Genomic DNA, 474,973 nt, shown 5'->3' on the forward strand with positions numbered 1-474,973 from the left:
AGCCAGAGTTGGGGATAAGAGTTTGGGAATCTGGGTGTCCTCTTCCTAGTGTTCATAATTGAGAAGCCCCAAGAAGAGCAAAGGGCAGGGCAGTTTCTTGCTGGACGGCCACAGCATCAGAAGGACCAGCCTCCATGCTAAATTATCTCGTCTAATTGACATCTCAAAACAACAACAACAACAACAACAACAACAACACACACACACACACACAAAACGCCCCAAAACCAAAAAGCCTCAGTACAAACTAAGGCCACCTCCCCAAAGGGAGGTGGGAAGTCAAGGTGCAGAGAATCAGAGAGGATAGCGAACTCCAGAACCCACCAGGGCTAAAACTAAGGCAAAGATAACATGGAGTATATTTAAAACAGTGTACTTGGACCTTCTTCAACAGCCATCTTTCTTGGCCGAAAGAAACGCAGGAGTCCCTGCTTTAAATAGATTGTTATGGCCTGCGTTCTTTTCTAAAAGGTGTTTTAAGCCACTTTGTTTTCCTGAAAGCCCCTGCAGCTGTGCTGGCTGTCTCTATTTCGTGCCTGTGAAGGAGCACTGGGGTCAGGAATATGTAGGGCCAGCGATATTATTCAAGTTCGTTGTCTTTACCGCGCCCTGAAAGTGGGGTCTGAGTGTCCACCCGGCGGCCTCGCCAAGAAGGAAGTTGGCATAGTTTTCCAGCTCGTAAGTAGATAGGCAAAGGAAAGAAAGCAGGGTATGAAGAGCGCCCCCGTGGGAAGCAAGAGTTAAGGCTGCCACCGACCCGGCTTTACCCTCAAACCCAGAAAAGCGGGGTCACTCAGGGCTAGGGACTGACCCCGAGCGCGCTGGGCTGGAGGTGCTCGGAGGAAAGTCAGATCTTATGTGCGCTCCTGGTTATCTCCGCGGCTCTTTCTCCAGGAGAATAATCCTGGCACCATCGCTCAGGAGCCATCTGTCTTCGCCCCAGTTCCCCGGGGTCAAGCGGCCAGCCCAGGGTCAGGGTCGCGCTGGGGGTGGGCGGCGGGAGGACAGCCCTGCAGCTGGAAGCACAGGGGCGGAGGGAATCCCGCGAACCCGCCGGCGCGCGTCGCAGCGGGGCGTCCCGGGGCTTTCCCAGCCTCCGGTGCGCCGCAGCCGCAGGCGCTGCGTCCCTCTAACCCAGTGCAGCCGGGTGGGAACTGCCGAGCGAAGCAGGTGGGTGTGGAGGAGCTGGGCCCGGGGCAGCAGGAGCTGCTGGCAGGCGGGAGCTGTGGGAGGCGCCCCGCCGAGGTGTGGGCGGCGCCCGCCCGCCAGCGCCCCGGCCGCGCCCTGGACACCCGGGCGCTGTCCCTAGCTGAGCGCACAGCTCCGGCGCCGCGGGGCCGAGCCCAGGCGTCCCCGGAGGTGCCCTGCCAGCTCGCACAGCTCCGCCACCCCACCCCGCCGCCCTCCTCGGGAGCCGCGAGCGCCGAGGAGGAGGAGGAGGGGGAGGAGGAGGAGGAAGAGAAGGCGGCGGCCGCTCCAGCCCGCGGGTGCGCGGAGCGCGGGAGGAGGCGGAGCAGGAGGCTGGGGTGGCCGCAGCCGTGTGTGCGCGCCGGGCCGGCGAGCTGCGGGGCGGGGGAGCGGCGCCCCAGAGCGCCCCGCCTCGCCTCCCGTGCGCAGCCTCTGCCCTGCTCCGCCACAGACACACACCCACCAAGCACCCACCGCCCTCCGCCCTACGCCCTCCGCCCTCCGCCCCCGCGGCCGCCGCCGCTGCCGCGCCTCGGGAAGCTCCAGAGAGCAGCAACTCCCGGGCTGGCGGGACTCGCTTTCCGGCTCCTTCCGCGCGGCGAGCTCAGCCCCGCTCGATTTTTCCTTTTCGGTTCCAGCCCTCTCTCGTCTGGGTGGCGGTGGCGGCGGCAGGGGGATGGGGACCCCGCGTGGGGAAGAGGGTGAAAATCGACGAAGATTATTGTTCTTTTAAAGGATGCCTTAGCTTCCTCCCGCCGCCTCTTCTCTGAGCCTTCCTACTAGAGACCGCGAACCAGAGTCAGGGATGTAAAGACGGGGGAAAAGCACGCCAGGAGCTCCAGCCAGCCGGGGAGACCCTCCTCTTTGCGGAGGGGAGGGGGATTTCCAGCAACAGATCATTGGCGAAGGGGATCATCGCGGGGAGAGGCTCCCCGGAGGGAGCGGGGAATCCCGCAGCCCTTTGTGGTGCCCGAGCCCGTGCCGCCTGCTGAGCGGGGTCTGTGGGAGCTAGGTAAGTGGCGGGGGCATTGCTGCCCCTCGAAGGGGTCTTCCTTTAAGAATGAATCATCGCGGCAGCCTAGCCAGACTTGAGTTGCTAAAGGAACTGGAAACTGCCATATGGCGCCCAGTGGACTTATACACAAAGCGGACTTAGCCCTGAGAGGGTTTTTAATGTAAGGCTCCTTCCTGGTGGGGAAGGCGCTCAAGTGTTAGCCCCTGAAAAGCTTCCCAGCAGTCTGAATGAGAAGGGATGGGGATGTTATTTCTAGGAGCCGAGCTCTCGTTGCCTTCCGTCCATTTGTTGGTAAATGCCACTCTCACATGCACACACTTGTGGGACTGGATTTAGGGAGTGTGATGTCTCTGATGTATGAACGATCCTCAGAACAGAGACATTCATGCATTTTATTCTTCAAGCGGTGCGCGGTCTCCGTTCTGTAGCACGATTCCCGAGAGGGAGAACGGGTCTCTAAGGAGAGAGCTTCATGGCTGTTTCCAACACACTCTGCTAGGGGACTTGGGAATACGTTTGCCCGGAATAGCCCCAAAAGATATCGACCATTTGCCTCATCATTTGCTCCCGATGCTTAATAACCCTCTTCAAAAGAGTATGCCGCCATCCATTTTCTCGAGTTATGAGCATTTTATGTGTATTCATTCATAAAAACTGTCAGTGTGCAATATGCAAACATACCATTTATGCAACATTTGTGACTGCACATGTGTTTCAACAATAAGTAATAATACATACAAGATGAAAAAAAATTAGTATGCACGGATGTACACTGGGTTAATTCCACGCAGGTTGAACATTCCTTCTAATCAAGTTGTGCAGTGATGTCAAGATTTTAAGTATCATATCACATTTTCATTTTTGCATTGATTAATTTCTTTTTATTTTGGGAATCTGATTTTTTTTTAACCAAGGGAAAGGAAGAGTACACATTTTATTGTTACTGCTTTTTAAATGTGTAGTATAGTGTGGGATAGAGGTCTCTTGGCTTATTTGCCAATAAACAGTAATAAAGAGAGATTTCAGTCAAAAATCTTGTCTTACCTGTCAGTGGTGAATAACTTACAGGAAAGATTTTGTAAAAGAGGGTAATATTCTAAAGTTATATATAAAGAAAATAAAGTTTTGCTTTATGTATTTCACTCTTTAGGGGTGTGTGTGTGTGTGTGTGTGTGTATGTGTAGGTAAATAAATATAAAGTTGTACAAAACTTGTAGTACGGGAATAAAAGCCATAGACATCTAGACTAGAGAGTTCTTTGTTTTTCAATTAACTCGAACAGTTTAGTAATTTGGCACATTACACATGTGTATGTGCATTTCATTGCTGTTTGAGGGGGTGTTTTTTAATGTAAGGGCATAGATAAAGTGCTTACTCGTATGGTGGCATGGACTCTCTGAAAATACTGAAGGTCCAACGTAGAAATAACTTTCTTTCCCACTGAAGGAAAAGTATCTTCATCACCTAGAAGAGTTAATATGCGTCCACAAAGTAAATACCATAATCCTTTTCCTCTTGCCTTCAGGTTTTGGATAATCGTTTATCACAAATAGAATTCTGTCTAATGCACCCTTCTTCCTTTTCTGGCACTACTCAGACTTTTGGAGAAAGGAATGAATTACTTGGCAGTTCTGTTTGCTTTCTTCCTCCTTTAACCTTCACCTTCCCCTCTCCATGTTATTGTTCTCGAATCTCCCTCAAACACAAACCCACAGGTATCGACTCCAGAAAATCACTCTACTGCCTGCCACTTTGAGAGTTGTCATCTCACATCTTTCTTCTCTATTGCCTCTCTTTTCTTTTCTCCTATTTTTCCAAACAGAATCAATCCATGCATCAGTTGAAACTGTTTCGCATTTCACTGCTTTCCAAGTCCCACAGTTCAACTTTCCGAGCATACGTATTTACTGAATATTCAAATAGGGTTAGTAGAAATTATTACTTTATCCATTTCTTTCTGTTTGGGCTTTAAAACTTCTTTGCTTATGCAATAGGGCAACTGCCTGCCTTAACTTTCAGTATGGTAATAAAAGTAAGATTGCTAGAATAACGAAATGGCAGGACATAGTTTCCATCACCTTTCTTGGCAACTTAAGAGTGTATCTGTCCAGGTTTTTTGTATACTATACCTGCCTGCATGTCTACAAATGCACAAGTCTGCAGAGCATCTTTGTTAAATATTGAAAAAATATTCTTTCTCGAATTGCGTATCTGGCATTCTTATATGGTAGAGAAATCAGTATATGTGTATAACACGTTATGAAGGTAGACCCAAACCTAGGAAATCTGTAAGATATATTTCATTCTGCCCTAATGCATTTTTTTTCTTCGTAAAGAACTACTTAGTTTCTTTGAAATTTGCTGTCTCTTAAAGACTAATTCCAAAGGAAGATTCTTAAAGTTGATAGGAAATCTCACACATATTTTAAGGAAAATATATAAAGGTAAGATATTCTACTTATTTCAAAATGTAAACTTTTTAGATTTGTTTATATGCTTCAGGTTGATTTTACATGAAATTGTGATTCGTATTATTTTCATAGAGGCTTCAGAGAAGTGGATGGTACAAAGGCATTATATGTGATTTCTTTTTAAGCCAAGAGGTTTTTTGTTTTGTTTTTGCTAGAGTTTATGGCCTTGTTACTCCCCAAGTGGTAGAATAAACTTTATAGAGCAGAGCAGCGTTAGATTTTTTTAGTAACATTCTACAAGTATCTTTACAGTCTAGATCTGTAGCCCATTCTGTTTCATTGCTTAATTTCTCCTTGTGCCTCTCAAATATGTATTCCCACCAACTCTTTACTGCAAGTACGAGTTGTGAGCCAGAAGGTCATGTGTGTGAGACCAGGAATCCCTTGACATGTGTAAGCCAAATGCTCTTGTATTATCTTGAAAAGTGCCTATTCCTATAGGTTGAATTTTAACCCTCTTTGCTATCTGATTTAATGTCCCATAGCCACTCATTGACTCATTAATTCACTTATTACTTATTAAATATATAGAAGAACAAGAGTGTTTGAATAGAATGTAATGAATGCAAAAGATATAGAAGATAAGCCCTGCCCTCAAGAATTTTTTAGGGTAAAAAGAAAAACTTGAATAATTCATTGAAGAATCGCAGTTATAGTTCAAAATGAAAGATCTCTTTTATACAGAAATACAATTAATAATTTTATACTTAGCAAATTAATTTAAACAAATCCATGAAGAGGATCATGAAAATTTTCACCAACTATGCATTTGGCAATTGTTAGAAAAAAATAATAACAGTAATAATTATTGTATTAAAATATTTAATTTTAAACTTAGAGTATTATAAGTAATACTATTTATTTTATTGACATATATAAAAAAGTTATTATTATAGCCTCTACTTGAGGTAGATACTGTTTTAAGCATTTTGCAAATATTATTTTCATTCTCACAACCACCTTATGGGGTAGCTGTCAGAAATGCCCTTTATTATATAGATATGAAAACTAATGCTCAGAGACTTTTCTTAACTTGTCTAAAATCATATAGGAAGTAAATGGTAAAGTCAAGCTTGAACCTAGGTGCTCTGGCTTCACTTAACCACTATGATATTCAGAAGTGTTAAGAATGAGCCCAGGCAGAACAAGAAAAAATGCTTGCAGTTCCTAGATTATTTGGAACTATATCTTCTCACTCACTAAAGGATGCCCTGGTTATTATTATACTGAGATGCTTGAAAAAGGCCAAAAGTAAGACAAAACCCCCATATTGTCAACATGAATTTGAAATAAGAAGGTAGTTTAGAGGTTGATTTTTATAATGTAGGTGTGATTTTATCAGAATGTTAACACATTAGAAACTACTAGCTTTACAGGGACCACAGAAAATGAGGCTGGATGATTCAGACGATCTGATTGGTCAGTTTATTTTCATTTTCAGGTTTTTAAAGAAAGTTTGTGAATTATTTTGAATATAGTATTACAAGTATGTTTAATGTAGCTATTTTTTAAATCATTTATGTTTTTAAAAAAATTAGTTCTGAAATATAATTGTTTTACTCATGGTTCCATGTTTTTCTCTGTAAAACATGTGAATATTGCAGTGGAAATTAAAACAGTTACTTAAAGGATTTACATATTAGTATAGTGTCTAGAATGCATTTATTTTATTAAGTGCAGCATTACTATGATTAAATTATGAAACCATAAATAGAGATTTTCATCAAGAAAAGTTTATATATTTGAAGAAAAGTTTTTTTTTTTCTAAATAGCCCCTACTTCTGTTATGTGAACAATGTCATCCAGATTAAATCTGAAAGTTAAAATGATTAAATATTTCCTTCAGGAAGCCATAGAATCAAATATTTAGATATATCCTCATGATTGACATTTTAATTTTTCACACGAATATTAGGTCTTACAGGTTCAATCACATTGTATAGCCAACCCTGAACCTACAATTGGCTTATTAGATAAAATTTCATTTTAAAAGTTTGATTATTTTGGAACTTGTATACGTTTCCTTATAAAAATAGTACTTCAAGTAATGTTTAGATCCTCAGACCAATCCACCAAAGCCCTTTTAATAACTAAATATACCTGAAATACAACTGTTAGTACTGAAAAAAAAAAAACCCAGCCATTATGTATAGCAATACTCTCCTGGGAAATCATTTGATTTAAATAATGTTTATTGGCTTCCTCTATGTGAGACTCATTTAAGATACAGAGGTGGATGCAGTACTGCCTAGGCCCACAAGGAGGAGAGAAAATGAAGAAGGTGTTTGTACACAAGTAACTAACATTAGGAAGAATGAACGAAGCATTGTAAAACTGACAGAGGCAAAGTGTTGAATATTTGATTCAGAGTTCTACCATGAGATCCAGGGACTGCATATCCCTTCGAGGTTCTCATTTGGTAGTTCATCCTGAAGGTATCTACTGACCTTCTCTGTGCCAAGTCCCACATAAATATGAATAAAACACCATACACTTACAGCCTACACTTGTAGACAAATAAATCACAACAAATTATTATAAATGCTATTGGTAGATTGGGATGGCAATTCAGCGGAGTCATTGTATGACAGAAGAATCCCAACAGTAAGAAAATACAGTTGCTTTGTGCTTCTAAATGTATTTGCTCAATCAGATCCAATACTCCCTTTTTATATATAATACTTTGTAATCTCCCCTTTATGTTCCTGAAATAATATTTATAGACAATAAATCCCATCTACACATATAACATTTTAGAAAATCAATATAAATTCCCAATATATAATAGAGTAAATAAGAAGAAAGCAGCTTATGATAAAATAGGAGGTTTATCAATATGTATGTGCTCAGATATAACTGCACTAAAAGATGTACTAAAATAGTCAGATGCTTGCTACTTAAAATGCATAGGTTTGGATAAGGAGATAAGTTCAGATAAGATCTGAAGATAAATTTGGATAAGAAGATAATATTGAATTGAATATTGTTGACACTTGTATATGTGGCATTTTAAAATAAGAGAAAAATAAATATATTCATTGAATGTGACAGCAGCAACTGCAAACATATGTGGGTGTACTGGATTAGTGAATCAGTTAACAGGAGAAGCATGATAGCTGGTGACATAACTTTCCAAAATGGTGAGCAAATCTTGATGATAGCACCCTCTATCATTCCTAGAAAATTCCTGTGTAAAAATATGCTATGAACAATAGGGCTAGTGTTTAGTCACAGAAAATGGCAAGTTTTTCATTTACATAGGTGTCTGGTAAGTTGTGTAAAAGTTATGGAGGGAGCAATATTTCCTTCATTCTTGGGTCTTGCTCTTCAAACATTTCACAACTTTAGGAAACTCACTCTAAAGGATTCTATTCATCTCATTCAGCAGCACTGATTATGACTATATTCTCCCTTTGAAGAAGGCCAATCCAATTCTACTGTGTGGTGGCTATTTTGAAAAAGCCAAGCTCTCTTAAGTTTTTAGTATGAAGGCAAGTTTAGTGATTGACTAAATACAAAATAAATAGCAACAAAATGAAATCATGTAGATTGCTAAACATTTAGAGACCTCCTATTAGTGGGCACAATCTGATGATTTGATTATCACTGTGAAGAGTTTCATTTTCTACGTGGGATAGACAAGACTTCACAGAGAGAGTGACATCTAAGTTCATTTTTAAAAGATGAATAAGCATTCTCCAGGTGGAAAAGGAGGTGGATGGAGAACATTCTAGGCAGAAGGAACAGCGTTTACAAAGCAATGTCATAAAAAGGGCTTGGCTGGTGACTGACGCTCAGCATTGGCAGTTGTAGGAAGTGATGGGAGACAAGGCTGAAGAAGGTTGGGGATCAGATGTGAAAGGTGGTTAGTTATCCTACATCATTTGGATTTTTTCCTGGAAGACAGGTGGGGGAGGGGGCTAACTGCAATTTTTTAATAAGTGGCATAGTCTACTTTATTTTTGGTGACAATCTCTGAGCTAATGTGAAGAGGATTAACTTTAACAGGAGAAAAAATTGATACTTGGGAGACTAGTTAGGAGTCTTTCAAGGAATGCAGCTAAGATAACATCTAAGACTTGCCTTAAACAGGGATGGTGAAGAAGGGGGAGTGTTTTGGATTCCTGATGGCAAACACTTCCAATCTAAGGGAATCCAAGTTTTCCACCTCCCAATACAGGTCATAAGAGTAGGCATTAGCATCCTTTTTTTCTTTTCAAGGGTGATTGTGTTAGTTGAGGTAACTTGAACTTCTGTGATAAACTTTCATATTTCAGTGGTTAATAGAGTGGACATTTATTTTTTGCTTATAGGAGAGTTCAGTATGAGTGTTCGGTACAGTGATTTGGGGACCCAAATCTTGCTCTTGTTACTAGAAACATGAAGTTCTCTGCATCCAGCTGACATTGTGGAAGAGAATGAACATAGAGAAAGCACACCCAAGTAGTGACGCACCTGGCGTCCATTCATACTCTGCTGGTGAGATAGTCACATTGTTCTGTACACAAAGAGGGCTGGAGTTTGCAACCTCTGGCTGGGAGGCCACTTTCCAGTCATATTTTTGTATGATGGAAAGGGAAGCACACATTTTGCTAAACAGAAATTTCTGCGATGTTTTGCTCTCTGGCTATAGGTAGGAAAACCTCAACCCCAGAAGACAACCTGAATCTCACCTAGTCACTGTATCCATCTCAAAGTCCAGGTTCTATGGCTGATGCTGAATGCCTACCACCATTTAGTCTGGATGTGGACCCTCATTGTGCAGAAACGTTTGTGCTAAAAGGCAAGTTATCAGCCTCCAATATACAGGCATACCTCATTTGTCTGGTGCTTTGTTTCATGGTGCTTAACAGCTGCTGTGATTTTTACAAATTGAAGGTTTGTGGCAGCCCCACATCACGTGAGTCTGTCAGCATCATTTTTCTAACAGTGTGCTGGTTCCATGTCTCTGTCACATTTTGGTAATTCACCCAGTATCTCAACTGTTATTATTATATAGGTCATGGTGATCCATGATCAGTGATATTTGACGTTACAGTTGTAATTGGGGGCACCATGAGTTGTGCCCATATAAGATGGTAAACTTAATGGATAAATGTGTAGGTTCCGACTGCTCCACTGACTGGCTATTCCCACCACTTTCTCCCTCTCCTTGGACCTCCCTCTTCCCTGAGACGCAACAGTATTGAAAATAGGCCTATTAATAACCCTACAGTGACCTCTAAATGTTGAAGTGAAAAGAAGAATCACATGTCTGTCACTTTAAATCAATAGCTAGAAAGGATTAAGCTTAGTGAGGAAGGCATGTTGAAGCCAAGACAGGCTGAGAGTTAGTCCTCTTGTTCCAGTTAGCCAAGTTGTGAATGCAAAGGAAAAGTTCTTGAAGGAAATTAAAAATGCTACCCCAGTGAGATCATGAATGATAATAACAGAAAAAGAGTCTGATTACTGATAATGGAGAACAGTTTAGTGGTCTAGATAGATCACATCAACCACAACATTTCCTTTTAAACCAAAGCCTAATCCAGAATAAGACCCTAACTTTCTTCAATTCCATGAAGGCTGAAAGAGTTGAGGAAACTGCAGAAGAAAATTTTGAAGCTAGGAAAGGTTGATTCATATGTTTAAAAAAAAATAAACCATCACTATAAAATAAAAGTGCAAGGTGAAGAAACAAGTGTTAAATACGGAATCTGCAACAAGTTAATCCAAAAGATCTCGCTAAGATCGTTGGTGATGGTGGCTACACTGAACATGAGATTTTTAAAATTTCTTTAGAGACAGGGTCTCACCTTGTCACCCAGTCTAGAGAGAAGTGACATGCTCACAGTTCACTGCAACCTTGAACTCCTGGGCTCATAGGATCTACCCCCTTCAGTCTTCCAAGTACTTGGAACTCAGGCTTGCACCACAACACCTGGAAATTTTTTTTATTAAAAAATTTCTCTAATTAAAAAAAGACAAGATCTCACTATGTTACCCACAACAGATTTTTAATGGAGATGAAACAGCCTTCTGTTGAAAGGTGATGCCACTTAGGCCTTGCGATAGCTAGAGAGAAGTCAATGCCTGGCTTCAAAGCTTCAAAGGACAGGCTTACTTTCTTGGTAGGGGCTAATGTAGCTGGTGACCTTAATTTGAATTCATTGCTTATTTTCTATTCTGAAATCCTAGGGCCATTAAGAATGATGCTAAATTTGCTCTGCCTGTGCTCTAGAAATGGAACCTGAATGAAGCCTGAATGGCAATGTATTTGATTAGACCATGGTTTGCTGATATTTTAAGCCCACCCTTAGAACCTACTGCTTAGAAAAAAAACACATTCTTTTCAGAATATTACTGCTTTTTGACAATGTTTCACATCATCGAAGAGCTCTGATGGAGATGTACAAGGAAATTAATGTTTTCATGCCTGTTAACACAATATCCATTCTATAGCTCATGGATCAAGGAATAATTTTGACTTTCAAACCCATTATTTCAGAAATACCTTATAAGGCTATACCTGCCATACATAGTCATTTCTCTGATAGATCTGGACAATGTTAATTGAAAACATTCTGGAAAGGATTCACCATTCTAGATGACATTAAGAACATTTGTGATTGATGGGAGGAGGTCAAAAATATCAATATTAATAGGAATTTTGCAGAAATTGATTCTAACCCCCATGGATTACTTTGAAGGGTTTAAGACTTCAATGAAGGAAATAACTGCACATGTGGTGGAAAGAAGTAGAATTATAAGTGTAGTCAGAAGATATACATAAATTGTTGTGACCTCATAATTAAACCTGAGCAGAGAAGAAATTGCTTCTTATGGATGAGCGAAAACAGTGGTTTCTTGAGATGGAATCTACTCTCAGTTCAAGACACTGGGAACATTGTTGAAATCACAACTAAGGATTTGGAATATTACACCAACTTAGTTGATAAAACAGAAGCAAGATTTGAGAGGATTGACTCAGATTTGAACAAAGGGCTAGTGTGGGTAAAATGCTATCAAATAGCATTACATGCTACTAAGAAATCTTCTGTGAAAGGAAGACACAATGGTGACAAACTTCATTATTGTCTTATTTTAAGAAGTTGCCACAGCCACTCATATCATCAGCAGCCACCACTGAGATCTGTCAGCAGCCAAAAAGCATCAAGGCAAGACCCTCCATTAGCAAAAAGATTACAACTCCCTGAAGGCTCGGAAGATTGTTAGCATTTTTTCCCAATAAAGCTTTTTAATTAAGGCATGGGCATTTTTATTAGAAATAATATAAAATACTGCAGTATTTTATAAATATTACCTTTACATGCATTGGGAGACCAAATATTTCTGTAACTCCCCTTATTAAGGTATTCGCTTCATTGCAGTGGTCTGGAACTAAACCTGTAATATCTTGAGATATGCCTGATAGATGAAGTTTGGAATTATTGCATTTAGAATTTCCCTTTGGAAAAGTGAAGAATGGAAAACATAGACCAGTCATTGACTCATAACATGAAAGAAATCGTGATGGATATTGTTAAAGAACACCCTGTTCTGGCAGTCAGGCATATTCCTTCTTTAGACCTTGGTTTGCTATCTTGGAAGAAATTCTTTGTTCTTTGTTCTGTGTAGACCTGCCACCTTATGGGAGGTTCTTCATTGTCCATTACTCTCCATGGCCACTTCCAAAATGGGTGTTGGGAAGTATACCCTTGCTGTAACTTATCAGCCTGCTTCTTCTCAGTCTAAGCCTAGATGCCTAGAGGTGGTTTTGAAGTCATTGGGCTTTTTTTTTTCTTTTTAAATTTTTTCTTGGGCCTGAATCTTAATTTCATTGACAATACAATTTTCTCAAAAATTTCATAGGTTACTTATGTATTTGCTTTCTGTCAGTTACACTGCTAGCTACAGTGAAAGTTCTATTCATAATTGTTGAACCTGTTTCATTCCTTTGTTCATGTCTTACCCACCCATGTCTTAAGTGGTTATGTTGGGGGTCATCTCAAAAATAGGCTTGAGTGGTTAGGTCACTTCATTAATGACATATTTACTGCAAGACTGAGTCACTTTGTTGAACTCAGAGGTTATAATGGGCTTCTGTTACTCAAACCCTTTTTTCATTATTATTTCTCACCCTTATTGTCCCTAAAGCAGTGGGCTGTTGCAGATTTATAAGGTATTCTGTTTCAATCAATTGTGTTGTAATACCTTGCTACAGGCAGTGAGGAGCAACTGTCACCCAGTTACATTCTGGCTCTTTCCAATCATTTTCTCTGAAGTTATAGGCCTGCCTTTGAAGTTAGCACAGTTGTGCCAGGGCATGACTGGGTCCAGGCATCTTGTCTTGTATATTCCTTTCCTTACTGATGGCCAATGCCACATAATTAGATTTTAGTAAAGGTAGCACTCCCACCCCCTTAACCTCAAGGTATCAATGTTAGGGTAATGTTAGCTCATCCTGTAACAAACACCAGAATGTTAGTGATTTGGCATAACAAAAGTATATTTCTTAATTACCTAACAATAAAATGAAGAGTGTGAGAGCATGGAAAACTCACAACCAGTTCTTAAACATCTTGACTCAGGTTTGACAACAACACTCTGCATATAGTCTACGGATGAGAACTAGTCAGCCCTCTATCTAGATAACTAGATGTGGGGGCTGGTAGTAGGGGCTGTGAAATGTAATCTTTGGCTCAACAGGAAATTCTCAGTGAATTCTATAAGGTGAACTATAAATTTAAGCAGACAACTAACCACCCCTGCTGTCATATTTCTTCAAAATAAGTTAGGAGGAAAAGTGTTTGAATTGCGTCCACTCACTAGTTAATCCATGCTGTGGCATATCCTTCACCTCACTCCTGTGTTCTCTTTGCTCTCCTGGGACGTCTCCCTCTGGGACACACCTTTCTTTCTTTCTCCAAAGCATCAATCAGCATTATAGTGTTCTCATATATAAAAGACTCTAGCTAAGTGCATTGGGATAAAGGATGGTAATTGTAGCATAGACAAGAAACTAATTCTAATTAAACATTAGATGTCACTGCTCCTAAATATGTATTTACCATTTCTCATCACAGAGTTTTTCTCACTGGTCCATATCTCAGTGGGGCTCAGGCTCCAGCCATTTTCTATATGCTTCACCAGCCACTTGCTAGGTCTCCACTTCTTCTGGACACTTCTTCCCATCTCTTCATCCAGAATTTCCCCATTATCCTTTATCAAGGTAACAGTGGGTGATGCCAAAAACAGAGGTAGTTCATTATGCTGAACTATTTAAATCTTGTTTGCCTCTGACTTTTCCAAGGGCACTTGCCAGTAATAGCCAAGTAGCTCATTATGGGTGGGTTTTGTTTGTTTGTTTTTCTGAAACGAGAAAGCAATTCTTTCCCTAGAAGGACTTATTGCTTCTTATACTCTAACTGGCTGGAAATTGTAGCCAGCTTTTTATAGATGCACTTTCAGCTAATATTTGTTAAACACTTTTCAGACGTAAAGTTCTCTGCTAGGACATGATGTTAGACACACTTAGTCCTTACCGTTATAGTCTGCCTGAAAACGAGCATAAAACCCTCAGATCCCTGGCACTGTTCATTGCAGTGAGTTTGCCCCAGGTCCAAACAATTGATGATTCTTTGGGTTGTGGACTGTTTCAAAGGGAATGAGGAGTAGCAGCATGCAGGCTATAGTGTGCTGAACTGGGGAAGTTGGGACATTATGCTGTCGTTATTTCCCAGAGATAAATTCTGTGCCCTGCTTCTGATCACCTTGATATTTTTTTCCAGGCTCCAGATCTCAAGCTATGTGGTTCTTTTGACACTCCGCACTCCTATTTTCTAATAGTTAGGAAAAGCCTGTCCTAAAAGGAGATCAGCTAGGTATGGGAACATGGCATCTAGAGAGAATAGACCAAATTACAGATGACAGTACTGGTAGATCAGAAGTTAGATTTTCTTCCTAGGGAATGTCCTGGCCGAATATATAAGCAGTGTCTGGGAGCAGGCGATATTTGGAGATTCAGACAGGCAGGGCCGACAGAAACAGGCAGGGTTAGAATGGTCCAGCCCCATAGGCTCAGAATGCTACCGCTGGAGAGGACACAGAGTTTAGGAAGAAGTCTCTTCTAAGTAGCTAGCAGGGGCCCACACAGTTAAGGCATCTCCATTCTCAGGAAAACAGGGTGATGTTCATGTGATTAATGAAGGGATTCAGGCACGATGGCCAGGACCATTTCTTACGCTGTCACCAAAGTACCAACCCCACTTTCCTGGAGTTCCACTACAGCTTACTAACTGGACTCTTAGCATCTTTTCTTGTCCTCTCAATTAATTTTACCCTTTTTTTTTTTAACAAAAAGCAAATCTGATTGTGTCACTCATTTACCTAAAACCTTTAAATGATTTCCCACTTTTCTTAGGATAAGGTTAGGTTGCCCTTCAACTTGCAGGCAACCATATTCCTTCTTCATTTCCCAGAGCATCACTAGTAGAAGGCTGTCATACATGATGGGCTCTGGTCAGTCTGGCCCCTGTCTGCCAGCATCATCTCAGGCACCACTCATTCCTTGGTTTCTATTACAATTTCCAGCTTTATTTTAGTTCATTTGAAGTGCCCTGGGCTTTCTTGCTGGAAGGCCGTCATGCATAGTTACTTGGGATGCTCCCTCTTCCCACTTTCACCTAATAAATTCTTACTCATGTATCTGAACTCAGGTCAAAAATCACTTGCTCGAAAAAGTCTTCTTGTCTCCCAGAGCAGGGGAGGTACTTCATCATGCTGCCTTCTAGCCACCCTGATTCTTTATGGCACTTTCCCCAGTCTAACTTTAAAATGTCAGGAATTTACTCATTTAATACCAGCTTTCTCACACTAATATCAGCATCCTTTGTGAGAATAAAGACTCAATAAATGCAGGGACTGCCCCTTTAATGCACTGCTTTATCCACAGCACCTCCCACAACTCCGTGCACATAGTAGATGCTTATTATTTGTTTATTGAGTAAATGAGTAAAGGAATAGATGGAGCTGGGGCCCAAGTCAAGTTCTAGGTTGTAAAATGGAACCGGGAACTCAGTTCCCAAGAACTGCTGTTCAGGGTAGGGCAGGATAGGACTGGAGCAAGTCTGCCTGATGATGAATTGCCAAGCCATAGCCATGCAGTATTTACACTCATGAACTCTTTATATTTTTCTTGACAAGGACCAGGATGGTCCTAAAACCCAAGAGGGAGTAGAGTTTGTAAGTGGAGGCCCAGGATCTGCCACTGCTGGGAATGGAAGTAGGGGTAGAAGGTGGTAGAAACACAGTGAAGGTAAAACATGGTGCTTCCAACAGAATTTTTTCTGTCCTCCTTATTAAAAACAGGACTTACTTAAAAACTGAACTTAGCAGGAAACTAATAACTTCACAGGAAAGTTATCTAGACCAGTGCTTCCCAATAGAACTTGATGTGATGATGGAAATGTTCTCCATTTGTGCTTTCCAATAGTCACTGGCTACAAGAGCTATTGAATACTTGAAATTTAACTTGAGACACTGAGAAGTTGAATTTTAAATTTATTTAATTTATGTCGAAATAGCCACACGTGACTAGTGGCTACCATGCTAGATAGTATATAGGTCTAGACTATTATTAGCATGAACTACTTTAAGAAACTAAGTTTCAAAAGCAGTATGGTTTGAATTTTAGACATATTCATTTACAACCAGTCTTGGCCTCCAGTTTACCATATAAGCATTTAAGCAATCTCTGGTGCCCAGTGCCACTTTGACTTTGATGAGTATCTCCTAGGTACATCCTATTGAAGGGATTTGAATGAATTGTCTCTTGTTTCTGTCCACAGGAACTATTCTTTATTGAGGGTGTTTCTATCTTTAGGTGGGCTGTATAAAATGTGAAATATTATACACATGAGGAACACTTTCTCTGTAAGTATCTATGTCATATGACTGTCTCACCTCTAGTTTTTCCAGGCAGTACTTTTTTTGATTACCTTCCCTTCTCTCTTTCTCTCCTTCCTCTCTTCCTGTTTCCTTTTTAATATCTAGCATGAACAGACATAACACCATGTCCTTTAACAAGTTCCTTTTCTTTTGCATATTGACTTCTTTTTCTTTGTGCTTATTTCCAAAAGCTGTTTTATCAGTCCAGGTCCTTAACAACAACAAAATTAAACACAAAAAACAAAAAACAGACTAAAAAACAGTTCAAATCATTAACAACACAACAAAATCTCAGAAATGATGATAGCTCCTGGCTTGCTGATTAATACATTTTTGGATATTGATCAGATGTAATAATTTCAATTATCAGTCACATGAAGAATGTAAGGTAAGGCACTGCTCTTGGTTTTTCCCGGTCTTCACCCAGATAACATTGTAGTTGCTTTTAATCCTTTGAAAGAGCCCATTTGTCTGACTCATGAATTCTTTGCCCTGTGTCCACAAATAAAAAACTTTCCAGTGAGGGAATAGCAGTATAGGAGTGTGATGTTTAGAAGACAAAAATCTGAAATCTGCTAATAAAGTAACATTTTCAAAGAAAGGGTCTATCTTTACTCCTTTTTCCGTAGTCTGAATAGCTTAGAACAAATGTGTCTCAGGGCTCTCATGCTAAATGTTCCCAGTTCATAAAATCATGATTATTAATCAGGTTATCATTAAATATTAACTTACTTTTGAGATAAATGTCATTTTAAATTTGGAATCCTACTTTTTTTCTAAATATAAGGAGAGCATTTTCATTAGGCTTTGTGGAAAGAGTGCACATAGAAAGCTTAGAAGCTATTAAGAAGCTACTTCTTAAACTTGGCTTCTGGTTTCATTCGAGCCCAGCCAAATAGTTTCCAGCATAATAAACAGGATTTGTAAATATCTGTATGAAGCTAGAGTAGAACATTATAGTAATCATTTTTATCATTTTTTTAAATCTAGGGAGCTGTTTTATTGCAGACATTTTATAATATTCAGAATACAGTGCTTGATGCATTGTAGATGCTCAATAAATATTTGTTGAATGGATTAACAAGTTAATAAAACCTCAAAGAGTTTTAAAAATTACAAATGGTGGCTAAAGCTATTGTGTCCATAAATCCATACTATATTCCACAAAGCTCCATGAATTAAAATATCTGTCATTTGCTGGTACTTATTTATTAGTTTCCCTTCTTTTACAGCAATATGTTTAAATCAGGGAGCGAGTTTCAACTAGGTGCTAAATAAATATTCAAATCCATAATGTTATCTGGGCCTGCAAAACACGTGCTAGAATACAAAACCAAAAGTTTCTGTAATATTCTTTGCAGTGATCCTGTGGGTTTCTTGAGAGCAAAAGGCTACTTTACCCACTTTTGTATCCCCCATGCTTGATATATAGTGACAGTCAAGTAACATCGTTTTGAGAGGAGAAGACAGACGAGAGAGGAATAATGGATCTATATCAGTATTTCTTATATATATTTTATGGTCTTTCTCCATTCTGACCATTATTGGAATAGTAGAAATTACAGACTTATGTTGTAGCCAGGAATCATTAATAATAAGGTTCAACTCCCCAGTATTTATAGGTTTCACTGGGTATGAGATAGTCAGATTATTCTTGCTTCACATTTTTTCTCTTCCATTGTTTAAATTGTATATTCATTTTTGGTGCTCTGTGGTAGCAAAGTCTAATGGAAAGAACAACTAGGTTCAGAAGCAGAAGCTTTGGCTAGTGGCCCTGATGCTGAAAAGGCCCTCGGAAGATTGTTTAAATCCACCAATGTTGGTCACCCAGTTAGAGTGAACCCCTTCCAACTATTGTAAATTTTATATTTTCAACATTTAAAAAATTTTGACAGGCATCTATTTTGACCATAAATCTTGAATACTAAGACTGTTAGCCTTACTTCTGAAAGTCACATACTAAAACTTATGGTTTTAGTTTGGTTTAGTTTAGTTTTAGTTTGGTTTTTAAAATTCGGAGCTGCCAAAACAGTTGCCAATTCTATCATCTCTATCCATAAGAGAGTCGTAACATGATAGTAGATTTTATACATGTCATTCAGGCCAAAGGGTAGACAAAATGTTATAGTAATTATTTGTGGTTCACTCTTACCTTCAACATCATGCTGTTAGGATTGCTCAATATTGATCCTATATTTTCTTTATTTATTATGGGCATCCAGAATCCTTCAATTCAATGAAAATTTCCAGTGTCTTATAAGGTCAAGAACATGGGCTTTGGATTAAGATAATGCTGGGTTGGAGTCCTGGAAGCAGCACCTCCTAGTTGTGTTGTAGGCAAGAAACTTACCTTTCTGAGCCTCAGTTTCTTTACCTGTAAATAAAAGATAATAATGGCCACCCCAACGTGGGATGAGAAATAATGAGAATTCTCACCATGGGAATTAACTGCGATAAGCACATTGGCCACATGTAATAATCACTCAATATTTGGTAGGTGATGAAAATGATAATCATTAACAAAATTCGCAAAGCAAATGAGATCATAACTTTGGCTCTCCTTCAGAGAGCCGACAACTCTAAGGATATCCCTACCTTCTAGGAAATGTAAATTTTACTTACGGGCTTTTTGATCTTAAGCTGAAATAAAATCCAAATTGTAAAACTGAATCCATCACAATAGCTTATTTTACACCGACGTGTTCTTTTATTATAATCCTGACTACATGTAGCCTGCAAAGATGAAAAACAGTGCTTTAAATATCACCATCTCTAAATCCAGAAAAACTAGTTCTTTCTTTGAAGAAAAAACATGAAAAAATAACAATATTAAAAGAGAATTTTTTAAAAGGAAAACAGAATCCATAATTTTACCACCCTTAACCATACTACTCCTTTCAATGAGAATAATAGCCTTCATTTATTTTTGAATATTTTCTCCCTTGGTCCAAAGTAACATTCTCTGGTATATAATGTTGGAACCATAATTATTATGATTTTTCCACATAGTTTATCTCATTATTTCAAGACTGCATCATCTGGTACAAGTCACGTGAACTCAGGGCTTCAGTTGGTCCATCTGTGGTCCCTAATTTTTACATTTTTATTTTAGAAAGTGTTGATGGAAATCGATGAGTTCATATTCCTCACCAAATGCTTTGATATTTTCTTATCAAATTTTGCTAAATTATATTTCTAGCAGTAAATTTAACATCCTAAGATTCATAGATACTAGTAGGTCATCTTGCCCATCTGCCTTACTTTTTTACCAGTAATTATTTATTATTGTTGTAGCTTCCTCGTGTTTTACACAACAGAGACACATGGTAGATTGAGAGAGGGGGCAGGGGTGAGGGAAGGAATATTTATAAAGTGCCATACACAGATGGATGCTTAAAAAACGCTGTTTAATGATCCTTGCTGATGACAAGGATGGATGAAAAATATTATTCCCAAGGGATGTGGAGATGGTGTTATCTATAGTTCAGGGAACTGCTTCCCTTTTCTATCTAATAATGAATAGAAAAAATCAACCATTCAGTTGATTGTGACAAAGTCCAAATTTTAAATTAATTGCATAATATCAATTATTTGTTAGAAACTTGTTTTTCATGCCTGAACCTAGAACACAGTGTTTTGAGGATGAGTAGTCAGAAAAAGAAAGAAAAGGGACTTCCAGTTGATGCTATGCTGAGTGTCCCAAGGTGAAATTTGGAAGTAGTTCTGCTTTGAGGCTGAAGGTATGGTATCTTAGTCCTTTGGGGCTATTACTACAGAATATCTTAGACTAGGTAACTTATAAGCAGCAGAAATTTATTTCTCACAGTTTTGGAGGATGGGCAGTTTAAGCTCAAGGTACTGGCAGGTTTAGTGTCTGATGAGGGCCTCTTCCTTAGACACAGTGTCTTCTTGCTGTATCAAGGATGCAGGCAGCTCTCGGGGGCCTCTTCTATAGACACTAATTCCATTCTTGAGGGCTCTGCTCTTATGATAAGATCATAAGATCTAATCAACTCCAAAAGGTCCCACCTCATAATACCATCAACTTGGGGAGAAAGATTTCAACATAGAAGTTCTGATGGGATGCAAGCATTCAGACCAAAGCACATGGCCACCTGTGTATTGTGTTTAGAATACATCACATAAAACTCCCACCTTTCCCCTCACATGATTTTCCATCCCAAACACTGCCCAGCATGTATTTCCATTATTATAGGACTATTCCTTTGAGGCATCACTCGGAAATACGTTCTATTATAGAAAGAGAAGAGATCATTATTGATAGGTATAAGCTTATATTTTGAAGAAAAAAAAATGGACTCACTAAGTTTGATACTTTCTTTATTTTTTTATTGGTGGAAATTCCTTCACCAGACATGAAATATCTTTCCTAGGGGTGAGTGAGTGTAAGCTGAGAAATGGGAAATTCATTGGTATGACATTTTAAACTTAAGAAATTTACCAAAGTCAGCTTTTTCCGATTCCTCATCAGTCCCATAGAAAATGTAGATGAGTAGTATTCACACAGAAATCTCACAGAACCATAAAATTCCAGTGATAGGAAGCACTTGAGGGCCACCTTGTCAACCTCCACAGGCTAGGAGTTTCTCCTGTGGATACCTGACAAGTGATCACCTGGGCCCATAGGAGCACTGCCAGGAAGCGGTCCTGACAGTTTTTTGAGGTTGCACTGCCCATTGTTGGGAAACAATAATTACTAGAGAGTTTTATGTATGTATATGTTGTTCTCTACCATATTTCTCTTTCCAGTTCCAGGAAATCCAGGTCTTATATTTAACCCAGGCCTTGTTAAAGTTGGCAAATAGGGGTCACTAGAACTTCTAAATAAATTGGAAGTTATCCATAATATTAATAAGTAGTATTATGTTAACCAAAATATCTGACAAAACAAAGATACTAGCACTTTGAAATTTATTACTTATTCATTTTTGGGGGGTAGTCCACAACATGTGTTAAGCGTTCGTATTAGGTGACACACTAGCTAGGCACAAAAGATGCAAATATGGGTACAGAGATGTTTATCAATTTTAAGTAACAGCTAGTAAGTGTTTCCAGTTTCACGCTCACATGGCAACTTGTGCTTTGCTGTTGTTGCTTTTATTAGAATTGTAGTTAGTTGCTGGTATGTTTGTAGAATATCTGTCTATCTCCATGAGAATGTAAGCTGCACCATGTCAGAGACTATGCCTCCAGCAGCTTTAGGATTCATACATATATACTGTATAAGAAATGATTCTAGTTGAATAGTTATAATGAAAAAAGCACTATAATAGAGAAAACAAACTTCTAATCCACTGAAGCAGGAAATATTAATTCTTTCTAGAGACGGTACTTATTCTTGATCTTGAATAATGAGTAAGAGTTTATTAGATGGAAAATGTGGAAACGAACATTTCATACGTGGAAGTCATATTGAATTTGAGGAATGGCAGGTAACCGGAGGTAGCAGGAATGAGAGATAACTGGCTTTTAAATAAATGAGGAAGGAAATAATTAAATCTGATTATTTACTTTTTTATTCAGCTAATATTTATTGCATGTTACTTGGGACACAATGATGAATAAGATCAGATGTGATCCCTGCCCTCCAGGAACTTAGAATCTAGTGAAAAATGGATATTCATCAAATAATCAAAGTAGTCATCCCAACAAATAAAAAACTGATGTTGTGACAAATGCTACTACAGGTGAAAGGTACCTGGTTCTATACGTTCTTACAATAAGAGGATTATTTTATGGTCAAGGAGATCAGGGGGCAATAAGATGTGATCCTTGAGTTGGTATCTGAAGGTGAAAAGGGACAAGAAAAGATGTACAGATTCCCTGTGGCAGAGGGAGAATAGCACATTAAAAAAATGAAAGAAGGATTTAGAACAGAGAGGGGGTGAGGCAGTCAGCAAGGGACATATAGAAGCACAGAGGTAAGTGGAAGATAGACCTTACAGTCTTTGTATGGTGTCACATCTTAATCCTGAGAGCCAGGAACCATGAGAGCATCATCTACAAGAGATAGCCCTGACCTGCTGGTAATTGGGCTGTAGTATTCAGAACTGACTGGAGAGATCCAGGGCAGAAGGAGGTAGTTATTTTCAAAACCAATGCTAAGGAAGTAGGTAAGGAAAGAGCAGTTCTGGGAAGTGCACCTCTCTTTGCAAGAACACAAGTTGCCTGACTGTGGCCATCACCCTTTACTGAAACAATATATAGGAGATAACTCTTCTCAACTTGGTTTAGTTTGGATTAGTATTTTTGACATGGGAGTAGATTAAGAAATAAAAGCTTTTAAAAACTCTGATTACAAGGTGAAAAGCAAATAATAATGAAGTGGGATTTAATGGAAAGAGACTTGTATAGACAACTGGAGATATGGGTTCTAGTTCAAGCTCAGCAACTATCAGATGAGGTCAGCCAAATCATGCAACCCCATTGTATCTCAGTTTTAAAAGATGTAAATAAAGAAATTGGACCAGATCATATCTAAGCTCCTTTCTGCCACATTCTGTGATTCTAGTCTCAAAATATGGAAGTATATAAAGCATGGTGTAATATTTAGGTCATAGAGACTTCTCTCCTCAGTATTTGAGCTTATTAAAAGCTCTATTAAAGAGCCACATCACCTATAATGTGTTTGATTATGGAGAAATAGGAACAGAATTGTAATTAAAATATATTGTTGCTATGAAACAAAGCTCAACTGAGAAACAGTCCTTGTACAAGAATCTTACTACCCAACATTGCAGACCATGTTATGACATGATCTAAAAGTTAATTTTTACTGGAAGAGATCTAACAAATTGTTCAAATCCTATCCAAATTTCAGGAACATTTCCATATTTGGTTTCATAGAGGCTAAATCTATCTTAGGCCAAACATCCAAATGGAATATAAAACGTATGTCATTCACCCAAATGGTAAATTGTATCATTCACATGGAATACCAAGTAGTGACTGAAGTTCGTGATTTATTTTTCAGGATATTACAGGGTGGCCCATTTGTTTCCCATTTCTCTGTGTACCAGTAGATTCTCTGTTGGTTGCCTTCTTTATTTTTTTCATCACCTTTCATCTTTATCCCCTTCCCTACACTATGAGTCTGGAAAGACTTGCAAAAGGCAAGATTTAGAAGGACACATCTTGAGTGCCAATGTAAAGGGCACTTCTACCATCATAATAAAAACCCACTAGCTGAATAGCTGAATGCGGATATAAGAGTTTGAGCCCTTTTCTATATGTGTTTTAAAGCAGACTAAAAATTTCCAGCCATCACTATGCCTTGTAGTCTATAAAAGGTCCAAGATACTTTATAACTTAATATTATTTTTTCAGAATAAAGAAGGATTTTTTTCCTGGTCAGCTATGTTTTATGAAAGGCCGTTTTTCTAAAGACAAATCTGGTGTTTTATTCTCTAATTTTAGTGAACATATATGTCTAGGGCCCAATTCTTTAAATAATTATCCTGATGAAGAAAAATTATATTATGGTTCTATTTATAAATTTGGAGACAGCTATGATATTGAAAGATGCTCATGTTACATATCCTATTTATTACTTGTCTTGTCCCCTTCTTACTGCAACACAATGCTTCCTTTGACCACTGGAAGCAAAGCTTTTAGGATTTCATCTGAGTGTATCTAAAAAAAGCATCGGTTATATCAAGGATAAAAGTTCTAATTTTTTTTTAAACTAAGGAGTATATAGTTGTGCTATAGTTGAGGAACAGATTGATATTAGCAGCCTTTGGTTGCAGAAAAGAAATGCCACCTTCCACTTTTTGAGGACAGCATTTCAGTTACTCCTAAAACTTGATATATTAAAAAACATTAAACAGTATGAAATTTATTAAATATTTCCAATCAGGTTCTAAAGTAATGCAGGTTTCAGGTTTGTTGAATTTCTTAGAATAGCTGAAAATTTCCAGGACCTTACTTAAAAATATATATATTTGATATGTTTTTAATTTGTTACAATGTTACTGGTTTTCATTAGTAAATTTTGGAGGTGCCTTTAAAAATTGCAGCCAGTAATGGAATTAAAAAATTTACATTGATTTAATCTTCATCTAACAGCTACGATGCCATTCTCTCCAGATAGCTACTGCAAATCATATGGTGGTTCTCTGAAACAAACATAGTTTCTACAGTAACTTACTACTTAATGCTGTACATGAAAATGTAAGAAAATGCCTTAGAGCTATATATGGAGTGATACAGACTTAAAGGTCTCAGAGCTGTTTGTTTGCAGTGCCTGCTCAGCATGTACTAGCAACACAAAAATGAAATGTTAAGCATCATTTACATCTTTAGAAAGGTTTGCTTTTTATCTTCACAGGATTGCACATGTGACTTACCCTGCCTGGCTCCATGAAGGAAGTGTCAAGTGTATGACATAATGCTAGTATTTTTGAGTCTATAGTAAACTCCACCTCGCCTCCAAACCTAGAGCCTCAAGCTGTAATTAGGATGCCATGATGAGAAAGTTGTGTTTTGTCAGGTTTGGCCCTGAGCGGATGGCAGCATAATGCCACACTGCTGGTAGAAGCAGGGCGCAGCTGTGCAAATCTCAAATGTTTGTTGTTGTTTATTGTTTACAGACCCACTTTTTTTTTTCTCTAGCAGACTAATGAAGGGATGTCGAGTGTATTCGCGCTGGCCAACGGATTTGTAGCTAGCTTAACTTTCAGTTGATTGAACGAGGTGAAATAAATCCAAACTGCCCAAAGAAAATATTCACTGAGATTTTGCCCTTGATGTAAAATCATATGTTCTGAGGTCTCAGAGAAAAGTGTCTTGTGTTTATACTGACAATTTATGTTTTTAAATTATTCACAGTTGCATAACACCTACACAATTTAAGCATTGAATTATTGCATTTTATGTTGTACTTATATGCAGAATTGAAGTACATGATTAATTTTATGGGGTAAAAAATCATTATGATAGACATAAATTCACTTATGAAACTATATGTGAGAATAGGTTAGGTCATATCTACTTTAATTATTGAAATTAAAAACGTAAATTTTGTGAACACTGTAGGGTAGTAAAACGCAATACCCTTACCCACAGGGAACTGGCAGATTCATTGCTAGAAGTAAAATTAATATGGCAGAAAAGAACATAATCTTAAAATGAAAAGTTAAAGGATAGAAAATCAACTAAACACTAAATAAAATAAATGAAACTTTCATGATGTTCTGAAGGTAGTTGTTTCAAGCCATGATAAATATTAAATTAAAGGGTTCTTGAAATGAAATATGAACCACCTTCCTCAAGAAACTAGACATGGAAAATGTTTCATTGACTGTGAGGCAGCATGATAAGTTTATTTCTGTCTAAAGTAAGGATGGTGATTGGAGGGCATGAGGATGTAAAAGCAGCAGAATCACAGTGAAAGGAAAAAATTAATCAAGTGTAATAGGAAATCAAAGAATTTTAGGCATGGACATGCCACCACTTAATGAGTAAGGAAATTAAAGTTCAATTAGCAATTGAGGGGGTATGGAACTGAGAGGTGTCCTGAGCCTCGGACAGAGCCCCTTTTATGATTCCATATGACCTCCAACTCTGTTTAGGTGTCTCCTGGAAAGAGACAAGGTATTTTCTAGCCCAGAAGGCCTTAATCTTAAAATAGGCTACAGAAAACTTAGTGAAGTACATATAAGTCTGAAAACATATAGTTTGGTTTTGTGCTTAAGAGACTGAGAGGATGGAAAGATCTAGGGATCAGGACAGGAAGGGAGGGAAAGAAAAGGAAGAAAGGTAGGTAGCATGTGGCATAACAGACATGGAGGAAGTAAGAGAGAAACCCACAGAAGAGACAGAAGGGAGAATGGCAAGCAGGCAGGCAGAGAGGTTCAGTGAGCTTCAAAGGACTGTTGATCAGGGCTTATGCTCTGCAGCTTCCATTTATTATAGGCTTATTCTGAAGGCTTGATTAACTTTTGGAACACTATTCACAGCTCTTCAACTGCTCAGGAACTTAGGCCCTTGAGCCTGCACTCTTTATCAGGTAACAAGCAGAACATTCTGCTCGGGGAAAATAAAAAATATTTTAACCACAGTAACAATAATAAGAGTAGATCATCTTTAAGTCTTAAGAAAGTTAAATCAACAGGCCCATTTCCTCACTTTTAGTTTCTCTAACCCTGCTATGAAGAAACGGCATTGAATTTCAGTTTGTCTTTTATTGCGGAACTTGTAATCAACACCAGATTTCTTATAATAGAAAGTTCTTGATCAGTGAAGAAGATATTTTGAAATTTAAGTCTTATGACCTGACCTGTCTTCCCCTGAGACACACACCCTACAAAAAGGAAAATCCACTATACACAATGCATGTGAAATTGTTTAAGACAAATAGGGACCAACAAGTGACTATGATATGGCATTTTCTTTTTTAATAACTTCTTCAAAATGGCAAGTCACACCATGCCCTTCACCACAAACAAATGAGATAGTTGTGTCATTCTGGAGTTAGCTCTCTTCCTGCAAAACCTCTTATCTGATATTATAATCAGTTCAAAAATGATTTATCTTCTTCACATTAGTATAAGACACGATGTTCAAAATGAACACTGTGTTTATTTTATTTTTATTTCTATTCAAATTCAAAATGCATCGGTTCACACTTTGTTATTTATGTGGACAATTTGATGATTGATTGTGGAGATGTCAGTGTATCTGCAGCTAAGTTAATGGAGACTCCACATTCAGATTAATCACTGGAATTGCCCCATCTCTAATACTTTGAGCTGTTTTGGCCTGATCCTGATAGTGTTGCTCAATTTTTAAAATATATATAATTCATTGTCACTTGAATATAAAATTTGAACATGAACATCAGTGGCACCAAAGACAGATGCTATGAGGTGCCTGTTTTGCATGGGTTCAGTGCTCAGTCAAGAAAAGTTGAATTCACAATCCCAGGCCTTTATAATTCAATGGGAAGACAACATATATGTAAAGAAAAAATTTAAAAGCTAGAATTTATTTAATAGACACTAATATAGCTTTTTTTTTAAAAGACTACATTTCAGTTCTTCTATTGGACTTCTAGCTATATAGCTTTGAATTTTTTGTTTGTTTGTTTGTTTTTAGAGAAAGAAAAAAAGAATAATTAGAAAAAGAAAGAAGAATAAGAAAGAGAAAGAGGAAGAGGGAGAGACAATGGGATATTGCTTTATTGCCTGGGCTAGAATGCAGTCTAAATATGGGTATGCCTATAATTTTCCTTAATAATGGAGACATGAAAGAAAATGAGGGAAGAGAATAACAAACAAGGAGCCAACCAACATTTCGTTTAAACTTCTAAGTTGATATGATGTGGTACTGATAAGAGTGTATATTTCGTGTATTTAAAGTGGAGAGTTCTATAAATGTTAATTACGTTTCCTTTTTCCAGATCTGAGTTCAAGTCCTGGATATCGTTGTTAATTTTCTGTCTCATTGATCTGTCTAATATTAATGTTGAAGTCTCCCACTATTATTGTGTGGGAGTCTAAGTCTCTTTATTAGTTTTGTATGTCTGGGTATTCCTGTATTGGGTGTCTATATATTTAGGATCTTTAGCTCTTCTTGTTGTTGCATTGATCCTTTTATCATTATGTAATGTCCTTCTTTGCTTCTTTTGATCTTTGTTGCTTTAACGACTATTTTATCAGAGGCAAAAATTGTAAGTTCTGCTTTTTATTTATTTATTTTTGCTCTCTGTTTGGTTGGTAAATCTTTCTCCATCCCTTGTTTTGAGTCTTTGTGTATCCTTGAATGTGAGATGGGTCTGGATGCAGCATACCGATGGGTTTTAGTTTTTTATCCAAATTGCCTGTCTGTCTTTGAATTGGGGGATTTAGTCAATTTAAATTTAGCATTAATAATGATATATGTGAGTTTCATGCTGCCATTTAATATTAGCTGGCTATTTTGCCCATTAGTTGATGTAAATTCTTCATTATATTGATGCTCTTTACTTTTTGGTATTTTTTTAGAAAGACTGATCCTGTTTGTTCCTTTCTATGTGTAGTGGTTCTTTCAGAAGCTCTTGTAAAGCAGGCCTGGTGGTGATGAAATCTGAGTGCTTGCTTGTTCACAAAAAAACTTTATTTTTCCTTCACTTATGAAGCTTAGTTTGGCTGGATGTGAAATTCTTGGTTGAAAGTTCTTTTCTTTAAGGATGTTGAATATTGGTCCCCACTCTCTTCTGGCTTGTAGGGTTTCTGCTGAGAGATCTGCTCTAAGTCTGATAGGCTTCCCTTTGTGGGTAACCTGACCTTTCTCTCTGGCTGCCCTTAGTATTTTCTCCTTCATTTCAACCCTGGTGAATCTCTGACGATTATGTGCCTTGGAGTTGCTCTTCTTGAGGAATATCTTTGTCGTGTTCTCTGTATTACCTGGAGTTGAATATTATCCTGCCTTACTAGGTTGGGAAAATTTTCCTGAATAATATCCTGAAGCGTATTTTCCAGCTTGGATTCATTCTCTTCGTCACATTCAGGTACACCTATCAAGCGTAGATTAGGTCTTTTCACATAGTCCCATATTTCTTGGAGACTTTGCTAATTCCTTTTTATCCTTTTTTCTCTAATCTTGTCTTCTTGTTTTATTTCATTGAGTTGGTCTTCGACCTCTGATATCCTTTCTTCTGCTTGATCAATTCGGCTGTTAAAACTTGTGCATACTTCACATAGTTCTCGTATTGTGTTTTTCAGCTCCATCAATTCACTTATATTCCTCTCTAAATGGTGTATTCTTGTTAACATTTGGTCAAACCTTTTTTCAAAGTTCTTAGTTTCTTTGGATTAGGTCAGAACAAGTTCTTTTAATTCACAGAAGTTTCTTATTATCCACATTTTGAAGCCTGCTTCTGGAATTGGAACACACTCGTTCTCCATCAAGCCTTGTTTCGTTGCTGATGAGGAACTGTGATCCCCTGCTGAGGGAGAGGCATTCTGATCTTGGGTATTCTCAGCCTTTTTTTTTGGCTGTTTTCTTCCCTTCGTTGTAGATTTATCCATCTATGGTCTTTATAATTACCGTCTTTGTAATTGGGTTTCTGAGTGGATGTCCAACTTATTGATTCTCAGCGCCAAAATCTGAGCAACCCACTGTGCCGACTAAATCAGCGGCGTTAAGATTGATGGTGCTTTTCTGACTCTGTACCGAGAACCGACAGTCCGAGGCACCGGCAAAACCGCCTCGCTGGTCACAAGAGTCGCGCTGGCGACCCGTGGGGCTCCTCTGCTGGGAATCTCCTGGTGCGTGAGCAACAAGAATTCATGTGAAGGTGTGGCGTCCTCTCGTTCTTTGCGCTTTCACTGGGAGCTACAATCTCGAGCTGCTAGTGATCAGCCATCTTGGATCTCTCTCCTTTGAATTCTAATATAGCTTTTAATCTTAGTTTTCTTTCAGTGCTTAGAAACAAAATTTAGGGAGAAGTATAAATATTCTTATTCTATTCAGATATACCTCCATGTAGTGAGCATTTCACATAAATGATCTCATCTAATCATCATAATACTGTCCATGAAATAGATACTATTATCTTTATTTTGTAGATTAGGAAAGTCAAGCCCAGAGAACTTAAATTGCTTTCTGAATCATTATAGATCTTCTTATTTTTGTAAAAATAAGCATTTGTGTCACGTGTGATGAAAATCTGTATCTATATGCTTAAAATATGAATGTAACTCTGTAGTTGAAAAAACTCCTGATGCAAGTATATTTTATGGCCACATTTGACATACTTCTTATATAGTACATCTGCATTTTTCCTTACCTTGACTTATATTCATTCAAGAGGATCTTTGGCCTCCAGATGGAGAAATAAATTTAACTTGTAGGATGGAGAAGCCAGAGGCATGCAGAAATTGGTGTGTATCTTAAAAGAGAGTTCTAATTATAAAGACCTCTTACACCTAATCATTTTCCCTTTAGCATAAGCCGTTGACTCTCTGAAACATGATGCTTTACATTAATGGTGGTGTTTTGTATGAATTGCTTGAAGCTCCATGATTTGCTGCAAAAACATTAGAGAAGAAGATAAGAAGATGCCTGCTGCTGCAGATCAGAATAATAGATCAATAAGAGGGACTATAAGGGCAGTAATGCATTAAAGAATTAGTACACAGGAGAAAAGAGTCATGAAGCAGAAAAATACATAAACACAAACACATACACACACATTCTGATGTATATTATATACACATAACATATAAATATAGACCCATTTTAAGTAAGTGAACCCAATAACTATTTATGCATTTTATGGCCATATACATTACTTTGGTCAGCTCTCTGGTGGAAAATAAACAATTGATTAACTGTTTAATATTTATTAAACTCCTACATTGTATAAGCACTGTGCTTGGTGATAGGAACATAATAATAGAGAAGATGGCCTTTGTCCTCAAGAGCTCCCAGCATACTATGGGAAAGGTATATTGCAATGGTATGGTGAAAGTTTCATGATCCCAGAGCAGGAATATTATGGAGAGTTATCTGAAGGAGGTGAGGTTTGAGCTGACTCTTGTAGATCAAGTACTAGTTAATCAAAAGGAAACAAGAAAGGTGAAGGTCTTTCTAGAACACAGTATGGAAAGGCCAGGAGCTTGAAAGGGAATGTTGCATGTAGTCTGGGGTTGTTGGAATATAGTGATGAGGGAAAGATGAGAGGTGAAGGTGGAGAGGAGGCTAGACCTAATAGGACTAACTAGGCTTTAAAGTGCTCTTAGTACTTCATCAATAAAATTCCAGTAATGATGAGATTTTACAGGCTTTAAAGCATGTGAGTGGCAAGGTCAAATTTGTATCTTAGCAGAGCATTCTATGTGGAGAATGGTTTTTAGCTATGTGGAGAATGGTTTTTAGGTGGCTAAAACCCAAGTTTCCGATCTAATTTAAGGCTGTATTAGAAGTGTAGGGCAGGGCTGGTGTGGTGGCTCGTATCTGTAATCCCAGCACTTTGGGAAGCCAAGGCCGGTGGATTGCTTAAGCTTGAGAATTTCAGACCAGCCTGGGAAATATAGTGAGACCCTTCTTTACAAAAAAAAAAAAAAAAAAAAAAAAAGAAAGAAAGAAAAGAAAAAAATTAGCCAGTATGTGGTGCATGCCTATAGTCCCAGCTACTTGGAAAGCTGAGTTGGGAGGATCACTTGAGCCCAGGAAGCAGAAGTTGCAGTGAGCTGAGATTGTGCCACTGCACTCCAGCCTGGGTGACAGAGTGAGACTCTTATCTCAAAAAAAAAAAAAAAAAAAAAAAAAAAAAAAAATGTCTAGGCAAGTGATGCTGACAGTAGGTTTGAACCAGCATTGTGGTAATGGGAACCTTGATAACACTGGTGGAGGCCTTAAACAATGGCTAGGAGTTATAACTGGTAAGACTTGGTGCTTATTTGGATGTGGATGGAAGGATCAGAATTTCGCAGAGATTTAGTGATGGTGACTGGGTATGGGGTGGAGAAAGCCATAAATCTGAGATGGGGAATGATCAGGAATTTGTTGGTCAGACTGGCACCTTGGTCAGTTTACCTTAAGGTGTATGTGGTTTATCTAGATGGAGTTGGTTAGGTTGGGGTGTGGTGGCTCACCCTGTAATCCCAGTACTTTGGAAGGCTGAAGCAAGTGGATTGCTTCGAGATCAGCCTAAGCAACATGGAGAAACCCCGTCTCTACAAAAAATACAAGAATTAGCCGGGTGTGATGGCACATCCCAGCTACCTGGGAGGCTGAGATGAGAGGATCATCTGAGCCCAGGAGATCAAGGCTGCAGTGAGCTGTGATGGTGCCACTGCACTGCAGACTGGGCAACAGAGAGAGCCCCTGTCTCAAAAAAAAAAAAAAAAAAAAAAAAAAAAAGAGTTGATCAGCATGGATCTTTTAGTCTGCAGCTTGAGAAAGAGGTTTCTTGTGACATGTTTGGGAGTTGCCAGCTTGCAAGTAGATACCATTAAATACGCAATCCCTTCTGTGTTGCCTTTTCCCCCTTTCTTATATCCTAAAGTAAAGATGTGTATCTACAAAAGTATTCAGCCTTTAATATTGTACCTTCTGGTTGTAACAACAGAATGATCCCATAGAACAGGAAATACTCTAGGAAAACGCAAGTAACCAAGTGATTGCTGCTTTCTTCCAGCTGTGTCAGTGGACATGCCTGCCCCAGAGGGATATTTCTTCAGTTGACCTCATTTTTTAAGGACCGTGGCTCTGCGGCTTTGTCCGGTTCAAAATGGCAGAAAAGGCTCCCCCTGGGTTAAACAGGAAGACTTCGAGGTCGACACTTTCTCTTCCTCCAGAGCCGGTGGACATTATCCGCAGCAAAACGTGCTCCAGGAGAGTTAAAATCAACGTGGGGGGCCTCAACCACGAAGTCCTGTGGAGAACGCTGGACAGGCTGCCCAGGACACGCCTGGGGAAGCTTCGAGACTGCAACACGCACGAGAGCCTCCTGGACGTGTGCGATGACTATAACCTGAGTGAGAATGAGTATTTCTTTGATCGGCATCCGGGAGCCTTCACTTCCATTTTAAATTTCTACCGGACAGGGAAACTCCATATGATGGAAGAAATGTGTGCCCTTTCTTTCGGTCAAGAACTTGATTACTGGGGGATTGATGAGATCTACCTAGAGTCCTGCTGCCAGGCCAGGTATCATCAAAAAAAAGAACAAATGAACGAAGAACTGAGGCGCGAGGCAGAGACTATGCGAGAACGAGAAGGAGAAGAGTTTGATAATACCTGCTGCCCTGATAAAAGAAAGAAGCTGTGGGACTTGCTGGAGAAACCGAACTCATCAGTGGCTGCAAAGGTATGAAACCCATGGCATGACTTGCTTGTGTGTGGTCAGAAAAGATGCTACCTACATTCTAGAGAGCGTAACGTTTTTTACTATTTTGGTAACACAGAGCAAAGCACGGCTCCACAGACAGTGAAAAAATCCTTTCCAAAATCCTATTTAGTCCACTATAGTCATTAATCCTGGGTAATGTCGTAAAATGCCATTACCCTTTCATAAATATTATTGTCTGTAGAAAGAGGCCTGGGCAACAGAGGATGAAAGAGAGTCCTGGTTTTGCTGGCGCTGTATAGTGTTGCTGACTTGGAGGCTGAGGAGAAAGTCCTAGTTCAGAACCATCAGACACTCAGTCTTGTGGAAGACCAGGGCATGGGCTCCATCTTGAACAAAGGGAAGGTGCTGTCATTGGAAGGAGAGGAGGTACCTCTTAGCTTGGCTCTGTAGAGGTTCAAGAAAAGAGATGAGAGCACGGCTTCAGGTAGCTCGGAGGGCAGGCACTGCACACGTGAGGAACGGACTGTTTTATTAAGCTGTGTAAGAAATGAGTCAATGTCCAAACTGCATCCACGTACCCCACCTGGTTAGGCCTCCTCTAACAGTGCATGTTTCTGAATGTTGATGAATATATATATTTTTTAACAATGGAGGTATTACCATGTCTCAGAGTTCGTAAAGTATTTGCTTAAAATGAAGGTAAAGTCATATTTTCCTATTGTGACTACATATGTCTAAATCTCACAGTAAATCTTTTGTCACTAATTTCAGTATGTAATTCAACTGCATGATTCTGTCTAATTTTATCTAGAGCTTTCCGGGTTAGCCCAAACCAATTTCCAGTCCACATATTTAGTTCTGTATTGTAGTATGAATGATAAGTAAAAATTCAACAAAGCCATATTTAGCTACACGAGTATAGTATTAACATTTCGTGCATAATGGATGAAAATGGAGTATGGAAGGGAGAAGGGAAGAGTGTGTCATTGCATGGATTCTTTTGATTATTTATCGTTTTTTCTAATACCTTCTCTCTTGTAAACAGTAATGATTTCAGAAGTTATAATAGACCATCTGAGATTTTGGACTAGATATTAAGATTCTACATGATAATCTACAGCATGTAAATAATTAGCTAATGCAGATGATCATAAAACTGCTTCTTTTTTGGTTTTGTTTCTGGTTGACTTCAAAAGGCATTTTACTTTCCAGCCAGGTCATGCACCTAAGTGAAATAAAATGATATCTGTTGTATATAACAAAGAAATGCATATATTTTGTGGCAAATGGAAGACTTCAACTAGGTTTTTTTGTAGTTTTGGATAAGTTGCTCACTTTAATTTTACTTGTAAGAAAAAAATAAATTTGCCACATTTATGGACTTTGATTGAGAAAGGATACTGTTCTTTCCAATATCGAGTATTTAGTTACATGCTCGAGTTACTACTAAAAATATGGAGTGAATTTTGAAAATGAATGAGACAGATTCTGGGTTTAAGTGAGTGTTGTGGGTGTTAAATGAATTCTTTCAAGCCTTTAGGCAACTAAGGAATAAATCATTGTTTCATCAAAAGTTCCAGAGAAAGTTAGCCAACTATATAAAGTAATTAAGTCAAAGAAAATTTGAAAGGTTACTGTGGTTTATTTGTTCATAATGACATTATTAACATATATCTAAAGTTAAGTACGGTTACAGAAAAACATTTAAGATATATGTATATTTTCCTGAAGAATTTCTCTCAAGGTTAGTATAAGGTCAATAACCTGATTTCCTAAACATGAGAGTTTATTTAATCTGTAAATTTTAGAAGAAACAGCAATTTCTTAATCTCTAAGAAGGTAATTATGACCATGGCTCATTACAATAGAGCTTTATATATGCACCTGACAGATTATTTACATTTGCTTCAAGTTATGTCTGTAAGTACAGATAAGAAATCTGCCTACAAACTCTACCCAGCAGCTAAAGACATTGGTTCTGGAAAATTTTATATAGTTCTAAATGGTAAATGTGTTTCCACATTGTTAATCAAGCTAAATTAATCTTTGCTGTAAGTTGATTCTTTACTAAATTTTCATAAAGGGTTTGTGTTTGTTTATTTATATGTCTACATTTTCCTCTCTGCTTGAAGGTTGAAATATTGTGGAAATTATTTACATTTGATTATATAGTAGTTTAGTGAAATTATTGTTCGTTTTTCTGAGGTTTAGAGCCTTTTAAAAATGGCTCTGTGTGATGCCTTATATAAACCACTACCTTTTCCTTTGCTTTTCTCGAGTCCTATAACTTGTTTTTTTCTTTCTGGAGTAATTCTTGGTGAGGGGAGTGGTAATGCAGGTATGTGTGGTAGTATGTTCACAAATTAAGAACAAGTAGTAGTATTACAGCTGCAGTAGGATGATATTCTAGCTCTCATTATTTATTTTATGGGTTCATCAGGCTCTTCCCTATGTTATGTGGCCCTTGTGTAGGAATGCTTGGAACCTTCATGTTCTTCCTCACTTGCTTAGGAGGTAAGTTAGCTTTGTGGCAGAGTATCTGTGGTCCTTGCCTTTCCAATTTTTGCTGATTCAGTTTGGTAATTTAGTAGAACATATGCTCTATGTGTGCCACACACATTAAAGTAGATACTTAGACACTCCATTCTTTCCAGAATTTAAAAATATTCTTAAAATATTATCTTATCTTTAACTAGGATTTCATATCATTGAAAATATTTGTGTGTTTTTCTCTTTCTGTTTTTATATAACTTGTAAGATTCCTGTAATGAAGAAAGTATAAAAGCTCTAAGATTATCTGCCATATCCATATGGAAGGAAAAACTTCACCCTCTCTATCATGTGTTACATAACAGGCTAAAATACTTATTCTTTGATATGAAATAAATACTCAATAATCAGTTAAGTAATTGTTCAGCCCATGCTCTATGCATCCGCTATGATATAAAAAATTATTACAAGGTCCATTGACCTATCATTTTTGTCTTTGAGTATTACCCTGACAATAGCAAGTCAATTCCTATGGAACATATTCCCTGGTGTCACATAAGGAGCCACTTCTCTTACTTGGATGTTCTGGTGTATTAATAACTGAAAAAAAAATCCAAAACAGAGTTTAACGATGTGGTATATCTGAAATATCTACAATTAACAAATTAACATTTTTCACATATATACAAAACCATGAAATATAATCATACTATTCAAAATACAATGACAGGGCTAATAGAGTTATTTCTTAGTTCTCTGGAATACCGTATGATTTGGTAATGGGACACATCAGCTGTATGATGGACTCTGTCTTTTTTGACTCTTGTCAGTGTATCTTGGTGTTTGTGCATGCCCTCATATAGAAATAACGTACTGCTTAAATGTGAGGTGGTTTGTGAATGTGTAGCTCAGCTGAATGGGCCCAAGGCATGGCTGGAACAACTCCCTGGGTTACCATGACAGGAATCGCAGGCTTTAGTGTGCCTTTAATGGGATTGTGCAAGGGGAAGCAAAGGGCTCACCTGCTTGCCAGTTTCCTGGGCAAAAATTGGAATTAGACTTGATCCTGTACCTCTTCCAGGCCAGGACAATTTAGTCTCTGGACTGAAACATTTTTCTCTATTTTCCTTGGCCTCTTCCCAAAGAAACTGCAGTAGCCATTTCCCTGTAAATATTGCATATAGTGACTTCAGTCCAAGAGGTGTTTAAAAGCATTTTTGGGAAATGGGTCTTGTGGCAGGCAGTATTCTCAGCCTTTGGGATGAAACAACAATCAGGAAGTAGCGCAGCCCACCTGAGATCTGAAAGAAGCGAGATTCATCAGTACCACACAGGGCCCTCACTTTGGATGTCTTAAGAAGGTCAAGAACAAAGGAAATCAGCTGGGTTTCCAGCAAATCCAGCTATCTGGGCTCAAGGCTGAGTCCTCTGAGGGAAGCTTCCCTCTAAGAGCATAAGTGGATGTGTGTAGGGGGCAGGGCCAGACAACAGGCTGATCTCAGGTGTCAGGTCAGGAAGCTAGAATATAAGCAGCCCTTATTGGATAAGAACAGCAGGAGGCAAAATCTGCGGAAACACATTTCTGTTTATCTGAACCAAACAGCAAGAGTACCCAGCAGCTTTTTCAGGACAGCATACAGATCAAGTAGGGGCATGGTTTAGGACCTGCTTCCCACTCCTCAATTTCCTCATTTATCCATAGCCACCACTTCCTCCCTCCCTTTCCCCGACTCCTCTTTCCCGTTTTCCTTCTCTCTCTCGCTCTCTCTCTCTCTCTCTTTCCCCGACTCCTCTTTCCCCTCTTCCTTCTCTCTCTCTTGCTCTTTCTCACGCACGCATGCGCGCGCGTGCGCGCGCGCGCACACACACACACACACACACACACACACACACACACACACACACTGCCTTGTGCCCCCTCAGGAGGCACAAAAATAAAGCTTTTATTAAGCTTTATTTTAGCTTAATAAAAAGGGGAGAGGGGATGATTGACTAGAGAAACATTTTTCCACTTTTTTTCATCAATAGCTCCCTAAGGAGAAAAATTAAGTTAAAATGAAAAGTAGAGTTCAGAGAGCCACAAATGATGGTACTATGTAAGTTTTTAAATTTCTCCTCAGTAGCACCAGTTTTCTCCCCCTAAAAATGCATGGGACAGAGGGAAGGAGACGACTGTGTTTCCTGCCTGCATCTTACTCCCTGTACACATCCACGTGTCCGTTGTTGGCATGGTGCAGCACAGCACCTGAAGGGACAGGAGACCTTAACCATCCTTGGATCATGTCGGGAGCTGGTGGTGGCAGATGGCAGTCTGTGCTTGGAAATTCAGCTCTCCACAGAGCCAGGGGTCCAAGTAATGAGTTTCTTAGATGCTGGTACCTGTTTGCTTGCCCTGTTGATAGCTCCTTCAGAACTAGCTCCCTATTCCAATCAACTTAGAGTGTAGGCCTTTCAAACTACGAAATAGTAAAAAAATCAATCAATCAATCAAAACAAAATAAAAACTCCTGTGTACTTATCAAGGGAGAAAGAATACATAACATTCTTATTATATTTATGTATATGGATCAGTTATTCAAATGCTTTGAATGAAAAATGAAGGAAGGCATTGGAACAGAACCACAGATGATTTTCTTTCAGTTTAAGAACAGAACTTTCATATGCTGTGCTTTTAAGTAGATCCAGCCAAGTGAACAACTTGGGCTGCGTAACACTCTGTTTAGCTTTCTGATGACCATCTTAGTGATAAGAAAATATAACAAAGGCATTGAAATCACACTTGAGCCAAAAACATGAAGTGATGCGGTGTGAACAACACAGTAACCCCCCTCCATTGAGGCATCTCTGTGTACTGAGCAGTACTCTCATTCTTGTCTGCAGTGGGCTAATTAGCATGCCAGTCGCACCGTTTCTGTGTTGGTGGTTCACCACTTTCCTTTCTTCCCCTTTCCTCTCTGCATCCCGTCTGTACAGGTTAAGCTGTTTGTGTTCTTCCAATAAATAACATAGCATAAGAGTTCAGAGATGTTAACAGGAAATGATAGAGTTTAAAAGAACTTGGCCAATCTGCAGAGGTTTAGCTTGAAGATTTGCTTTTTCCTTTCTTAAAACATATCATCCATAAAGACTAACAGTTCATAAACCTGAAAGAAATAAGGCATAAGAAAATAAAACAGATAAGACAGAAAACAACGTTGGGTTTTGGTTTAAATGTCTCAAATATTCTGTTTTTTAGCTGCAGTGATCCTATTTCTAGATCCATGCATCTCTGCTTTGCCAGAAAGGCTGCCCTGAAAACTCACCACTCTGTTCAGTTAGCCACATTTGATTATGGGAGAGAAGGCCAAGAAAAGAGGAGGAAGTCTTTAAAAAAAGCTCACACCCCCATGTCCCATGGGGACCTAGGGTACCATAGGTTCTGGTTTTATGGAGATAGCCCTGGTTAATGCCTTTTGTCCCAGTCTAATTATTAATAGTATCTCTTTTTACTCTTCAAAGTGTCCCAGTTTGCACAATGAACTATGTTGTCACCTTGCAAGTGAATATTTTTGAAAAATTAAATTACCCAAGAATCATGCCCTATTTGGTTCCTCTTTGCTTCTTGGTTGCATCTGAAGAGGGCCAGTCTTAATTTCCAAGCAGGTTTTCCATCACTTTAGAAAAATCATTAGTTTTCGTTAATATTAAAAGATATCAGATTACTTTCAAGCTTTATTTTTTTAAACCTCAATAAATACAGTGATTATCATTTTCAAAGATAAAAAAGGAGTTCTTCCTATATTAGTGTTATCACAAAATGGAATACATTGGCAGTATTTAAATATTCTGGCTTTGAAATTTTATATACACTGCTTTGGTTATTAGCAGGTTTGTTTTCTTTACTTCAAGTGAGAGAGTTTGTAAAGTAAATGATCTACTTTTTAGGTAAGCATAAGTATTATGAAGGAATGTTGCAATATTTAATACTCTCCACTTTGGAAGACTCTAGAAGGGTTCAAATAATGTTTTTGATTAAGTGTTCTTATCTGAGCTTTCTCTACCATTAAAAGGAAGAAGAAAAACACTTTCCAAATGCTAAGAGTTTATAAGAAAATTTCCATGAGGCATATGGATTTCAGATAGCCACCCCGTATTGTTTACTTTTCAGCATTTATGTTCTCTAGTGGAACTTCAGTCTGAAAATTCATCTAATAAGTGCATGAAATTGCTTTGATTCCTCAAGGAGACAGTTGGTCATTATCTTATCCATGTTTATTTATATTGTTGCTATTTAGCTTTCCCCCCAGCATGTTAGAGAGAGTCTTATAAGGATTGATACATTGATATATATGGTATATATTGGTATATTGATTGCCATACTATTGATTAGCATTGTGATTGTGATATGGTATAGATAGGCAGTTAGTTACACTGGGACTAAACATGAGAAGATGCTATTTTGAATGCCACTGATGTTTCCCTTTTTCTTGGCCACTTTTATATTTTATAGAAATATTTGGCATATAATATGAAATGAAATAATCTTTTCTCAGAGAAGCTATAAGATTGTTTGTTAAGGAATGTTGAATTAGTATTATTGAACATTACATATTACATATAAAATATTAAATATTTATTGGATGCTTAATATTGCATAAATTGAATCATGAAAACTAAAAAGCTTTGGGTACTTCATTAATTTTTAATTCCTCTACACTTCTAGTTTGTTCCACAAAAGAGGCAGTCCACTAGAAATACATACACCAATTATTCAAATAAAATTTAAAAAGAATTCAAAGCAAAAAATAGAACTGGAAGAAACGTATTTTAAATCATCACAGTAACTCTACATAATATTTTGTTTTCCATAAAATCTTTCAAATTATTTAACAAGTGAAATCTTATAATTTTTTTAAAGATTTGAAATTCATAAAGAAAATATGTTCATAATTTTTAAAACTTACCTTTCTGGCCCTACCTAACATTGCTAACTGACCCCAGGTAAGAGCCATTCCTAACTGAGAGACTCTGTCTGCATGCCCATTTGAACTGATGGTTTGAATAAAGGAAGATTTTTTCTTTACTGTAATTAACGAAGTTGATTTGAGAAGAACTGTGACCAAAACATGGTTCTATAGGAAAAAGCAAAACAGCTGCTAAAGTACAATTCATGACGTAACCATAGATAAAATAGTTATTTTTGTTTTGACCATTGACTTAGCATTGGTGGTTTGATTCTGTTTGAAAACAACCTCAGAGTTCCATGGCATTCCATAATTTGTAATGCTCTGAGGCATAAATCTGCATTATGTATAATGTGAGCTTGGTGTGTAGGAGCTAGTGACTTTGAGAGTGAACGAGCTTAGCTGGTCACTCAACGCTATCCACTGTACCCAATTTGTTTTTTTCTCCTCACTGTTATTTGCACTAACTTTCATTAAATGTTACTATATTTGTAAGGGAGATTATGTGGCATAGTAGAGATTTATAGAGCTCTCAGGACACATCCTTATTAAAAATATTCTATCTAGATATTCTAAGAGAGGGTAGAAGCTTTTTAAGATAGCAGTAAGCTTGGGACTTATTTTTGCCCACTAACAGCCCCTGTGGTCATTAAAATCCTTTCTCCCTCTGCAGCAGGACAGCGAAAGATGAAGGTGACCCCACGTCACACCCAAGCCATTCTACATAGTATGTGGGCATTGGAGGCAAGCTGCACTTTACTGTATCTATCAGCAACATCCAGTCCTTAACCTCCTTTCCCAGTGTCTCCTGGACTGTAGTAGATGATCACTTTAGGGTTTATAAGCAGAACGTTGAAGGACTTGAAGAGACTGAGACTTCCCTGCAATTGCTATGCCACGCGTAACACAAACATAACGAAGCTAAAATAAAACAGCTACTTATAGATGAATGGGGAACAGAGACATGTAGTAACTGGCAAAGAGACAGGAAATAGAAAAACGGAAGAGGAAGACATTTGCTTCCATCTCTCTAAAGCTTTTCCAGGAGACGCTAGGAACTAACATCAGAACTATACCAGACTTTGCACCTATATAGTATTTATTTTTGGCTGGGTATATATCTAGGTTTAAGTTAACTCCTTAACTAGTGCATAAAATGAATGTATTTTCCCACATAAATCATCTCCTTTAATGTCTTGACAAAGTTTTATGTAAAGAAATTCCTCTGGCTATTACTAAGGACAAGTACCTGAACCCAACTGATGTTTGTCGTCAAGTTTCTGTGTCTAGGGTGGCTGAAGCCGGTAGCAGCAGCCCTCACTGAGTGGTACCCAGACAAAATCTGGTGTGTGTGTGTGTGTGTGTGTGTGTGTGTGTGTGTAGAGAGAGAGAGAGAGAGAGAGAGAGAATGTTACTCATATATACTACCACCTCTCCATTAGAATGTTTTCTATTATGAAGAAGCCACCTGCAGAGAAAGCAATGAACTTCAGCATGTATTTGGTAATTTAGAGAAGATGCAACTTTGTCATCCAAATAAGACAGTCAGCTCATTCAGAATACAAACTTTTGTGATAACCTGATAGGGCATGAAAATCCATAGGAAGTGCTTTAACGGTCCAAGAATAGAAGGAAGAAATATTTTTATTAGTCTCCCAGGATTTTGTTTCAGGACACTAGAGGTCATTGCCACCCTAGATATCATGCTTTAACTTATCTCTCACTGAGTCACTCGTGATGCAACCACAAGTGTTGAATGCCACTTTAAATAACTACTTCAAGCCTACACCACAGCAGTGCAAGGACAGCCAAGTCAGCCCAGTGCAGCTCCACATGGGCTTGCTGAGTTGCAGCATCCTTCACTGCAACCAGCCTCAGGATATTTGCACAGGAGAGGAAGAACCCTAGCCTTCAAGTCTTCCTTTTAGCTTTAATCAATATACTGTCTAGAGCTATTCAATTTGGAATATTGAAGGGCATTTGTCCTATCAGGTGTCATCTAAGTTATCAACCAAATGGATTCTTCAAATATAGATTTTTTTTAAAAACACGCAAATTTTAGTTTGTTTCTTAGAATTGCATTTGTCTCTGGCAACATTTTGTATAGGACATCTAACTTGCACATTCATGTTAGAGCATGTGGTTTTATTCAGAATTTGGTTGCATTAAAAAATAAATCAATTCCGCTATCTATGAAGAACAGCAACAGATTCATGCTGCAATAAATTTGTATTTCATTAATACAATGGAAATTTTCTTTCACTTTGGGAAGCTAGCAGAGGCCCTACCACCTATCCTACAGATGGAATGAACTATGTGTGCAGTGAACATATGAAATAGTAGGCCAGAGTCTAGGATAACATGAATTTGCCATTTTGTACTTGCTATTTAAAAAAGCTAACACATTTTATATTTCTTAAAAGAATTCTGCAGGTGTGAAAATTACTGTGTTCTATAAGTAAAGTAATTGCAATATGAGTAATATTAAAATTCAAAGCAAAAAAATCTGTTATAATCCCTGGCCTTTATTTTTCAGACTCTAGCTCATGGGCCATTATAAATATTTTAAATTACATGGAATATTTACAATGTGCTAGTCACACACACCTTTTAAAAATAGTTTTATATAGAGAGTAGCCTGAGGAAACTTAAAGGCAGGAAACTGTTTTGATAGGCAGATTTTAACAATACACCAAGTGTAATTATGAGCTTAAAGAAGTAAATATGATAATTGAAAAAAATTGTTTTGGATGCTGTGTTTACCTGTCTTGGTTATTTGGCAAATTCCATAGCTTTGTTGAGCTTTTCTCCCCTGTTGGACTTTGATGCATACATTTAAAAATAAGTGAGCCAAAAGATCAGATGGCAGGTCTTTGCTGTTTATTTGACCTGGCTGTGGTGGGGTGGTGCAATGGTGTACTTTCTGTGCAGAAGAGTTTCTCTAAGGCACCATATTGCCACCATTGCGAATTTGGAAAATATCCAGATGCCATTTTCATTGTAGCACAGACCAAGTAAGGAAATGTGTTTCTTACTTCTTTCAGTCCTTATTTCTTTCCACCAGAGGAGGCTGTGCTAATCTCTACATACTTGTGTCTCGGCTCATGTCCCACTGTGTGCTCTGCTCACAGCCCCACTGAGCCCCTCAAGAGCCCGCCTCCCCTAGGACTGTTTGGGTTAGACTTTACTGAACAACTATTGATTTTCTATTGAATTTCTTTGGTTCCAATCAGACTTCACATTTATTTTTCATCTGGTTGTAAATCTTTTCATGAGTTGATACCTACTTAAATTTTAACAAAAATGGATATTGTAAGAGTTCGAGTTGAAGAAGCTAGCTCACCCTCCAGATGGATTTCATTTGGACTTTATCCTATAAAGGAGGTATGTGTTTTTCTTTATCCTAATGCCTCAGAGGCTGAGACAAGGTAGACTTTTCTATCATCAACTCTTTAAAATCAGCATCTTAATAGTACTTTTCCTCTCCATTTCAGAGAAGCTGATTCTTCACCCAACCTCTGCCCTCCCTTAATCCACGAACTCAGGCTGTGCAGGTTAAGCTGGTTTTATTTTCTACTTTCTCATAATAGCATCACTATCCCCAGAGCCTTCTGTTTTGATCAGAAATTTAACTCTGGGGAAAGAGACTGTTAATTGATACCTGATACAGTAACAGATGCTTTTCACAAGGCTGTATTAGCTTCTGTTTTCAAAGTCCTCTGTGAGGTATGGATACAACTTCCTATTATCATCAGAGTGTTCTCGCAACCCTTACTCTATCTTCTTATTCTGATACCAGTTTTTTTCTAACAATACTGCTTCCTTCACAACTGGAGGGGGGCAGGGTGGGAAACTTGTTCCCTATAGTCCAGGGTCATGAAGTGAAAGGCACATTCTGTCCCCTCAGTAATTAATATGACTTTCTCAAAACAGCAGGAGGGGAGAAATTTATATTTATATTGAGTGTCTCCTATGTGCCATACACTGAGCTTGGGGTGTTTTTGGTGTTGACTCTATAGCTCTTTTGATAAAGGGCCAGAGAGTCACTATTTTCTGCTTTCTGGGCCGCAAGGTTTCTGTTGGAACTACTCAGCTCTGCTGTTGTGGTGAGAAAGCAACCACAGGTACTGTGGGAACCAATGGAAGTAGCTGGGTTCCTACAAAGCTTGACAGCATGTGGATTTGTCCCATGTGCCGTAGTTTGCCAACCACTACTTTATATTAATCCTATGAGAACACATCATTAATTGTATTACAGAGATTAGAGACTTGAAACCCAAAAATATCAAATGTCTGTTGAGTGTTCCCCACCACTGCCACATTGACATTCATGCTTAGTCTAGCCACAGCCTGGCTTTCCCACAGTTGTATTTCTAGTTGTATTTTTCATTCCTTTCCCATCATTGTCCAGTGTTCTCATCACTTCTGGGTATTCACTGAAGGCTTTGGTTTATCACTTAAAATCATCTTATACCATATGCTCTTGCTATACCACAGGACAACAGTGAATCATAAATTCCAACCTAGATGTTTCACATTTTGAACTCTGCTAACATGTGGATAAAACTAGTCTGTCTTTGGGATCTTGAGCCTTATTTACAAACATGGAGCCCTCTTCCATTTCCCACGAAATCTGTACTTTGTCCCTGTTGCAAGCTCTTTTACCTTTACTTGTCCTACTCTTTTTCTACTGAGTTAGGGCTCCTGGACACACTGCTATGATCTAGAACATGATCATCTCCTGCTGGGACTATTGCTGTAACTCATGAACTGGACATTTTCATTTCATTCCCCACTTCCCCCGTCAAATTCTAATCCGTTCTCCACTTAGCCAGCAGAATTAAAATATGTCTTTCTCGTGGGCCACTCCTAAATTAAAAACTGCAGTGATTCCCCACTGCCTGCAGTCAAATCCAGACTTCTTAGCATTGCATTTAGGATCCCTCGCAACTCTCCTGTATAACCACATGCTTTACCACTTCTCAAACACAGTGCCGCAGATGTTGCAGACTACCAACCATTCCTGAAGACAGGGCTCTGGTCTAGACAGGCTGTTTACTGAACTCAACAAAGAGTATTTCCACATGGCTATATCCATCCAGAGGGGACATCATTTTTTTCTAATTTGAACCAATGTGTCTCATATACCAACCGCAGCTACACCTACACACAGCTGGCACAGTCACACCCCTGTGGCCACCACTGCCTCCTCCTCTGTCTTTCGTTGTGTCTCAGCTCCTGTGTCACTCTCCTGTGAGGTTTGCCTGACTTTCTCTCACCTGTGTTTCCCTAGTTCTCTCTTCATCCTTGTAATCTCTTGATTTTGACTGTTCTATGTTCACTCCTCAGCTAGCTTGCAGAACTTGAAGGATTCTTCAAGATCATGTTTCTTATCTACAATTACTGATACCTCGCACAGCTTCTGACACATAAAGAACACTCACCACCTGCCTCCAAATGGCACAAAAGGGCAGGAATAACAGCAAGACTAAATGTTTCACAGTATTCCTATTTCTCTGTGAAAACTAAATAGCATAGATGGAGGTTGGATATCTGATTCTAGTGATTAGACCTGAGTAATACTGGGTTTGTTTTCAACAGTTTAAGAAAGCCGGATGTCTTCATGGTTTTAAATGGTTGTACGTTTTTCATATAGGCTGAGAACCACTGATGTGGGTTTTACATTTTTACATTGTATAAACTCTTCATCTAAAATAGCAGTGTAGGCTGCTCTGTATGCCACAGGGTTTATGCAAAGAAAGGAATTAGGTGCTGCTGACAGGCAGGCTTTCAGATGCTTTGCTTGGCTTTGCTAGGGTTGCTCATTTGGTTATCTGAACTGTAGGTTCTGGGAACTCTTGTCATAGGTAAAATGTAGCCTTTGTGTGAATGACACAGGAGAACTTGATCTGACCCCCAGGGTATAGGCAGCCCTTCTGCCACTGATGGCAGATGGGTAGATCATTTATTTACATTCAACCAGCCACCCTTCACAGGACCTGGGCCCCAAGTGTGGTTTGTGAAGCAGGTTCAAGTGCACTGGTTACCAACTCGTCTGAGTCTAATGAGACAGAACACCCACACACATAAGTTACGTGAAGCAGATTTATTACTTACAGATAGGCAGCAACGGACAAACCTAGAAGTCAGGGCTAGCTGCGTCCCCCCAGATTCAGGAAAGCTGCCCAGGGCAGATGGAGTCTTATCTGCATGTGCCCTACTTGCACTGCAGCTGAAGGACCCCAGAAGGCTTCCTGTTCTGGGCTTTAAGGAACTAAAACATTGAAAGGCATCCCATTTCTACAAGAGACTAGAATAGAGCCCTGGCTGTTCTGGCCAGTCCCTCCCTGTCTCAGATGTTGCACTTCCAGTACATTCTACAGTTATTCTAGAGAACTACTTAAATCAAGATAGACCTCCAAGATAATGTATGTTTGTAAGGATTTGAAGATAGTCTGAAAAATAATGAGTTCTTTTTAAAACTTGCATGATTTTAGAGACAAGATCTTGCTCTCTTGCTCAGACTGCAGTACAGTGGTGACATCATAGCTCACCATAACCTCAAATTCCTGGGCTCAAGCAATCCTCTGGCCTCAGCCTCCTGAGTAACTGGGACTATAGATGTGCACTAGCACATCCAACTAATTTTTAGATATTTATTTTTTGTAGAGACGAGGTCTTGCGATGTTGCCAGCCTGGTCTTGAACTTCTGGCCTCAAGTGAGCCTCCCACCTAGGCTTCCCAAAGTGCTGGGATTTACAGGCATGAGCCACCATGCCCAGCTTTGAAAAAAAAAATAATTTTAATGGTGTAATGTGAAAAGGAAGAATTAAGAATCCTTATTTTTACTACAAAAGGTAAAAGAATAATGATATCAGCTTATGGGAACTGACTTTTATTGTAATCCAAAAAAAAAAAAGATATTTTCTGGAAATTTCTAGGTTCAGAATTTAAATAAATATTAGACATTCATTTTTATCTCAAAAATGCTTGTGATCATCATGCTGCTTGGTCATAAAAAATGTTCAAATTTTATTCTGGCATTTCAGACCTTACTGATGGGACTCTCTAATTTAGTTTTTCAGAAATGGCCTCAGTTGCCCCCTTTTAAATTCTGACGTGTTTCAATTTAATATTTCACAAAACTATTGTTTGAAGAGTTATTTTGTGCATTAGAAATCTTTAAGCCTTATATACGTCTTCTAATAATTTTAATGAGATAGTTGCTAAGAATAAGATTGTTTTCACTTGTTTAAACCTTTGACATGATATCTGTTTTGAGTTTTTAGAAGATTGTATTGTAATTTAATTCTTTCAAAATTCTGCTGCAAACAAGAAAAAAAAAACCTGTCATGTTATTTTCAGTTCTGCTGTTAATTATTTGTGCACTGATCAAAGGAAAGCAATCTTTGAAGGATCGCAAGATTTTATAGGAGATGAAATTGATCAATATAAAATGAGCAGAAAATGTTCTTTTTACTAGCATAGATTTTAGTAAACTTTTATTTGGTATAGTATTTAGAATTTCAGAGGAGGGATCTAATTATGCAAATTTGATCAGACCGAGAAAGCTTTGTGAATGAGAGGAATAAAAATATCAAGTAGCAGGAATAGAAAAATGGCTAGAGAAGAGGGAGAAGGTGCAAACAAAGGCAAAAGGAAAGGGAGGAAAGTGTCCAGTGCATGCATGGTACTTTAGGGAGACTGTCAGTGGTAGGAATCAGGCCAAGGGCCATGTACCACCCTGGTTTGAGGCCCACCTGAGAGTCTGCACCCACACAGAAGGGCATAGGTGAGTGAGGTTTGGCATTGTAGGTGTCAGCTGCTGGTAGGAAGCAGCTAGGTACGTAGGCACACAGGTGAGGGGCTCAGGGGTAAGACAAACTGGAAATGGAGGCTCATTTACCACTTAAACACCTGGTGACCTTGCTAAGCCTCAGATTCTCAGCTGAATAGTGAAGAGGGCACTGATATGTATAGAACGCAGTCATTGTGAGGATTAAATGATCTAGTTAGCTGAATCCCTGGTGCATATGCACAGCTAGCATGTATTATGTTACCATTTTTACTGATACTGATTCTGAACCATTACAAGGAGAGATTTTTCCCCCATAAATATTTAGTATTCTTTTGTTGCAATTTGAGCAATCTTAATTTGTGAAGGACAACATCTGCTTATAGATAACAAATGATTTTTATCCTGTTTTAGAATTAAACCTTTTAAAGGCAGTTAATTAATGTTTATTGACTTGTTCAAATTGTCATGAATATGATACTTTAGATAATGGATCCTGAAATACAAATTAAAATTTAAATCTTAAAGAGGCATTTTTTTGAAAATATGGAAAATATACCCTGCTAATAAAAAAAAAAAACAAAAATCAAAAAGAATGAACTGACCATTCCAAAGTTTGCTTACATTAGGGCATATGTATTTAAATGTTCCATTCTGATGGGTGCTGTCATGTTAATCAACAAAAATAACATAACTACCTGCAAATTGAGCAGGTATAAATAGTTCTATTCTTGTTCACAAACAGTGCCTTTGCTTGGAGAGAGGGAAGTGATCAGACTACCACTGTGCATTTTTCGGTAGGGCCGATTGGCTCATATTTCTTATGCAAGTATCTGCTAGTAGTGTATGAAATTGAACACAGATCATTGATCTAAAGCCCTGTCATTATGATGTATTAACAGTAATGTGTTTGATTGCAAATAATTATCTGGCTCAGGAAGAATTGGATTCAATGTAAACATAGTCTCATCTATAAAATTTGTCCATGCTGAACTGCAAGAAGTCTTGAATTTATTAAAAAATCCTACAATAACTAGGGATTGATTAGAATGCCATTATTTATGGAAAATAACTAGTTTTTAATTACTAATTTTTCACAAAGAACCACATTTTCTGAATTCAAGATTGAAGTGGCACAGCATTTGTTTTCTGGTGTGTAAATTTAAATAAAAATTCTCTCACAATCAAAATTTCAGATGTTGTATTTAGATTAGCCTTTGGTAAATTATATTCTTAATTAAGGATAAGGATAGAGAGTGCCTGGGGGCTGGTAGTTCATTTATTACCAAGTCTTATTTTCCCAAATTATTTAAAGCAGTACAGATATGTATAACATACCTTAGGAAGCAGATGCTACTGTTAACTCCACTTTATAGATTATGAAACTAAGGACAAGGAGGTTAATTCATTTGCCCATAGTCACCCAGAAAACGAGTTGTGGATTGTGGATAGAGAGATAGAAAGATAAACTAGATAAAAAGACAGACTAGGTAGATAGATAGATGAAAGGAAAATATAGGTAGCAAAATAAAGAGAAAACTGGGAAGACTGGCATATTAAAAATTCATAATACAAGTGCCTATTGTAGCTGGTGGGGGAGGATACAGACCGAGTAATTTTTAGTGCAATTTTAGAAGCAAGCAGGAAAACATCAATAAAAAGAACAAAATTCTATATAATCTACTATTCAGGCAGGGCACATGGGCCTTGTTACTAGGTTCCTTTCTTAGTAGGTTCCTTCCACTAAGAGGAGGTGTTTATGGTCAGTTCTTTGGGATGATCATCCATTTATTGAACAAATATTCACTGAGTACCTGGTGCTGTTCTAGATCCTGGAAAGTTCCAGCCTTGAAGAGAACAAACAGACAAAACTACTACCACCACCACCACCACCACCACCACCACCGAATTTCCATTCTTGAGGGAGGAGATAGGTAACACACAAAATAGATGAATATATACATAACAATAAAAACAGGTCAATAACATGGGGTAAAATAAAGCAAGAAACATAGGGAGTGCCTGGGCTGATAGTTTCATTTCAAATAGGTTTCCCAGGGAAAGCTTCACTGAAAAATGTTTGCTTTTGAGCCAACTTCTGAATGGTTTTCTACCTAGGGAGATTCTGTCCTTCAGGCACACTGGTAATGCAGGAGACTTTAATTTTCAGCTCTGGGGAGAGGGTGCTAGGAGGCCAGGGCTGGTGCTGAACCTCCCACAGTGCACAGGACAGCCCACTAGGACAAAAAATGTATCTATTCCAAAATGTCAGTCATGCTACTGTTTAGAAGCCCTGGTCTACTGCAAGGAGCAGTGGAGTGATCCTGGGGAAGAATAGTAGGGCCTCAGCTCAGACACATCAAAGGAGTCTAGAATCTGTGGGACCATGTAGCCTTTTAGCAGGGCTTTTGCCTTTTTTCCCTGAAAAATAACAAGTAGCCTAGGTGAGTACTGGGCAGTAGTGTTCTGACTCACATGGCACCAGACTCCCCCCAGCTCCTGCATCGAAAATAGACTTTCATGGTGTGGGAGAAAGATGAACCTGGAGATTAATATAATAATTCTGGAGAGAGACTGAATTCATTAAATGGTAAAACTACAGGTATATAGAATGAGCACATTTATTTATTGAATGAAAAATCATTTAGAATATTTACATTTCATGTCTTTTATCTTAAAACTAGGGTTTATGGATACATTGTCCTAGATACCCATGTTTTTTAAATTATAAGGGAAAATGCTATCTTTCACAGTTTAAGTTTCAACAGTTACAGCAATAGAATATATCTAAAAACAAACGAAAACAAAACAAAACAAAAAAACAAAACTACCTCTTTCTTAAGTTAAACCAGTTTAAGAATGCCAGTGGTAGTGGGTTTGTTTTCAGCAATTCTTGTAATTAATTATCCTTGTTTATTGCTGTCTAAAAAAAAGGAAAGAACATTTACAGAAAAGTAAAACCAGGCACAGACAGATCTAGATATCTTTATTAAGGGACATTTAAATTGTATTTTTAAAAATGTCAATCAAAGACAACATATAAACACACATACAAACAGGCAAAGCCAGACAAAGATAAACATGAGGGAGTCCATGAAAGCAGTGAAAGCTAAAGTCTAAGAAATGCTCTGGACCTTATTTGACTCTGGAGCCTGGGAGTGAGGCTCAGAGGTGACACTCCTAATGGCTTTTTCTCACCTCTGCTCCTCAGTGCTAGTTCCATTTAAATGAAGGATGCAGTTCTTTTTGGTTTTGTTTATGTAACAGAAAACAACTATTTAAAAATTGTTTTACCTTTTACTACTTCCCTAACTATAAATAGGAGTCATGATTTATAGGATTTATAGTCATGATTTATATCAAGATTTAAAATGTAGACCAAGATTCACCCAATGATAACATAAACCACTCTCACCTGCCCACCCATGCCCTTGCATGGACTATGTATTAGGAAAACCACAGCAAATATCTTTGTAATCGTCATTTAGTGAGCAAATAAAATATTGTTTCTATTGAATGAAAAAGGCATGATCTTACACATTTTTAATGGTTAAAATCATGGAAAAACCCTTTGGCATTTGCTTTATGGTTATTTGCTCTTCACAAAAACTACCATCTGGAGCCCAGATTTGGAGTTGTTAAAGAAAAAAAATCAGAAACCCTTTGCTCCTTTCTCTCTCCCCATCTCTCCCATCTCTCTTGGCTCTCTGGTCCAGATTACCACAAAGAGGTTGAAGTGGTTTGGAGGAGGCCTGTGGAGCCTCACCTTGCTAAACATGACTCTGGAACTCTGCCAGGGATATACCTACCTCTGGTACCATAGGCTGCTCATCTCTAAGGTAGGGTGGTCCCATGGTCTTGCTGAGGATTGAATGGTTCAATACATGTGACATGGCTTAGGATAATACCTGGCAAATAAGGGTTTTGTTGTTGTTGTTATTTCTGTCTGTGGCCAAGTGGCGGAGTGTAGGCAAGAGATGCAATAAGCTTTGTACACAATTCCCAACAACACAGAGCAATTGTGAGGAATTCCCTAGGAATTCCTCATAATATATAAGTTGATAAAATTTTCTTTTAAGAAACTCTCATGTATTTATTTATTTCTTCTTAACTGTGTTTTCTGTGAATATATGTTTATTTCCCCAGTTAGAGCTTAAACCCCTTGAAGGCTTATTTTCTTGTTTTATCTTTTCTCTCTCTCTGATGCTCAAATTAATGTTAGAGTGTGGTGCAAAGCATTAAGCACATGATTAATAAATGCTTAGTTTTTCAATATTTTCTTTATTTCTTTTTCTAGAGACAGGGCTCTCTAAGTTACTCAGTCTGGTCTTGAACTCCTGGCGTCAAGTGATCCTCATGCTTCAGCCTCCCAAAGTGTTGGGATTATAGGCATGAGTCGTGATGCCCAGCAGATGTTTTTCTTTAAAAATAGAAGTTATGTCAATGTTGGAAAATAGAGAAAAACCTAAGTTTCTACATATAAGTGATTATGACAAAATATGATTGTTTTGTAATAGATATCTATTGGTGTTTTTCTGAGCAGGTTTGGAAAATACCTTATTTCAGCCAAATAATTGCAACTGACATTTATTTGAATTTGTCATTTGACATTTAAAAAATCTATATCTTCAAAAGAAAAAGGAAACTGACAGTTTGAAAGGCAGTAGTTTGAAACATTTAAAAGGGTATGATATTTCTATCTAGTCAGATTGCTTCCAAAAATTAATTGCTATTTCTTATGTTCTCTCTCACTCTAAGTAGACTCTTGTTAATCCACCAGCATTCCTTAAAAAAATGACATAGTGATGTTTCTCCATGTGGAGGAGAAAAAATGTCCACACTGCCAGATACCTTAGCCTTACCAGAATGAATTCCTATAGCATTTCCATTCCCTGTCTCTTACTAGAACAGAAAATCTTTTATAAAATTAGCCACTTGGAAATCTGTGAGCCTGGTTACCAGTGTCGAACCCACTGCTGTGTGTCAGCCCTGCTTTGAATGACTGTCTTTGAGGAATGAAAAGATTCCATTTGTAGCCAATTTTTAAGGTTGAGGTTTCAGAGTTCCAGGTGGTAGTTAAATTAGAATTTCTCTATTGTATACAAAAGCTCTAAGATGATTGGATTAGTTCACCAAAAAGACAACAAAATTTTAAACTGAAATCATTTTTGAAGCAAATGTGTTAAATGTTTTGTAATTCCTGCACTTAGTCACAGAGGGGGAAAACACCCTCTTAATAGAAAATAACTAAGGAAATTGAAAAGCCAGATAGCCTGATAGGGCAGAAGGTCATGATGTCTGGGAAACAGACAAGCATTAATTGTCTACCATAATACTTTTTATGTTATCTTACTACAGCTGCATAATAATCCCGAGTTGGCTGCTCTCATTCTTACTTTTGAGGATGAAAAACTAAAGTTCAGTGAGATTAAGTAACAAAACCAGGGGTGTTTTCAGCTTCAAATTCTTTTTTTGTGTGTGGTAATTCTTTTTTTAAAATTTTTAAATTGCATTTTCGGTTTTGGGGTCAACTTCAAATTCTGGTTAGAGTACCTCCATCAGCCATGCTGTCCAGATACTATAAATAACCTTTGAAAAACGAAGGTAAACTGTAGTCAACAATCCAACCACATCACATTTTTTAAAAGCCGCCTCCAGTCCTAGGTCTTAGGTCACTTCCAGCGTCATTTATTTAATTTCCTAGTCATCAGGAAGTAAACTCTAACATATGATCCTCTCAAAGGTTGCTAGGTATTCACAAACCTGGTGTTGGCCTCTTTTAATTTTGTGGTAAAATTATTAAAATACAACCTATGGACAGCAAAGATGAAACTTAAATTTTCTGTTTGACCTTGTTCTACAGTGCGTTGCTGTCAAGAAACAGTTCTTGAGATTTTTTTTCCTGGAATTTACTCAGTATGTATAGACTGGATGGCGCAGAAATAACAAATCCTGATTTTGTAACCTTGATGAAACAGTTCATCTAAGCATTGCTGCTTCAGCACCTTGTTTTTGTTTTGCATGGCTTTTCACACTAAATGACAATCCATTTGTCAGCCTGTCTGCCTTCCGAGACTGAAAGCTTCTTGAAGACAGGGAGTGTAGCTCTTAGCTCATGATTTTCAGCTCCTTGCACAGTGACAGCATGGTAGGTTCTCTGTGGATGGTGGCTCAGTGAAAGAAGCAGTGAATGACTTTGTTCCATCTAAGTATACTTATGTAGCCTTAGTCCAAATATTGAAAATATAGGGCCAGCCACAGTGGCTCACACCTTTAATCCCAGCACTTTGGGAAGCCACAGCAGGAGAATCAATCGTTTGAGCCAAGGAGTTTGAGAGCAGCCTGGACAACATGGTGAAATGTGGGCTTTACAAAAAAAAAAAAAAAAAAAAAAATTAGCTGGGTATGGTGGCCTGTGCCTGTAGTCCCAGCTACTCAGGAGCCTGAGGTGGGAGGATCATTTGAGCTGGGGAGGTTGAGACTGCAGTGAGTCATCATGATCACACCACTGCACTCCAGCCTGGGCCACACAGCAAGACCCTGTCTCAATGGGGGTGGGGGTGGGGGAACAGGAAAGAAAAGAAAATGTAAACCCTGTAACAGGATGAAACTTTATTTTAAGCCACTTTTTATTTGTTAAAGTTATTACATCTAGATTACATGAAGAAAAATAGGGTTAAATAATTCTTTATAATTGGGCATGTGTCCATGAGCTGGAGCCAGAGTTAACTTTATAAAATGATTCATTGAAAATCTGAAAGAGAATGGATTTAAATTTCCATTTGCTTTCAAGAAAAAAGGGTTAATGTTATGCTCCTTGTGGCCTGTTTTTGTGGAACACATATACTGAAAAGCCATTCTCCTGATTTTTGTACTGGAACAGAACTGGCTCTGGAACATGGTCACATCTCTTAAATCTGTAAGTTCTGTCTTCCTCATAAATGTTTACAGTGGTGTGTTTTTAGAGTTTTTTATTTTTATTTTCTAAGTTTTTTTCCAGTCTGAGGTTCCTGAGTATCTCTGGAGAGTGAGTTTCTTCACCTTAAGGGAGACTCTTCCGTATCACTCATGTGTTAAACTTGGACCATGAAACCAATGATCGCAACCAACACTTGCTGAGTACTTACTCTACAGTAGACACTGTTGTAAGCACTTCAGTGGAATGACTCACTTTGTCTTAATAAGCCAATAAGATTTGTATTTTTTTATCCCATTTTACAGGTGAGGGAACAGAGGCGCAGAAAAGTTAAGAAACATGGCCTGCCCGTCATGGTGGCCTCTGTCTGTATTTCCAGTGCTTTGAGAGGTGAAGGCAGGAAGATTGCTTGAGGCCAGGAGTTTGATACCAGCCTGGCAACATAGCAAGACCCTGTCTCTACAAAAAAAAAAAAAAAAAATTAAAAATTAACCAGGCTATAGTCCTAGCTACTCTGGAGACTGAGGTGGGAGGATTGCTTGAGCCCAGGAGTTTGAGGCTCCGGTGAACTCTGTTGGTGCCAGTGCACTCCAGCCTAGGTGATAGAGCAAGACACCATCTTTAAAACAACAACAACAAAGTAACAACAAAAAAAGAAACATGCCCCGAGTCAGTGGCCTAGCTGGGGATTGAACTCATAGTCTGATACTAGATCCTCCAGGCTGAATCACTGTGCACACTGGTCTACTCAGGCAGCAGTGCAAAACTTGGAGGAAAAGATACCAGCAAGGAAAGGATAGGCAATACTGGAACAGACAGAGAGCTCAGCTGAACAGGCTTCCCAGGGCCCACACCAACAGTTTATTTCTTTCAGACCAAAGTAGTATAAGGTTAACCTGAATGCGTAAGTGTAGGTTGCTTCTTCCTCAGAACGTATAGAATGGATGATAGGTTGATTTTGGTCAAATCATTACTCTGGTGTCCTGTAACAATTTACTTGTAGTTTGCAAGAGGTAACACTAGCATTTCATTTTTTAAAATCCTTAATGAAAGTGAACCATATGCTATGAACACAAGATAAATGCATGCTACTGAGTCTTAGAAATGGCATGTTCCAACTACTTCTGTCTCTCTTTCTCTCTCTCTCTCTGTCTCTGACTCTCTCTCTCTCTCTCTGACTCTTTCTGTCTCTCTGACTCTTTCTTTCTCTTTCTCACTCTCTCACTCTGACTCTCTCTTTCTCACTCTCTGACTCTCTCTGACTTTCTCTCTCTGACTCTCTCTCTGACTCTCTCTGACTCTCTCTCTCTCTGACTCTCTCTGACTCTCTCTCTCTCTCCCTCTCTCTCTCTCTGACTCTGTCTCTCTGACTCTTTCTTTCTCTTTCTCACTCTCTCACTCTGACTCTCTCTTTCTCACTCTCTGACTCTCTCTGACTCTCTCTCTGACTCTCTCTGACTCTCTCTCTCTCTGACTCTCTCTGACTCTCTCTCTCTGACTCTCTCTCTGACTCTCTCTCTGACTCTCTCTCTCTGACTCTCTCTTTCTCTGACTGTCTCTCTCTCTGACTCTCTCTCTCTCTCTCTGACTCTCTCTCTGACTCTCTCTCTCTCTCACTCTCTCTCTCTCTCTTCCTTTCTTAAAAAAGAAAAGAAAAAAAAAAGAAATGGCATGTTCCCATTTCCTGTGTTATGACCAATTAAAAAACCTGGGATTCATTCAATTTATCAGGATGTGTATTTATAGCTGCTTACATACTCCAGTTAAAATAAAAACAAAAGTTAAAATTGCAGCTGAGCATAGTACTACCATAGCCACTGCTCTTTTTTTTAATCATAGTAGCTAAAACCTTTGGTTCTGTTTTAAAATTGATATTTGACCAAGGACTGATGAAGGAAAGGAAGAGGAAATCCTTCGATAAGTATGTGTCACACCTTGGGAGAGGTATAAAAAGAAAATGTTTCACTCAACTTTAAAAAATCCTTTATCCTTTTTGCTTGGAGATGCCTTTTGTTCAGTCAGTTCTTTTTTGCTAACTTCTTTGAAAATCTCTTGTAACTGTAGTACTTCCTAAGGGTACTTTCCCAACGCTAAGACACTTTATATTCAGTTGATCTAGTTTCTTAGGCATTCAGAGGTTTAATAGGTCCCTTAAGGCTCTGTGTAGCTTCAAATCCGATGTCTCAAATAAGCACAGACTTCTGTAGCCAGACACTGATCTGCTTCTTTCAGAGCATCCAATAGGATATTCATTGTTTTGGAGCTTAAAGATTTCTTTACAAATATGTAAATCAGCCTAATAAACCCTGATAGTCTGGGGCTGAGCTGGAAACTGATTCATGCATTTTAAAAGGTGGACATCTTTCACAAGTAATAGAAAATTAAATCTGCTCTCTACTATGGGAGTGAAATTTTATTCTAGTAATCCTAATGGCAAAACCATAGAATTTCATTATATGTTTAGGTATTACTGAAGAAAAAGTCAAGAGAAGAGTTATATATTTCTATTTCTTAATCCCATTCCCTATTCTACTCAAATTTTCCTATTCACTAGACTTGAATTCTCAAGATTTTAAGGAGAGGATTCAAGGAAGGTAATATTCTTATACCTAATAGAGAAAATTGACTGCAGGATAATCAGACCAGATTACCAGTGGATTGAAGATATCATCATATCTCATTCAACTTTGGATCCTGTGTAGTTAGCAAGGGTCTGGGTAGACATTCAGTAGATATTTAGCAAATTCAGATTATTTTGGCTATTATTTTATGCAAAGTTTTTCATTTATAATGTTAGCCTTTTGAATTATAAGAATAGTATCACTAAGAATAATCTTACATAAGTTTACATAACTAAGAACTAGATAATCTCTTAAAATGAATATTTAGCCACATAAAGTATACATGCAAAACTTAAAGCATAAGAAATTTACATTTTGGCTTAGGAGATTCACATTATTATTGAATTATGCTATGTCCATCTGCTCAAGTACTGGATATATTTAGGCTCTTGTGAGACAAATTGAAAGATTCAATGGATTATTCATCTGCTTCATGGTTTAATACATAGAAACATAGAAAGAGAGAGTCATCTTCTCTCTTTGTTTCATGATAAGGAAATTATGAAATTTGTACTTGGGTTAAGAATGACTTTGTGATTTTCTTGTATGCTCTAAAAGAGAGAAAATGGAATTAAATATAGTAGAGTAAGTGCTTGCATTGATACTAAATTTAAGAATGGCTTTTCTTTTTCTTAACCTAATATCTCAAACAGTACATCAGTATATATCTGTATGTCACAGGGGTTAGCTGAAAACTATTAAGACTTGGGGTTAAAAAATAGAAAAATGATTTAAAGGGTAAGAATTATCAACTCTCTCTGTGTGTGTGTGTGTGTGTGTGTGTGTGTGTGTGTGTGTGTAAATGGTTCATTTCTCCACATACAGTCTACCTATTATGTTGTCTTAGGGGCTGCTCACAAATAGGTTTCTTACGTGAGGCATGACCACACGATTTGCATTGGCCAGTGAAATGTGAATATTGTAGTGGGGGCCACTGCTGGGCAGACACTTCAAGAGTCAGTGTGCAATTTGCACATTTCATTTTTTTTGTCTTGGTGAATATGAATGTGTAGTAGAGGTGGATTTGCTTTCAGCCAGCATTTCTTGATGGTGGTGTTTTAAATGAACACCTGAAGGTCTTTGCTGGACGTATGCAGGGAGAATCAGAGATTTTTGTGCATTAAGCTTCTGAGATTTTGGGGCTTTTTTGTTATAGCAGCATAACCTAACCTAATGTAGCATACCTTGACAAAACCAAAAATATCCATACAAATTATTTTTGTTCTGTTCCCCGGGAGGAAAATGCAAGTTGGTCTGGTATAAGCATTTATAAGAGAATCTGAAGGAATAAAAACAAATAAAAGGCTTTTTGAATTTGAGCTACTTTGAAATTTGTAGACTTTTATTTTAGGCTTCTTTTATAAAGTTGTCAGAAGAACAGACAACATATAAAAGGAAGTTTTCTTTGATTAAATTGAGTATTTGGCATGCTTGATAGTCGGTGGTTGTAATTTAAGTTAGAAAACAGCTAACTACTATATTTAGTATTCATGATTATTTGTTGACATCCTTTAAAGTTTGTGTAATATTTACATTTTAGAAAGATACACTGAGCCCTAAATATTTGTGTGAACAGAAGTACTTTAAAGTGCAAAGAACTGTAAAAGACTTATTCAAAGAGTTTTATTAAATTCTTCAAGTCCTTAAGGTACACTGATTTTTGTTTTGGGAGCTTTAGACACATTATGATGTGTTGGATTGTCTCTTGGGTTATGGAAAAGGCAAAAGAAACTGACTGGCTCTGGGGCCTTTAGCAACTAAAGAGAAAAGTGGCAATTCAATGCAAGAAAAGACAGGTTTTTATAGAATGTGTCATTACTGAGGTGAGTATTGAGAAAACTAGTATATCCACTTTTCTCTCTTATTTTTGCTTTAATTCTTGGGCAACTGTAGGGAAAGAGTTTAGAACTGATGTTCGATCCAGGTTGGGCTCTGATCTGTTTCTCATTTTATGATCCTTTAGGAGGCTGTGTCAAATACAGGACCGCAGGGATTAAGGACCACTTCAGGTTCTGGGTAAATTTCCAGTAACCCCTTCTTGATCTAGAACCATAATCTGCTGCCATGGCTGAATTGATTTTGTGGTGATCAATTGTTAAGGCCATTTTTTTGTGTCATTTCAAGTGATGCAATCTGCTGGGTTATGGTTAATGACTTAAATATTGAATGAGCCTGAGTCTGCCAAATGACTTTGCTCTGTTTATTGGGCTCATAGGAAGAACAGTAGAACTTCTTTTTTTCAGATGGAAAGAAAAAGAAAATTTCTGTGTAGAATGTCAGTTAATACAAACTTTTCACTAGGTTTCTGTGGGGATTGTTTCACTGAACACTACACACAATAATTAATTGAACAGATATTATGCTAGATACTGTAAGAGTAGAAAGATGAGTGAAACTAGCCTCCATCTCAAGGAATTTAAAGTCTACTTGAGGAAACGATAATTTAGTTATATACCTCATCTTGATATTTCAGATGACTCAGCTCCATTGATATATATGATAGCCTTCAAAGGAATTGAAACTGGCAATAAGGAGATAAAACAAGTTCCTTGTTATTAAAAAGTTAAGATGTTTTCAATTTCCAAAAAGTTAAAAATTTACCTCTACCACAGGAAGCAAAGCAATTTGCACTGCTCCCCCATCCTAAGTCCCTGCAACTGAGCGTTTTTCAAATGGCCCACCCCCCTTCTCTGGTATAGTGATACTTATATCACTAAGAATATATTTCCCAAGTCAAATATATAGTCAGGCAGAAGAATTGTGAAACTGCTGTAGCTTGTGGTGAATAGTCTTGAAGATTTGGTTGGGAAGATGTGGAGAGGGGGTTGGGCAGTTGACATTTCAGATGTATATTTGATGTTTAGAGAAACAAGGAAGCAGAGTACTTTATTTTGGTAACTGTAGCCTTGGCTTTTCTTTTGGTAATGACCAACATTTCTAGATGAATGTGTCAGTGGAAAAGCTATAAAAATTTCAGCAAGCTCTATGCTCATCACACAGCAGCGCTTTTCCATACCCGAGAATCATTGACTCAGCAGATCCAACTCAGTAAACACACATAGTAAGAGAGTACAGATGTCCCTCATCCCTGCCCTGCGTGTTACTTATGAAAGAGCTTCCTTGGCCAATTTACTTACTCTCTTTTTAAAAAAGCATAATAAACCATTTGAAAGCATTTGAATTAGTAGTTTTAAATATTGTAGCAGATTCAAAGCACCAAATTAGATTAGGAAAAACTTTCTCAGTGTACTCACATGAGTCGAAAGTGATGGTTAACAGACACCTGGCCACCAGAGGACAGAGAAAACAAGAACTGGTCCGAGAACAAAAAGCTCAGCAACCTGAGACCATTTAGGGTAAGAGGATTGTTCTTCATAGTTTGAAAGCACCTGAGGGTGTTGCTATTTTACAGATCAACCATGTAGTGTGATCCTGTCACACACTGGGGAACAATCAACATCTTACCATTAGCATGAACTCCTGACTCCCTAAAAGATCTCTTCCTGTGCTCCTCCCCACCCCCAAGCTTCTTCCTGCCCATCATCATTTCTCACTCTGTTCCAGCCCTTGAACTCTCTCATGTGGCCCTGAAAGGCATCATGTGTCTCTTGCCTCTGGGTCTTTCTGATTTCTAATTTCTGAAGTCCTTGCTAATTTCTACATATACTTGAATTCTCACTAGCTCTGAGAAGTCTTCACGGAGTAAGGTGGTCTGGTCATGTGTTCCCGTAACACCCTGTATTCCTGTATCTGGCCCATGCTACATTGTATTGCAATTGTTTAACAGTCTTAAGCAGGGTTGCTGAGCAATGGCTCATGGACCAAATCTAGCTCCCACTTATTTCTGAAAATAAAGTTTTAGTGGAACATAACCAAGTTTGTTTCTATGACTTTATTTATGGTACAATGGCAGAGTTAACTACTTGAGACAGACACTGTATGTCACACAAAACCAAAGCCTATCTGAACTTTTCCAGAAAAAGCTTCTTGACTCCAAGTCTTAAGAATGAGCAGTGTGTCTACCATGTTCACCAACAAATCTAATATTTAGCACAGTGTGCATACGAGTAGATAATGCACATATTTTAAAGGAACTAACTAAAAATAGATACAGAGCAACTGACCAAGGAAAAGTTAGGATAATTTGTCAGCATCTATTATGTCCTAAGCAATGTCTAGCTACTCATGTAACCTTTACAGCAACCCTATGAAGAAGGAATTATTATACCCAATTTGTAGTTGAGAAGCTGAAAGGAAGGTGAATAAATGATTTCTTAGGTGTTACCAAGTTTAAATGGCTTACCTGGAGTTGACCTCAGATTTCCTTTGTAGTAAGGTATTCTGATGTTGAGAAACTATGTAATATGTCATAGCAGCAAAGAGCAGCCTCTGGCAGTAGAATGCAAGATTCAAATCCTGGCTCTACTGAGTACTACCTTTCTCACCTTATCCAGGAAGTCATTGAATTGCTCTTTGCCTAATTTTCCACAACCATGAGAAGTTGTTTACCCTCTCTGGCTTTTGTCTCCACATATGATAAATGATGATTTAGTGTCTTACTGGGATGCTGTGAAGTTTAAATGAGATCGCATGTATACAATGCTTTGAAGCACTTTGAACATATGAAACAATGAAGACATGCTCATCATTGTTATATAAGGCTGCCTCAAAATCCTTACTAACAACTTCAGAATTTTCAAGAAAGTGCATTCTATTTATAACTTATATCTTACCTAATTTCAAAGAGGATTCTCAGTGATATTTTGTCTAGTGTTCTGTATACTCTCTGAAGGTAAGGAAGTGATTGAAGATACAGCTACATTAAAACAACACAAAGTATTATATCTTATTTTCTGTGCTGGGCTAAAAAATAATTTTCCATCGTTATTGTTATGAACTTTGGCTGCTTTTTGGTGTTTTTCAAATATCATATATATGATGCCAAATGTGATGCCTACATTAGCATGTGATTTACCTCCTAAGGATTTTCTACTGGTTTATTTTCTGCTGATGTTATTACCTCTGCTATTGGCTCCAATGTTGCAGGAGCATTGGGAAACAGCCAACTGGTTTCCATTTCTATTGTCTGAAACCAGCATGCTTTCCTATTTTTTTTTTTTTTTGAGATGGAGTCTCCCTCTGTCGCCAGGCTGGAGTATAGTGGTGCAATCTTGGCTCACTGCAACCTCTGCCTCCCCAGTTCAAGCGATTCCCTTGCCTTAGCCTCCTGTGCAGCTGGGACCACAGGAGCACACCACCATGCCTGGCTAATTTTTTGTATTTTAGTGGAGATGCTAGTAAGACAGGGTTTCACTATGTTGGCCAGAATGGTCTCAATCTCCTGACCTCTTGATCCACCCACCTCAGCCTCCCAAAGTGCTGGGATTACAGGTGTGAACCACCATGCTCCACCCATCTTTTCCTTTTTATAAATGACAGTATCAACCCACTGCATAAAGGAACTTGAAAGTCTGGAGTCTACAGCTTTTGGTTTGTATCATTGTTGTTTTTGTTGTTTTCAGATGAAGCATCTGTATATTATCAGGAACCATAAGAAAGTTTCATGAACATTTTAAAAACATATAAATATGGCTACTCACTGGAAATACCATATGCCGTGCAGTTATAGAAATTGATTTTACAGTCTTGTTTTTAGTCCATCCCAACTTCTTGAAAGTTGAACTTAGCAGAGAGGTAGAACATTTTATCCATCAAATCATCGTTAGAAGAAGGATTAATTTTATTGGGTAGATGAGTAGAGTTTATTCCTAATGATACAGTTAAGATTGTTTTTTCTGGTTCCATATGGGAATATTAAGTTGTCCTGGATCCAGGGTTCTAGAATTTATCCAGCCTGGAGTTCCCAACCCAAAGTGTTAAAAAATAAATGAAACAGGTAGTGATAAGGTTGCAGAGAAAAAGGAATGCTTATATGCTGTTGGTGGGAGTGTATGTTAGTTCAACCATTGTGGAAAGCAGTGTAGTGATTCCTCAAAGACCTAAGAACTGAAACACCGTTCGACCCAGCAATCCCATTACTGGATATATAAATAAAGGAATATAAATCATTCTATCATAAAGACACAGGCACACATATGTTCATGGCAGCACTATTCATGATAGCAAAGACATGGAATCAACCTAAATGTCCATCAATGGTAGACTGGATAAAGAAAATCTAGTATGTATACACCATGGAATACCATAAAGCCATAAAAAGGAACAAGATCATGTCATTTGCAGGAACGTGGATGGAGCTGGAGGCCATTATCCTTAGCAAACTAACACAGAAACAGAAAATCAAGTATCACATGTTCTCACTTAAAAGTGGAAGCTAAATTATGAGAACACATGAACATATAGAAGGGAACAACAGACACTGGGGTCTACTGGGGGGTGGAGGGTGGGAGGAGGGAGAGGATCATAAAAACTAACTAATGGGTACTAGCCTTAATACCTACCTGGGTGATGAAATAATCTGTACAATAAACCCCCATCACACAAGTTTGCCTATATAACAAACCTTCACATGTGCCTCTGAACTTAAAATAAAGGTAAAAGAAATAAACAAAAATGGTAAGTTCTAGTCACAACCAGTTCTGTATTTTGGTTTTAAGAATATATTGCTACCTACAAAGAAAGGATATCAAACAAACTTTTTGATTATTTTTTATGTGTTTTATATATTTGAGGCAAATTAAGAGCATTTCATTTATTGTTCTCCTAATTAACCCTAGTTTTAACTCTCAGTAGGAGTTGAGGTACTTGACTTTCACCATTTGTGTTTATTACTTTGGCCTTATATTTGCTAGCAGGGGATTATCATTAATAAGCATTTTTCACAAAATGATTTCAAAGATAAAACTTTTGTAATTAAGTTGTTAATGTACATTCCATTGGAGAGTATGGAAAATAGTGTTGTTAGACTTTCATCTATTACCATTTTGCCTCATCATTTAGGAAAAGGGGAGAATCATGAACTATCTGAGTTTACAAAAGGAGGCAAAACTGGAGGCACAGACCTTTCATCTGGCAGTAATACTGGAAGTTCTGGTTACAAATGTTATTGGCTTCTTTTTAGTGGTAAAATGCACATGAAAAACTAATCTTTAACCCCCTTCCTGTGGAGTTGAAGTTTAAATCTTGCATTGATTGCTGGATGGTGGGACTCATTACAACTTGATTGATGACTGAACCTCCACTGTGAAGTGTTTAGGGCCAAATATTCAGGCAAGATGAGTTGTCACTATGTTACTGGAAATACATCTATTATCCTGTCAAGGTAAATCTAAACTCTTGAAATAGGTACTAATGTGGTTTCTTGACCTGAGTGGCTTGAAATGCTAGTTCAGTGTAGGACATTCTGTCACAAAAACAATCCTTTGAGAATATCACCTGACCAGTATTTCAACAAGCCTAAATGATGTTGGCAGCCAACTAATAAGGACATGGAGTCATGAACTGAAGCTCCACGGGCCTGCACAAATTTACACATACATTTTAACTTGCTTAAGTCTTTAGAATTGCAACTCAAGTTTGTCAGCAATCAAGTAGAAGGCTTATGCTTCTCTAGACAGGTTCTATTTCTGTTCACTGTGTGCCCAGGTTGGGAGCGGGGAGGGCAGTGAAGGGAAAGAAGTCCTGGGAAAACTTTGTTATCATTTCTGAAATGAGAAGTGTTCTATTTAGCTTAGAAACTTGATTATCCATACTAATAACTGATACTGGGCAGCTCCAGCCATTTTCAAAATCTATTAAGAGAGCATTTAATTCTCAGAACATCAGAATCAGTCATGAGTGGTCTGTTGTGATTGTACCAGGCTAAATTTGGGGAGGTGGCCTCAAGTTTGTCTTTTCTCCTTTTTTTTCAGGGTTGCATGATGAAATCAATAAGTAGAATTTTGCCACAGATACTACTGAATCATGGCTAGAATTTTTTCTGCCCTGCTAAATTTCAAAGGAGGACTGTGCGTTTTGCATTATTTTAGTTTCTGTCATTCTTATCAATATTTGTTCATTTAGCTTTATACAATTTCTGTATGAGAGATTAAGTGAATCATACTACCTTATTATGTAGGCAGACTCCAGTCATTTTTTTTGCATTAAAGATATACACTATTTTTTGTATAGTAAAATGGCTATTGCTGAAGCCAAAATATAGTGGCTTCAGCAATAGCCATTTTACTATGACTCACAATTTTATGAGTTGGGAATTCAGACAGGATATCGCTTGGCGGTTTTTCAACTAACCTTTCACTGGAGTCAGCTGGTTGAATTCAGCTGACAGCTGGCTGGTCTTTGTTCATGAGCCCGGCATCTTCATGAGAGCATCTGGAAGGCCGGGCTTATGTGGGATCCTCTCCCTTTCCATGTCATCTCCAAGTCTTTCTATATGATCTTTTCAGTAGGCTAGTTCTTCTCCATGTCAGAGAATTCATGGTCATGTTTGATCTGTCACAAATGAATTAGTCAACTTAGTTTCCTTTGAGGTTAAGCACTGAAAAAATAAAAAGTTAGTATGCCCACTGATAATGAAGCCGTATCTCCTACAAACCTAATATATACTTCATTCATTTATTGCTTATCATCTTGAGTTATAACTCTCAAATTTAACCTCTGGACATTTCTTACATAGCCTTCTAACTGGTTACCTTGTCTACTGCATCCTCTCCACTACTACCAAAATCATTATACTAAAGCACATGTGTGATTGTGTCACTTCTCATCAGTGGCTCCTGTTGGTTTATAAAGCAAAGTCCAAAAGCCTTAGCCTGGCACACAAGGCCTTCTGTTATTTGGTTCCCATCTTCGTTTTAACCATGACACCCACCATTCCCTTCCCAACTCTCCCCCAACCCCTTTGCTACCTGTCATGTTCCCTTGCACTCTGGTTATACCGTTTCCCAAATGCAACATGCCTTTGTGTGACCATATACTTAGCAGCTCTCTTCTTCTTGAATATTATCCCTTCTCCCCATATCTACCTACTAATGTGGCCTATTCATCCTTCAAAGTTCCATTCATACTCATCTGCCTTGCACCCCCGTAACACTCTGCTTATACCATCAATACAGGAGTAGATCACTCTTTTGCTAATACTCATTTCTTGGGTATCAGAGATACAGAGCAGAGTGGTCAAGAGCACAGACTCTGAGCCAGATTGTCCCAGAGTTAATCTTCGTTTCACAACTCACTAGCTGTACTGTGTTGATTTAGTGTCCTCATCTTTCCAAAACCTCAGAATATGACCGTATTTGGAAATAGGCCTATTGCAGATGTCATTAGATTAGATGAGGTCATTCTGGAGTAGAGTGGCCTCTTACTCCAAACTTGCTGGTATCCTTATAAGAAGAAAAGATGCAGAGATAATTATGCACAATGTAAAGAGACAGGGAGAATGCCGTATCACTTTGGAGGTAGAAATTGGCATGATGCATCCACCAGAATTATGGCAATACCAGAATATTGGAGAAAGATATGGTATTGATTTCCCGCCAAAGCTTTCAGAGAAAGCTTGGCCCTGCTGACACCCTGATTTTGGACTTCTCACCTCCAGAACTGTGAGATAATATGTGTTGCTGTTTTAAGCCACCTAGTTTGTGGTACATTGTTATGGCAGCCCTAGGAAATTAATAAATGAGCTGTATGACTTGGAACAAGTTATTCATCCTGTCTGTGTGTCAGAAAATGGTTATAACAATCAACCTGCTTCATAGAGTTTTATATATATGAAAATAGTTAAGATGTAGTAACTACTTAGAACCCAACCTTCACACAATGAATGCTCTATCTATAATCTATTACTAATGCTTATGTGTATGCATCATCCTCTAAGGTAGAGATCATGTCCTATTTGTTTTCTATACTTTTTTGAGAATCATTATGACATAGAAGAAAGAGTTAGTGCTCAGAAAAACAAGAACTCTGAGATCAAGTTCGGGATGTGGCATTTAAGAGCCACTGTGTGATTTTGAACAAGTTACTTAAATTTGATCCTCAGTTGCCTTACTGTAAAATGAACAAATAATGTCAAATTTGCAGAATTTCTTGTGGAAATTAAAAATAACATGTATCTGACACACAGTAGGTACTCAAATAATGAGAGATGTATACTCTTCCCCAGAATCACCCAATAAAGTGCCATGAACATATTAGTTGTTCAAAAAGATGTTTTTAATTGGATTGTAAGTTAATTGTTTTGTACCCATTTAAATTAACATTTTTGGCAGTTCATTCTGTGTTTTTCTGCAAAGTGTTTTTGTGGTTTTAAATTTTGTGTCCTTTCACTTAGATTCCAAAGGTCATCCCTATCTTGGATTAGAATGCTGAGTAGAAGCACATGATTTTTTAAAAAATGTATCTTTCATTATTTAATGAACCACCCATCAGTCATACCTTCTCCTGTGTTTTATGAAGGAGGAGAAAATGATTTTAACATTCTTGACAAGCTTTCCATGACTGCATCTTGATGCCAAGTTAGTTTTCTCTTGTTCTCATAACTTTATCGGCCGTCTTGCTTAGAATATTTTATTTTGTCCCTGTTGTGCTGTCACTTTTAGACAGCCAATCAACCCAAGCACAGTTCACCATGGCGTGTGCCACTCAAATATGCAATAAGAGTGTATTGCAGCACCAGGCTAGGAGATGAAGTTAATTAAGAGAAGTAGGCTGTAAAAAGTCACTTGGGGAAAATGTCAGGAAGAAATGCAGTGCCCCATCGCACCACTGCTGTGCTCATTACCAAGCCTGACACAGCACAGCTGGGACATGGCGTTAACAATGGCTCCACGCAGGCCTGCTTGCTCCTCGGCAGCTGGTTATGTCTGGGCTACACTGGGGGCTCCACACTAGGGGTTTGTAGTGTTGGCAGCTTTTGATTTTGTTCTTTGGGCCTATTTGTGTCATTACTACCAGTCTGAGATATGAAGATTTTTAACTATGGGGAAAACCACTGCATGGCTTTAAAGGATTTTTATAGGAGGAAAACGAGAATAGGATTTCATGAGAACCAAGTGGTCTTAATAAGACAGCTTTCCAAGTCATTAGCAAGGAAAGGAAAGTCTTTCAACAGTCATATGTTACAGATAAACAACGTGCTGTATTTAAGTATTTTTAGTGCTGTAAAAAGTGCTTCAACCTTTGAAGTTACAGACAAAATAATTTAGTCCCAGACAAATTTCATTGGAAAGAAATATTCCAAATGAATCTTTCTTCCAATTTCAACTTTGTCAAGATATGTGATTCAATAAAGTTTCTAATGGTGGTAGGTGAGCATAAATATAGACAAGATGGTAATTAAATAGAATTTATGTTTATAGGAATATAAAAATTATACTTTTAAGCTAACTTTTTGATAGAAGCTGCACAAATATCACATCCTTAATATCTTCAAAAGAAGAAATACTAACCCAGCAACTGAAAAATAAAGACAAAGGGGGGAAGAAAATGGACAAATTAATTGAAGAAAAGTAAATTGACAACAACCTACTTTTTCAGTTGTACAGTGGCAAAGATTGCAAAGATTTTGAAAAACAGGACTCAAAGCTGGTGAGTATACAGAATACATTTATCTCCCTAGAATAAGTTAAATTTGTATCATTTTCTAGAAAACAATTTAGCAGTATGTTTATATTCTTTGAACCAGCAGTTTTATTTCTAGGAATTCTTCCTAAGGAATGATAAGAAATTCACAGTATTAGGTGTAAACACTTCTCACAAAATTATTATAATAGGGAAAAACTAGAAACAATTTTAGAAGAATGACTGGATAGTAGTGGCAAATCCATGGAATTTTGTATACTTTGAGGAATACTTAATGATATATGCACATACGTGTAATCAAAGTAAAAGAAAATAAAGAATTATAGATGGAATATTATACTATTGTATAACACTATTTTTAAAAATAGAAAATGCATCAAAGTGTTAATTATTATCTCTGCATGGCAGGATAATGGTGATTTATGATTTTATTGTTATTAACATTTGTCATACTAATTAGTAATTATTTCACCATTAGAAACAAATGGGCCATTAGTTTTTCAGCCTGGACGCATTAGAGAGAGGGCCTCAGCTCCACATCCCCTGTGGTATGGGTCCCTTCAGAGACAGTTCATTGGTCATTTGGGCCAGCATGTGATTTGCATGAAGGTCTGAAAAGCCAAGGAAGAGAGATCATGAATAGTCCACCAGGACTAGTCCCCATGGAGAAAGAAACCCAAACAAATAGATGTTCACCACTTAACTGCTGTGACCTATAAGCACCAAAAGATGAAGTGTTCCTTGCTGAGGGACTGTAAAGCTGTATCTGAGATGAGAATCAGATTCCAGATTCCAAGACATCATTGCTGGGGAACAAGTGCCTACCTATGGACTAGTGGCTAGAGAGAAGCTGAGATTCAGCATCTGGAAGAGCAGACCTGAGGAATGAAATCAGAATCTTATGGCCAAGAGTACAGATTTGGCTAGAGGAGAGACCAGGGCAAAATGAGTTATAGCGCGGTGGACCGTGTTGTGTGTTGATGTAGAGAGGAAAGGTGAAGAACTGAGTACCTGCCTTAAAAACGTGCTGATGTCTCCTGGGTTCCCTTTTGAGTTACTTCCAACACAGTATTTGGGCAGCATGGGCAGTGGTAATGCTAAAGAGAATGACACATATCAAAGGCAAACAGAGGGACAGCAGTACTGATGTGGGGAGAGGGATGGAGTTTGGGGAACAGGGACAGGACCAGTGGAGAGGCACACGAGAAGCCGAAGGAAGGAAGGTGGGTTTCCTAAAGTAGAAAGTACCATCCTTCTTCAAGACACTCCAAGGTCCCCTTGTTTCAAATGCAGTAATTTGGGGGAGAGAGATGGAGGGATGGAAATTTAGCAATGTATTTATTGGAGACTGAGCTAGAGAATGTAATTGTGTTACTGTTACAGTGACTCATTCTTTACTATTGCATTTCCAGGCTGGCATGTCCTGGCAAATGCAAATATATTGAAATGTATGAGGAATAATGAGGATAAAACATGTAAGTGTCTCTGTGCCTAACAGTAATACAATAAGCAGGAAATATCATTTTTTGATTTATATTTTATGATCTATTTAGACAGTGTTTTTCAATCCTCAAGTGCAGCTATAGACAATTCCCCTTCTCTAGTCCCTAAGGTTTTATCATTTCCATATTGAATAATTGGTTTTAGAAAAAAAATTGTTTGTTATAAAAGAGAGATCCATATGCACTTGATTTAGGACAAAAGCAAGTTTGAATAACAATATAAACACTAAAAATAAAAGTTAATTTATCTTTCTAACACATTTTAAACAGCACATATTTACTTACAAAATTGGAATTATAATTATGAAATAAAAGTGACTGATTTAACTGGATTAGTAAATAAAAATGCAAAAATTCATTCACTCATATTATTAAACATTTATTGAGCATCTGCTATGCATCAGGCACTGGTCAAAGAGCCAGTGTTTAAGTAGGAACCGAGAAGATAAGATCCTGCCTAATAGAACTTATATTCTCATGGGGCAAGAGGTGGTGATCTGAAATTTTTTCAGATATTGATGAGCTCTTTGGGGATTTCAAAGTAGAGTGATGTAATAGAGACTTCTGGGTAGCTCCTCCAGATCTTGAGGTTGAAAAAAGTCCCATGGAGAAGGAGCCTGCCTTGTGTACATCTGTGGCAGATGTGGCAGATGGGCATGGGCATTCCTGGTGGAAGTGGATTGGCTGGGATAGGGAGGTGAGGGTGGACAGGGAGGCAGATGGAGGCTGGGGAACTGGCCAGGGAGAGGAGGCGGGACTTGTTCTGACTGCTGTAGGCAGGCAATGGAGGAGTTAAAACAGAGTTATGATGCTATCTGATTTCTATTTTTTTAAAAATTACTATAGCTTTTATGTGCAAAGTAGAGTCTAGGGTTGTAAGAGGGGAAGCAGGGAACATGTTGGGAGGCTACTGATATAGGTGCGTGAGAGGTGCTGATGCCTTGGGTGAGGGCTGTGGAACTGGAGACTAGGAAGTAGAAGTCATAAGTTAAAGATGCCTGTGGATGTGCTCCTGGAAGCTAGTGACTAGACACAAAGGAAGAGAGCTAGCCTTGGGGTACCACCAACAGTGAGGTGTCCGGCAGAGGGAGAGGGCCGTCAAAGGAAACTGATAAAGAATAGAAATTACAGTGGTGTCTCTCCAGATAAGAGATAAGAGTATCTCAGACAGGAATGGATGAGACATCAATGCAGCCACATGTAGGCCACCACTGGGCAGACGAATTAACTTAAAATTAGTAGTTAATAGTACTCGGCTTCACAACTTGGCCCAACTTGTGAAATTTGGGTTACACCAGTTATCATATTGATGTCAACCATCTAAAGATCATAAGAGGATGGTTACGAGGAAGAGTTAAGGTATTCAAACAAGTGATTTCACCTGATAACTTAATAATTTAGTGCAGTTATGTATAACAAGTAATTTTCTATGACGGAGGTATAATTTTAGTTACGAGTGATGTAGTGGAGAGTAGGATCGTTTCATAGAGGATTAGAATGAAAAGAAATATGGGAGGTTTTGGTCTAATACCCCTTTCATTTTAAAGATGAGGAAACTGAGACCCAGAGCATTGAAGAGAATTTGTTAGACATCATAGAGCAGTTAATTAAATATTCAAAGCTAGAACTTTGGTCCATGTTTCTTAGGTCAAGTATATCCTTAATACACTCTCACACACATACACTCTCACAAGTGCATGTATTTGCTTTCAAAAGTGATTTAAGAGTAATGCTGAAAAATAAACTTTCTTGGAACATTTAAAGGTTTATTTGATTGATAAAATTTCAGTCAACACGTCCTTTTCAAGAAGTTCCTTTATGAAATGAGTTACATTTAACCATATAAGAAGAAAAAACTTATATTTTTTCTGGATCAAAAAATTAGCATAATAGATAACTGCATCAGAGTTTATCATTTTCATTAGAGACAAGAGATTTTTCCACAATAAATATTATTAGTATTTTCTATTGCCCTTTTATTTGTGCTTGAACATAAACTACAGTAGAAATAGATAATATCAGATTTGGAATTTACTGCAGAATCTGGTATCAGGCAAAAACACTAAGGAAGAAATATTTAATATTGAATATAACAATGTCAATTATGATCAACTTAGTATAATTTTATCGGTTATTCTTAGAATTTTTGTAAAATATTTTAGACCATGGAGCACTAAGTTTCTGTGCACACTTATGTAAATCATTTGTTATTAAAGTCCCCAGTTGAATAAAGCATTATCATCTAGACATTTTCAGTGCTGCCACACTGCGCAGACCCAGGGCATCATCCCATTGAAGTCTAGGTCCAGGGCTGCTGTTCACATGGAATATTTTCATGGCTCTCCCTGGAGTTGTACAAGTTGTGGGTCTGGCTGTCTTCTTTCTTCTTATATAAAAGATCTTGAAAACCTCAAATAACTTTTTGTTGTCCCTACTAAAGTGCAATCACTTAATAATATTTCAAAAGAATTTGGTGACTTTTCTGACCACAGGGTTAAGATAACAGGAAAACAAAATCTTCAAATCAATGAATAGAAAAGGATTAGAGCAGGGAGTTGTTGGAGGGAAGAGGAAAGATAATGACTCTTAAAGCTCTCCAAATCACATCTCTTGAAAAGTAGATGTTGTACTGAAATATAATCCCCTCAGCATCAAGGGTTTAACATTCATGTGTTCCTGCTTAAATCAGTGAGATTTCTTCCTCTAACTGATGTGCATAAAAAGGGAACACTAAACTAAGTTAAGAAAAAAGTTTTAAAAAGAATCTAGACTTTAAGCAATTGAATTATGATAATATAAAGATTTACTTCATACTTTTTCTTATTCATGTTTACCAAATAGTATTTCATTTGCCTCTTCCTCAACTTTCCAAGACAAACTATGCCTAACAAAAGGATAAGAATATGATCTCATATGTGTACAATAAAAATAACACTCATAATAATATCAACCAAAAAATAGATAGCACTTTCTATATCCAAAGCACTGTCCTAAATACTTTAAAATTATAGTAATATATTATTCCTCACAACTGAATCTATGATGTAAGGTTTATTGTTAGTCTCATTTTAAAATGTGGGTAAGGAATTAAGACACCATTAAATTCAAAACTGAATTACTCTAAAGAAAAACAAAGACGAATCAACTATTAAAATGAGTAAATTCAGAAGACAAGTGGTTTATATAACATATAGGGTTTTGGTAATTAAAAACATATAGGCCGGGCATGGTGGCTCACACCTGTAATCCTGGCACTTTGGGAGGCTGAGGCAGGCGGATTGCCTGAGCTCAGGAGTTCATGACCAACCTGGGGAATATGGGAAACCCCATCTCTACTAAAATACAAAAAATCAGTGGGGCGTGGCGGCATGCAGCTGTAGTGCCAGCTACTCAGAAGGCTGAGGCAGGAAAATTGCTTGAACCTGGGAGGCAGAGGTTGCAGTGAGCTGAGATCGTGCCACTGCACTCCAGCCTGAGTGACAGAGCAAGACCCAGTCTCAAAAAAAAAAAAAAAAACAAAACCAAAAACAATATATATAGAGATATATGTGTGTGTGTGTGTGTGTATACACATATACATATATATATGTGTGTATATATATACACATATATACACATATGTGTACACACACACACACACACACACACACACACATATATATATATATATATATATATATATATATATATATATATATAGGCAAGACAGGCAGTTTATCTCACTGATCTCACTGAAAGGGTAACAGAAAGACCTCAGGTCAAATCCAGTGAGATCAGATTTGTTAGAAAAATTATTTTTTCTCTAACCAGTAATGACCTTTAAGTCTGCCCTTGGGTTGAAGGAACACCTTCAAAACATTGCCTTTATCACTGACCTGATGAAAATAGTGGGCTCAGTCAATGAATCAAGACATGTATGTTGAGATTGCTTTAAATTTATGAATCCTGGATTGCAGGGAGAGTAGGGAACACTAAAGAAAAGGAAAAAAAAATCTATGTGTTATCCATTTTAAAACTGAGACCATATTTTAATCCTCAGAAGGTTATCAGTATTTTCTTATAGATTCCTGACAATTATGCATATGGATGATGTTAAAATATCATTTTTAAAGTTGATCGATATTACAAGATAGATGCCTGTGTTAATTTTGCCAACACCTTTTACAAAAAGTCTTTTGTAATAACAATTATCTAAACAAGTCTCTTAAATGTAGATGGGGTCGCCCTATTTTCAGATGCTCCTCTGGGAACAGAGTTGACTCACTGCTTTCAAGCTTACAACTCTTGGGTTTTTGTGACCCCAGCACACTGAAGTTCAGTATCTGAATCTTCCAACATCTCCATTGTTATTTTAGTTACCTATGATGTTTATATCTTGCAATATGGACTTTCGATGATCTATAGTTTCTCTGATGTAGAAGACTCCCTTGCCTTGGGGACTGCCCATGATCTGTTTGGGAACAGAAAGGCAGAGAGGATGTGTGTAGCAGCTAGCTTTGCTGTTTACTGCATGGCACACAATGCTCTTTATAATGGACTGTGAAAGGGATATCTTCTATTTCAAAGTACCTTTCAAGTGTATTGTTCTGCCAATTGCAGGTTTTTGCCTTGTATTGGTGATACATGAGAATAGAAAATATCAGGCATTAGCTCACTCCAATTTGGCTTAAAATCCTAGGTAGTCTACTTTCTGGCCATCCTTGAGAAACCCATTTTTTTTTTCTGGATTCTCACTTCCTTCATTTTCAAATGGGAACAATAGGATTTGTGTCAAGCACTAAATAACTATGAATCCATTAATTAATATTTTTGCCTGAAACATGTCAAAAATCACTAAATAAAAACTATTATTTAAAGTGGAAAAAATAATGCCAGCTCACTTACTATTGAGTTCAAGTGCAATAGCGCATATAAACCTTAAAAACTCCATACAAATTTCAGGTACTCTCAAACAGTACATCCTATGCAATCATTATAAGATTTTACTTAAAACTTATCATCAATAAATTCTGTGACTTTTCTTAGGTTCCAGTAAGCATTAACATCGTAAGCCTGACTATTACCCCATTCCAACTTAATTCATGAACAAATATAAATGATTTATTTTTCTAAAATCAAAGGATTGAATAATGCAGGGTTCTTGGTAAAGAGTGACATTTAACCTGTCTGCAAATGACCAAATTTGTGTTATACACGTACTCAACTTTGGTAAAGGTAAACATAAGCAACATAATCTTTGAAAACACAAGGAAATGAAATCAAACTTAATGGAAGAGATAGATACTGGTGAATTTCTAGAATCGGCTATCATTCGAGTTCTTAGTCATGCATACTGATGGCATTTTGCCCTGATTTCTTACTTCTTTAAGTTTTCCATCTCTTTTAAGCAAATTACATCATGGAAGATGTCATGGGAGTTAGAAACACTTGCCCCTGAAAATCTGGTTCTAATTCAGATCTTCATAATAAAGCTCAGCACAGTGAAGCAGACAGTGTCAGGAACTGAGACATCAGGGTCAAAGTCTAGAGCAAGATGAACAGAAACAGCTGCCTTGGGGTTTGTGGAGCTAAAATGGACATCTTAATGCTACTGGATGAAATAATTGATTTTTCCTGAGGCAAGTATGATTTTAGTCTTTAGAACTCCTGAGTTTTTTTCAAGTTTTAACTTGCTAAGAATTATTGTTTTAATATAAAGTGTAGCTTGAGAAAATCAGCTGCAATGTTCTTTTCAGTAGATATCAGATTTAGATTTTCTGTTTTAACATTTTTGGAAAATTAAATATTACAGTATTGCTATGCTCTCCTGTGGAAATAACATTTTTATCAAGTTAGCATTATTTTATTTACACAGGTACCATGTGCACACATGTACACACAATCTCACAAATTAATGTCGTGGAATAAAAGAAAACTAGATAACAATGGCTCAAGAACTACTCCATGGTTATATGTGGGCCGTCTGTTTCTGACCCACTGTATCATTATTGTGTTTTTCACACTATGGCCAGAGAGTGTGAATCTGAAGTTAGAAAGATAAGCTGAAAGTAAAAGTGAAAACAGTGGATTTCAAACAGGCAATAATTATCTTCCAGATGAATTCAATCATAGCAAGAAAAAAACCTACAAACAAGCAAAACCAACAAAACAGGCTAGCACATCTGGCCTCTGCAAGTCCTTAGGGAACCTGCTACTATGTCTATGATAACTGTGAATTTATATTCCTCAAAAGAGAATGTTTTAAATATCTTTCACACTGTTATCCAATATACATCGAGTCACTGACAGACTATGAAATTTGTTATGGGCACCTAGACAAAAATTTCTAATTAGTTCCTTGTTTCAGCAGTATTTGACCTGGAAGAAACAAAATATAAAAATAAAATCCCTCTTCCATCGAATCAGTGTTTTGCTATGTATTAAGATCTGACCATCTGTGAAGTGTGTTCAGTTGGTGATACATCATCCTTCAGTCTAAGCTGTACTACGAGAAATGGATTGCAATCCACATTGGCCTGTCCTAGCCACTCAGGGGTGTCTGATAACCATATTCACGCCTCCAGTGTAGTCTCATTATAAACCCTTGATGTGGTTAAACAGTGCACTTGTTAGTTGCTGTCGTTGGCACACTGAGCATTCAATTAGCAGAGTTCTTTTCTTCTGCTATAAATTCAGAATGGTCCACATTTAAAATTCATCACCAGAATGAAGTGACGTGGAAGAGTGAATTTCTTGAGCTCTTGCAGTTATTCAGATGGTATCTTACCCGTTCTCAATACTCAGAGATTATGGGTTTAAACTCCCACACTGCTGCTAAGATAATGACACCAACTCAAAGCATAAATGTGGACGATCTAAATTTAGTCAGGTAGCAGTGGATTCTCCTGTAGAAATGCTGCCTGTCTTCCTGCTAGGAAGGATGGGGAAACGTAGCTAGTCACACATTGATGTAAATTAGTTTTGCTCCTGAAAAAGAGCGTAATGTACAATCTGCAGTAAGCAGCTCTTGTGTCTGATAACATCACAACCTCTTCTCCCAGTGCTGTTTATTGGGTAAAAATCGTTTTATTAGATATTGATTAAATGCCAAGCAGCAAGGAAACACCTTTTAATTTTAAATGTATGTATTTTATAGATACAGAAAGAGATCTATGATGTCTTATATTAGCTTCTACCATTGAAGGATTTGTTGTCATCCCAGAGGGTCAATGCATGATGGTAGGTGTGGAATCAGAGAGGACTTGGGTTTAAGTCCTAGCTCTACCCTAATAACACTGAATGTAGAAAAGGTTCTCAAATTGGAAACTCAAGTTCCTGTGCTGTTAAAGGAATACTCCTCACCCAAGTATATGTTCTTAACAGTGAAACGGGGATTGGGCACAGTATAGATGCCAGTCTCTGGCTGTTGTAGTTAATGGACACAATTGCTCTTTTTGTCTATGCTGAAGAGTAGGTGTATATAAGGGCGCCTGCTCTTATAGGACTTTTCTAATGAGAATTGCTTCAGGATGCTTTAAAACTGTCATTTTTTGACTAGGTACTCAAAGTCTTTCTCTCCGTTCTGTTGGTTCTGTCCTTTCTGAAAACATTTTATTTCATTTCATAAATAACTTTCTATCCCTACTCCATCCTGACAGAAAAGTTCAGAGGAGATCTGGTTTCCTTGGAGACTCAGAGATATGATAACTTAAATTTAACCACGCAGTGGCCCATGTGAGCTGTGTGGCTAAATGCTGAAATACTTTTGAGGGATCAAAAATATCAAAGAAGCCGAGGCTATGTATTGTCCCTGGAAGGCAGGACCCTATAAGCAGGTGATAGAAATGGCTAAGGAAGCAGCATCAGTCCACACCACAAGAAGAGACCAAACCTCCCCACATAACACCCACTGCCTGAGCAGGTCCTTGGACTCCACATTTGCCATAGGTAGGAAAAGAAGGCCAGTCCAGAAAATAGTAGCATGGCGCTCCTTAGACCTGAAACTAGCCCCAAGTCCACCTTTTACTAATTACATACAGTGGATGCATCATTTGTTTTCTCTGAATCTCAGTTCCCTTATCTGCAAAATGAAAATCACAGACCTGTCTGTCTCTCACAGGGTAGTTATCAGAATGAAATAAGATGTTGTGTGTGAAAGCACTTGGTAACCTGTGGTTCTGCTGACTGCTGCATGGCTCTGAAATCACACACTGAGAGGCATACAAGGCCCAGGATGAAGCAAAGACTCGCTTTAATCCCCTGTAGTTTGGCTTCTCAGTTGTGCAAGATTTCCCTAGGGCATTGGTTTAAAATAGAGATTTCAAGGCTTCACCCCATAAATTTCTAGTTTATCTGGCCCATGGTGGAGACCAGAATCTGCATTTTAAACAAACATATGGGTAATTGGTTAAAGCTGGTTGATTCCCTTGGGCCACATTTTAAAAAATGCTGTTCTTCCTCATAAGAGGCCAGACTACTGGGAATGGGTGTGTTTTGGGAGATTACTAAGAAATAAATAACATGGAAAATTGTATATTACAGGCTGGAAACTTTGATTTACTCCTGTACTCTAAAATTTGGAAAGTTTATAAAAAGTTGAATAGGGCAAAAAAGTTTTTAAAAAGATTTTATAAACCTATAACTTGGCTCTTCTTTGCCCAAATGAGGCACAGTTTTTTTTAAGGTGAGTAAATGAAATGAATAGAAGAAGGAAGAAAGTCAGATAGGGTCAACTGATTTATTCTCAGTAGTCTTTAAGCTCACGGCTGAAGGTATTATAATTTGCTTTGGTAAGTTTTTTAAGTTAGTGAACAAAAGATAAGTTTAAGTTGAGCAGAAAATAATTTATTGTTTTTGAAATGCTGGATACCCTGTTCAGGAGTATCTCAATTTTTAACTATCCCCAATTAATGAAACCTAAGGCTACCTACCTATAGACAAGGAAAAAAAGATTTTCTGCAGTACATGAAGAGATTCAGGCATTTTAAGGTTCTCAATCATGTCACCCTTTCTCTCTTAGGTTTTATGTTAAAGGATTCCTTTTGAATTTGTGCATTTTGTTGAAATTAAGTGAAGGGCCTTTCCAAATTGTCAGCTTCTATTTCTTGCCCATTCAAGCTTCCACTTAGAATAGCTATAAAATTAGATCTGCAATGGAACTATAGCTGTAATTTTAAAATCAATATGGATTTTGATTGTGCAAGTGACATGCTTATGGGGAGTGGAAGCTCACAACAAAGCAATGCCAAATATAATAACCTCATGAGTGTTAAGGGTCAGTTTTACCAGGCTTTTTTTTTATTCCAATGTTTATGAAATTTTTAAATCACCGAAGTCAGGCACATCTCAGCCTGTGTAAAATTCTCCAGCTCTTAGGCTTTTTTCTTTTTTCATTCAGGTCTCAGTTCATATATTTAATGTAAGTCTAAGGGTTCATCAAACTACCCCATACAAAGGAAACCCTTTCAACTCTATCACATTTTTTTGGCTTCATTTTCAAAGCACTGCCTGAATTTTCCATCACTTTGTTTTATGTAGCACTGTCTGATATTTTCTTATCTGTGTATGTATTTGTTTACTGTCTTTCGGTTCCCATGAAATGCAAAGGTTATCAGAGCAAAGACTTTTGCCAATCTAGATTATTGCTCTTTCTAGGACCTGAAGCTATAACTGGAGCACAGGGAGAAAATTAATAAATATTTACCGCATATATTAAGAGGAGGAGTTAACATAATAGTCAGGGTTTTGCCAGGGCTCTGTGTTCTGTACTTTGCCAATTACTGAAATCTGATGGAGAAAGAATAGAGAGGCTTAAATGGATCTCACAGCTCTTATACATTCCTTAACTAAATGGCTTCCACATTCCTCTCTCTCTTGTAACACTGTGTGGCTTCACACCTTGAACCAGGTGTCTGCTCAGCTGTGATTTATGCAGGCAACTTCCAAGTGGCAGTGAAATAGTGACTAAATAATTAAGGGTCACAGATGCATCTATGAGGCCAGGGTCAGGGGAAAATGGTCTGTGCTCTTTCCTTTCCCTCTCTTCCCTCCGCTTTTCTTAGCTAGGAGGTATCCTTGTGTCACTTTCTGCCTGCAAGCTGTATAATAATTTTGATCTAATCCTCCCATCTTTCCAACATGAAGATTCCTGCCCAGTGTCTGAGTAGTATTTTGGAAGAAAACACTATTTTTTTTTTTTTATAAAATGATGGACAGCTCTTCACAAAAACATTAATAATTTTCTTTTAATAACAGGAATATGTGCGATTGTGGGTTTTTTTTAATTATTTTTTATTTTCTATTATTTTTTATAGCATTTTAGGTTTTGGGGTACATGTGAAGAACATGCAAGATTGTTGCATAGGTACACACATGGCAGTGTGGTTTGCTGTCTTCCGTCCCCTTGCCTGTATCTGTCATTTCTCCCCATGCTATCTCTTCCCACCTCCCCACCCCCCCGTCCCTCCCCCATTTCCCCCCAATGGACCCCAGTGTGTAGTGCTCCGCTCCCTGTGACCCTGTGTTCTCATTGTTCAACACCCGCCTATGAGTGAGAATATGCGGTGTTTGATTTTCTGCTCTTGTGTCAGTTTGCTGAGAATGATGGTTTCCAGGTTCATCCATGTCCCTACAAAGGACGTGAACTCATCGTTTTTGATGGCTGCGTAATATTCCATGTGTATATGTACCACATTTTCCCTATCCAGTCTATCATCGTTGGGCATTTGGGTTGGTTCCAGGTTTTTGCTATTGTAAACAGTGCTGCTATGAACATTCGTGTGCATGTGTCTTTACAGTGGAATGATTTATAATCCTTTGGATATATACCCAGTAATGGGATTGCTGGGTCAAAAGGGATTTCTATTTTTAGGTCCTTGAGGAATCACCACACTGTCTTCCACAATGGTTGAATTAATTTACATTCCCACCAACAGTGTAAAAGTGTTCCTATTTCTCCACATCCTCTCCAGCATCTGTTGTTTCCAGATTTTTTAATGATCGCCATTCTAACTGGTGTGAGATGGTATCTCAATGTAGTTTTGATTTGCATTTCTCTAATGACCAGTGATGATGAGCATTTCTTCATATCTTTGTTGGCCTCATGTATGTCTTCTTTTGTGAAGTATCTGTTCATATGCTTCGCCCATTTTTGAATGGGCTTGTTTGTTTTATTCTTGTAGGTCTGTTTTAGTTCATTGTAGATTCTGGATATCAGCCCCTTGTCAGATGGGTAGACTGCAAAAATTTTTTCCCATTCTGTTGGTTGCCGATTCACTCCACTGACTGTTTCTTTTGCCATGCAGAAGCTATAGAGTTTGATTAGGTCCCATTTGTCTATTTTGGCTTTTGTTGCCATTGTTTTTGGCGTTTTGGTCATGAAGTCCTTGCCTACACCTATGTCCTGAATGGTTTTGCCTAGATTTTCTTCTAGGGTTTTTATGGTGTTAGGTCTGATGTTTAAGTCTTTAATCCATCTGGAGTTAATTTTGGTGTAACGTGTCAGGAAGGGGCCCTGTTTCTGCTTTCTGCACATGGCTAGCCAGTTTTCCCAACACCATTTATTAAACAGGGAATCCTTTCCCCATTGCTTGTTTTTGTCAGGTTTGTCGAAGATCAGATGGTTGTGGGTATGTTGTATTTCCTCTGAGGCCTCTGTTCTGTTCCATTGGTCTATATCTCTGTTTTGGTACCAGTACCATGCTGTTTTGATTACTGTAGCCTTGTAGTATAGTTTGAAGTCTGGTAGTGTGATGCCTCTTGCTTTGTTCTTTTTGCTTAGAATTGACTTGGTTATGCGGGCTCTCTTTTGGTTCCATATGAAGTTTAAGGTGTTTTTTTCCAGTTCTGTGAAGAAGGTCATTGGTAGCTTGATGGGAATAGCATTGAATCTGTAAATTACTGTGGGTAGTATGGCCATTTTCACGATGTTGATTCTTCCTAACCATGAACATGGAATGTTTCTCCATCTGTTTGTGTCCTCTCTTATTTCGTTGAGCAATGGCTTGTAGTTCTCCTTGAAGAGGTCTTTTATGTTCCTTGTTAGTTGTATTCCTAGGTATTTTATTGTCTTTGTAGCAATTGCGAATGGCAGTTCGTTCTTGATTTAGCTCTCTTTAAGTCTGTTACTGGTGTATAGGAATGCATGTGATTTTTGCACGTTGATTTTGTATCCTGAGACTTTGCTGAAGTTGTTTATCAGTTTCAGGAGATTTTGGGCTGAGATGATGGGGTCTTCTAGATATACAATCATGTCATCTGCAAATAGAGACAATTTGATTTCCTCCTTTCCAATTTGAATACCCTTTATTTCTTTTTCTTGCCTGATTGCTCTGGCTAGAACTTCCAGTACTATATTGAATAGGAGTGGTGAGAGAGGGCATCCTTGTCTAGTGCCAGATTTCAAAGGGAATGCTTCCAGTTTTTGCCCATTCAGTATGATATTGGCTGTTGGTTTGTCGTAAATAGCTTTTATTGTTTTGAGATACGTTCCATCAATACCTAGTTTATTGAGGGTTTTTAGCATAAAGGGCTGTTGAATTTTGTCAAAGGCCTTCTCTGCATCAATTGAGATGATCATGTGGTTTTTGTCTTTGGTTCTGTTTATGTGGTGAATTACATTTATGGACTTGCGTATGTTGAACCAGCCTTGCATCCCCGGGATGAATCGTACTTGATCACGGTGGATGAGCTTTTTGATATGCTGTTGCAATCGGTTGGCCAGTGTTTTATTAAAGATTTTTGCATCTATGTTCATCATGGATATTGGCCTGAAATTTTCTTTTCTTGTTGAGTCTCTGCCGGGTTTTGGTATCAGTATGATGTTTGTCTCATAAAATGATTTGGGAAGGATTCTCTCTTTTTGGATTGTCTGGAATAGTTTCAGAAGGAATGGTATCAGCTCCTCTTTGTATGTCTGGTAGAATTCGGCTGTGAACCCATCTGGACCTGGGCTTGTTTTTGGTGTTAGGCTCTCAATTGCTGCCTCGACTTCAGACCGTGTTATTGGTCTATTCAGGGTTTCGGCTTCTTCCAGGTTTAGGCTTGGGAGGATGCAGGTGTCCAGGAATGTATCCATTTCTTCCAGGTTTACTAATTTATGTGCATAGAGTTGTTTGTAATAATCTCTGATGATGGTTTGCATTTCTGTGGAATCTGTGGTGATATCCCCTTTATCGTTTTTTATTGCATCAATTTGGTTATTCTTTCTTTTCTTTTTTATTAATCTGGCTAGTGGTCTGTCTATTTTGTTGATCTTTTCGAAAAACCAGCTCCTGGATTTATTGATTTTTTGAAGAGTTTTTTTTGTGTCTCTATTTCCTTCAGTTCTGCTCTGATCTTAGTTATTTCCTGTCTTCTGCAAGGTTTTGAGTTTTTTTGATCTTGCTCCTCTAGCTCTTTCAATTTTGATGATAGGGTGTCAATTTTAGATCTCTCTTTTCTTCTCATGTGGCACTCATTGCTATATATTTTCCTCTAGAGACTGCTTTAAATGTGTCCCAGAGATTCTGGTATGTTGTGTTTTCGTTGTCGTTGGTTTCGAAGAACATCTTTATTTCTGCCTTCATTTCATTATTTATCCAGTCAACATTCGAGAGCAAGTTATTCAGTTTCCATGAAGCTGTGCGGTTCTGAGTTAGTTTCTGCATTCTGAGTTCTAACTCGATTGCACTGTGGTCTGAGAGACTGTTTGTTATGATTTCTGTTCTTTTGCATTTGCTGAGGAGTGATTTATTGCCAATTATGTGGTCAGTTTTAGAGTAGGTGTGATGTGGTGCTGAGAAGAATGTATATTCTGTGGATTTGCGGTGGAGAGTTCTGTAAATGTCTATTAGGTTTGCTTGTTCCAGGTCTGAGTTCAGGTCCTGGATATCCTTGTTGATTTTCTGTCTGGTTGATCTGTCTAATATTGACAATGGGGTGTTAAAGTCTCCCACTATTATTGTGTGGGAGTCTAAGTCTCTTTGTAAGTCATTAAGAACTTGCCTTATATATCTGGGTGCTCCTGTATTGGGTGCGTATATATTTAGGATCGTTAGCTCTTCTTGTTGCAGTGATCCTTTTACCATTATGTAATGTCCTTCTTTGTCTCTTTTGATCTTTGTTGCTTTAAAGTCTATTTTATCAGAGATGAGAATTGCAACTCCTGCTTTTTTTTGCTCTCCATTTGCTTGATAGATCTTCCTCCATCCCTTTATTTTGAGCCTTTGTGTATCCTTGCATGTAAGATGGGTTTCCTGGATACAACACACTGATGGGTTTTGGCTTTTTATCCAGTTTGCCAGTCTGTGTCTTTTGATTGGGGCATACAGTCCATTTACATTTAGGGATAGTATTGTTATGTGTGAATTTGATACTGTCATTTTGATGCTACCTGGCTGTTTTGTTGGTTAGTTGATGCAGATTTTTGATTGTGTTGATGCTTATTACTGTATGATATGTTTTTGGAGTGGCTGGTACTGGTTGTTTCTTTATATGTGTAGAGCCTCTTTCAGGAGTTCTTGTAGAGCAGGTTTGGTGGTGATGAAATCTCTGAGTGCTTGCTTGTTCACAAAGGATTTTATTTTTCCTTCACTTATAAAGCTTAGTTTGGCTGGATAGGAGATTCTGGGTTGAAAGTTCTTTTCCTTAAGGATGTTGAATATTGGCCCCCAATCTCTTCTGGCTTGTAGGGTTTCTGCTGAGAGATCTGCTGTGAGTCTAATGGGCTTCCCTTTGTGGGTAACCCGACCTTTCTCTCTGGCTGCCCTTAGCATTTTCTCTTTCATTTCAACCCTGGTGAATCTGACGATTATGTGCCTTTGGGTTGCTCTTCTTGAGGAATATCTTTGTGGTGTTCTCTGTGTTTCCTGGATTTGAATATTGGTCTGCCTTGCTAGGTTGGGGAAGTTTTCCTGGATAATATCCTGAAGAGTATTTTCCAGCTTGGATTCATTCTCTTCATCACATTCAGGTACACCTATCAGACGTAGATTAGGTCTTTTCACATAGTCCCACATTTCTTGAAGATTTTGTTCATTCCTTTTTGTGCTTTTTTCTCTGTTCTTGCCTTCTCTTTTTATTTCATTGAGTTGATCTTCGACCTCTGATATCCTTTCTTCTGCTTGGTCAATTCGGCTGTTGAAGCTTGTGCATGCTTCACGAAGTTCTCGTGTTGTGTTTTTCAGCTCCATCAATTCACTTATATTCCTCTATGCTATCCATTCTCATTAGCATTTTGTCCAATCTTTTTTCAACGTTCCTACTTTCTTTGCGTTGGGTTAGAACATGTTCTTTTAGCTCACTGTAGTTTCTTACTACCCACCTTCTGAAGTCTGATTCTGTCATTTCATCACCCCCCTTCTCCATCCGGTCTGGTTCCTTTGCTGGTGAGGAGTTGTGATCTCTTTTAGGAGGAGATGTGTTCTGGTTTCGGGAGTTTTCATCCTTTTTGCGTTGGTTTCTTCCCATTTTCGTAGGTTTATCCACCTATTGTCTTTGTAGTTGCTGTCTTTCAGATTGGGTCTCTGAGTGAGCTTCTAGTTCGTGGATGCTGAAGTTACTTCTTTTTTTTTTTTTAAGCTTTCCTTCTAACAGTCTGGCCCCTCTGCTGTAGGACTGCTGAGGTCCTCTCCAGGCCCTGCTTGCCTGGGGATTACCTGCAGCAGCTGCAGAACAGTAAGGGTTGCTGCCAGGTTCCTCTTCCACTATCTTTGTCCCTGAAGGATGCTCGCTTACTGTCAGTCCGTTCTCTCCTTTATGAGGTGAGTCTTTGGATCTATGGGGGTCAGGGAGCTACTTGTGGAGACAGTCTATCTTTTACTGGGGCTTAAGTCCTGAGCTGTGAGCTCCGTTGTTCATTCAGAGCTGCTGGGCAGGTATGTTTAGGTCTGCTGCAGCTGAACTCATAAAGCACTTTTTGTTCCCAGGTGCTCTGACCCGGGAGTTGGGGCTTTATGAGTTTCCGTTGCGCTACTGCCTTTTTTTATTTTTCTTTCAGGTCTGACCCGCCCAGCTTGCAGCACACCTAGCCACTGCCTGCCCGCAGAGGCTTTGCTGAGCTGCTGTGGGCTCCTCCCAGCTGCCCTGCGCTCTTCCCTGCAGTCCTGTTTATATGGGTGTAGTTAGAACTGTCTTGTCAACGGTGGCCCCACCTCTGTTATGACGGACTCTCTCTGTTGTGGCAGGTTGCCTCGGCAACGGTGGGTTGCCTCGGGGACGCCTCAGTGATGGCGGCCCGCCTCCGTAGTGGTGGAGAGTCTCAGTAATGGTGGAAGCCCCACCCCCACCGAGTCGGACCATCCGGGTTCAGCTGTGCTTGGTTTGAAGGGCTCAACCCAGAGGGTTTCCAGTTACTGTTTTTGTTTTCGTTGTTGTTGGGGGTGGGGGGCTGGGACCAACCGAGCCTGATCACCTGGCTCCCTGACTCAGAGTCTTTTCTTTTAAGTTGAACGACCCCACGTTCCAGTAGCTTGTTGAAAAGGCACCGGGATCTCCCCCCCTGTGACTCACTGAGTCAGCTCAAACAGCGGAGCCGGCTCCTGGCAGATTTTTTGCCTAGGAATCTCCTGGCCTGGCTCACTATTTCAGATGAATGGGCAACTCTGCTGTCTCAGGGCTCCGATCGCCAGCTAAGAGGGCTCCCAGACCAGTGGCTTTTGTACAGAGAACCGCAGCAACAGGTAGTGGTCACAGCAGCCGCGCGGGCGGAATCAGCCCCGTGGGGGCCAAAACAGCCACACCGGCCTGGACTGCGGTGCTGGCAACCCCTCTGCCTCAGTATCTCCTGGTCTGTGGGCAATAAAAATTCGTTTGGAAATGCGGCGTCCACTCACCCTCTGCACTTTCACTGGGAGCTGAAGTCCTGAGCTGTTCCTAGGCGGCCATCTTCCCAGCATTCCAAGAAAACACTCTTATTTCCAATTCCAAAACAAAGGTAGTCAGTGATGTTTGTTGCACAGAGAAGAGGAAGGTAGGCAAGGACAGGATTTGGGGTGGAGACAAGAGAACATTGTTTTAGAAAGGCAGGGCTTTGGTGCCCAAATCAGATTGTACTGCCTCCTCCATCCTACTCCAGAGAGACTTCAAGAACTCTCATCTTTGAATGGCAGGATCAACTTCCATGCCCTGAAGGTCCTCACCTATTCAACATGGAGCAGAAACCAGTGCATTTTGTCAGTATAGGCTAGCATCACAGAAATGCAAAAAATTGACAGTAGACTACATCTCTCTTGATTAGTGGACATTTTTACAATAGACCCTTAATTATACAGTCACTATTTCACTGCTACTTGGAACTGACCCTGTTTGTCTTAGTCATTCAGGTCGCATGCCTTCCCCTCACTTGTAAACTCTCCATCTAGTGGTTTTCCCAGACACTAAATTCCCCCACCACCCTCCCCAAAGAAATAAACAACCAATTAAAAATAGAGCAAATTTTGGCAAGTGCTGTCTACAGCCTATTTTAGAAAACACACACCATAATATTATCTAAGCAGCGTCTGAAGCTCTTTAGCAAGGGATATAACTATGTGGTGGAATGACTTCAGGGCTCACAGCATGGAGCTTCGGCAGTGACATCTGGAGTCTTTCATTATGTGGTTGCTGGTGCTGCACAGCCTCCCACTCACCTTGGTACCTACACACACTGCTGTTTCTCCTGCATCTGTATGGTGGGGAAACTAAAAATACCCGCTGAGATGGCAATGTAGACTGACGTTAGCTCATAATCCTTGCAAGCTGCACATGGGTATTAAAAAAAAAAAATCACAAAGAACTAATGTACCAAGTGATTCAGGTTTCTGTGGGAACTAAAAACAGAGAAGTAGGTTCAAGATTAAAATCAAATAGTGCCCCCAAATTGTGTTTTGAGGTATTGTACCCTTAGAATCAGAGAAACTCTCCTTTTTCTTGCTCATTAATTCACACTATTAGTTTAAAAATCCAGTGTTGCTGTGTTGTCATCTATCCAACTAGTTGATAAAACCACAAGATTTTAATAAACATAAGTTTTTATTATTTCATATACTAAATTTTTATTATTTTATATAATATTTTGTATAAAATATTATTTTATATATTTTGTATATATAATTGTATATTTGGACACAAAAACTGCTATACATAACAAGAAACCATGACTTGATCAATTATGAATTATCATATCTTCTAAAAACACAGAAATTACATTATTAAGCAATTCTAAGAGGAAAAAATAAGTCTGTAAAGTTATATTTAATTCACTTTTTTTGTGGAAAATGATGTTTATGTTACTTTGGTCACAGTTCTATTGTGTCTACTTTCTTTGTAAGTTCAGCTTTGGTGTTACGTAATTCACTCTGCTTCCTCAATTTTCACTTGAGCAAGAGATGGAGTCAGCATTAAATCTAAATAGAACTCCATTTTTTTCTTCAAAGGTATGGTCTGTCGTTTTAACTCTGTCAGTTTTTCTGATACCGCTACTAGGGACTGATGAAACGGAGAAGCATCCATGCCTCTGGCTGAAAGTTGCTCCTCTGCAGCTTGGATTCCAAATCTGAACTCTTCTGACTTCACTTTTAGAAAATCTCTGCTCTGAAGATGACTATCAACTTTGGCCTTGTCCAAAGACAGTTGCAACTCTACTTTCTTGAGATCCTCTTATAGACATTTTTTCTAATACTAAAGTTGTGGGTAGATTTTTTCAAGATTTTCCCATTCAATCTTGATTTCTTCAGTTTGAGATTTCATTTGAAAAAGATCAAATGCCAGATTACTCACTAGCAGAGATAAACCTAGCTAGTGAGGTTATCTTTTGTTTCAAGGGCCATGCGCTGTCAACCAAAGCATACAGATATCTGGAACCAGTGCTGGAGAGATTGGCAGGGGAAAAATTCACACTCTCGTGAGAAGGTATTGAAGAGGCCTGGCTTCTGATTCATATTCACTTGTTTCAAGTCATGTATTACCAGGTAGACATCGCTGTCCTGGACCTTGTTGCATTCTAAAAGGTGATGTAAAATCTCTGGTTCACAGGGTCACCTCATACTATGGAATGGGATTATCTCCTTTTTTTTTTTCTTTAACCACACAGCAACCTGTACCTCTTTCTCCTCCTGGGGCTCCATAGCTGCCACTCCTGCCACTTCACATGGAACTCCTTATGGTAGAAGTTCTCTGCAAGCCCCTTACTAATTTTCATTTCAAGAATATTATTATCTTCAAATTTTATTTTATCTAAATCTCATCATGCACAAAAAAAGAGTTGTTCAATATTTTGCGGTATACAGACATGGTCAGTTAGCTTCAGGCAACAAAATAATCTTCAAAACTGCAACAGTAAAATAAGTTTCAGAACCATTTGGTTGATAATGACTTACTAAAGGACTTAATTATTCATTGGAGGTATTGATGCCTTAGAGCTGTGCTATCCAGTATGGTTACTACTGAACTCTTCAAATGTAGCTAGTCTGAATTAAATGTGCTGTTAAGTGAGAAATACACAGCAAATTTATTTTGAAGACTTAGAATAAAAAAGGAAATAATTCGTTTATAAATTCTTATACTGTGCTAAAATAATATTTTGAATATACTGTGAATAAAATGTATTATTAAAATTAATTTCACCTGTTTATATCTACTTTTAAAAATACCTCTTCCAAAAAGATTAAGTCTGTTTCTATTACATAGCACTGCTTTATCTGGTCACCCTACTGGGAAGCGGTTAAAATACAATGTTGCCAAGCAAGACAGAAATCTAACAAGCAGTTTACATGTTCTGCCAGAGAACTTGATCATTGTTTCTTCAGAATCTACTGCAAAGACACCTCCTGAAGAGGCCATTTTATAGCACATGCTGATTCAAACCTGAATCCCTCTTCTGCCAGATCAACCATATCACTTAGTGCTATCTAGAGTGAGTTAATGGATCTTAAATTACTGGAACTAAAGGATTCAAATGAACTAACATGTGCAGTAGAGGGAGATGTTTCAGTGCCCTCTGAAGTTTGTCTGTGATAAAGCCCACTGTCCCTTTCTAACTGAAACATTTCCCTTTAGCAGCATTGTTATCCAAGGTTGGAAGGTCTTCCAGTACTACATTTTATTTTATTTCATCTTTACGAGTTAAAGTTTCACTCTTGTTGCCCAGGCTGGAGTGCAATGGTGTGACCTCAGCTCACTGCAACCTCTGCCTCCTGAGTTCAAGTGATTCTCCTGCCTTAGACGCCCGAGTAAATGGGATTAAAGGCACCCACCACCACATCAGCTAATTTTTGTATTTTTAGTAGAGGTGAGGTTTCACCATGTTGGCCAGGCTGGTCTCCAACTCCTGACCTCAGGTGATCAACCCGCTTCAGCCTCCCAAAATGCTGGGATTACAGGCATGAGTCACCACACCCAGCCAATACTACATTTTAGATACATTAATTCATTGGATTACATTTTAGGCCCTTAGACACAAGTGAATATGGTCTCTGGACTTTTCCTGAGACTTTTTTCTTTTTCTGTGAAACCTAACCACCTGGTTCGTGAATATTCCAGAATAGGAAATATTAATATAAAAGTAATTCTGTTTATTTGAGTCTTCCTTTTGATACAAGAAAAGACCACAAACTTACAGGAATGCATTTTTAAAACAGTCCTGCTAAAATATGTACATTTCATCTCTTAACCTTTCTGACCTGTATATTTTTATTTGTTCCAAATGATTCAATCCCAACATATTAGTAATGATTTCCCATACATAGCAAAAAGCTTCTGCCATCTGGTGGTATATGTGGAGGATGTGGCAGTCAAGATCCCCAGCAGGATCAAATCCCCAGTCTAGATCTCAGCTTCCAGATCTGTTTTCTCCAAAAAATTGAAAGATGGAATGAAGTATAACAACTCGATACCATCATTGGTTCAACTAATTGTTCTTTCTCTTGCTTCCCGGAAAGTTAGTTTTGTCTTTTTATACCATAGTAATGACTTCACTTGACTTGAATATTTCCATGCACTTGTTTTTATTTATTACTGATTTATAATTTTTTTAATGTTTGTGGGTACATAGTAGGTGTATATAGTTATAGGGTATGTGACATGTTTGGATATAGGCATGCAGTGTGTGATAATCACATCATGGAGAATAGGATATCCATCCCCTTGAGCCTGCACTCATTTTCATTAGTGGTCATTTTGTTTTTACAGAAATAATCTGGCATTCACACCACAGTTTTAATAAAATTTATACTAAAATTTTCAATTAATTACACAAATAAAATAAGGATCTTATGAAATCTGTGGCATGATTTCATCATCTTTGAAACTGATTTTGAAAAGTTGTCTCCCAGTTTAGTGTTGGAAGCTGGTTTTCATACATCTAGTAAGTGTTCATGGTGTTCATATAACCTCAAGCATAGGCAACATTTCCCTCTCATGGTATTTTGCCTGCCTAGACCCTTAGACAAATTATTTATAGTTAACAGTTTGCCTTTTAAAATATAAGTTTGCAATATCTATAATCGATTTTTTAAAAATCATACTGTCAATTAGTGCATGTTTCATGAGTAACTATGACAGTACCAAGCCCTCTGGGAAATGTTGGGGATAAATTGATAAATAAGATATCAATCTAATCCTTACGGATTATATACTGAAAATAAACAGTGTTTGACTTTTCTTAGGGCTTTGTTTTGTTCTGCAAAATAGGAATCAAAATGTTTGCATAGTTTCAATGTTACAGACACTGTAAGTGGTATGAAAGTGATTTCAGAAGAAAAAAAGCCCTACACCTCTGTAATTAGTCTTCCAAATAATGTCTACACAGTCTTTCACTGTAATCCAAGAATATTGAGACTAGTTGGAGCATTTCTTGACCTTCCAATAATAGGTACCATTCAAACATGATATTAACATAATCTGCCATAATAAAGAACAGCTGAAATAATGTGATATGAATATCATGATCAACCTTGATGGAATAAACATCTTCCTACAGATGCACAGTGAGATGGGGATGAAAGTCCTTTTTCTGTGTCAAGCTTCCAAAATGGTTAATTTATTAATCTGAATACTTTAGGCAAATTTTAAAGAAGGAATAAAGAGGGATGTGAATAATCTAGATAATTAAACCCTACTGTGCTGCTGCTTTGAAAAGTCTACAGTTTATATCATAAGGATTATGTAAGAATCTCTTAAGAGAGCTTATTGTTTAATTGTTCTGGTCTATATAGCAGTGTTAAGTAAAACATAACGCATATTCACCAGAATTTGGTTTGAAGTGGGTCTGTCTTGGACCACTATCTACTAAAGGGCTCCATGCATCTTAGTTTCCTGTAAGAAAGTACCGTAGTAAAGGTCTGAGAGCCCCCAGACACCAGCGCTTCTGTTTGGGATCTGTCCCAGCTCTGACTAGAACTCGTCATGTGAGTTTATTCAAGACACCATCTACCTGAGCTTGAATTTCTCCATCTATAAAATAAGGGAGTGGGCCCCAAATTCTGATTTTACAAAAATTAGAATACGATAAGAAGGAGGAAACTGGAGGTTTACAAATATCACTTCTGTGTGTCTTTATTGACTGGGTGTTAATCATGCTGCCATTTCATTGCAGCATTTTTGTTGTAAAGATTTCTGTTCTGTTCCAGTCATCCAGAGTCAATCAATGTTGAGGTTAGCTTTCTCTGGCTGTATTGATTGGGTGAAAGTTATCCCCAGAGCTGAAGGAAGCAAATAAATTCCTTCTACCTACTTAAATAGTAGAGATGCCTGTCACAGTTTAGGGGCATTTCTCACAATTTGCCCTTCTGGAGTTGTTTTGATTCCAGGAGTACAGGGACTCAACTCTAGCTTTGAAGAGGAGGGCTGGAGATGAGCAGAGGGAGATACAAGGAAGGAAGCAGCTCCAAGGACATAGTGGGGAAGAAAATCAAGTGTCACTTGTTGAAACACAGTGGGTGGAGATGGAAGAGGCAGGAAAGCGAAGGCTGTGATCTACAGTTTCTGGTTGTTCTGATAGAGGACTTTGGAAACCAAGCCATCTGGACATATTTCAGAGACAATAAAGAATCGAAAAAGGTTTTACAAATAGAAGGAAGGTTGATAGGATATCAGGGGAAAATATGATTGATGACCTTGTGAACTAGTTTAGAGGAACCAGGCTCCCAGCACACAGGAGGCCTTGACCAGATTAAAAAGATAATTCATTTGTCACGTGTCAGAGCATGGAATCTGTATTTCAGGGTTAGATTGGAAATAAGAAGAAAATGGCTCTTGGAAACAGTATATTCGTATTATGAATAGGGCCTCTTCAACAATGTCTGACTGAATTTACAAACTCTTTTTTCTATTTCTTATGTTTTTATGAAAGAAGGTATTTGGATCCCTATTGGTTGGATACTAAATTGTTGGTTTAAATGTGTTTTTCTTAAATAAATACTAAATCTTATGGTTAATATTTTCCTTCCTGGCTATATTAAAAATGCTTCAACTGTATTAGCTTAATTTATTATCATGACAACCACTGCAGGTAGGTCCTTTACTCTCCTTATTTAATGCATGAGAAGATGGATTCATAAACAAGCCAGGTACCCCAAATCACAGTTGTGAAGCATCTGACCCACTGAGGGTGGCCCCAAAGACAGACTGTCATTGGCACAAATGTTCTTTCTGGCTTCTGCTTTCTTAGTTCCCTCATGATTACCCCTTTCTTTCATGGACCCCCAGATGCTCGAGAGCTTCCTGATCAGTGCATAAGCATATGTTCATTAGTTAAGAGTGCTTATGCCGGTAGGTAGCTTATCTACAAATCGTTACTAGAGACAGAATTAGAAGCCATACCTCCTCTTTTTTCTACTCACTCTGCTCTTCTGTTTAAATTAATCAAGTCTCTATAATCTTCATATTAGTTAAATACTTAAACATAAGCTATTTTACAAATACATGCTAAGTTCTTAAATATTTTCATTCTGCCTAATGCATGCTTGGCTTTCTGTAACAGTGTCTCAGTCAAAGCATATGGAATTGGATAGTTCGGGTAGCAAACTTCTCCAATTAACTATATGTTCAGAAAACTGGGAAAACATCCTCAGAGAAGAAGCACATATTAAGTGCCTTTTCCCTGACAGATTTTACCCTACCACAGGATGTCAACACTTTGTGCTTAGGGAAGCACATTTTCAACAACAAAAAAGAAAACATTATGATTCTGTGGTACACTGTTATGTCTCTCAAACCTTTTTTATAAGCCTGAGATGGCTTTTAACAAATGGTTTTTGCTCAGAGGTGTGGCTTTCTTTTTTATTAAAGAAGGAATGGAAAATCTGCTAATTATAATGGAATAATGGACTCAAAATGTAGATTAACCCTATGTGTGCACAGTAACGAGATACTGTGATTCTACATTCTTTGTTCGGTCAGCACATCATATTGTGCATTGCAATGGGCAGATTCATATGGCAGTCCCCATGACACCCACTTCCTAGTGTTCACATGTGGATGGGGCCTATGACTTGCTTATAAACAACAGAGTAGAGCAGAGGCAGTGGGATGTCCTTGGTTACGTCATATAACACCGCAGCATGTGTCTTGCTGGAGCCTCTCCTTGCTGGTTTTGAACACGCAAGCTGCCATGCTGGGCTGCCCATGTTGGGAACCCACCTAGCAAGGAGCTAAGGTGGCCTCTTAGGGCTGAGGGAAGCCTCCAGCCAACAGCTAATGAGAAATAGAAGCCCTCAAGATGACATCCATTAGGAACTGAATTCTGCCAATAAAAGCAGATCCTTTCCCCATCAAGCTAGGCACCAGCCAACAGACACTTTTCCAGTAGCCTGCTCAGACACTAGCAGGAGACCCGATCAAGCTGTGTCTAGACACTCCTGACCCACAGAAGCTGTGAGATGCTAGGCCTCTGTTGTTTTAAGTCACTGAGTTTGTGGTAATTTGTTATATAGAAACAGGAAACGAACGTAGGCACCCTTAGTATTCCAGATACATGTTGAAAAATTGGAAATGGAGCAGTGAACAAAACCAAGTCCCTGTTCTGAGGAGCTCGTATTTCAATAAATCTAAAAAATAGATATTGTAGAAGCTTTAATTCATCTCAACTATAATTTCAAAGTAAAAACCTCAGTGGTCCCAATATGGGAAAGAAAAATTTGCTTAAAATATTTATTTTTTATTTTTATTGTTTTCCGAGACAGTCTTATTCTGTCACCCAGGCCAGAGTGCAGTGGTGCAATCATAGCTCACAGCTCACTGCAGCCTTGACCTCCTGGGGTCAAGTGATCCTCCCACCTCGGCCTCCTAAGTAGATGAGACTACAGGCTTGTGTGACCATGCCTGGATAAGTTTTGTAGAGACAGGGTCTCACTTTGTTGACCAGTCTTGTCTTGAACTCTTGGGCTCAAGTGATCTTCCTGCCTCAGCCTCTTAAAGTGCTGGGATTGCAGGCATGAGCTACTGCACCCAGCAAAACGAGCATTTCTTTTCTGGTCCAAAGGAAGAAAAATAATGCTGAACATATCTCAGCACTGACTTACCAGGTGATATTATTCAAGGAAAGAATAGAGGACAGAGGTTGTCAGCTACAGAACACGAGTTCTCCATGGGCCCTAGCTTTAGAATCAGAACTCTGCAGTCCCATGATAATGCAGTTATATGATACATGTCACTATTAACAACAACAAAAAAGATACCAAAAAGCTTAAATACGTAACTGCCAAAAGTCACCAAAATAAGAAAAGCAATTTCAAAATCAGCCTAGTGATTCGATTTCTATAGAAAAACTGTTGTCTAAAAGAAAACCTAGAATTCATTCTGCATTTTCAGAAGATTAAAGTCACATTTATTAAAAGCATGTATGTTAGTGCTGGCGTTCAGGCAAGAGAGCTAAGAAGGGCTTGAATTTCCACACAAGCTACCTGGCTTTATAAGCAGCCCCAGAATGCCCAGGCACACAGGCCACAGTACACCCTAGGCCCAATGTCCAGCAAGTTTGAGCTGACAGTGGGGGGACCAGGAGCCTGTACTGTATTCGAGAAACAGCAAAGCTAGTAAGGTCACATTCTATGGGATAGACTTAAATGTTTTCTTGGAATTAATATGTAATACACAGTGTACAAATATATTCTAAATGTACACTGCTGTACAAATATATTCTTATATGTACACTGTGTTGCATGCAGTTAAATGACTAACATTTCTACTGTGGTGTACAGAAGGAGTTCATAGAGCAAGCTCTTGTTGAATTGCAATTATGGTTATTAATAATATATATTGAGCACTAGTTCTGTCTAGACATTGTGTGGAGCACTTTGATATGTTTTTAATTTTATTTTCTTAAAATGATTATATCCCTATTGAATAGAAGAGGCTAAACCTTAGAGAGCCCAAGACACATACACAAAATCCAACAATGAGAAAATGTTGGGGTCACGGTTTTAATTCAGGCAGTCTGGTGGCAGCACTGGTACCCTTGACCACTATGCATGTCACTTCCTGTTACTGTGACAAGCACAGTGCCAGACGCCATGTTCTTTCAGTTGTTCTTTATAACAACCCTGAAGTCTTTCATGAAAGCAGATTTTTATGGAGAACAGGATACAAAAACTTGAGGATTGCAGATGCTGAATCTTCTTTAGAAAAGGAGTTCACTAGGAGTGAAGAAAAAAGCAGAAGGGATTTACCCTAATGGCTACCAGAGATATTAAGAACACTTTCTGGTGGTCTCAGATTTGAATTTTTTCTGTATAACTAATCACGTTTTCTATCATTGACAACCTTGTGTCTAACCTAGAAACAGTAGAAAGTATACGGTCCAAAAGCAAGGTACCATCATTTCTGCTCTATATTTATTTTGAAAATTGGAAATTGTCCCAACACATTTTGATACATTAGAGAACAATTTGAGCATAATGAAAATGTCATGCATCATTTTTATCCATGATAACACTAGGTAAATGCAGAAAAATGCATCTAGCTAAACAGAGCTGTATAGGAATGTGCAGATTGCATACAAGCTCACACCTCAAACATCTGCAAGCTACCTCTGCTCACCATGTGTTCTGAGCCGCACCCATCTACATCTGGTATTAGAACTTTCCTTCTGACTTCAGATAGCCTTCCTTCCGTACTTCACAATGACTTAACAAACTGCAGCCTTTTGACACTCACTTCTGCAAGCAAACTCCAGTTCTTTTTCAAGATAAAATATAGTATTATTGTAGCATTTGTATATTTCTTAACCATTTAGCATGTGTAAAACGTTATTTTTATCAGGTTTTTAAGAAAAATGTTTCCCTGATTAAGTATTTTGGTTTTTTGTTTTGTTTTTGTTTTTGTTTTTTTGAGACAGAGTCTTCCTCTGTTGCCCAGGCTGGAGTGCAGTGGCACAATCTCGGCTCACTGCAACCTCTGCCTCCTGGGTTCAAGTGATTCTCCTGCCACAGCCTTCTGAGGAGCTGGGACCACAGGCATGCACCACCACCACACCTGGCTAATTTTTGTATTTTTAGTAGAGACAGAGTTTCACCATGTTACCCAGGCTGCTCTTGAACTCTTGGTCTCATGTGATCCACCCGCCTTGGCCTCCCAAAGTGCTGGGATTACAGGCGTGAGCCACTGCACCCAACCACTGATGAAGTTTTTGAGGGTCCCATTTTTCTGATGAGTCCTGTGGGATTTTTTATAGATGATGCATAGCCCAGTGATTTTTAGGAATGCGTGTGTACGTGTGTAACTTTATTGGAGAACTGACTTTATTGTCCCTTATTGTGTAGATTTTCCCCATTAGGGTATGTGTGTGTCATGCACTTGAAGGAGTAGCTGGTAATTATCTGAAGTACTCTTTACACAGTGGTTTAGCAGGTTAGCAGATTTTTACCAAGAATAAAGAGCTAACCATGCATCAAAATAACACTTTTTAGGAGAATTTCTAGAGGATAGCCCCAAGGAATGATGCTGACTTCATTCTTTATTAAAGTTGGTATCTCAGGAGAACTCACACTGATAAATACGTGTTGCTCCGGTGCCTTGGGAAGGAAGCTTCCAGATAGTGAGGTTCTCGCCTGTGCATGCCCCATTTCATCCTTAGATCTAGCTAATATTGGGAGTTGGTGGATTTCTCTTAGGATCAACATTTGGGAACAGGCCTAGCCCTCCTCCCTGTACACATCCACTGTTGAATAACAACCAAATGACAGCCTTACTCTGCGGTTAAGGCCTTGGCTGGGTAACCATGCCAGCTCTCTCTTCTTACCATTCTAAAGTCCTGCATGCCTCCCTTCCTCCACTTCAAATCTTCAGAAGTATATCCATGGCTTTTTGAGCTATGTGCAGCCCCAGAATTTGTGAAAGCTATAAATGTAATGTACTTACAGTTTATGCAGTAAATAAATGCTAATATAACTGAGGAGTGTCAAACCAATTGTCGGGAAGTGAATGTAAGACAGTGACACCACAGACAAAAAAGAAGACATTTGAAGTATTCATGTCACACAATAGTCTTGATGTAGAGAAAAACCAGGTGTGGTTAAGTCTTGGTAAGAAATCCATGACTTCTGAAAAATAAATTGAACTCATTCTCAAAGAAATGCTGAAGAGAAGATTCAGTGTTAACAATGGGAAGAGTCCCAGTAGTAGGAGGAATAGCCCCCACAGTGGCTGGTAACTCCTTATTGAGAGGCACTGATGTCACCTGAAGTTAATCCCAACTCCACTTCCATCAGTCAGGTAAGCTCGCCCCTTACGGGAGTTCATGCCTTCTAGAAACTCCACACTTAACAATCTTTTCTCTCATTCTATCTTTGTTTTACACAGTATCCCAATGGAGAACAAACTTCTCTTCCAGAATTTCCAAAATAATAACAATAATGCAACAGTCAGCCTTATTGGTGTGGCCTGAGTCTTATGCCAGCCCTGGGCTAGTCATGATGGCTGGTGTAGCTGGAGAAATGTGATGCTCTGATTGGCTACACCTGATTCACATGCTCAGTTGGAGCCAAAGAAGGAATCGTTTCACTTGGATCACATGAACTGAGAAAAGAAGATAGCAGTTTCTCAAGGAAAATTTGAGGTGCTGTCACTAGAAGGAGAATGAGTTCTGGACAGGCAAGAATATCAGATGGCTCCTCTAAGAGCCTCCTAAGCCAGGCTCTGTGCTAGGCGCTGATCCTGTAACAGTGAGCATGAGACAGAGTCAATGCCCTCCTCTAGTTTGTAGTGATTTGGATATTCATTCAGTAAACACACAGGTTAGGAAACTTAGCCTAGAGAAATGAAGTCACATTTTTCAACATTGCACAGCTGGTTAGAGCCAACACAGTGTCTAGAAACTTTAAAATCATAGCCAATATCAATATGCCATCTTGCCTTACTCCTATAGCAAGCTGACCTATTTGAAGCATGGTTGTCTGTCAAACACACAATTGTGTAGGATATTACTGTTATAGCCAATTGTATGCTGGAATTGACTCAACCAACTGGTGCAAAATTATCATGTACATCTCTTTCCTACTAAGCATTCAGTGAAATAATGTTGGTAGCTTGAAATTAGCTATGATGGTATTTACACTATAGAAATTGGCAACCATCACTGTGAGCTGATTGTTACACCTTTACCGACATACTACCAGTTACCATGGTTATAAGAATTTAGACTTCAAGCAAATTTCTTTTCTTTTCCAGGATACTTAATAAAATTCACATAATTATTGATATAGATGGATAGATGTGACAGGTCAGGAAGTTCTTAAACCACAGATTTTTTTGTTTCTTTTTTCTTCCATTCTACTCCCAATCCCAAGGTCTTTAATCTTATACATTTAGTACAATGTATGTTTTATTTTCGTATTTGGTGCATGTTGATCAAAGTGAAACCACAGGTGAGAGGAAACTACTGTACCATAAACTAAGCAGCTTAAACAGCAGAAATTTATTGCCTTGCAATTCTGGAGGCAAGAAGTCCTAGATCAAGGTGTTGGCAGGGTATCTCTATTAGTAAGGCATCTGCAGGTAACACATATGAATTTTCAGCATCAGACTTGACCTTACTAATACTCATTTTTTAGCATAGCAAACAGACTAGACTTTAGCTATGTTCTTCTTAATTGCCCAAATTAGTGGCCAATCACCTATACCTAATGTTTTCAACTATCAGATTTGTTAGCATTGTCCTTTATACTAACATGCATTTATTTTGGTAAAATGGGAGAAAGAAGATACATCAACACCTTGATAAACTTAACTCCAAAAGGAACCTTTATTCCAAACCTTTATTCCAAAAGAATAAAGGGATTTGTATCCATTTTTGTGGCTACTGTCACGAAGTGCAGTAGGCCCCCCCTTATCTTCAGGGAATGTGTTCCAAGCCCCCCAGTAGATGCCTGAAACTGTGGATACAGTATGCCTGAAACAATGGCTGCCTGAAACGTACTGTATACAGTATGCTTTTTTTCTGTACATAGATGCTTATGATAAAGTTTAATTTATAAATGAGGCACAATAAAGATGAACAACAATAACTAATAATAAAATAAAACAATTATAATAATATACTGTACTGCAATGAAAGTTATGTGAATATGGTATCTTCCTCTCTCTTTCTCAGAATATCTTGAAAGTCACTCTACATACCTAAGGGTAACTGAAACTCCCGCAAGTGAAACCTCAGATCATAGGAGACTACTGTACCACAAACAGAGGCTTAAGCGATGGAAAATGTATTGCCTTGCCATTCAGGAGGCAATAAGCCCTAGTTCAAGGTGTTGGGAGGGTTGGTTCCTCTTGCAGGCTGTGAGGGAGAAATCTGTTTATGCCTGTCTCCTAGCTTCTGGTGGTTTGCTGGCAATCCTTGACATTCCTTGGCTTCTGTGACATCATTCCAGCTCTGTATTCATCTTCACAAGGTGTTCCTGCTGTTTGCGTCTCTGTGTCCAAGTTTCCCTTTTTGTATAAGGACATCAGTCGTATTGGATTAGGGCACACTCTAATGACCTCATTTTAGCTTGATTACAGTGGTAAAGACTGTATTTCCAAATGAGGTCACATTCTCAGGTACAGGGGTTAAGACTTCAACATATCTTAGTTGGGTGAACCCAATTCAACCCATGACAGTATTGCAATTAAATTGTTAAATTGTCACACACTAATATCAATAGCTAAAATGTTCTTTGTCAAGGTAGAGTTCTAACAAGTAAATATTTCATTCCTTTTGAAAAACAGCTATTCTTACTGAGTTGATTTCCATATTATTCAGAATGTCTTAAGGACCTGGTCTTCAGCCTTATGCTCTTTGTTGAAATGCAGCATTAATTTTAGGACAGGGCTCAGCCAACTCAGCCCACTGCCTTTTTTGTAAGGTCTGCAAGCCTAGAACAGTTTTTACATTTTCAAAGGGTTAGGTGGGCCTGGCATGGTGGCTCATGCTTGTAATCTCAACACTTTGGGAGGCTGAGACAGGAGAATTTTTTTGATGCCAGGAGTTCAAGACCAACTTGGGCAATGTGGCAAGATGCCCACCTTTAAAATAAGATTTGTTTTTTCTTTAATTAATTGGATATGATCACATGCACCTGTATTCCCTGCTACTTGAGAGACTGAGGTGGGAGGATCACATGAGCCCAACAGGTCAAGGCTGCAGTGAGCTGTGTACATACCATTGCACTCCAGCCTGGGAGATGAAGTGAGACCCTGTCTCAAAAATCAAAAGATGAATATTTCATGAAGTGAAAATTATATAAAATCCAAATTTCAGTGTTGTCAATAAATAAAGTTTTATTGGCACACAGCCACACTCTTTTATATGCATATTGTCTATGGCTGCTTTCACACTACACAGGCAGAGTTGCAGAGTTGCAAAAGAGACCTTTAGTCTGCAAAACCTAAACTATTTACTCTCTGGCAATTTACAGGTCAAGTTTACTAACCCCTGTTTTAGCATGCTAATTTTGTTAACTGTACCTCACTCACGACTAATTGCTGCTGCTCCAAAATGGCACAGCCCAGTCACTGAAGCAGGTTGGCATGAGGCTGCTGACCTTCATGCCGTGAGGGGAGTGTCTTCAGTCATAAATTAAAGCATCATCATGATTCTGCCTATTCTGTTACCATCAGCAGAATCACACAGCTAATTAATGAGCATTTAATTAGAAAATGAAACCAACACTCTTAAGGAGCATGCTTAATATTCCGTCTACAAAAGTGACTGCTGGCATCAAAGGTGTGTGGTCATTGCCACCTCCAACCCCCACCCTATATGGCAGCATTTTATGTCTATTTGTTAAATATACATGCCACGTATAACTTTCTTCTTGAAATAACTTAGTTCCATTGAATCCACTGGAATTGTATTTAATCCTTTCTGTATTAGTTTTCTATTGCTGCTAAAGCAAATTACCACAAATTTTGCTGCTGAAACACCACAAGTTTTCTGTCTCAGAGTTTTCCAGGCTAGAAGTCCAGTGGGCTTGACTGGCTTCTCTGTTCTAGGTCTCACAGAGTGAAGTCAAGATGGCAGCAGGCTACGTTTCTTTCTGGAAACTCTGCGAAGAACCTGCTTTTGTGCTCTTTCAGGTTATTGGCAGAAAGAGGATCTGATTTCTGCCAACAATCTGAAGGAGGGTGGTGGTCCCTGCTTCCTGGCTGGCAGTGGGTGGGAGCCTATCTTAAGGCTACATGACTCCTGCTCCCATTGCCCCCTCCATTGTCAAGCTGTGAAGGGCATGTCAAACCCTTCTCATGCTTCAGACCTTCTCATGACTTTTTCTGCTCTAGCTGGAGAACAATCTTTCCTTTTAAGGGCTCATGTGATTAAATTGGTTTCTTTTGGATAATCCAGGATAATCTCCCTATTTTAAGGTACATAACCTTAACTACACCTGCAAAGTGCCATTCACGATGTAACTTAACATACTCAGATACCAGGAATTAGGGCATGGCAGTCTTTCAGGGGCCATTCTGTCTGGCACACCTTCTCTGGGTCCTGTGTTCCTAACCTGAGTATCTCCATCTCTGTTTTCTCCTAGAAGACTCTAAGGGATCAGCACTTGGCCCTAGAGACTGCATTTGCTTTTCCAATTTGGGAGCCTCCAGAGAGACTTTGATAGTTTCTTTCTCTTGCAAAGTTGACATTTCAAGTTAATTTTTCTGGGGTGTATCACCATGTTATTCCCATGCAACACAAATAAATGGGCCCCGCCACCACAGCTCAAAGCATTTATACTTAGTTATTTCATAGAGCTGTGTTAGAAAACCACTGCATACATCAACTGTGATATAAATGTGGCCAGGTAGAGTTGGGCAGTGTACAACCAGCTTAGCCTTAAGCTACAGGCATAAAAAAATAAAAAGGTCTGTGTGCATCTTGGTCACCCAGTTTATTTCTCCAAAAGGCGAAAGCCAGGGAGTCAGACTGGAACACCTTGCCACTTTGAAGTTTAGAATACATCCGTTTTCATGACTGCTCAAATTATAGGTAAATTGTCACCTTGCTGTGTATTGTAGTATTTCTGGTTACCCATCTAAATCTGGTTGATGTCCAGGTTTGGAAGAATTCCTTATATTTGATCCAAATGTAAGAAAACTTGAAGCATTTTGGAAGTTCAGGCTGAACTGTAGTTGCATTTTGGAAATGCTATATATCTAATAACTAAAGAGAAATTCCAGCAAAGTGGAAGGGGAAATAGTAATGGGGAACTAATATTTTTGTTCACTGGCAATGATCCTGGCACAGAGGCCCTCAGAGTGCAGACCAGGACTTCATAAACACTAACATGCTCATGAATCACCTGAGATCTTAACATTCACATTCTAATTATCTAGGTCTGGGATGAGGCCTGAAACTTCATATTTCTAGCCACTTCCCAGATGACACAACCTCTGCAAGTCTGTGGGACACACTTTGAGTGGAAGGAATTTAGACTATGAACATAATGGATCAATTTCTTCCCAAAGGGTTATTTTTTTATATTAACTAATTATGATTTCTAGGTTAAATATGTTCATATTACTGGCAAAGCCAAAGAGCTCAGCTTTCCTTTCCTTTCTTGCTATTAGGATTTAAGTATAACTTTAAGGATGCTGCATTTCCTCAGCATGGGAAGAACAACCATGAAGAATGCTATTAGTTCTAATCAACTCAAACCTCATTAAAGAGAATAAAGTAATTTAAAGTGAAAATTTGGATTCAAATAGGCTCTTGATGACAAGATTAGCATAAGAAGATAATTTCTTTAAAATATCAAGTATATTTGGAAGATGAGACAATGTGGTTTAATTATTTGTGTTGATAGGGAGACATTTAGGTCCTGAACTAAAATATTCTATTCCTTCATTCCCTCCTCTGCATCTCATTTAAGCCCCCTAGAATTCTTTGGAAAGCCTGGAGAAGTGCTAACTTTTATCATATTGGGAGCAGGTCCAGGAAGTATGAATGTGAAATTTCAGCATTTGTGTAACTGCTGGCAGGTGTGCTCTGAATGTGTAGTGCAGCCTCCACTTTCAGATTTCAGGAAAGAACTAGTTTCTCGGTAAAGCTCTGCGATGCTAGAAGCTTGGGGTGAAGGCTAGGCATTCCTGGGGAGGGAACTGCCTGTCAGTGGTCCTGATTCTGTGTCTACCGGCAAGGCTGGATCCAAAAAAGTTTCCTCTTCCCCTTTCTGCAGTCAGCTGCAAATCCTGAATGAAGGTAGACAGAGGCAACACCCAAAAGGCTGACACCATGTCTTTCACCTTCCAAGATCAAATATTTTAGGAGTGCTACTAAAGCAATATAATTCAATTTATATGAGATTCTGGATCACCAAGATTAGGCTTGGTGATCATGAAAATGGAGGAATTATCTTCTCAGGGATCTGTCATCCTGTCACTCCACTGAGTTTGCCTGGTTGACAGGAAAGGCCCCAAAGGAACTCCATGTAATTCTGCCTGGGAATACGAAGCCCAGTGTCAATGAAGAGTGCCCTGTCTCTGCTGCTGAGATTGCACTGCGGTTTAGCGGGAAATGTTTCTAAGTTTCAGTTTTATGTCCTCACCTCTAGTATTGTCAGGAGCAGCCACTTGCTATTTTCATAAGATGGAGGTCCCCTGCAAATGCTGGTAAATGCACTGCAGTGTTTAGGAAGAAGGATGCAGAAATTTTATTTGGGGTGTGGCATATAAGGAAGAGAAGGTAAAGCATCTGTGTCAACAAAGAATTCAAAGTATAACAACTCCCGGCTGCCTTCTGTCTGACAGAAAGTGTCTTATCTGTGTCTGCTCTGTGGCATGGTGGTCAATAGTGCAGGCTTTAGAAAGAATCGGTCTGATTTCTGATACCTGCCCTACTACCTACTTGTGTCACTGGGCAAATTTTATTCCCTTGTGCCTCAGTTTCCTCATCTACATATTGGAAAGAGTAGTACTGTACTTCATAGGGTTATCATGAGATTAAATAAGTTTACAGATCTGAAGTGGTTACTACAGTGCATGGCATTTCTAAGTGTGCCAGGAAGGTTAGCTCTTATTCGGATGCTCAGAGAACCTGAGGTAACAGAAAGGAAATCAGAAGACATGGGTTCAAATTCTGACTTTTTCATAGATTTAGGTTTATCACAGTGTTTCCAAAATTCTTTGTAAAACAGGGACTATAATACCTATCTCCCATGGTTTTAGTTAAGCTAAAAGAACAGTTTATGTGACAGAGTCCAGCAATAAATCATCGCTCAGGGACAGATGGTTGAAGTCCTACTTATTATAGCAAATATGTTCTCCTAAAAGGTATTAAATTAACTGATAGCAAGCAAAATAGATTTTTATGTAAATTAGAAATCTATTTGGAGACAAGTATCCATTATGAATTATGGAAGGGATACAATTATCCTCTATTTAGCACTAATCCTTTCATTTTGATTAGATTAGGTTATAATCCTGACAGTGACATTTATTGAGTGCTTTTTACTTTATCTTATCAGTCCTCAGCACACTCAGGCAATATTATGGTAGATAGTATTATGATCCCTGTTACACTGCATGTTGGAAATATGTGGCTCAGAGAGGTTTAGTAACTTACCCAAGGTCACATAGCTACAAAGAAGCAGAGGCAATGCTGTAGCCTAGTTTTCTTTGACTCCCACAAAAGTGCTCTTTGTAACTATGGTGTTTTCTCTTCTCTACATCAAGTCAAATCTCATGGTCTCTTAGAGCAATTTTTGTCATGACAGTTCAAATTATAGATCAGATCTTAGTTTTAGTTCAAAGTCAGAATCAAAGTCGTCAAATGAGAAGAAAAACATAGAGCCATAAAAATCAGATACTGGCCCATTTCTGCCACTAACATGCCATAAGACTGATCACTGTTTTCCAGTCTTGAAATATCTCCTCCCCAAATCAGAGGCAGCCCCACAGTTTTGTTATAAAAGAGGCTTCTGGACAATATTGACTTGAAAGGGGAGAGAGCTTTTGAGGCTCTTGCACTGAGTGTGAATTTGCCAAGCAAGCAGATAGTTTGTATTACAACACTATGTTTGCTAGATGATTTTGCATGCTTCATAGAGATTTTGGAGGCTAAAGCCGCCCCTGCCACATTATAGCCTTACACCTTTGACTCAGTTTCTGCTAACAATAACCAAAATATATGATGATGTGATCGTTTGCTGCAGTGTGGTCAGTATTTAGTAGTGTTACTAGATTAAACCAGACCACGAAAAACGGTTCTACCCTAAAAAAAACCCTGTATTTTACAGTGGCCTGGTCAGGAAAGTTAATCTGTTTCTGCTTAGCAAGTTGTACTAGGAGATTTCACAGTTTAGTTCATTGCTTTTATAAAGTGTTTTCCTTCATCTCTGTGAATAGATCTTTTTTGGGAGGGAAATTGGAGCTATCAATCTATCCAGTCTAATTTCATCCTTTTCCATCAGATGAACTCTACTAATGAATCAGGAAGCCCGTGTGTGGGCTGGGAGATGGGAGGGAGCAGAGAGGATATAGAATGAGGAAATGTAAGCAGCACTGCCAGTGATGCTCATGCAGAGAAGATATGCCCCACCGTCACTATTATAGCCTCTCTCCCACACACACACTTCTTTAAAAGCTAATTCTTAGAAGCCTTGGAAGAACCCTGTGAGTCCCTCTTCTCTCACCCCCCTTCCATGCAAATCACATTTAACAGATGAGTTGCATGGCTATGCACTTGACTAAAAGACTGTTCACTAAACTACAGGTCACTAAAGACACACCATTGAGGAATTACAGTCTCATAGGAGAATATGTGACACAGAGTAGGTGCTGAGAAGCCTACTGGAAGACTAGATTTGAAGGTGGTTGAGAGGGAGAAAAAAAGAAATGAACAAGTTGTGGAATAAGAACTAAGTTAAAAGGGCAAAGACTCATGGGCCATTGGTCAGTGTTTCCTTGTTCCTCCTCTCACCAACTCTGAGACTGTGGCCTGCTTAGCCTTTGTGCTCTTATCTGCAAAATTGGATAATAATATCTCCTATTATAGTAAATATTAAGTGATAAAATGAATGGAAAGCAATTAACACTTAGGGCTTCCATTCATTCACTGTTAGAATTATCCCTTTTTCCCCCATCATAGAGTCCAGTCTCCACCATTCAGAACTCTGTAAGGGATCACTTAAGATCCTGTGACCTTTGAAATGGGTCAGGAGCTATTCTTCTGTCCTTTTCTTCTATTTTCTCTTTATTTTTATCTTTCATGTTACAGTGAAACTAGAGTGAGCACTCTAAAGCTCCCCCTGTGGCTCTATGGAAACTCACAAAAGATCAGGCAACTACCATGAAGTTAAGCCTTTTCACTCTTTAATCCCAGAGGCTATTTCCACTTAGGACACTGACTTTGGGAATTCACTCAGGGTGATAGCAAAATATTAAAGGAAAAATAGTATAGAAAGTTACAGAATATAGTCTCAAACCTTTTGGAAGGTCTAAGGGTTTTTTCTGTAGTTGTTGGCTGAAGGCAGCCAGAATCTCTTTTCAGAAGCTAGAGCGATTAAGGCGCAAATACAAAAGAATGTGAGTAGTTTACCTAGCTAGCTTGTTTACTCGTGTAGTCTTAAAACTAACCTTTGAGTCAGACAGCCGTCTTGGTGGGAGGTCAACCAAAGGTATTACCCTCTAATGGTGTTTGTTTTAAGCATCAGAAACTGTCCTTTAATCTATTGGTCCTCTATTAGTGTTGACTCAAGCCTTTGTCAATTAAACTTTACTAAATAAATGCAAGTCTCACTGGCTGGTAAGGGCTGGTGGTTGCAACTGTTTACAGCATTCTCCAAAGAGTCTGTAAGCCACCCAGTCACTCAGCTGAAACTTGCAAAACATAATGTTATGTGTCAGTGTACTTTATTCATCCATCATTAAGTCAAGGTCTGCAAGACAGGCCCCCACACGTAGTGATCCCAACAGTGGTGTCCAACATAAGGTGATTCCAACAACTGACCACCAAGCTTCATAAGTGTTGCTGATTCTTTAACCTCTTTCTAAAAACAACTACATCATGAGCTCTTTTTCACAGCTCAAGGGAGAGCACCTCTTGTACAAGCTGGGTTCTTCTAATTAGCATTTGTACTTGCATAGTTTTCTTGTATAAGACAAACGTATATTTTTAAGCTAGCCATAAAGTTGTAACTACCATCTTATTTCTACCTCTTAAACAAAAAATGCACAAGCCAGCAGTGTCCCCAAACCACTATGAAATCCAGTCTCAATCAAGTCATACTCTTTTGTAGCTGGAAAAAACTCAGAAGCTATTTAATGCCATTTTCTCAATTTTTATGGTTGAAGAAACTGTCTTAGAGAGGTCGGGTGACCTGCTAAACATGTAGTTATTCCAGAAGAGCCTGGAACCTTTCCCACTGCACTGTATTGTTTTCCACCCTCAAATGGAAACGCTCCAAATAAACATCCTTCTTACCTTTAGAGGATAGATGCCTGAAGGAAGTGCATCCAAGCATTTTAGACAATATTAAATCTATCACTCAACTTATGTAGATCACTGCAACTTCCTTGAATTTTTATTATTGGCTTCCAGGCACATCTAGTGTACCTAAATCATCACCTGTAAAGCTCCTTTCTACCTCCGGTGATGACATGGGCTGATAATATGAATTTGTTTTTACAATTTTAGATACTTTTATGGTTAACAAATCCATCATGATGCTAAAGGAAACTAGAACTGTTGGGAGTGGGTCCCTGACCTTGAAAACTGATGAACACATCTTTCTCCACCTTGATCTTTGTTGCATCTGAGAAGAACTCTGGGCTGCATAACTCCTGGGTCTGACCCAGCATACTCTACCACCCACAGTGAAAGCACAGAAATATAACCAGAAGGATATCTATTGATTAGACACCCACAAATTCTATTACTGATTACCTGCTCCTCAACCTTCAGGCAGGCAAACACGTTTTTAGCTCTCATAAAGTCATTTATTTTCACACTTCTTAATATTTCACATTTTCTTCTTTTGGTTTTAGACTTTTCTACCTCTACCTTTGCCTTGTGTATTATTTGTCCAACAGAGCCTCCTTAGTCTGGCCTCTTTTCTGCCTCTTATCAGATATTCTGCAACTCTCCCAGATGGGAGCATGCTCTTTCCTAAGGAAGGTTGTGCAGAGGTACAAGGGAATCTGTAACTTCATCCAAGTTTGGCCTCTCAGCCTTCATGATCACTGAGTAGAGCAGTCATTTGGAACCCATTCTGATTGTTTCCTAAAGTCACCAAGGAATCTTTGAAAAATGCAGGTACCAGTCCTGCTAGAGACCAGTGAAACTATTTCAAGGGAGAGATAATGGCATTGGCCTATTTTTTAAGTTTACCAAGTTCATCTAATGGGCAGACAGGGTTACGAGCTACTCACCTGGAATTTTCCTATAGCAGAAAATAAAACCAAAAATAGAAATAAGGAATGGAAACCCAAAAAGGTTAAACAGATGGCACAATGTCAAGTAAAGGAGAGTTGATAGCAGAGAAGGTAGGACTGGATGCGTGTCAGTACATCATGGATTTTTTTTTTTTTTTACTGTCTTTTCAAGAGTCATTGATCAAATGCATCATTGCATGAGTCTAGTATTACAGCCCAAGATGGTGTGGTGGTGGCTGTGACTTGTGATAAAAAGGCTTTTGGGGTCTCTTAGGCAAGAAATGAAGGAACAAAGTGGTGTGTCCTTTATTTAATGGACAGTGACCAGTAACTCTGATTCCAGTTTATGCTTACTGAAGTGAGCCTATTATTTTTATATTGGTCTTCCCATAAGACAGCAACTTCTCTAATGATGGAAATGTGCCTGTGCCAGACACACAGCAGGAGCTAAATATGTGCTTGTAAAACAAATAAATCAAGGAGGAATGAGTAAACGAACAGCTGAATTATACCTATAGGCCAATCCACTGTTTTGCTGGAGTTTTTTTTTTTTCTTTATTATGATCCTCAGTGATCTGATATCAGGGCATATTATGGAAATGAAGCAACCCAAATCCTGTCTTCTCAGAGTAAAATCCTCTAGAAAATTATGACTTAGGCATTTTTAAGAAAATGCAGCTTTCAATGGATATCGGTAGCAGCCTTCAATCCAGTGTTCTGGAAACACTGATGCCGAGGAATATTGATTTTTTTAGAAACTTCATTAAAATTTTTATTTTTAAGCTTTACAAAATCAGATCCTAAATAGGAGACTATAAGAAAGTCTACAAAATGACTCATGATAAAAAAATATATGTATTAGGAAAAAGGATTTTAATTATGATTTATAAATTATTGATGTTACATAGCCAATAGGCTCTTCATAATTTTGATGAAAAACTTAATCTTCTAGACATAAGATCTTTTAAATGATGCTATTATCAGCTAATCAATTAATTCAATTTTATAACACAAGTGTTACAGAACCAGTCTTAAGAAAAGGGTATAAAAGTATAAGAAGTTGGTCTTCAGTGCGCTCTCCCGCCTTAATCTTGTAACTTACATGGTAAGTGTTCATACTATGCACATCCTTGCAGATACTGGGACAGGAGGTGTGTGTGTAGGAGGTGGAGGAGATGGGCAAAGGGACAATGAGAATTTTGAAAATGGAAGCAAAAGTGCAGCAGATTAAGCAGTTGCTACCTTGTATAATTATGGCATTGATGAAACCACCCCAAGTTCCCTCCTTACAATCCACTAAAATTTTACTGGATGGAAAATCAAAGTACCATATATATGCTTTAATTTGGGAATTATTATTTTGGTGTTAATGGTTCTACTGTTAATAATAGACTTATTCCTTACTTGTAGATACATTTGTATTTTCTCATCCCTGAAGTTCCATTTTACAAAGCACCTCACAATATACTAATTTTTTGTTGGTATATAGCTGAGTTAAATCACATTCATATAATTAATTCTTTACTGTCTACTCAAGGGAGAGATATGTATTGTGTGTTTCTATGTCAGGCGAAATAAGTGGGCCTTCTAGACATCCTGACCTATACCTTCCTTCCTTGCTCAGTTACTCCCATTACTTAAGCTTCCAGTCCTTTTAGCCTTTGTTTTTATATCATGTTAAATTAGACACCAATGAAATCGGATAACTTTGGATCTACTTAAGCCATCTGAATACCATGAGTACATGTTAACCAAATACCAGAATATGGGGACAGGCTGTCTAGACTTCAGTCTTGACAATGTTTCTTCCTAGCAGCATGACCTTGGGCAAGCTACTTAACTAAGACTCAGTTTCCTTATCTGTAAAATGAATACAGTCATATTACCTACCTCACTGGCTACTTATGATGATCAATAAAATAATGTATATAAAATGACATATGTTAGTGCTTAGGATAAGTAAGGAGCTAGATGGTTGTTAAGTACCAACTGCAGTGCCTGGAATTTCATGGGAAGCTATAACAGCTACAATGTGTGACTTCATAAGCCAGAAACCCTTTTCAGTGAATTACCAACTACTCATTACACATGTCCTCTGAACATAGGACTGTGCCAAGCTCAGGATTTGAATTGAACCTTGAAGTTTCATTAGGTAGGATTTAGTTAAATGGAGAAGAAGGATGATCTATGTTGGTCAGTACAATAGATGGCCTCTAGCTACCTGTGGCTACTCAGCACTCAAAATGTGGCCAGCCTGCATTGAGCTATGCTGCCAGTGCAGAATACATAGCTGATTTTAGAAACATAATGCAAAAGGAGTTGTAAAATATCCTATTAATAATTTTCTATGGATTATATATCAAACTGATAATCTTTTAGATATATTAAATGAAATATATTATTACCATTTATTTTGCTTATTTCTTTTTTGCTCTTTAAAAAGATGACTGTTAGAAAATTTGAAATGGTGTATGTGGCTTCTATTAAATTTCTAGTAGACAGCACTGTTTTAGATGGTGCAGATCATCCAGCATTAAAAAGAACACAGGTGCAGGGAGTGAGCACGATTTGTGGCCTCACACAGCTTACAATCTAGGCAAGGACATAGTACCTTACATGACTGGGCTCATAGCCTGGGGGCTTTGAGCTCACCTGTACCATTTGCACTCAGTGGTGGAGACTGGAGGCAGGATAGTTGCAGCAATGACTATCACCCACCGAAAGCCCGCCTACACAACAGAAGAATTTTCCTAACCAGTTTAGAGAACTTAACAGCAAGTGTTGTTTGTCTTCTGCAAAACTGGATATCAAAATAGTAAAACCAGGGTAAAACTTCTCACGGCTGCTTCTGCAATCTTCAAAGCTTCTTTATTTGGAGAAAAATTTCTTGCATTGGTTTGTGTACTATTTTGGCCAATATAGTTGAGACATATTTTGTAGTACTTTGTTGAAATAATATCAGATGTGAAATAAGCCAGAGTATAGAGGACTTGAAACAAGAATTTTAAAAGGCGCATTTTAAGGCTTTGAGCCTTGTCAAGAAATAGCTATTTTGACTTTCAGATAGATGGCTTTTGAGCCTGCCAAGTGAAGGAAACGAAATTTAAACTAGTCTACCAGAACTTTATTTTTCTTCTCATATATGCCAAATGTGAAGTGGCTGTTCTGCCTTCCAGTCAAGAGTGTGTTCTCATGGTGTTGCCAGGGCTGCACAGTAGATTCCTTCTATGCACCCTTCTACACTAAGCCAAAACCACAAAACATCTTGCACCTTCATTTTTGGAAATAGAAAAAGGAAGGATGGAAAGAAGGGTGGAAGGAAGGAAGTGGCCATTGTTGAACTTCTTTTATGTGCCAGGCCCTGTGCCAAACATCAGCATGTGTCACCGAGGAGGCATGGGATGGGCTAGAATTCCCTGGTAAGTAATATAAGGTATGAAACTAACAAATGTCATCCCGGGATATCTGTGACAGTATGGCACACCCCAGACTCTGCATCAACCCCTAATCTATACTGTAACCACATAGTGTTTACCTTAAAGCTTCCTTCTGCCCATTTTGTGTGTCTGACTCATGGAGTGGCCTGAAATCTGCATATACCACCAAGAGCACTCCATGGTGTGGAGTGTGGCCCAGTCACTCTGCTGAGGTGTGTTGGCTTGCCTTTTGATGAGAGTGCAGTGCTCATATTTGTGGCCTACTCATCATTTCCTTCTGAGCTTGTATCACTTTTTATCATTGCTAGGTTTTTATTTCTGGAAAATTCTCTTTAACTCATGAATTCATGATGGAAAGTATGGAGACACTTGATCACTTCCCAAACAGATCTGATTTTTGAAGACTACTGACTTACACAGCAACAAGGGAAAACACATCAGATGGACCCATTTCTCTTTGCTCTGAACAAAGGCTTGTAGAGAAATAGTGTAAGGAAAACACCATCCATACTCAAGGAAAACAACCCTTCAAAAATGTGCATAAAGGGAGTTTAAACTTTTATAGAATGTTCCCAGCAATTTGTATTTGGTTTAAATGAGACAAATCAAAGGAAATAACCTTTGCTTATCAATAGGTTATAGTGCTTTGCAACAGCTGGGAAAAGAATGCCTCTTCATTAATTGAATTGAATATGCAGTGAATAAGTAATGATAACATTATGGTCAGCAACCTAAATCTGTACATAAAATGCCATGTTCTTTGAAAGAGGGTTGTGTGCTGTATATGAACCAATTGTTTTCATACTCTGAAAACAATAATTCATATCAAAAACTTGATTACCCATGTGCACTGTAACTATGCCAACCACATTAAACCCTGATTTTTAAAAATTTCACACCTCGCTTCTCTTCAGATGAATGCTAACTGGAAATAAAGTAACATTTTTGTTTTACTTTGCCCTGAATTGTGCGCCAAGTGATATTAACTGGTTATTTACTGGATTTCTTTTTCCTCTTTTGAGATGGAGTCACACCTTCCCTGGGCTGGAGTGCAATGGCAGGATCTTGGCTCACTGAAACCTCCGCCTCCCGGGTTCAAGTGATTCTCCTGCCTTGGCCTCCTGAGTAGCTGGGATTGCAGGCGTCCGCTACCATGCCTGGCTAAATTTTGTATTTTTAGTAGAAATAGGGTTTCACTATGTTGGCCAGGTTGGTCTCGAACTCCTGACCTTATGATCCACCCACCTTGGCCTCCCAGAGTGCTGAGATTACAGGCATGAGCCACTGCGCCCGACCTGGATTTCTATCCTATGCTATTTATTCAGTCCTGACAATGCAGGCTGGGTCTTTACAGCAAAAGGGAAAGAAACAAGGGATGAAAATTCATTCAACTTGCAATGTAACAAAGTGGCACCACATACTAGAGCCCCAAAGTAATACCATTATTCCTCCTGTAGCTTTAGGACAAGCTTTGCCAAATTGGAGCTGCATTATTGAAACGCCTATATGTTTGTCTATAGAACATAAACATAGCTTCAAACTAGCATCTTACTTGAAGAAATCTGGTTATAAAGTAGATAGCCATCACTTTAATTGTCAATTTAAATATGTGTCGAGTGCTTTCTTTGGTGTTAATTGTATTATCTTACAATTTAATTTTGATTTGTTGAATACAACTTTCCTTGTGCCAGGTAGTTACTGAACTGCTCACATACTTTATCTCATTTAGTCCTTGCCAAAGCCTGTGAGTTTGTTTCTCTTGCTTTACAAATAAAGAAACTGCTATTTAGAGAAACTGAATGACTTGACCAAAAGAAATGAAAGTGAGAACTCAAGTCTAGGTCAGCTGACTCCAGGTCTGGTGATAGGCGTGTTGGCGTTCCAGTATACCAGGAGTATATGCTGAAGGATGTAGAGAAGAATGCCCCAGATTGTAGTAGAGAAAAGCAAATAGTGCCAGAGTTTTCTATACAATCATCTTTTTAGAAATTAGAAAAATTATATTTGTGATCTCTATGGAATATAATCTGAGTCACAGCTCCACGAGGTTGTCCATTGACAGTGAGCACTTGGAAGAGCCCTAACCAATGCCACACCAGTGATAACCATCTCCAATATGCAATGATGCAAAATCCTCAATTCTCTCTCCAACCTAAGAAACCTGTACCATGGAGGCAGATATTCATCCCCAGGAGCTGGCATTTTATGGCCTGAGCATATATACTAGATCTCTACCACTTGTCATTTTACAGGCTCCTTATCGTAGACCATATATTCTGTGGTTGGAATGCCTTGGCATTGGCTGCTCCTGGACTCTTCCCATGGGCAGTTATGAGATGGCAGTAGTGCATTTTATGCTTTCAAGTGCATCATTTTTTAAATATATTACAGCCTCAATCCTGTCTTTGCTAGGCATAGTAACAGAGCTGTTGTCTTCCTGTACTGCTAAAGGCAGACCCAGAGAAAGTATTATATATAGTTCACTTTTATTCACTTGGCTTAGCTCTTAGTGATGTCAGAGCTTAGCTCCTATTTCAAAGTAACTTATGGGTGGCTGTGTTCTGCTGGAGCTTCAGAGGGGCACAGGACTGCTCTACATGCTGTCAGCTGAAGTACCTGGTGACTGAACTGAATTATGTTCTGATGCTTTTGCCAGTCTTAGGTACTCATGAATTAAACTACACCTACTTTAGGATGAAACTTCAAATGGAAAGATCAGTGATTCTTCTGCCTTTACCAATTTTAGATACTGACCCATCAGTATCTAAATTTATTGATTAGTAAATGACAGATGATATTGATGAGTCTTCCCAACTGTGGTCATTGATATTCAACAATATTCTGTACAATACAATACATTACAGATTCAGATTGGTGTGTTAGGCCACCTGCCACTGAAATGTCAATTGATGATCTTTTTATCTTCAGTTTTTCATTGATATTGGCAGAAGACTATTTCACCTTCATTTTAAAACACAGGTGCTGAAAGATTTTAAAACAGGTGATGAGAGATTCACCATGTTGAGTTAGGGACTGTTTTGGTAGTGTGAATCAACTGTATTTTTACTGTTTTTCTAGGTATATTCAAGTTTAATAAATATTGAGGTACATATATAATATGTTGATGTAGGTATATCAGAAATACTATATACACTTAAATATATAATATTTTCAAATATGACATATTACATAAATTTTATATGTTAGTGCTGTTTGAATTATATTTTGTTTTGTGTATTTTCATTTTTACCTATTGGTATTTAGTGCTTAACATTTTAGAATCCATATATTATGAGAAGTCTAGTTAAGAGACATATTTTTTTCTAAAGTTCTTATATCTTGTGGGTGAATATAGTGATTGTCCCTCAGAACTAAACTCAAAGAACTGAAGGAATGAAAGGCATAAGTTTCCCAGCATGTCTTTGGTTGCATGATGAAAGTTGGAAAAACAATATTCAGACAAGGATTATACTTCCCCCAAAGTTAATCAAAAAGTAATTCTGTATTTAGCCTTAAAAAGGAAGGAAGTTCTGACATATGGTACAACATGGATGAACCTCGAGGACATTGTGTTGTGTGAGGTAGGTCAGACACAAAAGGGCAAATAGTGTGTAATTTCATTCCATTTATCTGAAGTGTCTTGAATAGGCAAATTCATAGAGGCAGAACATAGAATGGTGGGTCCCAGGGGCTGGGGGAAGGGCCCGTAGAGAGCTAGTGCTTAATGAGTATGAGGTGTTTGGGATATTGTAAAAGTTCTGGAGTTAGTGGTGATGGTCTCACAACAGTGTGAATGTGCTTAATGCCACTGACATGTGCAGAGACAGAAAAATGAGAATATGTGTTTATGAGAAAGCATATTTTTTGGTACTGAAATCCTCTAAGGAAAGTTACAATGATTCTATTTTCTTGGCCAAAGTTCCAAAATAAATAGAGGTTAAGTAACCTCAAGATCACTCAGTAAATAAATGAAAGAGCTAAAAATGGAATGGAGGGTTTCCCGACTCTCTTGAGTCTCTCTTGCCCTGCGTCTTGATGAACACATGAACGTCCTTCTCTGCAGCAGTGAGGTTGGCAGCATGCATGAGGGGTTGGCAGCCCAAAGAGAATCTTCCATGTCTTAAAATAGTTGTGGAGTTCTAAAAACCTATCATGGCAAAGCAAACTCTGTTACAAATGCTGACTCCTCATCCCAGCCCCAGCACTCTTTACTAAGGAACTGAGGAACTGAAGGAAATAGATGTCCTTTGAATAACCACATTGTCATATCCAGATGAATTCCTGCTATTTAGATACCTAATTGTTTGGGTAATTTTTAGCATTGCTTTTCCTCTTTTTTTTTCTTCTTCTTTTTTTTTAATAGCATCTGTCAAGTTTGCTAGAACCTTTTCGGTGCCAAGGAAATTAATAGAAATTTTAAAATCAGTTCAATTTCAACAAACATATTACTCTTCAATTTGCTTTAAAAGGCACATATATTAATTGAAGTTCTTTGGACACCTACTCAAAGTTATGAATGTAACAATTATATTTTCATGAAAAAATGAGAGCATAGTATTATCAAAGATAAACACAGCTGGACATTCATTAAAGCGGTGAAAATAGATTTTATTCAGTAACCACTGATAGTGGGGGCAGAAAGGAGCTCCATTCTGATTTGCACAGAAGTGACTGGGCCTTTGAAAGGGAGAAGGAGGAAGTGGGAAGTGAGAACGAGCAGAGAAGAGAAAAATTACAAAGAGTTGGTCTGTGTAAGTGCAATTAAGGTAGCTGTGTCCCCTAGCTGTCAATTATCTAAGTTAGGATTCTATCATTCCACCACGACTGGGAAACAGAGGCTCTATCCTTCCTTATGATTACATTTCAAAGGAATGGCTTTCAGGTCCTTGAGAAAGACACTCTGAAGGTTTGATAGATACATATTGATCTCAGAGAGGCAGAAGAAGCTTTCTCAATTCAAAATGCTTTTTAGCAAATGCTCTAAAGTAGTCAGAGGCCTATGGTTAGGTGTAGACTAGAATAAACTGTAAATTCTTTGGACAGCTTTGAACTTTTGCAAACAAGAACTCGAAAGCGGGTGGATCATCCCAGGGATGCAGCCTTGGGTTACTAGGAGCCATGCTATAGTTTAGTCAAGTCTCTTAGTGCAGAGGTGTGAATGGAATGTTCATGCTGAGAGTTTCTGCAGTTCTTGATACCCTGGATGTTATATCTTGATAGGAGAGAATAGAGTGTCACATAGAGAGGTGACAGCAAAACGTTTGATTTTAAGCTGTGCTTTAGGTCTTCTGTGTCACATTAGTTATGAGAATCATGAATGAAGTTTGACTTTAGATAAACACGTTGTGTGTGGTTGCCTGTGTTTGGAAGAAAAATATCAGTGGTTCACCAGGCTCAAGGAGTTTTCCCACTTCAACTACCTGAGTAGCTGAAACTACAGTGCATGCCAGGCTAATTTTTATTTATTTATTTTTTGTGCATACAAGGTCTCACTATGTTGACTAGGCTGGTCTGAAACCCCTGGGCTCAAGCCGTCCTCCTGCCTCAGCCTCCCAAAGTATTGGGATTACAGGTGTGAGCCACCACATCAGTCTTTTTTTTTTTCAGAATATAAATTAATAGTTTGAGTAAAATATTAACACATTTATATTAATGGATGGGTGTTTGGTAATCTTTTCAGTTTTTTCCTTGTTTTAGTTCACAAACCAGACTTTCACCACTTAAGTAGGATATAAGATTTATTAGCCTAGCTGGAAAAATCTATGTTAAATAATGCATATCAGAAAAAAATAAAGAAATTGTAATTCAGAAATGACATGCTGTCTAAATAGCTTTCATAAACAGAAAACTGTATTATTCATCAGACCGAGAGTAATACCTGAGGATCAATAGACAATATCTATACAATAGGCTCTAACTTATAAGAAATATATTTGCTACTGAATTAATTTGACATTGTCCTTCCTGTGAAATTTTACATCGTGCAAGTTTTTTTAATTTGTTTTTTTCATGCATTGCATGCTTTTCTCATCTTTCAGATATGTGCATAATATACAACTATGCCTTCTGTGTTTTTCTATTAAAGACATTTTTATTGTCTACTTTTAAAAGAAGTTGTTTTCATTATGTCTAATAGCTTAAGAAAATGTTTTTTCCTGTTATTCCTCTGTATTTTACAGAATGGAATGATTTGTGCTTTTTGAAATCTTCTCGCTCATAGTTTTCAGAACTTTTCTCTTTGGATTTATGGATATGGGTTTCTGTCTTCAAGTTATACATCACTGAGTCTGTTATTGCACTCGGTCTAAATGTTTCTGTGAGAGATACTAGACCACCTTTCATTTACCTAAAGCATTTAATATTCAATTTGCAAGGGTAAAATTGGAAGATTAGTCATGGGCCCTTTGGATTTCCCATTGGGTATTCAAGGATATAAAAATGGCAACAATAGACCCTGGAGACTACTTGAGTAGAGAGGAAATGGGGAAGGATTGAAAAACTATTAGGTACTATGTTGACTACCTGATGAGATCAACTGTACCTCAAACTTCAGTATTGCGCAATGTACTTATGTTATGAACCTGCATATGTACTCCCTGAATCTAAGATAAAACAAAAGCTATTTAAAAAAAAACAAACAAACAAACTGATTTTCACTAATCATCAATGGGAATAGATACTTCCATGATTGGAAGTGTGGGGTCAAAAGTATTGAGCAGTGTATTATGAGAAAATTTCCAGGCCTCTGTCATAGAGCAGGTCCCTTTAGAATTCCAGAGAACCTCTCAGCATCATGATCTTTTTCTATTTGTGGGGATTCTGAACAGTCCTAAACATGCCATGATCAAATAAAGTGATTAATAATGGAACCACCTGGAATGACTCCAACAGGTGCAGCCATTAAAGTGCAACTGAAAGGATGACTTCTGCATCTCACTAAACAGATGGTTCGCCTATGAGTGACAGGTCTGTTTTTAATTAGCTGTTAATAAGAATGCATTGAACTTAGAGGGGATAACAGGGAGGAGTGATCCAGTGTTCCAATTCATTTCATGTCACTATGGATCATAAAATAGTCAAGCACCATTAAAAGGAAAGCCAATCATCCCTAGAAGTCTGTAAACTAAAGTAGTCACTTACATGGTTAATAGTTAAATAAAATATGTGTTTGTGGGGAAAAAAATAGTTAAGTAACACCCTGGAGCTATTTTATAGCCCTTGCCTAGAAATTTCTTTATATAGCCTGCGTTTAGTTTTACAAGTCTGTTCAACTAATGATAGATTTCTTAACTACCTTAGACACTTTTCCAGCCTGAGACTTTCAATAGCCAGATGCCTCAACTTCATCTTCTACCTCCCACTTAGCTACCACCTTTTTCTAATGACTCTGCCCTGCTCATCTGCTCTTAGAACAAAAAGAGACAGGAAAGGACATTCGAAGAGCTCTGGCTTTGAGTACCTTTCACCATTTAATCTTTCCAACAATCTCCATATCACTGATGAAGAAACTCAGATTCAGAAAGGTTAAGTAATTGCTCAAGAGCGTGTTGATAGCATTTATCAGAGCTTTGGGTCACCACCAGGTCCCTCTGATGCCACCTGTACTATTCTCACTGTGCATGCAGCATCCCAAGATCTTGTCACTGACTTAGTCACCCACTGATGAGAGAGTGTATCTAGTATCTACAAGAGTCTGCTTGGAAAAGAGCAGTTTTAGGATTTATAAGGTACATTTATGCATATTTTTAAAAGGACAGGCAACATTTATCACACTTACTAAGGAATTAACCTTGCTTTCAATGGCTGTAAGCTCTGGTGAAGATTTAGAAATAAATATAAGGAGAGAGATGTTGATAGAGGTCCACCTCCCTAGTAAAAATGACTTTTAATCTCCCCATATAGACTTGTATTTACTATATGGCAGCCAAGACCTATTTAATAGATGAATACATTTGGAAACCTCCAGATAGCATTGGAGCATTGGAAAATGAATTGTCAAAATTGACATTCATTTTCCAAACCCTAGAATTACCATGTCGCAGGGCTGTGGGTTGCATTGGAAAAATGTCTGTTCCTGTGCTCTGCAGCATTCATTGAGAAAACTTCAGTGAAGAGATTATAGGAAATGAGGAAAAGACAAAGCATAGCCAATTTTTTTCAATATAAACATGTTTAGAGTGTGTGCATGCAGCATAGTTATATGTCATATTTCATTTTCTACAAGCCTTATAAAATAATTATATTAATACCCAATTTGACCTATAGTTGATTAAAGTCATTATTTCGGCTAGTAAATAATTTTCAGTGAGGGCCTAGGGAGATTATTTGGGCAAAGGAATAATAAACAATTTTCTCTTGGGAATTCTTTCAAAAGTTGAATTTCAATTACGATGGTGTTGGATAACAAAAGCAGTTGAAGTGGAATTATGGATTTGAAGTACTTACCATCCAACACTAAAACAACTCATTAAACCCCTACTGTTAAAGATTACTTAACATTAACATCCACGGGCACTTTCTGCCCCCCAAAGTCAATGAAAGTAGTGCTGAGCCACACAAACCAGTGATAAAAGGCTAAGCAGTGACTTGGCAAGAGGCCCAGATGTGGTTCATCCACTATACATTTTACTAGATAATCATAGTCAATTCCAAGCACTTTTTGAAAATTGCTTCTATTTTTTGTCTTTGGGCAGCAGATCTGCATCCAGTCTATGCAATAATCTTAGACTACAGGGAGAAATGTAACATCAATATAAATCCCTTTATTATATCATTTCATGATATAACAACATTGGAAATGAGCATATCAGAAATTAAACCCTAATTTAGTGTATGTAACTCTCTACTCAGTCTCTTTATTTGGATGTTCAATAGATATCTCAAAGATAAACCCTGAGTTCATCCCTCTCCCATACCACATAGGCATGATCTCATTTGCCCATCTTGGTAAATGATACCACCCAGTAGTTCAAGTCAGAAAAAATAATGTCTTCTTGACTCTTCTTTCTATCTCTTTCCCTGTGGCAACTTCTAAAGTCTATAAATTTCACGTCCGTAATCTACTTCCAGTTTGACCACTTCTCAATACCTTCCAACCATTTATCCAAGGTGCAAGCTTCAATAGCTCATGCATTGCCTTTAGTTTCTTAAAGGCATCTCTTTCTCAAGGCAAAAATCAACTGTTAGAATATTGCTATAATATACTCTTTCTCTAAAGAAAACATATCACAGCCTATCTGCTGGAAAGCTATTATAATAAATATATAAGCCCATAATGCTCATGCTCATGCCATAAATGACACCTCTGGGATTGTGTCATGCAAAACCCACAGAATTGTGTATGGCAGCCCTGAGTGAGGCCACCATTGTCTGATGTCTAGACTACTGCAAGAGCTATCTATCTGGCCTGTGTCCTCTTTTGCCGTCCTGCCACAGTCAGTGTTTTTCCATGGGGCATCTAGAATGGTCTTTTGAAAATTATATACCAAATTTTGTCCTTCCCCTGTTAAAAAACCTTCCAATGACTTCAATTTATGCTCAAATAGAAAGCAAAATCCAAACTCATTTCCATGGTCTATAAATCTCACTCAGATCTGGCCTCAACCTCTCTCTCCAATCTTCCCTCCAACCTCTCAGGCTGACATTTCATCAGTATCCATTGACAGGGTTTAATGACTGGTATCCCTTCTGACTGACTGGTTCCCCGCCACGGTGGACATTAATATGTTTAGAATGTACTTTGACTCTGCTCATTTGGCTCTACTCATATGGATTTTATGGCTCCTGAACATAGCAAGCTTGTTTTAATCTGTGTTAGTTTCTTAGGGCTGCCCTCACAAATTACCACAAACTGAGTGGCTCAAAATAACAGGAATTTATTCTCCAACACAGTGTGGAGACCAGAAATCTGCACTCAAGGAGTCAGCAATGTTGGTGCCTTCTAGAGGCAATGAGCAGGAACCTATTGCCTGCCTCTCTCCTAGCTTCTGGTGGTTGCCAGCAGTCCTTGGCATTCCTTGGCTTTGGGCTGTATACCTCCAATTTCCCCCTCTGTCTTCACATGGCCTTGTCCCCTCTTCTCTGTGTCTGTATCCCCTTGCCTTCTCTCATAAGAAGAGACTTGTCATTAGATTTAGGGACCTCTCAATTCAGGGTGATCTTGTCCCAAAATTCTTAATTTCATCTATAAAGATTCTTTTTTTTTTTTCTTTGAGATGGAGTTTCGCTCTTGTTACCCAGGCTGGAGTGCAATGGCACGATCTTGGCTCATGGCAACCTCTGCCTCCTGGGTTCAGGCAATTCTCCTGCCTCAGCCTCCTGAGTAGCTGGGATTACAGGCACGCACCACCATGCCCAGCTAGTTTTTTGTATTTTTAGTAAAGACAGGGTTTCACCATGTTGACCAGGATGGTCTCGATCTCTTGACCTTGTGATCCACCCGCCTCGGCCTCCCAAAGTGCTGGTGCTGGGATTACAGGCGTGAGCCACTGCGCCCAGCCCTATAAAGATTCTTATACCATTAAGGTCACAATCTGAGGTTCTGCATGAACTTATCTCTTGGAGGACCACTGTTTAATCCACTACATTTTGTAGCAGTTTTTGCATGTAAAATTTATTCCCTGAATATGTTTCACCTGGCAGATCTGGCATTGTTCCTTTACTTTATCCCAGGCTCTTCTCAAGGAATACTTCCTGAGAGAGGCCTTTCCCGAGTGCTCTAACTAAAATAGCCTTCCCTTCTCCCATCATCTTGATTCTCTTATTCAGCTTTTATTGTTATTTTTTCATGGTACTTTGATATCACCTGCCATATCATTGGGTTATTATTTATTTTTTGTTTATTGATTATTCTCCTGACTATAAGCTCCATGAGGTCAAGAACTTTGTCTTCATCTTATTATTACCTAATAAGGAATCAGCAAACCATGTTCTACTGGCCAAATCTGACCTGCTGCTTGTTTCTGTGAAGTTTGATTGGAGTACATCCAAGGCCAAGTGCTTACAAATCATCTATGGCTGCTTCTGTCCTGTAACAGCAAAGTTGAATAGTCATGACAGAGACTATATAGCCCACAAAGCCTAAAATACTTGCTAGCTGCCACTCTACAGAAAGCTACATGTTGATGGCATATGTGTCTGGGTTATATTATATACTTGTTGAATATTTATTGTAAATAGTTATTTCTAAGCAGAGAAATTTAATTTGTTTTTAGGGTTGATACTGAAGAGAAAGATATCTGGTTTCTTTTTTTTTCTGTTTCTAATTTAGAGCAATTCATAAATACTAATTTCAGTGGTGAAAAGAGGAAGAGGAAATTCTGTTAAGATTAGAGAATGCAGTTTTTAGATCACAGATTGCTTTAAGGAGTATGCCATCTTGTTTAATTTTCATAATGACCCAATTAGGTCAATATTATGCTCTCTGTTATGCAGGAAGATAAAATTAGGTCACTCAACTAGTAAGGGGCAAAGCCAAGACTCCATTGGGCTCTGACTTCAGGTTTCAGTCTTCCCTTTGCTTCTGTTCCACAGCAAATACCATCTTCCAAAGAGAGTAAATCTAGATACCTCACTAGGGCTATTTCATACATCCAGCAGTTCCTATTAATAAGTATATATCTTGAAGTATATCTCAGGCTTCTCAAATTAGATAAGATGTAAGCATTATCTTACATCTTAGCATAAGATGTAAAGATGAAAGGGTGACAGCTGGCCTGGCACAGTGGCTCTAGCCTATAATTCCACCACTTTGGGAGGCTGAAGCAGGCAGATTATCTGAAGTCAGGAATTCAAGACCAGCCTAACTAACATGGAGAAACCCTGTCTATACTAAAAATACAAAATTAGCTGGGCATGGTGGCACATGCATGTAATCCCAGCTACTCAGGAGGCTGAGTCAGGAGAATCATCTGAACCTGGGAGAGGGAGGTTGCCGTGAGCCAAGATTGTGCCATTGCACTCCAGCCTGGGCAACAAGAGTGAAACTTCGTCTCAAAGAAAAAAAAAAAAAGAAAAGAAAGGAAAAGAAAAGAAAAGAAAAAGGAAAGGGTGACAGCTATTTCAGAGCACAAACAATGCCATAATTTTTGTACCCCCACAACCTCTAGAAGAATGCAACGTAACAACCAAGGGAGATAGCCAATAATTAGCAAATGTAATTGTATTCTAATACCCAATACAATATAAAAAGAAGTACTCTCTAAAGGCCTGAAAAACTGAAAATATTTTCTTGAAATCTCAAATGCCCATAACAACAATAAAATGATAGGTACATGGATTTTCTTAAAAATTTTAGATTCTTTGTATCATTTACTGCTTTTTCAGATTCTTCGTATCATTTACTGCTTTTTCAGGTTCTTCAACTGTTTGCTTTACTAAATAAATGTGAAATTAAAAGGCAGTGAACATAAACATGGGTATTTTATAAAGCAACTAATAAACCCAAAAAATTATCCTAGAACATGGGAAAGAAAGACAAAGCAGGAAAACTGTGAGAAAAAGACAGAAGATATGACTGACGAGGTCATGGAGAAAAGGGAATGCTTATACATAGCTAGTGGAATATAAATTAGTTCAGCTACTGTGGAAAGCAGTTTGGTGATTTTTCAAATAACTTAGAACTACCATTTGACTCAGCAATCCCATTGTTGAGTATGTACCCAAAGGAATACGAATGATTCTGCCATAAAGTCACTAGCACGTGTATGTTCATCACAGCACTATTCATGATAGACAAGACATGGAATCAGTGCAAATGCCCATCAATGGTAGAATGGATAAAGAAAATGAGGTACATATACATCATGGAATACTACACAGCTATGAAAGTGCATGAGATCATGTCTTTGCAGCAACATGGATGGAGCTGGAGGCCATTATTTTAAGCAAACTAACGTAGGAATGGAAAACCAAATACTGCATGTTCTCACTTATAAGTGGGAGCTAAACATTGAGAACATATGGGCACAAATAGGAGAACAATAGACATGAGGGCCTAGTCGAGGGTAGAGAATGGGAGGAGGATGGGGACTGAAAAACTACCTGTTGGGTACTATGCTTGTTACCCAGGAGATGAAATCATCTGTATACCAAAGCCCTGCAACCTGCAATTTACCTATGTAACAAACCCTGAACCTAAAATAGCAGTTAAAAATAAATAAATGAATAAATAAATAAAAGATCTGAAGGACAGAGCAAAGGATTCAATGTCTATATGGTAAGAGTTTTAGGGAATGACAGAATTAGTGAATGAAGAAGAGATACACAGGGACTTTCTAAAGTAAACAGAATAGCTATATACCAATAGATCTAATAGATTCCCCAGAAAGGTACGTTTATCAAACATCAAACAACAAATATAGTTTTGATCATGGTATATTAGGAATTCTGCTGGTATTTGTAAGATTATTTAAGGGGTAAAAAAAGAATTTATAGTAGTGATTAAGACTTTGATTAGGAGAGTGGAAATTTCACCAGTCACATTATTCTAAAAGATGACAAAGATATGTCTACCTAAGACTCAGTCCTTTCTGCTTTTTTATTTATTCATCTACTGTGTGTGGTTGCTGGGCATGCAATGCTAGATGCCGGTTTTACACAGTAGAATATGGCATGTTCCTTGTCCTCAGGGAGTGCATAGTCAGATGAGAGACAATTTCAATAGATGTGGCCCTCAGGAAAGGTTTCTTAGTGGAAGAAATTTTCCTGTCCACTCAGGAAGGAAAGGACATTATTGGCAGAAAAACCAATGTATGCCAAAGCACAGACGCAAAAGAATACTACTTCAATCCTCAGAGTCCTGGGTTTTTCTCCACTTCTTTAACCGATACTTTCAATTTTGCAGCACTGGAACTTTCAGACCAACTATTTCCTAAGAAAATTGACATCTTCCTTCGTTTTTTCAATGATATTTTCCAAATGAAGAAGTACACAAATTAAGGCAAAAGATTTAAAAGGTTAAAGAAAGAAAAGGACAAGTGTCTTAAACACAAAGGAACTTGCACCTCTGAGAGTGAGCTATCCTCAGAAGTAAGAGATTTAATATGAAATATCTTGCCTGTCTAATTCATTGAGAAAGCCCCAAGGCAGAAACCTGTTTACTCTATGGCTTATGCAATGCTGAACTGGCTGTCAACATTCAAGTCATAAATAATAATAATAATGGCACAGGAAAGCCAATAAATGCAAAAGCAAAGGCTTTCATTGTAATGTTAACTCATCCAAATTGTACATGTATAATCTCTCTTAATATCTGGATAAACTTTCCAGGGCTGTTTTGTTATATGAAAAATGTGTAATATAGTCAAGTTGCGATTTTTATGAGAATCTTAGATTTTCACAATTTGGTCCTTTTCTAAGGCTTGTGGTTTAAAGCCTTCACATTATATTTATAAGAAGTTTCATGTTAAGGAATAGAAGCAGACTCTTTCGTATTTGTAGATAACACTTTTCTTCCTGTATGGAAACAATAGCATGTGCATGATGGAACCTAGTTTTTTTAGTAGAGGTCATATATTTGCTCAATGACCTTCTCATCAGATCCAGCTTAGGACCAGCAGCTTACTTTCTCATTACAGTATAGGGCTACCAGAAAGGAATAATTGTGTTGCCTGAGACAGAAAGCTGATAGTTCACTTCTGTAAGCACTTATGTGGGATGGAAGCCCCAGCCTCTAACTTATCACTGGCCACACACTCTATTTCATTAGGGTAGAAAACCACTCACCATACCTTCAAATTCACTTAACTAAGTTATTTTTAATTCAACTTAATAAATATTTATTGACCTCCTTGAATATGTCTGTGTTTAAAACATATGCTAGGCACAGTGCAAAATACACAGATTGAAATATAGTTACTACTCCACAAACCCACAGAATTGTAATCCATAGAAATAGTGGTCAATTACACAAGGATTTAGCAAGATAATACACAATTAAAGAAGTATAAAGTACTTTGAGAGTTTGTAGAGAGAAATTACAGGAAAAGATCTGAAGCAAATTCTTAGGAAATAAACCACTAAAGATAACATTTTAAAGATGGACAGAATTTTTTAAAATCAAAATTTATTCAGTTAATAACATATTAATCTTGAGTAAATGTAGCCCCAGTTACACAAAAATATACTTTGAGTTTCTAATATCTCCAATTTCAAGATTACTCATGTAAAATTCTTACTACATTCATGTTATGGAGAAGTTGTTAAACAGCAACAATTGAAAGATCATCTTTAAACTAGTAAAAGAAGTAAAGAGAAAACTTATTCATGAAATTCACTTTTAAGCTACATTTATAAAGCAGTCTCCTAGGAATTACAATTCTACTCAGTTTCCACTGAGCAATTGTATAATCACAACTACAGTACTGAAACTAAGTGAGAGGAAATTCAAAATTACTTTGTAAAAGAAACAAAAAAGTTTCTGTGCTTCTGGATTGGTAGGAGAGATTTGTTAAATAGTTCTGACAAGACCCTTACATAATCTAAAAACAAAATAAGATGTAACCACTAATAAAATTGACATTTATATAATATATATCTAAAAACATTCTCCTAAAAATGATGATTTTTGGGGTGGCACAATTTGCACCCATATAAGACTGTGAATTTAAATGACAAATGTTATGTGTGTCCTGACTGCTCTACTGGTCAGCTATTCCCCCATCTCTCTTCTTCTCTGTGGGCTTCCTATTCCCTGAGGCCCAGCAATATTGAAATTAGGCCAATTATAACCCTGCAATGGCCTCTCAGTGTTCAAGCGAAGGGAAGAGTCACTTTTTCTTCACTTTAAATCAATCACAAACTAGAAATGATTAAGCTTGGTGAGTAAGGCATCTGAAAGCCAAGATGGGCTGAAAGCTGGGCCTCCTGAGCCACACAGTCAGCCAAGTTGGGAATGCAAAGAAAAAGTTCTGGAAGGAAATTAAAAGTGCTACGCCAGTCAACACACAAATGATAGAAGGAGAAACAACTTTATTGCTGATATGGAGAAAGTTTTAGTGGTGTGGACAGAAAATCAAACCAGCCACAATATTGCCTTATACCAAAGCCTGATCCAAAGCAAAGTCCTAACTCTGTACAATTCTGTGAAGGCTAAGAGAGGTGAGAATGCTGCAGAAGAAAGTTTAAAGCTAGAAGAAATTTGTTCATGCTGTTAAAAGAAAGAAGCCATCCTCGTATCATAAAAGTGCAAGGCGAAGCAACAAGGGCTGATGCAGAAGCTGCACGTTTTCCGGAAGATCAAGCTAAGAACATTGATGAACGTGGCTGCACTAAACAACAGACTTGCATTGTAGATGAAATGGCCTTCTGTTGGAAGAAAATGCATCTATGACTTTGAGAGTTAGAGGAGAAGTCAAGGCTTGATTTCAAAGCCTCAAAGAACAGGCTGACCCTTGTTAGGGGCTAATGTAGCTGGTGACTTTTCAAGCTGAAGCCAAAGTTCACTCACCTTTCCAAAAACCCTGGGGCCATTAAGCATGATGCCATATTCTCTCTGCCTATGCTCAATAAATGGAGCAACAAAACCTGGATGACAACATATCTGTTTACAGCATGGTTTAGTGACCATTTTAAGTACACTGTTGAGGCTCACTGCTCAGAAAAAGATTCCTTTCAAAATATTACTGCTCACTGACAAGGTACTTGATCTGATGGAGATGTGCGGGGAGATGAATGTTGTTTTCATGCCTGCTTAAACAATATAATTCATCTTGCAGCCCATGGATTAAGGAGTAATTTTGACTTTCAAGCTTTATTATTTAAAAAGTACATTTTGTAAGGCTATAGCTGCCATAGGTGGTGATTCCTCTGATGGATGTGGGCAAAGTAAATTGAAAACCTTCTGGAAATAATTCACCATTCCAAATGCCATTAAGAACATTCACGATTCATGGGGGAAGGTCAACATATCAACATGAACAGGAATTTGAAATAAGTTGAGGGGTTCAAGATGTCAGTGGAGGAAGCGACTGCAAATGTCTTGGACATAGCAAGAGAACAAGAATTAGAATTGAAAGCTAAAGATGTGACTGAATTGCTGCAATCACATGATACATCTTTAATACATGAAGAGTTCTTATGGATGAGCAAATAAAGTAGTGTCTTGAGATGACGGATGTGCTGTGACCGTTGTTGAAATGACAACAAAGGATTTAGAATGTTACATAAACTTAGATGACAATGCAGCATCAGGGTTTGAAAAGATTAATTCCAATTTTGAAAGATGTTCTACTGTTGGGTAAAATGCTCTTCAACTGCATTGCATGCTACAGAGATGCACACTGAAACTGTGAAGTTTCATTGCACATTGGAATTTGTGCCACATTGGAAGTGGAGTCAATCTGGCAAACTTAATTGTTGTCTTATTTTAAGAAATTGCTCTACCCACTCCAACCTTCACAGCCACCACCCCGATCAGTCAGTAGCCATCGACACTTAGAGCAAGACCCTCCATCAGCAAAAACTCGCTGAAGGCTCAGATGATCATTAGAATTTTTTCATAATAAACTATTTTCAATTAAGTCTTGTATATTTTTTATTAGACATAATGCCATTTCACACTTAATAGACTACAGTATATTGTAAACATAACTGTTTTGTACAGTGGGAAACCAAGAAATTTGTGTGACTCGCTTTAATGTAATTTTTACTTTATTGTGGTGATCTGCAATTTAACCTGCAATGTCTCCAATGTATGCCTGTAGAATTAAATGGACACAATTATTCTATGACATTCACATTTAAATATTCTAATTATAAAACATTATACTGAGAATTATAGTTATATCAAGCTTCTGTTTGATCTAATTGTATAATCATGTTATGGCAATATAACTAATAGAGGAAACATCAAAATTATTTTCATCTCGTAGGGGAAAAGCCTCTTGCTGTGGCTCTAGACCAGGCATCCCCAAACTATGGCCCACGGGCCGCATGCGGCCCCCTGAGGCCATTTATCCGGCCCCTCACTGCACTTCAGGAAGGGGCACCTCTTTCATTGGTGGTCAGTGAGAGGAGCACAATATGTGGTGGCCCTCCAGCGGTCTGAGGGACAGTGAACTGGCCCCCTGTGTAAAAGGTTTGGGGACACCTGCTCTAGACTTTCAGGAGGAGGCTTGTTAAAGGAGAATGAATGTAGAAGATGGCTCACTTTTTTCAGGTTGTATCCAGAGCTTGGTGTAGAGACATTTCTTGTTGCCCAAAGAGGATGTGCTATGCCAGGGAAGTTCCTCAGTGAAGAGAGAATTCCTAGGAAGCCTTGTGCTTGCTTTCAAGAACAGAGGAAGGAAAGAAGGTTCTTTGTTAAGGAAATGCCTTCTCAGAGCTCTTGGTAACATCTAACCTGTGACAGGACCACAAGGTAGAGTTGGGAGACCAGCTGCCAGTAACTCCTCATTCAGTTCAAGTGGGAAAGTTGAATCTAAAGGTCTCAAGTGTCTGCCAGTTCAGGAAGCCCCAGGAAGTGCTTTGGAGTGCCTTTGTAGAGGATGAAGGTGGTCCGATGAAGGAACCGTGCCTTAGAGTCCTTAACCCCAGCAGGGTGGCATCCAGTTCACATGAGATGCTGGACCTGGCTTCCTGTGCCATCAGAACCAGATGCTCATTTTTCCTTGAGGATCTGGCCATTCAGAGGATTCCCTGGTGGTTCTCCCAAGCCCTACCAAATACCTCATTTCCAACATTAGAGACATAAGTATGCATTTTGGAATGTTTAAATTCTTCCATAATACATTTTATCTGATTTCATCTCTCTTTTTAGGTTATTGAGATTTCTCTCAGCTGTCAGAGCTCTCAAACTATCACCAAGAGCTTTTCTTTCATGGGAAATAGCTGTCTTTAATAATAGTAATTTGCTAGAGTTTTTGTGGAAGTATTTAGGCTTGTATTTTATACATGTCCAGTCTTTACATGGATAGCTGATGTTATCATCAGCTTTGGATAGATTCACCTCTGTTTTTATGAGTTAAACTTGTTGTTTGTCGGATATTTAATAAAAATTCATTCTTTAATATGGTTTCAAAAGGAACTAAACTTTCTCCTAAAGTTTTTGCATCTTCCTTTCTAATGCTTTTCCCTAACACAGGAATGCTTTCTAAGCTTTAAGATTTTGAATTTGATCATTAAGTGCATTGTATCCATTATTTTGTTTCATTCAGTTAATTTGGTGTACATTTGGTTGGTTTTTTAGTTTTCAAAAACTTTTTTTTTTGAGACAGAGCCTCCGTTGCCCAGGTTGAAGTGCATTGCCGTGATCTCGGCTCACTGCAACCTCTGCCTCCCAGGTTCAAGCGATTCTCCTGCCTCAGCCTCCCAAGTAGCTGGGATTACAGGCATGCATCACTAGACTCAGATAATTTTTGTATTTTTAGTAGAAATAGGGTTTCACCATGTTGGCCAGGCTGGTCTGGAACTCTTGACCTTAGATGATACACCCACCTCAGCCTCCCAAAGTGCTGGGACTACAGGCATGAGCCACTGCACCCAGCCTCAAATACGTTTTTGACTCAGTCACATCAGTTGTTTTCTTCAAAACGCCTTTTGATTTCTGTTCTAAGAGGTCTGCATTCTCTGATGCATTTATTATATCCAGTTCCACATGTCCTCGCCATTCACGTTGTCTTCTTCAAAAATAGCAACCCAGTCTCATCTTTAGCAAGAGATCACCCAGAGACTTCATTTGACGTAGTCATTTAAGCTTATCTCCTAGATACTTTAGGATATTCTGCCATTTTACTCTCTTTAATGTGTTTGCTTCTTTCCATTCCTCATCCTTTTATGAAAGCCACTTCAACTTCCTTGGGGAGTGAAATTTTCATTCACAGCATCTTTTAGTGCTGTCTGAAGTTGTTCTTCATTTCTATGATATGTTTTGAAGACTGTTTTAGTGGCAGCTACTTAAAATTGGATGTGTGTTGATGCATATTCTAAAAACTGAATCTTTCTTGTAATGTCAGGCATCAGCTCAACTTGTTCTAAATATTTAAATTTCTCTTCTCAAAGGCCTATTCTAAAAATCTCTATTTTAAACCCAAGTAGAGACCTGGAGACTTACAGCTTTTTATTAATGATTTTGGTTTTGTTTTGTCTTTTGTTTTGTTTTGTTTCTGGTTCTTTGTTCTTAAGTCTGGCTTAAAGTTGATTAAAGGCCTTCAATTTCTTTCTCAAAGAGGTTAAACCTCTCAAGAATTTGATATTTTCTCCCTGAAGGGCAGAAATTCCACCATCCAGTTCTTCATCCTGCTTGCTTCAAGTAAACTTCCAATGGTTAAATATCCCCCCATGATTATCAATGCCACCACACCTGTAGCTCCATGGGCTCTGCATGTGGTCTCAGGGCCTTGGCAGTGCTACTACCACCTGGCATTGATCTCCAGGCCCAGCACAGTGCAAAGCATCACGACCATCGATGGCTTCTCCATGGCCCTGACCCTTCTTTTCAAGAACTCAGTGACCATAACAGATTGTAGAGGGCACTGGTGAACATTCCACCGAGGGCCAAACCAGTATAGGGCAACCAGGACAGACAGTGGAAGTGGGAAGGGAGGACAGTTTCTCCCAATGTTCTCCACATCACGAAATACCTAGGTAATAATAACATTGCATGCCTGAGGGATATGAACTGAGGCTACTGGAGGATATGGATGATGGCCAGGGGCTCCAGCTACCCCAGGCCCTCAGTCAACTAAGAGCAGCAATGTCACACTATAACCCATTTGGGTTACTGGCTGGACAATACTGTGGTGGAGGATTCCCAGGCTCCTGACCCTGGTCCGTGCTCTTTGTTTTCTTGAGTAAATATTTTATTCTGCAGCCCTGGAGATGTCATCCTACTCGTGGAGGTCACAGAAAACTGTACTCTCAGCGTTTTGTTGTTCTGTGTCTGGCCTGCCTTGAATGACAAGGGGCTTGGGACAGGAGGGCTAATGGAAGGTTTGGCTTCTTTCACTCATTTTACATTTAAAAATGAAAGAAGTAAGTGAGATTTTGATAGTCCATACATTTCAAGAGTATGCAACTCAACTGTAAGGAAAGAGTGATTTTCAGAGTCTTTTTCTACATGGTGAAATGTTTGGAGACATAGAAGTCTTCAGGGAACTAATGATCAGAATGATCATCTTTGACGCAGTGGTAGGAGTGCTGGGCCACCTGAGCTCCTCCCTAGCATGGAGGCTGTCCCTGGGCAAACTATACTAACCCACATTTATGGGACATTTCTGCATTCCAGGTGGGAACCAATTGCTTTACCGGGGTTAGCTCATAACATTATGAGATAGGTACTTATATTTTTAGTTCTTATAGGTGGATTAACTAAGGATTGTAGAGGTTCTATAACCTGTCTAAGGTTTACAGAACTACTAGACACTTGATTTTAACCCATTTTTTTATGATACAAGACATGGCAGACTATAAGTGAAGAAGTATTCCAAGTAACAAGTAGGGTGCTTTGGTTGAATATGGAATACATGTTGGATATCATCTGAGAATAGTGGGAAGGTAATTTGAAATCATTAATTGTGGTAGCTCTTGGGTAGCAGTTTTTTTAAAAGCTACTTAATTCTTCAGGCTGGAGTTTTACAAACTGTTTCACCAATTTCTGACGTTTCTGAATGTATGCCTTGATGGGTGTTGGGGTGGAGTATTAGACTAGTCACTTGGTCTATAGACTCACCACTCCCGCCCTACTTAAAACAGAGCATTTCTACTTTTATCTGTATTATAATTTAGTGAAACACTCATTTTCAAGAAAGGGTTCTATTGCTGAAATATAAAAGTTTGACTACTCTTTGGAACAATGAAAAGACACTGGAGCTATTTGAGAATGGAGAGACATGATAACAGATAAGCTGCAGTAAGGTGCAGATATTTATGTAAGATAGATTGGCATGGAAAGGGCAAATGTAGGACAACCAGAAAGGATGATATTTACACTGAAAAAATAATAGCTTTTCTATTTCTGTATTTGTATTGTTAATTTTGTAAACAAGGACCTTAAACATTTTTAAGTATTACTTCCAAAAAGCAACTGCAGTTTGTCTATTTGTTAATGTAACATCATTGGCTCCTTCTGAGTCTCTTTCCATAAATAAATGGTCCTCCTCCTTCTGGCTTCAAAGGGAGCCCTGCCTTAAATGAAATTCTCTTTGAAAGCAGATGTCAGGCCATTTTAGCTTCCAATATGCTCCAGTTTTCGGCTTTAGATTAAAGTAAAACAGGGAATTCGTTTTCACTGCAGGACTGATGTGACTCACCTGGGCTTTCAAAGCTGTAAGATCCCAGAAGATCAGAATGAGGCTTACTGGCCTCCCTTTGTCCTGTGGCCACCCTGTGTCAGCTCAGCTTCTGGTTCTTTTACTCTGCAGCGCCCTCCCAGGTGCGGTTCACACTGGTACCCTATGCAAGGCCAGCCCAGGGATTACGTAAAGGTAAAGTGTCAGTGTCTGAGGAAGGAAGAGGTTTCCTACATTTTGTGCAAGGGGTGAATTTGAGTTCAAGCTGGCATGCATTTCTGTACTTGAGAATAAAGTGCCATAAACACATCCAGAGATAACGTCCACAAACACCTGTCACTTCTCCCCCAATAGCTCCAACAATTTCATCATCTCTGGTTCGATTAATGGCTTGCTGGCGAGGGCCAGCATAAAATGCCACCTCCATCAAATAAAACCCTTTTATGTCACAGAGACGTCTTGTATAGAATCTGTTATTTCAAAGGAAGGACTACCCTGTCTGATTTGAAATATAGGAAGGATCTCTTTCATTGTAACATTAACACACATAACAAATCTTTATTACGAACTTGTTACATTTCAGACAGTATTCTAGTTACTAGGGAGGTGGCAACAAGCAAAGCAAAAATCCCTACCCACCCAGTACTGCTTTCCAGTGGAGAGATACAGACAAAGTAAAAAAGTAAAATCACAGTGTGTTAGAAAATGCTAACTGCAAATGCATGAGTCTGATCTGGAATCATTAGGGATTGTAAGTTTAAGTAGGGTTATCAGGGAAGGCTGTGGAAGCAAACCATGTCGAGATAGGCTAAGGAAACAGCAAAGACAAAAGCCTGTGGCAAGAGAATGCCTACAGCAGGCGTCCCCAAACTATGGCCTTTGGGCCGCATGTGGACCCCTGAGGCCATTTATCCAGTCCCCCGCCGCACTTCAGGAAGGGGCACCTCTTTCATTGGTGGTCAGTGAGAGGAGCACAGTATGTAGCGGCCCTCCAATGGTCTGAGGGACAGTGAACTGACCCCCTGTGTAAAAAGTTTGGGGACGCCTGGCCTACAGTATAGCATAGACAGAAAAAGAGCCAGAGAAACTGCCATGCTGAGAGCTGAGGAAAAGGGCAGAAGAGGCCAAGGGGAAAGGAAGTGGGGAAGAACATCTAGGCCCAGGTAGACATTTACTCCGTATCAGCTGGAAAGCCACCAGAGCGTATTGACTCGGGGGTGTGCTTGCCATAATCTCCATGCTTGCTTTTGCACATGACCGCTTGAGGCGCTGCACTAAAAGGATGAGCAGGAGAGGAAAGAATAGGTAGAACTGTGGCATTTGTGCTTATCCAAACAGAAGGGCCACAGCCCTTGCTGGAGGAATGGAGAGAAGTGGATGGATGCTGGTATAGGGCTTGAGTGGAAAAACCAAGGAGGTCTCCAAGGCGTTTAGCTGCAACCCTGGGAGGGTGGAGTTGTCACCAACAGAAGTGGGACACTGCGGGGGGAGTCAGATGGGGGAGGAAAGAATCGAGCAAGCCTGTCATAAACCTGCTGCTTGTCCCTCCTATCTCCATTTAAAAAGTGAAAGAAAAAGGTTTAAAACATCCAAATATGCTGATTAAAAGTATTTTGGAATTTCAGACATATATATGAAAGTTTTGTTTGTAAAGAAAAGAAAGTTGAAGGCTCTCGTGAAGCAATTTAAAAAGATCACAGTGTCAAGATGGGTTCCTCTTGAAAAGGAATACATCTTTCTGATTTTACTTTAAAAACTAGACACATGGTCATCGTTGGTCATTGCAGTGGAGCTGTGGCAAGTTAGAAAAGAAGGGATGCTAAACCCTGTCCAGGGGACATGGGATCCCATATGTATATATGAAATTCCCAAGTATTTTTAATCAACATTATAAATAACATAATAGAAATATATCATCAGAGGATTTGGGGAAAATCTCTTATTCACCATGATACCCTCAGAACCTAGGGTGAGCCTGACACAGAGCAAGTATGCAGTCACTGAGTTCAATTGGATTTCCCAGTGTGGAGGCTTACATATGTAAGTTTGTTCTTAAATCATTCCTGTTTTTATGGGTATTTACAAACTATAGGATTGTATTAGTCCCAGCCAAAAACTTTGTTCCATTCAGATGATTATGTTCCATTCAACTAAAAAGCAACCATAGCTCCAGCCAAAACAGACTAGTTGCCTCCCATCAAGCTAATCACTAAACACAGAATTTTTCCCTCCTAACCAGCTGACACGCTGTGAAAATAAACTGGTTACCACAGCAAACGAGGAGGGTGGAGTTGTGCACACTTGGAGAGGATGGAACCGGCTGCTCGTGTCCCCTGGACAGGGTTTAGCGTCCCTTCTTTTCTAACTTGCTCCACTACTATGACCAACTATGACCATGTGTCTATTTTTTAAGTAAAATCAGAAAGGTGTGTTCCTTTTGAAGATTACTTGACATTCTGATTTTTAAAAATTGCTTTAGGGAGCCTTCAACTTTTTTTTCTTTACAAACAAAAAAATAATGATAATGCAATTAATCCAATGAGATTCTTTATGCAGATGCCTCCTGCAGGTCTCATTTTCTCATCAGAAGCACACACCTGGTACCATCTGCCTTGAGCAAGCTACATTTTGGATCCCTTTTTCATGGTTCTTTCTGCTGCTTAAAAAAGGGAGAAAAAGGCCCTCCCACTTTATTTTATGTATCTCCCACCTTGAGAAAGTATGATTTTTGCCCATTCTCTAAAAGCTTTAGGAGAATAATAAAGGTCAATATCTGTAACACTTTGAAAAGTACTTTTGAGTACATTATCAAGTATAATTTTCATATCACTGTCTTGATTTTGTAAAGAAGAACATCAAAAGCTTTGATTGAATTCTGAATGAAAGGTTTAGGAAGCAGTATTCTATGGTGCTATGTTTTATTCAGTAAGTTGTCTGAAATGTGGACAATTTTCCGTTTTCTTTGGTGACCTTCAAATAAAAAATGGAAAGATTTTTATACTTCAGTTAATAATTAAATTTTTTTTTCCTGAACATGGAAGTTATAACCACTAGAAATTTCTTCAATCCTTATCTGTTTTTGTTGCTTTTATTTTTGGTTTTCCCTTCTACTTATAACATTCAAGTAGAACAAAAAAGTAACAGAGGTTTTGGATCAGAGGTTCGGATTCTGTCTTTTCCACATAATTGGGTCTGTGTGTGTGTGTGTGTGTGTGTGTGTGTGTGTGTGTGTATGAGTGAGACAGAGAGAGAGAGAGAAAGAGAGAGAGAAAGAGAGAGAAAGAGAGAGAGAAAGAGAAAAACTGAACTGAGATACTTTGGGTAAGTTATGTAAATTCTTTATGTCTGGGTTTGATCCTCTAAAAAGCAGGGATAATGATAAGCACCTTGCAGAGTCTTTGTGAGGATTACCTGGGTTAGCGCATGTAAAGCACATAATACTGGGCCTGAAGTATAATAAGCTACCTCTTTATTCTTTTCCTAACCTCTGAATGATGAAGGTCCTCAGGGATTGGTGCTGATTCCTCTCTTTTGTGTGTGTACACATTCTCTCTAGGTGGCCACACCCATTACTGTGCTTTAAGTACTATTCATCTGTCCACCAGCTTCTACCTCCCAAATGTATGTGTTTGGTTCTCTCAGCTTAGATGTTTCACAGGATCTCAAACTTAACGTCTAAATTTGAATTTTTCTATCCCACAAACATTTCCTTCCTGTAGTCTTCTTCATTTTGGTAAATAACACCACCATCTGCCTGGTTAGTTAAGACAGAAACCTAGGAATCATCTGATTCATCTTTTCCCTCCTTTCTGAAACACAACCCACTACCAAATTCTGCTTCCTCCATATCAGTATATATCTCAGATCTGCCATGTTTTCTCTTAATCGTTGCTAACCTCCCTCACCCCAGCCCCATCTAAATCACCATCATCTCCCTTCAGCATGGCTGCCTGAGGTCCATGCTTCCACCCTTACCCAGCTCTATTGCCTTCCCCACACAGAAATTGTGGTGATCTTTGGAAGATGTAAATCAGATGGCACTCTCTTACATAAAACCCATTTAATGGAGCCTTGTTGCACTTAAAACTTAAACTCCATAACCTTTAGAACCTTCACACCAGAGATTCCTCATGACCACGAACTCCTTACTCACTACCCCCTGCTCTGACTGACTGTTTTGGGGGTGCCCAAGACCACTCTCAGGCTAAATGATTCACTAGAAGGATTCAAAGAACTTAGAAAACTGGTTGTACTCATGGTCATGGTTTATTGTGGCAAAAGGATATGGGCTGAAATCAATAAAAGAAAAAGATACGTAGCTTGGAATGCAGGAGAAACCAGCCATCAATTTCCAGTTGCCCTCTTCCAGGGTCACACACATAGCACTTAATTCTCCCAGCATTGGCATATGTGACAACACATAAGTTGTACTGACAACCAGGAAAGCTCCCCTGATCCTCGATGTCCAAGGCTTTTATTGGGGATCAGCCACATAGGCATGAAGCACCCATGGGACTGACCTTAATTCCTCAGTTTCCAGCCTCTCTAGAGGCCATGTCGACACCACATGGCCACCACAAATCACATTATTAGCGTAAACTCTCTAGTGTGGACCATGGCCCATGTAGACAAAGACACCATTATCAGGCAGGGTATTCCAAGTATTTAGAGGTTGTTTTTTGGGAGCTGGCCAAAGGTTGTCAATTGTTTGGACAACCCAGGCCTGCTGAATTAATCCTTTACTGCACACTCAGCAGCTGGCAGTTCCTAGAGCAGACCAAAGCCTTTTCCTCCTTGGGCCAGTGTCCCGGGTGCCTCTTCCTCACTCTTCAGGTCTTACTTTAAATATCACCTCTTCAAAGAGGCTTTTTCTGACCACCTGACATAAGTCGGTCCATTCCCTTTATTTTCCATCAGAATCTTGTTTGAATGCTTTGAAATACTTGAGTCCTGATTATGTTTGTGTGTTCATATTTACTTGTCTATTGCTTGTGTCCCCAACTAGATCTGAAGATCCATGCGGACAGGGATCATGTTATTCCTCTGCCTCACACGTTGTGTGAGACGTGATAGTTATTCAAAAGACATTCGTTAAATGATGGGAGCTGTCATTTGTATGTTATATATTTGCGTGTTGTGTGAGTGTGTGCATGTGTGTGTATGTGTGTATACTTGTCTCTTTGGGTTTTATTTGTAATTTTAATGAATGTTTTACAAGTTATTCTAGTTTGGCATTCAAAGATAAGGATATTCTGCCTGCTGTATCTGTAACCTCTTGGGTTGATTAGACAGACCTGGTGGTCAGGAAATTTCTAGTTTCTATTTCTCCAGGTGTTTCTTTGTGAAACTGCCCACTTTGTGAAGGAATGAGAGACCAGTCAGAAAGTCACCTGTTCTTTCAGCTCCTTACCAGAGTTACTGGCACAGCTCAAGATCTATTATGATCATGCCTCCATTTGCTTTGTGAATTGCATGTGTATGACATTTACACTTTAACTGAACCAGTGCTATTCAGTGAATTTCCAAGAATTAATGTATCATAGCTCAGTAAGACTTTAAAGTAAGTATGACATTTTGTTTTGAATTTGACTAATATATTTCACTAATAATGACTATAAAAATAACTGAATAAAAATGTGTCTTTTTAGTTCAAAGAAACTTCACAGAGAGAAAAGAGATAAATACATTCAAAAGATTCTGATTCACAGTGATGTGTGTAATTTTGGAAATGTCACTGTAATAAACAGAAACTTCTCTCAGTTTTGAAATTTAAAAAAAACCCTCTTAATTGCCCATGGCAGTTTTCAGAATATTCTTTTATTGTAATGAAATCATATGACATATATTTCATTCAGATTTTGTACAAGAATTTTAGAGACTATAGTACTTTTAAATAAAGCACAGTTGTAAAAACCTTCTGTGAGTGCACATTTTCTATTTCAGTACAAAAGCCTTGGCATGTCATTTAAAGCTCAAAGCTCTGGATAATTAAGAACCAGCTTATATGTACAGCTTCATCTTCCAATCACCTAGAACTACTCCATGCCAGCCTCATTGCCTACTTTTTCCAGCCCTCATATATTTTAGGTTCTAGCTGGAACCCCTGGGGTTGAGAATATTGACTTGAACATACGAACGACATCAATGTGCCTAAGAGCTAATTAGCATCATACAGAGAACACCTGCCAGGCATGAGGAGAGCTGGGCTTTGGTCTCAGTCTTTCCTCTGATTAGCTGGATTACTTGACTACAGCTCACTGAACCTCAGTTTTTTCATTTGTAACATAAGAACATTCAACAAGACTATCTCTAAATTGCTTCCAGCTCTAAAATCCTGGATATTATCTTTTTTGTGTCAGTAATCTAGAGGACTTCATTAATTATATAGAGATTCAATTGTGCTCAAGCACCCACATGGACAATTCAGCCTCATCAAAGGTGAATGACTAGCAAGTTGCTTATAATAAGTGGTCACTGCTTTTAGAGATAAATCAATTTAAACTTCTCATTACTTTAGTGGTACCTCCAAGGCTAACTAGTATGACAACGATCTCTCTTTTTGCTAGAACCTGGATTTGGAATAGATTAATTCTAATAGAAAGTTGTGGGGAAATTTGGAGAACTATCATTTATTGTAGAATGTCTAAACTTCGGATGTACTTGGCTTCCTATGAACAAGATTTCATGGGAACTGTATGGGCTGTTCCTCTCTTACCCATAGCTCTCTCTTTTTCAGAACCTTTCCACTCTCACTGCCATATTCCTAATTCAGATCCTCATTGTCACCTGGACACTTTCAATGCCTATATGATCACCCATTTCCTCTCCCTACTCAAGGCAATTCTGTGCGGTAAGATCAGATTAATATTCCAGAAGTAGGAGTGTCTGTAGAAATAAGTACAAACTCTTTGCCTTGCCAATTAATTCCACAAACAACATAAATCCAACCTGCCTTTAAGGTGTATCTCCCACAAATTAATCATTTATCTTTGGTCCAGCAAAATTGGATCACCACTTGGTCCTAACCATGTCCAGTCTCACCTGCCTCTGCACCTTCATCACCCTTAATAGTTTTTAAAGTTCTGCAAGTTTTTAAATATTACCTCTCCCAAAAGAGCTGAGATGTGTTACCTCTCCTATGAAGACTTAATTTTCCAACTCCAAATGGAAATGACCTCTATCTCCTTTAAATTCATATGTTATTCTGGATGTCTCTCCCATAGTACTCATATTCTGCATTCTATTATTTTGTACCTAACATAATACAGTTACGGAATTTCAGAGCTGCATGAAACCTTTCAGAGTATCCTTATTTGACAGATGTTGTATGCATCCTACAGAATTCTAAACAGGTTGATTTTTCATCTAGCCTATTGCCTTCACTACAGATATTATCACTCACCTTTCCAATTTTGTACCATAGTGTTTTGCACAAAGGAGATACACATTCTATATTTGTTGGATAAATTGGATGGAAATACCTCAACATGGAAAAATGAGTATAGATATACAAATACTTTTTATGTTAATTAATAATACTGTTGCAAGTTACTAATACTGTTGCAAGTTAATAATGTTGAACATGATAGCCTGCAAAACCTTGATTCTTTTATTAGTTCATTCAGCCAGCGTTTATTGAACAACTACTGTGTATTAGGCACTGTGTTGAGTTCTTATTGCCCTGGAGTACTTACAGGTTAGCAACCTGCTTATTATGAGACTTGTGATTAAACCAAAGAGAAAAAGAGCCTTACCACTGAAATTGTGGTAAGAAGAATTCTATCACAGCTTTAATATATGAAGGTGAATATGGTGGACTGCTAGCCATAATGGCTCCATCTTCCATCCTTTCCTGTATCTAGTTTCTTTTTCAATTTGACTTTGTAGTTCTTTACTTCAAAAGGTGTAGTGTATCTGACTTACCCCTGATTCTGAGCTAAGCCACATGGATTGCCTTGGTCAATATAATCTTAGCAGTTGTGCCACAGGCAGAGGCTTGAAAATGCAGTGGCCTGCCTCTGTTTCCTTTCTACTTCATTGCCATGATCACAAGAGCATACTGACAATAGCCTGCTGGAGGATAAGGTAGTCCTGAGTTCCCTGTATCTTTTGAGTTGTAACTGCCCTGGGTCCACTATCAGGCAGTTAACATCTAGACATGTGTTAAGATGTTAACTGCCTGATAGTGGACCCAGGACAGTTACAACTCAGACATCAGCTAAGTCCAGGACATATCAGTCTCTGCAGATTCATGGGCAAAATAAACAGATATTGCATCCGTTGTGGCTGAATCATTGTTTGTTATGCAGCATTATTGTGGCAACAGATAACTGAAACAGTGAGAGGACAATCCTCAGTCCTTCCCTAGCAAGGAACTGACAGTTTGTTCAAGTAGTTTCTTGTTTGTTTAAGTATCCAAGGGTGACTAGATCCAATAGTCATTGGATAAGCAAAGATATTCTGAAAAGTTTATTTTGTTACAAAATTATTGTATTAAATTAGGTTAAATGAAGTAGAACAATACAAAGAACAGTTTTGGATCCTATGGAATTCTCCAGTTAGAAACATAAAAGAGGTAATACTGAACTAGCTCATTTCACCCAGGTTAATTAGTGTGGACATTTCCACTACAGTTGCAGCAGATTAATATGGCTGCTTCTCCACACCAGCAGTTATCAACATGCTAACACCTCCTGAATTATGGATGGTTTAATAAAATTTGACAATGTGATATTACTCTGTGAGAAACAATTCTAGTGGCACTATAAGACTTTGGACAATTGTGATAAATTAAGATGTTGTATTTTTATCATAATTGGTCCTATTATCATTCGCTGATATTTAATATAATCTATAGTGAAAGTTGTTTGTGATGTCTTGAATTTAACAAAAGGGCTCTTTTTTTATTTAGTGGCAACTGCTGCTAAGGTGTCCAAAGTCTTCTGTTTATTGTTAAGGTTTTTGCCTCAAATGCCCTGGCACTTTAGGAGCGTGAATCTCAATCTCAAGTGCAATCTTCCTGACTCCTACTTAAGTGGGGACCTCATGACCAGTAAAAATAATTCATATTCTTATAACTCATATCATGCATGCTGTTACTGATATGTTGCAACATAAAAAATAATTAGTAGTAGTATAAAAAGATGCAGAAAATGACAAGCATTAATGAAGATGCAGAGAAATTAGAACTCTTGTGCCTTGCTGGTGAGAAAGTAAAATGCTGCAGCTGCTGTGGAAAATTGTATGATGGTTTCTTAAAGAGTTAAACATAAAATTACTCTACGATTCAGCAGTCCCACCTCTGGGTAAATACCCAAAAGAATTGAAAGCTGGGAGTCAAACCAGTATCTGTACACCAATATTCGTAACATTATTCACAATAGCTGAAAGGCGAAAAAAGCCTAGATTTCTACTAACAAATGAATAGATGAGTGCAACATAGTGATATGATTTGACTGTGTTCCTACCCAAATCTCATCCTGAATTGTAGTTCCCATAATGCCCACGTGTCATGGGAGGGACCAGGTGGAGATAATTGAATCGTGGGGGCAATTTCTCCCATCCTACTCTTGTGAAAGTTGAGTTAGTTCTCACAAGATCTGATGGTTTTTTAAGGAGCTTCCCCTTTTGCTGGGCACTCGTTCTTCTCCTTCCTGCCACCATGTGAAGAAAAACATGTTTGCTTCCCCTTCCGCCATAACTGTAAGTTTCCTGAGGCCTCCCCAGCCATGTGGAACTGAGTTAATTAAACCTATTTCCTTTATAAATTACATAGTCTCAGGTATTTCTTTATTTGCAGTGTAAGACAGACTAATACATGTGGTATAGACATACAATGGAATATTATTCAGACTGTAAAAGTCATGACATTCTGTCATGTGGTACAATGTGAGTAAACCTTGAAAACATTATGTAAGGTAAAATAGCACACACAAAAGAACAAATATTGTATGATTCCACTTATGTGATGCACCTGGCATAATCAAATTCATAGAGACGGACAATAGAATAGTGGCTATCAGGGGCTGGGGAACATGGAAATGGGGAGCTATGTTAAGGGGTACAGAGTTTTAGTTTGAGAAGATGAAGAAGTTCTGGAGATGAATGGTGATGTTGATTTCACCACAATGTGAATGTACTTAAAGCCACTGAACTATACACCTAAGAATTATTTAAATGGTGATTTTTATGTTAGGTATATTTTACCTTAATAAAAACATGAAAGCAAAAAAAAACTATGAATTAGTGGTTTCAGTGGCATCAGGTACCTTCCATGGTCATTCTGGGGACATTTTCCCTCAGCGTCCAGATAGTCCTTCTCTATTGGAAAAGCCAGCATGATATAGTGTCACAGTGATAAGGGCATAGGCTATAAAGTCAGTTGCATGAGTCTGAACCCCAAGCACAGCTCTGGTGACTATGAGGCAAGGTAATTAACCTATTATTACCGTTAATTCTCTGCTCTGTAAATGGCAATGATAATATCTACCTAAAAAAACTGGTTTTAAAGTATTAAACATTTTGGAGTTCAAAGTGTTAGTTATTTTTCACTAAAGCCTTCTGAAATTCCTTCATTTTGATTTACTAAACACCATTTATGTTAACCACATTTAAAGTTGTAAGTTTATTTAAAGATCAAGGACATACGAAGATCTGCTTAGGTGCTGGAAGAGTATACTGGCATTTCCTGTTTGCAGCTTTAGGTTCTTGAAGAAGAACAAATAGACTTTTACAAACATACTTTTATTATTCAGCACCTGTAGCTTATCAAAGAAAAGTTCAATATAAATAAAAGATCTCTTATAAATATCATTGTGATAAAGATTGTAATTCTCTTCTAAAAATAAAGACAATGTGAAGTTATATGCTTAAATCACTAGAGATAGATACATGCCACTTGCTTTGTAGCCCTAGTGTTTGGCATATTTTAAGTATTTAACACATGTTTTGCATGGAAGGAACAAACACTAACTTCTGAGTGCTAGAGAAGGGTAGATTGAAAACTATAAGGGCATAATGTGAAATGGTGCTGGAAGCATAAACCGTAAGAGAAAGTTCCAATAGTTGAAAGAATTGTCAGAAAAGTTTATTTCTTGCTACTGCAGAGTGTTGGATGAAGTCATATCAAGTTAAAAAAATAAGAATTTTTTTCTTGTGTAAAAATTAAAAAAAGGTATTATGTGGTTATGAGAAATAAAACATGTTCGTATAACAACCCAAAAGTAACTGTTACAGTTTCACTTTGCTGGAGGGGTTGACTTCTATTTGCTCCCTTAGTCAACACTTTGCTTGCACACAACTAAATGTAAAAATGACTAATGGGGCTACAACACATATTGGAAGAGAACAATATGAAGGAAAAAATTGATCGTTTTCATCACAAAGCAAGGTAGTATATCTAGGTATAGTGGGAAAAAAAGTAATAAAAAGTGTTTAAGTGTCTTTGCCAAGAATTTTTTTAATCAAAGCGTTTATGTTTATGAGTTTCCTGATGGAAGCAATGAGTAGTAGTCTTTGCTTAATTTGTTTCGAAGCAATATTGAACAAAATATTCAATAAGAAAAATTATTTGCTGGTCCCCAAGGTATGGGCTATCTGTTAATGTAATAGATATTTTCTGTTTCCCTGTGTCTAGAATTTTAGGTGGTTGCAGGCTGTATATTACCCTTGTCCATTCCCACCATTTTTGCTGACATTAATGGCTGTTTTGTTGCAGAAATAAGGCAATCTGCAGTCAGATTTTTGTTTATGGAATGAGATCATTCTATCAGGTATAAGAGCTCCATTGTCTCTTGTTACACACTCAAGACAGACAAAAAAAATGCTGATAGCAATTATGTGAGTGCATTGGAGAAGAATTAAGACTCAGAAAAGTGTGGTGTTGAAAACATTCACTTAAACATGGGGATGTTTTCAGTAAAGCAGCAATAAACATTGTAAACCGGTAGAGTTGTTTTTGTTCACACTATGTATCTCCTCTACTTCCCAAACCTAGTTAGATTTCACATATCTATAGAGGTGCAAATTTTGAGGAAATGACAATATTTCTTTTGCCAAGGTCTCTTTTGTAAAACCAAGTATAGTAATTGCTAAACATGAAGAGCTTGAAAACAGTTCATTTAAATCAGAAAGTAATTGGGTCCAATAAGCAATGTGCATTCACCTAAATTACCATGGGTAATAAAACTATTGTACCTCTGTTCTGAGTTATTAAAATCCATATGCAGTATTTCTTCTTTCCCAAAAGCATCATGGAAAGATTCTGTCATATTTCTCCTGAATTGGTGAGGGTTTCTGCTTCTGAATGGCTCTCTCTGGTTCCTATAATCTTGCTCTCATTATCTTTTCCTTAAACATCTACTAATCTACCATTCTAGGTGGTACTAAGAACTTTTTCATATACTAGATCATAACTCCTTAATTCTTAGATCATAATTCCAGTTAGAACTTTGCTGTTTTGGGGCAACACATAGAATTTACATTTAAATATTAGTGGATTAGAACAAGGATCTCTGAAGAAAAAATATTAACTATTAGTAGAACTCACTTATTAAGTTGATTGCCCAGTATTCAGCAGAGGTTTAGGATAGTTGGGCAAGCAGGGGTTAACTTTCTGATGATGTTGTCTTTTATTTCATTGAGGAAATAGAAGCAATTACAGGAGAACTTCCACGGACCCCACTACCACGGCTAACCCTCAATGCATCTGAATCCATACACATTCTATTCCTTCCCTCCAGCCCTTCCACTTTATATTGCATCCTATCATGGGCTGAATTTTGTATGTTCCCCTCACCCCTGCCAAATTCATCTGTTGAACTCTTAACCCCTCAGTATCTCAGACTATGACACTATTTGAAAATACAGTGTTGCAGATTTAGTTATTTAAGGTAAAATGCAGTCTTACCAGAGTAGCATGGGCCCCTAAACCAATGTGACTGGCATGACCATAAAAAGGAGAAATTTGGACACAGACATGTACACAGGGAGAACTCCTGTGATGCTTGGAGTCATGCTGCCACAAGCCAAGCAACCACAAGAAGCTAGGAGAGAGGCCTGGAACAGATCTCTCCAGCTTTAATTTGAGGTGTTTGACACATAGAGACGTCTAGTAACCATTAGTTTGTTCAGAACTGCTCTTGACCTCCACGCTGCCAAATCTAAGGTGCATATCTCAGTATTTATTTTATACCATCTGTCAGCAGCATTTGTTGGCTACCAAGATGCTTTCTCTTTGTTCTTCCCATAACTTACTGGCCACTTTTTCTTCGTCTCCTTTGATGTTTCCTTCCATTCTGCTGCCCTTAAATATTTGTATTTCAATTATATCTCAATAAGGCTTTTATATAAATAAACAAATAGTAGAGTGCTTCAGGTCTTGGCTGCTGGACCTCACGAGATGCCCTGAATCTACATTCATTCTTAAATGAACCCATCCAGTCCTCAGAGCTTTAGATAAAATACCACTATGCCAAGGGATCCAAATTTGTGTCTAGCTTAGACCTCACTCTTGAATTCAATAATTGTCTATCTAACGGTTACTAGACATCTCTATGTGTCAAACATCTCAAATTAAAGCTGCCTCCCCTAAACTGATTCTCCCTCAGTTTAAATAATAATGACTCTATTCTTCCTGTTGTGTGAACTAAAAATTTTGGAAACATCCTTACCCCCACCTTTTGTAATACCTCACATCGATTACATGAGAAAATAACATCTAAAATTTAACCACTTTTTACCACCTCCACTGCTTGTCTAAGCCACCATTGTCTCTTACCTCATTTATTGCAAGATCATCCTAACTGAAGCCATATTGCATTAATAATTGCCCTGTAGCTTACTCTTCACATAGCTGCCTGGGAGATTCTTTTAAAGCATAGTCACACTACCACCTGCAGTGGCTTCCATGTTAGTTACTTCCATCCAAAGTCTATCAGATCCTCAGTGAGTCCTGCAGGGTCCATGTGATTGTTTCTTCATGCATTTTGTTTCAGCCAACCTGGCCTCTTTGCTTCCTTCCCACCCCCGTCCTCTGCCTAAGCATTCCAAGTGTGATTCTACCTCAGGGTCTTTGCACTTCTCTCTGCCTCTGATGCTTTTCTGCCAGGCGGCCATATGGCTCACTTTCTCATTCCCTTCAAGTCTCTGGCTCAAATGTCATCTTTGAGAGAACATTCTTTTATAAAATCCTTGCCTAGTTATTCTCTATCCCTTTTGCCCTATTTTGTTCAAAACAACAACAACACTGAAAGATTCATGAGGTCAGGGATTTTGTTTGTATCATGGGCCAATTAGAACAGAATCCGACACACAAATATGTGTTGAGTGAATTCCTGAATGATCCAGGATTGCGCTTGATAAGGTGACTTCCAAGAATAGCCTGAGGTTTCTGTACTTCAGTCAATGCTATGTTCTGCTCATCCTTCCCAACCATGCACCTCAATGTAAACCTTTGCTTCTATTTATTCTGCCTAGGACCTTGCCATGCGTCCCTGTGCAGATTCTTGTGGTGATGCCCTTTGAGGAATCTTTTTTTGTCTTTAAGTTTTTTGGTATCCAGATGAGTGGCCATCACATGGTTGATGAAGGATTTTTTTAACGGCTAAGTGTATAGTTGGTTTTTAGGCCTTTGATTTTGAGTCTTGAGCTATAATCCTGACCCAAATAGATTCTCTGGCTATGATCTTATTTCATGACAGGTTTGCTTTAATGGAATTTAGATTGAATATTTTCCAAAATGTGATAGCTAAGCCATGTGTTGGAAATACATTGTGAAACCTCATTTAAATAACCTAAAGCAGTAAAAGAGACATCCAACTTTTAAGGAATAGTGTTCTTATGTTCTTATTTATACGCAGTGTTCTTATGTTCTTATTTATACACAGATTCGTATAAGGCAAGTATCAACTTTGTTCTTTTCATATTTATTAATGGGACATGCTCTTTATGTCTGGCAAATGCCTTTCATCACATGATAATGAGATTCCACTGGGTCTTGGTCTGTAACACTTAGCACATTACATCAGCATTTCTCAAGCATTTCCACTGAAATATTTCTAATATCAGAGGAGAGCAACATGCATTCCCAAGGGTATGGCTATGTAAACCAAAGGAGTCAACAGCAAATTCAAAAGTGTTTTATTATTACAAATTATGCAATTTTCCATTCTATTCCATAATAAGCCTTAGAGTTTTTAATGTTTTCACATAAAGTATCATGAGATATTTTCAGTTAAATTATTTACATTTGTCCTGAATCCTCAAAAGGAAACTAAAGATGAACCATGTTTATCTGGTGGCTTTGTGTAGCCCCTGAGACGTGGCATCACTCTAAATGCCTGATCTGGGACTCACTGCACGATCTCTGGACAGCAGCAGCACCGACCATCCTTGTTAGATGTGACTCTGGCAACTATTGAATCAAACTAACTGCCTATGAAGACTGTTCCCTGATTATATGGCTGCTCTTGGCAGCTGACCACCTCCTGTCTGATCCAATCCTCATCTCTAATGGAATGATGCATCACTGTGTAATAGATCCTGTTTTATTCATCCTGTTCTATTAAGCCAAGATCAATAATGCAACTAACATCTTGAAGGTTCACATTATACCCAAGTTTTACTATGGTGTCACCCACCTTGGCACAAGACTTAGTGTAATAATATTGAATACCTAATAAGATTATAATTATCTGGATTTGTCAAGCACTACAACACAATTTCAACTCTATTTCTTTTAGAAGCTTTCCTGGACCTGTACTCCAGGGAAGGAACAATTTGAGGGACCCTAAAGGAAGAGCTTACAAGGGAGGCATGAATAAAAGTATGAAGAAATGAAGCAGATGGGGTAGGGGTATAGAGAACCTCATTGTGAAGGAGCGTGGGAGGTGAACTCGGAAATATAAGAAAGATCAACTGGAATTCATTAGGTAAAAGCAATGATGCAGCCAAGGGGAGGCCATTGGAAGCTTTTGTTCCAGAACAGAACATGATGAAAGCAGCATTGTATGGAAGTGGATTCGATGAATCCTATCTGGGCTGCTGTGGTGTGGAACAGCTGGTGAAGCAGAACCGAGGCTGTCCCATCATCCAGGTGGGAGGCACTGAAGGGTAGGAAGGAGAATGGGCTTGGGAGCTACCTCCTGACTGTGAGAACTCATCTATAAAGTGAGGATGTGACCTAGTTCACAAGGTCATACTGATGAGTAATGAGATAAAATACAACAATGTTTAGCAGCATGCCATGCCAGGCCCTCAGAAGAGCAAGAAGCAGAGTGGCACAGCGTGGGCTCTGAGCCTACTGTCTGGGTTTACCTTCTGGCTTCACTGCTATGGGCTGATGGAGTCTGCTGCACAATCCTTAACTTCTCTGAGCTGCACCCTCTTCCCCAAAAGATGGGAGAATTACAGAGCCTGCCTCAAAAGCTGGTTAAAAAAATTAGATACGTTAAGTGTCTGATATGTGCTCACAAGTATATGCCCTCTACCCTCCTGTGATAGCCTCAGACTGGGAGCCAAAGAAATAAAGGAGCAGACATGCAAAGATGAAGAAGAACAGATGGGTCCGACAACTGGTTTTCTATTAAGAACACTGTGAAAAATAAGTCAAAGATGACCCTCAAAATGGTTACATTGGAAGAGAAGGGAAATCAGGAAATTGAATGAGTCTGGCTTAGGGGATAAGGTTATACATTGGGCGATGTTAAACTTGAAGAAACAGTATAACAAAAAATTAAAAATTGTAAGAATAGAAAAAGACAGTAGGGATATAAAAGACACTGAAAATAGATGTGTTTTTTTCTATTCTTAAAATTTTTAATTTTTTACTTTTTAAACTTTTTTGCTAAGAACTAAGACAAACACACATATTAACCCAGGCCTACACAAGGTCAGGATCATCAATGTCACTATCTTCCATCTTCACATCTTGTCCCACTGGAAGGTTTTCAGGGGCAATAATATACATGGGGCTGCCATCTCCTAAGATAACAATGCCTTCTTCTGAAATATCTCTGAAGGACCTTCCTGAGGCTATTTACAGTAAACTTTTTTAAATAAGTAGGCATATCCTCTATAAAATAAGGATAAAAAGTATAGTATAAAAAATACCTACACCAGTAAAATAGTCATTTAATATCAAGTATTATGTACTATGCAGAATTGTATAGTACATAGCACAGTAGGGTTGTTTACACCAGCATCACCACAAGCAGGTGTGCTAGGACATTGTGACTGCTACAGTGTTACTACGTGTCAGTAATTTTTCAGCTCCATTATGATCTTATGGGACTACCATCATCTACATGGTCCATTATTGATTGAAACTCTGTTACACAGCACGTGACTGTGTAGGGATTTAACATCCCCTGGTCCTTCAGTGAGTGTTCTTTAGAAAACTCTCTAAATCTAGGGGCTAAAAATGTATTTTCAAGTCTTTAGCTTTGCTCAGTTAAACAAGACATTTGACTTCACAGACTGTAACAAGGGTTTGTTTTCCTGTTTTCTAGACATGTATGGTTAGTGTTCCTGAGATAACATGTTACTGTTAACCTGTCTGATTATATGATTTGTATGTAAAAACCCATTCATTTTAGGGAATAACTGAAGCTTAGCTTTTGAAATGTATTATAATGGGTTCAGACCATGATAAATGTCTTCTGGAGTGTGGCTACCCCACCTAACATATGTAACAGGGTCTCCTGAAAAGCTCAACACGAGTTACGGGGTGACTGTAGACCAAGGCAAAGAATATCTTATACATTTCTAAATTATACATATTATTGATTATACCATATCTTTTAAAATTTAAGGAAACTGCTGACTAGTATTATAAAGGAGTTGCTAATTACAATATTAATATCATTATGTTCACCCAGGAATTTTCCTAAGCTATAAAGCCTATTCTAGTAAATCCCAGGAACTAAAAAGTCCGTATTTGATTGTGGTTCTTTGTCACTGTAATGCCTAACTCAGCCTCAGAGTTTTGTCAACACAGTTGTCCAGGGAGTCATGGACACTAACGTTGAATTCATTTTTTTTTTAAAGGGTGGGATCTTACTCTGTTGCCCATGATGGAATGCAGTGGCACAATCATGGCTCACTGCAGCTTCAATTTCCTGTGCTCAAACAATCCTCCTACCTTCTGAGTAATTGACACCTCAGGTGTACACCACCATGCACAGCTAACTTTTTTCTTTTTTGTAGAGATAGGGTCTCACTATGTTGCCCAGGCTAATCTCGAATTCCTGAGCTCAAGTGAACCCCACCCACCTCAGCCTCCCAGAGTGCTGAGATTATAGGCATGAGCCACCACGCTTAGCCTACGGTTGAATTCTAATTGTCACCTAGGCAACTCCGATAAAATGCCACCATTGAGATAAGATTGCTTCCAAATAGTAGAAAAAGTTGTTTTGCATTCTTGTTTATCATGTATCTATATAATACATTAAGTGGAGAGAGAATCAAAGGAATCACAGTCTCTGGTGTGGATTAATAATTGGTGGATCCTTCTGAACAGCGTTTATCCTGGCATGATGAAAGAAATTTCTTATTCTTTCCTACGTAATGTCAGGAAATATGAAGTAAACAGTAGGGATGTGAAGTACACAAGTAGCTATCACCATCGAACAGTGTTGGCACTGTCTAAGCCTTTTCCATTGCTTCTGACACTTTTTTTCTGTTTCCCTTTAAAGGTTTTGATTATTCATGCATGTTAGCATTAATGCATTTAAATGTTTATTGATTTCTAGGCACTGTGCTAGGCTGGTATATAAAGAAAGAAGAAAACAATAAAATCCATTTTTTAATTGAAGTAGGGGGAACTAAATTCTAGGAATGCTGTGAATAAGCTAACTCTTTGGCTCTGGACAGCAGGAATTAATGCACAGTTTCACCAGGGCACTGCTGCTGAAGAGTATCAGTACTCATCCATTTGTGGTTGTTTACCCAATTAAAATTCTAGAAGGAGCTTCCGATTGGCCTGTCCTAGGTCAGGAACTCACCACTTGGCCAGGAAGAGCAGGAGAGCTTGATTGAAAGGCCCACAAATGGAGCTTGAGGAGTTCCCAAGTTCTGCTAGCAGAAGACAAGAGAATGGATACTGCACAGGCAAAAAGAGCAGGTGTCTGCTACAGAGGAGGCTAAGCAGGTGCTATTTGTTGCACAATGTGAGACACAGATAATTAGAGACATGGGCAGGTGCTGCAGGAGCGCAGAGGCAGAGCACTTAGGGAGGAGGAAATTCACTCGTTAGGAGGCCACGGAAGATGGGGTTGGAAAGGTTGGCAGGAGCTAGGTCATGAAGCACCTCATATGGCATATTTGTGAGTTTATACTCTTTCCTGTGAATGATGGAGAGAGATTAAAGTATATTAATGAAGAAAAAATCATTTTAGAAAAATTAGTCTCCTGGTGAGGCAGTGGGACAGATTAGAAGGTAAGACTTGGAGTGAGGTAATCAGTTAGAATAAACAGTGAGGAGTGGCCTAAAAACAGCATCTGTGGAGTCAGAAGGGGATGGGTTCTAGAGATACTTCGAATCTACAGGGGTTGGTGACTGACTGACCATGAGACATGAAGAAGAATTAGGATTCTTGGTGGCTTTCAAGTTCCTGGCTTGAGCCAAGTGAGTAGTCACTAATAGAAGAAATACAAAATAATGTGTTCCATATCCGACCCATTTATCTGATGTTTCCCTGGGACATCTGGGTGGCACTAGCCAAGGCAGCAGTGTTGTAGAAGGATGTGAAAACCAGCAAGAGGTCAGGACTGCAGATGTGCAGTTGACAGTGTATATTGGTGGTATTAAAGCCCTTGAACCAGGGGCAGAGTGGGTAGGAGTAAAAGGGTGCAGAGTCGGAGTCCTTGGGAGACGCAGAAGCAAGAGAGCAGGGTATGAGGAAAGAAGGAAGGGCAGCTGCCCCTGCGTCACCCCTCCACGACCCCACCTATCCTCAAATGATAAGATGGTTGGAGAACTCTGTAGAGATTCAATTAAGTCTGTTTCTGTAAATAAAGCCCTAGTATAGTGCATCCTGGTACCATGGGGAGTTCTTGAATATGTGAGATTTAAAAAAGAATATTTGATGAGTGACTAACAGTTAAAACAAACTATAACTAGGAGGCTTAGAATTTGTTAAGAACTAGACTGGCAGACCTATAGTCAGAGTAGACAGTCACTGAATACGTTTCTGAGTTGTGTACTTCTCCCCTGAGATATTCACACAAATGTATTCAAATTTATTTTATGGAGTTCACACAACATAATTTAAGTGTCAATTTTATTGCGCTTCAGCCCTGTGAATAAATACAGTCATCTTTATTCCTTTGCACTATTAATGTTTCCTCTCTAAATAATTTATGTCAAAACAAATTTAAGAGGTTTCCATGGAGTAGAAAACATTATAATTTCACTAAGGTCAAGAAAAGAAAGAAACTCTTCTCTGAAGTACCACAGGACTTCATTACTATTTTGAAGCAGAAATGTTGGATTTAATACATATTATATCCTTCTTATAAATAAGTCAGAAAAAACTTCTGTCATGAAGCCAACTGTGGCAGGCCATATAGAAATTAATATGTAACTGAAAGGAATGACTTGGCATTGGGGAAACATCACTCTTTTTTTTTTTTTTTTTAGAGATGGGAGTTTCACCATGTAGGCCAGGCTGGTCTTGAACTCCTGACCTTGTGATCCACCCACCTCGGCCTAGCACCACATATTCTTAGGGTGTTTTCAACAATTTCAGGGTATTTTGTTTCAGTTTCTGTAAACAGTATATATATAGCATATGTTCAGAAGGACTTGGCAGTGTTAATTCATTAATAAATATTGTTAGGTTCCTGCTATACTCCATGCCTTGTCTTAGAAGCTAGAGGTACCACATTGAATCGTGCCGACACAGTGCCTGTCCTCTCTGTTATGGTGCAAGTAAAGACAATGTACAGTGTTAAAAATGAGGAATGATGGGTGCTCTGACATTGGAAGTCCAGAGAGCCATGAGACTGAGTAGCAAGCACACCTAACTAAATATAGGGGTCAAAGAAAGTAACCCAGCAGAGAGGATGTTGAAGCTGAGACCTGAAGATGAGTGGCAGAGAAGGGGAGTCAGGGTCTGAACAGAAGACAAAGGAATGCCAGTATAAGAAGGTCCAGATGTCAGAGAGCATGGCACCCGGGCACCTATATGGAAACAGAAGTTCAAGACGTCTGAATTGCACCACAAGAAAAGGAGAGTTCTCTTGATGCCAATCCATTTTTTTGAGATTTTATCTATAAGATTGTTTTTCCCATTCGAAACACAAAATTTCTCAACCTATTGCTTTTTGTCAAGACCTTGACCTTTTTACACAGAAAGGGATACTCTGTCCCTTTGATGGCATCTGCAGTATGAGCTTATTGGAGTGTAGCTGCTATTCGTTTTAGAGGTCTGTTTGGGCTGTTCCAAGTTAACAGTATATGATCATCCTTTTTTGGATAATTTTTTTCTTGACATAAGGTCTCACTCTGTTGCCAAGGCTGGAGTGCAGTGGCATAATCATAGCTCACTGCCCCCTCTAACTTCTGGGCTCAAGTGATCCTCCTGCCTCAGCCTCCCAAAGTGCTGGGATTATAGGCGTGAACCACCACACCTGGACTGGAGATTTTCTTACTTAAGAAACATGAAAAAAAAAAAAAGAAAGAAAGAAAGAAAAGAAACATGAAAGAGAATGAGAAGTAAAGCTATAGGGCAGTAAGTTGGTATCAAAGAAAGCAGTCAATAAATTATCTTGCCAGCATGGTAAGCAACCTAAAAACAACCTCAAACACAATTCATCATCGAGTGTTTGGTAATGACCTCTCAGAAATTGTTTCTTGTCACTGGGTGATAAATCATGTTCTAAGACTAATGTGGGATTGTTCACCCTGTGGTAGAATCCCATATCCTGGGTTATTTGGGTTAGAAACAGAGTCCTGGGCCCAAAACTCAGAGATTAAACCCACATCATGTTTATCCAGATCAATACTTAGAATTAAATGTATGACCTAAATAGCCATCATAAAATTATTTTATTCTCCAGCACAATAGTCTTCTTCCAAGCCAGATGGCATGGAATAATGAGTACAGGCATCTCCGGATTCCGGTAGAATTCCCTGGAGAAATCTGATTCACAGGAGAGCTCACCTCATAGCATCAATTACCTAGGGAGCTCTGTGGGAAGTCACTTGAGACTACTACTGAGAATAATAAAAAGCATCCTCTCTCACTGACAGGAAGTTGATGATGTCTTCATAAATCTTTGGAATGAATTAATATGATTCAATTTACTCTTTAATGTGGATGGTCTCTGATAGCAATATATTGGAATATCTGTTCCTAAAAACAAAACAATTTTTAGAAAGCCAGTTAATCAATACAGTGTTTTGCATGGTATTTTCTCATGACTTGGTGAGCATTTTTTTTGGGAACAGTTTTAAGTGTCTTTCTTTCAGCTCTGTTGTCATCGCCCAATGGAAATTTTAGACAGCTTTTGTGACAATAACAGAAAATTTTCCTTCCTGAAATGTAATTTTGTGGATATATTATATTTAGCCTGTTTTCAAGCTTGACCTGTCATCCTTCTCCCCAAGTGACTGGTGAGAAAGCCGTCTAAGGAGATTTAGTCTTTGTCCTTTCCAGCAAGTATTGCTTTCTTGAGGCGGACATGTGGTTTTCTCAGTGGGGAGGGGTCACAACAGTGGAACTCATGAAGGGTAAAACTGCAGCAATAAAAATACAAAAATAATCCATGGTCTAAGTACTGTGCCATTAAGCCTAAGGTCACAAGCTCAATTGTTTCAAATGGTTAAAGAATTAGTTGGTTCTTTCAAACTAAAATTTTGTTTCTGTAATTTTGTTTAGATGTTATGCAAGTGATGGTTCTCGTCTAGAAATATAAAAGAGCCTTGGAAATAGAGACATTGATCCACGTGCTTTTACTTGATTGTTTAAAATAAGGTGCATGACACCTCCATATCCCATGTTTTAGAGGCCCAGAAATGGCTTGACCTAAGCAGCTATTGGTGGGAGTTGGGTTTCTCTCAGCCTAGGCAAAAGCAGGGAATCCTATTTGGGGAAGCAGGAGAGGTTTTGACTGTGGAGCAGAGGACAGGCCAGAGTCTGTGAGACAAAGTGTGGAAAGACCAGAAGGCAAATGACATTCTTTTTACTGGAGATAGAACCAAATCCTGGAAACCTGGAAACCTGAGAGGCAGGGTCCTGAGCGTTGACTGAGAGCATTGTGCAAGGACACTATAGAAAGATTATATATATGTATAATATATATATTTGCAGCTCCTACATAAGGCATATCCTGGAGTCTATCCTCCACACTGATATGAAAGTGATCTTTCCAAAATACCCATGTGATTGTCATGCACCAACTTGAAATCCTTCATGGTCCTATAACTTCCAATTAAAAAAAAAAAATCTGACAGCCTTTTTGAGCTCCTTCACTTTCTGAACTGATTTCCTATTGGTCTCTGAGTTTTCGTGCATTGTTATAGCCCCAGAACCTAATCAATGTTTCCAAGTGGGTCAAGCTGTTTCATCCCTCCATGTGAGTCTTTCCACTGGAATGCCTATTCTTCTTGGGCCATCATCTAGCTAATTCCTACTTAACTTCCTTGGGTTGGCTGGGTTGAAGAAATAGCTCCCTTAACAATACCCTACACCTAGCTTCATGATAGTATTCACCATGTTTTTCTCTAATTCTTAGTGTTTGTCTGTCTCACCACTGCACCATAAGTTTCTTGAGGGCAGAAACCAGGGCTCATTTTACTTTGCATTTCAGTGCCTAGCAAGGTGCTTTGCAAATAATTGGATAAATGTTGAAGAAATGAATTAATTACTTTAGAGTATAATTAACCATAATTTTAAAAATAAAGGAAGAAGCTTAATTTACTCATTATTTTATTTATTTGTTTGGGTTTTTTCCGAGACAGGGTCTCACTCTGTTGCCCAGGCTGTAGTGTAGAGGCATGCACTCTGCTCACTGTAACCTCTGCCTCCCAGGCTCAAGCAGTCCTCTCACCTCAGTCTCTTAAGTAGCTAGGACTACAAGGGCATACCATCACACCTGGCTAATTTTTTTTGTATTTTTTATAGAGACAGGTTTCACCATGTTGGCCAGGCTGGTCTTGAACTCCTGGGCTCAAGTGATCTGTCTGCAATGGTCTCCCAAATTGTTGGGATTATAAGCATGAGCCACCATGCCCAGCCTACTCATTATTTTAATTTGTGGTACACTATGTTTATAAATAACCTTCACATTTTGAGGAAGGATAAATATGTGGTATACATGGAATTAGATATAAATGGAGATAGAGAAATGATACTTTAAAAGTTATTTCATTTGTGTAATTGCTCATCAATAAATATGGATTGACCAGTTGCTCTATGACAAGCACTGAGTTTGGCAGTATAGACAGAAAGTGATTTAGAGACAGGCCCTGTCTCTGAAACTCGTTCTAGCAGAAATGAAGAGACACACAGGCAATACATGTAGTACATTTTGACAAGCACTGGGGTCAGCATGAACTGATTCTTGAACTTTAATATTTTACATTTAACATTGAACTTTATTGAGGTTAAATTTACAAATCATAAAATTCACCCATTATAAATGTACATAGAACAATTTCTAGTATGTTTGCAGAGTTGTGCAATGACTACCATGTCCTAAGTTTAGAACATTTTCATCACCCAAAAAGAAAGCTTGTGCCCATTTGTAGTCACTCTTCATTGTCACTCGCAGCCCCAGGAAGCTGCTCATCTCCTTTCTGTCTCCATAGATTTGCCTTTTCTGGACATTTCCATAAATGGAATGGTACTGTATGTGATCTTTGTGTTTGAGTTTTTCCCTTGGCATAAAGTTTTTGAGGTTATCCATGTGGTGACATATATCAGTATTTCTTTCCTTTTTATTACTCAATAGCATTCCATTCTAGAATATAGCAACATTTTGGACCAAATTACCAGTTAATTTAAATCTTCTTTTGTTATCTGTTCACCAGTTAGTGAACATTTGAGTTGTTTTCCTTTTTGGGCTAAGAACTTTGGAATTAAAAAAAAATTATTCAGATGTGAGTCTGGCTTATTTTTTGCATTGCTACCTATGAAATCTGTCTTTATTTTACATTTGGTGACTAGACTGGGGCCAAACTTCTTTTACTCGTGATGCTAGAACAAAACTTATTTTTCCTGTAATTACTCATTCCATTAACAGGTCTGCATTAAAGCTTGCCCTTGCCGTGAAACAAAAAAAAGTCCAATTTCTTCACATTTGAAAGCTAGGTAGCTGTAGTAGGGTGCTATAAGAAATATTTTTTTTTCTGAAGCCCATCTGCCATATTTTCTGCATTCATTGAGCTTTAAAAGCTGGAAAGAATTTCATTTCATGTCACTCGCTCCCATGAATCATACGCTGTGTAGAAATGGACATGTGTGAGACATCTTGATTCCTTTGAAAGTAGATTTATAAAATGCTGCCTAGTAAGAGCAACCATACGATTCCATAATTATTGTTTTCCAATAAGCTCCCAAGAAGCAAATTGCTCCCAAGAAGCAAATTGCTGTCATTACTAACTGTCATCAGTTAAAACTACGCTCTTTGTGTCTGTACACCAACTGAGGATTCCTCCTTTAGGAGAATAAAGCCAAAAATAAGTGTTCTGATTTCTCAGGAAGTCTTTCTGCCTTTTGCATAGTCCCATATACAGGCTGGCATCTCTAAAAGCACTTGGCACTTTCTGTATTTCTTGGTTCGTCATTCCCACAAGACTGCAATTTTCTTGAAGACTAAAACCAAGTCCTACTTTGCTAGAACCATCATTTCCCAACTTCAGGTTTTGATAGGACTTTAAACTACTTACCACAAAAAGTGTGTGTGACCATTTTTTTCATTGTGTCATCAGATACATAGCTATACTTTTTTAGCTGAAAATTATTAAAGTACATTATGATTATTTCTTTAATTCAGATGCCCATGAGGGAAGCATGTCTTTGCAGTATATTTTAACGTCACAGGCAAAAGAAGAATCTCATAAATTCTCTCACATTTTAAAATCAAAAAGGGGTGGTTGACTTTCACATTTGCAAAATCCTCTGGCTCTATGCTCCTGAAAGTAATGACAATTGAATGTGTAGAAGAAGTCTTGAGCGTACCCAGATGCCTGTCATATTTGAAATAGCCACAGCCGCCCCTGAACTTGCTGCTTCAATGGAGCCAAGTGTCAAGTCGACTTGGTGCCCATTTTCATATGATGGGCTGGTTTGATTCCCCCAGGCTAAGAAGCATTTAATCTGTTTCCCTTTTGAATTAGGTGTTTATATAACTTGACGTTTTAAAAAATAGGCTTTGTCTTCCCCAGTGCCTGTCATTTTCGGTAACAGTCTGATTTGAACTCTAGCAACAGACATCACTGGGCCTCCCTGAGCACCAAACTTTCTCATAGCATAAAAGTGAATTCATGTAACTGTGAGGACACATAGTACCATTTTGGACCAAATTACCAGTTAACTTAAATCCTCTCATAACAGACAATGTTGAAGTTGCCATGAAAAGAAAAGTCTTACATACTTGAACTAATGCCATTTCAGTGGATGATGGGAAACTGCTTCCAGCTGATACCAGTTTTAGACACTGAAATCTCAGAAGGTCTAAGCCTTATAATTATTTTAGTGAATGTAACTGGTAGTTTTTATTCATGTGTAAGAAGCTAATCTGTTTGCTGTAATAATATTCAACATCTGCAGGTGCCACAGGTTAAGTCATATTGCAGCTACAAGGGCGGCAACATACTAATCATTTGATACCCTCAAAAAATTCTCAAGCCCAGACATTCTCATGGAGAACCTGGTAGTTTCTTGACTCTCCAAAGCTGATCATCAGGGAGCTTGAATGGCAGCTTCATTGTCGTGATTCGTCCTTGCATTGATAGTTACAGGCTTCATTCCTTACTGTTTCCTTTTGTAATTATATTTCCATGTGAGATAATTAAACATCACTAACTTTCTATCCCACTGCAACTTAACGTTAGTTATTTGTCAGTGATTTGTGATGAGATAAATACAGAAATGGACAGTAAGCATTTATATATAAGTGTGATTGTATCTGCTGAATCTAATCTTAAAAATTAAAAGCTTATATTTTGTACATCTTTGTTAATTGATTTTTCTATTAATTAATTTTTATTGTATGTTACAATCCTGTGAAAGATTGTAGGTAGCATAAGGAGTTATATTCTTTACCACAGATAGTTTAAGAAACACTGCCCCATTCCAGAGACATTTGGTTAGTGGGAAGAACGGACAAATTCCATGTTTCCCACCTGAGAATATAGTTTGTTATTTGTAAAAGTTAGTGTGACAGTTCTTCTCCTCTGATGGTCTACAACATTCACTGTCTAACATTATGCCAACATCCAAGAATGATATTTTGGGATAAAGAGGTATTTGAATTCCAGGCTTGTACCCATCAAAATATTCCCCACAAATAATGTCATTCCATCTCATATACATAATCTAACAAATTATGTAAGACAGCTTTCTGTTCTAGTTCTATAATTGTATTCCATATTACTGGTTTTAATTCCTAATTTGGGGGTTATTAGCACTAAATATTTTATTATTCATTATATTTTAAAATATGTTTGGTAATATGCAAGATTTTTTCCAACAATGTGAACTAAGAACAAAGCCTAGGTCTTTGAAAAATTTTAAGTCGAATAGTAATACTGCTGGTGACATAAGTCTCATGAGTTTTGTTTTAAGGTTTTTTGCTAATGACAAAATTATGTAACTTACATTCGACAGTGAAAAAATGAAATATTGTGATTATCATAATATTGTGATATTATTAGCGTCTGATAGCTCTCTATTGGCCACCAGTCTTAGCTGCCTCGTCTAGTTTGAACAAATGAAGAACAATTGGGTGCCCTTTGCCTTACTTCCTGTCATTTGCTGCTGGCCAGTTTACAGTTACAGCCAGATATGGTAGATGATGTGTGTGTTTCTGTGTTTACATGGGAAAGGTGGGCAGGGCTGGGGAGGATGAACTTTCCATAGCACTTTTCTTACCTCAGTTTGTCTCTGTTCTTTGCACAAAGTGGAGACTGCTCCTTTGGTGCACGGATGTCCTTTTGCAAAAGCACTGCTGTGACACCTCTTGTGTCTGAGCGTATAACTGCTGATGTGAAGCTTTGTCCTTCCTATGCCTGTGTACAATGTTCTCAGGGGCTTGAGAGACTGTACCACACAGGGAGCATAAATCCTATTATCTGGCAACCTGCACATCCACCCCACAGCCAGGGAAAGGACAAGCTCTGTGTTCTAAAAAAAAAAAAAAGCAACAATTCATTGTACAAATTCTCACTCATTTGGCGTCAAATGGGTTCCAGGCTCAGAACTATATAGGCAGTTCATAATATTCGAGAAATATTCTCAGAACGACTTGAAAGTTAACCAGTTTAACCTCTTCTGTGGATGCCTGCTCTCCCAATAGTCACAGAGTTGTATTTTGGGCTGGATGTCTCCTGACAGGAAATAAAAGGAGAAACAGAAAAAGATAGAACCAGGGATGGGAGAGAGTACCAAAATTTCTTGTCTCTCATTCCCTGCATTCAAGAATTATCAATCCTGCTTATCTAAAAATCAGCAAATTATCCTAAATCTGGATTTCCCTCAAATACAATACTGTGGTTTAGAGTTCAACATTGTTTTTTCATTTCTTAAACAACAGGAAAACTTGTATCAAATTGATCACTATTCCAAATATAATATAGAATGTTAATCTTGAGGATCAAATGATATATATAAATTGGAAAAGAAAATAGAAAATCAATATCAAATTTGAGCATTTTAGTGTTATCTTCTGTCCCCATGAGAAGAGAAATAATTAATTGTATCATAACTAAATCATCAACTATTAAAGGATACAGAAGTATTTTGGGCCTAATTTAATTTTTGTTTATTCTGCAAAGGTCATTTCTTAAAATATCGTCTTGCAGACATGCAAAGCCCTTTATTTTGCATAAGGTGGCTAGGACAAAGACTGGCTTTTACAGGCAAATCAGCAAGTTTGCATGTGTGACATACCACATCTGTTGACTCACAAATATATCCCTTTCGTCTTTTCTTTCCAACTGGAAGCTCTCCTCAGTATTCAGAAATACCAGGATTTATGTACTGTGTGCATTTGTTCTGTTTACATATTCCTCCATTTTATAAAGAGGAATCTGCCTTAATTGATCATTCTAAAGACCAAAAATAAATCCGTGATGTAGCAGCAGTTTTTAATTAACAAGTTTTTTAAATGTGTATGGAAAATCTTGATCAAAATATTCTAAAAGATGGAGACTTTCACATAGACATTTTTTAGAAGTATTCTTATATCTTGCCAGAGATAGCAAAATAGAGGATAGTAAATACTAATTTATTACTATGAGCCATTGATAAGCATATATTTTTAAAATATACTAAGTAGAGTGTATTACCTTTATTATCAATCTGGATCAAGCAATAAGTCATAGCAGTGGTTATTTTCAATTTAAAAAGCTTTAGGCATCTGTGTGGCCATCTTTTTCCTGTTTGTCCATGTTTATGATTTTGTGACTATGGTAAATGCTATAAAAGATGGCAGATTTTTAAATGTTAATCAAGTAGTCTAACAAAATGTGTATTTCAAAAAAATGAGAGTCTTCTTAATCTGCATTGGACATCTCCTCTGATTCATTCATGATCCTGTGTTTAAAGGTAGAAGTTTCTTTAAGCGATAAAGGTAGAGCCATCAGTACCACAGTATCAAATACCTGCTTTTTTTTTTTTCTGGCATAATTTTTCCATCATCTAAATCATCTCATCCAATGTATTTCCTAGAACTGACTTTTGACACATCAGTATATTCATAATCCCTGAATGAATCGCTGACAAAACTTTGGTCATTGTTTTAACACAGCCAAGTTATTCCAGCAATTTTGTCATCCTAATTACTTAATACTGTCTGCATCTGTTATGTATTTTCCAAGACCTCTTGCAAATCTGGTATTAGCTGCATCAGGTGACGCATCAAATTAGTAACAGAGGTAGAATATAGATTGAGTCAAATCATGGTCCTCAGCTGTAGCCCATGAACCACACCGAGAAAATGATTTTCCTAAAGTGATTTGGTAGCTGGCCTTTGCAGTGTCATCTATTGGAGGCAGTTTGGTGTAACCTTGTCAGGAGACGAGACGATAAATCTGATGGTTTTTGAAGTTTCCCTCCTTGCTTTCCTTCCTCTATTTTTACTTCCTTCAGTAAATATTTATTAAGGGCTTTCTCTGTGCTAAGTGCTTGGGCAAGAGTTCAAGAATGAATCAGACATGGATGTTGCCCTGAAGAGGTTTATAATCTAGCTGGGAGATAAAGCAGGAATAAGGAGGATGTATGTGATGAGTGTCCTAAGAGTTGCATAAAGAAACAGGATAATTCACAGGCAAGAGATTATTTCAGTTTGAGGAATTAAGGAAAACATTAATCTCTTGGAGAACCTGATAAAGGCAATAGACCTTTCTCCAGGACAATATACCTCCCATTAGGCATATAATCTCAAATTATGGAATTTGAGATTATATGGAATCAGTGGAAATGGTGTTGGGGGCTTATGATGTGGCTAGACCCAAGGTTAAGAATCTCTTTCTTGGAGAATGTGTATTAGACTAGAACCTTCAAATCAGTTAGGATTTGGATGGGATATATATAGTGGAAGAACCCATGGATGGAGAGAGCATCCTGAGGTCACCTGGAGAGAGTACAAGGATCATCAGAAGCAGTCCCATTCTGATCTCAGATTCTGCCGTATTATCTAGGAGCCAGTTCTCTGTATAAATCATTCTGCTAACTTCAGGGACCTTTGTTAACCATGGGCATGCCAAAAGTTTCTCATTTTGATAAAATCCTTTCTTTTCATCCATTATTGTTTTCCTCTATGGAGAAGAGTTGTTTTTTTTTTTCTATATGCTAGTCTTTCTATGGGGAAAGCAAACAAAAAAGAATGGCTCTGTAAAATTAATTTGCTGTTTTTTCAAAATCATTCCTATACTTTTAAAATGGAGTTATCCTCCCAAGAAACTTTGCCACTTCATGTATCCCAATCATTCATTTGCAGGACTAAAAAGTATCAATCATAGCAAATTACTATTTAATCAGTGTAAATATCACTACTGGCTTATTGTTGAAGCTTATTATGCTGTCATTTGCCATTATTTAGGGTGTTTCAAAGCCTGTATTCAAAATAAACAGACTGGTACAATAACTACTAAATAAACAATTCTCCTTTCGTAATATGTGAAATATTCATGAATTGGATGATAGCCAGCTCCTACAACTCCAGTGCCAATTGAGATAATACTTGAGTATTACATCTAACAAGTATTGAGATAATACTTGAGCATTACATTTACAAGTATTTACCTGTAAATATATAATGCTCAATACTTGAGTATTACATTACATTTACAGGTATTATTTGCTTGTAAATATGTAATGCTCAATACTTGAGTATTACATTTACAGGTATTATTTGCTTGTAAATATGTAATGCTCAATACTTGAGTATTACATTTATAAGTATTATTTGCTTGTAAATACATAATACTCAGTACTTGAGTATTACCTATTGTGAGTATTACATTTTACAAGTATTGAGATGATACTTGAGTATTACATTTTACAAGTATTGAGATAATACTTGTAAAATACTTGGGGAAAGTCTCAGATTCATAGTAAGCACTCTGTAAATTTCATCATCATCTTTAATTAATATTTTTACTTGTACCTTGGATATTATCTCTGTCTTTTCATTACCTAATTCTTTGACTAAATGCTGCTCACATGCTACTCAGCAAAGATTTTACCTAGGGAGTCATGACTACCTAAAAATTGGACATGTATTAGAAATAGCAGCAAGGTGTGGTGGCAGGTGCCTTTAGCACCAACTACTCTCTACTTTAGAGGCTGGAGCAAGAGGATAGCTTGAGTTTAAGGCTGCAGTGTACTATGATTATACCTGTGAATAGCCACTGTTCCAGCCTGGGCAAAAAAGTGAGGCCCCTGTCACTAAAAGAAAACAGAAAGATAGAAAAACAAATAGGGGTCCACCATTCCATAAAATTTAATACAATTTCAGAAAGTTAAAATTTACTAAACAGGTAATTTGGGAAGCAGTTATTTTCATAAAAAGTATTTTTTTTCTAACATGAGGCAGCATTTGAATTACAGTATTTTTCAATAAGTTCCCCTAAAGCTGTAGTTTTCTAAGTGTGATTCTTGTACCAGCAGCATCAGCATCATCTGGCAATTGTTAGAAATACCAATGCTGGGCCCAATCCCAGGCCTCTGTATCTGAAACTGTGGGATTGGAGCTGAACTACAACCCCTCCAGGTGATACTGATGCAGTGAAGTTTGAGAATCACCATTCTGCAATCATGCAAAAGAAAGAAAGAAAAGGCATTCAAATAGGAAAGGAAGAAGTCAAACTATCCCTCTTCCCTAACAATATGATTCTATACCTAGAAAACCCTAAACACTCTGCCAAAAGACTCCTGGAAATGACAAACGACTTCCATAAAGTTTCAAGATACAAAATCAATGTGCAGAAATCAGTAGCATTTCTTTATGCCAATAATGTTCAAAATCAAGCAAACTCAAGCAAAGTAAAGAATGCAATTTCATTTGTAATAGACACACACACACACACACACACACACACACAAAACCTAGGAATGCATATAACCAAGGAAGATCTCTGCAAGGAGAACTACAAAACACTGCTGAAAGAAATCATAGATGACATAAACAAATAGAAAAACATTCCATATTCATGGAGTAGAAGACTTAATATTATTAAAATGGCCATGCTGTCTAAAGCAATCTACAGATTCAACACTATTCCTTTCAAACTACAAACATCATTTTTCATGGAATTAGAAAAAAGCTATTCTAAGTTGTGGAACCCAAAAAAAAAAACCCAAATAACCAAAGCAGTCTCAGGGAAAAAGAACAAATCCAGAGACCACATTTCCTGATTTCAAACTATATTATAAGACTACAGGTGGACTTTCAAGATGGCCGCCTAAGAACACCTCAGGACTTCAGCTCCCAGTGAAAGTGCAGAGGGTGAGTGGACGCCGCATTTCCAGACGAACTCTTATTGCCCACAGACCAGGAGATACCCAGGCAGAGGGGTTGCCAGTGTCGCAGTCCCAGCCAGTGCGGCTGTTTTGGCCCCACGGGGCTGATTCCGCCCGCGCGGCTGCTGTGACCACTCCCTGTTGCTGCGGTTCTCCGTACAAAAACCACTGGTCTGGGAGCCCTCTTAGCTGGCGAGCAGAGCCTTGAGACGGCAGAGTTGCCCATTCATCTGAAATAGCGAGCCAGGCCAGGAGATTCCTAGGCAAAAAATCCGCCAGGAGCCGGCGCCGCGGTTCGAGCCGACTCCGTGAGTCGCAGCACGGGAGATCCCGGCGCCTTTTCAACAAGCGACCGGAACGCGGGGTCGTTCAACTTAAAAGAAAAGACTCTGAGTCAGGGAGCCAGGTGATCAGGTTCCGTTGGTCCCACCCCTCCACCCCCAACAACAACAAAAACAAAAACAGTAATTGGAAACCCTCTGGGTTGAGCCCTTCAAACCAAGCACAGCTGAACCGGGACGGTCCGGCTCCGTGGGGGAGGGGCTTCCGCCATTACTGAGACTCTCCACCGCTACGGAGGCAGGCTGCCGTTGCCGAGGCAACCCGCCGATGCCGAGGCAACCAGCCACAACAGAGAGAGCCGCCATAACAGAGGCGGGGCCACCATTGCCCAGACAGTTCTAACTACGCCCATATAAAAAGGACTACAGGGAAGAGCTCAGGGCAGCTGGGCGGAGCCCACAGCAGCTCAGCAAAGCCCCTGCGGGCAGGCAGAGGCTAGCCGTGCTGCTAGCTGGGCGGGTCCGACCTGAAAAAAAAAAAAAAAAATCAAAAAAGGCAGTAGTGCAACGGAAACTCATAAAGCTCCAACTCCCTGGGACAGAGACAGACAACAGGTGGATAAACCCACAAAAATGGGTAGAAACCAGCGTAAAAAGGATGAAAACTCCCGAAACCAGAACACCTCTCCTCCTAAAAGTGATCACAACTCCTCACCAGCAAGGAAACCAGACCGGATGGAGAAGGAAGGTGATGAAATGACAGAATCAGACTTCAGAAGATGGGTAGTAAGAAACTACAATGAGCTAAAAGAACATGTTCTAACCCATCGCAAAGAAAATAGGAACCTTGAAAAAAGATTGGACGAACTGCTGACGAGAATGGACAGCATAGAGAGGAGAATAAGTGAATTGATGGAGCTGAAAAACGCAACACGAGAACTTCGTGAAGCATGCACAAGCTTCAACAGCCGAATTGACCAAGCAGAAGAAAGGATATCAGAGGTCGAAGACCAACTCAATGAAATAAAAAGAGAAGGCAAGAACAGAGAAAAAAGCGCAAAAAGGAATGAACAAAATCTTCAAGAAATGTGGGACTATGTGAAAAGACCTAATCTACGTCTGATAGGTGTACCTGAATGTGATGAAGAGAATGAATCCAAGCTGGAAAATACTCTTCAGGATATTATCCAGGAAAACTTCCCCAACCTAGCAAGGCAGACCAATATTCAAATCCAGGAAATACAGAGAACACCACAGAGATATTCCTCAAGAAGAGCAACCCCAAGGCACATAATCGTCAGATTCACCAGGGTTGAAATGAAAGAGAAAATGCTAAGGGCAGCCAGAGAGAAAGGTCGGGTTACCCACAAAGGGAAGCCCATTAGACTCACAGCAGATCTCTCAGCAGAAACCCTACAAGCCAGAAGAGACTGGGGGCCAATATTCAACATCCTTAAAGAAAAGAACTTTCAACCCAGAATCTCCTGTCCAGCCAAACTCAGCTTCATAAGTGAAGGAAAAATAAAATCCTTTGTGAACAAGCAAGCACTCGGAGATTTCATCACCACCAAACCTGCTCTACAAGAACTCCTGAAAGAGGCTCTACACATATAAAGGAACAACCAGTACCAGCCACTCCAAAAACACACCAAATGGTAAAAAAGCAGCAACACAATCAAGAATCTGCATCAACTAACCAACAAAACAGCCAGGTAGCATCAAAATGACAGCATCAAATTCACACATAACAATACTATCCCTAAATGTCAATGGACTAAATGCCCCAATCAAAAGACACAGACTGGCAAACTGGATAAAAAGCCAAAACCCATCAGTGTGCTGTATCCAGGAAACCCATCTTACATGCAAGGATACACAAAGGCTCAAAATAAAGGGATGGAGGAAGATCTACCAAGCAAATGGAGAGCAAAAAAAGGCAGGAGTTGCAATTCTCATCTCTGATAAAATAGACTTTAAAGCAACAAAGATCAAAAGAGACAAAGAAGGACATTACATAATGGTAAAAGGATCACTGCAACAAGAAGAGCTAACGATCCTAAATATATATGCACCCAATACAGGAGCACCCAGATACATAAGGCAAGTTCTTAATGACTTACAAAGAGACTTAGACTCCCACACAATAATAGTGGGAGACTTTAACACCCCATTGTCAATATTAGACAGATCAACCAGACAGAAAATCAACAAGGATATCCAGGACCTGAACACAGACCTGGAACGAGCAAACCTAATAGACATTTACAGAACTCTCCACCCCAAATCCACAGAATATACATTCTTCTCAGCACCACATCACACCTACTCTAAAATTGACCACATAATTGGCAATAAATCACTCCTCAGCAAATGCAAAAGAACAGAAATCATAACAAACAGTCTCTCAGACCACAGTGCAATCGAGTTAGAACTCAGAATGCAGAAACAAACTCAGAACCGCACAGCTTCATGGAAACTGAACAACTTGCTCTTGAATGTCGACTGGATAAACAATGAAATGAAGGCAGAAATAAAGATGTTCTTCGAAACCAATGAGAACGAAGACACAACATACCAGAATCTCTGGGACACATTTAAAGCAGTCTCTAGAGGAAAATATATAGCAATGAGTGCCCACATGAGAAGAAAGGAGAGATCTAAAATTGACACCCTATCATCAAAATGGAAAGAGCTAGAGGAGCAAGATCAAAAAAACTCAAAACCTAGCAGAAGACAGGAAATAACTAAGATCAGAGCAGAACTGAAGGAAATAGAGACACAAAAAACTCTTCAAAAAATCAATAAATCCAGGAGCTGGTTCTTTGAAAAGATCAACAAAATAGACAGACCACTAGCCAGATTAATAAAAAAGAAAAGAGAGAATAACCAAATTGATGCAATAAAAAACGATAAAGGGGATATCACCACAGATTCCACAGAAATCCAAACCATCATCAGAGATTATTACAAACAACTCTATGCACATAAACTAGTAAACCTGGAAGAAATGGATAAATTCCTGGACACCTGCAACCTCCCAAGCCTAAACCTGGAAGAAGCCGAAACCCTGAATAGACCAATAACATGGTCTGAAGTCGAGGCAGCAATAAAGAGCCTACCACCCAAAAAAAGCCCAGGTCCAGATGGGTTCACAGCTGAATTCTACCAGACATACAAGGAGGAGCTGATACCATTCCTTCTGAAACTATTCCAGACAATCCAAAAAGAGGGAATCCTTCCCAAATCATTTTACGAGACAAACATCATCCTGATACCAAAACCCGGCAGAGACTCAACAAGAAAAGAAAATTTCAGGCCAATATCCATGATGAACATAGATGCAAAAATCTTCAATAAAATACTGGCAAACCGATTGCAACAGCATATCAAAAAGCTCATCCACCATGATCAAGTAGGATTCATCCCGGGGATGCAAGGCTGGTTCAACATACGCAAGTCCATAAACGTAATTCACCACATAAACAGAACCAAAGACAAAAACCACATGATTATCTCGATTGATGCAGAGAAGGCTTTTGACAAAATTCAACAACCCTTTATGCTAAAAACCCTCAATAAACTAGGTATTGACGGAACGTATCTCAAAACAATAAAAGCTATTTACGACAAACCAACAGCCAATATCATACTGAATGGGCAAAAACTGGAAGCATTCCCTTTGAAATTTGGCACTAGACAAGGATGCCCTCTCTCACCACTCCTATTCAATATAGTACTGGAAGTTCTAGCCAGAGCAATCAGGCAAGAAAAAGAAATAAAGGGTATCCAAATTGGAAAGGAGGAAATCAAATTGTCTCTATTTGCAGATGACATGATTGTATATCTGGAAGACCCCATCATCTCAGCCCAAAATCTCCTGAAACTGATAAACAACTTCAGCAAAGTCTCAGGATACAAAATCAACGTGCAAAAATCACAAGCATTCCTATACACCAGTAATAGACTTCAAGAGAGCCAAATCAAGAACGAACTGCCATTCACAATTGCTACAAAGAGAATAAAGTACCTAGGAATACAACTAACAAGGAACGTAAAGGACCTCTTCAAGGAGAACTACAAGCCATTGCTCAACGAAATAAGAGAGGATACAAACAGATGGAGAAACATTCCATGTTCATGGTTAGGAAGAATCAACATCGTGAAAATGGCCATACTGCCCAAAGTAATTTACAGATTCAACGCTATTCCCATCAAGCTACCAATGACCTTCTTCACAGAACTGGAAAAAAACACCTTAAACTTCATATGGAACCAAAAGAGAGCCCGCATAGCCAAGTCAATTCTAAGCAAAAAGAACAAAGCAGGAGGCATCACACTACCGGACTTCAAACTATACTACAAGGCTACAGTAATCAAAACAGCATGGTACTGGTACCAAAACAGAGATATAGACCAATGGAACAGAACAGAGGCCTCACAGGAAATACAACATACCCACAACCATCTGATCTTCGACAAACCTGACAAAAACAAGCAATGGGGAAAGGACTCCCTGTTTAATAAATGGTGTTGGGAAAACTGGCTAGCCATGTGCAGAAAGCAGAAACAGGACCCCTTCCTGACACCTTACACCAAAATTAACTCCAGATGGATTAAAGACTTAAACATCAGACCTATTACCATAAAAACCTTAGAAGAAAATCTAGGCAAAACCATTCAGGACATAGGTGTAGGCAAGGACTTCATGACCAAAACGCCAAAAGCAATGGCAACAAAAGCCAAAATAGACAAATGGGACCTAATCAAACTCCACAGCTTCTGCACGGCAAAAGAAACAGTCAGTAGAGTGAATCGGCAACCAACAGAATGGGAAAAAATGTTTGCAGTCTACCCATCTGACAAGGGGCTGATATCCAGAATTTAGAAAGAACTAAAGCAGATCTACAAGAAAAAAACAAACAAGCCCATTCAAAAATAGGCAAAGGATATGAACAGATACTTTACAAAAGAAGACATACAGGAGGCCAACAAACATATGAAAAAATGCTCATCATCACTGGTCATCAGAGAAATGCAAATCAAAACCACATTGAGATACCATCTCACACCAGTTAGAATGGCGATCATTAAAAAGTCGGGAAACAACAGATGCTGGAGAGGATGTGGAGAAATAGGAACACTTTTACACTGTTGGTGGGAATGTAAATTAATTCAACCATTGTGGAAGACAGTGTGGCGATTCCTCAAGGACCTAAAAATAGAAATCCCATTTGACCCAGCAATCCCATTACTGGGTATATATCCAAAGGATTATAAATCATTCTACTACAAGGACACGTGCACACGAATGTTCATTGCAGCACTGTTTACAATAGCAAAGACCTGGAACCAACCCAAATGCCCAACGATGATAGACTGGATAGGGAAAATGTGGTACATATACACCATGGAATATTATGCAGCCATCAAAAACGATGAGTTCACGTCCTTTATAGGGACATGGATGAACCTGGAAACCATCATTCTCAGCAAACTGACACAAGAGCAGAAAATCAAACACCGTATATTCTCGCTCATAGGCGGGTGTTGAACAATGAGAACACATGGACACAGGGAGGGGAGCACTACACACTGGGGTCTGTTGGGGGGAAATGGGGGAGGGGCGGGGGGTGGGGAGGTGGGAAGAGATAGCATGGGGAGAAATGACAGATACAGGTGAGGGGACGGAAGGCAGCAAAGCACACTGCCATGTGTGTACCTATGCAACAATCTTGCATGTTCATCACATGTACCCCAAAACCTAAAATGCAATAAAAAAAAAATAATAATAATAATAATAAAACTGCAAAAAAAAAAAAAAAAAAAAAAAAGACTACAGTAACCAAAACAGCATAGCACTGGTACAAAAACACACATATAGCAACTGAACAGAATAGAGAACTCAGAAATAAAGCTGCACACTAACAGCTGTCCGATCTTTGACGAAGTCAACAAAAATAAGCAATGGGGAAAAGACTTCCTACTCAATAAATGGTACAGGAATAGCTGATTAGCTATGTTCAGAAAAATTAAACTGGACTCCTAATTTTCACCGTATACAAAAATCAACTCAGCATGAATTAAAGATTTAAATGTTGGACCTCAAATTATAAGAGTCATAGAAGAAAACCTAGGAAACACCATGCCTTGGGAAAGAATTTATAACTAACTCCTTAAAAGCAGTTGCAACAAAAACAAAAACTGACAAGTGAGACCTCATTACACTGATGAGCTTTTGCACAGCAACAGAAACTATCAACAGAGTAAACACATAACATACAGAATGTGAGAAGATATTGGCATACTATGTAACTGAGGTCTGACATCTAGAGTCTATAAAGAACTTAACAATTCAATAAGCAAAAAACAACCTCATTAAAAAGTAAGCAAACTAATTTACACTCTTGCCAACAATGTAAAACAGTTCTTATCTCCCACAGCCTCACCAGCACTTGCTGTTTCTTGACATTTTTTTTATTGCATTTTAGGTTTTGGGGTACATGTGAAGAACATGCAAGATTGTTTCATAGGTACACACATGGCAGTGTGGTTTGCTGTCTTCCGTCCCCTCATCTGTATCTGTCATTTCTCCCCATGCTATCTCTTCCCACCTCCCCACCCCCCCGTCCCTCCCCCATTTCCCCTCAACGGACCCCAGTGTGTAGTGTTCCCCTCCCTCTGTCCATGTGTTCTCATTGTTCAACACCCGCCTATGAGTGAGAATATACGGTGTTTTTATAATTGCCATTCTGACTGGTATGAGATGGTATCTCATTGTGGTTTGGATTTGCATTTCTCTAATGAACAGTGATGATGAGCTTTTTTTCATATGTTTGTTGACCACATAAATGTCTTCTTCTGAGAAGTGTGTTCATTATCCTTTGCTCACTTTTTGATGGGGTTGTTTTTTTTTTTTTTTCCCTTGTAAATTTGTTTAAGTTCTTTGTAGATTCTGGATATTAGAACTTTGTCAGATGAGTAGATTGCAGAAATGTTCTCCCATTCTGTAGGTTGCCTGTTCACTCTGATGCTAGTTTCTTTTGCTGTGCAGAAGCTCTTCAGTTTAATTAGATCCCATTTGTCAATTTTAGCTTTGGTTGCAATTGCTTTTGGTGTTTTTGTTATGAAGTGTTTGCCCATGCCTATGTCCTGAATGCTATTGCCTAGGTTTTCTTCCAGGGTTTTTATGGTTTGAGTTTTACATTTATGTTTTAATCCATTTTGAGTTCATCATTGTGGAAGAAAATGTGGTGATTCCTCAAGGGTCTAGAACCAGAAATAATTTGACCCAGCAATCCCATTACTGGGTATATACCCAAAGGATTATAAATCATTCTACTATAAAGACATGTGCACACATATGTTTATTGCAGCACTGTTTTACAATAGCAAAGACTTAGAACCAACTGAAATGCCCATCGTGATAGACTGGATAAAGAAAATGTGGCACATATACAACATTGAATACTATGCAGTCAGAAAAAAAGAATGAGATTGTGTTCTTTGCAGGGACATGGATGAAGCTGGAAGCCATCATTCTCAGCAAACTAACATAGAAACAGAAAACAAAACACAGTATATTCTTACCCATAAGTGGGAAGTTAAAAAATGAGAATACATGGACACAGGAAGGGGAACAACACATACCAGGGCCTGTTGAGGAGTTGGGGGCAAGGGAAGGGAGAGCATTAGGATAAATACCTAATGTATACAGGGCTTAAAACCCAGATGATGGGTTGATAGTTGCAGAAAACCACCATGGCACATGTATACCTATCTAACAAACCTGTATGTTCTGCACATGTATCCCAGAATTTAAAGTAAAATAAATTAATTAATTTAATTAATTTAATCAAATAAAAAATAAAAAGTGAGCAAAAGACATAAAGACTTTTCTCAAAAGACAGACAAGTGGCCAGCAAATGTATGAAAACATGCTCAATATCTCTAATCATCGGAGAAGGCAAATCAAAACCACAGTGAGATACTATCTCACACCAGTAAATGACAGTCATTAAAAAGTAAAAAACTAACAAATTCTGGCAAAGTTGCAGAGAAAAGGGAACACTTATACACTGTTTGAGGGGATTTAAATTAGTTCAACCTCTATGGCAAGTGGTTTGGAGATTTCTCCAAGTACTTAAAACAGTGCTAACATTTGATCCAACATCTCATTCTTGGGTGTATATCCAAAAGAAAACAAATCACTCTACCAGAAAGACACATATACTCACACATTCATTGTAATACTGTTTACAATAACAAAGATATTGAATCAACCCAAATAGTTATCAAGGATTGGATAAAGAACAAATGGTACATATACACCATGGAAAACTACACAGCGATAAAAAAGAACAAAATTTTGTTCTTTGCAGCAAGATGTATGTAACTGGAGATCATTACTCTAAGCAAATTAGCAGAGGAACAAGAATACCACATGTTCTCACTTGTAAGTGGGAGCTAAACATTGGGGTACTCATAGACATAAGGATGACAACAATAGACGCTAAAGACAGCTAGAGGTGGGAGGGAGGGGAGCAAGGATTGAAAAGCCGTTGGGCATTATGCTCATTACCTGGGTGATGGCATCAATTGTACCCACACCTTAGCATCACACAATATACCCATGTAACATACCCACACATGTATACCCAGAATCTAAAATGTAAGTTAAAATTATTTTTTAAAGAAAGAGAATCACCACTCTAACACATTTCAAACTAAAACCAAATAGGCACTGTTGGTTGCACATTTAGAATGTTATTTAGCCATTTTCTTTACATGTAATATTCAAGAAATTAACCAGTTACATAAAAGCAAGCACATCTCATAGCAGTGGAAGTCATTTAATGACCAAAGTATCTATTCATAACCCCATCCTCTAGTATCTTCACTGCCCTGCATTCCACAGCATGTTGATACTGCAGAGATGCAGTATGAGCTGTGGTATTTTACCTTACACCTGTCCCTTTATGTCGATTTTTTTTATTTTTTTATATTTTTTTAGTAGAGACAGGGTTTCACCATGTTGACCAGAATGGTCTCGATCTCTTGACCTCATGATCCGCCTGCCTCGGCCTCCCAAAGTGCTGGGATTACAGGCGTGAGCCACTGTGCCCGGCCCTATGTCGATTTTTTAAAAAACTTTCCTCTACTTCTATTTTTTCAGACTTCCTAGATTAGGAAAGAGGATAGACTGGAGTAGGCAGAATTAACATTATCAATACTATTTCTAAGAACTTATCCTAAGGAAATAATTACGCATGTGTTCAAGTGTGCCAAGATTTGCCTATAAGGACATTAATTGAGAGTGATTATCATAACAAAAAATGGGAAACACCTAAATGTCCAGTAGTTGGGGAAAATGGTTGAGGAATTTATGGAACACACGTAAAAAGAAAAATTGAGTAATCATTTTAAATTATATGGACATATTATTTATTAAGTAGAAAAAGCTTACAAAGCAGTACCTTTTCGTATAGAATAGATATATAATATTGTAGATACAAACATCATGTGTGTTATCCAAAACATTAACAATGATTATTTTTGAACGGTGAGATAACAGGTAATTTTAACTTTCTTCTTTTCAATTAGGTATATTTTCTAAGTTATCTACAATGATTATCTTAATTTGGGAAAAATCTTAGCAAAACACAAATCATCAGATAAATTCATCTTCACCTCTGTCCTTGATAATGAAGCCAAAATGCCACCCCAGAACTATGTCAGAACATGACCTTCTCAGTGGATGCACATACCAAAATATAAATTAACTTTCTTGGGTTCAAATTCTGAGCCAGCTCCTTTCTGAGTTTGGAGGAACTCACTCAACACTGCTCTCATTTCCAGTGAACTCAGTTTCTTCCCTACCCTCCACTTGTCATTTTCCAGGAAGCTCCCCACTGAGACCAAGACATACAGGAGTTTCTGAACATGGACAGCACTGCTCATCTTAACACCAAACAAATTGTGCCAGCAGTATGGAGTCTATACTGGTATCATAAAATTGTGAACATGCTCTATAGGTGGCCTGGCTTTGTTTTCATTTTGTGTTGTGTCACCAGGCTCTGGAAAATAAGACAGGCAGGCAATTACTTTGCTAGTGGCCGTTCAGAAACCTTGGATTCCTTGCACATCAGAAAGGCGGGAGGACTGACCCTAACTATCACAGACCACCACTCTTGGAAGGAAAGAAAGAATGTGGAAATACTGAACCATGATGCTCATTTAATTCAAAAGTCAGCTTCCGCTAGGAATCTGCTAGAAAAAAAATAATGGACTTGAGCTGTTAAATGTTGTGTTTTGTTTAAGGGAATTCTTTCAGCCAGGCTGACAGCTCTGGCAGGGAGTTGTGATGTGGAGCTGCTGTTACACCTTTGCAGAGGCTCTGGAAGCAGCCAGATCACCAGGTGTTAGGGGAGAATGCTGGGCATCCTATGGATTTCCGGGATCCACTCCCCAGGGCACATCTTTCCATCTGCTTTCTGTGCACTGTGTCTGGACTACCCTTCTGCACAGTGACCTGGCCCAGCCTGCAGACTGACAAGGAGCGTTAAGGGACCACTTCGGCAGCTCATTTCCATTAAGAAAGCTTTCAGGTTTGTTTTTCATCTTGCTGGAGCAACGACTGAGAGCTCTTACGTAAATATCAATGAAGGCTTAATCAGAAGGCAAATTAAAGGCCCTTTCTTTTCCTAGCCATTTTCTGCATGATTTTAAGCTCTGTCTGGTGCAATTAGAAGGCAGGAGTTTAACCATCAGCTTACACAGAATGTTACAAACAACTCCCAGTATTGTGAGATCAGAATAGCAAGGTTCAGCTCCTGGGAAGCCTCTCAGAGATGGAGATTGGCAGGTAACAAGTGATTAGGAAGTGCCCCTGGACTAAGCACCTGTGGGAGAGCGTGGAGGAGCACAGAGAGCCGGATTGGGGAGTGGAAGAAGTTGAATTTGAACATCACTGCCACAGCCTCCAGCTGGTCCAGAACTAGGGTGACACTTCACAGTTGTCAGCAGTTGGGGCAAGGGGCACTGGGCCTGTACACCTCCACACTGACCACTCCTTGGGTATAGGCTATCTCATGATCTTGGACCAAATAGCTCTCTTCAGCCTCAGAGAGTCCCCAGAGAGGGTCTCAGCTGAGAACTGCTGGCTGCATGTACTTCCAGAGAATGAGGGCTTCTGTGCTGAGGTCGGGGTAGGAGAGAAGCTGGGCCATGCCTTAGTGTCCACTATGAAGAATAGCCACTCCCTCCACCACACACACCCAAAAGCTCGATGTAATAGTTGGTTAAAATGAAACCATGGAGGTAGCTTTGGGCTTACAGATATGAAGTCATTGAATGCCATGTAAACAATGTGTGATTAGGGGGGAAGCACTGCACCAAAGGATATGTCATTCTTGGAGAGTTAATAATGCTTCCAAGCATCATTCTATTAATTTCACTCCTAGTTATACATGGCCTTTGATTCTATGCTGAAAAATTTAAACATAGTAGATGAAGTTCCCAGAACTAGACCCAAAGCTGATGTCTGCATTTGAGTTTTCACTGTATGGTTTCCAGAGGGTAGTCATCCCATATGTAAATCTCACAGCTCGAAATCTATTCTTGGATAATGTCAGTGACCATGAAAAACAGATCTATGTTACTAGAGTTAATTGAGAGAGTTCAGGTCCCAATTATTTTAGCAGCCATTTTGTCAATGACATTTATTGAGCAAATAACCTTTTATATAAAGGTTATAGGGCACTATCAAAGTGGAATGGAATTAATGACTACTAATATTTGGCTCATTCTTCATTCTCTATAGAACATTTTAGCTAATTTTATCTCCTTTAATGAGTTATGTTAGTGTTCCCATTTTATAGATTAGGAAAGCAGACTTCAGAAAAGCAAGTATCTTGCCCCCAATCAACTATTAAGGGGTATTATTACCCTAAAATTTTGCCAGGAGTCTTTCATCTGAAAGGAATTACTGAAATGACAAACCTATTACAGCTTTCTCTCAGAGACACAGTCAGAGAAAGCTGGTGTGTGTGTGTGTGTGTGTGTGTGTGTGTGTGTGTGTGTGTGTTGATAAAACAGCCATGTAATTCTGAACAAGGGTCACAGATAAGAGGAACAGTGTGTCCCCAAAAGGACCTCAGCTTTCAGAGGAACCCTCCTACCTAGCACAAAAACTGTGGAGTAGGCTACAAGATAAATCAGGAGTTGCTCTCTTGAATGATCTCTTAAAGATGAGGAATTTAGCAGTGACTCCAAATACACTCACCCTTCAGTATCCACAAGGCTTGACTCCAACCCTCCTTCCCCCTGCACAGGTAGCCGAAATCTGCAGATGCTCAAGCCCCTTATATGAAGTGGCATAGTATTTGCATATAACTATGCATTCCCTCCTTATACATTAAATCATCTCCACATTTCTTATAATACCTAATACAATGTAAATGCTATGTAAACATTTGTCATACCATATTTTTAAATTTGAGTTTCTTATTGATGTATTGTTATTTTTTTCTTGCATTTTCTTGCTTTTCCCCCAAATATCTTTCATCTATAGTTGGTTGAATCCTCGGATGCAGAACCCATGGGTGTAGAGGGCTGACTGTATGAAGTTGTGGGTAATAAAGCCTAGCAAGGGTGGTTTAGATCTTATTTAGCTCAGAGGGACCCTCTCTTTCTGTATGAATGAGTCCCTTTGATATTTTTTCTCACTTCCTCACTATGTTCTTCAGCTAATCAATTTTGGGGATTAAAGCTTGAGCTATTTACCAGTAGGGTGATTTAGCTAAAGATTTGTTATTCCTAGAACCTTTTTCTTGAGATGGTGCCTGTCTGTAGCATACAGCCTTCCTAAAGTTGTCTAAGCCCACCTAGTTATTTTGTCCTCATTGTATATGTAGGAACCATCTCCCATTCATTAACTCCATCAAAGAATTCCCTCCCATACATGGTCCAATCCAGTTTATCTGACAGAATGTAAAGACAGAGTAAAAGATGACATTAGAAGGCATTTAAGCTATATTTCACTCATAGAGAGAAGGGAAGTAGAGCTCAGCAATCTTGGAGACACTGTGACTGGGCAGAAGTAGATCTCACTGGCAGGTCATGCAAGTGTCTGTAAGATGGAAATGATGGAGTGTTTTTCCAATCTGCTCTAAGCTTGGCTGTCGTGTAGTGGTAGAGTAGCTCAGGAGACAGGAGGAATCCACTCAAAGTTTGTTAGCTGGTGACGGAAGACAATCAATCCAAGAAAACCACAGCATCTGGAGAACATGGGTGTCAGTGGATCTTAAGAGACATCAGACTTGGTTTGTATGACATGTGAAGCATGAGGATGAAGTGATTGTTACCAGGGTGTCTGATGGCAGATAATGGTGCCCCAAGCACTCTCAATGGGAGGACCAAGAGTGCAAACAGGAGGCTCAGTTTTTAAAGACCTGAGGTGCTAGGCAGGTTATTCAGACAGGGTCAGACTCATGGAGACAAGAAGAGGACCAGGTTCCTGATTGTGCTATTATATGGAGAGATGGTTAGAGGACTGGGGCAGAAGGCCCATTCCTAGAGCTGGGGCTTCCCTGGTGAAAGGAGCCAACAGCAGACCTGGCTAGGGAGGGAAAGACAGCAGAAAGAGACTCCCAGAGAAGGCCCCTCCAGGGCCAGGGCAAAACTGAAAGACTGAAGAAGCATGCATCTGGTCAGCACAGAGTGCAGGTCTCTGTTGAAATGAGTCTAAAACCCTTCTGACAAAAGACTCTGATCCTTATATCCTCCTCTTACTAAACTCAGCTAAAGTCCTGAGTTTCCAAAATTAAAAATAATTGCTACAAATAATTATCGCACTATTCTGTTAGCTAAATTTTGATATTTTTTAATGGATCTGTTGATGGAAGTGGATCATGGATTTTTGCTCAAGGTGTTGGTTTCAAACAACCGCCTATAACTTTTTTAAAAAATAAAAAATAAGTAATCGTGGTCCACAGCAACCCATATTAGATTAAATACCTTTTCATTAAGGTGACTGTGAATTGTTCAGGCATCAGGATTGCTGTTTAATTTCCCCAGAAAGGTAAATTACCAGTTAGTGTCATGGTGCCAGGTTTTGCCTCATACCTATAGGCATGGGGATTTATAGCTTTTCACAAAACCTTTTCTGGAATCTTACTGTTTCTATCTATACACACTGCTGTGCTGAATACTCCATGATTTAGGAAAATAAACATGACTGGTCTTTTCATTGTCTCACATATAATAAAAAATATGCTGATAATTTTTGTGTAGTATAAGATCCCCCTTGAAGAAGAGGGATGGGCAAAGTTGCCACAAGTTTGTGTTTTTTATTATTCTACTTTAAGTTCTGGGGTACATGTGTAGATGTGTAGTTTGTTACATAGGTATACACGTGCCATGGTGGTGGTTTGCTGCATCCATTGCCCCATCATCTACATTAGGTATTTCTCCCAATGCTATCCTTTCCCACTCCCTCCACCCCCTGCTATTCCTCCCCTAGCCTCCCACCCCTCAGGCCCCAGTGTGTGATGTTCCCCTCCCTATGTCTGTGTTTTCTCATTGTTCAACACCCACTTATGAGTGAGAACATGTGGTGTTTGGTTTTCTCTTCTTGTGTCAGTTTGCTGAGAATGATGGTTTTCAGTTTCATCCATGTCCCTGTAAAGGACATGAACTCATCCATTTTTATGGCTGCACAGTATTCCATGGTGTATATGTGCCACATTTTCTTTAACCAGTCTATCATCGATGGGCATTTTGGCTGGTTCCAAGTCTTTGTTATTGTGAACAGTGCCACAGTAAACATACGTGTGCATGTGTCTTTATAGTAGAATGATTTATAACCCTTTGGGTATATACCCAATAATGGGATTGCTAGGTCAAATGGAATTTCTATTTCTAGATCCTTGAGGAATCACCACACTGTCTTCCACAATGGTTGAATTAATTTACACTCCCACCAACAGTGTAAAAGTGTTAGTTGCCACAAGTTTCTTAAAATAACAATTGGGCCTCATTGTTTTAAATCACATACTTCTCAAAAAATGTTTCCAGAAATTAACCTGCTTTAACCTACCCACAGCCCCAGTCTCTATTCATAAATCTGTTTATTGAGGGTAAGCACTGCTCATTGCCTGACTGGTTCTCTGCCGAATCGCTCTTCGTTTTGCTGCCTACATCCTGTGATCAGCTCTGGGACTTCTTTGTTAAATAACAACCTTGTACTCCATTCTGCATATTACCTTGTAAAAGCTGGTATTTTCCAATTAGTACTTTATGGGATAAGTAGGAACCACAAGAGGTTATTTAATCTCAAACCTTGCCTTCATAGGGCAGAAGTAAACCATCCCAGAGAATAAGAACCTGAATTGCAAAGACATCCAGAGAAAGCAATTTCACAACTTTCCTTACTAACCCATTTTCATGTTTTAAAAGATAATAACCTTCACAGACATAAAGTGGTTCTGTTTAAATTTCTGTTTAAAATCTTTAACTTAGGTTCCTCATGCTGCAATTTAAATTCTTCTTGGGAGCCTAGGGAGGATGAAAAATAGTTGGTGGATGCCTTTATGCTCCAAAGGAGCCTCCTAATTGTCCCTGCATTTCCCTTCTTCTCCTTTAGCGACCTGATCATTGATCTGCAAGCATAGCTTTTTGTTTGGTTGGGTTGCTTGGGTCTTTTCTTTACCCTCCATTTCCACAGAGCCCCAGATGAAACAAAAGGAGGCATGGTGTGTCAGTGATATGAGCTAGACGGTATCAGAAGACCTGACCCTACTCCCACAAACACATACTTCAAGGGAACATTCATCTCTACACATGCGGAAGTCCTGCCAACGTTCAACACCCATAAAGAGGCTATCCAGAACTCAATAATGAAAAGTGGCACACTGTCTAAATAAGAAAACAGAACATGAGTAAGGTTTGATGTTTTTTCCTGCTCACAGTGTTGTTGCTATTTTTCTCTCCTTTTCCTAATCATCTAGATATGATTTAGGAAATACATTCTTTTGCTTTAAAGGAAATCATCAATTAAAGTCTTGGCCAGCAGAAAACAGACCACAGGACACATTCACATTAGGGTAATTTGAGGGCTGTGCAAAAAAGGGACTCTTTACAAAGGTGAAGAGGGAGAGGAGAGCCCCAAGAGGTGGTGTTTAGTGGCTCTCTTCCTACCCCAAGACCTACAGACTTGAGGAAACCAGAACTCATCCACAGAAGTACTGGGCAGGCAGGAGGTGAGACATGGGGCCATGGAGGCATCCAGACCAGTGTGATGCCATGGCCCACTGCAGCCAGTTCTCACCAGCACACCCAATGGCTAATCCCAACAGAATGCCGGAGTGCGAGGGAACCTGCTGCTCTGGTCCAATCCAGGCAGCCTTGCAAGGCCAGAGTGAGATATCAGGAGGTGTGGGGAGAAGACTTAAGGAGCAAATGAAAGATTTCCAGCACACATGATAAGAAGAAATATGGCTTCTTATGAGAAGTGGAATTCGTGTTATCTATTTGGCTTAGTTTCTTTTTTCTTTGGAAAGGGCATTATTTCAACAGTGCAATTGCTGGATGAACAGCTAAGCGCTTGTGGAGGTGAATCTGCAATTTTGTTCTAATTTGCTGAGATCATCTAAAATGACTTATCCTAGTACAATGAGGAATCAATAGATGAGTATGGACGGGAAGTTGCCATTGATTTCAGAGAATGCCATCTTCTGGTGCATTATCTTAGAGTTAATGCTTCTCTCATCAAGGGTTGAAACAAACCTCAAGTCTCCTTGCAAGCTTTTCTGTACCAGTGTTAATTATTCAGACATTTTACCCTTTAATGGTGGAAAGAGTGATTACTTTTCAGTCCTTGATTTCAGTATCTCCATGAGCCTGTCTGTCCTTCACTCTCCTCAGCCAGGAAGCAAATGCAGACTTGTTTTATATCAGAGTTACGTGGTTAAATATCTTTCCTGGTTCCTACCTCTGGAACACACAATAATGTCTTTTTGCCTCTGTTTTTTCTTAATAATGGGAGCAATGTGTTTCCAGAGTCTGGCACAGTTTAAAGAATGAGAATCTGGCATAAGGTTATTCTTCTCTATCCTATTTTTATCTGCAGGCTTAGTGACATGAGAGATTTTAGAAATCAAATTCTCTCCCAGGATCCCCTTTCTACCTCACAGACGTGAGTAGCCTAACATGTAACTTGGCTATCTATCCTGCCAGATTGTTAAGGAACCACTAATAAAACATGTCAGGCACTGAAAAAAGAGACACATTGTTTGCCTTTTGATAATACTGCCCTAAGTACTGACATTATTTACTTCCCTTTTGCCTATTCTCATCAAGCAGTCAGCTGTTTGAGCTTAACCTCTCTGGTTAAATATATCTAGAAGAACCGAAATAAGAATTTTTTTCTACAGAAACAAAAACAAAAGTAAAAGAAAAATCTCCCTAAGCTGTCTCTATCACTTTCACTATGAAACAAACGAACAAAAATTCAATTTTCATTGGCATGTGGTAAGGACAAAAGATTCTCAAAACACAATTTCTAATTGTGTGAAATTTGGCTAACCTCTGTATTAGACCATTTTTGCATCACTATAAAGGAATATCGGAGACTGGGTAATTTATAAAGAAAAGAGGTTTAATTGGCTCACAGTCCTGCAGGCTATACAGGAAGCATGGTGCTGGAGTCTGCTTGGCTTCTGGTGAGGCCTCAGGGAGTTTTTGCTCACAGCGGAAGGTGAAGCAGGAGCAGGCATATCATACAGCGAGAAAGGGAGTCAGAAAGAGAGGAGAGGGGCCACAAACTTTTAAATAACCAGATTACTCTTGAACTAACTGAGAATTCATTCATGAGGGATCCACCCCCATGATCCAATCACCTCCCACCAAGTCCCATCTCCAACACTGGGGATTACATTTCAACATGAGATTTGGAGGGGACAAACATCCAAACCATATCACCTTCTTAAAGAACCAGATTCTTGCAATCTCCCTGCTTTCTTGTCAAGCGTGGCTCTGTTTTGTGATAATGGAGCTACTAAGTTACTAGGTACTCAAAATGGAGAGATGTTTCTTCCAAAGATACCTCTTAGAGCCGAATGGTTGCACAGTCATGGGAAATGCCTGCCATGATCCTAGATGAAGCTGTAAAGTAGGTTGACTTTGTCATTGCCTGCATTTTTGGTAACCCATACCCCAGGTGTCCATGGCCTTCAGTCTTCACTTCCCTGTCCAGGGAGCCTACTGAAGCACCCCCCAACATTCGTAAAAACATTGTTAACCTGCGTGCCTATGCTCTCAGGACTATGTTAGCTGGCAGATATTTTAGGGAAGTAAGGAATAAATTTTAATCCATCCACAAGTGAGTTATTTAAATTTTATAAAGCTTCTCAGAGACCCTAACACAAAAGAACATTCGTGATTTAAGGGCAGTTATACCATCTAGGCCTCCTCAAATCACATGCCAAAAGATGTGGCTAATACTTTGCAATTCTATTTCTCATGTATCATTTCTTTTAAATAATATAATAATCCCCAAATAGGAAACTAATACTTGAAAATGGTAAATGCTTCGACTAAAGACACTAATTACAGCCAATAATGAACTGCTGAGAGAATGTGGCTTTAGTTATGGTGCAGGCTCTGCATGTATATGACTATAACTAAAGAAGGGAGAGAGAGAGAGAGAGAGAGAGAGAGAGAGAGAGAGAGAGAGAGAGAGAGTGTGTATTAAGCAAGAGCAAAAACTAAGGGAAAACTGGATGGGAAGAGCAAGCAGGCCCATGTACCTCAGTAATGGCAACAGTCAGCCTCACACTGAGCTGACTTACCAGTGATCTGGCCATAGTATCTCAGACCCAATAGCATAGTGAAACTACACAGGAATCTTCAGTATGGTCAGAGACACTGTACCTCCTTGGTTAGATACAAAGAAAAATTCTTAAGATGTTATTAAACATCCAAATATATTTCTGAAAATCTCTGGATATTTTAGAAAGAAATTTACACTTCATCTTAAAATTACAGGTTTTTCTGAATGGGAAATAATGGACTAGAAGGCCTCTCAAGGCTATTTAAGCAGGTGTAGAAGTCAGAGTGCTATTTCTTCTTATTCATTCTTCAATATTATGAACTTCCCAAATCAAGATAGGCTGTTATGCTAGTAACAAACAATACCAAAATCTCAGCACTCTGCAATGGCAGTGATTTGTCTCTTGCTGGTGTCCATCAATGACGCTGAGCAGAGGGGCTCTTCTCAGCATCATTCTCACTGCAGGACCCTGACCGATGGAGCAGCCACTATCTAGGAAGTTGCTATTCCCATGGCGGGGGGAAAGAGAGCTGTATAGGGTCTTGGACTGACAATTGATTACTCCGGACCAGAAGTGCTACCTTTCACTTCCACACAAACCTATTTGGCCAGAGCATCTGCAAAACCCAACACGACCATGGGCAGGCCAGGAAGTGCAATCCTGCCATGTGCCCAGGTGGCAAACACTACCAAGAGCCAGAAGTATTTGTGAACAGCACTGGTGACTCCCATGCTGCCTGCATGTGCCAGGCCTTCTGCAAAGTCCAGGCTCACCATCTCTCCCACTGTGAGCTGTGCATTCACACTGAGGAATCCATCCATAAACTGGGAACTTCAGTAACATTTAATATGGTCTGCAATAAAGGATACACAAGAGCATATAGGAGGGAAACCCTTGCTTATGACAGGAAGCCTTTTAGCGAACCTAATATTATGTTTATGATGTACCCTAGAGGATGAATAGGCACTAGCCAGGCAAAGACAAAGATGGTGCACAGGGTTCCTGACAGAGGGCACAGCATGTCCAGAGGCCAAACACTGGGCTCTGGAGGGGATCATTTAAAAAGTTAATTAACTTGGGTCAGGCGCGGTGGCTTACACCTGTAATCCCAGCACTTTGAGAGGCTGAGGGGGGCAGATCACTTGAGATCAGGAGTTCAAGGCCAGGCTGTTATGCTAGTAACAAATAATACCACAATCTCAGTGACCAACATGATGTAACCCCATCTCTACAAACAATACCAAAAATTATTTTTTTAATTGCATTTTAGGATTTGGGGTACATGTGAAGAACATGCAAGATTCTTGCATAGGTACACACATGGCAGTGTGGTTTGCTGCCTTCCGTCCCCTCACCTGTATCTGTCATTTCTCCCCATGCTATCTCTTCCCACCTCCCCACCCCCCGTCCCTCCCCCATTTCCCCCCAACGGACGCCAGTGTGTAGTGCTCCCCTCCCTGTGTCCATGTGTTCTCATTGTTCAATACCCGCCTATGAGTGAGAATATGCGGTGTTTGATTTTCTGCCCTTGTGTCAGTTTGCTGAGAATGATGGTTTCCAGGTTCATCCATGTCCCTACAAAGGACGCAAAGTCATCGTTTTTGATGGCTGCATAATATTCCATGGTGTATATGTACCACATTTTCGCTATCCAGTCTATCATCGTTGGGTATTTGTATTGGTTCCAGGTCTTTGCTATTGTAAACAGTGCTGCAATGAACATTCGTGTGCACGTGTCCTTATACTAGAATGATTTATAATCCTTTGGATATATACCCAGTAATGGGATTGCTGGGTCAAATGGGATTTCTATTTTTAGGTCATTGAGGAATCGCCACACTGTCTTCCACAATGGTTGAATTAATTTACACGCCCACCAACAGTGTAAAAGTGTTCCTATTTCTCCATATCCCCTCCAGCATCTGTTGTTTCCCGATTTTTTAATGATTGCCATTCTAACTGGTGTGAGATGGTATCTCAATGTGGTTTTGATTTGTATTTCTCTAATGACTAGTGATGATGAGCATTTTTTCATATGTTTGTTGGCCTCATGTATGTCTTCTTTTGTGAAGTATCTGTCATATCCTTCGCCCATTTTTGAATGGGCTTGTTTGTTTTTTTCTTGTAGATCTGCTTTAGTTCTTTGTAAATTCTGGATATCAGCCCCTTGTCAGATGGGTAGACTGCAAACATTTTTTCCCATTCTGTTGGTTGCCGATTCACTCTACTGACTGTTTCTTTTGCCGTGCAGAAGCTGTGGAGTTTGATTAGGTCCCATTTGTCTATTTTGGCTTTTGTTGCCATTGCTTTTGGCGTTTTGGTCATGAAGTCCTTGCCTACACCTATGTCCTGAATGGTTTTGCCTAGATTTTCTTCTAAGGTTTTTATGGTGTTAGGTCTGATGTTTAAGTCTTTAATCCATCTGTAGTTTTGGTGTAAGATGTCAGGAAGGGGTCCTGTTTCTGCTTTCTGCACATGGCTAGCCAGTTTTCCCAACACCATTTATTAAACAGGGAATCCTTTCCCCATTGCTTGTTTTTGTCAGGTTTGTCAAAGATCAGATGGTTGTGGGTATGTTGTATTTCCTCTGAGGCCTCTGTTCCATTGCATTGGTCTATATCTCTGTTTTGGTACCACTACCATGCTGTTCTGATTACTGTAACCTTGTAGTATAGTTTGAAGTCCGGTAGTGTGATGCCTCCTCCTTTGTTCTTTTTGCTTAGATTTGACTTGGCTATGCGGGCTCTCTTTTGGTTCCATATGAAGTTTAAGGTGTTTTTTTCCAGTTCTGTGAAGAAGGTCATTGGTAGCTTGATGGGAATAGCGTTGAATCTGTAAATTACTTTGGGTAGTATGGCCATTTTCACGATGTTGATTCTTCCTAACCATGAACATGGAATGTTTCTCCATCTGTTTGTGTCCTCTCTTATTTCATTGAGCAATGGCTTGTAGTTCTCCTTGAAGAGGTCCTTTACGTTCCTTGTTAGTTGTATTCCTAGGTATTTTATTCTCTTTGTGGCAATTGCGAATGGCAGTTCGTTCTTGATTTGGCTCTCTTTAAGCCTGTTACTGGTGTATAGGAATGCTTATGATTTTTGCACGTTGATTTTGTATCCTGAGACTTTGCTGAATTGGTTTATCAGTTTCAGGAGATTTTGGGCTGAGACGATGGGGTCTTCTAGATATACAATCATGTCATCTGCAAATAGAGACAATTTGATTTCCTCCTTTCCAATTTGGTTACCCTTTATTTCTTTTTCTTGCCTGATTGCTCTGGCTAGAACTTCCAGTACTATATTGAATAGGAGTGGTGAGAGAGGGCATCCTTGTCTAGTGCCAGATTTCAAAGGGAATGCTTCCAGATTTTGCCCATTCAGTATGATATTGGCTGTTGGTTTGTTGTAAATAGCTTTTATTGTTTTGAGATACGTTCCGTCAATACCTAGTTTATTGAGGGTTTTTAGCATAAAGGGCTGTTGAATTTTGTCAAAAGCCTTCTCTGCATCAAGATAATCATGTGGTTTTTGTCTTTGGTTGTGTTTATGTGGTGAATTACATTTATGGACTTGCGTATGTTGAACCAGCCTTGCATCCCCGGGATGTATCCTACTTGATAATGGTGGATGAGCTTTTTGATATGCTGCTGCAGTCGGTTTGCCAGTATTTTACTGAAGATTTTTGCATCTATGTTCATCATGGATATTGGCCTGAAATTTTCTTTTCTTGTTGAGTCTCTGCCGGGTTTTGGTATCAGGATATATTTGTCTCATAAAATGATTTGGGAAGGATTCCCTCTTTTTGGATTGTCTGGAATAGTTTCAGAAGGAATGGTATCAGCTCCTCTTTGTATGTCTGGTAGAATTCGGCTGTGAACCCATCTGGACCTGGGCTTTTTTTGGGTGGTAGGCTCTTAATTGCTGCCTCGACTTCAGACCTTGTTATTGGTCTATTCAGGGTTTCAGCTTCTTCCTGGTTTATGCTTGGGAGGATGCAGGTGTCCAGGAATGTATCCATTTCTTCCAGGTTTACTAGTTTATGTGCATAGAGTTGTTTGTAATAATCTCTGATGATGGTTTGGATTTCTGTGGAATCTGTGGTGATATCCCCTTTATCTTGTTTTATTGCATCAATTTGGTTATTCTCTCTTTTCTTTTTTATTAATCTGGCTAATTGCCTATTTTGTTGATCTTCTCGAAAAACCAGCTCCTGGATTTATTGATTTTTTGAAGAGTTTTTTGTGTCTCTATTTCCTTCAGTTCTGCTCTGATCTTAGTTATTTCCTGTCTTCTGCTAGGTTTTGAGTTTTTTTTGATCTTGCTCCTCTAGCTCTTTCATTTCAATTTTGATGATAGGGTGTCAATTTTAGATCTCTCCTTTCTTCTCATGTGGGCACTCATTGCTATATATTTTCCTCTAGAGACTGCTTTAAATGTGTCCCAGAGATTCTAATACCAAAAATTATTAGCCAGAAATGGTTGCAGGCACCTGTTGTAATCCCAGCTACTCAGGAGGCTGAGACAGGAGAATCACTCAAACTTGGAAGGTGGAGGCTGCAGTGAGCCAAGATCACACCAGGGCACTCTAGCCTGGGTGGAATGGTTGGACTCTATCTCAAAAAAAAAAAAAAAAAAAAGAAAAGAAAAGAAAGAAAGAAGTTAATTAACTTGTCTTTTGTCCTAATTGACTACTCGTTTAATATGTTACTTATTCTAAATATATGATCAAATATCCTTTTGATTTGCCTTCATTTAATGATGACCACTTTCCATAAAAGAAAAGGCACATAATTTGTAATAGATATTTTATCTTGTTGACTCGTATGAGCAAGCTCAGTGTAGAAAGAGAAGGTGTTAGGAAGAGAAGAAAAGAAAAGGGAGAGAAGAAGGAACATACTTTTAAGGACATATCAGATGCCACATCAGGCTGTAAGGCCTACCCCCAGTCTTACTGGTGGAATGGATAGTAGTGTCTTACTCACAGCTCCCTATTTCATTGGCAGGTTTCTTACCCTCTTTCATCCTATGATATGCTTTTTGTTTTGAAGAAAGTTGGCCTGCTGGCATGACTCAAAAGGCCAACCTCCTCTATGGGCTGGTCCTGTGACCTGCATTAACTTTTAGTTGGGTGATGTGGTTTTCTTTGGTAACAGTTATATAACAGGAGCGATCACTGACAGAATGCTTATTAAATGCCTCAGTCAGTGGTCCAAGCTTTACACATATGATAGTTTATGTGGTTCAATATCCTTATATTTAATAACCACTTTGTCAGAAAATTCTTCATTATGACAAATAAATCTGTAAGGTGAGTATTGTTATGGGGTTCCTCCCTTCTTTCTTGTGAATAAGACAACCAAGGCTTAGAGAGATACTGAAGGAATAAATTCACTGATTCATAAGGTGAGATTTTTTACCTACCTTTCAGTAGATCTGAATACTTACCTCAACTGTCAAGATAAGGATTATGGCAAATAGTTGTAACAAGAGACTTGAGATGTTTGAGAGGCAATCGTGTTATTTTTTGTTTGTTTGTTTTCTAAGTCAGACCTGGAATCAAGTCTAACCTTGCAATGGGAATACATGGAATATTCTCTCTAATCACTGTTTTAAACTCCTTTTGATATTGCCCTTGACCTGCACATACCCAGGGTATTAGCCACATCCATAAGGAAAAACTCAGCTTCCAATAAATCCTGACTTTTTCATGTTCTTGTGGAAATAGTGGAAGCATTGGGAAGATATGGCTCTGTTCTCTTAATCCCTGAAACTCAATTTTCTTGGGGACACAAAGCATAAAACCATCTAATTTGTCCATCTCTTTACTTACAGAGAATAATGACATTCCTCTCATCTCAGATTTTTCCTGTTGAAATTATCCTGTTGTATTTCTTGCTAAATACATTTATTTAGCAACTAGGTACTTAACAGTTTAGTTTACCAAGTGGCTGGAATTGTCCCATCAAGATATATATATATATATATATATATATATATATATATATATATATATACAGATTTTTTGAAACTCTAGATTGCCTTTTACTTTTCTACCTGCCTAAGTCATTATCAATGTCCTTCTATTGGTTTCATTTTAATTGAAAAGTAGAAAAAAGCTTTTGGGCCTGAGGGTTCAACACTTTTCTCCTTTTCTCTGCTCCCTCACCATCTACCAGGGAGGCGTCACGAGCAGGGAGAGGCATCTGACACTTGCAGTCCTTTAGTGGCTTTAAAAAAAAAAAAGAAAGAAAGAAAAAAGAAAAATTGATTCTAATTGAAAAACAAGGAGCCAAAAAGACAAAAGGAAAATCCTAGGGAAAGTGAATTTCATTAGAAAATATAACAGAAAAAAAAAAGTGGTTAAAAGAAACAGACGGTAAGATAGCCAGTCTTTCCTTCTGTATTCTGAAGAAAATCCTCAGAGGCTCTGAAGCATATAAGATGGTGCTCCTTGATTTCTATGAAAAATGGAGCCTGAAGAAGTTAATGATCAAGCCTAGGATAATCATCCATTTTACCTTTCTGCATGTTCCAGTCTGGCTTCGATACACTGTGCTGTAAGCCACACATTCTGTTTTTAGTATATATTTCTGCTGTCTTCTTCAGAGATGAGCTGTTAGCCATTGAACTCAGAAACATGACAAAGTCCTGATCTCTCAAGATATACTGATACGTTGGTGCTGGGAAGGAGATACATTAGCTGCTCAGTTTACTGGGACTCAGTTTGGATGTCTCAAAAAGCAAGAGATACTGGTCATGTATGGATGACATGTATTCTTCTTTCCATTTCCTCATCTGTTCTGGAGGAAACCCCTCTACATTTTAGTCCTTGCTGTTGTGCTATATAATTCTTCACCTGACGGTGGTTTCTCTAAATTTCCATCAGAGCATGTCTTCTCCAATTTCTTTAAACTCACCTTCAAAAGGAATCTTCCTTTCAAAAGCCCTTCGTGGTCAAGTTTATCTCCTTGCAAAACATTTGCTAACTCTCCACAAACACTCTTCCTATCATATTTGTTTTCTCCCCACACTCACCCTTTCTGCTTCACCTTGTCAGCACCATCCAGTGCATTGCACTTAGTTGTCTGCACTCTCTCCCCTGCTCAGTCATGGGTCCATTCATCTTGGCATCTCCAGAGCCCAGCACAATGAGTGACACATAGTAGACACTTGATAAAAATTTGCTAAATGAGTGAATGAGCATAATGAACATAGGTGGGGTTTCATCATTTGACAGAAACTTATTGAGCAACTACTGCATGCCAGGGTACTCAATCTCAATAAGATATTATATGATCCACATTAGATAGTATAAATTATCAGGGAATCTAAATACTTTTCATTATAACTCTTACGCTTTTCCAAGTACTTACATATAAATTTTCTAAGTTTTCTTCCATTTCTATTAAGTCTTCACATTTCATTTTGTACTGTGTAGGTACAGTAAAACTAGCTGATAAGGGCTTTTTACAGAAGGGTAAGAGAGAGATGAAGAAGTTTCATTTAATTTTGGCCTCGAATTCACAAAGAACTCCAAATTTGGACTTTGTCATAGCTCTAAGTGAGGCTATGCCTACATTAAAGATACACTAAAAAAATGGAAACTTTAAAATTGAAAATGAAACATTATCCAACATCATTCTTTTATTCCGTCCTTGGCTCACACTGCCTCTGGTGTATATACTGCTATTTCTATGCCACACGTTTCTTTATTGGATCTCTCTCAAGCCCAGCCTACATATGCCACATCATCTAGGGGTTGCTGTCTTTCCTGGTGAACTCTGCTGAATGGTGATAATGTGGGAATGAGTTTAGTCTGGTCTTTCCTCCTTTAAAATAGTAGTGTCATGAGGGCAAAGACCTCTTCTCTTTATTCCAGCCATATTCCCACTATCTAGCAAGAAATATGACAAATAATATGTCCTCAATATTGTTACGTCTCTGCTACCTAAAAGAAAGTGAGAGTAAGGTCATTGATTGTGCTAATGTAAGAAATAAAGGAAAAATAAGATGTCAAAGGCAGAAGGAATGGGAAGGTAACACTGGCTCAGTGATCAGTATAGAGCCATTCATCCCTGGTGCAGGACTCTACAGTTAACTCTGTACTCTCACAGACGTGATATCATCTTACTCAGACCTCACCCTGCACCGTAATTCTCATTTAACAAATGCAGACATTGAGTCTGCATGGAGCAGGAAAGGTCTGGAATCAGTCATGTGGCTTAAAGTTCTTTCTTCTACTCACGCCTGCCCTAAAAAGCAAACACACACCTTCCTCTTTGACATACCTGGGCAATAGAAAGTTGAACCAATGGCTTTTGTTCTTCTCTGAGCTCCAGACCTAAATATACAGCCACCAACTGGACAGAATCCCCTGGATGACCTGAGAGCAAGCTGTCCAAGACCAAATACACTTCTCCATTGAGAGTCCATGCTGGATCCATTTCTATCACATGCTGTCTTAGTGATGATCACCCTGGTTTTTACAGCTATGCCAGCTGGAAACCCCAAGATCCTCTTTGAAGTCCCCTTGCCACGTCTTGAAAGCTATTGTCAAATCCTGTTGATTTGCCTCCTCGTTGGTTCTCAAATCTGACCACATTTTCTCTACCATCATCATCTGTCTGGGCTATTGTGATGGCCAACTACCATGGTAGTATGCACCTCCTCACCAACCTTCCTGCACATACTGCGGGCCCCGTTCTAGTCTACTCTCCATCCCGCAGGCAGAATGATCTTCCAAACTGTAAATCTTGCCTGCTGAGATCCTTCTTCAAATGGTTGGATGACTTCTCATTGCGTCTATAATTAAGGCAAATCGCCATGATGTCCAAAGGACCTGCTGCCTACCTCCCTCTCTCACTGTCCTCTCTGAACCAGCCGTGGGACCCTCCTTCCTTCCCTGGGATATGCAGCGCTCCCCTCTAGCCCAGAGCCTTTGCTTGTTCTGAGCCCTCTGTTCAGACTGCTGTTAACAGTCTCTGTCTGGTGTTAACCTGCACTCCTTTGTAGTACTTGTCAGAGTTGCAGTTTATGGTGTCATTGAATCAGTGTCTGTAAGCTCCGGAAGTCCAGGGTGTATGTCTCTTTCTGCTCACCTGCTACCAGTAGATGCTGATTGAATAAATGGACAAAGTGGTTCTAGGCATATGCAGGTTAAAGCATACCTTGCTCTAGATGCCAAGAAAATCTATGTTGTTTCAGAAAAGTCAGGAAGTTAAATGAAAATAACCATGCCTGGAAATCTGTTGACAAAGTCAACTACTGTATATCAAGTACAATGTAAGTATTATCAATTAACAAATTCAACAAAAGTATTTAGTACCTGCTATGGAGAATGCCAGATTTTGTACACATGCCAATCCCTGTTCACATTCTCCTGGTCCAAGCACACAGAAAACCTCATCATTAGAAAGAGCTCCATCTTTTCCTCACCAGTCACTTGAAAACTTAAACTGTCCAAAGTGCTGAGAAGAGCCAACCTCTGTTCTTCTTTTGATATTAGTGATGTTATAGACAGTACATATTCTTGCTTGGAGAATTCACATTTGCCTGAGAGGACTGATAAATATTTGATTCGAATATGTCAAGTAATTTGGAATTTTTGCTTTTTATACTGTTTGATTGTGAAATGATTAGTTGATCAGATTGGCAATTGGACAGGGAGATGCACAGAAGTGAAATTCCTCTTAAATTACTCTCCCTCCATGCTTCGCTTTAAGTAGAACATCAGAATGATTGCATTAATGCATACTGAGAGCATGCTTTGCACGAGGTGCTTATTTGAACTAAAACATATTTTAAATGGGGTAACACTAGAACTAAAGAAACTAAAATTCTTAATAGTCACTAAAAAACTAAGCCTTGTTGTCCCAAATGAATTGACCATCCTGATTTCTTCCGTATCCACTATAAAAACCATCTGTTTACAAATCTCAGACTGTGTGCCCTCTCACAGGAAGTGATTGTCCTCATGGCCTCCCTGGAGCCCCAAGCCCTCCAGTGTCCTGCACTCTTGCTCCTGCGAGACCCAGTGGGCTCTGTTGTCATGTTGGTGGCCACTCAGCTTTCTGGCATCAATCCCTCCTCTACTTAGCCTCAGACACTAGGTGGAATTGCTTCCCTTACCCTCACAATCTAAAGGCCCCAAATACAAAAGGCTTGATGTTCTGGTCATGTTTTCGGATCCAGAATCTGTCGGACACACACTCTTTCAGATACCCAAGAAATGGTAGAATTTTCCAAGCCCACCCTGGGACATTCAATTATGAAACAATCTGAACCAGATTTCTGTCACTGGCAATTATCCGAAAAGGCTAGAGGGCTTAGCTGTGACTTGTTAAATCAGAGCAAGTACTCTCTGTGCGTACATTTCTACCATGATCACTCCCTGTATCGATTTGCTTGGGCAGATTATGAGTAGCCAATTCCTCCCCAGCTGTTCGATCACAATGTTTACATCTTGTGCCTAGGAAGTGGCAGTGCTTTCCTTGTTCCATTATTCAGGTTCGGAGTACCTTCCTCATATGAGTTAGAGCTTCTCATCTGCTCAATTAGTCTCTGGTCCTTTTATTTGCTCTGTCCTCTTGTCATAGTGTTATAGCCATATTTCATCTTCCTTGAGGATATCACATGTCACTGCTTTTTATTTTTATTGTGTACCCACAGTTCTGTAAATTAAATATGAGTGAGTGGTTATGGCCAGGAAAATCAATCTTTAAACAAATTAATATTTTAATGCCAGTTGTACAGCTATTCCTCCATTTAATGTTTGTCTTGGCTTACAGATGGAGGACAGAGAGTGTATCACTTTGAAAAAACTTAAATCAAAGTAAAGACAAAGAAAGGAAGCCAAATATGCCATAAGATTTTGAAGCTGAGTGTTGGAGGAGAGCTAGTGCCTTAATTGGTGGAGCCCAGATCTTTTAAGACAAACAGCTGCACCTTAATTTGATTTCTTTTCTGGCCATTTCATTTCCATGATATGGAAGGTAGAATATGAATCACCATACCTACCTAAAATTGCCAAATACAATATTAGGACATTCAGTTAAATTTGAATATTGGATAAATAACAATCGTTAGTATGTCTCAAATACTGTATGTCACATACTTATACTAAAAATTTATTTGTTGTATATCTGAAGTTCAGATATAACAATGCATCCTGTATTTTTTTTTCTTGCTAAACCTGGTAATTCTACCAGATAGGGCAGTTGTGAGAAATAAAAGCAGTTTGCTGAGATAACGTAAGGGGAAGGGTCTAGCATAATACCTAACACACTGTTAGTAAATATATTAATTTTCCTTCCCTTTACTAGGAAGTCACAGGTTGTCATTCTGACAATAATTTTTTTTATTCAAAGAAATCGTTTAGGTTTGAAAGCTTTAGCACCTAAGACATACTATCTTTTATTTTTTATTTTCCTAACCCTGGAGATATCACAATTACTTCCACAAAAGTTGTTTTAAGATTCAGTTCTCTTCACATCTCTAGAAAATCAATCATTCCCCTTCTCCATTTAAAAAATATGTTTAAAAAAGGAAAATTGTTCTTTTGTTTGCAGCAGTGATTTTTTTCCTTCCCCACCAGATTATTCCAAAATTAAAATATAGGCAAGAAATGCCTGGTATTTTGAAATGTTCACATCTTGATTGCACCTCAAAACAGGGTATTTGTGGCAAATGCACATATTTTATTTCCTTCTCTGTCTAATGAAAGATATTTCTATCATTATTTGGAATAGTTCTCAGCATGGAGCCCGCATATTGATTACGAACAATTTAAAAGAACAAGAGTTGTAGTGATGGGGCCAACTGAAAGTTAAATTCAGTCCAGCAGATTTTCAGAACTGAACTGACACCTAGGGAAGTCGGCTCTTTCCTCTGCTTGTGGGAGCATCTAAGTTTTCTAGAAGATGGACTGGCAATATTTATACATATATATCTAACATATAGTAAAGTTATGTATTCTTCTGAAATGAACTGCCTCTGTAGAGATAGAGAAAAGAAACTGCCTCAGCGCTCATTGTTTGCTTGCTGGACCTCCTCTCCTGCCTTGTCCTTCTGCCCAGACTGTGAACTCCTTAGGAGCAAGGCATGTCTCATTTTCTCCTTGTATGCACAGTTTACACGTAGTAACCCCTTAGTCATCATTTGCAAACTGAATAAATTTTGAATGAAAATATACAGTTTGGTTAACCTGAATTAATTTTTAAAGGCCTCTAAAATCACATACCATTTTGTCCAACAGTTCTATAAATTTATGCCAAGGACAGAGGATTTTACATTTACAAAGATATGTGATGAGGATGTTTATCACTTTATTATACTACTGCAGAGTGCAAACAACTTAAATATCTGAATTGTGTTCCCTTGCACATTCATATGTGAGGCCTTAATCCCCAATGTGCTGGTAGTTGGAGATGGGACTTTTGAGAGGTAATTAGGTTAAGATGAGATAAGGACAGTGGAACTCCCATAATGGAGTTAGTGCACTTGTGAGAAGAGACACCAGAGAGCTTGCTCTCTCTCTCACCCTGCCATGTGAGGCCACAGCAGGATGGTGGCCAACTCCAAATCAGGAAGAGAACCCTCACAAGAAACCAACCATATTGGCACCTTGATCTCAGACTTCCAGCCTCCAGAACCATGAGGAAACAAGTTTTTGTTGTTTAAGCTACCCAGTCTGTGGCATTTTATTACTGAATAAGACCAATATCTAAGAATAGGAAATTGGTTACATGTATGATAGTAAATACATACATACATGATTGTGCAGTCATTCTTTAGCAGGCTTGTAGTTTGGAGAAGTTCTTATTATGTTTAAGTGAAAAGCCAGACTATAAAACAATATTAACTATGGTACTATTTTTTATAAAATCTAATTTATATGCACATACAACATATCCAATCTATTTTTAAAAATACAATTAAAAATATCAAAATGTGAACAAATAACTGTTTCTAAGAGTTTGAATTCAAGTTATTTTTCTTTCATTTTTGGGGGGCCTTTACCAAATTTTACAAGTTCTGCATTTTAAATATTTTTTACTTTTGTAATCAGGAAAATCAATGAAGAGATTTTGTTGTTGTTGTTGTTGTTGATTGTTGTTAATGAGCCAGCATCCATTCCAGGGAGTGATGCTGAAAATGAAGAGGCAGCTCAGGAGATACCTTCAGGAGGTACCTTCTCAGACCCGAGATCTTGCCCCGTGAGAACTGAAAGCTCCCAGCTCTAGCCAGTAGCCTCTTGATGTGCTAAGAGATGGAGATCAGAGTTCTGATAGCAACGTGAACCTCACCTAATGAAAATGCTCTCTATTTTCCTCTTTTCCTGCTTTTTATCTAATCACTATACTACACTTGCCAATTTACTGGATATTTTTGCTCATTGAATTAAAAAGACTAGTAAGCTAAAAAAGAACCAGGAAATATTTAACAAGTAGAAGCAGGAAGATTTTTTAATGAGCTAAAGAGACCTTCAGAAATTGAAATGAAATGAAGAGGAATGTTTCAAGCAGAAAATGACTTGGCTTCTTTATACATCTCCCTAGACCTATTTTAAATCCCCAGCACACTCACTCATTTGCCTAATTTCTACAAAATTTGAAAATTTGTTTAGCTATCAAATATTTTAGAAGTAACACTGAAAACTCAGAAATAGGGATAAGAGCCTAATCTTCCCTTTGCTATTGCAATAAGCTCATTAATCAAGATTTTTGCTCCTCTTTTCTTTGTTCTTTTTGTCAAGCTCATTACAGTAGCACATATGTATAACTTTACTACACTGTTATAAAATGGAAGCATTTTTATAGCTTACATTCAAAAGCCAAGTAGAGCTACCAGTCTATGTATTTGCTAGGTGACCTTAAGCCCTCAGCATAGATGAAGTCTTTATTATACCTTGGCATCTTGTTTGAAGTATTGGCAAAGTCTGTATCTAATTGGAAAGGCTGTGGTTTCCTTACATTGTCACAAAGTATATGAAGTAACCATGAGCCAGGAGAATTACATGGACTTCCTGTGAAGTGGCTGATGGCACACAAATTCATAGTGAAGTAAGTCCCAAGGAAGATTAGACAGGAGATCACATATCATGACTGAAAAACATACAACATTACATTGAGGATCCTTTATATAAGAAGGAAATATACTTGCTAGTATTTCTAGGAACTGATTACAGATTCTTCAGCTATTTTAAAGCATAGTTTTATGGAGTGTACATAAATAATTATCTTAGCAATACAGTACATTTTTCCATTTATAGTCTTTATTTGACTACCGAGATTATAGATCCAAAAATGCAAGGAAAATGAAACTAATTTGGAAAGCATAAAAACCAGTTTAAAACTGCAGAAAACAGAATGGAGTCTCCTTGTTGGATAACTTGTAATTGTCCTCTTACCTGAACATGTTGCAGCTGTGAAACCTTGCAAAAGAATGGAGTCCAACTCTCTTTGTAATTCCAGGACTTCCAGAAATGTCCCTGTCTCAGTTTGACTGTGTTCTCCTGACATTTCTGCTCAGTTTTTAACTGAGAGAATGGAAGTAAACATTAACCCCATGTATTGTTGACTAAATATTCAGGTCAAATATCTGTATAATTTATAATGCTTTCATTTAGCCTGGTTAGGTATGGCACTCAGTTATTCTTCACAGAGAAGCTGGTGAAGAAATGTCATACATGGTATTCCATCCTGTTCCTGTTAATCTTGCTTTCTGGTCTTGTTTCTTTGATCTATACATTCATCTATAAGAGCTAGATGAATGAATAATAATTCAGGACTAGTTAAAGACAAACAGTAGATCAGACAAACCAATGAAACACCTACAGGTATCATGCTTTAAGCACCGTACTCCTCTTAAAATGTAAAATGAAACAGTAGCTCTCAAGGTAGCCATGGTCTGTGACACCAGCAGATATAGATAGATATCTATGATATAACATATAATGTGATACATACTATCATGGAGGTAATAATATAAAAGAACACTATGGGAAAATTAGCTGCGCATTAATTAATAATTATTTACCTGTAAGGCAAAGGAAGAGGGGAGGGAAAGTAATACAAGGGAAGTTACTGAAAAGGAGTAACATTTAAGCTGGGCCTGGAAGTATCATGAGGTCTTTGCCAGAGAAAGCAACAGGACATTGCAAAAAGTACAATAAACTATTTGTTTATAACTGACATTATTCTTCAAAGAATTTGAGGTGAATTTGAGTTAAATGGTTTATCTTGCAATAAAGTAAATAAATAAAACTTTAGCGTTAGGAAACCATAAACACAAGTACAACATTAAAGATTGGGTTTACATTAGGATGCGTGTGAAGATGATAATGTCTTCCACAGTTAACAAAAACTGAAACAAACCTGTGTCCTGGCAATTAAAGTGATCAAAGAAACTCTTTGTAACTTGGGCTCACTAGTTAGTTGTGCTCCAGCTCTGGGTGTCACTTTGTCATCTGCATAATGAGAAGTTCCCACTGCATGGAGTTGTGGTGAAGATGGTGTAAAGCACATGGCACATGGGAGGTGCTGAGGAAATCTCACTTGACCTAGTGTCTGTTGGGTTTACATATTGTTCTGCTAGGAATGCACACCAATACTATTCCAGTGGTCCATTTCTATTTTTAAATTTGCAAATATTACTTTGGGCTTCTGCTCTAGCATTTTGGATATAGAGGACACTAAAGGTTAAAAACAGACCCTTGAATGCAAACTAACAGGGAGGCCAATTTCCTGATCATGCACTGGTACCCAGAGAGAAATCTGCAGTGAATTGTCATCATGTGAAGTTTCACTTGATATCCTCTTAGCAAATGTTTGAGGAAGACAAATCCAATTTCATGAAGTATGAAGATAACTGACAATGTTCAATGACTCTATCTCATAAGAATATTTGGGTGTTAATGGGGGGCAGAGAATTAACTTTTAGTTTGGTCATTTCAGTCTTTGATAAACATGGGGGGAGAAATTTTCCTGATAATTCTGTGGTGCTGCTGTTTTTGGTGTTGTTTAATGTAAAGTTCCTTCTTGATGCCTCTAGACATCATTCCTCATAGGAAGCCCCCAATTCTGTCTGCTCCTGAGGGGAGAACTTATGCTATACGTTAGTAACAAAACTTTTCAGAGTTGTCTAGATAGTGGGGGAGGAGTTGAGCTTGTTAACAGCCAACTAGAGACGAAAGTACTTTGCAGTTTTGCTTTTGACACATCTCCCCTTGAGATTTTTCTTATCTGTAAGCAGTGGACCGCCATTCCAAATACATTTCAATAAATTTTAACCTGGATATCTAAAACAGCCTTTGATGAAATCTAGATTAATTTGTATTAATTTCAAATTAAATGTCAATTGAATACTAAAATCATATTAGGAAAGAACAAAGTGTATGATGCTTATCTTAATGATTGATTAATTATACCTGTTGTAATTGGCCTTTTTTATTAATCTACCAAAGTCTTACTGAGTTTGTAATAAGGCAATAACTCACAAATTAATTCTTTTGTCCTGGTTCCTTCACAATCAATGTCATTTTTTTTTTCATCTTCCTTTTTGGAAGGGAGAGGAAAAAAGCAATTCTCACTTTTTTAGATGCTTTTACTTTTAATACTGAATCTCCACATTTAAAATGGCAGAGTTAAATCATCTAGGTAAAATATAGTATGTTTAGAGAGAAAGAATATAGTATATAATTTTTTAAAACATCAGAATCAACATATACTCAAGAATTTTGACTTTGGCTTTGATGTGTGAGACAAAGTGTAGGTAATTGTTATACCAATGTTGAATTTCTGAAGACCAGTCAACTTGGAAAATGTCTTATAATCGTATTTTTAAGAAATTATTCAGATAACTCTCACTAAAACAAACAACATTGGACTATTAAAACGAAATGGAACAGTTCATACCAGAAGAAGATGTTGTCTTCTACAAAAACAGTGATGCAAGGGTTTAGCCTTCCTGACCAGGAAGCCATGGTTAACCCTTCTTCCTATTCCTTCCTTTCTGTTGTGTTTCATCTCACTGAGGGCTAGGAAATGATTACTGGATGTGAGATGTGGATCCTTAATGATTGTGGTGCAGTGGTCAGAAACTCACACGTTAAAGAATGGGGCCCTAATATAGACTGGATAGAAAGGTAAGTGAGTAGGCAGATTGGAGAGAGTGAGAGGAAAACATCTTGCAGCATACATGTATATTATCCTATACTTTCAGAGGATTAAATGTTTTGGCTACTCACATATTTCATTTGTGAGAAAGTCATCATTATATATCAGTGATGAATAGTTCACTTAAGAATTAACATACAGTTAAATACACTGAAGACAAAACCATATTGGACATAATTTAATTTCTCTTAATGATTCGGAAGGCATTTCAGAATTTGGCAATCCTCATTTTGAGCATCAATCATCGTTGTATGTTAAACATGGAAGTATCTGCCAAGAGAGTTTGCCCATTAAGCAAGTGTTACTGTGCTTTTTAAAAATACTTCACAGACAAGAAGATAGTAGCTTCATATAAAACGTACCAGTTTAGGAGCTGCTTTGGGCAAGGCCACTTGCTCAAGGATAAATATTGTGATGCAGTGTGGCGCTTAGTCACAAGTGAGAGGCCGTGTGCAGCATGAGTGTGAACACATCATTTGACCTTTCTCAGCCTCCACTGCCTCTCGGGCAACATAGGATGCTAAGGCCACTCCACTCAGGAAAACGATGAGAAATCAAGAGGAGAGAAAAGCAGATAATAAATCTATACATATATCATACAACTTCTGATGGAAAGTGTTCTATGTTTCAACAGATAATTGATTTTAGAAATTCTTAATCTTTGATGTCTTGCCTGGTAAGCTAGATCTTTGCCAGTGGCAGTCTTGTGAGTCTGGGGCCACTTTGGTTTCCTAGGAACCAGCTGCCTAAAGATAATCTCTGCTGAAGTCCTATGTGGCATCTGGTAGTGCCCATGAGTTTAGCTAATTCATCTTTGCAGAATAGAAAAGGTTTCTACACAGTTAGATGTGAGCTCCCTGCTGAATCTCCTCCTTTAGATGCCAAGAGGAAGCCTCTGTTGGAAGTCACTGCAGCCAAGTGGATTCTGTCTGGTACAGGGTGTTTTGTTTATTTCCCGCGGAAGATGTTTTCTTTTATTCTGTTGGCCTTGGGAGTTGAGCTGTCTGCCATAGTAGTTTTCTTACTTGCCTGTACAGTTGTCTATTCAGAAGCAGCTTATTATGTGTCTAGCTGGTGGCCTTTAGTTGGAAGGTGCTACTCCTCAGCTAGAACCTGTGATCACTAGTCTGTCAACTCAAACTCTGACTTTACAAATGAATGTGAGGCAGAGCCTGCTTGTGTGACAAGCTGTAGTGGTGTAGTGAGTCTTTACTCTACCTTGACTCTGCTGCTCAGAGGCAACCCACAGGCTGCTAGGAAACTTCTGGCAACATCATGCTGGCCACTTTCTATCCTTTAAACATTTAGACATTGCAAGAAAGCGTGACTGAGTAGACTTGAGATGCCTAGTTGATAGCTAGATTTGTTTTTCAAAGGCTTTTTGATTGCAAGGATTGATTAGAAGCATGTAGCCAGCCCATATTTACAGTGACTGAGATGTTTCAGCCATTGCTGGTGATCCTGTGGACCTTGCGTAAGCATAACTTCCATCTATTAACTATTTTTCAACCATGTTTGAGATTAATATTAAGCGTAAGGCATGATATCAAAAATAAGATGTGTAAGAGCATATTGTACCTCTCTAAGACTAGGCTGCCTACTCAGCCCTGGTGCTATGATGGTACTCCATGAGATGTCCCTGTCATAAAGTGTGTCAACCTGCACTATCACTTACCTGTGACTGACCTCTATCCTTAACTAAAATGTAAGCCCTTTGAGGGTAGTCATTTTATTTTTGCATCTCCAGCATCTAGCATTTTGCCTGATGTGTTGAAGATGCTAAAAAATAACAGAACAGATAAATACATGAAAAGATAAATTAACATGTAAGAGAAAGGGAGTAGAGAGGGGAAAATGCAGAGAAGGTATGGAAGTAGAAAGAACAGAAGGAGGGAGGGTCATACGAATGTGAAGGTTATTATTATTTAGTCTGGGCATACTAAGAGTTGTAACTTCATTTATCACCTTTAAGCTATGTGTTTTCATAGTGTGTTCAGTTTTCAAATGAACATTTGGCAAAACGATATCCCTTTATTTCTTTACTTTTCACTTAAGTTGATCTTTTTAAAATACAAGCCAACTAGACTCAAGAATGTTGACTTTGGCTTTGATGTGTGAGACAAAGTGTAGGGAATTGACATACACACCTCAGCCAAGATGGACTTTCAACCAGAATGTGCAATGAGTCTTCCATTCTTGACTAAACAGCAGGCGACCTAGCATAATGGCTGAAAGCATGAGTTTCTGTGACCAGACCTGGGTTCAGTGTCTACTCTACCACTAATTAAATATATGCCCTTGAATATGTGATTTATCTGAGTCATCATTTCCATATCTGTAAAGGAGGGATTGTGGTAGCCGTGATACAGGACTGTTGGCAAACTCAAAGTTGTGCCTATAAAGCATTTAGAACAGTACCCAGCACCCAGTAGACATGTTCTACATGTTGGCACACCAACACCATCCCTTTCCAGGAAGGTAGTCATTAGGACGGTAAGGAGGAGGAGTGTTCTGAGCTGGTCACCCCAAGCTGCAGTTTCTGATGTAGACCCACATTTTCGATGTAGCCCCACATTTGGTGTTGATGACTCGAAGCCACCTGCTATGAGTGCTGAATTCTTGAAGGTGGGGAGGCAGATAGGGTGGTTGTAGGGGGAAGCCTGACATTGAAGTGAACTAAATCTGTGCAACTGGCTATTTTTGTCAGCCCAGCCACAATTGGGTGTGTGATCGGGTGTCTACTTTTGATCCAGCTCTTTTTATAGATGCTGCTTTTTCTTAAAGGCGACTCTTCCTCGATCCTCTACCAGGCTGCTGAGCTGATTAGGAAGATTGCTTATGGAGTATTTATCATCTGCAATCTGGAATAGACAACGTTTAGATTAGTAATTAGATACTCCTTTAAGATGTAAAAGCAGTCTCATTATCAACTTGAGCATAGATTCAGCATAATGGTATTTTATCCATAAAGACTGCAAACACAGCTTTACCATCTCAAAAGTGCTTCATATTGTCAGCCTAGGCTCAATCTGTACAGGCAGTTTGGTGATAATAAGAGCCAACATCAGTACATCCCAGCAGCCAAACCTCTTTATTCTTATAATGAAACTTTGACTTCAACCATTTCAAAACATGTCCCCATTATCATCACTCAGGCTGGTTCAATTAGAATCCCCTAGCTCTTTCCAAAGAGCACGTATATGAAGTTACAAACTGTTGGATATAAAGGGAGGACATCTGTGTCATTTGGTGCTTTTAAATATTTTTAAAGAATTGTCTGAAATCTTTCCTCCCTGTACTGACACACTGAAAAAGGTATTTTTAAGAAGCTGCATGCTACTATGAACCACAGGATCCATAATGGCGTGCCAGGTGTGTCTCTGGTAACCATGGGTGAATATTCCCTGGGAGAAGAAAGCTGAATGAGGCTTGTTGCCATGCCCCTTGAATGTCTTCAGTACCAAGTAGACTGAACACTACGTCTTGAAAGAGGAAATCAGTGTCAGTCAGTGAAGGCGTGCTCTAGGGGATTACCTGGCTGCGTGAAGCATGGAGCACCTCATAATAACAAGGAGGATTTTTGACCACTTCAGACAAAAGTCGGCCATTTTGGAAAAATATTAACTCTTTTCTCCCTTGTTTTTACCCCACCCCCACTACCCCAGGGCCAGGCAGGTGGTCCATGCAGACTTGTGCTAATGAATTAGGCAGCTTGTACTGTACGAAGTACATTATCCTTACTATGAACAAAACAGGCTGTGGGGCAGGGGGCGGGGGAGTTGGAAATTTGATAGGTGGCTTACACCCAAAGGATAAGATGCATTTATCTGAAGGCAATTCAGTGGTATATAATGGACAGCAGGGCCCCTTTATCTCCTTGTCACAATCTTCCTGTGAACATCACCATGATTCATAGTCAAATTATGGTCACTTTATGCCACTCCAGCTATTTAAATCATAGGCTCCCAATCCACCATCTTCACAATTCTAAATGGCATCCAGGAGTGAAGTTTGTTTTTTAACACAATTTGTACAAATAAGTGTTGGTCACCAGGAAGTGACTTTTTTGATTATTTCTTGTGCTTTGCTGTATATAAGTATTGAGGCTTTTAAAAGTACTTTGATTAGAATCACATCATTTCCCAGAAAGACATATTATTTTGCTCAGAAGAGTCATTGTATATCTTACCAAAAAAAGGCAGTAATTTCCCATTTTTCACAAGAAATCTGTACATCAACCTTGATACTCAGATAGGGTAAAGGTCTCCCATGCAAAACAGCCAAGGTGATAATGTAACAAGATATTGTCTAGATCAGTGATTCTCAAGCTTCACTGTGTAGTAATGTCATCAAGTACGATTGGCAAAAATTCAGACACTGAAGCTCATTCCTACTTCATCAAGGCTGGCCTTTCTGTTCCGTATGTTCTCTCCAGGTATTTTTTTTTATTGCATTTTAGGTTTTGGGGTACAGGTGAAGAACATGCAAGATTGTTGCATAGGTACACACATGGCAGTGTGGTTTGCTGCCTTCCGTCCCCTAACCTGTATCTGTCATTTCTCCCCATGCTATCTCTTCCCACCTCCCCACCCCCCCCTCCCCCATTTCCCCCCAACGGACCCCAGTGTGTAGTGCTCCCCTCCCTGTGTCCATGTGTTCTCATTGTTCAACACCCGCCTATGAGTGAGAATATACGGTGTTTGATTTTCTGCTCTTGTGTCAGTTTGCTGAGAATGATGGTTTCCAGGTTCATCCATGTCCCTACAAAGGACGTGAATTCATCGTTTTTGATGGCTGCGTAATATTCCATGGTGTATATGTACCACATTTTCCCTATCCAGTCTATCATCGTTGGGCATTTGGGTTGGTTCCAGGTCTTTGCTATTGTAAACAGTGCTGCAATGAACATTCGTGTGCACGTGTCCTTGTAGTAGAATGATTTATAATCCTTTGGATATATACCCAGTAATGGGATTGCTGGGTCAAATGGGATTTCTATTTTTAGGTCCTTGAGGAATCGCCACACTGTCTTCCACAATGGTTGAATTAATTTCCATTCCCACCAACAGTGTAAAAGTGTTCCTATTTCTCCACATCCTCTCCAGCATCTGTTGTTTCCCGACTTTTTAATGATCGCCATTCTAACTGGTGTGAGATGGTATCTCAATGTGGTTTTGATTTGCATTTCTCTGATGACCAGTGATGATGAGCATTTTTTCATATGTTTGTTGGCCTCCTGTATGTCTTCTTTTGTAAAGTATCTGTTCATATCCTTTGCCTATTTTTGAATGGGCTTGTTTGTTTTTTTCTTGTAGATCTGCTTTAGTTCTTTGTAAATTCTGGATATCAGCCCCTGGTCAGATGGGTAGGCTGCAAACATTTTTTCCCATTCTGTTGGTTGCCGATTAAATCTACTGACTGTTTCTTTTTTCTTTTGCCGTGCAGAAGCTGTGGAGTTTGATTAGGTCCCATTTGTCTATTTTGGCTTTTGTTGCCATTGCTTTTGGCGTTTTGGTCATGAAGTCCTTGCCTACACCTATGTCCTGAATGGTTTTGCCTAGATTTTCTTCTAAGGTTTTTATGGTATTAGGTCTGATGTTTAAGTCTTTAATCCATCTGGAGTTAATTTTGGTGTAAGGCGTCAGGAAGGGGTCCTGTTTCTGCTTTCTGCACATGGCTAGCCAGTTTTCCCAACACCATTTATTAAACAGGGAATCCTTTCCCCATTGCTTGTTTTTGTCAGGTTTGTCGAAGATCAGATGGTTGTGGGTATGTTGTATTTCCTCTGAGGCCTCTGTTCTGTTCCATTGGTCTATATCTCTGTTTTGGTACCAGTACCATGCTGTTTTGATTACTGTAGCCTTGTAGTATAGTTTGAAGTCCGGTAGTGCGATGCCTCCTGCTTTGTTCTTTTTGCTTAGAATTGACTTGGCTATGCAGGCTCTCTTTTGGTTCCATATGAAGTTTAAGGTGTTTTTTTCCAGTTCTGTGAAGAAGGTCATTGGTAGCTTGATGGGAATAGCGTTGACTCTATAAATTACTTTGGGCAGTATGGCCATTTTCACGATGTTGATTCTTCCTAACCATGAACATGGAATGTTTCTCCATCTGTTTGTATCCTCTCTTATTTCGTTGAGCAATGGCTTGTAGTTCTCCTTGAAGAGGTCCTTTACGTTCCTTGTTAGTTGTATTCCTAGGTACTTTATTCTCTTTGTAGCAATTGTGAATGGCAGTTCGTTCTTGATTTGGCTCTCTTGAAGTCTATTACTGGTGTATAGAAATGCTTGTGATTTTTGCACGTTGATTTTGTATCCTGAGACTTTGCTGAAGTTGTTTATCAGTTTCAGGAGATTTTGGGCTGAGATGATGGGGTCTTCCAGATATACAATCATGTCATCTGCAAATAGAGACAATTTGATTTCCTTCTTTCCAATTTGGATACACTTTATTTCTTTTTCTTGCCTGATTGCTCTGGCTAGAACTTCCAGTACTATATTGAATAGGAGTGGTGAGAGAGGGCATCCTTGTCTAGTGCCAGATTTCAAAGGGAATGCTTCCAGTTTTTGCCCATTCAGTATGATATTGGCTGTTGGTTTCTCGTAAATAGCTTTTATTGTTTTGAGATACGTTCCGTCAATACCTAGTTTATTGAGGGTTTTTAGCATAAAGGGTTGTTGAATTTTGTCAAAAGCCTTCTCTGCATCAGTTGAGATAATCATGTGGTTTTTGTCTTTGGTTCTGTTTATGTGGTGAATTACGTTTATGGACTTGCGTATGTTGAACCAGCCTTGCATCCCCGGGATGAATCCTACTTGATCATGGTGGATGAGCTTTTTGATATGCTGTTGCAATCGGTTTGCCAGTATTTTATTGAAGATTTTTGCATCTATGTTCATCATGGATATTGGCCTGAAATTTTCTTTTCTTGTTGAGTCTCTGCCGGGTTTTGGTATCAGGATGATGTTTGTCTCGTAAAATGATTTGGGAAGGATTCCCTCTTATTGGATTGTCTGGAATAGTTTCAGAAGGAATGGTATCAGCTCCTCCTTGTATGTCTGGTAGAATTCAGCTGTGAACCCATCTGGACCTGGGCTTTTTTTGGGTGGTAGGCTCTTTATTCCTGCCTCGACTTCAGACCATGTTATTGGTCTATTCAGGGTTTCGGCTTCTTCCAGGTTTAGGCTTGGGAGGATGCAGGTGTCCAGGAATGTATCCATTTCTTCCAGGTTTACTAGTTTATGTGCATAGAGTTGTTTGTAATAATCTCTGATGATGGTTTGGATTTCTGTGGAATCTGTGGTGATATCCCCTTTATCGTTTTTTATTGCATCAATTTGGTTATTCTCTCTTTTCTTTTTTATTAATCTGGCTAGTGGTCTGTCTATTTTCTAGATCTTTTCAAAAAACCAGCTCCTGGATTTATTGATTTTTTGAAGAGTTTTTTTGTGTCTCTATTTCCTTCAGTTCTGCTCTGATCTTAGTTATTTCCTGTCTTCTGCTAGGTTTTGAGTATTTTTGATCTTGCTCCTCTAGCTCTTTCAATTTTGATGATAGGGTGTCAATTTTAGATCTCTCCTTTCTTCTCATGTGGGCACTCATTGCTATATATTTTCCTCTAGAGACTGCTTTAAATGTGTCCCAGAGATTCTGATATGTTGTGTCTTCGTTCTCATTGGTTTCGAAGAACATCTTTATTTCTGCCTTCATTTCATTGTTTATCCAGTCAACATTCAAGAGCAAGTTATTCAGTTTCCGTGAAGCTGTGCGGTTCTGAGTTAGTTTCTGCATTCTGAGTTCTAACTCGATTGCACTGTGGTCTGAGAGACTGTTTGTTATGATTTCTGTTCTTTTGCATTTACTGAGGAGTGATTTATTGCCAATTATGTGGTCAATTTTAGAGTAGGTGTGATGTGGTGCCGAGAAGAATGTATATTCTGTGGATTTGCGGTGGAGAGTTCTGTAAATGTCTATTAGGTTTGCTTGTTCCAGGTCTGTATTCAGGTCCTGCATATCCTTGTTGATTTTCTGTCTAGTTGATCTGTCTAATATTGACAATGGGGTGTTAAAGTCTCCCACTATTATTGTGTGGGAGTCTAAGTCTCTTTGTAAGTCATTAAGAACTTGCCTTATGTATCTGGGTGCTCCTGTATTGGGTGCGTATATATTTAGGATCGTTACCTCTTCTTGTTGCAGTGATCCTTTTACCATTATGTAATGTCCTTCTTTGTCTCTTTTGATCTTTGTTGCTTTAAAGTCTATTTTGTCAGAGATGAGAATAGCAACTCCTGCCTTTTTTTGCTCTCCATTTGCTTGGTAGATCTTCCTCCATCCCTTTATTTTGAGCCTTTGTGTATCCTTGCATGTAAGATGGGTTTCCTGGATACAGCACACTGATGGGTTTTGGCTTTTTATCCAATTTGCCAGTCTGTGTCTTTTGATTGGGGCATTTAGTCCATTTACATTTAGGGATAGTATTGTTATGTGTGAATTTGATACTGTCATTTTGATGCTACCTGGCTGTTTTGTTGGTTAGTTGATGCAGATTCTTGATTGTGTTAATGCTCTTTTACCATTTGGTGTGTTTTTGGAGTGGCTGGTACTGGTTGTCCCTTTATATGTGTAGAGTCTCTTTCAGGAGTTCTTGTAGGGCAGGTTTGGTGGTGATGAAATCTCTGAGTGCTTGCTTGTTCACAAAGGATTTTATTTTTCCTTCACTTATGAAGCTTAGTTTGGCTGGATAGGAGATTCTGGGTTGAAAGTTCTTTTCTTTAAGGATGTTGAATATTGGCCCCCAATCTCTTCTGGCTTGTAGGGTTTCTACTGAGAGATCTGCTGTGAGTCTAATGGGCTTCCCTTTGTGGGTAACCCAACCTTTCTCTCTGGCTGCCCTTAGCATTTTCTCTTTCATTTCAACCCTGGTGAATCTGACAATTATGTGCCTTGGGGTTGCTCTTCTTGAGGAATATCTTTGTGGTGTTCTCTGTATTTCCTGGATTTGAATATTGGTCTGCCTTGCTAGGTTGGGGAAGTTTTCCTGGATAATATCCTGAAGAGTATTTTCCAGCTTGGATTCATTCTCTTCATCACATTCAGGTACACCTATCAGACGTAGATTAGGTCTTTTCACATAGTCCCACATTTCTTGAAGATTTTGTTCATTCCTTTTGCGCTTTTTTCTCTGTTCTTGCCTTCTCTTTTTATTTCATTGAGTTGATCTTCGACCTCTGATATCCTTTCTTCTGCTTGGTCAATTCGGCTGTTGAAGCTTGTGCATGCTTCACGAAGTTCTCGTGTTGCGTTTTTCAGCTCCATCAATTCACTTATACTCCTCTCTATGCTGTCCATTCTCGTCAGCAGTTCGTCCAATCTTTTTTCAACGTTCCTATTTTCTTTGCGTTCGGTTAGAACATGTTCTTTTAGCTCACTGTAGTTTCTTACTACCCACCTTCTGAAGTCTGATTCTGTCATTTCATCACCCTCCTTCTCCATCCAGTCTGGTTCCCTTGCTGGTGAGGAGTTGTGATCCCTTTTATTAGGAGATGTGTTCTGGTTTCGGGAGTTTTCATCCTTTTTGCGCTGGTTTCTTCCCATTTTTGTGGGTTTATCCACCTGTTGTCTGTCTCTGTCTCAGGGAGTTGGAGCTTTATCTCTCTCCAGGTATTGATATACACTGGACTAAGTATATTTTGTTTTCTAAGTATATTAAGTTAATTTTGTTTGCTAAGTATATTAAGAAGAATCCTGGTCTGTCTCTGGGGAGGAGTAGGGCACAGTTTGTCTAGGAATGTGCATGTAATAGACACAGTATGCACAGCAGTCATTTACTAGATGGATTGCCAGTCCCTTAGTCTCTTAGTTTGTTCAGTTGCCAATAAGATTGTGGTTAATGGATGTCATTAAGATGTATCACAGAAACTGGGCAGAGTGAGCCAAATTTTAACTTTCATATAAATTATAGCTCTCCAGTAAATCAAACTACAGGTTGATAAACAAGTTGTTTGATCATTGCTCCTGCTTAGAGAGTATGCTAAGGAAACAATTTTCATACCTCTGTGCGGGACTACAAGTTCTTAATCTGTAATTCCAAAATTCCAACAACACTGAAAACTGAAAGATTTCTCAAGTTTTGCACCAAAACTCACTTGAGAGCAAAACTTGGTCTGAACTGATGTGAGGCTACTAATAGCCTTTACTTATTGTATAATTACACAACTTAATGTGACTATTGAAACATTTCACTGAAAAAATAATGATTTGGATTCCCTTATGGACATATTATGCAAATTAAATATATGCAATCTATTCTCTATCATTAAAAAAAAAAAAAAAGCTTAAATTCTTAAATATATCTGGCCCCAAGATGTTTGGATATGAGGTTGTGGACCAGAAGTATATTAGTCTAGTTTGATGGTGGGGAACTGGAGGACTTGTCTGCTACCTTGGTTTAATCTCAAGAGTTGTTATTAGTAAAATTCAACAAGGTAATTAGTTTCTAAGCTTCATTAGGTGAAACCTAAAATGATTAACTCCTCTTAAGAATCCATGACAAGTTTTAATGTTCATTCATTACTCAACCATGGATTTTCCTTATATTTCTTTGACAAGACACCATGTTTGAAACAAACAAGAAAGGAGTTTGGTTTTCAGATGCATTTCTTATTATCCCCTACCTTCCAGCCAACTCTTTCAGCACCGCTGCTTCAGTCTCTAACTAACAAGATACAAGGATAATGCATTCTAAATTAACTTATAGTTTATAAATGAAATTTGAAATAAAAGTAAATACAATGGTGAAAACCTAGCCAAGCTAACATAATATGTGGTTAGTTATTTTGGAATGATGTCAGAGATTTCTTTAGGAGAACTCTACTGCAGGGGACCTCAACTGCTGAGAATTTTAGTATTATTTCTGCTATGGCAAATGTACTGGTGATTGCTTGGAAGATATGCTCCTTGAAAAAATATACATATATAGATAAATATTTTTCTACCCTTGTATTTACATTTATATATGTTACATGTTAACCTAAACAATTCATAATTGTGCTCTACAGTTGTGCAGCATTAAAATGAAGTTGCTATTGTTTATTTTTATTTTTATTTTTTGTTGTGGTTGTTTTTATTTGTGTGATTAGGTATACAAGAAACCAAAGTTACTGAAAATTTACAATTAGTAAAAAATACTCTTTCTCAGGATATTTAATAATAATATGTGCTTTATGAAAGACTCTAATGACTATTTCTAACTGATTTTTAATGTGAACTTGGATTATAGTTTAGTTTGCAAACAATTTCTGAACTAAATAAACAACAGTGTGCTTCCAAATAAGGACTATTAGTTGTGATTGATCATATCTGGATTTTGCCAACTATATTAAGCAATAAATGTTCCTTATGGGCAAAATAAGTAGCCTGTTCTGATTAAAATCTTGGCTTCAATTCAGAGTTACTGTGGGACAAGGTTACACCTTCACAGCTTGTAAACATGCCTACTTAGCAGTGTTCATTAATGCAAATTAGTTGAAGATAAATGTTCTCAATAGTAGTATTTAAAGTGAATGTAGATCCTTCTGTGATGTTTTCTAGTACATAGCCAGATTCAATGTTTAGTTTCAATGATTATAATTGCAAATCTCATGACAGCATGGAAGATACCATGATTGAGGTACCCAGTAGCAAATCGTGTCCTCTGCAGTAAGATGGGAAAATTACAAAATTTATTAGTATTAACTAGTAGTTGGACATAGCAATGAGCTAGACTGGGACAACAGTTGAGGAGGACTGTCCTGCTCTAGGTTCAAAAACAGACAATAGTCTGCATTTCTTCTTCTCAGAAGAATACACAAATCTCAGTTCTTGATTGTTACAGAGCCTTTAACTCTTAACATTTGTATTTCAGATTCCCTAATTTTGATGGCATTTTTACTGTTAGAAACACCTCTGTCAGGTACCACTAAAAAAATATACCAATGAGATGCAGGATTTTCCTCATTTTAAAAATGGCAGTCCTAGACCCACTACAGCCTTGCACCATGCATGTATGATCAAGAATTTCCAGACTATTTATATCAAAAATATACCCCTTTACACAAATTGACATACTCTAAACAAATGCAGTTTTCAGATATTCTTCAATAGAATTCTCAACTTGAATTGCTCTCTGAGAGATAGGGTTTGGGTAGCCAATGTTCTGTTATGTGTAAGAATTTTATATTTTCTCATGGAAGATGGTCCACAGTGTCCACCAACTTCTCAGAGTCTCCATGATACCACAAGAAAGGTTAAGAGCCTTCATTTTAGAGGGAATGCATATCAACAATTCCTGAACTACAAACACAAATCTTTTTGCTTTTATTAGAAATTTGTACCAACCTTTAACTCACCCTGAGCTCTGACTCTAGGCAGGAAATCCCTCTGGGAATTGATCACCAAATCCTAGCTTGAGTGCTCATTCTATCAAAAGTGACTTCTAAGATTGTTTCCTGATGCTTAAAGGGCTGTTGTCTAAGTTGTCTTCTAAGATAGTGACTGCCAGTCCCAAGTTTGTTTCCCCCTCCTCAGCTCTCTCTAGTGTTTACTTCTACCCTTCAGAGCCAGCCCTGGCTATGTGTCACTGTATACATCAATGCATTACGTAGGGAACCACATAAAGCCCTCTCTGCCCTCTGCCAATCCCTGGGAGAAAAGCAAGTTATCTCTACTCCACTCCTTGCTGTTCTGCTGTAACTATACACAGTTGGCACATGGTGATTAAGATTAATTGGTTGTTGCAACTTGGTTGCTCTAGCAAAATGCAGCTCAGTACCAGGGCACAGAGAGTCAAGTCTGAGCATCCTCGGCAAGATAATAACACACTGAACCAAGAGTTAAGTTAAAAAGAGTTTTATCATATTAAGTGACATCTATCTGCTAGCCAGAGTTTTTCTTCAATTGGGGCATCTGGGAACATTTTGACATAGCATGTGGTTTTCATTTTGACATCAAGTTTAATAGGTATTTTTTTAATTTACATATTCCAAGTATACCATTTACTAGGATTAAAAGATTCTTTTATTTCTCTTTGAATTTACCTTTCATATAATAAGTGACAGGTCCTGGCTTTAGGATATATTGTGGGTTTCAGTGTGTCTATTTATCTCACCTATATCCTATATGTTTTCATAGCTATGACCTCATAATCACTCTGATCTACTATGTTCTCACTTAAATAGTCAAACCTTTCAGCCCTCTGGAAGAAAATCTGCCTGTCATCTGTCTCCTCCCGACCCTCATGCCTGAACTGGGATTCATTTAATAAATATTTATTGAACACCTATTACATGCCATGGTTTCACATCAGGCATTGGAGATAAAAATATAAATGAGATACAGATCCCTACTCACTTTTTAAAAAGTGAGTGATCCTTACTATGGCAACGGGGGAATTAGACAAGTAGAGAAGTTATTTCAACACTTTGTGAAATTGCTGGCCTAGGTTAAAGAAATAGATACAATAGAAACAAATTGGAGGACACAAAACTTTTTAGGGATTAGATAAGATTTCTTAGAGGAGAAAACTTTTAAAGGGACGAGTAGGAATTAAGCAAAAGTGAGTGGAAGTACATTTCAAGCAGAAGGAATGGTCTGGAGGTATAAAAATGGATGATAAATCTGGAAAATTACATATGGTTTGGTAGGGCTGTGGCTTTGCGTTTATAGAAGAATGTGCTAGAAGATGAGGCTGGAAAAATAAATAGAGACCAAGAAAAAGGATTCCCTAAAACATTGCAAAGGATTTGTCCTGTAGATAGAAGGGAACTTTGGAAGAAATAGAAAAGATACTCAATCATCAGTTCTATCTGTAACACATTGTTCACCCTTAAGTTTTTTTTTTCTGATTGCTTGATGGGAATTCTAACTTTCCAACTAAACATAAGAGAGAAACCACATCAAATTGTGCCATGTACAATACTGTACACAAAACAGACATTCAGTGAATACTTGTTGATTGATAGACTGGAACAGTACAGCTGCTCCTAGATAGCTATACTTTGGGCCTCGTTTAATGGTGGAATGAATAACATTTTGTAAATACTCTTCTGAGAGTTTCAGAGTATGTCTGTTAAGAAAAAAATACTTCCTTGTGAGCTTATGTGTTGTATCTTCTTCTTTTTAAATTTGCTTGATATTGATATTTTTTGAGCCTGGCTAATATTCAATGGTAGTTAAATTCAGATCAAGTTGAAATATTTGTATGATATTTGAAATTGTGTCATATCAAACAGGTACTATTTTTATTGACACTGACCCAGAAGAAATAATGAGGGAATCATTCCTGAAACAGATTCAAAACAAGAAAATGAGACAATCATTCCTGAAACATAGATTCAGAGCAAGATTTATGGCTAGGAGATATAACCAGGGGCCCATGTGTTGAACACTAAGGCTCTTGGAATGCCTCAGATCAAGATTCACTTCTCAACATAACTGGCTAAAGCTTCGAGTTCTTCAATAAGAAATTGAGACCACTGTCCCCTACAAAAAGTGAATATGGTAGAGGAAAATACCCTATTAAACCATAGTAGTCATTCATATCTCATATGAATAGGCTTATAAAACCCTTCCCAAAGAGCAAGTTCTCATTGGGAAAATATGAGAGGTCCATGAACAAATGGCTGCAAAAAGGAAGGAGCAGAGCAGGAAAAGGCTAAAATGGAGAAATTGATCTTCTCCACTATGTACTTCCAGCTCTGAATTCTCCATTGAATGCTTCAGGCTGAATTATAGCCGAAGAAATCCCTCAGCCTATCTTTAAATCCTAAATACTGACCTTTATTCTCACAATATCTTGTATTTGTCAATTCTTCCAACTACAGTCAAGCAGTTTGGAATTCATGTGACTTAACTGTTTTTTAATATTGAGAGGTAGTATTTCCAGCAAGAGAAAAAACAAATTCTAAATTGTTCCATGGATTTTTGCATACTGCATATTATAACTCTGAGTATTTTAATTGATGTCTTAGATCCCTCACTGTTGGTAATCTGTATTTCTCTGTTCTCAAGTCATGTTCACTTTTCAGATCCATTATCTAATTGTGAACTGAAATACTGAAATACTGTTGGTTAGTAAAATGGGAAGAGTTTTCTCTCTTTCTATACATTATGTTTTAATTTCATGTGTTTTCTTTATCTCCCTTTTTTATTATAATCTGACATTTCATAGAAGGTGATTCTGATGACACTGATTTGAAAGGAAAAAGACCACCTGCCTTCCAGCCTTGTATTCTGCCACTTCCCCATGAACACCTGGCTTGTGATCTGCAGTTTCTAGAATTTTCTATGTACCTTTGTACTTAGGAGCTTTACCTTTGAAAACCTCCTTCTGCCCCCTGTTGCCTGCTAAGTTCTTACTCGTCCTTTGATGCTCAATTCAAAATCAACTCTTTCTTTACTCCCCCAGGTAGAATTAGCATATTATCTGTATTATCTTATCTGTATTATTGTTAATATTGTTATTATTACAACAGATTGGGGGAACACGTAGTGTTTGGTTGCATGGATAAGTTCTTTAGGTGTGATTTCTAAGACTTTGGTGCACTAACCTGAACAGTGTACACTGCACCCCATGTACAATCTTTTATCCCTCACCCCCAGAGTCCCAAAGTTCGTTTTATCAATTTTATGCTTTTGCAGCCTCATATCTTAGCTCCCACTTGTAAGTGAGAACATACGATGTTTGGTTTTCCATTCCTGAGTTATTTCAATTAGAATAATGGTCTCCAGCTCCATTCAGGTTGCTGCAAGTGCCATTATTTTGTTCCTTTTTATGGCTGAGTAGCATTAAACTACAATGCCATAACACCTTACTCCTGCAAAAATGGCCATAACTTAAAAATCAAAAAATAATAGATGTTGGCATGGATGTGGGGAAAAGGAACACTTCTACATTGCTGCTGGATATGTAAATTAGTACAACCACTATGGAAAACAGTATGGAGATTCCTTTAAGAACTAAAGCAGAACTACCATTTGATCAAGCAGTCCCACTACTGGGTATCTATACCAAGAGGAAAAGAGGTCATTATATGAAAAAGACACTTGCACATGCATGTTTATAGCAGAACAATTTGCAGTTGCAAAAATATTAAACTAGCCTAAATATCTATCATATAAGCATGAACATGTGCTTATATTTCAAATCGTGAATATTTTTGCTACCCTGTTTTTACACTGTATTGTTACGATGATTTCAATTAAGTCTTCTTTAGATGTTGCCACAGTAAAAAACTTTACCATTTATCTTTGAATTTCATTCTTTCTTCCTGAGTACAAGTTTTCTTTTTTTTGAAGTACATTCTTACTAATTCAACACAGGTCTATAAAAATTCATGTAGTCTTTTTTTGAACATGTTTATAATATTGGTTTCTCACTTGAAAAACAGTTTAGCTAGGTAGGGGTTGTCTTTGCTTAGGATTCCTAACACCATAAGCGTGGTATAAATTAAGACTTTACACCCGTGGCTGGTGCAGCCTTGGGATTTCTATTTATCACTGGAGACACCTCCCACTTTACCACATTTGGGATCCACAGGCAGAATACGCTGGCCTGCTGCCTTTCTGGCTGGCTGATCCCTCATGCCAGTGATGGGCATCCATGTGGCCTCTAACTTTCCACACCACAAATGATGTGGAAATCAACATCCCTATCCCCTTAGGTACTTGTTTAGAAACAACATTTCCTGTCCTCCTGTATGTGGAAGGAGCATTTTCTGCAGGGTTCCGGCTTTCCTAAGCATTCTTATTCCAGCTTCCACTCACATCTCCCACCCGTGGCAGACAGGGTCAGAGCCAATGCATGGGATTCTGCAGTAAGCCTATGACTTTACCTATGACATCTGACAATAAACTCTTCTTTCAGCCTTGGCTCTGTATTTTTTTTTAAAAATGGTGGCTGTACTTTAACAGCATGTATAAATGTCACTGGGGTTGGGATGGAATCTGTACTAGCTCTGTCCGTATGTTTCCAGGACTAGAAACATGGCAATGGGCCATGTCTCATTCAGCCATGAGCACCTTTCAGGCAGATGACAACTCTTAGTCACATTTTATTTTTAATGAAGTACAAGCTACATCCATAAATAAGAGAATGGGGATGTGGGCTCCAGATGAGAACATGGATCTGTCACTTACTGGTATTAAAATGAAGGCCTCTGTTCATACGTAAAATGAGGACCTTGAATTTCAGCTAAACATTCCAAAAGATCTTATCTAGCTGTAGTATATTATGACTCTAAGAAACACTAAGACAATTCCTTATGAAATATTAGACACTAAAGTTGCTTTTCCAAATGCGAGTTATAAATGTGGCAATATTCTAGGCAGTTATGGCCCAGAGAGAAAACACGTGACTACTTTTGTGTGTCATCTTTAACTGTGACCTGTACCTTCCCTAGTATATGTTGAGTGTGTTACAAAAGACTGCATGTGTTTATCTGGAGAATAAATATTCAAGCAGAATGCCAATTTCCCTTTAAAAGTACATTTTTTATTTCAAAAGATTGTATTGGATGGCACTTAAAAAGGGATTGCAGCTGGTTAAATTTAGGGTGTTGAACAAATTCCAATGCAAGAATAATCCTTGGCACTGAACCTATGGCATTTTTATTTGATTCCAAATTGGAAAATTGTAACTCATTTAAATTATTTGCTTTCGGTATTTTTTCTTCTGAGACAGGCAACCAACCAATGATTTTTTTTTTCTGTCTTTAACATGACAGTGAAATTATGACATACTGCATATATACTATCACATTTCCTGTAAGTTTCACATATTGTTATACAAATTCAACTATACTTTAAAATATATCAATCTCATTAGATAAAATCCTGCTAAAACTTTGCCCATAGAAAAATATGAGAAAATAATTGCTCCATAAGTCTTTTTCCTGTAGTTAAAATGGCCTTACATTTCATAATGTAGTTTTAGTGAATTTAAGAGCCCTAAATCTTATTTTTCTATACATTTTCCCCAATTTCTTTATCAGATTTTATATTCTTCTTTTTATTTTTTTTTGGAGGGGGGCTCTATTTTATGTTTCCAGAGAGACAATATTAACTTTTAAAAATAATATAAGGAAAAAAACAGGGCTTTTATCTATTTTGTTGAGACTGTTGGAAGTGATTTAGGGATACTGTTTGAAATCTGGGAGATGATAGATCCATTAAGCCAGGAATCAGAGAATACCAAAGCATACCAAGTACAGGACCTTGAATAAGATCTAGTAGAGAGCAGAAGGAGCCATGTAAATGACTGCAGTTCTGTCTTTCGTATGTATATGAGACTCAGTTTTCACAATTCCTTAAGAGAAGAAATTAGTATTGTGCATTTCCTAAAAGCCTCGTACCACCTACCTACAGTGAGCAGCACTTGGTGAACGCTTTTTATTCCACCATTCATCCAATAATAACTGCCAGTTACTATTCCATGGGCCAAGGACACAGTGTAAACAAGGCAGGTGTAAAGACCCTGTCATTACTGTGCTCATGCTAGGGTTATGTGTGTGGGAGAGGTAGAGAGAAGAAATATATTTGTAACAAAATATAGGAAAAATATAGTATCTATAGCAGTAAGCCCTTTAAAGAAATAAGCCAAGTAAATGGCTAGGAAATAGCTCCAGGATGGGGCTAGGTAGAATAAATATGGGGAGTCTTTTCACTCCCTCTGGATACCTCTGGAAGGAAGTAATATTGGAACTAAACTGTCCATGCTGAGAAGGAGCTACCACGTGAATTGCTTAGGACTGAGCATCCCAGAGAGAAAACACAAGTGCCAAGGACCTGAAGCAAGAACATACTGAGAGCAGCTGAGCAGTAGTAAAAAGGCTGATGTGGCTGGAGCCTAATGCACAGTGACAGGAATAGAAACCATAGAGATAAGCCAGATCCTGAGGACCTGTGGCCAGGAAAGTTGTTTGAAATGTATTTCTCTTTGCAATGGACTTGTAGGCTATCCCACTGGGTCCTGTGTGTCTTGTCCTTCCACTGCTGCAGCTACTGCCAGCTTCACTGAGCTGCATGGTCCAGGTTGACAGAGTCTAAAGAGACTTAGGACACAGGCAGAAAGAACCCAGCACACTGCTACCGCAGCTCTGTCTTTCACCTTCTGAATTAAATATGCATGTTGGGATCCCTCCACCTCCCTGATCCAGAGAGACCTGGTGCCAACTACCCACTCCATCTTGGGAAAGAAACTTAGCAAGTAGGAAAGCTGCACTAATAAAGCAAATCTGCAATAAGGAGTTTTATCCTAAAAATATGTGCAGTGTTAGGAGAAAAGGAATGTAAGAGAAAATGAACATGCATTTTTTTAGGGCATACATGCTCCTAGTTACCTATAGGTTGAGGGCATAGTCCTCCATAAGACTGTCCTCATTTTAGACACCAGCCACAATTTCAGAGTCCCAGAGCCACCTTTACTCCTAACAAATTGGCCACAAATTCAGGCATTCCTACTACCCTCTCAGGTTTGATAATTGACTAGAAAGAACTCACTGGAAGTACTGTGTTTATGATTATAGTTTTATTGCAAAAAAAAATACAAATTAGACCATATACACAGAGGACAATATCTGGGGTGATTTCAACCATGAAACTTTCATCATTCTTAGGGATGCATTCCCCTCTCAGCACATTGATGTGTGATAGTATGCAGAGATTTGCCAACCATGAACACTTAACTGACCTTCAGTGTCCAGAGTTTTTATTGGGGTTTTATTAAACCAGCAAGACTGATTGGATAAGAGATCAGAAGGTTGATCTCGATCTCCAGACACTGCTGCCCTCCCCAGAGTTGGAGTTGATATCACCTGGCTTGGGGCTCCCACCCTTTAATCTCATGATTGGTCTTTCTGGCATAGCCAGCCCCCATCTTGAGTCACTTCATTTGTATAAACTATCAGGCAGGAGCCCAGGGGCCCACGATGAGTAACAGATACTCTTATTACTCTGAAAATTTCAAGGGTTTAGAAGCTACCTCCCATACCTCCCAAGAACTAAGGACAAAAGTCAGTCAAATTTTTGCTTGCATACTAAAACTCTCAAATCAGATTTGTAATCAATTATCTATGTGTACTAATCTTGAGTACAATTTAGGCTGCTTGAGTATTGCAGAAGCAGTACTTGTTGCTTGAATTTCTTGGCAGGCTAGAGCTGTGGGATTTAAGGCATCATAAAGTACTACAGATTTGTGTTATTCATCATAAACATTACGCACCCCTTTCCCAAGCCGCATTTCTGTGTGCATCTTCCCTGGCTGACAAGCATCATGACTACCTCTCTCCTCTACCAAGCGCATGTTGGATATTTGTCTATGCGTGGCGAATGTTACACTGAGCAGATGACATCAATATTATGAAAAGTGGTGAGAGAAAGGCAACTGTAGCGCGTCCTTTTGTCCAGTTGAGAGTGGTCATAAATAGAACCTTAATGTCCTTAAACATTTAGAACCAGAGGCTGCTGACAACTCTTTAAAATTTTCTTTGTCTACTAAAGAAAAGGCAGCAACAAACAAACATAACACAAACCTGGGTGACGCAACAGAAATATCATGCAGAGAATTTCATGTCTGACTGTCTAACGGTCTGGGAGACGTGGCCTCATCTACTGGTTTTCCAGATGACCTTGAGCAATGCCCAGAAACTCTGCCTTCTCTGCTTCCCGACATGTGTGACAGCTGTAAGGTACAGCCTCAGAATGATTTCATTGCTCTTTGAAATATATCTTTCTGTGATTGCTGGGCCTGTACTGACCTGAAGAACTCTGTGGGAGATGATGGCCACATGATGGCTAATTTCAGATGGAGAGCCATGAAATTGAATCACCCAAATGTTTCCAAGCAGTGCATAGACCAACCATCCAGAAAACTAGATTTTCTTCTAACTAAATTTTATTGTCTTGGCGCCTTAGTTTAATACCCTTTCTCACTATTGCAGTTCATTCCGAGTGAAGGTTTTTCTGATTTCAATTCCTGAGGAAATCTGGTATCATCTTAATGAGTTTAGTGGGGTGTTTTAAAAGGGTACCTGGGATTTGTTTATTGAGGGGTAGAAAGTCACACTGACAAGGAAATCAGTGTCATGAAAGAAATTTTTTATACTCACAGATCCCTAGAAACAGGAGATGTGACACACATTTCACCACCACATAGGGAAGCCCCAGGGGCTGTCAGAAAGCAGGAGAGGGAATAAAAGGGGGCCGGAGCCATTGTTGTGGTTTCTGCCAAAGGAAAGGACAAGGCAGGGCAAACAGGTTTTGTACTGGCTAGTTTGAATACTTTCAGCAGGCTGTGGAACAGAGGAGCTGTCCATTTGCATGGTGGCTGGCCCTGTGGTGATTAGAGGAGATGGACAGTGAGTGGCCCAGATTTTAAGAGCTTGAGTTTCATAGAGGAGGTGGTTAGGGATATGGGCTCTGACTGGTTGGTTAGCACATGAAAGGCACACTCCAAGCCAAGCTGTGTGCTGTCTCTGAGAGGGGCAGTCCCGCCAGGGTCAGTCCTTCCGTGTCGGCAAGGTCTCAAATCTCGAAGTGTTACCAGAAAGGTGTCCCGATCCAGACCCCAAGAGAGTCTTGGATCTCACACAGGAAAGAATTTGAGGCAAGTCCACAGAGTAAAGTGAAAGGAAGTTTATTGGAGAGGTAAAGAAACAAAGAACCTAATTTATTTCCTGATCTAGAAATTCTCTAGGTTCTGTATCAATAAAACCCTTTGACTTTGCAAATCCAAAATCTGAAACTACAGTAAGAAAACATATTTCTGAAAGAATATTGTGATTATTTCTAAAAGCAAAGGAAATGAACAAGATAATTGTCAACTTACCATGATATTGTCATGCTTAGTATAAAGTTCAAACCCACGTGTTACACTTTTTATTTTAGAGAGCAATTGAAATTATATGTTGACACCTTTTTTTCTACTCACTCAAATAAAGCAGATGCAATTTTTCTTCTGTTTAGGAACAATCTGGTGCTTCCATCTTCAAAGTTGCTATTTACATATCAACAGCTTTGTTCAGCTCTCCTGCTCTCTGGTCAAGTGTGAAACTAAAATGAAAAGTCCACAGATAGTAAGATAATAAAAAAAGGCAAAGAAGGAGTAAACAAGATGATTAGAAGAAATAAACAATATAATTTAAAAGTGGACATGGATTATCTTAATTTAAAATAAATTTAATTTATCATCCTAACTTCTTTGAACATCCTGCATATTAATTTCCTCATTTGTTCAAGTCTCATTGACTTGAAAAATGTAAAGTATTTTTTTTCCTTATGAAGACACTTACTGTAGTGAATGTAGCCTCTAAGATGATTTTATGTCATTCAGCCTTTTTCTAACAGATAAGCTTCAACAGACCTCCCAGCCTTTCCCTGTTCTGGATGATTGCACACAAAATCCATTAGAGGAGCAAACTGTCATTGATTAGGTTTACAATATTGAATTTTGTCATAAAGCTCATGCTATTTTTCTTTCAAAGATCTGTAATCATTCAGTGTTTTGGGGGGAAGGGTCTTAGAGAAGGGGGATCAGGTTAAGTAAATAAATATTTTCCAACCCTACTGAATTTACAGAGTACTCAACTCACTTTGTTTTGTTTTGTTTTTTTTAGAAATTAGAAGCCAAAGATATATAACATGGAGTTGTATTATAATGGTTTATTCTTTGTAAAAATCTCTGATTTAATTTTTTTAATTTTGTTTTTATAATTTATTTAATCTTTTTATTTTTATTGAGTGACAACAATATTATATACTTATTGTGTACATGATGTTTTGAAATACTTGTACATTATGAAATGGCTCAATGAAGCTGTTAGCATATGTATTATCTCACATACCATTTTTTTTTTGCAGTGAGAACACTTAAAAATCCATTATCTTAGCAATTTTTGAAATACAATACATTGTTATTAACTACAGTCACCATGTTATACAATAGATGTCTTGAACTTATTCCTCTTGTCTAACTGAAATTTTGTACCCTTTGACCAATACCTCTCAACACCCTCCCTCATAATGTTTTTTCCTGATATATATAATGTGTATAATACGCCAGAACCTAAAATCACTCAGCATCTTTTCTAGTCCACTCATAGATTCTACTCAGACCAATCAGTTTCATTTTCATTTCATTTATTTATTTACTGAGACCAGATCTCACTCTGTTGCCCAGGCTGGAGTGAATGTCACGATCACAGCTCACCGTAGCCTCCAACTCCTGGGCTCAGTTGGTCCTCATACCTCACCCTTCCGAGTATCTGGGACAACAAGTGCATGCCACCATGGTCTGCTAATTTTTTTTTCTTTCTTTTTAGTAGAGACAAGGTCTTAGTCTCCTTATGCTCCAGGCTGGTCTCAAGCTCCTGAGCTCAGGCAGTCCTCCCTCCTCAGCCAGGGATTCCGAGAGTGACACACTGTGAGTGGCCTGACCAATCATTTTATCAGAGAGTGTGAAATAAAGATTTTTAGCTGGTGAATGTGTTTTATGATAAGGAATGATCACTGTATTTTTATGGACTCTATAGATAATGCCCTTTCCCCTATCTAAGCAAAGGAACCAGAAATTATTTTTAAACATAAATATAAATACTTATAAGCCAACCTATTTATTATTGCCTGGAACTGTTCAGACAAGAGAGGTAACATTTTATACCCAGAAAAACATGATATAGCTTTAAAAGTTTTTCTTTTTACTATGTAATATTTGGCATATATGAAAAAATAATATACATATATATATCCATATTTAAAAACATAATAATAAATTAAATACCTAGGAACCAACCACACAAATGAATGTGTAAAATATTAGTAATACTTACGTGCCCCCCTTATCTGCCTCCCCACATTCACAGAGGAAAGATTTTACCATCTATATTCACACCCTTAAGCCACATATACTACTTAGACGTGCTTCTTGTTGAGCTTTATAAAGAGTGATATCATACATCGTGTTATAGTGACTCTACATAGTTACGACTGTACATAACCTTCTGTGACTTGCTTTCCCCCCAACATTATATGTCAAATATTCATCTGTTCTGTTTCATGTCACTGAACTTCATTCATTTTTTCCTATTGTATGGTATTCTCTCATGTGAACATCACGATTTACCTGTTCTCCCAGCAGTGGATGTTTGTGTTATTTCCAGTCACTTGCTGTTATCTCAGTGCTTATAAATGAGCGTTTCTCTTATACCCAATTCCTGGATTATGGGTTATGCTTATGCTCATCTGGACAGCTGAATTTAAAATTGTTTTCCAAAGTGGTTAAATGTCCTTCATCAGCAGTATATCCCATTGGTCCTTTGTATGTCAAACTTGACAGTCTAAGGAAGAATTAATGTTTGCATCACTGAACTGATTAGGAATACTTGTTTCTGTTTGTTATTTATTTTTCAAGGTCTGGGGAGGAACTTCAGGCTTTAGTAAGGTCATTACAGCACATTAACTTTGTCTTCTGGGTTTCTTTACCTGATTTTATTTTAGATGGCTCACAGACACCCTTTCCAACCAATGCACCGTCGGCTTAAGCATTTCCTCCATAATCATTTCCATCAGCAGTTTCTGTTTTTTGTTGCCTGAATACACTCGCATTAATGGCTACATGTGCTGTCTTACTTGTACAGGCATAATAACCATCTTATCAACAACAATAATATTAACTAACATTTATAAAAATCAAATGATATCAGCCACTCATTTATCCTTCCTTTCAGTTTCAGCCAAGAAACAAGTAAAAATCAATATATAATATCACATTTCTGCTTGTAAAATTGCATTGGAGAAATGGAAAAGCTTGGTCCCATCCTTATTCAATCTGTCTCCAGTTACTCCTGGATAAACTTAAGAAGGCTGCCCTCCCTGTATCAGGGGTCAGGCCCTGACCTGAGACTATCACTTGATAGCAAGAAACTAAGGAAGAAAGGATATTCAACTTCAAGGGATGCAGGTAGGAGGCAGGAGACAGAGACAGACAGACAGGAGATGGAGACTTAGGTTGCCTACATCTCAGTGTAGCAGCCCCACCTCTGGAAACCATGGCCCACTGCAAGCCAGACTCACTGCAATCACGTAGCTCATCCCTCTTCCTATGGAGGAAATGGACCACTCTATTAAACACTCTCTCTATATATATATTATACTATTTAATATGTAAAACATTCTTATGCATGGGTATTAATATTTCATTACAATGTTATAGATGAAGACACTAAAAGAGTACAAATATATAGATAATTTCATAGCTAAAAGTGATAGAGCTGAAATTTGAACACAAGTCTATTGACTACAGAACCCAAAAGTGTAGCCTCTTTCCTGTACTGCTCCTTTTTAACAGGAACCTTCTGGAAACCCAATGCCTTCATTCAACAAAGTTACTGTACTAAGGTAATGACCTGGCACCAAGGGAAGCCATAAGGAGATGCCTCAGTACTTCTTGGTTCCCCTAAAAATATACCTTGTACACGGCCGGGCGCGGTGGCTCAAGCCTGTAATCCCAGCACTTTGGGAGGCCGAGGCAGGTGGATCACGAGGTCGAGAGATCGAGACCATTCTGGTCAACATGGTGAAACCCCGTCTCTACTAAAAATACAAAAAACTAGCTGGGCGTGGTGGCGCGTGCCTGTAGTCCCAGCTACTTAGGAGGCTGAGTCAGGAGAATTGCCTGAGCCCAGGAGGCGGAGGTTGCGGTGAGCCGAGATCGCGCCATTGCACTCCAGCCTGGGCAACAAGAGCGAAACTCCGTCTCAAAAAAAAAATAAAAAATAAAAAAATAAAAAATATATATACCTTGTACATTGGTTTTGACTTCAGAATTCCAAATTCAGCACTGAAAAACTAGCTTGATAATACTTCCACTTAGACATTTTAGTACTTAATTAAATGAATATCCATGTGAGGCTTATTAGGTGCCTGGCACTCTTTGGGATGCTATGTGAGCCCCTACATGTACATGCATGCATATGTGCACACATGAACACCTAAACACATATGCACATACACATACAAAATGAAAAAGACATTGTTCACCCTCAAGAAGCTTGAAATCTAATGGAGGTCAGGAGAGAAGGAGAAAATATTTATTCAACAATTCTAAGTGTCTCATTCAGACAGGGAGAGGCCTGTGGTATACCTGGTAGAAACATAAAGAAGGAGATGGATGCAAGAAATATTCAGGATTCAAACGATTGGATAGCCCAGTGCATAGAGGTGTGATAGAAATGAATGGTGAGGTCTGAGTGAACTCCCCACTTTCAGGCTTGGATGGCCAGGTGGTATCATTTGCCAGGAAGAAAAATAAGTGAGGGAAGAACAGGTTTAAGGGAAACATGATGAGTTAAATAGATGTGTGAAAATGGCTGTAAAATAAAGTTACCATGAAAGATGATCATAGAGCTCTGTAGCTATTACCATAGAAGCTCTGATCGTTAATTTACTGTGTCACCTTGACTGGATCAGAGGTACCCAGATACCTAGTTCAACATTATTTCTGGGTGTGTTAGTGAGGGTGTTTCTGGAGGAAATTAGCACTTACTCCCTAAAGTTGATGTTCTTCTCCAATGAGAGTGGGCATCATTTAACCTATTAAGGGCCTGAATAGAATAAGAAGCAGAAAGAAGGAATTTGTCCTACTTTTCTGTCTCACTGCTGGAGCTGGGACATCTCATCTGATCAGCTACTGTACTCAGACTGGGGTTACACCATTGGCTCCTCTAGTTCTCAGGCCTTTGGGCTCATACTGGAAGTAGGCCACCAGCTTTCCTAGTCTCCCTTGTTAAAGGAGCTTATAGTCTAGTCTAGCTTGTAGATGGCAGATCGTGAAATTTCTCAGCCTCCAGAATCACATGAGCTGATTCCTCATTTTATATACATACATAGCTATGGATATATTTCCCATTGTTTGGCTCTCTGGAGAACCGTGAATGATACAGAAGCTAAAGGCTTTTTACCAAGATGAATGATCATTACTCTAATTTCTCATCCTTCCAAGATGCCACACACACTCTACTCAGGTACTTCCAAGACATTGTGCACTGAAATTCAGATAGGACACCAAAGCTTTCATGTGTTCTGTTTGCTTCCTTCTGGAATATCATAAAATCAGTGCTGACATTTAGATGACATATTTCCATTTTTTTATCTTCTGAGACCTCAGTATATGAATCAAAATGTTAAGCATTGAAGGAGAGCTTCTGTCCTGAATGTGTCAAGCTGACAACCTAAGGAAAAATGCATTCTTCTTAAGACTGCTATATTTTCTTCTTTTAGAAGTATCTGGATGGCAAATCTGGATCTTTTAAGAGATTAATGATTTTCTTTGGTAGGAGTAGTGGTAAAAATCCCTGTTTTCTTCAGAATGTTAATTTTCAATCATTCATTATTTCCTTTGAATTAAAATCTTTAGTTCTTCCTACTAATGAGTTTATTTTGATACCACAATATGATGTTAAATATGTGACATAACATCACAATGATCATTTTAGCAACATCAGTCTTATAATAGTACAAACACATTTTTATTATAGCAACTCTTATGACCCAGCAATACAGTAGTGAATCAGGCAAGCACAGTGTCTTCCTTGTTCAAAAAGCTTCGAGTCTAGTCCAGAAGAGTCATTGACCAAGTAGTTGCAGTTGGGTTAAGAGTTACACACTGGGAAGTACAGAATGCTATAGGAACCTGGAAAAAGGATGTAACCAACTGAGAATCTTGTCAGTAACAAACAGCTGTTCTTTGACCCTCATATCAACTCTGTGAAATAGGTTATCCCATTTTGAGAAAGCAGGCTCCATGAGCTTGATTGACTTACCCTCATAGTAAGTGTTCAGGACTAGAATCAAACCTTTTATTTTAATCCTCAAGCTCTTTCCACTAACCACTGCAGAATAGCAATTGTGATTTAGAAGAAACTAATCCTAGATATGGATAAAAAGGGAGGATTAGAAACTCGTCCTAAGATTTTTGGTTTCTAGTCATCCAACAGAACACACAGTAAGCAAGATGTTCTTGGTGATTTTCTGCTTATTTAAATCTGTGATAACTGGGATCTGGAGTCTGCAGCCTTGCACCTGTTAGGTGAGGGGAGGAGCCTGCAGTTCAGGTACTGCCCACGTGGAGCCTGAGAACAGAGTCTCCCTGGAAAAGCACAAAGACGAATCAGATTCTGGCAAGAACTTGGCCTGGAACTCCCTTAAGACTCATCAAACTCTCTCTGAACTGGAGCTATCAGGCTTGGATGGAATGCATGGAAGCACTATTGGAGGACTCGAAAAGGCCGACTGGGGACAAGACCAGAACTTAAGGTACCACTGATGACAGTGAGTTTCTCATTTTCCTATGGAATTTCCCAGCCTGGAATCGAGGCAGCCAAAGCCTGGAAGTGGACCTTGAGTACAGATGGAGAGAACGTTGGGAGAAGCCCCCTAGGTCTAACTTAAGACATACAAAAGGCACAACCAGTGGGTATTTTTCCTCTCAATTCTTTCGTGACTGAACTCCCAGATAGTTCCACTGCAGCAGCCACAATAGGAGTCTAACCTGCAGGTGCCTAACACCCTGAGGGAGGGGACTCTTCCTTTCTAATTCAAGAGGCTGAATTCCCAAAAGAGGATGGAAGACCTCCCTCCTCTCTGTCCTCTTTCTTGCTGCTTAGCCCTGAATATGGATGCAGTTGCAGCTGTTGTGACTACAGCCCAGCTTTCTGACTACCTAGAAGGCAGAAAATGAATAATTTGGACTTAAGTAAAATTTATAAATGTTGCCTTGCAAAAATACTGTTAAGAGAATAAAAAGACAAACTATAGTTAAGTAAATGTCTGCAATTCATATAGCTGATGAAGGACTTGTGTGCCGAGCATATAAAGAACTCTTAAGACTCAACAGTAAGTAAACACATCCGGCTGAAAAATCAGCAAAAGCCGAAGAATTCCACAAAATTTATGTAAGTCCGCCCTCAAGAAGAGGGAGCAGAACTACCCACTCCTTGAGTGTAGGTTGTGCATAATGACTTCCTTCCAAAGAGTGCACTATGAGAAGAGAGGGAAGGATAACTCTACACTGATGAAGTCTGACAAACACTACCTGAACCAGGTGATCAAGGCCACCATCAAGAGTTGATAGAATATACTCTCGGTAAGGTATGATTGGAATGGTATTTTTCCTCTATGGCCTTCTCCCCCAAACCCACAATCTCAGTCTAATATTTAATGAGAAAAACATGAAACAGATTTCAGTTGAAGGATGTTCTATAAAATATCTGACCAGTATATCTTAAAATTATTACAGTCATAAAAAAACAAAAACAAAAACAAAAACAGGGAAGTCTGAGTAACTGTCACAGCCAAGAGGCCTAAGAAGACATGATGATTAAATGTCGTGTGGTGTCCTGTATGGGCTGCTGCCACAGAAGAAGGACATTAGGTAAAAAGAAAGGAAATCTGGATTAAGTTGGACTTTAGTTAATAATGATGCATCAATATTGCTTCATTAATTGGAACAAATGTACCATTTTTTTTATACAAGATGTTAATTACATGGGAAACTGAATACATGGTGCACGGGAACTCTATGACATTTGCAGATTTCTTACAAATCTAAAACTGTTCTAAAAAAATGAAGTTTATTTTCTAAAATTGCATTAAAAGGCAAAAGAAATGGTAAAAGACTTGACCAGACACTTCTTCAAGGAGGATATATGAATGGCAAATAAGCACATGAAAAGCTGCCCAGCACCTTTGTTCATTAGGGAAATGCAAGTTAAAACCGCAGTTAGATATTAATACACAAAACCCAGTAGTACACAATTCTTGAACCCTGAGAACTAATAAGACGAGGTCTTAGTTGTCATTTGTACTTGATGTGCTTATGAATAAAGGATTGCTGCTTGTTTTATAAGGCAAACGTTTGGGCTTTCTTAAGCTGAGAGAAAATTTCCATTCTTGAAAGTTCATTGACAACGAAAACTGTTCCTCCACAGCACCCAGCTCCCTACTCCCCATAACACCTCCCTGTGTGCAGGAGCTGGCGAGGGTGGAGAGAACAGGTATAGGAACCAGCAGCATTTTCATCCTGCAGGGGAAAGGAGGCTGGCTGGGCAAGAGGTGTCCAGGAGTCCTGCCGGCTTGTGACTCTTGTAGCCCTCTGCAGCTGTATATGTGATGCTGCTTTCTGGCCACGACTGCCAGAAAAGTCTGGATCCTCTCACAAGTGGATCAGTTGCGAAGTGGTCAGTACAAGTCTCATTTGCCAGGAAAAGCCCAGCTCACTGTAGTGGAAAGCACTCCATGGAGTCTGCAGTCAGGAGCAGGCTCTGAAACATGTGGGAAGCAGGTCACAGTCTTCCATAAAGCAGGAGGCCTGTGACACTGCACAGGCCAGTGAGTTGCTGGGAGCAGTGGCTCCTTCTCACTTCTTGCCATTGCTGCTCTCTCCCTTCCTGTTGCCCTATCCCCTGTCCCACCACACTGCCCATCCTCAGGTATCCTCCACTCTGAGTTTGAACTGTGAAATCTTATGCCAGAATCTTAGGTCTTGTATATAAGCTCATGTTTTTATGCCACAGAGGTAGTACAGACAGTGATCTAGACAGTAGTTTAGATCCATGGTTCTTAGATCCTCGGCTGCATATTTGAATCACCTGTGGAGTTTTTAAAATTCCAGTACCTAGAAGTACACCAACTAATTACAACGTTATTTCGGGAAGTTGGGAGCCAAGAATCAGTATTTTTCTCAAGCTTTCTAATTGATTCCAATGTTTGGCCAAACTTAAAAAATCACTAATTTAATCAGAAGCACAGTAGTGGAAAGGAGGGAAGTTATTGGTCTAGCTATAGTCTCTGACCGTTCTTTTTTATTATTTTTATTTATTTATTTTTGAGACGGAGTCTTGCTCTGTCACCAGGCTGGAGTGCAATCTCGGCTCACTGTAACCTTGCCCCTTGGGTTCAAGCAATTCTTCCACCTCAGCCTCCTGAGTAGCTAAGACCACAGGCGCGTGCCACAACACTCGGCTAATTTTTTTGTGTTTTTGAGTAGAGACGGGGTTTCACTGTGTTGGCCAGGATGGTCTTGATCTCTTGACATCACGATTTGCCCTCCTCGGCCTCCCAAAGTGCTGAGATTACAGGCGTGAGCCACCGCACCCGTGTGTCTCTGACCCTTCCTACAGCTCACTTGGAAAGTTTTGCAGCAGGTCAGGTAAGATGATAAGAACAGCAGTAGTGATGAAGAAATGGGACAGCTTTGCACGATCATGAAAGGTGGAATCAGCAGAGCTTGCAGGAGTCATTGAATAGGGAGTCAAAGAGGGGTCTAGAGGAGGCCCTGTGTTCAGGTTTTATTAAATCAGTATAAGGAAGGCAGGAAGATGAGAAACATAATTTTAGTTGTGGACATGTTGGATGTCACATAATTCTGGAGCTATCCAGGTGGCATTTTCAGACTCTCAGAGGAGAGTTGGGCCAGAAATACAATTTGGAAATCATTGGCAGAGCATGGTACCTAGGAGCTTGAGAGTCAGTGAGATTATCTTGCGAGAGCAAGTGAAGTGGAAAGAACAGAGCCTAGGGGAGCACCAGTGTGCTTAACGGGAGGGCAGAGGAAAAGCCAGCTGAGCAGACTGATAAAAAGAGAACGATGAGGAACTGTCACAAAAGACAAAGGAGCAGACAGTTGCAGGAGGAGAACTCATCAGCAGGTCCAATTTTGCTGCTAGGTTCAGTATGGTGTTTATTGAACTGGCAATGTGAAGGTCAGTGGGTACTTATGCCAGAGCATTTTAGCAGAGTGGCAGAAGCCTGACCACAATGGGGTTGGAGAGGGAAACGAGGAAAGGGAGACAGAAAGTATAGATTACTCTTCTGAGAAAAACAGCTGTGAATAGAGAGATACTCAGTGGTACCTGGAGATAAACGCAGAATTCAGGGAGGAATTTTCTCTTTTTGTTTTTGTTGTTGTTGTTGTTGTTGCTTTTGGTGAATTTATAAGCTACAGGGAAGGGACTAGTACCAATGAAGAAACTGAAACTCCAAGAGAGAGATAGGTAATTCATACATCAAGAATCCTTTGTGGGAGGAAGGGATTGATACTTAGAGATGGTGGAACTTTGAGCACAAGGGACACCTTTGTTTTGTTTATTTTATGTGTTTGTGTATGTGTGTGTGATCCTAGAGAAACAAAGCGTTTCTTGAGGGAAGATTATGGTATCAACACATTTTTATTTGAGCCTTTCCTTGTAGAAGACCAAGATTGGTACAGTCAGGGCTGATGCTGAAGTTTGGGCACTGACCGCAAAGGAAAATTGAAACTTTCAGGAACAAAAGAGCCAAGATGTGAGCTCAAACCAAATCCCAAGAAGTGCTGAGTTTCAAAGTTGAGGAAATCAAGAGTGGTCTTCAAGTTCAAAGGTTACAAGCAGGGCCAAGATTATGATACCAAGCCAAGGCCATGTGCCCAGGGTGTGCATGGGATGGCAGAGAGAAATCAAAGGCATAATGAGACTCCTAAGAGCTGAAGCTTTGTTAGCCATTACTTGGCCCTAAAGGAGAACACAGGAAGTTGAGAGATTGCCCTCTGCAGAGTGGCTCATTCTCTCTGCTCTAAACAACGAGGACTCGTGGTGTCTGATTAGCAAAAGGGGCAGGAGTTTGGTAAGGAGACTGCAGGAGAAAGGAACAGTTCTGGAGTGGCCACTGAGAAGAATCCAAAAGGAAGTTGACCAAGGACAAGTAAAAGAGTGATCCAGCTGAAACTGGAGACTAGCAATGTGTAGTGGCATTAGTCCTCATAGTTGAGTTACCTTCTCCATTTGTGCTTGGCAGCCCAGGTGTAGTAGCAAAGAAACAGCATTGTGAGATCCATCCTGCCAGGTGGGTGTGGCAAAGTCCAGTACCCAGGCAGGGGAGGAGGCTGGAAAAGACCAAGCTGAACAGGTGCAAAACAAATGTGTATAAACATAGTTCTAAATGTAGCCCTGCTTTTATATAGCTAATGAATGACTCACAATTATGAAAATTAATCCAAGCCTGTTTTTAGATGGCATTTTGTCAGTTTTCTGAAAGTAAAATTTCCTGTTAGTTTTATTCAAGAAGCTCATTTGCTCCATGTTTATTATACAAACCTCAGCGTCTTCATTTCCATTTTGAAAGGAGAATGTAGTACTCTGTCTTCTCATTGCTGCATGATTATCAGGCAGATAGAGAGGTAGCTGAAGCTCTGGAGGTGCTTTTCAGTGAGTACCTAATGCTTAAATAGTGATTTAATTGGCAGTCATTGAAAACTCAGTGCCCACAATTCTATATTTTTTGAAGAAAGAACATTGGTTATTTCCCATGGGCATTTCATTAATGGAGAAAAAGCAGAACTCCGTGGACTAACCTGGTTTGACATTTACTTAAAATACACCAAGTGCTATTTATCTGGATTACCTTATTATATGCCCCAGCTCTGCTGGATAATTAAGGGACAGCTGGAGAATGAGGATAAAATCATGCCAATATTTTACAAGAAGAACTTTTAGGGCTCCTTCTCCTGTGTTTAATGAACTTAATCTGAACTGATAAAAGTTGTATGTTGGGGCCAGGGGGATAGAGTGGATGCAGAGGGGAAGGTTGAACTCCTTGTTTTAAAAAGAGCCTTGCTTATTTTAATCAGAAAAAATGTTGGAGGGATAGAGGGAAGGATGTGATTCTTTTCTGTTTTAACAGAAAAAAAAATTGGTTCTTGGATCATTTATTCTACTTTATGATACTATATTGCATTATAAAATATGGAAAATGAAACTCACCCTGTGGAGAAAAGAATACCACTGCTCTATATTTATTGGAAATTAAGACATAAAATGCCTTAATGAGAATTTATGAGAGAAATCCCTGGGTAATCTGGGAAGAATACAGCAAAGGATCATGCCTCCTATAGGCACTTACTGAATGTTAATAGGTAGCCATCAGAATTTCAGTTTGGTTCTCTGCTCCAACTCTGCTGCCTTCTTTCTCCTACGACTGTTACCCAAAATTATGCAGCCACAGTGTGCAAAGCTTGGAAGAGAACTTATATTCCCATCTTTTGTGGAATGAATTAACCAAACTGCAGCATGGCTGATCTGAATGCTGTGATCCACACTAACCATTGAAAGTAACAGAAAGCACCATTCCTGTGCTTTGGAAGTTGTGATGACTAGGGCCTTGGAGACAGAGATAGAGAGGGTGAGACAGGATACAAGGTTCAGTCTGCCTCAGTTCTAAATGGCATCCTCATGGATAAGGTGGCTCAGCAGTCAATCATCATTCATGGGAGGATTTATCAGGAACCCTTTTAGGATAAGCCTGTTATTCAATGCCAAGGAGTGCTGACTAGATAGCTGACTGAGATGAGATCAGAGTCAAGGTCAGGGCAAAAAGCCATCAGAATTCAGGTAAAGTAACCAGTGTCACTGGCAGAAGCAAGGAAACTCAGCTTGACTGGGGCTGTGGTGTCTAGAGTTTGGACAGCCTCTTCTTAAAACAAATAAATCAGTGGTCCACATAGTCAGCCGAGACACATGTTTTTACTTTTCCTTGATTTGTCCCTTGGGACTTTAAAAGCTCTCTCTTACAAAAAGGAGTCAAATTGTAAGGACAAGCCCAGATATGATGGAAATCTACAGATTTGGAGCCAGACCAAGCCAGGTGAACCTCAGCCTCAGCACTTGCTGCTTGCATGGACTTAAGCAAGTTAACTAACGTCTCTGAGCTTCCATTCTCTTAACTGGGAAGTGAGAACAATAATAACTACCTATCAGCCTGCTCTGAGCATTCAGTGGGGTAATGTATGAGGTTTCTGGCATATAAGAGTGTCTTAATAAATATTTCTCTTTCTCATTCACGCATAGACATTTAAAAAACTGAAGTCATGTAGGCCAGTACTGAAGTCCCCTATTTTTCAGATGGGGCAACTAAAACATTTTCTTGCCCAGCGTCTCAAACCATCATTCTCAAATCTGGTCCCTGGACCAGCAGCAACAGCATCACCTAGGCACTCAGTCCCCATCTCAGACCTACTGAATCAGAAACATGTGAGATGGGATCCTGTGTTTCACCAAGCCCTCCAGCTGATTTTGAGGCAAAGTTTAAAAACTATTGCATGAGGGTAAATCAGATCAATAACTGACAGTATACAACAGGTACAGAGCTCACAGGCCTCAGATTAGCAGCATATACTAAATATGGTCTCATATTTACCTACTAAGATTCACTTGGTGTTGGCAGTTTACTTTGAGCTGCATGATATTAGCCTCAAATGAGGTCCATATCATGGTACCAAAATCCTGGACTTGAGGATAACAGTAATTTCCCAAATTCTTTCTACTGTCAGACCATATGTTTGCTCACATATCTTAATCATGTCTGAGAAACAGAGCCCATCACCTCCCTGGTGCATGAAGTCAATTCTAAGTGAACACCATCACTTACTCTTTCCCTTCCTCCCAGCTGTATTTGGTGGCTGAATATCAAAGTGGTCACTAGGTAACTTGGGATGCTTTTGACTATTGTAAAACCTCAAAGTCTCAAAAACAGTAATGACTATCAACAGCAGCAGCCCAGAGAATAAGCTTCCAATTGTCCCTGGATAGTTTATCCTATGGGTTTGGGGAGCAAGGTCAATCTGCAATATCTGACTTACAAAGTCCAAAACAGTGGTGTACTCAGAGGAGCCGCTGCCCCACTCTCTACCCTGCACCCATCCTGGGGTCCCTGCATTGGATGTTGCCTCACTATGGACTTTGAAATAGATGTCTGTCATGCTGTGGGTTACCTGCACACCTGCTTCCTCTCTCCTAGTCCTTCCAGGCGAGAGAAAAACAAAATGCAGCCTTGAGCTTGAAACACATGCATTCACAACTGAGCCCCTTCCAACAACACCCAAAGAGATTTGGAAAACAAAACCAACTCTTTCTCTCTTGTACATACTGTGGTCGCCAAAAGATAAGCATTGTTCTGTCAAGGTCCAACACTTGCTAGAGTGATTCCTGGAACCTTCAGAGAAGAGAGATTATGTTTATAATGAGAGGAAAATGGATTAATCAAAACTTTAGCCTTCAGCTGTCAGCACTAGAATACAGGATGTCAATTGGAATGTGAGGTGGCTTTGACAAGAATACCATCTTGCTTGCTTTAGTCAATCCTATTTGGAGCAACCTGAGTTAAGCAATGATTTTCTCTGCAGCAAACGAATGCATACCAACAAAATCTATTAGCTATGAAAGTTATGGCATTGATTTTAGAATAAAATGCTGTTGCAAAAGAAGGAAATCATAGTCTAATATCTCCACTGCTGAAACCCTGTACAAGTCTCAGGGGAGAGCTACTTGCAAAAGTATATCCCCTTCATAAGGCACAGATAACTCATGTATCTTAATCAATAGGCTATACTCTATAGTATAGAGTCTAGTCTATAAATATCACTAGCAGTTAGATTTAAAAGTCTAAAACAAAAATTTGTTTTAAATTGGCATTACTTTTGGGGTTTAGAGATATTTGTATTTCTGTAGGTTCCTTGTGAAATACGTTGTGCTACCTACCAATGAGTCCGTCTGAGTAACGCCATCCTCCTGCCCTAAACAAACATGCAACCATGTTTACATTAGAAACCCATTTCAAGTTACCACCTGCTTCACAGCCAGTGTGGCTTTCTGACAGTGTTCTGTGATTGGGGGAGTGCTGTGGATTTTAGGCCATAACTTTAATATTTTCCAGGTGTGAATGATGTGACGTCTGTACCTATTCCAGTGTAAGCAGATCAGCAATCTAAAAGTGATCTGCTGACATGTTTAGACAAATTGTCTTAATATTGCCCAAAGCAAAAACTGAGAAGAAAATAATTTTTAATGGAATTTCATTTAGAATCCATCCCGTCTGAGTTCTCCTTCACACTTAACATCTCCATTCTTCCCAGGGTACCCGATGTCTTCATACCACCCTGGGCCTTACTCTGTCTGATAACGGCTGCGTCTCTTGATTTCTTCATATATAAAGTGAGGATATACATTATTCATATCCATGCATATTCATATTCATAGGGACTTCAGAGGATTCAATGAAATAATTATATATAAGGGAGCTCACCTATAGAAAGTGTTCAATAAATGTTAGGTCTTATTATTATTCTTTGTATGCCAACCTGTTCCAGCAAGCCTAAAGCTCAATAATTTGATGTTTCTCTTTCTACATTTGAGCACTGAAAAGTTGACTGTGTTTCCTAGTAGCTAAGGAAAAATCAGAGCAAAGCAAAAAATAAATCATATTAATAAATATATATATTTGTGTGCAAATATTCATGAACATTCATATATCCATACAAGGAATGAATTTTTCATTTTAATGGCAAAGAAGGCATATATAAGTATGTATATACATATATATATTATATGCAGAACATCCTTTCTTTGAATTAAGTTATCTTCAACCAGGGCTTTGCAAAGTAAAAGAAAAAAAAAAGGGGGGGGGGGCTTTTAAAGCTGTTCTTGGGTCATTCTTGTCCTAAACCTGAGGGTCTGATATCAGATAGTAACTCAGAAAGGACTTTTCTCTAGAGTTTTTCTCACTAATGGTGTATATTAGCTTGAGGGTAGAACCTGAAGACTCCAGAGCAGTGCACAGAGCTCACTATCATCTCCCGGGTATTTCACTAATGTCTGCAGATTCCTAGGCCCAACAGAGACCTAAGAAATCAGAATTTCCAGGGAATCCTGAGTCTCCTTTTATTTAACTCCCCCTCCTCCCCAAGGCAAATGTGATGAGCACTGAATGAAGTATCAGAACCACTGTTTTTTTACTGTCTTTGGCTATATGTTGACAGATGTGCTTTTGAAAAATCCATTGTCTTAGATGGGCATTGGCCAGATGCTGGATCCTCTAAAACTGAGACGGAGCTATGTGGAGGACTGGAGCAGTTAATGAAACGGAGAGCCATTTGCTTAGACACAAACCAAAGGAGAGAGGCACCATTTGGTTGTGATTATTTAAAACCCAGACTTCAATGTCTCAAAAATAGTTTATCATGGACATTGGAAACTGAGTGTCTGCCGGTAAAGCCAATAGTTTCCAATGATAGAAACAGAATTCTTTAAATACTTACTCGAATATGTGGTTGAGTCACTGAAGTTGTCTACTGCTTGGCACATTTTAGGTGCACAATATGATAAAGACTAACACCAAGAAGAATGTATTATAAGCTTAAACAATAAGTATTATGATAAGGACCCATGTGCTGCACTGTTGGAAAACAGAACAGAAGGCTTCCCAGAGGAGGAGACCCTGAGGAAGGAGCGAGGCTGTGGTAGGAAGGTGAAAGAGGAACAGCATCCAGGGCAGAAAAAACAGAAGGTACAAGGCACAGACACAGCAGAGACCTTGTCTTGTTCAGGAATTCCAAGTAGTTCTCCATGGTAGGAGTCCCACAGTCCCACAGAGAAAGCCACAGAAACCAGGGCCAATGACCAACAACCACTGAGATCCTAGAATATGATTTCAGGGGTGAAGGCAGAAAGGAAGATTGAGCTAGATGCCAATGACCTTAGGGAAAGAGTTGCAGTGCCCTGAGAGTTGGCAGAGAGCACAGGGATGGAGACAGGCAGGATGGATAAGATGACCTTCATTGCTGGAGGATGGACAACCAGCACCTGATTGGATAGATATGGGAGAATGTGCCACCTTTACTCAAGATTTGACAAATAAGAGAAGAAGGGCCTGCAGAAGGCAAGGAGGTGGAGACAACATTTCACAAAGAGGTTGGAGATGTAAGGGAACTCTACTCCAAAGGGCAGTGTAGAAATGGCCAAGGAGGGGACCCTACGGGTAGGAAGAGCCGGAAGAGTGATACAACACACAGGACTCATGGTTCTGTCAAGCAGCGTGGTGGTCAGAAAGGACAGTTATGGGAAAGAGGCAGTGCTATCCACTTGGCCCCCAATTCTAAGTAGAAAGTCTGTCCTGGGCCCCAAATTGCCTTTTGGATAGTTGATGTACACAGTGTACCTCTAGACTTGGAGTAAGGGCCCTTGTTTTGGCTGTCACATATAGTCTTATATTCCACTTGCTTATGTTCTTTCTTAGTTGAGGAAATAGGCAATAGCAATCATCACAGAATAATCTTACCCAATTCCTGATTGCTTCTTGTGTACATATTTAGGCGAGTGTGTTCTCAAATTTATCAAGAGAAAATGAGCACTAAGAGGCTGGCTTGTTTTCAGTGCTTTTCCACTCAGCAGAAGCATAGATCAGAATTAGTGTCTATTCTGGGCAAAATATATCTGCAAAATTCACAAGGAGAAATTCCCTGACAGGAGATGACAGGAGCACCCCTGCCCAACACAGAGTATGAACTAGGCATGACAAATATTCTCTTAAGCTTATGAAGTTAGTGGTTCTCAATTACAGAATATACCAGGAATCTATAAAATAGGAAGGGACTGACATAATTCTGTCTAATTGTGAAAAGTCTAGTCATCAGCAAACCTTGTTTCTGGATCCCAGTAGCCTAAACCGCACTGCAGGAAATGATGTCCTAAACTTTCACTCATTTTTCCCAACAGCCACGCTGAGCCCCAGCCATTAGGATGGACTCTCACCCAGAGTTGTTTGTCCACAGTTTCCTCCTACTGGGAAGATAATTGCTGGGGAAAGTCCCTAAACTTGTGAAGCTTTCAAATGGAATTATCTGACTTCCATTTCTGTGTTGTGTTGATAAATATGCCATTAGTTTCACCATCGCTATCTTTACTGGCAAACCTTATTAAAACAAAATGTGATGGCAATTCTCTGCTAATTTCAGTCAGTCTCCTTTGTGCTCTGATGTAGTTCAAAGGACTATTTCTCCCCAAACCAGAATGAGTGTAGTCATATCCAAATCTTTATCTCTGGGAAGCTCCTCAGTTTTAACCTCTTTCTCTCTCAAAAATAACACAAATTTAAATTGTGTGTATTGTCAGCAGTTTTGAGGGTCAGAATATGTTTAATGGAAAATAGTCACTTTCAAGATGATTGGGATCTCTATCTGTAGAGTGAGATAAGCAGACAAGCTGATTATCAAATAATCAATATACTAATTTGTTTATTTAAAATACATTTGTAATGAATGCTACACTTTATCCTAGGGGTTCTCGAACTTCAGCATGCATCAGAATCACCGTGGAGGGATTGTTAAGACACAAATTGGTGGGCTACCCCCATATTTTCTAATCCACTGGCTCTGGGATGGGGCCCAAGGATTTAAATTCTAGTTCCTTTCTTTTGTTTTTTAATATCTTTATTGATATAGTATTTATATACTATAAAATTCACCTTTGTTTTGTTTTGTTTTGTTTTGTTTTGTTTTGTTTTGTTTTGAGACGGAGTTTAGCTCTTGTTACCCAGGCTGGAGTGCAATGGCGCGATCTCGGCTCACCGCAACCTCCACCTCCTGGGTTCAAGCAATTCTCCTGCCTCAGCCTCTGGGATTACCTGCCTCAGCCTCTGAGTAGCTGGGATTGCAGGCACGTGCCACCATGCCCAGCTAATTTTTTGTATTTTTAGTAGACATGGGGTTTCACCATGTTGACCAGGATGGTCTTGATCTCTCGACCTCGTGATCCACCTGCCTCGGCCTCCCAAATTGCTGGGATTACAGGCTTGAGCCATCGTGCCCGGCCTGCCTTTTTTTTTTTTTTTTTTTTTTTGAGATGGATTATCGCTCTGTCACAAGGCAAGAGTGTGGTGGTGTGATCTTGGCTCACTACAATCTCTGCCTCCTGGGTTCAAACAATTCTCCTGCTCAGCCTCCTGACTAGCTGGGACTACAGGCATGCGCAACCACGCCCAGCTAATTTTTGTACTTTTAGTAGAGACAGGGTTTCACCATATTGGCCAGGATGATCTTGACCTCTTGACCTCTTGATTCACCTGCCTTAGCCTCCCAAAGTGCTGAGAGTATAGGCATGAGTCACAAAATTCACCTATTTAATGCATACAATGTATTCATTTTAGTATATTCACCAAGCTGTACACCCATCACCACAGTCTAAGTTCACAACTTTTTTGTTCCCCAAAAAGAAATCATTTAGATTTCTTTAAATGACTTTTAAAGAGTCATCTCACCCTCCCTCCCTCCCTAGCACTAAGTGACCACCAATCTGTTTCATATAAATGGAATCATACAATATGTGGTCTTTTGTGAGGGATTTCTTTTACTCAGCATATTTTTAAAGTTCATCCATTTATAACGTATGCCATTACTTCATTTCTTTTTATTGTTGAATAACATTTTATGGTATGGATAAAATCTTATTTATTCATTCACCCATTGATGAGTATTTGGATTGTTGCGACTTTGGGACTATTATGAATAACACTGCTAAGAACATTCATGTATGAGTTTTTGTGTGGATATGTGTTTTCAGTTCTCTAGGAGTGGAATTACTGGGTCACATGGTAACTCCATGTTTAACTTTTTGAGGAACTGAAAAATTGTTTTCCAAAGTGCCTGCAGAATTTTGCATCCCCACCAGCAACGTAAGAGGGTTTCAGTTTCTCCACATCCTTGCCAACTCTTGTTAGTATTTGTCTTTTTTGTTACAGCCATCCTCCTGAGTATGAAGAGGTATCTCATCGTGATTTCTATTTGCATTTCCGTAAGGGTTAATGACATTGAACATCATTTCATGTGTTTATGTGTCTTTGTATATTTCCTTTGGAGAAAAGTGTATTTAAATACTTTGCCTATTGTTAATTGTATTTAACTTTTTATTGTTACGTTGTAAGACTTCTTTATATATTCTAGATAGAAATCCTTTATGAGATTATGATATGCAAACATTTTATATTTCATCCTATTTTGTGTGTTGTCTTTTCACCTTTTTATTTTTTCTTTTTTTGAGACTGAGTTTTACCCTGTTGCCCAGGTTGGAGTGCAGGGGCATGGTGTTGGCTCACTTCAGCCTCCGTCTCCCAAGCTCAAGCAATCATCCGGCCTCAGCCTCCTGAGTAGCTGGGACTACAGGCATGTGCCACCATGCCCAACTAATTTTTGTATTTTTAGTAGAGATGTGGTTTTGCCATGTTGCCCAGGCTGGTCTAGAACTCCTGATCTCAAGTGATCTGCCCATCTTGGCCTTCCAAAATGCTGGGATTACAGATATGAGCTACTGGGTCCCACCATCTTTCCACTTTCTTGATGTAAATTTTTTTGGTGCTGTATTATATGCTACACCAAAGCTTTTTTTATTTTGCTGGAGTCCCAGTCCAACATACCCTTTTGCTGTTGTTGTTGCTTGTGTGGTGTCATAGCTAGGAAATCATTGCCTAGTCCAAGATCTTGAAGCTTTATGCCTGTTTTTTTTTTTTTTTTCTAAGAATTTTATAGTGTATCTCTCACACTTACTTTATGACTGATTTGGGGGTTAATTTTTCTGTATGGTATAAGGAGCTGAACCTCATTCTTTTGCATGTGGATATCCAGTTGTCCTAGCACCATTTGTTGAAAACACTATTCTTTCCCCCTGTTAAATTGTCTTGGCACCCTCCTCATTCTTTTTAAAATTAAGTGACATAAAAAGATAAAATAGTAATATTTTCATAGATTAAAACATTCACTGCAAACCAGATAAGGTGGATATGTCTGCTGGATACTATTAATGTCCTAGGGTAGTTCAAGAGCCTAATTCAGGCTCTATTGGACACTCATCAAGTAGTTCCTGTTTTCTGGATTCCAGGGTAGAAAGGTAAATTGGCTGGGCATGATGGCTCACACCTTGTAAGCTCAGCACTTTGGGAGGCTGAGGCAGGTAGATCACGAGGTCAGGAATTCAAGACCAGCCTGGCCAAGGTGGTGAAACCCCGTCTCTACTAAAAATACAAAAATTAGCTGGACGCAGTGGCAGGCACCTGTAATCCCAGCTACTCAGGAGGCTGAGGCAGGAGAATCACTTGAACCCACGAGGCAGAGGTTGCAGTGAGTCAAGATGGTGCCACTGCACTCTAGCCTAGGGAACAGAGCAAAACTCTGTCTCAAAAAAAAAAAAAAAAAAAGGTAAATTAACCTCAATTTCTATCCAGTCTCTCAGCCAGGTAAACAAAGAAATATTGCACTATAGTAAATGTTCTCAAAGAGATATGCACAGGCAAAATAGAAACATAGTAGTAGCCCAGTGCTTAATTCTGCCAGGGGTACAATTTGAGCTCAGTTTTGAAGGTGGGAAAGATACTTCTGGGAGAAGCAAATGGCAGTGGAATGGAGGGAAGTGACCTGCAGGGAATTACATTAGACTGGAGGGTTGGAGAGTGAGAGTGGATGGTGTAAAGTATTTGGAGAAGAGACAGACAGGAAATTGGATTAGAAAGAGCTCTGCATGCCTCTTGTGGAGTTTGGGCCCTATTCTTTGGGCAAGAGGAAGCCACTGAAGGACCATAGAAAGGAGTGGTTATGTGAATTTCTGGGAGGTTGCTAAGCCCTCTTTGTACATCTGGCTTTGGCAGGAAGTGATCCCAGATCTAGCATCACTGACCACAAATCATAGAGCGTTCATTGAACTTTCTTTCACCACGAATCACAGAGCTTTCATTGCCTCAAACCCTGCGGTTTAGTGTCAGGTGTTTCTGTTACCCCTTAAATAGGAAATTTTCCATTCTAAGGATCTCAAGCACAGCTCAAGCTTCCTTCATTATACAGAGCCCTGATAAAAAAAAAAAAAAAAAGCCTGGGAAAGATTAAAAAAAACAACAACAACAACAACAACAACAACAACAAAAATCTTCTCATCAACTTCTCATCAGAGGCCAACCAACTCTCATCAATTGGAGAGTCAGTTCCCATATTACCCTTTAGAGAAAGGAATAACAGCCCTCAAAACTATAGGAGCACCATAGCTACAGAAACCCACAGCTTATGCCTATGGCTATAGCAACTAAAAAATATCCCTTCCTCAGCAGTCATGGGATATCCTAGAAAACAATAAAAGGTGTTTTTCTTGTGCAGATGAGCCAGGACACAGACACCTACCTATAACTCTCTCTATCCCATATGTCATCTGTGTCCCTGAAGACTGTAATGGTATTTGATGATTTCTATTATTAAGACATAGGTTTTGTGCATGTGCTTAATTGAAAAGACCTCTTGGCCGGGCACGGTGGCTCAAGCCTGTAATCCCAGCACTTTGGGAGGCCGAGGTGGGTGGATCACGAGGTCGAGAGATCGAGACCATCCTGGTCAACATGGTGAAACCCCGTCTCTACTCAAAATACAAAAAAACTAGCTGGGCGTGGTGGCGCGTGCCTGTAATCCCAGCTACTCAGGAGGCTGAGGCAGGAGAATTGCCTGAGCCCAGGAGGCAGAGGTTGCGGTGAGCCGAGATCGCGCCATTGCACTCCAGCCTGGGTAACAAGGGTGAAACTCCGTCTCAAAAAAAAAAAAAAAAAGAAAAAAGAAAAAAGAAAAGATCTCTTAAGAGAACAATTTATAATGTCCAATCCAAGCTCCAAGGAGGAAAGTCCAAGTGCTGTTGTTCATAAAACAGAGCAAGAAAATGTTCTTAAACATTGCAAGAGAGAATTAGCAGTGAAGTATTGGAGCATGGTCATGCTATCTAAATGTAAACTTGGTGTTTGTCACTTACTGGCTATATAAGCTAGGGCAAGTTACTTCCTAAACAACATTTCCTTGATCTCTAAAATAAGAAATAATAATGACACCTATCTCATAAACCATTGTGGGGATTAAATGGAATAATCCATGTAAAAGGCCTTGTTACCCAGCACAAATTAAGTGCCCAATAAATGATTACTATTATTATTACCAGGACAAAGAGAGTTTGTGTTTTCACTTCAGAAATTAAGATAGATGCAGTACACTGCAGATAATCATGTGTATTCATCGTATATAAAAGCTTCAGAACTGAGTCATTGGACAAACCACACAGCTATGCACGTTCACTTTAAGCAATATACATTAACTTCTGGGTAAATTGCACTGTTCTTATATTATTCCAAATGATATTTTAAAAACACTCCATTATGGTAGGAACTCAGCTACATTTGTATATGATTATTTGTGTATTGTTGCAGAAAAAAGCTCCCAGGTATTGGCCAAGAAACATGACCAGGAGTAGCTCGAGCTGAAGTCTGTGGTTTCTCCAGAAAAGTCATGTGAGGTTACAATTACTACACAAGATATGGATGTAAGCTGTATAATTAAGGAAGGGATACATTAACCAAAAAGTTACAATGATGAAAAGGCAGAAGATGATATGTAATTAACCTTTCCAACAGTTAACATCAGTGGTTACCTAAGCCTCTTTTCACAGAACTGCTCATTTGAAAAGCATTGAGTTTTGCTGTGGCATTTTCTTAAATACTTAATTTACCTGCCTGCAGATAAAGTGATTTCCTTTTTACATTTTTTTATTTGAGCTATAGAGTTCTGCTTTTACCACATCAACATTCAAAATTTTATTTTATTAAAGGAATTGATTTTGAAAGGAGCTGATTATTCTCTGGATTCTTTAAATAGAAACTCATCTGTTAAATATTAATTATGAGGAGGTCAGCCTACTATTTTTATATTAGGTTGGTGAAAAAGTAAGTGCAGTTTTACCAATAATAAATAATAAGCTTGAGAAGGGGAATTTTAGGCTCTGTGATAGCCAGGTCCCAGTGAGTAAGGTGATGCCCCAGGCAAGGAGCAAGCAGGTACAGAGACCACGGGGACCTCTGGGATCAGACAAGAGAGGGTGTCAGAATATTTGCTGTGAGGGATGTCTTGCCAGGGCCAAAAGCTAGGTGTTCAAGGAGCTAGAAAGAACAGTCCCTTTGATATGATATTATAAAAAGAAAGCCCAGGCCTTGAAATCTGAGAGGTAAGCATGTTTACTCAGTCATCTTAGAGTCTTCAGGAAGGCCTAGGAGCAGAAAATGAAGCAGATATCCTCAGCACAGGGTAGTTAGTATCAGGAAGATTCCATGGAAGGCCACAGAGTGCTGGCCGAGAGGACTAGTGGGTGGGACTCAGGACTTCAGTTACTGAAGAACTCGGGGAGCAAGCTAAGACCATAGTTGGTGATGAACCCACCAGAACACCAGTTAGGAAGCCAGCTGAGGGATCATAGGAACATGGGACAAAGAGAGGAGGCCAGAGCTAGGCACAGGGATCAAGGGCAGAGCCGCCTAAGGTGCAAGGCTGATTCTTCAGCCAGAGGCATTGGCTGGAGGACCCCAAGCAGGGTCAACATTAGCCTCTATCTACAGCAGGTTGTACCCATAGGCATGAGTTAAGCCAGAGTTGCCTAAACTCAGCATGACTCCATTTGGGACCAGATAATTCTTTGTTGTGGGGGCGGTCCTGTGCATCATAGGCTGTGGCATCCCTGGCCTCCAGCCATTAGCATCCGGTCATGACAATCAAATTGTCTCTAGTCATTGTTAAATGAGTCATTGCTAAATATCCTCTGGCGGGCAAGATTTCCCCTGACTGAGAACCACTGGGTTAAGGGGGCAGCTCCCTGAGTTTGAGGAATGCCAAGATGAAAAGCCAAGTAGAGGATTAGGCATTTAGCACTTCTGTTTTGCTGTTGTTAATGATTAAGTTTGTCTTCTCCACCCGTTCTATTTGGACTTCCCAGAAGACCTTCTTATTCTTAAGCACCAGGTCTTTTCTGGTCATGTTTGTCATTTTTCTAGACTCCTCTGTAGTGTGGTGGTAGAAAATATCTACAGTATTCAGTGTTTTCCCTGAAACAGTTATATACCTACATGTGCTTTACAAGGTGATGGTTACAAATACACTGGTCTGTTCATTTCACATAAATACCTGGATGAAAGATGTTCTGTTCCAAAGCATTGGTAGCACTGTGCAAACACAAGTATGACCTGTGGGGAACTCCATTGTAGGTCAGGTGGGTCTGTGATACTGGTTTCCAGTCCATGCCTGTCTCTGAGATGTCAGCTAAGGCATTCTAAAAAGCCCATAGGCACCAAAATATCCCTCTTGCTGGCTGGTCGTTAATGCTCAAAATGGCCAAGGGTCAGGTGGCAGTGGTGACAAGTCCAGCTCATCCTGCCCATTAGGGGGAGGTTTTCATGATAACTCTCTTCTTTAGTTCATTCTCTCAATTGGCCAGAATCTAATCTGGGAGGGTGACACATAAGATCTTAACAGCATTAGCATCTTTCTTGGCCGGGGCATGTTCTAGACAGCACTGCTTAGCATCTGTTGTGTGAATTATTTGATAGATGAGAACCAGTCGCTCAGCTGCCTCCCTGCTAAGTTGCCCATCATGAAAACTTACGCAGCCTGCTTCGTATTGCCCAGGCCTGCCAACTACTCGTAGATCTTCCTCAATGCGGTGAAAACAGGCTGAGTTTCTGTTAGGGTGGAAGAAAGCGGACTCTAATCCAGTCATGGCAACACTAATAGAATGTCAGAGATCTACATGAAATCCCATAGAAAGCTCTGTCAAGCCTAAGTGGGTCTCCTGAGGAGAACATGACCCAAATTTGACCATTCAATTATTCCTTCATCCTCTTATTAGCATAGATTACATTAGGGTGGCTCCAGAATTTCTCCATGGTGGAAAGGAGATAGTAGAGGTATTGCTCAGATTATTTTTGGTGTGGGATCGATTTAAGGGTGCTGATAGAAATTGTGGGGAGGGACCTAAAGTCTGCCCAAGCCATTTTTGGCCACATTAAATTTTATTACTAGAGTATTGTTTGAGATGTTAAATAAAACCTTTTAACTTATCAAGTATTTTGAGCTGGTCAGGTTTACTTTTATTTTCCTAGAGTTCATTTACCTTCACAATTAATTTTGTACCTAAGAACTTTCATACTGAAACTATAGAACTATGTGCTAAAATAGTTACATACAACTTATAGTATATAAGTTGCTCATTCATTGTAAAGTCTGAGCTGTGGTTGATGTGAGATATAATAATTAGTGAGAAATTCAAGAACCTAGAGTGGAAGTCCTGTGAAGCTTCTCAAATTCTTAAAAAGAGTATCATTCAAGTCAGTTTTTTAGCTATATTACATAGTAACAATAATAACAATAATTTTAAAATATCAAGGGCTTATTATATGCTACTGGACCAAAGGCTTTTACATACATTTCTCATTAAATCCAGAATAACTCTATGAGATTGTTACTACTATTAGCCACATTGTATAATAAGGAAACTGAGGCATAGAAAGTAACTTGCCTAAGGTGAGTCATGGGGTTAGTGGGTGGCTTACATGCCAGCCAAGTATTTAAGCCCAGGCAGCCTGACTTCAAAATCTGAACCCATAATGATTTCACCATCCTGCCCATTTTTCTTATATGTGAACCAAAGGAGAATATTTCTGCAGTTTACTTCTCACCCTTTTAAAAATATTTTGTTATCTTCTGTCATCTTAATTATCATTATTTTTTAGACAGAGCTTGATTTGTCACCCAGGCTGGAGTGCAGTGGCATAATCTTAGCTCACTGCAACTTCCACCTCCCAGGTTCAAACAATTCTCCTGCCTCAGCCTCCCAAGTAGCTGGGATTACAGGCATGCGCCACTATGCCCAGCTAATTTTTATATTTTTAGTAGAGACAGAATTTCCCCATGTTGGCCAGGCTGGTCTCAAACTCCTGACCTCAAGTGATCCACCCACCTTGGCCTTCCAAAGTGTTGGGATTACAGGTATGAACCACCACACTCGGCCCTATCATTTTAATTATGTATACATGTGTAAACTTTACATATATAAAAGTTATATTGATCAAACATAAATGAGAGAATTCTCATGCCCTCCTATAAATTTATATTATCCTGAGTTATATATACCGCAATATGTTTAGAGCAGTAACTACAAATAAAATAATGTCAGGATCTAGTGTTAATTCCAGTCCCTCCTATTTAGAGACCTGCTGGAATTCTTTATCTGTGTGGCTCAGGAATGAACTCTCCGGCTCCAGAGGCGGATAGCAACCCAACCAGGTTTGCATTGCAAAGAGAAAGGAGAGCAGCCCATTAACAATTGGCCAGGGAAGAAGCATTTAAGTAGCTGAGATGAGGATGTGGGAGAGGTGTCAAGGGACCAGAGAAGGCACAGCTCAACCCTGATGCCAACACCAAAGGAATTCTTGACACAGACCACACCTCAGGATCTCCTCACCTCCCCTCTCCCATGGCCTCTGAGGCAGAGGAAGGACAGTGAGGCCAGCTCTGCCCTTTGGGTTAGGGCCTTCCACAGCCTGCAGTCCCTCCCTGGAATAGACAGTGACTGAAAAACCCAGGCACTCTGGGGGTAGCCCAGCATACATCCGGAGGTGGTAGACCCCAAAGAGAAGAAGACTACAGGTAAACTCAAACACTGACATTCTAATTTTTAAAAATACCATGCTTGCAGAGCAAAGCCATCTGTGGTCAGATTGTGTCCCCAGGCTGCTAATTTTGACCCCTGTTAGAACATCCCAGAATGAGAAGACCCAAAGAATTCCTTCAGAATAGAGAACAGTTTGACCTAAGAGCAACTGCGGCGTTCCCTTCAATAACAAGATGTGTGCATGCATTTTTTAAAAGCATGTTCTGTATTCCCGCTTTAAGTAAATATATATTTATAAAAAACACAGATGCATGACTTGGCTTTGTGACTCACAGTAAACAATCCAGTGGCCACGCCCCTCACCCTTGGAGCCACAGCAGAGAAGCACTTTGCCTCCTCACCTCCCCGCTTCTAGCCTTTTATTAATTAACAGGGGAGATTAAGTGGCTCTATGAATGAGCTTTTTTAAAAAAAAAAAAATGACCCACAGGTAAGAAAAGCCAGGTAGGCCACATTTTGGATTACAAAATCTTAGGCTGTGCCTTTCTTTAAAAATCATTTGATTATTTCCTGTGTTTTTAAAAACACATTGCTCTTTATTTATCCTCCTGTTCTAATTTACATATGTTTGGTTTGTGTGGGCATTGGGATCTCAAGAGGATCTATCAACTCTGCTGCTGAATATTTTTGGTGCTTTCAGTGTAGGATTTCTTGTTCACAGCATCTTATTTGTGTTTCTATGATTGCTGCTAACAAGTCTCCTTTACAGACATCTGTGGGGTGGGGACTTGGGGGCTGGGCCTGAGGCAGACAAATCTAATGTGGCCAAGAAAATGGTGTAGGGTGATGGTTATGACACACACGTTCGGAGATCTGCGTGCATTGTCCAGGTGCCGCGAATCAGTTGTAGGTTATGGCATAGACCATCTTCCGAGCAAAGGTTTGTAGGAAGAGAGGAGACCTATCTTCCTGCTGAATCCGCTGAGCAACCTTGGACCTAACTAAACTCTCCACCCTCAATTAGAAAATGAGAGGGTTCGATGACTTTTGAGGTTCCTTCCAGTTTCATGTTTTAGGACTCTATGATTCATTACTGTATTCATTTAATGCTGTAGAATGATTTAAATGGAATAGTCCCCCAGAAAATATGCAGGAAATGTAGTCATCATCTTAAAGCAAAGAAGGTGAATTTCTTTATTTAATTGAATCCACATTGCACCAAGACTAAAGAATTCTCATGTGACTTAAATTAAGTAGTATCTTCTCTCTTCCTCTTTTTGTAATAGAATGATATACCAATGAATCCAGTGCCCAGCGGTGAAATAGTGTTAGCTAAACATAAAGCTCAGCAGACTGGTGAATAATACTATCAGTTCGTTGTGATCTTAGCCTTGCATATCTGCAAGTGCTACTGAGTCATTTCGTGAAGCAGTGTCATGTGGCACTTGGCAAATGAGAGGACAAGACCCTTAAGTTTGGTAGGTATGGGGATGATGAAGGTTTCTTGAAGCTCTTCCAATTTAGAAATGATGGAGACTATAAGAGGATTGAACAGTGGCTCAGCAGGCCAGGTCATCCAAGGTAACCTCGACAGCAGGAATTCAGGGGCCTAAGCGTTCAATGAGCCTTAGAAAAATCACCCTCATTTGGTCTCCAGTTCTTGGTTTATAAACTTGATGTGACAAAAAGTATTGTCCCAGTTAATTGTTGCCACCATGTTTTTTCTAACAATTTCCAGAATTCCAGATACTTAGAGTGATAAATGAACATGCAGTATGGTTATATTACTAAATAGACTCTTTAAAAATTGTGTTTGTGTTGGCATGCTTAAAATACCTAATTTACTTCTTACACTCAGGTTTAGTGGTCATTGGAGAGAAAGAGGAAGTATTATAATACATGACATTCTACCTTCTTTAAGACAAACGTACATATCACTCTTCAAAAAAGTTGGCTGGTATAATGTTTTTTGGAATTTATACATTTCTTGCTTTGTTATAGAGCATGCAATTTGTTACTGCTTCTGAGAAAAAATCCAAAGCTGGGTTTTCATTTGAAGTTTTCTCCTATACTAGATGTCCCATTATTCCAGATGGCCTGTTGAGCTTTCTTAAAGTCAGCCTTTCGTTCTCACTGTCTTTTCTTTAGTACAGGATGTTAGAGGTGCTGCTGTTTCCATTCTTTGTACTTATAAACTAATGTTAGACTGAAAATGAATTGTCTAAAATAGCATCCACAAGAGTTAATAGCTCCTGTGGGTGGGCCATATAACACTACCATCACTTGCTGTGTGATATTTATAATTAATACTCTCCTTTCCAGCCAGCAGTTCTGCGGCTTAGTTTTCTAATTATGGAAACAAAGAGTGAGTTTTCACACAGAGGTATTATTGTTTTTACTGCCCTGGAAAATGAAGATTTATGAAAAGAAAGTTATTACCATTGGCCCCTGGCTTCCTGATAATCCTTTAGGTGCCGCAGTTACTTCACCTTACTTGAGGGAGGGGAAGAAGGCACACCTCTTTGTTGGGGAAATATTAAAAGGTAGCTCGAATGATTCTACATCTCATTTCTCTAAAAATTATTCCATGCCAGACCTGGTGGCTCACATCTATAATTCCAGCCCTTTGGGAGGCCCAAACAGGCAGATTGCTTGAGCAAAGGAGTTTGAGACCAGGCTGGGAAACGTGGAGAAACCTGGTCTCTACAAAGAATAAAATTTATTGGGTGTGATGGCATAAACCTATAGTCCCAACTACTAAGGAGGCTGAGGCAGGAAGATAGCTTGAGCTCAGAAGGTCAAGGCTGCACTGAGCCATGATCACACCACTGCACTTCATCCTGGGCCACAGAGCAAGATGCTATCTCAAAAAAATACAGAAAAGAAAAAAAGAAATAAATCATTCAAGATAACAGAGTAATATATCCCAACACAACCTCATAGCCTCATTTCCTGCTGGGTCAGTTGGAAAGCCAAGCATAGCATTTGGCTAGCATGTTCCCTTTTATGCATAGCTGCCAGTGCTACCTGCAGAGCAGGTGGTGATAAGAAGCCAGGCTGCACCTAGGCAGCCAATTGAAAGTGGTTGGATTGCTGAGCTCTGTGGTGATTCCCTTTGCCCTAGTTACAGCAAATACACAAACTGCTGGAAAGGAGCCGGTGCCCTCCTGACCTGTGGCTCAGTCACAGCTTAGTCCGTTGCTTTCTGAGTAGATGCCAATAAAGGCTTTGGCATCAGAGGCTTGAGAAGAGAAATCTGGGCTGCATCCTCAGCCTGCAAAGCCAAAGGATAGCGCAGCATTTCTTTCATTTCTCTATCCTATGGTGCAATTGTTTTTGCCTCCAGTAAAGGAAGGCATTGGTCTCTATTCAATTTCACCTAGTGCTGACCATAGGAACAAAGGATGAAATTGCAGCCACCTGAATATTTGCATACAGGACAGCTTCAACACAGAATATTCCTATTTATTGGGCAGAATGGCCAGGCAGGCTGGCATCTTTACTTTAGGCTGAAATTAAACTGGATGCTTTCCTGCCAACAATCTCCCTATCCAGCTGAAAACTACCTGGAACCTGAGTTCACCAGTGAGGACACAAAAAGAAAAGTTTTTAGATGTATCTGACATGGTTATATCTGATCCTATTAATTTTCATTTACCCCTTTCTGGAATTATTGCAAAACTCAATTAGTGAGTTTTATTGCTCTGAAAATCTGACCGTCTGGCTAGTACTCTTCTTTTTTAAAGCAACTTGTCAATTTTAGAATAGAAAATTACTGATAAATGAGAAAAAGGTGCCAGGTCAGTACACATAAATCTGTGGTGATTGAATGATATTGAGGGTAAGTCAGCTGAATATTATTCTCAGCTCAGCACATAAGTGAATAATGAGAGCTGTATAAAAATGACTGCTGCTCCCCAATAACTCAGTATTTCAATATCCACCACTGCGTTTCAGGATTATTCCTTTAGTTTGACAATGTTGCTGAGATTTATCTAGCACCCGTCTTCCGATCACTATAGACAGTGTTTCAGTGATAGAATAGCCCTCTCCGTTTATTCTGGGTGGTTGCTCCCGATAAAGCTATCCTGCAAAGCTGCCGTTTCACTATAAATCAAAGCCTCTATGTCTAAAGTGTTATTTAATAATGTTCAAAGCTGTAAGTGGAATCTAGTGGTTCACACTCAGAGCTAAGAGCCAAATACTTTACACTGCCCTCTTATCCCAGATACTTTTACTTTATTGCAAAGCTTAGGACTGTCTCTATGCTTGGAGACAACTGAAAATCTGATGCCAATTTGACAAATAAAGACCAAGATATCTACAAGAATCCAATCTTGAAATCATTTTATCTTAAATTATATGGTTAATATATGCTTTCCACTTCACTTTGCATAATTCCTCTTCTATTTCCTCTGTCAAATAACTGCAAATATCATTTAGCTGTTGAAAAAATTTTTAATATTCTCAAGTAGAAAGAGATCTGTAAAACAAAGTATTCAGGATCAGAGAGCTTTCCAGATTTTAAGTCAGTTCCTAAGTTTGAGTTAATTGCATAAATCTCAAATCATTAACAAAGTCTAATTTTTTTCCTTCAGTCCAGAGTTTCTTAGTGATTAATGTTGTGCTTAATACATTGAAAGTCCACCCTTTTCCTTATCTAGTCTATCTCGATGGGCATCTCAGTTGATTCTATATCTTTGCTGTTGTGATTAGTGCTACAGTGAACATATGTGTGCATGTAGCAACAGAATGATTTATATTCCTCTGGGTATATATGCAATAATGGAATTGCTGGGTTAAATGATATTTCTGGTTCTAGATCTTTGAGGAATCGCTACAGTCTTCCACAATGTTTGAACTAATTTACATTCCCACCAATGTAAAAGCATTTTTATTTCTCAACAGCCTCACCACCATCTGATGTTTCTTGACTTTTTAATAATTGTCATTCTGACTGAGGTGACATGGTATTTCATTGTGGTTTTGATTTGCATTTCTCTAATGATAAGTGATGTTGAGCTTTTTTTCATATGTTTGTTGGCTGCATAAATGTCTTCTTTTGAGAAATGTCTGTTCATGTCCTTTGCCCACTTTTAATGGGGTTGGGGTTTTGGGTTTTTTTTTTTTTTTTTTTTTTTTTGTAAATTGGTTTATTCCCCATAGATTCTAGATATTAGAATATCTAGAATTTTTGTCAGATGAATAGATTGCAAAAATTTTCTCCCATTCTGTAGGTTGTCTGTTCACTCTGATGATGATAGTTTATTTTGCTGTGCAGAAGCTCTTTAGTTTAATTAGATCCCATTTGTTAATTTTAGCTTTTGTTGCAATTGCTTTTCATGTTTTTGTCATGAAATCTTTGTCTGTGCCTATGTCCTGAATGGTATTGCCTAGATTTTTTTCTAGGATTTTATAGTTTGGGGTTTCACATTTAAGTCTTTAATTCATCTCAAGTTAATTTTTATATAAGGTGTAAGGAAGGGGTCCAGTTCCAGTTTTCTGCATATGGCTAGCCTGTTCTCCCAACACCATTTATTAAATAAGGAATCCTTTCCCCATTGCTTGTTTTTGTCAGTTTTGTCAAAGATCAGATAGTTGTAGGTGTGCAGTCTTATTTCTGAGATCTCCATTCTGTTCCATAGATTTATGTGTCTGTTTTTATACCAGTACCATGCTGTTTTGGTTACTGTAGCATTGTAGTATAGTTTGAAGTCTGGTAGAGTGATGCCTCCAGCTTTGTTCTTTTTTGCTTAGGATTGTCTTGGCCATATGAGCTCTTTTTTGGCTCCATATGAATTTTAAAGTGGTTTTTTCTAACTCTATGAAGAATGTCAATGTTAGGATGGAATACTATGCAGCCATAAAAAGGAATGAGATTATGTCCTTTGCAGGGATGTGGATGGAGCTTGTAGCCATTTTCCTCAGCAAACTAACATAGGAACAGAAAACCAAACACTGCATGTTCTCACTTACAAGTGGGAGCTGAATAATGAGAACACATGGACATAGGGAGGGGAACAACAAATCCTAGAACCTGTGGCAAATAGGGAGAGGGAAAGCATCAGGATAAATAGCGAATCCACTTGAGGTTTAATACCTAGTTGATGGTTTGATAGGTACAGCAAACCACTGTGGCACACATTTACCTATGTAACAAACCTGCACATCCTGCACATGTTTCCTGGAACTTAAAATAAAATTAAACTTAAAAAATGAAAGGCTACCCTTTCCAAATGTCATGTTGGAGTGAGACGTCAAGAAGTTTTTATTACACTTACTCCCCAAGTGTCTACTCCTCATGTAGTGTTACTGAGAATTCCAAGGAAGTCCACTTAATCATTTAGAGTTGCTTAGAGATAGGGACAGTTGTAGGCTAAATGCACCTGATAGCAATAACAAGCATACCCAGAGATGGCAGACACTCTTCCCTGCAATATTTCTAAGAACTTTACAGATACCTTATGGGAATCCATTTGTTTCCACTTTACAAGAAAACAGTCAAGCCACTCTTATATCTAGCCTCTTCAAGGGGTCCCAGCTTCTACTTTCCATCCCTTCCCATAATTTATTCCTCACATAATAGCCATAGGATCTTTTTAGAGCACAAGTCAAATCATATCCTCACAGTGACTTCCTATGAAATTCAACTCCTTACCCCGGGCTACAAGGTCTTTCAAGACTGACCTCAGGTTCCCTCTCTAGACTTTTTTCATGCCTCTTCTCAACTCTTCTCTGTTCTTCAAACTTCTAATCTCTCTGGCCCTTGAGTATGTAGGTTTCTTCCTATCTCAAAGCCTTTGCACTTGCGGGTGCCTCTGCCTATAAATCCCTTCCTGAGTCTTTGGATGCTCAGGATAGAATTCAGTATCACCTTGTCAAAGAGGCTGTTGCTGAGCCACTATCTAAAGATGCCCATCCTCCCCACAAGTCTTCATCTCTATCCCATTAGCTTTTTTTTCCTCCTCACAGAATCCATCACTGTCAGAAGTCACTTACTTGTTTGCTTGCTTGCTGTCCTCCACTAAATGTAAACTCCATGGGAGCAGGGACCTGCCTCTCGTTCCCTGCATACACCAGGCACGTAGCCATTTGGATGAATGAGAAATTATGATCCAAGTTTTTATAAAACTTGTATCTAGTCACATGAGAATGGAAACAAACTCCTGCTTCTGTGAACATGCACTGATATTCATGATTTCATGACCTCACCTCTATATTGTCCTTTACCTGAAAGGCTGGTTGTTGTCTTCTGGTTACCCCCTATCATCCTTTAAAACCAGTCCAGCTGCCTTGCCATCTAGGAAGTGTTTCCTTACCTCCTCAGGCTGGATACGTAAACATTTCTAAGCATTCTAATATTATAATGCTCCCTGCAATCTCTACCATTGTGCTTACCACAGAGTTTTAAAATATTTAATATTTTCAAGCTATTCAATGGGATGATTGGACATATTATACATACACATTGTGTAATGATTACCACCTAAACATCCGTCACTACTCATGCTATGCATCGTATCCCCAGAACTTCTTCATCTTATAACTAAACCTTTGTGTCCTTTGATCAACATTTCCCCAACCACCACCCAGTAGCCCCCTCTGGTAACCACCATTCTACTCTCTGCTTCTGTGAGCTTGACCTTTTTGGATTCCACATATAAGTGAGATGAGACAGTATTTGTCTTCTGTGTCTGGCTTATTTCACTTCCACAATGTTTTATCATTATTTATTTTGTTGCTGGGTATATTAGTCCATTCTCACTCTGCTCTAAAGAACTTCCTGAGAATGGGCAATTTTTAAACGAAAGAAGTTTAATTCTTCCGCATGGCTGGGAAGGTCTCAGAAAACTTACAGAGGGGGAAGCAAACATGTCCTTCTTTACGTTATGGCAGGAAGGAGAAGGGTAGAGCAAGGGGGTAAAGTCCATTATAAAGCCATCAGATCTCATGAGAACTTACTCCCTATTTTGAGAACAGCATGGGAGAACTACTTCAATGATCTAATCACCTCCCATGAGGTCCTGCTCACAACACATGGGGATTATAATTTGGATTACAATTCAAGATGAGATTTTGGATGGGGACACAGCCAAACCATATCACTGGGCTCTTCCAGGAGACAGGGATCTACTGCAGGGAAGGGACTATCATCTTTATATTTTCCCAGCCCTGAGCTTGCACCCCAGCCCCTGCACAATAAAAATTTGTTGAAGGAGAAAGGAACCTTAAACTTCTAACTATAGTTGACTATGTTGCCAGATTGTATTGTGTGTTCTACAGATGGCAACCATTAATATTGTGGTCTACATTTCATTACTAATAATTATTTAGTTAGACTTTCAGAGTTTTAAAAAATAACACCTTCATAATCCAATGTCTCATATAATTTAAATTATTTTTGACATAAAGGGAATATGGCTTGCTGCTATAATTTTAAAAATAATCTGAGTAGATAATGTGAGTGGTTGCTAGGGATAATCTAAATCCACAAATAACCCACAAACCCCATTTTAGAAATTAATTACACCAAACATTGGATCAAAGCTGCTAACCAATAAGGAATTATACTGATATGAGTTTAATTTCTATACATTGTCTTCCTAACAAAATATGAGAGAAAGGCAGGGAAAAAAATTATAAACAACCCACATCCTGGATAATAAGCTCCTGAATGATTAAGAACTGCCTAAGTTTGTGTTAGCCATTTTTTATATTTCCCTAGGACTGTCAAGTTCATCCTTGGGAGTGATGAGAGCCATTGAAGAAATAATAAAATACACTCTGCTATAGTTTCTTCATTCTCTGGGAAACGAAAATAAAGTAGTTAATCAAGTTTACAATTCATATAAACCCAGAAAGAAAAATAACAGAGATTTAATAATGCTCTTTAACTGAAACAAGTGTTTTTTGTTTTTGTTTTTGTTTTGCCCTAAGAGAGATGATACCATTTAATCAGGAATTTTTTTTTGGCATCCTCTTTCATATGATTGGAGATATCTGCTATGAATAATAAGTCATTTGTTTTGTCAGTGAATTTCTAAAATTTCTGGTATATTGTCTTCTCAAGCAAAGTAACTTTGCCTCCATAAATCTGTTTTTCCTTTGGCAATGGTAATAGATTCAGGAACTAGATGTAGAAGACGAGATTCATTCATTCAGTAACTACTGAGTGCCTGAATGAATGAATCTTATCATTCGTTCAGTCATTCATTCATTCAGCGGTTTAGGTGCTGAATGAGACACAGCATGGGGTTCATATTTAATGATATGTTTCCCCATAATCAGAATATTGAAAAGGGCAATTCCATTTTTAAATTCATAACTATTTCCATATTGAAATGTGGCTTGAAGACACAGAAAGGTCAACAGTTATCTGCAAAAATAAAGTCATTCATAATTAAATGTGAAGGGTGAAAAAAAACAAAAATAAAAAAAGCAAAAGGACTTCACTCGCATTTTCACATTTAGTATGCTCACTGCTTATCTGTTTATAAAATTATAAATCATACTAGATTTTCATGTCAACTCCTACAAGCACAAAAATAACTTTGCAGTATAATCTGACCTAGCTGTATTATTTAATATATGTGCACTCATCTCTGATGAGACCCAGAGCACATTTTGCTCATAAATCCCTGTAATCCTTTAGGCATTTTATGACAAATCTCTTATTAGCCACAACTGTAGCATGAGCAATATATGATAAATGGCTCAGCAAACGTTGTTCAGTGAGTTTGCAATCCTCCAGGAAGGGTACCCATGTTTAAGAATCTACACAATGCCTTACGCTTTATACTTTATTCCCCTTTGTCTGCGTAATTGATTTTCAAACACCCCTCCTAAAGCACTTTGTAAAACTGCACTATGAGATTGTTTTCTGGAACTGCAGGATTTTCCATGGGATATTTTCTCCTTTTGCCATACAACTGGGTAAATTCAGCTGGGGTTCAGCTCTGAGGCTATGAATTATCACTGGAGCATTGCTATCTCAACAGTTCTCTGTTGGATTCATTGGACAGATAATTTTACATGATCAGACAATTTAGTTAATCCTCTTCAGGGCCAGAAGAACTTGAGGATATCTTCTGATTCGCTTAATTCTGAATACTTTAAACTGATTATATCTATCTCAAAGTGAAAACAGTCTTAAAGGCACTGTAATAAAAATGGGCGAGAATAATAATCATTGGAAAAAGAGACTTTGAAGGAAGAACAGACATCTCATTTTCCATTTTTCTCATTATATCTGCAGAGTAATACTTCTAGGGCTCAGGGATATCAAATTTGATATAAATTCACGAATGAACATGATAATAAATCAAAGCCTAGAGCTCTTATTTCATGGTTTCATGCTAGTACTTTCCCCACCAATCATTTGCTGACTATAAACTATCCCATGCTACTGATGAAGTACTCATTATTTTTGCCCCTGATTCTAACAAGAAAACGGATCTACCTTTCCCTTGACATAGCGAGTAGACCATGACATGATAATCACTTTGCCTAAGAACAGGAACCACTCCATGGAAACACTGAGATGGAAACCTCAAATATGACATTTAAATGAATGGGCAAAATAGAAAGATCCCGTCTCTATTTTTTTTTTTTTTTTACTTAGCCAATGGTGGAGCACACGTGTACTAGCTACTTGAGGCAGGGTTGACTATGAGGATGGCTTGAGCCCAGGAGTTTGAAGCTGAAGTGGGCCTTGATCATGCCACTGTACTCCAGTCAGGACAACACAGCAAGACTCTGTCTCTAAAATAAATAAATAAATCTGGATAGTTTTTTGCTTTTATGTGAACTAAAGTGAGTGCTTTCAAGATGTGTGACTGAATTTTTTTTCTTTTTAATTAGTGTAGGTACGTCAGTTTTAAAAGACTAGAGAGAGGAAGAGTATAAAACTCCAGAAAGATCTTCACACAAATTACTTAGAAAGGATCTTTAAGGACTCATTTCACTTTGAAGGAATTACAACTGGAGATTGGAAATGGTAGATTTCATGGTACAGTTTATGGAAGAAAGATAATGCAGAATTCTAACTGTCTGTATCAAAGAAATGAGAGTTGTCTTGCCTCTTCCCTAACTCCCACCCCAGTAAAATGTTGGCAAATGAATGTGTATTTATACATTTTACATTAAAATTACATTTTAAAATTATGTATTCCCATACAACTAGGTAAATTCAGCTGGGGTTCAGCTTCCCAGTATATTTTTTACTGATTTTCTCATTTTAACCAATTTTTGTATTAACTACTATCTACTGTTTTCACTCATGTCAGCTAAGTCAGCTTTACTGCATAGCAAGGTGGTTGAATATGTAGGCTCCGTAGACAGACATCCAGATCTGGCACTTCCTACTGTCTGTGACTGGGCAAGCTGCTTAACTACTCTGATCTTCTATGTCACTATTTGTGAATCAATGATGATAATAGTATCTATTCCTTAAGTCATTAAACAGGATTGAATAAGCTCATTCATATTAAGGACTTGCCATTCTGTTCACCTCTGACAACACAGCAAACTCTTAATGTACAATATCAATTTATATATTTTTATAGCAAAAACTGTAACCCAGGTGAATTTGTCTACTTGGCCTGTGTAACACTGGGTAGCTTAAACAACAGAAGCTTATTTTCGCATAGTTCTGGAGGGTGGACGTCCAAAATCAAGGTACCAGAAGGATGGGTTTCTGGTGAAGTGTTTCTCCTCAGCTTGCAAATGATGTCTTCTCACTGTGTCCTCATAAGGCACTTTCTTTGTGCACACATAAAGAAAAGGCGTCCTGGTGTCTCTTCCTCTTCTTTTAAGAGCAGCAGTACTATCAGATTAGGGCACACCCTGATGACTCTATTCCACCTAATTACCTCCTGAAAGGTCATTTCCCAGTATAGTCACATTAGGATTTCAACATATTATTTTGGGGGAGACTCAAGTTTGTTCAAACACTAGTACATTTTTACTCTACTTATGAAGAGTAGAGTAGCTTTGGGACGTGGAAATGACCCGTCATGAGGATGAGCTACAAAGAGAGAACAAGTTTCAGTCCACAGTGATCCAAACTGAAGAGAATCAGAGAACCTGAACTCCATACTTAAATCTACCATTCACTACATGCAATTGCAATGATGACCTAATTTCCTTCTTTCTGAGATACACACATTAAATCTAGTTGTAGATAAGCCCATCATCCACTTGCTTTAAAGGATGTATAAAGGACTAACATGACACTGCTTAATGTAATAACTAGTCTGAGATTTCTGGAAAGGATAAGGTAAATTCCAAGGAGCAAAGATGAGCTTATTCTCCTTGGTATTATCTTTATTAATTCTCCCATTCATTCATTAAAAATATATTGATTACCTACTATACGCCAGACACTATGGGTACAGAGGAAATAGTTTCTAGAACATGAAGTTAAATGGCTCACAGGCCACTGGGAAAGGGAGACATGTAAAGAAGTAATTGTAATGAGGCAGAAACATAGTACACAGTTGCAAGGTTAAATGCCATGAAAATGTGATCATAGCTATCAGTTTCTGGGTGCTCTCTATGATATCCTAGTTACCATGGCACATGCTTTATATTCACCATCCCATCTAATGTTTACAACAATAGTACAATGTTATTAACAACATTTTATGGGATTAGAGAGATTAGGTGTCTTGTTCAATGGCTCTTAGTTGAAAAGTGATAGACCTTAGGTGAGAATTCAGTTGTGTCCACTTATCAAGTCCATTTTCATAACCGCAGTCTCTACTGTCTCCCTGCTCTGGGAGCACACAGGAATTTCTAAATCTTTCAGAGCTGCGGAAGATCTAACAGAAGAAGTCACTGTTGAGCTGGCTGTTGAAGGATGAAGAGAAGTTGGCCAGGTAGAGAAGGAGGAAGAGCCATGTGGGAAGACAGAGCCATGAAGGAACATAACTTACTCAGGCATGGAGAATACGGCTTATATCAGGGAATGGCCCTCTGTGTGATCAAGAACATGGGAAGGACTATGCTTTAACCTCAAGACAGCAAAGGACCCTGGAGTTTTTTGAGCAGGAGAGAAATATAAAATGAAATTAGCTTTCTATTTTATTAGGGCACTCTGATGAAGATGGGTATTCTGGCATGGAGAGGGCAATATATCAGAAATTTGCAACATACTAGAGAGAAGACCAGTTCACAACTATAGTAGGCCAAGCAGGAGGTGATATGAATCAGAATTTAGGAAATGGGAGTAGAACTGCAGAGGAGAATGTTGAAAGATATACTTAAGAAAGAGACTTGCCAGTAGTTTGCAGTTAATTAGAGCTGAGAAATGAATTAAGTGAGGGGGTGCGACTGACTCCCAGGTTTCTAGTTCAAAGAATTGGGTGAAGTAGATCACGGAGAAGCAAGAAAGGGGAAATAGGAAGAGTGGGTTCAGAGTGGATGATAGAATTCCTTTTAGATACTCTGAATTGCTTGTGGGATATATAAGTAAATGTTGCTATGGACAACACCGAATGCGGTTCTGGAAGCCCAGGGAAAGAAGTCGGGGCTGGAAGTGGTGATTTGGAAGCAATTATCCATAGGCCTTGACCTCAAGTCAAGGTAGTAAATGAAAGATCCCAGGATAGAAGCTTGGAAAAGAGAACCCTGCTAAGGCCAGCACCCAGAGGAACTCGAGTAGATGAAGAGACACTAACTAGAGGACTTAGAGACAAAGGAGAGAACCAGGGGAGAGTGGCATTCTGGAAGTCAAGATAATTCGAGAGGGTAACAGGACTCAATGCCACAGAGGTTAAGTAAGAAGGATTTTTTAAATGTCCACTGAATTTGACAAGTGGGAGGTCACTGACGACACTGCTGAAGTGGTTCCATTAGATTCTGGGGACAAAGGCCAGACTGCAGTGGATAATGGGAGAAGGAAATGCAGGCCTTAAGAAAGAATATGTCTTTAAGAACTTTGACACTTGAGGGAAGGATTATTCTGTGATAGCAGCCAGAAGGGAAGCAGGATCCAGAGAGAATGGGTGGTTTTTAACTCCCTACTACCTCTAATATTTCTAATACTATCCTAACTTTTCAGGCCTTTGAAAACACCTTACAGACACTTTTTAAAGTTTTACTTCATTTGCTAGTGATAAATAAAATTTGTATAGAAGATTTTCTTATACTTACTCTGTCTGGCTGACATAAAAGCCTTAATAAACTGGTCTTTCCTAAGGAGTATCAAGTTCAGAATGTTCATGTACTCTTTCTCTGTTGGTGTTCTTAAAATGTATTATAATCTGTTAATGTTATTTCATTTATTGTTACCATATGAACAGAATAAAGAAAACATCCTATGTGAGCATTTCCATGAATAAACAAAGACTGGCTTAGGGAAGGAAGAGTCAGCAAATGACTCTTCCCAAGGATTTGCATGTTCAGATCATTTAACAGGGAGAGATTTTTAGAAAGTGACTGAAATGTTCAGAGTGATTAGTATCAGGCAAGATGTTAGAGACTCCAGCAGTTTTCTAAGTTTCAGACGAGAGATGTACAGTTCTAAGAAACACTGATGTGCCCTTTGCAGGTAGCACATTTTGGCATCCTGTTGGTGTACCAAAGAGCTGTAAAGAATACTTGGGGCTGGGTGCAGTGGCTCTGACCTATAATTCCAGCACTTTGGGGGGCCAAGGTGGGGGGATCACTTGAAGCCAGGAGTTTGAGACCAGCCTGAGCAATATAGCAAGACCTCGTCTCTACAAAAAATAAAAAATTAGCCAGGCATGGTGGTGCATACCTGGTCCCAGATACTCGGGAGGCTGAGGCAGGAGGATTGTTTGAGCCTAATAGGTCAAGGCTGCAGTGAGCCATGATGATGATACTGCACTCCAACCTGGGTGACACAGTGAGACTCTGTCTCAAAAAAACAAAACAAAACAAAACAAAACAAAAAAACCTCTTGGGTACAGACTTCACTTACTCCTTAAAGGAAACACAATTAATTAACTGGATTAGAAAGCCCTCCTCGGTGAAATGACAGAGTGACAGACTTCCCTCTAATGAAGCATCTTCATCAGGTCAAACTAAAAGGCCACTTCTCTTCATGAAATGCCAACTGATAATCATTTTAGAGCTACCAATATTCTCCAAGTTTTCTGGTTTGGTTATCTGTTCCAGAGCCCACAAAAGAGATCCGAGCTCCTTTACAAAGTAAAGACTTCAAGTAACATGTTGAAATAATATCTTCTAGGGCTTGAAATAAGATTTGTCCATGTTAAAAAATGTATTAAAAACAATATGCCTACTTCTTTAGTACTTACTGCAGGCCAGGCACAGTCCTACCAGTGAGTATACCTATAGTTCAGAGAGAGAAAGAGAAAAATTACAAGGAGTGCCCAGGGCTTTATAGACATGGTTGTGTTTACTATAGCAATCCAATGAGGAAGGGTGGCATCATCCCATTTAGCAGCAGTAAATGGGGCTGAGAAAAGTCAGAAATTTGTCCGAGGTCACAGAGCTGGTGATAGCAGAAAGATTGTCCAACACAGGGCTCTGAGCCTGAGGTCTGATCTCCACCTTGCTCCAGGATGCCTTCTGGTGGCCAGATAGTTAAGCTAACAAAACCCCTTTGTGTCTCTCCATAGATTGCACATCCCACATTTTCTGGCTTGATCAGCATTTTGAAAATATTTCTCCCCACCTCCTAAGCTGTGTGTTTACTTTTTATGACCACTAATAGCATTTGTGACTTTGTAAGCTAAGATGATGAAGTAAAAATCAATTTGTCTCAAGGTTAAAACTAAACGTCTTTAGTTTTTTTGTCAACAAAAGATTTCTCCTGTTAGGGGTATTTTCTACCTGTATTAATGTATTTAACAGATTTTCCACTTCTTCCCAGGCCAAATTGTATTGACTGTCAGTGGCACTTAAACTGGCTGCACAGTACCTGGGCAGCCTAGGGGAAAAAAAAGAAAAGAACTTCAAAGAATACTGATGCCAGGATCCCATACTCAGATATTTTATTTTAATTATTATGTGGTAGAATCCAGGCATAAATATATATATTTTTTTCCTGGAAGGTTCTATGGTATAGCCAGGATTGGAAATCACTGAAATCTACAATCTGATGGCTCTACTGATAGCCTGCAGGCTAAATCATGTGTCTATAAGACATCCAAGCCTACCCAGTTAAGTATCTTGCCTTGATCTTTTATATAATATCAGCCATATGGAAGATAGCATGGTGAAGAATCAATAACACTTATCAATAAAACCATAGTCCCTGGAATTTTTTTTACTCACTGATTAAATATCTTAGAATTTAAGTTGTTGAAATATTTAAGAAAAATAAACAATAACACCCTTTCCCTCTCCCTCTTCAAACCAAAGAATGATACTTTGATACCTGAGACTACTTAGACAATTCTAAATGTTCTTGTTTGTTAAGCAACTAAAATGTCCTGGATTTTCTTGTACGGCACAATTTCAAATATCCTTTTGTAGTTTGATGATTACACAGATACCACATTCATGTGTTCAGTCATCAAATATTTGGTGAGATCCTATCAGATTCTAAGTACTGGGGTTGGCTTCTGCTTTTACAAAACTTACATCCTAGAGGGAGGATTAGAAATGAACAAGTTAATGAACCAGAAAAGAACTAGTGCTAGGAAGAAAAAACAAATATGTCACAGATATTAATGGGTGGTTACTTAAGATTTAGTGATTAGGGAAGGCTTTTCTGTGGAGGTGACAACTGAGCTAAGAAACAAATGACAAGAAGGGGCCAGTCTTGTGACAATCTAAAGAGAACACATTTGGAGCAGACAGCTAATGTCCCCAGGCCAGGAATGGGCTTAGTGTGCTAGAATACCAGGAAGGAAAGCAAGAATCAGAAGAGATACAGATGTGGAAGTAGGCAGGCAACCAGTCATGTAGGCAATGTTTCTATAATAACTCTGACTGCATCTTCCAGAGCATTTTTTTAAAAAAACATCAAAGCCTAGGCCCACCCCAGTCCAGCAATTCAGAATTTTGGGGATTAGGGGAGCAACTCCACAAAATGACCCCTTAAATCAATGATCTGAATATTTTCTACTACTTCTTCAAGAGTTCTGTTAACAAGTTCTGTATGGTAAATGGAATAGTATTTTAAAAAGCAACATTAACTTGTTTAAAAGAAAATACACTGCATGAACTAATCCATGTGCCACACAAAAGGCCAGATGTTTCAGTGACACAGAAAATCCAACTACAGTTACCTTGAGCTTAGTCATTTATTCATCAGAGAGTTTCAACATTAGATTTCTCTAGGTGTTCCCCATGTGCAGAAAGGTCTGACAGCCACTTAAGTAAGCCTTTGAGGGCCAGGGTAAGGACATAAGGAAATGGGGCTTTATTTTTTATACAATGAGAATTAAGTAACCGAATGGCTTTAAGAAGGGAAGTGATGCCACTCAGGGGAAAATGGATTTGGGCAGACTCAGCAGGATCAGAAATGAGGAGAGCAGTTAAGAGAGAATTGTGGTATTCTAGGAGAGAGGTGATGGTGGTTTGTCCTAGTCTGGAACAAGAAGAGAGAAGGGGTCAGGTTTGTCATGTCACAGGCATAGTTACAAGTGTGGTTAGAGTCTACAACGTTTACTGGATTGGAGAGGGTATGACTCCTAAGGCTAAGGTTAAAAAATGGTGTGCATGGTGGTATTCTTTCCCAGGATAGAGAAGGCTGGAAGAGGAGCAGGTTAAGGTTAGGTGACTAAAATATAACTGTGTTCGCTCTAAGAATCTGTCATTCAACTTGCTGATTGGTCAGCTAAGTGGCAAGATCAAATAGGCAGTTGAATAGATAATTATGGAGCTCAGAACAAGATTGAGGCAAGAGATACAAATTTAGAAGCCCCCTATTATGTAGAAACTATTCAGAGGCATTAAGACTGCTTAAGAATATCTGGAGAGAAAACAGTCAAAGGAGAAAGTATTTAAAGGAGAAAGGAAGGGTCAGCTGGGCCAAGTACTGCTGATGGTCTAATAGAGAAGTAACCAATGGAAAGAAAAAATTGTGTCTCTGTTTTAGGGTTTAGGAAATACAATCACCAGAGGAAATGCTGGTAATGACAATAAGATTCTTTCCATGTGTTAAGATACATTTGGCAAAATAGCCCTCAACTGAAAATATATGGGTAAAAGTGGTAAAGATGTGTGTGTGCAGGATCAATACAAGATCATTAAGAGGTAGTAAGATTTAGTTTTAACAGCACCCCAGACAAAAAAGCATATGCATCACATTTCTTTCTAAAGCAGAAAAAGTAGACAAACAATGACTCAATAAATTTTACATATTTTCTACTTACCTTTTTAAAAGAAAATTCCATTGGACCTAGGGTGGATGTGTAAGATAAAACAGTTATGGGTGAGGCTAGAAATTTCAGTGCATAAAATGACCTATTCTGGGTCTGGGGAGCCAACTCCAAAATATGATCCTTTAAATAAGAGATCTGAATATTTTCTGCTATAATTTTAAGAGATCTACTTAAAGTTGTATAATTTGAACAGAATAGTAAGCTGTTTTATTAAAGCAAACTGAATTTGCTTAAAGGAAAATACAGTGCATGAGCAAATCCATGTGCCACACAAGGAGCCAGATGTTTCAATGACACAGAAAATCGGATTACAGTTACCTTGAGCTTAGTCTTTTGTTCATCAGAGACCTTCATTTCCAAAAACAAACAAACAAAAACTAAAATTAGAATTTTCCCCTTCAAATGTCCTAAAATGTCTCATATTAGAATGAACTGGGAAAAAGCTAAGATATCGTATAATTCCTGAGGATGACTCTACACACCTACCAAACAAAGCCAAAAACATTTGTGCAACCGTTATTTATACTGATGATAAAGAACAGCATATTTCTGTTGTTCATACAGCAAGAAAGCAAGCATCCCTCTCAGAGAGGCACAAAATTATGCATCGAAAACACATTAGCTTCTATAATTTTAAAGTGTTTGAAAGAAGCAAAATCTTTTTCCAAATGACTGACACGTGAATATATGGCCCCAAGAAACTGTTGTCCAACTTGCAATGTGGTGTGTAACACCCAGGAAAAAGTACACCCAATAAAGTAAAGCTCCTTTCTTACATAATGAATAGATCATAACAGTCACCCTTTTAAGGCTCCATCTGGCATGCCTTACATTAGTCAGCCACATTTATGACCATGATCTCTTGTATCACCAGGAAATACTTACTGAAGGAAATATTTGTTCAGGTTTGTTTGTTGTAGGGTGACCACCTGGTTGGAGCCAATGTGGTAATCAGTGTTTGAGTTATCGCAGATTCAGGTTTGCTCTTTACAGCCAAAATCTGGCATTTCTCATATCCTCCTGGGTTTTCATCACAAATACAGAAGGGTGAAATTAAATAAATGATCATATGTATTAAAGGATATAGAGATAAATATGTTTGCTCCTTTTTTATTGAGGCAAACAGCTGGCTAATGTTAATCATATAGCCAGTGATTTGGTAACTTTCCAAAGATGTAGAAAATAAATGTATTTTATCACTATTTCTGTGACTTTTAGATGGTTTCAGAAAACAGATTCATGTCAAATTTAAAAGTAATTATGGTTTTCAGCTTCCCACTGGTGCTATGGGAGAATTTAGAAATATGTAGGTCATTTTTTGAGATAATAAGATTGGGATTAATGTACCTATCGAATCGAATCAGATTTACTCTAACTTACTAAAAATTGTAAATCAAAATGCCCTAAAAACTCCTCTAGAAATGAATATGAGAGAAATGGTTTTTGGCCTCTTGTTACAGAAAAAAATAAGCCAAACAAATATTTCAATCTTATAGTAGTTAAAGTATGAGAACTTTGGCTTGTCTCCAAAATGATATCAACTGAATACTGAAAAGTATACTCCGGGGTGCGTGTCTTATATGGAAAATTTCAGCTCCATTTGCAGAGTCCAGAAAGTTATTTTCTGTTAATTCCCAAGCGGAGAGCTTGCTATATACTCTCAGAGATGTTTTTAGGTGACTCTGATAACCAATTAGGATCAAATGTGTGAAAGTGCTTTGTAAGTTACAAATAATTTTATTTATTTGAGCATCATGACTTCTCCAGGTCAATAATGATGATAGGATATGACATTTGATATGATATGATTTAATAATGAGATCTCCAGATCCTAATGGGCTCCTCATTTCATGATTCAGGTGATGCTGGGGATGACATTTTAATCTCTAAAGGAGAATCCTTGTTTGCCTGAATTTGCAAAAATTATTGTTAAAAGTATCTTGAAAGATTTTTGAAGGAGTCTATCAAGGCAGTCAGCTTAAAGACTTCTGGAAAAGTACTATATACTAAAATGAGTCTTCCCATTTTGTAACCTCAGAAACCAGAAGCTCCAACTTCCATGGCTTACTAATAAACATAATCCTGCCAATAAATCACCCCCAAGCTATATGTATAATAAAAGTCACCTCATTTTCACTAGGGGCATCAGCAGCAAAACTCTTCCAGGCCAAGGGGCTGCTCTCCCCACCCTAGAGGCCACAAGAGTTCAGCTTTTACCTTCTGTCAGTTTGATCAGTTTATTTTTCAACTTATATTTTTAACTTTTCGCCGAGAAAATGTGCTACAAATGGGAGTAGCTTAATAAAGTGAAATTAAGTTTGTGAGATTCAACATCTAGCACCTGCCAGGTTTAGAGCATTTTCTTATCCATCTGGGATAACCCATGCTGACAAAGCTTAGCTCTGTGAAACCAATTATCCACATCACTTACAGGGACATGGCCTGAACTAGATTTTGATTATGCCCACTGCTGTGAATACATGACAACTCCCAGGGGTTGTTGGTAATGCCATTGAGGCATACCCATGGATGTCTTTTTGGAGTGTGAGGAGGAGGGGGTTGGTAAACAGCTGAAAGAGGACTCCCAGTGCCTTGCAATTTTTCAAATGTGTCTGATGGTCAAAACTTTTAAAATTTTGTATCTGTGTCTAACCATGTCTTAGATCCCATTTCCTATCCCACTTGTCCTTTACAACATTGTTTTCTTATCTCATTTCTTTCCCTACCTTTTCCCTTCTTCACATACAACACTGAACCCTTTCCTTCAAAGTATTAGGTTGGTTTATGATGGGTCAAGGTTGGAAAACACACAGCAATTCTGCACTTGCCCTTCATGCTAAGAAGCAACTTACATCTTTTGCATTTTGATGACTTTTAAGAAAATAGCCCCTAGTTTGAAAATCTGCAGGCTCTGCCTAGATTAGCGATACCCATGGGAACTTTCCTGTTATAAGAGTAGCCTACAAAGATTGAATTTTGTCCCAAATCTCTACATCTCAATAATTTTATAATCCAAAACAAACACACAATTCTTCAGTGATACAAGCATGAATGCCCTGACATGCCAACTGGAAGATGAGCTCTTTCTGAAGGCAGGCTCTGTGTATATTTTTTATATCATCCTACCATAGCACTCAGCATAATACCTTGCTCACGGAATTGTTCACTAAGTGCTTGTGAAAGTGGCCCTTCTACTTCTACCTTCTGCCTTTTGATTCCTGGAAACCCCCAAACAGCTAAATATTAAAACTTAGCTCCTCCAACTTGAGAATCCTGGTCAAATTTAAAAATATACCAACAGAGATGTTGATAAAGAGTGGGTTTCTTTTTGGTGGGAGAAAGCAAGCCAACTCTCCCTCCCTCCTCCTCCCCTTCCTGACCGCCAAACACATTGGTATTCCATTTCTATTTCCTCACTTCATCCAGCACCCATTCTTGCAGTATTACTTCCTCTAATGGTAGAGACAGTCTACCATGTGGTACAGATTGGTAGGTATCCAGTGAATTAATATGGAAAACCTGATTCCTTTAAAAACTGGAGTTTTAGGGGAGGAGGCACAGGATGACCAAGTTCCCAGGTAACTATCTGGTGGGGCAAGGAAGTGACAAGTGAAGAAAATCTCTTGCTATCTCTCTTCTTCTCGTAGCAGTTTTGTCCTGCCAAGCCTCTCCAGGACCACATTTGCTAACAGAGCACTATCTCTGGGGGCACTATCGTTGTGAAGTGTCTCAATGGGAGTCTTGGAGCACAGCTCTTAGTTACAGGCTTTAGTTCCAAAATGCGGAAAACAGGCTATGTCCCTGTGTGAAGAACACATGAGAGCGCCCCATCACCATCTTCTCAACTCTATAGATGACCCCTTGGTGACATCATCCCACTCGTTTTGCACAATTCAGAGAGCCAGGTGAAAAGTATGAGAGAATAAACTTTTCCTACATTCTAGTGTAGTGCTGTCACCTTCAGCAAATCAATGTTAGTTTTCTTAACTATAAAATTAAAATAACATTTTCCTCCTGACCCCCATATAAAAAAACTAAATAAATAGCAAATATGCATTAGGGACTCAACTCTTTTTAAATAAAATACACTGTTCAAGAGCACATTGTTATTATTATTATTATTCCCTAATACAGGTTTGGTTTTTAGAATGCCACAAAACATAGCGGTATTCACACTTTTAAACAAAAAAAATCTACATTCAAAACACTTATGAAGCAACTTTCCTTAGCACCTTTCTACAATTTTGTATGATAAGAAGATTCTTGGGATAGTTTGTTTATACCTCAACAAAAGACTCTGTGTTTGTAAAGAATCCCCAACGAGGCCAATAGCTCACTTGAGTTAGTGCCCTACGTCCCTTAGGCTCCATATTTGAAAAAATATGGTTATTACCCAGAGCTCCATAAAAGTTTCAATATCTAATTTGTCTGTTGGGAGTCAATAAATAAGTTTTGCCAATGACACAATCTTGACTCTCTTTATAGAGATTCTTTTTGTCCCCAACCCCTCAAGGGCAAGGAGGCAATTAGCTGCTGTTGTGTTTATTATCATAACAGATAGAATTTCAGATTCTCTTTCTGAAGTGACAGTTTGTGGAGTGACACTGCATTTACAGTTACCGATAATAAAAATGGCTCTTAAAGTGCTAAGGTTTGTCTTCCAATAAGAATACCAGCTAAGTTAAAACCTCCCCATATGTGCAGTCTTCCTGAAAGAGTGAAACTTCGATTCCAACATAGGTTGACCTCATGTTTCCCTCACATGTTTGCTCTGTTCCCTGTATGAGATGGTTCACTAGTGGCTCAAAACATGAACAAGAAAAATTGTAACTGAGATCTGAGTGTTTTTCTGCCCACTCCCCCCATCCCAAGGAACACAATGCAAGCTAAACCCCTGTTAGTCCTTGCTAGGATGGGAGCAATGCTAAGTTTTACTAGAGTCTTTTGAATTAAAAACATGCCATTACCTGATTGAAATAATACCATTAAACAGCACAGTAGTCATCATATACCTGCTTTTGTAGATGCTTGTCCCAAAGACCTAAGATATCTTCATTGCTAGCAGTGTCCATTTTTTCTAAAATAAATATAAATACATTTTAATTCTGTAAAAAGAATAGAACATACTCACTGATTACTTCTGAACACTTTTTTAGTGAGCCCCTTTGGGAAAATGGATATTGTAGCCATTATAGTTTAGGTTTTAGAACTGAATCCTTTGAAGGTCTGATAGCAAGATACTTTAATTTTGTAGATCATTTTGTTATCATAATACTTTCCATTATCCCTAATTTTTTTCTGAAGCATTTCTTGATTTCAAAATGCATTTTCGAGTGTGAATTGAAGCAGTGGATAAATAAAAATGAATGGCATGATCCTTGTCCTCAAGTCTAGTGAGAAAGAGAGATTCAATAAACTCTTCACTATAATATGGTACAATGAAGACTGTGATAGAGGTAGGATCAGAGTACAATAAGACCACCAGGGAGGAGGTTCTTCACCTTGGCACATCAGAGAAGGTGTCTCCAAAGAGGTGGCCTGTAAAAGCTTGAAGCTGGAGCAGAAATTCCCCAGATAGACTAAGAGGGCTATGTGACAGCCAAAAAATTAATTAATTAATTAGTAACAGCAACATGCCATCAGCCCTCATTTTCCATTTTACACATTTGTACAACAAATGCAGAATCACTTAAGCCACTCCTCTAGGCTCTAAGGGGGAAAAACTTAACATTTAAAATAAAATTTTAGTAACTGATTTCTTTATCAAACTTCTATAAAAGATGTTTATTACTAGTCCTGTTAGCCTGCCTAGATCTCAGTTTGAATAATTACATTCCTCCTACCTAATTTATCCCTGTAATTTTAATTGGTTTCGGAATTTGACTTTGCTTCTCTTCAATTGTTATATAGTATTGTTATTTAGTATTAAACAGCTGTTATGTTCTACCACAGAGCTGAACATTTTTCAGTGACGGATGCAGTGATTTCAGTCCTATAAGGCAGAGAAAACAATTTGCGAGGGATTTGACATGACAAACAACCCCTAAATGGATAGACGTGGCATTAATTATTGATAACAGATAGTTACTACCAAATGGTCACCGCTCTTAGAATAACACAGAGTGTTATCTTTGGTCTATAAAGTCACATATGCACAAAAAAATTGTTGTTTCTTTAGATGTTGCCTTTAGACATACACTCAAAACTGTTGATGTTCTTCTACTTTGCTGAGATTATATTTGTTTTAATTAAATATATGCTGTAATGTACTAAGAACAGATGCTCATTTGGCTTTTTAATCAACTTAGAAGAAGTTTTTTTTTTTTAATTGCATTTTAGGTTTTGGGGTACATGTGAAGAACATGCAAGATTCTTGCATAGGTACACACATGGCAGTGTGGTTTGCTGCCTTCCTTCCCCACAGCTATATCTGTCATTTCTCCCCATGCTATCTCTCCCCACCTCCCCACCCCCCTGTCCATCCCCCATTTCCCCCCAACGGACCCCAGTGTGTAGTGCTCCCTTCCCTGTGTCCATGTGTTCTCATTGTTCAACACCTGCCTATGAGTGAGAACATGCAGTATTTGATTTTCTGTTCTTGCATCAGTTTGCTGAGAATGATGGTTTCCAGGTTCATCCATGTCCCTACAAAGGACACGAACTCATCGTTTTTGATGGCTATGTAATATTCCACGGTGTATATGTACCACATGTTCCCTGTCCAGTCTATCATCGTTGGGCATTTGGGTTGGTTCCAGGTCTTTGCTATTGTAAACAGTGCTGCAATGAACATTCGTGTGCATGTGTCCTTATAGTAGAATGATTTATAATCCTTTGGATATATACCCAGTAATGGGATTGCTGGGTCAAATGGGATTTCTATTTTTAGGTCCTTGAGGAATCGCCACACTGTCTGCCACAATGGCTGAACTAATTTACACTCCCACCAACAGTGTAAAAGTGTTCCTATTTCTCCACATCCTCTCCAGCATCTGTTGTCTCCAGATTTTTTAATGATCGCCATTCTAACTGGTGTGAGATGGTATCTCAGTGTAGTTTTGATTTGCATTTCTCTAATGACCAGTGATGATGAGCATTTTTTCATATGTTTGTTGGCCTCATGTATGTCTTCTTTTGTAAAGTGTCTGTTCATATCCTTCTCCCACTTTTGAATGAGCTTGTTTTTTTGTTTTTTTTGGTTTTTTTTTTTTTTTTTTTTTGTAGATCTGTTTTAGTTCTTTGTAAATTCTGAATATCAGCCCCTTGTCAGATGGGTAGACTGCAAACATTTTTTCCCATTCTGTTGGTTGCCAATTCACTCTAATGACTGTTTCTTTTGCCGTGCAGAAGCTGTGGAGTTTGATTAGATCCCATTTGTCTATTTAGGTTTTTGTTGCCAATGCTTTTGGCATTTTGGTCATGAAGTCCTTGCCTACGCCTATGTCCTGAATGGTTTTGCCTAGATTTTCTTCTAGGGTTTTTATGGTGTTAGGTCTAATGTTTAAGTCTTTAATCCTTCTGGAGTTAATTTTAATGTAAGGTGTCAGGAATGGGTCCAGTTTCTGCTTTCTGCACATGGCTAGCCAGTTTTCCCAACACCATTTATTAAACAGAGAATCCTTTCCCCATTGCTTGTTTTTGTCAGGTTTGTCAAAGATTGGATGGTTGTAGATATGTTGTGTTTCCTCTGAGGCCTCCGTTCTGTTCCATTGGTCTATATCTCTGTTTTGGTACCAGTACCATGCTGTTTTGATTACTGTAGCCTTGTAGTATAGTTTGAAGTCCGGTAATGTGATGCCTCCTGCTTTGTTCTTTTTGCTTAGAATTGACTTAACCATGTGGGCTCTCTTTTGGTTCCATATGAAGTTTAAGGTGTTTTTTTCCAGTTCTGTGAAGAAGGTCATTGGTAGCTTGATGGGAATAGCATTGAATTTATAAATTACTTCGGGCAGTATGGCCAGTTTCACGATGTTGATTCTTACTAGCCATGAACATGGGATGTTTCTCCATCTGTTTGTGTCCTCTCTTATTTTGTTGAGCAATGGCTTGTAGTTCTCCTTGAAGAGGTCCTTTACATTCCTTGTTAGTTGTATTCCTAGGTATTTTATTCTCTTTGTAGCAATTGTGAATGTCAGTTCGTTCTTGATTTAGCTCTCTTTAAGTCTGTTACTGGTGTATAGGAATGCTTGTGATTTTTGCACGTTGATTTTGTATCCTGAGACTTTGCTGAATTTGTTAATCAGTTTCAGGAGATTTTGGGCTGAGACGATGGGGTCTTCTAGATATACAATCATGTCATCTGCAAATAGAGACAATTTGATTTCCTCCCTTCCTATTTGAATATCCTTTATTTCTTTTTCTTGCCTGATTGCTCTGGCTAGAACTTCCAGTACTACATTGAATAGGAGTGGTGAGAGAGGGCATCCTTGTCTAGTGCCAGCTTTCAAAGGGATTGCTTCCAGTTTTTGCCCATTCAGTATGATATTGGCTATTGGTTTGTTGTAAATAGCTTTTATTACTTTGAGATACATTCCGTCAATACCTAGTTTATTGAGGGTTTTTAGCATAAAGGGCTGTTGAATTTTGTCAAAGGCCTTCTCTGCATCAATTGAGATAATCATGTGATTTTTGTCTTTGGTTGTGTTTATGTGGTGAATTACGTTTATGGACTTGCATATGTTGAACCAGCCTTGCATCCCTGGGATGAAGCCTACTTGATCATGGTGGATAATCTTTTTGATGTGCTGTTGCATTCAGCTTGCCAGTATTTTATTGAAGATTTTTGCATCTATGTTCATCATGGATATTGGTCTGAAGTTTTCTTTTCTTGTTGAGTCTCTGCCGGGTTTTGGTATCAGGATGATGTTTGTCTCATAAAATGATTTGGGAAGGATTCCCTCTTTTTGGATTGTCTGGAATAGTTTCAGAAGGAATGGTACCAGCTCCTCTTTGTGTGTCTCATAGAATTCGGCTGTGAACCCATCTGGACCTGGGCTTTTTTTGGGTGGTAGGCTCTTAAATGCTGCCTTGACTTCAGACCTTGTTATTGGTCTATTCAGGGTTTCAACTTCTTCCTGGTTTAGGCTTGGGAGGATGCAGGTGTCCAGGAATGTATCCATTTCTTCCAGGTTTACTAGTTTATGTGCATAGAGTTGTTTGTAATAATCTCTGATGATGGTTTGGATTTCTGTGGAATCTGTGGTGATATCCCCTTTATCGTTTTTTACTGCATCAATTTGGTTATTCTCTCTTTTCTTTTTTATTAATCTGGCTAGTGGTCTGTCTATTTTGTTGATCTTTTCGAAAAACCAGCTCCTGGATTTATTGATTTTTTTGAAGAGTTTTTTGTGTCTCTATTTCCTTCAGTTCTGCTCTGATCTTAGTTATTTCCTGTCTTCTGCTAGGTTTTGAGTTTTTTTGATCTTGCTCCTCTAGCTCTTTCAATTTTGATTATAGGGTGTCAATTTTAGATGTCTCCTTTCTCCTCATGTGGGCACTCATTGCTATATATTTTCCTCTAGAGACTGCTTTAAATGTGTCCCAGAGATTCTGGTATGTTGTGTCTTCGTTGTCGCTGGTTTTGAAGAACATCTTTATTTCTGCCTTCATTTCATTGTTTATCCAGTCAACATTCAAGAGCAAGTTGTTCAGTTTCCCTGAAGCTGTGCGGTTCTGAGTTAGTTTCTGCATTCTGAGTTCTAACTCGATTGCACTGTGGTCTGAGAGACTGTTTGTTATGATTTACATTCTTTTGCATTTGCTGAGGAGTGATTTATTGCCAATTATGTGGTCAATTTTAGAGTAGGTGTGATGTGGTGCCGAGAAGAATGTATATTCTGTGGATTTGCGGTGGAGAGTTCTGTAAATGTCTATTAGGTTTGCTTGTTCCAGGTCTGAGTTTAGGTCCTGGATATCCTTGTTAATTTTCTGTCTGGTTGATTTGTCTAATATTGACAATGGGGTGTTAAAGTCTCCCACTATTATTGTGTGGGAGTCTAAGTCTCTTTGTAAGTCATTAAGAACTTGCCTTATGTATCTGGGTGCTCCTGTATTGGGTGCATGTATATTTAGAATCGTTAGCTCTTCTTGTTGCATTGATCCTTTTACCATTATGTAATGTCCTTCTTTGTCTCTTTTGATCTTTGTTGCTTTAAAGTCTATTTTATCAGAGATGAGAATTGCAACTCCTGCTTTTTTTTGCTCTCCATTTGCTTGGTAGATCTTCCTCCATCCCTTTATTTTGAGCCTTTGTGTATCCTTGCATGTAAGATGGGTTTCCTGGATACAGCACACTGATGGGTTTTGGCTTTTTATCCAGTTTGCCAGTCCGTGTCTTTAGATTGGGGCATTTAGTCCATTTACATTTAGGGATAGTATTGTTATGTGTGAATTTGATGCTGTCATTTTGATGCTACCTGGCTGTTTTGTTGGTTAGTTGATGCAGATTTTTGATTGTGTTGATGCTTATTACTCTATGGTATGTTTTTGGAGTGGCTGGTACTGGTTGTTCCTTTATATGTGTAGAGTCTCTTTTAGGAGTTATTGTAGAGCAGGTTTGGTGGTGATGAAATCTCTGAGTACTTGCTTGTTAGCAAAGGATTGTATTTTTCCTTCACTTATAAAGCTTAGTTTGGCTGGATAGGAGATTCTGGGTTGAAAGTTCTTTTCTTTAAGGATGTTGAATATTGGCCCCCAATCTCTTCTGGCTTGTAGGGTTTCTGCTGAGAGATCTGCTGTGAGTCTAATGGGCTTTCCTTTGTGGGTAACCCGACCTTTCTCTCTGGCTGCCCTTAGCATTTTCTCTTTCATTTCAACCCTGGTGAATGTGACGATTATGTGCCTTGGGGTTGCTCTTCTTGAGGAATATCTTTGTGGTGTTCTCTGTATTTCCTGAACTTGAATATTGGCCTGCCTTGCTAGGTGGGGGAAGTTTTCCTGAATAATATCCTGAAGAGTATTTTCCAGCTTGGATTCATTCTCTTCGTCACATTCAGGTACACCTATCAAATGTAGATTAGGTCTTTTCACATAGTCCCACATTTCTTGATTTTGTTCATTTCCTTTTTGCCCTTTTTTCTCTGTTCATGCTTTCTCCTTTTATTTCATTGAGTTGATCTTCGACCTCTGATATCTTTTCTTCTGCTTGGTCAATTCGGCTGTTGAAACTTGTGCATGCTTCACGAAGTTCTTGTGTCGTGTTTTTCAGCTCCATCAATTCACTTATATTCCTCTCTGTGCTGTCCATTCTCATTAGCATTTCTTCTAATCTTTTTTCAAAGTTCTTAGTTTCTTTGCATTGAGTTAAAACATGTTCTTTTAGCTCATGTAGTTTCTTACTTCCCACCTTCTGAAGTCTGATTCTGTCATTTCATCACACTCCTTCTCCATCTGGTCTTGTTCCCTTGCTGGTGAGGAGTTGTGATCCCTTTTAGGAGAAGAGGTGTTCTGGCTTCTGGAGTTTTCATCCTTTTTGCGCTGGGTTCTTCCCATCTTTGTGGGTTTATCCACCTGTTGTCTTTGTAGTTACTGTCTTTCAGATTGGGTCTCTGAGTGAGCTTCCAGTTCGTGGATGCTGAAGTTACTTCTTTTTTTTTTTTTTTTTTAAAAAAAAAGCTTTCCTTCTAACAGTCTGGCCCCTCTGCTGTAGGACTGCTGAGGTCCTCTCCAGGCCCTGCTTGCTTGGGGATCACCTGCAGCAGCTGCAGAACAGTAAGGGTTGCTACCAGTTTCCTCTTCTGCTATCTTTGTCCCAGAAGGATGCTTGCCGAATGTCAGTCCGTTCTCTCCTTTATCAAGTGACTCTTTGGATCTATAGGGGTCAGGGAGCTGCTTGAAGAGACAGTCTATCTTTTATTGGGGCTCAAGTCCTGAGCTGTGAGCTCTGTTGTTCATTCAGAGCTGCTGGGCAGGTACGTTTAGGTCTGCTGCAGCTGAACTCATAAACCACTTCTTGTTCCCAGGTGCTCTGCCCCGGGGACTTAGGGCTTTATGAGTTTCCAATGTGCTGCTGCTCTTTTTGTTTTTTCTTTCAGGGCTGCCCCTCCCAGCTAGCAGCCCACCTAGCCACTGTCTGCCTGCAGAGGCTTTGCTGAGCTGCTGTGGGCTCTGCCCAGCTTCCCTGTGATCTTCCCTGCAGTCCTGTTTATATGGGCATAGTTAGAACTGCCTCGGCAATAGTGGCCCCGCCTCTGTTGTGGCGGACTCTCTCTGCTGTGGCAGGTTGCCTTGGCAACGGTGGGTTGCCTCAGCAATGGCCTGCCTCTGTAGTGGTGGAGAGTCTCAGTAATTGCGGACGCCCCTCCCCCACAGAGCCAGACCATCCTGGGTTCAGCTGTGCTTGCTGTGAAATGCTCAACCCAGAGCATTTTCAATTACTGTTTTTGTTGTCGTTGTTGTTGTTGTTGGGGGATGGGGGTAGGATCAACCGAGCCTGATCGCCTGGCACCCTGACTCAGTCTTTTTTTTTTTTTTTTTTTTTTTTTTTTTAAGTTTGACCCTGCGTTCCAGTTGCCTGTTGAAAAGGTGCCGGGATCTCCCGTGCTGCGACTCACTGAGCTGGCTCAAACAGTGGCGCCGAGGTTCCTGGCAGTTTTTTTGCCTAGGAATCTCCTGGCCTGGCTCGCTATTTCAGATGAATGGGCAACTCTGCTGTCTCAGGGCTCCAATCGCCAGCTAAGAGAGTTCCCAGACCAGTGGCTTTTGTACGGAGAACCACCGCAACAGGGCATGGTCAAAGCAGCCGTGTGGGCCAAATCAGCCCCGCGGGGGCCAAAACAGCTGTACCGGCCAAAGCAGCGGCACTGGTGACCCCTCTGCCTGGGTATCTCCTGGTCTGTGGGTGATAAAAATTCGTCTGGAAATGCGGCGTCCACTCACCCTCTGTACTTTCACTAGGAGCTGAGGTCCTGAGCTGTTCTTAGTTGGCCATCTTCCCAGCAGTCCCAACTTAGAGGAATTTTTTTTAGGTCATTTATATGTTTGGCAGTGTGCTATGTAACCATTCTTCCTTCCATCACTTGTTTGTTTATATCTTACTGGGGATGACAATAATGAAAGTCTATAACTAAAAGCTACTCTGAAGCCTGACTTCATTCAGCATGTTCACAAATTCATTCCTCTTGGGGAGACATCTTATTGCTGCCACCCTATTTCATACTCCTAATGGAGACCAGCATTCTCTGCCATCCATTATTTTCACTTTGGGTTAAAGTTCAGGCCCAGAGTGAGCAAGAACTACCTAATTAGTAGAAAGGTAAATAGCTTCCTTCTCCATCTTTTTCACATCAAAAAATGTTTTTCTTCACTCTTTCAATGAATGCTGTGAAATGTCTGTAATGTCTGTCTCTGAAAACTGGTGTTCAGTGAAAGATTCATTTCTATCTAAATGTCCTTAAAATGTATCACACAAACCTTTGAAAAGTTGTGCAACCTAGAAAAATGATCACCACCATGAGACGCATGCTCACTGCTGACAACCGTAGCTCTGTGTCCATGGTCTCGACCTGTGGAAATGAAGAAGGCAGAAAGCACTTCCTTCACGTTGTGGGGTGTGTAAGGAACAAGAGCAGCACAGATAGCATCAGCATTAGGGAGTCAGAGCAGATGACTGTGACCCGAGCTGGACCCTCGAGAGCCGCCAACTCCCTGTCCTCTGTTTCTTGTGGACACAGCAGCCCACCCTTCATAACATTCCCTGTATTGCCTGCTGCTCCTACTCCAAACTGGTTTCAGATGCCCATGTCTTCTTTAGTGACTAAAACATCTCACCAACATTCTCCCAAACTTCCCTAATGGCAAAAATGTTCCAAACACTATTATAGTCACTCTAGAAAGCTAGGAACTACATCCCAAGGTAGCCTCCTATCTGGACCACCAACATCGCATCTCTATACAATGGACACAATAGTACTTTCACATACCCATGATAACGAAAATGCATATCAAGCTCCCAGAGAAGTCCTGTTATATAGGACTGTCTAATAAATATCAGTTCCCTCCTTCACTCCTTTTTATAATCCTGTGAGTTTACGGGTCTGAAACAGAAGGAGTTAACACTACCTGTAGAAGGTGGCATAAGAGTTTAGTATCCCAAGGATATTTTTGGCATAAGGACAGGTAGATACAATGCTGAGAGAAATGCAAATGAGTGATGAGATGTCTGGTAGGAACAGAGAGAAGCCAGAAGCGTGAACGAGGGTTACAAACTCTGCTTCTTCTGTGCTGCTGGGATAATGGGGTTGGAGGAACAGAGAAAGCAGGAAGAAAGAGCTGAGTAGGCCTGACTTTGGGCCATATCTTTACCTTTCCATTCCAGGTAGAGAGGTGTGTAAGTACAGGCAGGAAGGTACTTTACTAGGGTACCCGAGAGTGGTATGTTTCAGAAGACAGTAGCTCAGTATGCCAGAGTAGGGGAACGTGAGCGGACATGGTGGGAGGGGTTCTGGAAAGGAAGTTGAGTCTGTTTGTGAAGACTTGCAGCCCATGTATAGAGTTGCCCTTATCCCCAAGGCAGTGGGGAGCCATCAAAGGACTTTAAACAGAAGGATGACTTCTGTTAGCAGAAGTACACTGAAGTGGGGGGTGATTGCAGAGAAGCAAAAAAGAAACAAAATTAGGAAGCTTCTTCCGTAGTCCAAGGCAACAGCTAACGAGAGCAAGTACACTTGATTTTCTCCCTGCTTTTTTCTTAGCCGACACCTAACTACGTATCATTCTCTTTACTCACTGCTGTGATGCAGTATGGAGCCTAGAAAATCTAGTCTGTTTTGCCTTATTAAGTATCTTCAGGATATGAAAACTGCTAATGATCATTTGGAAATAGGATCACAATGGGGAAAGACTGAACACCCGGGAACAGGAAAAAGAATTAATTTAATTAAATCTGCTGCTGAAGATTAGTATTGGTATTTGATTGTACCCCCGTTAAAGGTTTTCCAAATCAAAAGTTTTAATCAGTGTATTTCTTCCTGGCTTTCCGTACCACCCCAACTCCCCTGAGGTTAAGCCAAATTAACTTCTAATTAAAACATAACATTTGAAAATGACTTGTGGGGCTTTGCCACATAATTAATAAATGAAAGAAATGGCAATTAAGTTCTGAAAATTAATTCCCTTATTGAGCAAACACTATTGGAACACCTGTTATCTGTGGCATTCAGCTTCTATGCTAACTATTGGGGACTGCCAAGATGGAAAAAGCAGTTCCTGCTTCTTAGAGCTGGGCCAGAGGCATAGGACGAGTATGTCAGGATTGGACTGAGTGAGAAATTTGAAAGGAAGTCCTAGACCCTACAGGCTTCACAGAAGAGTGGGTCTTTTGCTCCTTAGAGTAGATATTTCAATGAGAATATCAACCTCAAGTCATTAGGTTAAAGATGAGACATGGCCGCAACTCTTCTGCTGGGCACTGGGGTCAGATTGCCAGGTTCAAATCCCAGCTCCTCATTTACTAGCTCAGTCTCCTCACTGGAAAAATGAAGAGCCTCACCTCACAAGGATAATTCAGAGGATCATGTGGGTTCACACATACGAAGTGCTCAGAGCCCTGCCTCACACACTGAAGCTGCTTAATCATTGTTATTATTGCCATTAATATTAAGATCAGTAGCCAAACAATTTACAATAGTGAACGGTAAAAATAAAATAAATTTCAGCAAGATCAAATATGTCAAGATAGAGATGTGTTTCCCCTGATGTCTCCTCCCTCCACAGTATATTTTCTCCCTTTGGCCACGGTTCTAACCATAGAATTATTGTTTCTACAATCAGACAACCACAAAAAAGAAATTGCTGTTGTTCTCACTTTCCAAAATTCTGCCTGGCCCCCTCCTCTGGAAAGTGTGACATGATGGTGTATGGATCACCTAAGGGAATTAGAAGATGGAGTTGAAGAACATTATCTTAGACTATAAGTCTCTCTGCATACAGTTATGTTCTCAAAGATTATTCTTGCTGCAAATAATGATCTTGAAAAGAGCAATATAGAGTTAGCCCAGTCTATTGACCCAAAGATGTTTGAAATTGGCCCTTTTTGCCCCTCATTAGCCAGATTGATTCATGTTCCTCTCACCCTTAAACTGTTTTTAGTCCGGTTCTTTAAGTGGTATAACCAACCAAAATGCTCATAATTGTTTTCAAGGTATGAGACCCTACCAACATCATTAGGCCCCTTTGAGCACTTCATGAAATACTTCTTTGTAGTCTGTGTGTATAAAACCTGCAAAGGTAACCTTTGTACAAAAAGATACCTGACTACTGGAACCCTTTATTAATAATGTCCTTCTCTATTAGAAGTCAAGGTGTCATGGGAAGAGCATTGGCTGGATGAGGAAAAGAGACCTGGCTCTGGTCCCAGCTGTGACCTTGAGAAACCACAACTTCTACAGCTTCAATTTATTCATTGCAAAATGGCAGCAATAGACTTTGTAAACCCTATTGTTTTACTTTACTTCATTCTCTCAATTCCTTAAAAATGATGAATAATTTGGCCTGGCACAGTGGCTCACGCCTGTAATCCCAGCACTTTGGGAGGTTGAGGCAGGTGGATCATGAGGTCAGGAGATCGAGACCATCCTAGCTAACATGATGAAACCCCATCTCTACTAAAAAAATGCAAAAGCCAAGCATGGTGGCACGTGCCTGTACTTCCAGCTACTCAGGATGCTGAGGCAGGAGAATCCCTTGAACCCAGGAGATGGAGGTGCTCAGTGAGCTGAGAGCCCGCACCACTGCACTACAGCCTGGGCAACAGAGTGAGACTCCATCAAAAAAATAATAATAATAATAATAATAATTTAGTAAAATCCTTAATGTAAGGATTGAAAATGTAAGATTATTTACATGAAAAATGCAAGATTATTTCATTCCTTTACTCAACAAGTGCTTATTGAATGTCCAGTGTGTACCTGCACCAGTTACAGTGTTGGGACACGAAATGGACAAAGATGGGTCTTTAATGGAGCAAATATCATAATGGGCAAAACAGACAATAAACAGAGAAATTAGCAAACGAATTTCAGATTGTTGGAAGCTCTCGGAAGGAAATAACTGAGTGATCAATGAGAGAACAGCAGAAGAAGGCTCATACAGCTAAGGAAGGTACCATGGATCTCTCTTTCTTCTTCCCTCTTTTCTTCTCCCCATCCCTCTCTGGAGTAAATTCATCTTCACGGTGCACAGAATGGTAAAGATTGGCATGAAGGAAATGGCACAAAGGAAAATATGATTTCTCACTACAAAAACCCCAAGGGAGGAAAATAATTGGGATTTTTAACACAACTACCAGGCCTAAGTATGCACACATTAGCAGCCAGTGGAAGATTTATGGCTGTTTTTGGAAGTTGCAGAGACATGGTTTCACAGCATGCAGCAATGTACGTTATGTCCTATACTTCAAAACATGTCTGCTCCCAAAAGAGCTCTTGAGATGAAGTATATGAACCATATACTATGTGAAAGCCAATATGAGCAAGCTGTTTTCTGCGATTCAAGGTTCTTGTGAGAATCACATGAGGTGCTCTTAAGTAAGCCTTTGTAAACTTGACCACCCTGCAGGTATAAGTTATTACTGTGCTTCCTGCTAACGCAGATCTTGTTGACAGCTTCTGAAAGTGCCATTCACCCTAAATAGACACACAGAATGGCTCTGTGGGCAACTCTGTTCTTACCTGCTTCTATCTGCCTTTGCATGTATCAGACTAACCTTGCTTGGGACCCTACTCAGAGCATCACAGAGGGGAAGTCTGACCTTTCATTGTCCAGACAGATTTGTGTTTGACTTGCTCACTGTGTCCCAGGAAACTGCTCAGCAGCACAAATTGGAAAACGCCATCCAGATGGTATCTGGGCAGGGGGAGATAGCCAGCCACTTCTGCATCACATAAATGTAAAACCAGAATAAATGTCTCCATTTGAGTTATACATTTCTCCAGGATAATAAATGAAATAATAAATGAAAGAAATGTAGATAAAAATGAGCATATGTAAAGAAGTGAGCATTTTTCTAAATCCTCTGATGAGTTTATAAGGGACATTCTAATTTACTTACACTTATTTCTTTGGGTGAAATAAGAAACCAAAGAGAAGGAAAGAGAAGGGCAAAGCCAGTTAGTAAAGGTGAGATATGAAAAGAGCTGAAATATTGCCAGAATATCCTACCATAGCAATCTCCTGATGCTAATCTTCCCAACAGTTTCAATGCAAGTTATACAAGAGCCAAGAATCTTCAAGTTACAGTGTTTCTTGGTTTGCCCAAATATAGCCTTCAGTTTGATTTCACTGAATCTTATGCTGACAGGGATCAGTACTGCCCTGAAACAGTCTTCTAATACAAGCTCCAATGCCATGAAATAGGATGGATTTTATCAGTAATTTCCTGCATATCACTGACAAATTTTAGAATATATACTTTGATCAGAAGTCAATCTAAATCTATATATTACCTCATAATTTTAGAAAATATTTTTGAAGCTTTATACTATTTCTAGATAAAAGCTTTAGCTTTTTAGATGACAACATATGGATGAACTAAATGATCTATTTCATGTCATAGTTTTAAGAAGCACCTAATATAGTGCCTGGCATATAATGGGCAACTCAGTAAATGCTTCTTGAATTAAAACTGCTCAGCAGAGTCCTTATTTCTTTTTTTTTTTTTTTTTTTTTTTGTGAGACGGAGTTTCGCTCTTGTTACCCAGGCTGGAGTCAATGGCACAATCTCGGCTCACTGCAACCTCCGCTTCCTGGGTTCAAGCAATTCTCCTGCCTCAGCCTCCTGAGTAGGTGGGATTACAGGCACGCACCACCATGCCCAGCTAATTTTTTTGTATTTTTAGTAGAGATGGGGTTTCACCATGTTGACCAGGATGGTCTCGATCTCTTGACCTCGTGATCCACCCGCCTCGGCCTCCCAAAGTGCTGGGAATACAGGCGTGAGCCACCGCTCCCGGCCAGAGTCCTTGTTTCTAACAAGAGTCACTGCACTCTAGCTCTCATACAAACCTTAAGTGTGATATAGAATCCATATCCTTCACTTACGAAGTGGACAAAAGTTTCAGAGGATGCTTGCAATTAGAAGTGTTAGTCATGAAGCTTTTAGTGTCTTTGGGGGAATTTTTCTAATACTATTGAGGATTAGATCATTTAGTAAGAAAATAGACAAAGATCCCATGTACCTGACATAGTGCCCCACCCCACCCCCGAGCCAGCTCTTCAGCTAGGTGATGCCTCCTTATCCATCTAGTGCAGGCTCATGTCCTAAGGGAAACTTCCTTACCCTAAATCTGCATCAAATCTTTTATACACTCATACTACACATTCATCGCACTTGTAATTCTGGCCTTGCTAAGGATTCTAAGAGCTTTGCAAAGATGAGGTCCCTTTAACTGTTTACACAATTCCAATTTTGTATCTATTTAGCTCTGACTCTTTGTACCCTAGACCATAATATCCTTAAGGATAGGATCATGAGAAATGTTGCTTGCCGTTTTAGCATGGTGCCTGGCCAAAACTGAGTGCTCAATAATTACTTGTTTGCTTCATACAGGAAGTATGATGTGATTTTGTGTGCAGGACCTGTGTGGCCCATTAAGTTATCTTAGCAATCAGAAAAGCTGCCTTTAGATCTAGTAAGTTACACTCCTGTGTTTTCCTTTAAATTCCCAGATCTATGTGGTGGTAGGGATAATACTTCATTCCACATGAAGATAAAGTTCACACATCATGTATTCTTTCTCTTTTCTAAGACAAACACTTTAACCCGTTTCTCTTCTAATATCTGAAAATCAGCTGTCCTTCCTCCTATAAATTTCATTTTCTCCCAATGGCATATGTGACATTTACAAATTAAAATTAAATTTTAATTAAAACACACAAAAGGGACAATGTTGAACTTGGAGTAACTCGCCCTGGAACTCCTTGCAGCAACTACCATTGCCCTGGAGAACTGAAAACAAGGGAGTTTGATTAGCTCAGGGACATTGGTCTCTGAGATAAAGAAAGACTTCTGCTTTCGACTTTATTAGAGAAATATGTCTTTAAAATGAATTCATAGTGTTAATATTGCCCCCAAATATGACTTCTATTATTTCTCTGGCAAGGATAATCAATTTGTAAGAATGGCTGCTCCTATGGAAGCCCCAAAGATCCCAAATGCTCTCAGTTCTCCGGTAGATTCAGTATACCATAAATGGAATCAGACCTTCTTCCTTAAAATTTAGAAACCAATACCAAACTGAAATAATAACCTTTCCTCTTTTTAAAGAAATAACTGCTTAATGCCTTTTGCTAGGGGTATTTCATTTTTAACCTGTTTTTTCTTATTAGCTTTTTTATTATTATTATTTTCTTTGTATCTCTTAGTTTTCGGTCTTAATACCCATCACTCTAACTATAATTACCTCACACTTTTACATACTGTCAGTGGGACCAGAACACTAAAACCCCATTGGCTGAATATCCCTCTCACCTTGGCTCTTCCTAGAATAGTTTTTACCTGTACAATCAAGCTGCCTTCTGCCTAGAATCTAGGTGGGTGTGGTGGGTGCATCACTTATACTCAAGATGCCATGGGGGAGGAGGAATGTCTTGAGAAAATACCAATAAAAAATCAGAACAGATCATCCGGTCAGACTGAAGGACTTTACCACAGAACGTTCAGCACCAAAGGGACAGAGGTGAGAAAACAGGTCGGACAGAGAAGGCTGCAAGGTTAGGGGCAGCAGGCTCATCTAATTTATCATCCATTTTGTTTCGAGAATGAAAGGTACTATAAATAACAAGAAGCAGAAACCTGGACTGTCACTGATAAACAGAGACTCTTGGTCGTAGTCATCAGAGTGGGAAAGAAATCCAAAACAATCTTGCAGGCTCCACTGTGGTGGAGGCTTTGTGTCTGTCCTTATTTGTCCAAGTGTCCATTGCTGACCTGTCCTCTGATGCGCATATGAATTCCTTCTTTGGTTTAGATAAGGAAATAACCTTCATCAGATATGGCAAGTCTTGTCTTTCACTGCCAGTGTCCTTAAGGTGATATGCCTGGATGTTCCTAATGGGACAAAATATGTGTTCATTGTATAGTATAGCTATTAGAGGAAGACAGACTTACGTCCTTTATTCTCAAGTTTTTGAAGGCAATCCTCCATCCTCCTTAGTTACTTCCAAACATTTCCTGTATTCGTTAGAAGAACTTCTGTTTAAAAAGAGGTATTTTTCAAAGTTTTGGTTTTGACATCAAGCAATCTTGGTGTTTGGCAGAGGAAAAGCATCCTTAACATCCCAACCTAGAATCCACATGTTTTGGGATGGATATTCTTATCTAAAATGCAATTGAATCAGTAAGAAGGGCAGGGCATCTGTTATGTCAGTTATGATCCTATGAATCATGGCTGAATTTATTGTGCCAGTCACAGTTATCAAGCTAGAACATAAAAGCAAAGAGAAATGACGAACATCATTTCATGAAGAGACACATGTTCAAACCATATTTATGTTATCTTTTATCCTACCTTCTCCATCTTTTTTTTTTTAGCTGATATCTTACATAGAATGTTTCAGTTGCCTGGAACAAGTTGCACAATGCCAGATACCAGATATGGAAGGGTTTTTTTTGTTTGTGTTTTTTTTAACCTTCCTGTATTAAGTCAGATTTTTTAATGGCTTTTCCCATTTAAGGTTCTAAAAGTATCCTTTTCTTATAAAACATTTATAGTTTTATTTTATAAACATGTAAATCTTTGGTTCACTTGAGATTTATCTTCAAAAATTTAACATAATCAGTTTGGGAGGGAGAATTGATAGCTCTGTTGCCACATATTTTGATCTAAAATATGGGATATCTTTTCACATGTCCAAGTCTTACTTTTTGTTCTTCCCAAATGGCTTACAGTTGTTACTTCCACATTTCTCATTGTTTTATCTTTGGGAATACTATTCTAAGTAGAGTCTTTTCTTCAATTATATCTTTTAATAGGTATTTATGTATACAGAGACTAGTGATTTCTATTAAGTGATTTCTTATTGAATTCTCTCATTGTTTTTATGCATTTCTGCTGATTCTCTTGGGTTTTCCAAGAGAAAACATTTCTTTTTTTAATTTGGAAAGGAGATTTTTTTTTATAAAGGGTTGCAGCCTGCAGCATAGTCAATTCGGACAGGCTGGGAAGCACAGCCTCCTGCCCAAAGCCAGAAAGAAATACTTGAAGGAAGGGACAAAGGGAACAGGAACTAATGCTGAACAGGGTGGCCCAATATACATATTCAATAAGGTCAGGAGTAGTCATGAATATGTATAAGAGATATGTGCACATGCGCAGATGAGATTTATGCACCTTCATGAGTACCATGTACAAAAAATGGCAGCATTAGCATGATCCAAAGGTGGAGTTTCCAGCCCTCTGGTGTCAAAAGGTGAAACAAAGGGTGGGAAAACCCTCTGGGTATACTTTCTTATCTAAAAATAGTAACAGATTTACCTTCTTCTTTCCAGTTTTTACACTTGTTTCTTTTTCTGTTCTAATTTTGTTAAACAATAGTGGTAACAGTGGGTATCCTCATCTCATTTGTAACAGCATGAATGCTTTTTTTTGTTTGTTTGTTTCTCCCATAATTTTGATGCCAGTTTTTGGCTAACACAGATAGATAAAAATATAGAGATATATGTATTACTTTAAGGAAATATTTATCAATTCTTACTTTAAATCGTGTTTTTAAAAATATAAATGGTTGTTAGATTTAGGCAACTACATTTTCTGGGTCTTTGGAGATGACTATATGTTTTACCTAAGTCTGTAAGTATAATAAATTATATTAATAAATAGCCTAATACCAATCCATCCTTGTATTTCTGGAATAATCTCTAGTTGGTCATAAAGTGTGACTTTAATGTGTTGCTAGATCCTGGTTGCTACTATTTTATGTGCTATTTTTACATTGATATGATAATTTCTTTGGGGCTGTAGTTTCTTGTGCAGTGCTTTTCAGATTTTGGTACCGATGTTGTACAGACATCATAAAGGAATTTGGAGTTTTCCTTATTCTTCTGTGTCTTAGAGAAGAATAAGTTGTGTGGGAATTAGATGCTCTTTGACAATATGGTAAAATTCCTAGCAGGCTTGATTGATTGCCTGCTCTGAGCCAAATATTGTGCTTGGTTGCTGGAGATTACAGAGATGAGTGAGAGATGGTCCCTATCTTCAAGGAACTCACCATCTTATGGAGGCAATAATATATTATGAAATAGAGTGTTGGTTTCTACAGTAAAAGTAGGTGGGAAGTACTAGGAGAATATGAAGAATGGTTTCATAAAGGGAATAGGAAACTGTGCCCAACCAGTGTTGGCATTTCTCATAAGAAGGGCAAGCAAAAGCTCGAATGAAGTTATTCCAGAAGCCTTCTTCCCCAAACCTGCCTCTGCTGCTGAAGTTCCTGTAACTGGAGTCTAAAGACTGCTTTATTTCATGTTAGAAACATTGTAAAACTTAAAATGCAGCTGCCCCTGGGAGATAGGAAACTCCCACTTAAGTTTACACCCAAAAACAATTACTTGTAGATGTCACCCAAAGATAATTTTGGTACAGAAAGAGTAAAGATTGTAAGGTCCCCAGGTCCATGAACATGAGACTAATAAGGAAGTTCTAAAAGGGAAAGAAAGAGCTGTCAAGGTAAACTGTCAAATTTACTCATTTTTCTGAGTCTACCCAGGATGCAATCAATGAGTAGATTATCTTGTCTCTTCACAACTGTCTCTCCTTCTCTCTCTCCCCCTTTGTAAAGTTTATTGAAGAATTATACACATACACAAGTATCCACAAATGGAAAGTGGATAGCTTAATTAATTCTCACAAATTAAGCATACCCATGGAAACATCAGCCCCCTTAACCACCCCCAAGGGGCACTCTCCTCACTTCTATCATCATAAATTAGATTGCCTGTTTGTGAACTTTATGTAAATGAAGTCATGAGTGCATGCTTTTTTTATCTCTAATTTCTTTTGTTTAATGTTATTTTCATACAAGCAGCCATGTGGATACATATTAATTTAATTCCCATTGCTGTATAAGTATTATATGAATATACCACAATTTATCCATTCCAATGCTGATGAGCATTTAGATAGTTGCCAGTTTGGAGCTATTGTGAATATCTCATACTGCTTATAAGCATTCATGTTCATGATGCTTTTGTTATCTTTCCTTTAGGGTATATACATAGGAGTGGAACTGATAGGTCACTGGATAGGCAAATATTCAGCTTTTATAGGTACAACCAGTTTTCCAAAGTGGTTGTACTAATTTACATTCCCCCCAGCAGAATGTGAGAGTTCTATTTGCTCTGTATCTTCAGTGGTATTTGCTAATTCCCATTTTTATCATTTTAGCCATTCTGTGCAATGAAAGTTAGTTTAGTGCTTTGTAAAACTTTGGCTAATTTTAATTAAAGGACTCAATTTTTTAAAAAATTAGAAAAAGAAAAAGAAAAGGATGTTTTTAAGTAGCCAAAGACTATTATTCAGAGAATAAAATCCCCCTATTTAAGCTAATTTTCATTTAGATCAATACTAGCCAAAGTTCTAACATTGAGGACTTGCCGTTTTACATGTTTCCATTCTAATATTGCTACTTTATTCTGCACTCCATAGCTCTAATAAATGACATCACCAATTATGTGTAATAATAATTGTTTTGAATAAATTATGCAAGATAATGAGCCAAAGAATAGTGTTGCTAATTATGGAGAAAACAGTAGGCAAGCTATAATAATTACTAGAATAATTAAAGAAGTCCATCAGAAGGTCAATACAGTTATTAAAGAGAAACAAAGCAGAGCCAAACAAAGAGACTTTTTCTGCTGAGGTTTTATAATTCCTTGTAAAATGATAAATAAAGGTCATGAAGAGGAAGTTGCAAAAATATGCCTTTTAATTTTTAGGATGTTTTCTCCACCATGGTTCATGAGCTCTTTAACAAAATCTACCTAGGTAAAAGTAGCAGTCAACTGTACCCATTAATGCAAATACTAAGTACATCCACCTTTTAATATTAAGGAAGAAAGGAAATGGAAGTGGAAGGGGTAAAACAGAGAAGTTAGAATATTTTGAAATGGTTTCTGGGAAGTTGCTTTTATGAGATATGGATATTTTAATTTTTTACTGCAAACTCTATCCAGAATGTACTCAGACATAAGTGCAAAAAAAAAGGAAAGCCTATTTTATACCTTTCTATTCATTCTTAAGTATGAATTTTTAAATAGATATAACATGTGCTTTCTCCTGTAGTAGCACTTATCAGTGTTACAACTGACTGTTTATTTGTCTTCATTCCTCATGGACTATGCACTCAGGAAAGGCAGAGACCTTTGACCATTGTTCTCCATTGTATCTCCATTGCTTATCATATCACCTTAACCACTCAAATATTTGTTGAATAAATAAATGAATGAATGAATGAACAAACAAATAGGGACTGAGACTAGGTTAACACCTTCCTTAGTCTTTCATTAATTCCCAAGTCTCATCTTTCAAACCTTATATCTGAAAATAAAGGGCGGGGAATTGAATCTAGTCCATTATACTGAATATCTTTACTAAAAGAAAACTTTTGCATGAAGGATTCGATAGCAAGAGAGAGCGTGACAAGGTCAGGAGAGGGCATGAAGAATTCTCTGGAACTCTGAGAGCAAACCCAAAAATTGAAACCTGACTATGAAAAGTTTGTGAGAACTAAATGAAGGTATGAAGAAATAGTGACATAATATAAAAGAAAAAATATTAAAGTGCAATTTTTTTGAATTAACAACAAATGATAGTGATGAGAGAGGAGAGAAAACAAGAAAGATTAAAGTTTTTGTAATTTAGTGATTCTAAACCACACCACTGTAAGTAGGACAAGTTTTAGAATACTGTATTTTATAAAGAGAAAAAAACTTAAAATCAGCAATGCTCAAGACCAAGAAGGGAAGCTAGGGTAACACGGATCGTACTAAAATGAAAATAGATTTCCTTAAAGAGGCAAGATTGAACAGATTTCTGCAAAATGTGATGAATAGTAATGCTCATCACCATGAGACAGTAGTGAAGATAAGCTTCGCGAATTTAAGCTAGATCCCTGAACCTGGGTCCTTTGCAACTCACACAGCTGCCAATGCATCAGCCAGGTTTTATTTTAACAACATTTACAATTTTCCTTTCAGTTGAAGCAAGGCTGAGGGACCATCTGAACAGATAATGGAATAACTGTGAAAGTTCAGAGCATGCTGAACAAAACAAAATATGTTTTGCCTGATTTATGCAAACTAAACATATTGTCAAGGTTTTGAAGCAGTTAGTCCAAAATATGCACAAAATACAGCAATTTCTCAAGTAGCCTGGCAGCAGATGAATTCAATGGAAATGTGTCTCTGAAACAGTTTAATCAGACTATGTAGATGTGCTGAACATTTTGATATTTTTGTGGTATGAATTCATGAATAATGTCTTTTCCTTAAGGAATGCCCTACCAAACTCATCCTAAAACTTCAACTCTTGACCCATAGTCATGGAATTCTTCCCTTAAGGATTCTAGGAGCACATTTATTTTTGAAGCATCTGTTAAGGAAAAAATGGAATTAAATATGTTACTTGCTCCTTTCCCCATTGTAAGCAAACCAGATCGGTGGTGAACCTCCATCACTGTTTCTTGCACACTGTGACTCATCCTGAGGCCTCCCGATATGGGGAACACTCAAAGCTAATTGGAAGAAACTCAGAGAATGCCCAGGTCTATCTATGTCTGTGGGGAATTTTTTCAACCCCCAAATATGGCTGTGATGAAAAGACCATTGAACTCTGCAAATGTCCAGTTAGAGAATTCTGAAATCCAACTTTTTATACACCCTGATGTGTTAGGTACTGAAAGAAAACACAGCCTGTAAAAAAAAATAATCTTCCAAGGGTAAGGCTGGGGTCGGGGGGTGCAGTGCAGAACATTGTCCTTAGAAAAGACTAAAGGGTTTTGAATGAATCAAAGAGTATCTGCTTATGACAACTTCTCAATGGTTTTACATTTCTGAAGGAGGAAATTGTGATTCACCAGGCAAAACCTTGATTAGGTTTGTGGCAAGTGGTGCTGAAAACAGTCTTGTCCCTTCTTGTCACTCTAAACCCCCTCACCAAGCAGGTGCACCCAAGGCCTACCCTGTAGGACTGAAGAAGAGCACTGCCTACTGTCACTGTCATCCAAAAGAGACATAGCAAAACAGCCTAGATAGTCATTGATTTTTCTATAATGGCTTTAGAGCAAGCAAAAGTAATCAAACATTTGACTCAATATTATATTGGATTTTGGTGTGAAGACTTTTTGCTCTTATGAAAAGCAAAATGTCATCATTTTTCAACTTCTCTGAGGTGACTGATCATATTTCTAAGTCCTTTGTTTTTCACCTTTCCTCGTTAAACTCTTCAGTAGTCAGTTTCATTCCACAGAATTTAGCATTTCTTTCAATCACTTTCTCAAAAGAAACCCAAGAAATTATTTCTCCTAGAAATTCATGTGTGAGTTGCCTAACCTGCTCTCTCCTTGTCAGTCTTTGAGCTGGATTTATTGTTAGCAATTTTTAGGGGATTCCTTAGTGATTGATACAAGTGAAGGCAGTGCCTTGCAATTCTCTCTTCATAGAAATATTCCATTTTCTCAGAACAGTACCTGTAGATGTTTTTATGCACATTCTCAATCATTCTAAAATCTAAACTAGTAGCAATAAATAAATAAATAATTTCTACTACACTTCAAACCAATGAAGTGTTTTATATATATCTTCATGCAAATCAAACACCACATGTTTTCACTCATAGGCAGGTGTTGAACAATGAGAACACATGGACACAGGGAGGGGAGCACTACACACTGGGGTCTGTTGGGGAGGAACAGTAGGGGGATGGGGAATTGGAGGGGGGATGGCATGGGGAGAAATGCCAGATACAGGTGAGAGGGAGGAAGGCAGCAAATCACACTGCCACGTGTATACCTATGCAACAATCTTGCATGTTCTTCACATGTATCCCAAAACCTAAAATGCAATTAAGTAAATAAATAAATAAATAATAAATTAATAAATATCTTCATGCATGTCTGTCATCAAGTGGGAAATTTGAGTTGGGGAGGAAGGATTAGCTAACAGTATTGTCATTTGGCAAGTAAAGAATTGTGGAAAGAGGGGTTTGATGGATATATACAGATTTAACCAACAGGATTTCATTCTTGAAAAGTGCTAGTTATTCTAACTCAAAATGGAAAAATCCTGCAATGGCTTTATTTCTAGGCAAGGGAAATTTATTATCCTCCAACAACAACAACAACAACAACAACAACAACAAATCTTTTAAAAAATATCATGACCCAGGAGGCTGAGGCAGGAGAATTGCCTGAACCCAGGAGGCAGAGGTTGTGGTGAGCCGAGATTGCGCCATTGCACTCCAGCCTGGGTAACAAGAGCAAAACTCCACCTAAAAAAAAAAAAAAAAAAAAAAAAAAAAAATGACCTATCACCCTAGTATGTAACAAAAATATTACTTATTTAGTAATGTCAAGATATTGTTTTTTGATATTCAGACAACTGGCTAAATTCAAATCTATTACTCCTATTAAAATGCATCCAAATCCAATATTGTTTGTACCTTAGGAGAGGACTTGATTTGGAGTAATTATTTAATAGGTAGCAAAGAAGACCAATACAATCTAGCTCTACTAATAACTTGATCTGTGACCTTGAGACTGTCACTTTAACTTCCTAGGACTCCCCTGGAAAATGCACAGTCATAACTCCTTCATACACTGCTATTTTAAGAACTAAGGAATATGAACTAACATGGTGCCATGCCAGGTGGGTGGGAGAATCTTTTAGGTAATAATGATGTAAGTCTTAAAATTAATTGATACTGAATGAATATATTCTATGATGCTAGTTTAGAAACCACTTAGCTTCATTTTCTTATTCACCTGCTAATTTTTAGGCTCCATGTTTCCCTTCAGTAGCCTAAAATAAAATTCTTCCTCTTTTACTCCTCCTGATGCACTCTGTGGTATACCTACAGGGTGCCAAGATACACTGTATTCACTGCCCTCTCTCATTTCTCATATTTAATTAATCACCAAGTTTTTCCAATCCTTTTGCTCACAGAACCTTTCCTTTCCATCCTGTCTCCAGTTTACTCTCGCAACCCCTCACCTAAACAACTGCAGGGTTGCACCTTGGTTCTGCTACTTACCAGTTGCGTAAAACTATTCTTCTTGTCTCAAATTCACCATTATTTATTTGTAGAATACTAAGAGAATAAAACCTAGAACTGAGAAAGTAAGCTCATCCTGCTAGCACTCAGGCTGTGATAGCTAGCAGGTAAATTTGGAGACAAAGCCAACACAAAATAATGATTCTTTCAAGGTCATACCACAACACAAAATGTCTTACACCCTTTCTTTTGAACAAGTACTGCTTTTTTGTCAATGACTTACCCAACCCCATTTTGTTGCTCTGCTTTCTAAAAAAAAAAATCACAGCATTACCCAGTCACTAAACTACCCCCACTTCATTGCAGCAACTGGCCCAGAGCTAATCCCCATTTCTGCTAATCCAACTTCAGAAATAGCACTCAATCCAGAGGTGATCCCCATTCACCTCAGCTCCCCCTTAGAAACATTCAGTCAAGCCCAACCTACAAGAAGCCCTGTCTGCTTCTTCTTACCAAGACACTCCACAATTTCTCATTACTGTAGGCTCATCTTTGTTGTAGCAAGTTGAATAATCCTTGTGGGACTACAGGTATGTTTCTTATTGTCTCTCTTGGATGAGATAACATCAATACTAATAGGAATCAATGGGACTGTGATAATTACAGGAATAATAATATAACTCCCTTAAAGATGCTGAGAGAATTCTATGAGATAATGTATATGAAGCACTTAGAATGCTAGGTGGCACATAGTAAGCACTCAATAAATACCAGCTGCTATTTTTATTTTTGTTGTTATCATCATAATCATTATCATTGTAATACCTTCCTTATTGATGTATGCTACCAATGTCTTCCCTCCCAAGTCACTCTGCATGAGACTTCAAGTTATTCTCATCTATGTATTCCACTATCAGAAACTCAGCAGATTCTCCGTTGCTATCAAATAAAGTGCAAACTCTCTAAAATCCAATACCTGCTGTGTTGACGCCAAGTACCTGTGTCTTTATGTTCTCCTACCAGATGCCTCCACTCCAGCTGGCTGTTTTTTTTTTGTTGTTGTTTTTTGTTTTTTGTTTTTTCCGGGCTCCCAAAGCATGGGTTACACATGATCTGTATGCTTCTACTCAAGACAAACTCCCATCTTGTATGGCCCCCTTACTTCCTTCTCAACTCTCCAGATACCAATCCTTCAGCTTACTGCAAAGCCCTCCTCCTCCAGAAAGAACCCTCATCCACCGCTCATCCCCTCTGAGCAATACCAAACCTAAGGTTTATTCCACTGCCTTAGCGTAAAAGCACAAAATCATATCCTTCTTTGCATGGCTACTTTTCTCACAAACACATTTTTATCCAGATGGCAAGCCCCCCAACAAAGTACTGGATCACATACCTCTTTTCATCACAAATAATTTTGTCATAAATAAATGATATCACTTGAATAAAGAGCTTCACAAATCAACTTTTCCATTTCCCTATATAGTATATTTATTCCAATGAACTCCTTTCCGATTAATTTGCACAGTGAATTTCTCTAAGTATGAAGGGTTGTCAGGGTGGCCTCCTTAGTCATGTTGAGACTGGGATTTTCAATTCCCAACTGCAAAATAAGTAGATAATTTGCACAGTTACGTTACCTTTACCTGTCTCTCTGTTGCAAAATTGTATCTAGATATGCTTCCCTGTATCTAACCCATGACTTTTTTTTTTGCTCAGTGACAGTTTTCCTTTAAATTTTTCATTTTCTTACTTTGTGAAATAGATTGTAGTGAATCTTATGACTATTTCTCCCTCAATTCTGTTTCTCTAAATTAATTTAGTATTACTTTCTTTGCCTCTTGAAGTTTTCAAAACTACTGAACTTATCCTCTCTAAATTTATTATCCCACTTTTGATCCTCTCTGTCAGATCATTTTATAAGAACCTTTCATTTTGATTCTGATTCATTCAGACAGAATCGTCCTATTTCCGTAAGTTCACTGGTTCTGCTAGTGGCTTCTCAACGATTATCTCTTTCCTTTGAGGCTTTCCTGCTACGAAGTCCAGGACATATTTTCATTCTTTTCATACAAACCAAATACATTTTTCCTAGTCTCCTTCCAAAGAACTGTGATCTGCTAAGGTTTTATTACAGTGTTCTGTAACATGTTCTGGCATTCTTTTCTTACAGATTTAAATACCCCAAAATGCTGAGTTAAGATTATATTTTCTTCCTCAATTTTCATATCTCAAAAGGAAATATTATCTAACAGACAAAAACAAAGATGAGGTTGGGGAATCTTTCCCACTGTGACTTGCTTTTGCTCCTAACTTTTCACTGAATAAGGTTCAGGGATTCCGATCTACTTTTTAAAACTGTTAAATAAATGTATAGTATTTATTATTAATATGCCTAAATATTTAGTGTTTATTATTAATATGCCTGTTTATTAGAAAGTCTGCTAATGTGCTAACACATGACTAAAGAAGATCTGTACAACCTTTGCAGAGGTTGGGGGAATACTTGGTTTAGGTGTAAAGGCCTAAGTTCAAGTCCCAGCTGCAACCTCTTATAGCCAGATAGCCTTGGATGATTCTTAGCTGCTCTGAACCTCCATTTCCACTATGAAGTGGAGATAATAATAGCTATGTAATGGAGTTGTTATGAGTTTTGCAAAATGTGAAATATCATCATAGAATTTGTTAAAGAATTTGAAGCTAGTGATCTGTTTTCTGGTATACTCATCCCAAGTAAGTTTCTACACACACAGACACACACACACACACACACACACACACACACACCCTGAGCCCCTGAAGTGTGTGGAATTGGAAAAAAAAAATATACAGCGCTTAATGAAATGTGGTACCATTCAATTTACCTTCTATACGCAGTCACAGATAACAAATGAAAAGGGTTGCTTTGTTTAGTTTGCTTTTTTTTACAACAGAGGTGAAAGGAAGAATGGAGGCAGGGAGGGAGGGAGGCAAAGGGCAACCTGCAAGTCACCCTTTCTTCCTGCCTTTCCCTTAGCCCACCACTCCCCACACACATCCAGTCAGTCACCAAGTCCAGAGGATTCTGTCACCTCAATATTATCTTAACACTCATCCCCTTTCCTCCATCCTCTTCCCCACTACCGCCACCAACAGCTCATCCTGTGCTACTGCACCTGCCTGCCTGCTAACTAGTTTTGCTGTACCATTTTAGCCTCACTCCAATCCATTTGCTAATCAGATCATGTCACTGTCTTGCTTAAAACCCTCTGGTGACCTCTCAGGTCATTTTAAATGACGTTTCTTCAGGAATTAGCTATGTGCTCCTGTGGCTGCTGCCCTCTCCTTCAACAAGACCGATACTTTTGTCTTTATGGCACCTGCCGGATGCTGTACTGTTTGCTGGTTAATTGTGTATTTGCTTTATGTTTCCTCCCGTCTGGAAAGTTCCTTGATGGGAAGAGCCAGTGCCACACACAGCGCCAGTCCTTGGTATCTATGTATTGAATGACAGTCTAGTTGCAAAGACAAGACACAGATAGGAAACAGTGGAGAATGCTTTTGAGGCAGTATCCAGTGATCATGTGCCACAGGCTCTATGATCAAGTGTTGAGTGAGGTGTTCTGATCTTTCATAGAAGCAAGCACAGTCAGCATCTCTCACTCACTGTCTCTCCACCTCCACCACCCCAGTCCAGGTGCCATGATTTATCATTCAAACAATTCAATCTCTTTCTGCTTACCTCTCACCACCCTGGCCCCCACCTCCTAGCTAGTTTAATCTCCAATAGCAGCCACAGTGATCTTTCATAAGTGACTATAAATCAGCTTACCTCATTCTCCTGTTTATAACTCTTTAACGATTTTCTGCTAAATTTAGAATAAAATCTAAACTGAAGATAGGGTCCTCCAAATTCAGACACCTTCCTAGTTCTCTGATCTCTGGCTCTTCTGTGGTGCCAGAATCTTTCCCAGGATCTTTGCAAGGTAGAGAGATTTCCTTTCTTTCATATCTCACCTTAAGTACACCACCTCATTTTCTTGTCCCAAAGACTGTCCATGACAGCTGTCACTGTGAGATCATTTATTTGTGTCCATGATCTATCTCTCACTGTGACCCCTCCCCACCCAACTCCAATGGCTCACTGAACGAAAGCCATCCATCCGCATAGCTCACCAGTTTTCCCACTGTCCAGCCTTCCCTGCCTCCTAAGAAGCAGGAAGGGAATATTTGTTAAATTAATGAGCACTCCCTCATGTTCCAAGCAGGTCATTTTGCAAAGCCTTCTTCTCTGCTTTTATCAACATGCTCTCTGCCTCATCTGGGATGGCGGTAACCTAGGAACCTCTTGAATACCATATGTTTGCTCAGCATTTATGACCCAGCAGAAGCCAGAAAGAGAAAGCCACCATGAGTCATGCTGTGCAATTTTGAGTACCTTGAGAACAGGTGATATTTTTCACAGTGTCAGCTGCAGTGCTCTGTAAGTGCTTCCCTGTTGCCATGGTAAAGGTTTTATGAAGCAAATCCAGCCCGGGGAAGTAGGTTCTCATTCTTTGGAGTCTGTACTCAGACACCATCCCCTAAATGGACACTGGACCAGCCAAGGCATTGTTCATGGAAAGTCTTTTGTTAATCTTGATCTGAGTTCAGTCGAACTGGAACTTTGATACCTGCAATACTCTGCTTCCAAACTCCCTGTCAAATGTAAGTTTCCAGGACTTCAGGTAGAAGATTCATGATGTTTGAGTTGTTGAACCTAAATTCTCAGAAGGCAAACACCTGTAATTTTTCTACCCATAATAATAATTATAGCTCACATTTATTAAGCATTTACTTTCATTGTCTCATGAATTCTAAGAACCATCTAGCTGGCAGATACTATAATTAGCTCCATTTTACAAATGAAAAAGCCAAGGCTCAAAGAGGTTAAGTGAATGGTCTCAGATAACACAGGAAATGCAAAGCAAGCTAAGTGGTAGAGCTAAGACCCGACCAAAGTCCAGGTGTCACCCTCAGGCCCATGGGCCTTACTTACACCTCTAAAGGCTTTTCACGAAAGCCTACACCAGTTCTTCAAGGATCCCAGGAGCCCCATCTTGTAGCTGGTATACCCAACAAGCATGATAGGTGGTTGGCGATCAAAATAAACCTTTTTTTAATTTCCCCCATCCCTTTCAACTCTATACAGTATGAGTAATATTGTTCTTGTCCACAGACCCCATAATTTTTCTGCTCACTCAGGGGAAGCCATTTCATGTGGCAAACACAGTCTTAGGTGTGCAGTCCAAAGTATTAGTCAACACTTGGAACTCGACTTAATGTCAAATCTCTGCTCTCTCAGCTTGGCTTACTTTAGGCCACCTTTGTGACACCCCTTTCTATAGCCATCCTGCAGGGATAGGGTGAGAGGCAAGAGAATAAGACAGTTCTGATGTGAACTAGCATCCTGTAATCTGGCTTCCTGCTCCTCAGCTCGGCAGGGGCTTGGATGCTGACTCTGTGCCATGTCTTCCTGTACTCTGAAGGATCCCTGCTGGGTTCTGCCCCCACAGTTCCCCGGCCCCCCTGTAGTGGCCAGGTGATCACTCCCCAGGCTTCCTTCACCTTCCAGGCATCTTGAGGTGTGCCACCAGACCACAGCTGCTGAGACCCTTTTACTTCTAAGCCTCTTGGGTGGTATCTAAGGAAACGTGATGACCCTCTTCTGCTTGACCTCAGGCACACTCATGTTTCTCATCTCCCAAAACCGCAAATGCAGGTCCATCCCAAAGAAGCAGTTTTAGTGTAATGAAACCAAAGCAATGAATCTGTCCTTCTATATATATACTGGCTCATGATGTCCCAGATGCAGAGACAAAGCTGAGTGTCCCACAGCTACTCTGATTCCCCATCACTAGACATGCAATAAAGGAGAGATCTGCCCTCTGAGAAGAGGGAGAGTGGATGGGATCCCTTGCACGGCTTCCTCTAGAGACCTCCTCACAGGCCCCCTCTCTGCTCTGCCCTCTGGCTCCTTTTTGAAAATGGTGGTAGAATATACATAACATAAAATGTACCACTTTACCCATTTTCAGGTGTACAGTTTTGTAGTATTAAGTACATCCATGTTATTGTGCAGCCATCACCATCATTCATCTCCAGAACTTTTTTATCTTCCCAACCTGAAAGTCTGAACCCGTTAAACACTAACTGCCCTCTCCTCCCTCATCTCCTGGCCCCTAGCAACCACCACTCTACTTTCTCTTTCTATTAATTGGACTACTCTAGGCATCACATCTAACTAGAATCATATATTATTTGTCCTTTTGTGATGGGCTTATTTAACTTAGAATAATGTCTTCAAGTTTCATCCATGTTGTAATATACATCAGATTTCCTTCCTTTTTAAGGCTAAATAATATTCCAGAGAGAGAGAGATCACATTGTATCTATCCATTCATCCATCTATGGCATTTGGGTTGCTTTCACCTTTTTGTAATTGTGAATAATGCTGCTGTGAACATGGATGTACAAATATCTCTTTGAATCCATGTTTTTAGTTCTTGTGGGTATTTATACAAAAGGGGAAATGCTGCATCATATGGTAATTCTATGTTTGGTTACTAGAGGAACCACTGTACCATTTCCCACAGTGGCTACACCAGGTTATGTTTCCACCGGTAGTACCCAGGGCTCCAGTTTCTCTGCATCCTTACTGATGCTTGTTATTTTCTGTTGTTTTGATAATAGTCATTCTAATCGGTGTGAAATATCATTGTGGTTTTGATTTACATTTCCCTAATGACTAACAATGTCAAACATCTTTTTGTGTGCTTACTGGGCATTTGTATGTCTTCTTTGGAGAAATGTCTGTCTAATTTCTTTGCCCATTTTTTAATTGCATTGCTTTGTTTTTTATTGTCGAATTGTAGAGTTCTTCATATATTCTGGATGTCAGTCCTTTATCACATACATGATTTACTAATATACTCTCCTACTCTGTGGGTTTTCTTTTCAATCATTGGATGGTGTCCTTTGACACATAAACTTTTAATTTTGATGTAGTCCAATGTATCTATTTTTCATTTTGTTGCCTGTGCTTTTGGTGTCATGTCAAAGAAATCATTACCAAATCCAATGTCATAAAGGTTTTCTATTATCTTTTAAGAGCTTCATAGCTTTTTCTTATGTTCAGGTTTTTGGTCTATTTTGAGTTAATCTTTGTATATGGTATAAAGTATCTGACATTCTTTTTAAGGTCTTAATTTCTTGTGGATCCTAGCATCGTGGATTTTCTTTGGAAATCTCATATGCAAGTTTCTCTTGCACTTACGTTGGCAACCATTACCTATCACATCAGTACTTCAGTCATAGCTGAGGCTGGAAGAGTCTAATTCTAACATCTGTAGACAGGAAGTATCTACAGGAAGTAGGAAGCCGATTATCAACAGTCCCCCGTGGACCACAAATCCTACTGCAGTAGCAGGTTAATATGGTGGGGTTTTGCATCCTAACAAAAGTGCATTAGGAGTGGAATTCTTGATGCCCATGAACAATAAGGAAGGGGAAGAGGAGTATTCAACTGGAAGAAGAGAATGCTGCAGGGGATAAGAATAGTTCGCAAGCATATGACAGGGGTTGTGGACAGCTGTTCCCTTACCTCGCTGAGGAAGGAATAAAAGGAAATAGGTTTAAATTGCAGCACGGAAGATTAATTTAGGTATTTCCTGAGAGTGTGTATCTAGGTTACCAAGGATGGTAAATCTTTTCCTTTAGAGATTTATCTTTTTAAAGAAAATAAAAGTGAAGCTGAATGGAGGTGGGATGAAGTAATTGACTCCTTAGAGTCGTTCCTATTGGGACACGATATTGCAGAAGAAAATCCATATTTTGAAAGGAATTAATTTCTTCACTCCTCAGTAATTTTGAACACAAAGAACTAAAATCCAAAGCACTCTCAGGTATAACTTCCAAATATGTTGCTTCCTGTTGTCTTTGCACAATTTCTATGCCATTTATGATGGCTAAATGTAAGTGGCAGTAATAGCTACATAGCATCTTTGTGTTGCTTTTGCTTCTTAGTTCTCTGCCATATTTATTTTAATTTGAATGCTACAGGGAGAGGATCAAACAGCAGTAAACATTTCTTTGCTATTATGACCACCTTTTGACTGGCCAGTGTATTGAAGAGGGTTCTGGCTTGATTATCTACAACATTAGATAATTCAAGATTATTTCTATTTCGTTTTAGAATATATCGTGTGACTTAGCAGAAAGAGATTGACCTTCATATGATAGTTGAGGGTTGGGGAAGCTGGCTATTAGTAAAATTAGTTTTCATCCTCTGAGCGTATTCCAGCTGCTCAGAAGAAGAAGAGAAAGGGGAGAAGTAACTTGGATGTATGCTGGGAAGTCAATCTGACATTGAGATTTTTTTTCTCACAAGTAATCCATTAAATAAATCATTGATGTGCAAGGGCAACCAAATCTATCATTTGAAATATATCAGAGAGATTTTTTAAACCAATCTGCTCTGCCATGGTGAAAAATGCCAGCCAAAACATTTCCTTAGCCATGATTTAAAAAACTGAACAATAAAGGACAAATGAGAAAAATGTTTTAATTGCTACATTGGCACCCAAGAGTTGTAAACAGATCCTAACCTCCAACTTTTATTCACTCATTTACATAGTCATTCAACAAATAATGCCCACTCTCTAAATAGGCCATAGACCAAATATTGGAGGTGCAAGCTTCAGAAAGTCCTCATTTTTTTCTTAGCTGAGCTCCCTTTCTGTTCTGTGCCTTCAATTTCAGTGAATATTGTTCTTTCTACAACAAAATATCTTTCAAATTGCAATCATATAGAAAAAGAAAAGGTTGATGTAAGGGATAATGTGAAATATATGAAGGGAGAACAAGGTTGAATAATAACAAGTTTCTTTCTTTCTTTTTTCTCTTTTTTTTTTCTTTTGAGATGGAGTCTCACTCTGTCACCCAGGTTGGAGTGTAATGGCACCATCATGGCTCACTGCAACCTCTGCCTTCAGGGTTCAAATGATTCTCCTGCCTCAGCCTCCCGAGTAGCTGAGATTACAGGTACCCACCACCACACCCAGCTAATTTTTTGTATTTTTAGTAGAGATTTGGGGTTTCACCATGTTGGCCAGGTTGGTCTCGAACTCCTGACCTCAAGTGATCTGCCCATCTCAGCCTCCCAAAGTGCTGGGATTACAGGCATGGGCCACCATACCTGGCCTACAAGTTTATATCTAACTGGTTCTCTCATGAGGACCAAGCTTAAATATTAATAATCAAAAAATAATCAAATTGTGTAAGTGACCTTAAATTGTTATAGTGTCTTGTTAAGTAATGGGCTGAGCGCCTAAGGGAAAATAACTTAGTGTTTATGGAATTTCAGTATGATTCTCTATTTGGTCTAATATCCTGAGTGCTTGGGTTGTTATAGTAATAAGCATCCCATAAGTACTTACGCATATTTCCATTAATAAGAAATGGGTTAACGTTCATGCTATGAGACCATTCATCATATGGCCCTAGCAGAGAAGTTGGCAGGGGTACCTGGATTTTTTTTAATGTGCATATTTTATCACAGCAGCTCCCCTAATCTCATAGGATTTTGTTTAAGAAAAGACAGATTTGCCGCTGCAGGGTTTTAGTGTTTATCCAATTTTAAAACCCTGGACATGTTACAAAACAGCACATGGGCTTCCATCTGTTTGCTCTTTCTATGGATCTGTTTTTTGAAAGGATTGAAAAGATTTATTATGCTAAAAATATATTCTATTCTATAGTTTTCAAACCAAACTAAGATCATTCATTTTCCAAGGCGTCTAAGAATGAGAATGCTATATTCACACATTCTTTAATTCTTTAAGCCTAGAAAGTCCTTTATACTACTTCCCTATAGCTCCCAAAGTAGAACACACATTAGTAGTGAGGCTAGTGCATTTCCCTTCTAGCACTCAAAGAAGGCTTAACATTTTTGACAGTTTGCAAATACTGCCTTGTATTTCTTACTCAGCCTTATTCAAACTATCATAATAAAATATTATTAAACTTATGTTGACCCACATGCATTTATTATCTCCAGGTTAATGTTAGGTTTCTCTGTTGGTCCCTAACTTGGAGGTGCTTCTTGGGTTCCTCCTCTCATTATTCATTGTAATTTCATTTCCCTTGTCATGACTCTGCCCATAGAAGATTCTAAATATCTGCCCCCAAAGCCAAAATTGCAACTGTTGAAAAGTGAAATGAAGAGTTGAGTCAGTAATTTATTTTAGATATTACTGCCTAAAATAATTCCCCAAAATTTATAGATATTGGAGGTCTGAATTATCATTCCTGAAGACACTGTCTTATAGATCTTACGTACATGAAATACGCCACATTTAACTGAATTCAGTAATCTTCCAACTTGCCATATCACTTTAGAAAAGCAGCCTAGATTAATGAAACTACTTTATCAGTAAATGGTAGATACACTGGACCCAATTGAAATATTCAGAATGAATGGAAATCTGCTAATACTGTCAGAAAGTTGTTCTTTGACACAATGATAAGACAGCTTCTGTATAAAGAGTAGATGGGATAATAATGGAGGGGAATTAATATTTGCACAGCTGTTCATAGTTCCCAAATAATTTTTTTTAAATATTTTCTCATAAATTCTCACCACAGCTCTATAAGGAGGATCTTGTTTTTATTACCTCACAGATGGGGAAAGTGAAAGTTGCAGAAATGAGTTGATATTGCCTCAGGTTATATTACTACTAAATGATGGGTCAGAACTGCAGCCTGGGTTTGGTGCTTCTAAATTGCACTTTCTTTCTATCATGCTACATTCCAATATTACCTTTCAACATATTGTTCCATTTGGCTTTGTCAACCCTTTTATATGACTTGATCATTTAAAATAAATCAAAAAAAGTGTCTAAAATTAAAACGTCTTACTGATTCTTTTTATTATGTGCCTGGCCTTCATAACCATCAACATATGAATACCAGGAAACAAAGTGAAAAATTGTATCCAAAGTTCTTATTCTCTGTGAGGATAAAGAGTAGTGAGAAGGGAAGAAGAAATGGAGGGGAAAAAAACCTGCTGCTTCAAAAAAAAAATCCAACTAGGTATTCCATAATTGGTCGCTAAAAATTGCTACTATTTGTCAACTGAGAATATCCAGTCTTCTTCAAAATCGTATTTCTTCTGCTCTTCACTATGTCTTCAGCTTTTAGTGTAACACAGCCCACTTCATCATAATCTCCTTGCCTTCAAATGACATACTCCCACATATGTTGCTGTAACAGCAGAAATTCTTGGAGCTGAAAAATGTCTTCATAGATATTTTCAAAAAAAAAGAAAAGAAAAGAAAAAGGCAGGGAGGGAGGGGAAAATAGAGTGAGAGAGGGAGAAAAGGAGACTTCAATTTATCTATCCAGATGGTAACCACAGCATAGGTTATTCTCATGTGTGTAAATGTGCTCACTCATCCACAGGTCCTGCTCAACCAAGATAGACCTATTCAAAGATACAGGGCCATTCAAAACCCATCCTGGTGCTAATTCCCACTTAAAGAAGGAACCCTTGGACATCGTATACTAAATAGAACAAGTCAACCAACTCCTTATTCATGTAAGAACTGCTTGTCAAATTCTAATTACTACCCATCCCACCCATCCCAGAAGTAACTTGTTTCATGTTTCATTTACTCTCCTAACCCTAATGCATGGTAACTTTCCATTTTAATATCTATGTATTGGATTATCTTTCATGGTTTATGGAATGCTTTTCAGTTCATCTGTGTACTGGATCAGGCTTCTGGCTCATCAGCAGGCAGACATGTGTGCCTGTCTTTCCATGGGCACACCAGAACTAATAATCAATGCCTGGTCTCTTGGTTCATGCTTTGAATGTCACCCAGGTGACATCTTTTATCTCTGCTTTGTGGCACTGGGCGAATGAAAGCAATAAAACTTTGAGTGACATGAGACTCAGTGCCTGATCATCTAATCTTCATTTGGAATGAGGAGGAGATTGAAATATTCTGTGACTTCACATGAAATCCCAGGCTTACCAAAGCTTTAGCTCAAGTCTCAAGCCACTTATGTTTGAATTTTGAGCAATTTCTGTTTTGTTACCCTGCTGATATACCAACGCCATAAAATAAGAATGAATTTTAAGTATATTAGAAGCCGTCTGCTTTAATAACTCTTCAGATTGACCTTGTGCCTCATGCCCTGGGTAGTCATGCTGACTGGGGCTCCTCCCAAGCCAAAAGCTTAGGCTGTGGGCTACCCCACGATGGTCTTGCAGTTACACCCCCACAGCAGGAGCTCTGTGCTCACCAAAATCCCATTACATTCACTTAACCTCATTTATACTTGTATTATAATTATGTTATTTAAGTAAGTACTACATCTGCCAATAAAATACGAATGCCCAAAGAGAAGAGTTGTTTCTAGAGTAACTAAAATGAATGCCTTAGAAAAACACGATCAAAGCAAGTTTTTAAAAATCTCTACCAAACCAGATATGGGTTATAAAAGATTAAGAAAAGAGAGTATAAAACTCTAGAAGGAACTTAGATTGTTTGCAAAGTTTTAAGCCACTTTAGGGAAAGTTAAATGGAAAACTGAAGATTACATTTTATGGGTGTGGTTCAATCAAACAGTGGACACAGAACATGAATTGGAAGGCATACATGCATATTTAAGAGGCCTTTGCCTCTATCAAAAGGTCATTAAATGAAGGTACATTTATGTGTTTTCAATTCAAATAAAATATTGGAAATATGTTCATGTCAACTTTTATGCTTTCTCAAGTTGTCCAACCAATTTTTGGTCCCAACTATGTGGAAATACTTCAAGAACCCATGAAAAGATATGAAATGAGAGTGAATAACTGCTCAATGCTTTGTCTAAGAAAATATAAAGAAATTACACTTTATATATTACATGAGATATTTGAAGAGACTGTCCTTTAAACAATCAGATCACATTACACTTGATCTTAGCCAAAAGGCTAAGAAGCTATCAGATTGTATTATAAGTGGTCTTTTTAGAATAATATTTTCAGTCTTTTAAGAGTCATATTTTAAAACCATTTTCTAGTAATACTAAAAAGTTTAGGAAAAAGAATTGGGGAAAGCTTCAAATAGAAACATTATCTGACTGATCCTTAAAGGCTTAAGAGAGATAGGAAAGACAGAATTTGAATCAGAAGAACTAACATGGAAACATATTTTTATAATGTATGCTGTAGGAAAGAAGGATATAATCCAAATTGTCAGGGAAAAGGTGTACATATGAGAGAAACTTGGAGGATAAAATTATAAAAGGATGGCCTGGAATGTCAGCCTAAACTGTCTGAAATTTATTCTGTAGAAAATGAGTTATCAAAGCATTCAAACAGGATATAATATGATGAGGGTTATATTTTCATATAATGAGGACCAATAAAAGATAATTTTCTGAATTTGGCAATTTGAAAATTACAGATGACTCTTGGGGAACAGTTTTAGAAGGACTGGAGGCAAAAATCTGATTCATGAAATAGTGAGGTTCTAGCATAGGAGAGGTAAATTGTGTGACTTCATAATCAGGCAGATCAGACCAGTTTTGTGACTTTGACCAGTAACGCTCTGCTCTATGAAAATTGAAAGACAGGAATCAAATTATAAGAATTATTTAGGGTGGGAGATAGTAGAAGGCCTAGGGTTTGAGGAATTCTAAACTATTGGCATCTTTAGGAGGAAAAACAAAGTTAATTATTAAATCAAAAGTGTGGAAAGCCGGGAGCTGTCCAGCAGAAGTGTGGCTGATAGCTGGGAGATACAAATGTTACGGTTGCAGAGGAAGAATGCAGTTCCACAGAAGCAGTTCTAAATGAAAAAGGGCCTTTGGAGTCGAGATGAAGAAAAATTAGAAGTCAAGAGGAGAAGGCCTATCAACCAATTGACTCAGAATGAAGGCAGAAGAAGACAGCATGGACAACAAAGGGGTCCACCAGCCTTCTTAATTTTGTTTCTTTTTGTAGATTTGTATTTGGCTCGTATACTTTCTCACTTCTGCAAATGTGATTTTGCCAAAGTCACAGCAGTTATACATTAATACAGACCAGATACTGATTTTTCCACAAAGGCATTTTTCTTCCTACAGGATTTTTAAAATAATAGTTCATTGAGAAACATATTCTTTCTGTTTTTCACATAGATTAGTTATAAGTAATTATCTATTTATTTATGCATCTGTGTGAGACATTCTTTAACCTGTAGGGGAACCAAGTAACTCACATTTTAAATTCCACATTGTTTCCTTAGTGCCCTTAACTTCCCCCCTCTATCAAGTCTCTTAGTGGCAAAAATATCTCATTATGCTAATAAGGAAACACTGGGGGAAGAAAACATCTGACCCTGCAGATTACAAGCTATGAGATGACTCTAGAATTTTGATATATTTGGATAACTATTTCTATGATAAGAGAAAGCAATTCATAGGACAAAATAATAGCTGAAGCAGACAGGGCATGAACTTGGATCAGGTCTGGAGTGATGTGAGCATCAGCCTTCACTTAAGCCTCCCAGGAGACTTTCCCTAACCCAAGGACTCCTTCCCTAGCCCAACTGACAGGAACTCAAATAATTTCACATCTTTGATGTGGCATGGAACCAAACCAAAATTCCTTGCTGGAAGTCCTGAGACACAACCTGAGCCAGACCTACAGCAGGCTTCCAAGGAGCTAGAACTTTCCTGAGGCAACTTCAGTCCCTATTTGATGCAAGAGTAGGGGAGTGATCTGGGTGTCCAGTATACTAGTATTAATTGACAGAGAGGATACACCCAATCTGGGCATACCTTTCTATAAATTAAATGATGTGACATTCTGCTTGTCCCAGTGATAGTTCAGGGAAATATTTACTATGAAGGTGTAGGGAAAAAAAGCCAATCACTATCTTTGAACATAATTTAGGAACTCTTGCCTGAAATATATATAGCATTGCTTTCTTGTTTTTGTCACTCTGTGTGGAGCCAGACAAATAAGGCAAATGATTTCTCCAAATAGTGCCAGTGCTAATGAATGGAAAACTAGCAGGAGGAAGGGGATAGGGTGAGTCCTGTAGTATTCCTCTATTGAGACTCATTCCTTCTGTTCCAACAACAATTTTACCTTTGTAGAGTAACTCAGCTTATACATTACTGAGGGGGTGGAAATTAAGCAAATGAAGCATGTATGTGGGACAGAAGCTAATTGGGACAAATTCTCACCAAAACCACTTTGTTAGAGTATTTCAGGTCCTGAGAATGTTCCTGAGACTTCACATTAATGCAGAATGTTTTCAAGCATTTTAATTTCATCTACAAAGACGTTTTTTATTATAGAAAGAAATAGTATACCTCACCGCCCTCAAAATTGAACTAAAACCAGCTATAGTTTTATGGGATATGGTCACTTTGGCTTATCAGGAAAGAAAAAGCAATAGACAACAGGGAGGTAACAAGCTAAGTATAAGCTCCAAGATGCTGAATGAAAGATGGGGAGTTCCCAAAGCAAAGAATTCTGGGAATCATGTTTTCTTTATTACAACTCTGGCAGGATAACCTATAAATGAATCTTCTCTATCTTTTAAGGTTGGCACTGAGAGCTATGGGGACTGGACTTGACAGTACTTAATCTACTTCAAAATAAAAATCTGCACTGATTCCGAAGTTTTGTGTGCAAAAATCCCCCAGATGTGTTATTTTCAAGGACCCCAGGGGTGTAAGCAAACTAGAAAATACAAATCATGCATGGCACAAGTTGAAAATTCACAATTATCTGATTAAGTGGATAGTATGGAGAGCCAAACTGAATAAATCAGATCAAAAACCTACCTCTTTCCCTAACCATTGCAAATTCACTTCTAGAAAATAGTCATTCAATCACACTCCCATTCACTCCTTCCGCAATCCTACTGATGCTCACTACAGTCACCAGGTGCTATGCTAGCTGTGAACCTGAACAGACCTCAGAGTATACAGGCCTGAACTTTTGGCTTTCCCAACGTAGTTCAGTCTTGCCCTTGCTGCCTTTTTCTTTGTCTTCTTGTAATAATTTGTATTTAACATTTCATCCTTTACTCATTTTGGAATATAACAGCAAAATTTTTAATCAGGAGTTTTGCTTAAAGAATTCTCTAGATTTTGAGTTAAAATGTCAATGCCACATCTATTCCACTTCTGTTCAGCTGCCATTGTTTCTCTTCTCTTGCATTTACCAAGTGCCTATCAGAGTATTAACAGAAACCAGTATTCAGAAAAAGGTTCACTGCAGAGATGTTACTCAAAATGTTCCCATCACAGCTATAACTTTGCTTTTTTTCTAACTGGCTACAATTTGCAAAGTAAATTTATTTTCAAACAAGGTTACTTTCTCATCAACTTATGGTAAATGAAACAACAATTAAAATGAAAAGTAGATATGTTTCTTTGGAAAAAGTCTCCAATAGACTGAATAGAAAATGGAAGTATTTTTCAAGACCTGTGACATGCCTTTTATTGGGGCCCAACAGTAGACAGATGCTTGTTGCAAGTCATGGTGCGAGCCTGAGTCGACTCTTCTTGGCATTTTCATGGTTTCCTAGAAATTTAACAAGATAGTGTGTTCCTTTGACAAATGGCTACCCCATGCCAAGGAGTATGAAGTTGCTCCATATTTCTTTTTACCTTTGTATCTTTTTATTCTACTTGAATTACCCAAAACATTGTCAACAGGCTGGGTGCAGTGGCTCACACTTGTAATTCTAGCACTTTGGGAGACAAAAGCAGGTGGATTGTCTGAGCTCAGGAGTTGGAGACCAGCCTGGGCAACATGGTGAGACCCTGTCTCTATGAAAAACAGCTGGGTGTGGTGGCACACACCTGTAGTCCCAGCTACTTGTGGGGCTGAGGCAGGAGAATCCTGGAGCCCAGAAGATCAAGGCTGCAGTGAGCTATGTTCATGCCACTCTACTCCATCCTGGGTGAAAGGTCTCGAAAAAACTAAAACATTATCAACAACTTTCTCCTTTTGTGCAGGTACTTCAAATTCAAGGTGGACTTCAATAAAACACTTCCCAGTGAACACTACTGCTTAAGGTCTGAACATTTCTCCAGATGATGGCCTCTAATTCAATAAAAATGAGTTTAATTAAGCCCTACTTTTTCGATTCAATATATTTAGAATTGGGCATACTCATTGTTCTTGGAACAAGAGAAATCTTTACTGATAACTAGTCTCTGGGCTACAGCTGTCTAGTGTTCTTATAATTGCCCTTTCTTCATGATCAAAAGGGCCATACTATGTTTGTGGGTCCTTATCAGAGCAGCCACATCCTTCATACTACCTGGAGGCCTCCAGAGTTACCACCTACAATTGGAAGCTCTTGTGTCTCTGTCATTGACTGAACTATCCTTACGTCCATAATGGCTGCTTGGATAATGTGGGCCCTCTTGCTCTCCACAGATACTTCTTAGAAACCCTGGATTTTAACAATTACCAAAAGATTTTCACATTAGAACCCTCTGATGCTTTACAATTTCTTAAATCAGATAGACAGACACCATCCTTAGAAGTTGTGCTGTTGGTCAGATTACTGACCAACAAAGAAGTTTTCGTGGGTCAGATTACTTCTCAGTCTTCTCTGGACTTAGGTTATTTGAGCAAGAGTTATTAATTACAAACAGTGAAATCTGTTTACTTCAAAATCTCACCAGTTAGGAATCCATGGTTTTTAGGAAATAAAGAAAATAAGTTTCAAATTTATTGTCTCACCACCTAGTCAATAAAATGTTGTTGAGCCAATTAATAGCATAGCAAGATCTGTTAATCCCATAATAATCAGTCCCATAGCGATTAATCCATAGCAATGGGAAATGTTACAGACTTTTAAAAACAAAATTTTTCAGGCTCTTTAAAGTACTTCCTATGCTAATTTCAATTCTTTTTTTAAGAAAAATTATTTACTAATTTATTAACCAACAAAGTCGTTGAAATATGTTAGCAAAAGTTAGGCCTGCATGCATATTTAAGCAACACAGATATATTTCTAGAGAATTATTTATGGAGTTTTATTTACATATTCATACTGGGCTTACCTTTTTACATTAATTAAGTTTTGTGACATTAATATTTTTAGGAAAGTACTCATTCTTTATACTATCTTAAAATATTCATTAGCAAAATGGTTTAGAGCAAATTCTATTGCTATTACAGCTATTTTTCTGATATGGTACCTTCACATTACAATTACTGGATATAAACTGTAATAGATACAAGCCTATATGTATAATAAAATGGATAATAACATGTAAAATGAAGAAAATATTATACGTGTAGTTTTTCTGACATTTTGGTTAAAGAACATAAAAATGTTTGATTCATATGAGATTTTCCAGGTGTTTGAAGCCAGTAAGTATTTGGGATATTGAATGAGCAAGACAATCCTCCCCCCACTTTTTTATTTGCTTATTGTAATTTCTTTTCTAAAATAACATTAGCCACAAATAATTTTCAAAGTAATTGAACTTATTTTTTGTGTTATTTTAGAAATGTTTAAATTTTTAATTTAAAAGGTAATCTAACATACATTATTTTAAACAATTATAATAATAGTAAAAATCACCCCATTAGAATAAGATGCTTATTATCCAAATACAATTATTTTTCATTTTACACAATTTCTTCTGCTTTTATCATTACCAAATGTATACCTTTCCTAGTTATATCATGATGCACATAATATTTTATGTCCTCTGAATTATGTGATAAATATTTTCTACATTTCTACATAGTCTTATTTTTAATGTTAAATGATTAGACTTTAGTTAAATGGCAATATAGAACACAGATTTATAAGAGGCATGTCTTCTGTTTTTCAGAAAGTCTCAGATTCAACTTCTATTCAGTCAACACCCTTTGAACACCAGTTGTATGCCTTGCCATGTAATGTGTTAGGCATCTCAGTAGAAAGATGAATAAGACACCATCTTATCGCCAGTGAAAGTATACTCTAATAACAAAAAAGCAAAACCACACACAAAATATGTTCAATAATTCCTACAGGTGCTATAGAATATGCATTTCACTCCAGTGAGAGAAGGCTAGAAAAAGTGAAGAGGAGAGCCCCTTGAGCTGAACTTTGAAAGGCTCCTTTTTTATACATATTTTAAGTTCTGGGATACCTGTGCAGAATGTTCAGGTTTGTTACATAGGTATACATGTGCCATGGTGGTTTGCTGCACCCATCAACCTGTCATCTACATTAGGTATTTCTCCTAGTGGTATCCCTCTCCTAGCCCCCCATCCTCCAACAGGCCCCAGTGTGTGATGTTCCCCTCCCTGTATCCATATATTCTTATTATTCTACTCTCACTTATGAGTGAGAACATGCCATGTTTGGTTTTCTGTTCCCGTGTTAGTTTGCTGAGAGTGACGGGTTTCAGTTTTATCCATGTCCCTGCAAAGGACATGAATTCATCCCTTTTTAAGGCTGCATAGTATTCCATGGTGTATATGTGCCACATTTTCTTTATCCAGTCTATCATTGATGGGCATCGGGTTGGTTCCAAGTCTTTGCTATTGTGAATAGTGCTACAGTAAACATACATGTGCATGTGTCTTTATAGCAGAATGATTTATAATCCTTTGGGTGTATACCCAGTAATAGGATCGCTGGGTCAAATGGTATTTCTGATACTAGATCCTTGAGGAATCACCACACTGTCTTTGACAATGGTTGAACTAATTTACACTCCCACCAGCAGTGTATAAGTTCCTATTTCTCCACATCCTCTCCAGCTTCTGTTGTTTCCTGACTTTTTAATTATGGCCATTCTAAACGCTTGAGATTGTATCTCATTGTGGTTTTGATTTGCATTTCTCTAATGAACAGTCACGATGAGCTTTTTTTCATGTTTCTTGGCCATATAAATGTCTTCTTTTGTAAAGTGTCTGTTCATATCCTCTGCCCACTTTTTGATGGAGTTGTTTGGTTTTTTTTTTCTTGTAAATTTATTTAAGTTCTTTGTAGATTCTGGATATTAGCACTTTGTCAGATGGATAGACTGCAGAATTTTTTTCCCATTCTGTAGGTTGCCTGTTCAGTCTGATGTTAGTTTCTTTTGCCATGCATAAGCTCTCTAGTTTAATTAGATCCCATTTGGCTTTTGTTGTCATTGCTTTTGGTGTTTCAGTCACGAAGTCTTTGCTCATGCCTATGTCCTGAATGGTATTGCCTAGGTTTTCTTCTAGGATTTTTATGGGTTTCAGTCCTATTTTTAAATCTTTAATCCATCTTGAGTTAATTTTTGTATGAGGGGTAAGGAAAGGGCTCAGTTTCAGTTTTCTGCATATGGCTAGCTGGTTTTCCCAAAACCATTTATTAAATAGGGAATCCTTTCCCCATTGCTTGTTTTTTCTTTAATCAGCAATAATTAATTATGAAAATGAGGTAAACCTGGCAAAATAATGACATTTTAAAATTAGTTCTGTATATGGTTATTTAAAACAAACAAAACACTAAAAAAAAGGCAAAAAACAAAACCAAAAAGCAATCCAAGGTGGAGCTAGAATCATGTAAAATACTGTAGAATAGATAGAAATGCAAAGATACTTAGTAGTTAGAAATTCTTTTAGCACAAACCACCACATGAGTTGATTAAAAAAGAAATTACAAAAAGTCATCTTATGCATACAGAAAAAAGTTTCTTAAATTTTTAATATTTAAAACCTTAAGTGGACCCTGCAGTTACTGCCTTTCTCCTTCCCTCATGTCTTCTCAGGTTCTTATAAAGCATCCAATTGTTTTAAATCCCTGAAGCCAAAGCTTGGTCTCATTAGTACTCTTGCCAGGTTTCTGTACATACTCTTATGGCTCAAAGGTTCCATCTAGCTGTTTTATGTATACGCACAAATAATTAAATGTCAACATTTAAAACAACTTGATAACATCTTAGTAGTAACTTAGGCAAAAAAAAAAAAAATCAAAAATCCAATACTTTTTCATGATCTGAAAGACTGAATGTTAACTGCTTCAATAGGTTAAGGGTTATCTAACAGCCATGTACAGTAAAGATCATATTTTGTGGTAAAATTTAGAAGCATTAACACAAGGCATAAAACAGGAATGCCCGTATCAACCATACTGTTCAACCTGGACTTGAAGTAATATCCAATATAAAAGATTAAGCAAAAATAAGACGTAAGAAGCGTGTCAAAAGAGACAATATTCTCCTTATTTGGATATACTGTTTTTTATCAATCAATCAATTGAGAATCTACAGATATACCATTAAAGAAATTCAGTAATTTTGTTTGATACAATATCAACCTAAGGAATTATTTCTGGCCTGGTGCAGTGGCTCATGCCTGTAATCCCAGCACTTTGGGAGGCCGAAGCAGGTGGATCACCTGAAGTCAGGAGTTAAAGACCAGCCTGGTCAACATGGCAAAATCCAGTTTCTACTAAAAATACAAAATTAGCCAGGTGTGGTGATGCATGCCTGTGATCCCAGCTACTTGGGAGGCTGAGATGGGAGAATCACTTGAACCCAGGAGGCAGAGGTTGCAGTGAGCTGAGATCACGCCATTGCACTCCAGCCTGGGCAACAAGAGTGAAACTCCATCTCAAAAAACAAACAACAACAACAACAACAACAACAACAACACACACACACAAACACACACACACACACACACACACACACACACACACAATCTTAGAATTATAAGCTTTTCCAGGATTAAAAAAAATTATCCTCATCATTTGTTTTTGTCAGGTTTGTCCAAGATTAAATGGTTGTAGATGTGTGACATTATTTCTGAGGCCTCTGTTCTGTTTCATTGGTCTATATATCTGTTTTGGTACCAGTACCATGCTGTTTTTGTTACTGTAGCCTTGCAGTATAGTTTGAAGTCAAGTAGTGGGATGCCTCCTGCTTTGTTTGTTCTTTTTGCTTAGGATTGTCTTGGATATGTGGGGTCTTTTTTGGTTCCATATGAAATTTAAAGTAGTTTTTCTAATTCTGTGAAGAAAGTCAATGGTAGCTTGATGAGGATAGCATTGAATCTATAAATTACTTCAGGTAGTATGGCCATTTTCACTATATTGATTCTTCCTATCTATGAGCATGGAATGTTTTTCCATTTGTTTATGTCCTCTCTTATTTCCTTGAACATCAGTTTGTAGTTCTCCTTGAGGAGGTCCTTCACTTCCCTTGTAAGTTATATTCTGAGGTATTTCATTCTCTTTGTACAGTGTGAATGGGAGTTCACTCAAAATTTGGCTCTCCGTTAGTCTATTATTGGTGTATAGGAATGTCTGTGATTTTTGCACATTGATTTTGTATCCTGAGACTTTGCTGAAGTTTCTCATTAGCCTAAGGAGATTTTGGGCTGAGACGATGGGGTTTTCTAAATATGCAGTCACATCATCTGCAAACAGAGCCAATTTAACTTCCTCTCTTCCTATTTGAATACCCTTATTTATTTCTCTTGCCTGATTGCCCTGCCCAGAACTTCCAATATTATGTTTATTAGGAGTTGTGAGAGAGGGCAACCTTGTCTTGTGCCAGTTTTCAAAGGGAATGCTTCCAGCTTTTGCCCATTCAGTATGATATTGGCTGTGGGTTTGTCATAAATAGCTATTATTATTTTGAGGTACATTCCATCAATACCTAGTTTATTGAGAGTTTTTAGTATGAGCAGTGTTGAATTTTGTAAAGGCCTTTTCTGCATCTATTGAAATAATCAAGTAGTTTTTCTCATTGGTTCTGTTTTTGTGTTGGATTACATTTATAGATTTGCATATGTTGAACCAGCCTTGCATCCCAGGGATGAAGCCGACTTGATTATGGTGGATAAGCTTTTTGATGTGCTGCTGGATTTGATTTGCTAGTATTTTATTGAGGATTTTCACATCGATGTTCATCAGAGATGTTGTCCTGAAATTTTAGTTTTTTGTTGTGTCTCTGCGAGGTTTTGGTATCAGGATGATGCTGGCCTAGTAAAACAAGTTAGGGAGAAATCCTTCTTTGTCTATTGTTTGGAATAGTTTTAGAAGGAATGGCACCAGCTCCTCTTTGTACCTCTGATAAAATTCACCTGTGAATCTACCTGGTCCTGGGCTTTTTTTGGTTGGTAGGCTGTTAATTTCTGCCTCAATTTCAGAACTTGTTGTTGGGCTATTCAGGGATTCAACTTCTTCCTAATTTAGTCTTGGGAGGGTGTATGTGTCCAGGAATTTATCCATTTTTTCTAGATTTTCTAGTTTATTTGCATAGAAATGTTTATAGTATTGTAGTTTGTGTTTCTGTGAGATCAGTGGTGATATCCCCTTTATTAATTTTTATTGTGTCTATTTGATTCTTCTGTCTTTTCTTCTTTATTATTCTGGCTAGCATTAACAAAACATTTTGTTAATGTTTTCAAAAAACCAGCTCCTGGATTCACTGATTTTTTGAAGAGTTTTCATGTCTCTATCTCCTTCAGTTCTGCTCTGATCTTAGTTATTTCTTTTCTTCTGCTAGCTTTTGAATTTGTTTGCTCTTGCTTCTCTGGTTATTTTAATTGTGATTTAGAGTGTTGATTTTAGATCTTTCCTGCTTTTTCCTCTGGGCATTTAGTGTCATAGATTTCTCTCTAAACACTGCTTTAACTGTGTCCCAGAGATTCTGGTATGTTGTGTCTTTGTTCTCATTGGTTTCAAATAACATTTATTTCTGCCTTAATTTTATTTACCCAGTAATCATTCAGGAACAGGTTGTTCAGGTTCCATGTAGTTTGTGGTTTTGAGTGAGTTTCTTAATCCTGAGTTCTAATTTGATTGCACTGTGGTCCAAGAAACTGTTTGTTATGATTTCCATTCCATTGCATTTGCTAAGGAGTGTTTTACTTCCAATTATGTGGTCAATTTTAGCATAAGTGTGATGTGGTGCTAAGAAGAATGTATATTCTTTGGGGTGGAGGGTTCTGTAGATATCTATTAGGTCTGCTTGGTCCAGAGCTAAGTTTAAGTCCTGAATATCCCTGTTAATTTTCTGTCTCATTGATCTGTCTAATATTCACAATGGGGTGTTAAAATCTCCCACTATTATTGTGTGGGAGTCTAAGCCTCTTTGTAGGACTCTGAGAGCTTGCTTTATAAATATGGGTGCTCCTGTATTGGATGCATATATATTTAGGATAGTTAGCTCTTCCTGTTGCATTGATCCTTTTATCTTTATTTTAAAGGGCATTTATGTAATGCTCTTCTTTGTCTTTTTTTATCTTCGTTAGTTTAAAATCTGTTTTATTAGAGACTAGGATTGCAACCCCTGCCTTTTTTTTTTCTTTCCATTTGCTTGGTAAATATTCCTCCATCCCTTTATTTTGAGCCTTTGTGTGTCTTTGCACATGACATGGGTCTCCTGGATACAGTACACCGATGGATCTTGACTCTGTATCCAATTTGACAGTCTGTGTCTTTTAATTGTGGCATTTAACCCATTTACATTTAAGGTTAATATTGTTATGTGTGAATTTGATCCTATCATTATGATGATAGCTGGTTATTTTGCCCATTAGTTGATGAAGTTTCTTCATAGTGTCAATGGTCTTTACAATTTCATATGTTTTTGCAGGGACTAGTACCAGTTTTTCCTTTTCATGTTTAGTGCTTCCTTCAGGAGCTATTGTAAGGCAGGCCTGGTGGTGGCAAAATTTCTCAGCATTTGCCTTTCTGGAAAAGATTATATTTCTCCTTTGCTTATGAAGTTTATTTAGCTGGATATGAAATTTTGGGTTGAAAATTCTTTTCTTTAAGAATGTTGAATATTAGCCCCCACTCTCTTCTGGCTTGTAGGGTTTCTGAAGAGAGATCTGTTGTTAGTCTGATGGGCTTCCCTTTGTCAGTAACCCAACCTTTCTCTCTGGCTTTCCTTAACATTTTTTCCTTTATCTCAACCTTGGTGAATCTGATGATTATGTGTCTTGGGGTTGCTCTTCTTGAGGAGTATCTTTGTGATGTTCACTGTATTTCCTGAATTTGAATGCTGACCTGTCTTGCTAGGTTGGGAGAGTTCTCCTGGATAATATACTGAAGAGTGTTTTCCAATTTGGTTCCATTCTCCCCATCACTTTCAGGTATACCAATCAAATGCAGGTTTGGTCTTTTCACATAGTCCTATATTTCATGGAGACTTTGTTCATTCCTTTTCATTCTTTTTTCTCTAATTTTGTCTTCAGGCTTTATTTCATTAAGTTGATCTTCAATGGGATATCCTTTCTTCCGCTTGATCAGTTCAGCTATTGATACTTGTGTATGCTTCACGAAGTTCTTATGCTGTGTTTTTCAGCTCCATCAGGTCATTTATGTTCTTCTCTAAACTGATTATCCTATTTAGCAATTCCTCTAACTTTTTTTCAAGGTTCTTAGCTTCCTTGCATTGAGTTAGAGCATGCTCTTTTAGCTTGGAGGAATTTGTTATTACCCACCTTCTGAAGCCTACTTCTGACAATTCATCAAACTCATTCTCTGTCCAGTTTTGTTCCCTTGCTGATGAGGAGCTGTGATCTTTTGGAGGAGAAGAGTCATTCTTGTTGTTGGATTTTTCAGCCTTTTTGCACTGGTTTTTCCTCATCTTCATGGATTTATCTACTTTTGGTCTTTGATGCTGGTCACTTTTTTGATGGGGTTTTTGTGTGGACATCCTTTTTGTTGATGTTGATGCTATTCCTTTCTGTTTGTTAGTTTTCCTTCTAACAGTAAGGTCCCTCTGCTGCTACAGGTCTGCTGGAGTTTGCTGGAGGTCCACTCCAGACCCTCGTTGTCTGGGTATCACCAGCAGAGGCTGCAGAACAGCAAAGATTGCTGCCTATTCCTTTCTCTGGAAGCCTTGGCCCAGATGGGCACCTACCAGATACCAGCCGGAGCTCTTCTATATGAGGTGTTTGTCAACCTCTGCTGGGAGGTGACTCCCAGCCAGGAAGTACAGGGGTCAGAGACCCACTTGAGGAATCAGTCTGTCGCTTAGCAGAGCTTGAGCACTGTGCCAGGAGATCTGCTTTTTTCAGAGCCAGCAGGCAGGAACATTTAAATCTGCTGAAGCTGTGCCCACAGCCACCCCTTCCCACAGGTGCTCTGTCTGAGGGTGATGGGAGTTTTATCTCTAATGCACTGACTGGGGCTGCTGCTTTTCTTTCAGAGATGCCTTGGCCAGAGAGGAGGAATCTAGAGAGGCAGTCTGGCCACAGTGGCTTTGCCAAGCTGTGGTGGACTCTACCCAGTTTGAACTTCCAGGTGGCTTTTTTTACAGGGGTGAGGGGAAAACTGCCTACTTAAGCCTCAGTAATGGCAGATGCCCCTCCTCCCACCAAGCTTGAGCATCCCAGGTGAACTTCAGACTGCTCTGCTGGCAGCAAGAATTTCAAGTCAATGGATCTCAGTTTGCCAGGCACTGTGGGGGTGGCATCCACTGAACTAGACCACATGGCTCTCTGGCTTCAGCCCCCTTTCCAGTGGAGTGAACAGTTCTCTCTTGCTGGTATTCCAGGTGCCACTGGGGTATGGGAAAAAAAACTCCTGCAGCTAGCTCAGTGTTTGCCCAAATGGCCACCCAGTTTTGTGTTTGAAACTCAGGGCCCTGGTGGTGTAGGCATCCAAGGGAATCTTCTGGTCTGTGGGTTGTGAAGACCATGGGAAAAGCCTAGTATCTGGGCTTGAAGTGCACCATTCCTCATGGCACAGTCCCTCACAGCTTCCCTAGGCTAGGGGAGGGAGTTCCCCAACCCCTTGCACTTCCCGGATGAGGCAACACCCTACCCTGCTTTGGCTTACCTTCCATGAACTAAACCCACCATCTAACCAGTTCCAATGAGATGAACTGGGTACCTCAGTTGGAAATGCAGAAATTACCTGCCTTCTGCATTGATCTTGCTAGGAGCTGCAGACCAGAGTTGTTCCTATTCAGCCATTTTGCCAGCCCAAAGATGAAAGTCTCCTTTAAAACGTGAAATGATTTCATGAATTGGGTCAGAATTCCACTCAAGAAACAGAATACAAGACCAGCTTTCTCCGGAAGAGGTTGGGGTCAGAAGCAAACTTATTAGTTCTCTTAGGAAAGAGAATCACCCACCTGGTGCCCTTTACAACATCGCCCCCTTGTGGTCTTCCAATCTCTGCTTCGACATAAGACCTCCGGGACAGCCAACTTTTGCAGGCTTTTCAAATCTTAATTGCTAGAATTGCAAACAGTGCTTCTACAAACAAGTTGCTTTACATCGTCTGGCCCTTTGTTGCTACTTTAGCTGTTTGGTTTCCCAGATATTCGTTAACCCATTTATAAGTTTAAGTATTCTTATGACAAGACTATATTTTCTTTTGCATCTATACAACCAACCAAGGATAGGAAATGACTTTGAATGTGTAAGGGATTTTAATTTCATTCGATGGACTCATCTGTTTCTACTAACCTAGGAGGCCCTGATTTTCTAAGAAGTCATTAGAATTTCTCTATGTTCAAACTGAAGAAAATGCAAAAAAAAAAAAAAGTGATTGTCCAAATAAAGCAAGACACAAAACACCAAATATATTCAACACAATATCCTAGATATTCCAGGCAAGTAGTTGAGAGAATCAGTAGATGAATGTTTTCCACATGTAACCCAGGTAGTCATCTCAGTTCCCCAACTCATTGTAAATAATCTCTTCCAGAGTGATATGTGCTGCAGCGGGAGAGCTAGGGTAGAACAGAAGTTTCTATGGGAAGTGTGTTAAATTCTCTCCCTAAACACTCATACAAGCCAGGCCTACCCTCTTTCATAAAGCTTTCCCTTTCTGTTATTTCACGTGTGTTTCTCCTGCATTGCATTGTTTCTGGCATGAATCCTAAATATTAATGCTGCTAGGAGGCTGTTATCTACACCAGTGAGGCCCAATTTGCATTTGGAATATAGAAAAACAACTGCTTTCTATTTCCATTCTATCAATCGTAATAGGTCATAAAGTTAAGCCCTTAACTACAAAATTGATCTGTTTTCCAAATATGAAAGGGCTTGGAGCTTTGGCTCCAACCGCCCCAGCCTTTAGTAGCTACTTGAGTTATTAGCTTTGGTTTCCTCATCAGTGAAGTGGGAATTGTAGTACATACTTTACAGCAGTGTTTTTTTAAACTCTGATGAAGGAACAGTTTCTACTTTTTTGTTTGTTTTATTTTGTTTCAATTTGTTATGGACCAATACTTTGGTAAAGCGTAATAATAAATACGTTGAGATAAACATAGTCATGTTCTTGACTATTTGGGCAGTGTCACAATTGCTGTAAAAGAAACTCTAAATGTTTACTCTCAGTTCTGGTACTTGTCTTGTATTGATGACGGTTTCCAGATGGGTTCAGTCCATGGTCCACATTTTGAGTAGCATTGCCTTACAAGACTGATCTGTGAGTTCCTATGCAAAGCACCTAAAACAAGACAAGGCATAACACATAAGAGGTCTAAATAATGCTAGTTTCATTTCCTTTCTCCTAAAATTTAGTATTCAAATCATTGATTAATTCATCTATTTATTCAACAGATATCTGTTGATAACTTATTAAGAATCAGGCACTGCTAAATGCTAGATATACAGTAATGAAAAGAACTCAGTTTCTACCCTCAAGGAGCTTACAAGCTATTGGAAATGTTTTCACTAGAATATCCCAAAAAAAAAAATTAAAAATTTAACATAAATCTATTATACGTTTTAAGCTTTTATATCTAATATTCGTTTTAATTTTTAAGTATTTTCATCTTTAACATTATATAATGTATGTATACTATATTAATATAGTATATAGTATAAATATACAAATATATTTTATTTCTTTTAGGCCCAGCTAAGTATTTATGACTCATTTTCTTAGCCACAAAAAGAGGTTTTTTCATTATTAGCCCTGCAATTTTTTATTTTGCAATATCTAAGTCATAACTCCCTTTGGTTTCATCTTTTTCAATTTTTTAAATTAACAAATAGGTAATTGTACATATAAGATGCCTGGTGCTGTTTCAATAGATACAGTATGTGATGGTCAGATCCACATAATTAGCATATCCATCCTCTCAAACATTATCATTCACTTGTGTTGGGAATATTCGAGATCCTTTTTCTAGATATTTGAAACTATATATGATTGTTAACTGTAGTCATCCTATAGTGTAAAGAATACTACAACTTATTCCTACTGTCTAGCTGTTTTCATCTTCTTTAACTGTGACTGAGACATTGGGATGAGTTCTACCAATGTTCTTTCTAATGCTAAGCACACATATTATATGAATATAAAACTCATTTTTCCTAAATATAAACTCTTTTAATCTGCCAGTCATCATTTAAAATAGAGAATATAAACCAGCATTCTGCTTACTTTTTTTAAAAATCTTCCCTGCTTTGAAAATTTATAGACTTTTAAAGTGAGAACGTTAAGTATCTTTATTGCTTTGGAGAAGAGCTAGCCAAAAATATGCTTTAAAAGCAGGAGCTCTGCTGGTATCCATTTTTCTTTTCAGTCGCTCTTCAGCCATGCGTGGTATCTGTGTCATCCTATTATCACTGCCATGAAATGTAAGGCTTGGGAGGCAGTCTGGGATCCTACCAAGACTTTGAATCCAAAACCTAACATTTAACTCTTCTGTGCATCCAGGTAATGAGGTACATCAAGGGTCCATTATCTACAACACCCATCATTTGTCAGACAGAATCATGTGCATTGTGAAGGCTGGGACCATATCTAGTCTGTCTTTGTATGCTAAACCTAGCACTGTTTTGACATCCAGTAGTGAACACCTAACAAATGTTTGTTAAGTGAATATTAAACACAATAACAGCAAATTTTCAGGGATGTTTGTATATAGATCTGATTTTGCATAATTAAAGGCATTTAGGATTGCTCTTGCCATTTAGATGTTTGTGTGTATGTGTGTGTGTGTGTGTGTGAGAGAGAGAGAGAGAGAGAGAGACAGTGTGTGTGTGTGTGTGTGTGTGTGTGTGTGTGTGTGTGTAGATAGGGTCTCACTCTGTGAGCCAGGCTGGAGTGCTGGGGTACAATCTCGGCTCACTGCAACCTTCACCTTCAAGGTTCAAGCCGTCTTCTCATCTCAGCCTCCCAAGTAGCTGGAATCGCAGGTGCCTGCCACCATGCCTAGCTAAGTTTTTTGTGTTTTTTATAGAGATGGGGTTTCACATGTTGCCCAGGCTGATCTTGAATTCCTGGTTCAAGTGATCTTCCTGCCTCAGCCTTCCAAAAAATCGGGATTACAGTTGTGAGCCGCTGCACCCAGCTACCGTTTGCATTTAATAAATTGCAAAAAGTCCCTTTACCCGAGGAAGCCAAATAAGTAATTATGGTGCACAACTCAGATTCTGTTTTATAGAAAGAAATTATTTAATGGAGACTTTTATGGGGTGTGGATCCTATAAATTCCATATTTCAGTTAATGAGTAGAATACCTGAAGATAAAGTTTAATGGAATTGTTTTATAACCCTGGGGCTGAATGAGATGCAGAAAGTTAACACATAGCATAAATTGGAGAGGCTAATTATGCTAACCTCTTGCCATTTATATGTGCGTATGTGTGTGATTACCATATAAGATGGACTTCTGTATGAATATCAATCTTAAAAATTCCTTTATAGTCAATTTGATTGGGAATCCAGTATTTGCAGCTATGTCTAATTCAGCATTCCATAGAGCTCCTCTTATCATCCTGCAATATATGTCTACGATGAATAATTCTCCACTGTGATTGGCATGGACTAAACCAAGGCATCCAGACATAGGCACTAAAGCATATCCCATAAAAAGAGTTGATGATCACCAAACTTTATTATCTTCCTAGAAGCTAAAGCTAATGCAGCAAAGCCTGTAAAGTTGATTATCAAATTGGCTTTTTCTATGGAATGAGCTAGAATCCCTCTGAAGGTTAACTACAGAAAACTCCAGCTCTCCTTATTTCTACTTCCGCGTCACTGCCTTACATCTCAAATAGGTGTGAAACTCCTCCTCTGTGTCGAGCCTGAGGCCTGGGCACCACAGGGAAACAATGAAGTCTACAGGAGAGACAAGGTGTAGCATCTGAGACAATCAGTGACAGAACGATATATGATAACGTGGATGTACTGTACTATTTAGCACTGTATTACATTTTCACGTTCATTTTGCATTAGTCTAATAATTTGAGGTTCAAAATGAATTTTGATGCTGGGAATTTGAAATGACCTTAAATCTTTCTAAGGAATTGGACATGGTTACCAGAACCAGAGCTCTCCTTCAAAAACTAAATGCAGTATACGTCTCAACTGAACTTCCATCACTTTCTAATAAGCGGCATGAATCCTTCCAGAACAGGCAAGTTGACTTCCACCCCGGGGCTCTCACTGAATGTTTACGTACTGAGGTTTCAGCGATCTAAACTGTCTGGTGGCTCCTTGAAAGGGAAGGGAAGATTCCAGCACTACCATTGGCATGATTTGTTTAAGCAAGCATGCTGCCACTCCTTTGGAGGGAAGAGCTGATGTTTGCCTGAATTGAGCGAAGTGTTCTTTCTTCTTCCTTTTTTTTCTTTTTTAACGAAGAAGCTGTAGGGAAAAAACACATACTGCTGAGTTCCAGGATTTTCCCCACTGTCATTACAGGTTCCTGATTAGATATGAGAAAATCTGGTGTGTTATGTGTAAAACATAAAATGGCACATAGAGGCTGGGCATGGTGCCTCATGCCTGTAATTCCAGCAGTTTGGGAGGCCAAGGCAGGTGATCACTTTAGCCCAGGAATTCGAGACCAGCCTGGGCAGCAGAGGGAGACCCTGTTTCTACAAAAAAAAAAAAAAAAAAAAAAAATACAAAAACAGTTAGCCAGGCATGGTGGCATGCATCTACTGGAGAGGCTGAGGCAGGAGAATCACATGAGCCTGGGAGGTCAAGGCTGCTCAGAGCTACTCGGCAGGCTGAGGCAGAAGAATCACTTGAGTCTGGGAGGTCAAGGCTGCAGCGAGCTGTAACTCCATTACTGCACTTTAGTCTGGGTAACAGAGAGAGACCCTGCTTTGAAAAAAAAGACTATTTTGAATGTATTTCCTAGGTTTTTCTTCCCAGATTCGACTTTTAGGATCCATATTATCCTCTTTTCACTATTGTACCATGTTTTTCATGACCATTTCTAGTGCTTTTCCACTAATCAAAAGAGAGATTTCTATTACTCAGCAGCAGCATTACCTATTTTATTTACTCCTTTGTTTATAATTTTACCACTGTGCTACAAACTACAGTTGATATATTGTAGGCCCCATAGTTCTATTACATTAATCTTAGTTTTATAGCAGAATATATTATTAAATATTTATGTGAGATGCAAAAGCAATCAATAGCCATATTCTACAGTGGATCATCTACAACTAAATAGGTTCAAATGTAATCATTCTTTGCATAGGATGGTGGAGATACTCCAATAGAATCTTATGGTTAATTTCTCAGTCTTATTTCTTTATGTAAAGGTAAATGAATGTACAACAGTGAGCAAGTGCTAAAAAGTTTTTAATCACCCATCATTTTAGAAGTTTAGTCATTTGTAACTCTAAAGTTGATCAGGTAACTTTTTCGGTAATATGGATTTTTGACTTCTAAATTTCTCATACGTAAAACTCAGAAAATACATCTGTGATCATAACACTTTCTCATTAACACAATGTAATCAGTAGCACCAAAAGAGTGACTATTCAGAGAGTGTTTGCACTGCCATATGGGTAATAAATTCCACCTCAGCATGTGGCAATAGTCTCTTTTTCTGGAGGGGAGAGGAAGTGCTCAACTGCTCAGAGTGCTGGCTGCCAACAGAACAGAGCTTTTTGCTTCTCCAGGCATGGAGGCTAACGGAAGGCCAAAGAGGAGCTACCCAGGAAATCACTCAGCAGCAGCCGGTGGCTGAGCTGACACGGCACACAAAGACTGGTTCCCTTGCCTCCTGGTGGAACCAGCTCTGTGGTGCAGTATGCTCCAGAGCTCCCCAAGGGATCAAGCTCAATCCGACATTCAGCTGAGACCATATTCCTGCATCGCGTTTTCCCTTTGCGCCATCCTACCTTCCTCACTTCCTTCTGCTGAAAGTACTCATCCCATATATCATTGAACAAGAATCCCTGTCTCAGGCTCTGGCTCTAGAGAACCTGATCTAAGGTACCTTAACCTAATATCTAGGCCTCAGTTTATCTGCAAACTAACAATAATCATTGATCCATGAGATTATTGTGAGAATTAAGCCATGCATCATTAGGTGAAAGTGCTTTTGTAACTGGGAAAGAATTAAACACGTTAGCCATCTTGAATGTTGTGACTAAAACCAATGCTAATAAAATTATTCTTGTAATTCTCTGACAGGTATTGTTTCCACTCCCTCAAAATGTGTTCTAAATGCCCTTTTGGGATGCACCTAATGTGACAACCCTTTCTTTGTACCTTCACTGACTTGAAGAATTTCCTAGTTTCTTCCAAATTCTTCTTATGTTAAAATTTTAGGTAGTGTATTTCCATACAAGTAGATAGATATTTCTGTAATATTCAGCTTTCTTATCTACCTTTCTCACTATCCTTGAGATATTGTTCTCTTAAAATAATAAAAAAGTGACAACAACTCATCTGTAAGTCTGAAACATTTCCTTCCAATTAAATTAGAACCATTTAGGGCTACTTTGCTTCAGATCCTATGAGATATTTATCTACTTATTTGTGGGATATTTACTTCTTATTTAGAGCATCTAATTGCTTCCTGGACTAGTCAAACCTAGTCAAGAAAGCTATTATGGCATTCCCTAAACTGGATCTTGCTATCCTTTAAATATTATGCATTTTTCTTAAGCAGGCAAAATAAATTGGAATGAGTAAAAATCCATATTCTTACATATACACTGGGCATATACATCTGAGATAATACATAAGTGTCAGTTATATATATTTTTAAGTGTTAGGAAAAGACTATTTACAATTTTGCTTTTGATGTTTATTTTTATCCTAGAGATTGTCATGTTCCATAATGCTAGCCCTGGGCCATACTTTTTCAGATTTTCCAAAATGCCTAGAAGAATAAAACCTATACATTCACTTAACAAATGTTTACCAAGTATCTGCTAAGTGCCAAACACTGTGCCAAGAATCTGGGAATACAATGGTGAGGACAGACATACAGGACACCTGTCCTCTTCAGATGCAGTGTAGATAATGAGACTGACTTTAATTGAAGATGAGCAAATGTAGCTAACTTGTGCTAGGCACTATAAGAATAGTGGAAGTTGAACAACTCCAAGTTATCAGAGAAGGCCTCCCAAAAAAAGTGATGGTTAAGCTGACATTGGAGAAAAAGTGGGAGGAAGTAGAAGGAGAAAGAGCATTCCAAGCAGAAATACTAGCATGTACGAAGGCACTGTGGCAGGAGGGGACATGGTCAAATGTTATAGGTCAGGTTAGAAGGCCTAAGATAATAAGACAAGGATTTAAACTAAGAGCAATAATCCAAACAAGCTATGAGCAGAATTGAAAAGGGAAGGTCACCCAGCTAAGATCCATCTCAGTCCAGTGAAAATGTATTTTGTGTCTTCCACATCAATGGACTGTACCCACATTAGATCTAGGAGGCCTTTCCAATAGGGACCCCACCAGCATCTTGCAGCACCATTGCACTCTGTCTCCCACACACCTGCCTCTGAAATGTTATCCTTCCTTAACCCTGAATGGCTGGCTCTCACACAAAGGCTACTAAAAGCAGTGAGATCCTTATCAAACAGTTATATTTATTAAGTCTGAATCCATTCTCCACTGTAGCTTCCTAGGTTATATGCCTGACATGGTTATGCTGTAAACCCTCCAGAAGTTTATCCTTGCTTGTAGAATAAAATTTAGTTTTGTATAAGAGACCTTCAAGACTGCACTCTCTCCACCCATCTCACATTTCTTCCTCCATCATTATATCCCAGCAACTCCAGGCAGCTTCTGGTTTCAACCCTTCAGCAAAACGGTGCATACCATAATGTTTCAGGCTTCTGGCCTTTCTTCTATTTCAATGCTCAGCTTAAACAACCTCTCCTCAAAGAAGCTTTTCCTAACTTCCCATTGCTCCCTCCCAAACAAGTTGTCTGTCCTCTGCTGTGACCCAATATTGTCTTTCCATATTCTTTGTTGTATTTTCCACATTATTAAGTGTATTCAATTATGTGTCAATCAGTAGCCCCCACTAAACTATGAGTTCCCAAAGGCAAATACATGACCTGTTTTGTTTCTGTATCTCCGAGGACTAGTATAGCTTCTGGTAAAGAAAAAAATTATCAGACTAACTGAGCAGGTGGTGAGTCAGTTTGCCTTCCAGACCCTTTAAATCAACTGCCCAGGAACCTAGACCAGCACTGTTAAATGGAAATACAGTTGTTTATCAATATCTGCAGGGGATTCGTTCCAGAACCTCCCACGGATACCACAATCTGTGGATGTTCAAGTCCTTTATATAAAATAGTGTCGTATTTGCATATAACCTATGCACATTCTCCCATATACTCTAAATCATCTCTAGATTTCTTATAATACCTAATACAACATAAATGCAATGAAGATAGTTGTTACAGTGAATTGTTTAGAGAATAACAAGAAAAAAGTCTGTGTATATTCAGTACAGATGAAATTTTTTCTGAACAGTTTCAGTCTGCAGGTGGTTGAATGAACAGGTACAGAACCCATGAATAGAGAGGGCTGACTGTGTAATATAATGCAAACCACATTTTAAGTTTACTAGTAGCCATATTTAAAAAGTAAAAATAAACAGGTAAATTAACATTAATAATGTATTTTATATAATGTTGTATAGCCAACATATCATTTCAACATATAATCAATATGGAAATATTTTTATACTAAATATCATAAATCTAGTGTGTATTTTACACTTACAGCAGCTCCCCATTTGGACTTATCACCTCAGAAGTTCTCAAGAGCCACATGTGGCTAGTGGCTCCATACTGGATAGTGCAAATCTAAGATAGTTAGCAATCAGGTAAGGTCAGCAACAATAACAAAAGAAAAAAACCTGAGACTAAATTGAACAAAATCAATAGGGACCTCATCAAAAAGACCTTTAAGAAGTCAATTGAGAATTCAGAGGCTTATGTAATCTGATTTGGTTTTCTATGTTGATGGAATGAAATGTTTCTACCTGTTTCTACATAATATGTGGAGATTACGTATTATATCCTTATCACCTGAAAAAATAAGTCAAATCAGTGTTTCCTCTGTTTTTTTTATGAATCCCTGTTCTTGGTTCTAAAACCTAAGATTTATTTGAGGTCATTGGCTGCAGTGGGTTAAAGAACATTGTGAGATGATATTTTAAATTTTGGAAAACGCAGTACTACAGAAGAAAAAAGCCAACAACTGGAATACTGTTGCCTACGAACATTTCTCCTCTTGCCCCACCCAGAATCAGCATTTTAGCTTTTCTCGATTGATCAATTTGTTAATATCACAGAGTGAATGAGAGTCAACAAAGTGTCCTGCCCTGCTTCCTTCACCACGGAAACATATGAAAATGCAGAAGTAGAGTATATGGGTAGAAAGGTAAGGTCAATCCTCCTTAACATGCCTACTCATCCTTTGCACCTAGTTCAAAGACTAGCAGTTATTTCTTGAGAAATATAATCTTATTTCATTCATTCTTTTACTTACTTGTTCAATGAATATTTATTGAGCATTTATTATGTGCCAGACCTTGTGCTAGGTCCTACAGCCATACAATCACTGTCTTTCAGGCCTCTTGAGGAAGTCAGACTTGAACAATATGCACAGGTATGAGAGCTTTTAGAAGCAGGATGGATGGACCAGAGGTTCATTAAGGAAAAGTCATTAAGATGAGCACTGAAGGAGAAGCAGGAGTTGACTAGTTGAATGGAAAAGAGCAGCACATTCCAGGTAGAGGAATGAGCATATGGAAGACTCAGATTTAAGATTGCATATATGGTTATCTTGGCTTCCAGAAGTGAGAAGAAACCCATGAAGAGTGCAGGGTAGAACTTAAAGGCTAAAATGGCAGTTAGGCTGGAGAAGTGGGCTGGAGGCCAGTTCACAAAGAGCTGAAAACAATAAAATCCTCGATGCCTGCAAGATGGTTTTTTGCAATGGGTTAAAAAGAGTGGCAGAGTGCCTGCATAGAGATGGAAGTGGATAGATGAAGTAGAAGCAATGGGGCAAGATGGCAGACAAGAGTGGGGAGAAGCATGAATAGTCAGAAAAAAAAAGAGAGGACTTCATTAAACACAATAGATCAAAACTGCATTTAAACCAACGATCACAATGCACTAAGCTTGGAAAGGTGACCCACTCATCAAAGACCTAGTATTTTCAGGCTCTGTGCATATATTGTCTTATTTTCTCCCCACAACATATTTTGTAATAGAGAAACTGAAGCTCTGGGTGGTTTTGTAACTTGCCCTTGATTATTTCTTATCAAGTGGGTGCACAGGAATATAAAATCAGATCTGTCAAGCTACAATGCCTACACTCTTTCCACTAGGCCAACAAAAAAGGGAATCTTACCTAGCTGATGGTTAAAGAGCAGTTTTAGAGTTAACATGGAGTTAGTCTCTGACATTGAAAGTTATATTGGAAAAGTTGTTAAACCTTAGCTGTTTATCCTTAAATGTTAAAACTGAGCACTTTCTAGTTTCATTGCCTTTCAACATGCATAGTCATAAGATGATATGTGTTTGGTAGACAAATATCATCTACCAATATATGAACTAGCAGACAGAATGGTAACACATAAAAATCCACATTTATTACATTCTAGTTCAGATAGATCATATTTTTAAAGTAGAATATTTTTAAATCATGGAAAGGATTAACTGAATTAAATTGCTTTGATCCAATCATATTTTATTAGATTTATATTAAAATTTTAAGATATATCTTTAAAGGAAACAAGAATGAAGTCCATTAACAGCACTATTTTAACTTTTTTTAAAAAAGAAGTGTGGTTTTACAAGAACAAATATATATATGCTTAGATCAAGGAGTAACTTTAACTCTCTGCTATAATGTGAAACTTAGCCGCGTTCTACTGAAATTTGTTAAATAACTTGTTCATGCTGCGTTGTTTTGTCTGAGTGCACTAAGCAGCTTTCCTGCTTTGCAGAGCTAAACTGGCAGCACTGATTTGCTTTTCTCCACAGCTTGACACTGTGGTCATAACCCGCTCATACAATAAAGCATATCAAGAAAAGATCTGGAAATGAGGTGGGCATTTCCAGATACATGAAGTTTCAAGATAGTTGTCACCATAAATCTCTAATAGGACCTGCCAGCATTGCCACTGGCCTTGCAAAGTGACTGCAGAATGGGACCACCCAAAAGTATAGCTTTTATTGTTGCCTTTTCTCTTCCTCAGTGCGTGTTGTCTTATACTGTAAGAGTTGCTCCTCTTCCTGGTTACTTTCTCTGGATAAAGGTAATCCTCCAAAGATGATAATGTTCTCTGTTTGTTGTGCCCTTAATCTCAGGTCCATTAGTCTTGGCTTTAAGAATGAAGCTTCTATTTTGTTTGCCCCCCATCACAAATATAGGATTACACAAATGCTAAGATGATTGCTCCTGTAAAACGTCCTCATAGGTTGACTCTACAAACCTTCACTTTTCACAATTAATCCCTCCAATTTTTAAAGCATGAGTGTCTGAGAGAGAGGACCTCTCAGTGTGAATCTGAGACAAAATGTTTGTTCTTCCTGGGTTCCTGTGAGGAAGAAAGAGGATGGAGTGGTCTGCTGTGGTTATTGGCATCTTATAGATGGGGAAACATAAGAAGGAGTTGACCTGAGATTCCTGACGGATAACAAGCAAAGTGAGGAAGTCTAGTGTGGAATATTATCAAGCAGCAGTGTCCTATAAGTTAATACATTGATGCCTTTTTCAAATAACACCATTATTGAAATATAATTCACATCTCATACAATTTACCCATTTAAAATGTACAAATCAGTGGTTTTCAATGTATACAGAGGCCTGCATTCATCCCCACAATTTTGGAACATTGTCTTTACCCCAAGAAAGGAACTCTGTATCCCTTAGCCATCACCTCATCGCCCCACCACCTCCACTTTCCCAACCCTAGGCAAGCTACTTACCTACTTTTTGTCACTATAGATTTGCCTATTATTGGCATTTTATATACGTGGAGTTATACAATACAGTATATGATCCTCTGGGATTGGCTTCTTTCACGTAGCATAATTATTTCAAGATTCATCCATGTTGTAGCATAGATCAGTACTTCATTTCTTTCTATTGCAAACAATGTGCTATTGCATGGATATATGGTATTTTATTTATTCATTAGCTGATGGTCATATAGGTTGTTTTTATCTTTTGGCTATTAAGAATGCTGCGGTCAACACTTATGTACAAGTTTTTGTCTGGACACATTTTCATTTTCCTTCAGTATATGAGGTGGAATTGCTGGACCATATGGTAACCTGTTTCACCTTTTGAGGAACCATCAGACTTTTTTCCAGTGAAGCTCTGCCATTTTACATTTCCACCAGTAAGTAGTATATGAAGAGTCTCAATTTCTCCACATTCCCATCAACACTTCTTAGCTTCGTGTTTCTTGTCATCCTAGTAAATGTGAAATGGTATCTTACTATGGTTTTGATTTGCATTTCCCTGATGGCTAACGATGTTGGGCATCTTTTCATGTGCTTATTAGCCACTTGTATTAAAGCCTTAAAAAGAAATTCTCTGTTGGCTTTTAAAAGTAACTCCAGTTGAATACCAGGTAATGGGCAGAGCCCTTCAGATAAACCATTGGCTTTTTGGCCTTTCCTGTTTCTGCTCCCATCTATAAAGCTGCACCTCTATTTGCTCGGGGAAGCAGCATCCCATAGCAAGCAGGCTCTTTACTGCTATCTGAGGAAATGCATTTAAGAGAAGTCATTTCTACCCCTAGCATAAGCAAATCAAGAGGCAAAATGCATTCTGCTGTCCTTTTTTTAAATCTGTATTTAAATGGTCACAAGAACAGATGAGTAACCCTTCAGATATTTCTCAAATGCATGGTGCATCTTCTTGAAGGATGAACCAAAAAGATTTTTGAAGGAAAAGTTTCTGATTTACATGGAAAATATTTACAAGTTGTTTTTATGTGTATGTATACTATATTATAAAACCACTTCAAATCAATTGCTGGGTCATTTATTTAATACCACCACTAAAGTTCTTTACAAAATACAGGACATACTGTAGCTACTCACAAATTAGAACATTAGTAAGTTAATTGTCTGGCTTAGAAGAATCCGTAAGCCTCAGTAAGCTAGGAGGACACCAGAAGTTTCTTTTCTATGTACATTCGTTTATTTGTTCTCAAGATAGTAAGATCCATAATGAGAGAGACTTTTCTTGCTTCTCAGCTTAAGTGATAGTAAGATCCATGAGAGTGATTTTTCTTGCTTTTCAGCTTAATTGTCTTGACTGAACAAAGTCCATTTATAAATATTGAGCTTCTACACATTTGCTAATGTCCCCAATGGAAAGAAATCAAAATGATCAAATTTGCAAATAGTGATTTTTCTGTGTATTTCCAACCTCAAAACCATTATTTCATTTGTTATAATGCAATTTTGGTAAAAATAGAATTTGATCATATCCATGCAATTTAAAAGCCAAGAGATGCTTTCTAGTTCCTCTTGCTTGACAGCTTTTCAGAGGTAATTACAGCACCATTTCCCAAGGCTGGTCTTGAGAGATAAAAGCTCAGCAAAGAAGCCTGATGGCTCAAGGGTGGGCAGCAGCACCTGCAGTAAAGTGCAGGCAGACACGAACTCCTAAGACTCAGCTGTTGAGTACCAAGGGTTCCTTTGTGCAGCAGAAGGTGGGAGGAGGCCCGAGCTGGTTTTGTCATTGACCCTTCCTGGTGGGCTGCCGTGAGCAGCTCACCCAGCTTGCCTGCAGCAGGACTGGACTAAATGTTCCCTGCCAAAAGGAAATTCTCAATTTGCCTGCCTTACCAGAAAAACAAAGAAAACGAAAGACTATTCACAAAAGTTCATTGATCTTGTTAAAACTATTAATGTGCTTAAAGTTTACTTGCTGTTAATTATGGTGGCCTCCTAATGTCCCATGAATGCTCTGTAAAATAGGGATAGTTTATATTCTTGTGGCCAAAGACCATCCTTACCAGAGTTGTTACCAAGGGCAAGCACCGTGGCTCACGCCTGTAATCTCAGCACTCTGGGAGGCCAAGGCAGGCAGACCACTTGAGGTCAGGAATTCAAGAGCAGCCTGGTCAACATGGTTAAACCCCATTTGTACTAAAAATACAAAAATTAGCCATAGTTCCAGCTACTTGGGAGGCTGAGGCATGAGCACTGTGCCACTGCACTCCAGCCTGGGTGACAGAGAAAGAGTCTGTCTCAAAAAATCAAACAAGCAAACAAAAAGAGTTGTTACCAAGTTAAGAAATGTTCGGTTGCATCTTCGTTTCATTGAGAAACACTAGCAATTTGAAATTCAAAGAAACTTGTAAAAAAAAATGGCCATCATTTTTAATTTTTGCAAGTCCAGAGACAAGACAAATTTAATCTTTTTAATTAAATAAATCATTAGTTTTCAGGTAGAAATACAGATATAAAGAGAAGCAAAAGTCATGAACATGCCAGTATTTTTGCCAGCTGTGGGTATTAAAGTGGCCATTAACTGTACAGTCCATTTCTTTCTGCAATTTTTTTTAACACAAAACCTAAGACCTACAAAATTTTTTGTGGTTACTAAACATGAAGTTTTTCAAGATACTTAAAGAGATTTTATGATTTCTAAGATCATTTTTATTGAGAATCTTTTCCTTTTCTAAATCTAAGTCATTGGATTTAACATTAGAATTATAAAGGACAGGGGTTTCCAGTTTCCTTATCTATGAAAAGGGGGATTCAATAATAGCTGGTACTCGGTAAATGAAACTGTTATTTTTACTGTTACTATCATTACTCCGGCCTCCATTCTTGTTCATGGTCCCTCTAGTTTGTGGGCTGATATTTTATTTCTGTGGGAGTTTCATTTTTACTTCTCAATCCGAAGGCCATCTAGGTAGAAACACTAATGAGCCCCTATTATGTGCTAGGTGTGGTTCTGGCAGCTTTATAGGTAACTGTGGTATGTTCATAAAGACAAAGGTCAGCGTGTACTCTTCAGTTTATGATGAAACTGAAGTTCGGAGACATTAAGCCACCCAACCAGAGTTACAAAGATGGTTAAATTAAAAATCTATGATAAAATTTCAGACTTTTCTGATTTCAAAGCCCATGTTTTTTTGCCCTATTCCAAGTGTTCTTTTTAATTACAATATAATGTTAAGAAGTACAGTTTTCTCTCAAGAAACCATACGATCACTCAAAACAAGCCAATTCCATGCTCTCTAGTAGAGAAGATCTGACTTAATTAATAAATTCCAGTGGCTTAGAAGCAGCATGTCATTTGTTTCTATGTAAACAGCACTCCTACAGGGCTCATCAGTGCTGAAAACAATTTGTCCTTTAAGTATTTTAAACATTCCCTCTGCAATCTGGTTTGCACTATTAATTTTTCACTATTAAGAAAGCATTTACTAAGCAAAATATAAGCCAACACAGCTTGAGCCTATCAAAATGATAATAAATTTTGAATTTGTGGAATTTTTATTAGGTTTTTATTTATTTTAGTGTATTTCAGAATTCACATCATGTTATTATGCAAAAACCCATGTGAACTAACAAATCCTTTAAAGGAAAAGAACAAAATAGGCATATATGTGTATCAGCATTCCTATCAGCAGTGCCGTTTGAGCTCTCTTCCCACCTGGGCACCCACCATCGTGTCGCCACTAGTGGTCCATGATCTAAGAGTTGGTGTCTGTACACAAACAGAACCTTCCTTTACAGGCCTCCAGCCTCTGAGACAGTAATGGAGCCCACGTGACAGCCCACCAACTTGTGAAAGTGTGAATAGGAGTGTAAAAATGACATAGCTGCTGCTGGGCATGGTGGCTTACACCTATAATTCCAGCAATTTAGGAAGCTAAGGCAGGCAGATCCCTTGAGCCTAGGAATTTTAGACCAGCCTGGGCAACATGGTGAAAACTCACCTCTACAAAAAATTAGCCAGGCATGGTGGCATGTGCCTATGGTCCCAGCTACTTGAGAGGCTGAGATGGGAGGCTCACCTGAGCCCAGGAGGCAGAGGTTGCAGTGAACCAAGATGGTATCACTGCACTCCAGCCTGAGAGACAGAGTGAGACAGAGTGAGTCTCCAAAGAAAAAGAAGGGAGGTGGGAGAATAGTTGCTTTTTGCACACTTACCTACATGGCAGAGGAGGAAAAAAACCACTAGTTTCTCAAACCAAACTCCAGACAGCCTCATGATTGCCTCCATTGTCTCAATTGATTTCCTAATCCCAATTCAAACCAATTGCCCTTCCTGGGGAGAATGACTGTATGGTGGCCAAGGTGATGGATCAGAGCTTGAAGGACCCAGATGTCATTAAATGAGTAATAAACATCAGGTTGAAGAGCCCAGTGCCCCCGCTGTGCACCCAGAAGACAAGGGTGGCCCTTTCATGCTCCTTATCAAGTAAAAAATGCACTAAACAGATCTATGAAAATGCAAAATTGTTTCATTCTAAAGTCTTTCTTGTATGTCTTTAAGGTGGGTCATTTATTCTGAAGCTATTCTTTCTTTATTCTGGTTCTTTAAAACAGAAACAAAAATCAAAGTAAAAAACCTGTGAGTTCCCTTAGTAGACACGCTTCTGCCTGTGGTAGAGGAGGTATACATAATTTATTACATTTCCATTAAGGCCAACCTACAAGTGTACATGTGTCAGAGGAGTATGAGCTCTGAGCTGATGATTAATGATCAACATAGGTGAGGTTTCTGATGCATTCTGTGAATACCGATGTGTCCTGACATGTAATTTGCCAATAAAGATATGGAAAGTAGCAGAAAGACGAAGGTGACTGTAATAGGATTCTACAGACAGCATGTTATGTAGAGCCATCCCCAGTACTCTCTCCTCTTTCCTTTCATGGCTTGGTTAGCCATCTGATGTTTCTTCAAGAGCATTTGTGGAGGAATAGGAATTGCTGCCAGCCAGGCTCTATTAGAGTCCTGGTTAATTAAATCTCTCAAAAGGGATTCTGTTTGGTTTAATGAAGTGGGTGTGAGAAGGAATCAGAACCAACATTAGATACTTATGTGTTTGTCCTGCTGACACCCCAAATTCAAAATCTCTAACAGAACTCATCTTCTCTCTGACTTCCTGCTGGGCCTCATCCACCTCCCACCTATCTCACCTGTGTCCCTCCTCTGCCCACTGCCGCTTTCCTGGCAAAGGCTTTCGGAATCTCTTCCCAGAATTATTGCAACAGGCTCCTGGATGACCTCTGAGGAACATTCTAGGCTGCTCTTTCCCTTTACTTCATCCTGCTCTTGGCTGAGTCGTAGCCATAAACTAAGCATGCCTGGCCTCTGCTCAGAAACACCTGAGGGTCCCTTGCCACTCCTGTTTTCATTCCCCGTTCCTTACAATTGTCCTTTGCTTGGCCCCCAAAGGCTCAGGATTCTATTCCCTCCACCAGGACCAGATACCCTCCTGCTAACTAAAGGAATACTCTGCTCCAAAACATCTAGTTCCCAGGCCTGTGCCTCAGTTTCCCTTCTGCTCCATCCCATTGTTCTTTTCCATCTCTCTGAAAGAATTGAAAGTTCCCTGGAACTCCAAGAACATATTTAGTTGGGCAAATTTCATGAGAAAATGTATTTTGAATGCATATAGCATAGCACTTGACACTCATTAAATAATTAACAATGGTGATGATCATTATTAAATCACTTAGAATAGTCCCATCATAATTGCTTAATATTAGTCTTCACCCCTCCTTCATTGTTTACATATAAGAGGCACTCACAGAACTCCAAACTTATAAAAGCTTTACTTCTTAAAAACTTTTTACTTTCAGAGTTGCTAACACACTAAACTCTTTCATGCCTTCTGTATTCTAGTCTTCTTGCTCTTCAACTCACTGCCTCTTACTTATTCTTCTGGTCTCTTCTGAATGTCACCTCCTCAGCAAAACATTCCCTGGCCATCCTAAGGAAGCATCCTGACCCCCATCCACTCTAACTTCACTTTGTCACTTTGCTTTTGGTGCTCAGTGCTACTTGTAATCATCTATTTGTTTGCAGTAATTTGTTAGTGTGATACCATCTGTCTCTCACCCTATACTATCAGGTCCGTGAAGACAGAGGCCGTGACTGTATCCCAGCTCCTGGCATAAGATCTGCCCCACTGTGGTCACTTTGTAAATATTTGTTGAAATAATGACCCATTTCAACCCTTTGCACACTGACATTCAGATGTTGGAAATGAAGACCGCAAAGAGCTATGAAGTCTGTATAAAAGCTGTAAAGTCAGAATGTGTGCTGAGCATTCTGACTTTGGAGAAAAACAGTTCTCATTGTGAAATGTGTGCTATGTTACTCCTGGAACACACTCCCATTGCTCTTCCCGATGTGGGTGTGACTTGACAAGCCATCCTTCCCACTTCCACTCAATACTGAGAACATTCTACTGGAAAACAGAAACATTATCTGCTTCAAACATCGGTGGTATCGGAATTCAGTAAAGTGCCCCATAGGGAAAGTCAATGGAGCAAGCTTAGAAAATGGGAAACTGTCCTTTAAGAACACCTTTGCCTAGCAGATACAAGATAGGCATGTTCCGGATCCCAAAACTATTACATTTTCCACTCCAAAAGTACTTGATTTTGAGAGTTAAGCTTAAAATTCTCGTTACTACAGTTGCTCTGTTTGAACACATTGCAGAACAATCCTTTTAGAAATACACCTTTGTCAAGATCACATTCTTGAACCTCTCAGGACCCACTTGCAGGGACATTTAGAGAAGTGGGTGTGCTTTCTACAAGCAACCCAACCATTGCTTGCTGTGGGCACCTCTCATTTTACTGTTTTTTAAAAGAAAATCAAAATTCTCATCTCATTTTTTCAATGCTTTAGCAGAGAAAGGTAGGTATTGTTTTCTTAAAAGTTAGGGACTCCCAATAAAATTAATCACAGGCTTTTAAATTAATTCAGGTGGAAGTGTCAGCCTCTCCAGGGAGGCATCCCAGAACCCCCAGTGTGTGCTTTGTGGCCTTTTCTGTGCTGTCACAGCATCCTATGTATCTGAGTATTGCACACTGTTCCAAAGGACTTGCCCCCTTGAGGGCAGGTACTGTGTCTTTCAGAAATTCCTGAGGAATTTCTAAATCCCAAACTACCTCTTGCACTCTGCCTGGCATACAGCAGTAGCTTAATAAATAACGATAAATGAATAATTAGCCAATGACTTGGAGACATGTGAGTTAATTGTTCATCCCTTTATAACACTATTAATTTTCCTCTATTTTAGACGGTATCTACACAAGTAATACCTAATTAATATGTCACCAAATACCATATTGTGATTTTCATTTCGTACCATATGGCTTGATATGAGATATCAGGTAGCTCCAGATGTGAATATTTACTCAGTTATAAAAAAAGTATTACCTATATTGTACACTAAGTACCGAATTGAGCATGTCTTAAAACAGTGGGCCAGAGACCGGAAGTAGTGGCTCACACCTGTGCTCCTAGCACTTTGGGAGCAGAGGCAGATAGATTCCCTAAGCCCAGGAGTTCGAGGCCAGCCTGCACAGCAAAGGAAGACCCTTTCTCTACCAAAAATGAAACAAAACGAAACAATGGGCCAGAGATTACCTTGTGGGTAATAAACAATGGCTCTTGTTTAAACTTAGTCAAATGATTGTGTGATCTATAGACCTATGTAAAAAGTAATCCACAGTGATACAAGCTGCATTTGTCATGAATATGATTAGTAAGTTCAGAGATTTTTTGCCCCTGCTTGTTGAGGTTTTAAGAAGGCATGCTGTACAAAGCCACTCACATTTCAAGTTAGCTATTAGCACATACTAGACATGGTGTGACCTGAACCATTCATCCAATAACAGCAGCCCTATTTCAAAGGCTTTTTTTCTGTTATGTCAAATGAAAATGACATCACTACTATCACTTTTTAGACTAGGGCAGTGGAGCAATGGACATTTGCTGTAGGTAGAGTCCAACATTACTTGGATGTTATTTCTTTCTATATTTTACCTCATAATGATGACATTCCTTAGGATTCACAAGAAAAATTATATCTAGATCTTTGAAATATGATAAACATAATAGAAATAATATCATTGGCCAATGAAATAATAGTCTACAAGCCAGTAGAGGTTGATTTTTTTTTTAATTTTTAGAGACAGGATCTCACTCTGTTGCCCAGGGTAGAGTTCAGTGATGCAATTATAGCTCCACTGCAGTCTCAAACTCCTGGGCTCAAGAGATCCTCCCACCTCAGCCTCTTAAATTGCTAGATTACAGGCATGAGCCCCTGCACCCAGCCTATTCTTGCTCTGTAATTATCACACATTCATGACTTCCAATTCTAACAAGGAGCCCATTATTAAAAGTGACTTTGAAGCTTAGTTGTCTACTTTAAGTGAACATTTTTATAATGCTACCTTAGTTGCCTGAGTTATAGTTCAGGCAGGAAGACATAAATGTGTTGTTCTAAATTGATTTGCTCATAAAAGAGGAAATACTCAAAATAGAGAAAGATAGTTGAGTATCAGAAGGGCATATTTGGGGCAAAGGTACACATCTGTGTCCATGAAAGGCTCCAACTAGGACCTATCCATATCCCAGAATCACCACCACCCATCACAAACCAAACGACCCTTCAACAGGAGAGTCTCTTCCTTTTTCCTCCAAAGTCCTTATTTATCAAAATCAGAACTAACCAGGTGACTATATTTGGGGGCTGGATGGGGACAGTTGTTGGTAAGATAAACTGGTGCCAGACCCCAAGAAGATGACCACTCCATACAAAGCCAACACACCAGTTCTTTCATTACCATAGAAAGGAAATGCATCTAGCTCAGGAAGCTTCCGAGAGGTAAGAACTGGGGTATGTTTTAGTTATTGCCTTGAGCTTAATGACAGGAACAGGTTTAAGTGGCCTTGGGAGACAGAGAGAAGTAGATGTGTGCCTCCAGACCAGCTAGAAGGGCTTGAAGGGAGAAGCAAACACAAGGAAAACTCACAGACCCTCCTCAAGGGTTTAGATACATTAACATTAGGAAGGGGACAAGGGAACCAAGCTGCATTTTTATTTTCATGAGCCTCAGGCCTTTTGCTTTTGTGGGTTCCTTCCTTTAATAAAAACATATTAAGGAATGGGAGAAAATATTTGCAAACTATATACCTGATAAAAGACCAATATCCAAAATATATAAGGAACTCCTACAACTCAATAGCAAAAAATAAAATAAAACCATCCAATTCAAAAACAGACAAAGGAATTAAATAGTTCTCCAAAGAAGACATACAAATGGCCAACAGATATATTAAAGATGCTCAACGTCAGTAATCATTAGGGAAAGGCAAAGCAAAAGCACAATGAGATATCACTTCACACCTGTCAGATTGGCTGTTATCAAAAAGACAGACGTGTTGGTGAGGATGTGGAGGAACTGTAATACTTGTACACTGTTGGTTGAAATGTGAATGAGTACAGCCACTGTAGAAAATGGTATGTAACTTCCTCAAAAAATTTAAAGTAGAACTACCATCTGATCACGTAACCCTACTTCTGAATTTCTATCCAAAAGAATTAAAGTGATTTCAAAGTGATATCTGCACCCCTATTCATTGCAGCATTATTCACAATAGCCAAGGCATGGAGACCACCTAAATATCCAGCAGCAGATGAACGGATAAGGAAAGCATGCTGCATACATACAATGGAATATTACCAGCCTTAAAAAAGGAAAATCCTACCACATGCGACAACCATATGGATGAACCCAGAGAGCATTATGCTGAGATAAGCCAGTCACAGAGGGACAAATACTGAATGATTCCATTTATACAAAGTTCCTAGAGTAGTCAAATTCATAGAGACAGAAGGTAGAATGGTAGTTGCCAGAGGCTAGAGGGAAGGGAAATGGGGGGTTGCTGTTCAGTGAGAATAAGTTTCAGTTATATAAGATGAATACATTATAGGGATCTGTGTACAATGTGGTGCCTGTACTCAACAATACTGTATTTTGCACTTATTCTGTTAAGAGGGTAGATCTCAGGTGTTCTTATTGCAATGAAAATACATTTTTAAAAACATATTAAAATTATATTTTAAAATTTCTTTGAGAAAAAGATGAATATAATCAGGCTGGGTTCTGTATATTACTTATATTCTAGTCATTTTTCTTCTAATTCTAACTGAACTGGAGTTCAACAAGGCAGAACTGGAGCAGTCCTCAAGTTACATTCTCATCTGAAAGGAAAGTGTGTGTCCCACAATGGGAAACAGTATAGGGGAAGGGTTCAAATGTCACTTTCTTCCACCTATGTATGAACTTGAGAAAATTAATATATCTGAGTTTTGGCTTCCCCATGAGTTGCAATTTTGAGGATTTTACAAAATAGTTTACATACTGCCTATGACAAAGCACTACTAAAATGGTGGCTCTTAATAAGAATTGCAATTTTGTGACATATAGAAAAGCTACCAGCCTGGACAACATGGCAAAACTCCATCTTTATTAAAAATAGAAAAAATTTGCTGAGTGTGGTGCCATGTACCTGTGGTCCCAGCTACTTGAGAGGCTGAGATGAGAGGATCACTTGAGCCTGGAAGGCAGAGGTTGCAGTGACCCAGCATTGCGCCACTGCACTCCAGCCTGAGTGATAGAGTAAGGCTTTGTCTCAAGGGGGAAAAAAAAGGAAAAGAAAAAAGAAAAATTATTGTAGTGCAGTCAAAACAGATAGCTTCTAGTTTTGTTCCCGCACCCCCACCATACTAGCTATGTGACCTTGAGCCAGACAGTTAACTTTTCTGAATCTTATTTCATCTGTAATAATATTCATCCTGCCAACCTCACAAGATTGCTGAAAGGAACAAATGAAATAACAGATGCAGAAACACATGTATTATAGCTAAAAGTATCATACAACAGGAGTTATTACCAAAGAAGTTTTAAAATTATGTAGAGGAGGGAAGTATATAGTGCCTGGCACACAAAAACTATTCAATAGATGTTTGTTGAATGAATTAATGAAAGAATGCATACCTTACAACATTCCCAACTTTTGAAGTACGAAAATCTTGATTAGTATACTTAATGAAAAAGCATTACAGAGACATCCCTAGAAAATACTAATGAATTTCATGAGGAGATCACAACTATAATTCATAACTATAACTTTTGCCAACATTTAAGTGTCTTAGATTGCAGGCTTCTGCACGATACACATTACTTGTAGTTTTGTATGCCCAACATTTCCCATTGCAGTGCTGATATGCAATGGGCACCCAGCAGGTACTTGCAAATTGAACTTATTCAATAAGATTTGCTCTTGTAACCAATCTTACAATAATATCTCTTCATAATGAATCATTCTTAATTCTCTTATTTCCTCCAAACTCTTCCTTTGTTCTCCATGTGAGTAAAACTCTGAAATTTCAAGATGTATTATGTAAATGAATAAATTGCCTATTGCACTTTTGTTTTAAATTTGTGTTGTTACCTTTACACCTAAAAGATACTTGAGAAAATATACTTTGTATTACAGGAGATCCAGTAGAGTAGTTTCAACTTACATGGTTTCTTAACCAAATCGAACTTCAGAAATTCACTAGTGATTCTTGCTAGTATGAATGGCTTCCATCATGCAAGTCCATTACACCTTGGAACATAATCAGGACCAAATCTAAGAGCTTCTCCCTGATGGGACCAGTTCCCCATGCTCTTTTCTCAGCCGTAGAGAATGGCCCCTCCATGTCCAAGAACAATATGCTCAAATGTGAAATCTTATACCAGCCTGTCAGCATCACACAGCCTGTTGAATGCTTGAAGCAGTGACCAAGCTTGTTACAATAGAGAGTGTCTTTGGAGAATAAGCATGTGGTGCATTTTGTGGAAATTGCTCCATTTGGCAGCATCTGAGTATAAATTGGCATCTCAGCAGTGCAGCTGTGATTGTAATTGACTAAAGTTCTCAGCAGAAAGACCTCTGACCATCTTTCTCAGGCAAATAGCTCTGTCAGAAAAGCTTCATCCCCAACATCTCCCAGTGAGCCTTTAAAAGTTAAATCTCTTAAACTGGCTTTCTTTGATGTGGTCTTCTGCAGTTTTCTCCCTTCCCCATCAGTTCTAATGTGGTGGTGGTTTGTGCATTGCAAGAGTCCCTGGATAGTTGTTTGGATGTTAATCAGCTTTAGTTCTGGGAAGAAACTTCCTCCAGAAGGAAGCCTGTAGATTTCTCTTACAAGTTGAAGATGTTTCTGTGACTCTAATTTCTGTCCTAAAAATCACCAGTGAATTGTCACGAGTGATACCTAACAGTTACAGAAAGGTGTTCTACAGGGAAGAGAGAACAGCTTTTCAAAACAGAAATGTACCTTTCTATAAAAGAAGAGCGTGGAGTTAGAAACATGGTCTCCATTCTTTGCATAAGATGCTCTCATTAGGATAACGCATACAATGATCAAGAAGAAAAGTTCCAAAACAATCTAAAACATCCTAAGGGGTTAGCTTATCTGCCTAGCACAACTTTTACATTTCTCTGTGCAGGCCAGCTCTGTTCTGCTGTCCTGAATCTGCTCAAAGGGTGGTGTCTTCCCCAAATAAAGACTGTGTCTGAATATTCCTCATTGAATTCCCAATGCCTCTCCATGGCTGGCACACAGTAGGAACTCAGTAGATGTTTACTGATGATGTGAATCATAGAGGCTTCCCTGTGTACACTGAGGCAGCAGCACCTATGCTTAGAACAGCACAAAGTCAGGCTCTTCTCCCAGACTCCCAGCCACGTCCTTGTCCCTCAGTGGCACAACTGGGAGGTCTCAGTGGTGACCTTTTGTCTTCAAACCCTTCATTCAATAAATCCAAACTTGCGAGTGAGCCAGAATGGCCAGCCTCTACTGTAGTCATTTCCTTTTGAGCTACAGAGAGGGGACCACATGTCACATGGATTAAGGCCGCTTCATTTGTGAATGGCAAGTCAGCACACAAATGCAAGCCCCCACCCCTTCACTGTTTAGCAGGACCAATAGAAACGACAGAGTCTGAGAGTCCACGTGACTTTGAAATCTGGCTCAGACACATGCCATGTGGACTTTGACTTTAAAACAGCAACAACAAAAATTAACCTCTTTAAGTTAGGGATTTTTCATAATTAGAATAATGAGAGCAGTGTTCCTTACCCCACTGAGGTGGGATTTGGTGATGTACTTGAAAGTGCCTGATGCAAAGTTAGTTCGTTGCTATCCATAAGAGCCTCTGGCAGGGCCAAGCCGACCAGCAGGTGAACAAGAACCCATACTGTAGGTTGTGAGAGTGTGGCAAGAGAGTAAGACGCACATAATCTGGTCTTCTGTATTTGTGTGACAGCACTGGGGACAAAGAGAATGACACAGACCCATGGTCCTACACAATGCAGTGGGCATGCCTGCCCTGAAGAGTCTTTCCATTGAGAACAAAGAGAAATTCACATCTTCTGCTGTAAGTTATGGTGCAGTTCCACTGGGATTGGGTGACTTGCAGCAGGCAGCAGCATCCACCTTTAGGTGAACCAGAGCTCCCCCTATGGACTTTCGCTCCTCCCTGGTATGTAGAAATAGCATGTCCTGAAACTCATTTTCTAATAGAATGTTTACAGTTTTGGCTGTCAGATTTCGTATTCCATGAAATACAAGTAGTATTTTCTGTACTTCCAAAAGAAATCTCAGTAGGCAAGTGTGGACACGCGTTCTCCTGCTCGTTCAGGTCTTCTTCAATTTAAAATGAATTGGGGTTATTTGCTGTCTTACCAGTTGGAGACTGTTCTTTTACTTTAACTCATTTTTCTTAATTTGAGTAGGACATCATTCTAATTTAAAAAAAAAAAATCTTTACCATTGCCAAAATTATTTAGGAAAAATCTTAGGTATAACTTTGTCCTAGAAACTGATCAGAATTAGTTGGAGATATTCTAAAACTTTTGAAGACATTTTACACTGAGGGCTGCCAGCTTCATTTTACTCCAGCCATGATGAGTACTGACGGGCCAGCACCTCTGTCAGAGTGTATGAGAGAGGTAGTGAGTGGGATTCGTCAACTGCAGCATCTGGACAGTCGGTGAGTCTGCTTTCCCCCTAGGTCTGTATATAGGGCCTTCTGCAGTAACGTGATAAGGAGGGAAAGCTTTGGGAACGCATTACAGCCCCTGCCCTTCGGTAGCTAACCAGCGAAAGCCTGGACAGGTGGACACAGACACCTCTAAGAAGGAATTGTTCAAAGGCAGAGCAGCAAAAGAACTGGAGCTGATGAAATGTTTACATTGCAGCCAAGGCTTCTGTTCAGTTGCTGGAACCAAACAACATCTGTTGCAGTCCTACAGGGCCTGAAGGCCCTCAACACCTCCGTGTCAGGAGCAGGAGAGGGGCTGGCCTGACTGTGACACCATCTGTGTGCCAGGGACTCTGGCCAAAAGGCCTGGCACTTAAAAGCTTAATTTCACTCCATCCAGTCTGCGACAGGGAAAAATCTTGGAGCAGACTAGTAGCATCCTCACCCTCTCTCTCTCAATTACCTAGTCTGCCACAACCTCAAAACAAACACAACTGATAATTTGCTGCTTTCAAGCGTCCGCAGAGCTTCTTTCCACCAACGCCCTCTGATCGCAGGCTTACCTCCTCTAGCCTCAGCTGCTGATCTAGAATCCTGGAGAATACTTGTCAGGGGAGCTAAAGAACCAGAGCTTCTGTTCTGAGAACAATGACTGCTAGCACTGTTGTCTTTTTTCACAAAGAAACACACACCCCTAGCCTCCTCCTGGGTCCTTGCTGGTAGCCAAGGCTTCCTCCCAAGGAGGTAGGCTTGGATGTTGGATGGTTATCCTGGGTAAGGTGAGAACAGGACAACCTCAGAACAAAAAGAGGGAAACTGCATCTTCTCCTTCTCAGCCTCCCCTTGTTATCCTGAACCCTCCCAGGTGCAGTCCACGAGCCAGCAACATCAGCATCACCTGACAGCAATAGCAGCCTGACAGCCAGCTCCAAAAACAGGATCAGAATCTACATTTTAACAAATCCCCCAGGTGATTCAGATGCATGTTCAACCTTGAGAAGCCCTGGTTCAAGTCTTATATTCATGATTAGATGTATGATCATTTTATATTAACACCAAGTAGAAGGAAATCTCTGCTCATTGCAAATCTTAAAAGAGAAAGAAATTAAGGCACTCAAACATCTGTAGACAGAAACGTACTACCAGAAGTTAGATGTTAATATTGGCAATCTTATCTAAAGGTCTGGCTACCTTTGCCTTGCCTCTAGCTCAGAGAGGGAAGAAGAGAAAAGAATGTTGTGCAGGCACAATTCGCGAAGCAGCAGCACCCAGACAATGGAGAGGGCGCGTTTCCTCTGCCTGGCCATCTCTTCAAGCAGGGGGAGGCCCTAGCACTAGCATTCACCTTCTGCTGCAGCCAGAAAAGAGCCAGTAAAAACCACTCAGAACTTCCCTGTCACTGAAAGGCCATTAAATTTTTACAAGACAAAAAGTACTTTTTCCAAAAATAAAACCCAGCGTTATCATCTTGGAAGGCTGGGAAAATGTACAGTTCCTTTTTATAACTGCAAATAAGAGCAGTTCTGTACCAATTCTAAATTTTTTCTTCTGATTCTGCAATCGTCTCTCCATAGCAGGAAAAAAATATATCATTAAGTGATCAGGTGTTATTTAGACCCTCAACGCACACCTGTGCCCGACAACGCACTCATCAAATTCCTGAGACACCACCGGTGCCTCCACACAGAGGCGGTTTTCCGGATGTAACAGTGCAGTGTTGTGACTCATGGGCCGTCTATACCATGCTGGCCCTCAGTTTCCCCACTTGCAGTAAGCTGTTATGAAGGAACTGGAAAAACTCACGTGGCTTCAGGGGCTACCCTTGGGATGCAAGTGAGTGAGGAAGTGGGAGGAGACTGCCGAAGTGCATAAAAGGGATAGTGTGAATTGAGGTCACAGTTCATCGCGCGGTGAGTGCCACGGCTCTTTCCAGCTCATTCGGTGGTCCTGTTTGAATTTCACAAGGCCGACATGTCAGGTCTGTGCTTTATTTTTGACTATGCCAATTGTTGACAGTGAGGGGGGGGGGGAGAGAGAGAGAGAGAGAGAGAGAGAGGGAGAGATAGGAAAGAGAGTATGTGTGTCTTCATTATTGCTCTGCACTTGAAGTTCCTTAGCAACTGGGGCCAGTAGTGAGACCCAGTCGGTCGTGGGATTCCAGCAGCTGGTGCTTTCTCTGCCAATTCTAAATAAGATGATGGTCTGCTAGCAGAAATCTTCAAGGAGCTCTAGAAATAGAATGAATAGGAAAAAGAAAAAAATCCAGGAGAGGCTTGCTTCATGTTGTTCTCGTTGTTGTTTTCTGCTACATATTATTTTAAGATATGTTCAAATTACTTGAAGCATTTAAAAAACAGGAGATCTCACATTTTTTTAAAAGAATTCAAATTTCTGGCTTCCTCTAAATTGGAAAATCTGATGACACAGCCTCATTTCCATGTGCCCACAATCAGCTAAAGCTGTGGCCACTTTCCCCCTTAGCTGCCTTCCCCAGGCCCTCTCCACTTCCCAGGCTTACACCTGCCCACGTCTGGATCCTGATGATTTACCCTCCTGGTCCCAGAAGTCATTTACCTTCTCAGTGCTTTCACAATCTGATGCGAAGCCAGATTCCCAGTCTCTGCAAGGCCAGATGGTTGAGAACATGGCTGGGGGAGGGTCAACTTCACTAGGTTTACAAAGCACAGAAATGTTTCTTTATCTCAGAACATCAGATTTTAAAAATAGGAAGGCACTGAAAAGAAGATGAAACTGTGTGGTGAAACTATGAGGCAGTTATTTAATGGGGTGCCAGCCACCAACAAGTATCTAATTCGGGCGTAACTGTCGTCTCTCTGCATAGGTTCCTGCTGTTCTTAGTCACCCACTGACCTGGCTGCAAGGATGGTCTTAGTCTCTCAGCTGACTCAGTGACCTGTTGTTGCTGCAGGTGTTGCTGCATTTCACTTCAGTTGTAGAAAAGCAACTCATTTGTTGCTTTTCCTTTATTTCAATTTATTAGGAGTTATTCCAGATCTATAGAAGAGAACTGAAAACAGCATAACCCAGCCACTTCCCAGCTCTATTGGAAGCTAACACTTTGCCATATGACTCCATGTTGTTTTTTCCTAAGGAATAAAGTAGTAGTGTATAGGGATAGTTGAAACTCCCCAGGGTATTCCCTCCCCAATCCATTCTCTTTCACTTTACAGAGGTTAGCAGCAGCCTGTCTTGTTCGTGCAATATTTTAAATATATTTTTAGATTTAACCATTTGTCAACAGGCCCATTTTGAAGCATTATGTGGTGTTCCGCTGTGAAATACATCATGATTGATTTTAATATTGTCTTTTCTTGATGGACATATAAACTGAGTTTTTGCTGTTACCAACAACACCGCAATGAATCTTCCTAATCTGTCTCCCTACACACCTGTGCACGGGTCTCTTTACACCTCCAGAAGTGGAGTTGTGAGTCATAAGGCGGCACTTTTTTACTTTTATTTTATTGCCAATTCTTCTCCTTTTTGTATTGTTTTAGTTCTTTGAGGAACAATACATGAGAACTTTCATTCCGCTTCCGCTTTTCTAGTACTTGGCATTAATTTAGGCCAATCTGAGGATGAAATGACATCTTGTCATTGTTTACACGTTTGTTTTTCTATTTCTAGTGAGGTTGAGCATCTTCCCATGTATTTGTGGAACCTGGGCATTTCTCACACAATAGACTGCCTATTCACTTATTCCCCCCCTCCTCTTTTTTTTTTCTGTTGGGTTGTCTACTTTATGTTGACTTGTAAGCATGCGTTTTAATTCAAGTAACAAAAATTCGAAGGTTATGTACATCACAAATATCTTCTCCCAGTGTGGGTGTGTTAGCTGGGGGGAGGGGTACGTGTGTGCGCATGTGCATATGTATTGTGGGGCTTTTGTTTAAAGAAGTTTTGAGTTTAATGGAGTCCAATTTGTTTATATTTTGCTTTATGGTTTATGCTTTTTATGTCTTTTTAAGAAATATTTTTCTCCTTTGAGGTCATAAATATATTTTCCTGCATTATTTTCTAAAAGTTTTCAAATTTCACTTCTCACACTTAAATCATTGGTCTCTCTGGAATTTGTGTATGTTGGGAAATAGGGCTTTATAATTTTCCATCTTTATTGAAGATTTTATTTTTTCCATGCTTATCGGAAATAACACCTCTGTTATACATGTATTTTCATGTATGTGTGGGGTGGTTTCTAGACTCCTTATTCTCTTTCACTGGTTCTTTTTAATCTATCCCACACCAAGATCACATGTCTTAGTCACCAAGACTTTATAATAATGACAAGTCCCACTATCTTTTGTATTTCAAAGTATCTTAGCTCTTTCTGACTTTTTGCTCCTCCCAGTGACCTTTAAGATAAGCTTAACATATGTCATGAGAATCTCTATTGGATTTCAACTGGAATTACAGTTATAGATTAATACATAATTTGGTTTTAAAAAGATATCTTTTAGCAAGTTAGGACATTCTTATTTGTAGTTTGGTTAGAATTCTTAATACTAAATGAATGTTGAATTTTATCAAAATTTTTTGTTGAGAATGATGGTTTCCAGTTTCATCCATGTCCCTACAACGGACATGAACTCATCGTTTTTGATGGCTGCATAATATTCCATGATGTATATGTACCACATTTCCCTATCCAGTCTATCATCAATGGGCATTTGGGTTGGTTCCGGGTCTCTGCTATTGTAAACAATGCTGCAATGAACATTCGTGTGCATGTGTCCTTATAGTAGAATGATTTATAATCATAGGCGGGTGTTGAACAATGAGAACACATGGACACAGGGAGGGGAGCACTACACACTGGGGTCCGTTGGGGGGAAATGGGGGAGGGACGGGGAGCTGGGGAGGTGGGAAGAGATAGCATGGGGAGAAATGACAGATACAGGTGAAGGGAAGGAAGGCAGCAAACCACACTGCCATGTGTGTACCTATGCAACAATCTTGCATGTTCTTCACATGTACCCCAAAACCTAAAATGCAATTAAAGAAAAGAAATTATCAATTCATAAATAGCATTAAAAAAAATTTGTGTGTCTATTGGTATGATCATATGGTTTATGATATAAACTCCTTTATAGTATTCATTAATAGATTTTAAAATATTAAACTATGCTTGCATTTCTTAAATAAATATTCTTTGGTCATACATACTGCTGACCTAATTAACTAATATTCTACTTAGGAATATCTCATTTATATTTATTAGTGAGAGTAGTCTGTAACTTTCTTGTACTTTCTTGTTTACTTTTAGTGACTAGCCAGATGAGTTAGATAGCTTTCTCTTTTTCTATTCTCTAAAACACATTATGTAATAAAGAGACTGTTTATTGCTTGAAGATTTGTTAAGCATCACATATAAAACCATCTGAATTTTATGTATTCTGGGTGAGCTTAGCCTTTGATTACTGATTCAGTTTCTTTTTTTTTTTCTTTTCTTTTCTTTTTTTTTTTTTTTTTTTTGAGACGGAGTTTTGCTCTTGTTACCCTGGCTGGAGTGCAATGGCGCGACCTCGGCTCACTGCAACCTCCGCCTACTGGGTTCAGGCAATTCTCCTGCCTCCCTCCTGAGTAGCTGGGATTACAGGTACGCACCACCATGCCCAGCTCATTTTTTTGTATTTTTAGTAGAGACGGGGTTTCACCATGTTGACCAGGATGGTCTCGATCTCTTGACCTCGTGATCCACCCGCCTTGGCCTCCCAAAGTGCTGGGATTACAGGCTTGAGCCACTGCGCCCGGCCCTGATTCAGTTTCTTAAATGGCTGTTGGTATATTTCAATCCCTAACTTCTCCTTGAGTCGTTTTTTAAATTATTGTTTTCTAGGAAATTATCCATTTCATATTAGTATTAAACATGACTGGCAGAAAGGTGTGCATCGAAATATATTATTGATTTTTTAAATTTCTACAGTATTAGTAGTTATATCCACTTTTTAATTTCTATGTTGTTTCTATTACTGTGTCTACTTCATCTCTCTTGCCTCCATCCTTTTTCTCCTGCCTTTTTTTTCACTTAAACATCATAAAGCTCAACTCTAAATAGTAATTTATTCTGCTACAATTTTGAAAATATAATTTTTTTGAGATAGTATGAAGGGCTATTTCTAAATGCTCATGATTTTAAGTAGAATATGCTGCCAGAAAGACTGTCTTCTGGTATTTTAATCTACTGTTTTCCAAGATATTTTTCTAATTCTGACTAAAGACATCAAGGTTGCAGCTTTGAGTGCCATCAAACCTCATCCCTCAACTCCGGGACTTCTAAACTAGTTGCTCTGGAAAAAAGAAAAAGAAAAAGAAAGCATGCTATTCCCTACCTTCATATACCACAAATTATCTTTCCCTATATCAGAAATAATTTTAATGGTCAACTTTATATATTTAAAGATTATGTTTAGATCAAACTTAGTTTAAAAACATATTTCTTTTTAAATGTCCTGTGTACCTATTACTGTGCTTAACTTCAAAGGCAGCCTGTGAGCCTCTTCACTCGCCTTATGACCTGGGCACCCTGCAGCCTTTCCCACTTCCCTGTTGCTCTGATCTGCGTTGCCACCTTGTAGAATCTGCGAACTTGTTCTCAAAGCCCATGTCACGTTTCTGTTATCCTAAAGGCTCTTCTCTCTCAGTTTCTCTCTCTTTCCCAGGCACTAGAAAGAAAGCCAAGCCACACAGAAAGAGGGGGACAAAGAACATGGCATTCTTGTGACAGTCTTCTGACTCCTGGCCAAAAATTCTACTTAGAAAGATTTCCTCTTTCTTTCCCAGACATTCTGTCTCCCACAAAGACTTAGATATAAATCACCTTTCTATCTGGGAAACATCAATCCTCACCATCTACTTCTCTCTGCTGAGAAAGAGAGATTTTCTCCAAGTCAAGTTCCTTCGGGAAGAGAACAAACTACCTGCACCTCTGAGGTCATTCAGCTTATCCCCAAAAAGCCTAGAGCTGGCCTCGACCCTGGGTAATTTCCCCTGATGCTGCCGTAGCAGTGACATTTATAGACTGCCTCAGAAAGTTTCAAGTCCAGACTCTTTCAACCAAACAAAATAGCAGCAATTTAAACAGATCATCAGCTACTTGCATCTCAGTGGCAGCTGGCACATTGTGAACATTCAGTAAATGTTAATCAATAGCTATCCAGTGGCACTGAAGAGAGACAAAAGAAAAATCTGATGCCTTAACCAAGGTCACATTAAACAGTCAGAGGGTCCTAATTTTCAAGGGATGGCACATGTTCCCTCAGCTAGGGAGACTCAGTCCAGGAGAATCTTCCCAATGCCAAAAGAATTTTGCTTCTGGGTGCCAAACTCTCTAGGACAAAGGATATGCTCTGTTTATGGTTGATCTGTATTAGTGAAAGGAGATCATTAAGAACACCCTCAGCCAGCTTTGTGAGAATTTTCCATAACTGCTTTCTGAGCCATCAAGTAAGGGAACTGAGTTAGATCCTGAGTATGGACCTTAAAATAAAACTGCAGCATTAGAAATGCCTCATTCTATCCCAGAATGGCTTATTTGTCTAGTACAAATGCAGTCCAATGTCACATCTTATACAGTCTTCTATATCTGAAAGTTAGTCATGATGGCAATGGGTCTTGACTACTTAGCGATCAATCTTCCAAAAACTAAAGCGAGATAGAAAATATTACCTAAAAGCACAGAGAGAGGGAACTTTACCAAAATGCATAATAAAGTTAGTGTACCAACCAGTTATGCAGGAGAGGACCTGAAATGGTTCCTGATTTTCTTGGATGGCCCAATTTCAAATAAATACTGCACGAGCTCATCAGAAGATGGGCCCAGTCTCTAGCCAGTAACAGAAAGACAGGAAGAGGGCTTCTGACCAAAGGCCACTGTGTAAACTGGCTCAATGAATTTGCCCTGGCTTCTTACACATAGGAAGAGCTACAGTTTCCCAGGAAAAGGCTTCCTTCCAAGGCAAACTGTTGTTACCAGAAATATTTCAAGTGTCTACTTTCTTAGGGCTTTATTTCTCTGGCCTAACTAGTTATCCCTCTTGGATTTTTATTTCTGCTGTTCCCAGGTGGGATCCAACGCAACCTTATCCCAACTCATCTCATTCAATCAACTCCAGCTCTGAAACCCCCAGATGGAAGCCAGGGCTCTACACTTTCTCTAGGCCCAGAAAGGAGCTTGGAATTTGAACAGGCCTGATGGTGTGAACACACCATCACAATCCTCTTCAGCCTATTCCCTGGCTCCCTGAAGGGTGTTACTTGGAAGATACACCCAATAAACATAGTCTGCCTTATACCACCTGTGTATCTTGTCTCCCCAAGATTTTAAGCTCCTTAGGCAAGAGCCTTACTGCTTTAATCCAGTGTTTTGCATGTAGTCATCTCCTCATAAGCATTTCTTGATTGATTTCCATTCAGTTTTTTTTTTTTTCCACTCTGTCACCCAGGCTGGAGTCCAGTGGCACAATCATAGCTCACTGCAGCGTTAACCTCCTGGCATCAGGTGATTCTCCCACCACAGCCTCCTGAGTAGCTGGGACTACAGGCACACACCACCACATCCTGGGTTAATTTTTGTATTTTTTTTATTTTTATAGAAACAGGGTTTCACCATGTTGCTCAGGCTGATCTCAAACTCCTGGGCTCAAGCTATCCACCCACCTCAGCCTCCCAAAGTGCTAGGATTACAGACGTGAGCCACCATGCATGGCCTCAGTCAGTTAATTTTCTAATCTCCCCGTAATCACAGTCGTAATTATAAAAGATACTTTTAAGCAGCTATTGAAACTTTGCTTTTAGTACATAAAATTCATGGAGAAACAAGACTGAAGTAAATTTCTTAAGCCTTTTGGCTAAGGCTAACTATTGCTTTTGACACAGCTATGCATTTTAAAATAAGAAAACATTCCATAAACCTAAAGGTAAATTATACCCGGTATCTTGCCATCATTAAAGCCTGACTTGAAAAACAGCAAAAATTAAGCTCCTTGTTTCTCAGTAATAAAAGCTTGCGTTATGATTCCCCAGTAAAACCATGGGACATAAACTGCTGCTGCGTCTCAGCAGAGGGGAACATAAGCCAGTCTCTCTCCTTGATAATTATTTTATTTAGAAGCCATAGAAGAGACATATAGAAAAATAACAGTATAAAGAGTACAGGGAGAACTCATTTCTTGGAGCAGATTTTAAATGAATTAGAAATGTATTTTTGCCATCTGCTGCTGCTACTGCTCTTATGAAATTTGGGATTCACAAATTGCAGTTTGTATAACACTAACTCTGGGACTCGGAAAATCTACTGCAGGATCTGTCACCTGAAGGAAATGTTCTGGATTACTTCTGAAAGCTGCTCGGCACAGTAGAGAGCACTGTCTCTGCAGGACTCCCCCAACATGTGATAGGCACTACCAGGCTCCTTAGGGGAGAGGAGGGAATGTGATAGCTGCATGGTACCAGGTATCCCACCACATTTCATGGTTGAAAAACCACTTTGCAACACATCACTGTTACTATTACCAGCATCACTGGATGTAGAAATCTTCATTATACAGCTAAAAAGACACACTTACTGGGGCTAAGTAACATACAATCCCAGGGCACTAAAGGATAAAGTAGGAATTTAAACTAGAGGCACATTTTCACACAGCCTCACTCAATGAGGAAAACAGACATTTCCCTAATGAAAACAAAAACAAACAAAACACATCAACAGCTACATGCAGTAGCTCATACCTGTAATGCTAGTACTTTGGAAGGCTGACGTAGGAGGACTGCTTGCATCCAGGAGCTCAAGACCAGGTTGGCAACATGATAAGACCCTGACTCTACAAAAAATAAAAATTTCATCAGGCATGGTGCTGCATGCCTGTAATCACGACTACCCTGGAGGCTGCGGCAAAAGGATCACTTGAACCCTGGAGGTTGAGGCTGCGGTGAGCCAAGATCACACCACTGCACTCCAGCCTGGGCAACAGAGTAAGACCCTGTCTCAAAAGAAACACACACACACACACACACACACACACACTTGAACAATCAATAAAATGGAGTGGTAAATGTAAAACTCTTGGCACCCAAACAAACCCCATTATTATACATATATATATATATATATATATATATATATATGTATATATATATACACACACACACACATATATACACACATACACACACACACACACATATATGTGTGTGTGTATATATGTATATTTAGATGGAGTCTCACTCTGTCACCCAGCTGGAGTCCAGTGCCACAGTCTTGGCTCACTGCAACCTCTGTCTCCTGGATTCAAGCAATTCTCCTGCCTCTACCTCTCAAGTAGCTGGGATTACAGGCATTTGCTAACATGCCCAGCAAATTTTTGTATTTTTAGTAGAGACAGGGCTTCACCATGTTGGCCAGGCTGGTCTTGAACTCCTGACCTCAAATGATCCTGGGTGGCTGAGGCCACCTCAGCCTCCCAAAGTGCTAGGATTAGAGACATGAGCTACCACGCCCAGTCTTATTTTTTTATCTTTATTTCTGGGCTTGGAAAGGGAAAGAAAAGAGAAGGATGGAGAACATGTTCTCTAATCATCTGATGGAGGGTCCGATTGATTCTACAGTTCTGTAACATTCTCTGTAACAAAGCAACCACAGATGATTCATCTACCTAAATACAAATACCTAAAGTCATTCCATTTATTCTTCCAATAATACCCAGCACCAGAATGACACAGATGAAAAGACACACACTGAAGGAGCTTTTCAAGTCTAGTTGAGGGTGGGGAGCGGCAGCCCTAATGGGTCATGACCCTGCTTTAATGGAAGAAGGAACAGGGTGTGGCAGGCGCATTGAATTCTGATGTTTTGCAGACTCAATACAAGTACATCTCAGCCCCGAACAAAACAACATTAAGCCCCTTGTTCCTCAGTAATAGAGGCTTATACTGTGCCTTCTCAGTAAGACTATGACACATCAACTTCAGCTGCTCTTCAGACCTGTGAGGCTCAGGTCCCTTCCCCAGTTCCATTACACTGCCTCACTTGTTCCCAGTGGTCACCACAGGAATCAGCAGCACCAGCCTTATGGAAGAAAAAGTAGATGTACATAAACTTTGAACTCCTGTTGCCTCCAGGGGACATTATTTTATTTAATCCTCACTACAGCCCCATTTTCCAGATGAAAACACTGAGGCTCAGAGAAGTCAGGTAGTACTAACATCAAGAAGAAGTGAAAGAGCCACTCCAGGCCTCAAAGTCCATTATGTTTCACTGGTTCCATGGCTCTTGCACATAAGCAATTGTAAACAATGATGGGGGTAGTCCTGTTACTGCCTACTTAAATTGAGACTCCAGTGTAGATTGCAATTCGTGGCAGAAAATTAACCCTCACACTGGTGGCTTGTTACATAAAATTTAGGACTGCCTTGAAGAATCCCAAGGAATAGCAAGTGTAGTTCTCCCACATGAGGACCTCAGCACACACCCCATCAGCCTCAGAACCAATAAAGTTACATAAGGGAAGCCTGAATCCATATGACACATAGTTCAATCTGCTTTGTTCAGATTGTGCCAGGCTACAGTGTCATTTCTAAAAACAATTGAAATGGAACACCAGTTTTGTGTTTCAATAGAAAAATCTTAGTGGCTCTTCGTAAATTCTGGATATCAGCCCCTTGTCAGATGGGTAGACTGCAAAAATTTTTTCCCATTCTGTTGGTTGCCGATTCACTCTAATGACTGTTTCTTTTGCCGTGCAGAAGCTGTGAAGTTTGATTAGGTCCCATTAGTCGATTTTGGCTTTTGTTGCCAATGCTTTTGGTGTTTTGGTCATGAAGTCCTTGCCTACGCCTATGTCCTGAATGGTTTTGCCTAGATTTTCTTCTAGGGTTTTTATGGTGTTAGGTCTTATGTTTAAGTCTTTAATCCATCTGGAGTTAATTTTAGTGTAAGGTGTCAGGAAGGGGTCCTGTTTCTGCTTTCTGCACATGGCTAGCCAGTTTTTCCAACACCATTTATTAAGCAGGGAATCCTTTCCCCATTGCTTGTTTTTGTCAGGTTTGTCAAAGATCAGATGGTTGTAGATATGTTATGTTGCCTCCGAGGCTTCTGTTCTGTTTCATTGGTCTATATCTCTGTTTTGGTACCTGTGTTCATATCCTTTGTAGGGACATGGATGAACCTGGAAACCATCATTCTCAACAAACTGACACAAGAGCAGAAAACCAAACACCGCATGTTCTCACTCATAGTCAGGTGTTGAACAATGAGAACACATGGACACAGAGAGGGGAGCACTACACACTGGGGTCTGTTGGGGGGAAATAGGGGTGGGACAGCGGGGAGTGGGGAGTTGGGGAGAGATAGCATGGGGAGAAATGCCAGATATAGGTGATGGGGAAGAAGGCAGTAAATCACACTGCCACGTGTGTACCTATGCAACAATCTTGCATGTTCTTCACATGTGCCCCAAAACCTAAAATGCAATAAAAAAAATCTTAGTGGCTCTAAAACCACATGCTGCTTACATATTTTTAATGTAAAATAAATATTCTTTGAACTGTGATGATACTGCAGTCACATGTCATCATGAGGCAGTAACGGTAGAAGCAACCCAGATTAGAGCTGGAGATGGTAGCATTTACCACTTAAATGTACAGTATAGTTAGGGATTATGCAGGATGTGTTCCATAAAGCTCTACCACTGTCTTTTATTTTACCTACTTATATAGCAAGACTTAGGAGGGATTAATAGCAAAAGTATATGCTTATACAATTAGGAATCAACCTGGGTCGTATGAGGCAGTTCTCTGAAATGGTAACCATTCAGCTTAAATTACAAAAGAACCACATCCTTTTCAATGTAGGTATCAAGAAAGCCAACACTAAAAATGTAGGCACCCCAGTGTCTTGTGATCCATTTTAGCACTTAAGTACAACACCTAAACTGCAGACAGAACTTTGATGAATAAATGACTAAACAGATGACTGTTCATTCATGGTTCATAAATCTTCATATTATAGAACATTATCTGAGACTTAACCAAAGCTGGACTTCATCTAGATAGAGGGGATGATGCTTCAGCTTAATCTAAAGGGATGCTTTGGCCAAAAGTACCTAGAGATGTTTTTTCTTTTAAATTAGTAAAGTAATCCCTCAGGAATTAACATATCACTTTCTGCCAACCGTTATTCCTTAGTGTAAATAACTTAATCAAATGTTATCCTTGTAATGGATGACTGGTCACATGGGATTTTGGTAGGCTCTAAGTGGAAGGGAATTTGGGAGCCTGGCAGGTGGTCACAAGTCTGAGAAGCTGGAGTAGCTTGAAGGAAGGTGGGTTATAAGATGGAGAGAAGCCAAAGACAACACTCTCAGTTTTGCTACATTTCATTGTCAATGCACACACAAAACAGCAGAAGAAACCTGAAGTTTCTCCCTGAGCTGTATTGGGTTCTTCATTTTAAACCCCTCTTCCACTGGGGATTGATTCAAATTTCGTATTTTTCCCTGTACTGGAATCTCACTATTTGATTCCTGAGGGGCAGTGCTCTCACTGTGGTCTTGAGTAAGAAAGGGGAGAGAACGAGGGCTGTGAGTGTAGCAGGCAGCCCCAGAAGCAGTGACCTTAGGAAGGCTTCCAAGTCATGGAATGTGGCAGAAAAGAGCTTCCAGTTGGGTCACCACCCACAGAAAGTCAAAAATGACCTCTTCCATAAATTGAAACATCTAAGCCTACTTCATCCATTTTTTCTATTTTTTGACATGGGAAAACTGGCTCTTCTCAGTTAACCCAGGGCCACTTGCTAGGCATCCAGCATATGCCACATGTTTCATGGAAATCACTTCATTGAACCCTCAGCAGCCTGAAAAGTATGCAGACCATCCATATTTTGTAGATGAGGAAACGGAGGCTCCCAAAGTTTACACAGCTTGCTCAAAGTTTATGCCCCTGCAAAGAGGCAGAACCAGAATTCAAACCTATCTGTGAGACTCCCAAGCTTAAGCCCTTTTCCTTCTCCCATACTGCTTCTCCTCCTAAATTCCCTATCTTAATTCTTATTTATTTTTTTCTAAATCTCCTATGAAAACTGTTACCCATGGAAAATTTTCCACCATCCTATAGCTCTGGACATACAGCCATTAGGTTGTAAATTAAATTATTGCTCAAATAAATATGCAAAATTATCTTTAAAAGCAGCAAATGTGCTTAAGGAAATGGCCATGATAACATTTCACTTCAGAAACTATGAGCTCGGCAGTGTCAGCTGATCAACCCTTGGGAATATTTAATGATTTTATCCTAGACTACAGCACAGCGAGAAAATTTGCTTTGACCTTAGGATGATGAATATGCGTGGTTCAGATCTCAGGACTGGTAAAAAGGAAGGAGGTTGACCAAAAAAAGTTGACCAAAAAAAAAAAAAAAGAAAGAAAAAAGAAGAAGAAGATGGCCATGGCATGGCATGATTTGCTATTTATGAAGAGATTCTGTTCGCTTTTGTGGTAGATTTATCTGGCCTGACATTTATTCTGCTTATTTAAAAAAATCATATTCGTCAGTTTGTTCTCTGGGCATGATAAATACATTTCATGTCCCAAGTCCTATTACTGTAAATTTATTTTTTGTTTCAATATGGGACAAAAACTATATTTTTGATGTTTTCCAACTCTTTCAAGTGTTTTGTCACCTAGATTTTATTCAATTCTTACTTTTAGTTATTTTATTTGCATTTCTGGGACTTCTACTTATTTTAATACCAAAAAACAAACCCTCTCATTTTTAGTAAGCACAATTAAGAGCTAAAATTTAACCATAATATCTTTCACAAAATAAAAGCACTAAATGAGCTGTGTGAACTGTTTTTACATGTACATCACTGTACTCGATATCCATGTATATTGCTTATCAAAATTAGCTGAAGCAACTAAGATTGAAGTAACTCATCATTATTATCCCATCTTTTTTTGGCCACTTAGCAAATAATGCACGAAAAAATGTTGAAGCTTAGGTAGTATCTATACACACCAAAATGTCTAGCCAGTTTCTTTTTTTCAATACAGATGTTTGTTGTTATCTAAACTTAAAAGCCAAACGTTTTGATAGAATTGATTTGCCATATGGCCAGTGAACAGAAATCTTCACAGAGACGAGAGCAAATTTCATGATAATGTAAAATCAGGTTTGAACCCAGGGGTGTGCCATCCAGAATGACACAATAATAAAGTCATGTGTAAATTCAGTTGTCCATTCCTTCATGCCCTCCCTTACTATTGAGTCCCTACCCTCTGCCAAGCACAGTTCTGGGCACAGAGGATACAGCAGTGAGCCATAGTGATACTTTCTTTACTCTCTTGGAGCAAATTACCGAGTTACGAGGAAAGTCTCAGAGTGATAAATACCATGCCAGGCATTCATGTAAGGGATTGGGGTAGGTACATGATGAAAATCTCACTTGAACAATCTGAGATCCAAATGACAAGAAGGAACCAGCCATGCACAGTGTACGGGAAGAACATTGCAGGTATGGGGACAAACTAATGTAAAGAACCTAAAGGTGGAGCTCAGCTGGAGGACTGTGTGGCTGCAGATCACTGGTCAAGGTGGAGGAGGAAGGAGATGAGGTCAGAGAGGGTGAAGACACAGGCCATGTGGGGCTTTACAGGCCTGGTATGAAGAGTTTGGATTTATTCCAAATGTGAGAGGAAGCCCTTGGAGGATTTTAAGAGGAGGGATGTGATTTGATTTATATATTCTTTAAGAATAAATAAAAATTTAAGTTCAAATCATAACTATGCATTAATTCTTAGAATAATGACAATTAATTGGGTGTTGATTACATCAGATTGTATGGCATCATATCACCTCCTGGCTTCACTTTTCCCCTTGCAGTGTGACCCACATTTGAAACCTTCATCAGTCTTTCCAAGGCCTCTCTTCCAAGGATGCCCTGGGCAGCAGCATCCTTGCCAATTCATCCTGTTTGGATGTTGACTGCTCTAAACTCCATTTCCCAATAGACTTATACATGATTTAAGCAGTTCTCCATCACTTTCCATAAGTTCATAAAATCCTGCCTCTTTCTCAAGAATTGTAATTTCACTTTGCAATAGGTTTGCATTAGATATTTTAGACCATCTGGTCACTCAGTAAGAACACAGACATGATGGGGATAGATAGATCTCAGATGGTAAGGAGGGATGTTTGAAAAGTATTGTTAAGTAATCAGGTGAGAATTTTCATGTTTTGTTTTACTAGATCCCTTAAGTGCAGGGACCGAGATTATAAATACTCCTGTGATCCATTGGACCCTCCCGCTAAGGCTCTTAGAAAGTTGTTGGGAAAATGGACCAACAGTTATAAAACAATCAGCAAACACAACAGAATGAAACTTATTAGTTATCTATAATGACAGATGTGAGAGGCAGTATGATGTTCCCCTAAAGATGCCCATATTCTAGGTCCCAGGACATGTTGATAGGTTATGTCATATGGCAGAAGGGAATTATGATTGCAAAGGGAATTAAGGTGCTGATTAGCTGACCTTAAAATAGGGAGATTATCCTGGATTATCCAGCTGGGCCCCAGGTAAGCACGAGGATGCTTGAAAGTGGGAGAGGGAGTTAGCAGAGAGCTGTAGAAAAATGGAGTTATGGAAGAAAGGCATAGAGCAATGCAGTGTTGCTATCTTTGAAGATGGAAGAAGGGGATCATGACCTAAGGAAGCTGGAAAGAGCAAGGAAATTGATTGTCTCCTGGAGCCTCCTAAAAGGAACACAGCCCTGTCAGGACGCCTTGGTTTTAGCCTAGTGAGATCTATGTCAGACTTTTCAGCTACAGAACTGCCAGGTAATAAATCTGTGCTGTGTAAGTCACTACATTAATGATAATTTGTTACAGCAGCAGTAAGAAATGAATGCAACAGAGCAAAGTTCCATATGGTGTAGTAAGTTAGGAAGTGCAAGAGGTGAGGATGAGAGAGATGAACATAAAGTCATAGGCTCAGGGTTTCATAAAAGAGGCAAATCTTTGTCCATAAAACCTGTGATAGAACACCTTACCTTCTGCAGAAGGTAAGACAAACAAAGCTCTTAACGCCTTTAGGACCAATACTCAAGACCAGCAGCCTGCCTAAATTAGTACAGGGTACAGGGATGTTTTTGATTGATTTCTGTATAAATTAAAAAATACTTGGGCTAATTAATATGACTACTGATTAGGGATAGATTTTGTTCCTGATTTTGAAAGTCTGTATTTTATAACCATTTAAGTTCTCGTTTATAGCTCATAAAATTTGCAGGGCATAATATCCTTGAGCTTTTATTTTTTCAAGTTTCCAAAATAAGTTTCTGTAACCTTCCTCGAATCTTTGAGAGGGGTTGTAATGAAGCATTGCCTATACTCTGGCAGAGTTTTGTTTTGCTGAATGTTTCAGACTTAAAGAAAGCTCAGGAAATCCTCTTAAGTGGCTATTGATATTTAACAAGCTTAACTCTAATGACAAGTTTCAGCCAGTCCCTCTTCCAGAAAGTCCACAAGGTCCCTTTTTATTTCTTATATAAGTTAGAGGATACCATCACCTGGATTCCTTACACTGGGAATTATTGTGGATTTGGCATTTGTCCTTCTCTAAATTTTCTCCTCCCTTTGGGCAAATGCAACATGTATCTTTCACCTTTGTTTCCACATGGTGCTGAGCACAGTATGTTTCATAAAGCCAACACTAAGTGATATTTCATGAATAAGTGAAACATTCAAATTATAGCAGAAAGGTTTAGCAAAGTGTCCTTTTCAGATTCATAATTATGTATGGATCTTTATGCATATGCATAAAAGTACTGTATTTAAACATTTGTGCCAATATGTGCCTGTGTGAATATACAAAGGTTATCCTAATTTACCTAATTTTGCCAGCAGCAAATATCTGGCTTCTTAGTGCTAAATGATTAGATCAAATACACTAATTTCAATGATACAGAAGATAGTTCAAAGGAAAGCATTGTATTTAAAACTCAGAAATTCCCTTTTTTACTGTGGTTTTTCAAAATGACTGATTTTCATGCACTATTCTAATTGAGGGTTCTTCTACATCTAGGCTCTGTCACTAGAAAGAAAAAGCCAAGAAATGAGTCATTCATATCTTCAGCCTAACACAGACATCAAAATTAGAAAATTTATTTTCACTCTTATTGTCAATATCTATTTACCCCCAAAGAGCATTTTTGAATTAGTTTTTGTTGCTGTTGTTCTGGACTAGGAAATTGGAATAGCCTTATAGAAAATACAGACTAGGGTTGTGCTTATAAATGCATAGATTTATGTAACATAAATGCATTTTCTAGATTCTAGACAATTCCAGATGGAACTTTTTTCATTATGCCATTACAATGTAGGAAATTACCTTGATCTTTCCTACATATGCCCCTATAGTTTGACTGAGACCACAACTTATTAATTTTGTCTAATCCCTTACACCTAGAATATAGTGGCCACCCTAAATTTTTGTTGACTTTTACTCTGTAGATAATAGAAAACCAATAATACAAATCGAATGAAAATAAAAAAAAATTATCTAACTAATTTACCTGTTTCATGTACACAATAAAACAGGGTAATTAAGGCCTCCAGATCCTATCTCATCCAGTTTAGCAAGAAATTACCTGAACATCAAATTTAGAAAACCAACTTTTGCCACTAAGATATTTGAAATATAAATCATCTTCAGTTCTAATTATCCACAGAATATTTCAATGCCCTCTCCTTGTTTTGCATGTGTAATATAGATCATAGATGATCTGTAATATAGATCATAGATGATCATAGATCAAGATGAACTGTTTTCTTTAAGAACCTATTTAAAATGTGGTAACAGCTAATCATTTAATATTAGCTCCATGACCAGAATGACACAGCCATGCAAAACTGAAGCTTAGGGTTTGATCCTAATTATTCACATTGTCTGTTTGTCCCTAATTCATTAATTCATAACTTCTGTTTCCAGCATGCCCCCACATTTGGGCTGTTTTGATCTAACCCTTGAAAGCACTAGTGCTTAGAAGGAGGGATGGCTGTTTTAAATGAATCCCAAATGTGGGAAATCAATATAAATTCCCATCCATAAAAGAAATTCTCTCCTTGACACTTTGTTCTTCATTTGCAATTTCGACTTCTTGGGTGCACTGTATTTTCAGATATGGAGGGTGTATCTTGGAGAAAACTGTCACAGACCATCTTGGAGGGACAGAGGTGCCCTAGGCAGTGACAAAGCCTGTGTGCCTCAAAGGCACACCTCCGATACCTCTAGCTTTTAATGGATTTCTTGGGATTTCCAAAAGCAGCCCTGGGAAATGGATTATTTGTCTTTTGTTTTATACTTCAAAGTCTATTTTTTAGTGGGAACTTATTTCTCTATGGAATTCAGGAGGATTTGCATATCTAACAAGGACTGACATATTTGGAGAGAATTGAGGAGAATTCCTTTGAAACCATTGAACACCTTTAACATTGGAAAGCTGACCACTTATTTTGTCTGAAATAGTCCCTAGACTGCATTAGAGGCCAAAGCAACATTCGCTTAAACTATACTTACCAAAATGTATTGAAGTCAAGCCAGGGCTCTTATCAAACCAAGCCAGAAGTTTCCCTTGCTCTGTCCTATTCCTTTCCAACTTTGTTCAGTTTCCTAGAAATGCTATTTTTATTTTTCAGTTTCAACTTTATTTTAGATACAGCGGCTACATGTGCAGTTTTGTTACATGGATATATTACATGATGCTGAGGTTTGAGGTATGGATTTTATCACCCAGGTAGTGAACATAGTACCCAATAAGTGGTTTTTCAAGCCATACCCCCTGACACTCCCCCTTCTAGTAGTCCACAGTGTCTGTTGTTCTATTGTTCCCATCTTTATGTTTATGAGTACCCAACGTTTAGCTCCCACTTGTAAGTGGGAACATGCAGTATTTGGTTTTTCACTTCCTGCTTTTGGTTTAGAATTATGGCCTCTAGATGCATCCATTTTGCTGCAAGGGACATTATATCATTTTATGGCTGTATAGTATTCCATGGTATATATGTACCACATTTTCTTTATTCAATCTACCATTGAGGGGCACCTAGGCTTTATTCCTGGGATGCAAGGCAGGTTCAACATACATAAATCAATGAATGTGATTCACTACATGACGGAATTAAAAGCAAAAACCATATGATCATTTCAATAGTCAGAGAAAAAGCCTTCAATAAAACGAAACACCCCTTCCTGATAAAAACCCTCAACAAACAAGGCATAAAGGAATATACTTCAAAATAATAAGATCCATCTATGGCAAGCCCCTAGCCAATATCATACTGAATGAGCAAAAGTTGGAATCATTCTCCTTGAGGGGAATGATGGCCACTCTCACCATTCCTATTCAACATAGTACTGGAAGTCCTAGCCAGACCAATCAGGTGAGAGAAAGAAATAAAAGGCATGAAAATAGAAAAAGAAGTCCAACTATATCTCTTCTCTGATAATATGATTTTATGTCTGGAAAACCCTAAAGACTATAAGAAAAGCTCCCTGAACTGATAAACGACTTTAGTGAAGTTTCAGGATATCAAATCAATGTACAAAAATCAGTAGCATTTCCCTATATGAATAACATTTAAACAGAGTCAAATCAAGAACACGATCCCATTTACAATAGCCAGAAAAGTATTGAAATACCTAGGAATATAACTAACTAAGGAGGTAAAAGATCTCTACAAGGAGAACTATAAAACACTGCTGAAATAAATCAGAGATCACAAAATAAATGGAAAGACATCCCATCCTCATAGATTGGTGAATCAATATTATTAAAATGGCCATACTGCCCAAAGCAGTTTATAGATTCAATGATATTTCTCTCACACTACCAACATCATTTTCACAGAATTAGAAAAAAGTATTCTAAAATTTCATATGAAACCAAAAAAAACAGGCCAGGTGTGGTAGCTCATGTTTATGATCCCAGAAGTTTGGGAGGCCAAGGCAGGAGGATCACTTGAGCCCAGAAGTACAAGACCAGCCTAGGCAACCAAGTGAGACCCCATCTCAAAACAAAACAAAAACAGCCTGAATAGCCAAAGCAGTCCTAAGAAAAAAATAACAAAGCCGCAGGCATCATGCTACCCAACTTCAAACTATACTATAAGGCTACAGTAATCAAAACAGCATGGTCTGATTCAAAAACAAATATATAGACTGATGGAACAGAATAGAGATCCCAGAAATAAAGCTCCATATTTACAAACATCTGACCTTGACAAACCTGACAAAAAAACCACAAGCAATAAAGAAAGAACTCCCTATTCAATAAATGTGTCAGGGATAACTGGCTAGCCATATGCAGAAAAATAAAACTGGACCCCAAACTGTCACCATATACATACATTAACTCAATATGTATTAAAGGTTTAAATATAATAATTCAAACAATAAAAATCCTAGAAGAAAACCCACAAAATACTCCTCTCAATGTCAGTCTTGGCAAATAATTTTTGGCTAAGTCCCCAGAAGCAATTGCAACAAAAACAAAAATTGACAAATGGAACTTAATTAAACTAAAGAGCTTCAGCACAGCAAAAGAAACTATCAACCAAATAAACAGACAACATACAGAGTGGGAGAAGATATTCACAAACTATGCATCTGACAAAGATCTAATACGCAGAATTTATAAGGAACTTAAACAAAATCAATAAGCAAAAAACAAATAACCCATAAAAAAATGGGCAAAGGACATGAACAGGCACTTCTCAAAAAACAAGACATGCAAGTGTCCAATAAACATATAAAAAATGATCATCATCACTAATCATCAGAGAAATTCAAATCAAAACCACAATGAGATATCATCTCATACCAGTCAGAATGGATATTATTAAAAAGTCAAATATCAATATTAGGAAGGCTGTGAAGGAACACTTATATACCATTGGTAGGAATGTTAATTGGTTCAGCCACTGTGGAAAGCAGTTTGAAGGTTTCTCAAAGAACTTAAAACAGAGCTACCAATTGACCCAGCAATCTTATTACTGCACATATACCCAAATAGATCATTCTACCAAAACAGTTGTGGGTTCACTGCAGCACTATTCACAATAGCAAAGACATGGTAGCTTTTGAAACCATCATTATTTCATGATTTGGGTCCTCTCCATTCCTCTACTCTGAAAGCAGTAGGCCAGAGACCCGTGGGAACACAACGAGCCAGGCAAGGAAGAGTAGCTAGCTGGGATCCAGTGGGAGGCACAGACTTGCTGCAGGAGATGACTCCAACAGTACAGTGAGGAGGAGGTGGCAGACTATCTGAGGGCAGAAACAATGTTAGGCACATTTTAGCAAGTGACTGGCAAGAAACAGTAGCAGGGTTTTAAATAAAGAGACAAAACCCTGCCTGGGATATCCAGGCAGTAGTCAATATGTAAGAGTCAAACAGCTACACATGTTCCTTTTGAAAATATAAGCAAAAGTGTATATAGATTTATATCTTTACCACCATTTCTGCACCAAAAGTAGCACATTATAACTTTCTTCTATACTTTGCTTTCTTCACTTAATGAGTACCAAAGATCACTCCACTATAATCTATGAAGATCCACATTTCTTTTGTATAGCTGCACAGTGCTCCATTGTGGATGTGCCATAGTTTATGGTCCTGAAAGACATTTGGGTCATTTCCAATCTTTTCTTCTTACAACCGTGCTAGAATTAATAGGCTCGTGTGTGTTTTTGTGGGGATAGATTCCTATAAGTGGGTTTGCTGAGTCAAGGTATATGCACTTCTGCTGGATGCTGCCAAACTCCCTTCCATGATGGCTGCACTATTTTGCATTCCCATCAGCAATGACCATCAAGTGTAGATAATTTTATATTGGAGAAGCAGGGTAGGAATTTGAGCTACTTTAAACCTGGTGCCTTGCTTTCTGTTGAAGTAGACAACAAGGTCATTAGTGAATAGAGGAGCTAGGTTTGAGTTGATGTCTTGAGGGCAGCAGGGAAATTATAAGAGAAAACTGAAGTACTCAACAAGTGAGGCAGGACCATTCAGTAATGTTAAGGGCTCAGCCAAGACTTTGTTCTTTGAGATTCTTCTAACATTAGTCAGCACAGTAGGGCGAATTTCTTCAGCAATGGTTCACATACCAAGTATAGGACTTAAAAATAACAAGTGGATTAATCTATGGGAAGGTGGGTGACAGATAGTCCAGGGGGCAATGAAATTGAAGATGTTGGCTAAACAATGGAGTCTAGACTGAATGAAGAAGGAAATGAAGCTAAAAGGGCCTAAATAGAAAGGATTTAAGGAACAAAGGACCATGATGAAGAGCCAAAGATGGGTGTTGTGGATGGAGAGTGAAGGGAAAGCCAGAGAGATATGAAGCTGTGATCAGAGGGTGGAGTTTTAGAGTTTGAAATTTCAGATATGGAGTAGTGCCAGGTCATAGCAGGGTCCTGCTGGAGCAATGGATGTGGACAGATGAGCTGGGAGATAATTGAAGTTAAGAAGGTTGAGAAACTGAAATGCTAGAACGTTAGAAGGGTATGCTACATGGATATCGAACTCCCTTAGGATTTGAGCTAGATTTGACCAAATATTTTATCAATTGAGGGAACATCTATTATTTGAAGATAATCTGGTAATACCTATTGCATAACTTGTAGTTGAAGTTCATAAAATAATTTTTAAATGAGTAACTAAGTGAGTAATCCATTTGCTGTAGGAGAGACATATTCAGGTTTTAGGAGATAATATGACTTAAGGATATTAGTAATATCTACTTTTAGTATTCAAGGTAGTATTACTGACTTGTTCTGTGATTTTGTCTGACAGTTGACTAGTAATGAAAATAGGCATATTTCTTTTGTTTGTTTGTTTGTTTTTGTTTTTTTGAGACAGAGTCTCGCTCCATTGCCAGGTGCCAGACTGGAGTGCAGTGGTGCGATCTCAGCTCACTGCAACCTCCACCTCCCAGGTTCAAGCAATTCTCCTGCCTCAGCCTCCAGGGTAGCTGGGACTACAGGTGCATGCCACCATGCCCAGCTAATTTTTGTATTTTTAGTATAGACGGGGTTTCACCATGTTGGCCAGGATGGTCTTGATCTCTTGACCTCGTGATCTACCTGCCTCTGCCACCCAAAGTGCTGGGATTACAGGCATGAGCCACCACGCCTGAAAATAGGCATATTTCTTTCCCTGAATCTTATCTTTCTTCCATCTGTGAAGAAATGTATAGTGGAAAAATGTCTAAACAATAAGATGGGAAATCAGAGATTTGGTCCCAGGTTTGCTGCTTACTACCTGTAGCCTTATTCAAAGCCCTTATTAATTTATCTTTAGAAATAAGGGTGGTTCTAGATAACCTCAATTTCATCTCTCTCTCTCTCTCTCTCTCTCTCTCTCTCTGTCTCTCTCTGTCTCTCTCTGTCTCTGTCTGTCTGTCTGTCTGTCTCGAAATAGAGTCTTACTCTTTTGCCAGGCTGGAGTGCAGTGCCGCATTCTCAGCTCACTGCAACCTCTACCTCCTGGGTTCTAGTGATTCCCCTGCCTCAGCCTCCCAAATAGCTGAGACTGCAGGAGCACACCACCACATCTAGCTACTCTTTTGTATTTTAGTAGAGACGGGGTTTCACCATGGCCAGGATACTCTTGATCTCCTGACCTGGTGATCCACTCACCTAGGCCTCCCAAAGTGCTGGGCTTATAGGCGTGAGCCACCACACCTGGCCCCTATTTCATTTCTAATTCTAAAGTTTAGGTTTCTGTGAGTACGGAACTTGAAGTAACTCAGAAAGTAAAAATTCTAGTTGTATTCACCTATCTAGTCTAAAATTCTTTTGATTTAGAATTGCTTCGAAGGCAAACACTGAAACTCTTGAGATGTCCCAGCAAATCCTGGGACAAAGATGTGAGGGCAAGTGGTTTATTTGAGAGCTGATCCCTGTTAGCACTGGTAGGCGGTTAGCAAAAGGAAAGAACCTGATACTGGGTATGTTGAGGACCAGGTCTTTACTTTGGGTGTTTGAGGTTGAGTCCTGGCAGGGACCGCTGGGAGGTGGAGGTCGAATTGACCACCCACACAAGGAAGGAGGATGGGGCATTTGTGCTCCAACTCTTGTTCGTCACTGACTGGACAACCTAAGAATTCAACTGGCTGGACATGGTGGTGTGTGCCTGTAGTCCTAGCTACTGGAGAGGCTAAGGCAGGAGGATCTCTTGAGTCCAGGAAGTTGAGGCTGCAGTAAACTATGATTGTGCCACTGCACTGTAGCCTGGGTGACAGAGTGAGACTTTGCCTCAAAAATAAATAAATAAATAAAACTACTTAAGGGAAATTATGCCAGTTCCTGGCCAGAGGAGTAGAGAATGAGATTCAAGCTGTTGGAAATAACCTCTCAAATATTCCAGTGACTCCAAGTCAAAGGTCATCTATGGAAAGATGCTCTTCTCCATGAAAGCTGGATATCTAGGAAGCCAGATACCTCCATTTTTATCATGTCAATAACATATATATTTCTCTTTCTACCTCTTCTAGGTAGGTTACCTAGGTTTTAGAGAAAAAAATATATTTTTTATTCAAAAAACCTTAAATTTGTATAGTACTTAAATGGATAAGACACAACTCTTTGCCCTTGATGAGACTCCATGCTAAAAGGGAGATAAAACTGTGGGGAAATATAAACAAATAACCACAGTCCAAATCTGCCTTACTCCCATGTGAGTAGTATAGGTAAAAATAGATCTCTGGGTTATGTTTTAAAGGTGTTTGAGAAATAGAGTAATTGAAACATTTGCCTTTCTCATTTTTTATTTTTATACCATCTTTTTTTCTATTTTCATCTATTTCTATTTTTATCTAAATGCCTTACTCTTGTATGTAGAAGTTGGCTGCATCACCAATCACTTTCATTGATATGCTTACAGATAAGTATAGATCATTCCTCAGATGCATAACTACATGCTTTTTTACAGTGTGTATAGATAGTTTTAGACTCTTTGAAAGTTACTTGCTTTTCTTTATAATATTGACTTCACCCCATTTGTCCTCTGCACTTGGAGACAGATTTGAATATTTTGAAATTTTTTAACAAGTAGGGTGGAAGGAGGGAGAGGATCAGGAAGAATAGCTAGTGGATGCTGGGACTAATACCTGGGTAATGGGATGATCTGTGCAGCAAACCACCGTGGCACACGTTTAATTATATAATAAGCCTGCACATGTACCCCTGAACTTAAAAGTTAGGAAATTTTAAAAAGAAAACAAAACAGAAATTCTTTAACAATTATACAAGAGAAAGAAAAATCATACAAATTAAATTAGCTGGTTTCCTCTAAGTAGCTTTGGTATTTAAATTTTTTTTTATTTTTTAAAGTGTTTCTCCATTAGTGTTCCCATAGTAGTTTACATAAACATATACTTGAAAATTTATCACTCCATATTATAATCTCTTGCTCAAATGCCTCCCCACCCCTCTCTCCCCTTACTTGCCTCCTTTCCCTCTCCATCCTTCCCTTCCTTCCTCCTCCCTTTGCACAAGAATACAGCATCCAGGAGACTGGAATCTTGTGTTACTCACTTTTGTTTTCTTTGTACCGTGTATTGGGTAGATGTGTAGCTGGATGGATGGATGGAAGATTGCTATAAGTGAACTCTTCCACCAGATCTGGAGAATGATGATGATCGTAATGATCTTTTAACCATGAAACACCTGCTAAGTAAAAGTCTTTAAAAGTTTATCCAAATCTTAGAAGCTAAGCTTGACCTCTGAAAATGAAGGTGATAAAATATTTTTAAAGTTCACCTCAAACTGAGTGAGCCAAGTGATGAAATGCACTCGTAGGCTGAATTCACGGAGCTTTATCAAAGATTCTTTCCTGTCCTTTTTGTCCCTTAAGTCTGGCCACCTAAAATATCCCCAGTTCCCAGAATTCCACAAGTCTCTACTTCAGTTTGGCCATTCAGATGGAACTTAAGGAAAGACACTTGGAAGTGTAATTGCAGAAAATAAACATGAAACTCAGAACCTTAAAGAAATATTTTTGTACTAAAATTATAAGAGGGTTAGAACGTTAAGTGAATTTTAATGGTATGAGGCAATTTTATAAGGAAGAAAGCTTTCAGCACAAGAAGAGTAATGGCACTTAAGCAGGGTGGAGGGGTCGCTCAGTGCAGGCGACTGCAGTCCTCTGCTGTGGGCATTTGTTTCTGATTATCATAGAGCACAAGTATTGCAATGCCATTGACTGTCCATTAGGAAGTAGAACACTTCAACTGCTGTGGGTGAGAGGCAGGCTTGCTTCTAGCAAAACAAGCTATCGGTCAGATGCCCAGGGTGTTCCAAAAGCCTGACTTTAACTCTGAACCCACCAAGAATGTTGGGGAAACTGATTATTCCAGTCCATCCAGAACTCATGCAGTATAAATATCATGTTCACCAAATGCAACCAGACCATCAGGAATTAATATAAGATGTTTGGAAGATAGATCAAGGGTGCCTATGAAGGAATGTAGAATTCCTCAGGGTCACTGCCCATAGCAGAGACAATTTCAAGCCAAACCCATTGGATTCACCCCAAACAGGACCTTTCTCCTCTTTATCTGAAGTAAGCCAAAATTCAGTTTTCTTTCTTCTCAACATTTTTGTTAAGTTGTCAAACAGCTATGAAGCTGCCATTTTCATTTTCAGATGAGTATCTTAGACGTGGTTTTTGCATATAAGTAAAACTGTTTGCTATATTTAAGGAAGATTTAGGGGAGGGAAAAATACATAACAAAGTGAGACTCTGGCCTTGTGTCTTTTGCTCTTTTCCACTAAAAAAAAAAAATTCATTTCTGATGGCTTAATTTTTTTAGCCATGTATGGTTTTTAATCTAAAACTCCTATTTTAAGAAGCAAATGAATCTTTTGCTTTTCAGTCCCCTATACATCTTACGACTCTGGCTAGCATCAAAAACACTTCCAGAAGAGGTTTAGGTCACCTTCATTAGTCCTGGGATTAGGTCACCTTAAACAAGAGAATTTATAATTTAGAAAAAGTATTTGTTTCTGGTTTTGTTTTTTTTTTTTTACAACCAAAATGTTCAATGGTTTAAAAATGGTTTAAAAGATATTCTGTAAAATTTAAACTATATGGTGAAAGAAAGCTGCTTTGGTGATTTTATGCAAAAAAATTATTTCCTTTCTTAGAGTAGAAGTTGGTTTGCAAATTAACGAGGTGGAGCCAAAATAGAGAATTGCATTGTAAGAGAGTGACTCACAATGTTTTGACTTTTTAAAATATATCTTTCCCGACAGCAATGACTGCCTTGTCATTTGATTGCTTTCTAATTAATGTTAAGTTTTCCATTATAAATATCACAGTTTTGCCACCAGCGCTACCAGTTGTGACCTCGTATTACCTGTCCTTGTAGGACACACTGGGCAATTATGACCATGGGTGTCTATGACTGCAAAGATGTATTTCCTCATATTCTAACCTTAGGTGTGGTACAATCAGTACTGCCATAAGAACATTTCCATTAATAGCAGAGAAACAAATCAATGTTTATTTGCTTGGAAGTAAAAATAGGTACTTGCTGATAAGTGTGTATTTCTTGCTACTTTTATATATGAAGAATTAACCAACCATGAAAGTATCCTTGATAAATAAAACCAACTTGGCAATCTTTAAAAACTATTTAAAAGTAGATTTTTTAAAAAAGAAAAAAAAAAGCTGTACACTATGCAAAATAGAAGCTGATTGAACAGATAAAGTCAATCCAAGGCTCATGGTATCCTCAGCAGAGCAGATCCTGCTTGAAGCCCCTACCTAAAGGCTTCAAGCAACCTAAAAGGAGAATTCAACCTGGAAGGAATACAAAGACGTATTTGGATACTTTAACACAAAAATGTTTGCAAATAGAAAATCAAAGCTGTGTTTAAAAGTTTCCGAAGTCAGATTATGCCAAAAGCAGGCTTGAAAGCATCATTAAAATCTCAAATCTTAATCTCTCTCTCTCTCTCTGTGTCTCTGTCTCTGTCTCTCTCTCTCTCTCTCTGTGTGTGTCTCTGTCTCTGTCTCTCTCTCTCTCTCTCTCTCTCTCTCTCTCTCTCTCTCTCTCTGCCTATATGCCCCTATATTTAGTCATTTAGATTCAGAGGTATCTGAGGGTGGCCACCCTATTGTCTGTGAACCCAATGAACAAATTTAAAAGTTTAGCCTTAGTATACCTTGAGCGTTATATAATAAGGCTTACAACCTGAGTTAGTAAGTTCTTACATTTAACTTCCAATTTATTTTTTCTTATTTATTTGAGTTAAGGAAAAAAGCTGTACACCTGTCTACAAGAACTGTCATCATCCACTTGAACAAAGACCATTCATCTCTTCTTCTGGCACATCCTGAAAACCTCAAGCCTTTGAATCACACTGTATGCATAGCTTGGTTAGTCTTCCTCTAAGACAATGTCTAAACTGACTTCTTCTTAGGTACTTTTCTTTTCACCTTGCTGATTCTTTCAGTAGATATTCATTGAGCTCCTCTTTTGTGCCATGCACTGGAGAGATCTTTGAACTGTGAAGGAATATAAACTTTTCTCCGCATTTTATACCTAATTTGATGCTTTACTTTTCTTCATCATCAGCATCAGTTCCTCACAGAAGCATCCCTGACCTTCTAGTTTAGGTTGGTCATGTTTATTGCATAGAACCTCAGTCTTCCTTTATAGAATTGATTTCATTTTTAAATCAACTCATTTTTTAAATTATTTTACTAATGTTTATCTCCCCAGCATTAGAACAGGAACCATTTCTTATTTTGTTCACCTGTTTATCCCAGTACCTGGCCCACAGTACTGCTCAGTTAATTGGTGGACTGATTAGTACTTGATGAATGAGTGGATGGGTCAATGAATGAAACATAGTTTCTTACCTCCAAAATCTCATAGCATAATATAGGAGAATAAGCATAGCTTGGCAGGAAAAGTAGATGAGACTGGAAAGGCAAGTGTGGGATAAAATTGTAAACATCCTGGCTAAGGTGTTTTTGCATTATTTTGTTGGAAAGAAGATGCCAACGAGATGTGGTTTAAACAAAGGCAGCAGCTGCAGAGCAGCAGGAGCACAGGGGCTGAGTCAGCACCTCACACACCCCTCTGCTTCCCTGGAAGAGTAATAAGAGCTGCAAGGAAGAACTTTTCAAGGATTATCTCCTTCCCTTAGAGTGGGTCCTGGCTTACAGAAACTCCCTGACCCCAGGGACCCACACAACAAAAATAGGCTTGAACCAAAAGCTGGTCCGAATTTGGTTTTGACACATGTGGCAATACAGCCAAGTAATGAGTTGCTGTTTTTCTTCCAAGCCATTTTTCAGACAGTTTCACGAAGATTGGAATTCCAGGTTTAGTCAGCCAGACAGACAATCAACAATATTTATTAAGCACTGGTTATGTACCAAATCCTGGGGAATAGGAATTTTTTTTAATTAATGTGGATATGGCCACTGCCCTTGCAAACCTTAGAGACTAATGAGTTAAAAAGAACAGCAAATAATCCAGGGCAGCTCCATGTGGTAAGTGTTTTGATAGGGAAGGCACAGAGAGCAGTGGGCTCACATGGTTGCAGCTCATGGGTCCCAGGTGACATGTGGTCCCAGAGGACATGTGCTTTAAGATGTGAACCCAATGAAGAGAGTTAATCAAGGGAGCAGGGGAAAAAAGAACACATAAGGCAAAGGGACCGAGGTATGTTAAAACTCATAGACAAGAGAGAACATTGCATGTGAGATGAAGGGAAAGGGATTCTGGAGCATGGGTGGAGGAGAGGAGTAGCAGGAAGGCACAGGGGGCAAGAGGTGAGGGAGAACCTGTAGAGTTTGGCGGGACAAGATCACACCGTGCCTTGTAATCCACGTCAGGAGCACAAGCTTTATGGTTAGGACAATGGGAAGATTAGAGGTGATGGGAGGATTAAAGAGCTGACTGTTAACAACATGACTCAAGGAGCAAGAAGTGGAAGGAAGGACAGTTCAAGGCTTGGGCATGAATCTCGGGGGAAATGATGGCAGCCCCACACTCAGGTAGTCACAAAAAGGATGAAGAGTAATAAGGAGATATGAGAGATATTTAAGAGGTCTATTTACTGGGCTTTGGGAACTGATTGGGTGATAAGGGAAGAAGAAATGAGGAATCAAGGATGCAACTTGCATCACTGCAGGGCAGTGGGACCTTCCCCTAAGCTGTGACACACAGAGTAGGAATAGATTTAGTGCCAGAGGAAAGATGGTGAATTCTATTTGAGATATGTTTGGGTAAAAAGTACCCATGGGACATCTTAGGGGTAATATTCAGCTGCCATTTGGATCAACAGATCTGGAACTAAGGATAGAGATCCCAATTGTCTCTGTGACTCTTCCTGTTGGTAGTCCTTACATGTTGTCATATATAATAGTCATAACATGGACTTTCAATTCAGGGGAGACCAAGGCTCAAGTTACTTATGAGCTGTGTGAGCTTGGACACATTACACTGATAAGTCTTTTGGAGCTTTAGTTTCTTCATCATAAAAACGTGTTCTTAATGTTACCTACTTTATAGGCTATTGAGAGAAATAAATGAAATAATCTTTATAAGTCACTTAGCCTTAATCAATCTTTATTGGTGGTGGTGGTGGTAGTAGTAGTGGTGGGAGTAGTATTGGTGAGAGTAGTAATGTCATCTACCCTGGAAATACAGATTTGAGAATCACCAATGCATAGAACCGTGAAAGGTGGATTTGAGAACCACCAATGCATAGATGATACGAGGAACCACTAGAAGAAGTGACCATAAGAGTGTGGAAAAAAACACCAACATTGAAGGGATACATAAAGGGCATGCACAATGGATATTGAGAAGTAGCCAGGAAGGTAAGAGGAAAATGAAGAGAGCGCCATAGCACCATGGAATCCAAGGGAAGAGAGGGCTTGAAGAAACTCTACTGGAAGCAGTCAGTGGAGTAAAATTCTACCAAAGTGTCAAGAAAGGTAAAGGCTGTAAAGTGACATTGAATTCAGGGACAAGTTAGGATCAGTGACCCCTGAGACAAGTGTTTCATTAGAAGGGCAGAGATGAAAGCAAAATTATAACAGGTTGAGAGAAGTTGCCAGATATGGATCACTACTTAATATGCAAATACTTCTCATTAAAAACAGTGCAGGGCAGGAGCATCAGAACAAAGTTAAAAGTGTGTTCTCACTATGGAAATTTGATTTTGCCTCAGTGCTGTGGTTTGAAGTGTAACAAAAAGACCTTCAGGGTCTGAATTTGGATGCTCCATTCTAGTTCTTTACCGTGTATTGTCAGGCACTGCCAAAGGAAAGGGAAAATAATAATTCTGAAGTCATTTCCTATAGAGGAGACTTCTCGAATACACCATCTAAGTACAATGTGTTTATTCTGTTCTCATGGCTTTTTTGAAAAGGAATTAAACTGTATATAGCATCAGTAGCAATTTTCTGCATTGCATGTGTATTCACTTGGAGATTTCATTTTCCCATTTAAAGCATTATAAGGTCTCTGTTGGGCAGGAACTCTGACAACAGCCTGCATCACTACATCCCATTTCAGGGTCCTCTCAATGACTTTTGTGGATTTGAAAAGAGCCTTGCCTTCTCTTCACTATCAGAGAGAACATACACATGAAATGTTTCATTTTATTGGCAAGGGAATAAATGTTTCAAAGAAAGATTTGGGGCTTCTGAGGAGCCTGACATACCTAGAAGCTTAGTTGTGGCTGTTTTGCTCAGAAATGCACCACTGATCTGTACGAGATAAAGCTTAGCAACAAAGCTAATTTAGTACCAAAAGGTGAAAGGTGGTTTATCTTGAAAACACACTTCAACATTTTTGGCTACCAGTGCTGTGAAGCAAGGCCAAATTCAGAGCTAAAGTGAATATAAGGAAAAAGATAAGTTATTTTATCTCTTCTCTATAAAGTATACAGTTTCTAAAGAAAAGGTACCTTTTATGTAACTCCAATATTTCCAGGAGAACCCGGGACGAGTTAGGGGCAGATCATGATAGAACAGAGACACCTACTGGTGAGAACAATGCTCACTTCATATATTTCTATCATAATTTATTTCGAGAATGACAGTGATCCCATTATCATTTGAAATGTATTGGATATGGACAGTATGGTTGTAAGATACAGAGTATCCCCTTCAGGAGATTACATTTTAAAAAGAAAATATCATATGTATTAAAGTATTTATGTAATAAACACAGGATTGCCATTCTCCCGTATAGAAAAACCAAGGTACTTTTAAGGGTACTACAATAATTAGCTATACTTGGATGAGGCAAATACCAGACTAGGTGCAAGGTCCCTGGAGTCCTTCATTCTTCTCATTTCAATCAGCAGTGTCTGTTGACTGAACACTTGCATTCCAAAGCACCCCACCTCCCAAAGGACCGCCCCCCATTCTAATACAGTTACCTTGGGGGTTGTGATTGTAACCTATGAATTTAGTAGGGACACAAACATACAAACCATAGGAGGATGAAGGAAAATGAAGAGGGCCACAAGGCACTCACAGCTTAGAAGCCAGGAGCCAAAGGGCTGATCATTCTAAACATCTCTGGTGGCTCTTGATAGGGAATTCCCAGCCAGTCTGGAGTTTCAGGATCAGAGCTGGTCTTATCAGATCAGATGTTCATATCTCTTCTGCAGTACTCAGATGTTATTTTGATTCCCCAGGCATGAGACTTTTCATCAAACATTTCATGAATATACAATTGTTTGAATTCTCTCTTGTCAGTTGGTTGATGTTGAGATTGTACTTTGAATATTGTACTTTCCCAAGTTTTGACTAGGAGAAAGAGTTCAGAAAGGAGAAATGCACAACTTATTAATGACAGAAATTTATTTCTCATAGTTCTTGAGGCTAGGAAGTCCAAGATCAAAATAGCAGCAGATTTAGTGTCTGGTGAGGGCTCATTTCCTTATTTGTAGATGGTACCTTCTCACTGTGTCCTCACATATGATCTCTCGGGCATCTTTTATGAGGGTACTCATCCCATTGATGTGGGCTCCACCCTCAAGACCTAATAACCTCCAAAGCACCCCCCCCCCATTCTACTATAGTCACCTTGGGGGTTATGATTGCAACATATGAATTTAGTGGAGACACAAATATGCAAACCATGGGAGGATGAAGGAAAATGAAGCGTAGGAGAAGAGAAAACTAGATAGGGAGAGGACAATATTAGTTTTTTGTTTGTTTTATTAGTTAAAATACTTTGGATTCTCAGTTTAAACTTTCTAAACTTTTTAGCTATGCTCACTCATAATTGAAAAGTCTTAATGACTTTAGAAGAAATAATTCTGTTGGGTTGTTTGGATGCAGTAGTTTATGTTGTTTGGTTTTAGTTTCAATGTGGAATTTGGAGTTAAAGTCAGACAGTCTGCATACCTGAAAGTGAAATTGAATGATACAAAACTGATTGCACCTCAGAGCCAAACAGGATACTTTTATTTGAGGGGGAGGAGAGCATGAGAGAATTTAAAACAATTTAATGGACAATACATTAGTATTGAGAATTCAGCCAACTATTGAGATACAGACTTAATATTAAAAATAAATTCAGTAATATTACTGATTAGAGTTTATTCATTAAGCACCTAAGCAGAAGCATTGTGTTAGGTGTTATAAAGTAAACAGATCTCATCAGACATATCCTGACCATTGAGGATTTGTAATCCAGCAGAAAGATGAGATAAATGACTTACCTTTAAGACAATAGGAAGAAGCTGCAGGGAGAATGAAACAGGTAAGAACAATGGAAAGCACCCTTCACTTTTTGAATTCACTCTTCCCCCACATCCATTCTACCCCCAAAAAGAAAGCAGGCAAGACTGGAGGCAGTTGTGCCAGTTAGAAGGTTAATGCCATTGTTTAGGAATGAGAAGTTAAGGATCTAAATTAACATGGGAGTGGGAAGGAGGTATGGATTGAGGAAAAAAATTGCAGAAGATGAGATTAGATTCTAGGGACTTTGATGTAGAGCTTATGGAGGAAGAGTTATACATAACCATAGACATAGACATAGAATATTAGAACTGGGGGGAAAACTTTAATTTCCAAGTGGAAAAATGAAATAAAGGCAGTACTTTTAATAGAAATAGAAAAACTTGAAAGAATTATTTGCCGGAAGGTAGAGAGCAACATCATGAGTTTCCTTTTTCAACTATTTCTAAGGCTAGAGGGACCAACAGATTTGTAAGTGAAAATATCACAGAAGAATTTGGAAATGTGGAACTGGTCTCAGGAGACTATTTCTAAGCCAGGAGATCTGTGGAGAGAATTCAAGAGACGTTGAGAATTCACTGAAATCTTGTGCAAAAAAAATGATATTAATTTGTTTATATTAAGGGTTAATTTTAAGTCGCTTTTACTCCCATGTGCTTTTGTAGAAGGTGGTTAAATATAAAAGATTATTGATTATAAAGGAGATTTTGAGGCAGGATATTTCCCTGACCCCTTCATGGGTAGGAAGTGAGGAACACAGGCAGTGGAACTAGCCAGCCACTTCATTGCTGGCAGGAGCAGACTCCACTTGCTCCACTTGTTTGGTCCTGCCCAAACGAGAGGCAGAGTACAGGTGAGTGAGTGCAGCAGGCAGGGTGAAAGCTTTTAGGTGCCAGCAGGAGCAAAACTCCATGTAGGTCCTGTGGCAGCATCTAGGCGTGGTGTCTGCAACCCCTGTAGCCCCAGAAGGAGTGCTACAATGCTGTTTTAATTGTTAATAACTTAGGGTAGGTTCAGTGTGACAGCCTTTTTCATCCACACTCCTGGCACTCAAGTTCTTATCTGGCATCCAGAAGGAACGAGGTCACATGAATAAATTAAGATGGTAAATGTAGGGGATTTTATTGCCAATGAAAGTGGCTTTCAACAGGAAGGGGACCTAAAAGGGGGACAGAGCAGGAAGTAATCTTCCTATGAAGTTGAGCCAACCTCAGCCGACGTCTCTCTAAAGCTATGCCATCAAGCTGTCCCTCTGAAGTCAAGCTGTTTCTCTCCAATGTCTCACCTTAGTCTCCGATGTCCAGCTGCTTCTCCTCTCCTTGTCAGCTGAGCCTGGGGTTTTTATGAGCACAGGATGAGGGGCAGGGCAGACCATGGGTGGTTTTAGAGAAGGCAACATTTGAGCTGGAAAACAGGGATGTAATTTCTCTCTTTGGGCCACAGTAACAGGCTTTTTGGCTTTAGGGTCCCTCACTGCAGGCCCACCCTCTTCTGCCAGAATTTCCCTGCCTCCTGTCTCTCTCAGTTTCTAGACATAAACAACAGTAAATTACTAATCTGAGAAGAAAATTGTTTCCTTGTGAGACTTTTTCAATAAGTACTAAAGTTGTGAAATGATTTAAAGAGTGAATAAGTCATGTACAGCAAAGAGAAACAAGGACCAAAAGGTTGAATTTAGCACCAGATAAACTTTCAGTGGAATGAGAGAGTAAATACTATAATCAGTTGACTAAAAGTAGTCATTACTATGTGAGATATCACCCTTATTATAATGTTCAGATTTTTAAAAAGGCAAAAAGAGATAATATGAATAATAGAGAATTATGCTGTTCTTAAATGAACATATGATTATTTTACTGAAAATTAGGATAAATTCCAGTATTAAAAGCCTAAGACCTAGTCAATAAATCAATTCCATTTAAAGTATTCTTAATTGGCAATTGTATATGACATGAATAAAGCCAAGTGTTTTTATTTCAGTTCAAATAGAATTGTTATTCTGTCAATTCAGTTAAAATTGGGAAAGGAATAAATATGGTTATATATAATTTAAGTGGTAAATTTTTAAAAGAATTGTGATCCCTTATACCAAAATATACATTTCCAGTAATATCAGCTTTACAACTAGTTATAATAGGTGAATATTTTGTGGTATAATTTAAGAGCCCCTCACCAGTCAAAATTATTTCCATTGCCTGATATTCTATAGATGATGAAATTCTACTGCTGGGTCCAGATATAATATGACTCTCGTAGTGATATCAGGTTGGTAGAACAGGAGCTGAAGGCAATGGTTGCTTGGGCAGATATTTTGACAGGGAAGACAAAGGACTCAAAGAGGAGTGAAAGGTGTAGAGAAGAGGGGAAGCAGGCTAAAGGGATTCAAGGGAAATAAAACTTGCCCCAAAGTGTTTCCCGGGATGACCAGGGATGCCAGTATGCAATCAGGCAATTATATTCTCATTTTCAACCTACCTAGTCATGGTTTTACAGAGAGAAAATTAGTTCCTTTCAGCCTATTCCTATTGTGAATTTTGGTATTCTTTATTTATCCACCAAACCTGTGGTACCTGATACTCTCCCAACCATATCATTAGGATGAGAACTTTAAAGCAGAAAGATCAAGCAGCATAAAACTTGTGTCTTCTGTAGCAGTGTGAAGTCATCATCTATCTGTGCTTTGTTCTTTTGTCTACTTAGACTTTCTGAAGCAAACACTATTTAAGCAATGAGAGAATGGGGTTGTGGGAATGACACAAATGGCATATTTATTATAATTATCTCCTTTATTTATGTAGAAATCTTAGATTTTGTTTCGCTTAGCTTAATGTCTTAGAAAATAAGATTAAGGAAGTCTAAGAGTCATGATAGTATTTGTTGTATTACATTTGCATAAATAAAAATTTGATGAAAATAACAGACATATTCAATAGGCATTTAAGGTAAGTACTCAGACCTGGGAAAATTTCTAAAACCCCCTTTTTAAGGAATTCTAGGCTAGTTTGAAAATAATGTGGCAAAATGAACTTTGTATATTTTATTATGTTTACGTAAATGATTCAAAACCATAAATAAAATATTACTCCAAAAGTAGGAGAAAATTGATGATTCAGTTTCCCCTGGTGCACAAAGCTTTCAGCCTCCTAGAGGCCACTTAATGTGGTGCAGCTGGCCAGTGGTAGCCAGGGCTCATTGGGTTGCAGTTTTATGTGCTATTATAATGTATTTAGTCATGCCCTCAGCCTGTTTTAGGAGGTCAAATTTTAGATTCCTGGCATGTACAAAACTAGCCTGGGATTTAGAAAACCTTGAAGTCTAAAGGACAATGCTGTACTCAATGACCAACTCTGCAAACAACAGCTGTGGCCGCAAATAAAATACCATGTATTTGTCAGTAAAATAGAAAGGGCTTTTGGACACCCACAGGTCTTTTCCACCAGATCTTCAAGCACAGCTAGCAATATTTATCAGTATTATCATCTCCAAAGGAGGTATACATCTGTTTATATATGTAAATGCATGTGTTTATATGTGTGCATATGTTACACCATAGCATTAAGGTGTTTCTATGAGAATTTTTCACGTCTTTACATGTTTAAGCATCTTCAGCACTATCTGGAGGGACAGCTCCACCTGGTTCATGGCCGAAATGGAGTTCACTTAGCCCTGTCCTCTAAGTTTTCTCCTTCTCTCAGCAATGGCCCCCAAGGCACATCCAAAGAACCCCTAGGCTTCTGAAAATCACAGAAGGAAGTGATCCTCACTAAGGAGATAAAGAAAGACTTTTGGGGGTGGGGGTGGAGAATATATAGTTTTTAAACTGGGACTGATTCAAAATAGTTGTGTACCACACAAAAGATAGGCTTCTGAACAACCACTGCTTTTAACATCATTAGAAGACAAGATATGTGTAGTAGCCTTCAGACATGACCTGCTACCTACCCTTTGTAGCTGATGAATATTTGACAGGCTACAGGAAATAAGGCATGATCACAGGCTGTGATGGAGTGACCATATATAGGTCTACCACTGACAAACAGATTGCATTTGACAAGTGAGGACCCCCAGCTTGAAATTACAGAAATATCTTAAACTTCTATTAAAAAAAGTAAGAAATTTAAACATGAAAATGTTTAGGCTGTATGTGAAAATTATCTAGACATTTATCATAATATACTCTGTGTATTTTTATCTGTAGACTAACTTGGTGGTTAAATTTTGCTTTGATAATCAGATATTATAGCCAACATATGTCTTCATCTATGAAGACTATTTGTTGAATATATGCAGTAATGTTAGCCACTATTTAAAAGCACTTACTAGGTGCTAGATATAGTTAAGCTCTATTCTTTTTTTTTTTTTTTTTTTTTTTGAGACAGAGTCTCACTCTGTTGCCCAGACTGGAGTGCAATGGCACAATCTTGGCTCACTGCAACCTCCACTGCCTGGGTTCAAGCCATTCTCCTGTCTCAGCCTCCTGAGTAGCTGGGATTACAGGCACACGCCACCATGCCCAGCTAATTTTTGTGTTTTTAGTAGAGTTGGGGTTTCGCCATGTTGGTCAGGCTGCTCTCAAACTCCTGACCTCATGATCTGCCCACCTCAGCCTCCCAAAGTGCTGGGATTACAGGCGTGAGCCACCGTGCCCAGGTAGCTCTACTCTCAATGTTATCACCTCTATTACTTGAAAAGTAGATGCCTCATAGCCAAGTGAGTGATAGAACTGAGATTTGATTTTAAAATGTGACCTATAAGCTAAGATTATAGTTTAAAACTATTGAATCAATTATTTTAAAATTAACCACTTAAGTCATATATAAGTTAAGTTGTATAAGATCAATAAACATTTATCTAATCAAAACATGGGTCTTTTATTTTGAGACAAATCATATAACTGAAAAACCCACATATTTAGAAACCAGTATCAATCAATAATCTATCAATAATGTTAACTTTTCTTAAATTTCATCAGCAGTTTGAAAATAATGTCCTGGCCAGGCACAGTGGCTCACACCTGTAATCCCAGCACTTTGGGAGCCAAGGCAGGCAGGCAGATTACTTGAGCCCAGGGGTTCAAGACCAGTCTGGGCAACATGGCAAAACCCTTCTCTGCAAAATATATATATATATATATTATATGTGTATATACATTAGCTGGTTACGGTGGTATGCACCTGTAGTCCCAGCTACTCAGGAGGAATGAGTGGGAGAATGGCTTGTGCCCAAGAAGTGGAGGTGGCAGTGAGCCTTGATTATGCCACTACACTCCAGCCTGTGTGACAGAGCCAGACATTGTCTCAAAAAATTAAAAAATGTAATAATAATACTCTCCTAATATAGCACTAAAGACCAGGTATAATTTAATATATGGCATTTTTTATTTTATAAATTCAAGTAATTTATTGTATCAGATAATAATATGGTCATTGTTATGCATTTTGAACATTTTTTAAGGTAGCTGCTTAGATGCTGAAATTGTTCAATTAAATCATATGTTTGTTTTAATTTTTATTTTACAATGAAGATGTAAGTATTAAGTAGCTTTGCTAGTGATTAATGAAAATTTATCGACCCAAGTTATATCCTAGGAAATATTATGAAGTAAACTACTTTATTCAAAACCCAGATAGCAACAGAATACAAAAAGCAGTAATAAAAGATCAGAAATACAAATGTTAGAACTAAGGAAGGACTAATAGGACTATAACACAGAACTATGCACAGACAAATAAGTTGTAGATAAGGTAAACACAGGGGCATAACAGGTAGATAATTTGTAGAAGTCCTAAGCTAAAGTTATGCCAAAAGAGCAAGAGTTCTGTCCCTTTTTACAGAGTGTGGAAGGTAACCTACCTTCTCTTCTACTGAGTGAAATTATCCAAAGTTCAGCTTGAGAAACATTGGGCCCATGTTACCTTCATATGAATCATCAAAATATAATAATTATAATTTAATATAATAATGAATATTATTATCATTTTGGGTAGGACTATGGCTTAGTATACACATGCAAACATCAACAAACATTTTACGGATCACTGTTTACCCTTCCTTATATTTTCTCTTCTATGCTACTTTTTTTTAAAATGCTGATTATGACTATCAAATTTATTTATAACCCACCAATGGATTGCTAACCACAATGTGAAAAAAATGCTGCTATGATGAGCCACACATAGGTAATTGCCACCATGTTTTGGCAGAACCTGCTTTTACTAGGAGCTGAATAGTCCAGAGATGAGGTACAGTACGTAAACTTACTGCTGCTTCATATGTAAACACTGGTTTATCTAGACAACAGTATGAGAAGTCCCCAGCACCTTTAACTGATAAACCACCACTAGAGGAAGTGTTTTAAAATTGGGTTTTTAAATTTCTTAACATCAGAGAAATTTCTTGTTGCTAACCTGTTTTAATCTGTTATTTTGTTGTATTTCCTTATTTATCTTTCTACTGCCTTCTGCTGATATAAGTGATTTTTACAGCTTCTGGGACCACACGTTCTAACTTGTCCTGGGCTGCTACTTACAATGCAGGTGTTAATTACCTATTTAACAAATCATAGCTATTTACTTCCAGCAGTAAAGACAACTTAGTTTCTCCAAATTAAACTAGTTCTCCTGCTGACTAAGGTTCTAAACCCCTATGACTTTCCTCTCCTTTTCAAATGACATTAGATTTACTTCTGAAAGGAATGTATGAAATGGCTCTGTGACTGTTCTTAGCTCTTTCATTAAAGTCTGAACCTTCTCACTGAATAATAAAACCTGGCCATATTCATTTCCTCAGGCTAAGAAAGGTACCGTCTCACAGTTCTGGAAGCTAGAAGTCTAAAACCAAGGTGTGGACAGGGCTGTGCTGCTTCTGAATTGCTATAAAAGAATCCTTTCTTGTCTCTAGATTTTGATAAATGCTGACAATCCTTGGCTTGTAGCAATACCACTTCAATGTCTGCCTCTGTTGTTACATGGCTATCTGCCCTCCGTGGGCCTCTCTGTGTCTCTGTTGCCTTCTTATAAGGACACTGGTCATTGGATTTAAGGCCCATCCTAACTGAATATGACCTCATCATAACTAATGACATCTGCAAAGACCTTGTTTCCAAATAAGATCACACTCTGAGCTTCTGGATGTACGAGAATTCTGGGGAGATACTATTGCCTTAGTCCATTCCTGCTGCTATAACAAAATGCCTTAGACTATGTAATTTATAAACAACAGAAATTAACTTCTCAGTTCTGAAGGCTGGAAATTCTATGATGAATATTTCAGCAGATTCAGTGTCTGGTAAGGGCCTGCTTTTTGCTTGAAAGATGGGGCATCATTGATGTGTCCTCACATGGTGGAAAAGGCAGGCATGCTCTCTTCAGCCTCTGTTATGAGGGTATGAATTCCATTCATAAGTGTGGTCCCTCTCTGTCTCAATCACTTCCAAAAAGGCCCCATTTCTTAATATTATTGCATTGTGGATTAAGTGTCAACAAATGAACTTCAGAGGGACATAAACATTCAGACCATAACACTATTCAACCCAGTATGCTGATTTCCCAAAGGAATCTATAAACCAGAAAGGATCTGAAACAGGTCTCAATCAGTTTAACAGCTTATTTTGTCAAGATTAAGGACATGCTCATGGCACAGCCTTAGGAGGGCCTGAGAACAGGTGCCCAAGGTGGTTGGGCTACAGCTTGGTTTTATATGTTTTGGGGAGACATAAGACATGAATCAACAATATATGTAAGATGTAAATTGGTTTTGTCTGGAAAGGCAGGACAACCCTGGGGGTGGGGGTGGGGGAGCTTCCAGGTCATAGGTGGATTCAAAGATTTCCTGATTGGCAATTGGTTGAGTTTGTCTAAAAACCTGGAATCAATAGAAGAGAGAGTCTGGGTTAAGATAAAGGATTGTAGGGAGGAAGGTTCTTACCATGCAGATGAAGTCTTCAGGTAGAAGGCTTCAGAAAGAATAGATTGTATTTCTTATCAGACTTAGAAAGGTCTCTGACTGGCCTGCCCGGTAGCTCATGCCTGATATCCCAGCACTTTGGGAGACCTAGGCATGTGGATCACCTGAGATCAGGAGTTTGAGACTAGCCTGATCAACATGATGAAACCCCATCTCTACTGAAAATACAAAATTAGCTGGGTGTGGTGGCACATGCCTGTAATCCCAGCTACTTGAGGGGCTGAGGCAGGAGAATCACTTGAACCCAGAAGGTGGAGGTTTCAGTGAGCCAAGATCGCACCATTGCACTCCAGTCTGGACAACAAGAACGAAACTCCTTCCCAAAGAAAGGTACCTGACTCTTAGTTAATTCTCTCCTGGATAAGTGGGGTGAAAGGGAGACCCGGAAATGGAAAGGAATTCTCTACAGAATGCAGATTTTCCCCACAAGAGACTGCTTTGTAGGGCCATTTCAAAATATGTCAAAGAAATATAGTTTGGGGTAAAATACTTAGATTTATTTTAGGGCCTGCTCTCTGTCATGTTGGTATTTTATTGCTACAGTGTCTGCTTTGTCAGTCTTAAGCTTTCCGCTTTAATGTTATATGCTGGGCAGCTGTCCCTGAATTCCAAAGGGTGGAGAGCATTATAAGGCATGTCTGACCCCACTTCCCATCATGGCCTGAACTAGTTTTTCAGGTTAACTTAGGAAAGCCCTTGGCCAAGGAGGCGGTGGGCCATTCAATTGGTTGGGGGGCTTAGAATTTTATTTTTGGTTTACAGACTATATATTTATCTTCACCAAACTTAATGAAATCAGTCAGCCACATGCACAGAAATGGGCTAACTGGCAATTACATAAGGAAGAAGTCACTGATGTCAAACAGGACTTAATAAGGATAAAGTTCTTCTACCTCTAACGTTATATAGTGGTTAATAATTCTGCCCAAAACTCTTTAGTTCATATATTGTAAAATGTAGTTAATTATCATTAAAAATTGGCATTTATACAGAAATGTCTAACTTCCAAAACATCTTCATATGCATTATATAATTTCAGCACTACAACCTACTAATGTAAATGTAATTGTCATGATTAGCACCAGTCTATGGATGAAGAAACAGGCTCTGTGTCTTGACTCAGGTGATGTGGTCATGCAGTTAATTCAGTTATACAGAACCAGGATGAGGGTCAAGTCATCTGACTCAAAATCCAGGATTCTTTCCACTACCAAGTTGAATTGTATTATATGAAAGTGTTTAAAGCAATGGCTGTCAAGCACAGGCTGAGAGAGGAGGTCAGGGTGGAATTAGAGGCCCCTTCAGCATCACCTCCAAAGTTGTTTTCTAGATAACTACACCCACCCACCCACCCCAGAAATTCCAAACAGTGTTGAAAAGCCCCATAGCCCCTGAGGATCCACTCCTGTCCCCTAGAACTGAGATACACTGGTTAAAAGTGTATGGGAGAACCGCCAATTCTGATTTTTTTTTAAGTGGCATGCATTTATGTCTGAGGTCAGTGCCTCTCAAATTTAAATGCACAGATGAGTCCCTTGAGAACCTTAATAAAATGCAGATTCTGATTCAGTGGGCGTGGGGTGGGGCCTGAGATGCTGCATTTCTAATCTGCTCCAGGTGATGCTGAAGATTGAAGAACCACATTTTGAATGGCAAGGCCTTATGTAGCCCTCATAACAGAACCCAGCAGCAGGTCTACGCAGATAACAATATATCTATGTTATTGCAGAAAATGTCCCTATCGGACAGCTATAAAAAGCAGGGCCTCTCTGCCCAGTAAACACGTCCTCAGTCCCTAATAAATACAGAAGTGCTTGGGCCCATTCACATCATGAGTTCCCAGTGGTTGCTGCCCAAACAAGCTAAATAAGACTCAGCAAAAGGCCCTTGTCTGTGATGCTCAGCTTCATGACAGGAAGAAACCTGTCATGCTTGCAACAGAAAAGTCAGTGAGATACTACTGTTCACAGGGCCCTGGAATGCACAGCAGCCTCCCCTAATGGCAGATGTAAAGTGAATCATGCAAGTTCTCTGCAGTCACGGCTGGATTTGGCTCCCATCTGACTTTTCCTTGGCAGAGCCACTCCATTTCAGCATGACCCTCCATATCTTCTATTTTCTGGCATTGTGTAACGTGGTCTTAATGACACTGACCCCAAAAGTACTTTTCAAAAGAGGTTTACTGCAGAGATTCATTAAAAGGAAAAATGATTGCATTACGGCTTTTGTTTTTTCCTCCTTTCAAGCTGCTGGGACACAGTCTTTAGATATGGGGATAACGGTGGAAATAAATCCCTGCAATTCTCTGTTAATGGTGATAGATGAGATGATGAAGCCGGCTAGGTGTCCACGGAACAAAGCCAGCTTGTAATGGCACTTTAATTCTGGAAATTTAGAAGACTTCCTTGCAGAAATTGGAAGTTGGAGTGGCAGAGAAATAATTCAACAAATGAGCATGCTTTCAGGGGACAGCTAGTATAAATGGGTCCTTAAACTAGTCTTCTCCATGTGATTTCAGAATGTATACTTAAGATAAAATTTTATACAAGAAAATAGTTATGGTAAATGATATAGTATTTATTTCATCATTTTCTCATGTACCAATGAAATGTTGTTTAAGAGAGAAATATTTAAACATATGGAGAAAAAGCTAAATATCACTGATCATTAAAGAAATGCAAATCAAAACCACAATGAGATAGCATGCTGGCGAGATTGTGGAGAAAAAGGAATGTTTTCACACTGTTGATGGCATGTAAATTAGTTGAACCATTGTGGAAGGCAGTGTGGCGATTCCTAAAACATCTAGAGGCAGAAATACCACTTGACCCAGCAATCTCATTACTGGATTTATACATTAAGTAATATAAATCATTCTATTGCAAAAATACATGCATGAGTATGTTCACTGCAGCACTATTCACAATAGCAAAGACATGGAATCAACCCAAATGCCTATCAATGATGATAGACTGAATAAAGAAAATGTGGTACATATACACCATGGAATAGTATACATCCATAAAAAGGAACTAGATCATGTCCTTTGCAGGGACATGGTTGGAGTTGGAAGCCGTTATCCTCAGCAAACTAACTCAGGAGCAAAAAAGCAAACACCACATGTTCTTACTTATGAGTGGGAGCTGAATGATGAGAACACATGGACACATTTCAGGCAACAACACACACTGGGGCCTGTCAGGGCTGTGGGTTGGAGGAGAGAGAGCATCAGGAAGAATAGCTAAGGGATGCTGGGCTTAATACCTAGGTGATGGGTTGATCTGTGCAGCAAACCACGTTTACTTATGCAACAAACCTGTACATCCTGCACATGTAACCAACAACTTAAAAGTTGAAGGAAAAAGAGAATGTTTAACAAATTTCATAGCCTAAAATTTTCATTAGAATACTCTTTAACATGAGGAAATATTTTTACCAGAACACATATTATCTTTATTTATCTTGCTCTCAACTTATAAAATCTAGTTAAAATATGTTCACATTTATTATTTTCATTATATTATTTCTTTTTTTAATATCCAACTTATTTTAAGTTCAGGTGTACATGTGTAGGATGTGCATGTTTGTTATATAGGTAAATGTGTACCATGGTGGTTTGCTACACAGATCATCCCATCACTTAGATCGTAAGCCTGGCATCCATTAGCTTGTCTTTTAACATAAGGAAATATTATTTGGAAAGATAAATGATGATTTAAGTCAGAGATCACTCTTTTTCTACCTCTGTAAGATAATAGTGGATATTGGTTGGATCTTCCTGGTAAATTGTATCATAAATATGGTCAAGTCCTAGATCCTTCCATCGCCATAGCAAGCAGGGTTGACATTCTGCTTCATATATATTTGTATAATGAATGTATTCCCTTCTTTCCCTTTGCTACCGCTATTGCAGTAAAAAATTATTGTCTTGTCTTCAGCTGCACCCTGCCTCCCACATCAGTTCTATTCATTGCAGTCAGTAATCTTTCTAAAATGCAAATCTGAACATACCTTTGCCTGGCTTGAATTCCTTCAATGGTTTTTACTGCTTACAGCAGAGTCTTTAGGCTTTTTGGCAAGCATCAGAATCACCCGGAGAACTTGTTAAAACACAGATTGCTGGGACTTTCCCTAGAGGTTCTCATCCAGGAGGCATGGAGTGGGGCTGAAGAATTAGCCTTTCCAGCAAGTTACCACATAATGCCAGTGCTGCTGGACTGATGCTGTTGTTCTGGTAACCACACCTTGAGGAAAATTGGTCTATAGAGGGAAGCCCATCAAACTTCATTACTACATTGAGTGCCCTTCAGAATTTGTCCATCGCCCGACTCCCCAGAAAATGTCTCATCCCTACTCTTTATTATTTTTCTTTCTTTTTAGATGAAGTCTTTCTGTGTCACTCTGGCTGAAGTACAGTGGTGGGATCTTGGCTCACTGCCACCTCCACCTCCTGGGTTCAAGCGATTCTCCTGCCTCATTGGCATTGCAGGTGCATGCCACAATGCCCGGCTAGTTTTTATATTTTTAGTAGAGACAGGGTTTCACTATGTTGGTGAGGCTTGTCTTGAACTGACCACAGATGACCCACTCACCTTAGCCTCCCAAAGTGCTGGGATTACAGGTGTGAGCCACTCCACAAGCCCCCCACTCTTTTTTGTGCCTCAACCTGCATTCAACCACACCACACCACTCCATTCTGTGAAAGCAAGGCTCTTGCAATTGATTGTGCAAGTTTTGCACTGCACAAAAGATGGAGGCATCATTCACATTATAATCTTTTGATGGGCTCCCTCTGGAATTGACCAGTTTACAGCCTATACCCTTATATGCAGCAGTCCTGAAATAATCACAACCCCCTACGTGCCATGCCTCTTTATGGATGCGCCCAGCCACGCAAAAGTACTTGAAATATTCTAAGCAAACTATCATCTTCTGGGATTCAAAGCCTTTGCCCACCATTTTCGTCAGTCTGTAATACCTTTCATCCCTTTTCTGTGTAGAAACCTCCATGCATCTTTTAAGGCCTCCGTCTCAAAAAAGATTTATGATTAGCATTATCCTGAGATCAGAGAAAATACTTTTCCAACAGGAAAGGGAAGAATGTTATAGAATCTGGTTAGAGCCATAAATACTCTGGTATAAAATTTCAAAACACTCTAAGTATTCAAAATGTGTTTTTTGTCCCTCGGCTTTTCATGAATTATGTTTTCAATGAGCTAGAAAACTGATAAGACGAAAAGTGAGGAAACTTCTTTCCACTTTTTTTCTTTCTTTCTTTCTTTTTTTAGACAGAGTCTTGCTCTGTCACATAGGCTGGAGTACTGTGGTGCAGTCTTGGCTCACTGCAATCTCTGCCTCCTGGGTTCATGCTTCAGCCTCCCAAGTAGCTGGGACTACAGGCACGTGCCACCACACCTGACTAATTTTTTTTATTTTTTGGTAGAGACAAGCTTTCACCACATTGGCCAGGCTGGTTTTCAACTCCTCACCTCAAGTGATCCACTTGCTTCACCTCCCAAAGTGCTGGGGTTACAGGCATGAGCCACCTCTACTTTCTTATTTTGTTCTAGATCTCCACATATCTAAGATATTGTATGTATATGTTTGTGGTAGTTCTACAAATTATGCTTGTGAATATACATTTGTGAAATGGAATATACAGCATTCTTAAGTTTACATTTTGATGACCTTTTTATTACTTTCCTGTGGGGCTTAAATTTCAATTACATGGATCAGTGATTTTATATATGTATATATCTTTTACATATATACATACACACACATGATCATGTGCCACGAGACAGTGATACATATATGCCATCATGTGCTGCATAACAATGTTTCCCTCAGTGACAGACTACAGATATGAGTGATCCCATAAAAGATTACAAGACTGTATTTTTACTGTACCTTTTGTATGTTTAGATATTTTTAGATACACAAATACTTACCATTGTGTTACGATGTCTACAGTATTCAGCACAGTAACACGCCATACTGTGTGTAGCCTAGGAACAATAGGCTAAATCAGGCGTCCCCAAACTTTTTACACAGGGGGCCAGTTCACTGTCCCTCAGACTGTTGGAGGGCTACCACATACTGTGCTCCTCTCACTGACCACCAATGAAAGAGGTGCCCCTTCCTGAAGTGCGGCGGGGGGCCGGATAAATGGCCTCAGGGGGCCGCATGCAGCCCACTGGCCGGTTTGGGGACGCCTGGGCTAAACCATTTAGGTTAGGTGAGTAGTAGGCACTGCCATCTAGGTTTGTGTACGTGCATTCTATGACGTTCGCACAACAAAATCATAATGATGCATTTCTGAGAACATATCCGTATTGTTAAGTGGCACATGACTGTATGTATATATAAACAAATATAGAAAATATGTGTGTATATGTGTAAATATGTATATTTTTAATGGATAGCCTACATTATTAATTCTCAGTGGCTTAACCTGTTATTGCCTGAACCTGAATCTCCCCAGATCTATCACTTAATTAACTGTGGATTAACTGAAGACTCCAAATTATACTCAGCAAAATATATATATATATTATAGGATATGGAATGAATGCAGCCCTTTTATTTAAGAAAATTTGTTTTGTGATGTGACGCCGAAGGCCCATATATATATATGGTCAAAAGCAAGCGTTCCAACGAATGAGGTTAAAAAAAAAAAAGGCCATTTGCCCAACATCATGAAAAAAAGAAAGATTACTAAAAAGTATAGAGTTTAAAACTAGGGAAAGATAATGTTGTTGATCTTGTAAAGCTATTCTGTTATCTCAAAATAGGCCACTTGTAATATGAATTTTTATTGTTAAAAAAGTTCTATAGCTAGTTAAAGCTTTTAGGCTGACTTTGGGCAACATGGAAGCAATCAAAAATGACAAGAAGTCTGTCTTACTCTTCTTGGATGATTAGGAAACATTTGGTTTCTTCAGGGTGGATTTTCATTTTCTCCAGTTCTGTGGACTTCTCCCTTTCTCTTTCTTTCTGTCTTCTTTTGAAGGTGGGCGGGGGGGGCGGTTAGGGGTGTTATTCATTGATTCAAATTGAATTTGCAAAGTACCTGTTTTGTGTTAGGCACTGCAAGAAATTATATAGAAAGTCAGTAGTCATTACCTACCATTTTTTTTTTTTTTTTGAGTTGGAGTCTCGCTCTGTCACCAGCCTAGAGTGCAGTGGCACAATCTTCGCTCACTGCGACCTCCGCCTCCTGGGTTCAAGCTATTCCCCTGCCTCAGCCTCCTGAGTAGCTAGAACTACAGGTGGCTAATTTTTTATATTTTAGTGGAGATGGGGTTTCATCATTTTGGCCAGGATGGTCTCGATCTCCTGATCTCCACCCACCTCGGCCTCCCAAAGTGCTGGGATTACAGGCGTGAGCCACCACATCCAGCCACCTACCATAATTCTAAAACCTCAGTTGAGGAAACTGTCATTTCATATGAAATTGTCAAATATTTATTAAAGAAGGTGGTAAGGTTTGATGGGTATAGCAGAACCTGATTAAAATTCTGGCTAACTTAAGCTAAAAGTAGGGAGGGGAAGAGACAGCTTTCTGGAAGGTACTACTCAAAGGCAGAAACCAATGCTCCCCATAATGCAAGTTTACTGTTCCTCCTTCTGGAGCACTGCCATTAATTTGACTGAATTCTAAGCTCCTAATCTCCCAGTCTCTCCATTCAAACTTCCATTTTTCCAGAAGCAAGGAAATCTGATTGGGTGACCCTGGAGCAGGGATTGGCCCCTGGATCAACATGCCAAAGAGATAAGGTTGCTAGATCAAATATTAATGTAAGTATATCCCATACAAAAATTTTATTTAAATATTACTGGGCACATAGTTTTATTTCCTAAACCTGGCAACGCTGTACAGAGGCAGCTCTCTGAGTGCAGGCAAAGCTGCAAAGGGAGACCTGATGAGTTAAAGTAAATACAAAAAGTATCCATTGCACCTTAGTGTATTTGATGAATACAGGGAATAAATGCAATCATTCAAAGGAATGCTTCCCTCAACTTCCCTGAGTTTACTTCAGCTCAGCTAAGTGGAAGACGAGGTATCTTAGGAAATTAGGAGCTATTAAGAAAAGTCAAACTTAGGAAATTCTTGATTCATTTTCACCAAGCAACTGAGAACCTGCTGTTCCTATGTCTCTCCTAAGGATGTCATGCTCATAAATATGCTCTATGTAGGATATTGAAAGAACCATCATACAGGCTTTGGGGGTCCCAGAAGGAATTGGGAACTGAGTTCTTCTTATGCCTCAACAGGAATTGGTGTATGATTTGGGAAGTTCTCAAATCAAATAAGTATAATAATTAACATTTTGGCACTTTATACTTTAAAAAGTACTATAATACATTTTGTTTTATTTGTCCTCAGAACAGTGCTATATACGTAAGCAAAACATGAGTTTATTTTCCACACTTTCTATAGGGAATACTGAATCCCAGAAAAGCTTAGTGTGGTATCCAGAGTCATAAAGCTAACAAGGTATGTCAGAACCAGGATTCAAACTCAGGCCATTTTACTCCATCCATATTATGAACACTCCTCCCCATTAAGTTCTTTAGTGGTGATTTCTGGGATTTTGGTGCACCCATCACCTGAGCGGGATACACTATAGTCAGTGTATAGTATTTTATCCCACACCCTCTTCCCAGCCTCCCCAAAGTCACCATAGTCCATTATCTAATTCTTATGCCTTTTGATCCTCATAGATTAGCTCTCAATTATAAGTGAGAGCATGCCATATTTGGTTTTCCATTCCTGAGTTACTTCACTTGGAATAATGGTCTCCAGCTCCATCCAACAGCAGTTGCTACAAATTCCATATTTCATTCTTTTCATGGCTGAGTAATATTCCGTGATATCTGTATATACCAGATTTTCTCTTTTTTTCTTTTTATTGCATTTTGGTTTTGGGGTACATGTGAAGAACATGCAAGATTGTTGCATAGGTACCACATGGCAGTGTGATTTGCTGCCTTCCTCTCCATCACCTATATCTGGCATTTCTCCCCATGCTATCTCTCCCCAACTCCCCACCCTCCACTGTCCCTCCCCTATTTGCCTCCAACAGACCCCAGTGTGTGATGCTCCCCTCCCTGTGTCCATGTGTTCTCATTGTTCAACACCCACCCTTGAGAGAACATGCGGTGTTTGATTTTCTGCTCTTGTGTCAGTTTGCTGAGAATGATGGTTTCCAGGTTCATCCATGTCCCTACAAAGGACATGAACTCGTCATTCTTTATGGCTGCATAGTATTCTATGGTGTATATGTGCCACATTTTCCCTGTCCAGTCTGTTATTGATGGGCATTTGGGTTGTAAACAGTGCTGTAATGAACATTCATGTGCCTGTGTCCTTATAGTAGAACAATTTATAATCCTTTGGATATATACCCAGTAATGGGATTGCTGGGTCAAATGGGATTTCTATTTCTAGGTCCTTGAGGAATCGCCACATTGTCTTCCACAATGGTTGAACTAATTTACACTCCCACCAACAGTGTAAAAGTGTTCCTGTTTCTCCACATCCTCTCCAGCATCTGTTGCCTCCAGATTTTTAATCATTGCCATTCTAACTGGCATGAGATGGTATCTCAATGTGGTTTTGATTTGTATTTCTCTAATGACCAGTGATGATGAGCATTTTTTCATATGTTTGTTGGCCTCATGTATGTCTTCTTTTGTAAAGTGTCTGTTCATATCCTTTGCCCACTTTTGAATGGGCTTGTTTTTTCTTGTAAATCTGTTTTAGTTCTTTGTAGATTCTGGATATTAGCCCTTTGTCAGATGGGTAGATTGCAAAAATGTTTCCCCATTCTGTTGGTTGCTGATTCACTATAATGACTGTTTCTTTTGCTGTGCAGAAACTATGGAGTTTGATTAGGTCCCACTTGTCTATTTTGGCTTTTGTTGCCAATGCTTTTGGTGTTTTGGTCATAAAGTCCTTGCCTATGCCTATATCCTGAATGGTTTTGCCTAGATTTTCTTCTAGGGTTTTGATGGTGCTAGGTCTAATACCTAGTTTATTGAGGGTTCTCTTGCTGGTGAGAAGTTGTGATCCCCTGGAGGAGGAAAGGCATTCTGGTTTTGGGTGCTTTCATCCTTTTTGTGCTGGTTTCTTCCCATCTTTGTGGATTTATCCACCTGTCGTCTTTGAAGTTGTTGACTTTCAGATTGGGTCTCTGAGTGGATGTCCAGTTTGTTAATGATGAATTTATTTCTTTCTGTTTCTTAGTTTTCCTTGTAACAGTCAGGCTCCTCTGCTGTAGGACTGCGGAGGTCCACTCCAGGCCCTGCTTGCCTGGGGATCACCTGCAGTGGTTGCAGAACAGTAAGGGTTGCTGCCAGTTTCTTCTTCTGCTATCTTTGTCACAGAAGGATACCTGCCAGATGTCAGTCTGAGCTCTCCTTTATGAGGTGACTCTGGATATAAGGGAGTCAGGGAGCTGCTTGAGGAGACAGTCTGTCCTTTATAGCAGGTCAGGTGCTGTGCTGTGAGCTTTGGTGTTCATTTAGAGCTGCTAGGCAGGTACCTTTAAGTCTGCTGCAACAGAGCTCATAAACTTCCTTTTTTTTTCCCCCCAGGTGCTCTGTTCCAGGGAGTTAGGGCTTTATGTATGAGTTTCTGTTGTGCTGTTGCCTTTTTACAGGGCTGCTCTGCCCAGCGAGGAGGCAGCCTAGTCACTGTCTGCCTGCAGAGGCTTTGCTGAGCCCTCTGGGCTCCACCCAGCTGCTTTGTGAACTTCCCTGCAGCCCTGTTTATACGGGAATAGTTAAAACTGACTCAGCAATGGTGGTCCACCTCTATAGTGGCAGACTCTCTCTGTAATAGCAGGCTGCCTTGGCAATGGCGGACTACCTCCATAGTGGTGGACTGCTTCGGTAATGGCAGACACCCCTCCCCCACAGAGCTAGACCCTCCCAGGTTCAGCTGTGCTTGCTGTGAAACTCTCAATCCAGAGCACTTCAGATTACTGTTGTTTTGTGGGGTTGGGACCAGCCAAGCGTGATCACCTGGCTCCCTGCCTCATAGCCGTTTTTTTTGTTTGTTTGTTTTTTGTTTTTAGTTGAACTGTGTCCCAGGTGTTCCAGTCACCTGTTGAAAATGTGCCAGGATCTGTGTGATTTCCCATGAGGCAACCCACTGCACTGGCTGAAACAGCCTTGCTGAGATTCATGGTGCTTTTTTGCCTGGAATCTCCTTGTCTGGCTGTTTCAGTCCCCTTTTTTTTATCAGTTGAATGGGTGTCTCTCTCTCCCAGGAGCTCCAATTGCCAGCTAAAATGGCACCCAGACCCATGTATTTTGTACGGAGAACCACCTCACTGGGGCACTGGCCAAAACAGCCGTGCTGGCCAAAACAGCCACGCTGGTGACCCATGGGGCTTATCCACCTGGGAATCTCCTGGTCTGTGGGCAATAAAAACCCGTCTGGAAATGTGGCATCCACTCATCCTCTGCACTTTCGCTGGGAGCTGCAATCCTAAGCTGTTCCTAATCGGCCATCTTGGACCCGTCCAGTTTAACTCTTTAATAAACATTGGCAAACCAGGTATTTCAGTCCTAAGGAAGAAAAAGATTCAATTGTCTGTTTGTCATGCAAACGATTGCTTAGATGATTGTGTTCGAAAGTATTAAAAATGGACACTAAATAGTCCTGGAATTGTGTTTAACTAGAAGATATACAGTTTAGTTGTTTTTTATTCTTTCCCAATGCTGGCTAAAGGTGTTTTCCAAACACATCTCCCGCATTTCTTACACTTATCACATTATGCACTTGGCAGGATGCTTTCATGTGCATGATCTACTTTGATCCTTAACAACCCTTTGAGGCAGCTGAGGCAAGTATTAGGCACCTCTTTTTGCAGATGAGAGAGCTGAAGCTCAGAGAGATACCTGGCTTGTGCATGCAGCCAGTGGAGGTATAGCCATTTGTTTGAATTGCTGGTCCTGTGCTTCTTTCCACCACAAAACATCCATTGTCTTCTAAGGACTAAAATCAACATGCTGGTTCAACTGAGGCAGGTCTCCAGCTGCTTTACTTTCTCCCATAAACAGAAATCAATCCAGCCAACATTGGTACGTACTAAATGTGAATGCTCGGAGCTCTCTTCTGAACTCCCCGTGATCCTGAGAATGTCCATGTCTAAGTGAAAAAATAACAATCACCCAAATGATTCAAGATGGAAAAAAATGTTGTATCCAGAAAGATTGTGTATTTTCAGTAACTACATGCTTCGAACATACACAGCGCAATATTTTTCAGTCTTCTCTTTTGAAGGTTTTGCTCATTATATAAGAAAATTTTACTTCGACATTCAACTAAAATGACAGCATCAGTTGTGACTTGTCCTGGGTTTGGTTGACAGACATGACTGGAATTAGTAAAATGTTTTAGTTTAGACAGAGAATCACCTGTGCGTTAGAGGTTAAATGAACCTTGCAGATAACCTAACCCAAATTTCCAAAAGGAAATCAACCAACATCGTGCAGTTAATTGCTTGGAATCTCTACTTCCCTGGCCATATACACATATAATTCTGTTTGTTAGAACTGAAATAGTTCACTCCTGCCAGCTCTAGAGGTCAGTTGTTAGAGGTGAAAGGGATTAAAAACCTCAGGCAGGTTGGCATGGTGACTCATGACTGTAATCCCACCACTTTGAGAAGCCAAAGTGGGTGGATCAGTTTGGGGCCAGGCATTGGAAACCAGCCTGACCAACATAGTGTAACCCTGTCTCTACTAAAAATACAAAAATTAGCTGAGCATGGTGGCTTACACCTGTAGTCCCAGCTACTTGGGAGGCTGAAGCACAAGAATCACTTAAGCCTGAGAGGTGTAGGTTGCAGTGAGCCAAGATAGTGCCACTGCACTCCAGCCTGGGTGACAGAGCCAGACCCTGTCTCTAAACAAACAAAGGAACAAAAAACACTTAAGGCAGTGAGGTTCTAACTTTTGCATGTTTATGGTAAGTGAAGCAATACCCAAGTGTTCCCAGACCAAACCAAGGGTCAGGCTGCTTATTCTCATGGCCCAATAATAAAATGCAGATGAACTGAGAAAGGAGGGAGTTTATTTCTGTAATTGGGTACAGGGAGAAGGCCTGGAAATTATTCCCAGACCAACTCAAAATTACAAGGTTTTCAAGAGCTTATATACCTTCTAAACTATATGTCTATATATAAGTGTGCATTCATCTAAAGACATAAGTGATTAACTTATTCTAATCTATAAGATCTGAGTCCTGAAGAGCTTCCTCTGGAGCCTCAGTAAATTTACTTAATCTAAATGGGTCCAGGTGTTGGGGTGATTACTCTTATCTTGTCTCCTGCTAAATCATGGAAGTTTAGAGAGCTCCTTCAGACCCCTGAAAAACTTATTTGTAGAGGCCTAGGGAGTTTCCTTAGCCCCCAATAAAACTTGCTTAATCTTAAATGCATCCCATTAAGAATTCCTTCATTATTTTGTCATGCTTCAGGGCCCAAGAAAGTCCTGGGCAAAACTCTTGGACTTTTCTTACATTCCAGCCTTTGTGTAAGGGCATTGACTCTTTCAGGTTTTAATATTTAATTTAACCACTCTGTCAGCACTAAAATAGCTGTTATGGAGGCCTACATTAGTGAGACCTGCCCTGCCACATAAGTACCATAAGAGCTTGCTACATTAAATAGTCATGTTTTGAGGTGCATACTCAAGCTTAATGCAAAATTTCACATTTATTATATTTACTGTGTTTTTAAAAAAACTCTAGAATAAAGACAAAAAAATGCATTTCGCTTATTACACCACATATCACCTCGGTATTTACTGAATAATTTGTCTAAAATGATACCTTTCTAGGAGAACTCCAAACTTCACAAGATGTTTAGAACAAGTTCTTCCTCTAAATTGAAAGCAAATGGGTTTTGACAAATTGAATTTCAACATGAGACAGATAATAATGCACTTCAGTACCCATGGTTCTCTTTAAAATGAATGTGGAATGGCTAAGGGCTTGAATGATTAGTTTTTCCTTTAGTAATTATTTGTCTTTAAGAATGTGCCCTAAGTCCTGTTATGCATATGCTGAATTTCCAAGTGTTAAAGTGGCCATATTTGTTAAGCCGTGGTCAACTAGACAATAGACATGACTCTACCATGTTTTGTCATCATTTCCCAAAATTAGCTGCAGAAGTAAAGTGACCTACAGTCTAGCTCTGATTGTGGAATCAAGGACTGAAGACCCACCTTGGACTTCCCACTTTATTCTTTGCCAGAAGGTTGGAAGACAATAGAATGGACTCATTTGCATATCTACTTCTGTCCTCTCTTTTTGAAGTGATAAACAAACATCAGTAAAATGCATTCAAAATGAACAAATGAACGGACTAGATATGGAAAATTTAGAGTATGGATTGTCAGTACAAGAAGAATGGCAGTAATCCCAATACTTAAAATGCCCAAAGATGTATTAGCAACAGCATGACCTCCCAGAAAACATCTTGGTTCCTTATGGTAAGAGCATAGCAATGGATGGGATATGACCAGTGATTTTTTTGGGAATATTTTAGTGACAGAATATTGTGCATGTTGCCCTGCCATTGGCCTCTGAGTATAGAGATTCCAGGTGAGCATTCCCAACTTGTGTTTACAACCATCTTAATCTATTATCCAGGAATTTATCTAAACCTCAAGAGAGTTTCTAACTTTAGCCTTCACAGCCTCTTAGAGGAGTTAAAAAGAACTTTTATTTTTCTATTGTGATTCACTGATCCACATTTTTAAAGGAAATTCTGAAGTACTCCCAAGTAAAAAGTATTTAACCTAGTTCTAAGAAAAAAGTATAAAACAGTAATATTAAAAACTGCACTTGTGGCCAGGCGTGGTGGCTCAAGCCTGTAATCCCAGCACTTTGGGAGGCCAAGGAGGGTGGATCACGAGGTCAAGAGATCGAGACCATCCTGGTCAACATGGTGAAACCCTGTCCCTACTAAAAATACAAAAAAGTTTCTGGGCATGGTGGCACGTGCCTGTAATCCCAGCTACTCAGGAGGCTAAGGCAGGAGAATTGCCTGAACCCAGGAGGCGGAGGTTGCGGTGAGCCGAGATCGTGCCATTTCACTCCAGTCTGGGTAGCAAGAGCGGAACTCCGTCTCAAAAAAAAAAAGAAAGAAAACACTGCACTTGCAATAGAGAACCAAGACAGCCGATTAGGAGCAGCTCAGGATTGCAGCTCCCAGTGAAAGCGAAAGCGCAGAGGGTGAGTGGACGCCACATTTCCAGACAGATTTTTATTGCCCACAGACCAGGAGATTCCCAGGTGGAGGAGCCCCACGGGTCTCCAGCTCAGCTGGTTTGGCCGGTGGCTGCTTTGCTGGTGCTGGGAGTGGCAGTTCTCCATACAAAATACACGGGCCCAGGCACCATTTTAGCTGGCGATTGGAGCTCCAGGAAGGCAGAGTTGCCCACTCATCTGATTAAAAAGGGGACTGAAATAGGGAGCCAGGCCAGGAGATTCCTGGGCGAAAAAAACACTGCAAATCTCAGCACCACTGTTTCAGCTGGGGCAGTGGGTCACTGAAAGGGAAATCACACAAATCCTGGCACCTCTTCAACAGGCGACTGGAACACCTGGGAGAGAGTCCGCCATTCAACTAAAAAGAAAGGCTCTGAGTCAGGGAGCCAGGTGATCAGGCTCAGCTAATCCCACCCCCACAAAAAAAAACAGCAATTGGAAACTCTCTAGGTTGAGAGTTTCACAGCAAGCACAGCTTAACCTGGGAAGGTCCAGCTCTGAGGGGAGGGGCGTCCGCCATTGCCGAGGCAGCCCGCCATTGCCGAGGCAGCCCGCCATTGCCGAGGCAGCCCGCCATTGCCGAGGCAGCCCGCCATTGCCGAGGCAGCCCGCCATTGCCGAGGCAGCCCGCCACTACAGAGAGAGAGTCTGCCATTACAGAGGTGGGCTGACTTTGCCAAGGCAGTTCTAACTACACCCATATAAACAGGACTGCAGGAAGTTCACATGGCAGCTGGGCAGAGCCCACAGCAGCTCAGCAAAGCCTCTACAGGCAGACAGTGACTAGGCTGTCTCCTCGCTGGGCAGGACAGCCCTGATAAAAAGGCAGCAGCACAATGGAAACTCGTAAATAAAGCCCTAACTACCCGAAACAGAGCAACTGGGGAAAAAGGGGGGGGGGAGGTTTATGAGTTCTACTGCTGCAGACTTAAACTTACCTGCCCAGCAGCTCTAAATGAACAACGGAGATCACAGCTCTGCACTTGAGCTCATATAAAGGACAGACTGTCTCCTCAAGCAGCTCCCTGACTCCCCGTATATCCAAAGAGTCACCTCATAAAGGAAAGCTCAGACTGACATCTGGTGGGTATCCTTCAGGGACAAAGATAGCAGAAGAAGAAACTAGGAGCAACCCTTAATGTTTTGCAGCCACTGCAGGTGATCCCCAGGAAAGCAGGGCCTGGAGTGGACCTCAGCAGTCTTACAGCTGAGGGGCCAGACTGTTAGAAGGAAAACTAAGAAACAGAAGGAAATAACTTCATCATCAACAAACTGGACGTCCACTCAGAGACCCAATCTGAAAGTCAACAACTTCAAAGATGACAGGTGGATAAATCCACAAAGATGGGAAGAAACCAGCACAAAAAGGATGAAAGCACCCAAAACCAGAACACCTTTCCTCCTCCAGGGGATCACAACTTCTCACCAGCAAGGGAACAAGGCTGGATGGAGAATGGGTGTGAGGAATTGGCAGAATCAGGCTTCAGAAGGTGGGTAATAAGAAACTTCTGTGAGCTAAAAGAACATGTTCTAACCCAATGCAAAGAAACTAAGAACCTTGAAAAAAGATTTTATGAACTGCTAATAAGAATGGACAACTTAGGAATATAAGTGAATTGATGGAGTGGAAAAGCAACACGAGAATTTTGCAAAGCATGCACAAGTTTCAACAGCCAAACTGACCAAGCAGAAGAAAGGATATCAGAGGTCGAAGATCAACTCAATGAAATAAAACGAGAAGGCAAGACTAGAGAAAAAAGGGTAAAAAGGAATGAACAAAGTCTCCAAGAAATGTGGGACTAAGTGAAAAGACGTAATCTACGTTTGATAGGTGTACCTGAATGTGACGGAGAGAATGAATCCAAGCTGGAAAATACTCTTCAGGATATCATCCAGAAAAACTTCCCCAACCTAGAAAGGCAGGACAATATTCAAATCCAGGGTGGAAATGAAGGAGAAGATGCTAAGGGCAGCCAGAGAGAAAGGTCAGGTTACCCACAAAGGGAAGCCCATCAGACTCACAGCAGATATCTCAGCAAAAACCCAGAAGCCAGAAGAGAGTGGGGGCCAATATTCAACATCCTTAAAGAAAACAACTTTCAACCCAGAATTTCATATCCAGCCAAACTAAGCTTCATAAGTGAAGGAAAAATAAAATCCTTTGCGAACAAGCAAGTACTCAGAGATTTCATCACCATCAGGCCTGTTTTACAAAAGCTCCTGAAAGAGACACTAAACATAGAAAGGACAACCAGTACCAGCCACTCCAAAAAACATACCAAATGGTAAAGAGCATTGACACAATGAAGAAACTGCATCAACTAACGGGCAAAACAGCCAGCTAGTATAAAAATGGCAGGATCAAATTCACGATTTCAGTCTTCTTAAATTGGTTAAGACTTATTTTGTAGTCTAATGTTTCAGTTTATTGAAATGTGAGCTATATATTTATTAGGTTTATTTGGTCTATAGTGTTAAGTCTGCCGGGTCCTTACTATTTTCTGTCTGGATGACTTATATGTTGTTGAAAGTGAGATGTGAAAGTTCTCTACTATTATTGTATTGCCATCTGTCTCCCTTGAAATCTGATAATATTTGCCTTATGTACTTATTTGCTTCAATGTTGACATTTATTATTATGATGAGAGATTTGACAATGAAAATTGGCAGAAACCATCATCTCTGCTGTTTCCCCTGTCTCTGGTCTCATCTACAGCACTAGCACATCCTCACGAGATAGATAAGATGTGAATATCATTCTTGTTTTACCATAAAGGAATAAGAATAGTAAAAAATTAACATGTTCAAGATTACACCATGAATTTTAGGAATACATCTCTGCCTCTTGATTCCCATTTAGTATTCCAATACACACTAAACTACTCTTTATCTCACTTCAATTGCTATCTCAAATTATATTGGTAAGCCCATACTCCACGTTCTGCTTTCACTGGGGGGAATAGAGATTGACAGGCTATCTATCATCCATCTTTGCTTTAGAATGAAATGTGACTTTTATGTAACTATAGTAATATATGTATGTCATAAAAATGCCTTGCAAATCTCTGGGACACATTTAAAGCAGTCTCTAGAGGAAAATATATAGCAATGAGTGCCCACATGAGAAGAAAGGAGACACCTAAAATTGACACCCTATCATCAAAATTGAAAGAGCTAGAAGAGAAAGAACAAAAAAAACTCAAAACCTAGCAGAAGACAGGAAATAACTAAGATCAGAGCAGAACTGAAGGAAATAGAGACACAAAAAACTCTTCAAAAAATCAATAAATCCAGGAGCTGGTTTTTCGAAAAGATCAACAAAATAGGCCACTAGCCAGATTAATAAAAAAGAAAAGAGAGAATAACCAAATTGATGCAATAAAAAAATGATAAAGGGGATATCACCACAGATTCCACAGAAATCCAAACCATCATCAGAGATTATTACAAACAACTCTATGCACATAAACTAGTAAACCAGGAAGAAATGGGTAAATTCCTGGACACCTGCATCCTCCCAAGCCTAAACCAGGAAGAAGTCGAAACCCTGAATAGACCAATAACAAGGTCTGAAGTCGAGGCAGCAATTAAGAGCCTACCACCCAAAAAAAAGCCCAGGTCCAGATGGGTTCACAGCCAAATCCTACCAGACATACAAAGAGGAGCTGATACCATTCCTTCTGAAACTATTCCAGACAATCCAAAAAGAGGGAATCCTTCCCAAATCATTTTATGAGACAAACATCATCCTGATACCAAAACCCAGCAGAGACTCAACAAGAAAAGAAAACTTTAGACCAATATCCATGATGAACATAGATGCAAAAATCTTCAATAAAATACCGGCAAGCCGATTGCAACAGCATATCAAAAAGCTTATCCACCATGATCAAGTAGGCTTCATCCCAGGGATGCGAGGTTCAACATACGCAATTCCATAAACGTAATTCACCACATAAACAGAACCAAAGACAAAAACCACATGATTATCTCAACTGATGCAGAGAAGGCCTTTGACAAAATGCAACAGCCCTTTATGCTAAAAACCCTCAATAAACTAGGTATTGACAGAACGTATCTCAAAGTAATAAAAGCTATTTACGACAAACCAAAAGCCAATATCATACTGAATGGGCAAAAGCTGGAAGCATTCCCTTTGAAATCTGGCACTAGACAAGGATGCCCTCTCTCACCACTCCTATTCAATATAGTACTGGAAGTTCTAGCCAGAGCAATCAGGCAAGAAAAAGAAATAAAGGGTATTCAAATAGGAAAGGAGGAAATCAAATTGTCTCTATTTGCAGATGACATGATTGTATATCTAGAAGACCCCATCATCTCAGCCCAAAAACTCCTGAAATTGATAAACAACTTCAGCAAAGTCTCAGGATACAAAATCAACGTGCAAAAATCACAAGCATTCCTCTACACCAGTAACAGACTTCAAGAGAGCCAAATCAAGAACGAACTGCCATTCGCAATTGCTACAAAGACAATAAAATACCTAGGAATACAACTAACAAGGAACGTAAAGGACCTCTTCAAGGAGAACTACAAGTCACTGCTCAATGAAATAAGAGAGGACACAAACAGATGGAGAAACGTTCCATGTTCATGGTTAGGAAGAATCAACATCATGAAAATGGCCATACTGCCCAAAGGAATTTACAAATTCAACGCTATTCCCATCAAGCTACCAATGACCTTCTTCACAGAACTGGAAAAAACCACCTTAAACTTCATATGGAACCAAAAGAGAGCCCGCATAGCCAAGTCAATTCTAAGGAAAAAGAACAAAGCAGGAGGCATCGCACTACCGGACTTCAAACTATACTACAAGGCTACAGTAATCAAAACAGCATGGTACTAGTACCAAAACAGAGATATAGACCAATGGAACAGAACAGAGGCCTCAAAGGAAATACAGCATATCTACAACCATCTGATCTTCGACAAACCTGACAAAAACAAGCAATGGGGAAAGGATTCCCTGTTTAATAAATGGTGTTAGGAAAACTGGCTAGCCATGTGCAGAAAGCAGAAACTAGACCCCTTCCTGACACCTTACACCAAAATTAACTCCAGATGGATTAAAGACTTAAACATCAGACCTAACACCATAAAAACCCTAGAAGAAAATCTAGGCAAAACCATTCAGGACATAGGCATAGGCAAGGACTTCATGACCAAAACACCAAAAGCAATGGCAACAAAAGCCAAAATAGACAAATAGGACCTAATCAAACTCCACAGCTTCTGTACAGCAAAAGAAACAGTCAGTGGAGTGAATCAGCAACCAACAGAATGGGAAAAAATTTTTGCAGTCTACCCATCTGACAAGGGGCTGATACCCAGAATTTACAAAGAACTAAAACAGATCTACAAGAAAAAAACAAACAAGCCCATTCAAAAATGGGCGAAGGATATGAACAGACACTTTACAAAAGAAGACATACAGGAGGCCAGCAAACATATGAAAAAATGCTCATCATCACTGGTCATTAGAGAAATGCAAATCAAAACCACACTGAGATACCATCTCATGCCAGTTAGAATGGCCATCATTAAAAAATCTGGAGACAACAGATGCTGGAGAGGATGTGGAGAAATAGGAACACTTTTACACTGTTGGTGGGAGTGTAAATTAATTCAACCATTGTGGAAGACAGTGTGGCGATTCCTCAATGACCTAAAAATAGAAATCCCATTTGACCCAGCAATCCCATTACTGGGTATATATCCAAAGGATTATAAATCATTCTACTATAAGGACACATGCACACGAATGTTCATTGCAGCACTGTTTACAATAGCAAAGACCTGGAACCAACCCAAATGCCCATCGATGATAGACTAGATAGGGAAAATGTGGTTCATATACACCATGGAATATTACGCAGCCATCAAAAATGATGAGTTCGTGTCCTTTGTAGGGACATGGATGAACCTGGAAACCATCATTCTCAGCAAACTGACACAAGAGCAGAAAATCAAACACCGCATGTTCTCACTCACAGGCGGATGTTGAACAATGAGAACACATGCACACAGGGAGGGGAACACTACACACTAGGGTCCGTTGGGGGGAAATGGGGGAGGGACGGGGGTGGGGAGATGGGAAGAGATAGCATGGGGAGAAATGACATACAGGTGAGGGGAAGGAAGGCAGCAAACCACACTGCCATGTGTGTACCTGTGCAACAATCTTGCATGTTCTTCACATATACCCCAAAACCTAAAATGCAATTTAAAAAAAAAATGCCTTGCAATGTCAAAATGCTACAAATAAATTGGGAAATGAAGACTAATGTGCAAAAAAAAAAAAGAGAATATCAAGGTAACTCAGTCATCAGGGGAGGGAGCTAATACTCAGACCAAGCTAGATTTGACCCCAAATCTAAGGATTTTTTAAAATCAGATAGAAACAAACATGTTAAAACCAAGGATCGTATGTACTGACATCTTTTCCCTGTCTCCAAAATTTCTGCCATGTGTGACCAATTAGCGCAGTTGGCCAGAACATGGTGCTAATAAGGCCACAGTCAGGGGTTCAAATCCCTTATGGGCTGAAACTCGATGCTTCCTTCCAGCAGACACAGACCATCTAAATCACATCTGGGACCCTCCCAAGGGCATCATATTGGTCATAAATGCAGTTGAGAAAATCTTACTAAATCACAGTAACTCCATCTGCCCTATTGGAATATTTCAAACACATGCCATACTGATGGTGTGACTATAGACATGAATAAAAAACAACATTGTTATTAGCAGAATAAATTAGTAATTTTTGCTTACACTGTAAATTTTAAATGTATTATTTGTGGCCCAATAGAGCCATGACTTTATTTTTGAAAGCTCATGCATGTAGAGATACTAAAATTTCAAGATGTTGAATGACATGTGCAATAAGACCTCAATTACTTAAACTCATCAGGAAATGAGTTATTTTGTATATGCAAGTTATGTTCAGATATGGAAGTGTCTGCTTATCACCAAGTCATGTTCATATTAGATATTTTGATGAAAATGTTTCTAAATAAAATTCACATTTTTATGCCTCTCAAATAGGAGAGAGAAAACATTTTTAAAAAAAAAGTCAAGGGGAAAGTAATAGATTAAAATATTTCCGTGATGTGTGGGAAAGGAACTAAACTTCTCTGGCCCCTGAAAGACTAAGCTAGAACCTAAGCTAGGAAGTTGGAGGCAGACAGAGCCTAAGGAAAAAAGTACTTTGGTTACCATAAAAGCCTAATCCTGGAATAGAATTCTTCGGGCAATAGTATATTTTCTATTGCACTTTGCAACAGTGCAAAGCTATGTCCAAGCTCTGTTCTCCCCTTAAAATTTACTTCATTGTTCATTGAACAGTGAGGCTAAACTAAACATTTAGGGATGTAGTAGAAGACACTCATGAGTTTCATGGAGATTGGAGCCGATGACCACTAAGCTTCATTCCAGTTCTAGCATCCTGTAAGAAAACACTATGTGACTGATCATAGCAGCATTATTCCTAATGGCCAAAAAGTGGAAATAAGTCAAATGTCCATCATCGAATGAACTGCTAAATAAAATGTAGTATTTGTACAATGGAATATTATTCAGAAATAATAATGAAATACTTATACATGCTACAGCATGAATGAACCTTGAAAACATTACACTAAGTAAAAGAAGCCAACCATAAAAGACTACAAAAAAAAATTAGATACATATAGAAAACTCTTTATCAGCTGAGTTCCCTGATGTCAGCTTAGGGTCAACCTAGCAAGCAGGGCTTTCTAAGGCTAGACAAGCTCAGGACGCTCAGGCCTGCTACATTAACTCTTTTGAGCACAAAAGGTCATAAGAAGAAAGAAGTTCATAATTTGTCTGGTAAAGAATATTGCCTTCTATTTTGAGTATGCGATTCTAAGTGAAAAAGATATCCATATTTTATTTAATATATTAATTTATTTGATGTATGCTTGTGATATGACAGAGTTATCAAATCACAAGAACCAAAACTGGTCTAAGTATAAACTGGCTGAGGCATTAAAACTGAGAATAAACAGCTGCAAACTACCCCCCCACCCCCCACCAAAAAAACTACACTTCTATAAATTTTTATTTACCTTCTATAACACATTCTGAAATGCATTATACTATGGTTTCACATTATAGCAATTTAAGGAGGAAAGATGGAAGCTAGAAGAAGAGGATAAAGAAAACAATGAAAGATGTAAAAGGGCCAGGAGCAGTGGCTCCCAGTACTTTGAGAGGCCGAGGCATGTGGATCACTTCAGCTCAAGAGTGTAAGACCAGCCTAGGCAGCAGGGCAAAACCCCATCTCTAATGAAAATACAAAAAAAATTAGCCAGGCATTTTTTTGTGGCTGAAATCAAGGCCTGAGGGAGCATTGCTTGAGCCTGAGAGGCAGAGGTTACTGAGCCAGTGAGCCGAGGTTACACCATTGCACTCCAGCGGGGGGTGACAGAGGAAGACCTCTCCCCCACAAAAAAAGACATAAAGGAGGCATAAGAGGAGAAAGGAGGAAATGAAGTGAAAGGAGAATAACTCAGAAGTGGAGAAATAGAGAGAGATAAAAAGAAGGAAATATAGAGAGATAAAAAGAAGGAAATATAGAGAGATAAAAAGAAGGGAAGAAGTCAGAAGTCCTGATATAAACTAATTTTTAAACAATCTAATGTATACTGAGCTGCATGGTGTCAAAGTGTCTAATCACTGCCCTTTGAAATATTTACTAGATGCTTAATCTCTAAATGAAACAGTCACTATCATAATATTTTTCTCAGAGCTAAATATGATAACTGAAACCAGTGACACCTCCCAAGGTCACTGGCAAAGGTCAGATGAAACCAAGCCAGACCTAAACGAGGTAAGAGAGGTTTCCTACTGCACCAAGAACTGAGTACACTAAATGCATACTTTAACTAAGCAAAGAAGCATTTCCTTTGCATTACCCTCAACTCTTCATCCTTCTGCTTGCCCCATAAATCTAGAACACAGGGTTTTGGTGAGAAAATCCCCACTTGGGCTGTCTATATCTTGTATGGCTTTACAGATATTCCACATACCTGTCCTTGGCCTTTGTCCTCCCAGACTGAAGTCCTGGGTCATTTCATGTATTTAGTGATGTCTGTGTACCGTGTAATTTTTATAAGTGCTAAGTAGCTATGATTGTCGCCTTTATTCAACAAATCTGTACTTTGAGATGGAGAGGTTAAATAACTTGCCTAAGGTCACCCAATAAGTGGTAAAGCCAGGATCAGAGCTCAGACTGTCTGACTCTAAAACCCAGTCACTAGTCCTCTCCTTACTTCATTCTGAGCTCTTCATCTTTCTTTCCCTGTCTGACATCATGACACCTGGAATGTCAGCCCTTCACTGAAATCATTGGGGATGTTCTTTAAGCTCTTATTTATGAAACCTTCCTGCACTGAATGAAGTTAGCATATAATCTCCCTTTTCCACATGATGATGGCCAGAAGTCCACACATCTGAGTACAAAGGCTATACTGACTTGGTTCTGATGTCAGTGCTTGCCACGTGAATACTATCTGTTCTTAGAAGAAGCAGTGTTGTACTGAGTGCCATGTTCTCTCTCCAAGTGTCGGTCTGAGTTTATGTTTTTAACTGTAGACTGAAATTCCTAGAGATCATCAATTCTGTCTAGCTTATGTGGCATGTAAAACAATTCCCTTAAGGAAACACAAACCATGTGGTTAAGAGAGAAATTACAGATAAGTAAAAGAGGAGAGATCATCACTCCCCCAAAAACTATTCCAGCCCTATGTGGGCCCTCATCCAAATGGTGGATGCCCATATACACGTTCCTAAGAACAATGAGCGTGGAGTGGGGAATGAAATTTAAATTTACATTAGGCTTCTAAGTGAAGTATTTGTATTAGTTAGGGAATTTTAAGTGGTAAAATTACCTTCTTATAATCTTGGAAGGACTTGGAGCATTCCATATTAAGTTAAAGAATCCCAGACCCATCTGTCTCCTAGCTGCCTAAGCAACTAAGAGGATTTGCTGACTTGGACTTTTCTCTTTTCCAGATCCTGGCCATTGTGTCTATCCTGTTCATCGTGCTTTCCACCATTGCTTTGTCTCTCAACACGCTACCAGAGCTGCAGGAAACAGACGAATTTGGACAACCTAATGACAATCGCCAATTAGCACACGTGGAGGCTGTGTGTATTGCGTGGTTTACCATGGAATACCTGTTGCGATTCTTATCCTCACCAAACAAATGGAAGTTCTTTAAAGGTCCACTGAATGTCATTGATTTGCTGGCCATCTTGCCATATTATGTCACCATTTTTCTCACGGAGTCCAACAAGAGTGTGCTGCAGTTCCAAAATGTGAGGCGCGTGGTCCAGATCTTCCGAATCATGCGCATCCTCAGAATCCTGAAACTTGCCCGGCATTCAACAGGCCTGCAGTCTCTGGGTTTTACCCTTAGGCGGAGTTACAATGAACTGGGCTTGTTGATATTGTTTCTGGCCATGGGGATAATGATATTTTCCAGCCTGGTATTTTTTGCTGAGAAGGATGAAGATGCTACCAAGTTCACCAGTATCCCCGCATCATTTTGGTGGGCCACCATCACCATGACCACTGTTGGTTATGGTGACATTTACCCTAAAACGTTACTAGGGAAAATTGTGGGAGGCCTGTGCTGTATTGCTGGAGTTCTGGTTATTGCCCTTCCTATCCCAATTATTGTGAACAATTTTTCTGAGTTTTACAAGGAGCAGAAACGCCAAGAGAAAGCAATTAAAAGGAGGGAGGCTCTCGAGCGGGCCAAAAGGAATGGAAGCATCGTTTCTATGAACTTAAAAGATGCCTTTGCTCGAAGTATGGAACTGATAGATGTGGCTGTCGAGAAGGCTGGAGAGTCCACCAATACAAAGGACTCCGCTGATGATAATCACCTGTCTCCAAGCCGGTGGAAGTGGGCCAGAAAGGCTCTGTCGGAAACAAGCTCCAACAAGTCTTTCGAGAATAAGTACCAGGAGGTTAGCCAAAAAGACTCCCACGAGCAGCTGAATAACATGTCTTCCTCCAGCCCACAGCATCTGAGTGCCCAGAAACTGGAGATGCTGTACAATGAAATCACCAAGACACAGCCTCATTCTCACCCAAACCCAGACTGCCAAGAAAAGCCTGAGAGGCCATCTGCTTATGAAGAAGAGATTGAAATGGAAGAAGTGGTGTGTCCGCAGGAGCAGCTGGCCGTGGCACAGACTGAGGTCATCGTGGACATGAAGAGCACCTCCAGCATTGACAGCTTTACCAGCTGTGCCACCGACTTCACGGAGACAGAGAAATCACCCCTGCCACCGCCCTCCGCCTCTCACTTGCAGATGAAGTTCCCAACCGACTTCCCAGGGACAGAAGAGCACCAAAGAGCTAGGGGCCCCCCATTTCTAACTCTATCCAGAGAGAAAGGGTCTGCTGCCAGGGATAGCACGCTGGAGTATGCCCCAGTCGACATAACTGTGAACCTCAATGCCAGTGGCTCCCAGTGTGGGCCACACAGTCCTTTGCAGTCTGACAATGCCACTGACAGTCCTAAGAGCTCTCTAAAAGGCAGCAACCCACTAAAGTCCAGATCCCTCAAAGTGAACTTTAAGGAAAATAGAGGCAGTGCACCACAGACCCCACCCAGCACAGCCAGGCCACTGCCAGTCACGACAGCTGACTTTTCGCTCACCACCCCGCAGCACATCAGTACTATCCTCTTAGAAGAAACCCCCTCCCAAGGAGACAGACCCTTGCTGGGTGCTGAGGTCTCAGCACCTTGTCAGGGACCTTCCAAAGGGCTGTCCCCCAGGTTTCCCAAGCAGAAACTGTTCCCTTTCTCTTCAAGAGAGAGAAGGAGCTTCACTGAAATAGATACTGGTGAAGACGAAGACTTCTTAGAGCTCCCAGGGGCAAGGGAGGAGGAGCAGGTGGACTCCAGCCCAAATTGCTTTGCAGATAAGCCTAGTGATGGGAGAGACCCTTTAAGAGAAGAGGGCAGCATGGGCTCTTCCTCCCCACAGGACACAGGTCACAACTGTAGGCAAGACATTTACCATGCTGTGAGTGATGTCAAAAAGGACAGTAGTCAAGAAGGGTGCAAGATGGAAAACCACTTGTTTGCCCCAGAAATTCATTCCAATCCAGGAGACACAGGTTATTGCCCCACACGTGAAACCAGCATGTGACTAGTTACAAAAGCAATAAATCAAAAATCAAAAAACAAAAAACAAAAAACAAAAAACTTGTTTCTTAAAAATGCAGTTAATAATGCCTGTGAACTAAAAAAAATGGGAAGCCCTCCCCAGAAAAGTACATAAAATGTTATTTTTGCATGGCATGAACAGTTTAGCTTAAGTACTGTTTAAATAAAGAATCAAGACTGCATTTTGTAACAAACCAACAAAAATGACTGAAGAACAGTGAACAAATAAAAAGAGCTCTATTAGGAACCAGTATTCTGCAATGTCTGACATTTTTGATCCTTTCATTTCAAAGTGTAGGCCGATTTTCAAGTTTTAACTTTTATGTTACGATGAAGTTTAGAATTTTCACATGAAAGGATGAAATGTCATTGCATGCATTCATAATTATGAGAAATAAGGTACTGTGAGCTTGCAAAATGCATAACTTTATAAATATTGAGGCCTGGATGCTAAAGTGTCACGAACACATGGAAACAAGTTTCTGAAACACAGGTATTTCCTTCATAGCTACTGCCTGGAGGAGCTGTACAGACTTCCTGTTGCAAAATTGCAACCCCTCCTTAAACCATCTTGTATATCTTGCTTTGAGTTATGAAGCTCTTATAAGTACATTTGTTTAAAGGAATACAGTATTTTTTATTTACTTGTGATATAATTCATAGAGTACATTTTACTTTTTTGCTTCTGCTTAGTTGTGGCATTTGTGGTTTCATTTGTAAATCATAGACATGGGCAAGATTTAATGACCAGATATCAAAATATTTAAAATTTAAGCTTGAAATTTTGCCAATAAGTTATATACCATGCCACAGCCTATTACAAAAATGTATTTTTTTAAAAACGTGAAATTATTTAAAAAGTTATATCACACAATTAAATGTTTTTCATGGCAGTCTACATTTGGAAATTAGTTATTTTAAAAATTATATTTTGGCCACCTAAAGATGACATATTTTTCATTTGAATCCAATATAACATAACCTTTTCTAACTAAAGTTCTTAAAATAGAATGCAGATATGCCAAAATGGAAATTCCAAAAAGTGACTTGGCAAACTGAAAGCAGAGTCATTTAAGTCAGATTTCCACCACCACTCCGAGTTAGCTGGGAAATGAGTTACCATGAAAAGAGCCTGGGAGTGGTACTAGGTCACCCAGTATTTCTCAACATGGGATGCAAGGTGGGGGGACACTGCAATATGTGTGAGGAAGTTGTTCCTTTTGCAGGATATGAATTACAGAACCCAGAGCACAGATGGCAGTCACACCCTCCTGTAATTACAGCAACTAGAAACACCCCTTTCTGGGGGTGATTGGGATTGTCTGTGTTCAAAGTGACTTTCAGCGTTTTTTACTGGGAACAGTGAAATCCAGAGAAGTGAAGGCACTGACCAGAGATTGCCTTGTTGATGAAGTCTGTGCTAGAACTCAGGTCATCTTAATTCACTTTGCTTCATAAGAATCAAGGCTCTGGTCCAGATTGGCAACTACCAAATGTGTGATTCTAGGCAAGCCTGTACAACCTCTCTTGGTCTCAGTTTTGCCCCAGTAAAAATCAAAACAAAATTATTTCCAAGCTCCCATAAGACCTCAAATTAATGATTACTTGGTCTCCCAGGAAGGTCCAGATTTTGCCTCAGCCTAATGCATTTTGTACGTACGTGTGTGTGTGTGTGTGTGTGTGTGTGTGTGTAAAATTCAGGGAAATTGATGCTGGGCCAAATTTAAAAGCACAATTTATTATTGAAAGAAAAAAATTCTAAATTTTATTTTTAAGAAGGAAAAATAGCCCGAATATTTAGACTCTTATTTAAGGCTTTAAAAAAAAAAAAAAAAAAAAAAAAAAAAAAACATTTCTTTATTACCAGAATCTGGTCATTATATCTGAGATAAGAAAACAAGTTTTGATCTTAGTTGAAACCCAAGCAGACCTATTGCTAAAAATAATTTTAAACATTTCTTTTTTCACTGTGCTTAGAATTTCTTAGTAGTTTTCATGTTTGTTTCAAAAAAAAAAAATGTTAAGAGTATATGGTCATTAATTGTTGATATTTACATTACTCATAATTATTTCAGTGTCTAAAGCTAAATATTGATCAGTTTTGTAAATAGAGTGTTTTTGAATTTTCTATCTATAGTTTTACAAGGTCAAACAGGTATATTTGCTGTTAGATGATTAGCAAATAATTTATGAAAATCATTTTCTTTACATAGCCTCATAAAGTAGTTATTTTCAAACATCTCTTATTGATGAATCTCAACTCTTTTTATTCATCTTTCTGTATAAGTGAACTTGTCTTAATGTGCTGAGAGTTGACTGATGCCACCTTTCCTGTGTCTGTTAGGCCTTCTGCTGAGAAAACTGCTCCAGAATGTTTAATATTGGAAAACTCGCCTAGCAAAGAATCCTAGACACTCCTCCCTAGAAGCATCCTCCCTAAAATATTTTTTTCCTTCATTCTAATGTGATTTTTAAGTTTTAAAGAGTTTTCTGTACAACCCATGGAAAGCTTATCCTTCCATTTTTCTTAGTTCCTCTGAGCCAAAAGTCATCAGCTAGGAAAAAAAGAAAGTCCTTCTCTAAAAGACATCTTGGATTTTGGCGTTTTACAAGGAGGCAGTGTGAGGACTGAAGGCTCCCAGGATGCACTTGTGTAGCGCTTCCCAAGAATTTTCCACGAACTGCACCTAATGCAGAAAATAAATGTGTGCCTGGAATGGTCTGGGAATGTCCCAAGCACAGAGTTTTTTCTAAATCTTATGTTTTACATTAAAAGGTCATGTAAATGCTGCATTTTACTTCATAATTTTATATATTCCATATGTTTAAATATTTTTAAAATAATTTTTTATATTATTTACCAACTGATAAAATGGATACTCTTATAACTTTAAATATGTCTTTTGTACCCCCTGGAAAAATAGATCCCCAGTTTGAGATACGCTGCATGAATGACAGGAACAGAGATTGGTTCCCTGAGGGCCATCGGAGGTTTCTGCTTCTGAGAGTGCTCACTCCTTGTTACAATTGAGGATTATTTGAATGACCATAAAATAACTCAGTTCCACATATGGCTAATTTGATTCTTCTGAGTCTCTTAACAACCAGCACAAATTGCCACAATATTGTTTGAGGTCAAAGACAGAGTCGAATCCTACGAGGATAGAAATGGGTACATCAATGTGTGTCCTGAGTGGGACCACACACACACACACACACACACACACACATACACACACACTAAGTTGGTGCCTGAAATTGATTTGATATGTCTCTAAACATTTTTACTAGAAATTTCTCAACTGTGACACAAACCACCTGCTTTGAAGCAAGCATTTGATCAAGTATTATCCTGATATGACTAGATTTGGTAACAAGGAGAATATATGCCAAGTGTCTGTTCCCATTAATTTCTTGTCAAAACAGTCTCACTCTCGTAGACACTGTCCTAGGAAAATCAAAAATTCAACTATTTTCTCTTGAAGTTAGAATAGCAAGAAAAAAAAAAACACATGTATGTAGAGTACTTATAGTTCTTATCTCACAACAGTCTTTTGAATATTCAGTAAAGGACCAGAGGGGTTATACATTTTGCTCAATTTCACACACATCACTGGTGAATAGTAGAACTTGGCCTCATCATGTCATCTGGCTTCAAGTCTGGCAATCTAATATACCACATGAAAGTATTAGGCTTGATTTTTTTCCTCAGTAATATCCAAAATATGTAAATAAAACTGGAGGTGCATTTATAGTCACACAGTTTGTTTAAAGCACCAGTAGATCATGCCAAATGGTAAGGACATGAAAGAACTGATATTAACCATCTTTTGCATATATGTTTGCCAATTTGGAATTCTGACCATAAGATACACATCCCTGTTTAAAGAAAATTCATTGTTCTTGATATTATATGACATACTCATTAAGCAGAGGGCTGCAGGAAGCCACTTAATCTGAAACAAAAACAAATGGAACTTAGAAATACTAATAAGTTCGGCCTGGAGCAGTGGCTCAAGCCTGTAATCCCAGCACTTTGGGAGGCCAAGGCGGGTGGATCACGAGGTGAAGAGATCGAGACTATCCTGGTCAACCCAGGATGGTGAAACCCCGTCTCTACTAAAAATACAAAAATTAGCTGGGCATGGTGGTGCGTGCCTGTAATCCCAGCTACTCAGGAGGCTGAGGCAGGAGAATTGCCTGAACCCAGGAGGCAGAGGTTGCGGTGAGCCAAGATCGCGCTGTTGCATTCCAGCCTGGGTAACAAGAGTGAAAACTCTGTCTCAAACAAAACAAAACAAAACAAAACAAAAAAAAAAGAAATACTAATAAGTTCAAAAATATTGTATAATTGATTTTGATAATCATCTCAGTGTTCATTCATTCAGATACTAGTTAAGCATCCCTGTATGTGCTAGGGTACAACCTCTGGCTTCACGGAGCTTACTGCCTTGTCACGCTTAAAACCAAGCTGAGGATTTGAGTTACTGAAAAATGTCTTTTCTGAGGATTGAAACACCACTCAATTATCAAGCCAGAGAAGCATACAACAGGAACAAATGAAATGATTTTCCAAAGAACTGTTTTCCCAAAAAGTAGATGGATGACATAGTCTGATCTATAATTTGTTTTTGAATCAGTTTGGATTTCACACTTGAAATAACAAATTGTTACTCTGAATGAGGTTATGGGTTGTCTTTCCTTATTATCTGATACAATAAAAAATTTTTAATTAGATATATTGCTTGTAAAAATAGCTAATTATAGTCTAACAAATCACTAGAGAAAAATTTATTACTGGTGGAAAAATGTTAAAAAGTTTGTTTTAATAGTGTGCTTGATAGTTATATTATTAAAAGCAAAGCATTTTAATGCTTTTTTTTTTACTTCCTATTTCTACGGGCAACATTTTAGGGATATCTCATTAATCTTTGCTTCATCTCTAAATTTCTAAATGTAAGATTTTTTTAAATTCAGTATTAAAAACTACTTAGTTTGACTCAAGGTGTTTAGTCTCTAGGTCCATGTGGATTTTGCCACTGCATTGTCCTCCTCCAAAACAGAACTCTTAAAAAAAGAAGAAGAAGAAGAGGAAGAGAAAGAAGAAAGAAGGAGGAGGAGGAGGCGGAGGAGAAGGAAGGAAGGAAGGAAGGAAGGAAGGAAGGAAGGAAGGAAGGAAGGAAGGAAGAGAAAAAAGAAGAGAAGAAGGAAAAAAAGGAAAGAAAGCCACAAAATCTAAATTAAAATGGAAACGTTTAAAGGCTCATCCCTGCTAAGAAAAAGGACAGGTCCCAACTCCAAAATCTTGGTGAACACCTCATATTGTTCAGTTCAGCATTTATTGTGGCATAAATGCTATCTTTTAGTGGTTTCAATGACCATTTCTTCTACTTATCTTTTTTAAAACAGCCTAAGTTAATTTCATAAATCTGTATTTACCATATTCTCTTCGTTATTAAGTCCAGAGGGATCTTAACCTGTAAATACACATATAAATAAAGGGAAATGGGAGATTCTCTTTAATAATAAAGTCACCCAAGGCCAGCCAGAGATACACATAGAAAAAAAAGAATGACTACGAAAAATGTAAGTAAATATGTTTTAAGCAGAGAAATTTATGTTAGATATAGGCATGCATAAAGTTTAGACTAAATACTTATTTACAGAAAATTTAGAATTCAGGCCATAATTTCAATTCTACTTTCTCTCCTGAAGAAATTGTTTCTTATCATCTGACATATATTTCCAGACTGCTGTTAATAAAATGTTTTATTAAACAAATACGTATTGAGGGTCTCCCATGCACCCAAAATTAAGTACAGTTTATTCCCTCAAGTTTACAGTCTAGCAGAGGTTTCATATTTAAGAGGTTATATTTCCAAGTAAAATCTAATTCCAGTGGATTACAGTGAGCTAATAATAGTATGACAGTAGATTTGAGTTTGTTGCTGGAGAATGTCTATAACTCCCTTCTATTTTCCTTCAGACTCAATTTTTTTTCCATTCTCTAATCTAGAATCTGAATTTCCACTACATAGGGTTTCTAAACACCCAGGCTTTAAATTGCAGTAGCTGTCTGAAATCTAGTGACAATGTATTTGAACGTAGACATTTCCAACTTAGGCAGAATAGGATTCTAGCCAAAAATGACTTTGAAAATGATCGTTTTTATACTCCCATAACTGTTCTATTTGACTTTTTTTTTTAAATCCTAGGCTGTATGCTGAACTAGATGCCACCTCAAGCCGCTGATTTTATGAAAGCCCAACGCCCATCTGAGCAATGTTTATCTTCCCTCCATGGGAGGCAGGCAGTGCTGGACGACAATATGGCTACATAGTTTTTCTTTTAATTATGTTTGCTCCATTTCAACATAAAACAGATTCAGAATGGCCTACCAACTACTTAAAATAGACTTTCAAAATCAAGACCCAGGGAAACTGACACGGAATAGTAAGGACAGAGGCAGAGTGGAAAGGTACGGGTTCAGAGCACGTCATGGGCGCTCCGCCGTCCGGCTTGTTATTCCTTGTATCGAGTGCCCTCTACTGGTCAGTCTGAGAGAAGGTGGAATTGTGCAGGCCAAGAAAGGATGCCTTAACCAGGACTTGAAAACCACCTTCAGTTTTCCACCTTCAGTTTCCCTGCATACAGCCAAAACCACAGTTGCATCCCAGGCATTGTTTTTTCAGTGATTACGTCTCAGGTTTTTTGTTCTTATTCCAAAATATTTGATAAAACTGTTGCTACAATTTGCACAGCACTTTCAGAGTATCCCTACCTCCTAAATAAAAACAAAATCACAAGTGTAGCTAAATGTTTAGCAGTACCCTAGTCTACACTTGGGATACACAGAAAATGCTATTTTGACCTTTATGCCATTAGTGAGAAGTAAGATAAGAACTCAAAATGGTGGGTTTAAAATATATATATGGTTCTGTAATGACAAGTCTATTTGGGTTGACTCACCCCAAAACTCACCATTTCCATTCTACTTGAAGATTACAAGTAGAGCCTGAAATACCCCTGAATTGACTCTTGAGAAAAAAAAAACAGTTGGTTTTCTAAAATCCCCGTAGACATCTGTGTGTGCTGGCCAGAAATTGTACTACAGCCAGATTTCCAACCCATCTTTAAAGCAACATGCTTCTAACATTCTTATTTGTGTATGGCTTAGGCTATGTTTTCAACCTGTAAATTATACTCACATCATAATGTTTAATGAAAATTAGGAATATTTTTGTAAGGAAAACATACACAGAAAGAAATATGTATTGATATTACCCAAATTACTTATCCAACAAAATGCTATCACTAGAATTAATTGATAAAAATGTATGTATACTATGAAAATCTCACTAAAGAATTGGCAAAAATATATTCCTGTTAAGATTTAGCTCAAAACCAAAGAAAAGGGGAAAAGAAAAACATGCAACTTACAAAACACTTACAAAAACTAGTGTGTGACACTATCCTGTCACATAATAGCCAAGTTCCAAACTTATGCAATTTTAAAGAGATATGATATTAAACCATAAAAAATTCAGGGAATGCATAAAGAAGGTTTATTAAGCAAATATGAGGTACCATTAACACACTGGCACATTTTAAATAACCTTTAACTACATAGTGGCTATGTTTGCTTTTAGCACCTTGATTTCAGTCTGAAGTCTTTCTGTTTCATACTGTTACTTGTGTGTTTGCCTACTTGCTTTGTTTTGTTTGGAGAAGTGAGGGTAGATGGGAGAAAATGTTTAAAGGGGAGTATTATTGGGCAACTTATTAACATTACCTAGTGTACCCTGGAGTACGATAGAAACCATTTATAGACATCCCTCGGCCATCTCACTCTCTTCCCCCTTTTTGTCAAGTTTTGCTATCCTGGTTTGGAAACAGGTTCTTGAGATCAAATTTCCAATCCTGCTAATTAAGATTTTTCATTACTCTCCTGTCTGCATTAGCCCCAGCAATCCTTCCCTAGGATCTGCCTGAGCAGAGTGTATCAGGTACCAAGTCAAAATGAAGACCAAATGAGCCATTAGCAATCACAACTTAAACCCAAAGCCAAGAGAAACAGGAGGATGTGCCAGCAGTCAGAAAATATAGTGAGGCCTAAGGACAAAGGAACTGTCTCTATACAATATAATAATATGACTTGACCAGCAAAACAATGGCACAGTGCTTTCCCCCAAGATGGACAAAAAAAAACTACAGTACTTTTTAAGCCTCTATTAAGTTCTTTCATTTCAAAGGTACACAGCTGGCTTGATGAGAAAGGTGGTCCCTAGTTCATGACTTTATCACAAAGATTTAGGCATCTCCATTAAATGTGTGTGTGTAACAGGTTGTTCATGTGCCTGTCTTCAGGGCAGTATACAAAAAGGAAAACATCAGCATTACCCTTTTAATCATTTTCAATGGTAACAAATACTTCAATCGGGGAAAACTGATATTGCTCTGGTAGTTTTTTTATGGTTCTGGGCCAAAAAATTCTGTAATGGCAGTTTAAGCAAAATTTTAGCAAAAGGTTCTAAGAATAAAAAGCTCTATTGAAAACTTATACTTTGCTATACATTAAATTACAACTAATTTGCATTTAGATCAGTGTTTTTTTTAATTATTTCATATGAAAATTGTTTTAGGTGACCATTTGAAATTAATGTTTTTTATTTTCTTATATAGATTTTTTTTAAAATAGCATAAATAAGATGATATACAGTAAAATGACTGGCAAATAGGAGATTTGGATTTTCTTTTTTAAAAGTATTTCAAAAGAAATTATTTGATCCACATTGGTATGCTAATGACTTAGTCTTCTAAAATTCTTCTGTGGCTTCCTAAACAGTAAAAATTTTATGTATGTATATGAGTAGAACTCACTGTTACATAAAATGGCGGGCATTTTGCTTGCTAAATTATACATATTATACACATGTATAATTATATATATTATACATATTACACACATATATAATTATAATTGTATATATTATACATATTATATAGTATATAAATTATACATATACACTTTATCTACCAACCCATGTGGCTTTACAGAAACATTGACATTATTTGGACAAACAATATTCTATTAAAACTAGATACTGCATTTCTTTTACCTAATTGCCTTAACTTTTTAATGTTTAATAGACAAATATTGTCCATTTCTTCTACAATTTGTTTTTATTTTTTTATGGAGATAGGGTCTTGCTATGTTGCCCAGGCTGGTCTCAAACTCCTGGCCTCAAGCAATCCTCCTGCCTCAGCCTACCAAAGTGTTGGATTACAGGTGTGAGCCACTGTACCTGGCCCTTAAAATAATTAAGACTTCAAATATACTATCTATTTAAGGAGCCTTTTACAGTCTCCTTATGACCACAAATTTGAATATACTTAGTCATTATGTGAATATTCAACAAACTGGTCCATCTTTCTGGTTTAAGTATTTGTACACCTCAGGATGTATTTCATAAAGTAATTCCTAACCACTTTGGCTCTAGATTTACTATAATTGGCTATCTGCCAGAATAAACTATAAAATGAGAATAGAAGCTTATGGTGTCAAAATTTTTTCTTCATTAAATTTTCTTTTGATGATCTAGTCTAAATTGTTATCTGTATAGATTTAATCAGAGACTTTTTAACTTTTTTAATATTAATCTTATTGATCAAGAAAGGTAACAGAGAGGGAGGCTCATTTTCTATTCCGATTTATTTATTTAAAATGCCAGATCATATAAATTTAGATAGGGCCCTTATTTTCTGTGAAAGGAGTGGAGCTGGGTGATGACCAAGGACTACATATAATGCAGCAAGCACACTGTACACTGTATAGTCCTTACACTGTCTAAATGCAACTACTCAACCAAAGCAGATGGGCACTGTGGAATGAGGGTACAGACGACACTAATATGAAAGACAGGCTAACTTGGAAATTCTTGCATTGAAACTGCAAAGGCATTTCCAAATACACTGAAATTTCACCTTTAGAATATCTGCTAGCCATCATCAGTAAAAGGAAAACAATATCTTGATTTTAATGAAGTTTTATTGTTTGGTTGATTTTTGAGTGATTACTTGGGGTTTTTTTGTTTGGTTTGTTCGTTGGGGGTTTTTTTGTTTATTTTATGAAAACTTTAATATAACACATTACTTAGTTTGGACTTGAAATCAGCTTATGATGCTTAAAAAATCCATGTTCTAAATTATAATTGCATGACAGTTTAGATCTGATTACTATTTAGTTATAGCCTAACAAATACTGTATTCCTGTTTTCTCAAAAAAAAAATTCCTAGTTTATTAAATAGTATTCAGATGAAGCATTATGCTGCCCACCAGCTCACTAAATGTATTAAATACCTGTCTATATGTAGCTTATGTAAAAACTCAATATTGACTGTCCATGTCTACTGCATTTAAAAACTCGTCGTGATTCTATCATCTTGCTATGCCAATGCCTTATGTGATGATGTCATGTACATAGGCCATGGTACAAAAGTGACTGTCAACTGCTTACTCAACATCTAGTCAGAAAAGGTCTGAGGCAGTGCAATAACACTTTTAGTCAAACTAGCTCACTTTTGGAATCATTTACATCTATGTATTCTTTACCATAAATACTGAAATAGTATTCTTAACTGTTTTTTCAGGCTTGTAATACAAATCTCTGTGTCATATCTACATAGTCAAAATACATTAATTGTTTAAAAGTATTGCCTACTAACAAATTAATGAGAAATATCTACTGATTTTCCCATATAATTGCTTATTTTCCATTGCCAATGTAGATCTGCCTCGAATGGTGTCTTTCACCACTATCATGTGTAAAATAAAGGGAGGCTATTGTGGTGAATTTTTATGTATGACATTAACTCTTTCACTAGTCAAAGGATGTACATACCTCAGAAGTGACCTGTCTGCCGAGGTCCAGTATTCAAAAGTGTATCTTATTTTAATTTCTGGATGTCTACAAAATTAACATATGTAGACTTTCAAAGGCCAGCATTGGTAGGGGAGGGGAAAAGAAAGGATGGAAGGAAGGATGGGTGATGAGAAGATGAAGGGAGAGGAAGGGGAAAGAAAAGCACGGAAAAAAGCTAAAGAGAGGAAGGTAAATCTCTAAATGAGTTAAATAAGGCTTAAATAAAGTTTACATGTATATTCTCTAAAAGTTGATTGGCTTGGAGGAGGCTGTATGTGTTTGTGTGTGTATGCACGTGGGCATGTCTATGTTTAAAGTCAGGAGGGGGAGCCTGAATTATCTACCACATTTTTGGTTAACTAGTCACACTTTTAAAACTTTGTCTAACTCCCAAAACTTATTAATCCAACATTTAGTACTAAAATTATAAGATTATTGTTAAACTCAGGACAGCTCTGTGGAGATTCACAAAGTAATTTTATAAAAACTTATGAGGAAGTTGTTCAGTACTGTCACTAACACGCACAAAAAACAAACCAATAACAACAACAACAACAAAAAAAAAAACCTTGTTGGGAATAATTATAGGTGATTTACCTGAAAAACAAATTAGTATACAAGTTATTCTTTTTTCTCAAGTTGTAGAGATTTTGATTGTTTCTATTGTCCATCTCCCAGATTAAAAGCACTAAAATTATTTTTTAAACTTAAGAAATAGAGTATCCGAAATTAAACATTAAATTAATGGTTCTTAAAGTTGCTATATGTAAGTAAAACAATTTCCTAAGTTATACATGGTATTAGATGTCTAGGTACAGTCACATGAAATATCATTGACTTTTATTAACTTCAGTGTTTTAGAGGGTTTTCATACTTATCTATGAATGCTCTGAATGCTGCAGGGAAAAAGAAGCACAATCAGTATTTTGTTTTTTATGAATTCTCAGTTGAGTTATCCTGTCCTGTCCACACACATAATAGCATTAGCATTTCATCTTATACCATGTTGAAATTCTTTTAACACAAACTCTCAATAGAAACTTATTCATAAATGGTTAAGTCTTGTCTAGTCTCATTCACCAGCCTCAACGTGCTTTCTTTCATTCTATTTGCATACAAAATGTTCTTATTTCAGTTTTGTAGAGAGGATATGAGTTAGCATACTCGTGTTTGTTCAGCTGTCCATCCTGCATCGTTACTACAATGCCTTTCTCTGCCATTTAATGGTGTTTGTATCAATGTTCCCATATCTGCTGCATTTTAACTCCATAAAAAGAAAATGTGATTTCGTATTAATAGTTTTGTTGATCAACTCAACTGAATATTTCTGCACCAATCAGCATACCTATATGCATGTAGTAGTCTGTACAATTGTTCAACATCAAAATACTTGTTTACTTTATGTCAAAATGTCTATAAAATTGCTGGCATTGTTCTCCATTTCAGTCTGGTAGAATAAGCGAGATAGAAAATAAATGTGTAAATGAATCATCGTGTCATTTCGCTTCTCTGAATGAAGCCACTTTAACATGAAGCATGGCACACATGCCTGCCACCCAACAACCCATGGTTTCTTGACATCTCATTACTGACCCTTTAGACAGGCAGCTTTTGGAGGAAGTATAGAATAAAACGACCACATATGGAAAAATAAATAAAAGTTGGATCCATTGCCATTCAAAGAAAAGAATAACTATACTCTCCTTTTCAAATGAATCCTTTTGCACAGCCAATAGATGTATCATTTGGTTGACATTTTTTTTAATTCAACATAGCCAGGCACAGTGGGATTACACCTGTAATCCCAGCACTTTGGGAGGCCGAGGTGGGGAACACAAGGTCAGGAGTTCGAGACTAGCCTGGCCAATATGGTGAAACCCCATCTCTACTAAAAATACAAAAATTAGCCAGGCTTGGGTGGTAGGCATCTGTAGTCTCAGCTACTTGGTAGACTGAGGCAGAAGAATTGCTTGAACTCGGGAGATGAAGGTTGAAGTGAGCCAAGATCGGACCACTGCACTCCAGCCTGGGTGACAGAGCGAGACTCTGTCTCAAAAAAAAAAGAATTCAACATAAACCACTTTGAAATTCTGGTGTGAGATCATCAAAAAGCTTAAAGATAGTTTTGAGATAGTCTCTGTCTACCATTTCCTGACAGTCCTTGTTGGCTAAATCAAGTCTTAATTCCTGACACCAGGGCCAGCTCGATGGGTGAGCAACTTGTGCAATTGCATGAAAGGGCAGACACTCAAAAGGGGCCCACAATTAAGTTAATGCCCTGTTGTCATTATCTTGAAGTTCTTAATAGTTTTAGAATGATGGACCCTGTATTTTCATTTTGTTTTAGGCCCCACGAATTATATGGCCAGTCCTGCTTGACCAGTGAGGTAATGGTAAGACTACTCATTGATTCGGTCTCTTTAAGTCAAGAGGTTAAAAATAGTGAGGAAAGAGGCTTCTGTTTTTTTGAGACAGAGTCTTGCTCTGCTGCCCAGGCTGGTGTGCAATGGCGTGGTTTCGGCTCACTGCAACCTCTGCCTCCCAGGTTCAAGCAATTCTCCTGCCTCAGCCTCCAGAGTAGCTGGGATTACAGGTGCTCGCCACCACACCCAAGTAATTTTTGTATTTTTAGTAGAAACGGGGTTTCACCATCTTGGCCACGCTGGTCTCAAACTGACCTCATGATCTGGCCACCTCGGCCTCCCAAAGTGCTGGGATTATAGGCGTGAGACAACACACCTAGCCAAGAGGCTTATTTATTTAACAGAGTTTTTGTGGTTGTTTCATTTTGTTTTGTTTTGAGACAGGGTTTTATCTCTGTCACCCAGGCTAGAGTAGTACAGTGGCGCAATCATAGCTCATTGCAGCCTTGATCTCCTGGGCTCAAGCAATCCTCTCACCTCAGTCTCCCGAGTAGCTAGGACTACAGGTGTTTTCCACCACACCTGGCTAATTTTTTGTTTTTGTTTTTGTTTTTGATTTGTTTGGTAGAGACAGGGTTTCACCAAGTTGCCCAGACTGGTCTCAAACTTCCAGGTTGAAGTGATCTGCCTACCTCAGCCTCCCAAAGTGCTGAGATTACAGGCATGAGCCACTGCACCTGGTCCAACAAACTCTTATATATCACTTACAGTGTGCCAGGTCCTATATGTTCACTTGTTCATTAATTCTTCATAACACTAGTAGTATTATCCCCATTTTACAAAAGAGGAAGTCGAGGTACAGAGAAGTTAAGTATCATGCCCAATGTTACACAGCTAGTAATTCGAGGATTTGAACCCAGGCATCCTGGCTACAGAATTTTGGACACCTGACCACTGAAGCTGTGCTGGCTCTTGCTTTGCTCTGATGCCTTTTCATCAAAAAAAAATTGTCATTTTGTTTGTTAACAGAGCACTGGGGCTATGCCTTATACTCTTTACTTTAAAGACCTTTGCATAATACTATAAAAATTTTAAGGATGACTCTTTCTGAGAAGTTGCAGCTCTCCACAGCAACTTTTCCCCACTCCTGTTGCTAAAGACACTTCCCTGAGTTAACAAGAAGTATCTATAAATATTGAGTAAAATATTGCCAGTGTATCTATGGCACAACACAGTTGTGAGTGCAGAGTGCCTGCTCTCTCTAAGCCAACTCTTATACTGACAACAGAGGGGAAAGAAGTGACAAAGAAAAAGGGCTGGTTGCAGACTTGATGACACTTTCCTCTATTTGCTCCCTCTGCCTTTCTGGTTCAGACATCGCCATGCAGCTTCCTGTAATTAAAGGGACCAGAATGCATGAACAACTGCCACTCTGGGTGTCATTTTGTTTAGAAGGGGAAGAAGCACATAAAAGATGCATTTTATGGGCCGGGCGCGGTGGCTCAAGCCTGTAATCCCAGCACTTTGGGAGGCCGAGGCTGGTGGATCACGAGGTCAAGAGATCGAGACCATTCTGGTCAACATGGTGAAACCCCATCTCTACTAAAAATACAAAAAGTTAGCTGGGCATGGTGGTGCGTGCCTGTAATCCCAGCTACTTAGGAGGCTGAGACAGGAGAATTGCCTGAATCCAGGAGGTGGAGGTTGCGGTGAGCCGAGATCGCACCATTGCACTCCAGCCTGGGTAACAAGAGTGAAACTTCGTCTCAAAAAAAAAAAAAAAAAAAAGATGCATTTTGACGGACATTAAAGGTTAGTGCTGGTAATGCAGAGTAACTTGGTCCCATGTTCGGAGAATTAGACAAGAAGCAGTGTGCTCCCTACTCATTCAGGCTGCAGGAGCCCTTCTGCTTCGGGCCAGTGCTCAAGGTCAAAGACATAGATGAGGAAAGGATACTTTAAAGGCCTGCTTTACCCACACACTTCAGGCTTGACTGCACCTCCCAGGAGCAGCTGTTCCAGTCCAAAGCCTGGTAGGATTCTTTAGTCATCCCAGAGGGCCAGCTGTCCTCAGGAGAAGGGCAGTCTGTCCACATAAGGAATATAAATCGTCTCCCACTTCTGTTTCTCCCTTCTATCCACCATGCTCGTCTCCTGATTCTTTTTGAAAGATCAGGAGAAACAGACTAAGAGAAAATAACTAGAAGTTGGGGAGGAGTCATCCACTCATGGATTCCATCTGAACTAAGAAAAATGGAATTAAAACAGATCTTCCCTCTGTTCATCTGGCTGAATATGAAATTCCCACCCCAAGGTATGGTCCCTTCTCTCTGCTCCAGTTGCCTTCTTCACCCTCTTCCCTCAGCCCTAGAAAAACAAATCCTACAGTGCACAATTTGGGCCACACATACAAAAAATGAAAGTAGGAGGGGGAATAAGAGCATGGCATCTACTCTAAGAGAACTAAAAAAGGATATTTTTTCTTCCTTTTCCACCTTCTTCCATATCCAACTTCATGTAAACAGATGGGTTTAACAGTGTGACTCAGACGGCTGCAGAATAGCAGAGAATGCTGGAGCCGAAACTGAGCATATTCAGCTCCAGGAGTTTCATTTCTCAGCCCTTAGGACTCCTCTAGCAATCTTCAAGAAGTAAAATTTATTCAAACCCCTAAGCAACAACTTTACAGCACCACTGGCAAAGTGTTCAATGACTCCTATCAGGGCCAAATGTTGCATGAACGTCTGTAATTGGCTGGAACATGGTGACAGCTCACATGACTTTGAACATTATCATTCTTCACATAAGAAACCAGTGTGACACCAGCAAGTGTCAGGGAAGAGCATGAAATAGCCAAACCCATTACAGTATTCAAGATTGTCACAAGACACAGGATTTACTTCTGTCCTCTGTAACTCACAAATAGCCTGGATGAGTTAAAGCACCTCCAGAAGAGAGTCACAGTGGCCTCTCCACCAAATTGAAGAAAACAACAAAGAGGAAACAGAAGGTAGACCTGAGAAATAACAATATGTTCAAGAACAAATTTTTCTTTAAGTGTACCATAGACTAGGTGACAGGAATATCAGTCATAAAATAAATTATATTTTCTCGAGTTATTTTTTACAATAGTCAACATCTAATTATTTAATGCATATTTTGTCCTTCTTTGTTAAACACCGTGCTAAGTAGTAGGAATGCAAAACTAATGAGATGGGGTCCCTCCTCTCAAAGAGCTTACAGTCATCATTACAAGGATGGCAGACAGTTGATGCAATGTAGCTATTCCTTTCCCGCCCACTTCCCTCACCCATGTCAGACATTAATCATGTGTTCCTTGCCACTGACCCAGGATGTAACCTCAGGATAAAATACCCAAATCAACCACTAACAGGCAGTCAGAACTGCTAATCCCAAAACTACTCAGTGTTTCTTTATCATCAGATAGACAAAAAAAAACCCTGATGTCTTTCTCCATAATATTATGACCATTACTATTAGAGCAGCTGATGTTCTTTGAAAGCCCATTATATGCCAGACACTGTTCTAAGGGTTTCATAGGCACTCCTATCTCCTTCAATCCCGTTTCTCTAAGTGGTTGGTTAACAGAAATTTTATGTGGTCCTCACCGAAGTCTCATTTAAAGGAAATGGGAATAAACTCCAGTCTGAGGAAATTAGATGTACTTCAGACAAATTTTCCACAAGTGATGGATGTTTCACATTAGCGATAACGAGCGGGCTGGTAAGATCTTCTTCCCAGGATGTCTTCAGAATTAGGATAGATTCTCCCCCAGATGTAATGAGAAGCGCAAACTGGTTGGAATGAAAAAGGACAAACCAGATGACCTTTCTGTGTTCTTTTCATTTCCGAGATTTTATAATTTGTGGTGCCCCAGAATCAAATTTATGTTTTGCTAAAGTCTATGGTAAATTGTATTCATTAAATTGTCTCCATATCCACTTAGCACAGATGACAAATCAGTAATGGAGGGAGACAAGCAATTTGCAATAATGTATTTTTAAACCTCTGTTGGTTGAATATCTACATTTTTGTGCTGAAACACAAATCTTGCTTTCAGAATCACTCTCAAACATATCTCAAACCAAATGCTAGATGTGATGCAAAGGTTAAGGCCTGAAAACTCAAACAGTTTCATAATATTATACCCATCCTGAATTTATTCACACAAGTGAATAAATTCATTTGTGCTGAAATACCTTATGTTAGGATGGGTATAATATTATGAACATACATTACTGGTAGACACAAACTAATTCTGAAACCCCAATGATTTAAAGAAATAAAAACAATGAAAAAACATTAGACAATATTTTTATATTATTTTAAGAACTCTTTAAGAACTCAATTTTTTTCTAGCCAGAATTGATAAAATCATAATTTATGTTGCATCTGATTTTAAAAAGAAATTTGCCTTATATTGCTTAATTATAAAATCATTTCCCAAAGAAGCTAGGGCTTTAAATAAGAAAATCCCATTTTGCTTTTCAGCTTTAACTAATGGCATTCTAACATTTATATTCCATCACATAGGAACATCTGGCTTTATCTATTCTCAAACCCATTGTCTATAGGGTGAAATCTAATCTGTGGTCCCTACTCTGCAATTACCCAGAGTAAAGTCAACATAGACTTTCTTCTTCTTCTTCTTTTTTTTTTTTTTTTTTTTTTTTTTTTGTTTGTTCGTTTGTTTGAGTCCCACTTTGTTGCCCAGGCTGGAGTACAGTGGCGCCACCTTGGCTCACTGCAACCTCTGCCTCCCAGGCTAAAGCGATTCTCCTGCTTCAGCTTCCCAAGTAGCTGGGATTATAGGTGCACCACCATGCCTGGCTGATTTTTGCATTTTTAGTAGAGATGGGGTTTCACAATGTTAGTCAGGCTGATCTCGAACTCCTAACCTCAGGTGATCCACCCACCTCAGCCTCCCAAAGTGCTGGGATTACAAGTGTGAGCCACCATGCCCGGCCAACACAGACCTTCTCAAACAAACTAGATTTCCAATTTCCAGTGACTAACTTAGGGAAAGAACAAAGCACATGCCAGTGCAATGAAGGAAAAAAAGACAAGAATGAGGAGAAGCTGGAAAAGCAATTTACAAATTACCAAGATTATTATCACATCAGGAAACACAGAAAAAGAAAAGACATGAAGGTTTCTGTCTTTTTGTTAATAAAATTTTGTTCCTTTTTTTTTTCTTTTTTCTTTTGTGCAGCATTTTGGAAAAGCCACAAGGAAAGAGAAAGTCTAGCATATCATGAGTCTTAAGCATTGCATCCCTTTAGAGACTTTATCCAGATACCAGACATCTGCCAACGACATCAATTAGATGCTTCTCCTTCAAGGGTTCAAGGCTTTCTGTGGCCCCATACATAGTGAGCACATCTCTGGCTGTGGTGCAAAGAGAGGAATGGAGGACCTAGAGCAGCCAGAAAGACCATCGCTAAGGCAACTCCAGTGCACCTCACCAGAGAAACTGAGTCACTGTTGAGGGCATGAGCCAAGCCATAGTCAACACTCAATTCCTGGCCATCCTAGCCATGTTGTGCTCTTATCATATTCTCCTGCTTTATTTCCCCTCATAGCTTATCATACTGGGAAATCTTTTTCGTTACTGGTTTTTGTTTTTGTTTTGTCTGAGGTTGTATGTGTGTGTGTGTGTGTGTGTGTGTGTGTGTGTGTGTGTGTGTTTTGTTTGTTTGTTTGTTTTTTGGAGACAGGGCTGTTCTCCAGCCTGGAGTGCAATGGTGTTATTACAGCTCACTGCAGCCTCAACTTCCCATACTCAAGCAATCTGCCTGCCTCGGCCTCCCTAGTAGCTGGGACTACAGGCACACATCATTGTGCCTGGCTAATTTATTATATTTGATATTTTGTAGAGACAGGGTCTCAGTGTGTTGTCCAGGCTGCTCACGAACTCCTGAGCTCAAGCGATCCTCCCATTTCAGCCTTCCAAAGTGTTAGGATTACAGGCATGAGCCACCACACTCAGCCTCCTACTCTGATATTTTCTTATGTTTATTTATTTGTTTACTGTTTGTAGTTTGTTTTCCACTCCCACAACCTCATCCTATCAGAATATCTACTTCTTGCTGCAGATACTAGTCTGCCTGTTCATCTCCATCGTTTTAGCACCTGAATAGTGCCCAATAAATATTTATTAAATGAAGAAGTGGCAAAGGAGGGTAGAAAAAAGAAAATGAGATATTGACGTTCCAAAAAGATGAAAGCAGGAATAGATTCAATGAAGTCAAGGTAAATGCATCCTGTTGCATGCAATAAATACACAAAAGTTTATCACTTTTTTAAAAAATTTAATTAAGAAGGCTGACTGCAGTGGCTCGTGCCTGTAATCCCAGCACTTTGGGAGGCCGAGGCGGGTGGATCACGAGGTCAGGAGTTCAAGACCAGTCTGGCCAATGTGGTGAAACCCTGTCTCTACTAAAAATACAAAAATTAGCTGGGCATGGTGGTGGATGCCTGTAATCCCAGCTACTCGGGAGGCTAAGGCAGGAGAATCATTTGAACCCAGGAGGTGAAGGTTGCAGTGAGCCGAGACTGTGCTATTGCTCTCCAGCCTGGGCAACACGGTGAGACTCCATCTCAGAACAAAACAAAACAAAACAAAACAAAACAAAACAAAACAAAATAAAAACTAGTTCTATTTAGGCTATGGGAAAAAATTAATTAAGAAAAAGAAAACAAATAGCATAGATGCATCTCAAAAGCATTATGCTGAATAGAAAAGCTTTACCCACACACACACACACGCACACGCACGCACACACACACACACACACACACACACACACTGAGAGGGAGGAACCAGGACATCCCTTGTTAGGAGGTACATGAGAGGAGTGATGTCTTAAACGAAGCACAACAAGCTTAGCTCCTTACACTATGCAAGGTCTCGTGGGAAAAACTAGAGAAACAGAAGCAACTTCTGCCCTTAAAGAAGCTACATCCTGTAAATTACCATCTATAAATAGAGGCAAAGAAAAATACATGCTGGGACCAAAGTGCAAGCAGAGTACAGTAGCGTAGCGGGGGATGTGGAAATGAGGTGTGGAGACCTCAGAGGGCTTCGCCAAGGAAGCAACATTCATGTTGAAGGGCTGTTGGGAGCCAAAAAGGAAAGGAAAGTGGGGCACCATAATTAAAGATATGAAAGTGTCCAGTGTATTCCGGAAGCAGCAAATACTTCACAGAATGCATAAAGATATTGTGTTAGTCAGAGTTCTCCAGATACAGGACCAACAGGATAGATAAAGATATAGAGTAGACATATGAGAGGCAATTTAGTAGGAGAATTGGCTCATGCTATTAAGGAGTTGAGAAGTCTCACAGCAGGCTCTCTGCAAACTGGACCCCTTTGGATACTTGTAGCCTGGCTCAGTCCAAATCCAAAAACCCTAGCACCAGGGTTGCCTATGGCATAATTCTCAGTCCAAGGCCAAAAGCCTGAGACCCTGGAGGGAGCGGTGGGGGTGCTGGTGTGAGACTTGGGGTCCACAGCCGGAAGAACCTAGAGTTCTGATGTCCAAAGACAGGAGAAGAGAGAGGAAATATCCCAGCTCCAGAAGAGAGAGAGGAAATCGTCTCTCCTCTGCCTGTTTGTTCTTTCAGGCCGCCAGTTGACTGGACAGTGCCAGCTCACATTAACAGGGCATCTTCCCCACTCAGTCCACCAACTCACATGCCAATCTCCTCTGGAAACACCCTCCTCACAGGCACACCCAGAAGTAATGCCTTACCAGTTCTCTAGATTTTCCTTAATCCAGTCAACTTGACACCTAAAAATAACCATGACAGGTAGAGAGTGGCTTGAGGATAGAGGTTATAGGACTTGAAAGTTATGCTGAGGAATTCCACCTTTACTCAATAAAGAATGAGAATTTCTTGAAGAAGAGAATGTCATGATCTTATAGGATACAAATAGGGTATTTAAACAAACGGGAGAAACTTGACAGGGAAGAAGTTACCGACCACTTACTTTTCATGCAGTAAAAATTATGCTAGGAGCTTGACATGCCTAATCTTATATAATAGTCACAAGGGCCACGTGAGTAAGGAAGACCCTCCTGCTACCATTTTATAGTATAGAAATTGAAGCTCAGAAACTGAATTTTGGAAGGAAGAACACTATTTTAATAATTTAGATAAGAAATAATGAGGGTCTGAACTAGGACAGAATAAGGCCCAAGAGAAATGAAAAGAATGAATGGTATTTTAGAGAATTGCATTTTATATGCATTGTGCTCCATTATTTCCATGAGGACATTTTGTATTACAAGTGACAAAAAAAAAAAACTCACATTTGCTTAAATAATAAAAGGAACTTATTGGCTCAGGAGCTGAAAACTCCAGTGCCAGTAATAATTTCAAGTGTAGTATGTTTAGCCACCCAAACTATGACACCAACGACCCAAATGCAGCTGATCTCGCTGCTCTGTCACCTTTGGGGTCAGAGTCATCTGCAGTCACCTCATGGTGACGTTAGCAGCTCCAGGCTCCCCCTCCTCACTAAATACAGCTGCCTCAGTTTCAGGATTCCTGTAACACTGTGGCTCTCTTTAAGAAAAAAAAAAAACTGATACAAAGGAAAATAATTTTAGAATGCAAAAAGAAATTAAATGAAACTACAAATTTTAAAAGTTGACAACGCTAGCTGCAGTGGCTCACACCTCAATCCCAGCACTTTGGGATGCCAAATCAGGCACATAGCTTGAACTCAGGAGTTCGAGACTAGCCTGGGCAACATGACAAAACCCCATCTCTACTAAAAATACAAATAATTATCCGGGCATGGTGGTGCACACCTTTAGTCCCAGCTACTTGGGAGGCTGAGGTGGGAAAATCACTTGAGCCTGGGAGGTCAAGGCCGCAGTGAGATGAAATCATGTCTCTGCACTCCAGCCTGGGCAACCAGAGTGAGATCCTGTCTGAAAAAAAAAAAAAAAAAAAAAAAAAACTAGGCCGGGCGCGGTGGCTCAAGCCTGTAATCCCAGCACTTTGGGAGGCCGAGGTGGGTGGATCACGAGGTCAAGAGATCGAGACTATCCTGGTCAACATGGTGAAACCCCGTCTCTACTAAAAATACAAAAAATTAGCTGGGCATGGTGGCACGTGCCTGTAATCCCAGCTACTCAGGAGGCTGAGGCAGGAGAATTGCCTGAACCCAGGAGGCGGAGGTTGCGGTGAGCCGAGATCGCGCCATTGCACTCCAGCCTGGGTAACGAGAGCGAAACTCCGTCTCAAAAAAAAACTGACAAATATCAAAGCATTACATGACAAATTAGCATCGTACTTCATTAGTAGCAGTAGTTAACATTCTGATACAACTGTAGAATATTTTCTTTCTACATTTTTGGCTAAAATATCTTTGAACACCTATGATTTTGTAATATTTCCTATGGAGAACATAGAAATTAATTCAATTTTTCCTCTATTGTCGTAGATAAATTTTTTTTTATTATTTCCAGTTTATCAAAGAATTTTACCCCCTAATGTTTTACAACTAGATTTTGGCAGTACTGCTTTTGCCACTTCCTCCACAGTTTCCCACTTAGGTCGTGCTTTGCATGCCTCAGAAAGTTCAGTCACTTGATCTTGCTGGTTGTGGCCTCCACTGGCCAGTCCTGAAGCAGCTGACCCCAGTCACTCTTCTGCAGCGTTCTATCTCATGACACTTTCCTTTTCCTTTCCTTTCCTATACTGTTGTCAGTAAATTCTTCTTACTACCTGTGAGCCAATCACTTTCTGTTGTTGGGGCTGTCACACCTTGCCTGGCAGGAAGGCCAAAGTGGGAGGATCCTTGAGCCCAAGAGTTCAAGACCAGCTGGGCAACATAGTGAGAGCCGTCTCTACAAAAATGCAGAAAATGAGTCTGGTGTGGTAACATTCACCTGTGGCGCCAGCCACTTGGAAGGCTGGGACAGGAAGATCACTTGAGCCTGGATGAGCTGTTTTTGTGCTGTTGCACTCTAGCCTGGGTAACAGAGTGAGACTCAATCTCAAAAAAAAAAAAAAAAAAAAAAAGTTTAAGACAAAAAAATTGATCATAGCAGGGATAAATATGGGAAAGGCCACAGTTGAAATGCAAGAGCATGGGTGCTGAGGCCCTTGGCTCCCTGAAGCTTCACTGAAAATCACTGACTACCCTTGACAACCATAGAAATTATTTAACATGTATACATAGGAGTTTTCAGAATGAAGACCCAACCCTGCAACGGGGTACAGAAGCTTATGATGTACCATCTTGAGGTTACAGAAAGAATAGGCACTCTGAATTTGGCCAAAAGTACATTTTAGTGGCAAGATAGGATATAGTAGGGAGAAAGGAAGAGGCTTGGCTAGCACAGGTGGCCTTGTTATGTAGATGAAACCTCACAGGTAGCAGCCTTCAGAGAGAATACATGATAAATGTTTCTTTCACATCTTTAAGGTGTCAAACTCTCAATTCATCTTTCCTAGACCCAGACAAGGGAAGGCCTGGCTGCATTAACAGAGTTTCTCTGCAGAAGCAGATTTCCTCCACAAAAGACAGCTTTGCAGAGTCACTTCAGCCTGTTGGCCCTGTGGCAGCCATCTCGAAATGTGTCAAAGAAATGTATTTTGAGGTAAAATATTCTGACTTCCTTCAAGAGGTAATCTAAACTCAAGAAATGCAAAGAATAGAGGTGAGAGTGAAGCATCTGGGCCCCGCTTGCCTTTTCTTTCCTCATGATCACAGCCCACCCTGCTACTTAACACTGTTTTAGGGTCAGAGAACAAGCCTCACAGAAGTATTTCCAAACTAATTTGAGTGACAGGGAAAGGTTGGGTGGCAGACTGTGCCATGCTGGCGTGGACCCTGACTTGGTGCACAATCCCAGTGGCCACTTCCTCCTTCCCACTGACCTGCCTGCTGGGAATTTTCTGCTTCCGAAGGCACATCCTCTTAACATTTTAAGGGAGCCTTAAACCTTCTTTTAAGCTTGTTTGAATTTGCCCTGGGCAATTCACAGATATTGAGACACTGAGAGAAATTTCCCAAACAGCCTAAAAATTCTTCTTTGTGGAAATGGAAAATTTGCTCTCACTGAACAGGTAATCAACCATTATTCTCCAAAGAGTCATTTCCTCTTTGTAAGCACCAAAGTCCATTTCATTCCTGGTCTTCATAAATGTAACTGTTTTTAAAATGAGCTGCCATCACAATGGCCACTCCACCATTATAGATGAAAGCAGAAAAGTAGGAAATAAGGGACCTAGCAGTAGTGGGATAATTCCCTTGGCTCTGAAAAATTGTCTACATTGCCTTTTAGGCTGCAGTTTTGGAGATGGGCCAAGCAAGTCCAGACTCAAAGTATTATTAATAGTTTAACCATCAACAGAAAAATCAGGCTAATTTAAATTTGCTAGGATGGGCCGGGCGCGGTGGTTCAAGCCTGTAATCTCAGCACTTTGGGAGGCCAAGGCGGGTGGATCACGAGGTCAAGAGATCGAGACCATCCTGGTCAACATGGTGAAACCCCGTCTCTACTAAAAATACAAAACATTAGCTGGGAATGGTGGTGCATGCCTGTAATTCCAGCTACTCAGGAGGCTGAGGCAGGGGAATTGCCTGAACCCAGGAGGAGGAGGTTGTGGTGAGCCGAGATCGTGCCATTGCACTCCAGCCTGGGTAACAAGAGCAAAACTCTGTCTCCAAAAAAAAAAAAACATAAAATAAAAAATAAATAAATTTGCTAGGAAATAAAATTGCTTTAACAAAGTTAAAGCACACCCTTTATACAGATGAACCAAGATGAAAAAGTTAAAATGAAAACATCTGTCATTTTTGCAAAAGATAAAAACAATACAACATAGAGTCATAAACTATAATTACAGAAAAGATCTGGGGCAGATTATTGTAATCACCCAACAGATTCTTCCTGGCTCCTGCACAAACAAAACCAGTTTATTGAGACCATGGTACTGAAGTAATGAAAGAGTTTAATTAATGTGAGACTGGTCACACAGAAGCCAGGGTTATTCCTCAAATCAGTCTCCCAGAAGGCTTGTAGATGAGGATTTCTCAAGGATGGTTTGGTGGGGGGACTAGGGAATGGCTGCTGTTGATTGGTTAGGGATGCAATCATAGGGATGTGGAAAAAGGTCCTTGTGCACTAAGCCTGTCTTTGGGTAGGGCCTACAGGAGCAGTTGAGTCATGAGTCATGAGTCTGAGTGGAGTCGTTCTGAAAAACATCTCAAAAGACCAGTCTTAGGTTCTACAATGGTGATGTTATCTACAGGGGTAATTGGGGAAGTTACAAATCTTGTCACCTCCTGACCAACAGCTGGCTATTGTCTAACTATGCCTGCATCTTAAGCAGAATTCAGGCCCTTCTCATATCCTAAACTTAAAGCCCTTCATTATTTTTACAGAATGTTGGGCAGGGCTATCATCACCCTTGCTTTACTGTTAAACTGTAAACTAAATTCCTCCCGTGGTTAGCTTGGCCTGTGCCCAGGAAAGAGCAAGGACAGCTGGTCTGTGAGGCCAGAAGCAGGATGGAGTCAGCCATACTGGATTTCTCTCATTGTCATAGTCTTTGCAAAGGCAGTTTCATTATCTAGTCTCCATTAAAAGCAGGTGGTAATGGTTTTTAATCTTTTTGGGGGGTCAGAACTGTCTTTTAGAATCTAGTAAAAATGTAGCTGTTTAAAAATACAGGTCCAAGAGTTAGATGGCTTGAGTTCATACCTGTCTACCATTTATTACTTTTGTACCTTGGGCAACTAACTTAACCCTTGAAAATCTCAGTTTTCCTTCTATAAAATGGAAATAAAAACAGTGAGTGTTTAATAAGGTTGTTGTGAGAGCCAAATAAGATAACCCACATATAGAGCTTACAGCAGTGCCTGGCACTTAGAAAGCACTTAATAAGTACTACCTATGACTAACACTATATGGGCTTCAGTGTCCAAAAACACAGGGATTTCTGGTTTTAGACAGAGCTGGATCCAGTGGCTCAAATAATGCTCTTGTATGTCTGCTGCTTTCTCTGTGTTGGCTCCATTCTCAGGCAGGCTTTCCCCAACAGGAATGTTCTCTCTGAAACATGAATTAAAAAGTGTATCTCCTTAATATTCCCAAATTTGAGTCTCATTGTCTCTATGTCATACCTAAACCTCAACAAATTACTCTGCTCAGAGGAATGCACAACTCTGATTGACTAAGCTGGTGTCACTGAGGACTGGGAAGATCGTTCCCACCCAAGCACACACAGGAACAGACAGAATGGAAGGGTGGTGTTTCCCTGACAAAAATCAGGATGTCATCATTCTTAAGAGAAGACAGAACGGAAGCTGGGCAGGGAAAACAATAGACAACCACCTCTTTCAAGGTTAATAACCTCTGTTTTAATCAAATACCTTTTCAATTGTCAGAGAAATTGGAAAGATTCCATGATTTTTTTCCTTTGCCCATTCAATATTTAACAGTTCTAAATGAAAAATTATTCTTTTGCTTAACTATGAAGCTTTGAGAGGAATTAAAACTCTCTTTCTCTAAGGCTCTAGAGTCATTTTCAAAAGAAAACTTGTTTTTACCATGTTTTGATTCTGTGGTATTCGGTTTTTGGAATCTTGGTTACTTTGTAAAAACGAGAGGCTTGTCTTGGATCATCTCTAAAGTCCCATGCAAACATCTGTGATTTCTAAGAGCAATAGCAATGACTCAATGAAAACTTTGCTTGTTAGCATAAATTCCATGTGCTCTAGAAAAGTCTTTCTTTTTATCTGAGTCCGTTTTTCAGAGCTTCTCTCTGAAGTGGATCAATTTCAGAGGACATACACTAGATCCACAGTGTCTGGTCCATGTCCTGCCTCAGTTCATTACAGCTGTGTGACTTTGGAAAAGTTGCATAACCTTTCTGAAAATTAGTTTCTTTATCTGCACAATGAAGATAATAACAGACCTTACCTCATAGGGCTATGTCAACATAAATAATTTAATACATGAAAGTGTATGGCCCTGTGTTAATAAAGTGTTAGTGTAATTGCAGGACCAGCCCAAGCTGGGCCTACTCTGTGCATAACAGAATGTCAAGTTACCTTGTAGATATAATAAAACCAAAACTTCAAGTCATGATTGCTCAGCCATGTGCAATGGAAAAAGCTTTGACTTCTAACCATACCCAGAACCAACAGTCCCTCTCCAGGGAACCAAGAAGACAGGGACCTGACCAGAACCTGAACATCAGAACCTTTCAGAAGTGAGGGGTCCACTGGCCCAGAAGATCTGAGACTGAAATCCACCTCAACATACCTTACTGCAAATGGTCAAATTTAAAGCCCTCTAATCAAACTCTGCAAAGTCCACATTCCTATATCATTTCCCTTGACGTCTCAGCCCTTAAAATTTGCCCCAAACCCCAAACTGTGAAGATGAAATCAAGATGCACCTCCTGACTCCTTGCTAGATGGCCTCATAATAAAGCCTTTCTTTTCTCAAAAGTTAGTGCCATATAGTATTGGCTTCTAAGCCCATCAGGCAGTAAGCCCAATTGCTTGGGATGATAACATTAGCTACTACTAAGAAAGCAACATCACTACAAGTGAAGAAATATACTGGGCCCCTAACAGCATGCTGCATTTTTTTTTATTTAAAATTTCCATCTTTGCTGGGCATGGTGACTCACACCTGTAATCCTAGCATTTTGGAAGGCTAAGCCGAGAGGATTGCTTGAGACCAATAGTTCAAGATCAGACTGGGCAATGTAGCAAGTATCTGACTCTATTTTTTGTAAATATAAAAATTAAAAATATCATCTCTATTTTTAAAGATCCTTACCTTTCCAAAAATAAGGATATTATTTTTCTTTCCCTTGAGTTTTTCGAATATGTATTTGAAAATAATTAGTTAAGTAAATGCTTCAAATGATGACTCTAGCACAAGTTATATTCAAAGTAGAAAAAAAAAAAATACTAACAAAGACCATTCCCTTCAGGCAGTTCTCCAAGTTACCGAACTTGTACTTGACATACCCATTCTGCTATGGCTTCTGGCATAACTGGCTTTAACAGGTCCAGCTACATAATGGAAATCCTGCCATCTGAGATAAAGTTTTCACAGATCCACATTATGGTCAAATAGACAAACCTCTAAGTCCTAGAACCAAACGATATATAGTACATTTTACATTGTAACCCGGCACATACATACATATACAAAACTACCTATGTCTTTATATCAAGATTCATAAAAAATTTGATGAAATAATATATAATCTTACTAGGTAAGACTGATTTTTCTTCTTCTTTTTTCTGAGACTAAGTCTCACTCTGTCACCCAGGCTGGAGTGCAAAGGCATGATCTCAGCTCACTGCAACCTTTGCTTCCTGGGTTCAAGATATCCTCCTGCCTCAGCCTCCTGAGTAGCTGGAATTACAGGCACACACCACCACGTCCGGCTAATTTTTTACTTTCCATAGAGACAGAGTTTTGCCATGTTGTCCAGGCTGGTCTCAAACCCCAGGCTGGTCTCATCTACCCACCTCAGCCTCCCAAAGTGCTGGGATTACAGGCTTGAGCCACCGCGCTCAGCCAAGACTGATTTTTCTATACTATTTTATTTTGTGTTTCACAAAATTTTAGATGCTCACTAAATTTATTTCAAGATCTGCTAATAAGTAGTACCATAAAGTTTAAAATAGCCTTAGAGACCTCAATTGGCACATTAAGGAACTTAATAAGAAAATAAGATAACTAAAAACTAAATAAGTAGTTTTAGTTATTTTGAAATTTTAATAATTGTGGTCTTCTTAGTTTTCCTCTAGCCAGAAACAATTTCATCCTTCTCTGAAGTCTGTAGACTTATTTCCCAAATCAGTCAAATTTATTCCCCAGCTCTGCTGTAAACTCCTTGGAATACAGATATTGCATTTTATGTGTTAACTAAGATATGGTAGAAAGAGCTCTGAATTTAAAGTAGGAGAATCTAGGTTTGAAGTCAATTCTGTCATTTGGAAGCTCAGTGATTTGGGGTAGGTAACACACTATCATAGAGCCCCAGTTTTCTTATCTGTGAATTCAGGATAATAATAGTCACAAAAAGTCAAGTAGAAGTTTCAGTTTCAGGTTCAATGTGTAGAGAGCTTGTAAGCATTATTCCCATTCTCAAAACAAGAAAAAAGTGAAACAAACTGAAAATTAATGACTTTTCTTGGACCCATCAGGGAATTGAGGTCACAGAGCAAACTGACATCCCCAAATCTGGAAAGATAGCTGAATGTAGACAATCACAGCCAATATCTACTGACCTGGAACAGAAACCACTGGAGTCATAAAGTAGTAGGAACACCTACATGGAGGCTAAATGGACGAGAATGAGAGTGAGAAACTCCTGTGGGCTCTAGTCTTTGGGGAATCCCCACACTTTCACGGACTTTACCTTCAAGAATTCCAGCAGGTTCTCACATTGGAGAGCCAAGAAAGATCCCCCAATATCTCTGGCAGTGGGAAGGGGATCGTAACCATTTTGAAATACACTGAGAACTCCAGAGCATTCCCCAAAACAAAGGTGAAATCTCTAGCAAAAAGGCTTTACCAGAGCCTTACCCCATCTACAAAAAAGGCATTTATCCAACTCCACTCCCTCTAGCCTTCCTGTACCTAAGACAGAAGAAAAAAAGCTAAAAAAATTTGTGAAGGGTACAACCTATGGAACCCAAGACCAGTAAAAGGCTAAGATTAATCATATGATTATAGAATGTTTCCCCTCCCTCACACTTTACCACCACATTGGCAAGCCTCCAGTATAATAACAATGGATTGCTGCCGAAAGAGCTGCAAGGCTCTTTCTGCATAAGGAGGAGTTCTTAGGGAAGCTCAAAGACAATAAAGAAGACTACAGAAAGAACACTAGAGTAATTCGAAGGCTCTAGCTTCTGCAACTGTAGCAAACATTAAACACAGCTCAACTCCTAGCCAAATTAGCATTTGACCTCACACTAATGAGGTCTTTTACCTCATTTCATATTAACAAATATCTTGTAGCAGTATCAGCAGCAAGAAACAGAGCTCTCGAACACTGAGTGGGAAAGGAAAGGGTTTTGTATTACAGCCGGGAGCTGAGGAAATGGTATGTCCAAATTCAGCTCATCTAACAAAGGAAGCTTCTGCCTTTATGTAGACTTATACTCTAGCTATTACACGTGGAAGAATCTTAGGTTTATAGCTTTAGAAACCACGTATGAAAGGGTTTCGGTTTACAGCTTCAGGAATCACATATGAAAGGGTTTTGGTTCATAGTTTGAGGATTCACATGTGAAAAGTTTTCCGGTTTAATCTTGTTTTAAGTAAAAATAGTGCCTTCCGGAGAGTTTCCCCAAGACCAAGCCTGCCACCTACAGGAAGGTGAAACAGGAGGCGCCAGTTGGTCAGCCTTTTCTTCTATTGAAATGCAGTGTGATAGTCAAAGGGGAAGTTGATCTGAGATGCCTGGGTCTCCCTCTTCACCCCCTCCACTTTGAGAATCTCATCACTCCATATCAGTGAGAGGTCTCACTCTTATTCTCATTTTTCAGATCCTCTGAAGAAACGGATTAATGATTTATATAATACTTATGATATTATTTTTCTGGTCTTATTACAGCAGTAAAGGATTTCTTAGCCATTTAGAGGAACAAGGGGGGAAGCACGGGAATAGTAAATAAACACCCACTATTGTTATTACACTAATGAGGAGGGTTTTTAATCCTCCCAAGGCTGAGGACCAACCTTTAAACAAGGACTTAGGGTTGAATTTACGCCATACCTGCACAGGCACGTGTGCCAGTTTGGTTATATTTTTAACTGCATGACCCTGGCCGGTTATGTGCTGGCAGCAGTTGGTTAGTTTGAATTTTCCACAGACTCCTCCTTCAGCTGCTAGCAAATAATGTAGAGTCAGCTGGTTCTGATAAATCACATACTTCATTTGAGTTTCTTGTTGGGCTAAAAGGGACAGAGCTTTGCCTATTTCATTAGTGAGCATTTCCAAAACAGACTGCAACTGGATGATCCAGTTGAGCATGCAAATAGGGGTCTAGTATGCCCATGAGCCATCCTCCACCCATGTGGCCAGCCCATAATACTCAATAGTTCTCATTGGTGGCTACTCATTATCTGTCCAATCTTCTATTTTTAGGTCTCTTTTCTCCCTAGCAGAGTAGACTGAATAACATCTCACCTGTCTTAACAAATAATAGGAAGAAAGAGAGCTCAATGATGCCTATGACACAGCTACCTGTCCATCTCACGGATTACATACCTTATATTGAGTACCATTATATAAACAGTTTCCCTTCTGTGTCCCTGTACATTTATAAGAACTGTAGGACAAAAGAATGGCAGTAACTTATGTCTTACCTGGTGTCCATACTGAGGGCATTCTTTAAAATTAATATTCCTACTGTACAAGTCCAAATATCAAGAAGAACAAGTCCCACGATGAATTTCCTCATCCTTCGGCCATGAGCGGACCAGCCAGCTTCCGGGATGTGGCTGGAGCAAGGCTTGTTGTCCTTTTAAAGGTGAGTCTGCAGTCCTTGCCTTGGTCCAAGTCTCAGCTGCTGCTGGTTTTTACACAGCTGTGGTGAATTTAGGCTGGGATTCCCTCTACCTTCACAGCTGTGGGATTGGTCAGCATCAGGTCTCAGGTCCTTTCCATTGTGGCTTTAGAGGGGCTGTACTCCCATCCTTTATCCACACGTGATTACTTAGTGAAAAAGGGTGAACTGGGGAGGAAAAGGCTTACAGGATATTTGTTATTTATTTAGATTGAAGTATCCTGAGTGATTCTCCCTAGAGCTGGTAACTAGCTCTTAACTCAATCTCTCCCCACTCCCAAGGAGTTCCCAGGAGTGCCTAGAGTAGGAAAGGGGGCCTATAAGACTTCATAAGGGAATATCCTGTTTTCCTAAAGGGGGTGGCTCTAATTTTGAATAACACCAAGGGAAGTACCTGCACCCACTTTAATCTTGTTTCCTGACACACTTTCCCTAAGCTGTTTTTGATGGTCTGGTTCATTCTTTCCACTTTTCCAGAACTCTGAGGTCAGTAGGCAGCATGCAGTTTCCAGGTGATACCCAAGGCCATTGTTGTTTTCCAGATTAAATCCACCACAAATGCTGGTCCATTGTCTGATCCAGGAGTCCCCAAACTTTTTACACAGGGGACCAGTTCGCTGTCCCTCAGGCCATTGGAGGGCCACCACATACTGTGCTCCTCTCACTGACCACCAATGAAAGAGGTGCCCCTTCCTGAACGGGGGGTGGATAAATGGCCTCAGGGGGCCGCATGCGGCCCGCAGGCCAGGCCGTAGTTTGGGGACGCCTGGTCTGATCCAATGCATAGTGGCAGTCCAAACCTAGGGATAAGATCTTGAAGCAGCACATGGGTTACTTCATGGGCCTTTTCAGTCCTAGCCTGGAAGGTCTCTACCCACCCAGAGCATGTGCACACCAGAACTAACAAATATTTATGTCCCCCACACTTGGGCATTTTAGTAAAGTCTACCTGGAGGTCTTCAAATGGAGCTGCTCCATAAGCTTGAATGCAGGGAGAATAGGTGGTAACCTGCCTCGCATTGTGTTGCCAACATGTAATGCATCGCTGTGCCACAGTTTTGGTCAAGGCTGATAAGTGTGAGATGTAAAAGTACGGGCCCAATGTCTTTTCAAGTGACTCTTGACCTAAATGAGTGGTATCATTTACAGCTAGTACAACCACTGCACATAGCAGGCCCTGGTATTTGGTCAGCCTAACATTTGATAACCAATGATGCCCTCCGGTATTCATTAGAGTCACTATTGCGTGGGGTGCCTTGATATTTAAATTCTTCCCAGAGTTGAGGCTAGAATCTTCTATTTCCACTTTTATTTTCTTTTTTTTTTTTTCTAACAGCATGAAAAGGCTGTGTTAAATTGGCTAGCCCTAAAGCCAAGGCTGACAGAAGTTTCATTTTTAGCTCCTGCCCCATTCAAAGAGTGTCTTGTCTTTTTTCCTCCCCACTTTGTCACTTTGTGTAAGGGTTTGGCCAGTACTGCGAAGTTTGGAAATCCACAATTTACAAAACCCATGGCCCCCAGGAGCTCTCTCACCTGCCTTTTAATCTCAGGTTCTGTCACTTTGCAAGCAGCTTGCTTCCTTTCTGCTTCTAGGCTGCGTTCCCCCTTCCGGATGGTGAGCCTCAGATATTGCATTTGCTTTTTGGCAAATCTGAGCTTTCCTTTTAGACACTTTATACTCATGGTCCTCCATGAGTAAGGCATTTGTTTGTGCACCCGACTGCCATGGGGTGTCCTAATAGAAGGTCATCAGCATGGCCGGGCGCGGTGGCTCAAGCCTGTAATCCCAGCACTTTGGGAGGCTGACGTGGGTGGATCACGAGGTCAAGAGATCGAAACCATTCTGGTCAACATGGTGAAATCCTGTCTCTACTAAAAATACTAAAAATTAGCTGGGCATGGTGGTGTGTGCCTGGAAGCCCAGCTACTACTCAGGAGGCTGAGGCAGGAGAATTGCTTGAACCCAGGAGGTGGAGGTTGCGGTGAGCCGAGATCGTGCCATTGCACTCCAGCCTGGGTAACAAGAGTAAAACTCCATCTCAGAAAAAAAAAAAAAAGAAGGTCATCAGCATATAGGGGCAGCATGCAAGCAAGAAGCTTCTAGGGTGCAGTTATGGGCTGATGCCTCCCCAAGGATGATGAGAGAGTTTCTGAAGCCCTGGGAAGCTGGGTCCTGGTGTACTGAGTGGTTACACCTGCTTCTGGGTTTCTCCTATTGAAATGCAAATAGTTTCTGACTTTCAAAACCAGCCTGATGCTAAAGACGTATTCTTTAAGTTTAGTTAAGTGAACTAACTATTCTGCTGGCAATAATTTTAACTTCGTGCACAAGGTGGGTGCAAAGTCACGCAAGCCCCGTACTGGCCTGGGTGGAAATACCAGTCTCCAGTCCCAGACTAGGAAAGTCTTTACCCTCTATTCTGAGGGACAATGAGAGCCTGTATGACCCCTGACTGAGGCAGTCTTAGCTGCAGAGTGTCTTATTTATTATTGAATAGGATGGCCATAGCTCTCAATTTGCACGAGTTTTGCTGGAGAAGGGGGGCAGGGGTGGTCTATTAAGTACAAGAAAGTCTGTTCTCTTAACACCTTAATAGCTCCAACAACATTGGTTTTGTTTCTTTTGATGGGAGGTTACAGGGCTGTCATCTAGACCATGGGCTCTTTGGGGGCATATGAGTTCAGCCCCCTTCTCTTTTAGTCCAGTGGCCCTTCCATTAGATTGAACAGAGCCCCTTCACTTTCACCTGGATCCTCCTGCTTAGGATTGCCCTGTTCTCCAGTTAACAGTGGACATATGTTCTTCCAATGTCCTATTTTTCGACAAAATGCACACAGGCGCGGGTGGGCAGACTGTGGGGCTTTCCAGGAACCTCCCTTTTTCCACACTCTTGGAGGCGTTTCTCTCTCTCATAGAAGCAGCTATCAAGTCGGCCTTCCGTTGAGCCTGACATTCCTTTTCCCTACGATCTTTCCCTCTGGCTTACCACCTCTCAGTTCACAAACACTTGGTAAGCTATTTCCAATAACTGTGAAGTATTCATGCATGCAAATCCTACCTGTTTCTGCCACTGAATTTGCCCCAACCTTGGGAGTCCATGTTTCTCGGCGGCGAGGGGGATGGTGGTTTCTACCAGTCTGTCCCTTGGCAACTGACACAGTTGCTATCTGCTCTCTTAGCCACTTTGGAGGGTTTAAAACTAACTGCAACCACAAGTTTATGTATGGAAATTGATCAAGGTGCTCTAGCTTGCCGTAAATAACCTCATGCCTTACTTTGGAGATGAGGGACCTGTCTAGGGTCCCCTCTGTGGGCCAACTTACCCTAAATGCTGGCCAATTTTCTCTACATAAAGCCCTTAATTTCTCTGGTGTCATAGTTACTTTATAATTCCCACTAAATCCCTTCTTGAAATTCTTCAGCATGGTCTCTAAAGGGGTGGGCCTGCTATGGGAGTGACCCATATTAACACTTCAAAGAAACAATTCCCACAGTTAGGAGAGTGTTAATTCACTCGAAGCAGTTCCCACCCAGCAAGACCAGTACAGAGCACTCTCCAATTTACATTCACCTCAATCCTTTCACAATGCCCAGAGGCTTCTTCACTCAACCTCTGTGGCTGTCTTTAATTCTTACAAATTGCTTGACGCATGAGGCCCCTCCTAATGGGCCCGACACCTTTCAAGACTGATGAGTCTGGTTGGACACATCTACACACACAGACACACATACAATCGCTCTCCCTCCAATTCAAAACCATAAGCAAAAAGCTTCCAAGGTTACAGACAGAAAGAGAAAGAGAGAGAAAGAGAGAGACAGAGAGAGAGAGAGAGAGAGCTACGTACAAAAGTGCAGAATCTGGCACCCGTGGGTGATCAGACCACGCTTCCACCCAAAATGCGGTGGGCTACTTTCCCAGGTTCAAGCTTACCAGATTCAGGGGTCTGGACATCTCAAATACCTGTTCTTTCTTGGTGGAGCCACTGGGTGGATCCACACTGCAGAGCCTCCTTGCTCCACTCTGGCGAGGCTTTTCCACCAGACAAATACCTGCCCCGGAGCGTGCTCAGGATGCGTCGCCCCAGTGAGTAGGAGGCCTCCTGCAGGGATGCTCCACAGGGCTAGGCAAACCACCTGAGAGACTTATTCCCACCATCTGCCAGTCGAAACTCACTTGCCGGCCTATGCACAAAAAAATGTAGCGGGATTGGCCGCGAGAAACAGAGCTCTCGAACACTGATTGGGAAAGGAAAGTCTTTTTTGTTACAGCCGGGAGCTGAGGAAATGGTATGTCCAAATTCAGCTCATCTAACAAAGAAAGGTTCTGCCTTTATATAGGCTTATATTCTAGATATTACACATGGAAGAATCTTAGGTATATAGCTTTAGAAATCACGTATGAAAGGGTTTCGGTTTACAGCTTCAGGAATCGCATATGAAAGGGTTTTGGTTCATAGTTTGAGGACTCACATGTGAAAAGGTTTCGGTTTACAGTTTCAGGAATCATATATGACAGGGTTCTGGTTCACAGTTTTAGGACTCACATGTGAAAAGTTTTCTGGTTTGATCTTGTTTTAAGTAAAAATAGTGCCTTCTGGAGAGTTTCCCCAAGACCAAGCCTGCCACCTACAGGAAGGTGAAACAGGAGGTGCCAGTTGGTCAGCCTTTTCTTCTATTGAAATGCAGTGTGATAGTCAAAGGGGAAGTTGATCTGAGATGCCTGGGTCTCCCTCTTCAACCTCATGCCCTAATTTCAGGGGGGAAAAAAAAAATTTAAAGCATGCTAAAAAGCAAGAAAAAGCACAGTGTAAAGAGATAAAGCAAGATGACACAGTTTTTTTAATTACCAGACAGAAAATTTTAAATAACTATAATTAATACATTAAGAGCTCTACTGGAAAAAGTAGACAACATGTAAAAATAAATGGGTAATGTAAGCAGAGAGATGGAAAATCTAAAAAAGATTAAGAAATGCTAGGAAATACACTGTAAGAGAAATGTAGAATATTTGTGATGGGCTCATTGGTAGACAGTATTTGGAATACCAGGACAAAAGAGAACAAAGCAGAAGAAATCTTTGAAGTAATAATGGCTGATAATTTTCCAAAATTAATGGCAGACACCAAACCACAGATCCAGGAATCTCAGCAAACACCAAGCAGGAGGTCTCCTGAGCCTAGGAGGCCGAGGCTGCAGTGAGCCAGGATCATGCCACTGCACTCCATCTGGGGTGACAGAGCAAGACCCAAACTCAAAAAAAAAAAAAAAAAAAAATTACAGTAGACTTTTTGTCACGAGCCATGAAAGAAACAAGGAAAGAATGAAGTGAAATATTTAAAGTGCTGAAAGAAAAAGTCAACTAGGGTGATTGATTTCATATGTATATACATTTGACAAAACCCTTGGAACTGTACCTTAAGATTTGTGCATTTTATTTTATGTAAATTTTAATGCTTTTATAAAGTTTGGGGTTTTTGTTTTGTTTTGTTTTGTTTTGTTTGAGACAGAGTTTCGCTCTTGTTACCCAGGCTGGAGTGCAATGGCGTGATCTCGGCTCAGCGCAACCTCCGCCTCCTGGGTTCAGGCAATTCTCCTGCCTCAGCCTCCTGAGTAGCTGGGATTCCAGGCATGCACCACCATGCCCAGCTACTTTTTTGTATTCTTAGTAGAGACAGGGTTTCAATATACTAAAGTCAGCTATCAAAGAAGGACCTGGGGCTTTTTTTTAAAATAAGTAGGTCTGGGAGATGCTCACGCCTGTAACCCCAACAATTTCGGAGGCCAAGGCAGGCAGATCACTTGAGGCCAGGAGTTTGAGACCAGCCTGGCCAAGACGGCAAAACCTGTCTCTACTGAAAAATATACAAAAATTAGCTGGGTGTGGTGGTGCATGCTGGTAATCCCAGCTACTCAGGTGGCTGAGGCACAAGAATCCCTTGAACCTAGGAGGTGGAGGTTGCAGTGAGCCAAGATCGTACCCCTACACTCCAGCCTGGACGACAGAGCAAGACTCTGTCTCAAAAACTAAAAATAAAAATGAGTAAAGCAGCCAGTCTTGGTGGTACATGCCTGTAGTTCCAGTTACTAAGGAGGCTGAGGTGGGAGGAGCACTTTAGTCTAGGAGTTCTGGGCTGTAGTGCGCAATACCGATGGGGTGTCTGCACTAAGTTCAGCCTCAATGTGGTAACCTCCCACGAGTGGGGAACCACTAGGTTGCCTAAGGACGGGTGAACCGGCCCAGGTTGGAAATGGAGCAGGTCAAAACTCCCATGCTGATCAGTAGTGGGATCCCGCCTGTGAATAGCCACTGCACTCCAGCCTGTGCAACATAGCAAGACCCTATGTCTTAAAAATAAATAAATAAATAACTACAAAAAAAAATGAGTAAAGCGGCTGGGTGCAGTGGCTCAAGCCTATAATCCCACCAGTTTGGGAGGCTGAGATGGGAGGATCCCTTGAGCCCAGGAGTTCAAAGCTGCAGTGAGCCATGAGGGTGACATTGCACTCCACCAGGATGACAGAGGGAGACCTTGTCTCAAAAAATAAAAAATAAAAATAGAAGATGAGTAAAGCATAGTCCTTATCCCTCATGACTTAAAACCCATTAGAGATAGTAATGGGGTGAGGAGGAATGATTAGTATAGGGTGGTGAGTGGCCCAAGAGAAATAGAAACAAGGCATTAGAAAAAAAAAAAAGAAACAAGGCATTAGGAGGACAAAAGGATATGCCTCCGACATTCCTGCAAGGCCAGGGAAGGTCGTTAGAGTAAGTGACATGGGGGCTAAGGCCTAGAGAATAAGTGGGAGATAACAAGTGTCTTTTACTCTCTATCATATTGTTGTCTCCAGCTACCATTATATAAACCCCTGAAACACCTGAGGTGCACCGCTTCCTGAAAGGCCAGCCCGCTGGCCCCAGGAGACCACTGCTGTGTGGAGAGTCCTGGAAATCTCCCACTGGCTCAGGGTGAGGGAAGACAACCAGGCCAAGTGGGCTTTGGAACTGATTACTTTGCATCCTTGGGAATTTGACATTTCTTTCACTTTAAATTAGAGACCATAACAAATGTCTAAAATGTAGTCCAATTTTAATTTGTAATGTTTAACTATGATTCTTTTCCAGAAAGAACAAATTATATGCAGAAAAATTCAGGTGTCAGAAAGACTCAAATGTTTTACTTTGTTTTCACTTTGTTGGAGTTTTGTGTCCATTCACAAAGTAAGTCACATAGTCGTTGTCATTACTGTTTTCTAAAGGTCTGGTGAGTGCTGACTAAAATTGGGAAAATCAAAAATAAAGTCAACCAGCCAGGTACGGTGGCTTATGCCTATAATCCCCGCACTTTGGGAGGCCGAGGTGGGAGGTTCACCTGAGGTCAGGAGTTCGAGACTAGCCTGGCCAACATGGCAAAACCCTGTCTCTACTAAATACACAAAAATTAGCCAGGCATGGTGGTGGGTGCTTTTAATCCCAGCTACTTGGGAGGCTGAGGTAGGAGAATCACTTGAACTTGAGAGGCGGAGGTTGCGGTAAGCTGAGATTGCACAACTGCACTCAAGCCCAGGTGAAAGAGCAAAATTCTGTCTAAAATAAATAAATAAATAAATAAATAAATAAATAAATAAATAAGTCAACCATTTAAAAACAGCATTCTTCTGGGGATTGTTTCTCACCTCTTCCTCCTCTCTGCCGTTCCTCTCCCATTCACCTCCCTCTGTTCTACAGCGGCCCAGTCCTTGCAGCCCTGGTAGCCCAAGCAGGATTCATTTTCTGTGAAATTAGTGCTCCTTTAGCTTCAGGGAACCTTACTGCAAGGGCCTATTTCAAATCTCCGAAGGGACAACAGCTCAGACTTTGCAAAATCTGGTTCTGCCCTGGACCTATTTTGTGTGACATGAATTTTTTTTTTTTTTTTTTTTTTTTTTTTTTGAGATGGAGTTTCGCTCTTGTTACCCAGGCTGGAGTGCAATGGCGCGATCTCGGCTCACCGCAACCTCCGCCTCCTGGGTTCAGGCAATTCTCCTGCCTCAGCCTCCTGAGTAGCTGGGATTACAGGCACATGCCACCATGCCCAGCTAATTTTTTGTATTTTTAGTAGAGACGGGGTTTCGCCATGTTGACCAGGATGGTCTTGATCTCTTGACCTCGTGATCCACCCGCCTCGGCCTCCCAAAGTGCTGGGATTACAGGCATGAGCCACCGCGCCCGGCCTTTTTTTTTTTTTTTTTTTTTTTAAGACAGATTCTCACTCTGTCACCCAGACTGGAGTGCAGTGGTGCGTCACAGCTTACTGCACCTCGACCTACCAGGCTCAAGTGATCCTCTCACCTCAGCCTCCTGAGTAGCTGGGACCACAGGCCCACACCACCAGGCCTGGCTAATTATTAATTTTGTTATAGATACTGGGTCTCCCTGTGTTGCCCAGGATGGTCTCAAACTCTTAGACTCAAGTGATTCTCCTGCCTCACTCTCCCAAAGTGCTGGGATTACAGGCATGCACCACTGTACCTGGCTGAACATCTCGTAATCTGGGGTTGCTGGGTGTCTTTACAGCCACACTCCATAGTAACTCCCAGGCTTATCCAGAGGGCGACAATGAGGGAAGGGGTGGATCCAATCTTTTCTCTCTGGTTACCTTATAAATAAACCTACAGATCTGGTGAAGCTACTACTCCTTGGCTCTTAATAAACCTTAATAATCTTTGAACACAAAATTTTACATTTGAAGCCTAATGAAACTGATAACACCACTGCTTTTCACCTTGTGTGTTAATAGGGACACACAGAAGAACTACAAGTAATGACTCTCATTAAAGGAAGAACAAAACTAGCATTTATGGATTCTAACTAAATTTTGGCTTCCAATTTGATGTTTTTGCTTTTCACTAAAAATAGTGAACTTTTACATTAGAGAGGAAAAAATAAAATACCCAAATAATCAAAAGGGAATTGATGCAAGAGTAGCAACATGTTATGTTTCAGTTTCTGATTCTTCATGAACTATCCAGAGTTCCAGGAGACTTCAGAAACCTAGGTTCACAAGCAACACAGAATAAGATCAATAGTAAATGTGGGCGTGGTGTGGTGGCTCATGCCTGTAATCCCAGAACTCTGGGAGGACAAGGTGGATGGATCACTTGAGGTCAGGAGTTCAAGACCAGCCTTGTCAACATGGTGAAACCCCAATGTGATGAAACCCCATCTCTACTAAAAATACAAAAATTAGCCAGGCATGGTGGAATGTGCCTGTGATCCCTGCTACTTGGGTGGCTGAGGCATGAGAATCACTTGAACCTGGGAGGTGGAGGTTGCAGTGAGCCAAGATCATACCATTGCACTCTAGCCTGGACAACAGAATGAGACTCGTCTCAAAAAAAAAAAAAAAGTAAATGTGAATATGCTATGAAAAGGGTAAGCATTTCTTTAAAATATCAGTAGTTATGTATTATTATTGTTCTTGCTAATTTCATAATAAACAATAGCCCTTGGGACTAGGGTCTGTATGAATCACAAAATATTAAATACATAAAACTGAAAACTCTTAGCACCTTCAGTTTTGCCAGGGTCATGAATATCAGAAGTTTTTCATAAAAATCAAAAGCAAACCTACTTCCATGTGGCATGAATGGTTAAAACAACCAAAAAGACATTGTCTCCCAGTAGCATTTCACCTGAACCCTGTGTAGCACACTCACACAAAAATAAGGCTTAAGGCTTTATTTTCCTCCAAAACACTCCGAAAAATGCCTACAACTGCTTAGTTACTACTGAGGGAAGATGTCTCCTTCTATTTTGGTGGCCCTGCAGCTTTCTCTCCCTAATTAGAGCCTCCATATTGTCTGGCCATCTGCTTCTGGGCTTTGCCCAAGTTGTGGTGATGAAGGGGTATTTCATGATCTCATCCATTTGGTGGGAGGATAAATTCCATATTAGTCTGGTCAGGACAAAATGCCTTTGGAGAAAACACATAGACCCCATCTGGTGCTTCCTATGTAAGAGCTAAACATTCCCCCTGGCTACAGAGGTTCAGGTTTTCCTATTTGACCATCTCACAGCCACCTAGCATGAAGATACCATAGGCAGAGCATATTCTCTCTACTTTCTCAACGTCTGTCTCCTTCTACCTGTTGCTTGACAGAAATCTTTGTGTTTTCCCCGTAACTACCTGCTTTCTCTTAAATTGAGTCATTTTGGCTATTAGGTACAACTCTTTGGAGAACCACGAACATAGGCTAACATTTTGACCCCAACTTCTCATGTTTTTACATTCAGTCAAACACTCTGGTACACCGACTGCAAAGAAAATCTTCAACAGCTCCTCTCAGCCCCAGACATGCACATTCCTCCTCCTATCAAAAGGTGAGGTCTACTTTTCCACCACTGGGTCTGGGATGGCCTTACGGCTTGCTTTGACTAAAGGAACAGGGAGATAGTGACACTGTGCTATCTGTGCCTGGGCCTTAGAGGCCTGAGAGTGTCTGCATTTGCTATTTCGGGGCTGCCATGGAAAGAAGTACAGCATATCCTACTCAAGAGAGAGACCATGAAGACAGGTTCTGGAGGAGACATCATGTGGGAAGAGAGGCCACATGAAGGAAACCAAGGACTCCCAGCATACACATGAGCCCAGCTAATACCAAGAGAAGAGAGAGGCCCAGCCACCTCACAGTCTTTTGAGCCATCCTTGTTAGAGTGCCGAATGTGGCTGAGATCATCTCAGGTCCTCTGGTCTCAGCCAGCACCCTGTGGGGCAGAGGAAAGCTATTCCCATCAAGATGTACCCAAGTTCCTGACCTACAGATTTGTGAGCAATAAAACTTACTATAAGCCCCTAAGTTTTGGGGTAGTTTGTTATACAGCAGCAGGTAACTGACAGAAATACTGTGATAGACCATTGTAATCATGGCCCCCAAAGCAGGAGGCTGCCCTGTGTCTATGCTCCCTTGTAATGAGATATTGCCGTACCTCCCATTACAGGTCTCCACCTCTTGATGGGAGGTACAGTAATATCTCATTACAAGGGAATGACTGTGGCAGAAGAAACTGTGCAAGTCCCAGAATCTAGGCCACAGGAGGCCTTGCTGCTTCAGATCTCACACTTTTGGAACTTGAAGACCACCATGAGTGGAAGAAGCAAGACAGTCTAAATTAGTGGTGGGTGGAAGGCCACATGAAACAGGGTCACATGAAAACAAAGGGTCAATGTACCCTGCTGATACCAACTACATATGCCAGAAATATGAGGTCATCTTGAACCCTCTGCCAGTGGATCACTGTGGACACATCAGTAAGCCCAGGTAAGATCACTCACATTGTCAACCCATGTAATGATGAGAAATAACTGTTTTTGTTTTAAGCCACTAAGTTTAGGGGTGGCATTCTGCCTAGCAAAGGATAGTAGAAAAAAGAATCCATACCTATCTGGCTTCTGGCTGGTTTGTCTGGTCTGAGCTCCTCAGGCTTCGCCATGCCAACCACAAGCACCATGTAGCCTGACAATCCAAACACACCTTGTAGCCTGACAATTTACACCACCTCCTAGCTCCATTTGACTATTGGGAGTACAGAGCAATGGTCAGGCCCACAGGCTCTAGAATTGCACTGGCTAGAGTCAGTGAGGGCTCCATCACTGGCAAGACGAGCAAGCTAAGGCAAGTTTCCCTGTTGGTAAAATAGGGATAATAATGGTAAGGACCTCACTGGGTTGTTGTGAATAGTCAATGCGATAATCTACATAGAATGTACTCAATAAATGTTAGACAGCTCATTTTCCAAAGGCATGAGATGGGTTTTTATGGAAAGTCTTTGCAAGTTTTTAAATGAAGTCATATCCTTCAAAGATATTTTTATAAAATGAAACTGAGAATGAAAAGCCCACATTCTATAGCCCTCCAAACCTTCTTCAGGGAGTTGTCATGGTAGTACTGGAAGAATTATAGAGGAAATGCTATAGGGCATTTTTTACAGGATAGATCTGTAGGAGGGAATACTTCTAAATTATAATTTAAAATATTTTGGGGCAACATTTTAAGCTCCACTTTAACAAAGAAAATTGCTATTTTCAATTATTTCTTAAATGAGAATTGTTGAAACTTCCTGTCAATATGAAAATAAGCACCTAAATACTAGTTGTTTTTTATTATAATTTTAAAAAATAAAGATAGGGTCTTACTATGTTGCCCAGGCTGGTCTCAAGCTTCTAGGCCCAAGCAATTCTCCTGCATTGGCCTCCCAAAGAGCTGTGATTACGGGTGTGAGCTCACCATGCCTGTCCTTTGTTTTCTATTGATGTTGCACCCAGAAACATTGATAGAGTGAAGAAAGCACACAAAAATGGCACTACTGCTACATTTCTTAGGATAGAATGAGAGGTTTTCTTGAGGAGATATGGCAGTAGAAGCAGAGGGGAATTAAGCAGCTCTAAAAATTGAAAAATAATTACTAAGATTGAAAATTTGATTATAAGATACGTCTATGCATCTGAATTTATACACGAAGAATAACGGGCAGAATAAAGGTTTATGGTCCAATTTCTTGCATTATAATACAAAGAATGTCTTTTAATTAGTCAGGGGCTCTCACCTTAGCATTGCTTCATATAATCGAGATATCAACAAAATTGTCAAGATAGTGGATTCAGAGAAAATTATTCTCTTAAATAAGAACAAATAAGGTGAGAATTCTGTAGAGCCAGAGATCATACCACAACTCTGAAATATTTTTAAGAGTCAGCATTGGAAATACTAAGAAAAGAAATTTGTCCTCCTTAGTAGTCATACTTAGTTTAGACTGCTATAAAAACAAGATGCTATAGGCTGGGTAATATATAAACAGCAGACTTTTATTTCTCACAGTTCTAGAGGCTGGGAAGTCTAAGATCCAGGTGGTGGCAAATCCAGTTCCTGGTGAAAGCCCTCTTCCTGTGCAGATGGACAGCTTCTTCCTCTATCCTCACATGGCAGAGAGAGAGTGTGCTCTTTCCAGTCTCTTCACATAAGGTCACTAAGCCCATCATAAGGGCTTCACCTTAAGACCTAATTACCTCTTAAAAGACCCATCTCCAAATGCCATCACATTAGGGATTAGGGTTTCCACATATAAATTTGGGGAGACATCAACATTCAATTCATAGTATTAGTTAAAATGCCACTGTGGCAGATAGCATTTCTTTAAACGGCCACAATCATCCTTCTCATCTCACATGCTCTTTAAGAATCTTGCCATTCTTCTATAAATAGACAGAAGCTATGTCTCTTCCCCTTGAACCTTGGCAGGACTTTGTGACTGCATCAAACAATAGAGCAACAGTTTTCATCCAGAGGAATTTTAACCTCTAGAGAACATTTGACAATGCCTGGAGACATTTTTTGGTTTTCATAAATGGTGGGGCAGGTGCTACTGCTGCTAAACATCCTATAATGCATGTCTGTAGTGCTAAGGTTGAGCAACCCTGTAATACAGTGTGGTGGAAGTGATGCTTTATGACTCTCTATGCCCAGGTCATGAAGAGCAATACAACTTTATGACTCTCTTTGCCCAGGTCATGAAGAGCAATACAACTTCTGCCTGGCATGCAGTTTTGGGAACTGCTAACATTTCAAACCCAGCCACCACATAGTGAAAAACCCAGCCATAGGGAGAAATCCACATAGAGAAGAACCAAAGCCCTGGCTTTTAGTCCTTGCTGAGGTCCCATCCAACAAGTAGTAGCAACTCAGCCAGACATGTGAATGTGCAATCTATAGTCAGATCCTCCTGCCCTCAGTCAATCCATCTAAGCTGATGTTGTATGGAGCAGAGATGAGCCATTCCCTATGAACCCTGTTCAAATTGTAGCTCTATTCAAATTACAGATGCATGAGAAAAACACGAATTCACTGTTTGGAAATGCTTTGGTACATGACAATAAAAAACTGTCGGCTATATACCCATCTGTCTGTCTACAAATCAAGCATGCATGCATCCATCTATCCATCCAATCTCATGAGTTGAGATTAATAAATGGTATTATGTTGTTGATAAAACATTTCTATAGCTTATTTTCACATGCCTTATTACCTAGAAAAGAGAGACAAGTAGGAGATCAGAGATCTTTGGACAACAGTGGGCCCTTCCAGGGAACCCTTTAGTCACAGTGCATTAGTGGTCACCTATAGAGAAATACCTGTGAATCTGGCATGAAGAACACCTATAGTTCTTAAGCCAGTAAAAACAAAAAAGTGAAAACAAATTGGAATTCTAAGATTGTATAGCAAGAACATAAAGAGCAAAATTATTGATCCTTTCATAACACTTTTGAAATAAGTATAAGGTTTAGATGCATTCAACATGGTAAGAATATTATTTTTAAAGAATCAGTACATATAGTATGCAGCTATAATGCTTTATAGGAAAATTTTTTCAGTAGAAAATTACCCCAGGGGCAAATTAATAAAAGACATTTAGATGATGGTTTTATTTCTATTCAGAATTTCTATACTACAACCTCTCAAAAATTATACCAAGAAATTTTACCAGGCCATTGACACACTAAATAAAATAATGTTGGCAACTGGAATGTTTTAAACATTAGTTGGTATCTTAGAATTTATCAGGATATTTCTAGCCAACATCCTTACCCTTCATGGTACCATGCTTTGAATTATATTTATCTTTAGAAGTTAATACTTTTTCATTAACAGTTTTATATAGTTAATATTTAAAAATCATAATAGTAAGGTAAAGAATACCATCGTTTTTCTTTCTTCACCTTATCCTCTTTTTTTTTTTTTTTTGAGACAAAGTCTTGCTCTGTCACCTAGGCTGGTGTGCAGTGGTGTGATCTCAGCTCACTGCAACCTCCGTCTCCTAAGTTCAAGCAATTCTCCTGCGTCAGCTTCCCCAGTAGCTGGGATTACAGACATGCACCACAACGCTTGACTAATTTTTGTATTTTTAGTGCAGACAGGGTTTTGGCCAGGCTGGTCTTGAACTCCTGGCCTCATGTGATCCACTCACCTTGGCCTCACAAAGTGCTGGGATTATAGGTATGAGCCACCGCACCTGGATCACATTATTCTTATGTGTCTTATTTCTGCTGTGAGTGCTTTGTGAAATGATATTGGATAGATGGATGGATGGAAGGATGGATGGATGGATGGATGGATGGATAGATGGATGGATGATGGGTGGAATGGTGAATAAACCGATAGATGACAGATCAGTAGATAGGTAGTTAGGTAGATAGATGATAGGTAGATAGACGAAAAGACAGGTAGATATATAATATTCTCTGACAACAGAATTAATCCAACTAAGATTTCAAATCATTCCAGTTTTCTAAGTAAAATTTATCACTGAGAATGTGATAATACGACCCCAAACTCTGCCTGGAAAGAACTGACTGCCTTTTTCTCTGTCCTCATACTGCCCATTCCAGCTCAGTGTCCTCACTTATCCCCACTGACCAGACTCAGATCAAGCTAGACAGAGTACTGGCCCCTGACTATTTAGGAACTTTTACAAACATAATTCATGACCTTGTTATAGTTCTCTCTCTGAATCTTGTCCTGCCCTTCCCCCCATAGTTCTCTTGGGGTTTCTTGCCCTTGGTGCGTGATCATCTGCCTTGTTCCTGCAAATCACGTCATTCCTACCTGTTGTTTTGTGCTGACCCTTTCATTGCTTATAATATTATGGTTGTGTGTGTTCTTCTGCTTTTCTAACTGGTCCTGGGAAAGTCTTCCACAGCCACCTGAACACACATTTTGGACTCCTTGTCAGAGGCCCAGCAACAACCTTGTCCCTCCCAGATATGTTGGCTCCATAACCATCTTTCTTCTGTTTTCCCCAGTCATTGCCACCCACAGAGGCTTCAACCTTCTGACCTGGTGCAAGACCTGCAACATAGTTTCTTACAACCAGAAGAACGTAATAATCTTTCAGAAATCTTCCTGAAATAGTAACACTGACTAATTTTTGAATTGGCTTAATTGATATGTTTAATTCATTTTAGAATGATGCTTCAACAATCTGTGGTGAAGGCTAAGTTTCTTTATTTCCAATCTCTGCTGTGCATCACTAGTTTGCAGGTCTTTCTATATGCTCATGTGAGATTCACCATAGTGAGTTCAACACTTGAACTTGTCTAGACTTTTGCTCAATCAGACAAATCTACTGACTATATATGCTTGGATGTCTTAGCAATATTTAATGCTATAAAGTTTCTAAACACTTAATTTCAGCTTTGAACTTTGTGGGTCACTAATCAATTGTTTATAGACTGGCAGCAGTTGTAGACCATGCTCTGGGTAGCACTGAACTAGAAAATTCACTTAGCCTGGGTCAGGCACAGTGGCTCATGACTGGAATCCCAGCACTTTGGGAGGCCAAGGTAGGCAGATCACAAGGTCAGGAGTTCGAGACCAGCCTGGGCAACATGGTGAAATTCCGTCTCTAGTAAAAATACAGAATTAGCCTAGCATGGTGGCACATGCCTGCAGTCCCAGTTATTTGGAAGGCTGAGGCAGAAGAATCGCCTGAACCCAGGAGGCAGAGGTTGCAGTAAGCCAAATGGTGCCACCACACTCCAGCC

The 474,973-nt window shown here is 39.0% G+C and overlaps 1 protein-coding gene, 1 non-coding gene and 1 pseudogene across 2 annotated transcripts; 1 reads left to right on the plus strand and 2 right to left on the minus strand.

Moving 5' to 3' along the window:
- The first annotated feature begins 1,532 nt into the window (after nucleotides 1-1,532).
- On the plus strand, nucleotides 1,533-431,428 carry KCNB2 (potassium voltage-gated channel subfamily B member 2). The gene is made up of 3 exons (XM_003942620.4): nucleotides 1,533-2,200; nucleotides 32,747-33,418; nucleotides 424,342-431,428. Exons 2-3 carry the CDS (start codon nucleotides 32,840-32,842, stop codon nucleotides 426,496-426,498), a joined length of 2,736 nt encoding a protein of 911 aa, XP_003942669.1. The 5' UTR covers nucleotides 1,533-2,200; nucleotides 32,747-32,839; the 3' UTR covers nucleotides 426,499-431,428.
- Nucleotides 89,442-93,548, minus strand: LOC141581443 (HAUS augmin-like complex subunit 1 pseudogene; annotated as a pseudogene).
- LOC120362481 (U2 spliceosomal RNA) lies at nucleotides 315,769-315,966 on the minus strand. Its single transcript, XR_005578376.1, has one exon. It is a non-coding gene; the product is annotated as a U2 spliceosomal RNA (small nuclear RNA).
- Nucleotides 431,429-474,973: the final 43,545 nt, after the last annotated feature.

This window comes from Saimiri boliviensis, chromosome 15 (genome assembly GCF_048565385.1).
Source record: "Saimiri boliviensis isolate mSaiBol1 chromosome 15, mSaiBol1.pri, whole genome shotgun sequence".
NCBI classification, from domain to species: Eukaryota; Metazoa; Chordata; class Mammalia; order Primates; family Cebidae; genus Saimiri; species Saimiri boliviensis.

Excerpts from the sequence above, each read along its gene's own strand:
- KCNB2 (XM_003942620.4), top strand. The coding sequence starts at position 32,840 with ATGGCAGAAAAGGCTCCCCCTGGGTTAAACAGGAAGACTTCGAGGTCG. Across the intron at positions 33,419-424,341 it reads ACTCATCAGTGGCTGCAAAG|ATCCTGGCCATTGTGTCTAT; the intron begins GTATGAAACCCA and ends TCTCTTTTCCAG.